The following is a 504616-nucleotide window of genomic DNA, read 5'->3' on the forward strand; positions in this document are numbered from 1 at the left end:
CATTTTCCTCCTTCCTCTAGCAAACACCACTGAATTGAGCAGGCACAAGTCTTGTACACAGTTATCTAGAATCATCTCCAAAACCCCTTTTAAATCCTGTTCACACACAAATGAGCCTTGAACACCTCCAGGGCAGAGCAGTACATTAGCAAGCCTGAGAATTAACAGTAGAATTGGGTCAATAAGGAAAGGATATACTATCTGATCACAAGGTGAGTGTGAAAAGCTGCTTCCAGTGCTGGAAGTACAGTAGAGCAACAGTTAAATTAGTGCCACTGTACAGAGCTCATTTGGATCCCTGCCTGCTTGTTCTGATTTGCACAAGCACTGGGAAAGGCTATTAGGCTAATCAGGAGAATGAAAAGCTTGCTTTCAAAGTATAGGTTGAAATTAGTTTGCTTAGCCCAGTGAAAGCAAGGATGCATTTTGTGCTGCTGGGATGTGCCGAGCAGGGAAGGGAACTTGGGGTGAGGGAGAATGTTGTGAAAACATCTGCTGTAAGAGCAACATCTGTGAACATGTTTGAGGTGGAACACAGTGAATTTCTTTCTTTTGAAAGGTAAAGATCCAAGTGATTCAAGCAAAATGTCTTTTCTCTAAGATGGATTTGTCCCTTTCCTCTGTAGCAAGGGACTCGAAGTGAGCAAGAGCCATGGCATGGTTGGTTCAGGAGGGGTTCCTGCCCTGTCACTGGGGGGGCTCTGGGTGGTGGCATTTGCCACATCCTCTCTTTTCCCTCTCTCCTCGGAACATGGGTGTGACCAAAACAAGTCTGGCAAAAAGCCAGAGAGATCCCCAGCCACACTGACTGGACAGACAGGTGTCCCCCACCACCCCCTTTCTCTTGCAGATTTAATGCCTAAAAAACTTTCTGGAGACCAAAAATAAGGCAGGAGGCAAAGAATCTCTCCCCCCCTTCCCCCCTGTTACTTGGCTATATTTAATGAAAGGGAAATGTCTGCATATTACTGCAGACACTGGGGCAATGAAGCTGGAAGATTCTGGATCAGGGGATCAGAGACCTCTGAAAATTTTGGAATTATATTCTTGTGACTGCAGATTTGATTGAATGCTTACAAGACATTTTATTGTTTACAAGATGCAAGAATTTTTGAAACCTGTTATCTATTTTTGTTATTTTATAATCAATTATTGAATTATTGTTGGGGGAAGTTTATATATTCACCATCTTATCATAAATATCCTGGAATATAAAAATATCTGATTTTTCCACTCTTACTATGAATGAATTAAGTTGGATTTACGAGGCTTATGGCCTGTTCTTCCCCTGCTCTTTGGAGGGCTTTGTGAATGTGCAATGAGAGCTCTTATTTCTTATTATGGAATTTTATAGTCACCATGTAACTGGGTTAATATAAGAAGTATAAATAAGGATATGCATTTGCCTGTGAGATGTTTGAATATGGAGAAGAGCATCTGAAGTTCAGAAAATATGAACTGAAGCACAGACTGTATATCTTACTCTGTAAATAGGAAGAGAAACTGCTGCAGGGGCTGAAAAAAGAATGCAGTGTGTGGGAATTGTCCCCTAGGAAAGGTAGAAAAATCATTGGATTTTTTTTCTTTAAGCCATCGTGCTCTACTCTACAACTGGATTTTAGCAAACATGCTCACATGCTGCAGTTGCTCCCTCTCACCTGCTGGTCTCCTGCACAGACTTTCACAAAGTGAAAGAAAAGACACTGAAAGCAAGAGAAGCTGGAAAGGATTAACAGCCAGGATGCTTTGCCTTCTAATAGTTCCACTTCTCTTTGGTCTACAGGAACTTGGGTGAGGTCAGTCCATGCAGACTGAGACCCAGACAATAACCACATCCTACTTTTGGAGGAGAAAAATAGAGACACACAAAATGCTCTTTTTATTAAAGAACACAGGCTGGAGCCTGTGATTCTCTCTCCTGTGCCTGAGCAAAAGTTGTCCTCATTGATTCCTGTGCTGTGCTCTTGTCCTGATTCCTGTGCTGTGCTCTTGTCCCTCCACAGTTCAGTGCTGCTTTAACAGCGCCAGCCCCAGAAGGATGCAGGCTGTGCCCGTGCACACAAAGGAAGGGATGGGGATGGAGCCAGCACAGACCTGGCCACCAAAAGAGAGAACAGCTGGAAAATCAACAAAAAAACCCTAAAAAGATTTTAAAGGAGGCACAGAGAAGCTGGTTCAAGTGAGAGGAGCAGGTGGAGAGGAGAGATCTCCTCACAGGCTGTCCCAGTCCCGGCTGGGGGGATCCTGGGGAAGGAGCAGCAATGGGAGATGGGAAGCAGAAAAGAGTTTGTGCTTCACGCAGGCTGGGGGAAAGAGAATTCCAGCAGCTCTGCAGCCTCTGGGCTCTGGCAGCAAAGGGCTGTGGGGAAGGGGTTTGGCACAAGAGGCATTTTTGGTTTCCTTTCAAAGCAGAAAATCAGGGGGAATCCAGCAGGAGGCTGCTGTTCCCGGGTGGCTGCTGCTGCTCTCAGCCCTCCTGGGCAGATTTCCTGCTGCTGCTGCCAGCAGGGTTGGTGTGGGACTGATATTTTTGGGCCTGAGAGATTTTAGGCTGCTGGTAGTTGCCTACTCTTTTCTCAAGGGAAAAGTTTCTTAGAAGAGCTTCTTCCCAAAACAATCTTGGCAAAACAACTATCCTTTCCCAAAACAATCTTTCTCTAGGTGGTGTTTGCCTGTCTGGCTCTCAGAGAAAAACATTTTGGCTGTTTCTCTAGTTTGACCAATGGCACTGGGGAGGTGTCATTCCTGTTCACCAATCCTGTTAAGTCTGTATTGGAACACCATATAAAATTAGACAATTAAAGCCTTTTTTATGCCTTTTGCCTTCTGAAATATTTGGAGTCTTTCATCTTTTGTTAGTGTCCTGCAGTGGCAGGTTGGCTGTGGTGTTCTGCAGGGATGGGACAGGCACAAGTTCATGGGCAGGCTGGCTGTAAATTCAGTATTTTAGAGTAGGGGTTCATTGCCTTTTGAGCACTGCTGTAGCTGAGAATCTTTGTACTCCTTTCACAGTTAAGACCCATTTTCCTTTAGCCCTAAAGTGAGAGTGCAACAGGTACTCTGAGCATAGTGGGCACCTCATTCCAAGGTTAACAATCCCCCTGCTGTAAAGCCAAAGGGTGTTTGGCCACTGTGCCTCTGCTGTGCCCATCTTTGCTGCTCTGGGCTGTCACAGGAGAGCCAGGCAGCTGTGCTGGATTCTGCTTTGCTGGGAAATCCAGTCAGATTAATGAATTTGGGGTCCCTCGAGATTTGCATAATTTATATCGATGACTTGCTGTTTAAAGTGTTTCACAAAGTCAGGAAATAAATTGTAGGTTTTATAAAAACATCGTAATTAAAAATTGACTTGTACTAAATGTTGGCTCCAGGAACGTGTATGAAGTTCAAGTATGATGGATTGTTTTGCACACTGAAAACTACAAAAAACCAGGAGAGACTTATGATGATAAAAAGTATTTTTTTAGGTGGTTACATTATCAATCTTTATATTGAGCCAAATGCTGCTTGCATTTCTTCTGTGCATATTTTATTGACTTTGTTGTGACCCATTGGGGAAGGACAGAGATATTTGTATTACAGTGAAGAAATATTGTCACATACAAAATCAAAACGTGTTCTTTAACCAAATATAAAACTTCAGAAGACAGAAATGTCTTTAATATGACTTAATCACTCCAGATCCTGGCAAGCTGCAATAAATTTTCTGCTAGAAAAACAGAAGGGGAATTTTCTTGCCTTCCTTTGCATTAGTAATACAAATATTAAGATGATGAATGTTATTTTTTCAATAGTTGGATTTAGGAGGAAAAAAAGTAAAGCTATGCAAAGGGGAATCTGTGACATGTAAGGCTGGTCTCAATGTTTTTTAATGAAAATGAGCTTGAGGACAGCTGTTATAATGTGAAAATGAGCCAAACTCTGTTCAGTGTATGGCTGTTCTGTTCCCAGTGAAAATCAGTGAAGCTGGACAGGACCAACAGCCTAAAATTTAACATGGTGTTGCATGTTAAATAGCACGAGTTTAAAATTAGACACACACTCTTTTATTTTTTATTTGATATCAAAATGAAGCTCAATTGTTTGAGCAGAGTACAGAGACAGGCAGAACTGCTAAAAATGTAAAGCTCTACCTTATTGCTCTGATCAGAGATGGAGCAAGAAATGCTTTCCTACCCTTTTTTTTCTGGAACAAGGGTTCTGGGAGAGACAAAATGTCCAAAGAAAAGACTGGGCAGGAGCTGGAGAGCAGCAGGTGGGATGAGGCAGGCTCTGGGCAGGGCAGGAAGGAAGCAGAGCCCCTGGACAGGGACAGGAGGCACAACAGCACCAAAACCTTCTGCTAAAGCTCCTCTCAGAGCCTTGGCTTGAGCAGGGTGAGTGGGACACACGAATGTGTCTGATTTATACTGATCCCTTGGAAGGCTGACCTGAAACTGGACAGGACAGAGCCAGGGAATAAAGCAGGTATTTACTGAAAGGCCTTTAGGATACACCTTGGGCAGGACAGGGCTTGAGCAGGGCTACACCCAAGAAAGACCCAAAATGGCCACAAAATGGCTGATTGGTCATGAGATCTTACATTTTTATAAGTTCTGGTTCATTTGCGTATTGGAGTTTGTCTAATTACAGCTTCAGGTTGTGAGGTCTCCTCTTTTCTTCTTTTTTCCAGTCTACTGTTGTTTGTGCTTTTGGGCCTGAAAGTTGTCCTTGATCTTCAGCAGGAAAGGATTTGTTTTGTGTCCTTGCTCTGTGGAGAACTTCCTGACACTTGCTATGAGGCTCAGAATTGCACCTCTGGGCAGCAGAGTCTGGAAATATGGAAGCTAAAGCTCAAGGTATCAGTGTGAGGCTGCAGGGGCAGGGCAGGGCTGGCTCTGCTCCCCATCCAGCTTTTCCCTGGAATTCACAGCCAGGAGCTCTCTGATGCTGGACTGAGGTGTTCAGCCAGCCCTGCCTCGCAGCCACGGGGTGGATGGCCAGGCAGACTGGAGAGAGGAATCCTCCTGATGCACCCTCATGAAACGGGTTTGGAGTAAGTTTAGGTCTGTGTCAGGTGTCTGTGAACATAAAAATGGAATTCTACTGCACGGCAGCTTTTTCTCACATTTTGCTGCCCGGTTCTTGTTTGCTCCGTGCTCATACCTCACTGAGAGCCCTGAGAGGAGTCACAACAGGATGGGAGCTTCTTTAAATAACAACACTGAGATCATGAGGCAGATATGGGGAGAGAAGTGTAAAACTCCCCGATGATAAGCTCATCATGAACGTGGTAAACCCAAGGGACCGGTTTTGGGCAGTAGCTGTCCCGCAGGTGCTGCTTGGTGCTCTCTGTTTCTGCCAGCTCTCATTCCTCCACAGCTCCACTTGGCTTTCAAATCAACAATCACACTCTGACTCTGATAACTTTTCTGGGCCTTTCTTTCCAGTTCCCTGAATTATGGGCTAGTGCCGAAATCACACAGATAAAATCTTCCAGATGCCTTATCTGAGTTTCAGAAATAAATAACGTGTTGGGTTTGCTCCTGAACTCTCTCACAAAATGCATCACTAGAGGTCACCAGAAAGAAGCAAGACTTTGTTATTTAACCTGGAATGTTTATGAATTTACACAGTGTTTTTCAGCTAATCTTTTGGAGAGGGTAATTTAGTTTTCAAAAAGCAAGACAAATTATTTTTCTACAGACAACAGGTATTTTCTGCTAATGAAAATGCCATTATAGAAGCCTGTATTAAAAAAAAAATAAGCTTTTGTACAACTCTTCACTCCCACATTTGCATGCTGATACTGAATAGACACTGTGATTTGAAATTTTACTCCAAGCCTAAAATAAGATGTTTGCCTTTCTGCTTGGGTAACCTGTGTCAGAATACTGGCTAATTTAGCAGTCTGAATTTTAATGTTTCAGCTGGGCTTTAACGAAGCAGCAGTGATTTAATTCTGATAAAAACTTCCTGCAATATATATTTAAGTTCAAAATTGTATAAATACAGATTACATCTTTTCAGAATTTGTTCCAACTCTTTTTTTGCAAATCTTAGAAAATATATCACAAGAGGTGATGAGGACTTTATCCGAGGACAGTCTGCTCAGGTAGAAAGAGACATATTTTGGGATATTTTGGGAGAAAAGAGTAAAAAAAATGAGTGAAGTTCAGTGGGGATTTTAGAAAGAATGAAGAATAATAAAATGATGCCAAGCCAAATTTTTGGTGCTGAACAAAGGCAAAGTTTACCTGTGAATATTCAGCCAGTGGTCAGTTAGGCTTTAACAAAAATGAAGAGCTAGTCAAGAGATCAATCTCTATCTAAAATACATCTATTTCTGCATTTTTTCCAATGGCTTGATGCCTGTCAAAGGAGAGGTCAGTGTCTGCAGGGGTGTTTGGATGTGCTGAGAACAGAGATCTGCCTGTGCACAGTCTGTGCTCCCATCAGTGAACATTTCTGAGAGTTCTCCCACGCTTTGTCCTGTCCTCCCTCAGTTTGGGTAGAAATGACATCCTTTCCTCCTCCCTCCTGCAATGTATATATTTTACAGCTAATGAAAAAGCTCAGGAAATATAACTGTCCCTCGTATTGATTTTGCTTTTATGTAGTGCCTTTTCCCCAAATGGATGCCAGAAGGCACTCTTAAAATCAAACTATATAGAACAATAATTTCTACCAGAATGGAAAAACATGGCAGCAGCTTAACAGAGCACTTTAGTGCTAGGCAACACTTTAGGAAATGAAGGTGGCTTTAAAGAGCAGGAATAAGCTCGTGGCCTTGAAGAAGTTATTGGGTATGAATAAAGAGCAAGATCAAGAACAGCCTCTGTAATCCACAGCTGCCCACTCTGGATGCAGGGAATATATTGCCAGTCCCTTGCTCTGATATTGCCTCTGATATTAGAGAATGGGTGTTCCCAAGCATATCTTATAGGCTGAAATATTATTTAAGTTATGAGGGCTCTTAAGGTGTCAGATTTCATCTCATGTCACAAATAACCTCAGAGCCCCCAGCCCTTCACACAGAATTTGCTCCAATATATCCCTGTCTGCTGGGTGCCAGTGGGTACCAGCTCCAGGACCCTTCCAGAACCTCCCAAATTAAGGAAACCTGTGCCTTTAGCAAAATGATGCTCTTTGTAAAGTAGAAATTGAGTTCACTTTGTCCCTTTTTCTTTTAGGCAAGGTATTTGTTGCCTTATGCCTTCCCTTAAGCATAAAACAATAGGGGATGCAGGATACCCCACGGTTTTCTTTTGGCAGAAAAAGACCTTTGATTAAAAAAAAAAAGTTGAAAATTGGTGTGTTAAAGCATTGCTTCCCAAGCACAAATAAACATAAATCACTCCTTTCTGCATTGCTGGGGACTCACAAACAAGTATCATTATTAACATTGAAATTTATCGCCCCTTTTATTCAGCTTCATTCCTCTACTAAAAAGGTATGCTTTGGTTACACCAGGTCAGGAATTTTAAGTGTTGTCTATTTTACATGCTGTTAATGAAACTTTGCATAGAAATTTGAATGCAAATTTTGTTGTTGGTTTAAGTTCTCTGTTAGCAAGGGAAGAATTTGAGGGCTCATGCACTTGGGCATAAGGTTTGGACCCAAATATTGTGTGTTGATCAACTGATGATTAGTCTTTCTACTTATCTAACTGTTCTGGAACTCCTTTATTATTATTTTTTATAAATAGAATATATATATATATACATCATGCCATGGGATGATTGAAGCTGCTGTCCATCACAGGTATTTATACCTTTACTGAACACATGGGAGACTGACACCAAAGCCTCATTTCAAGCTGTATTTAATTACTGATAGAAGGGAAGCAGTTCAGATAAGATATTCTCTGTGGCATAATCGATGGAGCAGTTCTCAGGGCACCTGTCTGTGACAGAAGGATTGATCCAGTTCCTGTATCCTAAAACATCTTCCCTGTCAGTAATGATTAACAAAATATCAGACTATCAGTTAACACTTTGGGCTTTTCCTGGTTATGTCTCAGTGGAGAAGTATTGCAATTTTTAACTGTTTGCAGTTGTGAAATCAATCAAGCAGAAGGCCTTTCTGTGTGGATCAGCTCGTGCTGCATCAGGATATCTTTGGGAAGCCACAGAGCCTGTCAGCTTTAGGCAGATAAACACAGGGAGGAGCTGGGCTAGAACAGCAATGATGAGATTCAGTGGCTGAATCCCCCCTTGGTGGGTGGATTTGTGAGGTTTCATTTTTGTGACCATAATTTCCCTCAGCATTTCTGCAGCACTAATTTCTGTGGTAATTGTGTGAAGCAGGGGTAACTCTGGTGGCCAAAGGGAGGTTCCTGTGCTCAGGTCCCCACCTGTGCCACCTTTTTCAGGACTGCAGTGTTTCAGTTTCACACCCAATTTAGCCCCATTGAAAACAACATAAAAATTTCTGCTAAGGGTCTTAAAAAAATAAAACCCGATGCAACCACAACCCCCAGATTTTTTGTTTCCAGAGCTGATTGTTTTCCAACTAATCACATATGCAGGTCTTTAGGGTCTCTGTCTCCAGCCTTTCTGAGTGGAGAGGAAACTTCTGCCTTCTTCCAACATGTTTTTTTTTTTGCCCTTGTAAGTGTTTCTGAGCCAGGTCCTTGGGAGCAGCGTGGGGCTGACCAAGGAGAGCTCTCCAGCCCCCCTCACATCCTTCCAGCACCTCATGGGGGTGCTTGGTATCCTCAGGGGGAAAGCTGCAAGCTCAGATCTAACAGGGAAGATGAAGTTGTTTAAAACAACAGATGAATAACTTTGTCAGAGGTGTGTTAATGAGAGGAAGTGTCTCCACACCCATGCAGAGTAGAGGTAATAGCAATCAGAACAAGAAATCTTCGTGGATAACAGACTTGGGAAGCAGCAGGAATAACTGTGGGGGATTTTCATGATTAAGATATCAGTTATTGGGGAAACACAAAGAATCAGTGAGGGACTGGGGTGGGTAGCAGATTTATGATTTATGTCAGGGCTGTTTGTACTGTGAGGCAGCAATCATGTCAGGAGGAGAAAAGAGCTGTAAAATTCCTCTGGGAGGTGCCTGGGTTGTGCTGGGATCGCCTGCAGCCCCGATCCAGCTGTCCTGAAGTACAAAAAGCACCTCTGAGCCCCAAGCCTGCACACAGGCACACACCAGGGACAGGGCTGAGCCAAACCTCATCATCCTTCCACAGCCCAGACTGGGAACTTCCACAGGCTCCTGGTGTTTGGCTGTGACCCCTAAGGGAATGCCAAAGCTGCCTCTGAGCTGTGCTGAGGGGCACAAAGGAGTCCTGAGCCCCCAGGGGATGGCACAGCATCCCCCGAGCAGGGACCCACAGCCAGGGAGGGCAGGGGAGCCAAACCTCTGCTCCAGACTGGGAGTGCTGCCAGGTGCTCCAGCTTTCCCAGAGGATTTCTCTTGCATGATCAGTTGGATCTCTTTCCAATGATCAATTAGAAAAGCTAAACCTGGCAAAAGACTGGCAGTTATCTGGAACTGGAGGGTTTGTGTATTTAACAATTATCGGTGAGATTTCAAAGGATATTATGGGAGAAAAGAAGCCCAAAGGCTTCAGGAAGGTTATGGGGTGTGGGTGTCTGGCACTCACAAGGCTCTTTTGGTTGCAAAAAAACTTCTGGGATAGTTCTGGGCTAGCTAAAAAGATATATTTCTTTGACCTTTATTCTGCTTTTTACGCATTCAGAAAATCAAATGTCCATGTGTTTTAGCATTTGAAGAAGGAGTTGCAGGTACAGCAGGGTGGGAAATAACCTTCTCTTCATTTTCCTTCTATTTCTTACAAAAGAAAACCAAGGAATTAATTAGATTTCATCCTGTTTGTGTCTTTGTTGCTAGCTTTAATCTTAACATCTAATGGAAAAACAGAGCAAATGGCTCTGTGAATTTTTATATTTTTTCCTTTAGTCCATTAAGAAAAGAACAGAGCTGATGAAAAGGTGGCCTGAGTGAATCAAAGTATCTGTGCTGTGCTGTTGAGGGAGGCTGAGTCACAGACAGCTGGTTTTATAGCAAGCCCATGGCTGATTATAAAGTAAATAATTGGAGGAAAGGGACAAAGAAGATTAAAGAAATCTCTGAATCATGTTTGTGAATTGGTCTGTTCTGCTGCCTGGACCAGATCAACAAATTACATGTCTGATGGATGCAGTGAAGCCTAATAATGCTAATTCTAAAGAAATTTTAAATTATTAAGTTATGAATAACAAAACATTAGCTTGGGTGTTAAATAAGCCACTGACTGAATATTACCTTCGTTTGCTCTTTGCATAGACCTGCAGGAAACCAGTGAGATAAAATTCCATGGAAAGTTTGCATGATGGTCAAACATCAGCAAAATACAATTTCTAATGGAGATGAGAAGGAAGTGTTGACATAGGACAGGCTCCTTTCTATAAAGAAATTGTCTACTTCAGATCCCAAGTAATTTTTCATATTTATCATTAAACTCATTAGAGTTTAATTCAGGAACTTCTGAGAACCCTCTTGTCTTTTTACCATCTTCTAGATTTATTTTTTGTTCTGCAGACTTTTGCCTTCTGAGACAAATTGAACATAAATTGATCAGCTATTTAAAAAATGGAGAGAAAATAAAGCTGTGGGGGTTATGCCTTTTCTTATTAGTGTGAGGAGGAGGAAATGTTGGGGCATCCACCAGTTTGGGGGAAGAGAAGTGGCTGCTGAAATGATTAGCAGGAGGGGGCATTTACTGAAACAGTCAGCACACAAAACTACCAAGGTACAGTTGAGTTGTAAAACACTTCAGCTGCCACGGGATATGCATTACATTACTGTGGTAGACAGATAATTTGCTATCCAGCCTTTGGACGCTGCTTTGTAGAAAAAAAAAAAAAAAGGCAAAAAATTGGGGAATAAGCAAACTCGTTCTCAATCGATGAATTAATATAAAACCAGCAAAAGGAGCAGAGCAGACTACTACAATCCCTCAGCTATATTAGGCAATCAATTATTTCTTCCCTTTCAATATGTAGAATATTCCCTCGCGGCTCCCCGTGGATGCCATGCAGTGTGAACACAGCAATCAAAGTAATAGACGTCAGAATAATCAAAATAAGATGTGTCAGAAAGAAGCAAATGAGTACATACTCTCATTAAGTAAATCTCCTAAGAGCTTAATGTACAAAACTCTTCTCAGAAAAGCTGTACAAACAATTGCATGCACTAACACATGGTTTTATTGCTGTTTCAAAGGCAGATAAAAATATTCTTCAATCTAATCCACATTTTTTTCAGATTTCACCATAAATAATCTCTACCCAAGGCAAAACACATAATGTAGCTGCCACAGTGACATTAATAAAGGTCATAACTGAAGGTAAAATATACTACTTTGAAAAACACTTAAAAATCCTTAAGCAAGCAATGTGCTGCAAGCCCTTTTAAAGACAATATCCATTTCTGCAGTGGATGGCACTGTCCAACACTGAACTTGCATCTGTTAGGTGACAAGACACTTCATCCAGGTAGTAAGCAGCAAAAAAGTCAGTACAAATCATCCAGGGAAACAAAATTTTAGACAAAATCAGTAATCTGGCTACCTTGAGGACTTCTCCCAGTAAAAAAATTTTAAAGTGCAGTATGAGCCCAATGAAAAATCAGCAAAATGGTACTTCCACAGTGTTCCCAGCCTTTTGAGTCAGCAAGCCCACTGCACAAAAAAAAGGTGGGGGACATGTATCTGGAGGAAAGAGCCATTTCCAAAGCCTGAATTATTTTAATAGGCTACAGAAGTGGTCTAGGAAGAAGTAGGAACAATTGGAAAAGAAATTCTGTCTCTAATGAAGCTAATGCAGGATTAACTTTTTCTTCTGCTTGCCCACTATATTTGTATGATAAAGAACTTACGGCGTTTTGGAAGGTAAAAGGATCATTTCTCATTGAAAACAAAGGGAATTAAGGGGGGAATTTCAAATGCTGGCCACCCTAAATCATGTTAAGCAGACTAAAACCTACCAGAATTTTTTTGTGTCCCCTTGGGTTTGTGTGTGGCCGTTTGACTTCAGACTTTACAGGGAAGGTGACGAGAGTCTGAGGGTTTGTATTGCCCTCCAGTTTGGCTTTTGTGCCAGAGCTGATGGGGCTGGGCTGAGGCCTCACCAAAGGATTTTCCTGGTGACCTTGAGCCACTTCCCGTCCCCGTGCCGTCAGCGAGGCAGAGTGATGATGCTCCCTCTCCTCAGCCATCTGTCTTGTCAGGTCAGGAGCAAACACTGATCTGTCTGGGCTCCATCGATTGCCAGGGAAGCTGGATGTGCACAATACCTCCTCAGGTTTGGCATTCAGAGACAAAATAACTCTGAGGGACTGGGCCATTAAAGGAAACATTTTGGCCATGAGTGTCCTGCGCTGTTATGAGCAGTGTGTAATAAATTGATTCTCAATTTCAGTGTGGTGCAGAACAGTAAATAGCTGCTGAGGGGTTTGAACAGTTCACATTTGGCAGGCCAAAGGGAAATAGGAAAACCCTTGGGAGATGCAGATGAAAGGCAGCCCTCTCACACCAAACATATCTCTAAGCCTGTATAACTTTGAAAACAGTCATTAGTTTCCATCAGAGGATTAAAAGGCAAAGGGTGAGCAAAAAATTATTTCCCTGAAAATTTCAAAGTCCTAAAATCCAATAGTGACAGACCAATACATGTCAGGAGAGTCAAAAACAAAGGTGACAGAGGTTCTCTCTAGACTGCAACAGTGCCCAACTTTGCCTTCCTTATGTGAGTCAAGATTTTAAGGAGTTAAGATTCATCAATGAACTTTCCCTGAAGTGGCACCGCCCTTGTCCTTCAGGTAAAAAGGAGCGGAACAAAAAAGTTATCAGCAAGCAGAAATCATTGTACAACCCTGCTTCCCTTTGACAGCAGAAGATCAGATAAATTCAGATTTCCTTCTTAGTTTAAAAAGTGCAAACTGGCTTAATTTGGGCCAGTGGCCTGGTCTTCTAAGTGGCAACCTGTCCATGGCAGGATAGTTGGAACTGGATGATCTTTAAGGTCCCTTCCAGCCCAAACTGTTCTGGGGCTCCATGATCATTGCAGACAGTGAGGCTCTAGTGGCACTTGATATTGACAAAATTTATTAAGAGGGAAATAAAATATTAGCCTGTAAATGACTTTTGATGATTAAAACTAATACTGGGAAAGAAGCATGCTATAAAGGTTGTTCCTCTCCCTTCAGGAGCTGTTGCTGTTCCCTTGGCATGCTCTGGGCTCTCCTTCCATAGGAAAGCTTTCAGTGGGTTATTGTTTGTTTGTAAATGTCTGTTCTGCTGTCCACAGAGCAAAGCCATGGAGCTGGGTTAACCCCAGAGTTATTTCCATGGGAAATGGTCTGACCAAGCCCCCTCGTGGCCTGAGAGCTGGATCCCTGTAAGCTGCTTCCAGGCCTGGGGTTCCAGATCCTGGGGAAGCCCTGGGATGCTCACAGCTCTCTCTGCTCAGGGACCCTGAGGGGGGAAGAAGCCCTGGGGCTCCAGGGATTTGCTGGAGAGCCTGTGTGGAATGTCTGAGCCTGAGCAAGGGATGGAGGGTTTGTCCTGTGTGGCAGAGACTTGAAGCAGATGGGAAAAGTCCTGAATAGTTTGATTAGTTCCTTTTGAAATGCTCGTGGGGAAATGTTTTCTCAGCTTCAGCAGATTTTTGTTTCCAGGATGGATCATCTGTGGCACTCAGGTTTTACAGCAGAAACTCACAGTAAAATCATGGGTTGCTTGTGGGTGGAACACAAAGCAAATTAAATACTCTGATTTTCATTTCACTCTTCCAAACAAAGCAAGACCAGAGCTCACGTAATTGGAAGAGGTACTGAGTGATTTCTAGACTATTTCCATTTATTCTATTTCCATTTACTTTCTTAAATTGAATTAGACCAATTGGATCACTGGAAAACACCAACTTTCCATGCTTGCTTTAGGCAGTTCACCTTCCCCTGACACCATCCTCTCTCCCCTCTTTCTTCACCTCTGGATACACTCAGATTTTTCTGTATATGTTGCAGTGTTGAGGGAAACCCAAAGGAGTAAACTTGCAAGCAATTAATTTTATCTGAGTTTACTACATATGTAACACCTTGCACTGAAGCCCCCATGGATTCTGGGGAGTTTCAAGGGTGCCTTTGCAGGAAACTCATCCAAATTAAAAACTTTCTCAGTTGTACATTGTGAGAAGGCTCCAGAGGGGATGGGGAGAAATTCCTTTTCGCTGGTGATGTTACAAGCAACTATTTTAAGATAAATTTTTTTTTCTGTAAGATAAAACCGTACAAAATCCATTGTCTTTTTCTCTTGATTGACTTTTTTACAGAATTTCATCTCAGAAAAGTCTGACAAGCTCTGTGTTGTGTCAGCCCTCCCCCATCTATGATTCCCTGAGTTGCTTTTGTCCCCGATGCTTTACTTAGTTCTGTAATAGAAAGCAGCTACAGGTGTTGGTAACCTTTTTGTGTTTCTCAGTCATGGGAAATAATGTAAAAACCCCAAATATTGATAATTCCCTCAGTCACGGGGAGATTCATTACCTAAAATAAGAGTGGAGAAGATGATAAAATTCTTCCTTGGTGTTTAAATGGCTTTTTTATCCTCTCTCTTTTAACAAAGCACCTGCAAAGAACCCTTTGGTCAGATCTTTCTTATTCACCTTCAAATTCTTATGGGAGTAGTAGGTTTACTAGAGTACAAAAGTAAACAGCATATGGCTCTGTTAATATCCTTTCAATGTCACAACACAATCTGTCAGAATGTAAACTCTTTTAAACAGTTTCATTTACTTCAAGTTCATTCTATGAAAAAAAACCAAAACCCAAAAACCACAACAAGCCTGATGAGTCCTTCTGCACCACCTAAGAGAGAGCACAATGCTTAATTCTTTTGTGCTCCCAGTTTAATAAGTATGTCCATATATATTACCTGCAGTAGCAAAAATACAGTGGCAAATAGAGTTACTTAGTTACTGGGAGTTAAAAGGTCATTTCCCGATGAAAAGCTTGCTCTATCAGATAAGTAGCTGCTACAGTCCATAAAACTGGCAACCCTTCAAAAGGTTTCAGAAATTAAAGGCATTGTTTGAAGATGAAGGCGATAAGGTCGTTTGCTTTGTGTCTAGTCCTGCAAAACTTTCTGGGTGACCCTCTGATATTCAAGTGAGGAGGGCTCTGAATTGCTTTATCTTCACGGAGCTAATGAGTGCTGGCTGACAGTCACTGCTAAGACAGTTGGGACCCTGCTAGAATTAAATTCTGTAAAATATTACCCCGCATTTCCTTAAGGGGGGAGCCCTTCTCGGAGTCTGCCACAGCTGAATCCATAATCACTCACAGCACTGCGCTCTTTGCTTTCCTCAGTTTCTTTTATTAACTCAGTTTTCACAAGCTGAATAATGACTAACATGATTCCCAATGTATTTCTGTGTTCAATTAATAAAGCTGTATAAACAAGCCACATATGTAAAATCTATGTCCCCTTCGAACTCTCTGCTAGAGTGAAACAAGACTCACATTTAATGTGTACAGTAGTAGAGAAATTACTCAAGAACTTTTTATTGCCAGAGGCTGTAGAGCTGTGTATGATTATTATATGTGTAATTAAGTAATCTATAATGTTCCTCTGATATATGGTGTATATAATTCTTTCCTAGTGGAATAGAATGTTATTTTAAAGCCTTTTTTTTTTTTTTCTTTTATGGTTCATTTCATTTATTCCATTTATGGGAAAATGTTATGTGTATTCCTTGAATCACTTTTTTTCTTGTAGGAAGTAAGAATTTTCATAGATTTTAATTTTATTTTGTTAAAACCAAAAAAAAAGTAGCAAAGGAAAGGGAATGTCCTGTAGGGATCAATATGCATCATGTGCTGAAATTGTGCTTATCTTTCACTGTGACCTTCTTCATTAGTTTGTTTATTTTAACCTTACTTCCATCCTATTTTGGAGACTCTCTAATAAGAGCCCTCTGTCACTCTAATCCACATTCAAAACCAAACATAAACAAGACCATCTCAGTTTCGAATACACATGAACTCTATCCCCTAAATGACCATTGAGTAATTAAAAAGCACAAAATTAAAAAGCACAAAATCCTTACCTAATGTCGCTGGCTCAGTGCTAATGGCCAGCAAGGGAATCCAAGAGAGGCAGGCAACAAGCTGGAGATGCTGATGGAGAGGAAAGGGCTGCTGCATAGTGTCCAGGACAGCTTTTATCCAGCATCTGCAGCTGCTCACAAGTTAACTTTTGAAGTCCTAAACTTTGCAGGAAAAGCCATCAGCCCGCCTGCCTGTTTCAATCTTTTTTTTTCCTTTCCCCTCCCGCCTTTCTTTCGTTCTTTTCAACCCGCTCTCTCGGGGAGGGCTCAACGTGTCATCAATCCCGGAATTTCCAAGGGGAAGCCCTGCAGCCCCACGTTCCCTCCCACACCCAGAGCACACGCGTGTGTCCCACACCCAGAGCACACGCATGTGTCCCACACCCATAGCACACGCGTGTGCACCCATGCCTCAGAGCTTTTATGTTTTTGATACATTTGTAAGCCTGCAGTTCTTTAGTTGTAACTCTAAACTCCGTGCACAGCACTGGCTGCTGCTTTCCTGTTTTGGTCAGACAATTTCTCTCCTGGCCTGGCAATCAAGGACACCTCAGTGCCTCAGGCCTGAGAGATGGAAACAAAAGTGAGATGGGGGGGAGCAAACTTGGAGTAAATGACTTCATTACCTGAAACTGTAATTGGAATATTAACCCCCAATATTCCAATGGACCAAATTTATAAAAGTGTGAAAACCCATGACCTGCTGTCCACTTTGGGTGTAGACCCTGGGGAGGCTTCCTCTGCCTAAATGTACCTGAAGGCCCTTCAGTAAATATACCCACTTTTTATTGAAATATACCCACTTTTTATTCAAATATACCCACTTTTTATTCTTCTTATTTTTTCTGGCCTCTGTTTCAGGTAGCTCCAAAAGGCACCAGCACTATCTCATTTTTCTGGTTTGGTCTCCCAAGGTGCCCCATTGCCACCACATGGTTTCTCCTTTTGCTCAGTGTGAACAGAGTTTATTGTGTGACAATGCATGTGACCACTTTAATGCAAAATAAGAAGAATTTGCCTTTGAATCACATCTTATTCTCTGATATTTACACTCCTAGTGTTTTATTTAGAAAATATTGCATCCACTCCCACTGTTCAGTGTTTTCCATACCTACCAGCACTCCTTTCACTTGTCAAGTTTAAATACCTTGTGTCTGCTTGTTTAAGGATATTATGAATTATCTGAAAAGATAATATTATAGAAGACTGTAAACATTCCACACAAATCACTGTGAGGAGCATTTCATGGAAAAGAACACACCAAGCCATTGAAAATATTTTGCAATATAGCCAAGGAGTTTCAAAAGTTGTTCATTTGGCTTAACTACATTGCTCAAGGAGTTTTATTACTGGCTTCCTTGAGGAAAAAATAGTTTATTTAAGAAGAAACTTCTAAATCTTTGTCCTTAATTTTGTTTTGGATATTGATGTTGCAGAATCACTGGATTTACCAGTCTCATTGGATTAGCCATCTTATAGGCCTGACTTGTAGCCCTTTGGGAGTCTTTGAAAGTCTTTCCATTAATTTCACTGATATTTAGATTATGTTCCTTCAATATTACTAAGACTCCATGTCCAGTATTTCTGATTTTTTTATAAGAGATGTCTGTCCATTTCTTAGATATTAAAAGAAAAAAAAGTTTTTTAGCAGTACAGACTTTTTACTTTTCTATGGCTTTCTCAGCTAATTTTTGAATTTATTTTTGGCAGTTTCTATGCACTGGTAGGGGTCCAGTGTGGATCTTGACTAAAAGTTTTGGCCTAAAAGGCACAGCTCTGAAATCTGTTGAAGGGTGAGATTTATCCTTGCCAAAATATTGGTAATCAAAACAAATTTTCAACAAAGAGAGTTTTCCAAAGTCGGTTCAGCCTTTTTTAGTTGTCTGTTTACAGAAAACAAAAGTAAAGATATTCAGGGCAACGGGAGAAAAGGGAAAGTTTTGGAGACTTGCTTTTTCCCTCATCTGTGTTCTCCCAAACAGGTTTTAATCAAAGGGAGCCTTTGAGGGTGATAAAGACGAAATTGAAACGTCCTGTTTTCTCAAGTGAGGATTTTCCCTGGGCTGGATATGGCTCCCTTCATTTCAGGAAGACAAATAATGGCAGGTCAGACAATGAGGTATTTCCCATTCTCCCAATCCAAGACAAGACCTTACAAAATTTAAAAAAAAAAAAAAAGAATTATATTGCTTTTTCCCTTCCCCCTCACATAATTTGAAAAAATAATGTGAAACTAAAACCATGGACAATCTGCATAAAAATATTGGAAAATATTCTCACAATTTCCACAGTTATTAAGAATAATAGGAGAATAAGAGCAGAACCTGAAACTCACAGAAAGTTGGTGTAGCCAAGTGTGGAACAATTCTCTCCACTGTGAACAGCACAACAGTGAATCCCTGACACCAGTCCTTCTAGTATTAAATGAATTTTCAATGGTAGGGATGCATACAGGGAGATAAAACAAGCCAAAATTCACAGCTGGAAGCTGCCAGCAGCATTTCAGACTCGGACAAAAAATTTCCTGATGGGCACGCACGTTGGGTACTCAGATGTCTTCACTTCATTACAAAGAGACAGTGTTTGCCTGAGCAGCCCTCCTGGCAGGCCAGAGCTGGGCTGCAGGAGCTGGGCTGGCTCTGCAGGCAGGATGGAGCAGCCTGGGGCAGCAGCAGAGGGAGGAGGAAGGCTGGAGGAAGAGTACTAAGAGGAGCAATTTTCGCCTTTTTTCTTCAGACATGGGACGAAGTGTCAGGATGGAGCTGAATGAGAACACAATGATAAAAATGCAAGTACATAAAGGCTTCCAAAGACGTGGCTGTTTGACACTTTGCTCCAAGTATGAAACACTCAGGATGCAGAGGCAGTGTAGGAGGTTTGAGAGTTGCCTGCAGAAGGCCCGGGCTAAAGAGGAATTTTAAGTGGTGAATCCCATCACTCATGTGTTCTCTGAAGGTCAGGTAGAGGTATTCTCCTATCTGGGTACCCCCAGGAAGGAAAGGAGAGGGGTGTTTCATGTTGTGCTTCTCAAACTGGGAGTGTGGCTGGCAGTTTCCTTTTGCACTCCAGCCAGCAGGGAGCTGTACAATCCTTTATTTCCCTCTGATCCTGTGAGGAATGCCCTTAACAGGAGGCTGTCCCCTGGGGTGGCTTTCTAGGCAGAGGAGAGATTTGTTATTCACAGATGACATAAGAGGGCACGACCCTGTCTGTACACACACTTTCCTAGTAGGACAGTGTCCTTCAGAAGGAAAAGATGTCTTCACTATAAAGTTGCTTTTTGCAAGTCTGAATTTACACATTTCACACGATAAAACCCTCCCCTGTCCATTTGTGTTTGCCCTTTTTTTTCCCATCTGACTGAAAATACCTGCCAAATCCAGTGACAAGGAATAAACTCACTGTGCTCCCAGGGCAGTCCCTTCTCTGCTGGTGTGGGCTGGCTGTGTCCTCTGATTCTTCCAGTCCTTTCTGCAGCTCCTGAGCAGGAGGAAATTTTGGCAAAATGGATTTTGACTGAGTTCCAGCAGCCTCCAGTAAGGAGCCCTCCCACCAAAGGATTTTCCTAACAAGGATGAGAAGATGATCAGGTCTGGGATTCTCTCTCCTTATTTCTTTTAGTCATCTTTGTCAGTATGTTTTAGAGAGATGTCAAAAATCTTAGTGTCACCAAAGTGCAGCAATCAAACCCCTTTTTAGCCCAAAAAACTTCTCCTTATCTCTCACTTTAGGACTGCCCAGGTGACATGGAATGGGAAGAACTTCATCTCAGCTTCTGCCCACTTTGGGAAATGCACAATGGGCATAGAGTGATCAGAGCTTGTGTTTTGCTCTCTTTTGTGTTCTTGTGTACAGAACAGAGCCTTGCTGGTTCTTCAGAAAATAATGCAAGAAGTACTGTGTTTGTAATTTAGGGGACCAAGCTCCTCATTTAAGTGAGAACTAGTTGTGATTTTTAGGGTAATGATTCATTACACATAAGCATGTCTCGCTTTTCAGAGCTCTGGGATTACAGAGAATGATTTCTACATTAGATTATTTGGTGTGTTTATCTTCCAGCTCCTAATTCCCTTGTGAGAGGGTTTTAGAGACTCACTCCCTATCAGCCAGTGAACAAAAATACAGGACTTCAAACCCTAAAGCAGAGACAAAACGCAGGAACCTCGTGATCATCTCCAGCTTTTTTCAGGGTAGCAGGGGCACGAGTGCCTGGGCTCTGACACAGCATAAGTGCACCAGTTAGAGGCAATAAATCAGTTCCCTGTCACTGCAGTGCCCCTTGGCGTGGACCAAGGCAGGGTGTGATCCCTGCCCTGGCCTGCAGCACTCTCAGCTCTGGCAGCGCAGGGCAGCAGCCTCTGTTCCACTCTCCTCAGTTTTGCCATGTGTGTTGCTCTGACCACCTGAATTTTAGCTGGGCACCTCGAGCCCTGATTAAATCTGCAGAGTCCTTTCTTGGATGGCAGCACTGCCAGGTGCCAGGGCACGGTCAGGGCTGATGTATGAATTATTCGCCTGGGCTCCTTTTTTAATGGAAAACCCCGAATTGTAGCAGAGGTGTCAAAATAAATCACATTGCAATTTGCCTCTGCTCCAGAGTGCCCCAAGACATGTCTGAGGATGGTTGTGGCTGCTCAGCAGCTCAAATCCAAAAATGAGTGTTCTATGTGAGGAGATTGGCAATTACCAAATATTCATAAAGGGGACACTCATGTATAAGCTATGTGTATTGGAACTGGCTGGTGATTTCCCATCAGAATCCATTTTCAAAAAAGCATATGATTTCCACAAAATCTGTATGAAAGAGATACATTTTTTAGAAATCTTTTTTTTTCTTCTTCTTCCTAGATCAGCTCAGTATTCATTTCACTTTTGTGTGCTGCCTGGTTGCCTGAATTCCTTCTACAAGGAATTGCCTCAGCCTCTGCAAACATAATTTATTGTGCAGCTTAAGTGAAATGGATACATGATTAAAAAACCAAACATGCTGCATTTTGCTCTTTTTTTCTGCAAAATTAATTGCAGAAAACTGCATTAATTAATATTAATGACTATGGAAGTGTTACTGAAACAGTTTGCCTCTCCTCCCTAAGTCTTGACTTATTCTGTCTTGATAGCAAAAGGAAGAGTGAGAGAAATGACTACTCAGCCTTCATGCAGTCACTATTGCTCAGGAAATCTTCTGGCTGAATTTTCCCACTGAGGGAACTTTCCATTTGGGAAAGAATTTCCTTTGAAAAGGCAGCAGAAGGACATTCCACAGGAGGTTTTCATCAGCATTAGCAGTGGAAAGGCACGAAGTGGAAAGGTGTTGCCCATCCCTTGAACCACTTCATTCAGCCTTTTCCTGGAGCCTTTCTTTTTTGAGGGAATGAAAACTCTCAAGGGCAGCCAGCTCAGTGCCAATCCCCTCCTCAGTGCTCCAGCTTGGGTAATAATGAGAGCGAGAGCAGAACCACCAGCCTGGGTTGAAAACAGACTGGAACAGCACTGGAACTGCCTGTCCATGTATCTGCCCTCTCTTCTTTCATCCTCCTTCCCCACCTGGCTGCTCCCATTCGATCTTGCAGGAGAGGCTGTGTGAGCAGATGTGTTCAAGGAGAGCTCCTGGCCTTGGCAGGGCTCCTCTGGGGCAGGCTGGGGGCTGCTGCCACTACTTCCACACAGATTTTGCCTCCTCCTGGCTTTGAGAATGCCCAACAGGTCAGGGATGCTGGGAGTAAATAAAAAACCATCAGGGCTGTACCGAAAATGTGATATAAATGGTATGAGGTGTAAAATGCAGCAAGGCTGTTGGGTGAATGAGAACAAGTGGCAGAGAAATGTGAGTATTGCAGTGTAGATCACTCCCCTAATTTGATTCAAGTGCCTTTCCACGTTCATTCAAGACAGAAGAACGCTGCAAATGTCATTTCTTTTCAGAGATGATGGGTTAATATAAGTATTAATGGGAGTATTTGTCACTATCAGATTAACTCTACAGCCCTAAGAGACAGGCATCCCAGCAGATTTAGGAGGACAGTTAGGTTCCTCCATAGGAACAAATAATATATTGTTTCAGGATCCCTGAGAAATCCCCTGGAGAATCCTCACTCTAAAGGAACCCAAGGCATCAAAGTGTGTTTTTAAAACTCCTCCTCTTCTTCCAGTCTGTGTCATACACAAATAGGAAATGAGGTTTAACAATTTTGTTAAAATATTTGCAATTACAAATAAGAATTTTATGTCAAGCTCCCAGTGACATATGTTTCACTCTATAACCTTATCACAGAGTAGATTGCTTTGGAAAAGACAGAGATTTATTCTGGAACATTTTTCTTTCATCTCTTTATAGTTCTTGTGATGATTTTAAATGTTTGTGCTATTGGTACTTACATACAGTAAATGACAAATGATATATTATAACAACAACCCCATGAAGCTGAATTGCTTTTTTTTACTGAATTTAGTGAATTTACTGCCTTGAAAGGTAACAGATTGATAGCACTTGTGAATTAAACCCTCTCTTTATCCCCAGAACAAGTATAATATGGGCATTGCAAATATTTTCCAGGCCCATAAATCAGCCATGGCACCTCAACTCTCCTCCACAGGGACCTGCTGCTCCCTGCTTTGCTTTTGCTTTTGTTCTAAAGCTTCTTTAGGGTTTTTACAGAATACATCAATTTTAAGAGGAAAAGGGCGGTGGAATAGCTCATGAGCCTCTGGTTTATGTATGAAACAAAATTTATTCAATTATAAATTATTAGAATTATTAAGAAGCACGTGATTTGGTGGTTAGTGCTGCCTTGGAAGGTGGAGCAGGAGCTGCTGAAATAAACACCTAATCCAGCCATGGATGGGAGGCTCTCCTTCATCTCTCACAAAAACTGTTTTCAGAATCTCCACCCTTCTGCTGCTAATACTGTCATAAACCTCTGAGTGGCCACCTTGAAAACACCAGCAACCATAGAAATGTTGGAAATACAGTGCTGTATTCTCTCAGATATATTTACTTCCTTGCTCTCAGTGAAGTTCATCTGATTTATACACATCACCCCACAGGAAAAGCAAGTTTCCAACAGAGCTCAGAGAGACCTCTTGGGAGCTAAGGGTCAATTTCTAGCCAGCCCAATAATTTATTTTCCACAAGACTTCCTCCATTCAGTATTCTCCACCACAAATTTTGCAAAATCCAGATTTTCATCTTTTGAGATGGGCAAAAATCAATTCATTACTGAATTTTTCTGAAGAAAATTGTGTGCAGGAAAAAAGCAGGTGTTAAATAAAAACTGAGGTACTCCAAACTCATTATTTCAGCTCTTATAAATAACAGTTGTCTCTTAAATTCATATCTTGTAAAGAGATCTCATCTAATTCACCTGCTTTTGAAAACCCAGTAATGTAAAACTAATGGAATAATATTTATTGTTATAGACCAGTAGCATTTTAGAGGCAATGAAGGGTCTAGAACAGGTTTTATTTCATGTGGCTTTTTTTTCACCAGGGTAAGTATTCATTTCAAATATCACATAAATTGGAATCATAACTCTGTGTTACAAACCTGTGTGGCTTTTTGGGCAGTAGATAATGGGCTGCTCTTAAATAATTGCCTTGCTGTCTCACTCTGCACACACACCTCCCTCAGGCTAGTTTTTCAATGATTCCTTCCCTTCTGCCCAACTTTTTTTCTTTGTTGTCCATGTCGACATTTTTATGGCCTCATTTTGGATTAGCTGTTTTAGCCACATTTTAAGGGACATTTCACCTTCAGTGCAATGGCCCTTGGCTTCTAATATTCATAAAATTCAAACCTTGCCTTCAGCCAGTTATTCCCGTTGTTCCCTTCTCCAGTTGCTCTCCTATCCTTTCAGCTTGCCTGGCAACATGGATTTTGCTGTGAAACACCCCAAAATTCTGCAGTTGCTGCTTCTGAAGGTTCATGAAAACAATACAAATGCAGTAGAGGTAATTTTTCTGTTTTCAGCTTTATTTTTTTTATTTGTGGCTCAAACCAGTGCAATGCAAGTATATGAAATTGGTGGTGTATCACAGCAAATCTCATGAAAACATTCTGGTATTTAGTTATATAAACACAAGAAAAAAACATTTTTACTTTATTGGGGGCTTCAATAACATTTACCTGTTTGGATTTTACAGCCTAGTGTCACACGATGGGTTTTACACAGCTGACTGCTTGTTAATTGAATACTCTAATTCAGCCTCTAATTCTGCCATTTAATGGTTGAAAGGCCATTAAAGCAGCTATTTCTCTAATAGTTGTGTAGGAAAGGTGATTTTTGTGGTTTCATCCCAACCAACTCTCCCCCTCACCTCTGGCTGAGTGGTCTGAAGGGGCTGACCAGACCCTTTTGGTTCAAGCCAGAGCAGCTCAAAGCTCATTTTCTGAATTATCTCAGAAAATGTAAATAACACAGACCTGCTCTGTGAGTGCTTTCCACAATAAAACACTCAGGTCACTGTTTCCTGTTAGCACATATTAATTTTATTTATTAGCCTCAACCAATGGTCTTCAAAAGTCCTTTCCAAAAATTCAGCCAAACCCTTTTACCTATCCAGCTAGAAAACCTGGATGAAGCTAAATAAGTCCTCAGAAAATTGCACAAGGGGAAGGAAAGCTTGTGGGTTTGGTTTTTTTTTTTTTTTCTTTTTTTTCCCAGCACACCCAGATCTTTATAAAATTCTAGTCCAAGTTGAAGCACACTGAGTTACAGGACATTTCTGTGCAGCTGTAAAAAAAAAAAAAGCAGCAGATGTTTGCACCTGCCAGATTTGCTCCTGACTTCCATGCTGTGAACCTGTAATCACTGCAGGTTGTGGCATCTTGCTGAAGAGTTAACTCAATAAGTTGCATTAAGGGACATGGAGCTTATGATTCATTTTGTTACAGCATTTTGTTACTCACTCAGTAGAACTGACTCAATATCAGTGGCTAAATTATGGCTAAATACCATTGGCTAAGTTATTGAGGTATCTGATTTTATAACTCCATCTAAATGTGCTTTGCTCTTTTTTTTGGGCTTGCTAATGTGTTGCAAATTGTCAGTTCTTTAAAATATTCTAGAAAATGTCAACTCACATCATGGCTTGGCCTAAAGTCAAACGTAACAAATGCTTTGTTAAATAATTGGTGTAAGACCAGAGAACCAAGTCATCCATCACCGAGTCACAGGTTTTGTTTTGATTCCAGTAAGTTCTTTCAGTGCAATTTCCTTTGGTAATAAATCTTAAATCTGTGATATTCAATAGCATTGCACAACACTGCTTTTTCTCTGTGTGTTCAATGTTTGGCTAAACACCACCATGAAAACCAAGAGCTTACACAGTCCCTTCACAGCATTTTTGAGTGCATAATGGACATAAAATATTTAAGATATGAGCCAAGTACCGCTCAGCTGAAGAGGGAACTTCTGTTATTCCCCCAGTGCTCATTATCAAGTTTGCTGAACTTTCCTCGGGAGCAGCTGGTGCTGGGCAATGCCTGATAAAAAGAACAGTCTGGCTTGTCACATCACAAATGCTTCCTCGGGTTTGGGGTGGGTCACAGAGCAGGAATTGGCTCTTTCAGGGAGCAGGAGCTGTTGCACCAGCCACATTTTCAGCCTTTGGATAAAGCCCACCTCCCTGCCCTGAATAAAGATCCTCGTGGCACTGGGGGTGGGCATCTGGGGAATGAGGCACTTCAGGGATGCAAAGGCATCTCAACAGCCAGGCATGCTTGCTTTTCTAGTGTGAATCAGGAAATCTGAGGATCTAATTCCCATTATATTAACCTTCTCTATCGTTGTCGTTTGGTTTTTAATTTATTTAAATTGTTTGGAGGGCAAATCAATTCGTGAAAGATTCAGTTGCATAGGCTCACAGAGATATGAGGGTCTAAGTGGTTCATAAAATCAAAGAAAAAACAATGGAAATATTTTTGATAAGTTCTGACTTTCTCTGTGTTTTAGGGTCTGAGTCAAAATGATACCAAAACACAATACAATTTGGTCCAGTTTTTGGCTGAAATTACTGAGAATTTTAATAATTCTCTAAGATTTTCAGCTGAATTATGAAGACCATTTTATCACAAGTTTCTCTGAGACTGTCTTAGCAAGACTGACTCCAGGTTCAGCTGGAAAAAAACTTGCATTTTTTTTCCCCTAAAAGAGCAGTATGAACCTGTTTTCTGCTGGCCAAGATTCCACTACCTGTTCTACCAGCAGGTGCTAAAGCAGAGACTGAACTCCAGAGAAATACACAACCACCAGACCCATGGGTGAGTTTACAGGCAGCTCCCAGTCTCTCACGAGGTTTGTTATTATTTTGTAAGGTGAAGACAAGATATTGGAGGTATTTTAACATTTGCACAACGTCCAACAGCACGTCAAGGGCAGTGGATGAAAGCACTGGTGCCTCAAAAAGACTTGTGAGGGATTTCTGGAATACCTGCAGCATTTCAGCAGTGCCTACAAATTGCTAATGTCATTTTGTGACAGACTGCAAATAATTTAAAATGGCTAAATATGCTGCTTGTGGATGGGCTTGTGGAAAACTTTGATCACAGAGAGAAAGGGATTCTTTTAAAAACCTACTGTTAACAGTAGGTAAAAAGTTAATGAGAAACATGTAAATAATTAATTCTTCCTCTAGAGCCAGGAAAGATTTGTTGTTGCTGTTAATGGACTCACAATATCTGTTGTGTTGTCTTTTCTGAATAACTTGATCTCCGTACAAAAGAAAATAATTTATTGCACCAATAGCTTTATTAGTGTTTGCATTCCCTTCAGAAAACTGTATTTTCCCGGGTTAACTACAGCAGCATGCCTTGATGATAACACCTGGCTCAGCTAAATTGACACTTCAAAAATAAACAGGATACTTGAAATCAAAAAACGGGAGAAGGAAACCATGGAAAAAAAATCTGGCACTTGGTATTTGCACAAAAGCTCTTGCAAAGCACACAGAACTGTCTCAGATGACCCAGTTGTAATACTGGATTTAAATATATTTCCTTCCTCCTCGTGATGTTCTGTGCAGCAGTTGCTCCAGGAGAAGCACCACCCTGACTTTATTCACAGATATAACAAGCAGAGTCTGAAGGTCACAGCCTGAAGGTCATCCAGGTCAAAATTACTCACAGGGTTGTTCAGATGGGGCCATTCCACAACTGACCTGAAAATATCCTCCCCTCACTTCATTTGGTAAGTATTTTGGCAATGTTGCAATAATCTCTCCCATAATTTGACATTACGATATTAACTAATGTGGTTGCTCTTAGCTGTCTCAAAGAAAATAATTCCTTGATAGTTGTGATGAACTCTTAATTTAATTCAACTTTATGACCACATTCCCTGCATTGTTTTAGAAACTGTGGTGAAGCAGATGCATCTCATGTAGGGATATCTTGGCATGAACCAGAGGATAGCTGGGGTTTGAAAAAATACTGGGTATATTTAACCCCAGTGTGGTACTGGGTTTAAAAATCCCATTAAAAATTGTCAGCCTGGTTCACTCTGGATAAGATAGTCAGCTCCTGGTACAGCTTCATTCATGTGTGACAGACACCAATGGTTTTCAATCATTATAAATGCACAGGACCCACTGCTGCTCCTACTACTGATGGAAAAGTTGCACCTTGCCTATCTGACACTATTAATTTTCATTTATAAGTAAATCTTAGTGAATAGATATAGCGGAAGGATTTTTATTTTTATTTTTTCAGTGAGAGGCATGGTAAGTTCTGGAGGCTAGGGATTTCCCAACAGCTGCAATGATACACACTAAACAGGAACTAACCTAAAAAAAATCAAACAGAAAAAAAACAAGGGAAAAGAACAATTTAAATATCCCCAGGGAGTTTTTTTCTGTAGGGATCATGCCAGCAGGAAGCCCTGGCAGGCCTGCAGCTACATGCCCACACTACTGCAGGACCTGGCCTCAGCTTGTGCCTTCCCTCAGCCTTTGCACCATCACATATTCCTCATATTCCATAACAAAATAGCCAAGTTCTTCATCCAGCCTCACCATCCTCACCCAGCAGAGTTTCACTGCTCATGGCCCTGCCCTGCCTCCAGGCCAGCCTCTGCAGTTCAGGTAGCAGATCACATCTCCTCGGAGCATCTCTTTCCAAAAAGGGAAGCATTCTGAATTTCACCAGCAACCAGCAGGGCTGTCAGGAGGTTGAATTACTGAATCCTGTTTTATTTTTTCCCCATGGGGGTCTGAAATAGCTGGAGGTGTCACAGTTTTTATAACTTAGTAAAAAATCAGGGGGCTGATGGAGTGGGGGTAGGTGTTGTGTAAGTCCAGCATTTTCCCTCTGCAGAAATGGGAAATCTCCCTGACTTTTCACACCAGGGCTGTCACTCCTCTTCATCTGAGGGACCCCCAGCAGATTGTCTCCCCACAGTAACAGGCACATGCTTTAGCCTTCTTTTCTGGTTCCTGTGAAAGCTTTTCTCTGCCGATCCAACCCTTAGCAAGCCTTTGATCATTTGGTGTGTGGGGAGAAGCTTCATGCAACCCTGGGCACACCATTCCTGTGTGTGCCCCAGGCCACAGGAGATGATGAGCCTTGCCCACGCTGGCTGAGCTGGCAGGCTCGTGGCTTTGCAGCTCATTCCTGCTGATGCCACCTGTGTGTCACAGGAGTGCCTCTCATCCTCCCTGGAAAAGACCCGTGTCAGAAATCAGGCTGCAGCAGGTCTGGTACATCCAACAGCAAGTGATCCTGCTGTATTTATAATTCCTGCAAGGATCCTTCCTGTGTCCCTGTGACATGCTGTTCCCCACATCTGGCCTTGCCAAGCATCTCAGCTCGTCAGTGGACGTTGCTATTTCTGGATTTCTCCTTCCCAGGCTGATGTGAGCAGCTGCATGTGACCTAGCAACAGATCTGGGAGAGCAAACGAGATCAGTCCTGATGGGAATTAAATTCATATATTTTTACAGGGCACAGCTGCTGTAGGGGTGCTGCTCCCCACACTGAAACAGTGTGAAAAATGCTCCCCAATTCCCTCCTCGTGTCGTGTAAGGCACACATGCTTTGTTATGGATCTTTTTAGCTGTGTCTTACACAGCAAGCAGCCTGGGAACGCGTCAGTCGGCATCAATAATAGAAATAATTAAGAATTACGTGGGGAGGGCTTACCAGGCGTGTTCTAGTGTGTACCAGAAAGCCGTGGCTGGGAGTCACACACACTTTCATCTCCAGAGCTCTCCACTCCCTGAATTATCCAGCTGCCCAGCAGATGGTGGTATTATTTCAACTACTCTGCTCAGAGCTGCCTGGGAATTAGCCAGGCTGCACGGAACAGCCACTGGAAAAGCCGGTCCAGGATTTCACAGCTCACACTTTTGCATTTACAGGTTATTTCCTGCAGCATCCTGACATTCCTGCTTGTAGAAATAAATGTGACTGAAGTATATCAACCTCCTGGTACCCAAAGGGAACTTCCAAGAAGGTCAAAGAGGAACGTTTTCAAGGGCAGAGTGTGACAGGACAAGGGGGAATGGCCTCAGACTGCCAGAGGGCAGGGTTAGATTGGATATTAGGAAGAAATTCTCCCTGTGAGGGTGCTGGAAGCCCTGGCACAGGGTGCCCAGAGAAGCTGTGGCTGCCCCATCCCTGGAAGTGTCCAAGGCCAGGCTGGATGAGATTTTAAGCAGCCTGGTCTAGAGGAAGGTGTCCCTGCCCATGGCGGAGGGATTGGAACAAGGTTCTGTGATTTATTCAATTGAGCATTCTTACAGTTGTCTTGCATAAAATGCTGGGGACATGAGGAAGATCCTCTTCTCACTATAGGAAGAAATCTCTGAAATCTCTTTTCCAGAAATTTCAGCCAGCTACAAGCAGCATTTGAGCCATGCTCTTGTGGTGCCATTACCTCCTGGGAGTTCTCCTTTTCCTCAGCTCATGTGGGATAACCCCATTACTCATAATTTTTACCAGCAATAAGCTGTTTCTTTCTTTTTCAGTTCTTGTAACATTTTATTCTGCACTATTTTTCCCCCTCCTGAGCAGATACTTAAATTTGCTGACCCTCTTCCATCTCCTTTTGGCAGTCTGTGTTGTGTCCTTTTCCCTCTAAAGCTGCTGGCACATCTATAAACATCAGCTCCTCTCTTGTTTGGCTGCCATGGAGCAAGATTCCCCAGGGGAGTAGTAAACCCCATCCCAGATTTGATGGTGTTTGTGTCTTTGGATGGGAGCTAGGGAGGGGAAATAGCATTTTTAGGATGGAGTCTCCCTCTACTCTCTTCAGTTGTACTTAATCTTTTGCTTATTTAAAAACTATTATAGGCCATTAACATGGTCAGCCATCAGCTGGGAATCATCATCCAAAGGCAGTTGGAAAAATTTGTTTGCTGAATAATATTCAATAATAATTGATAATATCCATCAGTTCTGACCTGACACAATATCTGGAATTTTCCAGATGGGTGAGGAATGGCATGTTGCACTGCAGGCTTCATGAGCTGCTGCACAGATTTAGCTGGTGTGTATCTTCATGAATACTTTATATGAACCAAAAGTCTGGAACATGAGGGAGGTGATTTTCTTGATTTTCTTGATGCCAGCAGGAGCAGAAGTTTGTCATACCTGTTTAGGTCTCACTGACTCTATATCAGAGTGCTAACAAAGCAATAATTGATTACAAATATTGAATATTTTATAAAAAATGCTTATTACTAAACCTTTTTTTTCAATATATTGATCACCTGCAACTTTCCTTGAGCTCTATCACTTAGGCTGCAGCCAGGTTGCACAGAGCTGGCAGAACATTCCAGCCTCTGGTGCTTTGCTCCTGCTGGGAACACTCAGAAATATCAGCATTTTGAAGAACCCACAGTGCAGATGAAGCTGAAATTTGAGTGTAGGACCCCAAATTCTGTTTCAAGTGTGTTTCCCCAAACAGCACAGCCATGCCTGACCAAGGCTGGTGCCGCAGAGCTCTAGGCTGGGTTGCAGTTTTCCCACCACTCAGCTGTGCTCAGAAAGGTGCACATCAAAACGGGAGGGACACCAGAAGGAGACTGCTCTTGAGAACTGCAGAGTATAATTTTTGTAATATAAGGCAATTTATATGTAAAATGTCTGCAATCAGGAAAAAAAAAAAAAAAAGAAAAAGTGCCTTAAACACAATATTCAAAATTCAGCAATGAAAATCCTGTATCTGACAATGATAAAACAGAGCATTAAGAACATGTCACTCAGAGAGGAGGTGTTCCTTGTGAGGGCAAGAAGGTTTGTAATGTGGAGTTAAAACAGTGCTGACGTGAGCAGGATCAGTCATGCACAGCTGATCCCTGTCGGAGCTTGGGGGTGCAGGAACACTTCACACTTCAGGATGTTGCTGTGGGCACCAGGACTCTTCCCAGGACTGCCAGGACTGTGGATTTGGAGAATTGGACCCTATAGTAACAGCAACTGGTTGCTGGTCAAGTGCTAAATTCTTCTAAGTTGGCTCAAATAGGAATAGTCTAGTGATTTCTTTCTTCTTTGTGTTCCAGGCCTCAAACCACTTCATTTTCAAACAGTCAAAAATAATTTATAAACTTAACAAGTCTTACCTAACCATCCTGGTACTCACCACTACAAATATTACCTTTGAATCTTAGATCTCCCTGGTCTTTTAAATGACCTTTCACTGCACTTCATCTCTACACAGTTGATCAGAAGATTTCCTTCTAACCCAAAGAGAAACAAACTAAGGAGATCTCTCAAAGTAGAAAATAGAAGCTGTTCCCTTAGAGAAAAAGCAGCCAAAAAAATTCACCAAAGAGAGCGGAATAATGCATACCCTACATCCCTGAAATGAACTTTAGACAGCTGTGGAAGAACTGGGACATTTCAGTTGTACAGTACCAAGAATGAGGTCACAAGCCAGCTTTCAGGGGAGTTAGACCTTTATATATCTTGTCCGTGCTTGATTAGAGCAGTGGGATGAAGTGCAAGGAGTTTTCTGGTATTTTCTCTTCTCTCTCTCTCTTTTTATTTTCCCACCCCAGTTAAATCTATTTCCAAGGCAGTAAGATGGAAGGTTTAGATGCTGGGAAGCAGCTATGCCATCAAGCAGTCTCAGTCACAGAAGACACAAACATGTGATACAGTGTGCAATTTAACAGGATTATCAGAAAGTAATACTCAAGATTTTGTTCTACTAAATGATCACCCATCCTTTGTCAAGTATTTCTAATTACCACAGTTTTAATGGTAATGTTTAACAGCCCCAGAACTCCAGGGTCTTTTAATATCTGCCACAACTGAGTTTTCAATTATTATAATTCTGTCCTTAATTTCCATCATCATAATTATCCTTCATTACAGCAACATTCTTAAATCGGACTCATCAAAGCAAAATTTTTCCTTGTTTAACTTGACTTGCAACTCAGACTGGGATTTAACCTCTCAAACTGTCATTTCACTCTTTAGTTTCAGTGAATTGAAAAAACCCCACCAACCCACTCCTCTGGTTTTCCCCATTCAAATGTTGTTTCAGTGTCAGGGACACACCGTGGTTTTTTGTCAAAACTAAGAGTCAAGGGTTGAGTATTTATACAATTCTTGTAATAATAACAGGAGCAGTACAAGGTAGAGCTCTGTGATATTTGCAACAGTCACTCACATCACAGCATGGCTGACCTTCAAAAAACCCAGCACGTAACAGAAGAGTATTTGTAGTAGATAAGAGCCATCTCTCTGATAATTCACCTATCTTAGAAGCGCAATCCATTCGATATGCTATTAATTACATTAAAAAATGCTGGGACACCAGTAAGCTACAGCTCTTAATTTATTTAAATTTCTCATATGCAATTCATTTCCGAAGTGCCTCAATGTTTGCATTTGAAATACGTGATCAGCCTGCAGAGGAATTCAGACGTTCTCAGTGTCAGATCTTCCAGCCTCCACGGGCTCTGCCTGACCTCAGTTTGATGGCAAAGCAGGATGGAGCCTGTCTGCCTCAGAAAATGGTTTTCAAGCCCCCTGAAGCAGGTCACTGGAACCAGTGGGGCACTGCTGCAGCGAGTCGCTCCTGACCTCACCCTGAGCTCGTTGAAGTCAATTTTATTGCTGATTTTGTGGGAACAGACTCCAGCTCTCCATGCCTCTGTCAGTGTGCTTTCAAAATCCCTTCTGCAGTGCTTCATCCAAGAACTGGATTTCACAAATTCAGATCAGGAGGACTGCAAAACAAGTGCAGCTGAGACGAGCAGGTCGTGATGAAGGGTTGGGTACTGTTCATTGCTTTGAGTACAGCTGTGGTATTTCCTCTCTTAAGTCTGTGTAGCAGCCTCAGCTTAGAAGGCTTCTAAATTAAAACTAGAATATAGGAAATATTACATCATAGAGAAAAATAGCTGGCAATCTCACTTTGTTTGATGGAGAAAAATAACTGGCAATCTCATTATCCCCTTCTGTCGTTGCCTTGTGGGATGCTGTGTGGTGCAAGGAGATTGTGTGGGGTAAGCAAGCCCTGGTGCCCAGCTGAGCCTTGGAGTGCCTCTGGGATTTTGGACCACTCACTTGACATTCTTCCATTTCATCCAAGCAAACTGCAAAATTAGAGGCAACACCAGAGTGAAAAACTGGACCTTGCTTAGAGCAGTATTTTCTAGAAAGGTGAATTGCAAAGCATAATTTTGGAACAGCAGTTTTGTTCAGCACTGTAATAATGTGTGTGCTACATGCAGGCAGCAATTCTATATATACAGAGTGCAATATAAATTTATGAGATTTATAGATGCATGTCTTTGCTTTTTGGCTGTGTGTTATGCAGTAAAGAGATCTTGCAGCTGCCTAAAATCTACAGATAATAAAAGTGTAGTCCATACTCAATTGCTAATTAATCTAAGATCTTCTCTTTACATTTTTATTAATTTTAATGCAGCTGATTAATGGGCAAAAGACATGATTTATATAAAGGCTGCACTTAGCTCATTGCAAGAGGCTTAAGCTCTCAGCTGTAACAGGAGAAGGAAGGAGCCTGGAAATGTTTTTTTTCTCTCTGTTCTGCATCCTTTCTCTCTGCAATCCAGTCTGGCCAGGAGGATGTAGAGTCTTTCCTGTTCTTGGCCACACGTGATCCTGGTGATCATCCTGCATATTCCTGTTATTTCTGTCCTGCTGCTCATCCTGCTGCACTCAGGCTGGAGTAGATGACCTCCAAATGTCCTTCCCACAAACATTCCTGGATTCTCTTGGTCCTGCTGCTCAGGGGTACAAAATCAGCCTAGATGGCATCATCTGTGAGCAGGGGACACTGCAGGGCCTGAGGTGCCTTACTGAATTTTTAAGAGGTTATCTTGGGGACCTCGAAATCCTCAGGAGTTCATTCTGATCCATCCTTGCCTGGGAACTCTTCTGGGGGTAAAAATCTGGATCCGCATCTTAATTTTACCCCTAAGTAACTTAGATAGTAGTAGTAGTAGTAGTACCCCTAAGTGCCTTAGATCCAAAACCTGCAACTGATGTAAAGGGAGATGGTAGAAGATGCTTATCTAAAAAAATATATATCTTCCCCCAAAAAACCAAAAATAAAACCCAAACAAACAAAAAACCCCAACAACCCACCAAAAAAACCCCCAAACCCCCAAACCAAAACAAAAAACCCCAAACAAACAAACAAACAAGGACACCATGAAATATATTTTCCATCTAAGATCATAGTTGACTTTTTAGCAAAATTTTCTGTTCAACATAACAGTTCCTGAGCTGCAGGCAATTCCAGAGTAGCAGCCTGAGAGCAGTTCTGTTCCTCCTCCCTGGTAAAACTCCTCCCATTGTCCCAAAAGCAGCAGCAGGATAACATCAGCACTGAAATCTACCTGTGTTGGATCAACATGACTTGATTTATGCTCTGTACATAGCTACTTAATTCACAGCTATATAAATAAATATTTTTAAAAATCGAGTACAGCAAATAAATATGTCAGAGTGGGAATAACTGAGATAGTTTATGGAAATATCAATGATGCCACGTGTCTGTGTGTGACACCACAGAAATAAGCAATTACAAGGCGTGGTTTGAATACTACTAAGTGTAGTAGGAAAGCAGTCTGAAGTAAGGATGAGGATTTTTATTTCCTGGTGGCATTTTGAGATCCAGCTCCCTTACAAGCTGGTTATCTTTAACTTAATGCTAATAACTGTCAAGATTAAAGCAAATTTGTGAAATTTAAGCAAATTTTAATTTGCTTACCCACGTGAAAGGGTAAGTAAATGCATGTGCTTGATCTTACCTCTTGTTTTCATGCAGTCTCAGTGTAGCTGCTCTTTATATCCATAAAGTTAACCATGACTTGACTGTTGTCCATTTGAAGTCTTCAGAAATTATTGCCTAGCTTAAATAAGGAGAGGAGGAAATATCATTTGTTTCTAGCTGGTCTTTGGACTGGCTTTGTGCTGCAACGCTTGCAATGTACAGGGATGTGTAATTAAAAATTATCTACTGTGTTTTAAAAATATTCACTGAAAATACGTTTACTCACATAATATTACTTTTTCCTCTTCAATTTGGGTTTCTAGTGAAAACACGTTGAATTTCAGGGGTGATCAAGAGAGGCAGCAGAAAGCATTGCCCCAAGCTGAAGTAAATTCATAAACAAGTTCTATCCATCCTGGATGAATTACCAGCTCTAGCTAAACACTGCAACACACTGCTCTGGGAATGGCCCATCTGCCATTGTAGCACACTCTACCCAACATCCTCTGTAAGATAGAAGCAAAAAAAAAAAAAAAAAAAGGTCATTCTTTGCTTAACCTGTGCTTGAAGGAGACTCTGTCTCATAAAATGTTGGGCCCTGAGTGGGGAAGGTACCTGAGACCTGAGCCCAGCTGTGCTGGGAGAGGGTTGCACTGCAGGAGTCCTTCACATCTGGAATTCCTGTTTCATCCAAGCCCCCACAAGAGGCAGGCAGGCAAATTCTACCAGAAAATCAAAATCTGGCTGTGTGTGGAGAGTTGACTCTGGCTTGAGTTACCTTCACAAGCACAAGTGCATATTTCAAACGCTGCAAGCACATATGGTGATGGCTGGCAATCAGGCATGCCCTGACAAGGTTGTTTGTCTTCAAAGTCAACGTGTACAGTATGATCGACCTTTGTCTACGTAAAGAACTAAAGTATTATAGTTCCTTGTTTAAAATTATTAACTTTATCAGTCGTAATAGTCTAATCACACCATCATTTAATAAAAATAATATCGAAATAGCCACCAAAATCTCAACAAGAAATTTGATCTGTCCTTTGATTGCAACAACTTATAGGCCAAGCAGAAAACCACTAAAGAAAATGGAAAACATTCATCCTGTTCACTTTTCTATTAGCGGAGGATTGTTTTGCCTTTTGCTTTGTCAGTGTCTTGTCTATTGTAGTCTCCAGTGTTCTGATTGTGAGACTTCTGAAATAATTTAGCAATAAAATAGATAGTACTGTTAAAATTTTCTCTTTGATAGGTATTGGTATTTGTCAGACATTACACTCTTTTCTGATTAAGGAGTGGATAAATGTAAACCTTAACCAATTTCCTTTTTTGCAGGGCTTTATCTTTTATTAAATGCAATGAAAACCAAGATTTTATTTTTAGTCATACTAAAATTTGGATTTGGTTATAATCATGATTGACAAAATTTAACAAGTTGCATTTACAACCTCTGAGTTAATGACCTGTCTAATGAATCATATTTTTGTGTCCTTTTTTATCACATTTCTGTCATAGAAGCTGCCCTATAGTGCTCATGATCAAATCTGTTATTCATGTTAGGCATGTTTTCAGATGAAGCTGTAATGAAGAAATATTTTCAATGGAGCTTTCTGTAGCAAAATACTAAATGCATTTTTGCAAATTAAATCAAATATAAAGGAAAGCGTGTTAAAGGCAAATTTGTCAACAGTCACAGGCTGTGCAGTCCTGCCCTTGAGTGACTGAGGGAAAGCTTTTCTGCTTTGGTAAATATTAAGAGTAGAATCTGAAAAACACTAATTAATGTGCACAGCCCCTATTGACTCTCAGAAAGATGTGACTTTCAAGGTCACTTATCCATTTTCAATTATTCCATCTTTAGGCTTTAACTCACATCACCATGGTGTTCAAAAAAAATGTGATGTGTCATGTGTTAGGAGCTACTCTAATGAGTGAAAAATCTAAATCCATTTTATTTAACTATTTAAAACCTTCCATCAGAGGAGACTTGCCTGGAGATTGGACAGGCAAAAATTCCTTGGATGGTGGGGAGAAAAAAGTGTTGTCATTCCCTCTGATACTGAATGCAGAACACCCAATCTTCCTCTGACTCCAAAACACTTCTACCTGGACTCCCTTTTAAGTGACCTGTCATTGGAAAAAAAATCATAAATAAAATATACAATACTTTAGTAGCAAGAGCAGACTGAATGACTGCTCATAGAGGAAAGAGCTGTTGTTATGACCAACATCAGATTAAAAATGAGTGTTCCAGAATGGATTCCTTATTGGATGTAAAAAACACTACCTGTCCTTCCCTGAGGAGCTGAAGGCTGGTTGTTTCTTCTTAAGGGAAAAAGCCAAAAGACTATAAAGACAATAAAGAGGAATCATACAATCGGCCAGCAAGGCAAACAGAGAAATCTGGATATGTGCATCCCATTTTGCTTTGTGTTTTGACAGCTCATTCTGAGAAATACCACCAGCCCATACCTCTGTGCTCCCACTGTTCATCCTAATCTTGCCAAGAAAAAAAAAAAAAATGGAATCTAGTTATAAGAATACAGAGATTCCTGTCCTGGAGCAGTGGGGAGCCAACGATGAAGGAAAACACTGAGATAAAGGGATTTCATGAGTAAGGAATATTTATATCCTAATTAGCCCAAGAAGAAAAATGGGTTATGCGGGTAGCAGGAGGCATATTTTGTCCTGTGATACCAAGATTTCAATTCACCTCTGTGATGGAGGCTCACAAAATCCTGAGGTGGAAACGTGTTAAAACAAACTGTTCCATTTCCAGCTCTGCCACCAGCACCACACAGGGTGAGCCACCCACTTCTCCTGTGTCTCAGCTTCCAGCTCTGAAAAACAGGTTAATAACACCTATCTCACAGAGAAGTCGTGAGCTTGCATTTTCCAGCCAGATTGGAGACAGGCAGGAAACACGCTGAGGTAATTGACTGATAGTTGCAAAGCACTTTGAATGTAAATATCCAGTAGCCTGACTTTATTCGGGATTTCTTATCTTTAATTTCCCATTTACAAACATGTGGCACGCTTTTTAGTTGCAAAAGACATTTTTTAAGGGAGCTCACAAGGGGTAGCATATCAGGAGATCTGAACAGGGTGGATTTGTTGTGCTTCTTTCAGGATAACTGTTTGCAGCTTTTACTATGGAAGTTTCAAAAGTGCAAGAAAACAAATCTAAATGCCTATTTACCTTGAAAAGCATTTTGAAGACTAATGGCACGACTGTTTTCTTCCCACCATTTTGGTGATTTTTCTTCTTTCCATTTCTGTCTTAATCTTGTGCTTTTATCCTTTTTTAGTGTTGGTTTGTTTTTTTTTTACCTTGTGTTTGATTTTTTCCAGGCACCTCCAGAAAGAGAACAAAAGGTGGGATCCAGAAAATCTGCTAGCACCAACTGCAACTCCTGCCTCACGGAAATGCTCCCAGGAAACATCTGTCCTTCCTCATGGATTTGCAGAGGTGGGTTCCTCCTCTTCTTCCTCCCTTGCCTTTAGGAGGATCTACTCATCCATGTGCTGTTTCTCCTGGATCACACAGCCATGATTAGAGTTACACAACGAGACCAAGACATGTAGATCCTTTCCAGAGGCTGCTGTGTTTTTTGAGGGATGAAACAGTCCCTTTGGATGATCCAGGACAAACTTTTGGGAGTTTAACAAAGAGACCAGTGTTGTTCATAACAACAGACCAGGAAGGGTTTAACAGGAAATCTGAAGTTCTGTCTGTTGGCAGCACAAGTATTCAGCCTTAGATTTCAAATTGTGCTGTTGCTTTTGCTGAATGGGAGTGCTTTTGACACCACTGTGTTCCTGCTCCAATAATCTCTGTAGCTGCTTGTTTCCATCAAACCCTTCCTCTGTGCTGGAGTGGCTGCAGTTTCTTCCAGCTCAGGAGCACTGTCACAGGCTGGCTGGTCAGAACTAGCTCTGGCATGCCTGAAATTCTGCCTCCTGCTTCTGCATGTCACTAATCATCTTCTTTGGGCTTTAAGATGAGGGATCATTGTGCAGTGTTGTTCCAGAAGGTTTCAGAGTCATTGATCAAGAAATACGAATCCATCACTGTGTGTAATTGGGCGTGAACTGCCTTCATCCCACAACTGGCACTCTGGCAGCATCAGAAGGGATGCACTTTTGCTGAAATAGTCATCGCAGCAGGATCTTGTGTCTTGCTCCTGAAGCTTTTGCTAACTTTGGGGAATGCAGAAGATAATTTGACATTGCTGCTCAAAGCAGCTGGGAGCAGCCCTTGAGCCTGCTGCATGGGCTCTCATGGGCAAAGCTTCTCTGGCATTCAAAGAAATGAATTTATGGTCCTAGTGCTGGGTAGCCAAGTCTTCCCCAAATCAAAATCACTCCACTGCAGCATCCAGAGCTGTCAACAGGAAAGTTTTCAAGAGGGTCCCAGTGAAGGCCCAGCTGCTGTTAATCCCACCACGGTGGGTGAACAAATATTTGAGCCCACCGCTGGTGGGAGGGAGAGAGGCTGCTCTGGCAGGGACATTAGGTAGGAATTTGAAGTGGCTTCTTAAAAAGGAAGTGTTCCTGGTTATCTGAGAAGTCATGATACACTCTTTTCTTTTTTTCTGCTGTACAAATTTTAATCCATTGTTTGACCTTCTCAGACGCCCACTAGAGGTTCAGATGCTTGTCCCACATGTAACTCCTTCTTACGAGCTCTATTCTGCTGGGCTGCCTGCAGAAAATGAGGGTAACCAGTGTGTAAACTCACATTATTCCCCTTCTTTATTCCCTTTTTTATCCCTCTTTGCGTGTGAGAGTTGAGGGATTGTATTTCTGAACCATGCAGAGATCATCACAGTTTTAGGCAGTGCTACCAAAAAAACTAAAGAGAGTAAAAATGGAACAGAGATTGTTGTAAAACTCCTCATCATTCTTCACTGGCTCCCATCAGTCAACAGGAGGTGCATGAGGAAATCCTGCACACAGATGACACCAGGAACAGTGACAGACTTTCACTTTCTAACCCAAGAGCTCTTCTCAGTATTTGATGTTACTGTCACTTGGCCTGTGTGTTTTTAAATGTACCTAGGAGTCTTTTGTAATGTGAATGCAGTCAGATAAATGTAGAGACTGCTCCTTTCTCTGTATTTCTCATTATTGATTTGGACAAAATATTTCCAAAAAACCCCTGGCAGTGCATGGCAGGCTTCATATAGCAGAGGCCTGCAATGGATTTGCTGACAGGCTCTTAGAGCAGCAGTAGCCACCAGAGCTATGATAAAGAGCTTTATCTGGGATTAAAGCTTCTGGAATTACTCATTAATTGGATTAATGAACTGTAATTCATCATGCATGTCAATCCTACTTTGCTGTAGCTTCTTCTTCCACCCTCTTTGTGACATTCATCCAAAGGAAGACCTCTGTTCTGGGAAAGTTCAAGAACAATGTTAAGACTTCCATGATTCATTTTAAATCCCTAATGTGATCAAAAATCCCTTTATTTCTTCCCTGAGCACCTCTATAACTTTTTGTTATATAATACTTAGAACACTTCTTTAAAACCCCTCATTTCAGAGTTTAGGCCTCTCTGTTTTGTGTGTGTGTGTTTTTTGGTTTTGGTTTTGGTTTTTTTGTTTTTGTTTTTTAAAGCTTTCAAGGCTGTAGAACCATCTTCACTGTTGTTTTTTAATTTTTCATTTTAAGAAATTAAAGTACCTCAAGTGCTTAACTTAGATTTGTGTGTGTGTATGCGTTGTAATGCATTCTATTAAAATATTTACTTAAGTAGAGCCAGAAAGAAACACAGGTTGAAACTTCCAGTTGATTGTGGTTAAAAAACCTTTGGAAAATATGCTCTAACTTTTTCCCCCCCCTCACTTTTTTTTTTTTTTTTCCTGTGTGCTGATAAATGATCTAAAATATTAGCATTTTTTCTAACTTTTTGCCTCAGATAAATGTTTCATTTGCACCTTCAAAGAACACTTTGAATATATAGAATATACATTGCTCTAGCAATGACACTGAAACAGTCACATTAGCCCTGCTCAGCTGTCAAAAGCTGAAAAGCAGATTCTGCAGATATCACCCCTCCAGAGCTGTTAATAAATTGCCTCAGAGTCTACTTACAGAAGAATATGTGCGTGTCAGGAAGTCAGAATTTGAAATTAAGATGTTTCTAAAGTTTGGAAGTTACCTAATCCCACATCTTCCTGTTTGCTCCGTGTGTGTCGAAGCCCCTTGGCCTGAAACTCAGAAGGGTGAGGAGCTCTCTGCTCTCACATCTTGGTGTGGAGAAAGGGATGTTTCTTCTGCATATCCCAGCCACTCTCAGTTTTCAGCAGCCAGCAGCTCCCGAGGGATAGGAGCTATCTACTCCCATTTATTTGCAGAGTGAAAGTCAAACATGGTCACAGGAAGGGTTTAATGTACGTGTACTTTCTGTACAGAGCGTTTGCTGTAAGACTGCAGCGCTCTCCTGCCTAAAAGGAGTCAGAATAGACTGAGGAGTGGAGTAAAAAGAGATTCTGCTATTTCACATCCTTTCTGTGCTCCTGTGCTGGTGGAAGGGTGCTTTGATGGAAGCCTGCATCTCACTGAGGTGCAGAGTAAAGCCCCTGTGTGGGAGGAGAGCGGAGATGAGCCAACCCCAGCTCAGCCTCTGAACGTGACTCACTCCTCCAGAGAGGGCCAGACTGACAAACAGACCAGGAATCAGGTCAGGGTGATTGCACCCAAACTCTGGTACTGTGATGTTCCCTGACACCAAAGCTCAGCCAAGGAAGAAGAGTGGGTAAATGATATCCAAATTATATTTTTCCATGAGCCCTTCTCTCAGTCTGGGGGAACTGAGCTAATGAAATACCAACAGTGGTTCTATGAGTGAATGCACTACTTAACATAAGAGAAATATCTTTTATAAGGAAAGGTAATATCCCTTATTAAATCAACTAATATGATTAGAAAACAGAGAGACTTTCAAGCCAGGACCCCTTTGTCAGTCTGACAAGAAGAACAAAATTCAGCCTAATTGTGTTAATCACTCTGTGGCAGACAAGGGAACTGGCACATTGGTGCAGGGAGGGCTGGTATCAGGGGACAGGGACCATCACCTTAGATTGGGAGAAATGTGAAGGTGCTCAGCATTGCAGAGTGGGTGAAGAAGATTGTAATGTACTCTAAAACCAGAGATTTTACAGATTTTTATTAACCAGTCACCTTCTTAGTTCCTGGCTTGAGTTCTGAAGTCATATTTTTAGAATTTTCCTTCCCTGAAGATCAGCTCTGAGAAATTAAAGACAGAGCACCTGCTTGGAGGAAAAGCTTTTCCACTGCCAGACCAGAATAGTGATTCATGTGGCACCTCTGCTTCCTACCAGGACTTTTCACTGTCTTTTACCCCCAAAATTTCCCTTGTTTTGTACTCAGACTCAGGGTGGGATTTACATCCCTGAAATTTAGCTGTTTTGTATAGGAGAGCCATTGCCAAATCAGTTAAGGGAAAAAAACCACTCCTCCAGAGAAAAATTCACGTCACCCACCTTGAGGACAGGCTGCTACTGGATTAGCACAATGTGTTTGACAGAAAACCCTGGTAATTCAATAGCTGTCATGTCATCAACAGCATCCTCCAAAGGGGCAACCACTGAGGCAACCATCGAGGGCTGCAGCCTGAGCTGCTCCTGGTGTTTCAGATATATTTTTAAGATGGGTTGGGTCAGCCTTTAGAGGTGGTGAAACAGAGAGCACCAAGGTAAGAAGCTTTAACCACCTGTCTTACCAATGCAGCCATCCCAAGTTTAATTATTTAACTGTTTGAAAATAGGGCTTATCGGAATATTATCTATCCCGGGAATTCAGAGCACAAGTCAGAAGCAGATTTCTTGAAGGAGATCAGCTTGTTATTTGAATATGACCCTTGCTGCTAATAGTAGGATACGAAAGATTAAATCTAAAGGTAAGTAGGCATGGAAGATGTTTGCAATAAAAATTATGTACTTTAAAAAAATATTTAGAATAATAAAAGCAAATTGGGTTGAGTGGCCAGCTGATTCTTCTGCTTTCAGGACACCTGGAAAACTTACCACTGCTCTGAGGCTTCTCAGCATGGGTAGAAGACAGAGATTAAGCCAGTGGGATAAATAAATATAAAAGACTGTTCCATTCATTTCAAGTAAGGAGATTTTTTTCTTTTCCTCACTGCAGATGTAAACTGGGATGGTGATAGGTAGACACTCCAGTGTCATGGACAATGAAGGTGAAAAGAGAGGAGCCAGGGCTCTTGGGAAAATCATCCTCATGCCATGAAATCCCCTGGAGGTGACTCCACCCGTGCCAGCTGTGACTTTGTGTGTGTCCGTGGAGCCACTGGCTCGAGGCTCCGGTCGCTCAAGGCAAAACCCTCTCCCTCGACCTCAAAATTGGAGCAATTTGCACCAAATTGAACAGGCAGAGCTCAGGCCCTGGGGCACAGCAAAAAGCAGGCTCTGTGCAGAGGTGCCACTCAGAGATTGACATGCCAGAGGAGCACGATGCTGAATGGAAATCGCATTTCTGGCTTTAATTTCCTTAGGTGAGAAGCACGGTTGTAAACTCCACGTCTTCAGAACCACAGTACTGCCACATCTCCATCCCACTTGGAAGAGTCCTCTCCACTGAAACCCTCATACAGTGTAAGTACACCCTGTCTATATTGAAATAATTCTCCATAGACTGTCATTTTCTTTATTCAAAGCAGACTATGGGGTTTTTATACACCACAATATACACTACAATTCCTGATCAATCTGAGTGGTTTTGCTCTCCGGAGCATTGATCCCATCCTGCTCCTGGATCACCTCTCCTCAGTTTTGTTCTGTTTCACAGAGCAATGTTTCCCACTCCCAGGCATTGCTCCAAGCAAATGAGAATGCTTTACTTGTATTTTAGGATGTAGATTGAGGCAAAAAGCTGTTTTCTTCTGAAAAATCCTGTATCTTCCACTATTATAGAGCTTTTCCTCAACAAAGCTGACACCACTTCAAATTGAACATTTTTAGATGGCTGCCACAAAAAACATCAGATTCTTCTGTTGAATGTAACAGTCGACGCCTGAACCCCAGGAAACATTGCTCAAATTATCATTTCAAATGTCAGCACTGGCTATAATGAAAACTGAATTTCTAACCACTCCAAAACCACACTTACAAAGAGATTTTTCTGGAGTTTTCAAAATTCTGAGGGAAAAAAACCAATGTTATATGTATATAAATTCATTTCCAGAAGGACAGATTATATTGCATTATTATTTTATTAACACTTAATGACTGGATCACCCTACCAGGAAGATGAAAGTTTCTGCAGAATTGCAAAAAACATTGTGAGCCTAGCAAATAGAATCTAACACAGCACAAAATAAATTATGATCTGTAGTTTTAGTAAAACATGAATGCCACAATATTAAAGAAAAAGTTTATTACAGATAATTGCTTGCTCTGTTTATGCTGTTTCTGTAGAACTTGGATAAACAATTTAAGTTACAGAGATTTATAACTGTTTCCTTAGATGTGTGAAACTAAAAAAATTGCAAGCCTTTTTAATCCACCTATAAATCATTTTATACATTTAATTTCTCCTGTATACATTTCATAGGTTCATATATAAAATACAAATGAAAATTGCTACATGCCTTCAGATGAACCAGCTTTTGCATTTCTTTTCACCTCCTTACTTTATGTATTCGCTTCAAGTAAAACACATTAAAATTTCGCACCGGTTACTTAATATTCAGCATTTACTGCCTGTATAATTCCGCTTTTAAAAACATTTTTGTATGGATGTCAGTGGTGAGTATTGTGTATGTTTCTCTTCAACAGGACTCGGAATGTGTTGGTTACTTTGGGAACCTGAGAACCAACGAGGGAGCCCCAGACCAGGCCAGGTTGGCTCCAAGGCAATTCCAAAGACTGGAGAAGGCTCTGAGGAGACCTCAGAGACCCTTCCAGCACCTCAGGGGGCTCCAAGAGAGCTGGAGAGGGACTTCCACAAGGCCATGGAGTGACAGGACAAGGGGGAATGGCCTTAAGCTTTAAAGAGGGCAGGGTTGGATGGGATGTTAGGAAGAATTCGTCCCTGTGAGGGTGGTGAGGCCCTGGCACAGGCTGCCCAGGGAAGCTGTGGATGCTCCACCTCTAAAAGCTTTCATTGCCAATTTGAACCGGGAAATCTGGTCTAGAGAAGGTGTCCCTGCCCATGGCAGTGTGGTTGGAACTGGATAATTATGGTCCCTTCAACACAAAGCATTCAGTGATTCCATGATTCGAAGGGAGACACCAGCTGAGACCCCTTGGACCAAGCCAAAATCTTCTACATTGTCCCACCTCTGACCCCAGCCCTCAAGGCAAGCCCTGGGGAGCTGGGGATGTTGGAATCACCACTCAAAGGCTCTCCTGTTCCAATCCATTTCCCTTCTTCGTAAGGTGCAGCAAAACCCCTCACCTGCTATCAAGAATCAATGTATTTAACTGGAAAAAAGTGGCAGCACCAAGGCTCTGACTGCTCCCTGCCTCAGTTTGAGATGTCTCCTCCCTTCTCCTCACACCCACTTGGCAGCTGCCATCAGGCCAGACCCCTTTCTGAACAGTTAATTACAGATTTTGCTCTCATTTCAGTGGCATCAGGACCTTAAATTCTGAAATCCCCTAAGGAGTTTCCTGGAGTGCGTTAGACTGACGTGTGACTACGTTGTTACTTTGGTTTTGAAGACTTTTTTAAGCTTTTTGTTATGTTTTTCATATTGGAGTTAGAAGTTTTACTTTATCACACTTTCTACTATAAACACTGGCTATGTTTTGCTAACTGTCTTTTATTGTTTACATATTTCTAGGTAGGAAGAGAAATGTGATTGACAGTTAGCTCGACCAACGTGGATTGAGAGGTGGAATTCCATCCTCCAATCCACGGGCACCATGAGAAATGTATAAAACTGGGTTTTGTAAATAAACTCGCTCTTTTCCTACTTCGCTCACCAGCGTATCCTCGTGTAGTTCTTCCCGTGTCCACTGTGACACTACGTCACTTCTGAAGTAACAACACGACGTTGTTCACTCCTGGTTGTTTTGACTGATCATTCATAAGATTATTATAAATATTATTCATGGATTATTATGCACTTTTGTTCTTTGTGAGAACGGATTTCTTAACACCCGCCCTCCAACCAACCAATCAACACAATAAAAAAAACCAAAAAAACCCAAACAAAAACAACAAAAAATCCACTAAGGAAAATTTATTGAAAATGTCCTTTTAGCACAACATTCTGCAGAACATAGGGAAAAATTTAGGTCTGTTTTATTTGCACTTTATCTATTAATAGCAGAAGAATTCTGACTTCAGAAATGTGGAGATCCGATCTTCCTTAAACACAATTAGAATCTGAAAAAAATTGAGAGACAAGAGTAGAGACAGAGAGACAAAGTGTCCATTTTGCCTAAATCTTCTGTAGAGGAAATCCAAAGAGAAAACAACAGCTAGGGAAAAAAACGTAGCACATCTTCTACATGAGAAAACAGGTGGAGATGTAATTTCCATTCTTTTTATAGAGAACTCCTGTTTTCACTGAGCAAGGGAAAATTTAATCTTGCTGAGAAAAGCCCTGGTATTGTGACCACAGTCATGGCACTGAGGAAAAGAGCATGGATTGTCCCTTGCCACTTGACTTTCAGTTCAAGTTCCATAAAGTGTCTGAGCATCTCCTTCACATTGTACCTCCTCTCACAATTTTCTTGCTCCTTTTCTTCTTTTCCTCTTTTTTTTTTTATTTTTTTTTTTCTTCAGTTGTGTGTGTGGGTGTGGTTTGGGTGGTGCATGCAGTATGCAAACCCAATAAGAAAGATATTCCCATTTTCCACCCTGCAACTCCCCACAGTTTGCTCCAGGAAACAACATTCCAACTGGACCACCAGGATTTCCATTTTCTCTACCCTCCAGTGAACTCCCTGTGGGCTGTTTAATGATTTTTCAAAAGGCTTAACAAGGTTGTTGACACTAAAGTGCCTGTATCTCAGAGGACTGAGAAAAATAGACATGCAGTTTAAGCCATGGGATTTTACGAAGTGCTCATGGAGAAGAATCCTCCAAACTTTGCATTTAGGTATCTGGGACACGTATTTTGATGATATACAACTACTATCAATGTGCTGCTACACACATCTTAAACACAACAGGGCTTCAGTTGTAGATTACTTACTGTTTTTTTAAATGGTAGTCGAGAAGTTCAAAGCCATTTTATTACTATTGAGAAATTTATCTGTAGGGACATTAGAATAAAAAGTACTTATTTCTTTGTGACTTCAATTGCACTATTGTGGGGTATCAGTTTGCATTTTAAAGCTGTAAATTCACAAAATTGCATTATGTTTATAGTTGTCATCAAAATGTGAAATGGAACATTAATCTTTTCAAATTTAATTTTGCCTGGATTTTAATTTCATTGCTTATTATCAGAGGGATTTATAGAGGTTTTTTCTTCTTAATATCTCTGACTTCACAAAGTTTATGTTTGGAAAAAAAAAATGCCACAGTACTAAAGAGATTTTCTAGTTAATTATTTTTCCATTGCTTTTCATAGGCAAATATTTTATTGAGCAGATGGGATTCTGATCCTCCAGAATCAGAGAACATATGTAAAATATAATATCCCTGGCTGCCTTGCTCACACTGGTGTGAGAGAATCTGATTTTGTCCTGCATTTTTGAAGCCTTGATCGAGATGCAAGATGAGAAACATGTGTAACATGGTGGATGTGCATTTATTTGTCTCATGGCTAAAGGTGGGAAGAGCAACAGAAGTAAGAAGATGCTACAACAAAAGTATTTTTGGCTAGATCAAAATTGCTTTGTTTAACAGTTTAGGCTTGTTATGTTTCTTAATAAAATGAATAAACTCAGAAATGGTGATAAATTACCTGCATTGCTTGTTTCCTGCTGTGTGTCACCGGAGGATCCCCTGTGAGATTCTCTGCCTGTTTAGGGTGAATTTCTCATGGTGGAAATGACCACCAAAATCCAAGTTCAGGAATAAATCTCTCTTTTACCTCTAAGTCAGGCACTCTTCATCACTGCCTACCCCACTCTTTTGTTGCCTGAATTTTTATGGGCTGTATTTTAGCTCTGCCAGGAGAACAGGAGCTCCTAAACCATGAAACATTTTCACACAGGGCACCTTAGCCCTTGGTGTATTTCCTTATGGATTTTGCTTCTTTCCATTTTGTTGTACAAAAGCAGGAAGCAGACCCAGTTTCCCAAAGGAATGGTTTGCTGTGTTTGCTAACCTTGAGAGAGGGAAACAGTTAATTTGGACGTGCTCATTTAGATGATCTTTTTACCAGTCCTTGTGGGAAGACAGAGAATTACTTGCAGATATTAAAATCTCAAAAATGAGACTGAGATGCTACCTTAATAGAAGTCAGACCTTATAAATATTCCATGTGCCTGGGATTGTATATTACATTTCTGCAATTTTCATTCTGCTATGATCTATTTTTATTATGAGCTTTATTCCATCAGCAGCTCTGATAACTTCAGTAAAAAGTTTATTTAGAAAAACAAATCCAGAAAGGTTTTTCATTGTAGACTGCTGGGGAATTTTTGGGCTGCTAGTCATTCTTTTTTCCAGCTGGGATTTATTGCCTGCTTGTCACTTGTAGTCTGCAGATTATACTTATCAATAAGCAAAGACCTGTTTGGTTTTTTTTATTATTATAGCTTATGCATGTCAGGGGTGACTTTCCATTCACCTGCATCATCAGACAAGTTGATGTCTGAATATCCAGCACCTCTAATTTGTCAGCTCATGGGATGACATGACACCCCTGCTGCCATCCTTGAGGGATTTTTATATCAAGTATTATGTTAGTGTCAAACTCGTGGATCTGTGACTGAAGGTATAAAATTTGAGCAAACTGCAATGGGTGGGGTGGTATTCACCAAAGTTTCTCAGGCTTAAGCTGGTTTGGGGTGCAACTTAAAATGAAGAAAAATGTGGTTGATTTTACAGTTTCAAGAGTCCTTTTTCCGTGGTCAGTATGCTAGATTCTCTTCCAGGGAGGCAAGCTAAATAGAGAAATAATTTACCTCTCTTGTAAAAGCTGATCCAGGACCTTTCTGCTTACCTGCCTACATGGGTTAGAGCAGTCACACAGCAAGGAGGAGGCATCTGCACAGGGCCACATCCTCCGTATGGGTTCAGACACACTAAATAAATAATCCATCCCCTCCTAATGTCTCAGCAGGGTGATCTTTCACCCCCTGGCTCCGGTCTCCGGGAAGACATTGTAGTTCCAGTTACAGTCATGCGCTTCTAATTTTTGAAAAGGTTAACACAGTTTTATCTTTAATAGCTGCTTGATCATCGCAAGAGCTAACAAGTCATGTTGGAAACATTAGTCAGGGAGACAGGGGAATAGATCTGGATGTCTCACACAATTATAAGGAGAGTTATTCTCCTGCTGTTATCACTGCATTGCCGTGGCTGGTATTGAAATGACATATTTATTAGGGAAGAGTACATGAGGTTCAAGAAGCTCTGGGTGCTTGCCAGCAGTGGAGTGCTCTCCTCTCCTCTCCTCCATCTGGTCATCTGCTTGTCCAAACCATCTTGTGAGAACAGTCAGGGTGTTGCTGCTCCTCTTGTGTTCAAGGATTTCACGCTGGCACTTTCACTGAAGGGCATCACCATGTTCTCTGCCACAGTAATTTGATTAAAATGGCAGAGTGCTGTGTTAGAGAATCAAATAAAACCAGCTTATTTTTTAAAATGTACTTAATTAAGCATATGCAACTTTGTGTCAATTGTCTTTTAAAAATGAATTACTTTACAAATTTTTTGTTCATTTTTAAAAAAGCAGTCGTGTGATTTTCCTCACATCTTCTCTCTGAGCAGATCCAGCAGAGCTCTCTGTTTACCAGGAATAAGTAAAATCCCTGAATCTCTCCTGCTTTGGTGCCCATCTTGGGAGAGATTCCTATCAGGAACTGGAGTCCCATGAAAACTGGAGTCATGGGACAGCTCAGGGAACAAAAGCAAGATCAGTGCTCTCTCACGTGGTTTCCGCTCTCTTTCCAACAATTTGGACTAAGAAATGTTATAATTCTTCCTGTTTTAAGTGACTATGTGCGCTAGGGAAAAGGTAGATGGATGCAAATATGTTTAAAAGTTGCTTTTTCACTGGAAAAAAACCCAAACAAACAACAAAAAACCAAACCAACTGTATTAACTTGGGGATCAGCAAACAGATATAATGTTATTTGGCAATGGTCCATGACTATGGCTTATTTCTAGTGATGCATTTCTGTGTTTGCTTTAGTTCATAAAATACTTTGCAAATATAGACTACAAAAAACCCTGCATTCATTTTATTGAAAAATATATTATCATACTTTTTTGTATATTACATATGACTACATAAATAATAATATATCTATATATTACTAATATGTCTATATCTACATTTGTAGAGAGAAACAGATATGGACATTGATATCATTATAGATATAAATATCCATATGGATATTCCCAAAAGCACTTTGTGTTTAAGAAACGAATTGTTCTAAGTCAAATATAACTAGCAACATCTGCAGCTGCTAACAAGGTTGCTCAAGTAATTTTTAATAGAGAAGTAACAAAAATTGTAAAATTCCGTGGTTTAGAGAAAGCACACATTGCAAGTAAGGCATGAAGAAATAGTCAGTGCAAGAAGATTGACATTTACCCACACAACTACATTTTAGCTGAATATAGGTTAATATCACAGCACCTTTCATATGAATTTTCATTAAAAGTAGTATTTTAGTGGCAATATTTGTTCCTAATTTCAAGCAGAAGTACTATCAGATTGCATTTAGGCTGGTTTAAATTTTTAAGGTTTGGCTGTCCCATCCCTGGAGGTGTCCAGGGCCGGGTTGGGTGGGATTTGGAGCAGCCTGGGACAGTGGAAGGTGATGAGATGAGCTTTAATTTCACTTGCACCTCAAACCATTCTATGATTCCGTGGTTTTACTGGCTTAATGTTTCTACTTGAAGGCTCATTATTTGTAATTTCCTAAAGATTCCATATTGCCTTTAAGTGGGGAAAAGAAAAACTAATGAGGTTGTACAATTAGAGTAATCATAGCTAATAATTAAATAAGGCTGTAAATTGCATCTATGGAGCTGTTCTGCGTTTTATTTTTTGATGTTCTAATTTTAATGACTTTCCTGAATCTTAAGAGCAGAAGCTTATGAGAAAATAAATGTTCCCCATCCAGAGCTGATGGCCAGAGGTTGCTCAACACCCCAAAATAATTAAAATTCGAGCTGAAAGCCCAACCCACATTCATTGTAATGCAATAACACTTTAATGCAGTTACTGCAATAACATTTTGATTATTACTGTATCACGTGAAAGTATTTTGGAATTAGAAAAAATTCTATAGAAGAAACAAAATGGGCAGAAACAGAGTCTTTTGGCTTACACAGTTTCAGGAGAGGTCTCTGACCTGTGCTGTGGGTGTGCAGAAGGTGACATCCTTTCTTGTGGCCACCTTCTGGTGGGCAGGGAGGGTACTTGGCACATCTAGAGCAGCGAAGAGGGAAGAAATATCTTAACTAAAACTCGTTAGATCAGCACCACAAGCTGGGGGGAAATGCTTTCACTGATAACTGGGGCAAGTCTGTAATGGTTCTGGGCAGAAGAACGCCAGTCTGGCCATACCAGAGGCCAGAGAAAAGATGAAAAGATGAAAAAAGTGATTTTTTTTTTAGCATTTTGAGCTAAAGATTGTTTTTATGGGTTTGGGTGTTTTTTATAGCTAGAGCACTCAATTTTCTTTATTTACACTGTTTGCACACACATATTTTCTAGTGTTGGAATTCTCTGCTGCTTAATGTAAACACTGGGCAACATCTTGGTTATTTTATCAGGAGTGTTGCATTAAACATGAATGTGTCAACACATGAATAAACCTAGAAAAATTCAAAATAATTGGACAAGTAGTTTCTATTGCAGCCTCCAGTTCACTAAACTAATAGCAAATGAGGATGCTATGATGGAAATATTGAGACATACAGTACAGAAAACACATAAAATGCTAAATTAATCAAGGAAACCTTGACATCACATTACAACAGTGAAGTCAAACCTGATTCCAGGAGAAGGAAAATGGAGCTGAGACTCCTGCTAAAATTGTGACAGGGTTTGGCCATAATCCACCATCTAAATCCATGTGCGTGTCCCCTGAGCTTAACCTCTGTCACAAAAATTAAAAACAAACAACCCCAGCCTGCAAAATACAGAACAACTGGAGTAAATTAAATAAATGTCTGCTTCTGCCTTTCCCCCCCAGGGAAAGGTGCTGCTGGTACCAAAGCTCTGGAATCACCTGGAACTTCTACCAAAGAACAAAACAGCTCAGAGGCTGGGAAGAGCACCTCAAAAACTCTCTGAGCCTCGCAAAACTGTCATTAAAAAGGCTCCTTCAACCTGTCAAGTTTAAAAAAAAAACAACAAACCAACTAAACAGAAGATAGGAACAAACTTCCAACAGATGCAGCTGTCATTTAAGATTAAAGCACAAAGCTGTGGTACAAAACTTTACGATGTGTGCAATCACCCTTGTTTCTAGCAAAGCAAAAGCAGCAACGTCTCCCAAAATATATCTGTTAAAAATAAAGGAACAAAGCGCACCAACAGTAATTAAATCAAGGCACTGAGTAGAAGAGCTTCACAATCTGTCCACACATGCATCCTATAAGCACCTCAAAGCCCTGTCCTCAAGGGCCAATAATCCCTCCAACAAATGATTTACTCTCCTTGCCACAAAACGTGCTGAAACATGAATCCATAAATTCTCCTGCTGAAAAGAGGAAAACATACCTGTTCTAAAAGTGAGAGGAGCAGGGAAGAGGAATGGTTAACAAAATCCACAGCATTGTGCCTTGCTGAGCCTGGGCAGGGGAGCGCTGCTGGGCCCTTGGCTTGGGATCAAATGCCGACGAAAGAAGCAGGCAAAATGGTTGTTTTGGGAAAAAAAGACACATTTCAAGTAAGGCAGCCATCGTATGTAACACAAATTAGTGATGGTTCCAGAAAGAAGGCCCCTACTAACCTGGAAATAAAGAAATCTTCCCATACTCATCTGTGCTGTGCCTGAACATCACTCGTGTCCCCTTGGCGCAAGGTGTGAATGGGACAGAAAATGCCTCGTGTCTCCAGAGCCTTGTCAGCTTCTGGGCTCAGAGAGGAGCCAGGGAATGGGTGATTGCATACCCAAAGTGGGAGCAATTCCTTTCAGGTGAAAGAAGTTTACTGTCACAGCCAAAATCCACTTTTACTTAACTAGCAGTGAGCTGTCTACATATATGGGGAAAAAAAAAGCATCATGGAAATACATCAAAACTCCTGTGTCTTTTACTTAACTCCTAATATATAGATATATAGGTATATGTATCTTTGGTTGCATTTTTGTTCCTGAAATTATGTCTTTCACATTCTACATAGATTTGCTATAGGCTTTACACCATCCTTCTATGTTGTTCCACCTAATACCTTCACACTTGCATACAAGGAAATGTCATTTTCGGATTACTGCTTCTGCCACGCACATTAAAATCCCTTCCCAAGGGAATGAAATCCTAATTTTTAACAGGCAATCCAATTATTTGCATTTTAAATATCATCTTGATTAATCACTGACAAGCTGCTCGGTACGAGACACCAGTCAAATGAATATATTTTAAAAGTACTATATAATCAAGCCATTTAACCAAGCATTTTATATGTCTCAGGACAAAACAAACCTCTGTCAATAAAATTACAAGGCATATCACAATCTACAACAGATGCTTTATTGAATTCTTTAAATATATTACTCCATTAGCATCAGTTGGTGTCAGTGTGGCATGTCAGGTGAAGGCTTCTTAAATGAGCACCAGATAAAGGATGGACCTGTTGCAGCAAGAGATTTACTGTTATGGATTTAAGAGGTCTCTGCTGTATTCACATTACTTTATTACCATTTAGCACATTCTAATTAAAAATAAAAAGACTCCTTCCCTTCGCCTCCTTCCCGTGTGCATTGAGAAGCGATTTAATTCTACAGAGAAAGAGCAAACGACAGATCAAAAGAAAATGTTAGACTATAAATTACCTGCTTCTCTGGACATATGGACTATTCATTAAGTATGAGGTTGAATGTTAGTTAAATTGCTTGGCTGTCAGATATGCTAATTCAACCGAGCCCTTTTCTACATCGTGTACAACATTCCTGTGCTGTGATTTAGGGAATTGTTGCTCAGCTGGGAGCTCTGGTTCCCAGAGACTCTCCAGCCACATCTTTGCTGGTGTGACAAGGACTGGCACTGCTCACGAGGCCAGGCAGGTGTCTGCCCCACCACTACCCCCAAACTCTGATAGTCACTGTACTAACACGGGATCACAGGGGATGAAAAAATCCCCAAAAATTGCCAGGAACAGAAACAACACCAGCACAGATTCGTCCTTCTCTTGGAAAAGCTCAAGTTTGCCTTTATGGAAATGAGATGCTGGGCTCCACATATTTCAAAATGTCCACGTCTTTAAAGACAGCCTGTGAACAGCAGGGCAAGGCAGGCAAATTGCACTCAAAACGAAATGGAGTAGCAGAAAAAAAAGACTTTGTTGACAGCCTAAAAAGTATGTTAATGGGAGAGTGGGTAGCTCCTGCTTTTTGGTACACTTGGAGGGGGTTGTGTAAAGTACCTACATTAGCACTGCATTTTATTATTTAATTAAAACCTCCCATAGACTTTTTTGTATTTATGCAAAATTTTGAGAGTGGAAACATTTTTCTTATTATGAATGAAAGTCCTGAATCCTCATTGCTGGATTTTTATTTTAAATGCTGATGGCTCTTAACATTCATAAAAATAATTATTATAAATTTTCACTGGATAGATCCAGGCAAAACCCTGCCAAAACCAGCTTAGCCTTAGCAGAGCTGAGTGAATGCAATTTAGCATTCTCCAGCAACCCTTTGCTCTTCCCAGGCTTCCTTTCATCAGAGACTTGCCAAAGTGTTTTGAACTGCTTGGTTATTTCTGACTTAGATAAACACCCTGTAGGAAATTAGATTAATACTAGTTCACAATGGGAAACCCTTATGACCCAATTTCATTATTACCACTCCTGTCATCATTCACATCATGAATAAAGATGTGGGGCATTGCTCCTGGAAATACATTACCCAGCTAAAAGGCTGCATTTTTTAAATTTACCTTCGCCTTGCTGGAAGGGGAGAGGTGGTGTCAAGGCAGGTTGTCTGGAAGCCAAAGTGAGCTGATACAGTGAACCTCCAAAAAGCAAGGCTGAGAAACAGCAGATACTGCTTAGACTAGGGATTTGTTTTCTTTAGGAACATTTATAGCTTACCCAGTCTCAGGTTAAAATTTTTCCCAGCTGTTGGATAGGGGCAGATTAAGAAAGCTGAAGTTTAAATCACAGGCTGGGATTGCACTTCAATACGGTTTTTGCTGGATGAGACTCTAAGAGCACATGGTTAAAATTGATTTGGGACATTTTCCTAGACAGTAAATTTACCAAAAGGAAATTCAGCTTTGTAAGAGCAGAGAAATCTTCTGTGTATGTCAAACTAGTTCAGTCATTTGGGCTACAATGAAGAACATGTTATCCAGCTTTAACTGGATATTCACGTCAGGGAGAAGATTTCAACTACTTAGCAGGAATTTGGTTATAGAAATCAGGGTTCTCACTGTCATTTCTCTGAAAAAGTACTGCTGATTAATCCTGTTGTGGCAGGAGTCACCAGGCAATATTGTTAACAACAGCCTTAGAGTTATTTTATTCAGAGAGAAGAAAAATCAGAATTTTTTTCTGGAAAAGCACAGTATTGTTCTCTGTTCTCCTAAAGCGTGGCCCTTTGAGAGAAGTTGTCAGATAGTGGAGAACTTGTTTTTGCACTTTATTCTCCATCTTTCAAGGAAGTTTCCAGGACAGAGCAGCTTTATGGGAGCTGAACTGTGGTTCATGGGCTAAAGTTTTCAGCAGACTGGGTTGTGGTTTGCCTGAATATGTGTTTTTCCTCTGATGAGATTGGTGTGAATATGTGCAAAGTAAGTTAAGCTCAGACTGTAGTCAGGCTCTGCTTCACTGATATCTCCTCCCTGAGCTATTCTCTAAGGGCAATGCTGAGTGCTCAAATGTACATAACTTATTAGAATAACACTGGAAGTCTGGCCAATTGGAGAGATCAAAAATCTGAATTAAAACATCCACTTTTGAAGATTTTTGCTTACTGACACTGATTGCAATAGCTTTGCAATCACTGAAAATGCAACTGTGCATGAGTTTGTAGGGGCTTATAATAATAATTATATCTAAATATAATTAATAATAATACTATAAATAAAAACCAAACAATTAATATTTAAATAATCAATAAAACATGCCTATATTATAATATTGATTATATTATTAATTGATAATAATATTAAAAGTAAGATTAATTTTAATTAATATTTTCTCTCATTGGCAGTGGGTACAGAAGGTTTGCAGTGGTTGGAAAGATGAGGGGAGGAGCTGGCAGTTCTTACTTCAGTACTCAGAGCTGCTAAACTTAAAATTCAAGCTACATTTCCATAAACATGAAATACGAGGGTGAGAAGTGATTTAAATTTATGAATGGGGAATAAAATTTTCCTGCTCTAAAATTCTCTTAACATTTGCTAATGGCAGAATGGTAGCTAATGATGGAATGGTTTGTGAATTTACTTTGTGACTAAACTACAGATCGAAAGTTCTGAGCTTTCAGATCACAGTTAGATGACACACAGCTCTATGTGATTGTCAATTATCACAATATATCCATAAAGAAAATGTCATTAAACAGCAGTGAAACTGCAGATGATTTGAAAGGTATCTAAATATTTCTAAACTTAGCTCAATTTAAATAATAGACCAGTGTGAAAAATAGTGCTTAAGAAGTCTGAGGGGAAAAAAAAATATTCTAGTGATCAAGTAGTCTGTGCTCTGTATAAACAAAGCTCTAAAGATTCAGAAACAAGATACTGTAATTGAAGTCCATTAAAATCAATAGAGGAATAAAAAGCAGATGGAAATAGCACAGGAAGGAAAAGATGCCAAGGGAGTTTCAGGTACTGATTGTACCAAGGGAGTTTCAGAATATCGAGTGCTCACCTGCAATTTCCACAGAATTAACGAGAGCTACTGATCATCACCTCCTGAGGAAGCTTTGGAAATCTGTCTGCTGGTGAATTTTGGCATGGAGCTGTAAGGACATTATTGTGCTGACCTCCCTCAGGCTGGGATTCCACCCCTGTCCCTCAGTTTCTCCTTTTTACAAAGTGTGGACTATAAATAAGTCATAATGCTGAATCACACCCTTTCTGCAGTGCAACATTCTCTGCTCTGCTGCGTTTGCTTCGTCTGAAAGGGCAAAGAAAAGTACTTATGTCTGTCCTTAGGCTTGCCACGAATTTCCCTGTCAGCACCCAGTATCTCTAAAAATACATCTGTCATGCAGAGAATTCTTGTTCCCACCCTGTCCTGTTCTCCCTCCTGGCCATGAGGCTCCTGAGGGGCCTCACCAGGTACAGGGACTGTACAGCACTGACAGCTTTCATGTCCTGAGCTCAAGAGCCCAGCTTCAGCAGCAAAAGATTTTACTTCTATTTGTGTTTTCCATCTGCTTTTTCATCTTCAGCTGTCGTTTTCATCATTTTCTTCCTGTCTGTGAAGAATATCGTTTTTCCCATTCAAGGAAACACAATTTTAAAGAATGTGATGATTGTCACTTTTCCCATTCAGGGAAATACAGTTTAAAAAAAAAAAATGTGATTCTCAGTGTTGATGCTTTACAAAAACATAAACTAGCATGAGATTTATAGGATATATTTAAATCAGATTTTGTTGGTTTACCTTAGAGGAAATTTCCCCTTATTTTCCTGACTCTTCTCTATTAAAATAACACAAAGGCAAGGAAAAACCTACAGCATCCCCATATAGTCACCATTTGAATTTACTGTGCCTGGGTACCCAGCAGACCCATTAGAGAGTATCATTACATACAGAGAGTGCTTATTTCAGGAAGAGCATCATATTTGATTATAAACTGTGGAGCACATATAATTTTAGTGTGCTGTATTGGCCAGATTAATCGGTCCTTCCTCTTACATTGTAAGTGCTCTCATTTATTTCAGTGCAGCACAAAATTAAGGTAAGGAACAAATAAAAGCGACAATGGGTCAATTTAACAGTCAGGAGGTTGCACAGCCTGCACCACTTTTTCTGCTCCCACTCAAGACAGGCTGCTGTGATAATTTTAACTCTGCCTGGTTAATGATGATGTGAAGTGCTGGCCAAATATTGTACACCTTGCTCATGCCAGCAATCCCACTGAACCCCGGTGTTTACAGCGGTTTCTGTGCTCCATCATCCCGATGCCATGAAATGAAGTAGGATAGCCCATTAATTTCTTTTAGTGCAGGACTGGCAAACTGAAGATTGCACCAATTGATGTGCTGAGCAGGGGGCTGGGAGGCTGGAAATGTACCTGATGCTGAATCTTTGCACACAGCTCAAGTGAAAATAATCATTCATCAATAAACAGCAAAAGGTATTTTTCAGAGGAATTTTTTTCCAATGAGAAATCAGCTGTTAAAATGGCTGCCATGGGAAAGTTTCCTCATTTCAAGGGAGATATTTGTGTGAACTGGCTGATAAACAAAAGAAAGCAGCCACCCTTAAAAGAAATTTTAGGCCCATCAAGCAGAGATTATGTGTTACTGTGCCTATGAGTGCATCCTTGCCTCAGAATTTCCTTTGCCTTCATTTGGTGGGCTAATTAATTCCCATTTATGTTTAAGTAAATGATTCTTCACAGCCTTCACTGACTTAGTCCTTATTGAATAAACATAAACAAAATTTATGGATAACTCTAAGCCCAAGTCCTTGAACTGCTGAGAGGACTGTCTTGAGAATTCAGCCTTCAATTCCCAACTTCTTAAAAAGTCCACAGTAAGTAATGATGCTCAGTATATCAGCCTGATACTGCTGCTGCACATTAGCATTGGCTGGATGGTGTCCATAACTCTTGAAATGCTGAAGCCCACAGTAAAAACATCTACCATCACGAGCCTTTTCTCCCTCAATAAAAATGTTTCTTCGCATGGAGACCTATAAGCCTGTATCAAAACAGCTTATCTAACTAAATAGCCATTGGCTCAGTGAAATTTGGGGAGCAGAAAGGAGATGAAAGACACAAGTTTCAGTGGTCTAAGCTGCTGGTCTGGCTTTATTTCCTCTGCCATCTTAAAGATCATAAGCTCAAAGGTGGATAAATTGATGTGGGATCTTGTACCTCTGTATTATTTCCTCAGCCTGGAGAAGAGAAGGCTCTGGGGAGACCACATTGAGGCCTTTCAGTACTTAGAGAGGGCTTATAAAAATGGACAAGGACTTTTCACATGGGTAGATGGGGGCAAGACAAGAGGGAATTATTTTAATCCAAGAGAGGAGAGATTCAGATTCAGTATTAGGAAGATATTCGTGGCTGTGAGAGTGGTGAGGCACAGGTTGACCACAGAAGCTGTGGATGCTCCATCCCTGGAAGTGTCCAAGGCCAGGCTGGACAGGATTTGGAGCAACCTGGGGCAATGGAAGGTGTTCCTGCCCATGGCAGGGGTTGGGACTGGATGAGCTTTAAGGTTCCATCCCAGCCCAAAACATTCTCCAATTCTCTGCCTGTGGAACAAAGCAATCTGGCATTCCAGAAATATCAACAGGAGTGAAGTTTACTAACATCCCTGTAAGTGGTCCCTTTTAGATCTTCAGGCAAAGGCATAAAATTAATATTTATTAAATAAAAATGACGGTTATTTAATTTTGCATTGGTGCTATCTACTAATTCCATATTGCCATTGCCTTTGGTTAAATTTGGGTAAGAAAAGTGAATGTGGACCTGACCCATGGGCACTGTGCCTGTGTAAGAAATCTGCTTAAGAGAAAAAAGCAGGCAGGTGTTTCAAAGAAAAAAACCGACAAACAAAACTACATTTTCACTTAGAAAAGGTACTTTAAAGAAGAAATGGGGAACAGGCACTGTAGGAGCATTTGTTCTTAGCAGATAGGCAGCATTTTTAGAGAATATCCAGACTACAAGGGCGGTAAAATTAAAATAAAAATGGAGAAACTCAATGAAAAGAACAAAAGATTCCAAGAGCACTGTAGTACATGTTCTACATAATGAAGAATTCAAAGGAAAAGGAGAAAAATAATGAATTTTAAATACTGTTTTCTGTAGTAACTGTCTTTAAGTCTCTAATCAAAACCAGAAGTCTTTGTACAGAGCACAGCACAGCAATTATAGTTATCAAATACAGCATGGAAGTTTATCTCTTTGGACGTTCTCTTGTTTCTTCTCTTTTTCTTTTATTCTTTCTTTATTACTCAGTTATTTATTTTTCTCTCTTCCTTGCTTTCTTCTCCCTCACATATGCACTCTGTCTATTTTTCATAGTTTTTCAGTGCTTTTTCTTGTTTTAATTAAGTTATTTCTAGAAAAACCTTAAGATGACATAGTGAAAACGTGTGAAAGTCACGCTTCCTAATTTCTGTAATACAAAATTTCTAAAAGTGTGTTTGAGCTTTGGCTGTGAATAATTATATTTAGTTCCCAAGAACATAACATGACCCTAGTGGAACGATATTTCTTGTCACCTTTTGAACTGTATTTTGTAAACACGAGGATGTCTAATCCCAGCGGGATTCGATACCAAAGTCCTTTGGCATCAGAGTTCTGACAACAAGATAAAATAGGAAATTAGGCAGGTGAAAATCAGTTATCTGTAGCTGGGTTCCATTTGCTGAGACTGCAGACTCCAAAACAGATTTTACATTGGTCTCACCCTCAGCACCGATGGCATTAGACAGGAAATGTCTGATATTATAAATTAGCCCATTCCAGCCCCTTACCAGCAGTGATCACACCAATCATTTCAACATCAAATACAGAGTATATAACCCTACAGCAAAAGTCTGAGTAGCTTTAAATCATTTTTCTTTAGAGAGTTTGTTGCTCTCTCTCTCTGTCATTATATATCTCTCTCCTTTTTTTTTTGAGGCGTACATAATTTAACATCAGATGGGAATGAAATTGTTGACATTAGAAAAAAAAAATGAAGCAAATAAGGCAAGTAAAGCAGAAATCATTGGCTTATTTCATCCCTGGATCTTACCAAAACCATAGAAAGAAAAAGGACTTCAGAATCTCTATCTCTGCCCAATTTCGTTAAGCAAAACACAAGAAAACTGTGGATAGAGGCAGAAAAGCTGCTGTTGAATAATTTGCAGTGTAAAGAAACACATGCACATCTCGCCTTTCTCGCTTTTCCAGCTGATACCAAGCTTTGTGAAATAACACATCTTGCCAGACATATCTGAATGTCATCCCACCCACAGGATTCTCTACAGAAGACAACCTAGAATGCAACATTCATACACAGAATAGTTTTTGTTGTCTGCCCTTATCAGGGCACAGGAATGTTTTGGTATACACAGACTAGTTCCTCACAACATCACTGATCTCATTAACTTAATAAATATCAATAAGGCAATGTGAAGCCTCCAAAATTATTGATGCCCACTGAAAAAAAAATGCATTTCAAGAAAAAACCTTGAAGGCGTTTTAAGAAGCTGATACACAGAGCTTTTAAAAGGCACTGCTGAAGGCTGATTATCCTCTGTTGTGTCTGCAGCTTCTAAGTCTTCCAAGGTGTTAATTTTCAGGGAGATTTACATTAGAGAGAAAATTAAAGGGTTTAGATTAAGCATAAAGATAGTTAGATTACAAATAATAAAGCAAACCTGAGTAAACTGAATTACTGAGATTTTCAGGCTCACCTACAAGACTATTTCTCCTATCACTAGTTCTTACACTTCTGACAATTCAGGTTTTAACTGGGAAGAAAATAAATCCATTCTTTCAAAACAAACTTATTGTAGAATTAGCATAAAACAGAGTTTAAATATTTGTTTTTCAGCAGGATGTTTGACATGGTACATTTTAACTAGAAAAGCATAACTCTCTATTCCCTCCGCCAGGGAAAGGCTTCAGAAAAAAGTGAAATTATATCGCTTTAGTATTTCCTTGGGAGACCTCCTCTTTTCCACTTCCTTTGTGATCTCTGAAGTCCCCAAAAGAGAATCACTTATGGCATAAAAGAGGACAAAAAAATAGAAGCTGTTTTCTTTCAGCTTCTGTGGACTCCACTGTAAGCAGGAGTCGCCTCTTTTTCACACACATTGTGAAAAAATCATTTTCACTCCGTTATCAATACTGACGATTTTACCTGTTTAGGAAAGACGTGAGTGGTTTAGACAGGTCCTAGCGAAGGCCGCCCCCAGTCGTGTGCAGCTCTCAGCTCTCTGCTCTGACTCCTGTCCAGAACATCAATTCTCTCTTTCCCAGCAGGACGGGTGCCCTCATCTCCTCCTGAGGAGATCCATTTCCCCGAGGCCAGAGAATGAGCGGATGGCGACGACGCCGTTTCAGAAATCGTTGTTGCTGCTGGTGGCTCACTGTAACAAGAGGAAAGAAGCCAGTGAGTGATTCCTACAGTTAACCTTCACACACACACAGATGGGCCCGAGCAAGAGAAAACGCCATGGAGAGCAGAGCTGCAAAGCCCTATCAGAAAGACAAACGCTCCTGATGGAAAGTGATCTTTCACCATCAGGTCCTTGGTTCAAACCCATTCAAAAGCAGCGAGATTAACCAAGGTTAAAGGATTGAAGTTACTGAGAGCCCAAGGCTCCAAGATTCTCCCTGTCCTCTCTGTGTACTTAAAAGAAAAATAAAAATACACAGCAAAAATTTCAATAGGTTTTGAAAGCTATAGAAAAATAGAGCTAATACCTTTTGTCTATGCTCCTGCTTCTAATGGTGAGAGTGGGAAATCCAGGCACAGAAAATTCTCAAAACCTTGTGCATGCAGGCCCAAGCATAGAAATGGGTACAGGGTTTGACCTGAGACCTTGGAAAAGGCTTCTGGATTTAGAGACCATAAGCAAGAGTGTGGGGTTGCAGTATAGGCAAGACATATTAAGCTGGGTAGTGCAAAGTTTAAAGCTGTAATGTGTAGATATAGACCTGGTTACAGAAATACTGAAAAGTTTTAAGTTGTAGCAAGTAGGTTTGTTTGTTATTGTGTGATTGGCTGGGAAATCTGCATTGCGGCAAGAGGTGTGGAACAATTTAATTAGGGATTGGTGTGGAAGTGGAAGCATTCTTTGTGGCAGTAGTTTATTGGCTAATTAACCTTTCAAAGACCTTGTAACCAGTGATCTTGTGACCACTGACTATGGACTTCTGGCTTATGAGGTGGAGAACTCCTCACTTCTTCATGAGCCTATAGAAGATAATACCAATAAACTATGCTTTAAAGCTTCTCTCAGTGGTCCCATCTCTCCCAATATCTCAATAGCAAACATGGCCACATTGTCCCAGAAATGAAAGGAGTTAAAAGTTGTGTGGGAAAATGAACACTGCTCATAATAACAAAAAAATGTAGAAAGTGGTGATAATGATAAATAAAAAAAAAGATTTGTGGCATTGATGCATGTTTCTGAAGCTAATCTCAGAAGTGAACGGATATCTAGATGTAATCAAACCAAATAAAACTTGGTGATAGGGAACACAATATCTACTGCAAGGTCAGTCTCCAGAACATCAATTGCACCTCACACTTCAGCACACACTCTCCAAAACTTTTAACCCCCACTTGCACTGAAGCTGGAGTACAGAAGATGAACAGAGATTTTCTATCACAAATGCTAGCCTAAGAAATATCATCACCTTCTAGATATGCCACTGACCATAAAGATGAAAAGCATCTGCACAAGTACTCTCTTAAAATGTTTTATTCGTAGGAAACCCTAGGAAATTTAAATATGGGCTCTTTCTCTTCTATTCAGTCAAAGTATAAATTATCTGAAACTTTCAAAATTCCCTTACTTGTGGAGCAGGTAATAATATTGTCTTTTCAAGAGACTGGAATTGCTGCATTTTCCATACAGCTATGATTGATTTTTAGTGAAGCTGTTACTGGAGCACCCTTATTATCTCAGAGAAATTTTCAGTCTGTCCTTGACTCACATAACCTGAATAATATCTGTGAACTGCCTCAGTGTGGGCAGTGCAGGTCGTGGCTCACCTCTTAGGAAGGGAGTAAGGTCCCCGATTATAGTTAAATATCTGCATCCACATGACTGGGAAACAGGGATTGTACTGACCTCTGTTTGGGTCCTTTTGGAAATTCTGTCTTTCATGGATTTTATTAATGAAAAACAACGGTTTATTATTGTTGCCACTTAGCTGTTTGGGAGAGGAATGAAAAAAATAAACTTCACATGTCAGATGTTGGTAAATTGATTAATGCACTTCTGAAAGGCATGCAGTTGATAGAAAACTAAGCTGATCTAAGAACCTGCACATAACAATACTTCCGTTTTTCTCTTCATAAAGTGAAATAGTATGTACTCCCCTCATGCAACAATCAATTTCACAATTCACCATGCTGAAAAATATTTAATTTAGAACTCTTTTTTCTTTTTTTTTTGTTGTTTTTTTTTTCCTTATTTTTCCTACTAGCATGAGGTTTTAATGTTGAATCCTGAGTTTTGATGCATGGCTTATTGGATAGATGACAAAACCCAGCATGGCAATTAGCATAGACAAGTATGAGGGAGCAGAATCCAGCTTTCTTGGCAGCACAGTGAGAGCTATGCCCTGATGGATCCATTTTCTCATTTGCTTGCAGAAACAACTGCACCATTTCCTCATGCTGAGTCTCAGTTAGAATTCAGGAACAAACGGAGAGAAGTCATTGACAAGTTTTTTCCAGCACAGAAAGTTAACTTAATTTGCTAGAAGATTGGTTTTTTGTGCAACAACACCGTGATATCTGACGTGAGGAGCTTTCTTCTGAGACCTAAATTGTTTTTCACCAATTCTTACACCGCCATTTCCTTCACTCTCCTTAATGGTTCAGGTAGCAAATGAGATAGAGGGAAATGCTCTCATATCCCTTTAAAATTCCAGGAATAATTAACCTCTAAAATAAACTTTTGTTCTACTTTTGGAGGAATCATTAAGCAATAATGGAAACAATAGACTTTAATTAAACTTCACTGGAGAGGCAATTCTGGTATTTGCTGAGCTCGTCAGATGCTTTGATAGCATTTCCCAGTTTTGCTGGCGTTTTGCTACTTTTTCTCCCTGACCCTCCCTGAACTCTGGCTTTATTTTGGGAATCTTGATGTTGACAAAGACGTTCCCAGCAAACTGAGTTTTCATCTTGCTTGCAGGCACTTTCTGGCTGCCAGAGTCACCTTGTGCACTCCAGGTGTGTGGTGCAGGCTCCCTTTTCTGAGCTCACAGCAGCGGTTCCACTTTAGAGAAGGAAATATCCCTCCTTTGGACTTGGTCATTGGCTCTATTTCCTCTTGAACCACCTGAAGTCCTGACTTCTCCAGGAGCCAGCCAGGTTTCTGAAGGTGTTTCCACTCTGTTTAAAAGGGATTGTCCCTTGACATTTGAACCACAGTTACTGACCACCCCCGTCTCTGCTCAGGACTCGCACATACAAAACTGTGCTCAGAGGAAATCAGCCTGTGAAGGATCTGCTGGGGAAAGGACAAGAAGAAACACCAATAAGAGCAACTCTAGATTTTATCTCCTTTTGAGCAGTCTGTCCAAGAGCAGAGAAAAAGAAGTGGGTGAAAGAGGCAGAGGAGTAAATTAAGATGTCAGAAGCAGCGGAGTGTGGTGAGTTTGGGAAGTCAGTGCTAGACAAGCGTCGTGCTTGAGATGTGTGAGAGAAAGCTACCAGACAAGGACACACACAGGAGAGTGGTCAGAGATGGTCAGATCTATATTTAGATTGTAGTGAGGGTGGTTAGACATTAATGGGTTTTCAAATCTCACAGTAAAATGGGTGTCAGGAGCTGAAATGAGAGCAGCTGGTCCGTACTCCCCAGAGGGAAAATAAAGAGAGCTCACCTTCCACGGCGCCTTTGGGTGCAACAGAAGGGAAATCTGCTGCCAACCCTGTCGTGTTCTGACTGCCTGCAAACACAAAATGATAAAGGCACCAACACAAGTCTCTGTTAGTGGCACAGCTCTCCTAAAAATGCTGCTGAGGTTTTTTGAAGTCTTGGGTAAAGAAAGACAAGAGGTAAAGAAAGGAGACAGCTCAGACACAATGCAACAATTAGACCTGCTCACCCAGTCAGGTAACAGAGAGTAAGACAAAGCCTTGTAAGCTCCTTGTGGGGAAGGAGAAACCTGGGTTAGACAGATATATTGAGGGACTATAAACAAGGGTCTCGGGAAAGTACTAAAAATTGTACAAGGAGATTATTGTGAAAAGGGAGTTATAAGTAATCAATAATTGTCTGGATATGAAGAGAGTCTTGGCTCTGAAAAATCATCCAAAGCAAAAAGCTGTTTACTGTATTATAGAAACTAGTCCTTTAAGATCAATATCTGTCTTAGATCTCATAATTTCTCTCTGCAGTTATCCAAAATTTCAGTTACAATTTGTCCTTTGCAGCTATGGTAAAAATTAAAAATAAACTTTTTTATCCTCTTCTACCACCTGTTTAAAGAATGGCATTTAGTTCTCATATAATAAATACAAAATAATGTCTGCCTTGTTTTAATTTCACTGCAGAGAAAATAATTTGTTACTTGAATATTACAGTTTTCAAACACCAGGATTAACTTCTGACCAGGTGATTTTAATGGGAGTGACATTGGATTACTGCCAGGCATTGAATGAAAAATATCCCCTTAAGTGTCTTCATTATAATTATGAAAACAGTGCAGTTCAGCTAAATCCAAAAAACTTATCCCTAAGTAATCTTGCCATGACTTTTCATTATGGTGCATTAGTTTAAAGCACACATTGAACCCAGGCCAAATCAATGCTTGATTTAAAGAGGAAGAAGGGAAAGTTTTGTAGGAGTCTGGAGGTGTCAGTGTTTGTACATCTCTTTTTTCCAATAAACACGCGTTCAGTAACACTTTCCATCTGAGAAAACATTTGGTTGGCAGGTTCTAAACGCACAGAGCCCAAACCTGATGCAGAATTCCTTGTGCAAAGTGTGGAGATCCAGCTGAGACCGCAGCTGCAGGAGGGACATTTGAATAACAGAATAAATAGGGGGCCGTTTTCCGACTGACCGCCTCATTTCTCAACTCGTGCAATTTGAGAAGTGCCGAGTCCTCCTTCCCAAATCTTCCATCATCCAGAGCACACCTAGCAGAGTCTGATCTAATCCTACCAGGAGTTAATTTCCTTTCTGTTCAGCAAAATGTTCAAGACTCCCTGTTTAATCTTTTGTCTGTTATGTGAGCTTTTAAAACGGGTTCAGAGGGTATAGCAGTTTTTCCACTATGTGTTTTTACTGTTTATTCTGATCTATGTGAAATCTCAGTCAAATATTTTACTTAATTTTAAAATCCTATTTTTACGCCTTTTCCAGTAACATTAACAAATATTGTGCTAGTGCATAATATTAGCATTAAATATATTTTAAATACCTGGATGATTTCTAGTCTGAACTACACCTTCAGCTGTTGCTGTTTAACAGTCATCAAGCCCTGGGAATTGGAGGAGAGTTCAATTTTTCTTCCTAATTTCTCCCTTAGACATTTTCAGCTTTCAGACTCTGTGGCCTTTTGGGTGAATATTCTCCTTTCTGGCCACACATAATACAGTGCTGTGGCCATGGAAACTGGAGTCCCAAACAAGAAAGAAAAGCAGAACAGGAGCTTTTGCCTCCTCCAAGACCCAGCACTAAGTCCCAAATCATCTTCTGCACTTCCCTTCTCTTCCAGATAATTGTTTGCTTCCAACTATTTGTTTTTCCCTTGAAATGGTTTAGTTCTCATCTTAGTTTTCAACTATTTTTAAAGGTATAAAGATTGATTAGGTTCTCTCCCTTTCTTTTTAGCTGCCATTTGTCACTGTTGTGAAAAACATCAGCATGAAGGCTACTTCTATTAAATGGGAAACACTATAATTCCCATGCAATTTGTCCTTGTATAAGGAAAAAAAAAAGAAGGAAAAAAAAAAGAAAGAGAAGAGGAAACAGCATTTCCAACATGGCTAGATTTGATTTCCCCACATAAATCCACACCTTCACGCATCCCACCCACACATCATTTCATACATGCTGCCAAGTGAGTGAAATGCCACAGACCACAAGCAAATATTTTAGAACCAATTGCATTTATCTTGTGAACGGTACCCTCTGATTGGCTTCCTTATAATCAATCACACTGATATCTGATTCACAAAAGCCCAATTATGCGTCTGTAAGAGCAATTAGATGGAGACCTTAAAAGAACAGATTAAAAGGTTTGAATACTTGGGGAGAGTAATTTAAAAATATTTAAAGGAAATTACTTTTTAATTTTATGTATTCATCTATTTGTAAGTTAATGAAATTAATGAGGCAAGAAATGAAATGGAAATTCCACAACTTGCATTTCTATAGTTAGTTTGTTTGCCACGAGCAAGCACAGAAAACCATATTTACTACCATCCTGAAGATAAAAATAATGAGTAGTCTAATTGCAAGAGTAATTCTATTACATATTTTTCCCCTTTTCTCTCATGTAATCTACAAATATCCTAAATATCTCCTTGAAGGAGTCTCTGTTGGCCAGCATGAGGCTGAAACTCTACTGTAAATGTGTGCACAGTGACCCTGGAAAAATCAAGCATTTCTATTAAGATTGGTTTTTTCCCTTCTGCAAACAATATCTGCTCAGCTTTCCGTGTCAACCTAACTTTGAAATGAATCATTTGTGGAACTGAAAGCTGTGGCCTAAGAACTGTGAAAAAAGCAGTTTTCAGAAGATATGTGTGTACTTGAAATGTTTTCTTCCTGCTACAGATGGGGAGAGATTTGCTCGTTTCTTTCGTCTTAGCTTTGAAAAATCAACACAACCAAAATAAATATTTGAAATGGGTTGAAACTCAGCCTGCAGCTCCCTGGCAATCACTGAACATCCGTAAGTTTTGATCAAGCATCCAAGCTAAGGAAGAATTCCAGTGATTGATTAGCCCAGGTACTCTAACGAGGTAGCAGGGCAGAGTCTCCTCCTGCTGACATCTTCCATGGTTCATTCTTGGTGGGCTGCCAGCCTGAATTCTTTTGCTTGTAAAATAATCATAATTCACCATCTCAACGCAGGGACACACTAATACCACAAGGAATTAAGTTTTAGGGTCATAGGTTGGGTTATGTTGGTGGTTTATAGGTGGTTTTAGGTTTATAGGTGGTGTTGCTGTGGGCGGGATCACACGTCTGGGTTAGGATAGGCTGTAGGAGGAGATAGGAGACTCCTAACAGACAGTGGCTGACACTTTTTTGTTGTTTAGGCCCAAAAATTCATCGTCAGTGGGTGCAGACACAGAGCAGGAGAACAAAAATTGACAGTGTTGAAATGAGGCAGGGACAGGAAGCACCGCTCTTGAAAATGCTCCTCAGAAATGTGAGGAAGGTCATGAAATAAAGCCTCACTCAAGGAGGTACTGGGATTTCACAAAGTTCTGAGCCTCAGGATCTGACATTATTGCTCATGAAATATGTGGGAGCCTCTTGGTTGAATCCTAAACTCCTTTTGAGAATATCCTTAGAAGGATCAAAAAGGGGAACAAGCAAAGCATCAAAATCTGAGTGATTACATCTAAAGTAAGAGAGTCAGTGCAAATGTTCCAAGAAAGTGACATCAGTAGCCTTTAGGTCTTGTGAGGAGCAAAACGATAACTTTTGAGGAAAGTAAGAAAAAGTATATCCCCAGGGCAGATGTCCCAAGCTAATATAACACCAACAGAACATATTTTACTTTTACTGGAAGCCATGAAGCACTTAATTAAAAAGATCAAGTTGGCCAGAAGCCTTTTTATTAGTTATATCTAATTACAAGCAATTGCTGTAGTATTAAACAGGTAATATAGCAAAAGTGTCATTTATTGTTATGGGATTCCGTGTAGTTTAAAGCTCTGTTTAATAATACCAACAACTGTGATAATAACATTAATGCACAAGGCATTAGCAGGAAGCTTATGAGGTCATTGTCCCTCTTGTCCTGCTCAGAAGGAATCCTCCTGGCAATTTCGGGTCTCTAAGAAAGAGATAGAAATAGAAACTCTGTCCGTTGCACCATTTGGGTCTCAGCCCATCAAATCTGGATGTTTTCAAGCTTGTCTGCATCTCTTGCTCTTGATCCCTCACCCTTGGAGACCAGGATGCAGCATGGCACCATCCCTAGGATCCGAGCATGGGAGCTTGTTTACATTGGTATCTTTCTTAAAGAGGATGGTTTAAACCAGGTGGGGTTTTTAGATAAAATAACTCCTCTAAATGAATGTCTGGACACATAGAATTTCAAAAGCAGCAGACTGGCTTTAGATGCCCATTAGCTGTTCTTTGGCTGGGGTAACAAAGGCATCAACCTGGATTTGATAGGGAAACCCTGTGGGTATTTATTCCCCATTGCCTTTACACAGAGACCCTGACCCTACAATCCTCCCTGTACCTCAAAATCTCACCTGACCTCCGAGATTCCTTCTTTCACTCATGCCCCACTGCAGTGTGGACCAGAATGGTGACTGTGTTTCAGGTCTGGTGATGGTCCACGTGCCTGAATGGTCATCAAACTTCAGCAACTCCCCATCACTTCTAGCTAAAATTATGCTAATGGCAAACTGCACAGAACTGGGATATATCAAAGCATCAAATTAAGGAACAATTTTAGACTTCCACCCAAAATTCACAAATTCAGCATAAGCAGATTCCTGGAGCCGTCCCTGTTAAGCCAACTGTGAATATCTGTGGGTAAGTGTAATTGCTTATGTAAGTAAAATAAACAAATAAAGTAGCAGGTGACATCACGTGTTTAATAACACAAAAATAACTCTTCAAAGTAGAAATAGGATTCAGTACATATTTGCCTGAAGACAGAACCTTGCCCAAGTTGTTAAAAACCATTTAAGCACATTGACAATGCCCAGCAGTGCAATAGTTCATCCCCCTGATGCAGCAGCCCACGGACCAGACTGAAAATCTCAGGCCTTGAAAATTCTCAGGAAGAAACTCTCTCTCTTGGAGAGAGATTGGACCAATTGGAGTCAGCTGCATGCTACAAAAAAATTCTACTGAAAGAAATCTCTTATTGTATATTGGATTTTAAATTTGAAGGACAAACCCTTTTAAAGCTTAAATTTAGCCAAATTCTTATGTTCTTTATGATATCTATATTATTTTTTACAGAGGGAGATTTTGACTTCAGAGCCTGTAAACCAACATGATATCCTGATATGCTCACCTACACAAGTTGTTATAGGTAAAGTCATGCTATCTTCTCTGATGCTTCCTCATTGAAGTTGGCATCATTGATATTAAATATATTGACATCTACCTGATTTTAGGTTCATCAGTGAATCCTTAGGTATTTGTTATTTTTGTGTTTCTCATTGCTATATTGTGTTTTTCTTGGCAGCAGCTTTCTCCCCCTGCTCACGTCATTGTCTGATACAATTAATCAGCAGGAAGTCCTGGTCTCTCCAGTCACTGACTCATAAATATTATAAACACTCCTTCATTGCATCCTGAGAATATGAAAATAATGATATCAAAGTGTATTTCAATGAGTCATGCAGTTACTTCTATGGAACCAAAAATACATCTTTTTTTCATGGAAAAAAATGGATCTTTTTGGCAGAGTTTGATTTCTAGAGAAAGAATTCACTGTATCTATAATTCTGCTCGTTCTTTATTTGCTTCATGGATGATTATATGCAGATTATGGATATTGTAATGACTGAATCTTTATTTCAATGACAGTTTCAGAATGAACTATCTGAATTTGCTCAACAGAAAATAAATTCCCAGTAAATAACAAAGTACCTTTGTCTTACAGAGCAAGCTAAATAATGGATTCAAACTTCCTTGAGAAGAAGTATGGGATGTTTTCAAACGGTTAATTTAGAAAATTGGATGCTCACATTTGTTTCCTATGTTTCAGGCTGATCTACAAATGGAATCACTTCTCAACCAAAGCAGGAAAGAGAAAGAATAAACTTTTAAGAAATACTTATAATAAACCTAAGCAAAAAAATATCTATTTTTCCCTTTGAAAACAATTAATAATAGTGCTATAAACCCATGTCTGATCCTGCTTTTATTTTTTCAATATATTGGCAATTTTTGCAGTGTGATCTTAGCTCCACTGAAGTCCACAGTACAAAATAAATTCCCTCAGCACACTGTGAAAAAAAAGTGCTCTGAAAATGAAGACCTTGAAAACACAACACACTTTTTCTTTTGTCCTGCTTTAGCATTTTTTACCTCTGTGGGCCCTCAGAAACCTTCAGCTTATTTTTCATGGAAATTATGAATACCTTTCTCTCTCTCTTCTTTTAATCATCCACCAAAGCAGAAGACAACTCTTCTCTTCTTATTTGCAAAGCAGAGCTTTAGAGCTATTATTTCTCCCCCCAAAAAACATAATCTAGGCAGCAGCAGCACCAAACTGTTTTTGTGCTCGTCACAATCTGCCCTGAAGTACTGCAATCTTTGAAATAAATGCTGGAGCTGGAAAAGCCCTACACTCACAATCCCCTCAATAAGGCTAAGATTTCTTTAGTGGTCCCTGCCAATAAGACATGACATTTCTTTTGGCCAGGATTCATGTGTGTTGACAAGGGAATGAGCAAAGTCCTAACCCACTTTACACAGGCCATGAAATATTCCCATCAAAGGGCTGCACTGCTCAACGAAGGCTGATTTTAAGAGGTGAAGAATGCTGTGTAAGCATGATTCCTTGGAGCAATTATAACCTTCAAAAGGCAACCGTGTAACAGGATTTAATCTGGAATGAGAAATAAAAGACCTACATTCTTGGGTCACATATGAGATAAAGCTCAAATTCTGCATTTTTAATTTTTCTCCCAAGAAATGATTTGAAGAACATCCACTTTATTCAACTGCCAGGCCTAAAGCTTTCCAAGCTAATACACTGCTTCCTTTGATCCTGCCTTGGCGCGGGCACAATCTGCCTCATTGTAATCTGAATCCTCTCCTTTGTTTTCTGTTTAGCATCAGACACTTTAGGAGAAGAATAAAAGTCCCTGTTCCATACAGGTCTCAAAAATCTCTTCTCTGCATCCTTTGGCTTTACCTCTGAAACTGGCAGCTCTCACAAGTATAAGACTCCAGCTGCTATTTTCCAGTGATTTCTGGAAGTTTCCCTGTCCCACAGCTCTTGTATTCGCAAACCTACAGTTTGCACTCATGAAATACCCCCTGTCCCTACCTTGTGGAAAACAGTAAATATATACAAGTGTTAAATACTTGCAGTTCTCCATCACATCAGAATGGTTGAGTTGAGGCTGCTGCCATGAACTCAGGCCCTCAGATTATTTACCCTGGTTATTCATCCAAGAAGTCAAGCTCTGAATCTGACTTTGCTATCACTGACTACAGCTGGGATTTGTGGCTGAGCTTCTCTGTTTCAAGGAATCACTGCTGCCTTTCTGAGACAAGCTGGGCTTTGCAAAACCACCAGCACTGTCACATTTTCAGAAATTTTCATAGATTTCCCCCATATAGACATTAAATATTTCTCAGGCTCTGGACCCACCTGTGACAGAGCCGAGTCCAGTTCTGCACACAGAGCAATATCACAGTGCCCAGTAAGGAAAACAAATCCCACATTTGTTTTTGGAAAACAAATCCCACAACAAATGAGTTCATCCCTGCAAGTGTCCACTTCAGATGCTACAGGAAGAGTTTTGTGATTGTGAATCCTTGGGGCTATCCATCTGTTGTTACACCAGAATCACAGAACAGTCTGGGTTGCAAAGGACCTCAAAAGTCATCTGGTTCCAACCCCCAGCCGTGGGCAGGGACAGCTTCCACCACACCAGGCTGCTCAATGTGTCATCACATCTTTCATCGCATCCTGTCAGAAAATCTGTGTATTCTCCTCACTAAGGAGCAATACTCCCTTTAATTACTCTTTTAGATATGTTGGGCTCAGGTTTTCCTGACTACTTTGAAAGAAAATCTACAATTTTTAATTTGTTTTTGTTTACATTTCACTGCCACAATTTCAAGGAGGGCAGACACCACTGTGTTATAGAGAAATCCTTGCATCGCTGAGAATTTAACAACCTGACTGCACAAACCAAACATTTTCTGAGTGCAAAAGCACTGCACATTCTCGCCTCACTTGTTCAGAGGAATATAAATGAGTGGGTCAGATGGGAATCTTTATTCTTTCGTTTTTAAATATCTACTAATGAAGCAATTGTCAGAAGGCTGAGTCATAATGTAAATGTGTTTCTGACCAAAGGTCTGACTACTCCAGCACACTTCAGAGTATCCGGAGAGTACATCTAATCTGCATCCACTCCAGCTATTCATCAGACTCCTGCAATTATCTCAAGAGTGCTGAAAGGAAACAAGCAGACACAGGGAAATTCTTGGAGTAAATTTTGATCTAGCTGAACTGAAGCTGCTACTTCTACCACAAGAAGAAATATTCTTTACAGAAGCCAGAAACAATTACAGCAAAATGTGTTATGGTTCACCCTGGCATCACAAAGGTGGCTAACAAGAGTTTGTTTTCAGCATAAACACAGTCCTAGAATCACAGAATCATAGAATATTTTTTTCTTGAAAGGAACCTTTAAAGGTCACCTAGTCCTGCCCCCTGCAATAAGAAGGAAAATCTTCAATCAGACCAGGCTGCTCAGAGCCCTGTCCTCTAAAAGGATGAAGTTCAGGATCCCTTTTGATGCACGGGAGAGGGAAAAGAGCCAGCAAAGGAGAGGGAAGAAAAGGAGGGAACAGTGGCATAAATACAAAGAAGAACCAGCACATTTAGTTCAAGTCCTTCAATATGATGTAAACCAGCAGAAACCAAGCTGCAAATTATATTTGAAACTAGTACAAAGTAAAAGCAAATATATGGCAAGAAGATTTAGCATTGCTCACATAAGAATAATGACACTGCTCCTTCCCCTTGAGAGTATGGATCATTCATAATTGTTACTCCAATTTAAAGGCTTGTGAACACTTTTCAAGCACTTTCTCAAGATGTAGATTTAAGAATGTCAGAAGTTTTATAAGTATATAGGAAAAGAAGGGACAGCTAGCAAACAGAGGGAGGAGAGAGCAAGAAAGAGATGTTAAACTGGTAAAAAGAGAGAGACTGAGATATCTGGTACCTTGTCCTGCAAATACTGGAATTATTTGCAGAGGTAAAGACCTTCTCTAAAGGACATTTCAAAGATATATTTGCAGTTTGGTAAATCCTGAAATCAACCTGTGCTTTCCTACAGGTCTACACCTCTTCACATCTTCCTTCCACAATTTCAAAAGACATTACCAAAAAATGCAACCACAGGATTTATTTTCTTAATGCTAATTGTTGTCAAAGACCATGATCTGTTTTGACAGCCAGGGTACATTTTTTTTGCAGCCTCTCAGCTGGAAAGGAGCAGAAGCAGAAGGAAGGATTTTTCTGGACCAGCCTGCTAGGACACGAGCTTTTGGCTGTACAAACGGGCTCTGACTCTCAAGTAGGTATGAGCATGTGCTTGCACAGTGTTTCAAATATTTTTAACTTTGGATTGCCACCAACCAGTAGACTTTCTGTGTGCCTATGCACATTAATTCTTTTCCTCATTCTAAATTTCCTCACCTTCGGGGAAAAAATGGCTTGAGATTATATTAGGAGAATAAACACACTTGGCCCTAGGTCTAGGTCAAGCACTGACTTGAAGAAACAATACTTGTGTCAGTAAATTATTTCTGGCACAATATCTGTCACCTGTTTCAGAAGAGTTGAAGGCAAACATGCCCATTCCTCAGCTTAAACAAATCTGGCCTCCATGCTGCTGAGCTGGCAAGACATGCTTATATTCCTTTCCTGCCTTTTTTTTTTTAATCAAGTTTTAAAAGGTCCTTGTTGCCAGGTTTCTAAACAAGCCATTTCAAGCCAACTTCTGGTTTCTTCTTTGTTTTCTGAGGGGGCATTTGAGGGTGTCACTCTGAAGGGGTCAGACAGTCATTTTCCTGTGCTCATGTCTCCTGCTGGAGAGTCAATGTCAGGGAAGGACTCAAAATTTGGGGAGTTGGTAGGGGCTAGCAGTCAAAATACTCAATGGAAGTATTTGTGTAAGCACTAGGAAATCAAAATCCGACATAATGTTAACATTATTGTATAGGAGAATAACAATATTGAATAGGAGAATAACAATATTAAGTAGATGCAGCCACACACCTGCTCTGGAGAGCTCATTTTAAACAGATTGTTCAGGACTCACCGAATGCAGCAAGTTCTTCTGTTGATGCTTGTACCAGTTTGAAGCTGAAGTGCAATGTTATTATTAGTTGCTTCTCAGTTTCTTTCTCACTTTACCCGCTTCTGAAGGATTTTAGACCAATCTTGTTATTTTTCATACTAAATGAGGAAAACCAGATGGACAAGGTGGATCACAGACAGCCTTGAAATCATGCTTGTTCTCCAAGGAAGGGATGAAATCCTGCAGTAATATCTTTTATGAGTGGCTGTTTACTTTTACTGCCTCATAACTGGACCCTGGGATCCATTAATGACTAGAAATCACAGACCCTGTAGCAAACATTTATGCAAACTTCAGTGAGCAAAAGAAGAGAGTCATCCATATTTTTCATGTTATGGTGTAGGAGAATAATAATATCAAATAACCCAGAATATGCTGCAATGCAAAAGTATCAGCTGCAGGTCTGCATACAAAAAAAAAAAAAAAAAGACATAAAACTTTATAGTCAATGACTTTTTAATATTCTAAATTAACACATAAGTGTAAAAAACTACTTTGCCTGTGTCCTGTTAGCCAAGGAGGGCAGAGGTCTAATGTTTCATCTTATAAATTAATTTTAAGAAATAAGAAAACCTGCCTTTGAGAGGTATGTCAATGCAAAAATAATTATTGCATGCAAGCCCCTCAGCATAAAATGAAATTAGACAAGAAATAAGGGAAATGAAACAATACTATTTGAATGATTAAATCAATTTTGGCTGGGGTCATGTTGCATTAAGGGAAGACATTATACAGGCAGGACTATATTTTCCCTTCCTGTCAAGAGGACTGCAGTTCATTTGACTCCTAAACCTGAGCAATACAAGGGCCACAGAGGAATTGTTGTCTTCCACTGCCATTTCAGTAGGAAGGGAAAGCTGTTCCTCCTCAGAGCAGACCTTGTCACTGTGACCCAGGTATTGTTGAGCTTGGGTTGTTTGGAAAGGTTCTATCAGTAGTGACCTCAGCAAACTCAATTTTCAAGGGCACTCATATCTCCCCCTCTCAATGTTTTACCAGAAAAAAGTCTGATTTTGTAAACAAGTTCTCCTCTGAGATCCTTTACCCCTTCCTGTAGCAATTCCAGTCTGGATTCACCCTATCTGAGGAGGGACAACAGTCAAGGTATGCAGCAACACACTTCAGAGTCTTACTCATTTCAACACCTAAATATTTAATTATCTTCACTGGAAAGAGCCTGCCATTGCAGCCCCACCGAGCAGTCTGTAAGCAGTGTGCAGCTGAATATGATATCTTCTCTTTCCTCAGGTATCAAACTGATGACTTCATCACCAGCTTCTCCACCTGAAGTAATAATTTCCCATCTTGCAACACATCAGATGTGCTGCTGAAACTCAACCCCCAAAATATTAGTTTACTTTTCATTTTCTCTTTTTTCCCTCTGAAACACCTCATGTCTAAAAAAAAAATCATGACGATTTAGAGATAGTAAATGCATAGAGCATTTTGCTTTATTGTCTTGTGTGCATTTTTTTTCGTTCTGAGTGCAGATAGAGGTGAGCCCAGCAGATGTACAGCAGTGGTTTCACATTTTGCCTCAAACATTTTGGTTTTTTTTCCTCAGGGCCTCCTTCTAGGAGCTGTAAAGGCTACCCCAAAATGTCTAGGCAGTGTTGGTATGAAGTTGTGTGTCAATAGATTATTTAAGACTCTTTAAGGTATTATTTGTTTACATGGTTGGCATCAAACCATCAGGCCAAGGAAAGGCCTGAGGTTTGGACCACACATTTGCATGGATTTTGGATTTTGCATGGAATCAGTTTTTTGCACTGATTGCTGTCAGAGGTGACCCAGGGAAGGTTTTTGGAAGGATCCAAATGAATGACCAGCCATGGGCATGGATGGAGAGGAGGCTGACTGAGCATCAAATAAGGACACGACGAAGGCTGTGAGGCCTTTGCTTCAGGCCACAACAAGAACTGCAGTGCTCAGGAGGAAAACACTGCTGGGACTGGGCCTTTCCATCACCACCAGGATTATTGGATTATTGGATTTTCTTATTCTTATCCAACAGTGCCTGAAGAGCAATGGATGCTGCAGTGGGTGGACCACAGGACAGTTGTGATATCCCAAGGAGCAAACTCAGAAAATCAACACTCATCAGTTTAAACCTCCTAATCTGTTCTACCATTTATTCTGCCTATTCTGTTTGTAAACTCCATTAAAGTGCATTAACAAACTATAATACTGAAGGCAGACAAGAAATCTAATTATCTTTTGTCGCAGAGCACCATATGCTTCTTTTAACTTCAAATAATAGGCTGAAAAACATTAGTATTTTAAATGAATCTTTGATGAAGTTGAACAAGACAGAAGAAAAAAATAAGTTAACCAATCTCGTCCAGTTATATTGTTTTTTGCTAAACAATGGATGGATTTACCTTTTTCACATGCCTGTTTTGCAGCATACTGAAGGGCAAATGAAAATAGGTGACAGGGTTAGTCACTTTTATGTCAGACATAATTTTGCTCCCAGCTGTGGCCCTGAGGAAGGTTTTGTTCATGGTTTTTTTTATTATTACTGTATTTTTGGCATGCTCATCTAGCTGCAAAAGCACCAGATGTCTCCATTGACTTTTTGAATAAACAAGCAAACTAGAAAATTATAATAATTTTAAAATCTCTTCATGTGTTGCACGCATAAAGGAGGATCCCGTTCTTTGGGATTTATTTTTCACTCCAAAATGTTATACCGCAAAAAATAAAATGCAAACAACACCCCATCCCACCAAAAAGAAACAAAAAACCCTGGAGCAATACCTTCTGGTGGCTGATGGCAGGTGTGGATCCACTGAAGGGTAGAGCAGTTTGTGGGAAGGAGTGAGACCAAGGCACTGCCTCTCCATCCTGCTGAGTGTCCGTGTGCACCGAGGACAGCGAGGCTGCATGGGGACAGAGCCACCCCAAATCATCATCTTCATCTTCATCCAGGAGAGCTGGGTGTGTCAAACGAGGTGTCCATCCCTCCTTTCCATCCAGGAGAGCTGGGTGTGTCAAACGAGGTGTCCATCCCTCCCTTCACCCAGGAGAGCTGGGTGTGTCAAACGAGGTGTCCATCCCTCCCTCCCTTCACCCAGGAGAGCTGGGTGTGTCAAACGAGGTGTCCATCCCTCCTTTCCATCCAGGAGAGCTGGGTGTGTCAAACGAGGTGTCCATCCCTCCCTTCACCCAGGAGAGCTGGGTGTGTCAAACGAGGTGTCCATCCCTCCTTTCCATCCAGGAGAGCTGGGTGTGTCAAATGAGGTGTCCATCCCTCCCTCCCTTCACCCAGGAGAGCTGGGTGTGTCAAACGAGGTGTCCATCCCTCCAGGGGCATCTGTAAGGAGGAGAAACCTGCTGTCAAATGGCAACCCTTCTGGTGCTTAGTATGGAGAGATGGTTAAAAATATTTAAATTGCTTAGCTATGACTATTATTTTCCCTCTTCCTTTTCTTTTCCTTCTTTTCCCTTTCCCTCTTCCCTCTTTCTTCACAGGTTCTCCATAAAACATTCTGAGGTAACAGGTTTATCTGTACAGCTCTGTCAGTAGCAGATATCAGAATTTTTAAAATGCATTATTAGTCTTCTACAGAATAACCCACAAATAAACTTAGAGGGTAAAAAAATTGGCTGTTTACACTACTGACAATAGGGAAAAAAATCTATTTTAGATACTTGGCAAGACTCATTTTTGCTTTGTCTCCAGGCAGAAAGAAAGTAAGAACCATTTGGTGTCTCTGTGCTGGTAATGAAGACATACACATGGGCTACTACCAACTCTGCTTCGTGAAGCCATTCCATGCTCCTCAGGTGATTAATAAAGGCTTTATGGTTGAGATTTAAGGAAGAAAAAGCTTTTCATACATTTGCTCTGGTTTTCTTTTAGAGGATTACTCAATTCTTTCCCAAAGAAGCTGGCAATACTTTTTCTCGGAAAGGAAATTAATTATAACAGCAACTTCTGGTTTCATTAAATATATTAGTACTTTAATATTTCATATTTGGTTAAGATCTGAAAAGAGAAATAAAAGCTGTTAAATCTTTAGCACATCACTTCAATTTCCTCAGAAAGTCTGGGGAAGCAATTCCATCTATTCTATTCATTACATAAAGGAAAAGAGGATTATTTCAAATGTATTCAGAGACCTTAACTATGCAATATCCTGGTGGAATTTGCATGTAATGAAGAGTTTAGACCAAATTCTTCTTTCAGATAAAGTCACAGTAGTATTTTTGATTTCAGGACTGGTTCTACTGAAATCAGCTCTTGACCACATTGGGCTCAGGCAGTTTTGTGGGCAGTGCCTCCTTCCCTGCTGGAAGAACTCTTCATGTGGGTCAATCCTGCTCTGAGTGGAGTCTCAGGGACCATCAGTCACCTACAACATCCTCCAAGTCTGAGGACAGAGTGAAAGGATGTGGAATTTAGATAAAGAAATGAAATACTGGTTAACTGAAGAGTTTTACTCAAAGCAATAATCCACAATTAACAATGCCTTTAACAAATCCTAAGAGTGCCCTTTTCCAGTTTCACCTGCAGGAGAGGCACAACTGGCTAGTGCAAATTCCCAATTGGAAAGAAATATTTTCCATTTTAAGCATTTCATTTTGATCCTGACAGTTCTCTCACAATCCTTTGGGTTTTCATCTCTCCATTTCCAATATATTATTCCCGGTAATAACTACAGTATTTACCATTTTTATCACCTCCTCTCAGTGGTGCCATGAAAGTACTTTTTGGAGTAAAATGCTTCTTGCAGAGCATCTGGGTGCACTGAGGGGCACTGCAGCCTCTCTCAGTTAGAAGTGGGTGCTCTGACCTTTTTACCCTTTTATCAATGAGACTTTTTAATACTCACTTTAAAATTAAGCCATCCATACCAGTCTTATTCGTGTTTCTTTACAAAGTCACCCTGCTGCCTCCTCTTTGCAGTGATTCTTTTGCAGCTGGCCTTGCTTTTTTGGGCTGCATGTTCTATTTTCCTGGGATGAATCTTATATTACTTCTGAAATGTGGAATACTGTCAAAGGGAGGGATATTGACTGCATCCTCACATAAAACTGCTGAGAAGGACACGTAAAATTGATCTCACCCCTGGCTGTGGAGGACTTAGCCCCATCACAAGGCTGCTAGACTAAACTCTGCCTACTAATAAAAAATGCCAAACTACCCCTCTTTCAGGAGTTTATTTAGGCATTTAGGCAGGGATGCTGTCCTTTTGTGAGCCTCCATCAGCTGCTCAAAGGCAGGCATGTGGTGCCTCTCTCCATTCTGCCCTTTCAGGTGAGATGCACGTGGATGTTGACAGGTCCACAAAGCCCCAGGTGAGAAACCTGTGCTGCAGTGGGGACATCACAGAAAGGACTTTCCTCTTTAATATCTTACACTTCTTTTAAGTGGATGTGTCCTAACTTGTACAGTTGAAGACCTTAATCACTGAGAGTGTCTCCTCACTGTACAGTTTTGTACCCCAGCCGCTTAGGAGAAAGGCTAGAATACAAACAGCTGAAATCCACTTTTTTAAAAAATTAAGGCTTTTTTTTTTCTTTCAGTTGGATTACATTATCATTGTAGGTCTCTTCTAAGTGAAAATAATCTATTCTGTCCTTTTAATGAGTTCACTCTTAAGCACCATTTGCCCTAGCAGCCCCTCACCTCATCTTTGGGTAACAGCCTGTTCTCATTGCTGATTGATACTCTGACCAGCAGGAAAGAACAGGGAAATGGACACTTTCCTCCAAGCCACCATAAATATTTCCTGCCAGGACCCCCATGATAAGATGGAGCTGCTGATTTCATATTGCAGCTGCATCCCAGAATGGCAGAAAGGAATTGCATGGTGTTGCTGCCTAGGGAGCTCACAAAGTCCTATCGAGATCTCTGTCCCCACATGCCCACACCAGAGAATGGATATGATAAAGCCTGGACATCGTCCAAACCCTGCTTTCTGTCTCCAGCTCTCTCTTTTCAGCAGCCAAGCCTTTCAAATTTATACCAGAGTAATGCAACCTCGGGAGATCTTTATTTAAACAAATAGAATGAGGTTGTATAGCTATGTGGTTAATGACAGCTCCTGAAACACATTCAGCAGCAATTTGATGTTATTATTACAGCTAAGTAGTTTTCATAAGGTCCCAGTTAAATATTTCCCCACTAACTCATCAAGACAAAGAGTTGACCTCAGCTTTCTTTCAGAGTCCATCAACACAGCTCCTTGTGAGGCAGAGGGGCTGTTTAAAACAAAAATAAATCCAGGAACTTCCACCTCCTCCTGTTCCATATTAGCTAAACACACTGAGTCGGCAGGGCTGCCCATCCCCTGATGGCCTGTAAGAGCTGCTCTCATTCTATTTTTAAGGGTGAAATTCTCTGTAAAGGTGGGCTGCCTGCTGGGCTCCTGATGGATTTAAGATCTTGGTATTCAGATTAGGGCAGAAGCAGCTAAAAAGGAAGGAAAATATGTTCTAGTCTTGCTCTTGTGTTCAATGAAAGTCTAACCACATCCGGCAGGTTTTTTTTGCAATTAGCATTATTTGTGTTTAGCCTGCATTAGCACAGTTTAGATTGAGCAGTGGGTTACAATAAACCCTAAAGAAACAGGGACCTGCTCAAGCTTCTCTGCAAAGGGCCTGGGTGCTGCATATTTATAGGCATCCATGGTAAATACTACAACTGAAAAAACCCAGATGCTTTTGTCTCAGTTTAATTCATATGAGTAACGTGAAGCTATCAACACGAAGGAAAAAGATTCTGCTAATAAGGGAGCATCTCTGCACTTGTCAGCAGGACAGAAACGTTCTGTTGATGGGTATTTTCTTTAGAACATGAACACTGTAAAGCTCACCAAGCCTGACATTGCCTCAGAGTCTGGGTCCATGTTCAGAGGCAGATACAGAATGATTTGGGTGGAAAGGAACATTAAAGACCATCTTTGCAACCCCCTGCCATGGGCAGGGGCAGCTTCCACTATCCCAGGTTGCTCCAAGTCCTGTCCAACCTGGGCACTTCCAGGGATCCAGGGGCATCCACAGCTTCTCTGGGCAGCTGTGTCAGGTCCTCACCATCCTCACAGGGAAGAAGTAGAAACACAGACATTTATTTCCCTCAAAGCACAGCTACCTGAGGACTGCATGAATTTTTGAGGGTGGAATGCACATTGTTTGCTGCTTGGCCTCTCTGGTTGTTGGAAGCTCACCCGGACCCAGGGAATGGTGTGGGCTGCCAGGCAGATCTGGTGCCCCAGAGGTGCCCAGCACTCTCTCAGAAGGGTTACCTGAGAAGGAGCGACCTGAGCCTTGTCTACTGCCTGGAAATGTTCCCATGTCAGTCTGTGGAGTTGCCCTGTTATCCCAGATGTCCTTGTCCGTGCCTTCTGCTTGCCCTCTATAGTGTTAAGCCTGAACTAATGTAAAACTACGTCCTCCAAGGCCCATTTCCTTCAATCTTCCCTTCATGAGCATTAACTCCTAAGCAGTGTGGGGCACACAGAGTTTCCTGAGTGACACACAACTCTCTCTTCCAATTCCAGATAAATTAACAGCGTGAGCGGCCCTTCCCTCAGTTCGAGGTTGCAGTTCTGCACCAAGCCCTTGGAGTCTGGGGGTTAAAAAGGTCGTGGGACACCTCTGGAGGCAGTGCCTGGCTGCTGGAGGCACAGGGACAGTGCCAAACCCTGCCACAGCCCCTGAGGTTGTGCCCACCCATCACAGCAGAGGTGATGCCACTGCAGGAGGAGTTCACCCACACCGGGGAGGAAGGACTCCTCTGTGTGAGACTCCGTGATTTAAAAACCTACCTGGAAAATAAACAAGATTTTGCTTACAGATGGAAGGAAATATGATTGAAACACCTCTGTGGAGGCCTTTAAAGCAACGAAGGGAGCACACAGTGAGTTTGTAATCAGGCCACGCTGGACTGTGGGAGGCTGAGTCCTTTCAGCAGCCGTGGCAATGACGCGCACGTGTTGAAAAGTGAAAAAAACAACTTTATGTTTTCCCCTGTGGGGGAAAACACTGAAAGCCTTTTTTCCTTTTTAATATACTAAGAGGTGTAAAAGGTTTCATGCTATCTTCAGATGTCAGCGTTAGATTAGGATGTGATGACAGAGGACATAAGGTACTGCTGGACAGTAAAATGCCTCTGGCCACAGGCAAGCCTGTCCTCGTTAATTTTATCTCAACCTCATCTCTCTGATTTGTCACTGGCTCTGAATTCTTCAATCCCTTCTCTCCATAAAAATGTCTAGCTGTCTCTTAAATTCATTTATGTCATTGCCTTTCATGACCTTTCTTGATAACTTACTCTTTGTATTTTCTATCCAGAGTAAAAAGCTCTGCCTGAACGAATTCTCTCACTGGTCTTAATTTCATAATTTTGAGGGTTTGTGGCTGTCTGTCAAAGTTATTCAATTCTGCACCAAAAGAGCATTATTTTTATGGATATTTAGGTTTTTTCACTAGCTAAAATATTTGTGGAGTGTTTTGGTTTTTTTTTTTTAATAGATGTTCATTTACTAAAACACCCATGGGCAGACTTTTTCCTATCTTCTGCCAGATGTAAGTTTGGAAAGAGTTTTAAATTTATACAGATCTATACTATACCTGGAGCAGGGACTCTTTAGCAGGGCAGACAGAGTGTGAAGCAGACAAACACAGCCCTGAGTCAAGACGCTGGCTTTGGCAAGTTCCTTCCCAACCTACTGCTCTTTTCCCCTGTTCTAAGGATTGTGTGTTTTAAACCATCATCCTCTACTGTATCAACTCTGAATGCAGCTTCTGCAAAAATGTTCCTCTCGACTGTCTTGATAATTTTTGCAGTACTTGGAATATTATAAAACTTGGAGAAACAGTAATAAAAAGACAATGTTCGCATGTATCTCTATTCATATGCAGCTCTATTCTTTACACCTCAGCTTGGGCTACCTATAAAAGTCTCTCATATGCATTTTCTATTTCCAGACTTTGTGCTCCAGACCAGCTCAAAAGGCATTATTATTAAAACTTTACCCATTTCATTTCTGTGCAGATTTCATTGTCCGTCATGGCCAATATATCTTCCCTTAATTTTCACAAAGTCCAGCCAGGTAGGTCATGACCAGATTCTTCTATAATCTTTTATATATTTAGACACTGTAATGAGATCGTCATCTCGTGTCCTTTTTCTTTCAGGCTAAATATGCTACACTTCTTGAGTCCCTTTCTCATCCATGGCATAAATTTAACTCCTTACCTTTACCACGTTGCTCTAAAAACTGACTGAAGTGTCAAAGCTCTGCGTGGCTTTTCAATTTCTTGAGTTGGCACATGATTTTAAAATTTGGTGGGTCCAGCTCTGTACAGTTCTTACCCTTTCTTTCTTTCTTTAGCAGAAAAATCTGCCCCCATGGCACTGCTGAGTGTTGCAGAAGCTGCCATTTGGGAGCACTAGTCAGAAAAAAACCCCAGAAAACCCCAAAAGCTGGCTGCTATTTCCTAAATGCTGCCTGTTCCATGGGTTACTCTTACCAGCATCCAGTCTTTGGCTTGGAAAGAAGGATAAAAGTTCCAGACTTCCTTGTTCCTATATTATAAACCACACAGGTCACAGAGTTGAGTAGAAAATTGAGTAAATTCTCAGCAAAACAACTCAAATTCTCTGAAATACGCATAATGCTCTCTTATGAGGGCAATTTTTTCTTCTGGACTTCTTAATGAGAGGCAACTGTGAAATGCTGAACCCATGGATTGTTCTGCAGCACTAAATAATTATAGCAAGTTCTAGTTCTGTCTGTGGGCTTGCAATGAAATGACTCTGTCCTTCCCCTCAGTGTTTAGCAATATTAATTCCTATGTCCCTGAGTTATTTGACAAGGGTAAGCTGAAAATCCAGAGGAAATGCTACATTTATTTTTTAGTGCTGTCTTCAGTCTCATGGGGCCAGCATGGATTGTGCCAAGGAAAGACAATATCTTTTTCTGCTTACAAGGAAGGAAAAAAAAAAATTGGGGGCATGGTGGTATTTACCATTGCTGTGTAAATGAGAGCATTTGGATGTTGAATTTGGAGGTAGATGTGGTTGGAACTGTTAGAGACCTAAAAGAGTGCAGGGGCTGATGCTCAGCAGGGACAGGGAGCAGCATGGACAAGGTCACACAAGTGCAAGAAGGAGGGTGGGCTGGTGCCTGTACTGCCATCCCTTCCTGCAAGACTAGCTCACAGACATGCACCCTGCATCACTTGAAAATATTTGTTTCCAGCTGCAATTCTGTGCATGAGCTGCAGCTGCTTTGCTGCTGCATGTCTACTCAGATGTTCCCATAAAGATGGGAAAGGTTCTCAGCAGAAAAGGACCATGCAACAGATAAAACACCACAAGCAAATATTTTTCTTTTTTATATTATCAGACTAGGACTAGATTAAAATGATAATTATCAGGAAAAAGAAATGCCATGATAGGCTTGATTTGCTCGAGTCTGGCTGATCATATGAGCACAGACACACTTCCCCCAAAGCAGGCCTGGGATCTATTCCTGAAACTGGATCCAAGTGCTATTCATTAACAACTCTACCATGCATGTTTATTTTGCACTGCACATGATAATGTGTGAACAACAAAAGGGAAAATGTGATTGTGGAGGTGCAAGTAGCAGCTCTGTACTTGTGAGCAGGTTTATGTTCTCATCCTCTCATTTTCTGCTCCAAAGATCTGTCTGCATAATGCCTTTGGTTAAAATAGGAGAAAAAAAAAGGTTCCAGGAAATTTAAATCCAGATTAAACACATTTCTGTGCTGATTATTAAAATGTCATTTAGCTATCATCTAATGCTGTGCTTTTCACACAGATCTCCCACACTGATGAAAGTTGCCAGGGCAGAGGTGGACTTAAAACCTCTCTTTGCTTCAGGAGCAAAACCAAGAGATGCAGTTTAGGCAACCCATCCTGGAGATGGCAGCACTGGCCAGGTTTCCCGAGATTATGAGCGTTTTGTCCTTTCATGCTTTACTTGAGCAAAGCTTTGGCACAAACCCTGGTGCCAGGATTTATATCAGAGAGTGTGGAAAGCCCACAGGGCTCCACTGAGCTGCCTTTTGCAGCACTGGTCTGTTCATGAGCTCCTTGGTTTCAGTAGCTCACAGCTGCATAAAGATGTGTTTTTTGAGGGAAATAAAAACCACACCCAGGAGAAGAAGACCTAAAATGACCCTGAGAATAGCGTGAGAATACAAAGAGACAGAAAAGTGCAAATACCTCAGCCCAGGATTGCTCTGAAACCGATTTTGAAGCCAACAAAGAGGCAAAGCAAAGGACAAGGGAGTTTTAGAAAGGCATTTCTGTGAGAAAGCAGGCTGCTCCTGTATTTGCTGCACATGAGGAGGATGCAGGAGCCTCGTGCATGCTCAGGATCCTTTGGTCACAGCAGGAGTTGGGCTGTCCTGCCTTGAGCAGAGAGACTGCGATCACCCAGCCCCAGGCGCCGAGTGCACAAACAAACCAACAAACAAACAAATAAACCAACAAACAGGCTGGCCCCCACCACACTCAGGGATTCCTGTGATGAATTGCTATCCGTGGAGGATAATTTATCATAGCTGAACCATTTTTTGGTAGAAAACACTGTCTGAGCAATGAAATATGTCAGGAAACACTTTGCAGCTGGAGGTTCTGCTGAGGATGAAAAATGCCTTCCCTGAAGCAAGGAGCACAGTGATACCCAGGACAGGGAACAGGGATGTACAAGGAAAGGTCCTTTACCCCAGGAGTGCCCTGGAGGGTTCAAACAATAGAATCCTAAAGCCACAACCCCGTGGTGGGGGGTGCTCTTGGATAGAGAAACAGCAGCATGAGGACAGGACTGCACGTCCTACACCTCCAAACAGAAGTCATCACCTCTGCCCAGGAAAATTATTCAAATCTCAATACTTCCTAGGAAGGGAACTATCTTCCCATGAGGGAAATGCATCTCTTTGAGGAAGGATGTGCTTGTTCTGAAACAACAGCCAGCCAACACTGCATTTCCACCTTTCACCAGAAGATCTCAGGGCCCATTGACTCTAAACACTTATTTCTTGTGCCATGGATGTTTGCAGACTCTTCTCACTCTAAAATTAGTTTGTGGTGTCCTAGAAAACCTGGACACTGAGAAAAAAAAATGGCAACTTTTTCCTGGGGCCTTTTTTTGAGATTTAGAAAACATTACCATTTACCCTAGTGGTATAATAAACAAAGTACCTATGGAACAAATGGACAGCTTTCAGTTTTGTCTCCTCTCTCCAGTGAGTAACAGCTTATTTGAAAGAAGCAGGGATTAGCTGAAATTAAATAAAAAAACTATCCATGATAAAGGTTTGTAACAACCAGGCAGGACATGGCTTTCTAGTTTCACCCAAATTTTTTCAATCTGGGACATTTGTGGCTGCCTGGAATGGGCGAGGGCTGAGATCTCAGTCCTCATTACAAAAAGGCTGCGAGGCTGGTGGAGTTCTCATGAGTCCACCAAAACTTTCCTTTTTCTCAGGTTTCATTTCAGTTTTGATTTTCTTATGTTTACACTGAAGTTAGGGAGAGCAAAGTATCAAAACAAAACTCATTTCCAGCCTTCAGAAAACATATAAGTGGGTTTAGAAAAGGTTGGAGTGAAATGCTTCAATAACATGCAAGCCTTCGTCTCTGAAGAGTTTCACATCAATATCTTTGTGGAAACAAACATTTTCCTGATTTCAACAAGCCAGTGTTTCTCCTTAAAATACCTTTCAAGGCTTTCACCTAATTCAAATGTTGCACAGACTCAACTCCAGAAATCTTGTGACTTTCTTGAGGCTTTTTGAACTTTCCTAAAACAAAGGCACTGGTTTCTGTTCCATTTTCTGGGACAGAAATTCCTACAGAAAATTGTAATTGCTTAACAATCACTGGAGCTTTGCAACAAAGCCTGAAAAACAAACCTTCATTCTCAGCTTCTCCAAACCCCTACACCTGAAATTGGGGTCCAGGAGAAAGCACCAGGCATTTCCTCACTGCCCTCACCTGGCACTGGTGATGGGCACAGGCAATTCCATGTGATTGGAATCACGCTTTGAAATCCATGACCCTTTTTGGGAAGCTGAACTTATATTGCTCAAGCTCCATCAGCAGAAGGAGGGCAACCAGCTGCACCCTCATTTCCCTCCCAGTGCCCTCCTGGGAACCCCAGTGGGTAACAGGAATTTTGCTCTCTTACAACCCCCTGTGCATGGATTAATGCACTCACTGCTGCCTTCCAGCACTCCACTGCTCAAGTGATAGTCTGTAATATGCCTGACGTGCAGGATGAAAAAAAACAGAATACAATTAAAAACAGAATACATAATATTCACTGAAATAAAACAGATTTCCAATCAATTAAAACAGACTCTCCTTCCAATAGCACCAGACAAATAATACATTTACAAAACTAATCGGTTCTACACCAGCTGAGCTAATGAGTGTCATTTGGGTCACATCCTCAAATTGCAAATAAATGTTATCATTTATCAACCTAACACATTACTCAATAAATCTTCTGCACCACTGTTCATACTTATCAGCTGTGTCATTTAATATTCCTTTCTGGTTTAGAAAACTATTTCCTCTGGTGCCTGACCCTTTGTAATGGAAAACTCCTGAAAACAGACAGTAGCTAATTCAAGAATCATATAATTTGGAGCTAAACAGAGCTGTGGCTGGTGTTGAAATGTTCTAATATTAATTTTTCAATGGGTCTCCTCCTAGGTTGGAAATACTACAAGCCGTTGAAATGAAATTTTCATTTAAGGAAGGTCAGACAGCAGTCAGTGCCATAAGAGGTTTTATAGTATATAAAAGCATGAAAATTATTTTCCCTCTTTTCATTTATGCAAGAGCAATTTGGACACTCCCAGTCCAGGCATAAACCCTGCACGTCTCAGCCACCTGATGCACTTCACACCACCTCATGTGGAGATTGGTGATCCTGGTGATTTCAGCATCCCCAGCCCCTGCTGGGATGGAAATGAGGAAGGGGAAACCTCCAGACACTGCTCACCAGCATCTCTCCTTCCCTCCCTGACAGCCGTGGGGCAAACATGTCTTGTTACCCCGTGGGTGACACCTAGGGGTCCTTTCCTTTGTCCCACACTGCCTCCCCAGCAGTGGCATCCTGCCAAGGCTCACTGCAGGCTTACAGGGAGAGGCCCCTTTTCCCAACACATCCACTCCAGCACTGAATTACTCAGCTTCATCTTCTCACTGCAAGCACATAAAGCACAAGCACAGGGACATGTCTGGGAGGGACATCCTATGACTGCCCCTCCTCAGGAGCGTGCCTGTGTGCCTCCAGAGCATGTTTACAGTGGCTGCTCAGCTCTAAAGGAGTCAGGACCTGCAGTGTCCTCTTGGTGCACCTGCTTTACAGCCCACAGCACAGCTGGACACAGGCACAGGCCCACGTTTCACCAGAGGGGCCCTCCCTAGCAGTGCCCGGGGTAGTAAAGGCTCCGTTTGGTGGACATGGCTGGGCTGGGCGTGCTGGTGGTCAGCTGGCTCAGGTCACTGTGTGGATCTAACTCACTCCTCAGCTCCAGTTCTCTGTTCCCTAACTCCTTCTGTTTTCTGCTATTTCCCCATCTCCTGCCTCACTGCTGCTCAGAGAAGTGCCCTTGCATTGATTCCACCCCCCTTTAGCACCATCATCGCTGCTATCCCTTCATCTTTGTGGCTCCTAATGTTCCCTTCAGCCTCCTCACTTTTACTTTCAGCTCACATCCCACCCATTTCCTATCACCTCCTTTGGTCCCGCTCCCTCATTTCCCTCCTTTTCATCCTTTTCTGTCCTTACCTTTCATCATTTTTGCCAGGTATGTTTGGTGACCCCCTGCCTGCCTCTGGCCCCTGCACAGCTAAAAGCAGGGATGAGACAGCATTTCACTGTCAGCTCAAGCCTTGCTGTGACAGAAACCCCCAAATGCAAAGGGCTGTGACTGCTCCAGCAGCTGGAGACACAAATAAAGTCCTGGAATGGTTTGGGTTGGAAAGGACCTCAAAGACCCTCTGGTGCCAAGGGCAGGGACAGCTTCCCCTAGAAATATGGGCAGGCTGCCACCCCTGAGCAGGAGCAGAGGAAGTGTGGACCATGCCTGCCTCATGCAAAGCTCTGCAGCAGCTCTCTGCAAAGAGCTTTGCATGTTCCCCCTGTCCCCCCTGGGGACACAGGCAGGGGTTTGCAAAGGTTTCCCCTTCAGGGAAGTTGTGATTGCAAAGCCAGTCAAAAAACACCCCTGGTACAAGAGGGTCTGCTGAAAAATAGCAAGTTTTCATAGCAGGAGATTAAATCAAAGTAATGTGGCTTAAATTATGTAGCCAGAAGCAAACATAAGTGTGGGGAGTTATAAACGACTGGAAATTAGAGGTTGATTATGGGAACTGTTAGACAACTTTAGCTTAAACCTTGAATTCTCACTATAGATATGGTTCCCATTTTGTTTAATAAACAGGCTTAGAACTACTGAAATGCCCCAGCACAAGGAATTTTGCATCCATCAAAAACTGGCCTTAACACTTTTAAGTTCTTCCTTATCTGATTTCACTTCGAATATATGGAAACAAGCAAATCTGCCATTCTGGATTTCCATATCAACAGAACTCAGATAAACATCCCAACACCTCGACTGCTGTTTGAACTGAAATTTTGATCTTACTGCTTGCAGTCAGAGCCCTGGAAACTGAACTGGAATATCCAAACTGGTTTCTGCTGTGCAGATCTCAGGGGGAACTTTACACTTGACTGTCACATTTATTTTAATGTTTGTTTATATAATTTAATAAACACAGAGGCAGTATAGATGGGATATAGCAATGTGTAAATACCTCAAAAATGATATGCATAACATTTATGGTACAGCATAGTCATAACACATCAACCACTATTAAAAACCCATTTACTTGAATTTTAGGGTTGCACTTCACACTGCTAAATGTCTTAGACAAGTTTATCCAGCCATTTCTAATGTAACTTGGAACATTGCAGTAAAGGCATTTGCAGTGTCTGTTGACCACTTTAACTGGTTTAATAAGCCATGAATAATAAGGTACATGCACAGAAGTGTCAAATAAGTATTGTGTGAACCTTCATTATTAAAATATTCCTCTCCCCAAGTTAAAGGAACACCTTTTCTTTGAACAACAACGTGCTGAATTCATGTGAATTAAAGAGTCTCTTTGTGCTTTCAGTAAATATTTTCCTTTGTGAGCTCAGCCTGTGTGCACTGTGTGTGGGGGTGCTTCAGATGAGTATTTTCTGGCAGTATTTACATTTCTATATGCACGTCACCTGCAGAGACAATGAACAGTTGTCAAGCATCTTGTAGAGCTTTGTTCAGAACTCCCTCTTCCTCTTGTGCATTAAGAGACTGCTGATTCCATAACTGCGTTAGACTGTTTGCATTGAGAGCAAACCTCACCTTTATAATCTGGAAATGTCTTGACTGAGTCATGTTCTGTGCTTCAGGCAACTTTTAGGTGGCCTCACACGGGGTGGGCACGCAGCCTGCTCCAGGAGAGAATCTGTTTTCAAGGACACAGAGGTGAGACCTGAGAGCATTCACAATCCACGTTCTGCTCTCTGCTGTTTCACTCTAGTGCACAGAAACAGCAAGCAGATTTTCACAGGGATGTGAACTTTATGCAAATTCCCTGCCTGTTTATTTTAAGACACATTCCATACCTTTACTCCTTCGCTAAAGAGCCCTTCATTTAACCACATCTTTGTGGCACATAACCATTACAGCCCTGCACAACCAAATTCCTGTCTGTGCTTTCCCTTTGTCCTTCTCCCATTCGGCACCAGCCTTTCTCTGCATTTATCACTCTTCTCCCTGCTGCAGCTCCTGCAGAACCTGGCTTGCGTGCTGAGGAGCAGCCAGAAAAAATCACAACCCAACCTTTAACAAGACTTTGAGCACCAGTCATCTGGATTTATTCTGTGGGTCTTGCAGCTGGTATTGATCACAAGGAATAACTCTGAAACAGTAAGTTCTGGGAAAGTAAATAGAAACAGCCACCAAGGTTTTTTTTTTACCCATGCTCCCAAGTATTGAATGCTCCATTATGAAAACCGTTCTGGTTATAATTCTTCCCTTATCCCAACTTCTTTCTGCTGCTTGCTATTTTCAGCAAAACCTAATAAATAGTTTCTCTGGGGTTCTGTTTTCAAGGATGCAGAATAATGGCTGTAACTTGCCTCAGGTGCCTGCTCACCATGGTTACCACGCCGAGGTTCAGAGCACTGCTCGTCTGAGCTCCGGGCTGCGGGGATGTGGGCTGAGGGACCCAGCCCCTGGCAGGACAGGGAAGCAGCTTGGAGGCTCCTAAGGTGGCAGAATAAATTACAGATTAATTGCCACTGTCTAAGCAGTGACAATCATAATTTATTTTTCAACAGGAGATGACATCCGAAGTCTTAAAACCCCCCCCCCATCTTTTCAAAGCCAGGCAAATGAACACAGGTATGTAACATGCCTCATCCTACGGTAATTTATAGTTGCAAAAGTTTCTTGACCTTCCCCTGAGATGTCAAAATTTTTACTGTGGGCTCTGTCGTTTCTTAATTTTGCCCTTTTTCAACAGTATGTTTAGGTGTTTAAAAGATTTGTCCATAGCACTAAACAGCAATCAAAGGATGATGAATTTTAGACTTTGATTGCGTGTAAAGTAGAGACAACAGTGCATCAACATGCTGCTGCTCTGAGCACTGACTGAAGCCTGTTCTGTAGGGGTCTGACTCATGAGAAGGTATTTTATTTAGTTCTACCACAGAGCAGGTTGTGCTCTGTATAGTGCAGTGTCTGCTGACTGAGTCGTCAAGATTAGTAATTATCCAAAGATGAGATTCAGAAAAACATCACCTCGTCAGAGTGCTCTCTTCATTGCACACGTTAGCTGCCATTAGCAGTCTGTTTTATTCCAGGCTCTGCAGCATTTTGGACATCTTTCTGCAACTACTTCAATAAAGTTTTGGTAGGGAGCTCAGGGTGTTAAGCACATGTTCAACATTAACAATAATGGCAGTCATGCACATATTGCTGTCAGGACTTCATTTGCTAATTACCTCCAAGGCTTTACATTCTAAACCAAATACGTTAAGTGTAGCATTTGCCAGAATGCTCTTGAGTTTCTTTCATTCATACTTCTGTTCCAGGCTCCAGACAGACCAAATATTCTGATCGTGTCACTCTTTGGTGCTAAATTGGATACAAATGTACTCGGGTAATTAATCACCCTCAGTGTTCATTGTGCATCTTTCTTATTATTATGCAAGCAGATTTCTCACAGCTTGTAGTTCATTATCAGAGTGCATGAAAACATCTGATTACCTTTCTTCTCATATAATTACATTAACAGCAAGGCCAACTTCCTTTTTCCGATGTATCTTTGACCACATGAAGTATTCAGGAAAGAATTGCTGGGAAAGAAAGAGCAACATTTCACATTATCCAGGTTTCACTTGCCACTAAGAAGTGCTATGTCCAGAAATACCCAGAATTCCCATCCCCACAGAAAAAAACACATAAAAATATAAGAATGCAGGGGGAAAAAAAAGATTGAAGTATAAGTCTAAGTTTAGATAGATTTGGCGGAAGAAACATGTTTTTCATGGATCTGTGTTTTCATTGTTAAATGATTAAAAAAATCAAAATTTACCATGACCCAAGTTGCAACACTGACTTTTACTCATCAACCCTCTGGGTCACTGGAGCTGAGATTTTTTTACCTTATGCAAGTATTGCTTTACTCTGTATTCATAGTCCCAAAAAAGATCTTTTGGGACCGTTCTTTGGAAATGGGTGCTCATTTTCCAGCCATCCCACAGCTCCCTCTGTTGTTTTGGCATTCCCAGATCTCTCTGTATCCCCTTGGCCAGCTGCCTGTGTGATCTGAATAAGAGATGGACATGCAGCTCTGGAGCAGCTAAAAGAGAGGTGAATCCCATCTGGATTTAGGTTCAGCCCTTTAATGATGGATAGCATCTAAATAGTTCCACCTAAATTATGCTGATGATGGGTATTTTTAAAATAAAGTAAAAGTATTGTTTGCTTAACATTATTTTTATTTCTCCTCTAAAGGATATGCAATTTTTTTCATTAATTTACAAGAAATTTGACTATGAGATTTTAGCTTAATTTTTTGAGTTCCCATATAGATATTTTGCTTTGTATTGAATCTGCATTTCATTATTATTCATAATTACCCCATTTTGTCTGATAAATTACAGGGAAATGAAGAAGAGGGACTTAAATCCTACAAGGAAATTAGGAAATTTGCTGCCAAAATATTAACACCATATTGACTCACCTTAGGTTTTTTTTTGAAGACGATTATTGGAGGAGAATTCATCGTCTAAACTTCCCCTAAATATATCAAGCCCCAGCTGATCTCTGATATAGAAAAACACCACTCTTATGAAAAGTCATGGTAAACACAAACCAGAGAAGAAACCTTTGTTCAAGGTGCTCTAATTGGCCCCATTCATGGAAAACAAACACAGAGCTGCAGTGTCCCAGAACAGGGAATAAAATCAGCCTCGTTCTCCCCGTGCAGCCCTGGCAGAGCTGAACAAACAGGTGAGCAGAGAGATTTTCCTCACTCAACACTTCGAAGGGGAGGCGCTGCCAGTCGAGGTGCAGGAGGTGGATGAGGGATGGTGAGGGCTGCTCCACAGCCAGGGCTTCTTGTGTTTGCAAGGAGACTCCTCACTCCAGCTCTGTCCCACAGGACAATTACAAACCCTCATTTCATACCCTGTATCTCCTGTTTGAAAAACAGAATGCTGGAGCAGTCACTGTGCTTATTTACATACGGGCATTTTACAACACGTCTCACCAACCCTGTTGCCTGATGTGATTGTACCAGCCCAGCTTTTTCCTGGGCCTTTCTTCTCCTTCTCATTGTGCCTTCACCAGCACTAAACTGCTCCGTGCCTGCCTCTAAATTATCTTCTGGACCCAATCAGTGTTTAGAGCTTTAATAAAGCTGAATTTGGACTCTGCATCCTTTCTCGTTAGTTTGGTTACCCTTTAAAAACCGTAGAGACAAATAGCAGGATTTCTAATATGCTTTGGAATGATTTCATTTCTGTTATGCTTTGGAATCACTTCTGGGATCAAATTATCTTTCACATCTGGATGAAGGTGTTGACTTCACTGGGACTGCATGTGCAGATATGAAAACAGAGTACAATGAGACCAATGGATGCTTAATAAATTAATACTTTTAGAAAATTAGCTCTCTTCTCTGATGGGATAAAGCAGTGACACAAAATCAACCATAAACACGTACTTGCAACACCAAGTCCTCAATTATTTTCCTAAAGTTTATTTTTATTGCCTGTAAATTTACTAGGAGGGTAATTCCCTCTGGTAGCCCTTATGAAATTTCATAAACCTGTTATTTTCTTATTAATGGCTTCCCTCTAGAATTTAGCAAAAAAAAAGGAGGGGAGAAGGTAGGTCATTCACTGTACTGCCCTGTCATATACATGTTTAAATACTTACTGCTTACACAAGTAGATCCCACTCCAACAGCAAGTAGGGAAGAGAATCTTTCAATCAGCTTCTTCAATCCCAGGGCTTCTCTCATCACTGCTTTTAGACTTTTATTCTGGAGGGACAAAAAAATGATCTTCACTGTTAATATCCCACATTAAGAGGAGTAGCCTTTGAAATTTCCATATGGTTCTTGTACACATTTCCTATGAACATGAATATGTGCCATATTTTCACTGATAAAATATTGGAGCTTTTTCAGATGGCAAATTGTCCATGAGATTTATTCTAGCAAACAAGAGCATTGTTAGTTCCTTCTTTAATTTCTTTTTTGCAAACTGTTATATGAAAAAAGAGAGAACTCTGGCCTCAGATAATTATTCAAGTAAACTGGTTTCATCTTATATCAAAAGCAAGCCAGTAACTAATGGTGCAACAAGAGACATAACCTAGCATAAATAAAAGGGGGTTTAATTAATCCTATGATTATATGAGAGGAAGGTAAAATCATAAGTCTCTGATGAGCAAAAACTGTATTTCATAATTTCATTTGTGGAAATTCAGAATGTCTCTACTTATGCTGTTTGGGGCCAAACAGCATAAGTGTTTTAGCTTTCAGTCTTTCCTCCCTTTGTCTCATCCCATTTTTATTCCTATTTTACTAAGAGCCCAGATTTAATTTCTCAGAAGGCCAGGTTAGAGCAGCTCACCCTCTATAAGTGTTTGAGGTCATGTGCTGTGGGGCACTTTGAAAACAGGAATTAGAATACTGTTATCCTCTCCTGGTGTTCCCAGGGATCAGCAGGCTCTCACAAATACCTTCCCAGACCCAAAAGATCCTGTTTGGATTAGCAGAGCTTGCTGCACCCCAGAAGGAATGGAGGCAGCACAGACCTGTCCTCCTCTTGTTCCTGTGTAAGAAACCAAACCCTGGATCAAACATCCTCAAAACCACCACCCTTGTGAAAGAATAACAGATGGACAACCACAATTTAGAGTCTCTCTGGAGTTCCACTGGAATACTCAGCAGTGTTCCTTTTGTTGTTGTTGTTGCTGCTGTTGATTTATGGAAGACAGCAAGATTGAAAAGTATTGTCTCTTTGAAGAAAACGAAAATTATAATGAGTTTTGTGGTCAGCAGTGATCATATTAGCTTTCCCTAAAACAGGATATATCCAAATTCTCATCTAATTACATTTTCAAAATGAAGTAGGGGAGAGAAAGGTCACAGCATTATAGCCAGCATATTTTGTTTTCCTCTGGAAAGGGTACAAGAATAGTTTCAATGGAAGCGGTTTGTGATTACGTTTGATAATTTGTAATTAACTCTCCAGGGTGCTGTGAGGCCTAATTAATTACTTATTGGAAAGCATTTGCAGATCTTTGGATCAACGCTGCTATAATAATGCCAAGAATTGTTGTTATTGTTATCGTTAGGTATTTTCCATCCCCAAATGCAGTTAGGTGGAAAATGTACCTTTATTACCTTATGATGTCTTACAGGCAGGACTAATCTGCAGAAAAGCAGTATTTAAAAGCTGAGAATAATTTTCTCTGCAGTGTGAAGCCGGAGATGTTTATTTTAAACCTGCGAATATAATTTATGAGTAAGGCAAACACATAAATTGCATTCAGGAGTTTCACAGTAATAACACACTTTATATTCTCCATCTGCAGATAAGCAGGTGCATCTATTTGTAGAATTTGTCTTAAGTTATGAAACTGTCTCCAGTGCTGTGAAACGAGCATACCATGAATGCCTCCGTGTGTTTAGCATCCAGCATTCATTCTCAGGCCTGTCAAGAGGAACATGCCACCTGTGCAATTAACCCAAATTAATACAGAAATGAAGGGTCACAAAGAGATGAGGATCTCTACCCAAACCAGGATGATACCTCGCTGCAAAGCATCAAGAAACCAGTCCATACAATATTTGTTTTTCAAAGAGCCTGGGTTTGCAGGGTGGGACAGACTCACGTGTAAGAAAGATGAGAGATGCTGGATTTTCTCCCAAAAGTCAGAGAACAAAAGGACAGCTTCAAAAAACAACACCTTGCAGGAGGCTTGAGCTGGAGGAAGGAACTGACTTTTGCAGTCTCTGCTGCTCAGGTGAGCTGTGGAGGAAAGAGGTGAGCAATGGAACAAAAGCTGTGTGCAAGGACTCGGGACCCTTTCAGTGTCTCCAGACAGAATTCCAAAAATGTCCAGTCTTGGTACAGAAACCGAGGAGTCTGCAGAGAATCTTCTCAGAACTGCAGATATTTTTCTCCCTCCCTAGCCCATATATTATGTTTTATGGTAGCTAAATCTAAAGCAAATGGTTGAATTATGCTCTGTGACTGCTAATCATAGCTGCAGGTTTATCTTCAGTATCAAAACCTCTTGGTAATACCTGCAGTGAAGAAGTATCTAATTGTGTTACACTGAAGAGTCCAAGAGACAGGAAATATTCCTGAGGTTTCCTCTCTGTGAAGGGCTAACAACCTGGGAGCCTGGAGCAGGATGCTTTGCCATACACTTTTCAAACAAAGCAAAGATGAAGTTTGAGGATGGTGAGTGTCTTTTGAGTGCTGATGGACCCTGGAGGGACCCTGCCAGTGCTGGGATAATGTGGGTAAAAATAGACATAAATATGCATATGATCTATGGAACTCATAATAATCACCCAGAGAAATGTGGTTTACTACTAGTAAGTATTTATGCCTCTTTCAGGAGAAAGATCTCAGAATATATTACTTTCAATATTTCTTCTCATGTAGCAATACATTTATGAATAAATCTCAAGATAACCATATAACACTCTTTTTTTTTTGCATTTATTTTTTTTTTAATGGTGCTGAATGTGTAGTTCCCTCAAGCATTAGCTGTCTCTAACAAGCAGGTGGTGGTGGCTCTCTGTTTACCTTGTCAACAGCACTCATTTCTGTTATCACTCTTCTGGAAGAACAAAGTTTCTAGATATGCCTGGAAGGTGAAGGTAATTACGCTGTTTACATTGTTATTCCTACAGGGATCATAAAACAGTGCTTAGAATGATGTTTACAGTCATCAGCCAGGCAGAAATCACTCTGTATACACGAGAAAGGCAGACAACAGTGCCCCGTCCCTGACTAATTACAGATGGGACTGTGCTGTGCAAGGTCCCCTGCCTCACACGTGGTCTAGGTGCTGGGTACATCAGTAGCCTGAAGCACTCAGCAATTACTCTGTCCATCAAAACAAAATTTCTCTGAGCTCTTTTCGTGTGGGCCCTGCAGACAGCGTGACTTTACCAGTTTCTAACCTGATATTCAAGGCAGCAAAATAAACCAAACATAATGATGTAAGCTTCGATGTACCAAACCCCCCGTCCTTCCTCTGCCCAAACTTTCCTGGTTTTCTGCTGGGCTCAGCAGCAAAGTAAAGTGAAGCCCACAGAATCAACTCCAGAGTGGTTTGGGTCAGAAGTTTGTAGAGGGATTCATGAAAAGCAGCAATGAAGTGGAAATTCTGCCGCAGGGGTGTTCACACCAAGGGAGCACAGCTGCTCCTCCTGCCCTCCACCCTGCGAGATCACAGACACAGAAACACTTTCTAAGGTTACTTCTCTAAAATATAGATGAAATACTGATTTAAGACGGCTGAGCAATGATAATTTATGCTTTGCTTTACACAAAAACTTAGGGTTTTGCACAAAACAACGTGTATTCGTATTTCCCGATTGCTAATCCCCAGCCAGCCTGTTCCATTCAGCTGTGATGTCATTCCACATTCACAACCTTCCTGCTGTAACATGAACTTTATCCTGGCTGACACTTCCCTTCCCTCACTTGGTGCCTTGGCAGTCAAACATCCTTGCTCTATGTGGAGGAGGAGCACGGGGGAGGTGTCACATCCACGGCAGCCTCAGCCACAGAAGTTCAAATTAATCAGCCAACATCATCAAATATGTGTCATAAAAACCCAAAAGCTATCATTTTTTGGAGAGAAGAAAAATAATAAAAGAACTGCAGCATATGAAATGCATGGAGGATGCAGCAAAAGCAATTTTTGTGGGAATCCTTGGACCTTGTCGACACAGCTCTGTTGTTTATGGAGGCAATTATGCCGGGGTAAACACACTGCTGAGAGAAAAGTGCAACTTTTGGAGTTAAACAGATGGAGGATGTACCTTTGCCCTGGTTAACCCGGGCAGAATAAAGGTCTGGGACAGTCATGCTGTGCTGTTGGTCACCTCTGGGTCGCACTGGAACTTCAGCATTGTCCTGGGGTGTCAGCAGAAGGACACTGGGGCACTGTGGCTGCATCTTGAGAACTTAAACCACAGAATCATGGGGTGGGGTGGGGTGGAAGGGACCTTCCAAAGGTCATCCAGCCCAGCCCCCTGTGCAGGGATGCCTTCCATGAGCCTGGGTTGCTCCCACACAGGCTGTCCTTCAATCCAGTAATTCACTGGAAATTACTGTCCAGGGAACAAAAAGAGTTTTGAGAGGTTTTCAGTAATTTACCTTTTTCCCCCCCTTTTTTCTGTGTAAGAGTGAGAGCTGGTGGAGTTGCTGAGCACATAACCGTGGCTGACAGCGAGGTCAGGGTTTCCACCAAGCTGTGAAGCTTGCTCTTAGCACAGCACTTCCAGCTGCAAAACACAGGCCAAGCCCAGGGTTATTGCTGTCACATATATTTAAGAGGTGACAGTCATGAAAGAAAGGGCACGGAGTCCACCAGAGGTACAGCTCATACATTAGCAATTTCACAACCCATCTGTTAAATTCTTAACTCTTTAGATTTAGTGACAAAATAAAGCTCTGAGAGGAAATAGGCATCTTCTGATCACTCAGAAGGCTGAAATAAAACATTTCCATGCCATGGTTTGCTGTATCTTTTTTGTCATTTTTATATGTTACACTCTCAGTTACTCATGGAGTGTTTAAACTATTTAAAGTGAAACCAGAGACAGCGCTGTCTGCTTTTCTCTTACAGAGTTTCAAACTAAAGAACTTATCAGGTCTCCAAAAATTCAGTGTTGAATCTGGTCTCATAATATAAAAGAGGAAGATTTGGTGTTCTTGTCTTTCCAGAACACTATCAATACTCTCTGTTGCATATAGTAATTCCTTACAAAAGAAAAGCTCTATGAAATCAGGGCTCAGGCCTGTTACTTTGACTGAATGCAGCTAGTAGCTAGCTTGTAACATCCCATTATTTTTCACACTGATGTGAAAAAATGGTAAGAATGAAAGTCAGTTTGCATAACAATCTGTACTTGTGAGGAAAATAAGCTCGCACCTGCAAAAACGAGAAACTGATCCCATGAGAATCAGTGAAGAAGATATGTAAACAACCTAGAAATAGAGAGATTTGATGGACATAAAAAATGCAGAAATTTCTGACATTTCTGGTTGACATGCATGTTTTTCTTAGTTATTTCTTATTTTATCATGCACCAAACTCTCCAAGTTCAACAGCCATTCATACACAAGTACTCTCATTGATTGCGATTGAATTTTTTCTGCATCTCAGGAATGATGGATAAATGCTCCAATTAATTATAGAATTAACTGTTCTCAATACCATTGCAGAATTACTTTTTTACAAAAACTAGCTACATTAACATGATTTAGCAATTAAGATCAACATCATGAAAAAAAAAATTAAAAGTTGTAAAAAATTCAGAGGATCTGCTCACAAACTCTCAGACACAAGAACAAAACACAGCTGGAAGATGAAGTAACACAGATAGAAGGTTCCACCATGGTGCTTTCACAACTTGTCCCCCTCCTCTGGACATTTCTAAACAGCCATTCTGTTTAGAAAAAATCCTTTTGTTATGCCCCCAACCACATCTTAAAATTAAATTTCCCATTTCCATTGCTGGTTTAAATTCTGACTGCTTTTCTGAGTAACACCCTACATTTGTTTACTGCAATAATCTTTTAATTTGTATGTGGATAAATTCATGCACAATTTCTTAGGTGGACAGGAGGATGCGAATACAGCCAAGAAATCTGTTTCTAGGAAGCTCTAAATTACATTAGCAATATATTTTAGTAATAACAATTGAGCCTGTCTCATTTCCTTGGGATTAATGATTAGCTGGGAGAGCTGATGGCCTCAAGTAGGAGTCATTATTTTATTAGAGGTAATTGTTTTGTTTTATTTTTAATTAGACATCAATTAGAAAAATCCTGACCTCTCTGTGTGTAAGAGGAATGAAAGCATCAAAGGAGAAAAAAATACAATCACTCAGAAAAGGGAAAAGGTCTCTTTAAAGTGCTTGATAACCTTTGGTAAGATAAGCAGGTTAATACTGCAACAAACCAGTATTTTCTGTGGGTTTCATCTATTCTCTCAAGTGTTTGTGTTTCTCTGCTCCCAGTGGGTTTTTTTGTTGATGTTTGAAAAATGAAGCATGTAGATTTTGAGGAACATTTGTAAATCTATTGTGTATGCTCGGAAAAGGTTTTACAACATAATCTTTTATGATGAGTGGCTCTGTCTGACTTCAGGTCTGTCAGCTAAAATGCATTGCAAATGGGTGAAGAAAAAGAAAACTGGAAAATGTCAAAAACCTTTAACAGAGAGAAGAAACCCACAAGCCTCTGGGGAGATAAAAACCTAAACCAAACTAAAGCACAAAAGAAGAGTCAGACATTTACAATCCAGTCAATTTAACCCCTCTTACCAAAAAAATATTAGAACAAATAGTTAAATTAGGGAAATGGGTTGTTGGAAAACAACCAACACAAGTTCACCAAAGCTGTGATGTGATTGTGACAAATTTCTTTGTTGTCTCCTATTTTCCTTTATCACAGTAAAAGACTTGTGGTACTTCTGTGCACTTTTCCTACACTAACACAACTTAAATGAGCTTGTTAGGATGGAGAGAGGAAAACTGCCATCAACACACGCTGAGAGGGAGGGCAGGAGGGGCTGAAGTGTCAGGAGGTCAGACCTGGCAAGCAGCTCCTGAGAGAGCTGCAGCATCCTCAGGTTCCTGTGAGGACAGGTTTTATTAGTGACCAGTGAAGGTCAGAGCACAGAATTATGACATTTACACCTAACGTGGAGCAGAAGGGAACTGTAAACACATTGGAATATGGAAATGAGTTTTAAAACATCAAGGCAATCTTGAGTGGTGGAGTTGATCCAAAAAGAAAAATAAATGAGGAAAAAATCAGCAGGAACTAATTTTGTGCTTAAACAAGAGCAATCATCTGCACAACTACAGAATGGTGAAAAGCACCCAGTTATGGGTGCTGTAAATCAGAAACAGCTGTGGAGCTCAACCAAAAGTGTCTGAGAAGTGCAGAAGGTGTGAGCAGAGGTTAACACAACGTGAAGCTCACATAGGCACCTACATACAGCTGCCATCCCTGATTTTGGGAAAGGAGAGGCACGGGACTGTATGACAAGGTGATAGAGTGATTTCATAGATAAAGACAAGGGCAAAACCACTTGAGATCAGATGGATTCTGAAGTTTTTCTAACTATGCCTGACCACGTTGCTCGTGGGTTCCTTGGCAGTTTTTTGCACTTCTCAAGAAATGTTGTCAAGAAAGGGAAGGGAAGGAGCCTTCTTGGTGTGTCTGACAAGCAGGATCACACATCTTGAGTAAGAAAAACTTAACCACTAGAAAAACTGGTGGGCTAAGTTTGATCTTCACTTTCCAAACCATTTATAAATCAGCTTCATCTTGCAGGTTTTCACTCTCCTCAAACGTGTCATTCCTAACTCTAAGTGCTGTAGCTAAAGAGAACCAGTGCCCATGACAATGCTGTTATCAGCTCAAGCACACTCTTGATGACTTTGTCTTTGTTAACTTATTTGTCTTTGCTTTGTGAAATTATCTGCCATTTGCTCATCATGTTCTGCAAACCCTCTGCAGTAATAACTGCACGCAGCAGCCCTTCTGTCTAGTCAGTCGAGATTTGACAGCCTCTGTTTGTTAAACGAATCACTTCACTGAGGCTTTGGAGCACACTTTTTCATCTCCCTCCATTCTCATTATCCAGCTAAGGTCCTTACAACATATGGTCCTATTTTCCTAATTGCATCCACAGCTCCACGTCAAACCAAGCTAATCTTTCAAAGCGTCAGGCTAATCAGTACAAAATGCATGGCCACTGTTTGCACACATGCTGGTAACAAGAGGGGAACAGGACCTACACAAATCACAGAATGCCACCGAGTCCCAGCTGCCTTGTTTATCCCTCCCTCATTCTCTGAGATTATCTGAAATGCATCTTCTCTCCCATTTACATTTTGGGAGTGATTTCCTCAGCAGAGAACCATTAGCACTGGTGGCTGGTGTCCCACCCAGCCAGACCTCCACAGAAAGAACAACTTTCACCAGTGGCTCCCATGGGGCAGATCTTTAGGTGAAAGAATAATGCTGCATAAAGTGTTCTTATTATCCACAAGAAAAGACAACATATTATTTAACCACCTTTAAGGCAGCAAAAGAAATGCAGTTGGTGTGGCAATTACCACTCAGTTGCAGGTTTCTTGTTTGGTAAAAATAAAAGGTAACATGTAGCTGGTAATTTACTTATCATAACTTTGACATAATCCCAGCAAGCCTGATCATTCCTCTAAAGCAGGCTGGCTGGGAAGCTAATGCAGAGAGGGGGTGCAGAGATGTTGGTTTGTACATTCAAGCACACAGCTGCAGACTAAAAGAAACAAAGAAAATCTCCTTCCTTGCAGTTTAAGTATATTTTTGGTATCTGGGCCAGCTGATACATCATAGACAATTCAGTCAAAGCTGTATGAATTCAGTAGACCTGACCTAACTCCTGGTGCATCTTCAGACCAAGTTACCTTTATTCATGAATAAATGCAACAGAAACATGAAGTCTGAGACAGTTCTGAGTTAGGATTTTTATCAGCTTTGGTTTCATTCCTCAACACCCCACATTACACATCTTGCCACTGTGCCCTGGGCCCCTCCACGTGTGTGGGGGGCTGAGCCTTTCACCGCACACACAAGCAAAACCCTTTTCTGTGTTTGGTCTGCAAACTCTTGTGCCTGTGGGGAGCATTTCTCACAGTGTTGCTCCCCCACAGCATAGGAAAAACTGAGAGCATCTCCTCAGTGAGCAGCACAAGAGGTGTAAATCCTCATTAAATTAAAATATGGGTGCCAGGGGACACTTGGCTTACATAATCAGAATCTGGACTAGCTTTAGGTATAAGCAAATGTTTCAAATATAATTAGTACAAATCCTTATAAGCATACCTCAAAAATTAGTCCCTCTAAGAGCAAATTAGGTGTCACTCCCCATTTCTGAGCTGTGGACAATCCTGTAACTCGCTCCTGGTTACACAAATCCTGGTTCACCTGAGCTTGCAGCTCAGGGTCTGTTCCTAATCCATGATAACGAGCAGTGAGTGAAGGAAAAGACTGTATTTTCTCATTTGAAGAGAACCAACACAGAATTCAAGGGTCCTGCCCTTGTTTCATTTGTGCCTTATGTGCCACGGATTTATCTGAAGCAGGAATTGTGGAACTGTCTCCTGTAAAAGACACCTGAGTACTGCTCCATGGAAATGCATGTATTCACACTGGGGCCCTATTTAGTGCCTTGGTTTGATCTCCAGGCTAAAGACACCTCTGAAGTAACATCAAAGCATGATTTTAGAAGAGCTTTTCTTACATGTGTTACACAGAGTTGACTTTATACAATTCAACTGATACAGCTCAGACTGGAGACCAAGTAGGGAGGTATTAAATGTGAGACACATGGCAGTGCTGGGAGAGGCTCACAGGAGAGGAAAAGGCTGCAGGATCTATGTGGATGTAGACACAGCCTCCGAGTAGGGAGAGATTAAATAGGCTGGTGTGAAATGTGTTTGGGAAAGGGATGGCTCAGGTGGGATGGTGCAGAGGAAAGTTATGAACAACACAGAAAAAGTTAATAGGGAGCAATTATCTGCCACTTCTCAGCACAGAAGGGTTTGGGATGGTGCACTAAATTAATTTCTGCAATCTAAGAAGAGGCAAAGGGCAGCGTTTTTTTCACACGCTCACGATTAAACTGTGGAACTGGTAATTATAGGGTGTTACAGCCATAAAGAGGTTCAAAGGCAATTAAACTAATAGAGGGAAGAAACACACTTCTGGGGCCAATCTGGATGATGTGGATGCTGTGTGGGTGAGAGCAGAGGAGCCAGGCTGCAGGTGTGCTCTGCTTCTTCAGGCATTTGCTGACAGCCAGTGCCAGAGATGAACCCCCGAACGGGATGGCTCCACAGCCCAGCCCATCACAGCCACTCCTCTGGTTTATATTCTGAGCTTTCCCCGTACACAGAGGCCTCTCAGCAAGTAATTCCAACCCTGGCCACTCCAGAGCTTCTGGTAGGAAAGGGCAGTCACATCCCACAACAAAAAAAAAACCAACCCAGGCTACAGTGCTGGGCAGGCAACAATGCCTGGCAGTAATTAATACAGGTCACATGAATATAAAATCATTAGCTTCTAAACACATTACTAAAGTTCACCTAGTGGCCAAAAGAAAACAAAATGTAATTAAATAAATGATGTATTTCTTTGTATTTTTGAGGCTTTCTGAAGAGTGGGGAAAGGATGCTTAGGAGCATGAATTTTCAGTTCCAGATAATTAAGTTCCACATTTGAGGCTTATTAAAATATATTGCCCAAGAGACCAGACAGAATGTGAGATGGCTGGGTACAAAACTTTCAGAGATAAAGAGAACAAAGCTGCGAGGCCTAAATGACCTTTTATTACTCCTGAATACCTTCTGATGTTGGGAAATGAAGACTGTGAAACAGATGGAGCTGTTAACGAGTTTAGGCAACAACAAGGCATATGCTCAGAAAGGCTGTAGTAAAAAAAAGCTTGAATTTCATATTAAATACTGTGGGTCAGTTAAGATCAGTCAAACACAGAGGGAAAAAGATAGTAAAGACTCATAACTTTTTCTGCTTTTAAAAGCCAGAGGATATAAAGGCTTCTCTCCAAATGAGCTGCCACTTTTGCTCAGGCAGATGATACCCCAGCTGCCCCTGGTGGGCAGAATAGGCTGGGGATATCCTGGGGAAGGGACCTGGAGCTGGTCTATCCCAGAGCTACCTGCTGTAGTTTATGCCTAAATAAGCGAATTCAATCATTCAGCAGAAACCAATCAGCAGAATTCAATCAAATTCAGCAGAACACGATGGATATTGCACCTGAAGACAACTGTTGCTTGAGAAAACTGAGAATGCAGAGTTTTGTCTAAAAACTAAATGCCTAGTAAGAGTTGAGATGAGGTTGTTTAGGGTCCTAGGACAGCCTGGGTCAATGCTTCTTGCACGTGTCTCAGCTGCTGAGCTTGTTCTGTCTCACCAAACTGCACCTGACAGAAAGGTTAGATAAGCTTTCTGTTGCATTTCGTACCCGCCACACACAATCTAGAAATGTTAATAATTTATTACCATTTGTCATTAATATTGCAAAGTCAAGCATTCATAAGCTGGGTTGTCTGGGCAACCTTCTCTTCTGCTCTCTTGTGCACTGTATTGATGAGATCTGTAATTACAGCAAGACTTGTCATTATTTCTGCAGGACCCTCGGCTCGTTGGGTGCGCGCATCAACCGCGGCTCCTTTAATGAGCACAGCTCGTCAATATTTTATTTCAGCCCCGCTGTTAATTGTGTGGCTGCATCACATTTTACCAGCACTGCTGAAACATGGTGCTGAGGGCTGACCTGCCAGGCCCCCCGGTGACTTTCAAATCACATTTTTTATTCCCCTGGTGCTGTGCAGAGCAAGGGTTTGATCCCCACACCGACACCACCAGGACAGGGCAGGCACCTGCTGATGGCCCTGTGGGAAGCTAAAATACCAACAGATGAAGGGCAAAACAGCTTGCTAACTTTGAATGTCCAGCCTGGGGCCTCTGGGAGGTGAATTTTTGAGTGTGTTCAGCATTATGTGACAGGAGGTACATGCAGTGCACCCCTCCTATTGCCATTAGCTGCACCTACCAGCACTCGAAATTTCTACACATCACACAGTCAAAAAAAATGACCAAATGGTAAAAATATCACAACTTGAAAATGCTGCATGACTTACCACATTAGGTTGAATTGTACAGCCTTTCTTGTTCAAATTATGGTGAATTTCTTTCTTGTAGATATTTTACGTTATTTGGGCTTTCCTTCTCTTGCTCCCACACAGTCCCATGCACTGATGTCCTGATGCTGCTTTCATGGAATTGCAAACCTTTCAATGGCTTCAACAGAGGCAGGCCTGGCCTGAAATGAACAATATCTAATGCTCTGTTCAATTTGGTCAATAATGTCTCCTCACAATACGGGAAACAAGGATGAACTGACCCATGCAGTGACCCGAGTCCTCCTCTCATTCCCCTGCCTTCCACCACGCAGCTGAACAAATTAAAACAACTTCAAGGCAACCAAGTTCAGGAGGAACAGTAAATGGTGTGTTCTCTCCCAAACCCCCAAATAATCTACATTTGTTTTGGAGCACTACCATGGATCACTTTAATCTTTCCTTTCTTGAGATATTTTTTGATTTTTTCCCTATGAATTCCATCCTTCCCCAGCCGAGCATGTCTATTCTGGGTGCATTTGAAAACTCCTGGAACGAGGGTTTTAGTCATTTGCTTTTTGGTGAGTAATTGTGCTCATTTTCAGCCAGAAGGCAGTTAACCTTTTGAGACAGTCAATTGCCCTCTCTGTGTACCTACTGCTGCTCTCACGGGTGGTGGAAGGCTAAAACTTAATAACCTAGAAAAGAAGAAGCATTAACTTCGCTCTGACAAAAACTCATTCCAAGTTTTAAGGACGGAAATTTTCAAGGGAACCTGGAAGATCTGGTTCTTAGAGAACTGTGGTAGAGTTGGAAAGCTGACTGAGTTGGTGCTTATTAAATCACAGTCTGCATGACTCAGACAGCATCTATGACACTTTCTTACATTTGATTGTGATAACTGTGTGAGTTTGAAGACTGTTACTGAAAGATAATGTGAAATATAAGGAATGCACGGACGTATATATCCTTTTATCAATTAGGAAATCTTGCCTTGCCTCAGAAAAAGGACCCTATGCACTTCAATTAAATGATGGCAATCTTTAGCAAACACACCAGGAGACTGTGATCACCTACAAGCATATTAAACTTTGCATATCTTTGTAAAAATTCCATTTTAAAAGCATTATATGCATTACATATGCAAAACAAATATTGCAACACGATAGTGTTGGAATAGTACATGTGATAGCAGCCAAGTGATAAAAGATTGGGCAAATCCAGCAAAGGCATAAATCTTGAACTCTTTTCAAGTGAAATTCTACCCCACTTTCTGGAAGGGCTCACAGTTATGCAGGCATGCCCCAGGTGGCCTTTAAAGATGAGAACAAGGGGGGAGGCTTTATCTGTGCCCTTGAAGGTGGGATTTAAGCACCTACATTTCCTCCTTGTTCCTCACTCTTTACCCTGGGGGGCCACCAGAACTGGGGCAATTGGGACAGAAAGAGACTGGGGGAGGTCAGAGGGCGATTGGACCCATCCAGCATTGGTGACAAAGTGAGGGAAAACAGAGGACAAGGAAAACAGAAAGAGACAAAATCCTGGCTTGGGCAGGTACCCTCTGTCATCCTGAGAGTTCTAACACAGCTTGGCATAGTCAGAAATCCTGGTTTTAGGGGGAGGGTGTGGGAGAAGATGATGTTGTCTGAGAGCTGGCAGGAGACACACAGGTAGAGCTCCTCATCTGAAAATCAAAGGCAGAAAAATAACTAGTTATGGCTTTGGGGACTGGTTTTGGTTTTGTTTTGCTTTTGTTCATACTTGATAGATGAAGAGGAAACAGGGCATTTCCATCGGGCTTGGATTTAAAATGGATCTGTAAAATGATTCTTCACTTGACAGACTTGGTCTCCTGGGTGGGAAATTTTCCGAAGATAGTTCAAAAAAACCCCAAAACATCAAACCACCAAAACAACCCAACCCAAAACCCACTTACTATCCTCATGAGTACAAAACCCAAACAGATCAGTGTGAGAGATGCTCCTACCCCTGGCTGAGTAGCCTAATGATGATGTTGCTGTCTCACAGAAGAGCAGATGTAAAGCTGCAGAGTGAAGGGAGGCTCTGATTCACACACTTCATTATTTCCCTGTGCATCATGGAAAATCAGACTCTGTCTATGCCATACAAAGCAGGTGTTCCTTCACAGCTCCTCACCTACCCTGGTCTTATCTCAGTGTCTTCTCACCCCCCACAGCTCTGCCACCAGGTGATTTTCCTGCTCCAGCAGCAGGAGAACAGCAAAACTCCCAAACTGGCACATCCACGGCTCCTTCCTTATCCCTGTTTGTAGGAAAAGGTCTCATTTCTAGAAGCCTTTGTGTGGGCTTGAATAACTTAAACACAAATTAATTCTTTTTGAAGCGCTCTAAATTCTTAATTCCTCAAATGCTAAGAGCATTTGCTACTGAGAAATGTTTTATAGAATAAGTTTCTTACTGCAAATCCATCTGTCTGTTTAAAGGTGAAAAGTTCCATGCATTTCTTAACAGATCCCAAATGATACGCTCTTATGAGGTGCCTATTTTCAGGTGTTTTGTGTTTTGCTGCGATCAGAATTACAAAACTTAAAAAAAACCCTCACAGAATTGTATTTTTGTGTCTTTTTGATCTTCCTTCCACTGACTACAAAGTCAAAATTCTTAAGGCAGTTATTATCTGGCAATTTTTAAGCAATTTCCTTGCCAAAACTAGAAAGAAATATCCCTACAAAGGTACTTAAAAAGAGACAATACCTGCTTTGGTGATCACTCCATGCAAAGCCTTTGTGAGAACTGAATTTAAGCAGACATGCTTGGAGCTGGAAGTCTGTCTTTGTTGAAATAAGAATGAGCTGACCTGAAACAGCATTTCGGATCCTTTTCAACCCCTCAGAAACTTAAAGGTGTAGCCCAAGGAATGTCCTGCATGAAAGGATAAAATGGAAGCTTTTACAATGCTCAATAATTTCTGCCCACACAAAGGACACACAGCCATGGAGCTCAGGGAAAATTACAACCCAGCCTGCACACGTTGGAGCATATTAACTAGGGATGACCTGGTCCTGCTGGCATGGCAATTCCATGGAAACACTGTGCAAATGAAGAGAAGTTAAAGGAATGAGGATTTTTATCAGCCAGTGCCTGGCAGAGGTGGTGCCTCATGCTGTGTGATACGTGGTGGTGCCAGATGAGCACAAACATTTCTTCTAAGAACCCTTGTTTTCATCATTTTCACTGATCTGACAAGATCTGATTGAAAATTCAGCTTTGGGCAGCTCTAATACTGTTTATTTAAAATGGTTTAGTATATCGAGCACAGGTCCTGAATTTATGCATGAAGTTATTCGGCACCTTTATAACCAAACCCAGTTTTCCTTGTAACACCAGGATAAGATGCTCTAGAACAAAAGACATTTTGTCTTTATCTCCCTAAGGACACATCCCTGCTCCAGTGCAGGTCCACCAGTGGCCTGCTCTGCTTTCACAGCCTGGGCATGGAATTCTTCTTGAAGACTCCATGTTCCAGGTGGAACATTTAGTTGCTGTTTGGTACATCATCTGTCTTTGCAAACACATGTATTTTCTATAAACACTTTCTGCCTTCTTAAACACTAAGCCAGGCTATGGCTTTCTACACTGTTCTTTTATTAAGAATGTGGTCATATTTTTTATTGTTACCTGTTGGGTTTTTCCAACTATTCCTCCTGACCCAATGCTTGAAAATCCAAAAAACATGAAATATGCTGGTTTCTCCTATGAAGCTTCAAGTATTTCTCCAAATGCCCAGAAAATCAGGCAATACTTATTAAACAATTTTCACAAATCATAAACTATTCCAGAAAAGCTCCCTTCCTTAATACATTCATGATTTAAGAGAAGCAATTACCACTGCCAAGGCTTATTTTAGGGCTGCAGCTGTAACAGACTGAGAGCACTGTGATTTCATTAATAATCAATAAAAGAGGCAATAGAAGCCTTCCCTTTAAGCATCCTATTCATCGTGAAGGAATTTTCTAGTTTGAAGCAAAAATGCAATGCAGATGGATGATGACATCATCACTGGAAATATCTTAAATCATTTACATATTTTTCTGATTCCAAACTCCATTAGAGAAGTCAGGCACATTTTGCACTCACTTTTGAGCACTGTGAACACCATGAATTTAATAATGAGAAAAGTTCCAAGTCAGTGCTAGCGTAGTGCTAAATGCAACCTGGATTTCTCATAGCTTTTTTTTTTTTCCTAAGTGACAATCTTGACAAGTCTAGACAGGCTTTTTATCCCACTTGTTCTCTGAATTCCTCCCATTTTGCCACTGAAAATTTCCAGCAGCCTCTGCAGTGCAACAGTGCAGCCAAAACCAAACATTAAATGGTGTTACAAACCCTCGGGGGGGAGTGGTGGGGAAATAACTGGGTTTTGCTATAAAACTGGTATTTGTAACTTGAACATCTTGTTTTTACGTGTCCAAGTTAAAAAATCATAGCACCTGATGGCATCAGGGGAGGGTTTGCAGATGGATAGATGCTTACCTTTTCCTGCTAATGTTATGATAGTAGTGTTGTAATATCTGGAATATAAGAGATGAGGTTTTCAGGGAAGGAGGAAATGCCTTTTATCAAAACATAGCTGGAAGAATGATGAATTTCTACCTGTGGTAAAAGTTTTGCATCTGAAAGTGTATCTATTGGAGTTTGGTGGTTTTTCCCCCTCTACTGAGAGCAATTTTCTTTCCACAACCACGGATTGTGTGTCAGGGAATCCTCCAACCCTCACCATCTCTGACAAAGACAGTAAAAATATTACTCTAAAGAGACACTCAGAGCTCCTTCACGGCCTTAGGGGTGAGAATTGTCCACAAACCATGGGGAGAAAAACAGAGCTGCAATTCTCTGTCCTGGCTTACCTACCTCTGTGACACATAAAGAGGAATAAAGGGAGTCATAGAATACTCTGTGTTGGAGGAGACCCACAAGGACCCTTCCAGTCCAGCCACTGTCCCTGAGCAGGATAATCCCAGGAATGCCACGTGTGCCATGGTGTGATTCCACAGGGGATGGCTGAAGCGCCCCGAGGAAGACAACGCCCTGTGCAGCCTCTGTGAGCTGAGGGCAGCCAGGGCTTTGCACAGAGGAGCCACCAGCATCTCCTGGAGCTGTCCACCAGCCTGGTCCCAGCAGGGAATGGGATGGGACCATCCTGCCCCAGCTCCTGCCAAAACAGGCAGGACAAGGAGGCGGGAGCAGCACTCACACCAACACAGCCTCCCCTAACGGGGAGGTCAATGGAGGAAAAGACTAAAGGATGGCTCTGTCGAAAGCTGTCAAAAGTGCCATCTTTTAATGAAAACAGCAAGCACAAAGTCACTTATTTTCCGTGTCTTACATGGCAACACTTGTCTCGCAGTCAAGTATCGCAGGCACGCTTTCAGCGCCGGGCTTTTAATGAGGTGCTTGATCCTCATGTAAAATCAGCACCAGAGCCCTTATCCAGCAGGAACTAACAAGGAGCTATAAATGGCCCAATTACCAGACTGAAATGTCATTCACACATTTGTTATCTCCCACACCAACAAGGAAAAATAACACAGAGACACAGTAGCTGAAGGCGAATTGAAATTACTGCCGATTGAGCGAGGACTTGTGAAGCTCTTCCTGCAATTCAAAGCTTTAAAATTTAATGTGGACTATATTTAGTTTCAAACGTTGGCTGGGTTCATTGATATTTTGTTTTAGGCTTGCCAAAAGTCACAATATCCTTATTAATAATATTAGCTCTGAGTGTTGCCTCTGTGGTGATGCAGTGAGCTCTGAAGAGAAGTTCTTCAGAGAAGTTCCTCTGGGAGCAGCAGCCCTCAGCACAGAGGATTTCTGGGGTCAGAGGATGTAGTCTTGGAGGTCAGATGCTCTTCCCTCAAATCACCATCACTCCAGTGCAAGGCGTGATACCTGAAGAAAGGATTTTGGTTATTTGGTTTTTAAATGAATTTTTCGTCTTAAATCTTAATAATTCTGTTGCTAAATCATATGCTGGTCAGCTCTGAAAAACAGATGTTAATCCCATATTATTTAAACCCTTATATCATCAGTATTATAATATTAGAGCAACTAATTTACGATGTTATAGAATGGTTTGGGTTGGGAGAGACCTTAAATCTCATCTCCTTCTGACCCCCTGCCATGGACAGGGACACCTTCCACTGGACCAGGTTGCTCTGAGCTCCATCCAACCTGGTCTTGAACATTTCAAGGGATGGAGCATCCACAACCTCTGTGGGTGAACAGTTCCAGTGCTTCATCACCCTCAGAGTAAATAATAAAGAAAGAAAAACTTACCTGAAAGAAAAACTGCTGATATCATCACAGTCTTTAATATTATAATATTATGTTAACAGTATGAGCTCTGTCAGGCAGTGGGAGTGCCTTGGCCATGGCACAGCAGCCCTCAGCTCCTCCCATTTTCCTGTTTCACAGGCACGTCATCCAGCCCAGGCAGAGCTCTGAAATAAAGGTTTCCCACTTGAGTCAGCACAGACATCATCCAAACCCCTCACTGCTTTCTACAAAAACAAAGTTGTTTCTCCTCCTTCCTTTCCTGTGAGCTGCGTTGTTGCTGTGGGACACCTGGGTCCACGCCCAGGGGGATGCTGTGATCCCCCCAAAGCACTTTGGAGGTGAGGAGGAAACAAAGCTTTGCCCTGAATGTCTCGTTCCTGAGGCACTCAGGGCGTGCTTAAATCCCAGCACTGCCAAGTTTAAAAAGCCTGTTAAGAGAAAGGAGGAGTTTTGCATTCCCCGTCTTACTTTGAGCTGTCAGTAAATTCTCTGATTGGAGCTGTGAAATTGCTCATTTCTGGTGTTGTCTGCAAGGCAAACAAGGGATGGGGATGGAGGGTGCAGGTTTGAGATCCACTCAGTTCCAGACTTTACACTTTACACTCGTGCATATCAAACATTTGCAATACATTTCCTTGGATTCCCAAGAATTTTCAAGCAGGTTTTAATAAATGTGGTTACATTTGCTTGCAGGAGCACGCCTATATTGCACTTTAAATAAAAACAAATTATGGTAATGCGTGTTGCTGAATGCAGAGAGCTATAAGCACTGAAAAGAATAAACATGTCTTATCTCCTTGCCTTTGAAAATTACAATACTTCAGGCTTTTAATAGTGAAATAACATTTTTTTTACCTTTGGCATAGCATATTCATTCATCAGATTTCACTGAACTTCAATGCAATGAAGGGAGACATCTCAATTTTCAGTAATTTTGGTAAATCTCAATTTACCATGCATTTTACAGAAAATACTGAACACATCATGTTAGGGACTGATTTGAGTCACAAAAAGGTGCATTTTTCCTAACTAGTTTCTTTTTAAAATAAAGATATTAGAAAAAAAAGAACAAAAGTCTGATTTTACTCACAACAACACACAACACGAGTATTTTTCATGAGAATATTGCTGTAAAACTTCAACATCTTAACACAATAAAAGAGGCCCCCTTTTTAAAATGTTATTTCTTCAATCAATATTTAAACACACCAGGAGCTACTCACTGCCATTGAGTAGGTCTTTCCTTCTTCTCTTACATTTTTACTTCTGTTTTGCTCTTTTGCCTGGTCTTCTGGAGACTTTTCAGGTGATTAGGGGGAGGTGTTGGGCTTGCCTTTTTTTCCTTCCCCTTCCAACTACTAGGAAGGAAGAACAAGATAAATTACTTTTTCTACCCATCATTTTTCTCCTGGAGCATCCTTCACATCAGCATTTCCCTCCAGCTAAACCCACGCTTCACCAGCTTTTTTAAGCACAACAAACAATCTCTGTGCTGCCACCTCGGAGCAGAGCCAGCCCAGCTCTCAGGAGAGGACACTGCCCCGTGCTCCCCACCCTGCACACACCACTCCCCTGGGGAGATTTGCTCCTTTTTTCTGCTTTTTAATGAGGGAAGATCTGGCCTGTGGGACAAATGTCATTTGCAGCACCCACTGCAGCAGTGGGGCGTGTGGTGGATTTGCTGCAAAATCCAATGTATTATGGAAATTTTCCTTCAGTGGTCCCAGGAAAAAACCGAATAAACCACAGATAGACACAGAGGAAGCCATTGGAGTGGGCAAGGATACTGCACGTTATTACTTTTTAAAGATCACCTCAGTGAAGGTGCCTGGTTTTGGTTTGAGAGGGCTGGACACTGTGATCAAGCCAGATCCTCCTCTCAAAAATCTCCTCTAATCTGTTGGTTTGGTGTCGTGTTTTTGTTTGGTTTTGTTTGTTTGTTTGGGTTTGGTTGGGGTTTTTTTAGGTTTTTGTTTGGTTGGTTTGGTTTTTTCTGTTTGCTTTTTGTTTTTGTTTGTTTGTTTGGTTGGTTGGTTGGTTGGTTGGTTGGTTGGTTGGTTTTTTGTTGCTTGGTTGGTTGGGTTTTTTTGGTTGGTTGGTTGGTTTTTTGTTGCTTGGTTGGTTGGGTTTTTTTGTTTGGTTGGCTGGTTTTCTTTTTTGTGTGTGGTTGTTTTTGCTTTTTTAATATCATAGAATCATCAAATGGATTTGAGTTGGACATGACTCAGAGATCTGTGGTAAAAGTTTTGTATCTGAAAGTATCTATTGGGGTCTGGTGTTTTTTTTCTCCCTCTACTGAGAGCAATTTTCTTCCCACAACCTCTGATACCTCATTCACACCATGTGTGTCAGGGAATCCTCCAACCCTCACCATCTCTGACATTGCCAAAGACAGTAAAAATATTACTCTAAAGAGACACTCAGAGCTCCTTTGGGGTGAAAGATCATCCCATTGCACCCCCTGCCATGGGACACCTTCCTCTGGACCAGGTTGTTTCAAGAACCATCCAAGGTGGCCGTGGACACTGCCAGGGATGGGGCATCCATCAGGATTGCCACAAGTTTTGCCTCCAAGTTGTAAAAGCTCACACAGAATTTTAGTTATAACCAAACAAGTGGGAGAGTTTAAAGTACATCCCTACCTGAGTCAGACAAGGACCTGTGCAGGAGCAGTCCCTACACTGCAGCCTGATTTGTAGATTAAATTTGCCACAGGACAAGAATTTTCAAAGGGAGTAGATAATCCTGTGGACAGCCAAGGTATCCAGGGACATAATTAGTAGCTCCCAAGGAAGATGGAAGGAAGTTCAAACATTTATATTTCAGACATTAGTGGGCTGGATTGCATTTTGTATCTCTGCATCCTGAATTTAGGGAAAGAGCTTTTTACTTTTTGCTTTTTATCAGGCATCTCACCCCTGACAGAGACAGATTACTGAAATGTGTGGTCTTTAGGTCTCATTCAGTTCCTAATCACTGCATCCTCGGATGCAGCCAGGTACCATTTTTCACTCCAATCACATTACAATTTGTAGGTGAACTCAGTAACACTTTCTAAACTTGTTTAATATTTCTAGTGCAGTTGTCAGCTGGCTTATGAAAGGTTTACCTTTGTAGTGGTTTTCGTGTTCCTCTCGCTGAGTTTCTTACTTGGAAATTAAAGCTATCCATGATCTTGTGCAAAGATATTGCCACTGCTGCTGACCAGAAGGAGCACTGACTTTCCTGAGGCCACTTTATAATTGCATTTTGGAATATAAATGAGTTTACTCTCTGAAGAAGATATTTCATTTGAATTCTTCCCAGCTTAATTTCTTTTACAAACTCCATCACCCAGTGTTCCTGCAGTCTACCCACAAATTAAAACAGTGTTTTGTGACCGTGCAAAGTGGCTCCTGTGTGGGATCCTGACATGGGATTTTATAGGATGAAGGACAGATGAAGCAAAGTGGGCACAACCCAAGGCCTGTGTGACGTGCATCACTCTGCAGTGATACTGAAATTGCAAATCCAGAATCCCTGACTTGCACAGCTGTGAGTCAAATCAAAATAAAATAGAGCACAAATTGCAAGTGAATGCTCTCCCGGACCACCCAGAGGCTCTGTGATGGAGCAGTGCTGAGGCAACGCTGCCAGGCAGTGGCAATTGCCATTAGAGCTGCCCCACTGTGGAGACCTGGGTCAAAAGTCTCAGGAAATGGCAGAATGTTCTCTATTTCATATTCCTCTTTTCTGATTTCAAAAGCTGTGAGTGTTAAACCCCCCCAGAAGTTCGGAAGAGAGAACTTCTTTACTAACTCGATAAATGCCTTGCCAGAAAAAATGTTGCCACAAATAAGCGGTGGTTCTGTCCTTCTTGTATTCACTCTTTTTCTCTAGCATTTTCCCCCACTTAACTACTAAAACACAGGCAGGAGCTGCTGAAATCCTTTGGTCTGTGTCCCTGCACTGTGGTGTCCCAACCAACCCCAGCTGGCCACCAGAAATATCTAAAGGGGGATTTTCTTTGTGCTCACGTTACCTCTGTCAGCCCTTCAGCAGAGTTTTAAGGCACTGAATTCTTCCACTATCCATTTTTACACCCTTTAAGAATTCCTAATCATGGTTTTCCAGCCAATCTAGGCACTGATAGCTCATTTTATCTTTCCACACAGTGCCTGCTTTGCCGACCTGAGCGCCATTTTTAGAGCTTTTCGCTAAACTCCTTCCAAATTAGTCAACATCTCCCTGCTAATGATGCATTCAGAGTTAACACAAAGGTGAAAAAGCACCACTAAATGAGCTCCTTTCTACGTTAGCAGTGACTAAAATGAAAGCAAGTTCAAGTGCAAAAGCTTATTTTAATGGTGGTGGTGTCTGAGCAGAGTCTGCTCAAATGTGGAGCGCCAGGCAGAGGAACGGCTGTGAGAATTCCAACAGGCCAATGTGGGAATGCCAATAAACACAACCATTTGGATGAACAGTTGATGGATTCAGGAGAACTTCATAAGGATTTTAATTTTGTTATAAAGGCCTTGGAAATTAGAGAATGACGGGAACGTGGTCCCTTCCTGCTTCTTAAAGGGAAGCGTGGTGAGTTTTTCCATCCAAAAAATTATGAAATTATTTAAGAGAAGGGATGGTGAGCATAGGTTGGCCTGAAATATTGATTCAGACTGCAGAAGAAGGGATATTTGGGGCAGGGAGCTTGAGGTGGAGAAGGAAACTTTCCAGAGTATCAGTAGGGAAAGCCCTGAGCTGGGATGAGCCACAACCACATGCTCTGTATTCATAGGCTGCATTGCACTTTCTTTGGTGTTACGAGTAAGCAGTAGAATGGGCTTGAGTGGAATTGCTCAGCTTATAAAAACTTGGTTGTACAGAAAGATGTCCTTTAAAGTTAAAACTGAATATTGTTCCGTACCTGCCTTGAATGTAGCACAGCACAGAAATAGAAGAAATTAAGTATTAAAAACATCCGCTCATGAAACATCTTTTCAATAGAAAAGAGAATGTTAAAAGTTGGAAAATATTAAATACCAGCAGCTAGAGCCACAAATGGTAAAGCAAATACTTAATCTTTTGCACCTTAAATACATGAGTACTCAATTTATGACAAAGAGTCTCTGGCTGGGCTGAGAAAAATACAAGTAAAGCAACTTAGATTCAACATCAGATCATGAGAAAACTTGTAATGCTTCCCACAGTTAAGTTAGGTTAAGCTCAAAACATTTATGGAAATTCATAAGAAAATATAAATCTTAAGGAAAAGGAAAAAGGTTCTTGTAAATTTTTAATGTGAACTATGCAGACAATTACATTAATAAGATTTAATTATACTATGAAATATTTAGTGTTTCTCTCTATGCTAAATATTATTTTGAACATAGTTCTAGAAAGATTAGAAAGCTTAAGAGATACCAAGAAAGAAAACAAGAACAAGTATTAAAAAAATAATTTTGAAAATGCATTAACTGTAAAGACTGGTGTTTCAGTCTTTACTTAAAACAAGGGAACATTTTGGTCAGCTATTACATATTAATCTCTTTATAAGTACAGATATATAAATATTTTGTGTGATATATTTAATTAATAGAAAAAACAGCTCATGTCTTATAGGTCACGCTTAACAAAATCTACAATTAACATCCAAGTTTTAGCAGAAATGCATAACTATTTATTAGTGTCCACATTTACTATTTATTATGCCAGAACTAACCAGCCATATATTTACTATCAGCCCCAACGTGACTGGCTAATTAACCACCTTGTGAAATACTGTTTCCTAAATTGTGTGCTGTTGCTATCTTCGTTCTATGGCTCCTTGCTCTAACACCACTTCATAATTAAGGGAAGGCACGTTTCCTGCAGGAAGTGCACTGGATTCTGGATTGATGGATTCTGCCCATCCTCAGCCCTGATTCTGCTTCAGTGTAGCTGCATCCCTGCTGACCCACAGGAAGAGCTCCCATTCCCACCTAAATGCTTGTCCTGGTGCTGGAAGTTCAAATTGTGATTTAAACTTATTGCCAAAAGCAGCAGAATAACCCCAGGACATCTGCACTTGGATGATCAAGCTCTTATTCCTTAAAACTCACATTTCTGATGCCATGGAAGTCTTCCCTGTAGTACCTCAGGCACTGTGCCCCTCATCTGTGCCCCAGACCTACTGATTTCACTGAGGTCCACAAAGAATTAGGTGCCAGAACACCATCAAGTGAAGGTTTTCACCCTAAACATGAACAAAATCCTTTATGCATCTAATAAGACCAATATTCAATAACCAGAAAGGGACTCCAAGGGTTTACCTGACTTCCAGATGAGCACAGGGCAGGTAGAGCATGCAGGGCAGTGTGCTGGAAGCCTGGGCAGTCCACAGAACCCTGCAGGATGAGTCCTTCCTGGGGCTGCTGTCCCCCCATGACTGGGAAGGAGTGCTCTGGAGGTGGCCCTGAAAACAAGCACCATTTTTTTGTAAATGGGGTGTTTGTCTTTACATTTCATGGAGCCATAGAGTCACGGAGTGGTCTGGGTTAGAAGGGACCATAAAGGTCCTTTGAACTAGTTAAGGGATCTTAAGTCAAGGTTAAGGGATCTTAAACTAATCTTAACTACCCTTAAGCTAGTTCCAACCCCAGTGGCACAGGCAAGGACACTTTAAAGCAGTTAATTCATGAACTGACTCTAATCTACACATATTTTTACATAAGGAATTGTGTAACACACATTTGCACATGGATGCAGAGCTGTCTGTATGCACACACACACACACAATCTGTATGGCAGCAAAGCCTCCAACCTCTGCTCTGCCCTCCCCTCCCATCCATGTCAGAAATACAAATTGGCCTTATTTCTGCAGGGCATGGCCACGATTTGAGGAAGAAAGAGGCAAGGAGCCTGTGCTGCTGCTGGCACAGAGCGTGTCCCTCCTGTGAGGACAATCCCTGCAGGACCCCCACAGCCAGTGCTGTGGGATTTCAGGGATGGGTTTGGAGCTGCTCCCTGGACCAATGGAACAGGCGAGTGGCACTCTGTACATCCAGCCCCGGCAGCTCCTCATGTTCTATTTAATAATTCCTCACAGGAGGAGGTGCTGTGATTAATTCTGAATACAGAATGCTCCCACTGCTTCAATATGGTGAGCTCTTTACAGGATCTGCTCGCAGCAGACACCAGTTGTGATTCCCCACCCTACCTGGTCTCACATCAGCTGGGGCACCACAACTTCCAAACTCATCCTTGGTGGGTGGTGCCACTGCCCCTGGCAGAGGGTTGGAACCACACAACCAAACAACCCAAACACTCCATTATTCCATGACGCCCTACTATTCTGTTTTACATGTTTTTTCTGCCCTTCTCCACCACTTTCCCTTGTTTTTTTTATTTTTAATTCTCACTTTTATCTCTTTTCCCTTTCGCCTACAACACCTCCTTAGCTTTAACACACTATTTCACTCTGCCTACTCTGCCAGGGACCAGAGGATTGGATTTGTTTGTTTTCCATTTTATCTGGAAGCCCATAAAGGAGGGAGAGGAGCAAGTGTCCCCAGGGGCAGCACAAGGGCTGGCACAAGGAGCCACCTGCCCCTTGTGCCACACGGTGAGGGGCGTGAAAAGCAAAGTTTCAGATGGGGAGCACGCAGCTCCAGGAGAGAGGCTGCAGGGAAGGAGAGGAGCCAGCATCCTGGGCTCAGAGCAGGTGAGCAAATGAACCTGCCCAGAGATGAGAGAGAGGAGGGCACAGCTTGCTGCAGCTCAGAAAGAGAATTAACCAAAGCAAATCCCACGAGCCAGCACAGACCTCAGACGTGCCAGTGTGGCAGGGGAGACAGGAGAAGGTGCACAGAAAAGACTTTTTTTGCTGTTGTTCTGTCACTGCTCAACTCATTCCTTTGAAGATTTCTGTTTGTTCTGGATAGCAAATACTAGGTGAAAGTGAACTGAAAAAATATTTTGTAGGTGTTTCTTGTGTCTTTTTTTTTTTGGTTTTTGGTTTTTGTTTTTGTGGGGTTTGTTGTTGTTGTTGTTTTTCCTTTATTTTTTATTTTAACCACTCTGTTCCTTCTTGAGACCTCAAAATGAAGAGGAGGCAATTGCAGACCATCTCTGATGGTTTGGGGTCCCATCATATCTGCCCTGAGACACAGACAGGAATAGGCAGGGCTGGCTCCCTGCATAGCACAGCGGGCAGGATTCAATTTAATTTTATAAGATCAGAAAATAATTTTAGATTTGTATTTGATGGGTGGTGGTGTCTTTTTTGTTTGTTCGTTTGTTTGTTTTGTTATGCCTGTAAGGGTTAGGAATACAAATCCCTCAAACTTTCATGTCTAGGCACCTGCTGGGGCACTGTGTCACATCTTGTGTTTAGTGAAGGAGAGGATTTAGCTATAAATCAATCCTATTTCCACCCTTCCAAGCAGGACACTGGGCACAGGAGATCTCACCTTTTGTTTATAATGTGTAGGACAATCACCCAGGTACCTCTCCTCACTGCATGCAGGAAGGTTGCCCACTCTGCACCAGCAGCCTGTGGGTAGAAAGAGAGGCCACTTGCTGTCACCACAGCATCAGGCTTTGCAACAAATATCACCGTGTTTGGCACCCCCAGATACTGAATTTTCTCACCTCAGACACACTGCCATGCACAGGGACAGGGAGGGAGAAGAACCTCTGCATTAGGCTAATCATGGAGAGCACTGGGTTAAAATTTATACTTTCAGAATATACTGATTTCAAAATAAGTACCAGTTTACCTTGCCACCCTACAAGCTTTTTCTAGGACTACTAATTCATGAGCTTTACACACACACAAAATAGTTGAGAAGCCAGAGATAAGACATGCTGGTTGAATTTAAAATTATTTTTACCACAACAACAATAAAAACCCACCAAACTTCTTTTGGGGACAGATTCTCAGATAAATCTGCCCAGTTGCTCTGAAGTGAACTGACCCATGATATTATGTACTCCAGCTACAGAATTTGTCCATATGAGATTGACTCTGATGGACACAAAGGCAGCCATCAAATCCCATGTATTTTCAGCAGGGAAGGATTGGTTCCATCGCATAAACAAAGTTGAGTTGCTGAAAAGATGAAGGAAGAAAAAGACATCGTAAAGTTCCTGGTTCCCTAAGCAGATGGGAGAAAGAAGGCCAATTATAGAGTGAAGCATCATTTCACCAGGAGAAGTGTCAGTGCTGGAAGAGCTCTCAACAGAGAGGATTTTGCTCTGCCATGTGTGGTCTCCGGGAAACAAAAGGAAGGGTGTGACTGAAATGAAGACAGACAGAATGCAATATTTTCCTTTGATGTGTAAACAGATCTAATGCAACAAAAATCAATGAGGAAACTCTCCAAAGGAGAGTGTTTTAATGTGTTATCATATTTCACGTAGATTTCATAAAAATTCAATTTCAATTATAGCACAGTTTACAAACAGAGGAAAGCGCTGTGCCTCCCTGGAAAACATATGGCCATCAAAACTTCAAACAAAACCCTGCCAAAGTCACTCGTAAAAAACAAATGGCCATAAGCCAGTGTGTTATTGTCCTTTTAATGTCTGTTGAATGCCTATAACTCTTCCCTGGCTGGCAGCTCCCTGACACTCCATCTCCCATTCCCACCCTCCCCTTGCCCAGCTCTGGGAGCAGGAGCTGCACTGTGGGCAGGGCTGGGTTCCTTTGCTGTTATCTGACATCTCCAGCCAGGCTGCTGCAGGAAAGGGAGAGAATCACTGGCCACAAACACCCCCAGAGCTGCTGCAAGAGGAGCAGTGGGCTCTGTCCCAGGCAGCAGCAGTGGTTTCCTGAGAGCCCTGGGCTCCAGCCACCAGCTCCTGCTTTGCCAAATTAAAAACACATTTGGTTTGCCCAGGCTGGACAAGACTCGGTGTGGGGCACGTTGTTTCTGGCTCTGGGGCCGGGAGGAGCTGGGCTCTGGTCCTGTGCAGGATCTAAAGGAGTGCTGTGCATACAAGTGGGGACCTGAATTTGCACTGCTGTCAAGGGATTGGGGTAGGGATGAGAGGAAAAGTCCAGGCTGGGAGGCAGAGGTGGCTGTGAAACACCACGGCCTTGGCAGGTGTGCAGCTGTGACATCAGCACAGCCAGTGGTGACATCAGCACAACCTGTGGGACAAACCCCTTTTCCTGCAGCTGGGATACAGCTCAACTGTTATGGAAAAGCAGTGATGCTTTTTCCCTCCCTTTAACTACCAGAAGGATCCCCAGAATTCTCTCTCTGCACTTTCCAGCTGATGGAGAGATGAGCTTCTTCCACTAACAATCAAAAAGTGCCCTTTTTCCCAATATTTTGTCCTTTAAGAGCTTGCTGCTGTCAGATGGAGGCCAGCACGTGCAAGTGCAGGGATGCCTGGCTGGGAGGAGAAGGTGCCCCATCCCTCTCTGAGGTTTTGCCCTTTGCAGTGCCCACAGAGGGTGAAAGAGAGGGCAGGGAGGGAGGAACTTCTCTTGAGACAGGGCTGGGGGGCAGCAGGGCAAAGGCAGCATTGCAGGAAGAGCCAATCCCTGGGGCAACCCTCCCCAGCCCCCTCACATCCCAATTTAATTTGGAAATAAAACAGGGAACTACTGGTTACAGGGGCTTTGCTTGGGCTGGAGCGAGGTGAATAAGGAGCAAGTGCCAGGAATGAAGCAGAGGAAATGAAAACCAGAAATCCATGGAAGGAGAAGGACACTGTTGATTCATTAGTGAAGTGTAAGTGTGGTGGAAGAAAACACGGTGTGTGCTGTCAGGGGAGGATGGGCTCACAAACCCGGTGTGTTTTAGCTGGGAGGGAGGGAGGACAGGCTCAGGGCTGACACTTTTCTCAGTGCACACCTGCCCAGCACAGGCTGGGGGATGTGATGGCAACAGTGGGGCTGGCTGCACCTCCACGAGCTCTCACACCTGGTACCTGCACATTTTGCTCTGCTTTCACTGCAGAACAGGACAGACACCTCACATAAATGTAAAGAAGAAGAAAAATCCTTTCTCCTTTCTTAATAGTACCCAGCACCTAGGCTAGAGATTTTTTTTCCAGAAAGGCTATAAAATGTATCATTCCTACCCTCCCACTGGCGTTAATGTGTTGCCTCAAAATACGCCCAATCTTGACTTTAGGATGTGTGGCCCTTGGAGTAAGGCCAAGTATCCACACATCTGCCGTTAGGATTTTACAGGAAACCGTTTAGTGACAAGGTTTTCCCACAGGCAGTTCATCTCCTCACTAAATGAGCCATTTTGACAGCTTCTGGACCATCTTTCTCTGTGAGCTCTTTGGGGCAGTTTGCTATCAAGGATCCTGAGCATAAACAACTGACAGCTCAGTGGCTTTGTTCACTTCTAGAACAGTAAAGACAAAAAGGAAAGACTGATTTTTTTGGTTTGTTTGTTTTTTCTATTACAAGCAATAGTTCACAGTGAGTATTAAAATGGATCATTCTCCAAAGGTCTGAGAAAACACCAACAATTAAATGTTAAATAAAAATGCATGACCCTTTCAAGGTAGCTCAAACCAGCTTCATCAATAAATAGCATTATAGGTAAGGACGAGTGTCACAGCATCTCCCAAAAGGAACTAAAAATGATGGGAAAACTTCAGGCACAATCTCAGCAGCAATAGCATCAGGGTGCATAGGAATGGACATTTCTGCACACTAAATATTCTCCTTACAACCTTCCACCTGGGTCTCTCCTGTGGGGGTAAATTTATTCCAATAAAGCCCAATCCTCTATTTAGAGATCTGTAATGTCAAGGCAGCCCAGAGCACAAATTCACACTGAGACAAAAGCCCAGGAGAACATTCACAGCTGTGTGCCTCCACTCAGCCTCCCCAATGAACACAAAGGCCTGGAACCTGCAGCAGTTTGGGTCAGACATAAAGTACTTTTTTCTTTTTTTTTTTTGGTTTTTTAAACTTTTCTTTCCTCCTACCCTGTTAGCTGCGTGCCCTTCCTGAGGGTGGGCAGTGTGGTGGGGTGGGGTGCTCGGGTGGGAGGTTTGGGTCTGTGTGCTAAAGAAGACAACACATATTTGGAAATTATCTACAGAAAAACCTCAGGCTGAGACCTAAATTCCCTTAAATATTTAACTAATAGCCTTGAAAAGTGGCGACTTTGTTTAACCTGTGAAGAGCTGGGCTGTGTTAGCTGGCAAATAACACTGTCTAAAATGCCAAGAGGAAGGGGAAAAATAAAGAAACACAAACACAGGGGTGATGGAGACATAAAAGCACCTCTGTCAGTGGCTTTGGTCTCATGGCAGTGGGACTGGAGCCTTCCAGGGATCGTGCTGGGGGTTTGAAGGGTGCTGGTGTTTAGGAGCTCCTCAGAGACCAAGCACTGCCTGTCACCTCCAGATTTCCAGCTGCTTCTGGCTGAAGCAACAGAGAAATATATCCCCTTCCCTTTCTAAATACTCTCCAAGGATCTACAACTGTAAAATCAGAAAGCTCTAACCTAACATTTATAAAGAGGAATATAAAAGAGGAATAAAAAAATATTGCACTGGTGGGTGAGCAGTTGGTTAAATCAGGCAGGAAAGGCAGGGAAGTGACATCCCTGAGGTGATGAAGTGCAGCCAGGAGGACACGGCAGTGGCAGGGAGGAGTGAAGAGCTTGGGCAGCATTTCCACGCCTTGGGCATGCTCCAAGGAAAGGAGAAAGGAGGGAAGGACAATGGTGATGGATCTTCAGGAGGAAAAAGTGGCAAAACCAGAAGTGTCTTGGAGGAATCTGCCACCTCTCAGGTGACACTGCACTGCTGGAGCTCCCCAGCGTGAGGTGACTCCCAGAGAGCTGCAGGAGCAGGTTGGACTCTGGGCTCCAACCCCAGGGGAAGGTTGGGCTGGTGAGGATCAGCCCTGGGAGTGCTCTCCAGGAGAAGGGCAAATAAATTTGGGCCACAGCTTCCCCGCTGGCCCAAGGAGCTGGGAGAAGTCGCAGTGCAGGAAAGTTGTGCTGGACTTTAACGAGGCTGCCTGTGGGCAAATGTGAAATGAATAAAAGACAGCTGATGGAAACTAATCACTGCCTAAAAGAGCTCAGCACAGATGTGTTTAAGACACAGTTATGAAAGAGAGGATTGAACATCTCCTCCAATAAAAGCTGTGTCGAATGACAGCCAAGGCCGACGCAGTTAATTAAAGCACAGCATTGAGACACTCATGTATAGAAAGCAATAAACAGCTTTTGCAGTTGATTAAACAGTGAGGACTGGGGGTTTTAAATTGGCACAGGAGATATTTGCTGTAAGCACACCTCAGAGTCACAGGTATTACTGCTCCAAAAAGGACAGTTTGCTCGGCTTACCTTCCCCACAGCAGGAGCAGCAAGTGCACAGGCACAGGCAGGTAAATTCCTTCTCAGCAAAGGTGGCTGTGGCCATGAGGGAGGTCGAGGGGAGACGAGCTGAGCTCCTGAAGGGGGTGAAACGCTTGATGACAGGAACTCATTCTGTGGCAGTTCATCTTTTCTAATCCTCCGTTTCACAAATGTCCCTGTTGGTTTTCAGACACACAAAAGGCATTCCAGAGCTGGAAATCACCCTCACCGTGAGAGCATCTGGCTTCTGCAGCTTGCAGCTTGCAGCCATCCCTGCCAGAGGCAGCCAGAGGTGCTGTGTGACACCAGGACACACACACACAGCAGAGAGCCTCACCACAACTTGAGTTTAGAGACACAGGAAGAGCAATGGCAAAGCCAGAGGCACTTTGTGTGAGTTTCACAACGCCCTGCCATCAAAACCAGCCTCCTGCAGCCCTCATTCCTGAGCAAAGAGTTTTACAGAACGATTTGCCAGGGCCGTGGAGAGCTAAAGCTGGGAGTGGGGGAATATTTTTCTTTCCACCTCAGTGGCTCATTAAGCACAATTAACCCTGCACTTGAGTGTGGCACCAGCTGTGCCTTCCCACTGCTCCATCCCCTGCCATGCCACATCCACCAGCAGCCCAGAATTTGTGAGCACAGCTCGTACTGGACATGGAGAGTCCCAAAGCTGCAGAATATTTGTGTGAATAGGACATTCACAGCTCAGATAAAAAAGGGTAAGGTGGTGAGGCAAAATATTTGTTGTGAAATTCACTTCTCTGTTAAGGGACACCACCATGTTTCCCAGCTGTATCTACAGGATGAGAATTCAATCAGAGGAATTCTACTGGAAATACAAGAGAACTGTAAATAATATAATTAATATAAATTATAGTGCAATGTAATGCAATGCAAGGTGCATACAGGTGACAGCAAAGAAAGAGAAGGTGCTGGATACCGGGGCTAACTGACAATGCTAATTATCTCTCATGAATGGATAACACATATAAAACATTATTATTTGTATAGAATCCTGAGTGCTGAGGGAAGATAAAACCATCAGGTTCTGCCATGAGGAGGGAAGGGACAGGATGGATTCCAAGGAAGGGACACAGATCAGTGACCCTGTGCTGCTTCCAGTTCAGGAACCAAGCAGGGCTCCCTGCCCATTCTGCACTGAACTTTAAAGTGCAGAGAAAAGCAGGAGCTCAAAATGAGTTTCAGTAGTGAAGCTGCACTTTACTTTTCATAACAATGGATATTTTAAAAGGTATGTCAGAGAGAATTGGATTTGGGTCCGTGAACACAGCAGTAAGTGATGTAACTCAAGTTAATTACATTCTCTCTGCCTCCCAAGAACTGGATTTTTCCTTCTTCCAGCAGATTCACTCTCTATATTGTAGTCTTGATTAAAATCTAAATGTTCACTTTAGATCAAGGTGTTGTCCTAGTGAAATATACTGAATATAATTTGAATTTATAAAATACTCTTGTGAGCAAAAAAAATATTGAGGATGAAGACGGGAAAGCAGAGACCATGTGACACAGTTTGTAAATCTTTCTGTGAAATTCTGGTGTATGTGTAGGAGTGCCCTGTCCAAGCCCAGCCTGTGCTCCAGGGAGTGGGGCACTGACAGACTCTTCCCTTTGGCCAACAATTTCCACACCAAAAAAAAAAACCCAAAAAACCCCCAAAAAACAAAATAAAAACCCCCCACCACCAAAAAAAACCAAACACAAACCAACCAAAAAACAAAAACCAAAACCAAACCAAACCAAACGAAAAAAAACCCCAAAACAAACAAACAAACAAAACCCCAAAAAACCCCCAAAAAACTCCATCAAAGCCTGAAAGAGCCCACGGGACCAGGAAATGGCCAAACTGTTACTTGCAGGATTAAATCATGCAGTGTCCTGAGGTGTACATTGGGAAAACAAGGCTTTTTCCAGGCTTTGTGGGGAAGATGGTGCTGCTCTGACAGAGTGATGGTTCTTATTTCTTTTTGGCCTTTGGCCTGTGATCATCATTTCACATCCAGATGCCCACCAGCAGTGTCCAAACAATGCTCATTGCAGTGACATTATTGTTATTGATGTTGAAAAATGAAAGTAAACACGGGGCCTGGACATATCCATAGGGCAACAGGGTTCTACAAGTACACTAAAATACACAATTTTTCAAATTTTTCACTTGAGTACTCTCAAAAGCAACGCTGTGTGTTCTTACATGGGTTTCAGCCTGCAGATTTATGCTCTAGTGTGAGCTACATTGCTACCCTCAGCTGTAAACTTGGTTCAGGAAAAAAGAAAAAAACTTCATATCCTCTGACTGCACAGTGAACCTAAAAAAAAAATCTCCTGTCATTAAGAAGCAGGTTTGCTGCACAGAATTTTGAGCAGCCTTTAATTTCCACTGTACATTCTCACCCGAACTGGACGAACTGCAAGCTCACACAGGAAACATCCAGAGAAGGGATTTTAAATTCTAGAGCATAAAGAAACTGATTTAATCAGCTTAAAGCATGTTGATAAAATAGTTAAGCAGATTAGATTAAAATTCAACAGTTTCAGTGCTTCATGAGTAAAGCTGTTTAGTCCCTGTGAGAGTGACATTTTTTTTTTGCCATCATCTCAGGAGAGCAATGAACACTGAATACGTCACATCACAATAAATGCTCTGCTCCCGGCAAAGTTGGAATTCAGAGCACTCATAAAGAGCAGGTTATGCAAATATCCATTTCCTATTAGAAATTTAATTATGTGAGACCACGCTATGAAAATCAGAAATTCTCTTCCTGCCCATGTACCTGGACTTTAGAAGACATCCATGTGTTTCTGCATCAAAATAGTCTCAAATATCCTGAAATTCCTGAAAATTCCTAAAAACCAGTGTCACCACATCTTACACTGACACAAAAAAATACTTACAAAAGTGATTTTGATATTCAAATAGGAATTCAAATATTCAAATAGGAAGCTAAACAGCACTATGAGCAGAATCAAGTCAAGGAGATCCATCTCTGTGGTGGTTGCTGCCAAGCACCCCCCAGCTTAGCAAGCAGAACAGGTACAGAGAACTCTTAAAAGCAATCAAAACTGAAATTACAGGGGGAAAAAAATGTAGGATAATGGAGCACTTTGCTTTGCAAGGCTGCTCTAGGTTAGGTCAGGCAGAGTTTTCAATGGAAACAAAAAATCTCTATGCAGTGACAGCAAAGAAAACTGAAGTAGGAGATGCTCTTATTATCATAAATGTCCATTTCCCTCTGTATCCTTTAGAAATATAACTTTTCATGAACCTCACTACGTTGCAAGGTTATCATCAGCCCTGGGGGAAGCCAGCCAGTCCAGCCAAGCTGGCTGAGATGTCCATCCTGAGTCTGGTGCCCAGAGGAGGTCAGCTCAGAGTGGAGCTGAGAGAGAATTCAAGAGCCATCAGGAGGAGAAATGGCAGAATTTCAATTCCTCGGGGCCAGGGAGCCCTGGCAGGGTGAAGAGGGAGAGGAGGGAGCTGGAGTGGAAGTTAAGGGCTGCTGAAACCAGCTGGAGAGAAAATGGGTGTGATGATTGCAGCTGCTCAGAGCAGACCCAATGCCTTATACAACCACAGCCTTTACAGAGGAGAATTTTTCTGCCCTTCATGAAGGAAATGTGGGGTCAGGGCCTTCCTGGGATTGCTCTCAGGTGCTCACTCCTCTTGCTTTCTTTCCTGTTTTGTGAAATCATCTTTTTAGCAGCTAATAATGCTGAAGGAGTAGGTCAGAGGAATCCCAAACAACAAAAAATCCAAGCTCACAAGAGCACCTGGGAACATGACAAGACATCAGCTATTTGAAATGTCATCCTGGAGAAAGTCTTTTCTTTGTTCTACCAGCACAGACCTTCCCTCAGCCCCACAAAGCTCAGAGGTTTCTCCAGCAGGAATGATTCAGAATGTTTGTAGGCACAGATCTTGCTCTCACAGACATAAAGAAATTAGCTACATGGGCTATTTTATCATAGAATCATAGAATATCCAGGGTTCAAAGTAACCACAGGGATCGAGTCCAACTTCTTAGCTACATTAAATACTACCTGCATGGCTCTGTGATGCCCAGAATTTTGCAAAGGTTTGGATACAGCCTTGTTCGTTTGGAGTTTTTCTCTGCTGAAATATGAAGATATCTGCTCACAGTGCCAATTCAGTTTGGGGGTTGGCTCCTTACAGATGGTGCCTGGTACCATCAAGGGTCAGTGCCTGTCTCCACTTACAGAGCAGGATTTAACCTTCACGAGCAGTGAGGTGACAGTTCAGAGCTCCCCGGTCACTTGGACTGCAGTCAGAAGGGGACAGAAAGCCAAATGTAGGGGGTCACACACAGGCTGTGAGGTGAAAGGGGAGAAGAACAAGGCTCCTGGGGTCTCTGTGCTGCCCCACAGCCTGGCTGGAGATGAATTCCAGCAGGACACTCCGTGCTCGTGAGGTGCGGAGCAGGTCCAAGACGCGCCCACCACAACGGGGTCACCTCTGCTTCATTTTAACTCTTCACTTTCTTAAGTGCTGCATAAAGCAGGATAGTTTGTCCATGATGGGTGGGACAAGCAGCTTTAAACTTCACCAGGGGAAACTGAGACTTGTGCATGATCAAAAATAAAAAAAAGAAAGCACAGCAAGTGCTGAAATTGGCTGTTTAAGGATATTGCTGCCACTCTTCAGAAATGGTGGGGAAATGCCTCTGGAGGCTGGCTGAGCTACAGCTGATGCTGTTAGGGAAACGTGGAGAGGGCAAGAAGACCCCCAAGGTACTGTCAAGCCCTGTGATTCTGTATTTGATATTCCTAATTAAGTAGTTCCCTCCCTCGGTGCTGTCCACAGGGTTTCTGTCATCTGTAATGAGTATGATTCCGTGTTCCTGTCACTCAACCCTTCTAAAACACCACAAGTTTTAAACTGCAATTGGAACTCTAAAATTGCAAGAAGTATAAATAAAAGGAACAGCTCTGTACAAAGAACTCTATTTCATATTATCTGGACCCATGGAAATCCAGTTAATTTCCCTGACTTTTTTCAACCTGCCAGGGAGCAGGAAGTAAAGAACCCTATGAAAACATTAAAGAAACAGAATTGCATTTGAGTACTTTGGAGCAGGAATAAGGTAGGGTTGAAAACAATTTAAGAAATAAAAGGCTTCCAGTAACTCAGTCCTGCAGACTTTGGATACACATAGTATCTATAGAGATAGATACTCTCTGAAATATCCAAAAACAAGATTTAAAAGGATCCCATCAGATAGATAAGGTGTTTTACTCATTTTCCATAATTTCCTGTGAGGAGGAGTTATCCTGGATTTTGACATCCCTCAAAGGTCCCTCAGCCAGCTAAGGGAACATCTAAACAGAATTATTTCTTCATAATATCCACATTTAAAACACACCGCATAGTTGCAAATGAACACCCCCCCTTAAAAACAAACAACAAACAACCCACCACAAAAACAAACAAACAAAACAAAACAAAAAACAAAACAAAACAACCCATGAGTCTCATTATTTCTCCTTTTTTTTTTTTTTTTTTTTTTTTTTTTTTTTAAATTTTAGGTAACTTACACCTAGCTTTCCATGTACCTCTTGGAATCTTGTTTTGCTCCACACCTCTGGAGACAGCTCCCTCTCCCAGCACTTGCTCATGAAGCCAGGCAGATTTTGTAGCTCCCCAAAGGCTCGTCCCAGATCTAATCTTGCTCTCTTGCCATTACAAGCCTGTGTAGGTGTTTTTCTTAATTAAGGAGGGCCTCGTTTCCCTTCCTCTGAGACACAACTGTTGCTTTATTAGGTCAATAAACATCTCCTCTGCTGATGCACTAATTAACTAAGGACAACGCTTCCTGTGCCCTCTCTGGAGAGTCACCGAGCTCCTCTCAGGGTGAAGTGTCCTTTCCAATGAACTCCTGAATTTTACACCAAGCTGCACAAACACCCACCCCTGGCCCAGCACTGCAGTGGAGTGTCAGTGTTCCCAGGTTAGTGCCTGTTCCTGGCTGATGTGGAGCAATCACCCAGCCCAGGGTGACCTTGGGGTGTCTGACCTCAGCCTTGTTCTCTTTGGTGTTCTGTAACAGTTGCTCTGACATTAATGATGTGGAGAGAAATAGGATGTGATACAGTAATATGTGACAAGATCCAGGTTGTCATTCTGTATTTATGGCATTTGGCTATTTAAACAGACAATATGATTGCTGCTTATCAATTACTCTTTTATTATGGTAAAGGATTTGCTGTTTCATTTACTGCTAATGTGCTTGTTAACCTAAATTATTTAATTCCTTCATTAAAATATTAATTAAAAAAAACTTTCTAAAAGTCTACTTTTAAAAGTTTCTGAGAAGAAAATTCCCTTAAGGTATTTTTAAATATTGAAATGTTAGCTACATTTTAAAACTCTTATAGCAGTAGACACAAATTATAATGGAAGTATGAACTTTTTACCACAAAAAAGATGTTTGCCCTGCTGATTATAGACCCTTAAAATTAATTTAATATTTTTGTTTCTTTCAATTTTAATATTCCCTAAAGAAAGACACTGTTGTGAAGTCAGATGTGCTTAATTAGGACTTTTTCAGTGATGAGCGATGCTGTTCCATCCTTTAAGGCATTAATTTTACAACAAAACACATGAGAGCTGCCATACAGTTTGTCAGATATTCTTAAATCTGGGTAGATAACGTTAGGATCACAGACAACTGTAACTTGGGAAATTCAGTTTCCCAGCTGAATTCAGCTGGGAAAAGAACCAGCTAAGGGTTTTGTTGGACTAAAGAAGTGGGGCCAAACCCGGTGGTGGTGGTGGTTCCTCACCCCTGGAGTCCTCCAGGGGGACACCACGAGGTGCAATCCCTGTTTCCCTCCCAGTCCTGCCCTTGCTCTCCACCACACTCGGGGATTACTCAGCTCTTCCACTTGCTGTGTCCCCGTGCCCTTGCACATTTAATCATAATTGGAAGTCAAGTGACTTTTACGAGACATGAATGTTAATTACCTGTCAAATTGCTGGAGAGGGTACTTTGTCTGGAGTTCCTCTGATTGTGGTAATTAATTACTGGTGCGAGGTCAGCCTCCTGTCTTGCACAGTTCATTGAACAGCGTCTTTTCAAATATTTATAAAGATGTTTTAGTACCTATCACTGAAAGCTGTGTTAATGTTTTAATTTAAGCAGAAAAAAGCACAACTTAATCCTGTCAGACACAACTGTGGTGGTATATATACATAATAGCAATCTCAAATTAGGCATTATGTTTTATTTTATTCATGTTCATTAAGAACAGGGGAGAAATATATCTGATTCTGCATAGTAGGGAACAAACTAGAAAAAATGAACTAAAGCTATAACTAGAAAAATTTACATTAAAGTACTTTACAGTGCAATGAACTACTAGGATTTCAGGAATTTCAAGATGATTAAAATAACTGAATATATGCAGGAAATCATCACAGATCTTCCACAAAAGCTTAACAACTTCTGAAAAGTGTCAGCTAAGACACACCAGGGCAGAACATGGTCTGAACCCAATCAAGCACACGCAGACAAATCCCAGAGAAGGTCGCTCTCTCTTTGTGACAGAGCAGTTTTCAAACTGCCCACTGAGCTGCAAAGCCCCACAGGTTAGACAGGTTTCGTTTGTACCACCACAGCCCATGGAAAGGACACCCAAACTCCGTGTGATCTCCAGCCTGGGGGAGCTCACACACAGCCTTCATTGCACAGTGACTCTGGTTCTGCTGTACAAAGGGCCCTGGCACAGCCTTACAACATAAAAGAAGTACCAGTGACTGCCAAGCTCTGGTTGGAATATTGTGACTCCTGAAGTAAGATGTGCAGCATTGCTAGTCCAGCAAATCTGATCACTGGAGGATGCACTGGACACCTTTAAACAACCCAGTTCTACTCCCCAGTGCACTCCTCCTGCTCTGAAAAGCAGCAGATAACACCAAACTTTTTAAGCTGAACTTTTACAAGGGTGCACAGAAATGCAGAATATGCACATATTCCATTTTAGTGTCAGGCAGGAGAAAAGAGATGCCCAGAACTACAGACGTACCTGGAGAAGGGCAACCTTAACCTTACACACAAACCAGACCACTCAGCCCATCTTGTTATATTCTTCCTGGAGGACATCCCTCCTGATGTATTATTATAAGACATGGCAGACCTCTCCCAGTATGTGGGAATATTACTTGAACATCTCCTTTTAAAAAGAAAATATTCCTTTTTTTCAAAAGAGAATTGTTGATGGACCTCTAACACCTCAAAGCAACAGCATAACTACAGCTGCTACACTAAAATTTCTGTAATCACCTCCTGATTTAATTAATTACATTTCTGTAATCACCTCCTGATTTACCAAGTAGTTTATCCCGTATTTCACCAAGTGTGCAGAATTTCTGTCGGGTGGCTCTGGGGACACCTGGTCACACTGAATGTGTGAAGGAAGGGCAGTGCAAGCACAGCACCAGGGCTGGACTGGCAGGCAGAAAGCTCCCCCTGATGCTCCCTGCTACAGCTTTGCTATCAGGTGTGACTGTTCTCCTGCTCTTCAGAGCTCCATTCCTGCTTTTCTCTTCTTTTTCCACCAGGTGGGACACCCCAAAGCTCAGAGTCCTCAGTGGAATTTCACCTTTCCTGCCCTGGTTTGGGTGTTGGTCTGTCACAGAGCTCACACACACAGAGGGCACCAGATCTAAACATGCTCAGGAGGAAATCCACTCCTCGAGGCTCAAATGCCATCCTGGCCAACCCCTTGAGCTGTCCAGGTGTTTGGACACTCACCTGTTGAGCAGGTCTTCTCTTCAGAAAGTTCTCTCATGAACGTGCATGGACTCACCTTATTCTGTTTATCACTAAGGATTCATCAAACACCACCTCGTGTGACAGAAGGCTGCCTGTGCATGGCCACATGACAGAGAAACTACTGCCCTACACTGCTTGTTTCCTGAAATCTTCTGAAGTGCCAATTTTGTAACATCCAACACTCATTATTTAAGACCTGTTTCAAGAAAAAGTCATTGGCCAGCTTCTGTAATCCTTCTTTTTCTCTCCAGCATGAACAGATACTTTAAAAGAGCTTTAGCAGTAATCCTAAATTAATATTTCATTTGAGTTTCCATGGTAGCTTCAGCCCTTCCTTTCTATCCACCTGTGAAAATTTGTTACTCAGAGTAAATACAGATGAATTCTGATACTACATACATTTTGTATATGTATTTATTGTGGTATTTTAAAGGTTTTTTTATGAAAAAACAGATCATTAGTGGGCTTAGTAGCAGGTCAGCAGTATCATCCTTTCATTCCAGGGAAAACTGACTGCACATCCTTTGAGGCCAGCACAGCTCCCTCTATACAAGTTCGACTTTGACCATCACTGTCAGAGGTCATGAGAGGCACAACACGCACCAAGTGATGTGCAGCTGGCACAGGCAAGCAAAGAGATTCCTTCTGCTTCTTCCTTCCTTTTTGTCACCTTAAAATATGGGCACTGAACGAGAAACCCCTGCCTCCATGAGATCTGTATTTCACACGTGGAGATGGTAAGCACAATAAATTAGTGACCCGGGATGATAAATTACCCTTCCCTCCACCAGCCATCCTTCTGTCCAGCTAAGACTTGAAAAATTCCAAATGCCTCAGTACTTTTGCAGAGGTGCCCAGGGCTGGGCAGACATGATTCATTGTTGGTCTGCTCCTTCCACATGAAAAATGTCTTCACTTTTAAGGCTGACAACCCTGAGGACCTTTTATCATCACTGACATTGCTTCTCTGTATCACCTTCTCATCCTCCAAAAAGGGGATGCACCAGAGGATGCTTGGTTCTGTTCTGATACGTCAGGCACTTTCACAAATTTTCTGAGATATTTACCCAAAATTCAGTTAATGTATGAGACTGCACTGATTCTGATAGGAAATAAAACAATTGCTGCCACATTAGGAGCTTCTCAGCAATCTCACTGCTAGGTAATAGACTGAAGTAGGAATTTTAAAGACATTCCACTACAGAGCTTTCCTTCTGCAAACATCACACACCATGACTGTCTTAGAAACGAGAAAGAAACAATTAGAATATGCACAGCAAAATAAATATTCTCAAAATAAATATTTTCAGTTCTGCTTCCCAGTGTGTTTGTCAACAGGACTGCATTTATGTTTGCAATCTCAGTTGTGTGGAGTGACTAATCAGGATACCAGGAGAATCACCCATCTCAATTTGTCATTTAGAATTTTGTTGTCACCATACAGAGTTTATACAAAATCTTGTATAGCTCAAGAGGCCAATCACAAGGCAGAGACTCCACTGCACTCTTCTGTAAATAAACTAGAATAACCTCTGGGGAGAAATAAAAAATCTGTTAGGCAGAACTATGAAATTTTCAACTAATCCTCTTTTTTTTTTTTTTTTTTTTTTCATGTTTTGCATAGAGATTCTCCATTCAGCAAAGAATTTTAGAATCTAGTTTGTGATGGAGCACATCACGTCCCCCTTCAAACTTAGATTTATTTTCGTTGTCCATTGAATGAAAACATGGGTATTCCTTAGCTTAAGAGCACAAAGTCAATGAACAGTTCCATTTCCATAAATAATTTTAACACCTATTTGTGGAACCCACAGACAGCTTCACATTGCTAAGCAAAATCATTAGTACTGTGGGAGAAAAATTTTACCCTGGTGAATTCTGTGGAATAGTTGAGAACTGGAATTTCACTTGAATGTTCACTGAAGGCTTTCACAGGAAAAGCAACCAGGAAAGGCCTTGCAAGTACCCTCTGAAGAGACACATGCTTCTATCTGGGATGCAGCCAATTTTTTTTTACTTCTAAGCTTGTGTCAACTTAAAACACACATCAATCTGTGCCCTTAATAACAGCAAAAAGGCTGCGGGAATGTAAAAAGTTAAATATTTTTTCTTGTCCCTTGTAAAATTTTATAGAATTTTACTGAACTTTGTAAAAAAATGTTTTTTACAAAAACATTTTACTGAACTTATGAGGATGCACATGTAAGAAATTGATTAGGTCCTCAATCTTTCACCCTTCAGCTCCTTGTGTGTTCTGCCCTCCTACAGAACCTGGGGGTTGTGGAAAAGGTTCCTGTGGAGAGCCTTGGTAAAGTAAAAAAAAAAAAACAAAACAAAACCCCATTGTGGATTATTCCACCTATGTGCAATTCAAAGATTTTAAAGTATGGCAATGGTAGAGTTCAGTATCACCATCCAAATTCAGCCTACATATTTATGACCTCATCCTGATCTACACTGAATAGTTAATAGCTCCACTAACATCAACTGTTCATTTATAAGGAAATAAATTTATTATTTACAAAGTAATTCACTCTCAAGCAAGTGTAAAGTAAATAAAATGCCTCCGTGAAGGGAAACTGAGACATCACAATAAGTAAAATTCCTCAGGCCTGAGTCAGAATTCATTTTAAAATTCACGTTACTTCTACAGCCAGCAGATAAAATTTAGATCAACCTGAGTTTTGAAGATAGGAGATTGTCTGCCAGAAAATGGATGGTAAAGTTTCTGAAATAGCCAACTACTTACACCTCATAACAACTGTAATTGTGAAAAAAAAAGAAAAAAAAAGAAAAAAAAAAGAAAAAAAAGATGGCCTAATCCATCTCTAATCCATCTCTGATGATGTCAGCAGAACAAAGGCAGAACCTGTGGAATCGTAGCTGTGTGGTAGGAAACTATTTAATACAGTATTTTTATAGAAAAAATAATAGCTTTGAAATTCTATTGACATTAATATACAGCTATACACCTAAGTCATCCAAACACGTGCAGGGCTGCAAAAACATTCAAATAGAATTTGTATAAAAAGCAAAAAAATTTCATTAAGAAAAGGGATTTAGCCATTTGTACAAAGTAATGTTCTTTCGCTTCAATTTGACCTTTCTCTGGCTTTCATTTTGTAAGTTAAATTTAAAAATTAGTCAACACACTGAATTAAGTATGTAGATTTTCATTTAAATAAATCAGTCAACAATTTTTTTTTATAAAGTATTTAACACTTCATTGTAGAAACATAGGCAAAATGGCTATTATAACCAAAATGAAAAATACTGTTCAATTTAAAAAAATGTACTTAAACAAGAACCTGAAAAAGTTTATGATATGCATAACATTGTTCAAGCAAAATTGCACTAGTATTACATAAATCAAGAGTTTTATAAAGGCCCCAATATGGCAAAGTTTAGAAATAGGTAGTATGCATGCACAATAGTACAACAAAAATCTCTTATAAAACAGCAGTTATTTTTGTAATGCTTGTACAAAGGGAATAAAGAGCAACCACAAACATATTTAATCTGTTAGGTTAATATATTATGATAGCTAAAAGTCAGTCATGTCTAGCAGAGGAAGGAAGAGTCCTCCACAGGATGTGTGTGAACACGTCTTTTGTGCCTTTAAAGTTATGTATAAAATATTTTGATTCAGTTCAAACCTGAAAGTAATAGTATCCTTTATTTCCATCAAAATTAAAAAAGGTGAGTCGGATTTTGCCTCTTAGCAACAACAGAAAACAGGCCAGGACAGAGAAGTGCTGGAAACTGATACTGATGCTTTTCACTCTTGATACTTGGACTTTGATATTGAACCCGGACTACAGAAACTTGGGCTTTGCTAAGCTCTCACTAATATGCAGCTTGGTTCCTTTTACCTCCACCACAGTTTATCTTAATTTAAAGAAACTGCTGTCTTTTGAATCCTTTATTGTCACTAAAAAGGTGTGAGGGGTTTTTTTGTGATAGTCAAACCCGAATGCTGTGATCATCTGAGTGTGCTTAAGGTTTGGGGTCTGGCTTTTTCCCTACTGCTGGGTGTGTGTTGGGGAGTCATTAATCCATCAGAACTGCCTGTGATTAGGTGAATTAACATGTACAGCATGTGTAGGCAATGCCCTCTTGTGCTCTAGGGTGGCTACTGTCCTACAGGACTGCTGGAGTTGGTATGCTTTGTCCCACAGCAAGTAAGGTTTCAGCTTCCAAGATATAGCGTTACTATGTTCTATAAGGTTTTAATAAATACAAAGCTTGTTTACATGGTATATATGTTTAGTATATCATGTACAGTCACTGAATTTCTGAAACATAATCATTGTGTTCATGCAGATCATTAGATGTTTCGCTTCTATAGTCTTGCTTACTTCTTGGCAACCTAAAGCTAATTTAAAAGCAAGTTATGTCTGTTTGTGAAAAGTTAATCTAGCTTCATCAGGATCTGAAGAGAAGTTCTAATGGGCACAAAGAAGAGAGTAGACCATTCAATCATTCTTTCACCATTTAAAATAAACAAAATTACACACTGTACTACAGCTTCCAGACTACATAATGAAAAAGTGCAGATACCATCTTCATCGATTAAGTAGAACCAAAAAAGTTCATAGAAAATAGATTGCTCATTTTCACGCTACAAACGAATATGTTGTTTGCCATTTTAACAAATTTAAAGGTGTGTTATTTCAGCAGCATTGTTGTAAATTGTACCGTAGTGCAGTTTCTTTTTCATAAAAATACCTTACAAATGGTCAGTCAAAAGTCATCAGCAAAAGAAAAACTCAGAAAACAATCAACAAAACAAAAAACAGAGGTAATGCTGATGCCAAAACAATTATAATACTGTTGGTACATAGAAAAGTAATCCTTATATTTTATACATTTATACAGAGTATAAAAGGTAACAGCAGATTATGCCACAGTCTCCCTTATCCCAATATCTATTTTCTTTGGAAGAAGTTCTCTTCTTTCATCAACACTTGCTAAGGAGTTTCGACAGTTTTGTCCATCCACGTATAACTTTGCATATACTGGATTGGCGTAATTTGTTGGCTGCAGAGAAATTAAGCAAACATTAGATCAGTCAGATTGAATCAAAATCAGCATTTATGGAAATGGAAATGGCTTTGTTAAAGCAAGAACAAGTACACATAAAATACAACGGGACATATTTAATAGATACCTGGACGTCTGCAAACCTGATGATGAGTTAATTATTTAGTCGAAAATTAAATTCACGATGAGACATGCTATTAAAGTAACCAATGACATGACATGCAGCATATTATGATATTAAAACCATAAAAACATCGACGAAAATTAAATGAAAAACCTTGAAAAATGTCTCTGAGGTTGACTTGTCCACCTTATTACACTGGAAGATTTCAGAATAGATATGAAGGAGTTTATAGAGAAGGTGCACTGTGAGACCATGTGACAAGTTTAACAGTAGAAAACTGCAGCCAACAGTTTCCATATATTACCTGTTCTAAGACATCAGCATCCCATCAATAGCTGACCATGTTTTCGAATTCTGTGGCCCAAATACACAACATGATTTGACCAAAAAATTCAAGACTTTTGTCATGTAAATTAAACTTTAATAATAAATCAGCATAACTGTTAATATATCATACTAGTTACAAATTGAGAAGACTTTTCTCAGCAATTTTGGTGGTTGGGACTGTAATAAAAAACATCTTTTGAAATGAGTGGCACTTCAGCATAGGACAAGTCCATTTTTAATGCTGCAAAGCACTTCATTGTGCGAGAAATCCCCTGAGTCTCCACTACTGCCTTCCTACTTTGTGCCTTCATTGTCTCTAGAAGAATTTTGCTATCCAATTAGAGCTCAGCTTTCACCCATGACAACAGGAAAGGGCACCTTGTGGTCAAAATCCTCCTCTTTTTATACCTAATTTATCAGCACTGCTCTGCGTGCACAGATCCTGAGTGGAACACCAACAAGCTCTAAGAAAGGGAAATTAATGTGTGTGGTGTAATAAGAAGTGGCTAACCTTTGAATTGGCCAAACCAGAACTGGGTAGGTTTTCCTGACTTGAAAATACCCTAAGTACACCCTGGGAAACAAGGAAATAAGGATGACTTTAGTCTTAGTTCTTCCTTTCCTTGTTGCTCGACTCTGTTTCTGAGCCCAGGATTCAGATACTCCTGAGGCTGGATAGCTACAGCAGCTGCTCAGCTAGTGAGGTAAAGCTGCCCATTCCATCTATTACAGATGACAAAGTGATTGCCTCGTGGTCCAGACTTTGCTGGAATGGAGGCAGAACAAGGTGAGCCACAGTTATTTAATTAAAAACAGAAAAGAAAAGAGGAAAAAAAAAAGAAGAAAAGCTACTCTCAGTTCTACCTGTCTGTCCCCACAGATCTTTACTTTTGTGGTCTGATTATAATCAGAAATTTCGTTCTGTTTCAATTGTCAGGACTTTTTCACTTCATTGACAACCATTATTAAGGATGATAACCACAACAGAAGAGAGACCCTTGGCATCTATGCAGTGCCTTATTGAGTTATTAAAATTATATATAATAGTAGGGTCTGCCTCATGCTACCTCTTTGAGTGGTACTGATTGAACAAGGCAGTACAGGGAGGTACAGAAAGAAGCTGGAGTGACCAGAACTTCAGAGAAAAAGTTAAAGATGGGTGAATATTCTGGCTTTCATCATCCACGGCTCTGTGCTCCATCAGAAAAACCAAACCCCATAAAAATTATTAAACTTCCAAATACAACATATTACAGTCATGCAAGAACGTGAATGGCACAAAAGATGGAGATATATTGAGGCACATGAGAATGAATGTGGGATTGATGTCCCTTCTGCATCTTAAATCTTAATGTTTGCAAACCTCATACTAAGTTGTAGTAAGAAATCTGATGTTTGAGAAGGAGCTGTTTCATTATACAAATCCATTGATATCTGAACAATTAAAATACGCTTTGCAAATACTGAAGGAAATTGTTAACTTTTAAGTGCATCAAACTCCTCTAAAATAAAAACACTTTTTTCTCCATTATTTGGGACCATCTTTCAGTTTGATAAACTTCACTGAATGCTTGTAATTACATAAAAATTGCAAATATATCAGGATACATGGCTGTGAAGGCCATGCTAAGCTTATATTATGTTATGGCAAAGCATCACAATGCTTACTGTTTTTGTATTCCTTTGCAAAGATACATTTGCAGTTTAAAAACGTTACAATGATGGGTACACATGAAATTTTGTATGCAGGGGGGACCCTTCATTTTAAATAGAAAATGTACTGTATGTACTGTCATTCTTCATCCCATTAAAAGAATAAAAACAAAATTAAAAACAAACAGAAAATGCCTCTACTCAGAAATGACAGACAAACTTTCTCTAGAAAGGGGCAGTGGTGGAATGGAATGGACTTGGATCATCATTTCTCACCCCTGTTGATAGTGGTCCTTTCAAGTCAGAGTTTAGGTAGATTGATGGAGCTGTGTGGGGAAGCTTGAATGCAGTGGACCCTCCCCCTATGTATCTGGCCTGTGCAAACAGAAAATTTCAGTTTCTGTGCTAATAGAGCATTTTCCATGTGTACTTATCAACGCTGTTAAGCAAACAGTGCACCAACTAAAAACATAATTTTAAAAAACCTCCCCTCCAGGTAATCCTCAGCACGAGAAACTCTGACATTCAACATGAGAACAAAATTCTGCATTTTACGACCATTTTCCACCACGGATTAGTCCTCACGTGGGAAATAAGTTAGTCCCACACGTATGCGTGCGCTCCTCCGTGCTTCGGAGAGGCTGGCCAATAATGTATTTCCAATTTTAAATATTTGCCACTAGGATAAAAGGACAGGTTGTGGTTTGGTAGCTCGTAGACACGTCTGCCTTGACAAAAAGAACCCTCAATCATTTTGTTGTTAATTTCTAACTCTATTTTGATAAAATACAGGCGCTAGGAAAAATGACCATCAGACAGCATCAGACTACAAAACAGCTGTTATTATACACATGACATTTATTCTAATGAAATCTAACTTGGTTTTATATCCATTAACTAAGTTTAAATGTCATTGTTCTACACTTCTATTCATTACATTTTAAGACAAAACCTTTGCAAGATATAAAACGGCTTTGCCACTAGAAAGACAAATTACCTTTTCTGCATTTAGAGTAAAATCTGAGGCTAAAAGACCACCTTCACTGTGGTCATGGCCCACCTCATACATGTTATATGATGGATTGCCAATTTCCACATTGATTCCTCCATTTATCATGGGTTGTCTTCTGATAGTTTTTGTCCTGTAACGCATAAACATACATAAAAAAGAAGATAGTAAACTTTCAAGCAAGTCGTTGGGTATTTTGTTTCTCTTTAATCTCTAAGATCAACAGGATGAAAAAGTGTTTCCTGCAGAGACAACCATAACATCCTGCCATTTATCCAAGCAAAGTATCAATCTGAGTCTATGCACAGATCTCAGAGGCTGGAAGCAGAATTTCATTGTTTTTCTCAGTTTGGCTGTAGCAGTACAAATCCATACAAAGTGCTAACTTTCTGTCTACAACCCTGACTTCCAAGGAAAGCCTTGCAAAGTCATTGCAGATTCCCTGCAGGATTGAAGGCAGAGAGAACATGAGTCACGTCCCCTTGCTCATTCATTTCACTTCTATTTCAACCCAGTAGCCCAAAGTCAGCTGTAAACTGAGGGCAAGCAAATGGTTCCATCACGATGTGTTAAAAATGCATGAACTTCTCATTGTTCCAGTTTGTATTCCCTGCCAGTGGTGATTGGAACGCCGAAGTTCAACTTGAATTTTCTTTCAAGCTTTAATAAAAGACAGGGCTTTATTTTTAACCTTGAATTAGGTATCAGTAAAGATAAGTGCTTGAGTTGAATTGTTTTTGTTGCTGAATTTATTTCTTTTAGCTAAGGAGGTGATTTCAGGCCCAAGCAATTGAAATAACCTCAAGAGGGTAATTTTTTCCCAATGCAATATGTTCTCTAGAATTACAAGGGAATAATAGGGAGGTCACAGTCAGGATGATAACAGTCAAGTCCTCTTGTTGGCTGAGTAAGATGCAGTCAGTGTCTGAAATCCAATATACTAAATGATCTTTATTTTTCAGAAATGCCATTGAAAAAAATATTTCCTAAGATAGGCACTTAACAGTAGCATGCTAGTGTTGACCAACTACACCTAGTTTAATACTTGACAGTCTTCTCTGAAGAGATAAAATAACTCTAAAATACATTTTCAAATACAATTTTAAGAAGAAAGCCCTTTATTGTGGCCAGTTCTGTTTCGTTACTGAAAATCTATTATTTAACAAGTGATTCTCAGTCACCTAAATAATTTACAGAGCAGCAACTGGTTTCAGGATTTGGCTATCACTAAACTTGGTGTTTTAGGTGCAGCAACCCATAATGACATCCCTGGAGTCGGGCAGGGTCAGCATTACTAACAGGATGTTCAGGAAATGTATTTATCTTATTGGCTTTACAAAAAGGTTTTAAAAATTTAAGCTCAACAGTTTACACCAGAATTTGCAGGGGAGAGAGATGCTGCATGTGATGCCAGGTAACTTAAAAAATTCTTTGAGCCTGGAGCACTGAAATTGTCTCATAAACGGCTGTGTTTGCAGAAACAGCAGATTCATCACTTATTTCTAAAGGACTGAAAAAAGAGACACGATCTTGGTTTCATATGTGGGGTAACAAGCCCCAGGAGAAAGGAAGACAGCTGCTCAAGGCCAGCCAGCAGCACAGCTAGGGGCCTGGAGTAAATGGTTTGCTCTCCGATTCCCACTCTGCCTTCCCTAGTGGGCCATGTCCTTATTACCAGCAATCCTCCCTTGCTAAATCTGCACCACCATCAACACTGTGTTCTTTGAACATGTGAAGGGCAGCAGCTCTCTCAGGTGTCTCATAGAGCAGAAACACTCCTGCCTCCCCTGGCCACCAAACGTGGCCTTGGAAGGAGTGCCCAAAGTCAAGAAGTCAAACACAAGTCCTCAAAGCTCATTACCAGCTCTAAGGCAGCCAAATTCAAGAGAATAAAATATTCCCTGCTCAGTGCTGGAATTTGGCTTCCTGTGCAAGCTACTGAAGAAACACAGTAATGAGGAAAAGGTTTGGGACTCTACAGTAAATATTCTGAGTAATGTTTACAGCTTCAGCATAACCCAAAGATGTAAACAATATTCAAAATTCGAGTATGTGGTTTCAGTGAAATACCACATTTCTGTTAAGTTCTCTATGTCTCTGGATGAAATTATTAACACTCACACAGCCTTGTCAGGATTGAGCAAAGTGGATAAGAACAACAATTTTTTATCTACTGCATGAGGAACACAAGTATCAATAACAGACATGGTTGTTCCAGCAAGAACCAAAATGTAACTGATTTTCTGCCTCCAGAAACAAGTCTTGGGTCATTTTTTGTGTTTTTGTTTCTCACATAAAGTGAGTTTTTACATATCAGAAAGATGCAAATACTTAAAATATTTATATTTTTTACTCCATAAATCAATATAGAATTACTTACCTTCGTTTCCTTTTGCAAAGAAATAGTCCAATTACAAGAGTAGTGATCAAAGTCACCAGCAGAACAAGAGGAACAATGATTGCTATGCTTCCTAAAACAGAAGGAAAGATCATTGAATAATCATGGTTTCACAGCTGTAAAACAGTTCAATTAATTAAAAGAGAATAATTTCCCACACCAACAATGCAATTTCATGTGATGAGCTTCACTCACCACTTTGAGATTTTAATGCTGATTAATAAAAAAAAACAACTTCATTACAGATAATAGTGTACACAGAAGTACTTTTATAAACAATTCAGGAGTTTCCTCTTTTTGGATACCAATATACTTTGAACTAATTCCCTGCCCTCATTTGCAGCAACAGTCCATGAAAATCTGGAATTGCTGTACAGTTTGGTCTGGAATGGCAAGGCCACTGATTGCCACCAAGATCTTCAGCAGTTTAGGTCATAAAATAATGGAATTATTAATTTAAAATATCCAGTAGGCTTGGCTCTGGTTGAAGAATTAATTAATATTTATAGATACCATTACCTTTATTTGTGGGGAAGTAAAAAGCAGTGAGCAATCTTAATTTCTATATTATTGGTGCATTCCTGTGTTTTGCTGCATTTTTACTACATTGTACTCGAGAGCCAGCAATTTTGTTATGTTGATATAGGCAATCACAAAAACTACAATAATGCTTAATGCAGCAGAAAAACAGTGCACAGATCAGACAGCACTGTTAAAGGAGAGGAGGGAACAGGGAAGAACAAAATGGGCTTCACATTATTTTGGCAGATAATTTCACTGAAATGAGACATTCTGCAAAAATAAGGTCAGAACTGCACCCTTATTTCTGAGCCTTACTTTAAGTACCTGCTCATAAAGAATTACATGCAACAAATAATTTTATGTTATGAATACAGGACTTATAAAAGCAGGAATCCAGCATAAAGCCAATGTGGAGTGGCATGTATTTTCTATAATATCACAATCCTTAACGTGTGGAAAACAAAAATCTTGCTGGTTGTTTCACTGGCAACATTTATTGATTTATTAAAAAAAAAATAAGCTGCTGGCAGTGTCTGCTCTACATTAAGCACAGTCTAAATAAAGAATTGAAAAAGGGTTTGAATTCTGCCTGAAGGCTTCCTGCCTGAAAGCCAAGCCAGGCTGTCAGAGACATGAAATGAAAGTACTGGATAAGAACTTGAAGCACCCTGAGTTCACTTCAGCTTATGAAGATTCAGCATGTAGAGGATATTACAACAAGGTTCTTTGAAGAAAACATTTGATAAATAACTGCATTCAGTTCTACTTAGGTGCCGAAAAAAGAAAAAAAAGGTTGATTTTGTCTTGGCATGTAAACATTCAGGAAAAAAATCCTGAAAAACATCCCACCAGGCATGAGCTGCCATTTGGTGGCCATGGGCAGCCTGGGGTCTCGGAGAAGCCCATTCCCCAAACTGCAACTGTTTTACCCTCAAAAGGAGGCAGTGATCCAAGTTTTGCCTGCTTTTTTGCCTATTTCCAGCTTGTGAGTGTTCTTTCACTGGTGTGGATGGCTGGGAAGGTTTCATCTGAGCCCCAAGCTGACCCCAATAGCGGGCAGCTCATTGTGCTGCTCCAGCTGGGCTCAGTGTGACCAAGGCAGGGACAGCAGGGCACCAGGAGCAAGCTCAGCACTCTGCAGGGAACCCTGTCCAGTTCCAGCTTCCAATAGTGCAGCAATGCCATCCTTTTATGCTTACAGACGTGTTTAAAAAGATTCAGCAGGAGCTATTCTTACTTTTGGTACGATTTTCACAGTAGGTAAAATTCACGCCTCTGCAGATGGCCAATACAAAAGTTATGCACTACTTACAGCTCTATTTTTGGTGCTTTCAGTAGGATTTAAATGGTCAGAGGTCTCCCACTAGCTCCCTGCACAGGGCTGATATGGCCAAATGCTTGCCATTTGATGTGCTTTCCTTAGGAAGAGTGCAGCCAGCCCTTGGAGCAGGGAGTGTAGGGCCTAAGAACTGCATCCAAACTGCCTCGTGCAACACCGAACAAAATGAGAAATATCTACATTTTGGTTGTCTTAAAGAAAAAGTTACAAGCAACGAGCATTTTTCACGACGTGAACTCACATTTTAAAACAGCACGAGGCCTAAAGTGAGCCAGCCCTGACAAGTGCCAGCAGTTACTGGGAATACTTACTGGTACTGATGTTGTCAGACTTGCTGCTTTTGGGGGCTGGCCTCTCACACTGCGTGCCTGACCAGTTGGCTGAACATCTGAAAGGATCCAATTACAAGGGGAAAGTTAATGAATGCCAGCTATTAACACAGCAACCCATGAAAGAGACCATCAGCATCTTCTCAAGAGCTACACCAGTGACAGCTTCTACAGAACCAACAAGACTCAGGGAAGGAGGCAGCAGGACTTTGCCACGGCACTGACAGCATCCAGAGCAGGGATTTAGCTTTAAATTACCCCTCTGTGTGTTGATTCCTGTTATTACCACTGCAACCTGAACTCCAGAATAAGAGTTCTTTTCTAATTTCTCAAAAATTAAAACAAGTTTAATCAAAGGTATATTAGCATTTTAACTTTTTAAGCGTTGAACTTTATAAACAGATGTTTATTTGCAGAAATGTATCCACATGTGTGTGTGTAAGCAGGCATGAGAGGCAAAGAATAAGAGTTGTTCTAAAGGGACAGGAGCATTTCCCGGCCCCAGAAAGACCTAAATATTGTTTATATTCAGAATATGTGTTCCAGGAGCCAGGTGCCTGGATTATACACAGCTATCCTGCCATAATTTCCTTGTGTGAATATCAATATGCAAATATTGCCTCGATTGGGATTCAGAACACTCTGCATGCACACAAGGAAACACAAGGAGTCCATGGAAGCAGACTCAGCAAATCCATCAAAAAACGGAAACAGATACCTGAATGAAATCCAATTGCTTATTCAACCTGCTGTAAATATGATTAAGTTTACTACAGACCCTCAAACTCTCCTTGTGGAAACAGCAGGAAGTAGTCACTTCTCATCAGTCTCTGTTGCATATTGTGCAATGAATCATGGGGGTTTTTTCCAAGTATTTTTGAATTATTTATGAATTTCAACATGAGTTATCTTTAGGGAGGTGCAATAGAGCGTTACCCTCACACAGTTCCAAGAACTTCTGTCTGCTGCCTTCCTAAGGGTTTAATAAATTACAGGGTTTAAAGGTGGTTATGCTTAACAACTGATATTGTTCTATAATAAAAGAGGTTTTGGAAAGTTACCAAATAATCTAGACAAAAAGAGGAGGAGAGGAGCCCTAGGCAGCTTTGCTGGTGATGCTTTGGGCTCTCTTTTGTCTTTGCAGATCTGCAGAAGGCTGGCTCGTTTCTCTCCTTGCTCCTAAGCCTATTCCAGCGCAGCCTGACATTCAGATAAATCTCTTTACTGGGTTTCATATTAAGCTTGAACTTCTTTTGGGAAGTTAATTTAATTTTTGGTGGGATACACTATGGAACTGCTTAAGCTCTACAGAGGGAAGGCACAGAGGGTCTTCAGAGGTATTGTTGATTTTTGACATATATTGTTTTTTATTGCTAGTTGATTCATAAATTGTCACACACTAGCTAAAATGCATTATAATTTAGAAGTTCTTCATGCTTATTGAAATAAGTTTGTTAACTTAAATAAATAGGGTAAACACACACTTAGGTTTCCTCCCTGCAAACAACCCCCAATTCCTAATTACACACATGCTTCACAATGATAGATTTTATAACTGAACCCAAATGACTTTTCCACCTGCTTACCATCACCTCAGCACACTGTAAGTCACAGGGAGCACAACTTTAATCTTTCAAAAGATGCATCTGTTCCTTTTGCTCTCCAGATCTCTTTTTAGCAATTAAGTAAGATAGAAATGCTTGCACTGACAGCTTACCTTACTAAGATACTTCTCAAGGAATTTGCTTTTTAAAAATATCAATTTTCAACATACAGCTGCAAAGTAAGTGTCTCCATTCTTGCAGAGAAACACTACATGTCTTCATACTTGGAATATTCTACTCAGCTCCAAGCTGTTGGCATGTGACAAACACGAAAGCATTTATGTTTCTTACTGATATTTTGCATCATTCCTGCTCAGGATTCAGCTCATGTAATTAAACCTTGTGATGACACCTGACAGGCAATTTGAATTCAATACTACACTACTGAAGGGGAAAAAAGTTATTTTAGAGTTAGACATATCTGACTGTGCAACTAAATTCTTATATTAAATGTTTCAAAAGCTTCCACTCTATATAAAATCATTATGATAAATCTGTCTTAAAAAACAGTTTAGAGAATATAAGACTGTGAGACCAGCAAAAGCATCACCATGAAGCATTCAAGCACAAGCTCATGAGAAAATTGTATAATGTACAATCACATTCTCCAAAATCTTACAGCAGATATGTTCTCACAACATCTGGTGAAGAAAAAAAATCCTACAGCTAGATATGCAGTAAACAGAGGAAAAAAATAAGGCAAAAAATATTAAAAGTTCTTTACCTATCTTCTTCTAATTGCAAAAATCAGCAATATTGAAAACATCTGAGGCATTTGATAGAAATCTCATAAAAACATTGTTATTTGGCACTACATTTTAAGTTTTTTTCCAAATGCTTTCTTTCTCCAATAAACTTTAAAGAGACTGAAGCTGGAAGGATGGCAGTCATTTCCTTCTGCACTTTGAGGTGAAATGACTGCCCTTGGATGGTCCAGCAAGGCACTAAAGGCTTGTCTTGGGCAGACAGAAGAGAAAAAGAAATAAAGCCCAGGAGAAAGGGTTGTTTCCTGCAAGGGAATTTGACCCAGAAAATCAGCCATGAGCAGGGATGTGAATAATGATGGAGTTGGGACATGGACAACTGCTCATGCAGGAATGTGGGAAACGAGCAGAGCTTAACCACTTTTAATTGTCTGCAGAGAGAAATTGCTCTTGATAACAGCATTTTCTGGTGTCAGGACATTTAAATTCAGTCTGCTCAATTCCTAGCATGAGAACTGATTCCTGGTTTAGTTTGATGTGCAGTAGTTTGTTGTTGCAATTGGACAGGGAATAAAGATGCTTGACTCCAGCAGGCAGAAGAAAATCAGAAGGCTTCATTACAATTCATTCCAGCCCTTTTATAACACTAAAAAGGTGTATTACTGGTCCATAGGATGGACACCTCTCTCCAGTGGTTAAGTAACACAAACACCTGGGAGAGAGGTTGTTATAGTAAAGGAATATTGTTTACCCAGAAATGTTATGGGAAGAAAAGCTATTTACACAAAGCTCCTTGGGAAAGGAGAAGCTGCTGAGGAGTTCCCTTGGGAAAGGCAGCAACCTCAGCCTTCAGAAACATCGGGCCCACAGCTTGTCCCTTTCCAAACTCTTTGGTACCAGGAGCTGCTGCTCTGTGCCATTTCAGGGGCTGTGTGGTCACACAGGACATTTGCAGAACGAGCACACGAAAGCATTAACGAAGCAGAACCACATAAAGCCACTCTGTTCCATCAAAGATGTTCACATCACCACAAACTCGGGGAAAAGAACAGTGAAAATGCCTCGTTTGAGCCCCTCCCAGACAAACACAGCTGGAGACAGATGGGGAAGCTGACAGTGAAGGACAGGCTGGAGGAGCTGCGTGCTCAGGGTGCCGCAGAGAACATCTCAGGTGCAGATCTCCAGCTCCCAGCACAACCAGGGAGAGATCAGAGAGCAGCAGTGCCACAGGGGATGCCAATATGAAAACTGAGAGTGAATGCAATAAGTAAAGGTTGTACACGTTGTGCTGCCAAGGTCATTAATAAATCTGCTACAGCCCTCTCTGTAACAATTTAGTTCTACATTTCTAAGGAGATGAGTGCTTGGGAAGTGCCTGCTGAGGTACCGGATGCCTGTGCCATTGGAATTATCTATTTGGAGGAAATAGCACTGCAAAGAGAGACATTTTAAAAAAATCCCTTTCAGTTGAGATTCTGAAGGTGTTGTACTTGGAGTGAGGAACATTCAGAATGAAGATATTTACATTTCCAAGGTTGATCATGCTGTTGTGACAGAGTCTATTCACGGCAGCAAATGTCTCTCTATTTCTATATAACCCTTACAGGTCAGTGTGACTGAACAGCCTAAACCCCTTTATACAGGTACTTGACCATTTGACTATGAAATGACTGAATAAATAGGAAAAAAAAATAGTTAAGAAAGAGCTAATTTGGTGGCAGTGTGCAGGTTTTTTTTAAAATTTTGTTTCTCTTTTTTTCTACCTCTTTGTGCCACAGGCATTGTCATAAAAATACAATACAGAGAGCATAACATGCAGTTAAAAATGCTTTTGTAGACAACTGTTTACAACTCAATGTACCAGTGCAGATCCAAAAATGACAACAGCATTGAAAGATTGGTCTACAAGTGTAACAGAATCTGTGGAACAGTCCTTACAAAACAGAGGTGGAAGGGGAACTGAAAATGTTTCCTCGCTATAAATGATATTTCTTCATTATACAAAGTAATTTTCTAACTTTGCTTTTCCTTTTGGTCATGACATAGCAATATATATACTAACACATCCTAATTAAAGGATCTAGCTTCAGTATTTTAAGAACACTTAACATTAAAATTTCACTGGAGCTTCTCTTATCGTTAATATAAAAACTGTTTGTAAGACAACAGAACATCTGGATTACAGTTATTTACCATCGACATTAAATTAGATTGAAAGAGAGAAATCAAAATTTCCTTTTCTCCCCAAAAACTCTGTAGAATGCCAGAGGATGAAATAAGCCTTGCACTAAACCAAATCATTAAACTATTCCCTATAATAAATTTAAGAATACTTCTGCAGATATGCTGATATAATAGAGTTAGACCCACTGATAAATGCTCTAAAGTGAAGCACCTTCATAACAACGACCAGAAATCCCACCCCAGCACTGATCAATAATTGCACATTCTGTAGCTTCCCCCTCTATTGTTGGGTTTCATTATTTTCAAGTCATAACTTTTCCATAATCATTTTATACATGAACAAACCACATTTTATTAGTTTTGTCTATTGATCATCCCTCAACATCATAAAAGGAAAATAATGTAGAAGTTGAGGGATAGAAAATTTATGCTTGTTACCTGAAAATACAAATTACCTTGCAATCCAATACATTCAGAATAAGATTATTACATCTTTCAAAAGCAGGCAAAGCAATAAAAAAACAATTTTTCCAGAATACCAAAAAAACCCCTGAAATTTAGTCACAACATATGTTAAAAAAAAAAAAACAAACAGTGACTTTAAAAATGAATTTTAATTTGGGCATGAGATTATTATGTACAAATCATTATTCACAGTTGCTGCATGATGTTGACTGTAAAGGAACAACTTCCAAGTGCAACTGAGCCTCATTCATCCCAAGGGAATAAAAAGAAGAAACTGAGAGTCATTAACCACCAGACAAGTAGGAATATGTGTACAGGACAGAGGCTATACAAGTACTAAATATAATAACAGAAAATATATAAAAATATAAATTATATATACAAATATAAATATATATAATATATAAAATATACAATATATTTTATATATTATATATATAAATATATATAATAAAAACATATCTTAAAAAGCATGTCCAGGTGACTACTACTATAGCTGCAATCACACTGAGCAGTGAAACAAAAGGAAAAGAGAGTGAAATGGTAAAACTAAAAGGGAATGAGAAAAGATTCTCATTAGTTAGGTAAAGATCCTAAGTAGGCAGATAGAAACCTGCTCAGGTTTTTCCCAAGCACTGACATGCAGCAGCAAATACTATGCAAGTTTTATCTGAATTTTAAACTCATGGACAAAGGATATCTGCATTACAGCCTAGCTAGTAAATGCTCCATGAAAAATATACATATTCCTCTTTTCCAAGACCTTAACATTTCCTCCCCTGACAACCACTCTTCAAGCACCTGTTTGCATTTGGTTCTTGAACTGACACTAGTTTGTGGTACAAAGTGGGTAAAAGATCTTTTATCATACAAAGGTATAACCCGCGGATTATATTCAATTTCAAGATATTTTTAACAAAGATATTTTTAGTTGAAAAAGGAAGCTCTCAAAGGACTGGCAGAATGCTGTGAAATTCCTGTTGTAATGCAATTGGGGAGCTCATTAAATATACCCCAGGAAATCATATGGAAAGCATTTATTGCTTTAAATTTTCCTGCTTTGTGCTGCCTCTCAGGGTTACCAGGGCCTTCTCTTAGGCTTTTCAATCCTGTTCTACACCACAGTGGCTTTTTCTGCTCAGCCTGCAGAAAATGCCAGTCAGGGGCCTGCATGCTATGGTCCCTTTCTTGTCCACAACTGGACCATGGATGTCCCTGAACCTTTTTTTTGGGCAGAGGTTTGCTGCAGTGATGGTTTATTTCTTATAAACCTGCGTGTAAATGCAGCACTTGTGCCAGCTGCACGTGCACTCACATAAAAACTGCTCATATTAAAGGTTTTTCAACCGGCAGGGAACGCCAGGAGGAAGGTCCAGCATCACCTGAGCTGCAGGGGAGCTCCTCCAGAAAGAGGAATGCATTTTTTATTCCTGAATTCTGTGACCTAAACACACACACACACACTTCTGCCCACCCCCACAGGCTCCCCTCACACTGTGTCTCTCTCCAGCCCACTGCATAGAAAGCTGGTAGGAATAACCTGGCACCACTGGCACAGGTTTCCCAGGAAAGCTGGGGCTGCCCCATCCCTGGAAGTGCCCAGGCCAGCCTGGGTGGGGCTCTGAGCAGCCTGGGACAGTCAAGGTGTCCCTGCCTGTGTCAGGGGGTGGAACAAGATGAGCTTTAAGGTCCCTTCCAACCAAAACCATCCTAGGATTCTGGAAGAACAGCTCCCCTGCTTGTTCCACTCCTACCTTTTCCTAATTTATCCATGTCTGCACTTGCAGGCTCAAACTTTGTTATCTATTTTAAGTAACTCCACAACTTGTGCTCTCCCCAGTTGTTCACTGTCCTTAACCTGTGACTTGACCAAAATTCTCCATTAAGAAATTAAGTAATTTATTCTTTCTCCACCCTCCCCTTTTCAGTTTCCTCTGTTACCAAACCTAGCCTTTCTTCCAAGCTCCTGCATGGTCTGTGCCTTCTCATTGCCTCTCCAGGATGACTCGTTCTTCATTACTGATGTTTGTTCTAATATTGAAATACAACACACACTTGAATCCCTCTGAACAGTCAGCACACCCAGCCACAGGTAATGCAATGCTGTACTTGGTCTTCTGATTTTTATATTTCTATTTTGCCTACTCTAAGGGGGTTATGGTTTGATCTCAGTTATTTGCAGATAACAATAATAGAACACATCCATGTGCAGGTATAAATAACAACAGTAATACAAATAAAAAGATGGAATTACAGCAACACATGGTCATGATGAAGGTATAAAAGAAACAAAGCCGAGAGAGAACAATATTCTGTGCTAAAGATTCTGTAATAAAAGCTCTGCCCATTCAACAACCAGAGACACTCTTGAGTATTTGAAAGTTTCAATTCTTTCCAGTTCTCTTCACTGGTATCATACAAGGGGTGATCTCTCTCTAAACCCTGCTTCTCTTGCAGGAATGGACATACAGGCAGGTAATTAGTGAAAAGAAACAGAGACATAAATAAAGGTATTTATTAAAAGTCGCACTGATAGAACAGATGGAATGAACAGTTTGTGTAATACACAGAAAAAGCATTTCTTGATTATTTCCCACATGAACCTGATCTCCTGGTCATTCCTTTTTTCAAAGGATTTGTGAATTTCCTGGTGCAACTTAGGCATATCTCACATGCCTCTACAGACCCCACTCATCAGTGAGCAGTGCCTAAGAGATCCTTGAAATGTAGTATGGGAATACTCAAATGACAATAACTATACATAAGATTAAAAATATCTTTAATTTAAGACACCCTAAGTGGAACATTTTTCAGCAAAGGTCATTACCCCAAATTTTAACACTCTGACACTCTCTCACAACCTTTGTAAACTGAGCAAGAATAAAGTGTGGGGGGAAGGGGGAATAATAATCATGACATACCTAAAAATAATGCAAAGAATTAATAATCTAGATTGCATAGAAGTCCAAAGAGAAATCACAGCATATTGTACATATTCTCCATATTTTCTACATATTTTAAACCCTGACTTTCACTGAAATTGGCAATGACAGAGCTTTCACTGAAACTGGCAATGACATTCATAAAAATCTTCTTTTTTTGGTGGCTTATATGAATATGAAGCCTTATTTCATTCCTAAAATGGTTAAGTGAAAACCACCACTCCTCCTTCCAGAGTGCAACTGATATTTAGGTAATTTAGTGCATTCCACATTAAAAAGACACCTTGAGACAGGAAGATAAAATAGAAATGTATGCTAGCAGTACAGGCTGTTGAAAGGAGAGTCTGTTCTTACAGGCTTAGAGTTGCTCTGTATAATTATGGCTTTAGGATTGCCCTTTGGAATAGCTAAATCTCATCCTCTATTGTCTTTACTGAATGATAATAAGGGCTTGATTATGTGTAACGTTTGCATTCTCAGATGATTCTGGATGTCAGAGCCAGCAGAGCTCCTGCTGAATGACAATAAACCCAGGCATCTCCTATTTCACCTAAAAATCACGCACTCCTCAATTAGGGACTGGTTCAGAAAATCATTAACCCTTGGACAAGTGGCTCCTGGAGCATTTGAGAGAAAAGCCGCAAAAGAACATCCAATAAGAGACTTTTAGGCAGCAACGTGGTGTTCTTAGGGCTGCACGATTCTGAAAACACGGGTGTGATGCATGGAGGTACACAAAGTTCCAAGCACTGCTGACCACTCCAAACTCTGCCAAGTCTAAGAAGTGGTGATTAGGACATTAATCTTGTTTACAACAGATTTATGGTACCTCAAACCAGACAGCTTCATTGCATGAGAACATAAACAAAGCAACTGAGATCATGTTTAAAAAAAAAAATAGATTATTCAGCCTAAGCAGTCACAGTCTTTGCTACCCACCAGACACCCACATCACATCCCCACAGCATTCTGTGTTTTCATAAACCATTCCCTGAGATAAGCTCGAATCTGTGTGAATTTCACATTTTCTCCCAACTCTAGGCTTTTGGTTCATGATTTCACTACTGACTTTTGCATCACAACCACTGAGTGAAGCAAGGTTCATCTGACAGGTGGTTTGTATCTCTCTGTACCTCTGCCTTACAGGATTTTCAAAGACTAAGGTTGCTTCTTTTCCTGATGAAGATTAAAATTTTCTCTTTCAGAAACAGACCTAAGATCCTTTAGAGAAGTGGAGACACAAATTTAATTATCTTTTTTAATCAGAGAAGTCAACGTTATGAAGTAGCTCACATACTTTTGTTTAACAGTTCCTGTTTACAGCATTATTCTATAAAATTAACAAGGCTTATAAATACAAGCTTAACTCCTGAAGTAGCACCTAAACAGCTGCTCTGTTCCTTTCCCTGTTCAGATAAGAAATAGGCAGCTTTGGACTACAGAACATGTGCAACATCACTGTTCACTAAACTTTATGCTGTGTAGGATTAACTTGGTAAAATATCTCAAAACATGAGCAATAGAGGCCAAGCAGCATTTTCAGGGTATTTTTTTTCCAATTTATTTAGCAAAAATAAAGCCTTTTATTTCTTCCTCTAATGGCACACACACTCCAAATGTATTTTTAAATATACTCATCAGTGCAACTCTCAAAGGGTAAGTGTGTATTATAGGAATGGTCCCCCAGATTCAGTATATATTGTGAAATGTATGTGAATGTGCATGACTTGAACCAATGAACTGTGGCCTGGAATGATGTCACAGAATGTGCAGCATTAAGTGGAAGGTTAAACCTACTTGCATCTCGGCTCATTAAACGTGGTTAAAGTGCAAATTCCCTCATTCTGACAGTAGTAATCACAAGGGTTCACTTTCTGGTCACAGCGCTGACTTTTAAACCCCACAGAGCATCTGCAGAATTTCAGTAAAATAGACCTACATAAATATTCTGCCTTGTGCTGAGCAGATTTCAAACGCGTTTCACAACACGACGGCAAGACACGCACACGGACACGGGCACACACTCACAGAAGACAAAACCAATTGGTTTTTTTTTTTTTTGGTTTTTGTTTTGTTTTGTTTTTTTTGCATGGAAAGTCCATCTGACAATACTAAAAGTTTGCTCATGAGTGCTGATCAAACAGTTTTTAAAACAATGGGCCTATACTGCCTGAAGGGCTCTCGGAGTGTTATTGTCAGATGTACATTTCTGTCGATTGATCCAGGCTGCAATGGCCTTAAAAATGTTCATTGCTATTTTCTTAAACTGGTAATGGTGTTGGTGTATGCTGCAGCATTTATGCATTGTAAATCCACACAAATTAAAGCACAAAACCTTTTGTTTTTTCCCTTGAGGTGCTATGGTGTTCCATGTGAATTGAAAAACATATGACAGCTTTGTAAGAAGAAACAGTAAAAAGTCACAACCTTCCAAAAAGGCCATTCTGGGTGTTTAACCAAGTGAATCACCAGGCTTCATCACCATATTTGGGCCTTACATATCACAGTTGTGATATTCTCCTTTTGCCAGGATTTATCAGTCTCTAGTCCCCAACTAAAGACATTTAAGGAGGCACAAATAACAGGCAAAATGGTAAAAACAGGTAAAAAAAAGAATACTGAAAAAGAAAAATAAGCCTTTAAAGTATTTTCAGCTCAGTAAGGGCTACTGTGCAGAGTTAAATTACATTGTCTTTAGCCCCAAACCTGCAAACGTGCACTGACAAGTTTTCAATGGCAGTGTCACTACAGCTCTGTCTCTTTTCTCATGCAGAAATTCCTCTCATAGGGAGAAACTTTTGGCCAATCTCTTCCATTAAGAAAATCTAGGCATTTATCAGAGACTGAATAAAACTCTGTTTCAAGATCACCTGCATCAACAAAATGAAGGGGTGGCTGTCTCTGTATTCACACAGTTGTAGTGCCAGACCCCTTTGGGGGACAATTTGCTTATGTCACCCAGGGACTGAGACACTCAGGTCCAATTCTTTCTTCCAAAATCTCTCTACTTCCAGCCTGGAGGATGCTCTGAGCTCCAGGTTCTTTGGAGAAGAGGAAGACCATTGCAAAATGAACATTTTAAGGAAATAATTAAAAAAAAAAGTATGACTAGGTAGCTCAGAGCAACTGAGAACAGGAAAGAAATTAATTTCTTGCTAAAGTGACCACTTCAGTATTTTATACTGAGCAGCTGAAAAAGAAGGAAAGAAGATACACCATAGCTCTCAAGAAAGCAGTAGAATGTAAGCTTTTCTGCTTACAACAGTATTTCACTTCTAGGCTACAGAATCTGAATTTCTTTGGTATTTTATGTCTGAGCTTGAGAAGAGCACTCTGAATCACTCTCTCGACCATGGCACAGGAGGGAGAGCACAATCTCACCCCAGAGCAGCCACAGTACTCTGGGCAGTGGGAAGGTTAGGGCACAAAGGAGAGATAAGGAGCATATCCCCATAAGGGAAATAACCCTGACATTGTTTTTCCTATTCTCCAGCCATCAGGAGGAGGGTTTTGCCTCCAAATCTGACCATCTCTGCAGGAGAAAAGACTTAACCCACCTCTGAGAAGCAGGGCAGGCAACCTCGAGTTTCCATTCCAGAAAAAATTGCCTGAACAGACCTGAAATTATAAATCTCTAAAGATATATCTCTGTATCTATATGCATTCCAAATAGAACCCTTAGTTCCAAATTTCAACACACATTTTGGAAAAAGGTATACAAAGTATGAGGTGACAGAAATAGCTAGAAAACAAACACTGTAAGCTGAAACTGCAACCAGCACATTATTCACCCTAGAGAGACCAAAACTACAGACACATGCATAATAATTTCATTATTTGTTGTCACACAGGCACTTTCATGATCTGCAGGAGGCAGGATACTCACAGACAGACAGGTACATTTGTCTCTGGGTCCAGCTGACAGGTGCCACCATTGTAGCAGTAGCCATCACACAGCTGACAGGTAGAGGCAATCTTTCCATTAGTGCAACTGCCATAGTTAAAAAGGCAAAACATCAGTATTTCAGTAAACCTGAGCATTTCATTGCAAAATCAGTATTTTAATATATTATTATAAGAAAGAATTCTAGGTTTCTAAATTTTTTTTTTCTGGTTTGAAAAGTTAGCACAGGGAGTGAGATTATTACAAAATGTATATTTAATCTTTCTTTTAATGAAAATAAACTACTATAACACAAAACAATCACTCAGCAATACAGCAGCACAGGTTACCTATGCCTCCAACAGTATTTAGTATGTCTCTGTCACTGTCACATGGTAGAACGTGTCTCATAATGTAGAATGAAAATATTTCAACAGTGCCGAAGAACTCCATTGTTAACTTGATTAATTTCAATGTTTTTATGAGAAAATGCAGTCTGCTGCTAAATTGTGCTTCCTCCAGTTGAGGAGGACGTTGGTTTGAAAAGCCAGCAGTGAGGTGGTTTTGTATGGGCTGGAACCACACGGAGGAACTGATTTGATGTGACTGCTCCAGGGACAAGTTAGCGTGTGCGAGATTTAAAGGATAATGCAGTAGAACTGCTGTTTAATGTAGAATTTTGTACAAAATCTCCCCCCCCCACACCCACTCACTTGCACACCACGTCGCTGCTGTCCTTGCTGACCACGCAGTGCCCCCCGTGGCAGCGGCTGCACTTGTCCAGCTCACACTTGGGGCCCTCGAAGCGCGGCGGGCACACGCACTGCACGCTGCCGTCCGCCGAGAGCGTGCACGACTCCGAGTTCACGCAGTAGTGGTGGCACACGTCTGCAAGCAGCACACACCCGGTCACTAAGGGACACCAGGGAGCACCAGTGACTCCTAGAAACTAGCCTCTCATCGATACGTGGGAATCTATAAAGCAGAAGACCCCAGAAAGTGCAAAAAGGCCTCGGGAAGCAGACAAAAAGGTGGAGGAAGGCTGAGAACTTCAATACTTTCCCATGGGAAGCAAAGAAATTAGGAACGTTTATATCTATCGTAAGGAACAAGAACAAGGACTGATTGCTGGTTCAGATATATGGATATATATAGATATATGCTTTGCAAAGATAGAAGACGTTTCAATCTTAAATAATGAATTATTGTGTATTGTTTCTTAGGCTTACAGAAGTCTTATTGTTAATATTAAACACAGGTGGGTCTTTCTCTGATTTGCTAGAACAATATTGTTAATATTAAACCCACATGGGTCTTTCTCTGATTTGCTAGACCAGTACGACTCTGAACTTCTTCTTGTAACTTATTAGTTGAGAAAACATCTAGAAAAAGGCTTCCCATCAGCTGTGGCTTTGTCTCTGATCTAGCTTTGCATGGATTTTGTTGTTTTCCTGTGTCTCTTGCTTATTGCTTGCATGATACAGACAAATAATAAATCCTAAGTCTGCAACTAGACAGAGTCCCAGTGTGTTTGTGATACCCTGACTGATCCAGCAAAGGCTGTTACAGAAACAAATGATTCATTATTCATGTTTCAAAAGGTGCTATAATAAAAACCAAAATGAAAACTGAAGCCAGACACACCGGCAACCACAGGAATCAAGAATAAGCATAAACAGATATATAATATATTAACAATGTAATCTTGGGAAGCGATATGGAAGTATAAACTCGTAAGAGGGTTTTTTTTTTTCCATTTCTAGTTGTCTAACCATTTATGGCATCATCCCACATAATATAAAGACTCCTGATGAGAAAAGCAGAGCAATGTTAATGTATTTAATGGGACACTGGCTGAATTAAAATCTTCTGATACATTCACATTACCATTAACAGCATTATGCTAAACTGAAATTGAAGCGATATTTTGAAATAATTAAGTTTTATTTTCATTTATCCACATATTAAAATTTCATGAAGTTCTAATAATAATATATAAAGACATAATCCATAAGTTCTACAAAGTACTACATACACGCAGAAGCTTTATAGACTGCAAAACCCCATTATGGTATTTAACTGTTTAAATGCCAGTAGAACTGAGATTTCAAGCAGTGAATTCTTTAACTCTTCAGAACCACCAGTAACGGTCTCAGTTTTCATTCCTTTCAAAAAATCAAATTGCCTAACTGAAGAAGCTTCCAAGAGCTACAAAGTACTGGTATCTTAATATTTTGGTTAATCTTTAAGTGATAGCGGCAACTTTATTTTGTAGTTTGGATTTTTTTTGGTTTTAAAGTCATCATTTAAGCTCCTTAATGGGCAGGGACACCTTCCACTCTGCCAGGTTACTCCAAGCCTTGTACAACATGGTCCTGGACACTTTCAGGGATGAGTAATCAGAAACTCATTTTGCTTATGCTACTCTGTGCTGGTTTTCCTCCTCCCCAAGGAGTGAGTACTGCTGGAAGTGTTTCACCCAGGGACATGGCTGTTGGAGGAGCTATTTCTGTTTGGATATTCATTATATTCACCTGTCTGTGCAGGCTGCAGGCTCAGCTGCTTAAGGAATCAGCAACCAGAGCGGCTTAAACGACACTAAATGAAACTGTTCATTGTTTCTTGTTCCCCAGTTCCAGGTATGGGAATGGCAATTTGCAGCAGGGGAGCTGTTTTTGGAACAAAAACTGCTGCAGTTTGAAAGCTAATACTGAGTGTTTTTATGTAAGAGCAGTGCAAGGGGCATATGTTTGCATGAACATTAGGACAAAAAAAATAAACAAAAAACCCCCCACAAATACATAGGAATAGGAAGGTTATACGTCAAAACAAATATTAGTTTTTAGGATTGATTGCAGTCACAAACACCTTCAGTCATCTGCAGTACCTAAAATGTTTATGCCACATTTGGACTGAAATGACACAAAATTATTTCTTTTTCTCTTGAGAAAAGGGATTTCAGTTTCAGAGAAAGTCCCAGCTTGTGGAATGACTGTACCCACTTTGAATGACTGTAACTGCATGAAGACGTTTCCTATTTTTTAGGTAGTTTGGGCCTTAAATGATACAAGAAATGAACTTTAGCTACTCTGTGTATCTTTTTTTTTTTCTGGAATTCAAAGCAGGGAACAACATTCAAATACATCAGATTTATGTGTATTTAATAACATGCACAATGTTAGTAGAGTTCTATGTAAATTCAGTCACTTGGATTTATTTCAGCCATGCCAGTGCCGTGACACGGAGCACACATTTAGGTTATTAGCCTTTATGTGAACTAATCACAGGAGAAACTCTGCATTGGGTAATTGGAGACGATAAGTGTGGGGAAAATAAGGTCTTTGCAAGCTGGTAATGCTGCAAGCAAATGTCTTCTCCCTGCCATAAAACCTTGCTAATAATGTTTTAAGCTTTGGGAGCAGGAGTAAAATACCTACACACATTCATGTGTCATCCTTTGCATATGAACTACCTTCAGTCACAGCAAAGACAGACTGAAAAAGATATCTGGGAGGCAACCAATCTTTGCAGTGATGCCACATTAATGTATTCCAGCTTGCATACAGAGTGAAGGTGATTAATGAAGCAAAAGAACATGCACAAGTGTGAATACAGCAAAAAAAGTAACAGATGTGACTTTATATACACATTATTAACTGTAGACTGGCCTAATTCCCAACACTTATTGGCCACCAAAAATACTGTAAATCTTTTTTTTTTCCCCACTCCTAAAAGACTTAAGTTTTAAACCAGCAAAAGCTTAATTTTATTTTGTATTTTATAATGTCTTCAAGTCTTTGTATTGTGGCAGTTTCCCAGAAAATCCAAATCTGATAATAAGCACTGTTTAAAAAGTACCCCTAAATTTACATTTAAATTAATGCTCTTAAAAAAAAAAAAAAGAAAAAAAGAAAAAAAGATGTTTGCAGAAGCATTCAACTAGAAACAATTTGTTTGGTTTTGGGTAAGCCTCAAGTAAATATTTTTCCTTAATCTGTGTGTCTGTCTGTGCATGATTTATGTACTATACCATTTTCAAACACCCAATTGTGTTTGCAGACACTTATTTGTGGATTCATGCAGTTTGTTTAATACCAAGGGGGAGAGAATCACAATTACTGCTGGTTTTCCATTCAAAGGTTTCAATTTATTTCATAGTCTCCCAACTGGAAATATATTCACTTTACTTCAGTACAAATCCTATTTAAGATACACACTATCCCTTTTCCTTGTTTGACAGACCTTTCTCTAAAACTAAATACTTTTTGTATCTTGTAGATAATTCTAAACCAGACCTTTATAACAACTAATTTCCCATCCCTTTTTTTCTTAAATCAAGCCTTCTTCAGCAAATTCACTGAAGATACAGAAGGATGATGGCTTTCACATTTAATGTTCTATGACAAGTACTTTGACAGTCTAACAAGGCTGTGACAGTCCTTGCCTTTAGAATGTTACAGTCAAAGCAAAGCAGGAGTAGAAAAAAATGAGATGATTAAAAAACATCATTCAGATCTCAATAAAATAATTCATTCTAACTTAAGGAAGGTTGCTTGTGAGTCATCATTTTTGAAAAGACATGGGGAAGATAAACTATCATTTGTACGTGAGTGACCAAAAGAAGAAATTCAAGATTGTGTTCAAATGTCTTGAGTTCCTGAAAAGAGAGAATGGTGAAAGCAAACAAAAATATAGCATGAAAGGAAATATAAATAAAGTAAGAGCAAAATGTCTATTGGTTGATAATCTACTTTTCTTACTCCTCTATTAAAGAAGTGAGAAATTAGAGGAAGCTGTAGAAAATGAGAAGAGCCTTTCTAAGGGCATGGAGATCTTCAGAAAAATATCTCAATGAGAAGATGGGTCAGTGGAATGGAGAAAATCAGATACAAAAGACAGAACCTAAGTCCTGAAAAGTAAACAAGAGTAACATTCAGAAATCCTTTACAATTTCAAAACCAGGACAGGGCAGGCATTCTCAGGGTGATCTTTGAGGAAATTGAAGGAATATGGCAATGTGAAACTCAAAGCTATCCTTGAAGTGCTGCTCGCTGGAGTTGGAAATAGAAAACAAAGGTAAAGGAGCAGTTTAAAACACTTTTTGGTCTGCAAAGATGAGGGACACCAGAAGGTTCTTTAACCAACTATGTCCATTCATTTCCAGCACAACAAAACATGTGACAAGTTGCAGCAGAAAATTTCAACACAATTATCTCAAGGCTACTGACAAAATCATCCGTCTCGTACCGCTCCACTCTACGGCTCATTCATGAAAACAACAATAAATCATTCCTAAAAATGCTCTTTCTTCAGCGAGCCACGTAGAAGGGGAGAAATCTGCCCAAAGATCACCTGAATCCATCAGCTGACATTGCCTCAGCAGCACGAATAACCTGGGGCTCAATTTAACAACGCCATCAAACCAAAAATCACCCACGCGGGCTTTGAGCTTCCCTGGCGCTGAGCTTTCCCCTCAAACCCAGAGGAATAAATCGGTGGAGGTTACTCACAGTACTGGCACCTGTCCCCGGTGTACTCGGGCAGGCAGGCGCACACGGGCTGGTTGCCGGCGCTGACGCTGCACGTGCCCCCGTTTTGGCAGAAGCGCTCGCACACGGTCTGGTTGCAGCGCGGCCCCGTGAAGCCCAGGGCGCAGCTGCACGTCGGCCGGCCTGTCCGGGACAGAGACAGCTAGCTCATGATAAAAATAAAGGCAGGTTAAGGAAATAAACAGCACTTTCTCAACACGGGTTTGTGGTAAGAGTAGGGAGTTTCAGTGTTTGGGCCCAACTGTTTCTCTAGACGCTGAGAGAACGCGCCTTTGCAAATAAAACTTGAATGCAAAACTTCTGAAAGACAAAACTAGCTCTGGGAGAACTGAATCTTTAAACTTGTACATGTACTGTCTCTTTTGACTCTTTTACGAGAAAAAACGTCATTATTTAAAATATACAACCACTTCAAAGGTTTCTAAGCAGGAATTTAAGGTAGATGTGACTGAACTCTTCAGATCATCCCGCTGTGCTGGGTTCCTCCTTTTGTGGAGGATGACTGTATGATCACCATTGCTGTCTCTTCAGAGAGCACTACATTATTTTCAAATCTACAAACCTTGATATATAATCAAAAGAAACACAAATATTTACTGATGCACTAATAGCTACACTTTACAGAACAATTTTTAATAAACCACAAGTCTCTGGGCCTGTTTTGTTACACCACCCCTCTCAGATAATAAAGACTTCTACATAAAAATTGCTCTCTGGCATCAGACCAAAGATGCCTGTAACATCAATATTCAGTGTCTGAAAAGCAGTTAACACTTTGGGATGAACATTTGCACTCAATGAACTCCTAGCCTACAGCTTCTTTTCAAAGGATTTTAAAATAGCCTTTAAAACCCAATGCTTTTTCCTCCTATGATTCTTCTCAATTGTAATTTTCCCATTTTTTTTCCTTATCTAAATCTCATGTCTAAAGGATTTATAGCTTTATTACAATTCTACTGTTTTATTAAACCCTTCTACTTTCCTGTCTCATTGTCTTAAGGCTTATCTTCTTTAAAACAAACTTCTAGATCCCATTAATGTTTTTCCATCTTCTGACTTTCCTTTTTTAATCTCATTTATAATCTTCAAGTAAATGACCTGATGTGTCCAACCAGCCATCTCCCTTCTCACTTCCAAATAAACCTTCTCATATTGATTATCTCTTGCAAGATGTTATTTTCCCCCACCCTCCTCTTCACTTTCAATAAGCTTTAAGGATTTTATTAAATTTATGGAGAACTGAGTTTAACACTTTTATTTTTCCTGGCTTCCCAGGAAGGAAAGAGATGAAGATTGAGGAGGACCTGAGGACCCTTCTGAAGTAAGAGGCAGACAGGACGGGTTGGAACAAGATGAGCATTAAGGTTCCTTCCCACCCAAACCATTGCATCATTTTGTGTTTATTTAGTTAATGGTGTCATGTACTGCACGTGTGATGCAGAATCCCTCTGGGCTGGAATTACAGGCACAAACAGGGAAAATCACCTCTCAGATTTTATCACTGACAACCCAATGTATCCACATCTGCTTTCCCACTTGCCTCCTGATGTCCACCACGGCTGCATCTGAAACTCTGAGATGTGCAAGCCTGCTTACCTTGCTGGTCTTTCTTCTCCACTTATCTGGCTGTTTTACTGAATAATAACTGAGTATTCTACAAACCCCACAATTCAATTTTCCTTCTGGTCTGCCTTTCTTTTAATCCTGTGCAATCATTTAATATCAGATTCACTGGAGAATTTTTCAATGCAAGTGAAGCACCCTCAGTTTGTGTCCTCTCTCTGACTCATGCAGAATGATTTATTCAATCTTTTTCCTTCACGTACTTCTTACCCTTCTAACACGACACACTTCACGTAATTCTTTTTTGTATTTTCTATTTTAAGCTATGCTAATTTAAAGTGTTTTGCAAATCATCCTAAGGGCCATGAGATCAGTTAGTCTCTTTCTCTAATGAGTACAGCAGGAACAAAACCATTGACCTAAAAATAGCTCCAACTACTTTAATATTCATCAGCCTGGTTATTCATATCTGTCCCCTGTGATCTAAACATTAAATCAAAGATGTTGAACTCAGATGTTAGCACAGATTCCACTTGTTTTTCCCCATGTATACAGTTGTAGTTAAATTTCTGCCCCCAAGACAGGGGGTTTCACATAATTCTTCATCTGAACAAGTATTTCAGTAAAAAAAAAAAAAAGATAAAATAGTGACAGAACATAGATCTGGAGGTCTGAAATCAGTTTTCATTATTAATATTCCTCTATTTGTTAAAATGATGAGACAATGGTATTTTTCTAGTTTGTATAAAAGATTATCCTATACTTTACTAAAGTAGACTTATAAATATGCCAAACTGCTGACAGCCAAATGAAAATTTAATACAGTATAGCCTAAACCCCATTTTTGTCACTCAATTTAACATGACTTCCAGTAATGTTAACAGTCTATTGTCTATTTATACACAGACTGTTGACATCAGAAATAATACTAATAATGACATTTTCATTTGCCTTTTCCTCATAAATTATTTCTGATGAAAAAAAAAAAAAAAATTTAAAAAAGGGTCAAGGAACTGTTTAACAAAACTGCAGCACTGAACAATGCCAAACAATGCCATAAGGTTTTGTATCATGGAATCAGAACACGGATTTATGTTTGCAAAGTAAAATCAGGATAACCAAGATGTCATATAACCCAGCTAACAGAAACTGCAGGTTGAGCTCATGCACAGAGAGCTCCGGAACCTCCCCTGGTCATGAAATCTCAGGATTAGAACCCTACGGACACAGAATTAAAACTCCCTCTTAATTCTTGACCCTCACCCCCACCAAAAGATTCACAACACATTAGCATGTAGAAAAATATTCTCTTGGAAAGTGGTTTATGGAATGCTAAATTGCTTCAAATGCAGAATAGAATTTAGTAGAACAAAGGAGAATATGTTATGGTGACTCCAAGACATAAGTTATTTTCGGCAGTAAGATATAAAAAAATAGATGAAATTTTTGACATAGAAATGAAATGTAGTTTCCCCTCTCTTACAAAAAATAAATCATTACTAAAAAAACCCAAATATATCAGGGATCAAAATCTTTTAATGTTTAATTTGGTTTGGATACAAAGGCTGCAGTTTCTCCTGGTTTGTCAGTTTAATTTGCTACTTTAATTTGCTATTTTATATAATATATAATAACTTTTCAAATAAATTTCAAAAACTGCTCTTAAATATCTTGGTTTACTTCCTCTATAATATGTGGGTGACTTGTTTTGGGAATTCATTCATATATCTTAAGCTTATATTTACATATATTTTGCAAGGATCAGAATTCTAAGGAGATCAATTTTCATTCATGATATTGCCTATGCAACAGAGAAATACTGTGCATTTTCAATAACCAAATAAAGTCAAAAAATAATTGAAACTTGGGTCAATAGCATTATTTTTGTAACCTTTCTGCAAGTTTTGAAGAATGAGATCATCCAGATGAATGTTTTCACCAAAACCTACATTATTTTTTCTTCCAGTCAGTGGTAAATTCACTTCCAGCAAATTGTGTTTTTAAGTTATGTGTGAATGAGCACAATTAATTTCAATATTTAACTTGGTGTCACTACTAAAGAAAAGGAGGTGGCTCTACATGAGCTTTCTGTAAGCAATATCTTGTCCTTTGGAGTTGTTATCAGCAGTCTGTGGGAATCACAATAATTCATTCCTGTGTGGCTGATGAACCATAATTAACTTTACGAAACAATGGGAGTGGAGAGAAGCTGCATTATTGAAGATAATTAGGAGGTGAGCTGATTGGGATCTATCCCAACAGATACAGAGCCTCTCTGTGTTATTGAAAAGGAGAAAAGAACAATTCCTAAATATCTCTGGGTACTCTCAGGGACTGCTCTTGCTGGGACCCGAGATCAGCTCCAGTGAAACTCCACCCTCATCCTTCCCATGGTCCCTGCCCTGCTGACACCACCATGGAAATCTCCTGGGACTGATGTGGCATTAGCAAAACAGGTTCTTCATTCACTGCTTTCAGCAGGCACCAAATCACCTGGTTTTGGCCATAAAATAGAATAGAAAGTAATACCTGCTTCATACACAGTGATTCTTTTAGAAAACTTCACACAAATTTTAGAAAATTTAGAAAATTTTCCTTTAGGGGAAAGACTTGCACTCATTTTGATACAAACATCACAATTCTGCATGATTAGACATACCTTTTGTGTAGTACAAAGGGATTTATCTGATTTTGTGAACTAGTTAATTAATGTGTTTGAGACAATCAGCAAACTACTGCTGCAATATTTTTACTTTAAACTACATGGGGAAACAAAGTGTGTTTTTATGGTAACATTGACTATTTTTGCCCAAATTCCGATTAATTTGGCTTACTGGAAGGTGTTCATTATTACACCCAAACTTTTAATTACATGTCTCAGATGTGTACTTTTAATTAACTGATGACATTTTCTTTGTTCAATTATTGTAGTTCAATACAACTGTCGTAAACTTATAAATTTTAATTAAAGCTTCTCCAATCTCTGGCTCTATAACATTCACATAGGAATTTGCCAAAAGGCTTAGCAGTAAGTAAGCCAACAGTGAATAATCCCTGAATTGCCAGTGGGATTTGTTTAACAAATTAACATTTGTGTGCAGATAATGAGGTTCTACAACTTAACACATCCAGCAAAGATTTAGCACAATCATGTTTTAAAAAAATTAGTAATACTCTGCAATTTACTTAATGAGTTATCACATTACTATTGTATATTAGGTGGGGAAGGAGAGGAGGATTTACACATTCACTAGAACACACACATTCACCAGAAGAGTATTTTGCATGCTGCATTTTTTTTTTTTGGCTCAGAATATGAAGGAAGGTTTAGTCTCAGGAAATGTCCTCATTTCTTGAGCCAGAAATGATCAGTGAGGAAATTCCCTGACTCCTGGGGAAGCTTCCAGCTGTGGGGAGCCTTTGGAAGCATCACCTCATGAGGCTGACACTGCTGGCAGTCCCCAAGCTCTCCAGAGGCCACCTGTACAAAATGCTGGTGAGATGGACTGCATCAAAGCTGTTAAAATAATATGTGAGAATTGACCAGGAGAATTCAAGCCTCCAAGAAACAGAGGGTCAAGCAGGCTGAAATGATCACAGGCCATTTATATTTTGCAGATGGGTTTAGATTGGCACTGGCACACGTATGGCTTCTGCAGCTTCCAGGGGGAGAACTGTCATCATTTTGAACAAAAATACACTTTGAAGAAAGGCAAAATTGGGAAAACACGTAGAGCTTGATTGCATGAGTTTAGCAGGTCACTTGGATGAGTCAGGTGTACAATGGATCAGAAGTGTGACTGCTGCTGGCTGAGGAGGTCTCTGTGAGCACTGTAGTGCAGGGGGAAGCACGCACAGACAGCAACAGCACAGAGATCAAAGTCAAAAGATACTGAGATGGCTTAGTTTTAAAATAGTAATCTTATACTTTACAGGAATTGAGGGAGTTCTTTACCAAAATCAGTTTGCAATACACCTGTTGGAACACGGGGAATTAAAGGATGTGTACACCTGGTTTAGTGCAGGACCTGGCAGAGCTGGGTTAAGGGCTGGGCTCAATCTCAGAGTCTTTTCCAGTCTTAATGATTCTACGGCTGTCAGACAAATGAACCTGGCAGGACAAACTACAAATCTAGACAAAACATAATGCTGAAGTTAGAAAACCATTAATGAGAAACTAAGCAAGTCCTGGTAATAAAGAACGTTTCCATTCCTGTGTGTAGAAATGTGCAAGAATAAAATAGTAAGAGACTAAAAAGCCTCACATGAGCCTGACACAGCAGATCAGCTCTGCCTGGAAGGCTGAAACAAGGAGAAGGCTGCTCTGGATTTCACATCCTCAGTCCAGCTGCAAAGGGCTTGGTGCATCCCCTGCAGCTGCAAGTGCCCTGCCCAACTCAAGAACGGTGTATTCGACTGGGAAGATGAAATGGTTGCTGCAAAACCACTCGAGGAATTAAGTCTTCTTGGTTTAATTACATGTTTCAATGCTTTTGGGGAGTCCAGTGTAACTTCTCTCTGTAAAACACGTCACAGCCTTAGTACACCGTGGGATAGATTAAACTGAGATAAGGGGCATCTCACTGGCATGCTGGTTTGTTTCAGCAACACACGATTTCTGGACTGATAGAGATAAGAAATACAGCCTGATAAGAAAGAGAGATTTCCTCTTAATAGAATATTTACAGGGTCCAGGGGCTAGGCATGCAAGGAAGAGGAGATGCACATCAACTTGAACATTTTACCTGGAATACTGGATGGAGCCACTGTGATTTAGAAAGATACAAGGTCTTTTTTCCACATTTCCAGCACATGAAAGTTATGGTGTGGGCTTTGAGGCACAGCTACCCTCATGAATTGGAAATGGCAGGTAGGACATGTGGTTAACTTGAAATATGACTCTTAAAAATTTGATGAAACTAAAGGGTCCCAGCACAGCAGAAGAGCATTCCTATCAGTGGTACAGCCATCAGAACCAGCTCTGTGCTGCTCTCAGCTCTTAAAGGCACACTTTGGTCATGTGAGCTACAATAAACTTTAGCTGCTGTTGAAGGTTCAGATTCCCACAAATCAGGCAGTTGAACAATGAAATAGGGACTGTGGTGACACCCATGCTGGCTCTCCTGATGCACTTTAGTGCAGACATCATTCCATTTGGGAACAAGCATCCCCAGGCTGTTTCCTGCCTCCCCAGGCTGATTCCTTGATCTCCAGGCTGATTCCTGCCTCCCTGGACTGATTCCTGCCTCCCCAGGCTCATTCCTGCCTCCCTGGACTGATTCCTGCCTCCCCAGGCTCATTCCTTCATCCCCAGGCTCATTCCTGCCTCCCCAAGCTCATTCCTGCCTCCCCAAGCTCATTCCTGCCTCCCCAGGCTCATTCCTTCATCCCCAGGCTCATTCCTGCCTCCCCAGTCCCACGTTAAGAATTCAACAAAGTGTGCTGTAGACCCTGCCCATATCTTGCCTCTACCCACTGGTGGCAAAACCAACTGCACTAATTGTTTTAGCAAGGCTGAGAGATTTCAGAGGCTGGATTTAGCAGGAGAATGAAAATTAAAAATATCCATGCGACAGCATAGCTGTGTGAGCACAGCAAGTGTGAGCTGCCTGGGAGAGGGAAAACAAACTGCTGGAGGTGAGCGAGCCCCGTGGCTACTGCCAAAAGAAAAGGATTAAATAAAACCCTGGGGTCTCTGCAGGACTCACAACAGAGCTGAGCTCCACGAGCCAAGTTATTAATTTTATTAAGCCTTTTAACCCCACAAAAGAATCAATTAGGTGCCAGACATGTAAAAATGTGGGAATAAACATCCTCTCTTCAGATGATGAGGGAGTCCTGCACGCCATCTAAACCATCACCTCCATTCACTTGCACGTCCTCACTTAGCATTTATTGATCTCACCACACTGATAAAAATCACCGCTTATCATTTGTGTCAGTAGTTCCATCAGCTGCTAGGAGCAGTTTAAAGTCTAATTCATCAACTTCCACTACAAGTAATTCTCATTTTCTGATATTAAGTCATTATTATGAACAACATTATTAACCCTCAACTACTCAGAGCTGAAAGAATAAATTACTTGTGCTCACTTGGAATTTTGCCACCACGCCTCAGTCAATGGGAGGAGGCTCCAGAGAAGCCAGCAAGTGGGGCTAAATTACCCAATTACACAACATTAATTAGCAAGGAGTGCTGAGGAAATCTTTACAGTCTAAGCCCCTTCTACCACAGAAACTCATTCATAATTCTGCATTACAGGGAGGAATCTCTGTGATGAACAGTCACACACTACTCAAGGTCAGGTGCCTGGACTTTTTTTCAGAGGATGGTGGCCACAAAGGAGAAAATTATTCACAGCATCTTAAGCAGATGAAAGTGAGAAGGGGACAGCCAAACCCTTCTCCAGCGCTTGTATTTTGAATCAAATATTTAAATATTCCTTGAAGCAGAAAATAGAGTTCTATTTCTCCTTTCTCACAGATTTGCTACATTTTAGTTTATCTCTTTTTACACTTTTCCTCTCTAGCCCAAACATTATACAGGTTACAAAAGTTTATGTGTTAGGGACAAAGACCAATTGTCAACCTGCTTTTTAACAGGATAAATCCCCTGAACCCAGGAGATGTAATTTCAAATTCCTTCAGGAAAATCAAGGATCTGAGTTCTCATCAACTGAGATGAGACTGAAAGTCTTCCTGAGAACCAGAGGAGTAAAATTCCTGTTTGGTGAGCTCCAGTAAGACAAAGGTAAAGGATTGAGGTCAGGTATTTAAGCAAATATCTCTGTGTGTGCACATATAAATTTAGGGGGTGAATTGATAGAAATTAAAAGATGATGTATGGACTTGTATGGACATTTTGCTTTACAATTCCACTGCTACACCTCAACATGTGAGACTTCACATGGAATATTTACTTATGTTCTCCCTTTTCTGGCATACAGTTCAATTGTGCTGAAACACCCAGATAAGTGAATGAAAAGCCCTATTGCTTACAAAGACAATATATGGAATACGCTGCTGGTTTGCATACTGTTTAAGTACAGACAAAGCAAATAAAGGGGGAAAATACCATAAAAAGGAACAAATTCAAACATTTAACACAGGTAAAGGAGTTGTTCAGAAATACTTACCAAGGAGAGAGGCCCCACAGGTGCCTCCGTTCTGGCAGTAGTTGTGGCAGTGGTTGGTTTCACACCTTTCACCAGAGTAGCTTGGCCAGCAGTGGCACCGAGGATCCCCCTTCTCATTTATGATGCACTTCCCTCCGTTCTCACAGGTCAATTTACAGCTGTCATCTGCAGCAAGAGCACACACACACACACAGAGCTTCATGTGATGGCAAAGCAGAACCCTGCCTCAAACACAGCCACGCATCTCTACCAGCGAGGGGCAAAATATCACTTTTAGAATGGAGAAAATAAACTATCCCTTCTGTTTCCACAGTGACAGAAAAAACCCCACACTTTGGTGACCATGAGCCCTGCCAGGAGCTGCAGAGCTGGTGGGAGCTCTTGCATGGCACAGGGAAATTGGCCTCCCTAGGAGCTAAGTTAGTTATGGCAGTATGGATTCTTGTTTGAAACTGTAACTCCTGGTTTGAGAATTGGAAGATTGAATGTTGGTTTCATCTGGGACACCTCGGAAAACTTCCCAGTCATTTTCTGGTGACCTCAGCCATTTTTTATTAGCCATTTTTGGATCTCTCTTCCACACTCTCTGCTAACTAACAGCCTTCTTAACTAAGCCCTGTCCAAAATATTTGAAAGGAAATTATTTTGCCTTTAAATCCTCTTCAAAAATTGGTATTTGCATACAAACTGGATGCTCCTAAGTCATATTTTCTGATAATTTCTTTTTTCCTGTTCAGACTGTGAAATCCCTGAGCAGGGGAGCTGCCTGCTGCCCTGCAATCACAATTCTGATGGCAGCGGTGCCTCCCTCTCAGTGATGAGGTGTAAGGGGACACAAACTCTGATCAGGCCAGATTCAGTTTTGTATAAAGCTCTTTTGTACTTAGAGCTGTGCCTCTCTTAGAAGCACTTTGAACAGTAAACCTCTATTAATTTCAATGAACGAGGTATAAAATCACTCAATGATAACTCAAAAAATTAATTATAGATGAGCACACATACAGTGCTCCAACATACAAACACCTGTAACCCTAAAGAAGCAGAAAAGCACCTTTGCAACCCAAATCATGCTTTCAGCAATGAGACTTCACTTGTCACATAGCAAAACAATCCTGTGAAGCCAGACTGCTTCCTACCTAATCCAGGAATTGAGCCAACACGGCTTTAGACAAGAGGGATGCCACAAGTACCAAGAACTTTTCAATAATGCAGCCACCAGATGCAGGAGCATTGCTGAATTCACCTGCTTTGGTCAAACAATTCATGAAAAAGAGTCAAAGCTCCTATTTGTCCCTTACTGGTGGAGGTCTAACATCCACTGGCATGGCACAGGCACAGCAGCTCCTCTGAGGTTTAAACAAACACGTTGAGTTCAGGAATGCTGGATGTTCTCCACCTACACAGTTCCACAAAGAACTCTGTAAAACCCAGGGGTACAACTGTGCTTGTGCAGAGCCCTTTGGATGCACCCAGGTCTCTCCTTCCTGCCTGTGTGCACCCCTCCTTTCACAGCCAGTGCTGAGATGGTGCAGCCATAAAACCTGGGACTGAACCTATTTAAACAAAGCTTCTGCAAACTGTCATCTTTCAGATAATTGCATCTTTCTAAAATTAACCTGCAACTAGGCAGCAAATCTTAAAAGTTCCCATGATGGACTGACTGGCTCCTCATTATTTCACGTGTTTTACAATAAATAAAAGAAATCCTGTTTGCACTTGATTTTTTGGTATCCACCCTGGATATATACAATTGCTGTAAGAAAGTTACTTTGTATTTGGGAGTTTGAGGATGCTTCGGTGTTTCATTAATTTGGGTGGTTCATTAAATCCTTTGATGTTCCAGGAACCGTTCTTCACTTACTCATTATGGAAGTTGTTTGAATGGATAATGTAGCATGTCTTATTGGAGAGAAGGTCTATTTTTGTTTTGCTTATCTTATCTGTTTTACTTATCATTAGTCATGAGTTTATGGAGCAGAACTTGGCAAAAACAGAATAAATAACAGTGAAGTACAGACAACTGCTCATTTTTATGAACCTTTCTGATACTGCATTAAAAACGAGTTCTATTTCTCTTTTAGAGCAAATTCACAGAATTAAGATATAAAATATGGAAAAAAATGGAAATTACTACTGATTTCATTCTCTGTGAAACAAATTCAAGAGTTTCAGTACAACATGAAACATGTTGAATATAGAACAGAGAAATGGTAATACAGCAATTTTGGACTTTCAATAAGCTAAGAAAAAGGATTGAACTGCAATGGAAAAGGCAGTTTTAAAATAATATATTAGACTTGAACAATATACGGGGTTTAATGGTGCTGCTTTGTTGTCTGGAGGCAAATACAAGAAACAAATTGCACTGATTCACATCAAGTGAGTACAAAAGGGGATGACATGCCTGCCTTTGTGTGGGAGACACGAGCAGAATGGTTCCACAGGAAAAGACAGGAAGAAATGGAACACAGGAGAAAAATACAGAAGAATTAGTATAAAAAGCTGAATACAGTTTATTTGAATTGCTGGATAAATACCTCAGAAAGAAGTGGGAACAGTTCTAGCAAGTACCCACCCTTGGAACAAACTTGTTAAAAAGACAAAATAAGAAAAGTTTCTAACTCCAAAATTCAATGCTGCTGTGAGCTTGCAAAACTCAGACTTAAAGACCTCTCAGCTGCTCTTTTCACTTCTGAAATGACAGAGGTATATAATTTCACTTTTTATCCTACCCCTCATCTAGCTGTGAATCTCTCCAACATGAAAGAAAGGATTACAGATCATGTAATTCTATATATTCTCCCCTAATCTGGATACTTGGTCTTCTGCTGCCTTGTTTTGCCTCTTTCCATCTTCACACCTTTATACATAATCAAAGAATTTTGATTTGCCATTTCTCCTATGTTTTTCTTCCCAGTCAAATTGTTTGACACAAACATTAATAGACTTTGGCTTATCAGCTTCATCTTTGAGTATTCACTTTCACTGGAAGCAAAAGGAAAATCTTACAAAGAAGGAACACTGATAAAACAGCAAATCAAAGCTTTGTGATCTCTATGGATATTTTTTTCTTTCACTTGTTGAATTTTTTGATATTCCATTCCTCTCCCCCACTTACACAGGACCCATCTTCTATTGGGCATTTCTATAACAACCCTATTTTTTCTTGAGAAAAATGCATCTTTTTGCTATTTCCTCCCTTTTGAAGGATCCCCAATTTCTGGAGCACATAAGTTAAACGGGGAGATGATGTTACAGAGCACAAGGGTTGAGACCCACATTCTTTGGGATAAGAACAGTTTCCCTCCCCACAGTGGGAAATATTCATCCCAGGGGCAGAAAGTTATTTGCTCTTGGCTCTCCCTTGGACAAAGGTGCAGCTCATCCTTTCCTGAGCTGAGTGCAGCTAATAAAGACAGAAAGCAGAGCTCTAATGTTGAGGTAAGGTTTCTATAAATCTTCCTTCAGATGAGAAAAACACCCACCAGTTTTCCATATGCTGAAAAGCATCAGAACAAGTTGTTCTCCCCAAGTTTTGTCTGAAGGCTGTAAGACAGATGCTCCTCTTTGTTTTCCCTTCACTTTTATTTTTCTCCTGTTAGAAAATCTGTTTTCTTTACAATTTTAAAAGGAAGAGAATGGCTAAGAAAAGGATGCACAGTGAGAGAATCTAACTGGCACCCATTTTCTTCTGTACTGGAAAACACTCCTCCCAACAAATTACCCCTTTGTAATACAAAAGAAATGCTGTAAACAGAAGGTATTTTTTCAATCCAGAAGCAGATTTCTTTGTGACACTTGGGGGTTTTTTTGATGTCTAAGAAGTCTGAAAAAGCAGCACAACCCTCAAGAAGAAAGCATGGAAGAAAGCATGGAAGAAAGCATGAACTGCAGTAGTTCCTCCTCCCTGAGGCAGACTTTGGGGCTGAAGAAGGAGGTGCACAGGGATGAACCTCTCCAAAGCTCTTTCTCTGCCTGCAGTGGGCAGGTCCCCACAGAAACGTGCTGAGGGAAGCAATGTGATAAATTAAATGTTTCAGCTCTGTTCAGAAGCAACATCAGTTCTGAGCCTTTGGAATTTTTTTCCTCAGGGTTTCCACTGAACCACAAGAGCAGAAATGTTCCCCTCTTAAGAGGAAAGTGATGCAGGTGAGGCTCCAGCACAGGGAACTCCTGAAGTGTTCACTGCTCCTGCTCACTCAGTGTCCTCCTCCAGTGCAATTCTCTCCATTTTCATCCTCTGGGTACATTCGTGGCCTCACTGTGCTACAGACAATGAGACACAAGAAACCTCATGGATGCAAATCCAGGAGCCTTTTTCAGGAAAATGAGGCAGTACTCTGCTCCTTCCTTTAGGAAAACTAAAGGCTGCCTTCTGCACTGAACAAGTCCAGCCTGTTTTAGTCGATAAATAAACCCCCAAGAACTGTGGTCTGTCAGTCACAATCATCCACGGAGACATGAGATGGAAGCTTATCTCAGAAAACACTGGAACCTGTACTCACTTTGTTATAAAAAAACATTCTCAATGATGCAACAGAGCCAAATGTTGTAATGACTCCAGCTTGGAAACTCCAAACCAAACCCAGAAGCTGTTTCTCATCAGTTGCTCGAGGTGCTGGGGAAACAGCTGTGAGGCAATCTGGATCCAGCCCTCCAGAGAGCTGAGGAATCAATATTTAAAATTCCTCACTTAGGACTCATCAAGAGAAATAACACAACAGACCAAGCCAGGAGTAAGAGTATGCAGAATTCTAGGACTAAGCTAATTTTCTTCTAAAAAAAAAAAAAAAAAAAAAAAAAAAAGAAAGAAGAAACAAAATAGTCCAATGAACAGGAATCTGAGTCAGATTTTGGGATATAGCACAAGGAACAGACCAAGACTGAGATTACCTTGCAGTCACCAACCTTTGTGGTAGACAGACTATGAAGAAGAAATTGAATTGAACTGTCCCATTTTGGCTTTGCCAAGTCATGAAAATCAATCACTAGTTTCCTTACTGCATTTAAAAATACTCAAAGGCATTAAAAATATTACAAATATTAAATATTCTACTATTTTCTATTGTAACTTGAATTATATATTATTCAAAAAGTGCAGTTAAACCCTACTAGTTCTTGATATCTATAATTGCTACTAATTTCTAAAAGTAAAAGACTTACCCAACCTAAAATAGCTGTGTGGAAGTACAAAAAACCCAGAACACTTCAAAAACCAGAAGGCCACCAAAATCACCAAGGGTATTCTGACTGACTTTGAATCAGGATTTTATTGCAGACCAACAGAAAAAAAATGTCTGTATAACCTCCCTTTGGATTGTCAGGCCACCCTTCAAAAATATACAGCAAAGCAAGGCAGGATTTTCTGTTCTGGGTTACTGACATCCTTGACTGTGCCAAAAATGTTCTGAAGAGCTTCAAACAAGGTGAACGTGTGGGGTCTGGAATATTTCATATCCATTTTTGAGATCTTCCTCAGAAAAGGAAAACTGCAGCTCCTAGTCTTAATTCCATACTGTATAACCTCCTAAAGGAAAATACTCTGATTTATAAATTGATTCTTCTTTTCTTTGCAGGCTGTTTAAAATGTTGTTTAAATGAAGTTTAAAATGTTTAATATCCACTTACACTTAAAAAAAATCAAAATAGTGCGAAAACATTATTAGAGACTACTATGATACAGAAGTTTCAATTGGTAATTTGTAATCTGAGATACTACAAAACTTGCAGTCTATTATTACAAAAATAACAGATTAAAAAAAGGTAAGAAAAAGCCCATATTAGGCATTACTTGAAATATAATTGTAAACAAAAATCTAAGGAAACACTTATTCAGCAGCTCATTAAATACTTGTAACAGATATTGGAGCCATGCGAAGGTACTGAAAATTATCAATAAATTAAAAATGCTTCTCTAGGCATTTTCTGTCTATCCATAAAATTTATAACAAGTCATTTAAAAACATCTTCCAACCTTTCTTTAATAAAAACACACATTCCTGAAAACACTACCACAGCATAATTCTTTACCCACTAGTGAAAAATAGAGCATTAATGAAATGATTAGTTCAGACTGGTACAAGCCACCAGTGAAAACCAAATTTCTTTTATTTTTCCGTTCTTCAACACCTAAATAGTCACCATGGGTAATTTGATATAATTTTTAGGTGGTGCTGTAGCAGCAGAAATTCTTGACAAGTGTCAGTCTGGGATGGACAAAGAGCTGACCCATGAGGGGCAGGGAGGGTGTTCAGACTGATTTGTGTCCAGAGTTGGACAGTTTTATTAATACCTCATCATGAACCACTAAAACACAGTCCTGTTAATTCAATATTTAAAGCCTAGGCAGTACAGATCAGTGAGATTTTCTCCAGAGAATTATGACATTTCAGGTAAATTAATTTAATTGCTAAATTGAGCACTTTACGCACAGAGGATCTCAGCAAAATATCCATCACTTGCACTTCTGAGCCTGGAATTAAACATCAGAAAAACACCCTAATACACACAAAACACACAAGAAATGCTATTTTGTGATTTCTAGAACATTTAAAAATTCTGACTGGCTAAGAAATAATTCCAGCAGTGTGACCAAGCTAGGTTTGGCCTAAATTAGAGTGAAGATAGTTTTGAAGTACTTAATCTTCTACAGAAAAGATTCCCTCCCCATCCCTAAAATACAGCAAGAACTTAGAGGCTCTTTTCTCATGAAATCTGGTTTCCTGTGTCTCAGTATTAGTCATTATAGAGGTTCCCAGAAGATATAGTTTTAGATAAAAAAGCTTCAGTTTTAATTTTTCATTTCTTTGACTGTTACTTCCAAGTCTTTATTATTTGCTGTGTTGCTCTCTCTGCCTTTTCACCATTGCTGCAGTGGTTTTTTCCTCTCCTAAATAACTCACATCTAATTTGGGATCCAAAACACCTCAGTGCTTTTCAGACTTCTTTTGGTCAGCATTTATACCCACTCACTTTTAAGTATCATCTTGTACCAGTTAAGCTGAAAGCTCATTTTTCATTTTGATGAATTATTAGCAGGGGAGGTTATTTTTTTGGAAGCAGAGATTTTGTGTCTTCACCTTTCCTTTCATTTTCAGCTAAGTAATGTGTGTATTGAACATCACAAAACTCTGCACTCACAGCCAGCCTGGCCTTTTGCAATGACCAAGCCTGCCCAGCTGTTGATTTTCTGGTTTTCCTGCAGTTTTCAGTACCTACCTAGGAGGCTCTGATCGATGCATGTTCCATTCATCAATGACTTTCCCTCTGGACAAGCACATGTTGCACCAGAAGGGTTGAGTAAACAAATGAATTCACACGTCAGGTCCAAGCAGGGATTAGGCACTGCTTAAAAAGAAAAAAAAAATTAGAAATATTGTTTTTTAATTTTTTTATTTAAAAATTTTGGAACCGTGTTCTAAAGCTAAGAGAAGATAAATAATCAGATATAAAAATTCTGATACATTTTCAGATCAACAGCCTCAAGCCCGTGAACAAATTCCCGCAAACAAAAGTGCAAGATCCACAGAAGGACAGAATTTATTCCATTACCAAAAAATGTATTGGTGACATGGAATAAAAAATTTCATCTGCTTCTGCCTAGAGGGATTGTTATTCATCTCTCTTCTAATTTTTTTATATCTCAGTTACAGTGCAGGTACAGAAGCCATTTGTGTACAAATCTGTCCTTTCAAATGAGTGAAAACGCATCAAAATTATATAAAAATAGGACAACCTATTTTCAGTCTGTACAATCAGGCTCTGGTTCATATTTACACAACTTGGTTACTTTTTTCTCCCCTGAGGTGATATTGAATTTAAAGTAATTATGCTTACTCACAGTCCATTTGTTTGTAGCGGTGAAAAATCAAGGCACTTTTTGCTTTATCAACATCCACACTCAGATACTCTACAAGGCTCTTGCCAAATTTGTGCACTCTGAATGCACCATTCTTAGGGCCTGCTCCATAAATGTAATCCTCAAAAATGTCAATTCTATGTGGATGCAGTAAACCTTGAATAAAAGTGGATAGTAAATACAAATATATATTCATATTCACATAATAAACAACTTCTTAAAATAAAAACTTCAATTCATTACCATGATTAACACCTAAGGATATTATTTTTCAGACAGCTTGTTTGGTCTCCACAAAAACTACCTTTAAAAAAAAGCAATCTTCCTCAAGGGAACTCTTCCCATTTTGCAGACAACTCAAGTTTCAAGCTTTTTATCAGATTTCCACACAACTGAGCCTCAGAAACTGGTTGATCATTAAAAAAAAAAAAAAAAGGAAACTTTTTAATAACAACTCACTAATTAGAAGAGACTTTTCTACTTGTTGTACTTTAGGTACAACACTTTACTAGATGTATGTGACAAGGGAGAAAGAGGTCATTTTGCTTCCCATCAAAGAAATTATTCTGCCAAAACATTTCTTCAGCTCCTTCCTAGCATATTTGAAATGCCAGTTTTTGTACTACACTTGTTTTAAACAATTCATAATTATAGCAAATTAATGCAAAAGTAATTGTTGACCCTCCCAACTCCTCATTTTTTTAAGAGCTGTGAGCACCTATCAGGCCACCAGTTGGATTTCCTGTGTACAGCTGGCTGTAGAATTTCACATTTACCCTCAAAAAGGCAATGGCTTCTAACTAAAATTTCTTTGCCTGAGATGCAGCTCTTCCTGAAGCCATAAAGAAACAGAATCTATTCCTTGTGATACCTTGTGCCTGCTATTTTCACCATTTACTCCAAAAACATTTTTGCATTTCCCTTGTATTTACTTAATTTCATCAATCAGCTTTTATTTCTTCCTGTTGTTCTTTCATGCTATCAATGCTTGGTATTCAGTATTTCATTTTCATAAAAATATGTATGAATTTTAATTAATTGTTTTAGGCTTATTTAATTCAATGGGTTGAAGGTTTTAGTCTCATTCCAAAGCAATTTCTGAACTCCCCAGTTTTTCTTTGGTCTAGGGCTAGAGGAAGTTGTGGTCAAATCCCTACACTCAAACTGATCTCTCTTCAGATTATTATCTTCATGTATATTGATACAAACTGTGGAATAAAATGCTTTTAAACCAAAATAAGACTGTTTCAATCTTGTCCTGACCAATTAAGATTATGGGAGATTCCTCCCAGAATATTCCAGAATATCCTGGTGAATTCTGGGTTAAAACACTCAATAGCACCAGGTGTAAATAACACCCTGCTGATTCTCCAGAACCGACTGCCCACTAAGCAATCCTCCCTAAAAGGCTGCTTTCAAATACTTTTATTTAATGTTCCTTCTCTTTTCTACTCAAATTTCAGATATTTCTTACTTGACAAATTGTTAAAAAGCCATTGTGCAACAGAAAACAGTTTGCTTCACCAGCATCTCCTTTTTCTAGCAAAAGGAACTTTCTTCATTCCCATTCTGTTAGCAGAATTCTATGATTGCTCACTGACCTGAAAGCCAAGCCCATTATTGCTCCCAGAACTAATTCAAATCAACTGTTCTAAACCCCTAAAACTCCAACTCAGTGCAGGCAGCTCTGACATTAATCCAAGAGAGACCAAGCCTAAATATTCACCAATGTTATTCAGAAATACCTAAACCTAGAGATCTGCACATATCATTGAACCTTTGTTCCCCTAAGGTAATTTTAATAGATTTAAAAAAAGCTAAATATAGTTAAATTTATTTAACGATATATTTATAGACTATAATTATAAATATAGTTATAAATATAACTATTTAAAATATTAGTTAAAGCTAATAATATCTAAGACACCCATTTAGGTAAAATTTGAGGCATTTGTCTAACAAAAGCACACAACATTACTCAATAATCACGGATTTTTACATACATAGCTCTTCTGAATAGTGAAACTTCAGCCAAATAAAATAAAATGGAATAAAATAAAATAGGAACAATGTTATACCAAGGCTCTCCATACCTTGTTTAGTGCTCACAGACACAACTGAGTCAGACCCATCAAAAAGAACACTGCCAATCACAGACAACTCAAAATCAGCCCAGAACAGGCGCTGGCTGAACTGATCAACTACGAGACCTGCAAAGGAGACAAAGTTCAAATAGGAACATAAAACCTGAAAAAAAAAATCAGTATTTCTATATAACTCTACATTTTAATGTCATTCATATTCTTATGTGCACAAAATATTGTGGTAATGAAAAGACTTGGCTGGAAACCAAAGAGAATAAAATATAAGAGCTCCCACTGGAACCTTCTCCTTGGCAGCCACGGGTTTTTACTCTCTTTACCTTACTCTGCCCAAGGTCAGCACCTTTCCTAATCCATTCTCCTAAGCAAGCAGGCATAGAAATACCAGGTGGGAATTAAAAATAAAATCAAATCCTTTAACCTGTTCTCCCAACCAAAATCTAATGTGCCAATTACACCAGTGTGATCCTGTGTGAGAAACAAGGCATTCAGAATTCATGGAATCTTTGCACCCTGTTTCCACACATATTTAACTGTGTTCTCACTTTTATCACCAATACTTCCCATGCAATCTTACAGAATTAAAAAGCAGATTATTTTAATTACATTAATGCTGCAAGACTTAAACAACAATATTGGCAGAAATTATTATAAATATATAAATATAGATTCATCTGTCTATGAAAAGAAACAAAAGAGAATAAAAGATCAATGTCATTATGAATACTCAGCCTCTAGGCAATAATTAAATAGTTAAATCAAGTAGTCCATGCTTCACAGAGGAAGATTAAATGGTTAATATGCCATTTTAGGTCATGTCAAAAACTTCAGCCTGAGGAAAACATTGGAATCATAAAATAATTTCAGTCTGAGCTTTTGAAGTTACATTGCATCTTTAATAAGAATGGGAAAAGTTATTTTTCTTCCTATTTATGTAAGTAGGTAAGTCAGAAAAAAATACATCAAAAGAAATTATACATAACAGCAAAAATACTCCTCTTAAGGTCATAAATTAACCAGATACAGATAGATGAGAGGAAGTGGAGAAAATCTGACTCATAGACCTGTGAAATCTGTTTGCCTTTAAAACTCCATGAAAAAACCCCTTTTTAAAAGAAACACTGGCATTCAGGGATATGGCTAAAGAGAATAATTTCTGGTTAAAGGCAATCACAATGTGTCAGTTCTGTGTGATACATGGGACCTGTAAGGGTCTAGAAGCAGTCTCCACTCTCCAGCTTTAAATTATTCTTTGCATTTTAATGAGAAGATTTAAATAAAAATTAATAAATAATTAACATTCTCAATGTATCTTTCATAGTATCATAGATAAAAGAAGTATTTCTATTTGTTTTATATATATAACACTCCTGTGATAGTAATTTCTGTGTAAATCCTGTCAAGTGAAGCCCAAATGCTCAAACTCCCTCCCATTTGAAACAGTAAAGCCATATGTGGTAATAAATGTAAGAACAATGTAAACAATATTAGTAAAGTCCTATTTGGGAGGAAATATTAAAGGTTTGAACTCTTTCTTTGCATTCCCTCTACATGGGCGTGTGTTAAATATCTGACAGAAAATTTAAAAACTTCATGAACATCGATTTTTTGCCATGAAGTAAAGGCAAAAACGCTGCATTGGAAAGACATAAACTGCACCTGCAGGAGTCCTCCTTTCTTTTCATTCTCTAGGTGAAATAACAGGACCACAAGGGTGAATTTAGAGAGTTTTGATTCTGCAAAAATGTCATAGAAGTATTTTTTATGGATATACAAACCTTGATTTGCTATTTAGAGGAGCAGTAAAGTATTTTCAGGCAATAATTACAGGAAATGCCTATTTCTTGGGTGTTCTATGTTTTGTCTGGTTTTGATGTTGCGTTTTTGGTTTTGTGTTTTCAGTTTGTGTTATTGTTTTTTGTTGTGTTTTTTTGTTTGTTTGTTTTGTCTGATTGTGGTTTGGTTTTGTTTTTGTTTTTAAACTGAGAAACTAAAATCTTCCTGAGTGAACACCAGGTACTTGGGAAAAATAATTTGCTTACCTGTAGGTCTTTGCAGGTTCTTTTGAACCAGAATCCTTCTCAGAGTACCATCCATGGATGACTCCTCGATGTGAGACCGATCCCCAATCACTGTCCAGTACATCATCCTGAAAGCATTCAACACAACAATCAGGCTCAATGCCTACACAGAACCTCAAAACATTTCACTTTTTTTGAGCCTTTCAACATTCCTGGCAGAGCAGAGGTCTTGGTTTACACATAGGTAAGTTGAGCAGGAAATTAGGCAAACAATTTGGAAACATCTGGACAATTGTAGATAATTTTCTCTGCCTTGCTCCGTTTTGCGGTTTTATTTGAATTACCAAATCGGAGTGATGCTGAAGGATACCTACCCCTTTTTAGGGTTCACAGCAATTGCATATGGCTCTCCTGCAATGCTGGTGAGGAGCCTGGTGCAGTTGGGGCCCCTCAGCTGCCCCACGTTGATGGAGTACCTCAGGCTGGTCCAGTGCGTTGTGTAGTAGCTGAACCAGTGCATCCGTGAGTGATCGGTCCAGTAAACGTTCCCAGCCACCCAGTCCACAGCAATGCCCCTGGGCCTTTTGAACTCTGGACACTAAAACAAACAGATGTTGCAGTCAGGTTTGTGGAAATGGCCTTGCACAGCCACAGGTTTGTGTCATTGTTTCAGAAACACTGCATTGGAAAGACAAACTGCGCCTGCAGGAGTTCAGCTCTGAGGGATCTGCTGACACCTCTGTTCCATGCTGAAGAACAAGTCAATGCTCCAAATCTGTTTTCTCAAGTTTAAGGCTGCCCACATTAGGGAAAAAATCACTTTGGCATCAACTACTTGAACTACTGATACTGAAGCAAACAAGTGTCATGGACTGTAACTGGAAACCCAAGGGAAAGGAGGTCTGCAGGTCATGCAGGTGTTTTATTCCATGCAGAACCAGGGCATGGTGCTCCATCCCAAAGCCCTCCATGGAAGCAGCATGAGCCCATCCCGAGGAGGGGCTGCCAAGGGTGGAGAAAATCACTGCACTTAGAAAACTGCACAGAATTCCCTCTGTATGCATGAATATTCATCTTCACAGGTAAAAGAGTCTTGACTGATTATAACATTAAATCTATCAACTGCAGGATTTTCATTGTCATTGTAGGACATGGAAAAAAAGATGAGAGACTCCAAATATTTCAGAAGGCAAAGAGCACAGAAAAGCTTTATTGTCTAATTCTTACTAATTTTTATAAGGTGTTCTGATACAGACTGAACATGATTGGTGAATAGGAATGACACCTCTCTAATTCCATTGGTTAAACTAGAGAAACAGCTAAAATATTTGTTGGGTTTTTTTTGTTTTTTTTGAGAACTAGAAAGGCAAAACACCACCTGGAGAAAGATTGTTTTGAGAAAGGATAGTTGTTTGCCAAGATTGTTTTGTAAAGAAGCTTTCTAGAGAAATTTTCCCTTGGGAAAAAAGTTAGCACTTGCTAGCAGGCTAAAATCTCTCAAACCCTCAGATATCAGGCCCACACTCCACACATGATTTTTTTTTTTTCATAATCATTAAGGCTTAGCTCTGAAAGATGGTCCTAAGGATAGGAGTTCATATTGCAAATAGGAGATCTATATGAACAAGTTTCTCTAAAATTTACTGGAATTCCTGCAGAAAGGAGTATCATTGTAAAATAGGATCACCCAACTCTTTCTAACACAAATGCAGTGTATCATGAAAACCTCAAGACCAGCATGAGCTAAATACACATACAATTGTTTGCATATTTACTTATAACGACATCAAATTAAATTAGGAACAAAAAAGAGATATTCCTTAAAAAATGAAGCAATGAAATTCTATTAAGCCACATAACTGAAAACCAGGAAAGAAAACCCTAAAATAACTTGTTTTTCCTCAAGTGTCAGAGTTCTGTAATACCACAAGACATTTGTAGACAATTTTCATCATAAAATAAAGGTCATTTTGTTCTCTAGGTGAAATAATAAGACCACAAGGGTGAATTTAGAGAGTTCATTGCTCATAAACTTTTGATTCTGCAAAAATGTCATAGAAGTATGTTTTGTAGGTACGCAAAACCTTGATTTTCTATTTAGAGGAATAGTAAAACAGGAAAATCAATCACTGCATTTACAAAACAGTATTTATTTATAAATAGAATCACAGTTGATTTTAAAAGAAAGTATTGCATCATAATTCTTTGCTATGCAATAATGACAGTGGCAGCACTTCCACAAACAACACAAAGTTGTTGTTTTTTTAATAAGTGTAGCATTTGCATATCACAAACTTTTTTTCTTTGTTACTATCCAAGCAACATTCACAGAAGGGACTAGATACCAAAAAGAATAAGGGATAAAAAAATTCATTTTTAATCCAAACAACTTTTCTATCTGTGAAATATTCACGCCCCTGTGTAATACCTTTCATACCTGGAGATTTCTTTAGATGCTGCAAGGATTAATGGCTTAGAATGCTGGAAGTAAATATTCTCTTAAAAGGAAAGCAGTTGTCAGGGAAAAGACTCTCACTTTTTTTGGGGTGGTGTTTTTTTTTTGTTGTTGTTTTTTTGTTTGTTTGTTTTTTTTTTTTTGACTGTTCAAACCCACAGTTTACAGTAAGATTGTTTTTGGAGAGCCTGGGAAGACCAAGATGGGATACACAAAGCAGACTGAGAGATGGTTCCCAGAAGCAGAGGAGATATCCTAAAAGGTTCATCCTACAAAAATTCTGGAACAAGGATGGGGTTGTTGAGGAACACTGACCCTTCCTCCTCAAGCAGACAGGAAAAGTGACACTCCAGAATATTAAAGATCAAACGTAGGAGGCAAGCAGAAGAAATGTCAAGGAGACATCTGGTGTAAGAGATTTTAAAAAAAAAAAGGAAGAAAAAAACCACCAGCTGATGCTGTGTAATTTCCAGTTGTGTTAGTTAAGTTACAGCTACATCATATTTCTGATGTCTTATTAATCTCCTCACTATAAAAATTACTTACTGTCTAGTAAAATTAGCTCTTACCTAATAGCTTATTTGGATTATGCTAATTTTGAAGAATAATTCTGCATACAAAATAAGGATGAAAATACAGGAAAGAAATCACATTAATGTTTTCTATGGTGATTTTAGCCCGTTTTGATGCTGATTATAATGTCCTACAACTTATTAGAAAAATTAGGGTTTGAAACCTAATTGCCTTTCACAGTGTGAAAGACTGCACTGTTACAGACCACGTCAGCTCAATGGCTTTTGATCAGAACTGCTGTCCCTTGTAAATTCTGTTTTCATGGTAAAGAATTAGTAACAAAAAACCAAACAAAAACCAAAACAAACAAGCAAACATTTTAAAAAAAGCAGCAGTAACAACTTGGATCTGGAAACCTTTTTCATACAATGGCAGATTACAGATTTTCAGCCACTTCAGTTGAGTTTGACTGAAGAAAATATGTTGCACATGCAGTAGGAACACATCCCTTAGTAATGCTTAACAGGAAGACCAAATGACAAACCTAATTTGCATCATAAGCACATGGGAAGAAGTATTTTATCTTATTTATTTTACAGATATTTTGGGTATGGAATTGCTGTGGAACAAAGTAAAGGAATGTTTTATTTTGCCTAAATTATCCTCATTAAAAACAATACATTATCTAATGTTACGTTACTAGTAAAAATAAATTAAAAAACCCAGAACTTTTAGACTTGTGCCCACTGAAACACAACATTTTTGTTGAGAGATGGGTGGGTGCAGTGATTCCCAAAACCACCACTTGTATTACATAAAGTAGGATCATTTATGAATCCCAAACAGCTGATTCCACAAAGAGTCTTCTAAGTATATAAGCTCCATCCAGACAGAGCCGTAGCTCTAAGGCAAACCCTGAACTCCTGGTATTTAGAGAAAAGGGGCTGGAAATAGTTTGCATTCACAAGGATGGGGCAAGTGTTGGGAAACAGGAGTGGATGCACCACAGGAGTGGTTAAGGGTCCTTGTGGAGCTCTCAGAGCACTGGGGCTGCAGCAGGCTGCCAATAAACTGACTGTGGTACACCACAAAACCCAAGCTTTTCCTCCTGTTATAGGGTATCATTATTTTAATGTTCATCTTTTGTCCTCTTCCATAAAATAAAGCACTTGAGTTGAAGTGTGGGGCTGATCCCTGTTCATTATTCACCTCAGAGAACTCCCCAGCCCTCTCCAGGGATTAGGCAGCAAACAGCTGCTCCAGTTATCACCAGCTCACGTTGCCTGAACCCGACTGGGATGAAATCCTCTTCTGCATCTGCCAATAGGCTCTGAAGAGTTGATATTTACTATTTCCTTTAATGCTTGAATTTGCACCAGTCTTAAACCCTTTTTTCACAGAAAATCAGGAGAGCTACTTAAAGCTATTCTCTGAGGAAGACTCTTGATATGCTAATTCCATGGAGCAATTTCGGTTGAGATGGATTTTTGCATTAATGTAATTACCTGAAAATGCAGGTGACTTTGTTCAAGTTTACTGTCCTAATTTACATATCAAAGTCTAGATATAAAAGTTATAATGTAACCTTTGAAAACTTACCCATTAAAAAACTTGGGTTAAAATTAAGGAGTTTGCAAGCTTTTTAAAACCAAATTTCTGTGACAATATTAAGGCAACACTATAAAACCAATTAACCTATTGATCAGCAGCAAATAAGGCAACAATATTTGAATATTAATGAGATAGTGCTGGGGAAAGAACTGAATAGTTAAGCACAATGAGAAGGAAATGTTTCACAAATATAAATGAGGAGTGTTCAAGATATATTCAAGTACATTTGTGCATTTTTCACATTCAGATTTGTAAAAAAGCTTTGTCTGGCTTGGATCAAGCATTGTCACAAGGACCTACCTGCACCGAAGAGACAGGGGGACATGGGGTATAAAGAAAAACATCATTTTTTCCATGTCTTTGAATCAAAAAGGAAGTTACTAAAAGGTATTCTCAGATAAGAGTGAAAAAGGATACAAAATCCAAAAAATATTCAGTATGTTAGGAAAATAGTAATTCTAAGATTATTTTATCTCTATTAGTTTAGAGATAAATAAACTAAACTTTATTTAGTTTATTTATCTAAAAAATAGATAAATATTTATCTAGAGATAAATGGGAGGGAGACAATGACAAATCAACTGTGAAAATTTCAATCCCTGGACTATGGAGATGTCTGAAGGAAGCTTATGCTCAATTTTATGGCCCTCTAAGAAGGAGTTAGATCCATCAGAGAGGCTGTGGGTCAGCAAACTGCTCTTGCTGCAGAATGCAACTGCAGATTACCCCCCAAAAGGAAAGAAAATAAACAAAAAACCACCACCTTCTCAACCCTAACTTCACAAGGCTTTACACAGTCAATATTTTCCAGTTAACAACTCAATATTGAGACCTGTTTATCAAGATTTTTTAAACAAAAATATGCAGCGCATGGAAATGAGAAAAACTCCACAGTAGAATTACTCCACATCTTCAACACAGGTGTCCTGCAAAATTCCAATGACAGAGCTGATCTCCTAGAGGTCCCAGGCATTATTTTGTACTTCAGATCTACTTTCCATGCATTTTATCTCAACAAAATCCAGACACTTCTGCTGGGCAGGGGGAAGTGTTGGTTTTCAACCACTCTTACAAAGAAGCCCCGACAGACTCGAGGTATCTTCAGGGTCCACTGGTGCCTACATCCCGAGGCTTTCTGCCCTGCTGGTGTCAAAGGTCAGGATGTCATTCGTTTGGAGGGGAAATACCCTCAGATGGAATGCACTCAGAAGTGGTTTCAGACGTGTATGAATTATGGATAAAGACTGGGCTGCTGTGGCTACTCCTGTTTGCTCTGCTGGGTGGATGGGAGCAGCCATGTGATGGGAGGTCATCAGTGCTGCCTCTCCTAAGTTTAAGGAAGCATCAAACAGCCAGACAGGTGCCTTTTCTAACTGGCCAGGAAAAAACTAAAAACTCTACTCCGCTATCAAATTCAATAAAGGCTAAAAAATCCAACATCTGAATTTCCAGCATTATAGAAACACCAATGTGAAGACCACATCATTATCCTCAGTTCAGCATGGTATCACTTCCTAGAGATATTTATAGAAATATTTTAGGTGACATGAACCTGCATTTATTTTATTTTCAGCTAAAGACCGCTTGGAATTACCTGAGCTTATGAAAATCCACGTTTTTGTTGCAAAGTTCAAACTTATATTTATGCTTATTCAAAATAAGATACTATGCAGTTCAACAAAAATGGGAATAAATGCTAAATTGTTCTAATGTTTAAATAGAACATAACTTTGCCAATATTATTGTTTATATGATATCTGTAGAAATTCAGCTTGAGTTTAGCTATCTCCATTTTCTGTCTTCCAAGGATTTGAAATTCATGGCTTTCTTCTTCTATATATTATATTATCCCCTTTTCTGTATTGAAATAAAAAGATTCTCGAAGGTATACAGAGCCAAGCTTCTAATATAGTGATTACTTCTCTGTGGGAAAGTTTTTTAAATCCTGCAGTTGTGTTGTCCTGGAGACAAACAAATCTACCAAATCTGTCAGAGCCTTGAGCAGAAAGGCTTTAGTAGCCATATAGATCACTGAAATAAAACCATTATCAAGACAGATATTTTAATTTACAAAATCAGCCCATGCCATTATAGAAGAGTCAGAAAGAAACATAAATTGAATGAAAATTGTGTGGTTTAATCTTTGATTTGATCACTTACTATCAAGCCACTGTTACTCTGCCTTCTCTCTCTGTCGTGAAGTTTTCTGTAAAAAATCCCTCCAGGATTAAACTGAGTGCTCCAAACAATCATATCCCCTTGAAAATAGGCATCCATTCCAGTTATCCTTGAATTGTGTTCAATATGTGATATTTGCTGATGAGCATCACTGTAGTTGAATGGATATGCAAAACCCAGGATGTCAGTGTCATTAGCAACATAGAGAACTTGATCTTCAGAGCCTAGGGATTATTATAATGAAACAAAAATAAGGTAAATGTCAACTAATGCAAAATCAGTGCGTTTCACTCAAGTAGCTTTTTGGTGTTCAGCTGGTAACATCATCTCTGATGTTAAAATTATTTTCTGGTTGTTGAAGACTGCAGAAACACCTACAGTCAGGGCAATAAATGCAACTCTTGATTTTCTGATATCAACATATCAACTTCAGCGCTCTCCAAGCACACACTGAGACACCCAGGACTATATTTTAAGGAGAATATAATATAAAAATTTAAACATTTTTAAGCAGTATACAAAAATACAGGATATTATGCATTCAGCCCATGTGAATCCCATATTTTTATATGCATGCTGTCCTTAGAGGGTCCTAAATCTATACATTAAAAGAACACAGAGCTGTCAATAAACATGTTTTTAAATTGCTCAATTGGAAATTAGAAGTGGAATGATTTTATCTTTAGTAAAGGCAGTGAAGTTTTGAAATTGACTGCAACAGAACCTGTGTCTTACATCTCATTTTAGATAGCCAGATACCACCTTGATCCAGATGTTGTAAATTATCTTATTCATAAGAAAATGTTTTCTAATATCAATTCATTGAGTTTCAAGAAAGTTTAAAATCTGTTTGATAATTTAGAATGCGTTTGGATCATTTTTATTTCTCCATTTATATCACATTTACCCATAGAGAATCAATTTAAAATGTCTGTCCAACAGACTTCCTCTTATGAGTATGAAATATCAAACATCATTTGTTCCATTCCTCCTGATAAATGCAAGAACAAAGAGGAGTTTGGTTAAAGCAAATATCAGTGAGGGAAAGAAGGAAGCATGAACTGTATTACAATGGAAATGAAACTTGTGGACAATTCAGGTTAGGATAATGATTCACAGATTTTTAAGTTATAAACCCTCAGAATTACATCTGTGTTCCTATAATAACAAACCATTATCTTCAATTAGTAACCCTGTTTGTTCCCATGTCATCATCTGATTTCTTTAGTAACAGGCAATGATGCCAAACCCGAGAGAGCCCATGTTATGTTGGAAATACTAATGACTCATTAACATGTTCTTCTCATGGCAAATTTGCTTCAAAATTATGGACAACCTGTATAACAAATGGCAGTACTATTTTGATTTTTAAAGCCTTACCTTTTGCTATGCAACTGTTATTCCTCTCCTTATAATTTTTCTCACAGGCACAGCTGTAAGAGCCCTTTAAATTATGGCAGTGTTGGGAGCAGGTACCAAATACAATGCACTCATTGATATCTATGAAGAAAAAAATTGTAATTTATATACCTGCAGTTTAATACACTACTATTTAACATGTTTATACAATCATGGAACAAGCAGATGAACAAAGGGGACTCATAAACATTTTCCTGCTGACCAGTATGGCATCATATACATGAAGACTACATTTTTTAAGAAATTTCACTTTCCTTCTGTTTACTTTGATTTCAATTTTGTATTATGCATCTTCATTATTTTAAGTATCTCAAAATATTCTCATATGCCAAACTCAACACCAATGTTAAATAATCTACTACACCTTAAAAACCCATTTACTCCTTAAATTATTGAATAGCCTGACTTGAACCTTTTGACACTCACAACTAGTGTTAAATCTTTGATAACCTCTCCAGGTTATCAAAAATATGAATCTACATTTTGTAAATCCTTTCTGTTTCTTCTTATTTTTTCTTTTAATTTCTTATTCCCACAGCTATCAAAGAGCTTTTACTCTGTGGGGAAAAAAAAAACCCAAGCATGATATGTATCTGCCTCTCCAGCACAGAAAATTGACTACAGAATTGGCTTTTAATACTTTACAACAATTGAAGACGGAAAATATCTGTACCTTCACACTGTCTATTCCTCCTGTTTCTCTGAAATCCAGGTTTACACTGACACAAAAGGGAGGATTTTGTTTGATTACAGAATGCATCATCTCCACAAGGATTCACATTATCTTCACACGTATATTCAGCGACACCTGAACATAAAAAAACAAAGTCTAAAAAAATCCCTGATGGATTCGTTTAAAGTTTTAACAATGAGACAAAGTAACAACAACATACAACAAATTCATCTTTATGTTTAAAGAGCATCAGGCAATTTTTTAACAAATAAATGGCACTACAGTGTTTATCTACATCTGCATAATTTAACATATTATATTTTATGCAATGACAGTATTTAACTGAGACACATTTCTCATCAAAAATTTAACACTAAAATTTTTCTTGTTGCAAATATGACACAAAATACCATCAGCCTGTCCCTAAATTTTCTAAGGAACTAGTAACTACACCAAAAAACCTGTACAACTTGAATTGCTATAAAATTTCCCTTGCCCTTGAGGTGCAGAATTCCATCTGCTTGTAACTAAAAAAAGGAGCTAGGTTAAACTGAGTTCTGTGTTGTTCAATAGGTCTTGCACAGATGAGTGTCTCGGTTAATTGTTTCTTTTTTCTGCTACAATCAAGAGAACAGGTTTGGCCAGCCCAACTCACTTATTTTGCAGTCCTGCTCATCTGAGCCATCCCCACAGTCATCGAACCAGTCACACTGCAGCTCCATGGGAATGCATTTCTTGTCACTGCAGGCAAACTCATCCTTTTTACACGGCCTGGCTTTGTACGTGATTTTATCTACGTAATTACAGATCGATAATTAAATATAAAAACAAAACAAACAGATACAGATAAAATTATTTTATTAATTATATTAAAATTTATATATTAGCATAGAAATTAATATTTTATTAATTATATAAAATATAAAAAGAAAAATAAATCAGTATTTAAGATCCTCGGATTACTTTAGACACACACAAACGGGAACGACCGCGACGCATTACGCAACTGGAAATTATTTCAAGCTTAATTCCTTTCAGTTTCAAATTCTGCTCTGCTGACCTCCAGTTAAGCTTTACTGAAGGACGAGCAGATCTGTGTTGTGAAGTTTGCCTTCAAGGCGTTTTCTGTGATCTGAGTGCCCTGGAGGGTGCAGTCACCTACCGCAGTGGTCTTCATCCGAGTTATCGCCGCAGTCGTCGACCTCGTTGCAGATCTGCTCGGGCCGCAGACAAACCCTGTTGTTTCTGCATCTGTACGGCCTCGTTGGAGGGCAGGGGAACTTCACTGCACAGCAAAGAAAGGAATCAGCTGTCACCCAGCTGTTAATCCTTTTTTTACCCACTCATCAAAGCCAGATGCGTGTTGGCGCTGTGAGTTCTTCATTTAGAGATTTTGTGTGATAAAGGTGATTTATGGCTTTTTCTGAGAGCCAGTAAATATGGCAGGAAAAAAGGAAGAGAGGTAGGAAGTATAATGATGCTCAATTTTACATTTACAAGTAACTTTTTCCTCCCTCTGTGATTTTCCTACAAAAAATTTCATTTCTTAAAAATATCAAATATCTGAAATTACATGAACAACAATTACAAAAGAAAACTATATCCCATATTTAAAGCTTATCTTCTAAAAGGAAAACAAAATTTAAGACACATGTGCCTTCATATATTTGTGTTTTAAATGTCATTCTTGCTTTGTTATACAAAAAACTCTGAAAAATATAATGCCATACCACACATTTCAGCAACTTCATCGGAGTTGTCGCCACAGTCATCCTCACCATCACAAACCCAAAAATGTAGCTTGCAGAGGGAATTGTTGCACAAAAATTCATCAGCTCTACATATATTTCCCCCTGGGAAGATGAAAAGATGACAGAAAAAAAATGGGAGGAAGACAAAAAGACGAAAGAATGTCAGTTTTTGATAAAACCACTACAACCACTTATCACACACTATTTGCAGAGAGTAGCACAGGCAGCATAACTGAATTTACAGACCCCAAAGGAACAGGTTGGAGAGGCAGAGGAATACTCATTCAAAAACCTCTTCCTTGACCAAACCCCTCCTGTTTCTGAGTGCTGGCTGGGAATTACCAAAGGCAGGTCCCAAACCAGAGACCAGCTGGGCACGTTCTGTCTGCATTTAGCCAGGAGATGTTTGAACTCCCAGCCTGCAGCTCTCTTGGGTGATGCAGCCTCTCAGCAAAGGACTGGCTGTACACCCAAAGTAATTTGGGCCATCAGAGAACAACAGAAACAGAAATAGGGCCAAATATGTGAAAAGCCACTTCACTCCAGGATTGTTTCACACAAATGTCTGATCCTCTGCTTGTTCCTACTCCACTCTCTGAGTCATGTAGCAGAGACAAAGTGACTGCAGCCCATCAGCCATGAGGCAGCACCTTTTCCTTCTCCTGAGCAACAAAAACCTTGGTCAGGTTTGTAAAATCCCCACCACCTCTAAATGATGTATTTAGGAAAGGTCCAGCCATGTGGGCACAGAAAGATAAAATTAAGTGACCTCTGACAGGATCTTCCTTTCTGTAGCTTCTGAAATGCCTCATCAGGATATTTATTGAACACAGAAAGCAGCAAGAATAAAATCTTCCATGTGCTCTGAATTGTCTAACAAAAGGGAACAGAGGGTGAGGGAAAATGTTTTAGGGCAGAGTGCTGTCAGGCTTTAAAAATTAGTTCAAGGTGGATTCAGTTTTAATGTGTGTCGTGGTAAGAAAGAATTTGTTTCCCAATTATGACTACATTTTATCACTGCCAATCAACTAAGTTGTGGAAAGTTCTTGCAATTAATTTTCTTAATAAACACACTTTTATGGTAACTGGATATTCAGTTTCCTGAGAGGAGTGGAGTATAAAAGAACTAAGGCTGTGTACCTGTAGAGAAGGAAACAATGAAATTTTATGTGATAATGCCAAAACTCTCACTGTGGCTTACCCCAATGCATTACACCCACTCCAAGAGCAAGATCAGGCTTCAGTGGCTTTTTACTCGTTCATTCAGCGCCCTGTTCACACTTCATTAAAATCAACAGAAGGCTTTCTTTTGCCAGAGAAGTTCAGAATGGCTGAACTTCTTTCCCCCAAAAATCTAATTTCCATGAAATGCCCATTGCATAAAAGGATGTTGAACTCTCACTCTGTTTTACCAGGTATAATTCACTCCCACGGCAAATATAACTTAGGAACATTAACAGAAATATTCTGTATAATTATCCAAGGAAAATATATAAAATTCAAGTACTCTTCATGATGAAAGGCATGAATCCTAATAATAGTGTGTGCAATCACAATATAACCATCATTCTAGTTGTTTAATAAGATTGAAGAGAGTTATTTTTGTAAACATGCACAGTGGGCCACAGATAAATATTATGGATATTATTTTAGAATGCTGTAGAATAAAACTCCATTTGTATTTGCTGTATTTCCAAAGATGAAAAAAATTAGTTATCAGTGAGATAAACTGGCATTTGTTTCATGTGATTGCTCTGCCTGTCACAATTCCTTTATAAAATAGATTTCTACAACAGAATCATAATTGTGACATAAATACAAAGTATGATGGCAATAACCAACTCAGAATAGGCTTCTTATTGTATTAGAAGCAATTTGCAGTTCACAGAAGCTCCATTATGCTACCCAAAGAATAATGTGGGCATCAGATAAAATAAGTGTGTTACTATTTACTTACATTTCATTGGCTTTTAAAGAGATACACTACAGATATTTTAAAAGCAGTTTTAAAATTGACTAGATTTTTAAATTTTTTTTTCTGTCTTGCTCCTAAACATCTATGGAATATTCTTCATATTCTCTGAATTTTCTGGTCTCTCTTTCAAGCTCAATCATCCCCACAGGATGCTTTTTTTTCTTTTTCTTTTTCCCCTTTAGTCTTAAGTGGTGTGTAATAGACTTAAAACAAGGAAAGGATATCTTACTATGTTTGCTTCATATCTGATTATTATCACATATAACTGTACTTCATCATGCTTTGAATTTGTGCACAGAACATGTGACTCTAGATGGCTAATGCAGAACTACCCACTTGAATGAATAAAGAAAGAATAAAAATCCAGGAAAAACCCCAAGAAGATGGCAAAATGCCAACTAAAATTATTCTTTAGAAAAAAAAACTTCTTTAATCTGACTTAGAGGAGGGGCTGGTGAGGAATGTGAAGCTCAGGGGCAGCCTGGGCTGCAGTGACCATGGAATGGGGGAGCTCCAGGCCCTTAGGGCTGCAGGAAGGTGCAGAGCGAGGTCCCTGCACTGGGCCCAGGACAGCACCCTTGGGCTTCTCCAGGATCTGCTTGGGATCCCCTGGAGGGAAGAGGGCCCAGGAGAGCCTGGGGGGTATCCAAGCATCCCCTCATCCAAGCCCAGGGGTGATGCACCCCAACAAAGAGGACGTCAAGATGTGCCAGAAGGATTCTGTGGAGGAACAAGTTGCTCCTGGAAAAACACAAAGAAGATGAAGCCCTGGCACAGGGTGCCCAGGGAAGCTGTGGCTGCCCCATCCCTGGAAGTGTCCAAGGCCAGGCTGGAGGGGGCTTGGAGCAACCTGGGATGGTGGAAGGTGTCCCTGCACATGGCAGAGGAATGGAACTGGATGAATTTTAAGGTCTTTTGCAATCCAAAGTGTTCTATGATTCTCTGAAATAAACACAAACCCGGACTCTTAAGATGACCTCTTCAGCAACAGTTCATTGTATTGCACAGCTGTGTAATTTATTGTGCATGGCTTTCTAATTTACTGTGGCCTGTAAAAGTTTAAATTAACCAGATTTACTGCTGATTTCCTTGATGAAAAAGAATATGCTTCCAGTAACATGACCTTTTCATCATTGGGGAGGGAAACAGAAAGGAGGAACAAGTAATTAACAACCTAAATTCTGCTGATTCCTGCAGATCACCTGTTAAGCTTCCGTACTGTCTTTGTCAGAAAAGGTCACAGAACTTTCCTTTCTCCACTCATCATGGCCAGGGTACCACTAACTCACAATGTGTGTGTTCACAAAAAGCCCAAAACACTTTTTTAGAGCAGTGTCTCTTGCCTTGGTCGCAGTTCTCCTCGTCGCTGCCATCCACACAGTCGTGGATGCCGTCGCAGAGCCACCGCACAGGGACACAGTAGGCCTTGTTCCTGCACCGAAACTGATCCTCTCTGCATTCTGTGACACAATCCATCTGTGTGGACACAGGCACGAGCTGTGGTTAATGAACCAGAGCAACAACAACGTTCCTGCACTGCCAGGAGGGAGCAGCCCCGATGGAAACCGCCCCAGAACCTGCTTGGGGTTTGACTTTGAGAAAATGAATTTCTGCACTCCGAAACATGTCCGGAAACAATCATGGGGCAAAGTTATCTGACAGCACTCAAAGGATGCAACAAACCCCTACCTCTGCCCTTTCAATCACTCTGAGACCTAAAAAAATTGACAAAAAGATCACATCAGGGAAGAAGCCCAAGTCCCAGAAATGCCTCAGGTACCTCGTCAGATCCGTCGGCACAGTCCAAGGCCCCGTTGCACTTGAGGGACGCCGAAACGCAGCCTCCACTGGCACACACGTACTCGCTTGAAGAGCAGGTTGGAGAGGCTGGTTACAAACACATATTTTAGCATTAAGAAAAACACAATTCATTAATAAATAGATTTTTAGTTTAAAGCTTTCTCCTAGCAAACTTGTGTCTAAACACTTTTGTAAACTACAATAAAATATTTGACAAATCCGATTTGTGGCATCCTAGATAAACCAGATAACGGTGGTGGAAAGGTATTTGTGTTTTTCCACTTGGGAATTTAATTTTGTTTTCTCCTTATGCTTGGTAACAAAGGCAACTACACACATGCGTATATTCATAGAATGAGTATATCTTAAAAATTGCATTCCTTAAAATGGGCCTAGAGTTCAGCTAAATGTACCTAACTTATAACTGAATAAGCTAAATTTTTAGTAAATTACCTTTTTGGAAAGTATACAATATTACAATTAAAATTCATAAATATTAAGCAGGATATTTTAATATAAAGGTGGATATTTTTTGTTGTGGTGTAAATCAGGAGAGTTTTGTCACAGGCTTTTATCAGTTACAGTTTTATCAGTTACATCTAGATTACAAAAAATTAGGGGAAATTACTGCAAAAATAAACAACTGTATTTCCCAAGAATGCAAAAATAAAATAAAATAACAATAATAATGGTTTTGTAGACAAAATATTTGCATAAGGACTATTAAACTTTCAATGAAGACCACAAAGCAAAGCATTTCAGGACACACCAAGATTTACTGATGTTTTCAGAGCAGAATGCTATATGTTGAGTAATTATTATCAAACTACAATTCACAATATTTAAATTAAATATTTATGCCCCAACAAGCTTCACACTGTAGAGTTGTACATAATTAAGGTGTTCAAAACACCAGCTGGAAGAGACAATAATGCAAACTAAAAAGGGAAAGTATTTCAGATTTTTTTTGCACTTTCTCGCTGTTATTAGTGCCCAAGACATCCTGATTTGATGATTTATATTCTTCCTTCACTCTGATTTATTCCTGGCTTCATTTTATATTTGAGCATTATTTAAAGCAATACCTGGTTCACAGTTTTTCTCATCATCCCCAAGCTTGCAGTCCTCGTGACCGTCACATTTCCATTTTGCTGAGATGCACTGGCCGTTGGAGCACTGGAACTGATCCCTGGAACAGCCTGTTTCACAATACCTCTGGTACAAAAGAAACAGCCAATAAACAAGATCAAGAGTTTAACAGAAACCTTGGTAAATGTGCAGCTGGTGACAGAAGTTACAGCCCATAACCCTACGTGTAGTAATTAAAATCTTGTGAAATGAAATGTATTTGTGGACATGATTCAAATGGTGGCTCACACGCTCTAAATAGTTGGGAAATACCTGAGGTCTAGTATTGATAGGAAAGGAAAAGGGGAAAAAAGGAAAAAAAAAAGAACAGAAAACCAGCAAAGTATTATCCAGTGAGCTTCTGATACACAACAGTCAGTCTTCATTGTTCTCTCAAAAAAATCTCTCAAACCAAACCAGTGCCATGTGGAAAAAAAATGGTTTCCCAGTCAGAACACAAAGTATTTCCAGGATGGGAGGAGGTTCAGATCATTGCTGGGACAAGAGGATGTAGAATACTCTTAAACTTGATTTATTTGCAGGTTCTCTTTTTAGAATAATTGTATCAAGAGGTTTGGTTTTATTTTAATAATGATATTTGCACACATGCATTCACATGTAGAGTTCCCACTGCTGCCTTTTAGAAAATTTCTATGCAGGAATCTATTCTCCAACAATATAAAATTACTAATTCTCTAAAACATTTTTTCTGAAAGATGCCTACCTCATCTGAGCCATCTGCACAGTCATAGTCTCCATCACACCAGAATCTTGCTGAAACACAGTCTCCATTTGCACAAAGAAAGTCTTTCAAAGTGCACGTTTGAGGCTCTGGAGAGGAAACAACCCTAGGTTTATTAGCATTTCCTTTAAATATTTTACACATAAACCTCTCCAACCAATCAATGAATAAATATGAAACACTAAAAACAATTAGCTTGCAAATGTTAAGGAATGGTTTTTTTGTGAGATCTTATTCCACAACATCTTTTAACTAAATTTCATTTAGATACAGGAAGATATATAGTAATGAGAATACTTTCATGACATACATTTCAGTTCCATTAAATTTCTTTGCAAAATAACCTGAAGTTGAGCATATACTTTTTATGTATTTCAACACCTGTGTGTCATGACAGGGACACACAGGTGTTTGTGAGATGTGAACCAGAAATACTTTTTGCATGCAGTGTAATTAGAGCTAAGCAGGTTTCTGACTTTCCATCCCACAGTAGCACATCATTCATCACATGACTTTTAGTGTGTGTGTGTGTCAGGAGTTCCCTGTGCTCAGCATTCAGGGGAATGGCAAATGGAACACAAAAGTTTGGGGTTTCAGGTAAAATAAAAGCTTTCACTAGTGCTGACACAGAAATGTTGGCAAGGGGGGGGCTCTGTTGAAGATTCCCAGAGGAGAACATCACGTGCTTTTCCCCTGAAAATGAGGACCAATACCAAAGACATTTTCTGGATGCTGGAGCATCAGACTAAACAAAGGTAGAGAGGTATTGTGGATTTAGGAGAAGTTAAGCAACTCTCTATAGACAATTTAGATCTGCCAGTCCGAGGGCTTGGGGGAAAAGAAGGCAAACAAGGATTATTTGTGGGATTATTTCCACCACAGTAAACAATGCATTATGTAAATGATGTAAAATCAAGAATAAAGATTAATTAATAAAAACTTTTCAGCAGGGACATTGGAAACAACAAATGACAGTGACCGAACTGAAGAAAGAAGGGTGAAAAAGAAAAAGTAGAGACAGAGCAGGCAGCAACAGTGGACAGCAGGAATGGACAGCAATAAATTGAGTAATGCTGAAGGGTCCTGTAGTGACTTATGGAAGGTGCAAGCATGAATGCTTTTATCAAATGTACCACAGTGATAAAGAAAATCAAACACAAAGTTAGAGGCCTCAAACTGAGAAAAAAATTGGTAAATACCAGCATGAGACATAAGTTACATGGATCTAACAACAACTCAACTATGGTGTTTTGTTTTTGGAGTTTATTTTTTCCAAGATTTATAAAAATCAAAAACTGTTGCAGGAAAGGAATAGTTTTAATCAACTTTTCCACTGCCTTTTTTCACTCTTTCAGACTCAAAATGACTCTGTTTGAAATTTTTTAAGAGAAATTTCATTTTTCAAGTAGGCACAAATTTCAATTTTGAAGTTGTAGGAAAGTAATTTTAAAATCAGATCTACAGCAATTGCATCAATTCTCCAAAAATGTTATATTTCAGCAAATCAAAGGCTGGCATTTATGTGGTCTCATATGCACACTACCTCAATTTTTTTTTTTTTAAGTGTGAGCTTTAGCAAATCCCTGACATTTGATTCTTTTTGTTTTCAACGGGCGAAGAAGGAGAATTTCATGATATGATAAAATACAGAAAGGAAATAATTTGTGGGAAAAGTAATTCACAAGCTAAAAACATTTGTCATGTTTCTATATTGACTGAAAGAAATACAAGCCAATACTTTTGCTATACTGCTAATAAATTATTTATAAGCAGAGATCTGATACTGGGAAAATGTACACAAAGAGCTAAGTACTCAATTCTCTGTTTGCAAGAAATATTTCCTCTGCTGCTGGGATCCAGCTCTGTGATTTACATATGAACACAGAAAAGTATTTTTCCATCAGGGCTGAGATTGTTGGAAAAGAATAACCATTAATACAAAACAGTATTAAAGGAATCAGCATTAATAAATAGACTTCTGCATACCCCATGAAGGACAGCTTTCTTTAGCTTCTGCTTTACCAAACACTGAAACTCCTTCCCAACAAAAGATACAAACTTATCCCAGGACAAAATTAACTGATTTGTTTTCTTGGCAACTTGTAGAAGCAATAAAAGAGCATTAGGAAGAACACGCAGCAACAGGAATATTTTTATGCTGATTGAATTCATGTCTTGCTACAATATTATTATGTTTGCTTTGCTTCAACGTTTACAGTACCTTATATTTTCTTTATTCACATAAAATTAAAAAAAACCCCAAAACCTGGTGCCTTCTTTTTAGCAGGAATAAGATAGATTAGCTAGATGTAGTAAGATTCATTCCTATGGAATTTTCCTTTTTTGGTGTTTCCTGAAAGAGGAAACACAATTTTTGCCTAATTTGTTTTTAAAAATCCAAACAAACTCCAGAAGTTTCTCCCTCCAGATAGATATTACCTCAGAAGAGTCAACAATGTATCCTATATTTCCTATTGTGGACTCATTGTGTATCAATATCCATGCAAAACACTCTCACTTCACAGTGTCCAAATACAGTTAAAAAACAGTAGACTGTAAAACAAATACAGCAAAATAACGAAATTTTAATGGGCACAACGATTTGCATGACAGCACTAATAATTTTTCCCACCCATACAGGGTTTTTTTTAACAAGTATTGTTTCACTTATGATACGACCAGAAGAGTGAATTTCTTGCATGAGAAGAAACTATCTAGAAAAGTGTAAATGCTTGAGCTGAATTTCTGTAATTCAGTGAATTCATTTTGCATTCTTGAGGAACAACTCATTTTCTGATATAGTTCCCTGACAGCCCTTTGTATATTATATTCATGGATGCCATGAACAATTTATCTCACTGTGCAATGTAACATATTTTGTCAAATGCTTTTGAAGTTCTAATTTCATATATATTTGTTTCATTACACTTTATTCTGTAAGTGGCTTGATGGTCTATAAAAAATTTATACAACTAGTTCAGTACTGTGTACTGTCCCAGTGCTTCCAAGGTTTTGGATTTTAAAACTGTGCCAGCCTACTGTGTTTAATTTAAACACTAGAATCTATAGCTAGAATTTAAGTGTGCATTTGACAAACAAAAGTAAATTAAAAAACAAACAAACAAAAAACAAACCCTTATACTCTTTAGTTTAATTCACCTTCTATATCTGGATACTCTCAACTCACTAATCCCATCCATAGCAATTAATTATAAATTTCTTTACCTTCAGGTCTAGAGAACAATCAATGTATAAGTTAGTTAAATACATGAACACAAAGTTGGCTAACTTCATTTTTTTTTAACTTCAGATTATTCTCTCTCATTATTTGAACTTTTTAATTTGTAGTATGATGATCTGAATGTTAAGGAAGAGAATAATTAATGCTGGGTCATACACATGGCTAATTCCAAATATGATACTCAACACTTATTTTGCCAACAACAATCATATTTTGTGTAAGTTTTTGGTTGTTTTAGTTGGGGTTTTTTTCAAATTTTCAGCAGACTGCCCAGTCCTGTAAATTAACACCACCACAGCAAAACTGTGACTCTCTATTTTATTTCTACATGAGATTAAAAGAACATAAAATAAATTCTTGCTTCTTGTAATACAGAAAAATACCACTAATAATCAATTCCTAAGTAAAATCTCCCACAAAGCTAAAAAAGCTTTTGTGTACCGATCCCCCTGAGGTAGAAGAACAAAAGGCTCTGAGAGATGACTGACACAATATTTCCACAATATCTTTTACAATATCTTCTGACCACACAACATCTTCCCTTTTTTGTGTAACACTTGCATATGAGAACCACAGCACTGCTGCTGGTAGCAATAAAACTCACAAGGTTTTCAAACACAGGATGTAATTACCAGGCAGAGAAATCCACTTTACCCTCCCAAAGCTGAGTGAGACACTCTGTGTCTATGGACAGCACATCTCCAACTGCAGCAAGGGGCAGCAGCACTCACTCACCATTAGAATGCCTAATTTAATAAACTTTCTAGCTCATCACCTTGAAGATACTATATATACACTCGTGATATGCAATCAGGAATGTATTCAAGATTATGTGCCAAAAAAAAGATAATAACTTCGTGCATTTCTGAGTAAAAAGGGAAAAACCGCAGCAATTGTCAAGAGGAGGCACTTCAGAGCTATTTAGGCAATGCCCCTCTTGAAATATTTTATAAAGACAATAATTATTAGATAAAACATTACAAATTTTTCATTTATTCCTGAGAACCAGATGGAAATTAACTCCCTGGAAGTGGTATTACAGAGATTTATTAGGCCTTCAGGTTCCTCATGGGTAGGAGAGAACTGGGAAACTGAGAGACTTTCAATAACCACTTCTACTCCTCAATGCAATTAAACACAATAGAAATTGACTTCTCAATATGGAACAAGGCAAATCAGCTCAAGAATACAATGAATATAATGAGCAGGTAGTATTGGATCAGAATTCCTTGTTAACAAATGCTTCTCACATTACCTCAACAGTGTTTATGGTCTTTTTCAGAGGTAATAAATCTGATATGTAACTAAATGATAAAGGTAATTGTGTTATTTATTTTTGATTTACCAGATTATTGAGTGATTGGAAATAAGGTATTTTTTCATGGCTGATACAGCTCTTTATTAAGAGTGAACAGGATTGAAGAATTACAGCAAGGGACATTTTCAATTGTGGTCGACTGATTTTCAGCAGATCAGAGGGTGTTGAGTGAAAATACACACGTGTTTTATCAAAATTCACAAGTTCCCTCTTGCACATTGCTAACCCGACTCTGTTCTAACATGGACCAAGGTAAAAGTTACTTACTACAGTTTTCTTCATCAGAATTATCTCCACAATCATTCTGGCTGTCACATCTCCAGTGGTCTGGAATGCAGTTGTTGTTTTTGCACTGGAACTCGTGAGGTCCGCAAGTTTTTTTATCTGTAATTAGGTGAATGAGATTTACAGAGTCAAAAGTATAATATAAATATATAATATAATATAAATATATAATATAATATAAACAAAGTCAAAATGGGAAAGACTCCCACTAAATACATGATAATATTACTGGATACATTTAAGGAAAAGCAACCATAATATTTGAAGTGTTACTTTCAGGAATAATTTATTTCTCATAAAATTCTTACAGCTTCTATTTATACATTCGCACCTAATCTTAAATATGATGAAATTAAAATATGCAGTGTATAAACTGTCATATAAAGTTTAAAAAATCTAAAATTCAGAAGAGGTCACAAGAAAGGGTGTTAGTGCACTGAATTAACTTTTCCTTGAATTTATCTGTAAGATTGCTCTAAAAAAGATCAGATCTCAGTAAGCCACTAGAATATTGATTTGAAAAAATGTACAGAACACATGTTTCTCAAAAGTTATTTTTAAATACAATAATTTAGGACTTTGATTTAAATTTTTACCTACTGATGGATTAGATTGGATGTCGCTCATATGAGGTAACACATGACAAAGCCTATAGTGCTAAACTGAGGGCAATTTCCTTAATGTTGTAGATTTTCATTGAGCTTTTCTATTTACAGAGGAGCATTTAAACCAAAGCCTCTTAGAGATACATGAACACCCTGAACTCCTCCAGCAGGAAGGAGCTGCCTCTGTTTTCCGTGAGCAATTCTTGAATAATTTGCTCAGCTTCTAAGGACTGAGATGAAATGAAGTAAATTTAAAAAAAGTTATCAGTGACATTTTCGTTGGGGAAAAAAAAAAAAAGAAAAAGGTTTGCTTTGTAAAAGCCTCAATGACATATTTAAAATTACATGTCACTGTGATGTTGCACTAGGAAATGTTTAAATTTCTGTTAGGCAAAGTCACAACATGTCAGAGCAGCTTCGCTCTGCTCTCACGGCAACTCCAGGGCTGCTGATGACTGACAGGAAGAGCAGCCTCAATCAGCCCAATTCCTCTGCTGCTGAAACACAAATTAGAGGTGTTCACTTGATGCTATGGGCCAAACCTCTGCATTTACTCTGTTTTAGGTGTGGCTCTGGAATTAGACTGATAAAAACACATTTGAGGGTCAAGATTGGTGTTGCAGCTCAGCTGTGTGCACTCAAAAATCTGCTCGCTGCAATTCTGCCTTTTGTGTTTGTTCCTTATTCTCTGCCAATGTCACGATTGCAAGAAAGTTTCTCCCTAATTTTTTTTTCCATTATATTATTCAATATTACAATCTATGATACTTCGATCATGGTATTTCAAATACTTGCACTGGCAAACAATTAAAAATATTTAACATTACAAAAGATAAAAAGATTCCTCCCAAACTTATGACACTCCTGTATTTTCACTCTGTAGCTCTGCAAAGGATAAAGTTTCAAACCTGAAATCCATCCTATGTTTATTAAAATACTTCCAGTAAAGTCTGCAATCTCCCACTCACTTTCCCCACAAAAATGAGTTGTTATACTAATGACAGATAACATCACAGCAACATATAAATGTTCTATTTATCCTTCCACATTCAGCAGAAATACCAAGATTAATCAGTGATACACAGAGGCCAGAGATGACATCCATTCAATTCAGTTACCTGAACATGCAATATCTTTCCTTACCCTTCATAAAGAATTATTTAGTTCTCAAGCATGCTAAATCCATTTTGTAGCATTTCCTTTTCTACATGTAAAGAAAATCTAGATGTATTTTTTTATAATTTATCCAACCCTAGCCTCTGATTGCTGCTTGAATGTTAATCTTTCTCTTCTTATTCTATTACCAAACATAAGGGGATATAATTTGTTTTTTAATACAAAATATCTTGCATGTTTGTAAGGCTCCCCCTTCTTCACAAATCTGAAAACTTTATTTTTCCTCTGGGCTGAATGATCTCTTGTAGCACCTTACAGCTGGCAATGTCTTACAAACCAGATTTGCTCGTCTTGTATTTCTTTCTTCACGTTAGTGAGAACTAAAGAAAACACTGAGGACACACCAGAGAGAGGATATAACAAAGAGGAAAATTTGGGAAAGTTGTGTAACAATTATCTGATCTTTGAGAACGAGGGATCCATTCACCTCAAAGGAAACAGTGCAAGACCTTATTTACTGGGAATTGTGGAACCGTGAAAAGCACACAGAGGCCCACACACCCTTTGGTCATCTCTGCCTTCAACACTGAATTGCTTTCTCATTTTTCTTAAAATGAGACCACCTTAACGTGTGAAAGTTCAGGTAGGAATGGTGCAAAGGCAGAGGAGCAAGCACTGATAACTCAATTTTTATACTGCTCTCTTCAAATTGTTCTTAAGAGACTCATTGACCTGGTGGAACAGGCACAGCCCTTCCTCAGAAATTTGTCTGATCTCCTGAGGAAGCTGCTGGTGGTTTAGGGTTCATTTTCTTGTGCATACTGAACCAGGATTTTATTTTAGAAATACTTCTAAATGAGCAGGAGGAAAACAGGATGGAGGCTTAAATGGAGAAACCAAAACAAAACAAGGCAAAAAATCCCATGTGCACCCTAAAAGGATTCTGATTCAAATGTGAATGAAATCACTAATTGTATGCATTGCTCATCTTTGGAGATTTTAAATCCATGTATTTTCATCTGTGTGCATTTGTGTGTGTGTCTGAGCAGGATATAATCCAAAACTAAAAGGAATTTGCTTCTGATCCAGGATCAGCTGGCTGTCCTAGAGCTTGGCAGGCTGTCACCCATGCTGGATACAGGAAATTATAAGCTTGTTGAAGGAAGTTTAAGTTTATATAATGCATCCTTCAAGTGCCTCAAAGAAAATACTATTTATCATCAGCCTACTTTTTACTCTCACACCTAAAAATAAAATTAATATTAAAAAAAGTGAGAAGCAGAGTCATGCCAATGTTGACACATCAGGAAAATAAAGACCTGAAACACACATAACCTTTAAAGAATATTATAAAATCACTTTCCAAGACCACACACAGCTTTCTTCAGACTCTAACTCAAACTGGTCCATTTTGATGTAAAATATCAAAGTTGTGAGGAGGGATTAGCACAATCTAAAGGCTTTCTTTAATTGCCTGGGCAGTTAGCACCAATTAACTCTATCTCCTGTTCTCTGAGAAACACCAGACACTCCTAAAGAAACATTTCCTGATTCTACCTCAACTGTCTGAGCTGGAAAGCAACCAGAGAAGATGAAATACATTTACACTGCTTCCAGCAAATGTACTCAGTGCAATATCTCAATAACACACAGCAGCAGAAGTTGACTAAGCAAAATCCATCTGGCCATGCAGCACTCAAGCAGAAAGATTATTTTACACAAGTTTTGCATTGCAGGCAAATGCAAAACTTGTTCAGAAATGAACTCCAAACAATAACAAATTAGTGTTACATCAACATATGTAGATCCTGTTTATATTCAGCCTGCAGCTTTAGAATTTAATTCTATCAAACTTTGTCCATAAAAATAACAATCTTTAACATGAAAACAAAATGCAGAAGGTCAAACTGTGTTGAAACTACTGCCATTGTAAGGTCATTTAACCATATTTCACATACTAAAAATATGGAAAACTTCAAAATGTGATTAAATACACCCTGTTCTTGTCAAGTCTTAGCTGTTCCATGTGCACTGAACACTGTTTGGCACAGAAATTGTGACTATGGATAAACTATTCTGTCTCCTCCAACAAAAAACCAAGAGCAGTGTATGCAGCCAGGAGATTAAAAATAAAGATGTGGATGCTTTTTCCAGGGAAGTGTGTGGTTAAGTGTGGAACACCTCACTGCAGCCTGTTGTGAAAACTTTACAGAGGCAAAAAGAGAGTGAAATCTATGATGAATTATTGTATACAGAGACATATTTGACTGACAATATCTCTGTTTCTCAGGTTGTTGGAGGATGGGAGGGTATCCCAGGCTTGCTTTGCTCACATATTCCTCCCCAGAAACTCACTGCCAGAGACAGGACAAAAGTCAAGATGAGTCTCAGATATGAACCAACACCTCCAGCTGTACATGTTGTGATTTAAAAACCTGTTCAGCTTGGCACTGCACACATTGCTTCCCTATACTGTTTAGTCATTTGAGTAATTTTTATTCTTTCTATTGTAAAATGGTAGCTCATAACGAGGTACTTATTTTAAACACAGTTTTTCCTGTTTACTGTCAATTCTATTTCTTTTCCTCTCTTTAAAATAAATAAATTGTGACTTGAGGATATTATTACATGAATTATTTTATGACCATTTGTGCCACATCAGTTGGATGTGTGTGGGTTGGCCACAACGTGAATCCACAGTTTAGACACCTGGAATGCTGTCCCAGCTGGAAAGCCACAGATTTTGGAGATCCAGGTGATGTGGAATGGTGAAAGAGAAAGTAGCTGTGACATAGAGCAGAAAGTGAGCAGTGCAGGGCTGCTTCAATAACAGCCCAAAAGTGGATATGAAGCTTCATCTCCTTTGCATTCACTGCTTCTTCAAGACCAATGAATTCCTTGGACTGTAAACTTCTCCCCAGTTGATAGGAGTAATTATTATCCTTATCTTGGCAATTCAAATGATGATCTTGGATTTTCAGTGCTGAGAAAGTTCATTTTCCCAGGCATATTTGCCCCCTTCAGCATTTTTATATATGCTAATGTGTCAATTATCTGAAACACATCCATGGAAAGGCAGCTCAGTGCTTTGTCCTTGACTGGAGCCTGTAGTTTTGTTACTCTCTTGTCCCAGACATAAACTTGACACAGGTCTTTCATCAAACAATTCACTGATGCATGGGGAGAGCTTTAAATGCTCCATATTTGTCTTGTTCTCTTCCATCTCAGGACATTTTTCTATATTTTCCTTTACAGACCATTTCTGGAAGTTTCACAAGTGTTTCTGCACATGGTTAGTGTGTGTCTTGCATTGACACCCATCTTCAGGGATTTTCCAGCAGACCTGATCCACTTCCTCTGCCTCTGATTGTCTGTAATCCATTTCCCAGGCAGAATATTTATATTTATATTTATATTTATTATTTTCTCTACTTCCAGCAATAAGAGCTGACTCATAATTCCCTGGAGCTCACAGGCCACATCAAGTTAAACTTGAAACTGCTCTGAACCTTTCTAGACCTTGACTACCAGGATTTGCAAATTATTGCATTTTCACTATTTAAGAATAGCAGCAATTCAGCAGCAGTTAAGTCAAGACTGAACTGACAGAAACTGGATGACAATGAGAGAAAAATAAAGATTGTCACCGTATCCTATGACAGCCACTACATTCTGTGCCATTTCTGTGATTCCAAATGCCAAATGAGAGCCTCTTTTGCACCTCCTGTCAATAAAGAAGTGGCATAATGGGAATTTTACGAATGACTCGTTCAAAGATTGCCATTCAGTAAGGACTGGATGAGCCAGAGAGGTTCCAGATAGGTATTATCAAACACTGAAGGAGGATATAAAAAGTAGGATGGGTATTTCTCTTGATAAAAATACGTCAAGCCACAGCAACAGATTCAGAACCACAGGCATACTCACCACAGTTTGCTTCATCTGACCCATCTGCACAATCTGGGTCTTCATCACACACCCACAGCTTGGAAATGCAGTGCTTGGTTGTTTTGCACTGGAAGTGGTCTGGAGAACAACTGTTTTCAGCTTTAAATAAAAGAATTCCAGATCAAAATTAGAAATTTCTGCTATTATTCAAAAGATATGTTTTAAAGAAAAAAAATATTAAGGATTCAAGATTCAGAAACTGGATATCTTTAGCATTATTTATGTAATATCTGTAAGAAAACAGAATTCAGGTTTATACTGTTTATAGTTTTGTCATGTTCTTAATGTATTATTTTATATAAACGTTAAAGTAAAACAAATGTAATAATCAAAGCGCTTATTCTGATATTCTTTCAACAGCAAATAGACTTGCCATTGATAGATTCAGCAAAAATCAGACAATTTTTTTCCCCTAGCTTTCTAAAATGCCAGTTATAAATTGTGAGAGTCAGTTTATAAGACTAAGGCAGCTCTGGATGCTTTGATCAAAAACGGAATCTAAATTATGCACAATTTCTGTGAAATTCTGTGCTCTGCTAAATTGGGTATATGTTGAGAAAAGCTTGACAAACATTTCACTTTATCAGTTTAGAACAACAATTTTTTCAATGAATCCTGCGGCAAGAAAAAATCCAAAGATGCAGCTGAGCTTTCAGCCTGTTCTTGAAGGGTGCTCGAAGTTCAGGTTTAACTGCATTAACCTTAGAACAAAGGTTTGAAAACAAAGCAGAACCTCAGTGCACCCATGTGATTTTAGATGTTCTTTAGAGTTGAGTATGTGTACTCCAAATAATTTTCAGCTGAACTGACCATGGGGGGGAAACAGGAAACCTTTATGAGGTTTTCCCACAGGAATGTCTGTCCTACCTTTACCTATGGAATTCTGTAGTGCTTTTAACAAACTTTCCTACCCCTGCTGAAAAGCAATTTGCTCCCTGGTATTACCAATCTTGCTTCTCGGGTTTGGCAAGATGACAAATTTTAGGTTTGCTAAAAGTTGGTGTATTATTTCTGTCAGTGTCACATTTCTGTCGACTTGGGCATGTTCCTGACTGCACTACAAGAAATAATCCTGATTCTCAGCTAGGACAGTCACCAGGGGATTTCACAGAGCTTTACAAGAAAGACTGGCACAGCGACCTCCACTGCACATATGGAAAGCCTTCAGCACGAAACCTGACTTTGAAAAAGTCACCTGGTAGGCAAAACAGAACAGAGGCAGAGCTAGAAAAAATAATATTTTATGAATCCCAAACTGGTGACATTAGCGTGAATCTGACCTGTTACCTGTCTTGTGCCAGGAGCCCAAGTCAACATGAACTCACAGTCCCTGAGCTGTGGATTCTGCTGCTCTGATTTAACTTCTACCACCTACACCTCAAGGTTTTTGGGAACCTTCCATACACCATGTGCAGTTCTTTCCAAGGAAAACAAAAGTAATCTGCCTGATCTTTCGCAGGATCAGGCAGATTACTTTTACCTGACCCCTCCTAATCAGTTTCGAATAAACCCAATGTGAAAACCAACAAAAACGGTTTTCTGCAAAACTTGTATTTACATCTCTCCTGAGCACTTTGGAAGACAGACATTAAACCTGACCATCAACAAAGCCTTTCCATCCTTAGCAACCCTTCTCCCCTTGGAGCAGGATTTGTTCTTTGCAGAAATGCAGCACATGCAAACCTTGAGAAAGCTTTGCAGAAATGCAGCTCAGATCAGCAGCAGATCTGAGCAGAGAAATGAATAAAAGACAACTACGTTTCAAGACAGCCCCATCATCTTAGTTGCAAAATGATCAAAGACACAAACTTATTCCACAGATTTCCATTATAAATCTGAAAATATTTTCTCCACTTATATCTAAGAAATGTAAAGTGAAAATAAACGTATGAAAAGTAAGTTGCACTAAAAGCTGAGCAAATGGAAATCCAGTTACATAGGTAAATTAATGAAATCCCCAGAGCAAGGGGAACAGAAAAGGTAAAAATAATCAGTGAAAGAAAAATGATGTAGAAGGAGCTTTGGATCTACAGCTTTTCCAACAAAAGAGTCTGAAAAACGTATTTTTCCATTGAAATGCATTGCTGCAAGGCATGGCAGATGAAAGCCTCAGGAAGATGAGTCATTTGTGAGGTGGTTAAGAGTCAAACACGTGTTTCAACCTCCGTCAAAAACCCAATTAAATGCCTGAAATTGTTTATACTCCTCTCTTCTTTGCAATGACTTTAAATTTGGAGTTAATAAATGGCATTTTAATTTGCTCTTTTGTATATGAAGCATTGCACACCTGTCCCGTGAGTTAACTGTTTGCATGTTCTCCAATTGTTTTAGATGGAAGACATTCACAGTATTTTACCCCAGTCCCCTCTTTGAAACCAGATACAGAGTAAAATTCTCCAAGCATCACTTACGACAGTCTCGTTCATCCTCTTCATCACCACAGTCATCCTGGCCATTGCATCTCAGGTTTATTGGGATACACTTCTGGTTCTTTGTGCACTTGAATTGCCCTGACAGACACACGTGTGTGTCTGTGAATGAAAAGAAAATAAAAATAACACGTTAAAATGATTAAAAGTTGAAAAGATTCAAAATTTCAAAGGTAAATGAAGAGAAATGCCGTTTGTTGACAGAGTGTGGAACGTGACATTTAAACCAGTTTGGCCTGTTTGTGAAGCCTGCAGTGCACACAAGCACCTACCACAGTTCAGTTCATCAGAATTGTCCCCACAGTCGTTCTCTCCATCACAGATAAAGGCTGGGAGAGCACAAAGCCCAGTGCCACACTGGAAACGTCCTGGCTGACATCTGAATTCAGCTGGGAAAAGACAAAACTGCTTAGGAATACTACCAGAGGAATGGTTGAAGTCTCACTATGGCTGTTCTTACCCCGTGGACTAATCAAAAATACCTATGAACTTGTATTTCCTTTAAAAGGTACACATATGATTGCAAGACTAATTTCAAAGTCTGATATCTTTAATTTGTGCAGCTCTAGTTACAGTGCTAATGACACAGGGTGAAAACCCCCTGCAGGTTGAAGCTTACCCAAGGCTCAACAGAGACCTGCAATTTAAGATCTAAATGCTTGAGTTCAACTCTGCTTTTAACAAATTCTCTATCCCACTCTAATTCTATTTCCCAAGAAACGCCTAACATTGCTTCTTCTCCAGCTACTATCATTAGAAAAAAATGAACAATTATGTACCTCTGTAGTAATATTATATATAGAGTAGCTTAAAATAAAAACTTATGTAGAAGTATATATGTTAAAATTTGCTTCAGAGGCCTCTGCAGCAGGAAAAGAAAACTAGTTATAAAATTGCAAAAATAGCGGTGAGGGATTTTAATGCAAAAAAAGTCAAATTAACTGTTAATTAACCAGAAGATGGTAGAACACAAAGAGCATTTTTTTTTTTCAAATATAAGTTTAAGGGAGGAAAGCAATGTCCACAGGGAACGTTGTTGTTGCTCAGAAAACTGAAGTAAATAATAACGTGTATCTAAACTTCTATAATTGCAATAAAACCCGAGCAAATGAGATTAGAATCCCATGTTTTTATTACACAGGAAAAAAAAAAAAAAAGAAGACAAGTAAACCTGTTGGAATTTTGTATTTATGCAAAGAACTCTGCAACCTCAGAGCACAGCTTCAAAATGAGAACCTTTAGCGAAAACACAACCGGGATGAAGTAAAGGCTTAAAAGTCAAAAAACATGAACGATATTTCAAAGACCTTAAAAGACTCGGAGGAACGTGTAAGAGCGCTGCACACTCTTATATGTCCAAAATAGTCCTCTCCCTGAATTTGATGAATTATTACATTTGATCTGGACCCTGCTGGGGCGGCGGGGCACTTACGGCACTCGGCGGGCTCGTCGGAGCCATCCCCGCAGTCGTCCACCGTGTCACACTTCCACCAGAACGGGATGCACTTGTCGGTTTTGCAACGGAACTGCAAGGGGGAAAGGCCAGCAGGAACAAAAGCTTCCATGTTAAACGTTTATTTATTTGTTTGTTTATTTATTTAAAAGCAGGAATAACAGCGCGGTTTATGAAAATCAGTTTTGCTGCTTGAGGCGTTGTTGCATTGAGAGCTCCCGGTTGTTAATTTTACAAAACTTGTGTTTTAAATATTGTTTGTATTTTTTTTTTCATTTGGAGGTGTTTGGCACTGAGACTGCCAAAGTGATAAAAATGACTGTAGTTTCAATGACTGTGCTATGCTGGCTTACAATGCCCCAACACAAACTGCTCATTGCATTTTGCTGCATTCTGTGATTTCATTCTTCAAGGTCTTATTCAAAGCAAACACTTCAATTCTCAGGTTTTGTAGACTGTTGAAGCAGACAACATCATTTTTCCAGGTAAACCCAAACACCCACAGTTACAAAAAAGAGCCTTAATTTGTCGTGTTGTGTACAGTATTGCTTACATTGTTTGAATTAAATGAACAACCAAATGTAAAGCCTTCCAGACTCTCAAAAGGAGAAAACATCTGTAGAAAAAATTGAAAAATCCTTTGTAAGAAGGCTGTGCATTGACTCTCTACTCAGGTGACTGCACCTTTGTTCTGACTGAAAGAGGAACGCAAACAAAACCAGTGGCACGAACTGCTGTAATTTTCTACGGCTAAACCCAAACACTGAGTACATTATGTGGCTCACGTCAGGGAGAAAAATCTGGGTAAATTATCAATCAGCTTTTAAGAAATGTTGGCTTTCCTACCAGGTGTCTCTATGAACAGGGAAAGGAAGGAAACCAAAGGGTTTAGAAGGGCAAGACATTTCATTTTCTCTCGCTGGGCAGCTTGTTTTTCACATTTTAAAAATCATTGATTATTCAATAAAGCTGTATTTAAATGGTATATTACATTTGGTGCCTCAGCTCAGTTTATCTTTTCTAGCAAGAAAAATTAGAGTTTCAAAGGCATTTATGTTACAGAATCTGAAGCTGGAGCTACATTCCTGTGCCACCTTGAGGGACCTGCCAGGCTGGGATGAAGGGCAGCTGCCACTGCCCCACTCAGACCTGCAGCTCAGAGGGGCTCAGCTGCCAAAGGCAGGAGACAAACAGAAACTCTGACAATTGTCATTCTTTGTCTCCTCTGTTTGCTCTGCTCACCACAAGGGACTTCAGCCTGTCAAAATGGCATCAGGAAGTTATTTCCAGGAAATAGGTACTAACTCTTAGATGTTGTTATGAAAATACCTGCATTCCATTCTAAACTGAGGAGACAAAAGCCTGCACAAGCAGGGATCAGGGTCATATGGGTCTTAATTGGATGGAGTTCTGGTGTTCAAGAGTCTAATGGGATTTGTAACTAAATTTCTCATGCCAGATGAGCCATCACAGGATGGTCTGGAGAGGCAAGATCAGTTTATGGACCATCCTACTCCTTTCCATCAGAAACAGCCAACGGTGGCTGTGCTGTCAAAAATGATGACATGGCAGGAGCAGCTCTGATTTGACAGAATCATCTGAAAATCTTAAGAAGAAACAAAGTTTGCCACCAATCTCTACATCTGATGCCATCAGACTGGTGAGTTATCAAACAATAAAGAGACTGCAAACCTGAAAAGAAATGAAGAATAACCAACATCAGCCTCTAACTTCCTGCCTGGAGCTGCCTCTTTTACATCATTCCGCTCTCCACCCTGTGGAATCCACAAGTGATAAAATATTGCTCCTCAAGTATCCAAGATGTGATGCTATTTCTTGAATTCATAGTACCACTGAATTAATTAGACTGGAATGGAGCCATTCAGTCAACTTTTAGTAAATAAATTCACTGTGGAATAAGATTCTAGTGTCACTTAAAGAATTTTTTAAGTGTCCTTTTTTTTAAGCCAAACTTGAGGGACTAAATACAGGGGAAAATTTGTAAGAAATTCCTCATTTTAAAAGTGATTCACATCTTAAGGAAACAGAAAGGCAGTGGGCAGATCTCTTACATAAGATTATTATTTGAGTGGAGCTGTGCCTCTTATATTAAGATGGCCACTGCTCCCTAAAAATTAGGAGTAAAACTATTTTCCTTAATGTTGGAAATCATTATCATGCATCATGATACAGAACATTGTAAGAGGTCATTAAAATACCTCTAATAAAAAGGAACTACTAGAAAATCAGACTACTAGAAATATTTTAAAGGCCATATGTACTATAACAATCAACCAATTAATTGTCTGGTTAGAACAGTCCAAAGGCTTTTATCAAAGGGATTCTCTTATAAGAAATCAGTATGTTATACTTATGTACCTTATATTTTAAGAAATAAAGTAATAAACATTTATTTTAAGTCATAAGGAATACAGACCAATGTTTTAATTGATGATTTTTTTCCATTCTACCTATTGGATTGTTTTTAACCCAAGCCTATCATTTTCCAATCTTTCCAACTGGACTGAGCTTGTTTCCTTTTTTTAATGCAAAACTCATTCATGTATCCCAAATCACTGTTATACACACTTAGTATTTTGATATTTCAGACAAATGTTTTTTCAAGGCCATCTTCACGGGTTTAGCAGCTGTATTTGTTCTGGTGACTGGCAGGAACAGCAACATTTGAAAGTGAACAAGTCCTGCATTCCCTGGAGAAAAACCCATTTGCAAGTTCCCCACTAACAGCGTTGGAGACAGAATGCTCTACGTGCACCCCTGAGTGCTGAGCTCCTTTTAAAGCTCCCACATTCCCTTGGTGCCAGCACTCCTGTTGGAACCCTGCAGGCTGAGAAGTTCTGTCTTTCTGGGCTAAAAGTCACTGACCCTCAAAAGCAGGCACTACATTTGACCCGAGGCTGTGGAACAGGCTTCTGAAATTGATAGCACTGGGGTTGTGGGTGTGTAGTTTGAATAGCATTGTGTGATCTCATCAGGTGAAAAAATTAGAATTTAAGGTTTTAGTACATATTAATGTGTCGCTGTGAGCCTTGCTCGAAAGGACACACGCACCCAGGAATTTGGGAGAGCAGAAGCAGCGGGGAGAATCTCCTGCTTTGTTTATTACTTCCTATTATATACTTTTATCAAGGTGACCATGGATTGGAGAGTGGTATTCCCACCTCTCAACCCACTGGTCAAGGGGACTGTCACACAGTCATTCCTCTCCAAGGAGAAGAATGTGAAACAATGATAATGTTTTAAAACATAACTGTTGTTTACATGAAAGAGCGTGAAAAGTTGCTAACCTTCTACTTTAATATGAACGCTCAGCAAACTAGGAAAATCTCATGGTGACAGTAATGGATGATGGAGGATTTGGGGTGTTGTCCAAGTCCTTCTTCTTCTTGGCTTTGGGTGTTTTTTTTTAATTGGGTGAAAGTGTCTGCATTGCGGGCCTTGGGTGGTCAGTTATTGGGTTAAAAGTATAAATAATACAGGTGTCATCTCATTATTGGATAGTTTATGCTTAAGAATAAGAGCTGGAAGAGTTAGAAGCTTGGAAAGAGTTAGAAGCATCCATTCTCTAGTTTGCTAGTTAGAGCTCACGACTCATGAGACTGTAAATAAGGATTAATAAACGCTGAGTCCGAACACGACACTGCGCCTCCCGCGAATCAATCCCGGCTCTGACAGGAAGAGAAGCAGACAAGAAACCCGCACGCTCCCGGTTCAAAGGCAGGGCAGAGCAGTCAGACACAGCCCGGCAGTGCCGTACCTGGCTGGCGGTGCAGTTGGACAGGCAGGTCCTGTTGTCCGCGGCCAGGTAGAAGTTGGTGGGGCAGGCGCACGAGTGCAGCGTGCCGGGCGCCAGCAGGCACAGGTGGCTGCAGCCGCCGTTGTTCAGCGCGCACACGTGCCTGGACACTGTGGGCAGAACAGGAGGGAGATCAGAGCCTCTCACCTCAGCACACTTCGGGGTACCTGCCTTCTGGAGGAAGGAAATTGTGTTCTGTGTGCTGTCTTTACAATCCAGTGTCTCAAATCAAAAACCCACGGAGGCAAGCTCTTCCTTTTGCCTCTAAGCTATTCTCTGTTGTATGCAAAAACGAATTATTGCCATGGCTGTAAGTTCAATACTGGAAGGAAAAAAGCTCTTTTTTTTCTTTCCTTTTTTTTTTTTTTAAATAATGAGAGGAAAAAAATTAGCTTATCTAGGTCAATTGCCAAATAGCATTCAGTTACAATTCAACCACAGGGACATCAGCAGATAAGACACAATCATACCACTCACATTCTCTGACATTCTCTCACTCTGGCAGTATTCTTTTGCAATATTAATGCTTTCAAAGAACCAGGTTAGAAGTTTTTATAATGCACCGTTTCCCTCTTAAAAAATGGTAACTTGGACCATAATGCAACTGAACAATTTTGTATTTTCTCAGTATTTGGGTTAATTTTGAGCATATAAATTATCTCTCTACTGAACAAGTTTCGTTAGATGTATTTAACACCAGATGTGCTTAAAACATTAATCACAGATTTATGTCTGAAAATGATTAATTTGAAAACTCTCACAATTTGAAGCAGAACAGAACAATCATTGCAGATAAACGAGCATGCAGCACCCCAGCACTCAGTGGCCACTCAGTTAAATACAAGAATTGCTGCTTGGGAAGCAGAGACAGGATAATTACCATCAGGCTGCCTGTAGGAATGATACACCTGGATGTCTGTGATGGTGTGCCACGAGTTAATCAGGGACAGCCTGCCCAAGCCTGAGGTTTTGTGGGCACGGCTGAGGGATTTGGTTTTCCCGTCTGTCCAGTAGATGTAGTCCTCAAACAAGGTCAGTGCGATCACCCCCGGGATGTCTTGGTTAGGGACTGGAAGGAGAGAGGCTCAGGTTAGTGCTCACCCTGGGGAAACTGCCAGGAAAATATTCCCCACTGCACAGGCTGACAGAACAACTGTGGGACATCCTCAGAATAACCGTGGTGACAACACCCCAGCACCAGAGGGTCCTGCATTACCAGGAACAAGGAAGGCGGATGGAGGACAAGCCCTGCTTGCCTAGAATTTGTTGGCCCAGTCAGAGATGAGGAAATGAAAGGATTTCAGTTAAAAAAGCATCCTCCAGATTTCAAATTAGACACGTCAAACTTCAAAGTAATAAGGAACAAATGTAACTTTCCCTACTCTTGGCATAAGCAACATAAATTGGCTCTTTTTACTGGAATAGAATTATCAGAAAACATCCAGAACATAACATATACATCTCCTGATGCTCTGTGTTTAATACCCTTCCATACAATGAACAGCATTTTATTTCAGCAAAATACACTGACAGTAGAGACAGGAAAAATAACAAAAAAAATTATCATTCAAATAAGCATTTCAATAAAACAGCTTATTATTCCTAACATCACCAACCATAAAATATAAAAGAAATAAACAAAGTGATGATGATAGTTACAGTACCACAAAATAATGAGCCAAAAAAAATTGGAAAAGGATGGGAGAACAAAAAGGACAAAAAGCTTTGGAGTATTCTTTACCTATTGTACATTCCTTAATCCTGAAGTATTTGTTCTTGGTCAACAGGAACTGAACTCCACTTTTTTTTCCCCCTCCTTTTAACATCAATACTAGTAATCATAAAGGTCACAGGAGAATATCTGACCACAATAATTAATTTGTAAATGATAATCTTTTGTTGCTGAATCACTCTAATTACTGACAGAGGTGAAAAGGCAGAGCAGAGCAGCTGACTGTCACGTTTAACCAGCACATCCTTAACACCTTTACCTCCTTTTCTGCATCTTTTTACCTGGAAAGTGCTGACAGAGTAGGCAAATCTCAAATTCCATTTGGAACATTTCATAGCTCACTGAGACTTGATGACTAATAGTGGGTATATGGAACAACAACTTAGAAAATTCAATTTTCTATCCAACAGTCCTCCCAGTACTGAACTCCAGTGCAGGGCATGTTGCCCTCTGGTCAAGGAGACCTTGCTGCTTATGCTTGAAATTATTTTCCTTTCTTATATTTCCTTTCTTCCATGGACCACATCTATCACATTGAAATAACAACGTGGTATTTTTGAAAGAGCTTCAGAGCACTTCCGAGAAATCAGCCAGAGTCCAATGAAATCTCAATTTTGGCACTCATTGGAGAGGCAGCTTTGCCACAGTTCCACGCACAGCAAAGGACAAGAAAAGCTCTTGTAATTTCTGAGATTTGTAAAGTCTCATTGTGCAATGTTTCCAATAGGAAACACTAACCAGGCTGACAGGAGAAGCAGGATGGGACATCAGAAGCTGCTGCCCTGAATGAGATCCCAAAGATTTCCATAAAATTAATCATTTCATTTTTGCTTCAGTTCTGAGAAAATACTGGTTCATATAAATTATGACCCTTGCTCTTATTTTTGGCATCAAATTAAAGACGTCAAAGGTCCCGCTCCATTCTCTCTAAAGACAAAAATATCCTATTTTATCTGTCTGTTTTCTCTTTTTCTGATCAAAGTTAAGCTTAAAATCAGAATAAAAAGACACATAAAAGCCTTAACGTACGTGAAGAGATTTACACCAAAAAATTATTTTGATTTCATCATCTTCATTATTCCCTGCCAATGAAAAAAACACCTCATAGTCATCCTTATTTTGGATATCCAGGAAGCAAACCCCGTTTCCTAAGCCTAGATATATGAATAAATGCTCACTCTTTGGTTTAGTGGACGTTTGTGGGTGGCCAGACAATTTATCCTGCCTTCATTGGATTAGACACACATCAGAATCCAGATGAAACTTTATATTCATGAGCTAAAGAAGATTCAGGAGATTACCAGACACTGCCTGAATTGTCTCATCACACTGCATTAACAGGGAAGCCAAGTTAAGTGTGTGGCACAAAATATTAAAATATTACACTTAGAACACTGCACAAAAGAAAACTGGTCATTGAATCAAGTAAAATTTTATTTTATTTTAAAAAAATAAATTCTGCAAGCACTAGGTTTAAAAGCTTCAAATGTACAAAAGTAAACCCACCTTATCAGTGCAAAAAAAATAGACTCTCTTCTTTTTATGTTCTTTAAAAGAAAACTGACAAAATATATTAGTTTCTAAAAACTGAGTTTCCTATTACTGCCATTTATAGGTGTAAAGTTGAAACTGTCAATGGCTCAACACTCACAGATTCAAGCTGCACTTTGTCCTGTCATTATTTTTATTTCTGAGCAATTCTGTAATTTTAATGGGCCTCTGCATTAACTTTTCATTAGGTCATGATCAACACAAACTTGCACCATTTAAAGCTGTAAAAGCTGAAAGTATTCTGTTCTGAAATGTAGAGAAAGTTATTAAAAAATCAATTAAGAAAGCAATGAATAGTACAAATATATGCAAAGGAAATTCCACTTGAAGTAAACCAGAAAATGAGTACAGACTCACTGGACAAATATTTCTTACAAAAATTCTACACTGACCATAAAAATATAACATTCTTATAAAGAAGAATTAATACTATTTACATAACAAAAGGACCGTATAAAATTTCTTCTAAGCTGACCATAACACTCAAGATATTTTCTTGTAGAAGATAAACCTGAGAGAGTTTTGTGAAAACAGGCATTGAATGGAAACCAATTCTGACTTTACTGTTTAAGGAATAGTTGTACAATGGCTGAATATAATTTGCCTTTTAGTGTGTTATAAGCAAGGAAACATCAGAACTGTTGACCTGTCTGAGGTTATAGCATGTAGAGTTCCCATCAGTGTTAATGACCAAACAAAAATGAACAGAAAACTGAAGTAATTTTTACACCTGATTATCTGACAGAGCAATAAAATAAGCCTCTCATGTTCTTTATCTTTTGTCTTTGAGGACATCAGTGTTTCACGCTTTCCAAAATTTCAGGCAGTGAATATTGATTTTTTAATAAATGTATGAAGTAGTAGAGACACCCACTTCCTTTTTTTCACTCTTTCCTTCAACTCCAAAATCTCATCATAAATGACACACAGCAGTTAATTGCTGCAATACTAATTATTAACCCTACAGCAAACTCTGTGGGGTGAATCAGTTTTAAACAGGAAAGGAAGACTCATTGCTCCCCTTTCTCTGGCAAGCACAGCAAAACCAGACAGTTTTGGGCAAATTTAAAGTAAAGGCAGGTTAGTCATAACAAAGCACCTCCGTTTCCTCTGCATCAGCTATTTGAAAATAGTTTATCACATTGCAAACCCATTAGTAAGAAAGGAATATATTCTGTAAAAGCTAAAAAATTTACTTTTGTGATTCCTTTCCCCACCACAGTTTCCTCCTGCCAGAGCTGGGCAAGTTCCTTGCAATTCCTCCTCCTCCGCCACACCTGACGCTAACTCTGATTCTCTAGTGGTGTTTCATTTTATCCATAAATCAGGGGTTTTCTGACACTGAATGCTAATCCCAGACTGGGCTTGACCAAACAACTGGATGAGAAAAGGGGCACGAAAGAGGAGACAGAAAGGAGAAGGAATGCACAGGCCTTTCAGAAAGCTGCAGGAAATAGGAAAGAAAAAAAAAACCACACAGAAAACCACAACCAACCAAAAAAAAACCACCACCACCACCACCAAAAAAAAAAAAAAAAAACCAACCAAAAAAAACAACGCACAAAAAAAAAATCCCACAACAAAAAAAACCACAAAAAAAGGCAACAAAAACCAAAAAACCAAACCAAACAAACCACTAAAAACAAACAAACAAAAAACCCCCACCACAATAAACCAAAAAAACCTACAGGCAGGGAAGGGAATAAAAGGGAAAAACGAGGAGGCTTCCAATGGATCAGAAGTGGTGGGAAATAAAAATGATTAGATACTTGAAGACAAATAAAATTGACAATATAGAACATAATAAAGGAAGATAAAGTGCTGCATGAACTTAAGAGAAGAGCCACAGGAGGGAACATGATTATGTAGACACAGGAGAAACATGACGGACTTAAAATGTATCTGTCTCTCTCTCTTGCATTTTGTATGAATTTTGATCCAAGAATATCAATTCATAGGCTGTGATATTTGTGATACAAATGTTTACTTTTCTCTGAAAAGTGAACTCTGCTTCCCTTATATTTTCTCAGCACATTTACTTAAGCATAAAAAAAAATGTTGATTTGATTTCAGGAATGAAAATCATTCCATCTAGGATTCCTGAGCTATGTAACCTGCTTATGGAGAAGCCACACAGAAGTGAGGATCAGCTCCCTTGGCTCTTATTGAAACACAAGTTTTTTCCAAAAGTAAAAGCAAATACAATAACTCAAATAGTAATAAAAAAGCTCTCACTGGCGGGTGGTATAATCAATGTACCAAAAAAAAAAAAAGTCCTTAAAAGGACAAATGTTGACCCCTTCTAAGAGGAAAAAAACCCCCAAAACAACAAACAAACAAAACTGTCAGTGCCTTATCATATCCAGAAGATGGTTGATCACTTCCAGGACAGAAAGAGAAGTGGCCTTTCCCTTTCCAAAAACAAAGGACTTCAACCTTGCCCTACCCGTGTGCAAAATCTACAAAAACAGAAGAGGTGAAAGATTCCTCTTAGGCTCTTCCCAAAAACTCACCCAGCTAGAGTGCCAGAGCTGGGAAGCAATTGCTAAAGGTAATTAATTGTTGTTAAGAAACTATTTAATTTACTTTCTAGCTCCCCATGGCATTTGAGCGGTTTCTGTTTAAGAATTTTGGCACCCAAACACAGAAAGTTTACATGGATGACCAAACCTGAAAAAACAACGTACACTGTTTTGAATTCCACCCTCTGAAACTTCACCTTCTGAACTGCAATAAAACAGAAATAAATAAAAATCTAAACAAATAAAAAAAAAAATAAAATAGAAATAAAAAGCCTACTGACATCTTGATCTAAATGGAGCCAGTGGTCCCCTTCTAGGGAGGATTAAGAACCCTCCAAAGACAAAGTGCATCAAGGAAGAACAACACTTAATAAGAAAAGAGCAATTAAACCCACAAAACCAAACAAACTTGGAGACTGCTGATCTTCTCCTCTGCAGCAATCACTGGCCCCCACTGTCCTCCCTTGTAGCTGTTTCTGTCTCATTTTAAATTCAACTTGGAACCTCTCTGAGACACAGTCAATACTTTTTATTTCCTACACTGCTCACCCCTGATGCTTGCTCCCTTCGATAAAGGATTTGAAGTGCTTAGTCCATAAAATTAATAATGAATAATGACAATAAGATTATCTCTGTTAAGCTTGTGACTAAGTATGTAGTTTTGACAGATATAATTAAATTTAAGTATATTACATTAAAATACTATATTTTAAAGATAAGCTGTTTTATCATCATTATTACTTTTATGAAATTGATGCTTTGTTTAAAAACCTAAACCTGTCAAACTCAGTGAACAGAAAAGAAAGATATTAATGGACTATATTGATTCAGTCCAGCAACTGAAGCTACTTTTCATACTAAAAAAAAAAATTAAAAAAACAATTTTAGGATGCTATTACTCATATCATTAATAACATATCCATGCATAAAGATTTCTTTCTGCAAAGTTAATATATACATCACACATCCATACTGGTTTAAGTATGGAAGACAGAACTCCTAGTAGTCAGTGCTGGGATATTTTGCAAGTATAAAAATGTAACTGAAACAACGAAAACTGAGAATATTTCAGTACAACACACTCACACAAAACTTGTTATACATCCCCAAACTGCTATCACTAAAGTTGGAAATTTAAATCTAAACATCTTAAGGCACTCATGTATTTGAGATATTAAAGCTCACTATTAGACATAACACCACCAGAGTGTTATGAGTTGCATATTTTTTTCCAGATCTGCCTATAAAACCAGTTGATCAGAACTAGGAATGAAATATTTTATTGTGCCACTTTAAAATGTTTTATTGCCTTTTTTAATTCACTGTGAGCAGTCGTTTATATGCCAGTTACTCCACAGCAGTACAGAACAGTAATTAAATTATTCTCAGATATATACAAGTAGAACAACTCACAGTGAGCTAGGGAGTTTCAAAAGTTTTTAAATTATTTTCAGACTTATAGATTTACCTGCCTGCCAGCCCCTCACCTTAGACTCCTGTCTTGCTGCTGGTTTTGATATCCATTCCCAGTGACCCCCAAACTATTCCTTTATATTTCCCTCCCCTGCCATCATCCAGCTATGAGCTGAACTACTGGGCCACTTTGGTTTATCTCATTTATCTTCTACTGACACCATGGGAGCTGTTAAACTCTGCAGCTTCCTTGATAAAATCCTCCCATTTTCCATTGTGGGGATACGAACAGGGAGAAAACAGAAAATGTGGGGTTTATGCTCTCTGTTGAAACTGCCCCCTGACAGGAACAACTGCATGGAAAGCAATGCCCATCCCTTAAAATTGGTGATGGCACAAGTCCAGCTCATGGAGAAATTTCAAGCATAGTGATCTATTTTAAGAAGTTTATAATCCAATTTAATTCAGACATATTTCACAAGACCAGTGGAATATACATAAACCATCCTGTTGTCAAACTTCATAAATTGGGTTCCATAAACTGGAGACTGGGGAACCTTAGAGTAATGTAACTGTGTGAACTGCCCTTAATAAAGGTGAATCTGAGTCATTTTTCCTGAATATTATCCTTTAAAACAGAAGTAACCCAATAAAATAAAGTAATCAGATTTGGGAAGACATATGGATGGGAGAATTTAATTGGAACAATTATGAAAAGTGAATCCAGAAGTCGATAATGGAGAGGAAGCAATTATCAGTTTGTGCTATCAGATGTGGCTACAAGGAGTAATTCTATAGACTCCTCAAAAATTGGGAAAAGCCTGTTGCCATATTAGAACTACTTCTCATCTGCTCTGAGAAACAAACTTTCTTTTAGACTTCTCTAAATTTTTGAGGTGAAAACTATGAAAACTTCCAGTATAAATCTGGAAGGAATTGTTTTCTGTAATCTTTTAGACCACTTCTACATCAGGACAATTTTATAAACATACATACTCTCTTTATAAACTCTGCTGGCAGAGTACAGCATTTGACACAAATACTCCTCTTCTACCTAGAAACTCTTCACAATGAGCAACTTTTGAAATTAAAGGCACTAAAAATTAAAATGGTTGTAATCTCCAAACTCCTTGTATTTGTTACTTCAAAACTTGCATATATAATCTCCACTTCTGAGAACTGCAAACATTCAGGCAGATGTCATCTCAAGAACAGAGTGTTTTTTCAAAGTGAGGTACTCCAGCAAAGTTAATCTCTGTCAGCTGTACTACAGCTAAAGAACTAATTTAGTAATAATAATTTAGTTAAAATGCAACACTTCTCCATTGCTTCATTTCCATGCTCCTGTCAGATGAAGGAATGAGGTGCCCAACTTTTTCTTTTTACAGAATAAAGCATCAACTTGACACAGTTTTAGGCTCGATCTCAGAGAAGTTTCTGTACTTCCTAAACTGGACTGTCAGATTTCCCTTTTTAATTTCATTACACTGAAATGCTCATCTTCAAAGGGAAATGGGGGAATGCAGGCACCTCTGGGATTTAGGAGCCCTGAAGGTTGGGAAAACCTGCATGAAGCAACCAGACACCCAGGGAGCTGTGAAGTCTGCATCTCCTCTGGGCAGAGGGAACTGAAAGCAGCTAAGTCTGACAAATTCTTAAATTTTTTATTTATTTTTATTTTTTAAAGCTCACATAAGTGAACCAGCTTAGTGCTTAGCCAGATTAGTGCTTCAATACTTGCTTAATCATTTACAGTGTGTAACATTCGTGAATGCTGCAGTGCTGTACTGGCTAAGCTCTAAAGACAGTTTATATAACCACGCATTAAACTTCAAACAGCTCAGCAAGGTCATCGCTGCCCCCAGCACCAAGAAGAGCTCCTAAGTACTCCAAGATTTCTGGCCTAGTTAGCATGTTTTCAAAATTCTTACTAGCACTCTCTTGGCAATTATAAAAGACCATTTCTCTATTGAAATGCAGAGGAACAAGAGAAAAGCAGCAGATGTTCTCCTCAAAAAGCTTTAAGGTTCATAAGAAATAAACTAATAAAAACCCCCATGCTTGCTGAAAAAATGTTAACACCGAGATCTAAATAAATGTAAACTGCCATTGTATGTAATGAACACTCTTTGGTTTAACAGGCAGTGTGTCAATGATTAGCCTAAGATTGTTGTGTTTATCCTAAATTATCTGATGTGGAGCACAGAACACTGCACACTGTCTCATACCATCCCTTAATGGTATGAAATTCACTAATTTTGATGAATTACTTATTTGCTGGATCGTTTGAAATCTCTGTGGCATTTTCTGATACATTTTGAAACAGATAATTTAAGATTCAAAAATAATAGTCTCAGGAAAAAAAATGCTCAGAGCAAGCCAGCCTTATCCTCAGAGGTCACAGAAATGAGTGAGAAAATGCTTGGTTTGCCATTAATAGCAGTTCAGATTGCATCACTCACAGCATTCCCATTCAGACCTTTTCCTCTCCTCCATGAGAATGTTTTGTGGTCACCATATCTGTGCCTTTATCCTTCTCCATTTGCAAACACAAAGGATAAGAGCAAACCCAACCATCTCCCCGTTAGTTAATTCTAACAATGCAAAATGTCCAAAATGACAGGGAAAACAGACCATGAAATCCTTGTGAAAAACATGCCCTCAAGAAACACAGTTATAACAAGAGATAAAAGCTAATCTTTCTCATTTAAGCGCTTATCAGCGTGTCCAGATATCAGAAAGCCAAGGGGGGGTAACAGTTTGAAACTCTGAACTTCTCTAGTTTCCCCAATTAAAACAATTATTTTACAATGGCTAAATTTCATTTTCTGAAAGATTTGTAGTCTTGTGCTGAATCATGAAGAAATTGAAGTCTTAATTTGGTTGGTGGTTCCAAGAGAAAGCAGGGAGAAAGGGAAAAGACTCCGATTAAAGGGTAATTGTGGGAACTCTGCAAAACTGTCAAAGCTGCCCTTGGAGCACCCACGGGGTTGTTTCATCTGGTTTAGACACCAAGAATTCTATCACTGTTTTGTTAAATCCACAGAAACTTTTCTACAGTTTCATTTGGACTAGATAATGGTGTTTTGAGTGAAACTCCTGACAACAGAAAGTGACAAAGGCATTAGGTGTGGGCAGGTGGGAGAGGATCCAGACAAGGGCCACAAAGATGATCCAAGGCTTGGGAAAGCTGCTGTGGAGCAAAGGCTGAGACAACTGGGCTTGTTCACTCTTGAGAAGAGAAACCTCATCACCACATTTCAGCCTTAAAAGAGGGCTGCAAAGAAAAAGAGACTCCCTTTATATATGGAAAAGGTGAAGGGTGATGGGAACAGGTTACCCAGGGAAGATTACGGCTGGAGACAAAAGGAAAACTTTTCACAATGAGAACACTGAGCTGTTGGGATAATCTTCCAGAGAAATGGTGGATTGGACACACCTAAGATGCAGCTGGACATGGTTGTGGGTCATCTAGACCATGCTTTTCCCAAAGAAGGTTGGACTAGGTGATCCATGAGGTTGGTCATCCATGAGGTTGGTCATCCATGAGGTTGGTCATCCATGAGGTAGGTCTCTTCCAACCTCATCCTCTACAACCACTGGCTAAGGACAAATCTTGCTTTCACATCATTTAAATACCTCAGGATCTTTCTCCCAAAGCTCCCTTCTTATGGCTTGAATATTTATACACCATCTGGATTTCAAAGAGACATGTCCTCAAAAGCAGCACGATACCAGCTTTACACAAAGTCACTATTTCTTCTGGAGCTTGCCTCAGATACTTCAGTGGTACAAAATTTGGATAAATTTGCTGTGGCATTGTGACAAAATTCTGTGGATATAAAGCAGCTGGAACTGATTTTACCCAGTTGTGCAGGAGAACCCCACAGGCTGGAGACCAAGGACATGGACACTGAAGGTGTTCTGAGTTTAGTGATAGGAGGATATTTTTGGAGAAAGAAAAATTCTGAAGCTCTCAGGCTAAAAGGGAAAACTGAAAGGTTTGACCGCTGCAGTCAGTTTAGGTCTAAGAGACACATTGGTGATTATTTACTTCTTTCCTCTGAAACATCCAGAAAGAAGAGTAAGAAGAGGATAATTTTATGAGAACAAAAATAGCAGGACAGCAGCACAGGGAATGACACTGAGAGGAGCAGGGAGCTTTGTTTCCTGTGGCAGAAGAACAGAGTGTCAGCAGGGATCCTGCTCGGGGCTGCTGAGGGGAGCAGGTTGGACTGACCGTGTTTGTCCCTAAAAACCACAGGCACAATGCTGAGATTAATGGGAACATTCACAGCTCCCACTGCTACTGCTAGAGCGTCTCCATTCTGCCATCTCCAACAACTGCCACTGAATTATTCATGAGGTATTTATGACCCACGATTCATGAATATAAGGGCTAGCAAAGTTGTTGTTTTGCTTTTCCCTTTTTTCTTTTTATTTCATGGTGAAGCTTTGATCTGAAAATAAAGTAGTTTTTTCATCAGTTGTGGTTTTGGGAAGACCTGGAGGCACCCAGTATGAGATAAAAGCCTAAAAAAGCCCAAATCCATGAAGCTTTACCAGCAGTGCAGCAGGGCTGAGGTCTAGGTAAAGCTTGAGGAAGGAGCTCAGATAACAATTTCATATGAAATAAAACCCCAACAGAAACTTAGAAGACCGATACTTTTTCATATATTTGAATTAAAATGAAAGATGTTTAATTATACAGTTTGGAATATGAGAACTATTCATCATAGTGCAGAATTTTTATTTTTTTTTAATACTTTATAGATAAATGACACAAGCTCTTTAATTATCTGTCAGGTGAGAAGCAAAACACAGGGATAAAGATTAGTTCATTACATAAGTATTTCAAAAGTTATTATTTCACCCATCTACCAGGAAAGACCCAAATTGCATTTGAAATACTGGTCTCATGCTGAGCAGACTAATGGCTTTTCCAGGCTTTCTGAGGTGGGAGAAAAGGCTGATTTTAGCCCATTTCTGACACATGGCACAGAGGATCTATCCCTTCTACTTTTACCAGCAAGTTTCACTCACTTTGTAACTCAATCAGGAACATGTCTATATATGCCGGAGTATAAAATTGACAGGGCTGTCTCAGATTGCTGCTCCCAGAGCTTCTTTTTGTATTTGACATTTTTCCCACAAACACACAGTACTGCACATTTAAAAGCTATTCATATCCATAACAGAGAACAAAAATGAAAAGCAGATTTTAAAATATTGATGAAAGGAAAGCATTCATCTTTGAGGGGGTTGGAAAAAGGCTTTAAAGGGCAATTTTTACATAACTATACGTAACATGGGAAGCATCAAAAAGAAAAAAACAAACAAACAGCTGAAGTATTGACCAACCTTTATGCCTGTGAGACCCATCCATGTCAGAAAACTCGATGTGGTTCTCATCAGCCCAGTACAGCCTGTGGTTGACGTAGTCAATGGTGAGAGCCATGGGTCTGGATATCTGGGATTCCACCACCACGGATTGCCTGGAGCCGTCCATGCCCACACGGCCAATGTGAGGGGACTCGCAGCAATCGATCCAGTACAGGAACCTGTGAGACAAAACCCAGCAGCTGAAACAATCCACAGCTGACCACAGAGCTGAGGCTGCCCCATCCCTGCAGGTGCCCAAGGCCAGGCTGGATGGGGCTTGGGGCAGCCTGGGACAGTGAATGGCACCCCTGCCCATCCTGGGGGTTTGAAACTGGATCATCTCTAGGTCTCTTCTAAACCAAACCCTTCTGTGACTCAATGCTTAATTTATTTAGTTGATCTCAAGAATAAATCAGTAATTACAATAAAAGCTCGAATTCAGAGTTATGATTTGAAATGGTGCTATTGTATCTTGGGGTTTTTTTTTGTCCAATATTTCCACCCTCCAGATGAATCTTTGCATTTTTCTAGACCTGTCTGTAAATGTCTGTGTGCTGAATGTAAAGAGTTGGAATAGGAGTCCTCATGCTGGGCATGATTTTATTAAATTGATTACGGATTAATAAAATGTTCATTTAAATGCCTTATTCCTGATACCTTAGAATTTGAAGCACCACCCAAACTGGACTTTGTGAATCTCACACCCTGCATAAATGGCATTGCCACTAAATCTATCAGAAGTATGGTACTACATCTACTTTTATTTTTTTACACTTATTACAAAACTGAGAACAGCTACAGGTACCCTACAACACACAGGTGCAAAATGCTGGCACCAAGCCTGCTCCACACAAGCAGCAGGGAGAGGGAAATTTCTCCACGCTCTCCAAATGAAAATGTTTTCTTTGGAAACAAACTGCATGGCATCAGCAGCATAATTCACTGAGCATTTCTTATTTGTGAGGAAAAAAAAAACCCAAGATACAGTAGCACCATTTCAAATCATAACTCTGAATTCAAGTTTTTATTTCCAGTAAAATTCTGTGTTAAAATAAACAAACAACAGCTTATGTTTATCAATGAAAATGTAAAAACAGCTTTGGAAAGCTGAATATACACACCAAAAGAAACCCAGTAGGTTTATTATGCCTATTTATTTATGCATCTAAGCCTTCCTGAAAGACTGGGACTCTCTGTACTGACTTTGTAGAGTGATTTTTGCATCCTCATGGATGCCCTGGCAACCACAGAAAGATCTCATGTATTCATTTCTTGAAAACATTAAACAAAGGTCTGCATCCTCCCTCCCAAATTTTACAGGGAAGAAAGGGTACAGTTACAAGAAAATTAAATTATAGTTCTAAGAATAGTAGAAAATAGCTTTTATCTTGAAACTAGCAAACTAGATAGGTTATATTTTTATGCTAGGAAAAACACTACTTTGTTTCAGTAGAGTCCAGACTAACACAACTTTCTCCTATCACTGAATATTAGATAAAAATAAAAACAAACAGCATGCCACATCAACAAACAACTAAGTATTATTTCCTATCTATTTTTTAAATAAAAAATATTGTAATATCAAATCAGAATTAAATAGGAAGCACTGAAAAATGGCTGCTCCATACCCAGCTTGAGGATCCAAGGCCAGATCTCTGGGGAACTTCACTCTCTTGCTCACAAGGACAGTTGGGTACAAGCCATTGAGTTTAGACACCTCAATAATTCTCTTTTCAGTATCAGACCAATAGAGATTCTTCCCAATCCAGTCGACAGCCAGGGCATTGGGAACAGCTGTATTGTGAATTACCTGGAAAAGCAAAAATCACATTAATGATTCATCTAAATAACTGGGAAAAGCAACAATTTGAGAGCTACTGATACCAGGATATTGAGAAATTGGGTATTTGATACAGTGACATACAGCATGTGAAAAATGGGTATTCACTGCTAAACACTGACACTTCTGAGGCAATGACACTTCTTAAGTAGCTATGACAATGTGAAACTTTTCTCCTAGTAAGGGAGAATGGAGCATACCACATTAGAAAGAGGAAATTACCAACTTCTCTGCATTATGCACGAACTTTTAGAAAATTTTGATCTTTCATTTTTCATCTTGTATTTCTAGTTTTCTCTTAACATAAAAAGAAAAAAAATAAACAAATTGAACCAAACCAACCTTTCCCCCCTTCGCTATTCTATTTTCTGTCCCACAGACCAGAGTGGAGTGAGGCTGCTCTGCCCACAGCGTGCCCTTGAGCACATCTGCTTCTCATCTCCCCATCTCTCTCCATCAGCCTGTCCTCATTTTAATGCCACAGCAGTGCCATCTGTCATCGTGACACAGCGACCAGCAGAGCTCTCAGAGAGTTACTGGTTGGAAAGGAAATACTCTGCTCTTATTCCCAACATTCACAGGCAGGAGAATGAGGAGCTTCCCAAGAATTAGTTAAATTTCTAAAGAAATACGTTGTTGAGACAAAAGCAATCTAGTCACCTACTGGAAAGCCTACAGACTTCTGACAGGGATGTGTTATTCTTGGGGTTTTTGATGTCCTGGATAATTCTGGAACTTGAACAAACTCTCTGCATATATATGATTACAAATCTCATCATGGTGGCATGGCTCAGTCTGGCTTGTCTGGGAGTTCTTCATGTCAAGTGTCCAGTAATATTTGAATATTCACAAATATGTGAGTCCAATTTCTTCTAGGCTTGAAAATTCTATTCCTGAGAAGATCTATCCTGACCTATTCTATTCCTGATTAAGTCCTGATTAGATCTGTGCAACTAGAACTTCAGAAAAAAAACCAAAACAAAACACAAATCAGAAAGCAATACTTGAAAACTTATGAGATTTCTTAAGCACTAATAATGGGTTTATTACTGAGGTGTACGTTCCAATTTACTGTTATCTTCATCACTAACAGCATGAGCACCAGAGTAGAAATTTCGTGTATAAACCTGTATTAGGTATAACTGAATGTGCTAGTTTTAAATTTATTTACCCTCTGAAGACACAGAAAAGCCTTCAAGATAAGAAGGGAAATGGTGAGATGCTTTAAATCAATTTTATAGTTATGAATATGTAAAAGCACCTTCTCAGGTTGTTCCATAATTTATCACCTTACAAAGTCTTTTAAAAAAAGTTAAATTCCAGGACACACTGATTTTTTAATGGGAATAAGATGTTTCATTTTCTAACGCTTTCACACTGCCAGTTTCACCAGTTTGTAAATGTGTAATTGCAGCAATGCTGCACTGGCACAAGGGACATTTCATGCAGAAATGGAGAACTCTGAACATTCAGATTGTGGTTTAGCTGTCCAAACACTGCACCAGAGCATCAACCAAAATAATGAATCTCTCTTTCTGATCACTTTTCCTTGGGAGAGCCACTGCAACGTGTCCCAGGCACTGGGACCACCAGTGTGGCACTTAATGTGCACAGTCCAGCTTTCTGCTGCATTTTCCACTGATTTTGAATCCAAACCCTCCCTAAAGCACTGTGCTAACATCTGAACATGTCCACGTGAAAAAGCTGTCACTTCAGTTCTGTAAACATCTCCTCCATCAGCAGAGGAAGAAGAAAAATGAGATAGCATCAGGCTTCCCAGAGCTGGGTGCTGAAGAAATGCCTCTCCTGCAAGGGGAGGCATCAAACAGCATCACTTACACTGAGAGAAGATCTGTTTACAGCAAAGAGCAACACAACAAGGGGGAAGATATTAAAATCCATACTTCAGGGGAAAAACCATAAAAACTCTCTCTCGGGACTAAAAAAAAAAAACCCATGTTAAAATATGTAAACAGGTTTGCTGGATTTAAAAAAAAAGTAATAACACTAGCATTAAAATTATGAAATAAATAATTATAATAATTTAATTTGAAATAGTTTTTAATAATGTCACTTCTTATTGTCCTGGGGCAACCTAATTTAAAAAGTCAAAGAGCCAAAAAAATTTGGCACTTGGATAAAAGGTTACTGACAGGTTGTTAGACAGCTACAGTATATAATCCTTGCTAATTTTTTCATTTTTTTTCAGCTTTCAGAGGCCAAATCTGGGCCAAGTTTTTCAGAGAAAAAACATTTTTTTGTATGAAAATTAAATGGACTAATTTTTATGATTTTTGCTTTGAGTATGGAATTCTATGTGAGCAAATCTTCATCAACATGACACTTGTGTAAATTACAAATTGATGGAAAAACAAAATATCCTCCATGTCCTCATCCTAGTTTCTTGCTACTGGTTTTTCAACTTTCTGAAAATTTTTCATAAAAAATAAAATTATTTAAGAACCAGTAGAAAGCAATTTTTTTTTTTTTTGTATTCCTCTGCCAACATTTTTGACTAGGAAAATTTCTTTGTTCTTCTTGAAATAGTTAAGATTAGAAATAAAGAGTCTGAGTAATCCCCAGCCCTTACGTAACACTGAATCATCCAGAAGGGACAGAAGCTGAGGAGGATGCTTTGGAATATGTTTTAAGACAATAAACATGATTGAAGGATTTAATGGGTTTTGAAACCCACACTTGCCTCCCCTCTTTTCCACTTACAGGTAAAACTTTTGAGTGCATGCTGGGTTTTACTTTTACCCCAAAGCAATCAGAGTGCCAGAAGCTGTTTATCCATGTGCCTTCTTTTTTGTAGTTTTTAAGAACAATGATTTTGGTGTGAAGGATGCAAACAAGGTTCACTGAGGCCAGTGAGCTCCAAACCCAAACTCCTGGGGACCAAAGCTGAGGTGCTCTGCCCAAGCTCTGAGTGAGAAATACAAAATTTCTCTCTCTGCGTGGTCACTGGTGTGCAAGGAGGGAACAGAACTCACAGGAAATGCTGCTGCTCACTCAACTCCATGCTTCAGAAGGTCAGACATAATAGAATAAACAACAAATTCCTTGCTGCTTATCACCAGTTCTGGGAAAATGCTCACATAAGTCAACAAATGTGCTTAACAGTGGATTTGTGAACTTAATCCACTGCAGAGGCAGAACAGACAGGCTGTGCAGAAATGGGAGTGCACTTCTACCCTTCACAGCAAAGACTGAGTTATTTTAATTATCAACATAGTGGTGGTGAAATAAAAACAAGCTGAAGATCACAGGAAATTTTCTACAGGAAGAAATAATACGCCAATGTATTTATACAGCTTACACCTAATTATAACTCTTTTTTTCTTTGGCATCCTGGAAACCACGTGGAACTGCCAATTCAGTAAACTGTCGGATAAGTCATAAGGAATTTAGCTCCTAAATACAGGAGCTCCTTGTCCCTATCTTTACTTCAAAAAAGATACAAATGCAATTAAATTCTACTAGGACTTGCTAGCTCATGCTGCATTTGTATTCATACACCAAAGCCTCACAATGTGGGTTAAAAGTATGAAGGAGCATTTCCCCAAACACTCAGGAAATTTAATTCGAGTAGTGACATTATTAATCCCCAATTACCTTGATGTCACTTCCATTTAAAGACATCCTGTTTATGCGACTGCCGTTTGGTCTGCTGGAATCAATCCAATAAATGAACTCCTCTCTGTAGTCAAAGTCTATTGCAATCACATTGTTCAGCCCCTAAAAACAGGGAAAAAAAAGTCCATTTATTCAAATGTTTGAACACAAACTGCTGGATAGCATTCAGAATGAGAAACACATTTAATATTCCTAACGTTTTATTTCACTGTCTGCATATTTCTGAAGTACTTCCCTCTCTTTTCCATACATTATTTGTAAACAGAGTAAGACAAAGACTGTAACAGAAATAAATACGGTGACAAATTAACTGGGTCACTTCAAAAAATGCAGATGATGTATGAAATTAAGTGAGGCTCCTGTGTTTTTCTGTGCTCATATTTAAATGAAATTTAGCAGTAAATACCTCTAACTTTTTCTCAGTGTCACTGGTCTTTACTATCTTTGGCATTTTTTTGGCAAACTAGATGGGAGAGCCAGAAACGGTATAATTGTTATGACATTTTAATAACAAAATAAAATCTTGGTAATAGAAATTAATCAAGAATTCAAAATGGTGGTAGTGCAAATTCATTGCTGGGAAGGGGCATGCTGGGCCAGCCAGCTCGGAAATAAACACCTAAGGACAACAATATTTAATGGTACAGGAACTGATCCACAGCTTATCTGCCATCTTCTACTCTGCAATTACTGTAAATCTACCTTTTGATCAAAATGTAGGGGGAATGAGTGGTTGTGCTGCACAAATCATCATTAAAAAAAAACCTGAAACAATTCAGTGTAGGGAGATCACACTCATTTTTCTAAAATATCATGTACATGCACACAATTTTCACAAAACCAGCTGCAGCTCTGTCACTCATAGCTGGGCTGCACAACACTTTTCCTGTCTCTTTTTCTCCCGTTAGTATAATTGCATCTACAGAGAAACCCCCACCCCAAATTCTTAACCAAGGAGACAACAGGTCAACGAATACAAAATATTATTTAATACAGTTTTACAACATTCTATAAATCAAAGTCAGCAATTTGTAAAAAACATAGCCTTATCTCTATATAATTCACAACACTGTAAAAATTTCCAGAGGATCAAGGCTAATACAGAGAATTGACTGCCTGCACATCTTTGGTTTGAAGTGTTTTATTTTGGGTCAGTTTAAATTCAGTTTTTATCAGAACATCGACTGCAGGTAAAAAATTTCTGTACATCTGTAACAGAGTTCTCTGTCCAGACATAATTTCCTCTTTATCATATACATATCTCACTTAAGGCCTCCTAGCATAATGTTTTGTCATTTTACAAATAACGTGCTTTTTAGAAGGAATAGGGAAGATTTCAGATTGCATCAGCTGCCTCATGTTAAACCTGTGGGTTTGTTTCTGTTGCACACAGCACACAGTATATCCTTGGCTGTGATTTGTGTTCCCTTGGTGCCCCACTTAAAAACATGGAGATAAAAAAATCACAAATAACGAGGAGGAAGATTATCTACTCTGCCTATTGAAACCCTGAGGATTTTGATGACTAGGAGTGAAGGAAATGGAAAGCAAAGACGATGCATGAGACACAATTCAAACAGTTGTACTGTTTATGCGTATTTGGAAAAACAAAAAGGAAAAAGAAAGGAAAAGAAAACAGAGGAGAAAGCTGGCACGTAACTCAGACAAGACTGAACGAGCTCCTACTTTCATCCCCTTTATTCTGAGTGTATATGAAGAGCTGTTAGAATGGCAATCACAGACCAAATACACAGAGAGAAGGGTGGGTTTGCTCCTCTGCCAGAGCCTCTGGTGTTTGCCATCCCCTGGGAGATGTGCAGGGAAGAGCCAAATCCGTCTGGCACCACCAGGACACAGGGATGTCCTCAGGAGGGACACAGCCCCCTGTTCTGCCTTTGCAGGAGCAAAGTCCAGTGGGTTCAACAGCAGAGGTGTGTATCAGCCCAGTGAGCTCATGTAACATGGAAAATGTGTATTTTGTTCAGTGGCTGGGGCTGCTCCCTCTCTCACACACCCGAGAGGAGCCCACTGAATTCAGGAGCCTCTGCCAGCACCAACCACGAAGAAAATTTCCTCTTGCTCCCCTCTTTTCACAGGCTTCAGTGAACAGGAACACCAGCAAAAGAGGAGAGAGGCAGTGAGATGCAATGGGAGGGAATCAGAAGGATTTCAGGAGAACAGACAGACTCCTCACAATTCAATAAAGTCAGCGTTTCATTCAAGACTGTTAATTTCATAATTACTGCTGTGAACACCTGAGCACCTCTCTTGTGGCATTAAGGTGCACAGCACAGTGACACAAGAATTTAAATAAAGCCTAATGATATAGATGGGCAGCAAATAATTTCCCAGTCTTACTGCAGTTGACCCATTAGCATTCAATGAAATCGATATTTTCATTAAAACATATTTTGGAAATCTAATCTGTGGCAAGTAACTACACTTAGGTGAAGCATAGAAGGAGAGCAGACTGCTAAAAATGGCAGCTCTGTATTTATTGGGTGACTATTTATGCAGTTTTTCACTTTTTTTTCCCCCCTCTATTATAATAATTTAGACTAATTACTTTAAAAATTAGATTTACACAAAGATAAGAGCTCATGTTTTATAATACCATAAATATTGGGATTGTCTGTCTGAAAATAGATTTAGATTATGACAGTAAGTAGCCCAAATAATATATGGCCAAATAGGTGGGGGGTATTTGATTGCTTTTTAACTGAAATAGACAAATTGCACGAAACATATTGTGATGGAGGAGGATCACAAATAACATAATTTTTTAGTAAATCAGAATGACTGACGAAACAACTGCCTGAGCTGTAATCATGGCAAGTCCAGAGGAAATAGTCAATTTAAATTATTGTAATAACTCTGAAGGTACTGCAGTTGTTCTGTGGTGCACACAACGCCAATTGTAGGGTGGTGTTTCTGTCAGTTGCAAACTTTAGAAAGAAATAAAAGTATTGAGTTAAACTTAGAGCATGGTACTATGGTTATACCTGTTTCAACAAAGTGTAGTTGGATCCATCAGTGCTAATTTTTCTTATTTCATGATGATCAGCCAGAATTAAGAAAGGTTCCTCATCTAAACCCCGGGAGAAAGAATATATTAGACTAGCTTTTACGTTAATTTATGGAAAATCAGGAATACAATGCTGAAATACAGATGGTTTAAAAAATAAATGTTACATGCTCTGATCAATGTTATGGATGAAAGAAATATTTAAAACATTCAAATGCTCCAAGAAAGATCAATGATGCAGTATAAAAATGAACAAAGCAATCAATTAGTATACCTTTCAATGCAATTTAATTATTCTGCATTTGTAATATGGGAACAACACTGTATTTTATCTTAATTTAATGTCTTGAGATTAAATGGGGAATATATTTCATTCCATATGCTTTATTTCAACATTTTCTTTCAAATTAACACTGACTATTAATTATGATTGCAAACCAAGCATGTTCTGACCACTGCTTTTTGAGATTTCATTAGTCTGCATGGTACAGGGAGAAAGAAACAGCTACTCATAAAAACCTTGATTTTTTTAAGTCTGAACTGAAGCCAGATTTGACTTTTTGTAACCCTGGCTTTCTAGTTTATTAAAAAAATATTTACTTTCAGATACTCATTCCTGATACCATTGAAATATCTCTGACACTAACATGACTTATTATTCTAAAATTTTTTTTTAAGGCTGTCTTTATTTTAGGTCTATTGAGAGACACCTCAACTAAAATAAAAGATTACCAGTGATAATTAAAAATGTCTTGAAGACTTTGTACCTACTGCTCTTGCACTCCAGAATGTAATGTATTGTCCAGCCTACTCTGCTCCTGTACTGAATATATTTACAGGTTATAACAGAGTTTGCATTTTCTATTCTTTTTCCTGTTCCTCCTTTTCAGATGAGGAATTTTGATGTACATTCTAATATTCTAAAGGTGATGAAATCTTATCATAACCATGCTATTATCATCTGACTCAGAAGCAGAACTAAGCCATGTATTTTAACTTTTCTAATACTTTTTCTAATAAAGTTAATTATTCACACTTTCAAAAAAACCACTGCATCTATTTACTACAAATGAGCTGAGGACAATATATACTAAAAATATAACTTATTCTTGCATTCAGACACATTCCTATTTTATACTGAAAAAATAGATTCAAAGTAACTCTGGTTTTTATCTTGCATATAAAGTTAACACAGGCCTTGGGGCTAAGGGTTTTTTTCCCACAAATTATTTGGATGCAGCTGTGGATTATAAAAACATTAGGCAGTAATACCTGAGAGGGATTTGCAGCCGTTTGGGTTGTCAGGCTGTGTTTCGTACCCCTCTGCACACAGGCATTTGTAGGTTCCGTAGGTGTTGATGCATTGCTGGCTACAGGGAAATCCAGATGAGCATTCATCAATATCTACACACGTTTTGCCATCATCCTTCAGCAGGAATCCAGGCCAGCATTTGCACTGGGAAAGAGAACCAAATACATTCATTTTTAATTCTGTTTATCACCTGTGTGTACTTTCTTCTGAATATGTTAGGATCATAAACTTTTTATGCATCTCATTTTTTCAAGTAACATCTTAATTACTTTGCTGCTTGTTTGGTTTACAGGAGGCATATCTACTTTTCTTTTCAAATATTGCTGATGTAATCCTAAGCACCATTTTCTAAAAAAAAAATCCCAAACAAAACCCTGTAGAAAGAGTAATTATTCTTTCTACTTTAACTGAAGAGAAAGTAAAGCACACCTTGTCAAAAATATAGAAAGGATTTTTCCTTGGAAATAAAGATGGATGGACCCTTTGGAGTTTTTAACTTTCAATTATACATGTGTTTTTTTGGTAAAGATAGACAGGTTTTAATTTTTTCCCTGGAATCTTTGACATCACCTAGCAGTTTGTGTAACCAACACAGGAATGTGAACGACAACTCTTGAGGCTGATAAGGAGCTGGGGTAGGACAATTCTTGTGGATCCCTGCTAACTCAGAATATTCTGTTTGTTTGACATTTATTTGGGTCTGATCATGGTCCTGGCAAGTTTCTCACGTGCAGTGTGAAAGATGAAAAACACAACTGGGCAGAGGGGTTTTGAAAAAGGAGCATAAATTTTATCTACAGAAGACTCAGAGCCCTGTTCCCTCCTATATTCCCTATTTCTCTGCAGAGATCCAGGACGTGCTCTCTCCACCCCTTCAAGAAGGCTTTTGTTGAACCCAGCAGCTCCCGAGTCTCTGCCTCAGCCCTCACAGCTCCAGAGGGTTGAAAAGCTGCAGATCCACACCACACTAAACAGATTTTATTTAGTTCTCAGTGGGCCAATGTTCAGCTGCAAAGATGAAACTTTGGGAGCGCAGGTAGGGTTACCTCAGAGTTAAAACACTGAAAATTTGTCTTTCTTCTATTTTTAACTACTATTTACAGGCTGTTCCTCTCTACTTGTCAAGGCCAAAGAACAGACTCAGGTGATTCAAAAAACATCTTCACATGCAGACAATGAACAGTTTTATTCTGCTGCTAAGGTGATATTGCTTTGTCGGAATGTTTTTGTAAGAGTCTCTGTCTTTGGAAAAAAGAAAAAACAAAACAAAAACCTCAAGAAAACCACTATTTCTGTTGTTCATTCCTATGCATTTCAACATGTTTACTTTTTCATTTTCAGTGCTCTGTATAAACCTGTATGATTAGTTGTATTTAAAGCATTATATGACCTTTATGATAGGTTTACAATATGTATTGTACTATTTTTTAAATACAATTGACAATTGTTTGCTTATAGGAACTGAAAATTTCAATGTTCTGGTATGGTTCACTGCAAGGAGGTACCACACAGTGGGGCTTTATTATAGTCATGCAGTAGTTAAACACTTAAGAACTAAAAACTCACATTATATTACACCACATTTTGCAATTATTCACCTTGTATCCAACAGGAAGGTCCTGACAATCTTGGGAACAGCCACTGATTTTCTTACTGAGGCATTCATTAATGTGGCAGCTTTTCTCATCAGATCCATCACTGCAATCTTCTTTGTTATCACAAACCTCGCTTTGAGGAATGCACTTGCCATTTTTGCACATAAAAAAAGAGCTGTTACATGACTGCTCTGCAAAACAAAAAAGAACACACAACTTGGTGTCATCTATTTGGAATGAATTTTCTCATGGATCAGCTGCTGTGTGGAAAAAGGAAAAAATTGTGTAACAATTGAATATTTATTCTTTATTGATAGCTTTATAATAACTTTTCACTTTTCAGTGTCTTTAAAGGTTATTCCTCTCCTAGAAAAATGGGTGAAGACATCAACTTATTACTCCCTCCAACATGTTTGTTTCCATATAATGGAGAATCCTCTACATATCTCTGCACAAAATACAGTTCTAGTTTCCAAAAGTTAAAAACCACGGGGTTCTCTCCTCTGTGAATGCTGAGATGTTCAGGAACACAACTGACTAAATTCCAATGCATTCCTTGCCTAGCAACCTGCAAATGTGCATTTCCCTGTTTGTCAAAACTTGAATACATCATTTCAGCTACATTCAGAACCTTCAAACAACAACTGGAACATTTAAATAAACATAAGAAAGGTGTGCTGCCTCATCTCACAGCAGATGAGTGTTTTCACTTTAAACTGGCATAAAGAACGTGGCTACAGTGCAATGAAATCCTAAGGGCCAGACAGAAGAATTGGTCTTTCAAAAAGCCACAGAACAGAACAACATATGCAGACCAGGACTAATTTCCCTCTCCAAAACCAGCCAGACCTCATCAAACTTATTAATGTAAGAAGAAAATGTCAACAAAACCAATAGAATTTGGTCAATAATTTACTAATAAAACTGAAGCATTGTTTATAATTTATAGTGGGAGCAACTTTGCATCCCCTTTTGTATGAACTCCTTCTGTGTGATGAATATCTGGAACGGTTAGACACTTCAGAAATTACAACATTAATATCATCTGATTTTAGTATCAACAGGAATTATGCATTAAGGAAGTGTCTGTTATTTTATTCCACGGGAACTGGTGACTTGCACTTTGTGAGCTGAAGTTCTGGATGCTCAGAACACTTTTTCCTTGCAAGACATGAGCAATATCACCACGAAAGCACTGGGAATTTAAGCTATGAGGTTTCACATTTGCTCGCTCAAATCCCTAAACCACCTCTCTCAGAAAAGAAAGGTCACACGTGTTTGTCAAAAAATTACACCCAAACCTGAACTTTTGCACTTGGTGTTGATGGGTGCTTCATCAGAGTGGTCTGGGCAGTCGAAATCCCCATCACACTGCCACTGGGAATTCAGCAGGCACCGTCCATCGGCGCAGGTGAACTCCCCGGGGCGGCAGCGACGGTACCCTGCAAAGACAGCCCCCAGTCACCTCACGTGTGCTCTCACAGTCCCAACATAAAATTCTGCATGTTTGAGGCAACACAAAGAAAAAATTCATGGCTTTATTTAGAGATGCAGAGTGCTGTGCTCATACGCGAGCGGCTGCCAGCAGAGAGAGAAACCAAAGTTCTTATGCAGCACCGTAGAGTCATGATACAATTCAAACAGATGTGAAACATATTTATGCTGCTCTCAGTCATAAATGCCTTTTCTTTTTGGCGTTATTTCATTTATTCCTGTTATTAGGTGATAGCTTGACAATGCCCAACAAATATTTTTGTAGTGTGCTTACAGCTGGTGGTGTGTCTTCCCTTTAAAACATGTCGAACACCAAATCATTTTAACCACACTAAAAACACATTTTCTAAGATGGCCACAAAATCAAAACATACAGAATGGGTACATTTTCAAAGCAAAAGAGGACATCTAATAATAATAACAATTTTATATGTGTGTATATATATATATATATTTATATAAAATGAAGTAAATAAACCATAAACCATATTTGCTTTTTAGACAGTGGCTTAACTGAGAGTTCTGAAACTGACAAAGCAGTAGAAAACCTTAGAGAAATACATAGACTGTAACAGCACAAAAACATGCATGATAATCACCAATTTGTCATTTTGAAGGCAATATTTGCACTATTTATTTTCCATAAATATTATTTATATAGATACTTGTTTCTGAATATGGGTCAGATACATTGAACAGACACTCAGAGCATACAAGAAACCCTAAATTCATGTGAATGGTCAAAATTAAACATTCGCATATGCCTATAGTTGATATAATTTAAATGCAGTGATAATCATGACAGATGTATTTGATAGGAAAAAAAATCAGAGAGACAGACAAAAACATATATAATAAAGATATACTTAGTAAATGAGAAATTCTAGAACATACTTTTAAAATTCTCTTAAATATTATTAGGAATCAACTGTACACAATCAATCAAGTGTCAATTAATACACTATGGGAACGAATTTGTCACTGTAGCCCCAGACCCAAGTTAATTCCAAGCTGTATTAATTAATGCTTAATTCAAAAGTGAGAACTAAAACAGTTTAAAAACTGAAGAGCTTTCTTTTCCAATAGTGCCTTAGAGTACCAGACCCTGGAGAATGCCTTAGAGTTAGCAGTGTGAGATTGTTCTATTTACTCTATTTTTGTTATACTTGCCACATTCCAGGGATTCATCTGATCCATCTCCACAGTCATCATCGTGGTCACAAACAAACTGTTTGGGAATGCAGACTTTGTTATGGCACATGAAAGCATTCTCATCACAAGTGTTGTTGGGAGCTAAGGAAAATGCAGAACATTAAAAAAAAAAAAAAAGAAATTGAGAACAATCAGATAAACAGCCGATTTTCTTACACAAAGATGAAATGAGAAGTGAATTTGAGTGAATTCAATGGAAATAGTCATAACTTTTTAGTCAGATAAAAAGAATCACACAAGTCAATACCAGAAAAAGCAACTCATCACAAAGAAAGCTACAGAAGTAAAGATAGCTAAAATCTTCTGTAATCCAAGACAGAAAAGCTTCAGAAGTCGATGCTGTCTATATGACTAAACTAAGGTCTGGCTCTGAAGAAAAGAATATTTGGGAAAAAGAGATGTCTTTACATTCAGCTGCTCCTGAACAAATGCTCTTTGAAGACCACAAACACTCAAAATATATGGAATATATTTTACACCATTTTTATATATTAATAAAAAAATGCCCTCCAATGCAATTATTACTGAATTCCTGACACTGCTAATGGAAATGTGTCTCAGGAAGACTGGAAGGAATGCTCATTTTATAGGAAAGGGATGTCAGGATCTGAACAATTAGCCAGAATAAAATGAAGACAGAACTTGCATCTCCTTTCTTGATGCACAGCCTCCCTGACATGAGCAGCAACATTTTCTTCAGGAAAAGCAATACAACTGCAGAGTCACTAATTTGCTAATTTTCACCAGTAAATGCTGCATTAATGCCTGTGACATGCCATGTGGGAAACAGTAAAGGTAAGAAGACTTTCAGAAGCTGTGAAAGCAGGCCACAAAACTGAAACAGCAGAGAACTCTGAGCTAGCTGGAGCTGCACAGCCTGAAAGTAGAGAAGATACAATAGTACAGCAAGCAAGGACATGAAACCATAGCTGGAGTTTTTAGGCTTGGCTAAGATAGACCTTAAGACTGCAGAAAAAATAAGCTTAGCAAGACAGTAGAAGGTTTTAAGCTCAGTAATGGAGTATTGAGTATGGTTACTAGAAAACATACAAGCAAGCACTGTTTGAGGCAGGTGCACGTGTGCTTTTAGGGATTGGCTAGAACAATTTGTAAGCTTTGTCTGGATGTGCTATTGGCTGGAAGACTTTCAGAATGCCCTGTGACAAAGAGTCTTTGGCTGTCTGTGGTAGATGAGAGCATGTGCCATCTCCTGTACCTCGCCCTGTGGCCCAGACTGGTGCCTGAACAAAGCTCCTGACGCGTCACCCGGCGCTCCCGTCCCGTTAGTGACAAACGCCAGCACAGACCCACACATCCTGACCTGCATCTGGACTGCCTTGGTCTGTGTAGTGGTTTGGTTTTTTAATTGTAATGGTTTTTCACTCTGTCCCCCTCTGGTTACAGTGCACTTTTCCCCAGTTGTCACTGCCCCCTAAGTCGTCAGCCTCCCTAACCCTTCCCGTTTCCCGAACCTTCCCTGCCAATCCTCAGTTGTACCTCCTACCCTCCCTGTCAATCCTTGTCCCACCATCCCCTCGTTCTGGAAAGGTCTGTTCAATTCTGTTATTGGTTTATCTGAACTGTAACCTTCCCTTGTTGCTCCCTATTGGGTCCATGTACATCACTCATTTCCGTAAGTCTGCCCCTATTCCCTTCCTATTGGTTAAAGCTTTATCCCCGTCCTAAGATCCTCCCCTAGATTTAAACCCTGAGATTTCCCTTGCTGTTCTCCTTGGATTTTGACCCCTTTCAGGCAGTAAGCCTTCCTGGAAACTCAAGTCTCTGGATGTTCCTTCGTTCTTTATCCTCCACCTAGAGGGAAGCAAGTTCCCACTGTGGAGTTTTATCTCCACTGAGGTTCTGCCCTGGTGCTGTGCTCTGTGCCAGGACTGTATCAGCAGAGCCTGGAGCTGTCGGGCTGGCTAAAACCATGAAGGATCCCGCTCCGTGTGCTCACACGTGGGTCAGCAATCTTCAATGGCAAAGTGGACGTGAAAATAACACGAAGCAGCATGAAAACACCAATTATTTTTTTTCTGTGCAAACCTACCGCAGCCCGCTGTGGACAGCTCGTCGCTCCCGTTGGGGCAGTCGCGCTCGCCGTCGCAGAGCCAGTGCTGGGGCACGCAGGCATGGGAGCCCAGGCAGCTGAAGGTGTCTGCAGCACAGGTCACTGAGCCTGGGGAGACAGGCAGGGCAGCCCTCAGCACTGAACCATCCCCTGTCCCCACCTGGGGTAGCCTAATACGAGTTTTTGTGGTTATTTTAAAATCCCAGATATTATTTCGTTCTGCATGTTATGATAAACCTACTGGCTAGGATCGTTTTACAGTCAAATTCTGACCATCTGCTGTTTCTTCCATTCATTTCATTTATTCAGCCTCTTAAATTCCCACACTTTATGGAAATTATCCAGCAGAATAATTCTTCAAACCAGTGTTGGTCAGTAATTTTGGCTGCGCGTTTGGACTGACTGGACAAAGGAACCAATCTTGCAAACCACATAATCCCTGCACCACCAAACTCCATGCCAGGAAGCCAAAGACTCCAAAACTTCTGTTAATCAGTCCCACAGAGAAGAGAAAATGTGTACCAAGTACAACATTAGTGGGAGAAAAAATATCTGACAGCTCTGATCCAACTAACTCAATGTATTATTTACCTGACTAATCTTTTCTTGGCTGTTTTTTAGATCATATTATACCTTAGGGTTAAACTTCCTCAAGCTGGAAGTAAATTTTTGTGCAATCCATCATTTAATGTATTCTCTTGGTCAAGATAAATGTACTTCACTAAAAAGGAGACAGTGAATTTTTTACTAGTTTTAATCAGGATTTAATAAAGTATTAATATATTTTTTAAAATGATTTTTATCTTACTTATGCAAAAGAGGCAAGCTTTTCTTCATTACCTTCATTTTTTGATATTTCTGGAATTGAACTTCATGTTAAAGAAATACTGATTTTTTTAAGACTGAAAAATCTGAAGTAATTTTTCTCTTTTCTCCTTGCAGTTCAGATCCAACTACTGTTCCTAAGAAGAAATACAGCTCTAACTCTCCCTTCTTCACACCCACAGCAGAATTTTCCCTCTTTGAGAGAAGTTATGTGCCCTAAACAATTAATATTTTACCTTATTAGAATAGTGTAAGTTCTACCTCCTTCCCTTTCATTTACTGGCATTTCTACATCTTTGATTAACCAACTACTTTAACAAAGCACATCTTTTCTTTGTCTACTTAACACTTCCCATTATCAACAATATTTTTACCGTGATAACACACTGGAAATATGGATGAAATATTCTTTGTTGAATGTACTTTAAGTAAGAGGGGTTTTGAAAATGAATATATCTTTCAGAGTTAAAAGCTGAAATTTTAAAAAGAAACTTAAAATACAGAGAATGAGGTAACTGATGTATAAATATCACTAAATTGTGACAGCATGACTTGACACAATGTGATTTTCTTCGGAAAAGAATTCACTAACATATTTCCAAGTCCATTGAGCCCTAGTATGAAAAAATTTTTAATTCCTTATGCATCTTGAAGGGTTTGGGAATTTGAGAGGAATATCATGAAATATATGCTTATGGTATAGAAAATTTTAGCGGGGGTACAAGAAAGATCTAGGGGGAAAAAAAAGAACTAAAACAAAAGTACAATAATTGTAGGGTCTTTGAGCACTTGACCCTCAAACATAAAACTCAAACAGGGGTTTTACCTCAGGGACAGGAACTGGAGAACAGTCTGGCTGTCCTTTTGCCCAGGCTGGTTTGCCATTCATAACTTTATGACTGTGATGCCCTAAGTTTTATCTTGCACATTTTTTAGATTCTGTACTGCCTTAGCGTGTGACTCTGAACTTCAGTATAAAGTGTTAGCAAGTTCTCCTCACAGGGTAGTTAGACAAGACATTGTTGGAGATTTAGGCTCAAGAAGTATAAACAACTTTTAGACGAACTGAGAACAATCTAGGAGGATGGGACTTCATAACCTGCAGCTGTAATTGGACAATTGACCCAAAAAAATAAATAGACCAGCACTTATAAAAGTGTGAAAACTCGTGACCCGTTGTCCATTTTGGGTCAATCTTGGGCAAAGCCATGGCCAGGCTCTTGTCCTGCCCAAGGTGTATCCTTTGAAGGCCTTTTAATAAATACTTGCTTTATTCCTTTAACTCTGTCCAGCCTCTGTTCCAGGTCAGCCTCTTTAGACTTCAACAGAATTACATAAACCCTATGGTTCCCATAGAAAGGAACCCATCTGCTGGTTGGAGGGGGCTGAGGGAGGACATCCCCCACACCCTTTGGAGATTCTGTCCTTGTTCTCTTCCCAGCCTCTCCTTGGAACATTCCCAAGGTTTCCTTCCCTAGGCATGACCTGGCCCAACCCAGCACTGATCCCACTCACCACAGATGGCATCGCTCTCATCGAAGCCGTCTCCACAGTCATCCTCCCCGTCGCAGGTCCACTGCTTGGAGATGCACTTGTTTGCAGAGCAAGCAAACTGATTCCACGAGCAGGAGGAATCTGGGGATGACACCAGGCCCTGCATTTGTTAGGTTCACACCATCGCTGCCTCCCCTGCAGCTTCAGCCACGGTTTAGGATGTTCTGCACTGCTGCCTTCTCTCCTCTCTGTTTCCATGTATTAAAACACTCCAGCACTGCACAGTCCTAATCTCATTATTCAGCATATTATTACTTTGTTCAGGAGTTTGCATTCACCAACATATTTTTAAAAATAAACCGTGAAACATTCCAAAGACATTCCAACATTGTTAAATATATTGTAAAGTGGGATGAGGATAAACATTTTAAAAAACGTGAAGCCTGGTTTGCATATTTAACAGATGCTACAGCTACAGTGAACTGCTTTATTTGGGTAGAGAGAGCACAGTTCAAATTTTCCTACACAGCCTTTCTCCTGGTATTCCAGTAGTTAACTTCATCTTTGAAAGATTTCATGTTATTTTCTCTCACAAGAAAAATTGCTATACAATGGAAAAAGAGCTTCTGCAGTTCAAAAATCAGACCTCAAAACTGTCCTCAATCAATGCCATTCTTTGTTGAAAAATTCAAATCTACCATTTTTCCCAGGCTTCTTTCTTTAACAATAAAGTTTGTTTTGTTGCAACTGATTTTGACGGCAACAAATTTTAGTATTAACATTCAAAAGAATTTCAGGTAATGAAATCTGAATTTAAAGGAGAAACATTGTAACAGGTATCTCCAAATGGGTAAGAGCAATCAATGGGGAAAGAAACACTGACTTAACCCTCTTCTCCTTTGGCCACAAAAATCAGCTAATTCAGTTTACTGTATTGTACACAAGTGTACAACACCTGGAAATGCAAACACCAAGTTATGCTTGACAAATGTGGCCAACAGAAAAGATTCTGATTGTCACAGTGAACAGGACTTCCTAATTCCAAAGTTTTAAGATAAAAATATACTACTTAAGCTGCAAACCAAATATGGAAGCAGGTTAATGGAAACTGTGTCATGAAAAGAGTAATATAAAATGTTCAGTCACGGTAAGAAGTAAAAGAAAAAAACCACAAAAAACCTGAAAATAACCGGAATTTCAGGTTTCAGCTAAATGAGGAATAGAAAAAAATCGACATTGCTTTCTGGTAAAATTTTGTTACAAAACAAATCTATTCAGGTAATCCATAAAAAGTGAAAAGACCAGCTCTCACTAGGAGTAAAACCAACCTGCTTTGTGCCTGAATTAGGTAATATTTAACAATGTGCAAAGATCTGAGACAGAAAAAACCCTTAACCCAGTTCACAGTTCATGCTGTATTTTATTTACATCTCTTTTGTCATTACTTTAAATAAGTTTATCTGTGTGGCTTTTGATGCAAACTTACACCTATTTTGAGGTTTGGGTATTTCCTGCTGGGCTCCAGATACTGATTCAAATTCATTATATCTGTGAAACTCTTCTAATGAGGAGTTGTGAAGAATTAGTGGAATTGTTAAATATTAAAATAATAGAAAATTCTGTATATAAATGTATCCTTAAGAGAGAAAAAAAAAAATAAAGGGTTTTCATTCTGGCATGAAATACAATTTAAGGTATTGACAGTATGAAGCATTAGAGTTGAATCTGAAAAAACAGCACTAAGGATTTTTTTTATACAATCCCTGTGAGATAAATGCCCACTTCTTTGTTTCCAAAGTGCATTAGTGACTAGAGAAATACAAATAAGACAAAATGCTCACCACAGTGCAATTCATCTACTCCGTCCTCACAGTCTTTCTGCCCATCACAAAGCCAGGTGGTCAGAATACATCTTCCACTAGGACAACCAAAATAATTTTCTTCACATGTGGGTTTGTTTTGAACTGTGATAAAATAAAGAATGTAATGTAAAATGGTCTCTACTAGTATGATTAGGAGCCTAATACATTTCTGCTAAATTTCTGCGTACTGATGGACAAAGTGTTTATGTTGAAAAATGGGAAAAATAAAATGTGTTCCTAAAAATGATTAAAAAAAGTGATAGCTAAGTAGTTTAGTGAGCTGAATAAGTTATTTTTATCTTTTTTTTTTTTTTAGAGAAGAATCAGAGCACAGCTTCAAACTAAATCAAAAGCCCTGAAGAGGAAAGGAGTTCAGTTTAGAGGTTTTGAGGTCAGGCAGGTCAGCATTGCTTGCTGTTTTACACCAGCTGAAGAAATTGCCCTTCTGAACTTTCTGCTGTCATTTACAAGATAATCTAATTGTGGCAGTATTTTTGTCACTGGGAGAAGCTACAAATCTCCTGCATGCACTTGACTAACAGGAGCTACACCAGTGATGCTGGAGCCAGAGGTGTAGACTTGGTCCGAAGTTAAAAAGTTCTCCCTTGTCTTTTTAATTTTGTTGAGTCAGAAAGGAATTTGAAATTTGACTTTTATGAATGCTTAGAAGCCAGGTGTGAGGCAAGAAAACATGTCACATGTAGAGTTTTATTTTAGCACAAATACTAGTCTAATAACAGCTTATTTTCAAATCTTAATCAAGGTCCTGGGGAAAACCCAGGATGAAATTCCAAGCACTGGAGACCACTGAAACTCTGCCATGGTTTTCATTATTCCTTCAGTGTATTGGATTTGTTTTCAGCCTCCTCTCTTTCAGAAGGAAAGGTAAAGTAAACATTTATGGCTTCTACAGCTGTATGAATGGAAAAAAAAAAAAAAAAAAAGAATAAAGAAAGAAGTGGGACATGTGATGATTTGGTAGATATTAAGGATTCCCTAAGTATAGCTACCCTCCGTGAGTATTTTGCTGTAATTTTCTGTAAGAACAATGACACTGAACCAAAGTGCTAATGGGAATTGCAATATTCATAACAGAAACAACACTCAAAAACTTAATGTGCCAGAGCTGGTCAGTTCTGAATGAAATGGCAAAGGAAATCACATGGAGGCTGAGTGGGAATGGTATTGCTTCCAAGTAAAGGGAGGAATGATCCAGGCAATTAGTCACACATTAAAATGATGGAACATTTTGGCACACATTCAGAATTCAGAGAGAAGTAATACAAATAAATGGACAATGGAATAAAATGCACATTAGTGTACTTATGCAACATTAGTTTACCGAAGCTGTAGCACACTGCTCTCAGCATTTTCCTTGCTATGAAAAAAACCTTTCTTTGTCTAAAAATACAGCAAATGATGCTATTTTGAGCTTAATGAAGTGTTATATACAATAAATTTTACATAATTAAGAGAAAATCTGGAGAATGTAGAGATTAGAATGGAAATTCTAACTTAATATGCATCTATTTTAAAGGACTGATGGAAGTTCTTAATGACAGCTTAGCTGACAGAAGTGTTGAAGTCCCAGGTTCCTCTGGATCCTGGTAATATTTTTGTCAATAAATTTGACACAATGTGTGTGAGAATTCTAATAAAACCTTCTGATGACACAACAGGATTATCATACAGAAAAAGAAAATATTAAATGCAAAGAACCAGATTATGTCCACTGCTGTGCAAAAATTTGATGTCTTTGAACATAAAATTAGAATTTTTAGTTTTACAAACTAATGAAATTTATTATTTAGTAAGTATTTACTTTTATCTAATGCTAGTTCTTAGAGGAAAGAGAGTTACTGGTCAACAGGAGGTTAATTTCACTCTAGAATGAATCAATTATAAAAACAAATGGAAATAAATAAAAAAATGTTTTCATTTTGTACTTAATATTCTCAAACTCAAACGAGGGGTTCTGGATAAAAATGGAGCAAACACATAAATGCCCTCCTTCATTGGGTAAGAATTGAATATTGTGAATAATTCATTGGCTAACATTAAATATAACCTCAGTCCTGTGTCTGGGGCTCAAGTTGTCATGATCCCTTTCTCCTGGCTGAAGACCAGAACTATCACAAAAGCAATAACCCTGGATTCCACCCTGGCAGCCTGTTCCAAGGACCTCCACCAAATAAAAGAGAAAGTAAAACAAGTCAGCAAGAAAAGAAATACCACCCACTAAAGCAGCAGCTAATAAAGGTTCCTGAGTGATTATGCTGATGCTTGATGAGCTCGACATTTTAATGACTCATGTTTTACTTAAATAAAAATGATAAATGACAGGCCTAACCTGGAGGAAATAGAAAGCTAGACATTACAGTTTGCTTCAGAAAAAAATCAGCATTCATTTGTGATAATTTGCATAATCCCAGGAAACACAAAATAAAGGCGAATAAACTGCGTTCAGCATCGTATTAATCTCCATGTTAAATAAACCAGCATTGACTGAATAAACATTCTGGAACTCAATGAGAAACACTCTTGCTCCCCAAATAGGACTTTATTTCTTTGTTTAAAAGGTAAATTAATGTTTTGTGTTTGGTGTTTTTGTGTTTTTTTGGTTTTTTTTTTAGTTTTTCCACAGTTACCTGGGCATTTCAGTTCATCTGTATAATCTCCGCAGTCATTAGATCCATCACAAATCCACTCTGGCAGTATACAGAGGGAAGTCGAATTACAGCTGATAAACCCTGAAGACTTTATCCCAAGTTTATAGAAGTAAGCACAGTTTGTATTATCTGGAAAGAGACAGAAAATTACCACACACCCAAGGCAGACTGCGAGCATCACAGTTCCATTTTCACGTTGGGCTGGAGGAGCCCACGCAGGCGCTGGAATCCCAAGCAGCAATGCCCAGGAATTAATGGCTACATAACAAGGGATAATTGTGGAGGGAGCAGCAGCACAAACTCACTGCAGCTCTTCTCATCCGAGGCGTCTGCACAGTCGATGATCTGGTTGCACTGCGCCGATCTCCCGACGCAGGCGCCGTCTGCGCAGCGGAACTCTGTGGAGGCGCACGCTGCCTCTGGAACACACGGTTACAAAGGACGTAAATTTGTATCCTCACAGGCCCCTCAGATGCACAGCGCACACAGGACCATGCCTGAGCCTCCTGCCTTCCAGAATGAGGCACTCAGAACACGCTGCACCTTCCAGCAGACACAAGATTTTGAGTTTATTACACCCTTTAGGTCACTAATTTTTTAATTTTTTTTTTAGCCTATAAGTTTCTCATTTTGAGATAATCAATATTTGAGGGAAGAAGAAGCATTTTCGGGATCATCCATGAATGCATCAAGTTTTATTCCTTGTAAAAACCAGCTTGGGGTTCTTGCCTATGTGTTTCCCCTCTGCTTATAATTAGGGAAATAATGAAAAATAATTTGGTGCCTTCAAAATACGCTGATTACTACAGCTATCTAGCTTTTAGTTAGAAATCTCGTGAAATAATATCCCCACCAACCTTTCTGAATTGTGTGGTCTGCTTGCTGGTCTTTATCCATTGGCTGATACACAGATAAAAATATTCATGTTAAAAGACATAAATCAAAAATCAATTCTGATAGGAAAAAGAGAACAATTCTAGTAAGTTTTGCAAAGGACATGGACATTGCCATGCTTCTGAGAAGCAGAGAAACAGAGCATTTGCTGCTTCAGAGAAGAAGCTCATGCAGAGAGGAAATCACCTGTCTTTCAATCTGTCTGCAGTAAAGTTACTCTTTCATTACTTCACAGAAGAAACAGCACCTGTATTTTATATTTTATACATATAAACCATAAAATATTATATGTATAATGCATATGTATATTTTATGTTTTACAGCCAAAACCACTCTCCTTCTAGAAGACTGTAGGTGCACACCAAAATCACCCTCTACATCAATCCCAACGTATGATTAAATCACACATTATTTTCCAGCTACTCCTATTTGCATAATGAGTATTTACACAGCAATATTGTGAAATCACCTCGGAAATAAGGTGCCATTTACCTTTGCAGTCCAATTCATCAGAGTTGTCCCCACAGTCGTCGGCGCCATCGCAGACTTTGTTGCTGGGAACGCAGCGGCGGTTGGAGCACGGCTTGAAGCCCTTCCGGCAGCCTCTGTTTTCTGGGAAGTTAAAGACAAGCACCCTGTTGGATTGAAACCTCATGAAAACAGCCTCACACTCAATCCAAACAAACGTCCCAGAAAAATATTTTAATTGGTGATGCATTAAAAAAAAACCCTTCAGAAATTGTTCATCTATTACGCGGCATAACTGGGGCCGATAAAGGGATAAAGAACAATAAATGGAAGCATGATGGGAAAGAATGACCAAAAAAAAGAAAAAGGGAGTCCTAATTTCTGCTCTTCATTATCTTGTGGTACAAAATGTCCACATGCTTTAAATGCATTTGTTTCGACACATTTTTTTTAGGGACAGTGTTTGCATATGGCATCACGGAGAATGAAGCATACGAAATTTGGCCTAAACCAAAATAGGAATAAATGGAGAATAAAACAGCAACAAATATTAGCAGAGAGATTTCTGGATTTCTGAGCACCAATACCAACATTTTTCTGCTCAAAAACACATTTGAAGAACATATTTATTTTACATATAATGATATGTTTGAAAATTCAGGACTGATTTACTGAATCCCTAATCACTGCAGAAGTCACAATAATAATGTTCACTGTGTTAGTTAATCAACAATAATGAGTCCAGCACCCTGTTCTTTATCAGATTCAGAAAGCAACCCGCTGTATATGACCTAGGATTGAAAGGACCCCAGTTCTGCCTGTTTTCTTTTTTCCAATGTGTAGCAAAATATTTGGTACAGTTGATTTAAGTGAGGCAAAGTGTTCACTGTCACACTGCAAATTAATCATAAAATTATGTGGCAAATCCATGGAAAAACAAATCGTTGGATCTCAGAATCACAGAATCATGGAACTGGTTTGAAGAGACCTTAAAAACCAACTCCTTCCAGCCCCCCTGCCATGGGCAGGGACACCTTCCACTGTCCCAGGCTGCTCCAAGCCCCATCCAGCCTGGCCTTGGACACTTCCAGGGATGGGGCAGCCACAGCTTCTCTGGGCAACAACTCTTGTATTGCTAAATCTATTTATAAATTTAATAACTAGCATTTATATATTTTACAGTACTGTACAATAAGGTATCTTCCACCTTAAAAAAAAGCAGTTAGCCATGTTTTTCCTTATTTGTTTCTTAGAGACAGAGACATGAGAGCATTTGAGATGCTTTTTGTTAAATATGTCAGTTAATACGTGAAGTTTGCAAGAAAAAAATATTTTCAGGTGATTTTTTCCATGTCATGTCAAGGTTTTCATAATGTAAGTTGGCATTTTCTTCCTGGACATCTTGGCCGAGCAGTTGGTGTGAGAAAATAGAAAAATCACAGAGGAAGCAATCTAAGCATGTATAACACCAGAACGACAACGGGAAGGTGAAAGGTCTGGAAATACCTACCACAGTAGAAAAGTTTCTCATCAGACTTGTCCTTACAGTGCACAATGCCATCGCAAGTCAGCTGATAATCAATGCATTCACCGTTCCCACATTCAAACTCTGAATAGATGTTGCAAGTAGAATTCTTACCTAAAAATAAACCACATTAACGCCTAATTTTTAAAAGCTTTTACAACTAGTGAAAATGAGAAAATATGCTGGCTGCACTTCAAATCTGACCCACATGAATTGTGAAAACCTGAGTACAAAACAGTAAAACACACCATGGCATCAGAACTTAAAAGCTTCTACAAAGAGAACCTGTAAAAGAAAATACATTGACAAATATCCATGAAGAAACATGTAGTGAGACAACTCACAGGCACTCATTCTGATAAGAACTTTGGAACTTCTTCCACTCACCTGTGCCCTCCCAACCTCCAGCTTAAATGATACAGCCTAAACCCCAATGCAGAAAACCTGCTGCTTCCATTTTACTTATTTCTTTAATTCACAAAAACCCTCCCCTTCTCCTCTAGTGGATGTTTCATCTATTATTTTAGAAGCTAACTAGGTGAACATTTAATATTTTTACTCTTATACTCTTAAGAAACTAAAACACATCACAAATTGGACACAACTATTTGGCACGAACTTCAGGATAGGTCATACATCTGCTTTGTGAGCAGGGTTCTAAATCAAAATATCAAAGTGGAGAGAAACGAGGAGCATTTAGGACAACTCTAGAAGAAGAACAATGGGGAAATGATACCCAATTGTCATGCTTCTTTCTTGTTTTCATTATAATCACTTCAGTACACATTCAGAAAAAAACAATGTCTGCTATATGCAATAGCCAAGCCAATGTAAATTGAAAGCATTTCTTGATTTGATTCAAACAAAGAAAGAGTGCTGAAAATACAGATTCTGACCAAGGTAAGATCTGGTCTTGAATATGTTTTGTTTAGTCCTTTACATTTGAATTTAAGTATTTTTATCTCTTTTCCCTCAATTTTCTAGCATTGTAAGAACTTAGATCTTATGGAGTGTAATTCTCAATTACATTTGTAGTTCATCTGGTTCAGCACCTTAGACTGCAATCTTTAGAAAAAAAATGAAAAGAATAAAAGTATATATTGTACAATTTCCCCTCAGTTCAAGTGTAACTGGACACCCTTGTAGAGATTGCTCCCAACCCCATCTTGCAGAAACAAAGCATTTTAATGCCTTTCAAACGGTTTCTTTGATGACAAGTAAGTAGTCAGAGTAGTCATTACCCATATCATCATCTCTCCCTCTTTGAATTTCTGAAGCTTTGTCTCAAGACTCTTGACTGGCAGTAAGTTATACAGCCTAATTACACTGTGAAAGGACACTTAATTCCTTTTCTCAGCTGGAATTGCTAACTTTCAATTTTATTGAGTATCACTTTCAATTCTGTTATGAAGAAAGAAACTTTTGATCTCAAAGCTAAACTGCAGTCTGTCTTGCTTCTATCCTTTCTGTGCTACTCTACCCCATCATTTAATGTCTTCTTTTTTTTTCCTACAAACATTCTACAGAATAATGTAGAAGATTAAATCCTATTTCATGTCCTGGATGACAATTTAAACATGGTTTTACCTAAGAGCAGTTTTAAGAGTTGTGATGCATTTGAAAAATAAAAATGCCATATAATTATTATAAAATAAATTGTTAGGCATGTGAATTCAACTGCTGAACCTCTCTCACTTCCACTGCCAATCACAGGTTTGACAACATAAAGAGATAGGTGGGAAAGTGCTTTAATTAACGTTCAACTTCAGGAACTTATCCCACATAACCCTAGGGAAGGGTAGATGCAGATATTTCTATCTAAGCAGTAATTGTGATAAACATGTAAAAATTTTATTAACAAGAAACAGTATATCACTACAATAATAGGAGTTTAATGAGAATATTAACACTTTTTAAGTGTTAATATTCTCATTAAGATAGTAATATCTTAATGAGAATATTAACATATCTTAATATCTTAAAGAATAGTAAGTCAAAAGACTTACACGACGGAAGAGTTAAAAGCCTGGTTTGTGCCGAATTGCCAGATCAGTTTTTACAGTAGATGGAAGAAATAAAATTAATGGCTTGGGCCAACTGTCTTATGAAAGGCAAGAGCCTCCCAGCACAGAGAAGCATCGTGTCAGCCACCATTACTTACTCACACATCTGTTATCATCTATCAGGACTCTGTCCCCTCTGCACGAGCAGTTCACTCGTCCATCAGGCGTCAGAAGGCACAAATCATGGCAGCCTCCATTCATTTGTGCACAGGGAGATAACTCACCTGGAAGACAAATGACAAGAGATGAACTCTGTTTTATTAAATTTGCTTCAATGGCCAATGTCTTTGGGAGAGCAAAGATCACCGTATCGCAGATTCACGGGCAATTGATTTGGGTGTTATCAGTCAGATGAAAATGTCAGCATCCCTCAGATGCTGGCATGCTAAAGATAAACAAACACCTGGAAAATAATAATTTTAAAAACCTGCAACATTCAAAACTGCTGAAACTTGACAGGCAAGTATTTAACGGCTATCCACCCATAGCAGAAAATTCTGAATAATGCTTATTTACTTGGGAAAAAGACATACCCTGTTGGAACCCTGGATGCTGGAAATATCAGGCTTTCTGCTTTGACAGGTAGTGACCTTCAGGAGGGCACTGACTTTGACCTGAAGCTGTGGGAATGGCTTCCAAAACTGAGTGATAGCACTGGGAGTGTGTGTGTGTAGTTCACACAGAAGTGTGTAATGTCACAGGGTGAAATACTTAGAGTTTGGGGTTTTGGGATATGGAATATAGTAATATATATAAGGAACAATATGGAGGGATTTGGGTGGTGCCTGGGTCCTTCTTCTTCACTTTCTTCTTCCTCCTTCTTTTTGGGTTTTAGTGATCTTCTCTGATTGGTTAGTGAAAGCATAGCGGACATTGAGTGATCTTTAATTGGGTTATAAATAAAAATAACTTAGGTGTCGGGTTTTAATTTGTTTTGCTATTGTTTAAAAGTCATTGAAATGAAGTAGAAGTAGCCATTTTCTTGCCTTCAGAGACAGAACTCACACCTTGTGAGACTGTAACTTAGATAAGAAAGAATAAACACCCAAGCCCAAACGAGATACCATCATGTTTAGCATATTCCGTCCAGACCTAGCAAGAACTAACAACCTCCACAATACCCCACCTTTTCTTAGAAATGCCACATAAACTTTAACCTGGCTAAAACACAGTAAAATCCCAGAAATGAACGATGCTGGCATTAAGGGAAGTGCTGTGTGGCTTACAGCTGTTGGTGTCGTTGGCGACAGCGATGATGCCCATGGGCTGGTGCGGGATGTCGGAGCGCAGGACTTTGGTGTCTCCTCCCGTGTACTTGCTGGAACGCAGGATGGCTCTCCTCACCCCGTCTGACCAGAAGATGTACTCGTCATACACAGCCAGGCTGAGGAAAGTGCCTGGGCCAGACTTGACAATGACCTAAAATGCAGAAGTGAGACGGGAGAGGACGTGCTGTCACTGAATGAGGATTTTAAAGTGCAAACTGCGACTCCCATCACTTCTGGAAAAAGCACTTAATACTTTTATACCTGCAGCACCTGGGGAAATGAGATAACAGTACTTAAAATGTGTTGAAAGGATGCCACAGGCACCCAAATTTCAGAAAACCAGGCATCTGTTCCTTAATTAAAAAATCACAGTTTATCCAAATGTGCCTGTAAAAGTATCTACTCAACACTTTACCTGCTTAATAGCTCCAACAGAAAAGAGAAGAGGTTCTTTCAGCATGGCTGAAAGTCTAAAAATTCAGTCTTCAGGAACCAAAGTGAACTGAAGAGCTTTAGAACTGAAGAGTGCTCAGCATATCATCACATTAGAAACTTGAACCCTAGACAATAAATGTTTCGTGTTTCCCAATTCAAAAAAAAAAAAATCTCTCCACAGTAATAATTAATTTAAAATCTAGAAGGAAAAAATGAATTAAAGGTCACTATATAGTAAGGTTTGAAAGAAAATTCTAGAAATGCAATGAATTTGATCTCAATCCAAATCAGAGCTCCTGTAAAATATTGGCATATGTTCTTTCTTTCCATGTATCAGAATTAAAAAATTCACATGAACAGTTCCCCTTCTGAAGAATCTGACAAATTTTTTGACAGTTTTTTAGATGAAACTTTAATTTTGGCTGAGAGAATTACTGGAAGGGGGTTAATATTTCTCCATTAGACAATGGATATAAATAGTACTCTTACTATTTTTGTAGAATTATATTGTAGGTTTCTCTGGGAAAAATAGTAAGTTATATGTATTTATAAAGTGGGAGCAATTCTCACTCAGGCTATTAAAAAATCCTGTTCTATGTGCTACTTATCATAGTGAAATTGGGATAAAACTGGAAAAATAATATCCTTAAACTTATCTACTTGGATCACCATGGTTTTCCATCTGCTTTGCGTGCTTTATCCCCTTTCCCAGAGGGAGTTTATAACAATGATGAGATTCCATGGAGATCTCCATGAGCCAGCACACCTGATGGACCTGCGCCCTTTGTGCTTGCAAGGGGACGCTGTGTGACAGCTCTTCAAAAAATTTTGGGGTGAGAACAGAGCAGTAATTGTCAATCCCAAATTTAATTATTAATTAGTTCATTGTGGGTGTGTAGGAAGTCTTTCTCTCCATATAACAAATGCATCTAATAGACAGGACGTCCAAATTTCATTTTGTGAAACAAAAGCCCCCAGTTCTGACACTTCAGCTATGCCTTGGAGACCAAGGAGGTGCCCCAGAGTTCTGCAGGATTCAACACCAAGGGATGCTCCAGGTTTGTTCCCACCTGTGCCAGTTCAGGGTATCTCAACAACCTGCTGACATAAATAATTCTAGTCCTGTGCACAGGAGCGTTCCTGTCCATGCTTAAATTCACTTATATAGACAGAATGTCAAAACTACTTACATTAACCAGATAATTATAACAAATTCTGCTTCACTATGCACATCATGTATTTCTGCATATTTTAAAGCAGGTTGGACAGCAAATCATTTTTTCCAGGAAAGATTTTTTCCCAGTGATAAATATCCCAAGAGGACAACTTTTCTGTAACTAACATTTTTCCAGCACTAAAAGTATTAAAAGATAAGTGGGAATATATTAATGGCAAAAGATTTCTTCTCTAATTGTGCACATTTCCAGTAAGACACTTTTCATAATACACTCTTAAAAGGCTGCACTATTCATATTCAGACATTTATTTGGTGGGGTGAAAATCATGGATGTTTCTGAAAGATCTTTATGAAATCTGGCCACGCAGATTTTGCAGCCCCATATTCTTCTCTGTGACAGTGTGAAACTGTCCCAGTTGGAAAGATTTTATTGTTACAACCGAGGCTGGAGCACTGCCCTGCTCAGCTTTCTGTGTGGGGAGCACTGTCCTAATTCCTGCCAGAGTGTAACAGTAGAATGTAAATTCACTGCAGAAGTGATCATGCAAATACAACGTCACAGAACCTGACTCATTGTATTTCATTTCCTGGAGTCTCTGCATTGTGTCACAACCCCACCCAAGAACATTGGTTTTATTCAAGCAATGGAAATAAAGACTTCATATTTCTGTCAGCTTTTGGCCACCTTTACAGCCCTTTGAAATTGTAATTTATATAATAACACTGAAAGTTGTTGCAATTTTTGTTCCTATTTTTTAAACTCTAAATTGATACTAAAACTTACAACAACCTGTTGGGGGTTAGATTTGGTTTTTTTTTCTCTCTTCTCACAGAATTTTTTCCCATAAGTTTCCAAAAGCCTTGATGACTACTTAGTCAGGACAAAAAGAGTGCTTGAGGGATATGGCAGCACGAGGCTACACCTATTGTTTTTGAGTCCCTGGGAGTGTCCCTCAGAAGGGAGAGATGATGAGCTTTGGGAAAGGCAAAAAGACAGATCTGGGGGAGGGGGAGGCACTCTTGCTCTCAGCGCCGAGGAGGACGGTCAGGCTGCCCTCTGCCTCTGTCTCATACTGGGAAACCTATCGTCATCTGCTGTGTACCCGGGAATCCTGAACTCGCTTTCTCCAGCCTCCCCCCACCGCCGCTGCTTCTTCGGACCTTTGAGGCTCTCCTGCTACTCTGTAGCCCTGCACTGCCCAGCCCTGCCGGGACACCCCTGCTGTTCCAGCTGCCAGCGCAGAGCTCCTCATCTCATCCACCAGCCCGGGACTTTCCTTCCTTCCAGTTCGGCCTCTCGGAGTCCTGCAGGGGCACCCAGATCAAACTGCTCTGGGCTTTTGTAAAAGAAAGCCCTCAAGGTTCTTGATTCTGTTTATTATTGATGCTGTAGTTGTTGTTTGTTTGTCGTTTTGTCATATATACTAGTAAAGAACTGTTATTCCTACCCCCATACCTCTGCCTGAAAGCTCCTTTAATTTCCCTTTTAATTGGAATAATTTGGAGGGAGGGGATTTGAATTCTCCATCTCTAGGGAGGTCCTGCCCCTTCCTAGCAGATATCTGTCTTTCAAACCAAGACACAACCTAAGTACAATTTTAAAACTTTAAGGAATCATGAAAAGACATCCCTACCATTCCTTCCACCTGCAAGAGTGGAAGTCACACACATCCAAGTGTGCACCCCATGTTATAATAGTAAATGATACCAAAGTTCAGTACAGAAGATATTTCAAGCTCTAAGTAACAAGTGAAAATTTCTCTTGTTCCTTTACAGAGGTAAGGAGACTGAGGGGCTGGGGGATGGCAGAAACTGAGAAACAATTTAATTTTAATTGTGATCCTTTCTTATTTAAATTTTGCTTTTTAAGTTGCCCAGAAAGCTTTTGGTTTAGCATTTGACAGCTCTAATTTGAGATCTGCGTAGCAGTTTCTCTAGAAAAACATGACTGAAAAAGCAAAGCAGCCAGCCAAGGAGATGTGCCAGGCAGAGAAAAAATTCTGACAGAATACTGTAATTTTGATCATTTTCCCTTATTGGATTGTCATTAAGAACGAGACTCAATGACTCCTATCATGACAACAAAAAACTTTTACAGAAATACTGGGATTTTTTAAAAGAAGAATGCATAAAGTTAATGCACCAGCTTATGATGTAATAAAATATGATTTATTTTTATAAGGATTTTAACCCCAATGAATGGATTATTATTAATACTTCTTTTTCAAAATGCTTACTAAATGGGCAGCAGTACCTAATTAAGCTTTTTCAATGTTTTTTAGGGTTTTACTAGAAACACCTCTAAACCCATACTGATTTTAACAATCACACCTATAGGCCTACAAAATTACAACTGAGACCAAAACATTCCAGCCTGGATGTTAAAAAAAAACAAACAATAAAACAACATTTACAGGAAGTTAACAAGGTTTCTAGTTTTTCACATGTAAAATGTTACAAAATACTTAACACTGAAGAAGAAAAGGAAAAATAAATCAAAGTAGCTCGTGATTTTTAGAAAAGTCCAAAACTTGAAATCAGCTTTATTTGCTGCTTGCTCAGTGTCTGTGTTTATAAAAAAATGTTGTAATTAAAGCACTAAGCAGCTATGATCAGTTGTGGCCACAATATTAAACCCAAGTAAGGGCAGGAGAAAAAAATGGAAGAAAATGGGAAACAATAATGAAAAAAAGAAAAAAATGCTACCTCTGTTTTTTTAAACCATAATATCTGATAGAACAGAACAAAAAATGGTAAAAAACCAAACCTCACAAAATGAGTATCCTCTAAGCAATAAAAACGAACAATAATAACAAAAAATCTTCGAAACTTGAAAGAGAATTCCTGAAACCAAATACTAGCATTAAAATATCAGCTCAACACAAAAATCAATAAACCCCTACAATCCACTTTAAGGAGTCAGTTCAATATTGCTAAATGATTTTCTACTAATTCGTTGTACTAGATTGTTGTGGTGAGCGGAATGAAGAAAGAAGCTGCTGTCTGGAAGAAAATTCATGACATTACCATTAGCCTTTCATGTCCTACTATCCAATTTCTACCCTTGTTAACCCAACTGCAAGCAGAGAGCAATGAAGCAGAGACACTGGGGGAAAGGGTAATCTGCTTAAACTGGTTTTGACAGGTGGTTGGTGGCTGGAACACCCCAAAGAATCTGAGATCACCAGAACAGCGCAACAATCACTCCTTGCACTGAGGCTGCAGAAATCAGGGATCTCATCCAGCTGGACAGCGAATGAACAAAGTAAAACAACTGCCCTGGAAATATTATTTTTCACTAGGTCGATTATACAGTTAACAGGCTGGATGCTGGCATTGCCTGTGTCAGTAAAAATGCATCTGCAGCGGGATCAGCCGCTCTGCTGGGCTTGTCCTCCTGCTCTACCAACCCTCATGTGAGTCATGCAGGAAGAGTGAGAACACAGATCAGAACTTTTCACAACAGAATCAGCCGATTGTCCCACAGCAGGGATTGGTGTAACCCACGAGAGCCCCCAAAAACCCTTCAGAAGAGGGTGCTGGACTCAGATCATTGTGCTCAGGAGGGTTTTTGTTTACTGCCATGGAGAAGAGTTAAATTGTCAGAAAGTCAAACCAAGAGGCAAAATACTCAGAAAAATTGGAAGTTTCAATGTTCAGTTGCTGAGAAAACGGAATGATCCTTTTCTTCTTTCTGTTTCAAAGTGAAAGCCAAAGACCTGATTAAAAAAGCAGTTATTTTAATAATGGTTTTTATTATTAAGTGGTGTCATGTCCTACTTCATGTCTGTGACGCCTATTTTGTTAAACTTAATGCAAAGATGAAGTTAAACTATATAATCACAACCTACTAATTACTTTGTACTTAACTAATTACCTTGTACTTCTCTCTTAGTAAGTATATAGTGTATATATATAATATATTTTATATAGAGAGAGTATATATATATATAGTATACATGTATATATAGTGTGTGTATATTTATAATGTGTGTGTATATATAGTATATGTAAGTCTAACTTCTCTGTTAATAAGTATATAGTCAGAGACTGAAAACCTCAGAATCCATTTGGTTGGTTTGCCAAGTTTCTGATACATTTACTGCATCTGAAAGCATTAGTGAGCTGTGGTTAATTTTTATAAAATGAAAACAAAAGGAAAAAGGAAAAGCACATGCCTATCCATGCTGACTGTACTTCAGTTCTGCTCTTACAAGCTTGGCTTTCCTGTTTTATTCTGGAAAAAAATTGGCTAAAAATAGTGTGGGGTACTTCTGGGTAAGATTCAAAAAAACCCATATAATTTTCATTTAGGAGGAAAAAATATTTCAAAGCTCATAGATTGCATATGAAGAACTTTTTAAAAGTTAATAGATATCAAAGTGAGATGATGTGCAGATGATGTGATCTCTTGTAAAGCTGGGAATTGAATACAAGCCAGAACATGCCCTTAATTCATTATACCCTGAACTTTGGGAGGTACAAAATCCCTGAAATAAAGATTTCATGAAATAAGAGAAATGTAGTGCTAAAGATGTAACAAAACCACAAGCACAGATCAACTGCCTTCAGCACATTCCTAGTAAAAGATCTGCTTGAGCTGAAACTGAAAGAGTGTTCAAGGACCAAAATATATCATGATGAAAGAGTAACGGAGAGCAGTTCAATATCTGAAAATGCACAGTGAGAAAATATTAGAAATAAGATTCTCGAGTAACACTCAAGCGTTACACAAAAGAAACTCTGAGAAAACTGAGCATTATCTGTATTTCAATGGAGTTAAAAGCCTAACATACAAATAATACTAGGAGAAAATTAGGCAATTATTAATCCTTCTGTAAGAATTTCACTTTGAAGATGCTAATGACTGCATACAGTGAGATGTGCAGGAGTTCTGTTTTACTTACATATCTTTGCGATCCATCGTATTCACACCTCTCAATTTTTCCCAAGCTGCCATCTGAAAAGTAAAGTTTCTCCGCCCTGTGATCAATGGTGAGTCCATTTGGTGTCAGAATATCAGTGCTAATGATAACCTGGGCATTTTTGCCTGACAGGGTGGATCTCATGATGCTCGGGAGCTGCTCATTCCAGTTAGTCCAAAACATTAGGCTGTATTAAAATCAAAAAACCAAACAAAACCATAAGATACATTTTATAATTTTAATTCTCTATGAAATGAGCAACAGAGAAAAAAACCACAAATGACTTCATAAATAATTCTGAATGGCAACTATAAACAATTGTGATAATCAACAGTGAATAAGAAAATGTAACAGCCTATAAATAAATTATGTATATAAATTATAGCAGTTTCCTAGTTCATTAATTTGTACAGGAGTACAATATTTTTCTCTTACAGATCTGTTCAATCCTGATCTTGTCTCTGTAGTAATTTACCATTAGAGAGAGATACAAGCTGTGTAATGATATAAACTTAATTCTGCTAATGTGTGCATTAGTAATATTTAACAGTGAAATTAATCTGCAGCTTCTCCCATGTTAGAGCAGTGATAGAACTCTCTGCACACCCAAGGACTGGTGTGCAGAGGGTTGATAATGGGAAGAAAAGGACCTTAATGTGCTCTACAGGAGGCTCAGCCAGCCCCTTGTTGCTGTTCCCAGTGACAGAAAGTGTTATGGACCAGGCTGCAGATGGAATTCTAATTCTAATTCCTGACAGGAGCTGCCCCTGCTCTCACTGCAGCCTCCATCAGAGCTTAGGGGGTTTATCCATGGGACCCTGCTAGTTGCATTTTACACGCAGCATAAACTCTTGATTTGAATTAACAGGACATGAAGTCAGAGGTGGAAATATGCTCCACTACTCATGCAGCTTTGTATGTTCAGCTACCACAAAATAAAAACAGAATTTAATATGGCAGAAATGTTCCCCGACTTCCCCAAAAAGACAGTTACAAGAAGCAGAAAAAGCAGGTTGCCTTTCCTCTAGAATTAACAGGGAAAATTAAAGTACCTCAAATATGTAAGACACTGAAATAAAATAAAAATCCTCTCACTTACAGAGTATTTTTGAGAAGGAAGGAACTAAGTTAGACTTGTTTGCAGGATTTTGTCCATTGTTACATAATTTTATACAACACTGATTTCTACAATAAACACACGGGCTTCCATTTTGCACACAAGAAACTCAGACTTCTTTTATAGTGCTTAAATTAATTTTGGATTTTTTTTAAACTTTAGCAGTAACAGTGACACATCTGAGAAAATGACCACTCGCGGATTTGCATTTAGCTCCCTCTTAAGAGAAGCAGCTCGAATTCTTTTAGCGTTCCACAAACACGCAATGACTATTTGATCTGAAACATGAAAACATATAAAATGTTGAATCCTACTTCTGCAACTCCTTTATAAGAGCGAGACAATAAAAGACACCGACCATAAAACACGTTAACGTTTATCTCCCCAACGGAGAAATCCGATGAACCTCCGTAGGGTTCAGCAACCTTGGCTGACTGAAACAAAGAAGCGTTGCTTGGGGCAGGGTTGGGATTTGTAGCAGAGATGTAACACCTACTTTTGGCATTCGTCCAGGGCCAGCACGTGCGGGTGGTCGTCCTCCGCCATGGTGATGACGGCCTCGCGGTTGAAGGCCCCGCGGCGCCGCTGGTCCACGGTGTGCCTGGTGATGGAGGACGTGGTGGAGCTGGTCCAGTACAGAGTGTCCCAGGCCCTGTGGTAAGCCAGGCCCTCCACTGACCCCACATCTGCAAAATACCGATGGATATATTGACAGACAGAGCAAACCAATCTCCTGCTGGTGAGACGTTTGGTTTGTTGTTCCTCAGAGCTGACCCTGCAGACTCTCCAGTCATTTCAGCTGACTCTGCAGTTATTTTTATCTTTTCTGCTGTTTATTTTTATTGTGATCAAAATCTTACCATTTTCTTTTCATAACTTTAAATTAAAATAGCATAGAGGGCAAGACCACTGTTAATAACCCTTCACTACATTTATCAAGTCTAACTATCATTAAATTCATATTACCACTGCCGTGTCCCCAGATAACACATTAGATATAACAAACATTTATTCAAGACAATAATTATTTAGTCTCACCTTCAAATATCATTTAAACCAGGTCTGTGCATTTTTTCAATAGTTACTTGTATTATTTAGCACCATCTCTCAATGTCTTTTGTAGCACTGACAAGTTACATTAATAGGGATCAAAGCTCCCTGTTGTTAACAACTGTATTGGCTTTTGCTAAACACCTGAAAATTACTGAAAAAATACCAACTCTGAAGGTCTTGGCATCAATATTTAATTTTAATAAGCCATGACACCACACTCATTCATTCAACACAAAAAACTGTGAGCTAGGAAAAAAAAATAATGAACAACTAAACACATATTTAATGCCCTGAAAAGATAAATTGTATTTAATCCCAATACATAAAAGTGACAGACTGTGAGAAATAGGAATAATTATTTCCTACCACTATTTGTGAATTACTGCAGAAATATGTATGTTGATAACTTCACTTATTATTCTGCTAGAAACAAATATTTTTAGACCAGAAGGTTCATGCAGCTTATTAATGAGCTACAGAAGGCAAAAATCTAGAAATATAATTAGGATTACATTATGTTGGCTATTACAATTTACATGCAGCTTGTTGAAAGATGTAATTTTTACTATGAAAATCATATATACAGACAAAAAAGTCCCAACAAGAGTTTGATCACTTTGAAAGAGCAAACACTGAACCAAAACTTCAAGGTAAATAAATCAAAACTATAAGACCGATAATGATTTATCAGGTTTTTTTATGTTTCTTATTAAAACATCTGGCCATCTTCTGATGTCACATTTTGTGACGTGTCTGTGGAGAAGTAACAATTATTTGTATTCAAGAAGAAGCAACAGGAAAAATAAATGAGAAGACGCTCCTTAAAGGGAGGTGGATATGTGTAAAAAATAAGTTTGCCTACTTATGAAACAGAATTTATGAAACAAACCCCATGTATCTTCAGCTCACCTACAAGTAACTCAAAATACTGAAATATAGTGAAGGTTTTAAAAATCAGCAACAGAAATCCAAGGATAATCAGTTCTTTCAAATACTGTGAGAGAGATTTCCATTACAATTATCCACTGAATCCAAATTCGCAACTACATTCATTTGCCTGAACTCAAACAAATGTTCTTAGGTATATGATTTAAAAATTAGGTTTCCCTGTGTGGGATCACAACTTGGTCTTGATGGTCCTTGTGGGTCCCTTCCAACTCAGACATTCTGTGATTCTATTAAAAAATGACAAATGTATTGACATTTTCTGACCAATTCTACACTGCAATTGTAATGAACAAACCATCAAGCTGTTCATCGCTCCTCATATGTAATATTACAGAAAAAAAAAGCATTTTCCTGGTGTAACCTCTTGAATTCCTATCAACTTCACCTTTGTTTCCTGTCTGAATCTGTCAAGGAATTTGAAAGCAAACTGATTACAGAACATAGTGCAAAACTCTTTTGTAGCAGACAAAAACTAATGATGTTGTTCCTGTCACAGCGAGATGTGATCAACTAAAACACAACTACAGGGATGAAAGTGCTCTTCAACACCAGATTTGCTGTTTTATGAGTAATTTCTGTACTAAAGAGGGAAACTCAATTTTCCCACAGGTATCAGAAAGCAAATTTCTTCTTCTTACATCATACTGCAGTTCTGTTTTTAGGACTGTGAACGGTGACAGAAGAAGGTTTCATTCCACATTACTGTTTATAAAATGGCAATTTCTAAATTTTTGGAAAACCCCTCCATGGAAGGTTATGGCATGTATGGACACAACCAAACATTTGGCACACAGATGAAAAATGTTTTAATAAAATACCTAAAATATGCAGTTTGGCAAAAAAACCTTTGCCATACATACAGGTGTTCTGAAGGGAACAGAGCTAAAAAAAAGCAATCTATAAAACAATATTTCAAAGATAAACTTCAGGTAAAAGACCTGTAGATGACAATTGTTTCATAAGTAATTGAAACAGAAAAACTCAGAATAAAAATATATGCTCTTCAAAAACAAAAACAAAAAATCAGAGTTATTCAATTACTACAGGACAAGAAAAAATATTAATTAAAAAGAAAACTAGCTGCTGCAAACCCACACCAAATGCATTTCCTTAATTTCAGAAAAACATTAATTCTGAAGGATTTACACCAGCCACACTCTTTTATTTGCTAATAAAGTTTTAGTTTTATCATGTTTTGTACTTATGGAATTGAGAACTCAACCAATATAGAAGTGACTCATTTAATAGCTTTAAAAAAATCCATAAATAAGGTGGTTTTAAAGTCAAGGGCAGAAGATTTAGAGAGTGATAGAACTTTTAGATAAATCCTTACAATGGATAACACAAGTAACTTTGTTCTTGCTAGCATGTGGTGAGACCTGGATGTTCCAGCAGTGCATTTTTTTGTTAATTTATGTGTTTCTAGATTAAATTTGATTTTTTTTGTTTGTTTGGGGTTTTTTTGTTTGGGTTTTGTTAAAGACTCTCCAAATTCCTGTAAATCTTTTTATCAATGATAAAACAGTGACTAAGGACAGATTTATCCTGGAAATGGTTCTCTAGATTTTAGGCTGTTCTTTAAAACTAAAACATTTCAGCAACTTTGTATTTCTAAAGATGCAACACAGGAGAAGATTTCTAAGCAGTGTTATACCATTACTCATTTGCATAGATATTATTTTATATTTATTTATTGCATACCGCTTTAAAGAATATTCTAGAACACTTTTTTCCTTACATTTAATTTATCATCATATACTCAGTTACTAGAAAATACATCAGAAATATGTACTCATCCTCTCTGGTGCTATACTTGGGGGATTTAGTCCCAAAAGCCACTGACAGGTTGAAAATTAGCAATTTGTTTACTCTAAGCTTCATATTTTTGTAGCATCATGTAATATTCTGAATTGGTAAAGCATAAAGAAACTGGAAATGAAAAGAATCCCATTTGTTACACTGACATATTGAATTAAAACACTGATGGCATTAGATGCCTACAGCACTGATTAAATTTATTCTAGCCATGAAGCAACAGTTTATGATTTTCACATGAATAGCATACTTAAATGAAAAGAACATTAATACAATATGATATTAATATACAAATACTCACATTATTCACCTGCCACTGACATTCTGAATTAAATCAGTAATGGGGTGTATAACTGATTAAATATCTACACAAGAGAATGCAACAGCCTATGATTTACACAGGCAATGCCAGAGCGATCACATCATTGCGTTGCCAAATGCCATCTATCACTTTTACTGAAGTTAACGAAGATAGATTGCGTCCCACAGATGAGATGCAGCCTATAAATATTGCCATGCTGATCTTCATCTGACTTTCTCGGGGAACAGGAAAGCAACAAATCAATAACTGAAGAGCTCAGGATACGCTCCCTTATTAATGCAACCGGAAAATAAAAATACTAAAGGGCAAAGTTTAAATCGTCCAAAAATAGTTGAGTTTGGTTTTATATATATATATAAATATATACACTAATTCTCCATTATCTAGATTTTTACCTCTTATCTTGTGTTTTAAAACTATTTAGAAAATCTGCAGTCAGAAGTTTGCCACTTGCACCACTTCAATTAACTAATTCCTTTAATTTCCTATTTTAACCAATTCTTTAACAATGCTGTAAAGCAAGAACAACTGTCAACATCATCATTTTTGAACACTGAAAAGCCATCAGAGTAATCAGACTGAGCATAAGCAGCACTTTGATATCAGAACACTGGAGATGGCTTTAATGATCAGGACTCATTCCCTGACTCGGTGCTGCCGATTTCCTCCCAGGTTCAGCCTGTGGGTTGTTCCAGCAGACTGGGCACAGGAGGGGGCTGTGGCTTCTGTCACTCTCTTTGTGTAGGACTGTGGTGACAGGTAACAGGTGCTCACTGTTTGATCTGGGGTGAAAGCAAAGCCTCACCAACAAGGCACCCGAAGGAAAGTGTTTATTTTCACATCTGTCACTGACTGCACCATCAGAACTTTACATAATTCTCATCCTCACTTTGCTTTTCCAATACCAGAAAGCCTTTTGCTAAGCAATAGTTCTAACAGAATTAAGTTTATAATAAATTACAATAACCAATTATGACATCATTCTATTTAGCCTGAGAATATAATTTAGTTTCAGAGCAGATGTAAAGTTTGCTAAAATTATAACAAACATGAGCAAACATCTGTCCCATTTTCCTCTATCTTGAAAAAAATAAACCCATACTATAAGCTATAACAGATTATTAAATTATTAAAAATCATTTAATAAAAGGTTATTAAATGCAATAAGACAGCATGAACAAAGGTTTTGGGTTCATCCAGGTAACAATTAGCTTAAGTCCAAGACACTACAAGCATCTCCATGGATGTGACCTTATTACACCTTCACCCTCCTGAGACAACATTGGGAAGAATGAACATTTGTTGGGAATGATATGAAGAAATAGAAGACCATTCTAAAAGTGGAAAAAACCCTCACTCTTTTGGAGTATTTTTTGTGGAAAGTAATACTGAAATCTGGTATCTAGCAGAACATTTGGTGTCTGCCAAAATAACTAACAGCTTTTTATGACAAAATCTATACCTATCACCAATTAACTTTTTCCAGACAATGGATATAGCCCTTCCACAAATGTTCCCTGATTATTTAGCAAAGAAAAACAGAGATGCAAATCTGCACTACTTTGTCCTTCGTTATCTGAGATATAACTTCTTTAATAAATTTAGGGATTGTCGTAGGGTCAGCAGGAATAACACAGCAAAGGACTAATGAACATCACAAACTTCAAAAAATGCAGGGAACTCAACAATTTAGAAAACCAATGGTCTTTTGTATAACTGGAACCCTCCCAGGATGTTTCAACTAATCATTACTAGTTAGCAAGTGTTATGATATCATAACTTCAGTGTAGTTAAACATATCCATACAAAAGAAGATTTAAAAGCAGAGAGAGATCTGGAATGGAAAGCTAACACAATGAGATGGCAGTGTTTTACTAGATTATTAAAAATCTCAACAATTATCACAGAAGAAATGTTTTCCTAATTACAGGAGCACATATTATCTGTTTATGCATTACATGTGCACTCTAAAACACCCCAGAACTCTTCACCCTTACCACCTACAAAACAATATCATGACTATTCTAATAAGCACTCTAATAAATATGTATAATCACACATTTTTATTGTTGCTGTTGAAAAAGAGCTATTTGAGGCATTAATGGCAGAATAGCCTAGTAAAGCCTCATGATCTAATAATGTTTGCTGGATCACATTACCCTTTAGAAAAACCCAATAAAATTAAAGGGATGTTCCTCTGCAGCTTCTTCCTGACAATTCACCCAACACATTTTTACATTTTACGCAGCTAAATCACATCTGCTGATGGAAGAAAATAGCAAATGTGTACATCAATATTAATTTAAGGGCAATACTTAAAGTTGAATAAGTCACAAACACTGTTAAGTCTTCATGAACAATTTCAAATGCAATAGGCAGGAACACTTCCCCTCAGTAATGAGGCTGGGAATGCTCAGGACATACCAAACGAAAAGATCAGTGTGAGTCAGCTCCCATCATGAATGTATTTCAGAATTTCACACCAGGAATGCCTAAACAAAGCATGAAATGTGCAGGAATACACATTTCTAAAATAAAATAATAACAAAAATAAAGCTAAATATAAAATTAGTAAACTTAATCCACCTATAAAAGCAACTCAGATTTTACCCACTGATCTTAGTCTAGTGGAAGGCATCCCTACCCATCTTTAAAATTTTCTTAAAGGTCCCTTCCAAGCAAAACATTCTGTGATTGTCTGATTCTCTAATATGCAGCAACACACAGAAACAAATTACATTGACAAATCAGACACTTTGTTTTCCTCTTAAAATGTTGGCACTGCAATAATAAAATGTTTTACTAATTAAATATCTTCAGCTTAACAGCCTCTCACTTTCCCTCCTTTAAAAAGTGAAAATCACTGGACCTCTATTCCAACACACACAGTTATCAGGAATTCCATTCATTTATGAAATGAAAAGTGACAATATTCAAGTATTTATTTTTAACAGATTAAAAAGTTCTTTCCTGGGGAAGAAAGCTCCAAAACTAAAGGGAACTCCTACAATGTACAAAATGTAATACTCAGTAAGAAAAATGGGAACATAAATGCCTTTTTGACAGTTAAATTGGACCCATTTAGTAGGGAAGAATAGTAGCACACATTGGAACACCTTTAAAAGATTCAGACTGTAAAAAGCCTTAAAATACATCACAGGATCTGACACTTTATGCTAGCAGTGAAAAGATTTTTGTGTTCCTTGGGCATGAGTGCCTCAGGTTCAAAACAGGAGTATTTTTTCACATAACATTTCCTTTTTGTGCTGTGAAAGACTACACTGGCAAAACGCCTCAGTGCCGTTGTTTACACAGCCAGGAGAAAAAACCAGCTGAGTGTATCTCTTCTTAATACTTTTCCTTCTTTCTCATTTGATTTTTTGTTTGTTTTTCCTTGCCTCCACCTTTTTTCTGCAATTTTTAACTTGTTCATTGGTCTTCTGTCTACTGCTGTACCCCTGTATTAAACCTGTTGGGACACTACACTGCTTTTCTACAGATACACTGAGGCAGACTTTGGGTAGTGAATACATTACTTCAAACTTCTCACTATGATAAAGAAATACCTAAAAAAATGTGCACTAATATCCTAGAAACTGAAATGTTAATATCTAAAAAGTCTTCTTTGTATAAACATAAGCTTTGAAATAACTTAGATCAGCCAAAAGATCATTTGTGGGAAATGAGAGGCAAGAATAAGAGGCATTAGAAAGTGGGGATAAGAAAGATAAACTTGATAAAGTTATATAGGAAAAAAAAAAAAAAACCCACAAAAAACCAACCAACCAACCAAAAAACCAAACAAAAAACAAACAAAAACCCAAACAAACAAACAAACAAAAAACCCAAACAAACAAACAAACAAAAAACCCAAACAAAAAAACCCCACAAAAGAACAAAAAAACCCACCACAACCAGAGAGAAAGCCACTGCTGATTGACTGAAGAATGGTTTGGAGATATGAAAGAATGCCCTCAAAAAAACACCTACACTGCACAAATTATAAAGGTGTTAGGGCATGGCACACTGTGCACATCCTGGACTGGTTTACTGTTGTTGTCATTGTTTCTTCCTGCTGGAGACAAGACCCCACCAGGTACAGGAATCTTGGTGAGTTTTGAATCTGTTTTTAGTGAACTGGAACAAGTTAGATAAAGTTGTTTATGTGCTGTAAATCTACTTTTCCCTGAGCCGAAAACGTGTTTGCTAATGGGTTGTTTATGAGTTGCAAATCTGTTCAGTGAGGTGAAAATTTGTCAGATAATGGGTTGTTTATGAATTCTAAATCAATATTCAGTGAGTCGGAACTCTGTTAGATAATAGCTTGCGTATGGGTTGTAAATCTGTTTTCAGTGAACTGGAAACATGTTAGATAATGGGTTGTTTCTGGGTAGTAAATCTGTTCTCAGTGAGCTAAAAACATGTTAGATAATGGGTTGCTCGTGAGTTGTAAATCTGTTTTTAGTGGGCTGGAAACCTGTTTAACGAAGAGCTCTCTGTGTCTGAAGTGTTTTTAGTGTGCAGAAAAGTTCACGGATCTATTAGATTTGAGTGGCAGGTCTGATCTCAGGGAGGGAGAGATCCATCTGATCCTTTATGAGAACATCTACATTCAGTCAACTAAAAATCTGGGACAACAATGTCTTGGATCTTACCCTATTTTCTCTGTAAAGTCAATTACTGAGTAAAGGTTTACACTACTTGTAGACTTCAACTTAATGAAGCAGAAAAAGCATGTAGAACTGATATAATCACCCTAAGCATTTCCATTGTGGTTTTGAATCTCTTCCTAATAAAGGAAAGCTTCCTACAGATGCCTTCTAAGTTTTGGAGGAAAAATAACAAAATTAATGTAAAGTATGTTATTTTTCAATCCTGAAATGAAGCATTATTACTAAACTCTCTCAGCAGGATTTCATTTAAGCATTTCTAGATCACAGATTCTTAACATGGAAATAAGAAAATTTTGGAATTTTGCATCTTGCAGTGAATGGAATTAGTGGTGTCAACCAATCTTACCAATGCTTTTCTCCTTATAGGTGGAGGTTGAATAAATACCTCCACTTTATCAAGCAGCCTCATGAACTGTCTGCTGTTTACAGTGAGAGAAAAATCACATGCAGACTGTGAGATGGAAGGCTACCAAAATAACAGCTGAAAAAGAATGACTCAACATAAGCTGAAGCAGTTTAAAACACGTGAAAGAGAGCAATAAACATATTTATGTATGTTATATCCCTTCTCACTTACAAAGAAGCAATTCTACAGAAGTATTTCTACCAAGCGCCATCGTTCACATGTACATCCCAAGCATGTGCAGTGACTGCTTCTGCAAGGATACAAAATTTCATCTGACATTCAATTATTCAGAGTGCTGACTCTGCTAATGAAAAATGAAATCTGGCATATTAAACTGCAAGTAGAAAGACTTCCTAACAATTTCTTAAAGCTATAATTCCCAGCTATGCTTTATGGAATGTCTTTAGCTCTTGTAGAGCAACCTATTATGGAGTAATGAGGAATACTTTATTGTTCTTTTAAAAACCAATTTCTATCTGCATTAGTGCTTCACCAGTATTTATTTCTCCTCTTTGTCTGTTTTAAATGTTGAAAATTCCAGTGGCTTTTCATATAATACTTTTAATCTCTTGCTATAAAACCAGAGTTAAAATTGTCCTTCCATGTCATCGCTGCACGTTTCTGTCTCTTGTGCAGCTAAGCTCAGCTCTGAATCCCTGGGTTTAATGCTTTTCTGGGAGTAATGGGAACATCCTGACAGCATTGCTTGGTTTATCCTTAATGTATCTGAACACAGATGTCATAAATTCCTCTAAGGTAGCCACACACAGAAATCAATGGCTAAAAATCTAAACACCTTGTATCATATATAATCACAGAGCGGTTTGTGTTGGAAAAGACCCTAAAAACTCATCCCATTCCACCCCCTATCATGGGCAGGGACACTTCCCACTGTCCCAGATTGCTCCAAGCTGCGTCCATCTGGTTTTAGACACTTTCAGGGATCCACAGGCAGCCACAGCCTCTCAGGGCACCCTGTGCTGGGGCCTCACCACGCTCATAGTGAAGAATTTCTTCCTTATGTCTCATCTAAATCTGCCCTCTTTCAGTTTAAAAACATTTAAAATGCTTCTCCATGCATTAGTGCCAACTGTCTTCATAACCACAAACCACTCCACAGAACCCCAGAGCAGAGGTAGAATGTAAAACAAATGTCACTTGAGGAATATTTTGTCAGTTTGCAGCTGTTTAAAATCCTTCTTTTCTAGAAGTTATTCCCTTTAACATACAACGGCATAAAAGTGAGACATCAAACAAGCTTCCATTTTTCCTTATCAGTCGTTGGTTTACTGAACTGACCCAAGAAAAAAGCTAAATTTAGGCAACATAGCATAAATAGAAATTAGTATGAAATTTATCCACATCTTAAGGAATAAATACTACACAGCACTTCGGACATTTTGGAAAACAATTACTGAAATGCAGCCTTCAAAAAAAACCCAGACAGTACTGAAAAAGGATGAGAAAACAAACAAATCAAGTATCTGCATCTGATAACTGACTACAGATGAACGAGGTTTGTTGCATATTTTAGAAACAATTAAGTAGAACAGAAATGAAAGACAGCAGGATGTTTAGCATTCAGGATGTTTTCCTTATGTATGCACATTCAGATTTTCCCATGACAAACCTGGTACCTTCCTACATACACCTCGAATTACAGTTATGTCAGACTTGGTTGATGAACATTTTATTGACAGATATTGAGATTTTGTTAAAACCTCAGATGCAAAATATGGGTGGCCTTTTCCTGAAGACTTTGGTGAAGATGTAGGCAGAAATTTCTTGACAGTAGCGCCAAGCTTCAAGTTTCAAAGGCTAAAAAAAAAAAACGTTCAAAAACACGTAACATTCCATGAAATTTCTCCTACTACTGTGGCATAGGCATAATAACCAGGAGTGAATAAGTACATTGCCAAGTAAGCCTCTATTAAAACCAAACAGTTCTGCAGGTTGGAATTTGCCTCTGATTGTCACTGAGCACAAATCGCTTTCTTGGGCTTCACTTCAAGAAGGGTGATTGAACTGAACACACCGACCAAGGTCTTAATATTTTATACTGGGAAATAGCTGCAACAGAGACTTCACCCTCACTAACTACAAAAATAAACAACCAATATGTTTAATTTCCAAGCAGTGCACAATGAGGAGTGAGTAAAGCTCCTAAAATCACAGTATTATACATTAGGCATTACCACCATCACTTCTGTTTTCCAGTAATATACTTCACACCTCATAAGTCCATTTTAAACCAAATTATTTTGAAGTGGTTATTAATGTTTAAACGTATCTTACAGGGATATAATATAACAATTAATTATGATGAAATTTCACTGACTTTTTTACTGCATAAAGCCAAGTGATCACCAACTTTTCACTCAGTAAAGTTTATTGAAATAAAACAGGCATTTTGAGAAACATGTTTAGGGGTTGTTTTTTTTTTTCACTTACTTTCGATCAACACTTTCCTGCCAGCCCAGTTGTCTTTGATAACTTGGATGTTGCCGTAGTGGGCGTCACTGAAGAAGATGCGGTTGGTGCCCCGCCCCTTCAGGCCGTAGTCGAAGGCCAGCGCTATCACGTTCTTGAAGAACTCCGGGTTTTCGTAGGGCCTCACTGGAGAATTCAGGTTGGTCTCATCTGACAGGTGGATGCTTTTCAGGATGGTCCTTCCCGAGTAGAGCAGGTACCCCTCGTGCCTGAGGCAGCTGACTCCATCCTCCGCCAGGTATCCGTGAGCGCAGGCACAGGCCCTGCGCGCGCTCCCGCGGTACAGGCACAGCTGGTGGCACCCGCCGTTGTTCTTGGCACAGACGTTGGTACCTGGGGAAAAACAGAACAACACCCGTCTCTTACAAACAAAAATATACCCAGTTAACTCAAACAGAAATGATTTTTTTTGTGTGTGCGCGCTCTGGGATTTCTCCTCTTAAAAATTATTCGGACTGTGTTCACAAGGAGAACAAAAAAAGCCGAAATAGTAAGTAATGCAACTTTAACCACACTGAAAGATAGTTTTAAAGAATAGAATTAATGAGCAAATACAATGAATGTCCTTTTCAATTCACAACACTACATATTTTGTTAATAGAAAAAGATAAATTGGTTTATTATTCCAAAACCAGCTGAAGATTTAAAAAGTGTTTCAAGTCCTTTGAGCTTTAATTTTTTTTAAAACACCTGTTACTGGAAAAAAGTCAAATTTAGCTACCACCAGAATACATTCAAGACATTTAAGACATTTTCTACCAAATTAAATATGCAGATATTGGCTGGTAAAAAACTGTGAATCCAGCTCCCTGTTTTTAGTGAAGATATTTCCTAACATTTTATTCTAATTTAATTTAAAACCTGACTTCAAAAACTTACTCCCTGACAATTGCACACCATTAAGGAATCACTGTCAAATTAGTAACCACACTTGTTGCAAGTAATATTTAAAATAACTGTAATCATCAATAATTGTGAACTATTTGTCTTTTTTATTATGGACTATCTATGAATTACTATTATTGCGAGTTGAGATAATTCAGCTTCTGTTTCTGACAGCCCATTCCACCTAACAGCTCTGCTCTTTCAGTATAGTAATTTTCCCATTTCTGAAAGTTTTCCACATAATGAAGGTGAATTAAACATTTAAATAGAATGTTTTTGCGTGCAAAACCATAATTGTTGGGGAAGATACGGTGTCTGAAGGTACTGTTGATTGAATTCTTTAACTGATACATTTCAAGCTGAAAATCCTTTTAAGAAAAAAATCATGGCAAATGAGAGGTAACTTGTTCTTTAAAGTAGAAATATTTAATTTTGTTCTCCTAGGAAAAATTCCATGAGATAGTCCTCTGGAGTCATGTAAAACATGTGGAGATTCAGCTACACACATTTTCACATTCCGCTTGCTTAAAAGGTACTTTAAAAGATTTATTAGGCTAGAAAAGTTAATATCTGTTTGGAAGGATGAGAGGTGGAGAAGAAAAAAAGAAAACATGTGAAATAGATCCTCAAGCTTCTACAATCTCTTGGAAAACTTCAATGCTTCCATGGTTCACCAGCTGTAAACATCTTTAAGAATGGCCAGTTCTGAAGCCAGGGTAGTCAGGGCATGTCCTGGCACACCTGGAAAATTGGACTGAAGGATGGGAATCTTCGCAAGTCCCACTGCAGGATGGATTCTTCAGAAAGGGTAAAGCAGGTGTTTAAAAAAAGCATTTGTCACAATCAGCACAGCTCATCGGGGTGTTGGGTTTTTTTTTTTGTTTGGAGGGTTCTTTTGATAACAAAAGTCAGGAAACTATTTAATTACATTGGGTTTTTTTAAACAGTTAACTACTTTTAGTTCAATAAACTTTTATATATATATATATATATATGTAATACTGTGAGATAGAAAAACATTCCAAAAACATTTTTCACCTGTTTTTTTCCCTTTTGTCCTTCTGGCTCACTGACATCCCCTCCCAAAGACATTAACCATTTGTACCCTAGTAAAATTTGAAAAATGTATTAAAAAATCATTCAGGTATGTTTTTCAGACTAACATCAGTAGATTTTTACCTTCAGTAACAATTCCTCCTGTTCCTTATGTGATCAAGTCTGTAAATCCATCAATAAAAATTACACATAAAGAAGCATTTTTTAATCCCACTGTTCTATTTTCCTAACTCTACAGCATAAAGCCCTTCCAAGGCAGCAGACATTAACAATTTCTAGCCTAGTTAAAAGAAACAGATTTTGGTGTGAATTTATTTTTATCCAGAAAATATGATGTTCGAAATTGCATGCAGAAATTCAAAGTAAAATTATCCTGCAATTTTTTTCTAAAAAATATTTAATTTTTTAAAAAAACAGTTTTATTAATTTGTAAATATGTTTCCTTTCAAAGTGCAGATTTATTTAACATGTCATATTTAATGCAGTTATTTAAGAGAGATTTATGTAGAAGAAACAATCTTTGGGCATATAATGCTGAGATTAAAGCAAATTTTGAGTGCTACCAACACTAGAAATATATTTTTATTAAAAACTTTATATATAATGGTGCTACCATTTTTTTTTTCCTCTCTTTTTGAGTATATTTCTAGAAAATTTTGTCTGGATTTACCTGGTAGCAGTTTTTATTGAGGAAATCATCACCATTATTGGTAGATATTGAACCAATTTTCCTCAGCAAAACAAGTTTTTCAAGGTCTTGTCAAAAACGGAATTTTAGAAGTAAAAAGACAGTTAAATAGCAAGATTAGTCTTAGTCAGATAGAGCAGAATAGTGTTTAACCATAAATCACAGAGAGTCTATAATAACTTTTGTCTCTCGAGTTTGCTAAACTAATTGAATATAAAAGAAATCTGATTATTTACAAGGTCTCTTTCCACAGAAGGAACAAAAAGACAAAAAAAAAAGGAGACTTAAACCCAAGTAATGTCAGCAAATAAATATTGACACACAGAGAATGGGAGTTTCTATTAAGAAAAAAATTCTGGTTTGCTTTCCAATAGAAATCTCAAACTGCCTGAAATTACTGCTCTGTAAAGCACAGGCCAAGGTCTCTCAGTCCCAAGACTGTCTTTTAAGAAAAAGGTAACAAAACCCATTAAACCTGGAATGATAGGAAGTGCTTTGGTTTTAGGTTCTCTTTGAAACACTCTGAAGAATTTTAGTAGGATTTGTACTATATGTTTTCTTTAGTCCATTAATTTTAGTCATAAAAAAATACTTCAAGAGCAAAAAGTGGTGACAAAATCATTGATTACTTAATTTTTGGAATGCTTTAATATACAGAAAAAGTAGCAGGTGATATGAAAACAATCAATAGCATCCTTAAGAACAGCCAACCTTTCTCTCGTGCTCTATTAAAGACTTTCACTTCCTTCAGGTTTATCCCAAGGCCAGTCCTCATGGTCACAGCATCCGTGGCCTCATTCTTGTGGCCTCTTCTAATAGAGCCATTTGCATGTGCTCTGCCAAAAAAGTTGAAGATGTCTCATCAACAATCCTCAACTAATTCACACCAAACAAATGACTGAAGAGCAGTGGAGGGTTCACTAAAGAGGAGGTGGAGGAGCCTGTTCTCATCTACGGCACTGAGGCGCTTTTTCAGAGCTCCCTCTCCTTGGAAGCTGCGCGGGATTCCGCCATCCCGCCTGTGACCTTGCTAAGGGACGGCTAATCCTGCAAAGGTGAGGCACCTGGCACTGGAATAACGTTTGGAGATTTAAAATACTTATGAAAAATAAATTACCTGTCAGACCAGTAGATGTAAGCTCCGAACACAGCAACTGAAAACATATCCACATTGCTCCCTGACAGCACAATCTCCCGATTCCCTCCACTCTCAAGGTCAATTCTTTCTATCTTGTCCGTACGAGCATCACACCAGTACAATTTATTTTCCTAAAGATTAATTTCAAAGGAAACGTCAACAGGCTTGTCCAAGTGTTTAATTGAGAGTTATTAAGATTACATCAAGGTGGGACAGCAGCTGGCTTTAATGAAACGTAACAAACAGTGCACATGTTAAGGTGTGCTGGAAGGAACCAACCTCGTAATCGATGGAAATCCCGTTAGGCCACGCGATCCCCAGGCTCACAAGGACGACCTTCTCAGAGCCATCCAAGTGTGCTCTGCCTATGCAAGGGGTCTGTCCCCACTCTGTCCAAAACAAATACCTGGAATGTTGAGAAATCACCAATTAACATTGCAAACAAAACGCGCTATCGCCGTTAAATGGACAACTAGAAAACGTATGGTGCTCATGTCTCTAAATAGTCTTAAGAAATTCAATGCATCATAATACTTGTTTAATGGACACTTACTTCAGCTACTGTTCTCAAATTATACATATGAAGACATTCTTTAAATTATATTCCATTAGTCCATATGCAATTCTATTCCTTAAAGAATTCAGCCTTGTGTTTAGGGAAAAAAAAAAAAAAGTTAAAAAAAAAATAAAAAAAATCTGTGATAATGCAAGGGATACCTAATTTAAAAATGTTTTAGATATCAAGTAGTTGAGAAGCACCGTGGGAAATGGTGGAGCAATGGGACCTCATTTGAGAAGGGATCTTATTTGAAAAATACTTTTAAATTCTGCCAAATGCCTCATGGGAACAATCGGAATCTTGCTTATCTAATCTCATTTTCATGTACACTCAGTGCCACAGTTGCATCGCTAATCGGGGATGTTTTATCAAACTTCTGCCTTAATAAACTTTGCAATCTGTTGCTTCAGGTGTTGCAAAATGAGGCCAAAAAATTTACACAGAGCATTTCCTTTATGGACAGTAACCTATGGAACAGGTTTGTGGGGATATCTATGAGTCTACAAATATAAATGTATGTATGTATATCTGTGTTAAAATATATTACAAACACACAAATTAACATATATTCTGAGGAAGAAATATCTAACAATTGAAGCCTAAAGAATTACTAGTTGCCTAAAGAAGAAAGATTTTAATAGCAAATATTCATACAGCACTAAAACTTTCTTTAATAACACGCTGTACATAAATTGAACAGAACACACAAAACCATTCTCCAATGCTTTCATCTCTGTGGAATGTGTGTGTTAGTTGATTTTTAAAGATTACAAAACCTTCTGGCCATTACTAAACAGTTCTGCCCCGTGTCTGGTGACATCATTACACCAATCTGCTGTTAAGCAGCTGTATTTGACTAGATGACTACAGATATGTGAAATAATGAGGGATAATAATGTGATAAGGGTGAAAAAAATTATGAATCCTATAATTTGCTCATCAAATTCAGTTTCTGAAACAGCCCACTTTGGCTCTCATTGTAGAGCTTCCTGGCTCCAGGGAAAATGAATCTGTTCTCATAGTTCTTGATATAACAAGCAATACCATTTATACTAATGACAAAACTCATGCAGACTAGGAAACTGGACTGCAACCTGAATTAAATTAAAAATATGTTGAGGATTGCCAAAATAGGCAGCATTAATCAGCTGGATTTTAACAATCACTACATAAGTTTAATGCCATTTTAACCAGATTATTAACAGCACCTCTAAACAGAACTGAAATTGCTTTCAGGCACCTGATCAGAGGTCAGAGAGTTATTTGAGACTTGGTTAATACAGGACATGAACTAAATGTTGACCACAGAAAAGAAGACATTCAATATACTCAAACATTCCTTAAATCAAGCCGTAATAAGCAGGTTAAATGAATCTAATATCCTCCAAAGGAAATCAAAAACAGCTGCCAAAAATATTATATGAATAAATATACCTGATGGGGGACAAAGACACCCTTTTGTAGGGCTACATATTCCTCACTTTTTCCTCAGTGACAATAAATAATGTCACCAACCAGGCGAATGCTGCCTGCTTCCCATCTTGGCATAACTGGCAGATTCAACAAGCTCTGATAACTGCTATTTTCTTCTCTATTCTTCCAGCTGTCAACTCCAGCTTCCAGACAAATGCAGAATGTGAAATCGGGGTAAGGGGAGGGAAGAACACCTCTGAAAGTTTTACCTCGAAAAGGGGAATAGATTTAATAATAATGCAAAGGGCAAGGCCTTAATCTTTGGGCAGAAAGGCAGTCCTGTACTTCTGTAGCAAAACACTGCTGTGCTTCTCCTGGAGGATCTGAGGGAGACATCTCAAGTTATCATTTTGTGGCACAATATTATAAAAGAAATGAAGCTTTCCTTCCTATGCAGAAGATAAATCGTTCTACCAGACATGTAAAACAGCGATCTGTGCTCCTCTAATTCTCCTTAATTATCCTAAACAACCCCTGGGCCATGGGTAGGGACACCTTCCACTAGGCCAGGTTACTCAGAGCCCCATCCAGCCTGCCCCTGAACAACTCCAGGGATGGGGATTCCCAAGTTCTGCAGGTGGAAAGGGATGGTACATTCCCTATTCCTGTCAATGCTGCAGGGCAGTCCCTGCCCTCAAAAATCAGCTGGGTGAATACAGAGTCACTTTTGCCAACCAATCCACAACCTTCATCTCACACGGCTTTCAGCTACCCTGGCCACTCTCCCTGGTTGTTGCTCTGGGATGTTACATGATCCTGGAGGTTGTAACTTCCCAGGATTACACTGCTCTGTGTACAAAGTCCCTCATCAGCTGATGCGGCCTCCTTGGATTTGCACTTCAGATGGAAGCACGCCTCCAAGCAACATCTAACCTTCAGGAGAAACAGTTTCCTTAGAAAACCACAAGCATTTTTCAGCGAATTCACAGGAGGTTATGAACGCAGGGAGGGAGGCAGAAGCTCTGTGTACGTTAGGAATGAGGTGTTACCCTTTCTCGGGGTGTACCGCGATAGAGCGGGGCTGGTCCAGCCCCTGGGAGATCACCACGTAGCGGAACGAGCCGTTCAGCCGCGCCACCTCGATCAGGTTGAAGCCGTGATCGGTCCAGTAAATGTTACCTGGAAAAAAAAAAACAACCCACTGAAGTCACTGCGTGAAGGAAATGGAAATGTGTAGGGCTGACATCAGTCTGAATTTAGGCTTCAGGCTCTGAGTGTCGGTGGGAAAGGCAGGCGAGCAACTTTCTCGTGTTAGCCTGAGCAATCTTAAGGAGGAATTCAAACAAACCTTGGGAAATGAGAAACCATCCACAAGTGGTGTTTCTTTTCCAACATGTTTACTGGCAAAAGAAATGTTTACAAAAGGGTGTAAACGCTGAATAACCAATCATGTTCTTTGTACCGAACTACTCTATAAAAGTAGAATTTAGAAGAATAAAGCTTGCTCTCATTTTCACCATCATATTGAGAGTCATGTAGTTATTCCTGTCCCATCTGAAAATCACAACAACAGAAATGGATTTGTTGAGAATTCTTAAAGCTTGACAGAAGGCTCACATGGTATGTATTTGTATGCAAACTTTGAGATAAAAAATGCTGACTTAGAAATGTTATGGAATAGGACAGACGTTGAGAGAGAAATGGAACTGGAAACAAATTTTAAAGGATGGCTTTGCAAGTAAGACAAGATACTTTAGAGAAACAGAACTATGAAAGATGCATTGTAGTAGGACCTATGAGGGGTAATTTTAGATGATTGGTTTTAAGGCATTTACAGCATTGTGTGGCAAAAGCTGATAGGCCAAGAAACACTTGTGATGTATTGTAATTAGGAAAGAATTGGCTTCTGATTGTGACGGCGTAAATTGCAACATCTGTATTGTCTCACCCTTCATGTGAGACTGAAAATGGAAACAAAGTTTTTAAAACACCTTTTAGTTGCCCTATCTCTGCTCACAAAAGGGCATAATCTGACAATAAGTCATAATCTGACAAAATAATTTGAAAAGTGTTTAAGTCAGAACCAGAAACTAACTGCTATATTTTCATTTGCATAGGTGTATATTTGTAATTTATAGTCCTATCCAGCCTTTTTATAGCATAAACTGGTATTGACATTGTCCATCTAAGAAGTGCCATACAATATATATATAAGTAATTTCCAGATATTTACAATTTAAGAAATTGGAGCTGAAAGAAAACCAAGTAATTTAACCTTGGGCTGAAGAGGCAAGCGTGTTCTCTCAGAAATGGTGACAAGTCCTGGGGCAGGCTCAGACCCACCTGCTATCCAGTCCACTGCAATGCCTTCAACTCGCCCCAAACCGTTTGTGACAATGTCTTCTTTCCAGGTCTGGTCTCGCTTAGCTCTGCTGATCTTGTTGAAACCCATGTCTGTCCAATAGATTGTGTCATTTCCTATAAAACACAGTGAATCCAGTGATTCTCAGATTAATTCACTTACTTCAGTCCAAGTATCTGCATTAGCAACTGTAAATATTGCCAGTTATAGCTTTATTAATACGTATTAAGTATCAAAATGATCAGACTTAATTCCTCATGCCTTTGCAGTTTTAAAATTTTGTTTAAAATAACTCTGTCAGAATTCTACGTTAGTAGTACAGCACATGTAGCACAATAGGGCTATGGCAGCAGATGGAAGCTATTACCTCTGTTAAAAATCACAATAAATATGCTGTATTTACCTTTTCCCTAATGGAATAAATACTTCAAAAATACTATTTTGTCTGTCACCATTCCAAAACATTTAGGAGTCTGAAAAGCTACAGTGTAAAACTGCTTATACAGTCTTTTCCTTCAGTAATCAGACACATTGTATTTTAACAGTGTAAGGAAAAAAAATAACTAGGGAAATAAAAAGTGACATTTGAGAGTGATATGCTGACAAAAGAATGGAAAAAAAATATTCCATCCACAAGTCAGCTTGTATTTTAAATGTCCTGACAAGCTTTGGTTAAAAATCTTTTTGTTTGGTGTTTCAAGACATCTCAGCTGGTTTCCCAGCCTTTCTGTGGCAGTGATTGGAAAAAAGGGACAACTTCGAGCATTTAAACTCAAAAGTCAGATGGAGGATTTGAAGTGGCCCGAGCAGAGACACATGTGGCACATGATAACCTCGAAAAACAGGTGGGGCAAACAAAGTGAAATCCCTCAGGCAGAATTGTTTCTATTTTCACTGACAGGGTTCTGTAAATTAGCTGCAACCAACACTGTGCTGGCAAAGTAATGAGCTAATGACCTCCTGAGTGAGATGTTTTGCAGAGATCTTAAATAATATCTGTTCCTTCATTACTGTTTTCATAATGTGTAAATCTTCTTTTAATTCCATAGTAGTGTGAGTGTATTTATAGAATATATATTTCTATACACAGCACAAAAATATTGCCTATATAAATATATAAAAATATTTATATCTACATATATACACATGTAATTATATATATGTATTTGCATAGATTGATAGATACATTTATAAAATAAGAGAGTTATTTGTGACCAAACAATATTGGTATGCTCAAGAATCTTATCCCACCACCAATTAAACAAATTAAAATTCTGACTTCAATTAGTCAAAACAAATATGAGAGGCATGCATTTTGCTACTTATTTGCTAATTAAAATTTAGAAGTATCAAAACACAGGGAGAAAAAAGGTGTATGCATCTTCTAGCTTGTTCATGTCTGCAAAAAACATTCTCATTAGACTTTTAATTATGATATACTGCACTACTAGCACATGTAAATATATTTAATCCACTTTGCATACCTAAATTACTGACATAACAGCAAAATTTGGGAATGCTTCCTTATTAGAGTGAAATGAAAGCAACACTCACTAAATGGAAAATAAAAAAGATGAAATCTGAAACTAGCTCCACTTGCTTTCTAAATCATATTTGATGTATGTAGGTTTTAGAAAATAATTTATAAAATTCAATATAAGGTACCAAAATGAGAAAAACAGCTGTTTTTAAAGCTGAAATGCAGCTGAAAGCTGTAAATTTTTTATAGCACACTGTCCTCTTGTGATTTCACTGCTGTACACCATTTACATTTGTCTTTGCAATGCATTTGTCACAGCCAATTCCATTCATGGTCCCTGTGCTGAAACTTCATCCAGCCAAGTTGGAGAACCTCACTTAATTTCATCCAGCCTCAAATTTCATTCTTCCAAAAATCAAAAATCTCATTCTTCCAAAATGTTAATTTGATATTTATTAGCTAAGTCCACATAAACCTCTCTAAAGTAGGAGCTAGCACATCTTACAACTATGGGGAAAAAAAATAAATCCCAACCAAAAAACATGAGATGCAAAATAGCCAATAAAACCCTAGTATTGGTATTTTAAATTGAAAGGTCAAATTTCAGTCTTCTGTGTTAGACATGATAATTTTGTAAAGTTTGCATAATTTTAATTAAAAACAGAAATCCCTAGAAAACTCAATTGCATTGTCTTAGCACTCTCTGTCATGAATGTGTGTGGTCATCACTTCTCTCTCCTCCTGTGTCTTTCCAGGAATAGATGAAATCTCTGTAACAGTGACTTTCCCTTCTCAGGTGTGTGCTCACTGGCTTTTAAGTGATTTTTGTGTCTTAGGAGACTATAACTGAACTACATCCATAATATGAGAAAAGCCCTGACCATCAGCAGCCACTGATTTGAAAACAAAATATACAACTATGAGGGCACTGAAAAATTTTGAGAGAACTCGAAATTTGCTAGGCAGAGGTGCAAGAGCATCAGTGAAGAAGCAGGTCAAAAAAGCAAAGATCTAATGAATTTAACTTTTAACCTGGTAAAAAAAGATGGTTGGTATTTCTGTGATGAAGTAGTCCAACAGAAATAAGTCTGATTTCAATGCTAAGGCAAATATTAACATACACTTTTAAAAAAAAATTAGGATCTCTCAATGCTGAATTCACAGGCAGAATCTATGTCAAAATAAAAAAATAACAATGGAGTATGACAAAATAATTGTGTGTTTCAAGAAGATAATGTCTGTATTTATATAATATAGGTAACAAGACTTTTTTCTAGGCTGCCAGTTTGTAAACTCAGTAACAAAATGAGTCTCAAAGGAAGGCTGACCAAAGAGCTGATGAGTTAAAAACGCAGAGACTCAGGGTATTTTTCAGGTCATTACTTGGTCACAGATTAACTTTCCAGCTAATCAAAACTTGCTAACATGTTTGAAGATACCCAAACACCACTGGGCAATGAATCCAATCACTTTTAGAATCTGATCTTTATTTTTTCCCCGCATGCAAAACTGAAACCAACTAATTTCAGAGGAAGTTTGTGAGGCTGTGTAAATCAGAAACTATTTCTGTCTGTACAGTGGAAAGGCATGTGCTGCAGGTGGAAATGCCTGCTCTCCGGGCTGTCACAGCTCCTTCCAGAAGGAGGAAACAGATCCAGACTTGGCTGGAGCCCTGCAGGAAGGTGGCTGAGCTGTGCTGGGCAGGGGAAAACTGCCACCTGCTAGGTACAGCATCACACAGGAATGAGAAATTCCGTGGAAAAAGTGTCATAGGAACAAGCCTTTTTCCTTGATGAACACTTTCTGTAAAACCAGCAGTTTCCTGCTCCAGTTCTCAGTGGTGACTCCACCAAAAAGGAGCAGCTGCTGCTGCCAGAACAATCGGCATGTGCACAATATCTCCTAATTATTGTAAATGTTAAAGGTAGAGCTTAACTCTGGAGCATGATCCATTCCCAATTCCTTTAAAGGCAGTTGCAATTGCTTAAAAGGTTTGAAAACAAGGGGTTATCTCATTTATGAGAAGAATTTACAATTTTAACCATACATACAACAAATTATACATATTATTTACCTGCATGGAAGTCTATGCCCACAGCAAACGAAGCCCCAGATATTGGCATTAAAGCATCCATTTTATCATTTGGGTCAAGAGGAATTCCTCTGATTCCCTCATGAACAGAGTACATGAGAAATGATTCAATACCTAAGGGGAAGATAAAGCAGCCAATGAGAGCAAAGGGGAAACTTTCCAAATAACCAAGATTAGGGGAGCTAACACACATTAGATATAATTTTCCAATAGTGCTCCACAGTTTTTCAGAGTGACAACTCCAGCTCTTAGAAAAGATATCCATGAGTTATTACAGTGCATTTCTAATTAAATTAAAAATGTGGTCCTATCAAGAGAAGGGGATCACTGTCCATGTCAAACACCACCTTATAATCAGGTACTCAGCAGAAATGGAAATTAAAATTTAAGAAAAAATTGTATTCAAATGATAAGAAAATGTAAGAATCTTTTCAGTGCGCATCTGCTCTTCATGAACATATTCAGCAAGAGATAATTTTAAAGAATTTGCAGAAAAACAGAACAGCAAATTGTCCTTTAAGGTAAAGGATTCATCTCACTTTTGTTATGCACATTTCCTTTGTGGAAAAAGAGAATTATGTAGATTTAGTGATGCATTTTAAATGCCTACTTTTGTGTTAGATTAATCAAATTCCAAATGCACCTATTTCTTTTCAGTAGGAATAAATTCTATGGTGTAGAGTTCTTCTTACATAGTAATTCTCAGAAATGACTCAGTCCTAATTAATAGTAATAAATAAATTTATAAAACTATAAAGCACCTTGAGCATAAGGCTGTTTTGCATTATTCAGGCAAAGAGTAGGACTTGGGCTGTAAGTTATGTTATGACTTCTGCCAACTTAAAAAGATTTAAGGAAAAAAATTGTTTTATTTTATATTAAGAGCAATGCAACAGGATGAGATACCCAACCATTCAGATACTTGTAGCCTATAATTTAGTTTAAAGATAAGCTATATGACCTTGAACACTTGAACAAATAGTTATTAATGATTGCTCATATGGTCTGCTTTTCTAGCTACATAAATATATAAATATTATTTATATATATATATAGGTAATCCAAGTTACCACAGAAATTTATTTATTTGAATAACTTAATGAAAAGCTAAATTTATCTCTGTCCTAACCACAACAGACATTTCTCTCCTACTGCTTCAATCAAGCATTTTCAATATAGTTATTTAACTAGAAATGACCAAAGTAAGTTTATTTACTCATGGCAATGTTCCCCTAAGATTTAAGTAGGTTAAAATAAATGCTGAGAGCTGTTTTACCTTTGCAGGCCATGCGGTTCTTCTGGAGGTTGTAGCCCACTGTGCACACACAGGTCCTGGTGGTTTCTGATGTTGGCAGACAAAGCTGGGAGCATCCCCCGTTGTTTAACTGGCAGGAATTGCTGCCTGTGACAGGACAGGAGAAGAGACAAGAGAAATCAAAACCTGAGCAATGCAACCCTGGCTAAAAAGTAAGCGTCGTCATCAATATGTTATTAGTATTTCCAATTTTTGTTCAGATAACCTATTTGAAAAATTGAGATATGCTTAAAATATTTCATAAATTTGTGTACCTTTCCATGCTTCACTCGTGCAGAATTTCAACATTATATTTCCCCTCAGAATATAAATAAATCTGTTTTCTGAAAAATCTGCCTATTTTAAAGTAAAAGTGTATGAAAAACCTGAACGTTCTGCATTAAGTTAATGATGAAATCTTACTGACATTAGTGTATCTTAATCTAGACCACAAATAAATCATTGATTATATCCTATTCATTCATCAAATGTTATATTAACCTTGTTATTTTCAGGAACAAGCCATTTTTAGTATATTTAAGACATACTCCAAAGTGATCTGACAAATCCATGCTCCTAACTGCCTAATTATTACAATATTTAAGTAATAAAAGAATATATTTTAATAAGATTTAGAACAGACATTTTACACAGTGAAATGAACACATCTCAGAAATTTGAAGCTTTGTGAAGAAAAATTTAAATTCACTAAGAGACTGAAGGAAATTAGTTGATTACAAGTTATTTTTCTACTTAAAATGTGACTCACCTTGCTGTGCTGCTTTATCATACACTTTCATATGAACAACACCTGCAGTTTTGTTTCGCAGGACAGTTGGGTTTCTTCCATCTTTTTTATTGCAGGTGCCAATCTGAGCCAAGTTCTGGTCTGCCCACCAAAGCTTTTTATCTGTAAAATTCCCAAGTTTTAGAAATTAGGAGCATCACTATCAAACTGTATATGGTTGAGACCTAAGGTGGGAAAAAGCTTTTGAGGTTAATTCTGAGGCCAGTTTTAAGGGAAATTGCCTAAAGAGGGTACAGAGAAAATCTGAAGAAATTGCGTTATTAAGATTCTGCAGACATGAAAACAGTTTTCACCAATTTCCCTTTTGCTGAGCTGCTGATTTAAGCCTATCTGTATAGAGAAATGCCTCATTTTTCACATATACATGGAAATTCTAGTGTTATCCTAGGGAAGAAATTCATTTTCACAAACAAAGAAAAAATGCTTGAAATGTTAAACTAAATTTTTTATTTGAAAAAAGTTACCATCATTAACAAAGAAATCATGGAAAAAAAAAAAAAAAGAAAAGCAGGCACTGCCTCCCAAGGTTTCAGAATTAAAATTTTAACAGCTTTGATTTCAATGTCAAACTTCAGTGAACTAATGGCTGAAGACTGCAGCCAATATTCTGATTGTCCCAGTCACGAGTCTTCATCCCTGAGTCCACACAGGTCAATGATGAGATGTCTCAGAGCTCTTCATTTCAGACAGAAAAGTTTATTACTGTAGAGTAACCAAAAATAAAAACTTGAAAACCTTTAAACTTCACGAGCGCTGCCTCCCCAGCAAATATTGTGTATTATCTTCATTTTTAGTTAATTCTCTTTCCAGTTAAAAGAATTTTTGCGTATGCTGCAGTTTTAATATTTAAATAACAAGAGCCACATTGTCAATATTTAAACAAATGAGATGCATTTTAATATTTAAATAATATGGACCCACACAGTTGAGTGTTTTGTGATAGAAGGCGTAGACCTAAAAATAATTTCCACTGTGGGAACTGTAAAAAGCTACAGCACAAAATAAAATAATTAGGAAAAATCCAAAATATGCTCTCCACAGGTATATGATAAGACCAGAATCTGTGGAATTAAAAATATTCTAAATATCAAGATTTGGAGACACAAATGGAACTCTCAGTTTAAATTTGGATAAAATATAAAGAAAATCAGTAATTTTATTCATTGACTAGTCAGTCTGGAATTGACTGATTCAAAACATCATCCTGCAATAACGATCCATTAACAGTAGCTGGCATCTGAAGACACTTTTATCAGAAAATCTTTAGTACAAGTGCCTGTACTCAATTTTGATTGTGTCAATTATTGCAAAAAGGCACGTGAAAGCTAAAAATGGAAAGGTGACTGTGTTATAATCCATATAAGAAATATTGGAAATTGGACTTGGGTTTTTTCCTATTAGATAATTACCCACAATCCTAAAGATTAGGTTAACTTTTTCAATGAAATGTTTGTTTGTGAAGAAGAGTTTTTGTTCTTCACATCCTCTATATGACCATAAATCAGAATAGGACATTAAATAATTTTGGTAATGACTGGTTTTTTGTGCATAGTAACATGAACTTTCTGTTTTACATATCCAAACCCATCTATAAAAAATTCATTGTTTTGTAAGACTGGGGTAGAGGAGGAAAGCAAATTGCATATGGTTTTGGTGTTTTCATCCTTTATTTCCAAGAAGCAATCACTTTTAAGCATTTCTTTTTGTGCCAAACCTCAGCTTTGGCTGTGGTTTCAACAACCTCCCAAACCTGTCCTTGGCTGACCTGCCTGTCTCCTTAGGAAAGAAAATTAACAAAAACTCCGAATAACCAACGTGTCACGTTGTTTTACCGAGAGATGAATGCATGGCATGCCCTTAATCAAGGAGTTCAATCACCAGTGATTATCCACACCACAAATATTTTCATTTCTCCCTTTGGAGAGAGCCAAACTCATTTCTACGAGAGCAGCTGAACGTTCTGCCAGGTACCTCCTTTGTTTACTGAGCTGCTCAAGGAGCTCAAATCTGCTTCCATGCACAGTTGAGTGTCTAAACAACTCCATCAGTGGGGTCAGACGGGTCAGATCACGGAGTTGTTCTCCTCTGCTGACAAAAGCAGCACTTCATAAACTCATTACTAATCCTGCAGTACTTGGCTGTGACTGCGAGGTTGAGGAGTCTCCTACACCCCCTACACCAATAAAAAGGACAAATCACAACAATTCACAAGTGAAGTATCACAATACTCTTCAAAATGATTCTTTTGCCTTCCACTTTCGTTCCTGTTAACGTGAAACCTGGATAAACCTTTGAATACAAATGTAACTTACAAAATCTTACTGAACTAGCGCTTATTCTTCTCTCACATGGAATGGCACACCACGATTTTCAGAAGGAGACAAGGATAGAGAAGGGGGATTTAAAAGACAAAGGTTATACAAATCCTGACCTAGTATAGTAAAAAAAAAAAAAGGTAAAAAAATCATAAAATGAAAAAACCCCACCAGTCTAAAAAACCAAACCAAAATGTCTGAACAACACACAAATTATGAAGTACAGACACCTTGAGGTCAAACCTTTTATGACTACCTGCCCAAAAAACTTTCCAGTTGTGCCCTAAAACCAAAGAAATAAATGTTTTAATTATTCAGAAACTGCTAGGTGGATCAACAAACACCACTGCAGTCTCAAACAAATAAAGAAAAAAAAAAAAATCACACGGCAATTTTTGATGGTGTGATTATTTTGACCTTAATAATTCTAAGTTAAATTTGGACTATTTCTCTCTGCATTCCTGATATTTGTCAGTAGATAACTCACCTACGATGTCTAGTATTCAGGATTAAGTAATTATTTCTATATTAATTTTAAAATACAGCAGATCATTTTACAAAAAGAAAAAAATACTTTAGCATAAAGACAACTTGCTTTCCCACACAAGGGAAGAAAAAAAGGCTGTTTTGGACCTTTAAACATCAAACTGAAGTGATTTATTTGCTTGATTATGCTAACAAGAGCATTGCTCAATCACTAATTACAATCTTGTTGCTGAAACTGGGTTATAATATATATTAAAATTGTTGTATTTATCCATTCTGTTGGGTAATTATCATTAAGCACAGTAACATATTGGGAAACAGCAACTTCAAATGCCAAAAATTGTTACCCTAGCTTTGTGGGCAGTCCTTTGGAGATTTCAAGTAGCACTCTGAATGCAAATTTTGATGGGCCATTAGTTTTCATTAATGGTGGTTTGAGTATTTATGGAAGACAACTATGTACTGCACTTAGAACCGGGCGGCTTGCCTAGATATATTTCATTTATTAATGCTAATCTAATGAATGGCGCTACGGCAATTAGAAGACTGATGACTTGGAAAATTAAGGTGTGTGTGTGTTTGAATTCTCCTGCTCTAAGCAGCCCCTTTCACTTTGCAAACAGGTCCAGCAAAGTCACAGCTCCCACCATCTGAGCTACTAGGAAAGCAGTCTGGTGTTAGGTTTTGAAGCATTATTTAGGATAAAACAAAAATCAAATAACCAATACATCATCCAATGCATGATGAAAGTAAATGGGAGCGTGAATGTATTTTAGTAATATTAACCTACATTTTCTGTCTAAAATGAAATACTATAGTTGTTACTTTCTGTTTTGATTGCTTGATAATACAACTTGATGGCTATATTTATATACAGTTTTTGTTCACAAGACGTGCTTCTCATATCTGCATGCCCATTGAAAAGCTATTATGTGCGTCTGATTTTGTTGTATTGCTGATTGAATTTTTTTTTAATATGAATTTCAACAGAAATAGCACTTACACATAAAATCGTTCACTACATGGAGTTACTCTATTTTATGCTAAAAAAAGACCAAATGAACAACAAATTATATCCTCATTATCCAATCTACATTATATTCCTATTTGGTAGAGACACGAGCAGAATTCTGTGGTTTTGTGTAAATTGCATTTCTGTGAGGACCTGATACAAAATCCAATACACCAAAACTGCTGACAGGAGCCTTCAGCATCCCTTTCTTCTCAGCTACAGACTTACAGTAACTCATCAATACTTTTCTAGAAACACTCAGTTTCTCACTCGGAGTCATTTGTCAGTCAGGAAACAACCCACCAGTTTGGAACCACGGCAGATATTGCTGCAAACTCCTCTGCAACTCAGACCCTGTGGAACACGGGCTCTGCTCACCAGTCCAGAAATACACAGCAAAGGTGGATTTCTGACCACTTTCAATAACAGGAACCATTTTCACTAAGTAACTTGGAAGGCAGGAAATGAGACTTTATGCAGAATTCCAAATACATCTTTATCATTTGATCCCGCTCAAAACACTGGCTATCAGAAAAACAGCTAAAATCAGATATTGAATGGTAGATTAAACTCAAACTTTCAGATACTTATAGAGAGTATTTAATTATTTTATCAATTATCAATTACTGTGATTCACCTGCAAAAACCTCTAATTAAACTTGTAGGCACACAGATCAGCAGGGATAGGAAATTTTCACCCACTATCATTTAAATCTTACCTCAAAACAAATTATTGAAAAGAATTTGGCTGTACTGTATTCATACTGAATCTCTGAATGTACTGTATACATTCAGAGATTCTTTCACGTGGAACATGAATATCAGAACGGGGGATATATTTGATATCAACTTATAAATGGTGCCAGCAGCATGTGGTGAAAATTATACAGGGCACAGGATGTTGTGAATCAGATAAATTCTAAATGACTAAAAAAAACAGTAGGGCATTTGAAGAAAATAAAATGTAAAGGTTACATATTACCAGAAGAAAATTACCATGACCAAATGCTAGACAATAACCAGTGGGAGATACTAGACAAAACATTCACATTGTTTTGACTGACAGATTAATTAAAAATAGCTGATGTTGATACACTGACGTCTCACAGAGTAAATATGAATTTGAGGAAAAAGTGTTAAGAGTAGAAAAGCATGTTTGACTTCATAGATTTACAGCAACTTCCTTGCAATACAGAATTGCAACAGTCTTTTTTTTTGTATACTTAAAACATGGAAAAAATAGCAATTTTGTACATATTCAAATCCTTTACTTTCAAATGGAATATAATTTTTGTCCCATCATGCCCAAAAAGATTATATCATGTTCAAAAAGATTTAGCAAAAGCAGGCACCAAAAGATGAGGACTTTGGCTCAGCATATTGAAAGAGAAAGATGACTGACACTGCTGTGCAGAAAACCAATAAATGAAAGACCCAAACTACAGCAAGATGTGAATTATATATTGTTCCCATTTCCCTCAAGGATAAACCTGAGTTACCTTGGCACCAACGTGCTTGCTAACATTATTTTTTTTTTTGTCGTATCATTACCTTCTATAAGCTTCAACTAAAGAATGCAATAGTAGGAAAATGTTAAACAGAGCCCGGAAAGGACTAAACAACAGCAAACATCTGAAACACAAGTGGTAACTTCCAAATGGTTTCCAACAGCTAAACTGCAAGGCTAAAATAGAGGAATTGAAAGCAATAAAAACAATGTGGAGATTGAGGAGTTGTGCTAAAGGAGAATTCTCATTGCTGGTGAAGCTCTGAACCACTCCATAAAATGTATTATGAAGCAAACCAAAACTTCACTGACTCACTGCAATATCAAGCTGCATTTTAGCACAACCACGACTCCAAAACCCCAAAGCAAAACAAACAGAAAGCTCCAAAACTCTTTGTAAGTTTTGCCCACCATTTTTAAGTAGGAAGAATTGTCATCACCCATAAGAACAAATCATCCCAAACTGTGAATATGAGAGGTACCCGTGATAAAACCTACACGGGAGACATTCTCCCATCTCCAGATGTACAAAAATTCAACTACTGCCACGCACTCCTCTTCACAGGGTAGCTATAAACTCTTTATTCCCTGTCCCAGAGGGATCCTCACCGCTGCAGCTCCTGTGAATCACAGATGAGCACCACCCCCAGCCCAGTGACAGCGTGAACAAACACTCTTTACACCTCCTCTTAAAGACTCCAACAGCTCCCCAGAGCAGAGGCCGTTTATTCAGCCTATTTCCAGTCACAGTGCAATCAATGAGAAACAATTTGTCCAAATTAACATTCATGATTCCTTCTGACACCGAACCTGCTCGTGTTTATGGATGCACATATAAAAGCATAATACACCTGACAGATACTGACAGCATTTAGAGTTCACTGCTGGGCAAATGGGTGTGTAATAAATCTAATTTAGTAATTATCCCTTTAAATATGACATAATTTACACCGTGTGCATTAAAAAATCATTAAATTTTATTTAACTTTCACTAGCACTCATCTATGTGCATATTATGTATATACATAATTATTATTTAATTAATCAATCAAATAAAATATTTCATAAAAAGTCTGGCCCTTGATAGCACTCATCACAAAAAAACCCCTCTGTTTATCAACTGAACTTGTTTTTTAATATCCAGGATAAATATAAGTGATTTTTAAGTGAACCAGAATTGAGGTCAGTAATTTGTAGGAAATAAGGAAAACTCTAAAGTAATCTCTAAAAAAGCTGAAGCATAAAGCTAAATTCTGAGACAAACTGGATTTTCTTACTATACTCTGTCCCAGTTACAACAAGACCAAGAGCTGAAGGTGCATATGAGAAAAAGTAATTTTGAAACAATATTTTTATAATATTCAGTGATCAGCAATTTGCTGGAGTGTTTTTATGGATTTTTTCCTTACGCTACTATTCTTTTGATTTTTCTGACTGATGTTTTTGAATGTTCTAAACATTTCTTATTTACAAAGTGTAACAAATAGAATATTTTTCTTTCAGTCAATTTAATATGTGGAATATGAGCAGACATCTGAAAATCCGTATGCTCAATCATCAATTCATAACCCAAAGAAGTGTTCCTAAAGTGCCAGGCAATCCAACAAACTGGGAATATTGTGAACTAAGCAGGAGGAACTGAGCAAAGGAAACAAATCATGGATAATTCTGTGTAATAAACAGCATAACAGCTCCTTCTCCTTCCAAAATTCTTTACATATGACTATAGTAAATGTAAGCCACCAATTTGTTACCTTCATTCCATATACATGTATGTATATGCAAGTCTGTATTTAGAAATATCCTTAAATATCCTTGTTTTAGAGATTGCAAACTGTTCAATGAAACATAAAGAACTTTTCATGGACAACACAGTCTCAGCTGTGAATATATTGTATGTATTATTTACACAAAAACAACAATAACTTCCCTAAGCTTTTGTATTTCATTATTAATTGGCTTTGAATAATTAAAAAAATAGATTATCACTGGACTTACCCATAATGGTTAAAGCTGTGGCTTTTGTTAAGTCTTCTTTCATTGATTCGATTATTTCAAGATTACCACCATCCAAATTGCATCTACTTATGGTTCCATTTCCTGAACTGATCCAGTAAAGCTTGTTCTCCCCATAATCTATTGATAAACCTGTAATTAAAGCATACAGCTTCAACTGTGGCTTTAATGGATGATATTCATTTATTATTCAGCTGTTTTCATTATGAACATGCATTTAAGAAACATATACACACAAACAATTATGTTATCTAGTCACTCATCTACTTACACTTAAAGAAAAATAAATTGAGAAAACCAAACTTAGTCATTTACAATGAAAAAACCCAGGCTTTTAGAAAGATTTGTGCCTTTTATTTCTTTCAGCAGTTACTGAAATCAATGACTGACTGATGAAAGAGCATTATCTGGCAATGAAGAATTACTTGAATAAGCTGAGGTCCTAAGCAAGGTCATTAACAACTTGTAAATGCAAACCAGAAGCCATCATTCATATTCCAAAATTATGAATACACCTAGACTGGGTAAACAAGGTACTTTTTGTGATTCAGAACTATAAAAAGTCTGTTCTCTCCCTGCTTAGGATGATGAAATACCAAAACCTAATCCAAACTCCTAATAAATGTACAGTATTACTTTTCATTTTGATTCATAGTGATCTGGTCTCATAATCAGTCCTTTGGAGTTTGAAGCAAGAGGACCTTCAAAATAAAGATACTTGCAAAATAAGCTACTAAATGAATAAAGTATAGAGTTTTCTGAAAGTAACAGCAAAGAACTAGGAGATAATGTATTTCAGACTTCTGTAATCCTTTAAAAATGTTCAAGAAGTTGTAGCAGGAGATTTTCCACAGTGAAATATTCTTGGCATGGTAACAATGCCCGCCATAACAATTTGCTTTGGTGCTCCAGCCTTCCCAGAACTCATGCTAAGCATCCAGCAGCAAGATGCCAAAAATTAATGTATTTCACTGCGTGAGTCAGGCTCCAGATATTGTACTGCAGCCTTTTTCATCCTGTGGGAAGCTATTTTGGAAACCCCAACAGCAGAAAGCCGTGCCCTGATCTGCAGCCTTTGCAGCTGCCATGGTGTCACCACTGTCACGCACATCTGACACGGCAGAGATCCAAAGGTCTCTGCTTTCTGAGCTTCTAAAAGCCACCCTTCCTTCTCTGCAGGAGCTGATGTTTCCTTCCAGCTCCGTGCAGGGGTTTCACCCAGGAGGAAACATCACCCGTGGGAGAGAGCGCGGGGCCTTCAGGAGGGCACACACATTCCCACGTTTGTACCACCAGCTTCCCTCCAGGCACAGAGCACCAGCGATCCTGCAGAAAAGCAGGAGGGTAATTCCCAGGAACTTCCCTGGGAATATCAGCGTGGCTGGAAAGGGAATATATCAATATATCAGCAGGAAGGTTGCCCTGCTCTGGCATGGGCAGCCTTTGGGATTGCCACACCTCCTGCACACCAGAGCTCCCCACAGGCTGCACCTCGGTGGGATCTGTTTGTGGGTACTGCCAATGCAAGCTGTGCAGCAATTACAGCCCTGCCCTGTCTGGTTTGATAATTCAGATATTCCACGGGTGTTTCTACACACAGACACTCCAGTTATACAGAGTGTATATATATATATATATATATATATATAGCAGCCACTGACACAGAAACATTCCGACCTCATTCTACCCAATTCTAGCATTTATTCTCCCCCAAATACTTTCCACCTATTACCAACCTCTGCAAAAACACATTTCTAATGTAGGCAGAGCACGTTTAATTAGATTTTCTTTTCAGGAATCATCCTGGTTCACTAATGAAAACAAGCTGTTTATTAGCCATAAGCATCACAGATATTCGTGATGCATTCAAGGGTAGGTGAGTGGCTTAAACCTTATAACCTGCTAAAGTGAATCTGAACATGAAGATTATACAATATTGGTCTCAGGGAATTCAAATGAGCCGATGATTTGCCCAACAAAGTATAAAATTAGGCAGGAATTCTGAATTCCTAAGAATACAGTTTAATGGCACTCCAAGGAGCAATTCTTTTATCAACAAATATACGTGTCAGCACTGGAGACTTTTAAAACTGCAGAATGGACCAGCAAACCATAATATGTACGAGTTAAGATAAAAATAATTGACACCATCTGTCATCCTAAGAGTATCTGTTCCCAAAATTTCCTAACTAAAAATGCTCTTGGTAATAATTTTCTAATTGAAAAACTGTCTCCTTGTTTTGATGGAACTCAGATAGGAAAAAACAAATCCATCAGCTTAATTCAGGTCACAGACTAGAAAACTCTCTCATTTTTCAAATTCTAAATTTTGCATCAAGGAAACTAAACATCCCATCAATTACCAGATATCCAACACTAATAAACCAGATTTTTGTCTTTTTCTCTCTACCTGAGAACTCCCAAAACACTCAAAATAAGCACTGCATTAACTAGAGCTTCACTTATGGACAAAGAGTTTTCTCAGTGCACAAATGAAATATTAAATTAAGGTTTTAAGATTGCCACTTTCTAAATCTTAGAAGAGTTTCTTTGTTCTTAGCATGGGACTGCTAAGAATGGTAAAATATAATTTAAACCATTGAAACTGGCATATTGCATATATTTTAATACAGAGTTTGATATTGGAAACCCTAAGCATTGCAATTTAGGACCTTGTGACCTGTGATCAGAAAATATTCAGTGCAAAGTGTCGCACACAACTGTCCTTGACATTGTTCTAATGTTATTAAAAGTGATTGTTCTTCACCTTAAAATCAGTGGGTTTGCCACTCTTTTCTCTCCAGATAAAAAGGTAATTGTCTCTTCAAGTGGATAGACAGATACTCATATCAACAGTAAAACAGTTATCAAGCAATTTCTACTAAATTCATTGAATTTAAGGTATAAAATGCATGTCATGTTCTTATGTAAAATTTATTGAATTCTTTAAACCACTTTCACTTCTGCTTGCTTAATGCATTCAGTTATAAAAACACAAATGCTTTCAAATAGTATCACTTTATTGATGGGTCTTTAATAAGGCAGAAACAATTGACATAACTACTTTAACTCTCTAAATAATGAAATTATCTACCAAAAGAGACTTGAGCAAAACCAAAAAATACACACAGAAAGAGCCTTTTTTTTTGAAGTGCTATGGTTTATCATCAACAGTATGAATCCCCAAATACTAAACTGAGGCTAAGTCATGATATGGAATGCATGCTTCAACTGTTGCTTTTTTCTCTGTGTGAAAAGTTAAGGGCAAATTTATCTTTTGATGATGCAGGTGAGACTCTGGTGAGGAAGGATCCACATTTGCATTTAAAGCATATTCTCACATGTATTACTAAATAATACTATATTAATAGTAATATTACTAATTAATTCTCACATGACTTACTAAAACTCTAACCTCCACATTTTTGTAACCATGATACAAAGATTGAGAAATAAAATTGGATTCTCCTTCAGTCTACTGTAATCCTAGAGCCAATAACACCCCACTAAATCTACAGTAGATTTCAGTTAGAATGGGCCAAAAATATCTTAAATGGTGAAACACAACAGTAACACGAGTGTTGTTTGTATCTTTATGCCTGTTCTTATCACTGTAGGTGAAAAACATCATTGTACACTTAAATACCAGTTCAAGAAAATGCCCATAATGAAGCACTATCAGTTAAAAAAGAAACAGGAAAAAAAAGGTCTTTACCAACAGGATCCTTTTGATTCTGAAAGAGAATTTTGCTGTTGCTGCCATCCATGTTTGCCATGTTGATTGTGTTGCCATCCGTCCAGTACAGCTTACTGAAGAAGAGAATTGACACATTTACAATATTGCTTTGTGTTTTTAATGAGTCAGTAGTGAAAACATTCATCAGTTTAGGAGACAAAATGCACAACTAATTGTTCCACTATTTAATCAGCGGAATTCTAAAGGAAGGAACATTCAGTTAAAAACTTTTTGGCAAAACTTTTCAAATTCACATTTGCACTCCAAGTTCAAAAGAAAACAGAATGGCCAAACTTAAAATATGAATGAAGAACCTTCTGATGTTTATTTACTGAACCTTACTGCAGTTTATTTATTACAACCACGGACACCTTACCCTTTTACTGGGTGAACTGCAAGACACTGGGGTTTATCAATCCCATGGATGATTGAGGTTTTCAAGGAACCATCCAAATGTGCCACATTAATTTGTGTTTCATCAAATTCTGAGCTAATCCAATATAAATTACGTGATATCCAATCCACTGCAAGACCTCTGATACTCTGAATATCTGCAAAAAGGGAAAGCAGTTATTTTGATTTTCTTTCTGGATTTTTGTCAGTGTCAGGGAAAAAAAAAAGTGTATTTTATTCAATGGTTTGTTAACAATACTGCACAATATTCTATTCAGATGGATTTATTAACTAGTTGCCAAGAATTAATAATCTTGATTTTTCTTCCTGGGCCTGATATACTAACAATAAGAACATGAAAATCACACTGAATATTCACAGCATGAAGCTTACTGTCCCAAAATAATAACCAGAGATGCTGAACTTCTGTATTGTATTTTTCTACTTCAGAAGGCATTTATTGCTCAGTGGCTTTCTAAAACAATGCTATGCTGAAATTTAAAAGCCTCCTTCCTTCTTCATCTCCACACAGGCTCAGTACAGAGGATCTGAATTAAATCCAGTGGTCTGTGGAATAGTTCTGTAGCTCATAAGTACTTGTGTCACTGGAGAAGTTTTGTGGTTTTATTTTTGAAGGCTTTGAAGACTCCAAGTTACTCTCCTGAGTTCTTGGATATGGAAAATACCTATCAGCCAATGGGAACCACTGAATGAACTCTTAATTTGGGGGTTTTTTTTGGTGTTCATAGCTTTTACTTTTCCTATTGAGTTGTTTTTATCAAAACCCACAACTTTTCTCACTTTTTCCCTTCTGATTCTCGTCCCTTGTCCCAATGTGGGGAATGGCTGAGGGTTGTTAATACCCGAGGCAGCAAAGCAGGAGTATGCTGTGACTGGTTTGGTAACCTGATGGTCTTCCTGAGCCAGGTATTTTAAGAAATGTCAATCTGTGTTAAAATCTGCCTGCAACACTGGGTGTGAAGTCACTGCTGCACCTCTGGGTACCAACACGCCCCCGTGCCCTGAGCTCACACTGGCTGCGTCTTTGTGGAGAAGGAAAGGGGCCAAGGGTGATTTAATAATTCCTTGTAGTTCATGGTTTATACACATCCTCTGTCAACTCAGGGTGGTAATTTCCACTGACAGGAGGATTGCCCTTGACGTGGATGTGGCTGAGGAATGGTCTGCACGTCCACAAGGCTGAGCAGTGACCGGGCATTAGGAAGTTTGCCAACCTCACAGAACGCGACAAAGGACACCAAACACACAGTCCTTGACCCATTTTAAATTGCTCCCTTGCCCTTACGGGGTTTTTCTGCTTGGAGGAACCAGAAAATAAGCATTTCATACTCTTAAAAAGATTAAAGTATGACTTGGCATCTTTGTGACAATGGCACAAGACTTCGCCCAATGAGAATCCCACCAGGACGTGCTGACAAAACTTCTTTGGTTCTTATAAGGAGTATAGAAATATAACTGTAAGAAAATGAGATCATTTACACATAATAAATAGACTTTACAGTGTTTTGATGTGCCAGAACACTGTAATTTTCTCTAACTTATTATATAAAAGTTGCATCTGGAACAAAAAAAACCCAAAAACCCACAAAAAAACTCTACCACAAAAGCTACTATAATAACGGAATATGAAAGAATAGTATATTTCTTTTGGTTTCATTAAGTTCCCTGACAAGTTCAGTGAATTTTCGATAATAAACAACATTTTTATTCTACTACTTTTAGAAAAAAAGCAAGCAACAAGTCCCTCTGTTGGGCACCTGAATATCTGATGTAAAGATCTCTAGGAGGCATTCTAAGCCTTGTTCTCATTACTGCACTGAAAAATACATCTGATTGTTAATAAAGTTGTCCTTGAGATAGCAGCAGAAAATAAAAAGCAGCCACACAAAATAAATGAATTCACAGTCTACAAAATGAAAAAATTGCCGTATTTGTCCAAACATTTCCCAAAATGTGCTAACACAGAAGTAATTTCTTCTGAAGTGACACAAGGGGCAGAGCTTGAACTAGTTATTTTCTAATAAATAATTAACTACATGGTTTATTTGTTCTCCAAGTCACAAAAGGTCTGATCTTAACCCAGCTATTTCTTTTTTCTTCTTCCCCACCAAACATTCATCTAACTGTTGGGGAACCAGAGTTAACAAAATTTGCTTTCAAATTTTGTCAGTTTTTCCTGTTTTCAAGCAGGGAGGTACATTAGAAAGTAGAACAAGTGCTGCCATGACAGTGGTTGGAAACAAAAACCAAATGTTACCAACAAATGGTTTTCACTTCAGTACCAGGGCCACTGAAATAGGGCTGAAGCAATCAGATATGAACTTTATATTGAATAAGTTTCTGTACCTATGTACATGTTCTGTACAGAAAAATGCACATTACACCAATTTCACCAAAATCACCGGGCTGCCATGTTGTGGTTTCACCAATGGTGCCAAAGCTGAAAGATTTACATGGACTGGAAAAATAAAATACCCCTGACAGAGCCAATTTCATTTCTAAGTCAACACAGGTAGGAAATTCTTCAGTGCAAGGCCATGTCAGGATACTGTGGTCCTCCTGCTTTTTATCTTTATTTTTTCTACCTTCAAGACATCCATTTTCTTTTTTTACTATGCATTTCAATCTTGTGTAAATTCAATGCAAAATTACATCCCAATTTGTTTACATAAAATTGAATTATGAATCAATAAAGCAAACTAGGATCCTAAAGAAAATTCTGCCTGCTTATTGTTTAGCTCAATTATCTAATAGCAGGGAAAGGTACATGTATCAAGAACTTTCATTCTCCTATTTCAGCATGCTCATAACACACATTTACCTAGAAGGAATTATTTTTATTTCAAAGCTGTGCTGTTTACCTCTTGCAATGATGGTTTCTAAGCCAGTCCCGTTGATGAAGGCACGTTTGATGGTCTGTGTTTTCACATCAGTCCAGTATAAACGTTCCTCAACAGCATCAAAATCTATGACTGTCACATCATCGATGTCAGGGACAGTGAAGGCTGTGATGAAGTTGAAATATGGGTTCTCTATGTCCACCCCTCTGATTTCTGAACGCCTTGCATAAAGAAGAAACTTCTTTCTTTCTGTTAGAAAAAGGGAAAACATCATTCCTCATCCTCTCCACAACATCTCCGACAGAAATCAAAGTCCTTCATTTCAGATCACTTGACAAATGTGGAAATGATGTTTGTATGAGTGATTAAACTCCTCCAGAAAACCTGCAGTCTCGTGACACTTGAGAAATATTGTTACAGAGCATAAAAATCACAGAAAAATAAGAATTCTGTATATTGGATGTTGTTACCACACCACTAAATCAATATGGTCTTAGGAGTGTGAAAGAAAAAAAAAGTTGGAAATGTTATTTTAAACATTTTACCCTCTTTGGTATAACAAATTTTAAAATTCAAACAAATTCTGTTCCACCTGCACATCAGAACAGATACTAATATTTGTTATCTCAGGTTATAAGAATCACTGTAAAAGGGAAGTTTTGCAAACAGCAAATGTGTGTGAGCAGTGAAAAGCAATCAGCTGGAACAAAAAGGGCAAATTGGTTGTTCTAATTTACACCTCCACTAGTGAAAAAGGATAATAAATTAAAGGCAAAGCAGAGCTCTCTTTTTTATCTCAAAACTCTGAATGATTGGAGTGAGCAGATGAACAGTAACTTTTTTCCTTGCCAAAATATTTTCTTTTCTATTTCTTGAATTTTATTAATCTATGCTAAACAGGGCAATTTAGTACAAGGTTTTAGATATAATGCACACAATTATTTGACATTTCAAGGGTTTTTAGAGCTTAGAAGTGTGTATTGCAGTTTATTCCAAAAATTCCCCTGCAAGGATGCACTTCTAATATTTACTCTTTGTTTTTTAATCCTGGAAAATGAAACTAAGACAACTCTAGAGCAGGTAGAGGTTTAAGCCATTAAGCATCTTTTTGTCATCCAGCTTACCTGGCTCAGAATGTTGGGATGATGCACATTTTGGTATAAAGCTCTCTGTTTTGCAGAGATAAATTTTATGAACCCATCACACTCACCAGCAGCACAAAGAAACAACTGTGGCAGCAAATATCAAAGCACCACAGACCTCAACTATTAGAATAAGCCACTGATTCTCAAAAAAGCAGCTTCTCCTTTAAAACACACCACTAAAAAGCGCTGTAGAGATTTTATTTTAAACATTAATTTGTCCATTGATTCCAAAATCAATGCAATTGCCAGGCTGTGGGAGGAGAACTCACCATAACACGTTTTTTTGTCTGAAGACAGTTTCATCAGGTGAGGGCAGGCACAGGCAGCACTCCTGTTATGATTGATCAGACACATGTGAGAGCAGGGGCCCTTGCCCTCGTTGGCAGCACACGGGTTGGGAGCTAAAACAGAATCATTGGAACACAAAATGTAAAAAAACCTCATTAAAATTAAGGTTGGTCAAACAGTTGTGAGAAGGGAAAGATTCTGTCTGAAGACAAATCCCGTCTAAGTGACTGAGCTCGAATCATTTTTCATAGGCTAATATTCAACTATTCAACTCTAGTCCAAGAAAAAAAAAATATATATATATATATATATTTTTTTTTTAAAAAAGGTTTTGTTTTGTTAATGCAGCCACAGTTTATAATTGTAACCTTAGGAAGCAACTAGATATAATTTTCCCAGGGAGATATTAATTTTGCAGCCTTTTCATGAGATTTAAATCTTACACTCCTAATCAAGACACGTGAGATTTAGAAAATGTCAGCATGATGAGGACCTGAAAAACAGATTTAATTGTATGAAAGAACCAGTCAAAGCTTAGATTATGAGATGAATTATGATAAATTCCATGTTTCCTCTCAATTTCATTTCCCTACTAGAATTTTAGTTGAAATCTAACCCACATAGAGAATTTGAAAGAGAAAACAAACAAACAACAAAACACAGCAAAGTATTTATTTCTACTTTTCTCAAAGAAAACCTCTCCTAGGTTTTCACAAGTCACTTCCTACAGCTCACTGATTGAATAAGATGTGCTAAAATTTCTTTAAAGAGCAGGAAGAAAGTTGAGAAGACCCCTTAGTCTTCTAAGGAAGAAGAAAAACCTGGAAATCATTTTTAGCATTTTCATTCCTTGTTGTAAATCCCAAAGCTCCAGAGCACTGCTGAAGAGACATTTCAAGCATGAACAGAAAGTAATGCTGACTCTTCCTTTTGTAAAACAAACAAACAACAAAAAAACCCACCCCAAAACCAGATCTTTGAAAATTCACACTGATGAAAAGGGAAGGGGAATTGACTAACTTGAAGAAAAACTTATAATTAACAAAACCCATTAGTGTAGAATATATCCCTTTGCTAAGCTGCAGCACAAGTAATTAGAGAACCACAGCAATCGAATGCATGAATTTCCTTAAAAAATAAATTTACTTCAAACTCAGGCACTAAAATTTGAATCAAAGCTTTCTTCATTGAACTCTTCTTTTTCCCATCAGTGCATGCTTCCTTAAACTCATCCAGCAGATCCTGAATCCTTTAACTACTTACTTGTCTGACCTGTGCTGTGGGAAGAAAGAAGCTTTCGAAATCTTGGAAAAACAGGTTAATTACAACTGTAATCATTCTATTATAAAAAACCCTAAACAAAACGAAACAAACCCCAAAAAAACCCACAAAAACACAACAAAAACCCCACAGGCTTTTACTGTTTTCTATAAAATCATGCCATTTTCCCCTTTTAAGCACTGGCAGAACTGGAGGGGACTCAGCCTTTCCCAGAAACTAGAAAAGAGGAATTTAACATAATGTTTCTTTAAAAACACTTTTCTTGTATCAATAGGAACACTGAGAGAAAATCTGGGGTGATCTCTTATAATAAATTCACAACTTCATGTGGAACACAAAAAAAAAGTGAAGTTGAAGAGAAGACACTGAAGTTAAGAAGGCTCAAGAAGCCTTTCCAATTATTAATAATACACTATTAGTAAATAGAAGTCATCTATGCCTATGAAGTACACATCAGAAACAAAACACAACTTGGGAGTTTTGAAAATATTGTGAAGGAGATCACAGAATAATTTATGTTGTAAGAGAGATTCAACCTCCCAGAATTTTGGGGCATTTTTTCCACAGGTGCTGATAGACTGTAGAAGTTTGTGTTTTGCAGAGGAGCATTTCCTTTCATTTATCTGCCAATACAGAGCAGAAATTTGTGGAAATTCAGCCTGTCTGTATGCATACAACTGTCAGTGATGAGGATTTACTTTGGGCCTAAGAATAATTAATCCCTGCATTCTTTCCATCCAAGTAGTGCTTTATGGAATGGAATAGATGGAATTTAAAAAGAAGAACAAAGAGAAGAAAAAACTAAAAGGCATGGTGGCGAATGATCATTTTAAAGAGAGTGCTGTAGTTTAGGTGTGCTCCAAGCACCCACCAAGAGGAGTCAGTGCAATTCCTGCACTGTTCACATCCCAGCTCCCTCCATATTGCACAGAGCACAAAACTGGTGGAAAAAGCAGAGTTATAAAGCAGATGTGATTGTTTCCACGTGAATGCACAACTCCAGCAGCCAAGTGCCACCATCTAAACATTACTTCCAGCAGTACATATTTATACATTCCTTTCATATTCATACTGCTTGCACTGAATAACAGCTAAGCCTCCTCTTTATTTCCTAATAAAAACTAATTCTCCTGAGGGCGCATTGTTATTGCTCTGACTCTCAAAATTTTGGCTTTTTTTATTTCCTTGTGCTCATTCTAACACTTCTGTTTCTATTGTGAATAACCTCATGAGCATTTGTTACCTTTCCCACGCCATCTATGATTTCACAGACTGCCACCACAAAGAAGCCTTTCAATAAATGGTGTTTCCAGCAGGTATCACCAATAAATGGTGTTTCCAGCAGGTATTACCAATAAATGGTGTTTCCAGCAGGTATCACCAATAAATGGTGTTTCCAGCAGGTATCACCAATAAATGGTGCTTCCAGCAGGTATCACCAATAAATGACGTTTCCAGCAGGTATCACCAATAAATGGCGTTTCCAGCAGGTATTACCAATAAATGGCGTTTCCTGCAGGTATCACCAATAAATGGCGTTTCCTGCAGGTATCACCAATAAATGGTGTTTCCAGCAGGTATCACCAATAAATGGTGTTTCCAGCAGGTATCACCAATAAATGGTATTTCCAACCCATCCCCAGACCAAAACCTGTCCCTCACTCTTGATCAGCCTGCCAGGCTCCCTTGATGTGCTGTACATGATCTGTATGGAATATTCCAGCTGTGGGAGTGATATGGATTTACACAGCATCACAGTTCACCAGCTCTGCTGCTTTATTCCTTTCCTAATCATTTCCACCAATCTATTTTCCTTTTGATCACAGCAAGCCACAGAGCTGGCATTTTCCCTGACTGGACAGCCTTTTTCATTATTTGATTGATTTCCAGTGCTGATTGCTTGTCTGTCTGCTCCTCTCCCCGTGCTGAGCGCAGACACGCACACGTCACTCTTGTCACATTGCTCCTTGACTGCTCTCTAAACCTTCATTTAAACAAAATGCTTATTTTCCTTGACCAGTAACCCTTGAAAACAACCCCCTCTGACATCCCATCACCAGCTGACAAATGAACACTTACTCTGACAACCTCTCAAGATGCATTTCCTGTGACCAGTGTATCCCTGTATTAACTTCACACTGAGCCTGTCCCTTCGTGGCACCACATTTTAGAGGGACAAAGTTTGATCTTACTCTTGAACAGTGCACAAAATGTTTGAATCCTGCCTAAACTTTCAAATATCTGCGCCACAGTCACATCAAAAGGTGCTTTCAAATTGCTGACAGTCGATTAAATTTAAAACAAGTCACAGATCTAACCCTCTGCTCAATGTCAATACCTCCAACAGAATTGCTTTCCCTAAGGCCAAAGTACTCAGCCAAGTAAAATCTTTATATCGCCTATTTTATCTGATTATTTTAGCACTTATCTTCGAAATTTGCAGGTTAGGACTGATCAGATGTGGAAGTTCTAAAGTAAATATTTATCTCCTCTAATCACTCTGTTTCAGTTTTTAATCATTCACTTCAAAAAAGAGCCAGTATAAAAATTTACATATTCACCACAAAACTAAATAAACAGAAATACTCTTAGAACAAAGCACAATTCTTGATAAAGCTCAGAAAAACATATGTGTTTATATATATATGAGTAAAATATTAATATATATATTTCAGTATATCTATTTTGCATTATTTATAATAGATATACCAAACTTTCTGCTTGCTTTGAAATAAAAAAGAATGTATACAATGTCTCAAAGTAATATACATATTAATATATAAGGTCTCAAAGTAATAATATTTTTTAGTTCTCATCTTAAGCTACATTTCTGTACGAGTTTATTATTTTAAACAGCTGGCAATCTCAATAGAACATTGTAACAAAACACGAAGTTAAATGTTCTTTTTTTAATTACCAAAGAGCTCAATATACTTTATATTCAACAGTTATCGTACTGTTTGTCCTGATTTCTAAATAAAAAAGTAATCTTTTATTAAAGATTATATAGAAAGAAAAATAACATCATAGCCATGTTTGTTTTTTTAATTTTAATTCAAATTAAAACCCTGGAGAAAAAAAAAAAAAAAAAGGTGGGAAAGTGTGAGAAATTCAGGGCTTTGTGTTTTCAAGCTGTGATCCTTCCAATGCTCTATATTTACCTCTCTTATCACTGTCCTCACTAGTGCACTGCTACAACTTCTCTACAATATGACTAAAATAGACCTTGTTCTTTGCAACAAGTGGCTTCTTAAAATACAATTGTTGTTTGGCCATCTTCACAGCACTCCTGACACAGAACTTTAATTCTGGGGAGACAAGTGAGCCTCAAGCTCACATTCCTGAGAATATTCTGTATTAGGGGAGAAGCCTTCCACAATCCCCTGTGGTTTACTGACAGCTGAACTCATCATCCATACAAATATCTCACTTTAACTTCACTACCTTAAATTAGCATCTGTCCTAGATCGACTCAAATAATCTGGCTTTAGGCTATGAGAGTTTATTTAGCTCTGCTCTGATTCATTTCAATCAAAATAACTTCCTTGATATAATATTAAAAACTATTAATAAACTTTCACCCACACAGGTGACCCAGATGGAGATGAAAATCCAAAATGTTCATCCTGCAGTGCTCTATTCACACTGACAATTTGCAGTGTAAATCCACTGTTAATTTTGTTTTGGGATTCTAACCTGCACCCAGTCTTGTTCATTTATTGCAAAATAGCTAAAAATTCAAAGCAAAAATTAACGAGTAATCAGGCAGTATCATCATTTCTTTAGCTCAAATAAAAAGGTACTGCAGATCTGGAGAAAGAAATTGCTTCTGCTGGAAGACAGTAACTTAGAGCAAACCCAGAAGGCCAATCATAAATCAGAATGCAGTGTTTTCCACATCATAAAATGTGGAAAACTGCTACTCTAGAAACACCAAATATGGAACACAAATCCCAAAGTGCACGAGGGGACCAATTAAAAGAAAATTGGCAAAAAGCCCCACACAAACAAAAAAACCCTGAAAACCTGAAACAAAACAAAAAAACAAACAAGAAAAAAACTTATTTGTGTGCAGAGATGCATATTTACTCCACTCCTATTTCAACTAGGTGGGCATATATATTATCTTAAGCAGAGGTCAGCTTTTTAGAATGGCACCCTGCCCCAAAAACTCAATTCTGAAAAAGGGAAACAAGTGGCTTATTTCAGAAAGTGATGAAGTTTGAGAGACTTGCCATCCACTGAAAACCAGTAACATTCATCTTCAATATATATTCATTATTATTTTAAAATAAAAGCATCAGAAAAACTTATCCTGACAATTTATGTCACATATTGAGAGGTCACAGCTGTCACCACACTTGGACACACTAACCAACAACGCTTTTCCTTTTTTCCAAGAGCTAGCAGAGAACATTCCTCAAATCTTTTGCTTCCTAGAGTGCAGTGAGAATTTTACTTGCTGATACTCATTTACTTTCAAGCTTTACCACATTTTTCTGTGTATAACTAATGCAGAACTGGGTTCCAGTACATTTACACAGCCATCCAAAACTGTCAGGATTTGAAGTTCTCAAGATTGCTCACAAGCTACTAACATAAAAGTTTAAGTGCCTCACTCAGCACTACAAACCCTGGGTGAGAAGAAAAACAAAATTTCACTTCTCAGTATTAAAGAAAAAAACCAGCAACAAGTATTCACTAGATAAATTCTAAAATAATACTGTATTACCATCAGCTTCTTGCCAGAAAAGTTGAAATTTATCCAGAGAACATGGATAACTTACTGGTTATCCTCAAGTGGTAAATTTTAGTTTCCAATATTTATGTACAAAATAAATGCTTTCTTTTGTTATATCACACAATAAAAATTCATACTGATCTTTTTTTCAGCATTTCTATTTTGCATGGTACATCCTAACCTATACATATATATACATATATATATATATATATATATATATACACACCCCATAAAAACTTCTGCCACATGGGTTGTGTGCTTTTGACTTCATCTAGTTCTGAATACAACAGTTTAAGGCAAAATAATATACAGATATTTAAATATAAAAAGAATATGGATTCCACACCCCCCCCACCAAGAAGAGGAATAATTAATTATTCTACTAATAATACAGATATTTATATATTAAAAAAATACTTATTTCCTCCTTCAGGAATAAATGACTCTATAAATATTCACCTTGTGGCTGACGACTCGGATGGTAAATCTGGAGATCAAAAGGCTGAGCACTTGTTTTTTGTATTACACTGACATTTTGGCCAGTCCATTTGTTGGCTTTGGCGAGGGTGTTGGTCCTCCAGTCTGTCCAATAAACTTCACTCCCATACAAAGAAACAGCAAAAGGGTGGGAAAGATACTCGTGACCTCGGATAATCTCTATCATGCTGGTTCCATCATACAGTGCAGAATAAATGGCATCCGATCTACAAGACAACCCCAAATGTAAGATTATAAAAATCTTAAATAAGAAAATAAATTTAAAAAAATAATCACACAACCATTATGACACTGGGCAAAATGTGTAAAAATCTTACTCTGTGAGAGTGGTAAGACGTACGAATTTTTGCAGTGCAACCATGAACTTTATAGATGATTAAGTTCATATTATTTCTCCAATTATATATATGAAATACTAGTTTGAATAATGTTTTAATTTATTTCAATGCTATGAGAAATACAACAGAAAACTCAGTTTTCTTTCAGATGAGCTTTGAAGATAATGAACTAACTTGGGCCTTGCATGGATGAAGGTCAGGGAGGACATTTGGGAACTGCTCTCTAAGGCACAGGGAGCCAGGAGCCATGGGTGAACCCACAGCTGGATTATTATATATTAATTAATTACATTAATAATGATGATATCTATTTATTGATATTAAATATAATATAATTATATGTTGATTAATTAATTAAATGCATATATTGCACACGTGCCTGCACAGGGCTCTCCCTGTCCATGACTGCATTCCCCTCACACTGCAGTGAGGATTGAGGGGCAGTGAGGATTTCTCAGGGACAAGGAGGATGCTGTGACCACTTTACCTGGCATCTGTCCACACGATTCTCTTCTCAAAGTGGTCCACAGTGAGCCCGTTGGGCCAGGCCCCCGTGTCCATGTCCTTGTAGATGATCTTCCTCCCCGCCCCGCTCATGGAGGCGGACTCGATGCGAGGGAAATTCGCGTCCCAGTCTGTCCAAAACAGAATTCTGGTGAGAGGAAAAGGAAGAGAAAGGGGGACAGAAGAAAATATTAAAGCATGAAGAAAAATCTGGAGGGGTTTATGAGACAACCATTCACATGCTTTAAATGAAAGGATTCAACATAGATCAATTTGGGTCCCTATATAAATTCCTTAGGGTAACGTGGACATAATATTTCATATTTAGTGTTAGAGGCATCATGAAAATAAAGATTGTTTTTTTAAAAAAAACTAGGGGTTTAATAGCATTCTCTTTTCCATGTCCATTTATACAGTGGCAGCTTGATTTGTCTTCCTTCTATAATTAGAAACCCAGCTCATTAAAAGAAATTATAATGAGAGCCTCTGAAAGCAATCCACGGAGGGATGGGGAGGGGAGAATGGGAAGAAATGTGATTTGAGGTAGCAGGGATCAAGGAACAGGCTAAACAAGAGATTTTCAGCTACTCTTAAGAGTGTTCTAATGAAGACCCCTGGATTTTGGTATGTCATTAATGAATTTTATACGGATTTATATTTGCTAAGAAAACTTCAAAGACAGGTTTTATTGTCATCTCTCTCTGTTTTGTACAATCTCCAAATGTTTTTCTAATAAGGAGAACTTTCATTGTTACAACCAAAGAAGTGTCTTGTTAAATAACAGAAGCAGCATCACCAAGAAGACAGAAATAAACTCTAACTGTACTTTGATTATTGAATTTTAAACAACAAACAGACTGGCTAAAGGAAAATTATACTTTTGATAGGAAAACTTATGGTTAGTTGAAAATAGTTGATTGCAAAGACCCAGAGTGCAGGAAAACTTCTGACAAGCCTTTGTATTTCCCACTAAAAGACCCCAACAGCCAGGGAGGTTCACAGGATGGTGCTGTTTGTGCAGGCAGGGCCAGGGATGTGTTTATGTACAGATATTTATATTTATTTCACACACATCTGCCTGCCCTGGACACAGCATTTGTGCTCTCCTTTTCCTTGAATCACCAGTGTTTGTTCATGTTCATCTGGGAAAGGATTGAGGAGCTACTCCTGTCTGTGTTGAAAGATTTCTTTCTTTCCTGACTCCTAACATAATGTAGCATCAATTGCTTCCAGCTCTTCAAAAGGCAGATTAAGCCTTCAGTTTCAAGAAGAGTGGTGATTTGATTTTTTTCCCTCCCAACCATTTAATTTGAACAACTTCTCTGCCAATTTTTCTGCCAACAGGATGCCTCTTTTTAAAGATCTTTATAGATAAGCGATGCACTCTGTAAATAAGCTTTCTAACATCTCAGCTGAGGGGACAAAAGCCTTAATCATTAAAGCACATACATTCTAATTCACAGTTTAGGTCCCAGAATTTGGGACTTTTATCAATCTTTATTTTTATGTTCACAGCTTTGATTCTGAGAGAAATATTTAGTGAAGACACACGACAGACTATAGTAAATTCCGAAACAAAATTAAATATCATGACTTTGAAAACAGGTCAGTTGTGACGATTTTGGGCCACATTTAATTTGTGGTTGGTGGCTTGTCACTTTTGTTGTGTTTTTCTGAATATTTTGTTTGTTTGGGGTTTTTTCCCCTCACTAAAAGAACAATAATTTTGGGAAGAGGATGGAGCTACTGAATAAACATAATATTCTGGTTTATAGCATACCCCTAATGAATAGGTAGAATAAACACTGACAGGAGCTGGCAAGCATCATCTCCACTTTAGAGATGAAAGCCAAACACAAAAGGTGGCATTTGCCTCGCTCAGCCATTAGGCTTCTAGTAACATCTAAGCTGTATTTTTATAGTCCCATCAAAAAAACCCAAAACGAACCAACAAACAAACACCAAAAAAATCAACTATAAAACAACCAAAATGCCAAAGAAAAAACCTCAAAAAATCGGTCTCTAAGTGAGAAGGATCACCTAAATCTGTTCATTAACCACACAGAAATGTTAGATTTAATGTTACAGTTGTCATCCAAATTGAAAAAAAATAAATGAAACAACAACATGGCAAGGTAAGTAATTTGTTAATGAAAAAAAATCCCTGTATCTCCTGACTTATATTTTTTTACTCCTTTTCACCTAGAAAAAACACACTAATAATGGATTGTTTAACATTCAAAATCTACTTTCAAGAACTATCAAAGATAAGTTAGAAACTATAACTCACAGCAAAAAAGGAAATGGAACAAGTATCACATTTAAACATCTTGAAAATACTTTGCAATGAGAAAAAAAAATAATGTTTTTATAACTTATAATTACCCATATCTGGGATCCAAAGCAATGGCCCTGGGATGCTCCATGGCTCCAGCTATTAATGTTGTCCTCAAAGTGCCATCGAGTTTTGCCACTTCAATTTGGTCCAGGTTGCTGTCGATCCAGTAAATGTTCCCTGCTATCCAATCCACAGTCAGACCCTCAGGAGTGGCCAGGCCATGTTGCACCACAACCTCAATGGCACTAACACCTTAAAGAAAAAGAAAAAAAAAATAAGAGAGAAAACAAACCAAAAAAAAACCCCGAGAGGAAAAGAGATTCTTAAAAAACGAATGCAGAGACTGGCAGAGTGAACATGGACATACAAGTTTATCAGATGTTCTTGCAGTGAATTCTGATTATTTGGGGTTTGCCTTTTAGATGATAGCATTGGAACATACACCTCAACAAAGAACATTTTATACAAACTCTTTTGTATATGAGATTATATTGAGTTATAGGCCATCATTATGTCACCAGAGCAAAGAAAAAAGTCGTTCTGGATGCTACAAAATTTTGGAGCAGAATCTTTCACCTCATGAGAGGAGATAATGAATCAGGCATCCAATAAATACGTGTACTTTTTTAATAAGGTGAAGATAAACTGGAAAAAAAAAAATCAAAATTGCACTCATTGGACCAGGAAGAAGCACCAGCTCATTGCATTTGTCATTTTCTTCCCCCTAAAGCATCCTGCAAAAGGAAACTTTGATAACTAAAGTTTTTTTTTTAGAAATGAAGCACAACCTCGACACAGCCCTTTTCAAAGGCAGAATGCCTCATAAATTGTGTTTCTGTGAAAGGCAGCTCAGTTACGAGTGACCAGCTCCAACAGCCTGTAACTGCAGGTGTTCTTGCTGTTAAGAAAATAAAGATTCCGTCCTTACCTCCAGTGTCAGAGAGCTTGCCCCTGTAAATCTTGTCCTCCACCACGTCTGTCCAGTACAGTAAACTCTGATTGAAATGAAAATCCAGGGCGATTGTGTTTCTCAAACCAGGAACCAAGAGGCTGTAGTCACGCTTGTGAAGATCAATTTTTCTGATCTCGTGTCGAATAGAAAAAATTATGAAAGCCTCAAATGGATCTGGAAGACGAAGATTAAACATTTCAAAGGAATAATAAAAAAAAAGATATTGCTACAAATTGATATAAATGACAAGTGGAAGGGGAACAACAGAATACTTTATCAAGAGAAAGACATGATTAAAACAATTCATCTTTTGATAAGGAGTCTTTCAATTACTTTTTCAGTCCAACAGACTTCTTAATTCTCCCTTCTAGCTTTATCTTTGATCCCAACTAGAGATAGTAGACATTAAATTTGGGAGTATCAGACTCAACTGTTCAACTGTATTTTGTAGCTCTAGCAGAGCAAGTCCATAATTAGAGCTTTAAAAAGTCACATTATCAAATTTAAAATCGGCTTTTCAAAAGGTTCAGAAAAATGAAACCATTAAAATATACATTGTTTCAAAGGCCAATCAGCTGAAACCATTTATTAATACATAAAGTACATTCTAAATATACAATGTGCCTTTTGTTTTCAATTGAAGTGCTTATAAAAAAACCCTCATGTTAAACTAAGCAAGAAAATGAACATTTTATGTGCTTGCTGATACATTCCATCACAAATCCAGCTACCAATGACTTTCTCCTTCCACTGTTACTGAATTAGTGCTACACGATTTGTGCCAACGAGTTGATATCAAAGCGCATAAAAATATTGGTAAACACAATCAGCATTGGTCAGCCATCCCATGAAATTCATTTTTTTTTAATTATATTTCTTACATAGATTAGGAAATGTTTTTCAAGCAAGTAGCTGCGTTAATAAAACAAACAAGGAGGACAAAAAATTGTGTTCTATCTGTTGAATCCACTTTAATGTTTTTTAATCCTTTTCTGTGGGGACATAGCTGTTCCCCCCAAAACACTCCTGAGTTCCTTCTCATAGAGCAAAACACAGATTAAACTGGCAGGTTTGCTTTCCATACAATTAAACTTATTTATGTAAACGATTATTGGCAGTTTATAGCAATAGGCAATACCCCTGCTTCTCCAGGGCCCTGAGAGTCTCTGAAAATTCCCAATTTATCTCCTGAACACCTCACTGCTCCCTCCCCCCTGCAGCTGCTCCTCCCCTGGTGCCCACTGCACACACCCTGAATTATCTGAGATGTTTCAGGCCCCTCAGCAGAGCTGTGCCTCTGCTCTCCAAGCACTGGTTCCCAACCTGGCTGGAACTTTTCTGTTTGTGGAAGCAAGGAATTACTTTCTGCAAAGCAAAATTTCCCAAGCTCTGCAGTGGTTAAATAATTTAGTGCAGGACAGCATCGCTGGCGTTAGTAGCTGTTTCACAAGCACCACTTATCTCAACTTGGGACACTTTAATTCCCAATTTCTGATAAACTGGCAGCTATTATGCAGAAGGCTGCTGATCTGTGGGGTTTTTGGCAATTCCCATGCATGAGAACACAAGTCATAATCCTCACCAGTAGCTCTTTTTGTATTCCTCAGCAATTAACAACAAAATGGAAGAAAAAGAAACCAAATAAACGTGTGCTAAATGTTGGGTTGTTTTCCTCATTCAAAGTAGAGGAAGTACAGTTTAAGATAAATAACCTACGGTGCAAATTATCTTTATGAAAAGGATTAAAGTTCAATGGGATCTTGACAGGATTTACAGGCTGACAACAGCCTGCACAGCTCTTGAAGGGTGTGAATCAACACAGAAACACAAGAGGAAACGAGCAGGTGCTCCAAGAGGTCTGGAAATCACGGCCTGCAAGGGAAGAGGGAACAATCTGCAACTGCTTAGCCTAAAAAATGGAATAGGATGATGAGAATAAAATTCCCTCAAGACGTAAAAGGCTTAAGAATTGAAAACGGGAAAAATCCTGTTTTCTGTATAAATAACAAGTAGGGCAAGGATTAAAGGCTTAAACTGGACCAGGAAGACTCAGAAAGACCAGAAAAAAAATGAAAATCTTAAGGAGAGTGAGTCAACAAAACATTTCACCCCTGGGAAACTTGGAGTTTAGCACTGAAGGAGTCCTGAAGGTCTTGGGAAGCTGATAAACAGCAGCAGCATTAGCTGGGCTTTGATCTCCCTTCCAACCTGATCACTCAGTGGCTCTTCAAAATCAGCTACACTACAGTGAATTGGAATTTTCAGGCTCAGACAAAGAATTTTTTTACAAAAAAATTATGCTTTCATCACTGAATAAACTCAAAATTTGGTATTGTTTTCCTGATTCATCTGCTAGAAATTCAGAGAAAATACTTTTTATTCTGCAAACTATTTAAAAGCATTTCTGTAAAGTCTCAAATCAATGTAATGGTTATTGACTACATTCTTCAAAACTTTCAGGAAAATTAGCTGTTAACAATTTGTTAGAGAAAGTGCAGAAATGTATGATTTTTTCTGATTTCATAAATGCCTCAAACATTTTGCCATCAAGGTCTGTGAATAAAATACATGATGCAAACAAAGTATAAACTACATAAAAAGCAGTAAAAGGAAAACCTCTGACAGAAGAAAACTGCCTAAGCAATGCCATCAAAAAGACTCCATAAAGAACAATGCCTCACATTTTTCAGATGGTTAAATATGAAATTCTTTTTTAGGAAAAATTCTGAAGGAACCTAATTGTTTGATTGAAGCTTTCTGTAGCTAAGAATCTACACTGCGCTTTTATGAAAATTACCTCAAAGAAAAAAAATAACTTCATAAAGATTCTGAAAAAAGAACCTTCATTAGAAGTTTGACACAGGTCAGAGGGGATTGGAGTATTCCCCTCTCCATTTATTGAAAGGTATCTGGAAATTATGACAAAGTTTGAGTTTCAAACCAGCTAAGTCAGATCAAACAGACAGACACATCCTCTTAAAAAAAATATATATTTTTTAGATATATATGTGAAGTGATGTAACAATTTCCACTGCTTAGAAAAGTCTGCCAGTCAATTTTAAACTAAGCATTTCTGAGCTCATCTAACATTTATTATACCAAAGTCTGAAAGGTTGAATGTAAACATGAAATTTCAATATCTTTTAAGAACAGTATATTCGTTTTCCTGAATGCTTATTATCATTTAAAAGAGCAAGTGCAATGTATCAGCACAACCTATTTTGAAATGTCTTCCAAGAGAAACCAGGAACACGAGTACGAAAACATATAATTTCTATTGACTTTCCATCTGAATAATGGAGCTCTGTAACAAACTCTTAGTTCAATCAATACAAATTTAAATCAAAAAGAAACATTTAATGTTTGGGAAATCAGTAATGTAACAATGACAGAACAGCAACAAGGAAACGAGATGAAAACAAGAGGCATGGAAAGTGAAGAAACTCTGGAGGAGAACAAAGACAACACTTAAAACCCTCAAGAAATGAAAATATATGTAAAAATGAGATACAACAGAGGAAACTAAAAAAGGCTTTGAAAAAGAAACTAGAAAGAGAAGAACTGCTCAATTCAAGCATTTTAGTTCTATCTACTTATTATTCTGTAACTCTTTATATTTCTCTGGCAATTTCATTAGATTCCTCTGACAAACACACTTTTTGATACTGAAATGCAATCAGGAGAAAAAAGTTAGAATCACATAATTCCTGCATTTTCAGCACTCATATTCCCATTCTAATGGGCTCACAAATAAAGGTTTTTACCGTATTCTGAAAACCTGTTGCACACTAACTCTACATGTTATTGCTGTGTACTTGTGAAATGTTCCTTATACACAGGAAAATGTTATTTCAGAGAGAAAAAAAAGAGGCTAAAGGGCAACATTCTCATTTTCTTCTGAGTAATTTATTTTTTCTCCTGGAAAACAGATTATGAGTTACTGTTCTAATAGAATAGACACCTACTCCTGGTTCAAGGCATCTTAAATCACTATGGCTGTTCTAAGAATTACTTCATAACAACTGGAATTATTGAAATAGTAGTTTGGCATTTGGGGGACAGCTTGTCTCCATAAGGTCACTTTGAACTTTATTTGTAATAGTATTACATAAAAGGTTTTTTTTTCTTCATTCTAAGTTCATTCAAGATCTCATGCCCAGAGATTTAAATGATGGGGACATTTTGAGTCTCACAGATTCACAAAAGAAACCAAAATTGTTCTCAGTTTCCCAAAATGGCCTTCACACAGTCAACAACTGGAGTGTCACAGGATCTGTCCTCCAGAGAACTTCCCTTTTGAATTAAATAAACTGAAAACAGCCAAGATGATTTGTGCCTCTAAAAGCACAAGCCATATTTAATATGGAATAATTTTGTCACAGCTTTGATGCCATTAGGGTAGTATCATTACAGTTTGTAAAGAAAGGTATCATTTTTCTTTGTATCAGTTGACATCACAGGTCTCAGATCATATATTTAATATTAAATTCTCTGAAAAAAATCTAGAGAAATCAATTTGTAACTTCAGGTTCTCACCAACACCAGTAAACATTAAGCAGAAATATCTCATGGGCTTAAGAAACCTGAGAAGCTGTGGTCTCACTTTTCTTATTTTATAGCACAAGTGAGGATACTTCACTTCATTTTTCCCATTTAGTTTCCAAATATTGGCCATTTCTACCTGATTTAGTTTAAAGTTTGTTTCAAGCTTTCCTCCTATGAGTTGCTAACACTGTCTTAAATTCTTTTAATCCCCTCATTTCTCTAACCCAGTCAGAATGCACTTTTTTCAGTTATTGGAAGTGTCCATAATATAGAAAATCAGATTGACCAAAAATCATTGAGAACCAGAACAAAGCACTGACATAAAGTGAGAACTTTAACAGCAATCGCTGCAGAATAAGAATAAATGAAGAATATCCTAATCATATTTACTGAATTGTGAAATATCCAAGTAAGATATTTTAGTTCAGAGTTGCAAAAACTCTATGAAAGACTAGAGATAATAGAGGATAAAATTATCAAGGAATCCTGAATCAAAGAAGACTGAATTATGACAATCTAGAGAGAAAACTCAAAGCTATTTCTAAGTTCCTACCAGGGAGGTAAAGGTGTTGATAACAGTTCATATTGCACATGCATGTTTCTGTTGTACACACAACACTGCACCTGAAAAACACACCCCTGACATCATTTCCAAACGATGCTTCAGTGCTTATTAATAGTGAAAAAATGAGGGGAATACATTCCCCTCTCCTGTTTTGGCTCATGTTGATTTCCACCTTGATTAGTGAGCTGAGCAGGCTCTTACTGCTGTCAAAAAACAAGTGCCAGAATGCCTTGGGGGAAAAAACAGCTTGAATATTGAATGCTAACAGGCAGCACATAACTGCACATTCAAAATCAACCTTCTGAACCCTCAGCCATCACTGATCAATACCACGATTGACCCATTTCCTAAAAATACTTGGTAAATCCCCATATAGAGTGTAAAATTGTATGTGTGTATATATATGCCCATGCATATTAACTATACATTACAAACTGTATAAAACATCAAACAATTTCAGAATTATATCATATTAACATTCTTAGAGGTATCTGGTATTAGAATTCTCAGGTTAATTCTCAGCCTAATATTTCAATACCCCTTTGTAGACCAAGAACAGGGACAGTTTTAATGAGTTCTTAGATTTCAATCAACCCCACATTTGGACAATCCCAGCCTGTATTTCTTACACAGAAAAAGATAAAAAAGTGACAGAAGCTCTCAGTAAATGGCCATCACAGCTATTAACATCCTGAATATTGAACATGCACCGAATTTCAGCTTACCAGTACTAACACAACTCTCTCCATCCTTGCTGAGCTTCCAGCCTTCGTAACACGAGCACTTGACAGTGTTTTTATGCTGCTCACAAACTTGGCTACACTTGAGGTGCTTGGTGCAGTAATCCATAATCTCACAAGTTTTGTTGTCTGCAGTGAGATTGAACCCTGCAGGGCAGGAGCACACAATCCTTCCTCCAGGAACCACAGAGCACTGATGGCTACATCCACCATTGTTAAGTGAACATTCGTCTGAAATAACACCAAAAAACAGTAATTAAGGGCTGCAAAATCCGTCAGTTATGGATATAAAGTCAACTAAAACACCTACAAAGGCCTCCGAGATGGGCAAACAAAATTTTGTATTTCTCAAACAGATTGCTGTACTTGTTTTTAGAATTATCTGAACTGCAACCATTCATCTGGTAGTTTTACTGCAACCCTTCAAGATTTTAGCAAATCTCCATGTCCAAGTGGTGATCCTCAGGACAGTGGGATTGAGGGCACCCTCAGCAAGTTTCTGATGAGATGTGTGAGTGATGCAGCAGGGTAAGGATGCCATCCAGAGGGACCTTGCCAGGCCTGAAAAGTGAGGCCTGTGCAAACAACTTGAAGTTCAAAAGGCCAAATAGCAGGACCTGCACCGATCCAGGGCAATCACAAGCACCAATACAGGCTGGGAAAATCATGGATTGGGAGCAGCCCTGAGGAGGAGGAAGTGGAGGTGTTTATGGATAAGAAGCAAAACATAACCTGGAAATGTGAGCCCAGAAAGCCAAATGTGTCCTGGGCTGCACTGAATAAAGCTGGACCTCAAAAGGAGGAGATTCTTCCCCTCTGTTCTTGTGAGACCCCACCTGAAGGACTGAATCCAGCTCTGGGGCCCCAACAGGAGGAGGATGGGGACAGTTTGGAGCAAGTGCAGAGAAAGCCACAAAAGCGCTCTGAGTGCTGGAGCAGCTCTGCTCTGCAAACAGGCTGAGAGTGGGAGTGCTCAGCCTGGGGAAGGGAAGGCTCCAGGGAAACCTCAGAGCCTTTTCCAGGCCTAAAAGGGCTCCAAGAGAGCTGGAGAGGGACTTTGGACAAGGGATGGAGGGACAGGATGAGGGAGAATGGCTTCAGATTGACAGAGGACAGGTTAGATTTGACATTGGGAAGAGATTTTTACTTTGAGCGTGCTGAGGCTTTGGCACAGAGAAGCTGTGGCTGCCCCATCCCTGGAGGTGCCCAAGGCAAGGTTGGAAGGGGCTTGGAGTAACCTGGTCTAACAGAAACATCCCTGCCTAGGCAGGAGTGTTTGAGTGTATGAGGCAGGAGTGTATGAGATGTCCTCCAGGTGCCTTCCAAGCCAAACCATCCTGTGGTGAACTCAAGCTTTTGTAGCTGGAGAGAACTGCAGATGAGCTGAACTGCTTTCCTACACCTCGATGCCCTTTAAATCATTTACCTCCAGGAATGTTTTGAGAGGTTTGAATGAAAGATTCATATCCTTTGCTTGATCTGAAGAAGGCTAAAGCTTCAAGCATAAACTCAGTATGATTTTAACCGAACAAAAATCCTCACACAGGCTCTAGTGCCAAAATTTCAGTACGAGAACCTTTTTCTCAACAGGAGGCATGGCAACAGACAGTGTCATGAGCAATCAGAAAAAGGTGTCTGAAAGAAGTACCACAAAGATCGCCTTCATCAGATCCATCAGGACAATCTCTTCTCCCATTGCAGAGCTTCTCAGGCTGTAGGCAGATGGAGGTATCATTAGCACAAGGGTATTTTGGTGGTCCACACAAATAGCCCTCGCAATTATCCTCATCAGACTGATCCTCACAATCAATATCGCCATCACAAAGCCACGCCTTGCTAATGCATCTCCCTTGGGGAAAAGAGACAATAAACACAGGAAATCAGACTGGAAGCAAACTTTAGGAAGGAAAAAAAAAACCTTCATAACAATATACAGATTTTTTTCTTTTTGTTATTCTTTTCTATTAATACCTCTTTGCTCTTTGATGAGCAGAAAGAAACCAACTTGCAGTTATACTCTGAAGCATCATCCACAGCACTTTTGACAGTCTAATTTCCCAAACAACAGCAATCCTACTTATTTGTGTGCAGAACAAAACTGCATACAGGCACGACACAACCTCAAAATCTGTTAAATACAACAAATAATACCAAAATTTTCTAATTATCTTTAATTTCTGCTTTTCTTCATCTCTCTTATCTTACACTGCAACAGCCCTCCATGGGAGCAACGTTTCAATATATGACTTTTGATTAGCATGGGTTTGCAAACCAAAAAATTTTTCTAGGAAGTATATACAACCCATTCCCCAGTGATATCAGATAAATGATCAGCTTTTAGACAAAATAATTACAGCAGATGAAATTCCTTAAATTACTTCAGTTTTGTCAAACCAGATTGTCTCAAAAGGGGGAAAAGGAATTTGTGATGACCATCAATATTTAGAGATGCAAGGAAGCTTCTTGATTAGAAAAAGGGTTTTAATCTTTAAATTAGAATCAACAAAAGCAGGGATTTTAGTGAGAAAAGCCAAGATTGTGAATGCTGACACTTACAGGTGTGTGTCCTGACCCAACCTATTTTTATACTTGGTTCCTACAGCCAGGAGGGTTTAGCTGTAAATTTTGATAGCACTGAGACTGAACAGAAATGCCATGTATTTTATTTTACAATTAATAGAGAGAGAACAGACAGAACCACAGGTAATTAAGCTGATCTAGAAAAATTTGGGGGTTTTTTGTCCATGAATTAATTATGCAGAGAAAATGAACTGGAATGAGAAGGGAGATCCTGGGAATGTTTAGTTCCACTGGCAGCAATTCTGGTGGATGCCCAGGCACTGACTGGCAAAGTCTGAGACTCAAAGGTTCAAACCTGCTCAGCATGAACTGGCACAACTTTCTGTCCACCCGTCCCAGCTTATGCAATATCAAATTTCCATTTTCTTAAAAGGACTATTGAAGTTGAAGATTGGTTTAAGGCATTTGGTTTGACATTTTAGTCTTCTTTTGTTTCAAAAAACGCTGATGTCCTCACAGAAAGTCAAGGGGATAAAAGAGTGAAAAAAGAACACTGCAAAAACCCCAGGATTCTGCAGCACTCACGAGGAACATGTGTGAGTGCTTTCATTTTTGGTGAAGAAAAGCAAGAAGTGGAACTTCAGGATCATGCTGGACTGAACGTGGGCTTTAAACAACAGAACATCATTTTGCCAGTGCAAAGTCAATCAAAAACAAACAGGGAGAGGTGGCAGTTAGAAAAACGAGCTTCCACTATTTTCTTTAGTCCCAAAGTCCCAAATATCCCCTATTGAAAAGCCAGAACTGCACAGACACGAGGAAACAAAATTGTATGCATGATATGCATGCAGTTTATCATTACATGCAATCACAAGTGTTTCACAAAAGTGTCCCTATTCTTTATTATCCTGGATGATCATTGATTTTATATATTACTATAACACAGCAGCAGAATGCAAGCTAATGGAAAATACCAGCATCAACCAAACCAACCAGAACCCAAAGTAAATTGAAGTTGCTTCCAGTAGTGCTCCTAATCTGTTATTTTAATCTGTTATGCATTCAAATGTTTACAGGGAAAATCAGTTTCCCTGCCTTTCTTGTACCTTAGTGAAGATATGTTTTATAATGAAAGATTCATCTTTCATTATGATAGATGTGACACGTTCTTAAGTAGAATATACTTTCAAGGAATTAATCTTTGCCAAGATTCTAAAGAGATGGACTTAATGAAATATTATGACTGTCTTGAAATCATTACTTAAAATTCTCTGAAGTATTGTTCCTTTATTGCCCCTTAGTGAAACTCACACTTCTGGTTTCCAGGAACCTCTTTAGCAAAATTCCATCATCAATTAATTGCCTCAATAGCTGTACCTGCCCTTTTCCATTGCTCTTTTGTGTAACACAGTGAAACAGAAGGCCTGAGCAGAAACTACGTGGGAAAGCCTGATCCAAAGGCTTCTCCAATGTTTTTTATTTCCTACAAATATTATCAACAGAATTAACTATTTATACACCCTTTCAGTCTTAGTCTTACTGCCCAAAGCTGCAATCTAACACCTTCCTAAACTTTAGAATGGATCAGTCTTGATCCCATCAACACTAGGGAATGTTCCAACCTGACACATCCAACAAAATGCTGTGATGGTCCAAGGTCTCACTTGTCCTGTAGAACACACACGGGACTTTAATCACTTGAACTGAATCACATTTGTTTCAAAAATGTGGTTATTTCTCAATTTAAAGCTTGTAGTATAAACCAGATTTTTAAATGACTCCTGGACGAGACAGGAGAAAACCAACCAAACAACAACAACCAAAAGACCCACAAAAAAACCCAAACAAAACAAAACAACAAAACCAAAAAACCCACCAGGCCTAAAAAAGAGAGCTGTTACCAATGAAAACAATGTTGCCATGAACTAAAGGATAAAAATACTTCCAATTTCCTCATCACATTTCTGGAAAACCTTTCCTACCCAGCCTTCCTCAGCTGCAGCTTTTTCAGTCACAAATCTAATCTGAATTCTGACAATCCCCATCCAGATTACATTCTTCCAGCATCACTGGGATCAGCACCCATAATTTGATTTCCTATATATGCGTTCCTTATTTTCCATTCAAAACCAGTGTTACTTCTTTCTTCACAATCTTTTTTCCCCTCTAATATATTATTACATGTAAGGAAAAAAAATTGTCCACAGAGTAGCCTCAAAGATGGTAGGATGCCATCAACTGATGCTTGAAAAAATAAAAAGAAGAGTAAGTATGACAAATAAACATTACAGCTCAGATGTACTGCTTACTAAACTGAAGTATTCATGGCTCTTTTGCATTTGTCTTCACAGAAGTACTTTATTATGATCATTAGAGTAATTAGATGACATTTTAAGTGAGATTTCATAGATTCTACTCTTGGTGTAGCACTGCTAACTGAAAAGTAGGGAGATGGAATAAAAAGGATAAATTTATGTAGTACATAAAATTGAGCTCAAGTACATGCCTGTAATAATTTTTGGAGGACAGAATCAGAATTTAAAATAGAAAGGTAGTTCTTTATACAATTTAAATTAGTTTACTCTAATTTAAAAGAAGCCTAATCTAATTTAAAACAAGAAAATAATTGGCTAGCAGCAGCCCAAGGGTAGTCAATCTCAATCAGGTAATGACTGCTTCCCACATCCTGCTGCTGTGCAACCTCTAGGATAGTTTTCATCACACATCACTACAAACAAACATGGGATGGTTTTGGAAAAAAATATCAGAAAAAGCAGCTCTGAAATCTGGTAGGTCAAATACCCTGCAGCACCTTGGCTGACTTTGGACACAGCAGCTCAAGGACTGCCCAGGCTGGACAGTCCCAGCCAGACCAGCAAAAATAATAAAGGTGTAAAAACATAAAAAAAAGAAATGGAAGATCATGGTTTTTATAACTCTAAAATCCAAGAACAAACAAGATACTTTTGGACAGAGATTGCACAACTCCTCTGACACATTTTTCATGCTTAGCTGTAACACAGGCATTAGAATGGCTTCTCCCTTCTTTAATATTTGTAGTTGCCCACTGCCAACAATATTCCTACTCTTTATAGCCTTCATTAAACATTGCTGTAACAGTTATTTTAGCTCTAATATCACACAAAGCTTTGCTAGAAATGACAAAATATTAATTAATATAAATTAATTAATATTGTGCTGACACATATTAATTTCTTCCTTAACTGGACTTTCCCTTAAAAAGAAAGGTCCCATCTAAACATTATTGTTTATGTCATTGCATATCCTCATGCAATGATGGCCACATTCTTTTCACACCTTTTAGTGAATTAAACTTAGAGGAAAAAAAATATTTTAAACATGAAGAATGTATTTTTCTTCCAATACTACACTTAAAACTTCCACTGCCATAGTTGTAATTCTTCAAAGTATTCAAGGTACTTTATATCATTTCATTCAACTTACTTAAGGCCAAAAAGGGGAAATACAAGAACTATTCAGAAGAATACCTGAACTTTGGAGTGCCATTAAATGCTTTAAGTATTTGGTGTGAAATACTGTCATAGAGAGTGGTTTCAGCTTTAAGTAATCTCCAAACTCATCTATTTTACATTGTAAATCAGAAAACAGGGCATGTAGATCAATATTATTTTCAGGAATATCTCAGGGTTGTTGATTCCCTGAGATTCTCCTTGGGGTTGCTGTTCCCCAAGGTGCTCAGGGTTCCCCCAAGGTTGCTGTTCCCTGGGAGTTTCCTCTGGGTTGCTGTTCCCAGGGGTAATCAGGTTTTCAGTCTTCTCTTCACCCTGGGTGTTTCACACCAAAGCCAGAGATGACAAGTTGAGTCCAGCAGTTCGTGTTATCAAGCTGTTTATTCTTAATTATCTCTCAGTTCTTGTCCAGCTCTGCCAGGTGTCCCCAGCAGAGCAGGACACGCGGCAGGACTGGGGCGGATCAGAGAGCCCCGCACCTTATGTACAGTACCCCTGACCCAACCACTGTCCGAGACGTATTTTTTATTTACAAAATTTTACCAATACCTACTACCTATGTTAACATGTCAGTTCTACTCTAAACCAATCTCTAAAACCCAACTCAGCACAAGATGGGGGATGAGAGCAAGAACAAGGAGCACAGGGGCCACTCCCCAATTCCTCCATCTTGTCTCTTCAGCCCCATATGCTAAGAATCCTAATTTCTATATTTATATTCTATAATAAACCATCCACTACTTATTTTAAATTCTTAGGATTTGTGATTCTTTCTGTATGTGAGTGTTCACTCCCATGGCCAGGGATCAGAAGCAGTGTCCTCCTGGGATCTGTGTGGGTCTAACTGACCCCCCTGTACAAATCCCAGACCCCCTTGTACAGTCTCCAAACCCTCCAGGGCGGCCAGAGGGATATCCTGGACTCCAACAGGAATACACATTTTCGAGAATCAGTATTATATTCAGGTAGGAGTACAACGAGTAACCTCACCTTATTAGCATGAAAAGCATGAGTTAAAGAGCAGACGTGAGATCAAACAACACAAACTCGCACAGGCACTCTCAGAGGGGCCGAGAGGAAGGTGCACGTGGTCATTTCTCAATTTAACGCTTGTAGTATAAAGCAGATTTTTAAAGACTCCTGTGCTACCTGTGCTCCTGCAGGAGAACTTGGTGCTGCGGTCGCAGCCCCGCAGGGTCCCGTTGCAGCCGCGCTCGTCGCTGCCGTCCTCGCAGTCCTTCTCCCCGTCACAGCGCCACAGCTCCGGCACGCAGCTCCCCTCGGGGCTGCACTGGAACTCCCTCCCGCCGCACCTTCCACCAGAGGGAGCGGCTTAGAAAAATAAGAATTACATTGAAGATTTGGCTCGTGTGAGGGTTTGTTTTTTTTCCAGTCCAAGTTTACACTGAGTTAGAATTCTCCTAACTCAAGCCGAGATCAGAGTCCCCAAGTACAACACTGAAAATACCCTATTCCACCTGTAACTCATCACTCCAACACAAGAGTTTCAGACAAACTCTTTCTTATCCTCCTGACTTCTTTCAATTCCCCTCCATCACATGCTCAGTACTGATTTTATTCCCTTTTTCACATCTGTCAAACAGGAAGGAGTTCAGAGCTATCAGGAGGACCAAGGCTGATGAGGTTTCCCTGCTGCTCCATGAACCCTGTGCTGAATCCTCAAACTGGCTTCCCTCATCCTTCCTCCTCCTCCTCTTTTACCCACTCAGGTCCTTCCCCTAAAGCCCAGAACCTGAGAGGTCCCACCTGTGTCCTGCCAGGGCTGTGCTGTTACAGCTGGAGCTGCTCCAAACCCCCTGCAAAGGAGCCTCAGCACGGCCCTGCCATCCCTGCTGGCTGCTTCAAACAACAATTACTGGGAGATCTTAATTATTCATCACAGACGTAATTCTCTAAGCATTTTCCAGCTTATGGCCTTTTCAATTTTATTCTTGCTTTTCTTTTCCCAAACTATTACAACTGTATTTCTACTATTTAGTACCATGCGAATGACAATAACATGAACTTTAAAGTAATGACATACTTACACTTTCCTGCTTCCAAAAAGCATTATTTGAATCAATTCCATAGCACTGTTTATAAATACACTTTATTTTATTTTATTTAACATTGTTGATTTTTCTTCTTACATAATTTACATTCTTCTGTTCTGTTGTAAAAGTCTTGAGCAAGGCTTGAAGTTTCCAAATGGAAATGAACAGAGCTAAAAGTGGGTTGTTCAGCTCCATTTTGATAGAGATAGATAAAAATTATTTTTGTGAATATATAAAACTAAGGACCTCACTCATGCTGGCATTCTGATACTTCATGTATTTGTATGAGGTATCCAACTAGATTTAGAATGTAAAGTTATGAAAAGGGACCAACAACATTGTGTGTGATTACTTTGTTGTAGAAAAAACATTAGGAGAAAAATGGAAAGATATTCCCTTGTTCTGATCTGATTATTCTTTATCCTTTGCCATAAACATCTTTTCTTTCTCTCCCCACTCAAATAAATACGATGTATGGCTTTTAAATAGGGCTGTAGTTTGTTAAAATGCTTTTATGTAAAAAAACCCACACAAACTCAAAGACTTGCACCATACAAGAATGAGAGTATTATTGTTCCACTGCATGAAAAGAACAGAAAATATCAATAATAACTCAAAGAATGCTTCTTTCTCTCTCTTCACCTAGACAGCACGCATCTCTGCAGTCAGACAAACACCACATCGAGCATAATTCACTGAAGTGAAACTATAAAACTTATCTCATGTAATTCCCGTCCTGTTTTCAAATGCATTCCTCATGATACACTTCTGTTATCACATTGCACTTGATATACTTCCCATTCCAGCCTTTACCAAGGTTAAAAGCATCTTCTCTTTTTCCATTGGCTGGAGGTCAGGTATTTATAACAAAAAAACCCAAACTCTGTGTTTATAAGTATTAAAAACATGGAAGAAAAAACAAAAATAAAGGAATCTAACCTTCCCTGGTGCAGTTTGTTCTGGTTTCATCACTGAAATCTCCACAGTCGTTGTCACCATCACACATCCAGTGACCAGGGATGCATCTGCCATTGCCACACCGGAACTGCTCAGAGGAGCACGAGTGAACACAGCCCAGCTCATCACTGCCGTCCCCACAGTCGTCATCTGCACATTTTAATGTGGTTTAAAACAGATTAAAATGGAAAATATCTCAATGAAATACGTGAGGAGGGCAAGTCGTTTTGAAAAAGGGAAGAGGAAAAAATCCAATCAATAAAGTGGTATGTTTTCTGCCCGCAGGCATCAAATTATTTCTGTTGCACACAATACCTTAAATCTTATTTACCGACAGCACTCAGCTCTGTAATTTTGGATAGTCCAACACCTTGCTCAGTTATTGAATCAGAGACACCAGCAAGCATGAGAAGGCTGTAGATTTTCCTAATTTCTTTAGCTGTGTGTAACTACACAGGCTTCCAAACACTTCTTTACTTTACTCTCTGTGAAAACCTTGGATAGTTAATCACTGCCACAAACAGCTTCATATAAACCAAAATGAAAACCTGATGAATTCTTTTCAATACTATTAAACTTTGTTTCTGTGTGTTTACAAGAGTGCCAAGTGGAGAAAACACATAAATAATTGTGGACTGCAGTTTCTCATTACTCTAATGTTGTACTCATTACAAGAGTCTTAAGGCAATTCCTGTAATTTGATCGTGGCCATCAAGGGAGGAAGGAGATAAATATGTTAGGTGCACTCTAAAGGGTTTCCATGCACAGAAATTCATCAGCACATTGTGATAATTTCGGGAATTTGCCCATTTACAGCTAAAAATGCCTGTCAGACAAATAAAATTATAGAAACACCAAATGCTTTGGACCAACCCAATGCTATTAGGATTGGAACAACATCACTCCCACACCATGAACTCTGAGAAGAGATTATTTTAACATTCAAATATGTACTGTTCCAGCCAAAAGGACTAAATACATTGTAAAGTCTTGCTGGCCTTCACTCTTCAGGGATGCTATTTATTTACCTGAGCTTGTCTACAAAAAACAAAAAATCAGATATATTGGTCACTGAAACCATGTTGTTTTCTAAGAAGAGAAGATACTTTCATAAGCAATAGCTTTGCTTTCCTTCTATTTTTTTTTTAGTAATGAATCATCATAGTTCATTTCATAATATACTATTTGTACCTATTACAATATTCCTTATGTGACCCTTTAGTGTTGCTGATTTCTAGGTCCCGTCAGTAATTTAAAAATGCTTTATTTATTCTCTGACCACTCACAATGTGAGTCTCAGAAAAAAGAACACCAAAGCAATATTTACGGGATATCCCTCATATTCATTCCAGATACAGAGGACTGGATACTTGCCTGAATCACAGAGCCATTTGCTGCTAATGCATCTCCCATTTCTGCAGATAAACTGAGTTAGTGGCTCACATGTTGGGAATTCTGTGAAAGCGTTCAAAAAGAAATAAAATCTATTTAGCAGAACATCCTCTTCATCCTCTGCCACCCTCCCCTCTGCACAAATTACACAAGTGTGTTGTGGCAAACATTTGCACCTGCCAGGTATTTAACCTGGAGAGGAAAAAAGGGGGACACACCAAAAGGAAAATATAAAATAGCTTTAAACTGTTAATACTGTCCAAACCCTACATTTTTCATCAACATGGGCCATGAAATTCATTATTCTGTGACAAATGGCCTGGCTCTATATTCCCATCAGACCAAGGCTGGTTTTCCCACCAGCCATGCCAATATTTAAGGCTAACCATAGCTTGATGGCTGATACAAACTCTATTTTCCATGGGCTTATTTACAAAAGGCTTCTCCAACTGCAGCAGCTCTGCCAGTAAGAGACAGGAAATGGAGCACTATAAAATGGGAAGGTTAAGTACCAAGCTAAAGAACAGCCAAGAAATAAAGTTACTTTACACTGGCATAATAAAATCCAAAATTAAAATGTCAGCTTTCATAAGCAATTCCTCCCAGCAGTCCAGTAAAGCAGTAGAAATCTGAGACAATATCATACACAAAATATCATCTGTATTGAACACAATTTGTTCCTATAATTGTCATATATGCTTCAACATAGAGTAACTTAAATATCGTCTGAATTTTTTCAGACTCCTTTTTCTAAAACCAATGACATAGGTAGATGTGTGCATTTATTATTAACTTGCTAAACACTCTGGAAAAGTCTAAAGAGTTTTTTCTAAATTTTAAAACACATCACATAAATATAAAACTTTCTTAGGACAAGAACTGAAATTACTTTGTTTTTACTGAACCTCACAAAGTTTTGTCTTAAAAAAAGTCACACTCTGATGAAGCACTAAACCAAACCAGCTGCAACTAATAGTAGATCTAAAAAAAATATACAAAAATTTATTTAAAAATTAAATAAGGAACTGCAAGAACTTTATTGAACAGAGGTGATTATCCTGCTTCAAAGTAGAAAAGGGTGGGAAGAAAAGCTACCACTGATGACAACACTTTGTTGTTACTTCTGTAACAACAAAGTGTTGGTTGGTTTGGTTGGTTTGTTTGGTTGGTTGTGGTGGTTTGTTTCTTTGTTTTGGGTTTGCTGGTTTAGGTGTTCTGGGGTTTTTTTTGTTTGGGTTTTCTGTTAAACAAAAAAACATTACAGTGACAAAAAAAAATCTGAGAAAAAAAGGAAATGGAAGTGTGCAATTGCGGTAGTGCTTAGCCAAAATACATGCCCCATGTGCTTCAAGCAAAGCTGAAAGCAACTTTTAATTTAACTTTTTCAAATATTTTTCCACAAATTTAACTGGTTCATTAAATGTATTTTCCTCTTTTCCACACACGAATGCCTCCATGACTTAATTTTCTTTATGTTCACCTGTACAAAGGGACAGCAAGGGATTAAAAGGAATGGTGATTGCCCTCACCACCGCCAGCAGCAGCCAGCTCACAGCTCCCTGCCCACCACAGCCCTTCCAAGAAGGTTTTGTAGCATCTCCAGATTTGCCCCACAGCTCCTGCTCACATCCTGGAGGACACTCAGCACTTCCCCCACTGTCCCTGTGGTCCTTCCCTACTTGAGAGGAAAGAGATGCACATCCTGCCCTGATCCACGCCCTGCCCTCACTGCCCTGGGGACTCACAAATGAGGAACGGGGACTCTTCAGCTCCCACGGAGCCTCTCAGGGCTTATTTCTCATTTCTCTCTTATGTCCTTATGGATACAGGAATTTCAAACTGTGGCATAGAAGGAAACACCTCCCACTAAACAGAACAGGTAACTAAATGCCATTAGAGTGCCCATTAGTGATCAAATCACAGGGCAGGACGAAAAACGCAATCTTGGATATCCTTGCACAGCCACAGTGTTTGAGGATAACAAAACAGGATGCCAAAACATGGAACATGTCAAGTTTGGCTACACAGAACAACAGCCAGTGCCATAAATGCTGATTAAAAAATCTGAAGAAATATTCCAGGTCAGCTGAGAGGGAACTGAACAAAGCTCGAGGGAAGGATTGCCAGAGGTGCCAGTAACCTCTGTGTGCTGCTGCCGTGCCTGAGAACAGAGGCACAGAAGCTGTTCCAGCTCTGAGAGTCAGTGCTGTGCCACTGGGCAGAGTCAGAACTTTAGAGCTGCAAAATACAAATCCCCTGGTCACTCATCCTAGCTCTGTACACAACTGAACTGATTTGATTTGAAGCAAGGCAATTAGAAGTCATTTTAATATTATTTTTATTCATGTAAAGACTTCATTTGTTGCCCCATCCCTGCAGGTGTTCAGCACCAGTTTGGATGGAGCTCTGGTGTAGTGGGAGGGGGTTGGAACAAGATGATATTTAGGGTTCTTTCCAACCCAAACCACCCCGTGATTCTGCACTGCAACACATCCTGTTCTGTGATTCTGCATCTGCTCACGGCTCACTGACCCCTGTGCTCTCAGACTCACAGCAGTTACCAGTGCCCTGCAAAACAAATGGCTATTAAAATCCTTAATTGTTTGGAAGCAGCTGATTAGAGGGAGCACAGCCCTCTCTGCAGTATCTCAGCACAGCAGCAGTCAGCACAGCTGCTGATACTCTCTCATGATAGAACCAAGATTTTATTTTTCTTTTCTGAAAAATACAAGATCAAATACACTTCTGTTGAGGCTTGAAACAGGCTGATTTTATTGACATCTAGAATATGCTGAGGGGGCCCATGTGGAGAGGTATGTGGCAGAGATAAAGAATAATTTTTGAGGGTGACAGCATTTGATAATGGGCTGTAAATTAAAAAAGTCTTGATTGATCTGCGAATTTGGTATTGTAGTTAAAAACTCATTAAATAGAAAATGCTGCATTTGCTTTGGTTTTATTTATCAACCTAAGAAATTCTATTTGCCATTTCAGAAACAGTATTATCATTTCAGCTGACATGAAAAGAGATCCTTTTATATTTTATACATTACAGAAGAGTTTTACTTTCCCTCCCCACCCCGAAAGAAAACTCCACTTACCACAGGATGTCATTTCATCAGTGCCATCTCCACAGTCATCCTCCCTGTCACACAGCCACGACGTCGGGATGCACCGTCCGTTCCCACAGGAAAACTGATTGACCTGACAAGTTCTTGCTGTCAAGACAAAACACTCCAAAAACACCAGGGAAATGGACTGGATCCCTCAGGTCTCCTGGTGGGTGTCTGATTTTAGGAGCTCCAGGGCACCTCCTGTCCCTCTGCACTTTCCCCTGCTCTGACTAAACATCATTCACCTCCTCTGACTCCAGGGAAAACTGAGGTCATCTGTGTTCTGCCTCTGCTGTGGGGAATTCTTAGTGGTTTCTTCCTCATGAAAGAACGTGAAATTCTAGATATAGCTGTGCAGAACTAGGTGGTAAGATGAGAATTAATACACAAAAATGCTTGAAGTAAACAAAAATCAGGGGATAAAAATGCCTGCCAGTTGGAATATTAACAGCCTGTGTTCCACACCATGAACAATGATCTTGGGAATTTGGTGTTTACACAGGAAAATGGGAATTAGCCCGTGTGTGATGTGCCTGGCCTCACTGTCCTTAGAATCATCACCCTTGCAAACACTTAACTGCAATCATCCATTAAAGGAATCAATGCATGTATTTCTCCTGAAGAAATAAGGATCACTGAAAGAATTTGTGCTATGTAGCTACAGAAATTGCTTTGAAAGCTGATGAATAGTAAAATATCACTAAAAACCTAACATAGAAAACTGTCATTATGAATAATTTTGTTTATTTAAAATCTAAACCCATAACAATGCCAGTGACAGCAACAGATTTTGATTCCAAATTTAAGCTTTTAGAATTCACCTAATTGTTATTCCAGATTTCAATTGGTTGATATCTCAAAAACCCCAGTGACTAAAAGAATATTGCTTCATTTATTTTTTTCAACTAACATTTTCCTTTTCCTTCAGAGAAGTAGCACAAAACACAACAGAGGAATATAAGCTTAAAATATTTCAAAGAAGTAATTTTTGAAACATTAACTGTGTTTGCCACTGCAGGAATAAATGGAAAAACAAGAACACAAAGTTCTATCCATCGCCAACTGACACAGGGTTAAAAAAAATGATCTTCAAATTAGACTCTCACCCCACAAGCAAACAGTTGGATATCAAAGGATATCAAGTAAGACAACAGGGAATATTTTAATATACAATGTGTGTTGTCTTGCACTGCACTTCAGTTCAAAACACTCATCAGCCTACTGATGGCTGGCATGTTGCATATTTGAGATTTAATGCTTGTTGAGAGCACTCTGACAACAAGCACTAAACATCACTTCCACACAGGCAAATTGGGAATTCCAGGATTTACTACAGTGGAATCAGTAAACAATCCTCATCTTGCTATTTGCTCAAAAACCCACTCTCCAGTTAATAACTCAGAAATGAAAAGAATTTCAAGGCACCGAGTGGAAGCTGAATAACTAATTATGCATAAGCTAAATCAGCATAAAATAAAATTTACTGGTGACGTGGCACCCATCACAGCACGTTAATAAACAAAGTTCTAACTGCCAAAAAAGATTTGTACCTCAAAGTTTGCACCTGAGCATTGCTTTGACAGTCGACCCATATGAGAGATTAAGAGCTGAATAACTTTGGAAAGCACAGCCAAGCACATGGATTAAGTAAAATATAATTTGCATTTCAGCCTTGGTAGCTTCAAAATCTGAATTCATTTAAAACATCAATAATCAGATTACCAGTAGCAGCATGGTTCAGTTCAGTTCAAATCAGTCCTGAACTATTCATGGAACTGAAGTTAGAGAATCTGTTTGCACAACCAAGTGAAGTTTTTACCTGCACAAGTTTTATTTGATTCGTCTTCGTTATTTCCACAATCATTAGCTCCATCACAAAGCCACCTCTTGGGAATGCAGCGATTATTTTGGCACTTAAACTGATCATCAGGGCAACTGTGATTGACTGTGGAGAAAAAAAGAGAGGGTTTTTATCCCTGGGAAAATAATCTAAGAAAACAGCTGTGAAATCTGTGAAAAGAACACATTAAATGCAGTTATTGTGGTTATCCTGTATGATAACTACCATGACATAAAGATTGTTCAGCAAACCAATTACAAACATTGCTGTACCTCAAACATAAATTAAATAATACCTACTAAAGATACCATTATGGAGATCTCCTTCTATTAGGTGATAAAAGGTAGCATTTAATAGTGCTGCTTCCTTAAAGAAACATGTTCTTGATCACATCTGGGCAGTGTGATGAGGTTTGCAAACTAAAGTGCACATTAAACAAAGCAAAACACCGAAGGGAACAGATGCAAGCTGCTGAGTGCAGATCCAAAATATGATACCAGAGTGAGCAGGGATTTGGGCAGGTCATAAAAAGCTTCTGAAATGAGGCACATTACTGCCAATGGCCACATATAGATCTGCTGTTTACTCACCATGAAATTGTAGGTGTCAAAAAGTGAAATATGCAACACGGTGTAAAACTAACAACAAAAAAAATCTGGTGTTCAGGAGTGAACAAGGTACCTCTCAAACGTGTTTTTGCTGGCTACCAATTCCCACGGAAAGGATGAAGCTGCATGCACAGAATTTATGTAAATACTGCTGGCCTGCTCTTGCAGCTGTAGTAAGTGTTTATGTTCTGCTTCTTTCATGCTAATAACATCTATTATTAGCAGACCTTGCTCATCTGGACCAGGACAAGAACAGTAAACTGCACACGGCTTCAAACGCTGGGTTAAAAATAATCTCCAGCTATTTTTCACTTACTCAGCCATCCACAGACTCTTTTTTAAAGTTTAACATACATCTGGAAACAAAGGGTATTTAAAATGAAAGGATGTCTTCCAGGCTTATCCTTGACATTTCAGTAGCTTTTATCTTTGACCTTTCTGCCTGTTCCTGCGATTGAAGATGACACAGAGCGAGGGGATATCAATAGCACATGAACCCTGGCTTGTGTGCAGGGTGCAGAAGCACAGGAAGCAGAGATTAATTAATAATCTGAGCAGAAAGGTGCCCCAAATCTTGTACTTCCAAAGTTTGCAATGTGACTGGAGAACTGGAAGCATCCAAGTAATAAAATCACAAGTTGAAGACTTTTTTCTTTGGTTTTTATACTTTCATACTTGCCATAGATACTGCTTTAAATGGTCGTTAAGCTTTTGCTCATATATATTTAATAACATGTGTATTCTACTCGTAATTGCAAATATTTCAAACTCATAAAGAACTATTGGAGTTACTATGGCAACTGCTGAGAAGAGATCAATGTGCTCACACTGACCATGTAAACTATAGATCACATTCAGGTTTAAGACCAGGTTATGATTTCATTTATATTTGTATAAATCCTCAGAGAATTACAAGTTTTGATCAATGAACTGGTCTTCCTTACACTAATTTAAAAGACAATCAAGTCAAATCTGCTGAAAGATTTTCCTTCTCACTCTTTATTAGCTGAGCTCCTTAATTTAAGTGCAAGAAATGCTGGTTTCAAGACAAAAGGAGAGTAAGCACTACAACTCAGAACTAAGAAAATATTTTTTAAAAAATACTGAAATCAGCAATGGCTACTACATGGAGATACCAAAATACACAAATGCTGTAAAAACCACCACAATGTAAGAAAACAAATCCAAAACTGGCAATTTATCAGCCACATGGCAGAAGGTCTAGGTATTACAGAAGATCACAAGATGAGTTTGTATCAGCAGAATCAGGCCCGTGTGAGGCAGGCAGGATTTACCCAAGGATGAATAAACAATCACCCTTCACAAACACCTCCTCTCAGCCTAGCCAGGAGATATTTCAGCAGAAACACACACATCCAGTTTTGGACATCCAACCCCTGGAATCACTTCAGAAAAGAGCAATGAAATCTAAAAAAACCTGCCATGATCTACTAGGGAAAAAAAAAACAACCCAAACAAGATACAACAACAAAAAACTAACCAAACCCCAGAAGAGTTTGGAGTTGTTTGGTCTCAGAGAGATAAGGAAGAGAGTCTATGATAAGAGTTTTCAGACACACAGAACAATACTGCAGAACAGAAGATTGTTCATGTCTACAACTGATTGGGAGAAATATTGTATTTTCATTTCAGTAAAGGAGATTTGGTTTAGAGAAATGATACAGGGACAGAAATAGAAAGAATTGTGACAGAGTAAGGAACAGAATTCTCAGTGCGGTGACATTAATTTTAAAGCAGGCTACTAAAGTACCTTCCAGAAATGACAGGGACGTAATTGGTATGTTTCTATTATTTTTCACTTCAACAGTGGAACTCCTCTATGGCTGAAAAATACATCTCTTGTGAAACCCTAACTTTAAAGAGAACATACATTAATTTAATAGTGCAAGTGGTGCAGGGACTTGAGTTTTGGTTTCACTGCTGGTTTGGTTTTCTTGGGGGGTGGGGGGTTGGGTGGCAGGTGGTTTGTTTTCTTTGTTGGTTTGATTACTTGTGGGGGTTTTGTTTTGGGTTTTTTTGGGGTTTTTTTCCTTTTGTTCTTGAGGATTTTTGTTTGGTTGTTTTTTGTTTTGTTTTTTTTTTTTTTTTTTTTTTTTTTTTTGTTTTTTTTTTTAAGAAATGCATTGTACAATCTCAGAAATTTTCATGGTTGGAAGGGACCTGCTAAAATCCCCTGGTATAATTCCCTTCTTAAGCAGGACCAGATAGAGCAAGTTTCAAGCATCTCCACACACAGGAACTCCACAACCAGTCTGGGCATTCTATTACAGTGTCTGACAGTAAAAAAGTGTTATCTTTTAGATGCTCAGATAAAATTAATGCTTTTCAGTTTGTGCCCATTTCCCCTTGTCCTGCTAGTGACCCTGCCAAGAAGAGCCTGGCTCCCTTTTTCCATTCCCTCCCATCTGGTGCTATACTGTGACCCGTGCAAGGAACAGTGGAAAACAAAAAAAACCCACCAACTTTTAAAGGATCAGGAATGACTGTGGCAGCCCCAAAAGATGACTGCTCTTGCACTGTGCCCTGCAACGAGTGCACTGGTGGGATCTGAAAGGGCCGTAATCGCTGCACGCAGGTGTCCTGGGTTGAAAAATGTAACCAAAAATGTGTATTCTATTTTCATGGGTTAAAGTCGGTTGGGAGATATTTTTCCTTATCTCTTAACTCTAGGGGTGGAAAGAGAGAGGATGCCTTCTGTTCATGGGACACCTGATAACACCAGATAAGGCAGGGCCTCCTTATCTCCTCCTCCACCCATCCTCCTCCGAGGGACATCCCCTGTGAATGGGCCATTGAAGGCTCTCACAGGACTGATAACATCACCTCATCCCATTGGGAGATGCTCCACCCAGCGGGAGGAGCCAAAGCCTTTCCACAGGGATAAAACAGCAATCCCAAACACCAAGGGAGCCTGTTCCCACTGGATTCCCAGAGGATGAGTGGACCCTTCCTTGAGGATCATCTCTACTTCAATGGAGCCACATCTGTCACTCTGGGAGGACTTATCTAGGACTGCTTCCAACACCCTGACCAACAGGGTGTCAGGTTTGCATTCTGACTCTGTCAGCGGTCCTTTGTACTATTGCATTTATCTTACTTTACTTTTATTTTATTCTTATCTTTCTTGTTGTTTGTTCTCTCCCTATTAAATTTTATTTCTGACTTGGAGCCTCCCTGGTTTTGCTTTCAAACCAGCACAGCAGGGAAAGAAGGAAAGGAAAGGTTTGCACGAACGCCTTAAGGGTGGTTGTTTGTGTCTGGCTGGCAGGGTGTGGCTGGCAGTGCCTGAGGTGGAGCAGGCAGGGAGGGTTTGGAGGGAGTGCATACGTACAGCAGAGCTCGGCGTGCTCATCACTGCCGTCCAGGCAGTCGTCGTCGCCGTCGCAGCGCCAGCGCTCCTGGATGCAGCGCTTGTTGCTGCACTGGAACTGCTCCGCCTTGCACAGCTGGGGCAGCACTTCTCCCTCTTTAACTGGGGAAAATATCCAACAGGGACATCTCTTTACCTGCCTGGTACACCCAGAACACAACACTGCCCCTACATAAACCCATATCAATTCCTGCTCTGGCCCTTCAGAACATTTTTACATAAACTCGGCGCATTGGAGGTAATTCCAGCTGAAGCCTTTAGTGGCACACATATTCGAGGGCATGGTTGAAGGAATGAACTTTTAATAAATGGAAAAGCTCTGAACAGAATGGCACTCAAACTGGTTTCTGAATTGCTGCTTAAAATAGCAGTTTAAAATATTGCAATACCTCACCAGCAGCAAACAGGAAATATTCTGACAGACGTTGGCCAAATTCTGGTGCACATTCAGAGATAGGAAACGATTACTAAAAAGCTGATTCTTGTATCCAAGCAACAACTCAAACACCTGCATTATGCACTGGTACAGACTGAGCAGCAAAAAAAGGATAAAAATTCTGCTGGGGTAGAGCTGAGTATCAAGCTACGAGCTTATTGATAAATCCAGGCAGATGTACTTCTCAACGTCAGGTGCAGAATGCTTCATGTGTGAATGCCACACATCTGTCCAGGACCCTCTGAGGAATCCCAGAATACCTCCAGGAATTCTCCTTGGAAAGAGCCAGGCTGTGAAGTGTGTTGGGGAAAAAGCAGGAACCCTGCCCCATGCCAATCTCAAAGTCTCTAACCTCTCCTCCTGATGCCTACATTCCATCTTACCAGTGAGCAGTGCCCATTCCAGTTTTCTTCTCCCAAAAAGAAAAATAGCTTTCTTTTTTTAACTGAAACAATGGCTCTGCCTGGTCATTGCAGGCTCCATAATGTTCATCATGTTATGAAATAATCCTCATGCTTTACTCATCTCTACTAAGCTTATTGCTGGAGTCTTATGCAAAATGTTACAATTCATTTCAAGAAATACAACAGTGAGACTTAGAAAAAATAGAAACTTTTTTTTAGAAAGTTACAAACACCAAGTCTAAACATTAAAAAAACAAACAAACCTGTAGTACCTGGCAAGTTATTTTAATTGAAATCCCCACCTTTTATTAGAACAAATTTTATCATTATTTCAATGAAGATATATAACGAAAAGATGAAAGACAGCAATATTTGCATAGTCTGTGTCAGAACCTATCATATATAAATACATTGGCTTGATGTGCTCTATGAACAGTTTTATCATAAACATTTCAATGTCAGATTTCTGTTTAAGATACTTAGAATAACTTGAAAACTGTTCAGATTTAATTTTATAATTATATAGATCCATTTCTGTTATTTTTTTAAAAAATTCCAGTGAACTATTTAAGTGATTTATCATAACAGATATGCTGAAATATTTTCCAATGCATTTTATCCTTAAATAGCGTACTTAATATTCTGTTTTCTTTGGAAAATCTTTTATATTCTGTAAACTGTAAAGCAGAATATTTATTCAAGTAATATCTCTTTGTCTTATAGACCCTCTAGGAGGCCACGCTTTCTGGTTTTGTTTTCAGGTCTGACCTGATCCCTTAACAGCAGCATCAACTCAGATATTCTGTAAGAATCTTACTCATGCAGGTTGTACTGTTTTCCTCCAAAAGCTGATTATCAGCACAGGCACAAACTCTGCCTCCAGGAATGGCCAAACAAAGAGTGCTGCAGCCTCCATTATTAACACGACAGGCATTATCACCTGGGAAAAGAAATAAAAAGCAACTTTAAAACTAACAGCCATGCTAGGACTAAACAATGGGGGTTTTAGTTGCTTTGGTGTTGTTTTTTTGTTTGTTTTGTGTTTTGTTTTTTGTTTTTTCTTCAGGAACATAAAGAGATGAAGAATTTTTTGCAATTACTTTCATGTTAGGAGCATATTATTCTCATAGTTTGGTTACTGTGGGTTATAATATTTAAACATAATTAGTTACAGGTTGCAATACTCTACAATAATAATAATAATAAAACAAAAAAAATGCACCATCAGCTCACAGCATTTTATCTGCCTGTTTTATGAAAGGAACAAATACTGCAAAATATTTGGCTACATGCACACAGTGGCTTCAAGGAGTCAAACAGCAGATAAAGGAATGTTCTGAAGTTAACTGGCATCTGTACAAGTTAAAACAATGGGGCAAAAAATGCAGATTAGGAAAAAAAAGAGAGAGAAAACAAAAGTATAAAGAGATTTATGGCAGACAGAATACAGGTAAATATTCCACTACTCTTTTCTGAACACATCTGCCCTTTCTCTGCTCTGTTTTGTTGTTCCTTCCCCAAAGCTGCTCCCAAGAAGGCACTGACAGCTGTGGGTGTTTCAGCCACCCACCAAGGGCTGCTGCACCCTCAGCACCTCACTCCTGAGCCAGACCTAAGGTCACTGAGAGCCCACAAATGTCACAGTTTCTGTTTGTGTCACTTTGGTCACCACCTTGGAATTGCTTGGATCTGCACTGCTCGTGAGAAAAGCTCTGCTGATTTCAGGTGTTGGTGAGAAGTGAATATGATCAAGCAAGATATGAAACTTCATGTCTGCTGAATATTTAAATTAATTTTTTTTTTTTTTCATCTCCCTGTTCTAGTAAAAAGCAGTTCCTCCTTTTAAAGGTGTAGAAAATATTTATCAGCTTCCTGGGCTAAAACAGACTCCACATGATCCCTTCTCCTCAAAGCTCTTCACTTCACTTTTCATAGAAAATATAATATGAAGTTCTCATGGAGCTATGAACACAGATATTAAACTGTCCCACCAGAGCCATTCCTGCAGGTGCAGGGAATTCTCTTTAAATTATTAACTGAAATTCAGATAATGAGCAAATAATTTAAGATTTTGGAAATCTTTATATTTTAAGATGTTCCTTAATATGTCTCACAATATTTAGCAGTGCTTAATAACCTGTTCCTATACTTTTTCTGATCCACTGTACACAACATTTCTTAGAAGAAAATGTGTCAACAGCCCGTCAAAGCCCCACTGAACTTTTAAATAAATTTGTGCAAAATGATTAATAGAGAATGATGTGAAAGGCCATTGTGGTACTTGTACTTTCACTGGACTGGGTGTGAGTGAGATGACAAGAACAAGCTGTAGAACCTGAAAATGGGAATTCCCTGGGAAGTCTGAGAGCTTGATCACAGTTTTAGAAAGAGATTAGACTGGATACTTAATACACAATATTAAATCCCGACTTCAAGTCTGAGGCTATGACCTAAACCTAAAAAAATCAGCTGTTACATCTATGCTCACCAAAACCAAAATGTGATGAACAAAACATCAAAAATGTAAGTAATGTATTTGAGTCTAAATTTTGGAAAACCTCAGAAAAAGTAGCCTTGGAAGTCTCTGCACCTTTGCCATCATTGTACAAATCAAAGGATGTCAGTAACACAGATTTAAACAGTTCTCAGAAGCTGATGAAATAAACAAACCAAAATGCAATCTTCAAAAGTGACTCCAAAACGACATTACACAAGTCAAAACAGTTGCAATGATTTAATTAAAGAATGTACATGAGTTTGTCAGCTCACTAAAAGAGAATAAGCCTACAGAATAAAAGACTATTTCAACCAAATATAGAAAACACATGATGATTCTGAAGCCCAATGAAAGCTGAAAATAAATAACATCAAAAATTAAACCACTAGATCAAAGTCAAAGGGTCCATCTTGAAGATGAAAAGTTCCTACTTAACCTCATAATTGGGATGACAAACTCCTGCACAGTGGGTTATGTGCTAAGTAAAGTGATAAAAGAGGGGCTGATGACAAGGAAAATAGAAGTACCAAGAGTTAAAGCAAAAAGATCCAAGATAAAAAGGTTTAAAAAGTGTTGTCTTCAACCTGAAGGTGCCATGGGACCTCCAGTCCCATCAGTCTTGCTGAAGAGACTCTTAGGCTGAAATGCCTCCCAAAACACAGTTCAAACAGGTTAAGCCTCTTTATTGAACAAGCTGTAGAACCTGTAAAGCTATCAAGTATTTGGGAAATTAAATTTCCTTGACTACAGTTCCTAGCAGCTATTCTATATGGTTGGTCTTAAAATAGTCCCAAAATTTAAAAATACTTCCAAAGCAATATTTTTTCATATTTTGACAGCTTTTAAAAGGGTTGTTGCCCTGTTGATTGCATGGGACTAAATTAGGCCAATTCCACGTTAATTAACTAAAAAATTAGTCCAGAGCTAAACCAACAATTTAATTGCATTTCAGTCACTGTTCTCAGAAAAAAATATGGCAACCACGCACATTTGTTTAATCTTCTCATTTCTGAGATACATTGAAGTATTTATTACATTTGTAACTTGTTATGAACTTAACCTCAAACACTTAAATTGTGTCAGCCCCTCTTAGGACCATCCTCCACACACCAAGAGCAGCAGCCTGGTGCTCAAGCTCTCCTTTGCAATCTGAGGATTGAAACATGAGCTGGAGGCTCCTTTAATTGCTGCAAAGACACTTACACAAGAATTATTTACGTAAAAGTGGCAATCTAGTGGATTTCCACTTTCAATGCAGTGGAAACACCTGCAGGCCTTGGCAGGGTCATAATCTGAGTGTAAATCCAACTCCTACAATTCCTACGCTTCACCTTCCCATTTTTTTAGGATTCCTGATGCACAGAGAGCCAAAGACTCAGCCTAAGGAAGCAAGGGGAATTCTAAGCTCTGAAAACAAGGAAAAAAAGCCCAAAAACATTCCTCCTCAAGGGGACCATGCCTCATGAGAGAGAGAGAGAGAATGAAAAATAACTCTGCTTGAGGAGATCCCAAAACACAAAGCAAAGCAGCCTTGGAACAGCATCTTGGAAAAGCCCCCTGATAAAAATTCCTGTGTGAATTGAACTCTGCCCAAATGAAATGGAAGAGTTTCTGCTTGTGTGGACACTGACAAAACCAGCAGCATCAAAGCAGTCACCTCAAAACATCAGAGCCAAAACTTTCTGAGGTATGTGCATGTAGTCTTTAATATACAACTCGTCTGAAAAGTGGTTTCCTGTGGTTTTCTCTGTACAGCAATTCAGCCCTGAGCCTGCTCTTCTACAAGGAAAACATGCACACGCACAAATAGATTCTTTAAAGGAAATTTTCATGCTCCTTTGGGAACAATGACAAGATCAGCCTCACAGAAAGGGAAGTTCCTAAAGGCTGCAGTTAGCTTACAAAATTCCAATTACAATTTCAAACAAAGAATATATTAACGAGCCAAATTCCCTCCCTTAAGACTTTAGCTCATTCAGCAAAACTGTCTAAGAGGCAATGCTTTCTCTCTCTGGTGTCAGCTTGTTTGGAAGCCAACAGCAACTGCAGTAAATGTCCCTTTTTTCAGAAAAAAAAAGGAATTTTCTGAGTACCAAATAAAGCAGCAGTAGTATTGAAAGCTAACACTGCATCTTCTATTAGCAGACACAGCATTCTGAAATTTTGCCACCTTGAGGGTAGATTTGGGCCCAGATTTTGCCTTAAAAACACCAACCAAACAAAACCCACACTAAATCCAAGAAAAAAAAAACCAACAACAAATAAAATATACTTTTACATGTCTTTGAATGTCAGAGAGAGTAAGAGGAACACTGTTACATCCTGACTTAGCACAGTGCTGCACAGACACAGCTTGGTTTAGATAAAGAAAAATTAGATGCTACAGTACCCGAAAACAAAAAAATTAAGCGGTAAAACCCCCATATTTTATACAGCATTTTATCTAGATTAATTTTCTAGATGCTCCTTTTTATGTTTGGTGGCCGACCAAACAAACATTCCGATGATTAGAAATGTTTTAACTAGTGAGCAAATACTCAACAACTCATAGGAATGCTGCGTGTAGTAAATGGAATTCAGAGTTTTCTTCAGTAAAACATTTTTAACTTTACCTGTAGAGCAGCAATTGTATTTTCTAAATTCCATTCATGCAAACCTATGGCTTTTATCTCATTTCTCTACAGACACAAGCAGCAACAACTATGGATTTTTCCACTACTCTCCAAGAACTGCTTTTATTCTGTGCAGCATACAGTGTTGATTATAGACTACGATGGGGGAGTAAATTAAAAAACAAAACAAAACAAACAGGCAGGATCTATGATCCCATTTAAGAAAAGGTAAATGTAATCACATATTTTATATCTATCAGCCAATGCAGATATGTTACCCTCTGTAATTGATACTTGCACAGAATCTCTTGGTCACACCAGGAAAAAGGGCAATAAAGTGTGAATGCAGAGAAGGAACTCAGACAGGAATAATGCTATAATTCCCTTTTTAGTATTTATGAAAGAATCAATTCCTGCATCAATGAACTGGAACTCCAGAGAGTAACTTTCTCTTGCCACGACCCGTATTTTTCTATTTTTGTCCATCCAGTCACCTCAAAACACATGGAGACTCTAAGGGAAATTGTCCCTTCATAACAGACCTCTGGAGATGTGAGTACCTTGCTGTTTGCGTGGATCATAAATCTGGAGCCCAAACAGAGGTGGCCTCTCACTTCTCAGCAGTGTCACATTCCTTGTGACCAGATCCAACTGGAAAATCGACCCGTTCATGTAATCTGTCCAGTAGATGTAATTGCCATGATGTGACAGTCCAAAAGGATGATTCAAATCTTTGCCATTGTAGACTACCTGCAGTTAATTAGTGGTAGGTGAGCATCAGCAAGGTAAAAAGGATCTTCAGTTTTTCAGAGAATGTAGAACAAGAAATAGAAAACCTGAGATAATCACTGTCCCAAACACAACAACCTATTGCAATAAAACTAAATAAAGAGTGCAAAGCTCTTCTGTGCAGCAGAACCAATATCTAACTTTAAAAAAACTTCATATAAATTCATGTTAAGTGGCCCCATCAGAGAAGTCAGGAACAGACCCAGAGAAGTGGTGCAGTCTCTAACCCTGGGAGGATTTGAAAGACACAGAAGTGGGGTTTAGGGTCGTGGTCAGTGGTGAACTTGGCAGTGCTGGGTTAAGGGTTGGACTTGAAATCTTAAGGCCTTTCCCAAAGTACACAATTCTATGATCCTGTGAGTCCATCCCAGCAGATTCTGTTTGGAGTTGTTGGTCTCCTTCTGGCTGGGATCCTTTTTTCTACCTTGTCTCTAGAGAGAAGGAAGCAGCTCCTCACATCCCCTACCTTGTCTGTGTCCAGACACAAACCCAAGAGAACATAAACACAATTAAAACACTCCTTTGAGGGGATTGACAAACATCATCCCCTTCAGCCCTTCAAATTTTCTCTTTGGACTTGGAATTCTTAGTGTCAAAGCTCCTTCCCCATCTTTGAACTGCTTTTGATCCAAATTCATCAATCAGTCAATAATCTGACAGCTGTTGGTGGAATTAGAGACCTTTCTATCCCCCAAAATCTTTATTAAAGAATTATAGATGTGACTGATCCAGTTAAATTTTGACCAAAATATCCTATAATTAAATACAAATGATTAAGCATCAAAAGCAAGTATCTTATAGTTATTTTCAGCTACCTAAATTGAAGTAGTTATGCATTTTTTGTTATATCTCAGGATTATAGAAAAAATACTTAAAAACAAAACAAAACCTATTCCGTGACACACTTAAAACCTGTAATGACAGGTGCTTCTTATTATTCACCAGTCACTAATTTTATGAAGCAGATGGTAAAACTTGCCCAGATTATCAGACTCCAGAGAGAGCCTTAACCCCTTTCAAAGTGTCTTATTCTGTGCTTGTTGCTTCTACAAACCTGCACAGAATGTCTGCACAGACCCACTAGTGCAGGCATCAGTAACAACTAAACCAACCTCTCTCCATCTTTGACAGGATCTGTTGAGTGCTGCCCCTCTGAATATTACCACAAAAAGAGGCACAGAGATTCATAAAGACCAGCTCATGCAGCGAAGTTCAAGGAAAAGCCTCTGTGGCAAAGCCAAAATAAAAATGGGGTTTTCTACTGAAAAGCTCTTTTCAGCTTCGTAACTCATTGCCTCATGAGAAAAAATAGATTAAAAACTAGAATAAAGATCAGGCTGGGTGTGACTTAGAGGAACATCCTAAGCTGTGCTGCAGTATCTCACTCCAGACTGCCACCGCCGCTCCAGCAGAGGCAACGCTGGGCCCTGCAGAAACCTGGGGGGTGTCCAATGTAACACAATGAAATCAGGAGACAGAACACGCCTGTGGCAAACCAGCAGCATTTCCCTTTTACCTTTCTGTCAGTGCCATTCAAATAGATCCTTTCAATGTGATCATAATAGGCGTCACACCAGTAGAGCACGTTGGCGCGGTGGTCCAGAGTTAAACCGTTTGGCCACAGCATCTTTGAAGTGACAAAAACCTGCCGGCTGTAGCCATCCATCCAGGCCTTCTCAATCCTCCCCACGCTGGCATCTATTTCATCTTCCTCCCAGTCTGTCCAATACATCCATCTGGGGAATCACAAAAATGAGCATTCAGATCCCGTTTTAATCAGGTGAATTACACTGCAGGCTTTTAGCAGCAGCTCGTCCGAGCCAGAGCAATTTTGAATTTTGCATGTTTCTTTCCATTGCTGTTTCTACAGCTCTGTTTGCTGTCCCTCACCACTGGATGCTGCTGAAGTGACACTTATGTTATTTTGCTTATATTGTGATAAATTACACAAATACCAGAGAACCAATAAAGAAAAGTGAAAGAATTAAGTCTTTAGTTATTCCCACCAGAATAATGGGGTTTCTTTCTTTGTACTTTTTAAACCATCTCTTGTATTGATTCTGTCACAAACTTCAAATTTTTAAAGTGAGGTGGTTCTGGCCAGGTCTAATTTGCCTTTATGATGTAAACCTCCTTTTTGTTACACCTAATTCTACCAAAGAAGTTGCAACAAAATAATTATTTACACTCTGGTTTTAGAGCTAAAGGATAACCTTGACATTCTGTGAACTTCAGGTCCTACATGAAAGCAGCTAAATCACTCAGAAAACTGTTAGGGATACTTTGTCCATCACAAAAATGTTTATGAATACTTGCTGTGAAAATTAATTGAAAATAAAAAGCCAGTAGGCAATTTTAGCATAATTTTATGGCTTCTAGTGCAGCAGTATAGATTTAAAAACAAACAAAATCTGAAAGAAAGGCACCAATATCACTTTGGAAAAGTCAAAAATAAAAGTCTATTAAGTCCTTTAAAAGTATTGGCTCAGAGGAATTCTATGAGCCACTCTATACTGGACACTACAGAATAAACCTTTCATTATTGAAATATTCTGAATATCATATTCCATTACAGCATTTGCCCTTCAAAACTGTGATTGCAACCATTTAAAATACACAACTTGAACCTGTGCATAAACAGAGGGCAGCAAACGTGCTAAGAAAAACCACTTTTCTTTTTCTCTTTTTTTTTGTTTTTTTTAACCTGTTTTTCCCTTAGGAAAATGAGTCAATGGGAAGAAATACTTAGAAACCTGTAAGCACTGTGTGAATCATCTCAGATTGTATCACATACAGTCACAGCATTTCGTTAATGAAAACATTTTCCACACAGCAGATGTTTACTTTTAGTCAAACCTAGGATTTCAATTAATAAGCATTAAAGAGAGAAAAAACATCATGCCAATATTAAATGGATCTTATTTGTTAAAGTTATCATGATTTAATTGCTATTGATGTGCCTCACCTTTTCTCTCACCAGATTTATGTTTCTGAAATAGGTTCTGTGAGCCTAACACATTAACCATTTAATTGGCTTGTCTTTGAAGAATAAACTCCTGGAATTTAAATACTGAATTTAAAAAAGAAGTGAAAAATTATTTTATTATCACACCTGTGTAAATTATGTCAAATCTACTGGCCAAAAATATTATTCAAATGTACTTTTGTGTATAAGCATAATTTGATATTTATGAGAAACTCGAAAAAAAGAGAAAATTTGTATTACACAAGTTTGCAGATATGCAAATGCAGCTCTTTTGTTTATTTTTCATTTCTCTCAAATCGCCCACCAGAAGGTTCTTTTGATGTTTTTGTAAATATGTGCAAAGAACATCAATCCATTTTATATCCACAAGCCTTACAAACTCCATGTTTGACTCCAACAGCACTGGGTTTAATCACAGAATTATAAACCCTGCACATGCCCTGAGGCTCAGGCAGACGCAGGTCAATATGGCACTTATTTTATTGGGAGACAAAATATGCTTTACAAATATTTACATGACTTCTCAACTGCAATTACTGAGCTTTTCTCCATTAACTTTTTGTCTGTCCTTATTCCAGTTATCCTGTCATAAGCTAAACCTGCCCACAGTGACAGGCATTTCTATCAGAGTGCTTTAATTGTATCTCAAAATGCAGTTTATGCTCCAACACCGCTTAAATCAAGAGTAAAATTTTGGAAACACAATTAAAAAGCCACAATAAATTCCATCCCTCAGGAAGAGCTTCCATGAGAAGTATAATCCTGAAGGACACGCTGTTTTATTAGAGAAGTGTTTTATGTAATGGCCCTGTTCAGGCAGTACATCTTCACACTCTGTTTCCTGTGCCACGAATTTACTGAGCTGGGAAATTCAACAAAGCCATTGCAGGTGTGGTTATGGTTCGTGGGCTGATTTCATACCCTCACTGCCTGCCCTTAATGAACTGTAGCCTTTCCACAGCCACTTCCACTCCTCAAAGGACAGGCTCCAAAGGGAAAACCTGAGAGGGTAAATATTGTGTATAACAGGAAAACAGCCATCAAGGCAGCCACACTGGAGCTGCATCTTTCTCCAGTGACAATTCCCTGAACAAACCTAACAGTGATTTTTTTAAGTAAACCACCATTATACCACAGTAATATAACATTTTTTTTATTATTATGCAGCCCACCAAAACTAATTAAAGCTAGTAAGTAATAAAGAGTACCTGTCTCAGTTTTGTAAACTAATGTGTACAAGGATATGGTCATAATTAGCTCCAGAAATTGAGAATACAGAAAGAGAAATACAGGACAGCATCTTAAAATTCACTTGATATTAAAAATTCATACTGGACTCAATTTGTTTGAGAAAAAGGTGAGTCACATTCAGATTAACAGGACAGTCACTTAACAGTGACAGGCATGCAAATTCTTCTGAAGGCTTCAGGGCAAGAATGCTGGGAATTACAGATATTACAGACTCCTCAAGGATTACACACTGCTACATGACTCTTTAAATCCTGTATTTATGCTACAAAGAAAAGCATTACAGAAAAACCAGTTTGCTTCATACCCATTGACAGGATCAACAACAATTCCTCTGGGGTGGGACATGTCTCCCTCCAACAAAGTTTTCCTACTCTGGGCAGCTTTTTCCAGTCTGGCAACAGCGATTGTTTTCCTGTGGCCATCATTGGTCCAGTACAGATTATTTCCAATCCAGTCCACTGCTATGCCTTCCACATTATCGAGATCTGTTGAGAGACAGGGAGCAGTAGTAAGACATTAATACTATTTATGTTCTATATTTATTTATGTTCACTATTTCTTATGTGATATTCATGTCACAATTTAGAATTGCTTTTTTCCCTTATCTGCTGAAGGTCTGAAGCAAATTACAAGTATTTAGTATCAACCAAAGTATCAACTTCTTTTTCCTTTTCCCTTTCTTTTTCCCTTTTTTCCTTTCCTTTCCTTTCCTTTCCTTTCCTTTCCTTTCCTTTCCTTTCCTTTCCTTTCCTTTCCTTTCCTTTCCTTTCCTTTCCTTTCCTTTCCTTTCCTTTCCTTTCCTTTCCTTTCCTTTCCTTTCCTTTCCTTTCCTTTCCTTTCCTTTCCTTTCCTTTCCTTTCCTTTCCTTTCCTTTCCTTTCCTTTCCTTTCCTTTCCTTTCCTTTCCTTTCCTTTCCTTTCCTTTCCTTTCCTTTCCTTTCCTTTCCTTTCCTTTCCTTTCCTTTCCTTTCCTTTCCTTTCCTTTCCTTTCCTGCCTGTTGGCTTCAGTTCATTTAAGAAACTAAACCTAAATTTTGTAACTCAGTCACAGCTGTAGAGATGACACCATGTCCTGTGAGACAAAATATGAGAAAATTATCTAGGAAAAAATAATAACGAAAAGTGGCACGTGCTAAGGAGTCTGGCAAAATGTGTTTTAACATTTTTATCTGTGTTTCTGATGCACTTGAACATCAATTCTGGGAAACTATTTTTCCTTGTGGTTTAAGAAGCTTGAGGGAAACCCACTTTATGTTTATCCTGTCTTACATAGTCAATTTGAGCCAAGCACAGTTTTTATACTAATAAGATCAGATTTTTGTATTAATAGGATCAGATTTTTGAGGAAAATATTTGGCTGATTTTTTTGCTTCTTTGGGAGTCAAACCAGTCCAATTATGGGCTATACTGGTACCAGCAGCAAAACTCTTGGGTTAAAATGCTGGATACCTCCCAAAATTTACAAGACTTTTGCTCCACTTCTACTCTGAAGGAATTTTGGGACAAATATGATTCTAAACTAAATACAATTTAAGAAAAAAACAAAAACAAAACCAAAAACAAACAAACAAAAAACCCCCAAACAAACCCAAAAAAACACCCAAATAAACAAAAACAAAACCAAAAACAAACAAAAAACCCCAACAAAAACCAAAACCAAAAAACCCCTTATGCTAACTAGATACTAAATATATTAGAAAGCTGTTTATATTTTTAAAAAGAAGAATTCTGCAGCATGACCCAATAGAGATAATTTTTATGGTTTTTGTGGACTTATTAAAGATCCACTTTTATTTAATGATCTAAAAGCTTTAAATACATTAATTACTTTTCAAATGGGTTTCACACCAAGTAGCAAACAGGAAAAAAACAATGGTCATTCTGCCATTCTCATCTTGATTTGATTAGAGTAATTCAGCATAAAAAAGAGGAGGTAATAAAATATCCTTGTGATCATTCTTCACTTTCTAATTGAGAAGTTAACATTTATAATTCTAGAATTTCCACCCGAATTTTGCTACCAACACTAATATAAGAGCTCCAAATATGCTGGATGTAGATGTGAGGTTTTTACAAACAGTTCTAGAGGCAGCAGTTTGCCACACTGGTTTTCTGTATGAAACAGAAAACAGGCCTAAGGTGTGATTTGGTAGAGAATGGCCAAGCTCATCAATGTCAAGTACAATAAATAGAGCCTAAAATGCTAGACTAATATAAAACCTGATGGGAAAATAATTCTTCTATACACCAATCAGCTTCCCAAGAGCTTTACAGACTGACTTTGGTCTTGTTTAATCAACAGGCTGACCATCTTGACTAATATTTAAAAGTAAATATTGTAAGATTTTTAGGCTCACAGCAACCCCCCAAAAAAGCATGAGGGGTACAAAGACAAGTAAAACCCCCTGAGCTTGTGTTCTTGTTACATTGAGTGAGCAGTATTTAGATCCAGTTAAAAATGTCTGTGTTTTTTCCCAATTTTTAACGTAAAAGACTGATTTCACTTGCAGGTTTGAAAGGTTAATTATAATTTTTGTTGCTGGTGGAAGTACAGTACTGCTGCAGCTGTGCCACCAGCTCTAAGCTAGGCTGTGCTGGGGGCTGTCAAATTGTTATCAACACTACCCAGCAGTTTGCTGCCCAAAGAGAAGAAACAGAAATCACAGCTGAAACCATATGAGAAATCAAACTCCAGCAGTGTGAGGTGCTCAGTGATCTCCATTCCCAGCCAACAGCTGTGGGATCAGTAATTATCTGAGCTGCAATGCTGTCTGAACAAGCACACGCATTCTCAAAATCCTGACAGTCACCAAAAAAAAAAAGCAACTTCTAATCTGAGAAGTGGCACCGGCCACAGGCAGGAGCCCTCAGCAGCACACTGTTCAGAGCAAATATTAAACCACCCCCTGACACACCTGATTTTCTGTAGTAGCCTCCCACCAAGGAACGATTTCATCTGTCCCTGCTGAGTCCGTGAGAGTTGACAGGAATAAAAGCTGAGGTGTTATGGCTAGAGGCCATATGAATTTTTTAAATCATGAAAAATACATTAACAAATGTTCTTTAAATATACTTTAAAGTTATGAAACTGCACCAAGTTAGAACTAACAATGTAAGCTCCTAGGGAAGAGGGAAGGGCAGAATGACAGTGACATATTTTTGGTCTTTGCAAATAGTAGAACCACCAATAATAAATCACCAGATAATCCACAGCTCTTTTGGTATTGCACTCTTATTTTTGCTATGTTGTATTTATGAAGAGTAGACACTGCACTTAAATATTATTTACAGGAATATCACCAATTTTCTGGTTTGACTTACGAAGTTTATTCATGTTTGAGCAGACCAGTCCCAACCTGTCTGACCCTGACCTGTCTGACCCCAACCTGTCTGACCCCGACCTGTCTGACACCTTTCAGCCAGGCTGCTCCTTTATGATGTTTTAATTTATGTATTTCCTGCTCCTTCCTCTACTCCACATTTGAAATACTTTGCTGTCAAATGAAATGCACAGTTAGTAAAGGAAACTGAGCAAGGGAAGATGTGAGAAGTGCATTATCCATTCCCATGCTGGCAGTGAAATGAAGAATTCCCAGACTGACAGCTGAGTATTTGTTATTTTTGGAGAGAAATGCCCTTTATTAACCGTTCACCAGAGCAGGGCAAAGAGCCTTCCACTATTCCTTGCAACTGCTGCTGAAGGGATCTTTGTGCAGACTCTGAGGACAGACCTCACACTCAAAGAGCAGAGCATCCTCTCCCTGCACAGAGAAGTTCCTCAGAAGTGTGCATTAAAACCTGCATTATGAATGACAGGGAATGAACATCCCCCTGCTAAAACAATGGTAATTTAGTTACTTTCACTGTCCTCAGCTTCCATTCACAAGCAAAGATATTAAGCTCTCTGAAGGCTAAGATGAATATTTATGTTTCTTCTTGGATTGAGGACCAGAAGATAATTTCTGCAGAAGGAATTTCAGCTGGGGCAGCTGCTGCCTCCTGCTGAAGCAGTATTTCAGAGAAGGGGCCGTAAAGGTGAAGGAAATATCGATTGACAAACTGGAAGCTTTCCTCACTGCAACAACGTTTGGTGTGATGAGATATAATTCTAGACCAGGGAGATTCACTGTAGTGGGCGATGTGGGAACTAAAGAACTGCTGGCATTTTCTCTCATTGCTATAAAAAATGTTACAAGCATCTTAATTAAGGTTTAACAGTTAGAAGGAATAAATGTTTAGGTCTAAGTGTTGCTTCCACATACACAATGGAAAGACAATGCTTTTTTTCCTAATGAGTTTGCAAGCACTACAGACAGTCTCATTCTGCCAAACTACTTGAATAAGCTCCAGAATCCAAAGTGTCATGCAGGCTGGAGTGAAGAAGTCTCATAAAGTCTGCAAGGATTTGGGATGGCTCGACAGATATCCAGCTACTGGAAGGACACAGTGGAGACATCGGAATTACTCACCAGTGTAATCAGCTTAAATGGACAAAGAATTCACAACAGAGTGACTTAACCAAACTTTACATTTCTTCCCTCAGGAAAAGAAAAAACAACAAAACAAAAAACACACACACACACACAAAAACAAAAAACAAAAAACAAAAAACAAAACAAAAAACCAAAACCAAAAGAAACCACAAACAACCCAAAACAAAAAACCCCAAAAAACCCCAAAACAATGACAACAAAACCCCAAACAAACAAAAACAAACAAACAAACAAAACCCACAAAAAACCCCACAAAACCCCCAGGAAGTTGTAAAATGTATCTCCAATTCTGTTCAATGTCAAATTTGTTCTGTTTTCCATGGGAGGTCCAAAAAAACCCCTTTAAATGATCTGCAAATGTCATTTCATTTCTCAGTAGTGAACCTCTCTGAATGTCACCGTCACCGAGCAGCACCCACCGTCTTTGAGGATCGTCTCTCGCTCTGTGCCATCAATTTTCTGCCGCCCAATTAGGAAACTGGTGGTATCAGCAAAGTAAATGTAATTGGTTTCAGCGTGGAAGTCCAGGGCACGGGGATTGACCAGGTTCTCTATGGGGATCATGTACTCGTCAGACACTTTGGTATTCAGGTCCATGCCCCGGATTATTCCTGGCCGTCCCTTCCCATAAAAAAGAAACAACTCATTCTTTGGTCCTGCAAAAGAAAGATTACAAATATAAACAACTGATGCTGCCTAATCTTCTTCACAGTGCATAATGTCCCTGTTTAATTAACTGGCATAATTAGTGGGGAGCAGGAGCCTTACTTGATACCAAAAATTAAACTTCCATATATTCTGAAGGTATCTAGATTAAAAAAAAAATCTAACTAATTACATTACCTTATTCAAAATACAAGTCACTTCAGTGAGCTGCTTACATCTAATTATTCTTTTGTGTACAAACTGAAAAAGCAGGTGTAGATCACAGAATAACTTTGCATCTGCTGTGAAGTGGACATACACAGCTCTGTAGACATTTAATTTTACAATTCATTAGGATCCATCAAGGTAATATAGACCACGACTGAAAATCTAACAACACCATGTACCCCAGCATATACAAAACACTTATTTTAAGTTTCTCATAATCAAACAACAAAAAAGATAAATTTTCTTTCAGATTGAAAGGAATACAGCAAATCAACATACTCTGTTCTTTCCAGCTGAGGTAGAAAACATGAATATCAATAATTCATATTTCTAAGATTTTTATGATTTAAATAATTAAGTGGATTACAAACAACTGAAACTTAGCAAAGTGATTTTTCTTTCCTTAAAGATAGATATCCTTAGAGGCTTAATGCTGTCAATACACTTCTTAAAATTCTCTATAAACTTTTCCTGCTGCCTCTCAGGGTTTTTTGGTGGAATTGTCAGCAAAGACAGCATCAGGTTTGACTGTGGTCAAATAAATCCATCTACCAGCGTCCATCAGAGTATCTCATTGAATGTCCTCTGCCTGAACTAAACCAACACCATTTGACTGAAAAAAAGAAAGAAATTAAGCATTCCCCAAAGTTCCTGTTGGCTGTAGGTGACTGTGTGGATTGTGTACATGTAACGTTAGGTGTAACCACAGCTGCCAACTCCCAGATGCTTTCCCAAAGTATTCTGAGAAAAACCTTGCCTTGTTCACATGAATGTTCTGCTTTTGTGCTCTGAGTTGATTGGGTGGAAATTGGATGTGACAAACTCTTAAGGAGTGTTCCAGTACCTGTGTGCTGTGAAAATGCACGGCACATAAATACAGAGCGAGGCTGATTAATGTAAATTCCGAGATAATTTGTAGTATTCTTTGAGCACCCCAGGTTTAACCTGTCACTCCTGTGAACTAAGCCAAATCAAACAATTTTAAGGGAATGAAAGCAGCATGTGAACGAAGCACCAGGTACACGTTACAGACTTTACCCCAAAGCAGCCCGAGCGATGTGCTAGAGAACACCCCGAACCACCCCTGGGTCACTCCTGGCTGGCTGATTCAAATCAGACTGTCTGATTTCAGGATTTCAGGATTTCTGGAACGTACTTTTGCACGACCTGCCGTCGCTGCCCAGGATGAAGCCGGTCCTGCAGCGACAGGTCCGTGCCTTGTAGCTGCTGCTGAGCAGGCAGAGGTGGGAGCATCCCCCCGGCGTCCCGTGCGGGGCCGCGTCGCACGCGTGGCTCCTGACTGAGAGAGGGGAAAAGGGCACTCAGACACAGCACAGGCAACACAGAGACATGCAGAGGCGTGGGGAGAGGTTAGACAGAGGAAAAGAGTGTAGAGAAAGGGGATTTGTGTCACAGTAAGTCTTTGCCTGGAATATAACTGCTAAGAAAGGTGTTTTTAAAGAAGTTTTTCTCCCCCTCCACTCTCAGAACCACTGTAAAGGTGCAGAACTCAATATCCAGCATAAACACAACAGACATCTGGGGATACAAGCATCATAAAGCCACCCCAGGACATCACCCAAGCCAGGCCAGCGATGCCCAGGGCTATCCAGCCGTGCCCATGGCTGTGTGCAATCCCTTTGTGAATGAGCTCCTGCACAGCATTTGTGCTTCCCCAGGGGAGCTGACACTCCTCCCCTCTTCCATTTGTGGCTTTGGGTCATTTGGCTGGTCGGGGTTTTCTGGGAACAGAGAGCATGCCCTGCCCACACAGACTGCTGTTCCTTCAGCTGCACTAGGCAGCAGCTTTCTGGGCAGAAAGAACAGAACAAGCCCTGCAGAGTTTTTCCATATTTATAGAATGACAGAATGGTTTGGGTTGGAAGGGACCTTGGAGCCCATCTTATTCCAAACCCCTGCCTTTGGCCACCTTCCACTAGACCAGGATATTGCAAACCCCATCCCACCTGGCCTTGAACACTTCCAGGGATGGGGTGCAGATTTGTACAGTTGGGATATAAATCCAGGTGAAGAAGCCAAAGAATTCCTTTCTCTTCATTTCATATTTCCAAATTCATGGTTCTATATCAGCAGCCTAATTTTTTTATTTGTTTTTTTTTAACTGTTGAAGGCAACATGCTGAGAAAACAAAATCTACCAAGTGTCTTACATTTACTAAGCTAGCTTAAAACAGAATAGAGCATTCTAACTCAAAAAATGTTCTGTTCTTCCTACTTTACCTCAAGCTTTTCAGTTTGTTTTTTTTTCAAAGAAAGCAATCAAGTGGTATAGGGTCGATAAGGTTAAAGGTAATACAGAAACTCCACCGAGCTGAGACAGCTTTTACAGAGAATCTTGACAAGCAACAAACATGTCCATTCAAAACAAAAGGAGTAGTGGAGTAATCACAGGATGTAATAAAAGATTACACTGTGCTCATGTCTCTCCTCTGCTCAACCTCTCCGACTCCCTCAGGAGTACAAGTGGGATGATAATAGCAAAGAAAGAGTCTTTGCAGCCTCCTTCAGACATTGACATCTGCAAATCAATGTCCTCAGCTCCAGGGTGAAAATTAGTTCACCCACTCTACATCAATTTAGAGTTTGTTCCCACTTCAGAAACTTCTCCAGAAGCAGCCATTCTGTTTAGAAACATCGACACTGAGAATTGATGTGTTGGCTTTTCTGTCTAAGCGGTCATGGCAACAATTTATTGTTATCAGTCACACCAAAGAAATTCTTGTAAAGCGTCACTGTAGACATTTTGGATCTTGCTATCTTTGCACAAAGTTCCCATAATTCTGCACACAGAAGGTGTGTGAACAGATTACACTCATTCAGGACTATGGACACCAGAAATTGCTGTTTTACCACAAAATTCTGAGATAAAAAAGACTTTTTCACTCTAGATGAAGCTGAAGATCTCTTCCACAGATGGCAGAGCTGACATTCACACAGATCAAGGAGACCCTGTCAGCATTTCCCTCTCTTGTGCCCACCCCTCCGAGCCTTCCTGGCAGCCCCAAGGACAGGAGCTCACCCGAGGTGTGGAGTCTGCCTGAAAAGCAGCCCCAGGAATCTCTGGGGAATCCTCTGAGGAATCCCTGAGGTCTGAGACCCAAGGCATGTGGACAGCACCGGACACCCAACAGCTCTGAAGGTGTTAAACTCTCAGAGTGCTGAGCAGGGCTCTTGGGCAGTCCTCAAACTGAATTCTCACAAAAGGGTTGAGAGCTTAGAGCCACAGCAAATGGGGCAAGAACCACACAGAAAATGGGGCAGCTCAACTTACAGAGGGTTGTGCCACAAGGAAAAAAAATTCACTCCATCTTTAGATATTTTATTTTTCTGGTAGAACTTTTTAAACCACACAAGCACTTCATATCTGGTTGGTGCTTTCTAGAGAGAGGAAATTTGACCTTACCTGCTGCTTGAGTTCTTCTCTGGTACACACGGATCTCTTTGGCATTGTCCAGCCTAGCTAGAGCCTGAACATCAGTGCCATTGTATCTGTTTATTTGTAAAATGCTGAGGTTGTCTGAATTAATGGTGTATAAATAGTTTTCAAATACTGCCAAACCACAAAGATGCCTAATCTGGAAAAGAAACAAATGTTATCTTTTTTTTAGCTCAATATTTTAGGCATATCTGTGAGTTGTAAACATCAAGCACGACTGTGAATTGTATGTGGTAGACTATACAAAAGGTTTCCTGAATATTTGTATATTAAACACAAATTACACTAAAAGTATAGTTCACACTCTTGTAGTCCGAAACTTATAATGAGAACAGCTTTGTACAAGAAAGGTAGAAAATTCAAATTATTTAGCAATCTAAATTCATTTACTCTACAAATTCCCCAGTTTCTCTGATTTTTAAATTAAAATCTACATTCTTGAAGTGCAACATCTACACTAGTATTAACTAATGATCATTAACTAATAGTAGCTGAGATAAATTAACTAATAAATATAGCAAACTTAGAAATTTAAAATACAGCTCATGGATGTAATTGATCCCATGTAACGTTTGTAAATAGTTTTAATATGATCAAATCAGGGCAAATGGTGCAAGATATACCTGCTGAATATTTTTTCTTAAATATATGAGAAATAAACAATTTCTGTCAGCTCTGCTGTGTTCCTCTTGTGTTGGTGTCTTTGAATACGGTGGTGGCCTCTCAGTAGAGCTTGTTTATCAAAAAGTGAATTCTAAAATGGTGATAATCTCTGATGTGTCTAGGCACATTGATTAAAAATTACCTAATAGCTGGTAGTTAGACAATCACAGCTCAAACGTGAAGTGTTCAATAATTTAGAGGCTGTGCTTGAGTTAAAGATTTAGAAAATGCAAAGTATCTCACTGGCAATTCTGAAAACTGAACAAATTAAAGAGAATTTTTTGGCAGATGTTCAGATATTCACAGGCTGAATATCTTATTACTTTAATCATTCAATTGCTCACCACTAAGTATTTACTTCTCTCATTTGCTCCCAAATTCAGATATACGTCACTAAAAACCAACCCAAACAAAAAAAAACCTTGTTCAGCATCAAGTATTTCAGTCATTCTGAAAATTATACCACAGTTGGGGAAGACTTGCCATTGTATTCTGTCTTCACCCAGGAAAAGGAATAGTAATTGACATCATCGGAAGTGTTTGATCAGGATCCAAGAGAAATTCAATGCAATTATAGCAAGATGGACAAGAAAACAGCCTTGAAAATAGAGAGACATCTGTACCAAACTCTGGAATTCTCCCCTGAATTACAATACTTTCCTCCATATTTCCATTTATACTCAGTTTAAATCTTTACCATTTAACTCCTATGAGAGATTTTCTTTATTAAAACTATTAAATCTATGTGGCTCTTTTTGTAATGCATTAATGATCAAATTATTTGAATTTATCTTTTAATTTGTTGGGGTTTTTCACATCTCATGAAGCTTTCTGGTTATAAGTGCACAAATGAAAACATCACTGGCTTGTCCTTTGAAAGCCATGCAGGCTGGCAATCACAGAATCTGCTTTTATTTGGAAAGCACATCTTTGATGTTTGTTCCATGATAAACTTTAGTCCCTAAAAATTCTTGGGGACAGTTTTGTGGTCTGCTGTTTCCTTGGACTAATGAGGAGTAATTTGGAGAAAGAGCCATTCTAGATGATGGCACATGCAGCACAAAACATACTGAAATTACCAATCCTCATTTGAGTGGAAAGACAATCAGTACTATTTGTGACAACAGTGAGAGGCCAAACTTTTAATACCCTTCACCCATATCAAAGAACAGAAATCTCATTTTTTAGCTAGTTTTGAGAAGAATCCCTCTGACCTCGATAAAATATTCTCTTTTGCATCTAAATTTCAGCAAGAAGAGGAAGAACAAGCACTTCTATGACACCAGTACAACTCACTTATAAGCCTGTAAAGCTATTTGTTAATGGCTTCTGAAAATGATTTTAGCTTTTCAAATATCTATTAGAAAATGTTACTTAAAAAACCAAAACCAAAAATACCCAAAAGTTTTCAAGACCTCTTGTCCCAGAACTGGTTAAAGACTGGGGATAGATTGGCAAAAACGGGAAGGTTTTTGCCAAACCACCACTTGGAGTGCTTTGTGTCACATTTTCTGCCTGTTTGTAGTTAACAGTCTGACCAGTTGCATCTTGGTAAACACTGATTACTTGGAGGCAACAAATGACAGAAGAACAGGTAAAATGTTTATTCTGGTTGCACATTTTTATATTCCCTGATTAAACTCGGGCAGAAATAGATGCAAACTTGGTGTCCACACCAGCCCTGGCAGTTCAAGTAGTGACCAGAACAGTTTGGTCTTTGCTGATTTTTCCTGGATTTACAGAGGACTCACAACTGCCAGAGAACTCTTCCACTCTCCAGGCTAATGGACTGAAATGCTCCTGCTCAGACTCACGGTCTCAGAGTTTGTATTTATGACTCTGAACATCAGGATCAGCTGTGAAAAGCGTCATTGCCATCAACAAAAACAAGATTCAAGGGCATCCAGATTATCCTGAATGGGTGAACAGCTTCTGCTGTTCTATTTCACATTATTGAGCCTGTTAGTCTCTCCTTCCTGAGTGGGTAAAGACATCTTGTCATTAAGGATTTACCTCCTGCACCTTTCCACCCCAGATTTTCCCTCCTGAAGTCTCTAACTGTGGTGACTTACAGGGTGCGTTGTTAATGAGACACTGCACGGAAACATTCGTAGGTTGCAAAATCGCTAAACTCCACATAAACCAAAACATGTCGGTGGATCTTTTAAATTCTAACACATCTGAGCTAAAAAGGTAAAAAAACTATGAAATTCCTGTAGCTGCCAGCATTATGTGCGTTCTTTTATCGATATCATTACTTTTTTACAGATTTGAAAATAAATACCTACTTGTCTGCCTTTAGTTATTGTTTGCCTCCTTCTCCCCTGATAGTCAACAACTTCCAAACTCTCCAGATATATGTCGAGCCAGTACACATATTTATTGATGAGGTCTAGTGCCAGAGCAGTTGGCTGTTCAATTTTCGAGTCTACTATCCACGTCCTGTTCATTCCATCCATGTCACATCTCTCCACCTTGGCAGCATTCCCGTAGTCTGTAAAGAAAAGCTTTCTGTTGAAAGAAAATAAGATGTTGTAAGTTTTAAAGGGTGTGAGCGGAGTGCAAAGCTCCTGCTGGCTCTGGGAAAAGGAAGTTTTTGTTCTTTGTCGTTTCAATTTCCTACATACCTCATATTGATAAGGACGTAATTATTTTTAAAAATTCACCATAGCTTTTAACAGATTAACAATTACACAGAATTGTCTTTCAAATGTAAAGCACAGAAGTTCTGAGTGCATTTTTTTACAAAACAGATACACCACGTAATACTCTAAAGTGACAATCTTAAATTCATTTTTAGCCATCATTTCTAAACAAATGGCAGGATGGTTACAGGTAACAGTGGCTCACATCTATTTCTGAAGGAGATGCTTCAGTCCTGGTGCATTTGTCTCCACCCTTGCAAAGGTGCTCAGGTTTCAGAAGGCTCCCACAAATCCAGTGAGTCATTCCAGCCAGGAATAATGGGAAACCATCACAGGCTGAAAATTGCTGCTGAAGCTCCCTAACCCGATACTTGATTAGCATTCGCTGGGCTTAGCACACGCAAATCAATTTTGATTAACCTGACAATATTTTAACAGGATTACCTATTTGTGAGAACAAATTACACTGGCAGGCTGAAGACCACCTTGCCATGACTTTAACATGCTGTAAAGAATAATCTGATTCCAGGCTGAATGTTACTAAAACTACTCTGAGAACCAGGATTTCATTACCCAAACGAAGTGAATTATCTCCTAGTTATTACCACTAATGGGAATAACTTTGGATCAACAGCACATAAAACTTCAGATATCTTTATGTGACAGAGTAGTAATTTATAGCCTTGTAACCTCCCATAAAAATCCAGTTTTAGCCTACTTGCTGAACAGCAGAATGAAACCCATATCCTTTACTTTAGTCTTCAAATAAATAAGAATACATTTTAAAGGGAGGAAAAGTGTTTCAAGTGAAAAAATTGAATATTAAAAAAACCCCAACGAACCAAACAACTAAACAACTTTTTTTAAAAAGTGAAGGCATTAGAATCATTTGTAGTCTACTTGCAGGAGCTGTCAAATGCCAAAATGAATTGATCTCAGAATCCTGAAATAGGGCTGGAGGAGAATTTGAAAGGTCATGCAGTCCATCACCAGGCCATAAGGCAGAATAAACTTTACCTATAACATTCCTGAGGGATAACTCCATTCCTGACAGGGATTTCTATTTATCAAAATAATTCTGAGTTCCTGTCCTGTCCTTCACTGTCATTCTTTATCCCAGCTGTACTCTAAGAATATATTTAAAACCACAGACTTAATATTCAGGTCTATATAAATCAAAATGTGCATAGCACAGACTATTGGCAAAGTAAAAATCAGGCCTGAAAAGCAAAAGTAATTTGGAATGAAATGCAAAAGTAAAAAAAAAAAAAAAAAAAAAGTGTGTGTATAGCAGTATATACACTTATTTATGTATATATTCATATCATCAGAAATAACAAGGCCAACACCTATATATATTTAAAATAAGTTGTTAAAATGTTACATGTACTCCAGACTCCAATCTGTACTTCTGGGGATTTGATTTATGTTATTTAATGGAACTTTGTACCTCAAGATTCAATAATTCAAATAAAGCTGGTTTTGGAATCACAGAACCAACTGGGTTTGCTGTGCTCAGACACTCACACACATATAAATATATAAATATATAAATATATAAATACACACCCATGTTTTAAATACACATCCAGACACACAGGAGCTACAAAGACCTGAAGTTTGACTTCAGACTGGCTCCACTGCATAGTGTTCAGTTTTATTAGTAATTTAATATTTCTACAGATTAAAATACAAGCTAAAAAAAAAAAGGATTAGTCTTTTACAACAAGATTATCTTTTCAGATCAGACAAGAGATAAAATATTTGTATGCCAATAACAAATGGATCCAGTAAGGAATATCTAAGAATTAAGAATAGGTAAGAGGCTGCTCCAGCTTTCTATAATAGGGGGTAATTTCTTTTTTTTCCCTCAATATCTGTCTTATAATAACATCATTTGTGCGAGTTATCATGACTTCATGTGTAAATGGCACTCTTTTTACTCTAAAAATCTCTAATTTTCTCCCGGAGATGGAAAACAATGAAACTTTATAATTAAAGGAAGAGTTAAAAGAACAAGAAAGTAGCTGCCTAAATGCTTCTGCATGATCAAAGTGCTCTGAAAATTAAATTGAGAAAATTAAACACTTTACTGGGTAATCTTGAAACACAATTCTGTATTTAAAGACTAATGCAGATTTTCAGAGTGGGGTTTAAACCAGACCTGCATTTCTAACACCAGAAGCTGGCCCACAATTACCCTGCATCTCCTTTGCCTGGGGAGCTCTAAAGGATGCACTGCACTGTATTTATTTCAGCTCAAGGCTAATTTCTCTGCTCACAAATGGTGCTGGGTTCGCCTCTCCATTTTCAGCAGAGGGCAATGAAATCTTTTATCCATTCCCAGAGCAATTTGGGAGGAAAACTGACCTGTGCCTGTCCCTGCACAGCCCAGGCTCAGGGCACTGGGGTGACCTTGAGGCTCTGACAGAGTTCACTGCAGCCTTCATTTCCTCAGATCTACAGTGAGGGTGCTCACTGAGGCTGCTGCAACAGTAAAAATGTTGACACAATAAAATAAATTTGATTAGGGCGTGTCATCTTTTGAAAGGCATAGAGTTCATGTGCAGAAACTCTGAATTCTGCCTGTAGTCAAACAACAACAAAAAGAGGAATCTTCTTCATCAAGTCCTGGTGCTTTGCAGGCAATTAAACTCATAGAAGTATTCAGTTGTTTTGACTCTCCCAGAATGTGGAGAGCAGCAGTCAGGAATCTACATCTAATAGCTAGTGGTGATATCTTCCAGGCTGAATTACACAGACTGATTTCTGCAGCAGCTTATTTGGCTTAAACAGCTATTTTCACCTGTCCCTCTCTCCAGAGGTATTTCCAGATGGAAATCAAATTCTCTCCTCTGCCCAGCAGCTGGAGATAAGCAAGGGCAGGCAGGGTCCCTCCTCTGGTCAGACAGGCTCTTTCTGCTGCCCTTCCGTGCAGTTATTCCAGTTTTAGGTCAGGGATTGAACAAGCGTGGCCAGCACTGGGTTTGCTGCTCTGGAGGGGAGCTCTGCACCACGGCCCAGCGAGCTCCCTGCACCAGCTGCAGATCCAGCCAGCCCTGGGTGGCGTTTGCTGTTTTCACTGCCCTCTCACACTGCTGATACACACTCATCCTCTCCCCAGCTGTCACATGAACCCTCCTCAGTCCAACAACTTAAATCTTAAAAAGTTATGGCTGGAGGTTTTCCAAAGAGTTTGGTCCCAGCTAGGAAATAAATACAGGGAATCACAGAATCAGCAGGTTGGGAGAGACCTCCAGGATCATCGAGTCCATCCCAACCTTAGCCTCAACAAAACCACCAAGTGCCACATCCAGGATTTCCTTAAACACATCCAGGGATGGTGAATCCAGCACCTCCCCAGGTAAACCATTCCAATATTTTATTACCCTTTCTGTAAAAAACTTTTTCACAGGGACTATTCCACCCACATCCGAGCAATGACAACTCCCCAGCATTTTAAAATACCCTCCCTGACAAACCCACTGACTGGAAGTAACAATAAAGGTTACCAAACAGAACTAATTCCAGAGGAAAAGAATTCTGCCATGAGACAAAAGGAGCAGTGAATTTACCAGTCCCTGCTCTCCCACCAGTGGTCACAGATTCATCTCTCCTTCATTATCAAGCCTCAGAAATTTGTAAGGAGGGCCTCAAGAGGGCTGGAGTTCTGTCCTTACACAGACATCTGTAGGACAGATTCCAAATCCCTCATCACCACTGGTTTTGTCCAGAACCTTTTCTCTCTCACTTCCTTTTGTTTTCCAAGCTTTCAGTCACCTCCTTCCTAATCCACCTATTTAATGAGCTGAGAAAGGATTGTTTTCCCTGTAAAGCTACATTTGGGCACCTGCCTGACTGAAAACTGCTGATTTCTAATGCACCCAAGACACCAAACACTCTACAGGACAATCGGAGTTTGGGGGGCAAAAATACACAGTTCTGGAGCTCCTTGACAAAAACCAATGAAATATTATGCAAGGCAAAATAATGAAGTATATATAGAAAAAGAGGATACTTTCCTAGGCAAAGTCACTGCTGTGGACAAGAACTAACTAGAATAAAGTAAAATAATTCCTAGCACACCTCAATAGGAGCTAGGAGTTGAAGGAAGAGATTTAATTTTCAGAAAATGCACTGAGAGGGTCATTTTCAGGACAGAAGGCAAAGATGTTCAGCTGATCTTGGCAAAAGAACAACTCACAAAAAGTCAGAGGCTTTTTACCAATTTAGGGGCAGGATTAAGATGTGGGAAAAGAAGTTTGAATTAGAATTAACAGAAATGCTGTGCAATTTAATTGGTATAAAACATAACGAGAACAGCACTGGCACTGAGTGGCCCCAGCCAGATTTACTGGAAGACAAACAGGATAACTAAAATGATGGGGACTGTGGTGAACAAGGAACCTTCTTCAGAGGAGGTGATCAAACACCCAATTAAAAGGACTCTGAAAATGCCCCATAGGCTCTCACAGCCTGTGGGATGAGGTGACCGACTGGCTGGATTCTCAGAAGGGGACTGCCACACAGTCCTGAGTCTGGTTTCTACTGCATTTTAAAAAATAAATGTGATTTGATTTAGTTTACACCACATTTAATTAATAATCAGCTTTATAGCATGGTCCAGGAGCATTTTTACCTCTGATGATGTTTAGGTTTGTTTCTGGGTTCAGCAGTTTTGGGTTTTTTTATCCACGTCTAAAGCAAAAGAGATCGGCCACCCTCAGATTTTGGTAATAAATGATCTGTGGCCCTCAGAGTCCCAGACAGATTTTAGGAACGTGCAGAGCACTTGAACAGTTTTTGCTGGAACACACACACACAGGGAAAGCAATTCTCAGGTTTGGCACAAAGGGAATTTTTTCCCCAGAGGAGGAACTGAAATACCACTGGATTTGGGGATTTAGGTTTCTCCTTCCTCTGCTTCTTTCCAGCACAACGCAGCACTCATCATCTGGAGGATAATTCCCCACACTATTTTAGGGAGTTAGAAGCTCTTTGGCTCTCCAGCAACGTGCCTATTTTTTTTTTTTTTTTTTTGTAACTGATATTGGAATGAAATATCCAGTGGATGTTTTTGAGCTGCATGGGAGTGAAATTCTATTAAAGTTCCTCTGTGATTTCCGCAGTGTAAAGGAGGACATATGTTCCAAATGTTCCTGGCAGTTTGGAAATCTAGCAATGAGTGCCTGTGAGTAAAATAATCATGGTTTCTTCTCCTGGAGAGCTGCAGATTTAGTGCCACGCAGGAAGCAGCACAGGGTCGAGCTGCAGATGAAAGTAAAACCCAGCCAGACAACTCCTCCTCACCAGCAGAGCCCAGCTCCACTCACTGCTGGCTGCACAACAAAAATCAGCAAAACTCAGCCCCAGGGGGGACATTTATAACGAAATTCCCTTCTCTTCACAGGGAAATCGCCAGTTCAAACCAAAGATTTTTTATTTGCAGCAAGAGCAGTGGTGGCCTGAGCAGCCAATGGGGAAAGCAGCTGAGAATTTGGGGGTGGGTTAAAAACACAGCCAATCTGGGTCACTGCTAAAGAAGATACAAATTGTCATAATTTGTTTTGTTTCTATTTCAACTGTCCACCATCCATCTATAAAAATATGCCTGCTAGAAAGCTCAAGTGCTTTGCCATCACCAGGTCCCTCCTCCCACCCCTCTTTTCTTTACACACACAGAAATATGAATTTTCAGGTGTTTTAAAGTGAACAGAATTTGATAATTTTATAATTTGATCAGCACGGTTGTTTATTACATTGTCATGACTATCCTCCACAACCATTTCAGCAATTATTCTTCAAGTTTGATCCCTTCCACTAGAGAGTATATAAAAGCCTTCACTTCTTTTGTCTTAGGGATGTCACTCAAATACACACATTTTAAGTTCATAACAACCCTTAAAAGTGCTTTCCCCCTCCTTTTTTCCACCCCAAAATGCTTTTCCTGCAGGGTGAGAGTGCAGCTGCCCCTCCTGTGCACTCATCTCCCATCCCTGGTGCTGCAGGAACGATGCAGGACAGAGAAATGCACAGCTGAGCTCCCGTCTGATGCTCTGTCACGGCTGCATTTTCTCACACAAGCTCTGCTTCCTCCCATGCAGAGTAAATATGGAATAAACCCACACCAATCCTTCCATGCTTTACTTCTTGCTCCGTTCCTGAGCAGTTGTGGCCGTGCATGCTAAAAAAAGCACACCTGGAATATACCAGCAATAAATCAAACGCAGAGAGGAATAGAAATCCAGTTCATAGGTTTTGCTTTTGGGTAAAATTGCAGAGAAAGTTTGTCTTACACTCTCATCACAAGAGTTGTTTGGTTTTTTTATTCCCATATCAAGACTACAGCAATGGGATGTATTGCTGAAAAAGTGCATCCCTTAGAATATATCAAATTTATACTTGCTTAAACCTGCTTTCTGTCTGCACACAATTCAATATCTTTTCATTAAAATCATCTAATTACCTTGAGTAATTTTGTGCACAAAGTAATTTTCTGAATAAAAAGCATGTTCTCTGAGCTTTCAAAATTTATTTCTAATATAAAATTTTAGTAAGTAAATCAAATATTACCTTTTCAGCCACATTTTTCCCCTAATTCCATGCAAGGTTTTATTAACTGTCAGTTTGTAATGAAAGACATATTGCAGATGTATTCCTGGATTCATTAAGGGCCCTGAACATCAGTATTTATTTGTCACATTACTGCCCTTTATCCGAAAATGTAAGGATTCAGACTTCAATCAGATGCAGAAATTTGGAATTAGTCCTTTCAAACTAAATGTGTTTCCCCATGTGGAACTCATCAGTCAGAACAGAAATGAAGAAACATTGATTATTCCCATTTTATCACAAACCAGCTGTGCCAAATCAATGTGCAATCCACTGAAAAAAATTCATTTTATAACCAAAGTGCCACGTTACATGGCTTTGTATCAACATGTAATCAGACTTTTAATGTGACATCCAAATAATATCATTAAGTCTCTATGATCTTTTTAAAAAGTACATATAAACCCTTGCTAAAATAAAGAATTTAACAGATTTTATGTAGTTATAAAATAGGTGTTTACATTCAAACCATGCCCACACTGATGTTAGAGATACTGAAATCTGGAACAGGATGATGAACAGTTCCTGGATTATCCTGAGTATTTATTTTTGAGGGGGAGATGGTTCATTTGTGCTGCTTTCCCAGATGTGCAAGATGCAGGGAAATGATTTCCCCACAGAAAATTAAAATTCTCTTTCTTCATTGGCTACTCAGGGTGTGATATATTTGTTATCCTTCAAACTCAACTCGAGATACATATTTTAATGTGCAATTTTTTTGATTATTCTGCTTTGAATGATTTCTGGAGCATCCAAATGGTGCCAGGTGACCTTTTATACTCTTTGCATGGCCTCTTTTATGTACAGAGCAGAATGCACATATTCTTACACTTATTTTCAAAGATTTCCTCACTATTGTACAGAAGCTCTTTCACAGAGGAAATAAATGCAGCACTTTCCCTGAAGGTATTTAATTTTCACAAGATATTATTATGTGCAGTCAGACTCTATTGCTTCTTCCACTTAATAAATAACATTTTCCCTTAGCTGAAAAGCAACAATATTAAAAATTTACTTTTTAAAATAGGAAATTTTTAGGAGGAAGCGGGAATATTTTCATTAATTGTTCAGTGATTGTAGGGGAAAAAAGGTAGAAATGAAGAAGATCCCTGAAATTGTGCTTGGCTTGCAGCCTGAGGAGTTTCAGTGTGGAGTTCTGAAGGTTTAACTTTTGTCCTAGAGCTAAGCTCAGGCTCAGAGCAAATCCGGGCAGCACCAGCAGCAAGTCCTGGTTTAAAAATGACTGTGCAGGCACAGGAGGGCATCACTTCCCAAACACAGCCTCGCTTCTCCAGGGGCTCCTCCTTCCCAGAACCTCAGACATGGCCTTTTCAACCCAGCCTGAGAAACGATGGTTGGATGGAGCACTTGGCACTGGGAAATGTGGAAAACGGGCCCGCTCACTTTGTCAGGGATTTAAAATCATGTTTTCCACACCACCAGCATCAATCACAGCACAGACTGCTTTGTCTTCCCCTATGTGATTTCTGTCAAGCAACTTTTTCCACTCAGGGACAAGCAATGAGAAAGGAAACATTTTTGCAATATTAATTTCTTTTAAATGCATTATTAATGAGAAAAAATAAATTAAAACAGTTCTTCCACCTTGGTATTTGATGACCTATACCAGATTAAATGTCAGTAATAGCTGGCATTTGAGAACCTGTCCCATCCATCTTATGCAGAAAATGCTACAATAATCATCATTAGGTAGGATTACATTAAATTAATCAAAAATCCACAGTTTGCAAGCTTTAGGAATCTCAGGGCTCCTTCCCAGGCAGACCTGCACAAAGGCCAGGATTACACTGAGGCTTTAGATCCCAGAGGCTTCAGACCCTGAAAACTGAGGATTTCAAGTGATGATGAGTTAACAGTCAACAGAAGGGATTTTTGTCTTGTCTTGTTTTGTTTTTTCCCCAGCAAATTCAAGGAAGAATGGATCAGTGGTTATTAAATCAAACTCTGAAAGTCCCAGCGCTGCTGGAAGCTGGCAGGTTTGCTGTGGGAACTGCTGCTGGATGCTGGGATATTCTTCCTTTCTCATCTAAGGTGTGGGTTTGGGTTTTTAATTTATTTTTGTTTGTTTGCCTTTTTCATTTATTTTGTTGTTTTGGGTTTTTTTTGTTTGGTTGAGGGGGGTTTTTTGTTTGTTTTGGGGTTTTTTTGGGTTTTTTTCTGGCTTCACTTAAGAAACGTCCCACTGGGAATGCAGTGGGAAGCAGCTGTGCTGGTGGGTTAGATTCAGGTCATTAAATATAATCCATACCATCAAAGCTGAAGATGATCTTGGATGAAGAGACAGGTGAGACTGTAAAATAAATGTATTCTCACAAAAATGAGACCACCAATTTATATTTCAAATACATATATAAATTATAATTTGTATAAAAAATTACTTCAAATCAAGTTTATACATGGTAATGCTATTACCTTATGCCAAAGAGGAGCAAAAACATTGAATATTTGATCTCCACAAGCAAACATTGCTAAGACAATAAATCCTTAAGCTGGTTTAAATTGTGCCAATGGTTATTTATCACAGTGTAGAACAGAAAATAGGCAGGCTGTGCTTGGCAGCAATGGACAGAACTGATCTCTAGCCTGACTTTCCTTTGGGACAAGGCAGTGAACTTTGCAAGTTAGGGAATTATTCCAATTCAATTGATGATTGCAGTGGTGAACAGCAATGAGAAATAATCAGGAATCACCAAGAATAAAAAAAAGGCATCTACCCAAACTACAACTGCACAAAATAAAATAAAAACAAGAATCTCACCCAGCACTTTGACATTCCTGTTTAGGAATCTCTGTTCATTAATGTTTGTGGGGTGTTTTTGTAAAGTAGTAAGTTCTGAAGTGAATATTAGAACTTACATCTTGAGTTTCTGATCAAATATTTTCTGCTGCAGAGGTTGGTTTGGGTGCTGCTGGCCCAGGCTCAGTGATGCACATCTCTGTGCAGGGCTCAGAACTGCAAATCTTCCCACTACAAATCCCTAAATGGAGCATTATTTAATGTCAGCAACAAGGGAGTTACCTGATTCCCCATCTCATCCTGGCATTTGACAGTAAGTAATAATAGCCAGTTTTGCTTCCTCATTAACTACTGAGTAAACAAGTCATTTTCTCCTCAAAATTGTACTTGTAAATTAAATTCATAAAAAACCCAAACCCCAAGCCAAAGCCTTGTCTTAAACAAAGATTATAGGCAACAAATTATCAAGTTAGTACAAAGAAAAAGCAAAGCAGCATTTCGACTGAACTGTAATATTTGAAATTGGGTTGGAATTATTGTATTTGCATTATTTTATCTCTTCTGAGATCACAGACTCTTTAAATCTACACGATATTTTTTCTTAAGGCGCTACAAAGCAGAACTCAATTCCAGTTAAGTGTCAACAAATTTGGTTTTATTCCACCGCGGAGAAGGCTCTTGTGCTTTTGCTGTTGTTGCTCTATTCTTGATCTGTTAACCTTTAATTTACAGCAGCAAGGCCTAGTGGGAAGGCAGAATTATTTATAACACCACTAGTAATTAGTGCCTAATTACCAGAACTAACATGAAGCTGCTAGAAAACTGTGCATACATTCAGGATTTAAAGCCAGTGCGTGCTGATTTGTAACACAAATACATAAACAACAGAAGTATTTCCATTTTGACTTCCAAAGGTTCCTCAGCTGAGAGCCCATTGATGATCTGCCACATTACTTAATAAATTTCTGCTGTGGCAGAGAAGTTACACAAACAATTGTCAAAAAGAGTTCCTGCTTTCGGCTCTCGTTAGCAAATATTTGCACAGACTTTTCCTGAAAGATTCACTGAGTGCCAAGAAAAATGCAAAGACAGAAAAGTTTCAGTACATGGTATGTAATAATATTTAGATACTGACTGGAGTGTAACAGCAAATTGCTGGAGGTTCTGTATTTTGATGTTCAAAGTGATAAATATGCAGATATTTATTTATTTCAGTCGCTGGTTTGAAATTTCCCTTTCCATTGGAGCGGATCATTTGAATAACCCTCATTTACTGAATTGTCTGCTGCTGCTTTCCACATGCAGCTTGTGTCATTTCAAGAACAGTGAAACTTGTGCTGGCATGACAAAGTATTTATAGAAAAGCCACATCTGTAATACACTCGCTGTACTTGTTACAGAGTTGTGAACATAAGTAATGAATTAAATAAGAGGCTGCAAGAAGCAACGTGGGAATTGTGGGATTAAAGAGGCTGTCAGCTGATCCAGAGGCACAGCATCCTCTTCTCCTCCAAACACACCATTTATAACTTTTTTTAAAGCAGTTGGCAAAATGTGGTAGCACAAAATTGTGCTTTGTTTACAATGATGAAGGGATTAGCTGAAATCAAACAAAACAAAGATAGAAATAAATAAATTCCCCATCTCCCCCCGGAGAACCCACAAAACCATGGGAAAATTTCACCAATATATTCAACAACACAATAAATATAATTTCAGGGTATTACTGGGTTCTCTATCTATCTATCCATATCAATCAGACATTTCCTGCCATGCGACTCCTCCTTGTTCTGTGGGGATAAAAGCAAAGTGCAACAGCCCGTTCAACATGGAGAGATTTCCAAAAAGTCAAAAACCATTAGTGAGTAATAAAACACAAAAATAAAGGGCTCTTTAGTCCTTCTCTTGCCCTGTTCCACTCAGGGTTTGCCGAGAGCTGTCCATGGTACTGAGGAATGGGACACTCGGTACCACCTCACCCCACATTTTCCTCTGCAGTGAACCCAGTCCTGCATTTCCTGATTCAGGGAAGGAATTACACCAGCAATTTTGAAGCCAGCAAACAAATCTGCTTGCTGATTGCACTTCTGAAACACCAGAAATGTGGGGATGTATTTGCAGCCCCGGCTCCAAACAGAATGAGGGGAAAAATGGGGGGATTTGTACAGCCCAGTGATGGCTGCATACATCATCCCTGTAATAATGTTTCAAATACCAACCTACCCCACACAGAATTAGATAGGAAGACAATTTCTGAAAATTACTAAAATGGAGAAAAATGTAGAAAGAATTGCGGGGGGAAAAAAAATAAAAATACTTTTCTGGCCAAAAAGGATTACACTAATGTGCAAAGCAGTTAGGTTATGCCAGCATGAACTGACAGCTGAGCCATCCACACTACCTCACCAATTTCATTATCAATGCTAAGACAGTTTCAGAACTCAAAGAAGTAAGTTATGGCTGATGTCATTAATACTATATGAAAAATGGAATTCTAACATGTTTATGATTCACATCACTCAGTCTCACAGGCTCTTGGTCACTCCAGTGGTCACCAAATCACTTTTTCCTTGCTCGAAGATGCACTGCTCCCCAAGGCTCCAGGCCACCAGGCACACAGCGACGAGCACAGGTGCATTTTAGAGCTGCTTAACTTATTAGTTTTATTAATTAACTAATTATCTCATTTTAGGAGAAGAAGAAACAATATAAAACCCAATGCAGAGCACCTGATATCTCATGCACTGAGCGACAGCAGGAAAGAAGGTGAAGCTACACAAGGAGGTGAAGCTGCACGTGCAGCCCAAGAGGCATCGATGGAGATGCTTTTATTAAAAGAGCTGAGACAGTCTGAGGAGAAGATTCCCTCTGCAGCAGACAGCCTGAAAGCAGAGCATGGTGTTCTACCTGTCAGGAAAGCTTAACTTCTTCATTTTAAGACAAAACTGATAGGCACTGACTTGAGCACAGAGTGCAGCAGCAAACAGCCTGGTGGGGTTTGGAGGGGAGCAGGGCACTGCCTGTTTGCTTTACAGGATAAAAGCAATCATCCACAGGCATCACTAACCAAACAGATTTTTAACATGATTTTTGTCTGTTGCCAGAAATATAATTTATACCTACTTTGCATATTACCTGCAATAGAAGTTAATCAGTCTGAGGTGAAGGGAGCACAGATTAACTTGGGGCTTCCTTCCCCTTGCTTTGTTTCAACATAATTGTCCTCCTCTGCCACCCCCAGTGAATAATCTTACAACCTCCAGCCCTTTCTAATCACTCACACTCCTCACTGCTCTCTGTGAAGAGGCAGAAGATAGCTTGGGTTGGGACACACAGACACCACCTGCTGCAGAGCAGTCATTCCCTTTCTTACCTTATTAAAAGACCTTCTCCTGGTCTTTTCACGTTTTATTCCAAAAGAGGGAAGACTGAAGAGCAGTAAGGACACTACTTTATATTCCTTAAAAGCTGTTCCTGTGTTCAGCAAGCAGTAATTGCTTGATTCAGCCTGATCTTGATGGTACCTGCCAAGGGAGGTGCTTACTTGTCAAAGCATAATGGGGAGACAGCAGCGGTGACAATCAGCTCAGCAGATCAGATGGTGCCCAGGTCCCTGTGAAACCTACACCAATAAAAAGGATAAACCCCTGGGATTCAGGTCTTTTTGGAAATCCTGATTGCTTCCCAAGTCACTGACATGCAGTCCTCATCCCTGTTAAGTAAGACAAGCTCTCACCACGTAAGGGATGAACCCCAAGAACTCTGAACACAGAAGCACCACTCAATTATAATGCAAAACTCCATCCTTTCTGCTATTATTTGGTTCATTTCTTTCTTTTTTTATTTTCTTCTTCTTAATTAAACCAGTAATTGAGGCTGTTCTATGAGCTGAACTCAATTAAATAAGTCAGATTATGTTCAACACATGCTCCCAAAACTCTGCCACTCAAAGCCCGGGCTGGAACATCTAATCTGCAAGCATCAGACAGCTGTAAACAGGGGATAAATTGCCATCTGAGCATCGTGTATTGAACATGTCTAGGAAAGGGCAGCGCTCTCCTCAGCATCTAAATAACAGCCCAAAATCTAAGGACAGTTCCAAAAGTGAGGGAAAAAATCAATCAAAAATAAGTATTTACTGGAGAGAGTGGGGCATTTCTTTGGTTCATTGGTAAATGACTCTGCATCAGGAATTTTGGTGTAATATTTTATCAAGCAGCGATTTCAGCATCACATCAAATTTTCTGGTGAGAGGACAGCAGAGTGTACCAGATACCCCAAGGGCTGGGATAAATCTGTTGGTGACTTGATGAGATCTCCAAATCTCCATGCACCTACTCCTACATCAGAGAACCTGGCCCAACACTTCCTTTTGAAACTTTTCTATTCCTACTTAAAAAGAAGAGAGAACAAAATCAATAAAACCAGGTATGAGCGAGACAAAAAGTTTCTCATCTCTTCTCTAATGAAAATTATTTATTTGTACATTGGAAAAAGGCTTCATAAAGATAATATTTGATGGCTAAATATTGTGTGGTGTGTTGGAAGAGTGGAGATACTTGGATTTGGAAGTACCAGACATCATGTGAAGTCTCCTGTGGCTGTGGTTTTCCCAAGGTGTTTCCTTTTTCACGGTAACTGTGAAAGTTCCCAGGTTCACCTCAAAATAGAACAGAAAATCCTTTGCGAACAGAAAAAAGTTCTCCCTATTACCTCAACTTCTGAAGCACTGTGAGGCAAAAACGATTCGACTTTCTTTGAAAACAAACAAAAATACAAGCCCAACCAATTCTGATGCTAGAAATCCCAGATATCAGATTACTCCTTACAGAAAATGTTCTCATACTTAGGAGTCGCCTAAACTGAAGGAAGCAGCTCAGAGGGGCTGTACTGTTTGAGTTTTCCTAATCTGTTAAGGATATCCAGCTACCCTCACATCCAGAAACAGATGAGCTGCTTCAAATCAATGCTCAGGATGTTTTAAAGTGCATACTGCCATCATATATTTGTGCAAACACTAGAAATAAATAATTGGACATAAAGTTCTTCAATTCTCCTAACAGATCAATGGACATCATGAGGTGTTCAACAATCTTTGTTTCAGTTTGAAACATTTTGTTTGCAGCACAGAGATGGAAGCAATAAGAGCAGAACACAAGTGCTTTATAAGCAGTTGTTTTTCAGATGCGTTCTCTAATGTCACATAACAAAGTCACTGATCCAAGAAAGCTGAGAAATTCACATGGTAAGGGGACTGAAAAGGATGGTATTATTAAGCCTCTTTTCAGGTTTTCCTGATAGAAATCCCATCACTAATCAGTCACTCATAACAAATGTTCATTAATTGTCATCCTTCTCAAAGCACTCAGCAACAGGACGGTATCTTTAGAGGTGGGGAGGCTGAAGTGCAGAGCAGTGAGCTCACAAAACTGACAAGTATAAAAACAGGAAGAAAAAGCAGTGTTTTTTCAGCTCTTACACCTGTGCCTTCCCCTGTATCTGTTTACAGCTGGGTCTTTGCTAAACACGGCGCAGGCAGCGTGCCCGGAGCTCAAACACATCCTGCGCGACAGAGATGTATCGGTGTTACCTCGTTTGCCAGGTACAGCAAATATTTGCTTTCATTTCCCAAGCCCTGCATTGACATCAAATAATTTATAACTCTATTGAGTATAAATCTCAAAATAACCTCATTTGGCTCAGGGAGAATTAAGCTGATGTGCTGCAGAAGATGAGGAGGACTCTCTGTGCCTGGGACACACCCCAAGAATTTAGGAACACAAAGTGGATGCTCAGTTCTGCCTTCTGCTGAACAAGTCTGGAAAACTTGATAAAAACTGAGTTCTGGTAAGGTTTTATGAAAACCTCCTCTACATTTCTGGTCAAGGCTTTAGGTCTCTGCCACAGGCAATAGCACAGAACCACAGTGGCAGCTGTTGTAATTAAGGCAAGATGCTTGATTTTATCAAAATACTCATGTAGGTTCTTTGGTTTCACCTTATCCCAGACATATTTTTGTACAAAGGATTCTCTCCAAGGGGCTTAGATCTTACAACTGAACAGCCTTGTGCTCCTAAGTCCTTGTTTTAATTTTTGGTGAGATCCTGTTGGGTTTTGCATGCAGGAGGCAAAACTCAGCTTTCAAGAATGTGCACTCACTAGAAGAGAAAAATGCATGGGTTCTCTGAGTGTTCTCCCACAAAAGCACTGTCCCATCACTGGTTACAGTACATATTCCAATCAAAATATTAATATTCCAATTTAAATGCTATTAATAGGTGTACCACAGTTTCCCAAGAGCGTTGAACACTTGTACCATAAAGCTAAAGACTGAGATTGTTCCACTTGCACAAAGTTTCTCTTCTAAATATTGAAATTTCTTTATATTGTTTCTCTATACCTGTGACCAGGGTAAAAGAAGACCCAGTCTACTTTTTTTTTTTTTTTTTTTGTCTCCTGAATCCCCACCTTTTCTTCAAGTCTCTTTATCCATCTATTTTTCACACTATTACTTAGCTCCTTAAGTAGATATTTATCTCACCTCCCTGTTGCAGAGCACTGCCCCTTGACTGGAGACCACAAAGGCTGAGCAGTCTCAGATGTCCCTGTCTGGGAAATAAAAGGTTTAATTCATTCAGCTTGTTTTTGAGATCTTAGAGTCTGGCATTCAATAAAGAGTAATTGCATACTCTTGAAAGGAGCTCATGTTGCACATAGATAAATTCACTGTATTTTAAGCACACAATGAATTTTAAAATGCATATAATTACTTGAAATATTTCTTCATTGCTGTCACAAAACTGTTCAAATTTTTTTTTCTTTAATCTATCATGACTGTAGCTATAAATCCAGTGATGGAAAATAAGCATTTTCACTCGATTAAGCATTTTGAAGCAGCACTGAGTTTGGGGAACACTCGCTTGAAACACAAAATGAGAAATAAAATGACACAATGAAAGGTAAATGTCACCAATCTTATGATTAAAAATACAATTAGAGAAGACTTAAAACTAATTCTGTGTATGTTGTTTTTTGTTGTTTTTTTTTTTTTTTTTGATTTTTTGTTTTTTTCTTTTTCTTTCCTTTAAACTGTACCACATGTGCAAATATAGAACACAGACAACTTCACCTACAGAGGCAGGGCATGGGCAGCCAGTGACCTCTGACAAGTGCCCTGCAAAACTCTCCTGGTGCCAACAGAGCTGTGGCATCACCTTTGCTTCATTTATTGTGAGGTGGAATGGTGTGAGAAACAGAAAGCTGGAGTTAAAAAACACATAAACTGAAACAATCTTCTAAGCCATCTCTAAACCCAGCATCAACACAGGAAGGACTCTCCACTGGAAATTTTCAAGGGATTTTTTAAAGGTTTGGGTTTTTTTGTTTTTTTTTCCTCTCCAATTAAATGAATGAAGAAATTACAGTTGGGTAAGTTTTCATGAGATGTTCTACTAAGGAAAATAAGATATAGCCACAGACAAGATGAAATATGTATCTGCAGGAAATCAGAATGGCTAGTCAGATTCACCTCCCAGACAAAACTTCAGCATCTTTCCTTTTATTCCCTGATTTTATAGCACAATTCCCATCAAAGTACCTTCCATAAACACCAAGTTCTTCAGAGAACCCAAAATTTAAAGAACAGTTTTCTGATAATCAGTTTAGAGAAAGGGGGGAAGTAGAAAATCCAGGCCATGGACACCCCCCAAAGCCTGAGGGTGGGCTCAGCATCCCCCGTGTGAGCCTGTTCAGCACTTGAGTGCCTTGGACCTGATGGCACTGGGCTTAAATGATCCTATTTACCTTCACAGAGAGGTAGAAAAATATGGAAGCTGATGCCTTGGGAAGGCTGACCTGGAACAGAGACTGGGCAGACCTGGAGAATAGAGTAGAGATTTATTGAAAGGGTTTTAGGATAAGCCTTGGGCAGCACAGAGCCTGGCCAGGGCTGCACCCAGGGTGGATCAAAAATGGTCACAAAATGGTCACAAAATGGCTGACTGGTCATGAAATCTCACACTTTGATAAGTTTTGGTCCTTTTGCACATTGGGGTTTAATTGTCCAATTCCAGCTCCAGGCTGTGAGGTCCCGTCCTTCTTGTTCCTCCCTTCAGCCACCCTTGTTTGTGCTTTTGGCCTGAAAGTTGCCCTTGGTGTGCAGCAGAACAAGGATTTGTTTTGTGTCCCTGCTCTGTGCAGAGCTGACCCTGACTGTGAGCTCAGAGCTGCACCCTGGGCAGCACAGAGTCTGGAAATACGAAAACTAAACCTCAAGGCATCAAAACCACCAGGCTGAGCTCGGCACTGCACACAAACCCCATCAGGGCTCCACTGAGGGCCAGCACCACCCTGGCTAAAGCACCCCAAGAGCCAATTTACCTTCCCTTCTCTTCCATAATTCCCAGGGGCCGGCACTTCCCTGCGAGCAGCTTCCCTGAAAATACCTGTTCCAGGCTGGTGCTGGTTCCAGAGTCAGGAGTGTGGGTGTAAGGGGCTCTCATTTCACTCGCTTTGGTTCCAAACAAGCAGTGACTGAGAGGTGTTAAGCGCAATTTCTTTCCTCCCCAGCCTCTCCTGGCCCAAATCGAAACATCTTTCCCCAGAGATTTGGCACTGACAGTGACAGTCATTACTCCTAATACTGAAAAACAGTATCATCCCCAAAACCTGCAAGATCTCTGCTTAGAAAAGAAAGATTCTGCAATCTCCATCTCAGCTTTTCTTACCATTTGCAGAAATCCATACTACTCTGCAGTGGCAAAAGCTTCCTATCAACACCTGTGGATTTCAAACTGCAAATTTGGAGCTCTATTTCTCTGCAGTATCACAACAGCAAAATAAAGCACCAGCAGGACACCAGATGTGAAATGGTAGAGTTTGTCTCATCAAGAAAAAATTGGGTCCCATCCAAGAGTAAGGGAAAATCGAAGTGTCTACAATTTGTGTAATTCTGCTCTATGTGAAGTGGCCCTTTCATGGCTCCTATTTTCTCTTTACCTAAACAAAAGTAGGTTGCTTAAATTAAAATGTAATCCAGACATAGACAGTTAACAAAAGGAGATTTGTGTCACAGCACTACAGCAGTTATTTTCCCACCACAAAAATATATTCCTTTCATTTTCCTTTGGGTGTTGAGATTGGTGCACATTTAGGAACATATAATCTGTCTGTGTGACTGTATGTAGGAAGACATTGAGTAAAAAATGTCATTTAAATAGGATCAGAGCTGCTTTTGAGCTGCTTGGAAGACTGAAAATGTTACCTAGGATTATTTGAGACACACACATTTTATAACTGCACATAATTACTTACCTGACAGTAAGACAGAACCTACAACTTCATAAACATAGGAAAGCTGCTGTCATAGCTCCTTTATCTCCACATTTTCTCCTTCAGCAGATAGAAAATGGCTAAATTATCTTCCTCATCCATGGCAAACCTAATATGACTTCTCAAACCCACCACACGCTGAGGAGAAGATACAGCCCAGCTGCCTGTGGTTATTATTAGCTGTCATATTTTTTATTCTAAGGGGTCTGTAAGACTTCATTATCTGATTTTACAGTGGTACTTTACTGGTAACGAGTAAAAGCAGGTCAAGAAGCACAAAGAAATGGAATTGTGCACTCGGGGAGTGCAGCCTGGCCATGCTGGAGAGGGCTCTCAGAGCAGACAGCCGGGGTTCAAACTGCGGCCAGCTCACCTCAGCACCTGTAAATCAAAACTAAACCTGTGCCCTGGGAACCATCCACAGACTGCAGAACTCACAGGGATGTGCAGGATCACAGCTTTTCTGTTTGCTAACAGTCTGCCTGTCTGACACAACCTAATGATGTTCTCCATGCTGAAGCTTTCTTAGCTTTGTTCCTCCTTTCCTTTTTCTCTCTTACTTTTTCCCCAAATAAGTTTGTCCACTCTTCTCATATTTTTGTCCCCTCTCACCCAATTTGCTCCTTTTGCACTTTGAATTGTATCTGCTTGTCTGACCTCAGATTATTTTTGCTGCCCTTTCTACAACCTGGCATTTCATATTGTCTTTTCCACGCCTGTCCATACTCATTTGAAGCACTAAATTGTACTTTCCCTTCCACAGCTTTCCAATGTGATTCGAAATTGAAGAGAGCAGCAATAGCCTCAAGACATTAAAACCCATCCGTTTAATTTGATCATAGAGAAGGCTCTGGAACTCTGAAGTTCACATCTTTTTTTATGGTCTCTTTTCCCCTGGAACACCTATGCAGAGAAATATCATGGCAGAATAAAGAACTCATCATTAAGCCCCAATATGTGTGAATATGGAGGCAAGCCAAAACATAAATAGGTATTTGGCTTTTGGCAAGATAGTATTTGGCATTTAATACATCAAGCAGTAATCTGCATTGTATTTATTCAGCTGAGCATTTAAGGTGCATTTGAATGTGAGAGTGATAAATAGAAAGGAGTTACACAAACTGCAATCAAACAGTGTGCTATTCTAGGCCTCAGAATTACTGAAATGAAAATACAAAGAGAGCAGTGAAGGGGTGTTTCTGTAAAGGATGCCTTAGGTAATACCTCTAAGGGTTTATTTGTAGGTGCATTTCTTTTTCTCCCAGTGGAAAACTGCACCTCTGAGGCAGCTCTCCCAAAATCTCACCTATGTGTGGTACCACAGTCTATATATGAGGTTACTTTTCCCATTCACCTTTTACAAACCCTCAAATGCAATCCCAAAATTTCCAAAGCTGGAAGGTAACAAGCCAGTTCAACAATCCCAAAATGCCCAGATCAGGCACTGACTCAGGCAAAATTCTTGTGATTGTACCTCATATTTATTTTTGGAGTAATTTTTTGAGTGTTACAGTGTCATTTATCTGGGGTCCAGCCCCAGTAACTGGATTGCAGCTTTGTGTGTCTCCCCACGACTCCAGGTGTATCAACTGCCAGATATTTACACATTGTTTGTCATGTGTTTTCCTCGTTACCTTCAGGGGACAGATGTTGAACAGCTGCTGATGTGCACAGTCTTTTGTATCGTAAGCAAATAGGTTTGCATTTCTGCCTGGGATTTCAATCCTTTCTGCAATATAACATTTCCCATTTAATACATTAGGGCATAATCCATGTTGTGTTTGTTTACAAATTCAAGTTTGTGCTACTTGGAATATTAAAATACAGGAGCGTTTTTTTCCTGCAACTTTCTCAATCAGGTGCAGGAGCTGAAAGCAGAATTTTCTGGAGATGTTTTTGGCAGCAGCTGTTTTTCTGGTTTGCTTTCTCTAGCTCATTATGCATTGCAGTCAGTCTCACAACCCCTTTTCCATACATTAATGTGAATGAAAATGCCCAAACTTGTTTGTGTGCAGCATTTAACGAGTGGAGGTTGGAGGCACTGAGGCACGAGGAAAAGGAGTGTCGATTTACACATCATATTGCATTTCTCTAAGGAGAAGGAATGACACTGGCAGCTGACTGAAACCCCAGCCTGTCCTTGCTGGTGCTGAGGGCACCTTGCTGGATTTCTGGAGCTCAGAGCTTTACTCTGCAGAGCCGAAAGGTCAGAGTGCTGCTGCAGAGCAGGAGCAGGCTCTGAGTGCCCACTGAGGTGTGAGACATGGGGAAATGCAGGCAGAAAAAAACAGCCATAAAAACAGCCACAGCCCTGCCCACAGGACACCCTCGTGGTCTCCAGGACAGTGTTTGCCCCACAAGACAACTGCCCTGATGTCAGTGACTCAAATACAGCTGTGGCACTTGAGGCTGTGACTTCTTCAACCTTCCTGCAACCCTGTTACCTGGGGAGTTTGTTAGAGCTAAGAAAACATCTTAAACCAGACACCACAACGTGCATCCGCTCTGTATTTAAAGTGAAATAACAACTGAGCATAGTTTACAAAGAAATGAAGAGAAGCATATCTAAGAGCAGCACAGGCTGAGAGAAGATTGGAGCTTGCCTGTGAGTGCCTGCACTGAGGCCATGATCACTTTGCTGTTGCTATTTTTAATTGTATTCTTGCTATGTGGAATGCAAGCAGAACTCCACATTAAAATATTAACATTTCATCTGCAGCATCACCTGCTGCCTTCACCTGTTAATGCTGATGCCTCCAAGGTGACAGAGCTCATTGGTCTCTGGGCAATAAAATAACCCAAAATACTCAGCAGAAACCATCTCACGGAAGGCAGAAGCACCATCTGACAGAGCCCAGAAAGAGCCAAGGGGCACGGGAGGCACTGAGGGTCCTGGCAGGGGAAAGCTGCACTGTCAGCAGGCACAGGGCACTGGCTGGTGGATGTGTTACTGCTCACGCCCTGTAACTGCTCCATGATGTTAATTACAATTAGCATTCACTGCAGAACTTTATGGCTTGTAGGGACAGATGAACAGAGACTTCATTAACAAGCCATGGACTAAATGGAAATATTTGTGAGGCTGATGTTTCTGAAAACTACTAATGGAGTTTAGTCAAGAAATATTTCCTGTTACTGACTGGCAAGAGGGAAGCAGATCATACACAGCCATATCTCTAAGGAGTACATGAAATGAAACAGATTAATATCCTTATCCAGTCCTGTGCTCTGTGTGTGGGTATTTACAGTAATAAATCTCTTGCCAGAAAGCTTCTGCATTCCATCTCTCAGCGTCTGTACTTCTGCTACAACAGTCTTATCCTCTGTGTGGGTTTTTTTGTTGTTGTTTTTCTTTTTTTTTTACAGAAGGGTCAAAAGCCAGCTCACACATTATTGTGCTGAGAGGCAGCTGCTGCCAGCTTCACTCTCCTCCAAGTCATGTAACACTGAGGTGATGACAGACAGGAGTTCACACTCCCCACACTGGCAGCTGTGTCCCTCTGTACCTTCCAGTGTCACTTTAAAAATGGAAGGGGAAACACGGTAGAAATCATTTTTTGAAGCTCTGCTGGGCATCAGAAAACTATCTTTTAGAATAATGAACAACGTGCCACAGAATACAGAACACAACTTGCTTTGAAAAACAGCACCAAAAAATAAGGGATGGCAAGGAATATGGAGGAGGGAATTAGACATCCCACTGTTCCAGCTGAAATAGGATGCAGCTGAGTGGGATGTACAGGAAAATCTGTCTGTACAGTGTGATTTCAACAGAAGCTGGACCATCCCAGTGGCTTCCCCTGTGCAAAATCCCCCTTTTAATCCCCTCTTTATAATGATTAGTGACTCATCTACACAGATACAGACAGGGAGAACCTGGAGCTGCAAGACCAGGATCAAAGGATCAGAAAAGGTGGGGCAGTGACAGCTGGAAGGGCAGAGAAAGAACAGGAGCAGAATAAAATGGAACAGGAGGAGGAAAATCAACATCATTAAATAACTTTTACCAAGTTAACTCTTGACCAGAATCCAGACCCGAGTCAGTTCTCTCACAGTGCTAAGGAAAAGCTCCAGAAAATCAGCAAGTATTACACTGAAGTGTTCACAACAGGAAACAAACAAACTTTCCTACGTCCCTCAGCTTTTCAGGGAAATGGAGACCAAACAGAGACCATTTAGATTTCAACTGCTAAATAATCCGAAGTTTGGATGAAGGAGGTGGTGGTGGTGGTGGGGAATATATGAAAAAATAATTTGTAAGAAGTTGAGGTTTTTTATTCTACATTAAAAGAAGTATCTGTTAGTTGTCCTGAAGTAGCTAAAAAGTCATTGCAAGAAGAGGCAAATGAACTGTTCTCCATGCCAGCTCACAGGGTAATGAGAGACAATAATCTTAAACTGGCAAAGATGTAGAGTTCATGCAGTCTCCTCTCTGAATATTAGGGATTATGAAATTTAGACAAAACCTGCTTGTAGAATGTCACAGGCTCATTTATCCTGCCTTCAAAGAATGTGATAAAACAGGAAACCTCTCAACCTCTACCTCTAATCTCTCCTCCTACAAACTGACAAGGTAGAGCAGAGTGGATCTATGTAACTTATCTCCAGGTTGTGAGATAAGTAAGAACAAAACAAAAATCAAAATGCACATAAAAATGTTACAAGCGCAAATCCAAGCATTCAAATGCCAGCAAGCATTACAATTCCTGTGTTGCCTTAAATTATCCTCAGAATTCTTTGATTACATCCACAGTGATTATTATTTCAAAACCCCCTCCTCGTGCTCTGAGGAGTGACTGATGCTGCCTCCCACAATGTGCTGCCTCACACCCTTCCACAGAGATGCATTTTGCTCAAATCCTGCTCAGAATGCAAAGGTGCTCATTTCCAAACAGGCACTCACCAGTGTTCACACCTCTGTCTCCAACTGCTTCCCAGACATTAATGAATTCCTCTTCACAAAATCCTCCCAAGCTCAAATGAAGCGAACCTCCCACTGAATTTAAACCACAATTTCAAGCCTACCCCGTAATTATGACTGCTCAACTTAAGCTTGATGTTGCAGAGCCTGATTCTGCCTGTGACACTGAGACATTACATTTTCAAAAGCTCATCCCAAATCACAGGCAGCTCAACACAGCCAAAACTTCTGCCTGAGGACATGGGTGGTTCATCAAATATTATTTTTATATAATTGTATTAAAAACACATAAGCAGCTGTGTCTTGTAGAATATTGGGCTAAAACAATTCACCAGCAAAAGACAGGAATCCTCTCCTAAAGTGCTGGAAATCACACACAGACACAACATGGATTATATAAGTAGCATCACTTCAGAAGCTGAAGAGTCTCAGCTGTTCCCTGAATTGGGTATGACCTGTGGGCATGCAAACTTTTCAGAATAAAGCTGCCAGCACATTGAAAGTTTAAGCACGAATGCAAATTCCAATCTTAAGATTTCACTTTTGAAAATGTTAGAATACACATCAAGTTTTTTGAAGTGACAGCTGCACACACCAAAGCATTGTGATCTACTAAAGTATTACTGCGTTCAGAAAACTCTATGTGACAAGTAACAGAACAGTAATTTAATGAGGGGATTCATACATAAAACCAACCAAATAAATCCTTGAACTTTCAGAAGATGCAATGTTTTCACACCAGTAAACCATGTCAGACACTCAGGAATCCAAACAAGAGCTTGGCTTGGTGTAGCCAACCGATTCCCTGTTCCAATTTAAATATTTTGGTTAGAGGTCTGCTTTTCTGTCGCAGGCAGTGTAATCCCTGTGGGGAATGCAGTTTGCTTGTTCTCCTCTCCTTCTGCTCAGCCAGAGGAGCTGTGCCAGCAGAAGGCACAGTGTGTTTGTTCTGCTGGAGGAGAACAGCCAAGAGGTGGTGCTGTGCCATTCCCGGCTCTGGAGGAGTTTGTTGGCACAGAAAACTCCAAGAGCTGCAGGATGCAAACTGTGGTTTCTCAGCACGTAAAAAAGGCATTTAGTTTCAAACACCCTACTATTAATAGGGTATTTTTATTTAATATGTGTTGAATAAAGATCCCTGAATGTTTTAGTTTGAGGTTTGTCGATTTGCTGTCAAATCCTAATGAATAAAAATGATCGAAACCAAACTGAAGCAGAGTCAATGAGAGTATTTTTTAACTCGATGGTCTTTTCCTAGACTTCGCTAAGCTAAAAGTTTGCATCCTCAGTGAGCTAATTACCCATTAATTCAAAGTAAACAAGTTTTCAAGTGCCAGCCTGGATACTGCCCAAACTCCTGAATTCTGTTCTTTAGAAACACTGAGACTGAGGCCAACAGCAAATTTGGACCAAGTTTTTTTTGTGTGCACATGAACGTGTTTTTGTGTGAAAATGAACCAACAACGGTAATGAGCAAACTTAAAAAGCTTAAGGAGTTTCTAGCACCGAGCATATTCATTTCAGAAAAGAGAGAGAGCCAGAGCTCCCACACTTTGAGGACTTCAGTGGAGTTTTCAGGACGGTAAAGCAGAAATTGCCTCTCCTTCCACTGCAGGTTGGCACAGTTGTGTGCTTCAAGAGATAACTCTGGACAGCTTATTTAACAGCTCCGTGGCTGATCAAACTCAGCACAGAAATGGTGACAGCAAGCTGCAAACACCATCTCTGAAGAAAAGCTGCTCCTCACCCCCAGCGTCCACAGCCTTCAACCAAGGCACCAATTCGCCTTCTCAACCTCCACCTGAGAAAGCTGCTCCTGCTGCTTTGGGAACACGAAACTAAACAATTAAAATTACAATTCAACCGCTCAAATCAAGGCAATTCCAAAAAAGTGAGGATGCAGCCTGTGGGTAGGAATTTTTGCATGTGTTCCAGGATAAATTTTTGGTATCAAAATCCCTTTAAAATCCAATTTTCAGTCTCATTTGCATCAAATCCTCTGATAGAAAAAAACCCCAAAACTTCCTGGCATTTATATTTTGACCCATTTTCCCCAAAATCTCTCAAATTCCTTCAAGTGGACAAACAAAACAAAGGGTTACCTTGGTAATGATTCAGCCATACTTTTTAAATAGCAGTAGTGAAATGATAGTAAATAGAATTATTGACATTTATTCTTCTAGCACACCATTCTTTGACATTATAAGCTTACAGTCCTGCACACACAAACATCCTGATGTGAAATCCAAGGCTGAACATCCCTTCCAGACAGTCCCAAGAGACAGAAACTCCAATTTTACATCAGTTGTATATTAAGGTTGCTTCAGACTTGAATTTTTTCCTCTATTTACAAGTATCTGCTAATTAAAATTATTCTCCCTGTTCTTTCTTTAATAAGAATCAAAATCTACCTTGCTATTCTATCAGGCTTTTATAGGAATAGTAAGAATTTTCTCCTCTGGAATAGGTTACCACAGTTCCTGCACATTTTACACAGGCCACAAGGTTTTTATATTTTTTATTTCCTATTAATATCTCCAGTTTTCCTCCAGCTTTTCCCTCTCTTCCACCAAAAGGGGAAATGTTGCAGCTGAGCCCCAGCGAGGCATGTTCACACTCCTGAGCACAGCCACGAGGCCACTGACATGCAAGAAACCTCCAGAAAAAAAAATAAATTGGAAAATCAATATATATATAAAAAATAGCCATCCATGTAATCAGCCCTGAGAAAACAGCAGTTTTCAGGATGATATCATCATACTGCTGATGAATTAACTGAATTGACTGAATTCATCATTTCTGGTACTCTGGGTGGCTCTGGTTAATCCAGAGCAAGAGTAATGGACTCTGTGATCCTTCTGGGTCCCTTCCAACTCGGAATATTCCATGATTTAGTGTTTTTATGCTTCAAACATGGCATGCACACAGGCAGTTATTTATCTTGTGGGAAGAAGGAAAAGGATGGCACGACAAGAGCTTACTAGAAAATTCATGGTTTGCACAATTTTGCACTACTGCAATACTAAGACTCAGTTAAAAAGCACAACAAATATGTGGGCTGCTCTAGGAAAACAGATTTGGAAAACTTTATAGCACCATAACCCACTAACATGAGCTTTTTGTTCCTTTTTTTGCTTTTTAGAGAAAAAGAAAAAAAAAAAAACCAAGAAAAAATCCTCTATCAATATCTATCTATATAACACGGACATTTTTAAGTTCAGAATAATACAAGTACATCTAAAAAAGAAAAAAAAAGGGGCCTAAGCAGCTATATTTTCAGTTCTACTCTTTCCACTCTTATTCATATCAGAACCTGTCTTCAACATAAATGACCTTAAAGAAGCTGCTTAGATAATAAGAGAATCATGTAATTAAAATAAAAAAAAAAGGAGACTTCAAACGGACATGAACATAATGTCCACGCATTATGGAGCCTTAAACTCCCATTTATATTCTCATTCAGAAACAAAGTGGCCTCAATTCTCTCCAGCTTAATTGCTTTCAACTTGAAGAAAATCACTGATAGGGTGACTTAAATCATGTAGCTTTCTGCCTGGACAACTCAGTTATTAAATTATAAAAAAAAAAAAAGGAAAAAAAAAAAAGTACTTTGAGACTTCCATTCCAGGGAGAATAACATGTCCATTTCTGGGTCTCCCTCACAAAAACCAAATTCTATTTCATGGATCTGTGGTGGTTTCAGTAAAAGAGGAGCACTTTGAGCAGAAGGCTAAGGGTGGATGTGAGCACAGGCAGGGCAGTGCCCACTCTGGGAGGGGAGCTGGATGAGCTGTGCACGGCCCCGGGCAGTGCAGCTCACCCGGTTTTGTTTGCTCTGTGCTCAGCCTGCTTTGCTGAGGCTCTGGTGATGTTCAGGGCCCCGAAGCACCGGGCACAGCTGGTTTGGGATGGAGATGCTGTGGTTTGACAGCTCAGCTCTCCTGAGCCCGCTGAGAGAGGCACGACACTGCCTCCCTGCTCCTCTGCTCCAAACTTGTGAGAAGTGCAGCAAAGTTTTACTGACTTACTAACTATACTTTTCAAAAAACTTTTCATTTTACAAACCACAGCTGTCTTGTGATTCCACAACTGTTTCTGTATAGAATAATTTAGAATAAATTCTAAACTAAAAAAACCCCAACAAACCAACCCCCCCCCCAAAAAAAAACACAGAAAAGAAAATTAAAAAGGCAGATTAAATGTTTCTTATGATTTTTCTTCTAGATCTCTCAAATGTGGTATGTTCAAGCTTCTGTTCAATTCTGTTCTTGTACAGAGGGCTGAATTCCAAAATGTCTTCTTACCCCCTTGCTTCCTCCTATCTTCTGAAATTATAGACTGAGGCAAATTTCCCTATTGTGTTTCATACAATGACATGATGTATTTTTAATTATCATTATTATTTTCACACTGTGGCTCTGATATGAGCCACAGAGGAAATCTGTGCTTAGCATCTTCAGAATCAAAGAGGAAGTCCACAGAATAATATTTTTATTTTTTTTCCTCAGAACATATTTCTGAGACGATGAAGTAGACACCTTCAGCTAATAATTCTTGTTTCCCTTGTTCCCCTTTGTGAATCCCAGAGGTATCAACTGATTGCTGTTACAGATTTAAAATGCAACACAGTATATTTTTTGCTGTTGTGCATTTGTTTGTTTTGCTCCTGACTCACTAACATTACCAAGAAATGGTACAGAACACCAGAACTCGTTAATAGCTGTTGTTCTTCAAGCATCATCATAACACAATCTCTTCTTGTATTCATTTACAAATGTTGTGTGGAAGAAACAAGCAGAGCCTGTGGTTTTTTTGTATTTCTACACCGTGGCAGAAGGAAAAGCCGATTAAAAGATTTATTCAAATATTTACATGACACACACTGTTGCAGTATTAAAATGTGAGCTTGCTCCTTTTACAAATCTCTTTACAACTCTTTTCTCCCCTTTGTTCCTAATGCAACTTTCAAACGGCAGTCACAAGTTTCAGTGACTCCGGCCTGTGATTGTGCTGGTTCTTCTCTCCCCCTCAATCCTCTTTTATCGCTCTCAGTGTGCACTGGCAGCCCAGAGAGCCACCCAGGTCCTGGCTGCTGCACAAAAAGAGGGGACAGGTCAAGGTGAGGCCCCACCTGCAGAGCTGCCCCAGCCCTGGCAGCCTCAGCACGGGAAGGACGTGAGGAGGTCACAGGGATGCTCCAAGGGCTGGGGCCCCTCTGCTCTGGAGCCAGGCTGAGAGAGCTGGGGGGTTCAGAGTGGGAGAGGGAAGGCTCTGGGCAGACCTCAGAGCCCCTGCCAGGGCCTAAAGGGGCTCCAGAGAGCTGGAGAGGGACTGGGGACAACGGATGGAGGACAGGACACAGGGAATGGCTTCAGGCTGAAGGAGGGCAGGGTCACACGGGATTTGGGAAGGAGCTGAGAGAGGCTCAGGGTGCCCAGAGAAGCTGTGGGTGCCCCACCCCTGGAAGTGTCCAAGGCCAGGTTGGACAGGGCTTGGAGCAACCCGGGATAGAGAAGGTGTCCCTGCCCATGGCAGGGGTGGAACTGGATGAGTTCTAAGGTCCTTTAAAACCCAAGCTATTCTAGAATTCTATGGTGATACCATGAAGGTTCACACAGGAGGTGTCTAAGCCATTTCCTTACTCCCTTACTGCTCCACACATCCTCCCACACTCCAGCCTTGCTCTGCACATCCTCTTTGCATCGTCACCCCACTCTAGTCCCACATCTCCTTATGTCTGAACAGCTTTGTCAGTGGATGCCACAGCAATACCCTCCACATTTCAAACCTCCTCAAAGTTCACTTTTTCCCCATAAGCCATGGGAAAAAAAATGAATTTATTTCATTTTTCCACAAGAAATAAAGTAGAAAGTAAAGTTGGCATCCCAAAAAGCATCACAGCCATCAGTACAAGCTGCACGTTTCGGGAACCAGGAGTAGCCCCGAGGTTGCTGCCTCATCTGCTCTGTCCTTTCCCCATTTTCTGGCATTCCCAAAGAAATCAGAGAATGGGTATGAAGAGACATTAAGACACCCTGGTATTTATATTCCCCCATGTGTGTCACATGTCCGAGCAGCACATCCCCCTGCTCCAAGGCATTTCTGCTTTGTAAAATGGTGCAGAACCTTCTCCATGGCCATGGTGGTGCAGTGGAAGGCAACAATTTACCTTGAACACTGGGGGCAATTAAGTAGACATATTTACAGAATAAATATGAAGATGTACACAGTTAGCATTCCACAATATTAATTTCTAATGTTCCTGAACGCATTCAGATATCACATAGCTTGAACAACAGGCATTTTATGCTTCTTATTAAATACGAAGAGATGCAGAGCCATAAAGAAAATAAAATTCTCTGTGTACAAACATTTAGCTGGTTGTGGCAGAGCTGGGAGAGAACTTAAATCTGATCTGCCCTCTTGTGAGTTTTAAATTATGTTACCTTCCCTGTCATCAATGTCCAGTGATCACAGCCTCATGAATATGCCAACGGAATACTGGCTGGAATAATTTCAAAAACCATTTCCCATGAGCACAGCAGACCTGAACAGAGGATCTCAGCTAAACCCATTCTAAACTCAGCTTGTATTTGTTTCGTGTTGACAGTCAGCAGCACCATCATCAATTCTACACCAGTTTCATGGAGCAGCAAAAGTAATCGCTTCTGTTCCTTGACCACGGAAGAAAAGAAGTCCCCTATTAAAATTTATCAAAGCTATGAACTGCAGACATATGGAGCCAAACATCTTAGTTCCAAGGCATTTGATAGATAATCTATTATTGTAAACCAATTTATTCTCCCTCTCTGTTGCCAATTGCCTCTTTATTTCCTGCTCTCCTTGTCCCAGCTTTTCCTTCAACCCATGTTTCACTGCGGTGTCTGAAGTGTTCCCAGCGATCAGTGGAGACACATCCTCTGCCCCTGGAAATGCTCTCCTTAACACAGGTCTGATACTTACACTAGTTAGTGTAATAATTAGTTGAGTATCAGAGCTGCAAACCCCCTAACTGGGTAAGGTACAAGTTCACTGGGGGAAGCAGGCATTTTTCTAGTAGCTGTGCATTAGACCTAGTCTGGAATAACCAAAACATCAAACACAGTTCAGGCTGATAAAGTGCTGAAATCCTGCCAAAGTAACATGCTTAGGTGAGAAACATAACAAACGTGGCTCTTCGAGAGCTGTGTGAATAGCAGAATCTTTCTTCTCTCAATTTCAGAATCAGTTTTATGAGAATGAACTTTTATGAAAGCCTCTTTCACTCCCTGTGTGATATGAAAGAAGTTAGTAGCTCAAGTCCCATTGTAAGCTCATAGGAGAATATATCAAACCATCACCACTAAACATCTAACAGACCTTGCAGGCACAGAGATTTAAAATTAACCACACTCAGAAGAGATATTCTTGAGTGCAGCGAGGGGAACCATTTGGAATGAGCAAATTTTCCACCATGCCTTGGTTGTTTTATGGATAAAAGCAGAATTTCTGGTTCACGACACAACTGAACTCCTCACACACCGACGTGAACATGCAAGAATAGCAGGGCTTGACCCTGTGCTGCTACAGGAAGTTTATCACAGACATAAAGGCCTGGGATCACACTCTGAATTTCTTAGCATTGGAAATGGTCTCCTCTGTGACAGCAGCAACTCATTCAGAGCTCAGCTTGCAATACAGGTTTTAGTATGGATGCCTTTGTGATTTTTTAAAATAAAATCAACACACCCCGACAGCAATACCACCCTAAAACACTGACACCAAAATAAGTCTCAATTATGATCAGCATGGAAGAGTTAAAAGGAAAAAAAGAAGGACAGAAAAGACAAAAGAAAGAATCAGGAGATTTTTAAATAGCCAGAATGCTTTTTCATTATCTGTTTGCATTCTGGATCAAAACCCAGTCAAAACCTAACATCATTAATATACAAACTGGGGTTTAGCAGTTAAAATGTATGATAGGTATCCAATTAACAGAACAACATAAGTCAGCTAATTAATAAAAATGCCAAAAACACCAGTAACAAAGTAACTGCTGAACTGCAGTACACACATTCTGAGAAAACCTTCCACAGTGTTTTCACCACAAAACAAATGGAGATTGTTTAGTAAGAATCAGACTGTAAAATATCACAATCACTTGTGGCCTCTCCTGCAGGGCAGCACATCCCTGTCCCCAGAGCAGCCACTCCTCACCCTGCACATGGCACTGAAATGGTGACTCTGAGCAGGAAAGGTCTGCAGCCAGCAGGTAACAACTGCAGGAAAAGGCTCTCATTTTTCTGTCCCTCCTCACAAAATAAAAGGTTTGGGTACAATTCCTACATCCCTGACAGGTGAGATGAGCTAATGGCAAGCTTTGGATTCATCCAGTAAATTCAGGACAGACTATACAAGTAAAGGCACAGAAAAACGGCTGCTGTCAGCAAATTTGAAATCTTCAAGTTCCTTCAGATCAGAATTTGCAGAAAATCAATTTCTTCATGAATTTTTGTTTTTCTTTTAGAACAACTCTGCAGTCAGATCAAGTCAAGCTCACCATCTGCTGCAGAGAGAAATGCAGCTATACTCAAGATCACGTTATCAAACTTCTTCGTAAACTTTACATGCAAGCTGTTCCTGTCAGGATTGAAGTCATTGTGATAATGCTCCTTAATATTCGCTCAGGCTTTAAATAAAGACTGACAAAAATCCACATATGGATGACAAGCTGTTCTACTGTAAATATTTTTGTATTTGTTGAGAAGGGGCTTATGGCAGTTTAGGACATATTCCATCAGGGATTTTGGTCTGAACTTCTTACTGATTACTAAAATCAAGGTAAAATCCTTGTTCAAAACTCCTCACCAAAATTTAGTTTTAAATTGACTCAATCCTATTCCTACTCCTATTTAGTTATGCTTTTACATCATTGTTGCTTAAAACTTTTTCCAGTTTTCTCAGCTTAAAAGTTTTCTCATCTGGTGGATGTTACAGAATAGAAGACATTCAGTACTTGTATTTTAAGCAAGGCTTAATTCCCAACTGCCACTGAATGTAGCTATCTATGGAACAGAAAAACCAAATATGATGTAATTTTACCATTAGAGCTGACCCTCTAAAACACAGTAAAAATTCTTCCACTTTCTTAGTGTGAATAAACTCATTAAACTCATTTCCAACAGTCCTGTAAATGAGGGGATACAGCATAAAAATACTTCCAAAACTTTCCCACATCCTCTAGTTAGAAACACAACTTACAGAAAAGCAAACGCAAAAAGTAAATGTTGTGACAAGCGGGGATTAAATTGCTTTTTCAGTTTTCATTCCATTTTGAGAAGCCACAAGGCACACGCTGCAATAATTATTGCAATTAACGCAGTTAACGACTTGCTCCAAGTTCATTACACGTTATTGCTTTAGTGTAGCAACTGTGCAAGGAACTCAATACAGCAAGGAAAAAAATAGTTGTTAAAACACCTCTATGAAACAGATACATCATGTGCAGCCCCAGACAGGGGTGCCTGATGTGAACACAATCCCAGAGCACAGGAAGAGCCTTACCCTGCTGCTGGATCCACGGCAATGGCCCTGGGGTTGCTCAGGTCCAGCTCGATGAGGGTCACACACACGGCCCCGTCCTGGCTGCACACAAAGATCCTGTCACTGACGTCATCCACAAAGTAAAAATTCCCCGTCATCCAGTCCATCGCTATCTGCTGCACATCTGCCAAAACAGAACGGGAAGGAAAGAAAGAAAAAGGAGCTCAGGAGGGCAGTTTCAATCCAAGCAAGCCACTGCTGGCTGCTCTGCCAGCAGATGCTCCACTCACTTAAAGAGCTCCAGCTGCTTTGCATTGATTACACGGTTCCTAATAGGGAATCCAATTCTCCATACACAAATAGGGGTTGGGGAGAATTTTTCCTTTTTAACTACAGACATCTGATTGAAACTGCAGTGGTATGAAAGATGCACATTTGTTTTGAGCTCTGTTAAATATTTTTAAGTCTGTCATTGTGATTTTTTAATGGTATCCTCCGAAGCGACACCACTGAGCGATGGTGCACGTGTGGGATGCCTGGAACACTGATGGTCCCACATTGCTGGGGGGAGGCAGCTCTGAGGCCACTCAGGTTCTGAATTTAGGGCTCCAGAATGTCTGTTAGACCCTGGGGATGGGACACTGGTAAAGGTTAAAAGAGTTTGTTGGTTATAATTGAAGGGGACTAAAAGAAGACCAGAAACAACAGAAATAAAAATAAATGTGTTATGCACATCTAAAACCACTTTATCCATGCATTCATTTTCATTTAAAATACTTTTTTCTTGAAGTTCCAGGCTATCTGGATGCTGCCAGAATTCTAATAATTGTCACAAGAAGTAGCATTGAAGAAATTTTTCTGTGATGATATAGAAACATTCACTAACAACTGAGTTTTCCTCCTCAGGACACTGTGGCAGCTTCACAGCACCCTAACACAGCTGCTACCTGTGGGATCCTGGAACCACACTCTGTAAATGCCTTATAAATCTTCCGTTTTTCCTATAAATCAACTGATCTGCCCATACACCACCTTGTTACAGTAAGCTAAAATACAGAGAAGTGCAAAGAACATAAATTCATCAATTTTATTTAACTAAGATTTCTGTTCTTCCTCTTTCTATTGACAGGTCTGTATTGATATCACTCTGTAGGACAGAATTAGTTATTCTTTAATAGACAATACCTCAACTAATAGAAAAATATTTCCTGCTAAATGTTTTCAATGATCAATATCAATGATTTTTGATTTAAAAAAATAAATATGTTTATTATATTACAGTGCTCTCCAAATAGTGCTAACATAAGCTGAGATTGTGTCATGATGAGAGAAGCCAGATGTGATAAAATATCATTACACATAGTAGCTTTTTTTTCCCTAAACTTTTAGTTTGCTGTATGTTTATAATGCTTCAGATAGGGGATTTTTAGGTTTGCTTTCCACAATCCAATAAAAAACTGTTGCCCCCATCACATCCACGCTGCACTGGAGAGTAATAAGTAAACTTGACTGAACAAAAATTGTATTCATTGAGTTTTTGATGATAACTCAGGGCTTATGAGCCTTGTACTTGCTTAAAACAGACATGGAAGCTCATTTGTTGTCCTTCAAAGTGCAGGTAACTTAAATAAGATTTACTCAGTGAAATACCAGGAACACTGACTGTATCCCACCTCAGCCAGCCCATGACACAGTTCACTGCTGCCTTCTGTCGCTCCCATTTCTGCCCTTCCACTACTCATTTCCCTTTTAATTCACAGTGAATATTGTGCCTGATAGGTCCCATTACCAAGATCTGCTGAGCCAGAATAAAGAAATGCTCCATTTAGCCCAATATCCAAACTCCAGAGGAGGCCAATGTCAGATGCACTGTGAGACAAGTGAGCACTGATATATTGCAGACAATAGGAAGAAAACACTTTTTTTCCCCCATCCCTTTTTCCACGCAAAATGTAGGGCATGTTTTTAAAAATTCCAGAAGAAAACTCTGTGCCTCTGGAAATCAGTAACAGCTAAAGCATTTTCAGTGTGCCTGCTTACCGTTTTCTGAAGTTGGATTCATGGAATGAAAAATTTATGGCTTACTGATTCAGGGAGACTTTTGACAATTGCAGATAAGCTTCTGTGTAACAGAAGCATTTCAGTAAATATGGTTTAAACAGGACAAAAGGTACAAAAAGGATCCAATTTCAAACATTTGTAGAAATAAAACTAGTAATTAAATTCCTGCCATGAGAGCTCTAGAAGATTGCTGTACACTGGGAAGTGGATGAAAAGGAACAAGGTTAAGTAGCAGCCTGCTGGAGGAGGGCATGTTTTTCATATTGTGTGAAAAATGTGCCTATTTTTAGATTAATGTGATATATTCGTGAAAGGCACATCACACACAGGTTATTGGATTTGTTAACATAACAGCACTTACAGTTATAAAATGTTTGCTCTGTTCTTTCCTTAGGTTTTTGGTAACCCATCACAAGAAATTGCACCTAAAAGCTTGGGGTTTTTGGTTGGTTTTTTGTGGGTTTTGTTTGTTTGTTTGTTTTAATGGAAAGCAAGAATAACTCATTCAAGGTCACATTAGGGATAACAATTTGAATTATGTAGTTAAAACTGAGCTCAGCATTCCAGGAAAAGTGAGGCATCCAGAAGCAACACCATAAACTTTGTGTCAAGCAGCACTGGTAGCTCTGAACACAGATTTATCCAAGTTCCCTGCCCATCAGGATGCCTTTGGGAAGGGCATGGAGCTCCCAGCAGCACAGGCTGCTGGAGAGGTTTAGGCTCATTCCAACTGCATTCCTTGTAAAGCTGTTCCTTCCAGAGCAGGCCATGTTTCAAGACTTTTATCAGAGAGTTTCCAGAAAAAGCAATGCATGGTTTTGGCTTGGAAAGCCAGGTGTCTGTCAGGGAAAGCTGGAGCTTCCCTTGGAATGGAGAATGTAAACCCCTTACATCCAAATTATTACAATTTTGAAATTAAGGGGCTTTCAGGCAAAGATGTGGGAAAAGGAATAACAGTTCCTTACTAGGAATATTAAAAAATACAAATGTAGTAGTTAAAAAAAAACCAAACAAAACCACAACCAAAAACAAACATAAACAAACAAAACCAACAACACACTAAACAAACAAACAAAAACCCCAAATCAAAACAAACAAACGAACAAACCACCAAAAAACCCCCCACAAAAATCCAAAGAAACCCAAACTAAAAAACCACTGACAGAGTCAGACTATGACCTGACACACTGTTGGTCAGGGTGTTGGTAGCAGTCTAATCAAGCCTTCCTGGAGTGACAGATGTGCTTCTGTTGGAGCAGAAATGATCCTGTAGAAAGGCTCCAGTGATGGAGAGATGGGTCTGGTGTTCCTGTGGGAATGCAATGCAAACAGGCTGTCCTGGTGTCCTAACTCTCAGGATTTATCCAGGAGGGAATGCTGGGCTCCTCCCCTGGGTGGAGCATCTCCCCATGGATGATGGAATTGTATCAGCCCTGCAGGGAGCCTCGGTGGCCCATGGACAGCAGATACCCCCGGAGGGAGGATGGGTGTGGAAGAGATAAAGAACAAGGCCCCAGCTCGTGTAACAGAAGGCACCCACCCCCTGCCCCCAGAGTTATACAAGAGGGGTGAGTTATACACGAGATAAAGAAAAAAACCTCCCCAGCCGGTTTCAACAGATGGAAAATAGAAAACGCATTTTTGGTTACATACTGCAACCCAAGACACGCATTAACTCTCAGTAACTCTCTTCAGAAGAACAGACATCCCCAGGGAGATGTCCTGCTGTGCAAGGAACACTTCCCTCCAAACCACGGCTGTCGTTGGCAATGAACGTGGGCACCAAGCCCGCGGTGGCGCTTGGGTGCTGCAGACACCAGGGATCTGCCTTGGGTTTTGTCTCCACTCTGGACACATCCCCCTTCTCACAAGTTTGTAAAGGATTGTCCAAGCCCATTCCTCCACCAAATTAAATCCTACAGGAGAACGCCCCTCAGCTGGCAGATAATGGGTTTGGTGAATCCCATTTTCATCTCCGTGGTTTGGTAGCAGCTGCTGTGAACGGCTCCACAGTTTTCACGTTTTTGTGGGTTTCTTTTTTTGGTTGGTTGGTTGGTTGAGGAGGTGTTTTGGTTTTTTTGTTTTGTTTTGTTTTTGTTTTTTGTTTTTTGTTTTTTTTTTTTGGTTTTTTTGGTTTTTTTTTGGGGGGGGGTTTTGTTGTTGTTGTTGTTGTTTGTTTTGTTTTGTTTTTTTCTTGTGGTGTGTTTTGTTTATTTGTTTGTTGCAAGTGCAATTCTTCTCCTTTTCCTGTAATAGGTTTGAGATGAAGACTTTCACAGCCAATGTGAATGTGTCTGTGAAACAAAATTAAATACTCTATGGTCAGTCTTACCTTCTGCTTAAAACTGGGTCTAATAATGGCCTTTGGGATTGATTTACAGTTTCAAGCACTGTAAACCACAGAGATAAGGCTCTGGTTGAATTGGGGACTTTTAAAATCTATATAAAATTTCATGTACTCAAGAATTACTGAATTCATTTCATACCTATTTCTGGATTGATATATAAACCCAACTTTGTGCAGATATCTGGCCCACTCACATCTTTAAAGTAATTAATCTTTTCTTCTTTCATTCAGAAAGAATGGCTTCGGAAGTCTCTAAAATAAATGTTTCCCCTTAAAAAAACATATATATTTATTCTGAGCAATCTTCTATATATTTCTGAGGGCTTTTCCTATATTAATAACAGTTTCCTTGGAGCTTTTTTGCCAAATGTGATCATCTTTCCTTTATTACTTTCTAAAAACTAGGATTTCCTCTTAAGGGCTTCATAAGGAATAGTTATGACAGCATATAGGTTAAATTCTGTTCTATTTAATGACATTATGTAGACTGTGGGCACAGCAAAAGTGTGTCTGGAAGTGAATTTTCCTATGTCTTTGAAACACACAGACATTATTAGACCTTTAGAGAAAATAATAATTTCATATGAGGGTGGCTAAATCTTCAAAGGGTCCTGGAAATACATGTCTTATGGCCAAACCATCATTTATGGAAATCAGAGAAAAATAGAATGGCTCTTTTCTTTCACTTTGATTTTCCAATGTATATCTTGTACTGCATGAATTATTACATTTATTTCCATTTCAAATCAAGACTTGCACAAGACTCCAGATCTTCAGCAGAAGAGAAGGAAAAGCAGTGACATATTCTTGTATTTCTGTTACTGCTCTACTCAAGGATTTTGCCTGTGCACTATCGATTAAAACCAGTACCATATTAACAGATTTCATTTTTCCCAGATGTAGAAACAAAAAATTAGCAAGATTCTTCCTGTTAAAAGCTTCAGTATAAACATTCCTTATTTTTAATGTAGAGACTGATCTGAGCAAACTACTGAGTGGAATTCTTGAGTTGTTGTTTTTGAGAAACTTCTAAGTGAACTAGGGAATGATTCTGGATGAAATTTCATTAAAATTTAAAATATTCTTTGAACTCTCCATATGCTTCTTGTCAATGATGAAGGAGCATTTCTCACTATTTAAGAGAAATAACTTGGCTTCTTATATACTCTTTCTTATGCTATATTCTCATATACTGCCTTATATAGTACATTTTTCCTTATTTTAGACATTACTACAATGAAAACTTTCCCATATATGCATACATAAATCAGTATTGATTTCATATTTAAATTTTCCCCATATTAATATATATTTATGAAATATATATTTGAAAGTGCTTAAAACAATTTTTGACACAGAAATGCTGGGTTGATTTGGGTTTTTTTGTGGGTTTTTGTTTGTTTGGTTTGGTTTTTGGATTGTTGTTTCTTTGTTTTTGTTTTGCTTTGTTTTGTTTTATTTTTTGTAAAAAAATATCTTAAACAAAGAATTATTTTGATCATTTTAAATTACTCATTTTTCTTCCATAACCCCTATATCACCTTTCTGAATGCAATGCACAAACTGGCAAGGCCACGCTTAATTAGTTTAATTTATTATCTAGTTAGAAAGAAAAAAAAAGAGATAAAATAATGTATTTACCAAGGAACAAGCAAATTTTATTGCAAAGAAAAGCAAAAAGCCACTTGGGAAGAGACTTTTTGCGTCCACTGAGTTAAAAATCAAGTTTAGAATAAGACGAGGAGCACCAAGTCTTTTTTGTTGTTTTTTTTTTTTTTTTCTCCAATAGCCACTGATGGTGAGAGCAGATAGGAAGTGTTAAAACACAGCAGTGACAAGCTGTGAAATCCTGCAGCAGCACTGCCTTTGCTGTGCCACTCTCTGGATATTAATGTTCCTAATTAGCAGCCCAGACAGCCTTGCACTGACACTGCGCCTTGGGAAAGTGAAGCTGCAATGCATTTTCTCTGTGCCCCTTCTACTACCAAGAATTTACCATAATTCTGTCTGCAATGGCACTTAAAACATGTGATTTTTATTAGAGATGTCACCATTCAATAAGTCAGACACACTTTTAACAGCCATGTCCGGAGTGATTATTACATAAGTTGAAAAATGAAAAATCAAGTGAAAAATATCCATCCATCTTTTTCAAATGACTCATCCTCAAATATCTGATTCCTCTGAATTAAATCAGCCTTCACAGATACTCTTTGTTAGAAGCACAGTGCAGAACCTAAAATATACTAAATTTAAATAAGCACTTTAAAGCAACTAGACTTCAAGTTCCTCAAAAAAAGAGAAAGCTTTTCCTTTTCTTTGCGGAGTAAAATCATTTCAATTTCAATCAATTTGGTTACTGACAAAAATATTGTTGGCTTTCTTTCAACCCTGGAGCATAATATACTGCATTAAAAACCTATAAATGTGAACACTGAGACAATAGCAGTTTCCCCAAGCTAAAGAATTTTCAAAAATATAAGAATAATCTAAATATTATGAATACTAAATGAAAGCATGCTGATGGCTCAGAAAGACATGAAGTCTCTCAGAGACGTGGTCGATTCAGGCACTCTGAGATTCAGGCATTCAACTTCCCAGCAGGTACAGAAAAGAAAAATTCTGGGCATTTGGTGAGGAACTGGAACAGGTTGTGGCTGCATCCCTGGAAGTGTCCAAGGCCAGGCTGGGTGGGGCTTGGAACAATCTGGGATAGTGGGAGGTGTCCCTGCCATGGCAGGGGAATGAGAGGATCTTAGAGGTCTCTTTCAACCCAAACCAGGCTGAGATGGAATTTTGAGCAGGTACTGAGAGAGAAATGTGAAAGTGTGGCTTTAATAAGCTTCCTCCTTCCACTGGGAATCCAAAAAACCAATATTAACAACAATGACAAGAATGATCATCAGCAACATCCTCTTCTACCAAATTCCTTTGCACAGGACTCAGTGGAAATGTGATGATGCCCCAGATACGTTTGTGCCTTTCCCAGGAACTTTACAGCAGGGTAGCAAAATCTAGTCCTAAATTCTTAAGCATTCTTAAGCATATTTCTTCTTTTACTTCAGTCATAGCATGGTTCTATCAGGAAATGATAGTTTCTGGAATGAGTAAGGTGAATGAAATTTCTGTTACTGGGTCCTGCATCACAGAGCTGGCTGTGATTCCAACAGGTTAAACGAGCAAGGAAAAAGTGTGAAACAATTAAACAAGGGCCTTGTGAGTGGCCTTATCTTTTAATCCTGGCTGTTAAGATTTTACAGAGCGTGGATTTTCTGGCATCAATCTCATGTCAGAAATAAGTAAGAATAGCTGAAAGCCATACCATTCCTAACTCCTGCACTCCACAGTTCTCAAACCCATTGCCCAGCGATTGCAAACCTGTAATGGGGTCCCCGTGGCCCCTGTACATGCTGAACAATAAAGACAGATTTATAGAGGTACATAGCTATAACAGTCTTTTCTTTTTTTTTTTTTTCCTTTTTAGCTGCACATTCAACAGCTTCTTATAAATCTAGTGAGACTGTAAATCAAACCCAGTTATTTACTTCAGAGCAGTTAAGTCACCCACTGTTCAAATTAAAGCATAATTCAGCTGCAACAGGCGTCCCACCACGCACGTGGCCTCGGAGAGGGGACACTGCTGCAGGGTGTGACATCCCCTCCTTCCAGCAAAGCCAGAAATCCACCACCTCCCACCTCCCTGGGACTGCCCCTGCACGGGTGAGCAACCCCAGAACCCATCATCACACAACAATAAAGCCACTTAAATGTTTCCACCACTGACAGGCTAAGCAGCAGATTATTACAATGCAAGGAGATGTCAATAAACATACAGAGTTACTTCCACTATGCTGAGTGTTTAAAGGAAATGACACCTTTCCAGAGAAAGTTTGAACAGTTTAATACCAGAGGTAAGAACGGTGCATTAAGAAATGCTTTTGGGGGGATAATTTAGAAGTTAATTATCTCTGACAACTCTTAAAGAATGGGTTAGGCAACAAGGGAAACTCACACTGCATTTTTTTCGTGGACGGCAACATTTGTCAGAGAACACCCATCCACAGGATCCAGATAAGCTGTAGGTTCTTGCAGCTACCATAATTTTGTAAGATAATTTCTTCTGGAGCCCACTCTAGTTGCTGTTAGCAATAAATGGTGTAGACAATATGAAATGCAGGATGTGCCATGACCCACGGGTGTAAATCAATCCCAAAGGACATTATTAGACCCGGTTTTATGCAGAAGGTAAGACTGACCATAGAGTATTTAATTTTGTTTCACAAACGCATTCACATTGGGCACGAAAGTCTTTGTCTTCATCTCAAACATATTACAGGAAAAGAAGAAGAACTACACTTGCAACAAACAAATAAAACACACCACAAGAAAAAAACCAGCCAAAAAACTCAACCAACCAACCAACCAACAACAAAAAACAAAAAACCAACCAACCAACCAACCAAACAAAAAAACCCCAAAAAACAAACAAAAAACTCCACAAAACAAAACAAATACACACCACAAAACAAAAAACAAACAAACGAAAAAAACACCCACAAAAAATCCCAACATTGCTAAAATAAACAGAACTTTCTTTTACTATAATTAAAATCTGCGTGCAGAGCCCATTTTAAATCCAACTTGAGAATTACAACTTAGTCAATACTAGGCAATCTAAAAATGTTCTCAATAATAAAAAAATGTGACCTGCAGAGTTAGCAAACATATACCTCATTTCTTCACATGGTATTTTGGAAACAAAACCGTGTCATGTATTTTATTAGATAAAAAGCCTCTTTTTTAGGGTTGCTAAGGAAAGAAAAAGAAACTGCTTCTTATATTAAAGACATTGAGCTTTTTCTTCATCTTTTCCTATCCCTGTAACAGAGGGATCATCACACCATGCCATCAGCAGGCTGCCACTCTGAAACCACAGCACCCACAAAAATCATCTGAGCAAAACAAACAAATAAAACCCTTCCTGCCTACTAATGCTGCCAACAGACAATAACAAATGCATCCATGTAAACATTACCTCATCCTCCCTTTCTCCCTCTCTGTCCTTTTTTTTTTTTCACCCATTTATTACATATTTTCAATATCAAAATAGTAACCTTTGAGGAGAAGACTGCTATTCATTATATGTGACCTGACCAACAAAACAGACAACTGCCCAGACTTGAAATATTGACATTGTTACTGCATGTAAGAAATAATAATAAAAAAAATTCTTTGCTAACATATTTCCAGTAATGCAAGAAATAAAAATAAAACATGGCTTTAGATTTATTCATAAATTATTTTTCTATCCATTTTCAACCAAACATCGGGCACAGCTATTTTTGTTGTTATTTATTTATTTCTCTCATCACCACAATAGTGCTGCTATTGGTCTACCTGAGCATTATCTTAAACCAGAATGGCACCACAGATCCCATTAAAGGTCTCATGAATCACCCCCAAAGCCAATGCTTACAGAAATATGGCTCAGGTTCAGTGTGTCTGTATGTGCAGACTCTGACCTTTGCTTTCAGAAGCTTCCAGCCCTTCCCAAACCTGGCCACTGCAGGGAGATGTGAGCCCACAATCCCCACTCCAACCCTGTGCATCCCCCAGAATTTCAGGTTTTACACCTCACAGTGTCTGTTATTCTCTGTTATTCTGCATTTAGAGGGGAAAAACAAAACATTGGTCTCCTACCAGCATACTGGAAACCTTTGACAGAAAACACTTTCCTCCTAAATCACTGCTCCTTTCATGTAAAAACAGATTGTCCCAACCCTTGCAAAGAAGTGCAGAGGAGAGACACCACACGCACTGCACCCTCCTCCAGGTGCCCTTGTCTTCCTCCTAGCAATAATTTTTCCCTTTTCTCATCCCTTCCTCTCACTTGAGTGGCCTTTTCTCAGTGGGGTTGGTTCTGAAGCTAATGCAGTGGTTATGACTTTAAAATAAATCTGAATTCTGCAGTCTGTTGTACAGACTCAATGACTGACCAACATCATCTCCGAAGGGTCTTACAAGGAAAATACATATTTTCAGTATATGCACAACTAGGAGGGAGAAGGCACTAAGAGAAAAGGCTCTAATCTTTTATAGCACATTATACTTATCTCCTTACATATCAATATAAAAAACTCCCCTAAACTGGGGATAATACCTTTTAGTAAAAGATCAATAAGTGACATCCAAGACAAGACCAGAATTCCCAAAAAGAGCGAGGGTGCCCTGAACTGCCAGCTGTGGCACAGATGCCCACACACTCCTCAGTCAGCTCATTATTTCTGCTTACACAGTGTGACAGAAATGTTATGGGATTACACATGCACAGAGAACCCAAACTTTGTCACAACTGTCCTGGTGATGCCTGGCCCAGCACAGGGTGACATGCTGATAACACTCAGGCCATCAGTTTTATGCAAGCAAACTGACCATTTGCATATCCTGTCCTAATCATTTAATTGCTTGCAATGGTTCCAACACTTTTTTTTTCCAGAACAAAGAAAAACAGAATTCTGACTTTAGCAAATTCTTCTTCAGTTAGAACATTTGTTGCATGTAATTTGTCAGTTTTAGAAACATGCTTCACTCAACTATTAAAAATGTGCAAGAAAAAACAAGATTGTATTATATTGAACTCAACTGACAAATAGTGAAAAGCACAAACTTTGTTGTTGTGTTTTATTTATTCCATGATGCTGACACGATCCATAATGTATTCAGCTTTTCAAGTTCTACTCCAAAGCTGAAGTCATAAGAAAGTTCTAAATCAAATTTGTTTCATTCCAAGTAGAAATCCACAATTTTAGGTATTGTGAACAAAATCAGTATTTCCATGATCTGGAGATATTACTTGTTGAGCCAGTCATTGCTTCTGCCCATCAAAGGAGTTAAAAACTGAAGAAATCAATCCTATATTAAATCCCCACAATCAGATGGTGGCTTTAATTTGTCATGTCCATCACAATCTAAATAATAATCACAACTTTGCAAAATATGCAATTCATCATTTTGTGAGGGCTCCTGATAGTGATGAGGAGAGAACAATTCTTTATTTATTCTGACACACACAAACTCTTTGGCGTGTCTCTGTCAGTCCAGCACAGAAATGCCCAGGCTGCTGTGGGCACAGAAAGCAGATCAGGCAAGAGCTCAAGGTGCTGCAGCAACTGGTTTTAATTTCATCACATATGCAGCTGCTGTTGCAGATTTACTTCCATGAATGCAGTTATTCATTATTATTCCTTTCTGAAAAGCATGCTCTCTGTTTACCCTTTTCCCTGCAGTAGAACAAAGCATCAGATCAAAACCCAAGTTTCAGCAACACAGACATTTCCAGAGGCCACAACTTTGATCAGGAGTCCCAATATTTGTGTTTTTAGCCTATGACTCTTTTCATTGCATAAGACATACAAACAGATTTTTTTTTCCTTTTCCTGCTGCTCCCCCAAGATTTACAGCAGGTGGAATGTGTGGTTCAGCTGTGCCATGCCCTGTGGGTCACTGCCCTGCAGATCAGATCAGGGCACAGAGAATTCCCACCACTGCTCAGGCTCATTGCTAACAAAATCCTGTTCCCTCGTGGCTTTAGCTGCTGATAATTCTCTATCTGGGATGGGCTTTGGTCTGCAATTGCTCAAGTGCTTCATTTTTATGTCTAAACATGGTCCCAGTTATGATGTTGGATGCAAACAAACACTGTTTTGGAGCTTATGGTTTTTATGTCCCCTCTGCTCCTATAAAGGCAAAAGTACTTTCAGAGCAGACACAAACTTTTTAGTTTCCTTCAGTGTTGATCTATGCCTCAGGAAAAATCTTTAGGAGGCAGAAGAACTCGTTTCATGACACAATCCAAAGTGCATTACAAAAAAGAAAAAAACCCAAACCCAAGAACTCTTGACTTCTTCACTTGAATTTAGTGGAGTGTTTTAGGTCCTTAATGAAGTCTGAATTAAATATTTGCATTAATAAATAAATATCTGTGTGGCAAATTTGCTGTCAATTAGTCTAAATGAAGGAAACTTGGTTAGCATAGTATGTGAGTTGCATTTACAAACGTATTTTACCACTCAAGAAGACAACCACTGGCTAAATCGTAAGAGATGTGAAATTTATAAACATAATAATAAAGTACCAGTAGAAAGTAAAAAAAAAAGTTATGCATGTGTAATTAGCATATTGAAATACACTGAAATATTAATCAGATCTTTTATTGCCTTTAAGAAAGTTTCCAAAAGTGCGTTTGAAGCCTCAAGTTCCTAAACAACTTTACTGAAATGGGCAGGTTACAAGTGTTTGTCTCTTATTTATCTATTTTATCTCTCCTCATTGGAAGAAAGGCAGAAGACAAGCTCCTGTGAATACTGAGGAAATGTGGAATAATTCCAAGAATGGTTCCAGTGGCTACAAATTCAAGGACAAAATAAAGCCAACACGGTGCATATGGATGTCAAAGTTTTATGGAAAAATATGAGTCTAACCCCGTAAAACATGCAAAAACTAATGTCATATTTCAGAAAAATAAAATCACTTGTGAATTTGTTTTTTGTTTGACCAATACTTCACTACTGTTGCATATGAAGATATAAATGCTTTTGTAAAATATGCACCACAAAACTGAGATTTACCTTAGCAGAAACCTAATTATCAATACATTACATCTCTATACATATCACAAATATTTTATTCCACCTTAAGAACCTTGTTAACAAAATCAAAATGTTACTGTTTTACAAGCAGCACAATAATTCAGTTTGACAGAGATGAAGAGTTCCTCAGCATTCTGACTGATAAAGATAAATTTACGTGGTTACTGCTACTATGACAAAAGAAGTCATTTTTTTCCTTACAAAACCCTTCTGCTGCTGTGGGAGTTTGCTTCCTTGCTCTTGGATTTCTTTTCTTGGTGCAAAAGCTTTTCTACCCAGGATGGGCTGGGATGTCAGGGAGACATAAAAAGATCCAGTCATGGCCCACTTTAGGACAACAATGAATCTGGAATTAAGAAGGAAGTCCAAAAATGCTGAGCTAAAAAGTTGATGAAACAGTGAAAAGCAAATATGACAATTCAGCACTGACAATTTTTGTCTCTTTGCAGAGACAGCATTCAGGAGGCTGCTCCAGGCAGAGCTCAGGAGTTTAGAGAAGGGGAAAACAAAACAAAACAGAACAAAAGCAATCAAAAATTTGCACTGAGAAATGCCATTGAGATAAGGCTTTTTATTTCCTGTACTGAGATTTAAGTGTCCAGGACACAACCCCTGAAGGGTAAATTAAAGAACAGACATCATGCCAGCTTTGCTAAGAACAGAAGACAGACACAGGGTTTTGACCAGTGTCAATGCAAGATCAATTGTAGAAACTGGATGAGTAACAAAGCTTGAAAAATAGTAACATCACATCTTTGAATGACTGAAAAAATCCATTTGTGGCAATTAGCAATCAGTTAATAAACAGCTCTGGTGCCAAAAAGGATTAAGTGCAGATAACCTAACTTTGCAGGGAAATGTCACCAATTCAGGCTCTCTGCCATGGGAGCCTGTGCCTCAAAGTGACACAGCACAATGTTGTGGTGACAATACTCAAACCAGCAGAACAATCCCCAAACCAGATGGGAAAGTCTGTACTCAAAAACTGCAGCAAAAGCAGACAGATCCTTCACAACTAATATTTAGAACCCCCTAGCAGAAGAAAGGCCCTCTTAGGGTTTCAGCTATATAGTTTATATCTTAAATTTTGTGCAAACAATATCGAGAATTGAGGTACAGACCGGATCATATGAATATTATTCATTAAAAAAAGATAATCAATTAGCAGTACACACCACAGAGGACGATACCCAAGTGATGGTGCTTGTTGGAGCAGAAAGGTTGAATGAAGAGATTTGAACTCCCCTTACCCTTCCACTAACCCTGATAACCATCAAAAAGGATGTGCAGAACCAATAATCAGCAAAGACAAGGAGCTACAGAGAGGAGAACAGTGATAAAATAATGGTTCTGTACAGGACTAAGTCTCCAAAGGAGTCCTGTCATTACAGGGGACAGAAAAACTCTCTGAAAAAGGGCAGAGCTTCATGAATTAAATAAAAGTCCATACTGTACTAGAAAAGCACCTTATTGAGGCTGTATCGAATCCTGGATCAAGAGTTCTGTAAGTTCAGGGACACCAGAATGAGGAATAAAATTATGGACTGTGGCAAAGAAAGCATTTCCTGTATCATGGAGCATGAATGTCCAAAACAAAATTTGGACTTGGGCTTAAAATACCTAAAAGTACATGGAAATGAAAACAAAATGTAAACGGGGAAACATGAAAATCCCAACAGACACGGAGGAAAACATGAGGAGGACTCAGGAAAGATGTAGCCTGACATACAGGACAGAGATGGACCAAGGATGACCCCAGTGGATCAAACCTGGTTCCCTGTGGAGCATCAGCAAGTTCCAGAGCAAAAGCCTGCAAAAGCTGGGACCTGTGTGAGACAACATTCACAAGGCACCTGGAGGATGACATGAATAACAAGGTGATGAGGTGCAATAAAAATGAGATTTCCAGAACTGCAAAGAGGACGGTCTGTTTTGAAGAACTGCAAGACCTTAGGAGACTGAGTGGGTGGACAGTGAAAGGAGATAGGAAATTCAAGTCAAATAAACACTTCGTTAATGAGAAAATTATCCTAGTTTTGTATATTTACTCATGGTTCTGTCTAGAGCACTTAAGAAAGAGATATTGACACCATTTAAAAAACCAAAGCCAAAACCAAAAAGCATCAACCAGAGGAAAAAAAAAAAAAAAAAGAAAGAAAAAACCACACCAAACCACCACCCAACACAAAAAAAAACCCACCCTAAAACCAAAACCCAAGAAAGTCCATTTTTGGACAAAGTAAGAAAGTTAATTATCTGAAAACCAGCATTTGACCAGTCTTCTGAGAAATGCAAAGACACTGATGCAAGATCAGCCAGAGCTGAGCAGTCCACACACAGGAAAAGTATTCTGTGATCCTCCCTTAGGACACTCTTCTCACCTCCCATTGGGGCCCCCTGACTGATTCAGGTGCTCTGAACCCTACTGAAGAGCCCTGTGAGGAATAAATGACCTCTGACATGAAACCTTCTCCCTCCTGTGCATCTTCAAGGCACATGGGCCGTCTGTCACAGGAGAAAAAACAAACCCACATTCTACAACAGTGTGACAGCTCCCAGTGCCTGTCTGGAGGCAGGTTTGGGGCTGACTATGTAGGAATAAACACTTTCCCCCAGATCTTCACAGTTTTGCTGCTGCAGAGTAAGCCAAACTTTGCTCTGATTTGCCATGAATATTCATGGCACTTCACAGGAATTGCTGACAGGAACACCATCTCCAGTGCTTGGTGTTTCCTTCAGTGACTGAGGCTCATCAGTGCCAAGGGAATTACTGCAGCTACTCTGAACACAGCAGTGTTCATGGAAAATCACCCCTGAGAAGAGGTTTAGGTCAGGAGGTGGAGGGGACCAAAACCAGGGAAGGAAACAGGAATGTTCCCAAATGTACACTCCTGGGTTGTGGTCAGATTCCCTGGGCTCGCTGTCTGTTCTTCCCTGCACTCACATCCAAAAGGTGGAGATCCAAAAAGCCAGCCTGGCCTGTGCCCAGCAGATCAAGTGGAAGGTTCTGGGTCTCACAAACAGAGAGGCAAATCCCTCTCCCTCCAGACACTCCAGCCCCTCCCTCCCCACCCCTGCTCCCAGCCTTGGCAGGTAAAAACTGAATTACTACCGAAGAAACAAAATGTTTCTTTCAATCCAGAGCAGTCCTGGCCAAACACAGGTGCCAAGAGAAAAGGCTGTACCCCTTCCCAGGTGAGGTGTGACCAGCTGTGGGCACAAAGCGCAGGTGGAAAGCTGAACACAGGCACTGCAGAGTTGGTTGTGGTGTGCTGAGATAACCAAAGTCCAAGAAAACCTGATCCAAACGTCAGCCAAGCAGAAAATATCATGCTCTTGAAGCATCATCCCAGAAGAGATTTTGTTATGTGCTGCAGGAGAATAGCAGCTAAAATCCAGGCTGTGCTGCCCTGTGCTGGTTTGCAGAGCATGAAAGGTGGGAATTCCAAGCCCAGGAAATTCCCAAAATCTTCCAAAATACAAAACAAGAATACAGGGCTCAACATGAGACCTTAGAGAAGGCTTCCAAGTTTAGAGACCATAAGTAAAAATGTGAGTTCATTGTTTAAACAGAATCACACTAAGCTAAGTAGTGGAAAGTTTTAGAGGTTAAAGTTTAAGATATGGAAGTAGTTATAAAGGTAATAAGAAGTTTTAAGGTGTAGTACTGTGAGTTTGTGTGTCATTAGATGATTGCCAAGAGAGTCCGCACTGCAGCACAGACGTGTAAGACCAATTAATTAGAGATTGGTGCGAAAGTAAAAACATTCTTTGTGGCAGTAGTTTATTGGCTAATTAACATTTAAAAGACCTTGTAACTTGTGGTCTTGGGACGACTGGCTGCAGACTTTGGGCATGCAGTGAAGATGTTCTCACCCTTTGATGAGACTGCAGCAATAAATAACGTTTTAAAATGTCCTGAGGTGGTCTTGTCTCTCTTAAAACCTGACACTTGGTGCTTGTTATGATGAAGACACAAAATGCCTCCAAAATGAGGAAGAAGATTCTTGCATCCAGAGGAGGCAGTTCTGGCCACCTCTCAGCTCCCACACACCAAAGTGTTAATGTAAGATTGCATATCACGGCTTTGAAAGGCAGAAAATGGGGAGATTATCCACATTCATGCCATTAGAAAGAATTTTTGTTAGTCTGGGCCTAGAGATGTCAGTCCAGATAAAGGATTGCTCCTGAAAGTCTCGCTGCACTCACTGAGACGGGCTGTGAGCTCGTTGTGAGGTGTCCAGAGCACCCCTGTTCCCATGGACAGAGGCTGCACATCCTTACAGGAGAATCACCTCTGGCTCCAGCACTCTCTGCATCAATCTTTCCCAAGAGGAAAACTCCCAGCTTCTCTTCCAAAACCTTCTAGGTCTTGAAAAGACAAAGATGAAACAACGTGACAATGCCTGGCCTTGGCTGGGACCAAAGTGCCTGTGCTGATGCTGCTGTGCCTGCAGAAAGCTGTGCTTGTGCAAGGGGATAGAACCACCAAACAAACCCTGAGATAATAAATATTTTAGAAGTGAAATTAGCCTAATTACTGAGCACGAGGAGGCATCTCTGGAGCTGCACCCTGTTCTCCCAGAGCCAAAAACACACAAGTGCAGGATCAGCCTCTCCTCAGCCCTTCCCCCTCTGCAGAGGGAGACACAAAAGTTACCCAGAGCTTCAAAGGATCTGATTCCATCTGGGACACCTCCTCACCAAACCGACGTCACATTGGGCTCTTCTGAGGGAGAATTACAGAAACTAAGGGACTGTCATTCCCTTTCTTTCCTGAATCCAAAGCTGGTGTTCAGTACCTGGAGCTGGTGCTGTATGACCCATCATGAAAACAAAGTCATTTTCATAGTCCCTGCTTTCCTAGACATAGACTTTCATCTTTAAAGATGATCTGTATTCTTTGTTCCTAACTACAGGACTCACTTGCCTTCACTGAAGCAAACACTTTGAATAAATCCACTTCAAGCAGTCCCAATCACTTTGTATGACTGATGTTTCTGGCACTTTCTGTGTCAAATGCAGATTTTTTTTTCCACTAACAAAATGATTAGAAGTTTGGGATAAAAAAGATAAATTTCATAAGCACTGCTAGGAAAAGGTGGCTTTTTTTGGTTGTTGGTGGCTTTTTTTGTGGCTTTTTGTTTTGTTTTGTTTGTTTGTTTGTGGGTTTTGTTGTTGTGGTTCTGGTTTTGGTGGGTTTTTTTTCTTTTTTTCTTTTTTTTTTTCTTTTTTTTTTCCCTAGTACTTTTAGGAATAACGAATTTCACACAAACACACCAAAAAGGGTTCCTATGAAGAGCAGAATGTACAATTTCATGTGAATCACCCCATGGCCGTGACCATTTATTTGGCTTGAGCTGGCAGAGAATGCAATTACACTTGAAAAGATTTTCCTTGACAAAGGGTTACAAAATTAATTTGCCTCATAGGGTGTATGTAGTGCTGTATGATGAACAGAAACAGCAGAAATGGCCTGATAGGTAACAAAAAGTAGAGCAAAGAAAAGGAAGAATTCAAAATTCAAACTCAATTTTGCAGCAGCCATGAGATTACCTGGCAAATATACCAGGTAGAGCAACATGAGATTACTGCCGTGTCCTGCAGGAATTAACTCCAGGGATGTCTCAAAGATCCTAATTAGGTGGACAAAAGCAGGTTTCCTGCTGCTTCCTCCTCTGAGGAGACATGCCCAGGCTGGGGCACTGATGCTGCTCCACTGAGCAACACAACAGAAGTGTCTGTGGATGTGTGTGCTTGGGAAAAACACTCCCACAGCTAAAGCTGCAGGGTTTTGTCAGCCAGAGCTCCCAGTAAAGTTTGGGTTTTTTAAGCCCCCGAGCACTATTTCCCAAATCAAAATCAAAGAAGTAGTCAAAGCAAGTGTCTACAGTCAGTTCATGTCCAAGGGAATTAGTATTCCTCATCTGAATAAGATTGAATGATTACCACGGAGTTTGAGAAGAATATTAGAGACCACAGGCTGGTGTGTGCTGGCACTGTGAAAAACGAGCAGCTCATTAATTCCAGGCACTGCATTCATTCCAAACCCATCCTCAGTTCTGCAAAGAGATGCAGATCTGGACAGCACAGGATCAGAAATTCTCTGGACATGCAGGGAGGAGCACAAACTGCAGAGCTCAGGTCCACTCTGATGGTGCAAACTGACAGAACACACAGCTCAATACAAAGCACATTTTGCCCAGGACTGTGGTTAATTTGATTTTCCTTGCTAAAAGAAAAACAAAATATCAATGGCTGGATGAATTGAAAATGCACAGTGAAATAGTACCACCATGATCTTTGGGGTACTTTACCTTGAGTATAAAAAGCACTTTTAATAAACCTAAAACTTCTCCAAAATGGCCCACAACTGAATAGAGGAAACAAGAAGAAGGCAAAAACAACAACAACAACCACAAACCCAAACAAACCAAAGAAAAAAACAGAAACAAACCCCAAATAAATATATTTATGCCAAGGATAAGAGAGTTATCTAAAAGTAGAATGCTCCTAATGAGTGTTGACTAAAAAGACCACCAAAATCCAAAGCCTATTTTTGAGAGGTTTTTTTAAAATTCAATTTACAATTCTAGTACATATAAAATTAGGAAAGGAGGTTAAAGAAAACACAACCCCCCCCCAAGAACAGCTTACTCTGCGTGAATGAACACATCTTACAAAAAAGTATCTTGATAGCCCAAAGCAAAATTTCCATGAAGAATTTATCATTTTGACTTGCACCTCCAAGAGTTATTTTCACATCTGTGATTTGCATATTCCTGAACTGGATGGTCAGAGGTTTAAGGTCCGTTCAGGGATATTCTTTGATGCACATCTCACCTTAAAAGGATTTTTTCAAAAGCTTGGATCTGATATTAGACTCCAGCCTTGAGTTTTTAGAAGTCTTTATTACCACCACGACCACTGCACTTCCTTAGTGCTGGGGACTGCCTCTGAGAAAGATGAAGAAAATTGCTTTGTTTTGTGAGGGTTTTTTTGGGGTTTTTTTGTTTGTTTTGTTTTTATGGGCTTTTTTTGTTTGTTTTTGGGGTTTTTTTTTGTTGTTTGTTTGTTTTTGGTGGGTTTTTTTGTTTTGTTTGTTTTGTTGTTTTGGGTTTTTTTGTGGGGTTTTTTGGTGTTTTGTTGTTGTTGTTTTGGGGTTTTTTTTGGGTTTTTGTTTTGTTTTGGGTTTTTTTTGTGGGTTTTTTTCTTTTTTGGTGGTTTTTTTTGTTTGTTTGTTTGTTTGTTTGTTGTTTTTTGGTTTTGGTTTTGGGGTTTTTTTGTTTGGGTTTTTTTTGTTTGTTTGTTTGTTTGTTTGTTTGTTTTTGTTCTTTTCCTGTACAATATTTTGCAGTCTGTTCACTGTGTGTTCAACGTTTCTGTGGATGAACACCTTCCTCAGAAGATAACAGTGTCCCATGAATGAGGAATAACGCTGTAATGCAAAGTCTAACTCAGTGTGATGACTTTAGGGATTTTTAAATTTATTTTCCTAATTAAAAAAAAAATAGAGGCAGTAGTTTATCTCCAATAAGTCAGGATATTTTGGTATTTTTCAGAACTAACATACCTGTGATAGTCAGTGTGCTAAATATGATTCCATTTCATTGCTAGCACTGTCCCAGTAGCAAAGAATGACTCTAGAGATTTATGTAGCACTATTTTCCCAGGGAAAAAGAAGCCTTTTACATTTCTTCTTCCATTGCACTGCTGGTTTTGTAACTTCCACACATTTTAGTTAGCCTATAAAACCACACATCCTCAAAGCCTGTGCATAGATACCAACACTGCAGCTCAGGCTGAATATATGAGTGAAAAACCGTAAAATCAGTGTGAGTTGCAATATTTAACGCCTCAAGACTGTTTTCAACTGCAAGCCTGTTACATTCCTGTGTGGGAATGGTCTTTCCCCCCATCAGGGACCCCTAGAGCTTGTGTACCATGTAGTTTAACCCTTCCTCCCCTTTGTGACCCCATTGTCTGTGTCCCAAACTGCCCCTCCCTGGCAGGAGCTAAGGAAAGACCCAGTTCCTCTGTGCATGTTCTTTTTCCCTCTGGACACCACCTGGAATAAACATCTTAACTGCAGCTGGGGATCACAGCCTCCTTTGGGTCCTTTACCCTGTCCATGAAACATTCCTCCAAAGCCTTCTAAGGCCTGAGCTAGCTTGGGACTTGGGAGGAGTTAAAAAGGAGGATTTATTTCACAAGCCCAAATGCACCTCTGCAGGCAGGACAGACCCCCTGCTCTGCTCAAACACTGCCAAACACTTACTGTGAAGGGACTGGGCTGTGTTTACTGCCCACTCCTGGGGTGAGGCGCTGTCTCTGGAGATCCTGGAGCACCTGAGCTGGCTGGAGAGCTCCCGGGATTCAATCCAGCACAGGCTGTCCTCGCTGTAGTCCAGGCTCAGCACCGCTGATCCCTTCCCCGGGCTGTGAGCTGACATCCTGCTGCCATTCAGGTACAGGACCTCGATCGCTTCAGAGCTGGCAGTCAGGAGGAGGGGAGGTCTGTCAGCAGGCTCTGAAAACAAAGTGAAGGGAGTTGAAAGGATTAACAGGCTTTGGATGTGTATTTCATATTTATCTTTTTGGGTTTAATGTAGTTTTTAATGTTCTTACCTGGTTGTTTTAAGATATGTAATAAATTGGTTTTGGTTTTTATTTTCATAACTGTCATATATTCTCAATTATTAGTCTATTTTATCCTGCTGTTCCAATGGTTCACATCATTAAAGAAAATTAATTACCCCAGCCCCACAGCCTACTTTAATTCCAAGTATCATTATTGCAACATTTTTCATGCCTAAATAACAAAATGAAATACAACTTATGCAAATTATCTCTATCCAGATTACTGGCATTTTGAAAAAGAATTAAGGCCAGGAAAACCTGAAGACCTCATGAGGACACATGGAATTTTAAGATGCTTTTCAAAGACAAGGCTATAAAATAAGAAAATCTGAGGAGTGGGTGTCACTCGAAGAAGAAGTTATAACCAACCTAACAAAAAATCCAGTGCAGTGAAACCTTGAAGCATAAAAACTCTGCAGTTTCAGGCACATGTGAAAAAAAATTGTGTTGCCACATCAGGAGCTCTCACCCTGATGTAATCTGCTTGTTTCCAAAAGAATTCATCAAGGTTTGAGCGCTGCATTGACGTGCAGCACTTTCAATCAACATTCCACCTAATGGAGTCCTCAAATGTTCACTAAGCAGTTCCAGATGTCTAAACGGTGAAAAAAATGACATAAATAAAAGGATTTGACAAATGGTACTTCATCAGCAGGTCTGATTAAAGAGAAGATTTCAGTGAGTACAGTGCTCAGTGGTCTCGCACAAAGCTACAGCAGGAGGTGTTCTGTGCTTTTATTTAAATATCTTGATGCTCTTTATTTTTTAATTTATTTTTTAATTTATTTTTTCATGCAGAAAACCTTATTTCTATAAAGCTTCAGTGTGTATTCTTTCTAATGTGGATTTCATTTACTCCTTATTTATTCTTTCTCATTCCAGAATGTATATTCTGTCTTGTTACACATCTCGTCCCTCCAGCAAATCCCATGTGAACATTTGTAAATCCAAACTTCTGCACCGCTGCTTTTGGAACTTTCTGCCTGTCCTCATCACCCTCACACTCACTTCCACCCATCCATCAGTCACATCCAAGCATTATTTTTCCTTGACTTTCAGAAGATACCCAGGAGCTGCAGGGATTGAATTTCTTTGTAGAAGAAATTCTTTGTAGAAATTTGTAGATTGTTTGTAGAACAATCCCTTGTGGTGTAAGCCACGAGTGAAGCTCTCCAGTCTTGTTTGTTTTTTCCTTTCCAAATGATAAGGTAGTGGGGGGTTCTCAGTAAGCAATTTTTGTTTGAAATCTGCCAGGTAGGTCCCTTTGCAGTCAGCGCCTGTAAATCTCTCTTTCCCCCTGTTCTTAGCAACATTTGCTACCCTTGAGAAGAAAGCCAGATTTAAGAACTTCTGTCCCTATCACCCACTCACCCCAGACTTCCCAGACTGCTACAAAAGGAGTGTTTCCATCTGCCTCCTGCTGAGGCTGGGGATTTATTTTTACATCCAACAGCTCTGTGCTCAGCTTCCCTCTCCCCACCAAATAACACCACTGCCTGCTTCTGGATTCAATCCCTCCTTCCCCAGCTACCAGCAGTGTGAAAAGACCTTTATTATGATTCCTGCTCTTATACTGGGTGTTAAGCCGGATATTTCCACAGCCTGCACTATCTAAAGCCTCAAAGGGAAGGCAGCTCACGGGAGCTGTTACAGCTCCAAAGCCACCAGGAGCTTCAGGGCTGCCAGAGAGAACCAGATCTTTTCTTTCAGCTGACCTATTGAGAACTGTAACGAGGATTTAACACCTCACTAAACTCCAGAGAAAGGTTGTATTTTGCTATTAGGGTCTGAGACATAAGAGAATTCTTCAAAGGAATTAGCTTCAAACCTCTTGAGCAGCGGTTGTAATCAAACCTGGCTGCAGACAAAGGTGTTGTAAGGGGCTGCCAAGAGGTTCTGCTCAGCAAGCACCATTAAACATTAAAAATACAGGAATCAGATTAGTGGGCTTGAAATTGTATTTTTAAAGCATAAATACATTAAATAATTCAATGGATTAAAGCAGTTAATCACGGTTTTTCACAGTAGGGTAGATTACCTGCTTCCTTCAGTGTTGCTCAGATAAAGGCTGATTTCATAATTTGAAAAACATAATATATTGATAATGAAACTGTACTAAATATTATTTTTTCATGCAAAAATATATAAATCAACTCAGTGTAAAGCATAATGCAACTGAAAAACAGGAGATATTAAAAAATATATCATGTCTTCACTCTCACAAAAACTGCTTGTCTGTTCCTCGAGAACAGATTCTACACTGCTTAAAAGTTTAGGGGACAGATTTAGGGTGAGTTCCAGTGAGCTGACAACAGCTTTTCAAACAGGTGGACTTCATGTGTGTTATTTTTTCACAAGTTTTTCTTTCTTTTTCTTTTTTTTTCTTCCTTTTTTCTTTTTTTTCATTCCATAGGAAAGATAAGAAGTGAATAGCTCTCTAATCCAGGGAAGTTTTATGATTCATCCTTCTTGACTAAAATGAAAACATCCTCCTTTGAATTATGTTGAAGATAGAGTAGTGGAAAAGATGAAAGACTTGCATTTCCCTCCTACCTGATCTTGTCTAAAATACAGATCAATAAGTGATGCCACAACAAATCAGACACGAAGGTGTTTTGCAGTGGCAACAGACTTCTCATCTGAAAAAAATAAACTCAGAGATGCCAGCATTTTCTGTTTTTTCCACCACAACAAGATGAAAGGCACAAACCTCAGAATTCAATATTTACGAACAATAAAACCCCTTTTCCTGGGGTACACATTGTAAATCATAAAGACTTTGCTGTCACCAATATATGTATTGCATAAAGATCTGAAAAAAATACTGAGCAGCCCAATCTGTTTTGACATTATTTTTGATGTTTAACCACAATGTACCTCGCAAATTGGTAATTTTTAAAGTTTTAAAACTTATTTTGGTGAGATTTTAAAAGAAAATTGTGTTGTCAAATCAGTTAAACAGGGCTAATTTTTTTTCTAAATGCTACATTTTTTTTCTTTAGTCATTATCAGTCCATGCCACTTTATCTACATGGCAAATGTTTCTTACCACACAGCATTTCTCTCTGGATTGCCTTTGGAGATGTAAAACATACCAAGAACTTTTGTAAAACAGATGAATTTCTTTTCCTCAGCTAGATATTCCCGAGTCTGTAATTTTCTTTCCTTAAATACTCTTCTCATCACGTGTAGAGCTTTCAATTTAGGCATAAAAACTTGGTAAACAAGTAAGTTTTTAAATTTCTGTTCAGCAAACCTGTGTTTTGTTTCATTTTCACCTCAGAAGAAACCATTAACTGCCTCTTTATTCATACAAGAAAATACACGTTAAAAGTCTGGAAAAAAAAAACCCACAGTGAGCCCCCAGCTGTTTTGATACCTATTTTAACATCCTTCCCAAAGGGAATGTGCAGCTAAAAGCTTTCAGCTCCAGAGCTATTTAATTGTGCTGAGGAAGAAAATGCAGAATTTAATGAGGGAGAGAGCTCCCCATCCTCCCCGCCCGGAGTTTGGCCGCCTGAAGGGCAGCAAGGAGCGGCTGCTGAGGAAATCTCTGCTCCTTGTGCCACTTTGCAGAGATGGAAATGAAGCCTCAAGTTTTTCAGCTTTCGTATTTTCAGATTCTGTGCTGCCCAGGGGTGCAGATCTGAGCTCACATTCAGTGTCAGCTCTGCACAGAGCAGGGACACAAAACAAATCCTTTCCTGCTGGAGACCAAAGAAAACTTTCAGCCCAAAAGCACAAACAAGGGTGGTTGAAGGGAGGAACAAGAAGGATGGAACCTCACAACCTGAGGCTGGAATTGGACAATTAAACCCCAATATGCAAATGGACCAAAACTTATCAAAGTGTGAGACCTCATGACCTATCAGCCATTTTGTGACCATTGTGGGTCCATTTTGTGACACTTTGGGTCCACCTTGGGTGTAGGCCCTGTCTTGCCCAAGGTGTACCTTAAAGCCCTTTCAATAAATATCCACTTTATTCTCCAGCTGTGTCCAGTCCCTGTTCCAGGCCAGCCTTCCCCAGACATCAGTTCTCAGGGGACACTGTAGCAATGTGTCTGTGTAACAGGCCATTGGGATGCACCAGCCAAACCGTGTGTGACAAATCTCATCAAGCCACCTGCAGTCTTGTTCTCAGCGTTCTCAGGGATTCATCAACGTTACTGAGAAAATAACAGGATTAAGATAGGACCCGAGAGCCTGAGAAACTGTCCACAGAGAATGTAAACCCTAGATAAAGAAGGCGTGATGGGATGTTGGACGTTTGACCAACTGGGTGTCCTAAAGGAGATGTACCTGCCCCTTGAACCAACCAGGAGTGTGGGCCCACGTGGGCTGTAGATTTTAGAATCTATAACTGGGATTGTAATGTAAACAATAAACAGTTTCTAGTGAAATCCCATTGGAAAAAAATTGTTAAGTTTTTTAAGTGCTGGGTTTCTTTTTTTCCTTAGACACCTGGGTTGGGTGTTGGGTTTGGTGATTTTTTTTTTTTGTTTTGGTTTTGTTTTTTGTTTTCTTTTTTTGTTTGTTTATTTGGGGTTTGTTGTTGTTGTTGTTGTTGTTTTCCCTTGGATTCTGTTCTTCTGATCCAAATCTACCTTTTTTTTTTTTCAAAAAACACAAAATAATGAGCAACACTCATTTCTGTGCACCGCCAAGACCATGGTTTGTATTGTCCTACAGGGATTTCTTTGATTAATGAGTAGTGATTCCTTTCAGAAAATACCAAAAATGTGAAAACTTCTGTCAAATAAACACGATTAAATAGCAAAAAATACATAAAAGTTCCTTATTGATGTGATTAGTTTCATCTTGACACCAACAGCTAACTACAATGCTCAGTTGTTACCCAGTTTTCTGTGTGTAAAAAGGGGAACTAAAAGGGTCATCTCAAGCTCAGTACTGGCACCATGAGGATTTCTTGATCTAGAATTACATTATTGATTTTTCATGTAGTGGAGAAAGAAGAATAATAAATTATTTTTACTTTGCATGGGGTTTCTTATCTCACAAGACTTCACTGTGGATTTTTTTTTAAATGTCCATGATCAAGAAAAAACACTATAAGCAGGAAAATAATCTTTAAATAATCTTAATACTCCTACTGGTGATCATTTAGTGATGCTCTTTAGGTGAGAAAGCCTCAAAACGATCTCAAGACTTTTGTATTTTAGCATAGCAAACTAGTTTCAAAAAGGAAGCCTTAAAAATATATACAATAAACATGACTTCATACTCAGCTGCATATGCTTCAGCACTGTGCCTGTTGAAGAATTCCTTAAGGAACTTTTTTGGCTTTTTAATATAAAAGCATTGTTAATTCATTATGCTGAATAAGAAAACACTCTGTACTATATTGCCTCATTAGGCACAATTGACTAATTTCCTCAAATACCCAATCCAGTATAAGTAATGAAAACACGCACTAAGCAACAAAAAGCCTCATGTGAATATGTATATCAGGAAATTCACCTCTTGGGATAATGCAAGGACAAAGCAATCTCATGTCTTTTTTCATCCTAAGGGTACAATTACCTCATGATCATTTCCCCTGTCTCCATTGTCTTCCCAGAGTAAACAGCCTTTTTTTGTTTGTGTGATGAAAATCTTTGATTTATTTATGAACAGGGAAACTGGGAACCCTCGTAATCTTGGCTGAATTGAGAATTTTGCTTTAATTAATAATACCCAGATAATAACTTTTAATATTTCCCTTGGAGTATTGTCTTAATAAGAGAAAAGGTTTTTTCTAAGCTTGTTGTGTGGCTCTTTGTAGTAGAGTGAAGGGAAGTTCATCTCACTTGTGTTCATCTCTGTCTTTTCACATGAATCCTTTAGGACCCAACCCCAAAATATTTTCAGGAAAGTAAAAAGATGTTAAAACTTACTATTTTTGGCCTTGCAGGACTTGTTATCGGGCTGAAGCACATAACCCTCCACACAGCTGCAAGTGTAGGATCCATCTGTATTTACACACGTCTGGCTGCAGCTCCCATATGTGTCACATTCATTTACATCTACAGGGAAACATTAACAAGATGGAGTTTAGGGATCAGGAAAAAAAGAAAGAAATTCAGTAAAATTGGGAATTCTAAGAGATGTTTAAGTCATGAATCATTTTGGTGTGAGGCTTGATGCTTTCCCCTTCTCAAACCATGAATATCAGGGATGTCGAAAGCCCTCAAATAGCCAGAAAGAAGGGTAGGAGTTTTCAAGTTCAATAGCTCTTAATTTTGAAAGATAAAACTTTCATTATTTCAAGTAGTCTCCAATGCCTACATCATGTTAGGGAGACGTTTGGGTCCTTGTTAGTACTAGAGATCACTAGTTATCAGGTTGATGAATGGAGCAACATTTCAGGAGAGGAAGTAATTGATTACCCTTCTCAACCTATTTATGCTGGCAATGTCTTACAGTTCCTTAAATGAGCTGTCACTGCTTCTCCATTAAACCACCATCCAACATCAAAAACTACATACTCCTCTCATAAATATAAAGAACATTTTTCTCAACTACTGTGTATAAGGATAATACCATAAAATCAAGATATGCTGTTTAACAGTGGTTGAGGGTTTAAGTAATAAATTGACATTCTAAAAAACACGCTGTTTAAATTATTTCCTGAGATATATTTTTAATCATGAAACATGACAACCATAGAGAGGAAGAACTTATAATAAATTATATTTATGAAGAATCTGGCTCAGTACTTTTAGTTGGAGAGAGCAGTGATTGGTAGTGAGAACATCCATAGGGCCATAGAACTCCAATATGATTATTAATAGAGAACAAATAAAGCAAGAAACAAACACCTGGACAGAGAATGAAGAAGTCATACATTTCAAAAATGGAAGAGAACAGTCTACAATATAAGTCCTACAGTTTCAGTCTAGAATTAACTGCTCCAAAATAACGTTCCCAGCTCAGTTGTATGACCTTGGGAGGGTTCATTTATCAAATTCTAATGTAGGTGTGACTTTATGGCCGTGAGGTGAAACCCTACAACTTTTAGAGGCTCTCCTGGTGGGGAGGTGTGGAGACAGAACATCTCAGACAACTGAGCTGTAACTCCAGAGCCCCTGCAGTCCAGCTGACCCCTCAGGAACTCCAGGAGAGCTGCTGCTGGGGCACAGGAGCCTTAGAGAGGCAGGAGGGAGGTCCTGACTCTCATTTTAGGGACACTTTCCCATTCCCTGCCCCAGAATCCCACGTTTGTGCCCAAACAACGCCTGTGAAGAAGGTGAAGGCTGTCCTGGTTGCCCACCAGCTCCCTGCCCCTGAGAGCCATGAGAACCATCAGGACAGCGGGATGTGAGTGCTACACTGAATTTCCTGTTTACCTGTGCAGCTCCTGCCGTCCCCGCTCGTTTCGTAGCCGTCCCCGCAGTAGCACCGTGTGCCGTTCCTGGTGATGGCACATTTGTGCTGGCAGCTCATCTGCTGGCACCTGGGGAGCAGCTCTGTGAGGGGAACACAGCAAAAGGTCCTGTTATTCCTAAATCCCACACTTTAGAAACATCGAAATATATTTAAGTGCAAATCTCAGGAAGGAGACACCACCACCATTTACATTAGCTGGAAATACATCACATACACCTCTAAAAAAGTTTGTTATGAAAACTGCATGTCAGCAAGTTAAACATTGGAAATCAACATTTTCTCTCTATCAAGAGTTGCTCACAAGTTTATTATTGTGGTGTACTGTTGCTCTGCTTAAACATCCATTTTTTGCACATTATTCATAACAATTATTGGGAAATAAAATAAACAAAAAAAAACCAATCCTGAAGTGGTAACAGATATAAAAAACCTGAGATTATGAGAAATATTTCAACATCTCTCTCTTTTTTACTCCTAATACTAATTGATTTTCTAACTTTTTAAAGCTTGTTTTGATTTAATGATGCACACAAAACCTTCACTCCAAACAATGGGAATACATCCCGCCTCAATAATTTCACGTTGGACCTGTAATGCTGGATAAACCCATGGAGATTATATATGTCATTACTGCAGACATCCTGCATAGAATCTGCTAAATACACACCACCAGCACAAGGCATGATGCAAACAAACTGAAGAAATCTTGTAGAAATACAGATTGCAATATTTTCCAGCATGAAACAGCACAAAACCAAACAAAAGCTGCTCCAACTCTCCCCAGCCTCAAGCTGTGAGTCGTGTTTCAGTAATTTTACTGATCAAAAAACCCCACTCTTTTAATGAACAACACTTTTTCCCCCTCCAGGAAAAAAAAAATAAGATTGAGAAACCCAGCTTAAGGAAGTGCTCTGAGGGTATTTTTCAAAACTATGTAGATGGATCAGAAAATAACCTGCAAAGGGACAGAGAAATTTCTGCCACAGGGCTGGCTTTAAGTAACTGGGTATGACCTAAGGAAAAAGAGAAATCTGTATCCTAATATGTGAACAGTTTTAATCTGTCTGATCATTATTCATCAAGTTCTACTTGGGAGTGGAATGAGCATGAATATGAAGAAGAGTCTCTATCAGCATCTGAGCCCTGGAGCTCCCGTTCTGGAGCGACTGCCGCTGTCAAAATAAAGCTGAAATTTTGGGAGGAAAGTGGATGTGGCTGGCACACAAAGCTACTGCTTATTCGAATGCAACTATTCTAAAAAGAAAGTGGTTTCACACAGTTATCTCAGGACATTCCCTAGAACCCTGTGCCACACAATCTACAGAGGTCAATAAACCACACTCCGTCTAACTCTGCCATTTTCCCAGTGCCTTCTGCCACATTTCTCTGCCTTTTGGGCCTCTGTCATAGCAAGATGATACATTTTTGTGGCTGTGGCTGGCTTTGTTGGTTTCCTCTCCCTAGTCCAGTCCTTAAATCTGCTACACCTTTCCAAGAACCACATGGAGGGAGAACTCCCCCAAAGGTGCCCTAAAGTGGTTCTGCAGGCTGAGGTGCAGAGCTGGAACCAGACAAGGTGGCTCCTGTTAATTCAATGTGTCTGTCTGAACAAAATCAACACATACATCTCATTTTCTGAGCAAACAGGGATCAACCATCCTTTACCACCCATAATTTTCTTCCTCCAATATTTGCTAACGCTACACAGCCAGGAGCTCCTACTGGATGAGAACTGTTTGACTCACAAACAGGACTTGGTTTGTTTGCACTCTTTCCTTAATGGATGCAGACAGGCAGCAGCCTGAACCAGAACAGACCTGCACACAGCCAGGAAAGCTGGAGAACAGGGACAATAAATTGGCAAGTGAGGTCCATTTGGGGAAAAAAAATCTTTTTTTTTTTCCATAAAAACTGTTGTATTTCATTGATTTTAAGTTATTGCAGTATCATGTGAGTGGCTTTTAACAGCAAAATGATTGCATTTTCCTTACTAAACTGTTAAAGAACCACTGTTAGCTGCCATCTGTTTCTGACTTCAGACTGACATTTTTCCCTCCTCCCCTAAATTATTCACCAGATCACTTCAAACATATTTTGGTTTTTTTTAATGTAACAGAAACTTTTTGGCCCCAGAAATTTTCACTCTGTTCCTGATCTGCTAACCCTGCTCAGGGAACTTATAAATGGAAAAGCAAAAAATAAAATAACAATTTAGAATAAGAATAGATAGCCTATAACAGAATAGAATAACATAGAATAGATTAGGAAAGAATGTTTCATTTGAAAAGGACCTACAATGATCATTTAGTCCAACTGCCTGAGCCCTTCAGGACTGACCAAGAGTTAGGGCACGTTACCAAGGCCTCTGCCAGATGCCTTTAATAAATAAAACATTAAACAGTAAAACAGCAAATGTATTTTCTACTTTACTAGCTAGCTTGTAATAGCTGTAATAGTGATCCTGAAAACCTTTGGAAGAAAACAGAGTTTGACTGCCTCTGGCAATGTTTGAAATATTGAAGGACAAGCTATGGAAGACAGTGTATACATTTAAGGCTTGGTTAGATTTGTAACAGGTTTCTTGGGAAGTGAGAAGGCAAAGAAAAATCATGAAGCAGAACACTGATATTTTTAATGCTCCAGATAGGACATTTAAAGAGATAAAAGCCAGGCACTGTCATTTCCTGTCTTTTCTAAAATTCTGCACCCACTTTGATCTCCCTTTCTTGGCAAGAACTGGTTTACAAAGTACACAGGCAGTGAAGAATGAGCATCACTGAGCTTTCCACTTTCATCACAGCTACAGAAACCTCTGAATTTGTCAAAGCCTGGTATTTCTGCTGCAAGATTTAAAGGCAGGAGCTGCACTGAAGGAAACAACAGGAGAGAGCTTTACAGCTCTCTGGCAGAGCCACAGTTCAAGACGAGCTGCCGAGCAAGCCGTGAGATTTGCAGAAATACGGGGTAGCAGCAGCAGCCGTGAGTGTCTTTAGGATGATCTACTTTCCCCAGGCCCGGGGAGCAGGGACAATTCATCCAACTCTGATTTAGGTCATTTTGTTCACTGTTTTCTTTCTTCCACAGGAGACATGAGGGGCAGCATTTTTTCCTTACCTCCATCTCCACGAACTCTCTGAAGTTGTGATCCAGGTGTGCCACAAAAGCCACCCTGCTCTCTCAAAGGCACCCATGCCAACCTTATTGTTGGAGTCTAGAACATCCCACTGGCCACCCTGGAGGGTTTGGAGACCGGACAGGGGGGTCTGGGATCTGTACAAGGGGGTCAACCAGCCTCACACAGAGCCCAGGAGGACACTGCCTCTGATCCCTGGCCATGGGAGTGAATGCCCACATTGTATGAACAATCACAAGCTGAGAGAATTCAAAATATGTAGTATTTAGTTTATCATAGAATGCAAATGTAGAATCTAGGATTCTCAGTATATGGGGTTGAAGAGGCAAGATGGAGGAATTGGGGACTGGCCCCTGGTGCCACTGGAACCAGTGCTCCTGGTTTTTGCTCTCGTCCCCCATTTTCTGCTGAGTTGGATCTCAAGGATTGGTTTAGAGTAGAAATGACATGTTAGCATAGGTAGTAAGTATTGGTAAGATTCTGTAAATAAAAAGTTCGTTGTAGACGGTGGTTGGATCAGGGGAATGGTACAAAGGGTCCGGGATGCTCTGATCCACCCAGTCCGCCGCGTGTCCTGCTCTGCTGGGGACGCCCTGCAGAGCTGAGAAAGAACTAAGATAAGGTACCCTGCCAGGGAGGCCTGGCAGAGCTGGAAAAGGACTGAGATAATGAAGAATAAACCTTGGAAATGTGCACTGGCGGACTCAACTTGTCATCTCTACCTCTGGTGTGTAACACTTAGGGCAAAGAGAAGACTGAAAACCTGATTACCTCTGGGAACAGCAACCCAGAGGAAACTCCCAGGGAACAGCAACCCTGGGGGAACCCTGAGCACCTTGGGGAACAGCAACCCCAAGGAGAATCTCAGGGAATCAACAACCCTGAGACCTTATGCTTCCTGACTTTCACAGTGCTCTGACTCCCAGCTTCTGGTCCCACAGGAGAGAAGTCAGTCAGGCAGAGATGCTGCTGATCTCATCTCATCTCCCCTGAAGTGGTGCACCTTTGACAGTGACTCACAGGAGCTGTAAGCTTCCCGGACAAACTGCTCCCACGGGAATTCGCCGTAATAAAATCCTGCCTTCGTTTATTCCTTCAGTGTTCAATGAAACACACTGCTTATCGTAGCTCATTCAAGATGAATGATACAAGGAACTAACTTCTCCTGAATGGCTTTTTAATGAAATGTTAAAGCAATTGATCTGACTCTCCTTTTTTGTCAGTTCCTCTGAGCCGACATGAGCTTCACAAAGGGTTCACAGCAGGTTCTCATGCTCAGATGTTTTGGCTGTTTCTATGAAGGGGAAAAGCAGTTCAGCTTGAAGTTTCCTCTTACTGAATTTCTTTATTTGGGGGCTATTGGGGACTGTAAAAAGGAGTAGAACAGATTTACCAATACACCTGTTAGCTTTGTGTTTCCTGACAGGACAAACAACCACGGCCAGGTTGGATGGGGCCCTGAGCAAACTCATCAGTGGAAAGTGTCCCAGGCCTTGGCAGGGAGGTGTGGGTCGGAATGAGATTATCTCAAAGGTCTCTTCCAACCCAAACCTTTCTGTGAATCTGCACAACCATGAAAGCAAACTTGAGGCACACACAGCCAAATGTATTTATCTGCCATTATTTCTGAGCCTCCTGCATGATAACAAAGCCTTTGGGCTGCAGTGGGTTCCCTCTAACATTTCCTATGTGCATCTCTAAAATATAAACCCCATTTATACTCCTGCTCTTCTTGTAATGACAATATGTACTGGAGAGTACTGACAACCTTTCAGTATTGTGTGAATTAAAACTTACTGATTATGTAATGTTGATAAACATCAAAAACACAGAGCTGGTGCAAATAAAAGAAACTGGCTGAAGCTTACACGTTGAAAGTGTCAGACAATGCACCAGGGGGATAAAAGCAGAGCTTCTGTTGTCACTTCAGGACTTCCCAATTTGAAACAACAAAGGGTCCTTGTCACACAGTTCATCAGAGAGTGACCAGGAGCTACCAGTGCAATGTTGCCGGGGAAAAAGGGAAATGCATCACTGGGAGCACTGGGAGAAGGTTTCCCACAGAGAAAGAGTTGATGTCAAGCCCCAGGATGCTCCTGAGTGCTTTCCTTGCAGGAGGCAGCTGCTGGCAGCCTGCACTCCCCGATGGATGCCTGGAGAATAAACTCAGCTTCCAGCAGAATCACAGCCTGAGGGATTAGCAGGGAAGGGAGAGCTGCAATCTGAGGAAAGACTGCAAATTTTTGTCTTGATTGGTGCCAGGGGATGAAAATGAAGAGGAATTATGACTGCTGTCTATGAATATATCAGAGGATCAACAGCGGGGAAAGAGACAATTTAAACTAAAGGGCTATTGGCAGAAGTACAAATGAGTATAAATTGCCCATTAATAAATTCTGGCTGAAAATGAGAAGGTTCTTAGCTATTACCATAATCAGGTTCTGGAACTCCTCTTTGAGTGGGAACAGCAGGGACAGAAAATAAGTGCTTGCTTTTGACATGGATCATGATAGACCAAGAGAAAACCAGCATATGGAAAGGGCCCTGAAATACCAGAAACTATTTACATGAGCCAGGAGGTTCCTGAACTGTGCTCCTCAAGCAACATACTACTGATGCTAAAACACAAGTTTTCATTATAGAACTAAGAATTTTTTTTCCCTTCTGTCTGAAATATATCCAAAGGAGAACTTACAGGAGCTTGTTATTGGACTATTTTTCTAATTGAACTCTGTGCATTCCCTTTTTTTCTCTTAAATATTAGTATTCTTCTCGGTGCCTTTGTGTTTCATAAATTTATTTGATCTTGTCTCTGTTTTATTCAGTTTTTGTGATTCAATATTCATACACTGATGTCTAGACTATTCTTATCACACATGTGCCATAAGCCTTATGTTTTTTTTTTTCTGGTCTATGTTTTGAGGTTTTGAAGAACAACCCTTTCACAAATTAGACTTTGTTGTAATCTACCCTAAGTTTTTTGTTTGTTTGTTATTGTTGATGCTAGAGACACAATATAAAGCTCCATGGATTGCTTCTCTGGCAGAAAAGGGTGGCTTGATTGATAAAATTCAACTGCTGGACTGAAATAATGCAGCATGGTTTTATCTTACATTTGTTGGTCACGTTATTAGTTTTTAATATCTGACCATAAAAGAAAAAAAGACAGAACTGTGGTGAACTTTGTCAGACACCTCAGCCCATAACTCTGTTATGGCAGATGCACAGAGACATGGAATTCAGAGGTCAGGTTCCTGACCTTACAGCCCTGCTGTGGGTGACCTTGGCCAAATTCAGCAGAGAGGCACGAGGAGTCAAATTTTAAAATGTTGGTTTTTATTAGCTCCTAGAATAAACCATGCATTCAGAAAAAATAAACGGGGATATGTTAAAGACTCAGGCATTTACAGTTCAAGTCTGTAGCCAGCCCAGCTGTCCTGCCCCAGGGTCCATCAGGCAGTGCAGGATTTCTGTACAATTCACAGGCAGGGTAATCAGACCCAGGAATGACAACTCCAAACTCTGCATTCTGAACTCTGACAGCAAGCTAAAGCCCATTCTGAGTCCTGGGTATAACTGCAAGCCTCTTCCTTCTCACAGCTGAGATGCCTAAGTTAGGACTGCTGTTGGGTAATTCCACGTGCTTAAACTCCTGAGGGCAGAATCTCTTCCTAAGTCTGGAGTGTAAAAATAATATTTTTAAGATAGAGGGAGAGAAACGATGCTTGAGAATGGTGATTTGTCCTGGGCACCAGGCTGCTCCTAAATTTTCCATAAAATAATTACTGGATAAAATGTATTCCCAGACTGCTGCATTTCCACCCTTTTCATTACTACAATCACCAGACAATGAGCATTTCCCAGCAGTATTGATTCAGCCTGGGAACTCTTGATCAGCAACTGGTGCACCCTGTGGAGGAAAGGTGAAGTGTGAACACCCCTGAGGCCAAGAGACACCTGGGCAGTCCTGGTTGGTCCTTCCTGAGCAACTGCTGTGAGGACAATGCTGTCGTGTAAAGGCTGAGCTCCAGATTTTTGTCATGGGAGTAATCATTTATTTTTTAAATAAATTTGTCAGAGCTCAGCCCCACCAGCAGGAGAACCTTGGCCTGGAGAAACAAGGGATGCAGGAAGTTTTGCTTGGAAATAAGCAGCTCAACGCGGGCATGGTGGCACATGGATTGTACTTCACAAATTCACCTGATAGCTCTCAAGCCTCTGTTGTATCCTCCCCACATCCCTGTCTATGTGTTGGCAATCAGCTGCTGAACAACCTAATTTGTTATTTTAAATAGACATTACAACGTGTTTGTCTGTTTTATGATTACAGGAAAATTACATATCTTGTTTAATCTGCTTGTCAGTCTGCACACAACCAGAAGTGTCTGGCTGTGATTATTGTTCAGTGAAAGTGGGCACGTCTTGCTGAGTAAGTTCAGGCTGCTTCTGAGTAACAAGACAGCACTTAAAAAAGACAGATACTTTTTTTTTCCTTTTTTTCCCAGTCATTTCCAACCTATCAAAGTCAGAGAGAAGAAGGAATATTGCAGGGGAAAAAAAAAGGTTAAATAAGGAAATAAAATCTTCCATAATATTCAGCCCTTCCTTTCAGACATCAGTATAACCATCTGAAAAATATCACTGAACAGTATCTCCCAACCCAGTTCATGGATAAATTTATTTTTCAAGGATGTACTATTGAAATTTCTGCCTGCCTAAATCTTGACCTACAATATTTGGCTCAGCTTCAAAACGATTTGTTTTATGTGGTGTTCTTCAACCATAGCATCACAAAACACTTTAAAAGATGAGATCAGCAGGTAGGAGGCATGTAGAGAAATATTGGCTTCACCCATGGAAATGGCTCATTATCCTGACCTTTTGCTGTTTTAGTTATACCTTGGCTGCCATGCACAAGCATAAGCTAAAGAAAAGTTCACATGGGAAATAACAAACTGTGTAAATTATTTCATGACTGGATAGAGTAATTTATCTGTTTTTTAACCTGGATACAAGATAAAAATTTAAAAGAATAGGTATGAGAAGAATACACATTTCTTTATGTTTTTATAAACCCGTTTATAGTTTTAGGCATTTTCAATACCATTCATCACACCAATTTTCATGGTATTAAATACATATTCATTGAGGTACAGATAATAATCCTTAAGTGGGTCTAATGAGATAAGAAGCCTGACAATCCTGCACATGTTAAAGGGCCAAAGATGAAAGTAGGGAGTGATAAAGGCTGTGAATGGCAGAATGGATAAACTACAGAGAGGTCCAGAATTGGATTGGAGGATGGAATCCCACCTCTCAAACCACATTGGTCAAGCCAACTGTCAATAAACTTTCTCATCTTACTTAAATATATGTAAACAATGAAGGACAGATAGCAAAGCAAAGTTATTGTTTAGAGTAGAAAGTGTGAGAAAGTAAAAATTCTGGCTCCAATAGGAAAGACAAATCAGAAGGCTCAGAAAAGTCTACAAAAACAAAGTGACAGTCTTGGTCCTCTTCTGGAACAACAATTTTTAGAGATAAATAACAAGTTTAGACTCTCTTTGTTCAGTTACCTCATCTAGTACTGTAGATATGGTGCAACAGAGCTGGGAAGGGTGTGGAGCTTTTAAAACGTTGCAGAGAGCCCAAAAGATTATTTATTTTCTTTTACTGATACTTGAGGGGGAGGAGGTCTACGAAAAAGGGAAAAAAACCCCAACCAAAACTGGCATCTTTATTTACTTTTCTCGGTTTGTAGTTATGTGGGAAAACATAATTAAATCATCCTGAAATCACAAAAGGCAGCTGGAATAGCTTGTCCAAATGCCCAATTTCATGCCTCTTCATGGAAGTAGTACCTCAGAAATTGTTTCTCTTTGTGAACACAACTACACTTGACAGATAAAATCCTCAAAAAATTGCCAAGCAGAAACCTCAGGCTCATGAGGCAGAGCCTTCCTGGAAACTCAGCCAAGGACTTGGAATCAATTACAAAAATAGCAGCAGGTCCCAGAGAACCAAACATGAGATTCAGTAAGTGAACGCTGTTCATGTGCAAACTAAACCCAGTGAGGGATAACGAAAAATTTTACTGGAGAAATAAAATTCTTATTTGACTGTTGACTGTTTCTATTCAAGGAGACAGACATATGTTCTCCTGGACCCTGGCAGGGGCTACAATAAATGATGCACTCCCTCACAAGCAGATGTTCAGTCAGCTAAAGAGGCTGGACATTTAAATTTTCCCCTGCAGCAAGCAGGGTGGGATCCAAATTGATTTTTGGGGCGTATTTTGTCCCATTGGAAGTGAACAATTCATGACAAATTTAAGTTGTATATTGCTGCTGGTGCCTGGAATCACTCACAAGTGGCAGGGTTTTCCTGAACATTTCTCACTCCTGGGGTGTCACCACCTCACACAGGTGCACAAATGCAGGCCCAGAGGAGCCAGGAAAAGGGAGACATCAAATCCCAAAGGAAATCACTGTGACTCAGACCTGCTGTCCCGGGGTTTGGGAGAGCACACACAGTTTCATGTTTGGTGATTTGATTTGATGCCATCTCACCTGGCCTCCAGCTGGGATTGCTCAGTCACAACTTCGCTGTAAGCACCAAACTTGGAGCACCAGCTGAAAACACCATCAGCAACAACACCACAAACTCTGGCAAGGCTTGCTGCCATCTCCCCATGACTCATCCTCCCTCGTTGCATTTCTTACAGTTTAACCAGCTAATGAGCCCTCAGCCTTTGGCAATGTCTGAGTGATTCAGTGGCACTGAGTGTGAAGGCAGCAGAAGGCCAAGAGCTGCTTGTCACTCATTTCTTCATTCAGCTGCAGGTCACAGACCTGCCCAGGGCATCCTTCTTGCCCATCCATGCCACTGCCATAACCATACATAATATATGCAGGAAACCTTAATTTTACTGAACATTTTACAGGTTTGAAGTTGGACAAAATGCCTCATTTTTATTTTCTCTTGTGTATCCTTGAGCAGATCGAGGAACAAGAAGCAAAATCACGGCCCTGTGTTGGTGAGTTCCTGGTTATGCAGTCAGAGAATTCCAGAGCAGCTTTGATCACTGGATAACAAAAACCTTTCCCTGGAAGAGCTCTCTGAGTGCAGGAGCCTTTTCCAGCAGGGGAACATCTTTAGTTGGGATTAGATGTTCTCGTCTGCTTGACTTGGTAGCAGAACTCCTCAGACTACAAAGAGACTTTTTCTCCACTGAGAGAAGTGGTCTCAGCATTTCTAGAAAATTCGAGCACCCTGGGAGCTGGAACAGCCATTACAAGAAATGCACGGTTAGAAAATCACCGTTTTTTCCCCTGAAAAGTGAGGCTAAAACAAAAACAGGCTGCAAACATCTTGTCTACAATATTTTATGTCATTGCTACTGGATTTGTGCCTGGAATATGGAACTGTTTATGTGGTTTTGATAGCTACGTCCTTATGTGTGAAGAGACACACTCAAACACGTTTATGAAACATCACTGAAACAAACTTAGGGCTTAATTATCTTCTTGCTATTCCCTGTTACCAGTAAAAGCTTAAGCATACCCAGAGTTAAAGATGAAATTGGAAGAGCCAAGAAAACACAAAAAGAAATAAGAAAAAAAGAAGGGAAAAAAAAAAGTAAAAAAGAAGAAAAAAACAGAGAAAAAAGAAAAGAAAAAAGAAAAAAAGAAAAAAGAAGAAAAAAGAAGAAAAAGGAAAAAAAGAAAAAGAAGGGAAAAAAAAGGAAAAAAGGAAAATATTATTTATTTATTTACTGACTTTTAATAAAAGCCTTTAAGTACCTGAATATCAGAATGATCTGCAAAGCAAAAAATCCTTATAGATGATTACTGTGAAAATAAAGAAGCAGTTAAAGAAGAATGAGTTAGAATGATTGCAGGGTAATTAAATTCTTCATGAAGAAAACAGAAATTGAAAATTAAATTGAGAGAGCATTTGTAGCAACAGCAAAATTTAAATGTGTACACTTCACCTTCATTTTTTCCAACAATCAAAATATAATAACTGTGCTCAACTATAGAAAAAAAAATCTTTCTTTATTCTGCGAAGTCTATTAGCATTTTTAAAAATTTATTTATTTATTTCCCTGTTTGGATATGTCTTTTTGATATCTCCCAAGTTTTTAATTTTGCTCCATCCTCCTCATTACCAAAGGTTCTCCATTCTGAACACATTCAATTATTCTCCAAAAAGCACCATTTTCTCCCAAACTTTTTCACTGCTCTCAGTCCAGCATACAGAATAAAGGACACCAGAAACAAAAGGCTTTCCTTTCAACTGCCTCTAAAGGACAGGCCATGTCCAACTAAAAGAAAAATGCACAATACTCAATACTTGCATAACGGTGAAAAACAATTCCACTACCACATTCAAAAGAGGAGACGTTTCAGAAGGCAAAATTGTTGTTTTGCAGCATTTTTTCCTTTGTTCTTTCTGTTGTAGGAAAAGTCAGATTACAAAACTCATTACTGAAAACTCCTCACTGTTACCTGGCTACACCAGTAGAATTAATTGAAACTGTTTAATATGCATTAAATCTGTTATGTGTATTTTTGTTTCACGCTTTAATGATTACTGTGAGTGAACTCCAGCCACCCCTGCTGCTGGCCCTGCTGGCAGCTGTGGGACCACATCCCCTCAGGGCAGGTCACACCCAACAGCTCCACCCTGCCATCATCTGAAGCTTTGCAAATGCCACCGTTTCATGAATTTAATCAGATTTTTTACACTGTGTAGGTGCCAGTGGTATTTCAAAATGATGAGGAGACAGCAACTCCCATTTCTTGCCAGAGTTTGAGTCCTTCCCATCTCTCCCCAGACTCAGAAGGAGAAGGACAAAATCCAGGAGCATTCAGTGCTGAACATCAGCTCACACGCAGCTGTGGTGATCCCTTTGTGTGGCGTTAGTGGTTGTTGGACATTTCTTGTGCATTTCTTTTAACACGGACAGACAATTGGTTCTGTGGATGGAAAGGAAAAGTCGCTGCTTTGCTACTCCAGTGTCGGTGCTAATTTGCTTTTTCATCTCTGTCATGTTTCCCTTTCCCGAGCTGATCCATTTTCAGAAGGATACAATGGGAATCACCAGATGAGAGACCCACATTTCAGGAGAATGCAGCAGACCACAAGAGGAATCTGCATTAGGCACACAGCCACAGAAGGTCGTTTTCCTCTGTCCAGAATTAACCTCATTGTGGCACAGCAAGGCTTTTATGTTTGCAACAGCACAACTTGAAGTAATACTTAGAATATCTGGAGAAAATCCTACATCTCTGTCCCACAGAGCCATCCCCTAAGGAGCTGTTCCAAAGTGATGCCATCACTGAGCCCCTCTGTACCCCACAGGGTGACTCCAGATCTGTGCCACAACATATGCTGTGTTTTTATCCTGTGAGAGCAGCAGTTTCTACTTTAACGAGATGAATTTGGAATTTACATAAACCCGGCCATACATATTGAACACACAGCTCCAGAACTCCTTCCCAAGCCTCACTGCCTCATGCAAAGTCAGCCTTACACTTGCCTGACATAGCCTGAAACATCCAAGGAATCCTAAGCTGGAACACAACCCAGAAAAAACTCTGTATCCTCACAGTCACATCCAGTTTCCAGTGATGTCCTTTAAGTGGCTGATGAATGGACATTATTATAAAGATGTCTACAAGACAAGTCTATTGGAGGATCCTGAATAAAATAAAGACTTCAAATAACATTAAAGTTAATGAATTAGGTCAAGGCAGGTAATTTATCACCTGTCTGAATTGGAATCCAATCTGTGGCATCCTTTTAAAAAAGACACATTCAAATGAGATGGTGCTCTCAGGGAAGTTCACAGTGAAGATAATCATAATTTAAATGAGAAAATGCCTGCATAGTTTTTTGCTAAGTCTGACAAGGGATTCCGTGCAAAAGCAGCGTGGTAAGCAAAAGCAAATTTTCTCAAATTAGTTTGACCTTGATGAAAGGCACATATTTTTATCAATCAGACTTAACAGATATTGACTTTAGGCATTAACTGGAGACACACATAAACATTCAGGTTGTTGAAACAGTTGTCAAGTTCGTTTTCCTTCTGAAATCACAGTTTGCTGATGAAGATCAAACTGAACTTAACCTCTTAACAAAACCTGTGGTGCCTCATAAAGCAGGAGTCGCATGGATTGGTCTTTTCTGTCTATCAAGTGCTAAAAAAGATGTGTCACACAGGCAGACTGAAACCTGGAGCTGCAGTGCTGACTGGGATACACCCAGCTACGACACTGGGTGTAACCATAACCACACCGGGCCCTGTGCCAGGGCCCATCCTCGTTCAGCAGCACCAGCTGGAGGCTGTGAGGGCACTTCTGCTTGTGAGCCCCCTTTCACCATGGAGGTTTCACTTCCATGGGAAGGCCAGCAAAGCAGCTTGCTTCAAGGAGCATCATTTATGGGTCACCAAGCAGAGGACTTGCCTAAGGAAAGACTAACACACTGTCACTGCTTAATTTTCAAAAATCCGAAAGATGGAAAGAACATTCTAATGGTACTTTGTATTCTCTGCTCTTTGTGGAGGAAGGAGAGGGGGAGAGCAGCTCGGGTACAATGGTGCTGTCCTCTTTCAAGTCACTCTAACAGAATCTGAATGAAGAATGCACATCACCCTGGGAGAAACGAGATTCCCAACACATCCCCACAGCGCCCGGGCACTCACTGAGCAGGTACAGGGGGTGTCCTGCCAAGAGGAGCACGAGCTCCAGGCTGGAGTCCCTGCAGGAAACACTCCCTGCTCAGAGCACCAACAGCTCTGCCCTCCTGTGAGCCCAAACCCTCCTCTGAACCGTCAGAGTCCCTGGGAGAAGCCAAGAGCAGGGACCACAGCTACAGCCAAGCATTTGCAAACATTCCGTAAGGTGAGGGCGAGACTGGACTTGAGTACAAAAAGGTTTTTTCTGCACCGCAGTATTCAGGCACCTACTCTGTGTCATATCCAGCCTTCACCAAAGAAACACCTTGAGGCGTTTCACGGCTATGTTGACATTTCAATTATGCTGCATTTAAATAGATTTTGTTGTGCTGAGCCTTATGTCTTGCTAAAATACAACCTCTTCTAAATATAGAGTTATAGAGTTATTTACGAAGGTAAATTGTGACAGGGAATGTGCCAAGGAAGCAGCAAAGCAGAAAGTCACAGTATTTGCCTTGCCTTTTTAAAAATTCTCTCTGTCTCTCCATTCTTCATCTGCTCCATGACTGGAGGCTGTGCACAGAGAGCACTGCAAAGACAGAAGCAGAGCTCCGTAAGGAAGCTTCAGAACGGATTTTGCGTGAGGAATGGCAAAAGAAGGTTTCTTTTCTCTTAGAACTGGCTGTAAAATGAGCTGGAGATCAGCCTACCTGCTGGAGTGGCCAAAAAGGGCCCAGGCCAACATAAGAAATCTGTGAACAGCCGGGAATGAAAGGCTGTAAGTAACTCAGGGAGCCGCTCAGCCAACCAAGCGCGCCAATGCTTCTCCCTCAAATATTCTTGAAGCTTATAGGAAGCAATAGGAGCACAGAACTGGCAGATAAAACTTGCCTCCATAATTTAGCAGCCTGTCTGTAATGACTGACTTCTCCACGAGGCACAGAAACGTCAAAGCCTGTGCAGGCAGGGTTTGCAGAACTCCCTTCAATGCGCGCAGCGAGCCCTCGGGAACCCGCGGGCTCCCGAAGCACCGAGCAGCTTCACACTCTTTGAAGAAAGAAGAGAAACTAAGAGTCAGTTAAGTTTTATCACTGTCTCCTCTTCCACCTATTCCTGGCTCAGCAAAGCGACAGTTGGCTAACTCTAGCTAGGTATAAAGGGTTTTTTTCCCTAGCACAGGCTGTGCCTCTCTGCTACTTTAGCTGTTCTGCAAGTGACAAACGGTACAGAGCCTGAATATTTCCCTACGTGTGTATTTAAGATTTGTACTAACTGCTGTTTATCCAGAGAAAGTAATGGCTTTGAATCCTGATGAAAATTATAGCAGATTCAGGCCAAGTTTTTTACTGAATTCTGGTTTTATGAGAAAGAATAAAACAAGTGTGCAGAGCTCTTCAGCAAGTTATACTGCTCACTCTTTTTATACGCCTAGAAATATCTGAGGCAGTGTGAAGGTGATCTCTGGAGGATATATCCAATACCCACTGTTACCCTTACACTCCCATGCTGAAACATCACTGCCAAAAATAGCCTCCTAAAGGTGACACTCCTATAAAAGATGTCACAAGTTGCAGCAAGAGGCTCAAGAGTATGTAAGCCATCTTCACAGTGCTAATGCACATGTATTTCATGCATTTTCCTTTTCCTATTTGGTATTCCTTTTCCTGCTTTACAGGGAAGCTTTTAGGTTTTCAATACATGCAGTTACGTACTGGGTTTGCTTGAAAAACCTCATTATTATGTGAATGTGAATATATCTACAGAACAGTGGGTTTGAGCCAAAAAAAGGAATCTGGAAGCCAAAGAGCAAGTGACCACTTTGTACATTGACAAAGCACAGAAAACAGCTATTGCAACCCAAAAAAAGAAAAGAAAAAAAAAATCCACAAAAAAACCCAACAAAAAAAAACCCAAACCAAAAAAAAACAACCCCATAATTTAATAAAAGAAGCAAAACCAAAACCATTCCTCACGCAGCTTCAAAAGAAACAAGTAATGAACGGATGTTAGCACAGGTACTTGTGCAAAGATTTTCATCTGTGTGTTCACTTTCTGAAAGTATCAACACCATCATATGATTTTTATTGCAGCATTTCCCAAAAAACTCCCTTTTCTCTACAGTGACTACTTATTTCTGCATTGGCTTGTCCTTCTCAGCACAGCTGAGGCTCCAAACCTGATTCAGATTTTGAAGAATAATATCTATCTACCAGTAAAATCCTATGGAGTATTTATACAGAAAATGCTTATTATTATTCAGGTAACATAAAAGCTGTTGTGGGACCTAGAAGTGATGCTAATTTCAGGTCATATTTCCAACTGCAGCGAGAAGCTTCTTTTATTTTCTATTTTATTTCATTTTCACTTGCTCTACTTGTCACTGCAGTGGGTGATTCAGGTACAGGATGCAGATGAGCTGCAGGATATTAGCTGCTGGTGTAAGAAATATTTCCACAGTTTTACTACAATGCTTCAGACTCATTTCACACACACAACCATTATGATAAAATATGAGGGGAAAAACAACCCTGAATGGTTAAATTAATAAAAAAGGAATTGTGTAAATTAGGTAGTAGGAGCATATCCCACCTCCTACATTTTTGCAGGGAGAGAAATACAATTTTTTAATAGCTTTTAGTGCAACTAAGGAAAACTAACTTTTTTTTTAAGCTTGAAAAAATAGTCAAGAAACAGAAATTTTAGTTTCCTTCAGATACAATTTGTTCCATTATTCAAACAAAACTATGATCATACTAGAAGTACCCCACAATCAAAGTTGTTGTGGGTTTTTTTTCTGAGATAATGGAAACATTTACTAAAAACAAACAAAGAGACAACATAAAAAAATCCCCACATAACCTAGCAGGTTTTTTGTTCTACACTGATGTAAATTTAGGGCAGTTAATAGAGATTACTTTTGGGAAAAAAAAAAAACCAACAAAACAAATTCACAGCCTAAGACTCAAATAGGATTCATACACATCCTCTTGATTCTGGTAAATAATATAAACAATGATCAAGTTCTTTGTTTCTTACAGGGTTGGTTTGCCAACAAAATGTGGATTGTTCTGAGGGGATGCAAGCACTGCTGTGGCAAAGGGAAAATGATTGTTGAAGTGGATATGTCTTTGTACTCTGCTGAAATGCTTTGGTATTAAAACCATGTCTGTTCCCTCTGAGGTCAGACTGCCAAAGTTCATTGCTTTCAGCCCTGGGGGTGTGATGGGATTGGTTATCCTCTGCCCCAAAATGAATACAGGACAAGTCGACCACTTGCCCTTCAGCAGGGTCCTGCAAGGACACGTAAGGCTTGGGTTCCCACAATGTTTTACTGAAAAGGCACACGTTCCTACAGTTCTTTCCTCCTAGCAGAGCAAATCTTGTCTTTAAAAAGCACAGTAAGTCTCAGGATAGCTACACAGGCATGGAAATAAATGGTAAAGAACTACATTTACTTTACTTCGTCTACTACTCCTAATACATCTACACTACATTGCTACTACCACCTGTGGCTGCACTCTTCTGTTCCACCCAGTTGTAAGGACACAGAACTTGGTTGACCTCTGGGGTTCACTCTAAAATACTTAAACAAATTGATAATCATTATAATAATTTTGGCTCCCAGGAGTAAAGAAACAATGAAAAGGAAAGTCAATTTCCTTGTAAGAATGAGGTAGAGTGTCAAGCAGAGATGTGCCAAAATTCATGCTTCACCTTTTAAAAGCAAACCCAGGTCTTTATTCCAATATAAATGAGAATAAAACTGGGATTATATTTGGATGAAAGGACTGGTTACAAGACTCCCAATTAAAATCATACCAGCAAAATCCAGCAATGTGTCAACCAGTAAGAAATCCAATTGTTCCGCAGCCCCCAACTGCCTACCAGGCTCAGCTATAAGAAAAATACAACTACATCCAAAACTATTTCCAAAAAACTCGTATGGAGAACTTCTAAGGGACCTGTATTACTTTTCCTAACTTTTTACAATGTATGATGTTCTCTGAAGTGCCTCTATTAGTGCATTCAGGGTTTTAATAAATTGAGAGCCCATCCAAGATCAGAGATGTACTTTCTTTCAAGCAGCACCTCCAAAAACCCTTCCAACATTCAGAAGTTCAAACCGAATGCTGACTATCACAGTGTGCTCTTCCTGACCGGAATATCTAAAATTCGGTTTTCTAATGAAAATCTCCCATCAAACACTTTCTTCTTTTTTTTTTTTTTTTTTTTATTGACAATGGTGCTCTCCTCGGAACAAAGAGAACGACACCTCGAGAATAAGAAATGTGTATCTGCAACCCCTCCGTATTTTACTGGCGACAAAAGTTCTCTGACTTCACGCGTTCTCCATACAAAAAAAAAGCTACGGGGAAAGCTGTGCCATTAAAATCATCGGAGAATCAAGAGTGCTCTAAGAGCCCATTATTGCTGCTAATGAGGCTGATACCGCTGCGTCGTAGAGTTGCTCTTTGGCGGCTGCTGCTCCACAATGGAGGCAGCCCGGTGGACTCAGAGACGATTGTCACACAGCCCGAAGGCAGCACAGGGAGGTCACGGGTCTGTGCAGCTTCACACACGTGGGGGAAGCCAGGAGAAGGAAGATTGTTTGGGAAATAGGGAGTACGCAAATGCTTTGCCTTTATCGTAGCAGAATAAGAGCTGTCGGAGTCCAGGACATCCCTCTGGCCGCCCTGGAGGGTTTGGAGACAGGACAGGGGGGTCTGGGATCTGTACAGGGGGGTCAGAGCCTCACACAGAGCCCAGGAGGACACTGCCTCTGATCCCTGGCCATGGGAGTGAATGCCCACATTGTATGAAGAATCACAAGCTGAGAGAATTCAAAATAAGCAGTAGTTAGTTTATCACAGAGTGTAAATGTAGAATTTAGGATTTTTAGTATATGGGCTTGAAGAGGCAAGATGGAGGAATTGGGGAGTGGTTCTGTCCTCCTTGTTCTTTTCCCCCATTTTCTGCTGAGTTGTATCACAAGGATTGGTTTAGAGTAGAAATGACATGTTAGCATAGGTAGTAAGTATTGGTAAGATTTTGTAAATAAAAAGTTCATTGTGGACAGTGGTTGGGTCAGGGAATGGTACAAAGGGTCCAGGACCTTCTGATCCGCCCCAGTCCGCCGCGTGTCCTGCTCTGCTGGGGACACCTGGCAGAGCTGAGAAAGAACTGAGAGATAATGAAAGAATAAACAACCTTGGAAACATGCACTAGAGGACTCAGCTTGTCTTCTCTGGCTCCGGCATGAGACCTTTTGGGCAAGAGAAGCTCAAAAGCCTGATTACCTCGGGAACAGCAACCCAGAGGAGAATCTCAGGGAACAGCAACCCTGAGAGAAAGCCCCTGAGAGAGGAAAGCTTTGCTGTTAAACCCCAGGACGGCTCCTGTGCTCCACCCAGGTCTCTACAGCCTATTCCAGCCTCCCTCAGCCACTGCAATGGAGCAGGAGGATGACTCAAAGGAGCTTCCAGAGCAAAGTGCCACCACAAAGTCCCATGAACATCCTGAGATATGGCACAGACACATCCACACCCACCCAAGCCGTGCAGCTCCCAGCTCGGCCTAAAGCCGTTTAAAATACGACAATCATAACTCCACATTCTCGGATGGCACCATTTGTTACAGGGTGGCTGTCTGCTGCCTGCTTTATCTTCTGCAGATGGGGAATTTATGGTCGCTCTTGAAAAGGTTTCTGAGAAATCCAAGGAGCTCTCTACCCACTTCCAGAGAGAAGCAGCTCCCGTAAATTGCTGTGTGGAGACACGACGGTGCTCAGTGAGGGGAAGCAGGGCTCTCACGAGCAGCAGGTGACTGCACACACAAATAAACAAATAAACTGCACACACAAAGTAAATTAACCAACCGAGGCACAACCGTGTGGGGAAGGCTACACTGAACTCAGAATTCCTGTTTTCAGTGGAAGAACAAGACAGGACAGGTATGGCTGTGTCAGGAAGGTCAATGAGCTAACAAAATGGATTATTGGAGCATACATACTACAAAAATACTGCCAGTTATACCCAAAACATGACTCAAAACTGGAAAAAAAGAATCCACAGGTGTCTAATCCATATTAAAGATACTGATGTCTCCCATGATTCCAGAAATCGCCTCTGGTTTTATTTTCCACTGCAATGGATGTATATACATGGATAAGCAAGTATTTATTAGCTAAACTTAAAATTTAATTCCATATTTAAATTAATTACCTTCACATTAAATTATTTAATTTCATTCTTTGAAGACAGACGCAGCAAATATAAAAGGTTGGTATTGATAAAAATCTGTGAAAAAGCAACTAAAAAACTGGGAAAAAAAAAAACCAACAATCTAGTAGAACATTAAAAATCCCAAGTTAAGAGACCTGGTAAGGTGACAATTACAGCTGAAAAATAAAAAAGCTAATGTATTTTCACGATCTCCCATCTCCTGCAAGAATTACTGTATCCCTCAATACAATCTCTTTTTTTTTCTTCCTTTAATGAAATACCATTCAAAAGCCCTTCAAGAAGAACAACTGGCAGCAGCTGCAATATTCTTTAGATTTTTAAAAAGAGATGAGATGACCTGATTGAAAAATGCTGGTCAGTAACAATAGCTTTGTCCCATCTCTCTTTTTATTTTTTTTTTTTCTTTCCCCAAAGGAGAAAAGTGCTCCCTGACTGAGAAGAGTGGGCACAAAGCGTGTTCTCCAAATCACTCAGAGGTAACAGGTCCCAGCTGAGCTCTACCAGGCAACAAGCTTGCTATTTTCCTTCAAAGAAAGGGAGGTAGACCTCATTTAGAGAATTTAGAAGTTGGATGATTTTTTTTATTCCCCCTTGTGAATAGAAATGGCTCTAAAATAGGCTGACTAATGCTGCAGCAGCTCTTCAGAGCCACACTGGGTTTACTGTGCAAAGAAGATGAACTCGGTACCTCTTCTGCAGGAAACAAACACGAGTGGACATCCAGGGGCTCCTCTCAAACTGGTCAGTACTCCTAATTCTACAGTCAGTATTAATAAAAAAACTGAATTCTGATCTGTTTAAAGTTGTTTCTAATGAATCATTGAAGTTTTGGGTTTTTTTCAGAACAAATAAGAGATATAGTTCTATCTCTGTTTCAAATATTTCAATTCATAAGGAAAAAAAAAAGCCAATGGATAATTTGGGCTGATTTCCCTCGACCCTGACAAGGAATGACACAGAACACAGAGCCTGGGGTAAATTTGGATTTCATAATTTAATGGCTGGAGCCCGTCAGTCAGAGAGGAAATGTGCTAATAAAATCAGCTCAAGTGCAAGGGGGGATTAGGACTCCTTTCTCTGTGTGGGACTGAGGTGGCCAAAGGTTATCGCTGTGAATATTAAAACTAAAAGATGCTGATAAAACAGCTTAGCATGTTTAGCAGCTGCTGCACAAACACAATAATCATTTCCACTCTGAGCACAGAATCAATACAAAGATTGCTTCCAAACGCCTCCCAGGGTGTTCTCAATGTCACCAGGGAGGGTCTGTCTGAAATTCCAGAGTCACCATCCCAGAACCTCCCTCTCACTGCCCTCACCAGCACCTTCTGCTATCCCCAAAAACCCCCTTTGACATCCTGCTCTTCTTCATCTGCCCTGTTCCATCCTCCCCATCCCATAGTTTGAACACTAGGGAGACCACCAGAATGATTTAGCTCTTAAGCTGCTCCATCACAAAAAAAGAGACACTAATTTTGTCCAGAAGACTTTCAAAATAATTTAGTCTTTCCCCCCAAAACACACCCCCCTCCAAATTAATAAAGAAAACCTGTGGCCAGTTTCTACTCCTCTCTCCAGATTTTGAATTCAATGGTTTTTTTCTTTCCAAAATTTTCTTTCCAGTAATTAATTTGAATTTTTTCCCCCTGATATTTCAGAAATTCCAAATCTAAAGTATTTTCCTGCCTCTAAGCATCTTACCATAACATTGCCTTTTTCAGCACATTTCTTTGTTTCTTCATTTGGCTCATGGTGCAACTGGCTCTAGCCTAGACTCAAGCTCTGTTTTTCTAACAACTTCTTTAGTTTGGATTTGTTTACTGAAGAGTAGGATTTCCTTAAATATGAACATCTGTATTTCACATATGACATTAAATCCTGGAACAAATGAAAACAGCTGTCCTACCCAAAAAATGAGATGAGATGGGGGCTGAATCCAGCTTTTATCAGAAAAAGCTGCTGCCTCTGCAGGTTCCTCTTTGTCATTGGATTCCAAACCAGAAAGCCTAAATCACTTTTATAAGTGATCGCTAAATCACTATTATAAATTATTTTTTTACAATTTTGATATTAAATTTTGATAGCTTTTGTATAAAGCTTTATGTTTAATTGTTAACAAAGCTTAAAAAACACACAGAAATACTAAAACACTAATAAATACTTCCAAGGGTTGGACTCAATAGTCTTAGAGGTCTTTTCCAACTTTATTGGTTCTACTCTTCTACACCACATCACATTAGAATTCTTTTTACTATATAGCATTTCACTTAGATTTTTCCTTGTGGTAAAATATTTTCCCAGTGTCACTAAATTAATTCTCTTTTACTAAGACAAGTGTCCTTTGTTCTGAGATGGTGTTTTGGGTTTAGTTTCAATAATTATGCTGGCCACAAGCTGAGGTCCTTGCAGTAAGATCTCAGGGACTGTGGTGATTTGTGCAGGAGCCTCACCAGCACAAAATATTTTTTCCCATAAAAGAATATTATAACTCAGTATCTACATTTCTCTAAATTTTAGTTTCTCTTTGGGCAAGGAACGCTTTGAAAAAAATTAATTTTGCGGAGTAAATGTCTTAAAATGTCTAATGTGCGCTGCCCTGTGGCTACTCAACACATATTTAAGCTTATTATACAAATTGTTATATTTTTTTGCCAGTAACTCAGGGCAGAATTGTCTTTAACTGTAATTCATCCATTTTCTTGTTGATGCATGAATAACTCAATTTCTCTTATGCTGAAAATATCGTAGAGATGCACCTCTGTTTAAAAAAGCAGCAGGTATTTTTTTGACTGTATTGAATGTGGGTAGGGGGCAGGTTTAACACAGAATCAGAATCCTCTTTTACAGACTTGGATTTTATAACAGACTCCCTTTTGAAGTTGGTACTCTCTGATGAGGCACATTGGATCTACCAAAAATTGAAGTATGAAGTGTTAATTAACAGAGGTGATGCTAATGAAATATAAATATTCTAGCAGCATGATGATAAAGAAGCTGACTTGCAGATAATTTTCAGATCATGCTTGCCAGTACCACATTAAATTGTGCTCTACTTTAAAATTGCCCTTTTGCTTGCCTAGACGTCTGAGAGCAGCTTAATTAGTAGCTTACATCCAGTGAGAAAATATGATTTCTTATCCTTTTCTTACTTCTATTTTTTGAAATGTTACTTGCATTAAAAGTTCCTTTCTAGGCTGGTGTTTGCAGCCTGGAAACTGAGAAGTTAAGCTCAAGCTCCAAATGGTTGGGACTGAAGATGAATGAGGAAAACGGGAAGAAGAAGAACCAGAAGAAAAACTGTCAGGAAAGTAACAAAGTGCAAATTTTTCCTCTCCTTTCTTCCATTCACACAAAACCCTATTCTGAGATTAAAAGAAATTGCAATAAAGCAAAGGGCCCTTTTTACTTCTGAGGAGCGAGTCTGCCTAAGTTTGGGACAAATGAGCAAGTCTAAGGCATTTCAATTTCATTTCAAGAGGACTAAGGACACTCTTTAGGAAAGTCTTCTATTATATTTGAGAAAATTCCCAACATCACCAAAAATTTAAAAATTTGTATATCATCTTGCTTTTCACTTGGTACAGAAGAAGCATTGAAGAGTGAAATCACTTCACAAAGTTCAGTTTTCACTGCTAGAATTTAGGCCAGTACTTCACAATCCAAGGGCATTTTTAAATGCACCATTAATGGCTATTTCATTTTCAAATGGAAATGGTGGAAGGCTCATCAAACTTATATTCCTGGGAGCAATCCTGAACTAAAACAGGGGTGACCAGAAGATACAACAGAAATATTTCCTCTCTAGTTTCTTAGAATAATTGATAAATATCTCTGTAGTTGATCACAGTAATTGTTAAGAGTTCTTTATGAATGAACTCGGCAGTGCCATGCCCATATTATGCCAGTAAAAGAATTCTTTATGCTTAGATGAAACCCAGAAATTAAGATTTATGCTTTATCATAATAATTAGAGTGGAACTACAGAATCTCACCCTGCTTGTTCAAAAATGGTCACTATCACTTTGAGTGAATAAATATTTACCTCAGTACAGTAGATTACTGAATTAAAAAAAAAAAAAAAGAATATTTGATAATTTTCAGTTTTTAATTGAATATTCATTTTGCATTTTGTCCAACTCTTTGGCAGATATACTCAATCAAAATTCCTGCTGGAGTTTCACTGAGTGTGCTTAATTGATAACACCAGCTAATTAAATTTACAACTTCTTTGCATATTAATTCTCCATTTTTATTTTGGCACTCTGAAATTCCATCAAGCTCCTGTTAATAAAGGATGCAAACATGGGTATGTAGCCGTTTCTGTTGCTTAGTGTACATGTGGAATTTCAAAGCACAGAATTTAGAACTTATAATAAAAGGGACACCTTTTGAACTCACTTGGAATATAAAAGACAACCTCAAAAAGTCAGGCTTTTCTGAACCTGTGGCGATCAAAGCTGTGGTTTACTTAGGGAAGATAATTATCTGAAAATCTTTTAGATCAAGATCCATATTACCATATATTAAAAGCATTAGGGGTATGTTTTAATGTACAGTATTCACCTCACAGTTTCCTTCCCCCACACAATTCACAGAAAATAAAATGCACATTTTTCCCTGGGAGTGACGGATGCTCTCTGGATTGACCCAACTAAACTCAAACCTTTTGTGACTTTGCCCTCGTGTGATTTTTAACCTTTGCATATCACGAGATTCAGAAAAACTTCTCAATCTGTGGATTTGTCCTTAGAATGCATTCACAGGTGGTTGAATTATTTTTTCCTTATTGATCTAAGGCTTCTTGTGCACAGAAGAATTCAATGAAGAGGGCCACATCTGTATCTCTATAATTGTCACAATCACTCTCATTTTCCAGCCACAGCTCTGATTGCACAAATTTCTATTGGATAAAAATAAAACTTTTTTTTTCTTTCAAAAGCTCATGCCTATTTGATATCAGCACCAGCTCTTTCAAAAAAGCTGATGCCTGTTTGACACCAGCATCATCTCACACCATCTTGAAGGAAAGAAAAGCAACGAAGACCAGAAAGAAAGAGGAACTCTCGGGTTCAGAGCAGTACCAGGACTCCCTCCCACTGTACATCTGGCACCCACCAGCACATTCCAAATCTGGGATTATCTTACACAAGAAGCTATTTGACAGCAGTTGAGGGGAAAAAAAAAAATAAAAAAGTTGTAGGTGAGTGGGAGATTCAATTTTCCTTGGAATGTTTTCCTCTTTGATTTATCTTCCTATTTCATATTTTCTGTCCATTAAAAAAAGTAGTATAAGTAGTACAGCACCCCAAAGCAGAGATGTTTTCAAAACTGATTTAGACCATTAAATTCAATGAACTACTTTATCTGAAGTCAGAGAAAAGTGGCTTTGACAACCAATAATATAACTTGGATCTTTCAGAATGCTGTGTTAATAAGACCTGAATTTGATGGATGAATTTCGCTGACCTCAGTGTAAACCTTTTACATTATGGGCATGTCATAAACAGCACTCAGCAAATGTGTTTGTTGGGGAGAGGGATGGGTGTGGATACATTGGCTCCCACTGGCACATCACTGCTTTGCTAGATTTCACTTTTATTTTTGAAATCCTGATGCACTTCAGGTCACTGATAATAACCAGCACTCATTCCCAAAGGATTTCTCACAGTTTAACCCCAGTGAACTCTTGCTGTTGTTTATTATCCACTCCAGATGTGTGCTACTAAATAATCTGAGATTTTCGGCCTTGGGGAGTAGTTAGTAAGTGGAAAGTAAAAACAAATAAACTATGTTGTTTTCTGTATGATTAAATTATATCTAATTGAAGGAAGACTTTAATTACTGCTGAAGGCTGTCAAAAAGGGCAAGGAGATGTTCAGTGTGGATCTCTGCTGTGCCTGGCCTGGTCAGGATTACGGATTGCCTTACAAGGAGCCAACAAACAACAAACAACACGGACAGGGTACAGCCACGGAGGAAAAAGTTGTGGTTACGGAGGTCATGGAGGAAAAAAAATAACATTTTTCAAAATTGATGAAAGAAGTTCGTGGAGGAAAAAAAATTCTCAAAATGGATGAAAGAAGTTCATAAAATTATGTGGGAAAAGGAGATCCAGATGAAACACTGTGGGAGATGCTTATCTCCCCAAAACAAAGGGCACGCACTCCTTGTCTCCCCACCAGCCCTTTTTCTAATATTTTCCCCAAACAGTGACTGCTGGCTCCTGGCAGAGATTGGATCCTTGGCCAGATGGACCTTTGCAGAGAAGTTATTTTGGGGTCAGAATTAAAAAGAAAAGTTTCTCCCATTGCCTTCTAATCCCCCTTACATTTACCTTTCTCGGATACAGTACATAAAGCTATTGAATTAGCCAATAAAGGCCAAGTATTAAAGCTATTATTTCTGCTCTTCTGAAGTTACACTTGAGAATAGAAGGCTTGGAAGAAGTTCTGCTTGATCCTTAGGGGGAGAAAAGGCTTATTTATAAAAAGTAACAGATGTAGCTAGATGAAAAGAAGCCAACCATACCACTTAAAGAAAAAAAAAAGAAAGAAAGAAAAGAGAGACTAATCCTTCACTCAGCAAATAAAAAGGATACTTGCAATATGTGAAGATGTTATTAAAATGCTTCTGAAATTTTCAACTTAAAAAAATTATTTTGCTCATAAGTGAATTGAATATTTTGGAGAAAAAACCCTAAAATCACTGAATCACTTGGGCAGATTTTTTTAGAGAATTACTAATGTAGATGGCTTCCTCTAGTTTGTTGTGGGTTTTTTTGATAAATATGTCTTTTCTTCTTCTGTTATAGTTCTTATATTCATTAAATGAGCTTCAGATGTCTCAGTTTATATTTGAACTTGTTTATTCCGCACCTGATAATTTGCACTAATAGGCAAATAGGCAGAGCATGAATTCCCTGCTGTGCCCTTACCATGTATGCCTGAGAAGAATTTAGGCTAAATTCAAACAGTGAAGAAGACAACAGAATGGCACATGGGTGACAAATGGTTGCCCCTCCTGCTCCCTGGGCAAGTTTACAGCCTGGTTTGGAAACACTTTTCTTTTTGCACGAGGCTGTACAACAACCATGGCATGGCAGCACATTTCCTAACAAGAGCCTTGTGGCTTATAAACCTTAACAGATGAGGTTATTTTAATTCCTTCATCTAAAAGCAATTCTCCCAGGTGGCTCCTAAAGACCCAGATAACTTATATTTGTGTGACAGAGAAGCAGAGAGGAAGCACAATATTTTATTGATGATTTGAAAAAGTCATCAGCGAGCTGCAATTTGTGTTCTAACGAACGTGAACTGTGTTGTTGCCATCCCTTAAAATAACTCATCAACCAGCCAAAATTATCCTAGCTCTGGTCTCTTAAATTCTACCACACATCCATAGCAAGTAGAGCTCAATGGGCCTAATCCAACACTATTTTTGCTGACAATTTGGTGAGCAATACAGAATGAATTCACAGCAGTATCACCACAGACTGCTGGAGGAAATTCGTGGTGCTAAGGATTAAAATCCAATGACAATGATTGCCACAGGTGTGGGGTCAGGATTTGCAAACTGCTTTTTGTATTGATCTCCTCACAGGAATAATTAGGCTTGTTCTTGGAAAGACTGAATAAAAGCCAAAAAGGACACAAGCATAAATGCATAAATAGCTGTGGGCTGACATTAGGAGGAACATAAAAGCAGTTTCACTTGATTTTTGATAAACAAAGCATGTTGTGTAGCAATGGAAGAAATAGAAGAAACTTGAATGGCAGGACCAAAGGGTTGAGAAAAAAGCCTCTTCCATTGCTTATTCTGGGATGTTCAACTGCAGCAAATACTACCTGTGCTGCATTCAGTGAAAGTAAAAATCCATTTCCCTACATTCAACAGCAATATGCCTTTCAGAAGTTGGGAGTTGATTTTTTGGTGTTTTTTGGTGTTTTTCCCCAACCCTTTTTGTTTTCCCTTTTTTTTGGTAATAAAATAGAACATTTAGGACACTTGAAATACGATAGCAATGTCACTGTAAGTCTTCAGTTTCCTGCTCAGTTTTGGTCTGGTGTGAGCACCAATGATAACCCTCTTCAAAAATAAAGAAACAACCAAAACCTTGCTTGAAGTCATTACCCCTCTGAGCCTTTTTGATCAGAAGGCTCCAAAGGATATTATTAACACAAGCTTTACATGTTTTTGTGCAACAATTATGCAGAATTTAATGTTTTTCTTCTGCATATTTACAGTTTAGAATTGATCTGGGTGCTGGAGGTTGTTTTCCTCTCATACACACAATAAGTACAGTATCAACAGCTACACCCAAGGGAATAATACCTTCAGCAGGGAAGCCCAGGCCCATCCATTTTCTGTAAGAGCTGAATGGGAATGACTACTCAAAGTAATAGGTTTTAAAATGTTTTCTGAGATAAAGCAGCAGTACTGCAGCACTTTTTTTTTTTTTCATTGTGATTCTGTTAGGAAACAGGTAGGCAGCAGTAATTCAGTATGTAATTCCATTTACACACAGATCTGAATGTAGACTTGAGCCTCCTTTGTGTAATTCAGGGCTCTGGAATTGTCACACTGGGTGTATCTCGCTAAAGCCTGGTATTACAGATTGCAAATGCAGAAGAGTTGTTAAGTTTCCTATCCCTGGGGAAAGTGCAAGCACTGCAGATTTAGAGTGCTCTGTCTGCAGGCGAGAGAGAGCCAGCCAGGAGCTCTGTGCAGCTTTTCTCCTGGCCAAGGAAAAAGTGACCTTGTTCCTGTCCTTCTTGGCAGGTCTGAAAGACGTGCAAGAACCTGCAGGAGCAGTGGGCAGCAGCAGAGGAGAGGAAAGAGAGATCTCACCCCTTGGGGCTGCAACACAAATAAATCTGTAAATATATACGTGTCTACCTTTCAGTGTGCCTTTTTCTCTTCATATTTTTTTATATTCAACTTCTCTCTCCTGCCTTTCCTCCCAGGTAGGCTGTTCCTGCCTGTCACCCTGCCATGGGGCCAGGTGGCACTGACACGCAGGAGAAGGCAGCAGCAGCACTGATAAAGGATGCAGGAGCCACACGGATAATTAGGTGTGGTGCTGGAAGGAGGAGCAGCACTGGCACCCAGCTCCTCTGTGCCTGAGCAGGGGCAGCAAGGGAACCAAAGACACCCTGGGGATGCAGGGCTGGCTGAAAAATAACCTGTCAGGGGGCAGAAAGGCTGGGACACTCCAGTGTGGTTCTCTGGTGTGTGGTTCAGGCACTCACAGGTGGCCCTGAGTTGATGCATATTCACACACACTCAGTGGCCAGAGGTGCATTAAGAGGTGATGTTCTGTATCCTGCACTGATCTCTGCTGGGTGTGAAGTCAGCCCTGCCTGCGTGCAGGGTTCAGGTCAAGCTCCTGTCCCCGAGCCCTGCAGAGACGCTCCTGTCCTCTCTAATAACGCGGCTCGCAGAGCAAAGGTTGTGAGTCCCCTGAGCTCCAAAATCACACGGCGTTTAGAAAAGCATGCAAGGGAAATGCTGGGATTTGACATGATAATCTTTTCATGGCAAAGCCATTGGACATTCATTTTTGTTCATGTATAATTCAGAGTGGGAACTCAACCTGAAAGGAACACATTGTGTGTGCAGTTAGGCACTCACAGTAATGAAGAATTTAGGAATAATCTCAAAAATGAGAAGAGTATTGCTGTTCTTCAGAACACAGCTACACTTTTCAAGTGTGTTTTACCACTTGAACAGACAGCTCTTGGACTACTTCAACCAGGCAAAAGGCTAGGACTTTTAAAGATATTATATTCTGACAAGATGTGTGCAAATCAAGAGCTTGGCATGTGAGAAACTTATTTTCTGCCCCTGTTACCAGGGAAGCTGTGAAAACCTCTCTCCCTGGTTTGCCCCAGTGCCTTTGGCAATCACCTCACACACTCTGCTGTGCCAGTCAACCCCGGGCAGCTCTTTTGGGATACCCCACACAGGTCTGCCCATTGGGGAAGGGTGGGGGACAAGGGAGGGTTTGGGAAGGGGCAGGGAGGGAGGGATGGCAGCAGAGTCAGGCCTGGCAGGAATGTCTGGGTTACCTCATGGAGGGGAAAGGGACACTCATGGGTTTACAGCAAACTGACTTTTCTAGGGGATGGATGGAGATACTATTCCATTTTTTAATATATTTTATGATTATGAAAGAACTCTTTTTTTTTTCTTTTGGTTCTTGGTGATTAAGGATCTTTCCACTTTGTGATTCACTATTTCCTTGATCTTTGCACTGTTTCCAGTGGTTGAACCTTTCTTTTCCCCCTTTACAGAAGGCTGCTGCATTTCTGCCTTTGAGGACAGCAGCATCTCTTCTCACTGATTCCTGCCTTTAATCCCTCCAGTCCTCCTGCAGTGCCTTGATTCACCTCTTACATTCCTCTCTCTGCTTTTCAGAGTTCTAGCCCCGCATTCTCCTTCAGTTCCTATCCCAGGTGTTTTCCTATCCTGTGCAAAGACCAGACACGTAATTTCCCTGCCTCCTCCACCCTGTCTTGTTCTCATTTCTGTCCTCTGCTCTGCAGCATGAAAGGCACGGTGCCCCTCTCTCTGTGTAACAGCAGTTTAGAGGCACCTCCAGGACTTTCAAACTTCTTGCACGGCCTGCAGCTGTTTTTCAGCTGATTTTACAAACGTCTTGAGGTGCTAAAAGTGAACACAATTCCCTTCAGCCTGAATGGCTTAGAATCTGATTTTTCTCCTCTATCCAAAAGGCAAATGTGTGTTTGATGTCTCCGACAGCTGCCTTTGTTCAGGGATCTGTATGTCTGCTGGTACGCTGTGGTGGCATGATAAAAAACCTAAGAAGCAGTAAAAATATTACCCGTATTTCAGCTGACAGCACATATATCTCAGCATTAACCATGAGTACATACAGAATATCAGCTTGTTTTATGAACAGCCTCTGCTGCAATCGTGGTAATAGACCTGGTGCTATTAAGGAGTGACAGTTTGTTGTGTTTGCATTACAACTGTCAGGTTCCAGGCTCGCGTGGATCTCACTCAGCTGCCTCTGCAACGATGAGCATGAGAAGCAGAGCGGAAAGATTAACTGCAAATCAAACTGGAGGAACCACACAGGTGAGGCAAAGTTTGTAGCAGGGTAATGGCTCTGTGCTTCCCAGGAAGAGACAGGCTGGGAAGGGGAATGTGCTGTTTCCCAGCCCCAGATGAGATCAGGAATGTCACAGATTTAACACACTAGCTATTAACTTGCACATACGCCAGTGGGATGTGATGAAGCTCAATTAATGCTTGCAAAATGTTTGAAAATTAAATGCTAAGAATTAACTTTGCTATCATAAAAATCAGTGACAATTATGGTTAAATCCTATTTCTGAGCTGTTGATAATTTCTCCCATAGATTCTCTTTTATAAAAGAGTTATAATCATGTCTTGCTTGTGATAGTCTATTATCCAGCTACCAGCTCCCTTTTAACAAAATCTTCTTAGTAAATTGTTCTGGTTTTCCCTATTTAAAATCGTTAATTCTTATCCCTCTCTTATGTTGTATTGCGCAAATCCAATCCTCAATTAAAATAAAAAAAGTAATTGTGTTGACAGATTATTATCAGAATTTTTCAAGGAAAACAAAATCCTTAGAAATGACTACAAAGTGCAAATCTTGTTTACAATTAAAATGCAAATCCTAGGCCTTTAAGCTGGAACTCAGAACATGAATTCTGTACAACAGAAGCTGGTCAAAGCAATATCACATTTCGTTTATCACTTGACACAAACAGGCAAGGAGGAATCTGGTAGTGAAGTCTTTCTCTCTCAGATGCACGAAGCTTTCTGCTGAGATCTGACACCCATCAGGACCCCCCACAAAAACTCATTGCACTGCTAGGAATGATTTATGGGGCGTTGTGGACGTTGTTGTTTCGTGCGGTGAGGTCTTGTGAGAATGCTGACGTATTTAAAAAGAAGCATCCTCACCCCTTAAACTCTCTGTGATAATGCATTAAACCTGTCCTGGTGGCCATCCAGCCTCAGCACTGCCAGCTGTAAGGACCAGCAGTGCTCCTCTCCCAGGAGCTTTTTGAAATGCAGCCCTTCCCTCAGAGCTGACAGCTCCTGATCAATCCTGAGCATCCAACACCACACGAAGGAAAGGATTTTTACACTTCCATCACCAAACAGAACAATCCCTTTGCCCCTTAAACCAGTGTGCTTATTGTTAGTCCAATTCTTGTTTAAACATTTCCTCTTTTACGATTGCCAGTATTCTGGGGCCTTAGGCAATGAAGAATACATAGTTTAGGTGTTGTGACTCTGCAGTGGTTTTCAACTTGTTAATTAATGCTTTAATTAACTCACAGAGCCTTAAATGTAGGGGATATTTCTTGTTATGGCAGCTAAAACTACACAGTGTAGCATTTTGGCCAACTTGTAATTCCATGACGGTTTAAACCATAAAATAAGAAAATGAAACAGCGTAACAAATTATAACAAAATATTCCAAGTACTGATGGCAGTGCCCAACCAAATTTCCCTTCTCCAGTTACGCACATCTCTGATATTTCATAAACAACCAGAAACCAACATAAATCTCCCTCTGATGCATACAGGACAATTACAGATTTCAGCCTCACTGCATAGCAGATATCAGAATGCAGCTCAGCAGAAACCTGCTGAACTGAAGCAAGAGAAGAGTTTTATTCCCGAGAGAGATGTTACGTAGATGCTGAATGTAGGCCTGGATCTGTGTCTAGCTGATGTACAGGCTCACATCCAGCCATGGAAAGTGTCTGAAAAAGCCTATGGCAAAGGGAGAAATAGGAAAATAGACCAGGTTCTGCTCGCTTCCTTTAGTATGGTAATCAAGGAATGGGATAAGGAGATTTTTTGTTTTGTTTGAATTTAGCAATCAGACTGTTCCAGCCTATGTTTGAATGAATATTTAGCAAAATTACAGACAGAGTTGGTCATCAAGTAGCTGAGAGAGATCCTCCCACAGTGCCTTGGGAGGGCTGGCCTAAAAGAGAGACTGGACAGAGCTGGAGAATAAAGTGGGTATTTATTAAAAGGCCTCCAGGATCTACCTTGGACAGGACAAGAGCCTGTCCAGGGCTACACCCAAGGTGGACCCAAAATGGTCACAAAATGGACACCAAATGGTCACAAAATGGCTGATTGGTCATGAGGTCTCACACTTTGATAAGTTTTGGTCCATTTGCATATTGGGGTCTAATTGTCCAATTCCAGCTCCAGGCTGTGAGGTCCCATCCTTCTTGTTCCTCCCTTCAGCCACCCTTGTTTGTGCTTTTGGGCTGAAAATTGTCCTTGGTCCTCAGCAGGAAAGGATTTGTTTTGTGTCCCTGCTCTGTGAAGAGAGCTAACTGACACTGACTGTGAGCTCAGAGCTGCACCTAAGCAGAATCTGGACACAGGAAAGCTGAAGCTCAGGGCTCACCCATCATCCAGAGAGGCACAGAGGTTTCCACCTCCCAAAGTCCACGGCAGGGTCTGCAGGTCTGCCTGCCCTGCGGGGAGGAGCTGCTGCAGGGACACACACAATCATCACCCGGGCCTGCAGTGGCCACCTCATCAAAGCAATGGCTAATTGATGGGGAAGGCTTGTGGTTAATTACGATTGGGTTGCTCAGATCTTACACATTTTTAGTTAAATAAGCTTCTGCCTTGACAGATGGAAAGTAGCCTGGTGTCTCTGGGAGCTCAAGGGGTTGAACTCCTAATGGGGGTTAAAGGAGTGAGGAGATGATGTTCCCATCTGCAGCACTGAGCATCCCAGATCTGATACAGAGCAGGGTCAAGAACATTTTTAATATGGATGAACTGTTACTGAATGAACTGTTGAGCAATATTTCCAAAAACCCCATAATTTGATGAAAATGAGTTTGACTCTACTATTAAAGCAGCTGATGAAAATGCCTTAGTGCCAAAGTAAAGGAGGGAATCAAGATATCAAAGTGGGATTGGTTGGAAGAAAGAAGAAAGAGGTTACATGCAGTGGATCTTGCAGTCACAGGGTAATATCACTCACAGCTAATTTTTTTTACTACTACTGTAAAAAGTGGTATCTTACATACTGATTATTGAAACTGCTCTGTCAATGAAAAAAAATCAGAGTAAGGTAAAGTTTTACAGAAGTTAAAAAAAAAAAAAAAGTGCTGAGTAAGAGAGGTCTTCCACTGGATTTTTACTAGACTGTTAAAAATGGAACAAAATGGAGTGATTTTTTTTTCTGCACTGGTTGGCAGAATGAAGGGATTTCTCTTGAACATCGAGGAAAAAAGTGGACCTTTCACTGGCTTTACCAGCTGAGCAAGAGCTATGTGGTAACCATTTCCCTTTCTTGTCTAAGATCAGCTCATCCAGGCAGCTTCATTCTATCAGAGCTCCTTTGAAAGACCTTTTGCAGCACACCCACAAAATTCACCCAAGTCCCTTTTGCCCTTCTAGTTGCTTTCAGTGGAAATTACGGCTCCTTTTGAGCAGGATTTGACCACTCTGACATGAAATTCTTGGGGAAGTTACCACACTTTCCTCCCTAAGAGCATCTGAAGCCTCAATTTCCACCACTTTTGACACTACAGCAAATAGTGCAGTAAGACAGCACTACGAAATGATGGTATGAAGCAGGAAGCTGCGTTGAGATTTCAATCCATAAGGATTCAGATTTTAATTGTTCACGTTAACAAACTCTCAGGTGTAACTCATTTTCCTAGCCAAGGGCATAATCAGCCAAATTACACAAAGCTGAAGGAATTGTTGGCATTTTTATGTTTAACAAACATGTCAGAAAAAAACTCTGTTCTAGGAGAAGCTACAGAAGGGAACATGATCATTTGCTCTCTATTCTTACCTTCAGTAAAAAAACAATTTGTATTAAAGAATAGAACTCAATGACAAGTGCTCCACACATCCAAAGCCAATTATTTTATTCTCTGATGACTGTGTTTTAATGTGTTTGTTAGAAGAAATGTGTGAGGTGAACTGTGATCTTTCTCAGAGGGAGCAGGTTTGATTGTTGTGTTTCTACAAGGTGTAGCCAATACAGCTTCTATTTAAGGCCACAGCAAACTAAATATTCTTGTTATTGTCAGTCAACTACAATCTTTTATTACTTGGACTTGACACTAATTATAGTAGAGCTTTCATAGTAAGATGAAAGCTCTGATACAAGCTTCTGATACATTTATCAAGGACAAAATAACAAATACTGTAATAAGACAGTAACTTTGGGTCAAATTATATTGATTTACATTGATCTAAATCAAGATTAATTCTTTGTATTTCTACCATTATAATGAAACAAAAGATGTTTTCCTGTTTTATATTTTGATGTGGTGCTTCCTGAATGAAGCTTTACATGTCAACGTCTTTTATATGCCAGTTATATTTTTAAATACAATACTAACCATTCCCACCTCAAAAAAACCTGACCAAAAACATTTCCATGAAACAACAGGGAAATCAAAGCCCTCATTGTTTGTTGTCAATGCTTCAAAATGTCTTTTGGGAAGGGAATTTTTTAAGCACAGCTTTTGGATGTGTAACACAAATAGCAGTGCTTGTGTTTTTAGCTGAGTGTGCTCACAACAATCTGGCGTGGCTCAGCCTCCTGCCAGGGCTCTCTCCTCAGATGTGCTCCAGGTGTGCTGAGATCCAGCTTTGGGGCAGAGGCCTTCCAGAGTGAAGAGGCTGACTCTTGACAGTGACACAAGAGGTCTTTTAATTCCTTACATGTGGCAGCTCCCAACTCAAACACCAAGACTCTGAAGTGCTGTTCCAATGCACCCTTGAAATGTGATGCTCGGGTGTTTAGAGTAGAGAATTTGAGCTAGTATGTGCTGTTTGCACTAATATCTAAATAATCTAAATAAATAAAAAAATCTAAATAAAAATCTAAATACCATGCCAATCTAATAATGCACATTACAAATGCAGAGGTGTTATCATTATTGCTATCAGCATTTTCAGCCTTTGCTGAAGACACCTAGAGTGTGGTAAAGGAGCTCTGCTGTTCCCGTGATGCAGCTCAAGGGGCAGAAGGCCACACCTGTCCCAAAACCTGGACTTTTTGGAAGGTGGCTGAGTCTGCTGCAGCCCTGGGGAGCTCTTCCAGCAGTGCAGGGCACAGCTGATGGCAGCAGGCAGCAGCCACCAGATGGGCAGGTCAGTGGGGAGGTCACCCCAGGCTGTCAGCGCACAGCCAGGACACGGAGAGCAGCCCCGTGTGATCAGCAGAAGCACCCAGCAGCAGAAAGGCTCTGTCTCTGCTCACCACAAGCCATTTGTCACACCTGCTGGCTTTTGAATGTCTCTTTTCTAAGGTATTTTGAGGGCATGGCCAGCCCTTCCTCCTCGCTTGTCTGGGGGAACAAACAAACAAGGCCCAATCCAAACAGTGCACATTTCAGCAATTTTTAGGAATATATCTCTGATCTTCATCCCCATTTGAAATGAAGGTGTGGTTATTGTACAGACTTGAAATTGGAAAGTATTGCTTCAGACTTCTGAATCACTGTGGCTGTAATCACCATTGAATTGAGCTGTAAAAGCTGAAGACGAGGAAAGCAATGCAAAAAGCTAAAGGAAACGCACAGCTAACAGTCCCAAACATTCCCCTACTGACTGCCACTCGGGAGGTATATAGTTCAAAATATGAATGACATGAGGCCCGCAAAGTTTAGGTTTTAAAAATTCATTAAAACAGCACTATTTTGTTTCAATGAAAATCATACTAATGCAACAGGAAAGCAAATTCATCTGAGGCACTTCAAATCCTAGCTGCTGGTTGAGTTGGGTGTTTTTCCTACAGCACAGCACACGGATATCTGGTACTCAAAGCACAGGGGTGAAGGAGAAGAATGCCCCAAAATAAACTGAATTCTTCTGCATGACTTTGGACTTGAGCTCCCACCTCATGCAGCATTTGATTTTTCTGCAGAAGTGCACTTTTGCATTCCCCGTTACACAGAATATTTCATCTAGTTTTATTTTTCTTTCTTGGTGATACTTTGGAAAACTGGGAAGCCTCAGTGGCACTTGGTCTATTTAGAGAGCAGACATTAATCCAGACAGCAAGTGTCTAATCTGCATTTGATCAAAACAGAAAAAGAGAAAAAAACCTCCACCAATTCAAGTTCTCCTTCTGCTCCCAACCTTCTTTTCCCTTCCTGCTGCCCTTCCAGACCTTTCCCAGCACCACTGGAATTAGCCCATCTGCATACACACCTTTGACAGACATACTCAGAGGCTCTCCTAATTTGATTCTTATCAACTCAACAGGAAAAAATGTAAATCCTCACCAAATCTCATTAGGGACCAACCAATTACACTCACTTGAACTCCCAAGAAGGGATGGATAAATAATTAACAATTTACTAGATGATTTAAGATCTAATTTTTACTCATAACAAGACTGCAGTGTTTTTTAAAAAATATTTTTATTACTGCCTTTGGAAACAGCCTGTGAACGGTTTCTGTAAATAACTCTTTGTGTGTAGTTTCTAGTTGTGTTTGAGTTTCTCCAGGGGGTTTGTTACTCAGCACTTACAGGCCGAGATAATTGTCTGAAACCACAGATCCCATCTCATGTTTCTGTCATGGTTTTGGATGGCTGCAGTAACTATAATTATTTCCTGACGTGAATATTAAATTATCTGAAGCAATTCTTCATTATTATTTTAAGAACTGAGTTTCTGTAAGGATTCTTGTCACTAAAAACTCAAGATGGCCTTGTGAACACACCCATGTTCATCTGAACTACTGAAATGGTGAGTGTGAGAGTTGTTTGCAATCTTTCTGCAATGTCATTGGGGAGCGAGATATGAAACAGATCCATCACTGAGGGCTCCTTCTATTCTGGTGCTCAGGGGCAAGAGAGTCAAACACCAGGCTCAGAGCTGGAGTCTGAATGAAAGGAAAAAGGGGAAAAATCTCAACAGGCAAGAAGCCAGAGCTGGGATCGGTAGGGAGGAACAAGAAGCTGTGCTAGGAACAGAAAAAGATGGAACTGACAAAGAATGGAAGCCAGGATCCTGTGATAACAATTCATGGAATAGTTAATGGTTTACATGCAGGACCTAAACAGCTCTCCCTGTCAATAAAACATGCCCCTCTCTGTTGAAGACATTATTCTTCCTGGTTTTCATATTTCTCACAAGTCTTTAGTCTGTCCAGAAACCACAGAAAACAAGAGGGAAATTAAGATGTGGTTATTCAGGTGTATATATATATATAGGTTATAAAAAATGCATATATATAAATTCAGAAAGCTCTCAACTTGTAGAGCATGAACTATCGATGAATGGATTTAACCCATTCTCAATTAACTCTATTTTTAATTATTAAATCACCACAACTCCAGCAGTATGAAAAAATAGATGCCTGGAAACCATACTTCTTTCCAAACTGTGTAACCACAAATTCTACAATATTCAACTCATCCTAATACTTCTAAAAATATATATTTATCTACTAAAAGAACATGGTTTGAATGCTTCTAGATAATCAAGATTGTTCACTTATCAAAAGAATTAGGAAGATATTCACATACACAGCTCCTGCTAAACAAGTGTGGAGGTGCACTTTTTTTTTTTAATGGAGAAAAACACCAAGAAATAAAAAGATGTACTAACACATCAAAGAAAAAAACAGTGAAATTCTTCTGGAGAATAAACAGTGTTAAGTAAGGAAACCTCAGCAAAATTTTTGTTTCTTTTAAGACAAGGGTATTTTTTTCCCTTTACAGCTAAAATTAGAAGGGGGGGGAGGAAATCTGTTGTAAATATACATCAAGAATGAAACTCATTCCAATACTCAAAAACCCCCCTCTTGGTTTGAATCTTTCTCTCTAATTTCTTTGAAGAATTCCTTCTCTGCAGCCTATTTCTAGTGGAGTTAAATGCCAAATAATCCAAAAGTGAATTGCTTTGGTGATAAGATTTCTGTGGTTGTGTCCTCAAGTGCTCGATAAGTCTTAGAATTAGCTGTGAATTCATTAGAAATGCTGGTAAAAAGCTGGAAAGCTCCTCTGTGGAATCAGGTTGCTGAAAAAAAAACCCTGAAACTTCCTTAAAACTCTGGTAGCTGCCTCTACTCAGCCTGACAGGGAATGGAGAGGATATCTGGGAACAGGAGCTTCAGTGAGCACTATTTTAGGATTATTTTGTGTTTCTATTATTGACAAAGAAGTAGAAAGAGTGGTGAAGCAGACACAGAAAAAAAAGAAAGAAAAAAAAGCTGCAAGGAAGCCAAGGAGGTTCTGGGAGCTCTGCCCTTAAAAAGAAAAAACAAAACCAAGTTAAGCAGGAAAGCTGCTGGGCTGAATGCTGGAGAGCCAGAGACATCGTCTGTGTGGCAACTCCTGGCTGAGGGAAAAGAGCTTTGGATGTCCTCAGTGGCTAAATAGAATTGTGTAAAAACCAAAATACAAACTAACAAAAAAACCCTAACAAGCCCAAAACACACACACCCACACAAACCGCCCCCCAAAAAACAAAAAACCATTATTTTTTAAAATTCCTACTGGGGAAAAAAAAAAAAAAAAAAAAAGAGACCCTTTAAAGACCCTGGATCCAGTTAAGAGCTTCAAAGAAAAAGGCTGAATGTAAATGTTGCAAAGGAATTCAGTTTCCAAGGGAAGTAGGAAGGAACTGATCCTCCTGATGATCCATGATGGAACAAGCAGTGCAGGTACTTTCATAGCTCACAGATGTCTCAGAAAAAATGAAAAATATGATTTAAAACAAAGGCTGGACACATAAAAATGAATTAGAGCTGTGTCTGAAAGGTTTCTAGAAAACAGCAGAGGGATGTCTTGCTTTTGGAGATCAAACATCTGTTAGAGTAACAACCAGACTGTCTAGACAGATTATGAAGTCCATTTGTCTCACAATGGTAAGACAAATCAGGACAAAGTGACTAGTAATGCAATTACCACTGACAAAAATATTTCTCATTGTAAAAAGGTAGAGAAGTTAAAGGATACTCTTAATGGAAAAGAGCTGCAGCGAGGACTTCAGCACCTGGGAGAGCGCTGAAAACACTGCAGAGCGACTACTGGGTAATATTTGGAATATTGACAGAGAAAACATACAGCCCAACTCTAGTTCTAGCAACCAACCAAAAGTGTCAGGAACTTAAAACTTGTATCAGTCATGTTACTCATTTATCCCAGTTCAGAGCCTGCTCTTTCTACAAGGTTTCATTGCAGTCATTTGCCAGGGACAGCTAAGGCACAGTTGAACGCTAAAGAAAGATCTGAAGAACAAACTCCATCCAGGCTGACAGAGGACCTGGGGAAAGTTCCCTCCTTGGCATAACAGATTAACGACCTCTGGCATAAACCACAAATGACCTGGTTTATGGCTCCTGGGAAATTTGTCATGCAACTTGCAGTGATAACCAGGAGAGGCAGAATCTACCCGGGCAGAGAAAAAAACCTTTTTCCCGACAGTCCCCAACCCATCCTGATGTCTAAGATGTCCGTGGGATAGAGGGTTCTCATCTGCTCCATGGCACTCCTGAACAAATATCATCAGTTTGTAATAAGAAAAACAAAAAATAGTGGAAAAAACTGGAGCAAAGAAGCTGGGGGAGATGTATGTAGTCTCATATTGGCACAGCCACAAAATCTATCAGGGCTGTGTCCTCTTTCTGAAAACTGCCAGGAGCTAACGCTTAGGAAAATATACTACCAACAAGACATGTTCAGAGTCATCTTTCCTCTGGTTTATCTTCCCAGGAATGACAGCCTGAGGCCAGTGAACGTCTCCAGCCAATGGTTGTGCCAGGTGTACTAGCTACTGTTCAGTGGTACTACCAGGAATGTGACTAATCCTTTTAGTATTATTATTATTATTATTATTTTTCCTTTTAATTGCAGTGATAATTTAGCCATGTCCTGAGTAAAAAAAAAAATAAAAATAAAAATGAGGGGAAATAGCCACAAAACCCTACACACCAGAACTATTAACAAGTCCAGTTACACTGCAGATCCAGCAGCAAATAAAAAGCAAACATGAGCTGAAAGTCACTTTCCTGTTGTGAGAACAAGAGAACAAGCACAACTTGGGGGCAGGCACCAGTCTGTAAGTGCTGTTTACCTCTGCACCTCTGTTTTCTTTGCTCACTGCCAAGTAATAATAACGTTAGTAATGCAATTATGTACAGGAATGGTAGATATTTGCTGAAACGTAATCGTTATCAGATCTGACACGCTGAGACAGCCCAGGGGAGTATCAGCTGCTAAAGTTCCTGTGGATCCGGAGGAGAAATGTTTTGCCTATCACTGCCTGCTGAACATTTTAACTGGCAGAGAATGGTACAGAAGGAAATGCTGGAGCAAACCTGAAGTGGAAGCCATTGAGATAGAAGAGACTGCAAGAACATGGCAATTTTCTACAAATGAGCAAGTCTGCCTTTCCAGTCTGGGACAGCCTTTGTGCTCTGCAACAACCGAAACTTAACTGGTCCAGCCAAAGACTGAAACTGGAAAAAAATACAGAAATATTTCTGTGAGGCTCTACTTGAGTGTCTAGTAAAGACAGAAGAAATCTCTCAGGCTGATTGCTCATTTAACAAATGTGTAAGTGAGCATTGGGTTTTAGAAGTTTTCACCCAGTTCCAAATAAAAAACAAACAAAAACCAAAAAACCAAACAAACAAACAAACAAAAAACCAAACTTCACTCAATATACACTCCAGAACAGCGGGCAATGCACGTTGATCTTAGGAATTTTATGTATCTGATACTTCTGACCTATAACTACTGATGTACAAAGGTGTCTAATTTTTATTTGGTATCCAAGTGATTAATCTCTATTTATGCCAGTCAGTAGCAATGCTGCCTGTATTTCTAACTTGCACGATTTCTTACACTTGTTTTATTCCCTGATCAACAATTTAAATAACCTTTGGGGGTTATCCAGTAACTTGTTTATATCAGCATTCCCAACAGTTCGATCCCCTGAGCTCAGGCAGGAAAAACTTCTAATTAACAACGTTCCTCGAGCATCTAAATTGCTCTGCTTGAATTTCTGCAGAGTTAAAAACCTCCATGGGGTCAACAGCCTTTTAAAGGATTCTGAAGTCACGAATATCCTGGATGCAACAGCAGTTCAACCCTTTATTCCTCCCCACGTTAAAGGGCAGTATTGGACACTGGAGGTGGATCCCAAGGAGAGGGAGCTCTCGCTTGCAGAGCAAGCCAAGCCTTGTAATTTGAAGTCACGGCTTTTGAACCTGGCCACGCTTAGCAGGCTAATGGTGGTGACACTGCATGACCTGCCTCACCACTTTGTTTGTTATATTAGCCCATAGATAAAGCCCACAGACTTTTCTATTGCATGCTAAAAACCTTTGGAACGTCTCAAAGATGTGTGAGTAATTTGGCAAAACCCTAAGCTGCTCTGTGAGCTGAAGCTGTGAGTGAGAATTCCCTCTCAATAAACGCAAACACAGATGCTGCAGAACTGTCTGTGGCAGGCACCAGCTGCACTGGGGTGACTCTGCTGTTAAAAACAACAAAAAGTTGCTAATTTATTGCTCTCTTGGTTCAGATAAAATATTTACAGTATGCACTGAAAGGAACTGTATTTTAAAGTTCGCAAAGTTTTGGCATAGTGACAAAATCTGCCACGAAAATATATAAAGCTATTTTCAAAATCAGAACTCCCAGATGAGAGTAAAGAACAACGAGAGTGCAATGTTTTGAAACTCCACAGTTAGGACACATTCTCTAGATGTTTTTAAGAGAAAGATGAAGTCAACTGAATATTTGTAGCTGAGATCTGATTGTCTTCTCCTAAATCTCATCAAATATGAAGATCTGTTGTAGATTTACCCTGGGAAGCAGTGCTGCTCTGTCACCTGGTTGGGGGAACAACAAGTAAACTAGTTATTTTAACTATTTTAATGAGTTATTCAGCAAGAAGATGAATTCCCAGCCTTTTCTTCCAAAAAGGCCATATTTGATAATTTAAAGAAATACACAGCAATGGCTGAGTGCACTGAAATTCCCAGCACTGCTAGAAGCGTGAGCAGTAAAAACCTGCCAAATCCAAACATGGTGAAAAGGTCAATTAAGAAAGGCTGGAATCTTAAAATGAAACGGGCAAAGGTGTTGTGTGTTTGAAATGCAAATAAAAGGAGGAATGAAAAATAAACAAAAAATAGTGCACATGAAAACTTCTCACTGGTAAACACAGAATTTTTATTACTTTTTTTCTCTTGGAGGATGCAGTGGACCCTGCTAGAATTGAAAGCCAGTGAGCACTTGCAATGCATGTAAAATTCAGCAGGAAAAGTGCTAACTGTTGAAAGCATTAAAATTCGGTGGGTATGTTCCACAGGAATAAAGGAAACTAAATTCTTAACCTCATACACATCCACTCGCAGAGTTTAACTGTATTTCCCCTATAATATGTTTTTAATACAGAACAGCTGGAGAGACAGTTCTGGTGACTAAATACTACTTTGTAAAGAAGATCACATTTCATTTATACTGTGCACTCCTGAAAAATTATGGGCTCCTCTTACACAACATAAAGGTCAAGTCATTAGCCTGGAAAATTTCTGCATTCAGAGGTGGAGACAGGATGTGTCTGAGGCTTTCTCATTCTCTGCTCAAAGGTCTGCCTTGCTACTTCATTGGACACCTCAGAAATCTTCAGGCTGGCAATATATTCTCTTGAGCTTTATCATACAATGCTCTCCAGAATACAATATATTTGATTCCCATTCTGTTTGCCCTGACAGGTTTCAGGTTGAGCACAGTTTCTGCTCCAGCACTGTGAGCATGTCCTTCTGTATTGCTTCTATTGACAGATTATCTACAGACAATGATTTTAATGTCTGGGTGAATTATGTGCAGGGTCATCAATGGCTGGCACCCTTTTCTTCCCTTAAAAAACCATAACGTTTTGACCTACCAACAAACTTTCCACTCTTATTTTCACTGAAACACCTCAACAACACAGAAGTAAAAGAAGAAAAAAAACCATAAAAAATTGTGGATGAACTGGTTCTGTCAGTTCTTTAAAATATTACATCACTATCACTATCCAAGGAGATTTATGTGGCACAGCAGATGGATGGGGGCATATATCATCTGGGAGATCCATGATGCACAAGTGCCAGGTACTGTAACAAAAAATGATAGGACAATAAAATATTAACAGGTGTGGTCATTGCAAAGCAGGTTTGTTTTGTTAAATGTTTTAAGAACACCACAGAGCAAAACAATAAATCTTCATTCTTTATTTGCCAAAATCAGAAGCCAGCCAAGGCATTTATGTTCCAGTCATTCAAATAACTTCTGCTGGCACCTGGTGTTCATTTTTTTAGGTTCATTCCTTCATGGGAAATGACATGTATATATTTAAATAAAAAGGAAAATAAAACAAACTTAGCAGAGTTCTCTTCAACTCTCTGTGCATTATAAATGGTGCATTCCTTGGCATTTTTACTAATTCTTAAAAAAAATCCCAGTCTGTATTTCCTACAGTCATCCACAGGGATAAATAAATAGCTTACAGGAAAAAAAAGTCTCTTATCTCTGTTCCTCTCTAGCCTGTGCTTTGACAGAGTTTTTATTTTTATTTAGTTTCTTTAGCACTGATGACTCAGCTCCTGCACTTTCATTTCCAGTCAATACCTGAGCTGGGTTTGCTCCTCAGCCTGGTTGATTCTAGAACTGAAGCTGAAACCCTTCAGCAGCAGCTTAAAAGCACAAAGAAACCAAGAGTCTTGGATGAAGGGAAAACTTTTAGAGCAAACCTCTCAGAGGTGCAGATACCATGTCAAGGTCTCGGGTTTTGGCTCTCTGTCTCAGTGTTTTAAATATCTGGGGTTGTTCTGTTTCTAGGGGAGTGTGGGGAAGAAGAAAGAAGCCAACACATCACTCAGCTCACCAGTTTGATGCTGCAGAATGCAGACGTTTACATGATGACTTTATACCCTTGCTGTAGTTCCATTCCTGGTTTATTTCCAGAATTAATTTACACTGCATCTTGATTACAACTCTGTATTCCCTTCATCTCACTGTGTAATTTGGAACACTGAAATTTCCTTTGAACCGGCTTCTCCCAACTGCTTAATGTCATTAGCAAACTTTAGCATGTTACTGCATTGTTCTCCTTGGAAATAAAATGCAAAAAAACCCCATATTGTCTGAAGGAACCCTTTTAGTCACTGACTTCAGAAAACTCATCCACTGAAGTTTCTCCTGGTTCTACCCTTGATGATTTCACCCAATGTTTGGCATTGCAATTTATCAAAGCTTCCCAAGACTGTTTTTTATTTGTTTTCCCATTTACATAAATGTTACTGCCAGAAGAAGACACTTCATGATGACCAGCTCACAGACCTCTTGAATATGTGCTGTTTTCCAAGTTGTTAACGAGAGTCCCATTAACCCCCTCAGTAATTAACACAGCTACACACTCAGCAGAGGTGGGCTCCTGCTTGAATGAGTGAGAAGGAAGAAAGTGGGATTGCTGAATTTCAGCCCCAGTGCTCCAACTTGGGATAACAATACTGTACTGAGAAAATCTGAAACAACTATGAAGTTCTGCACTCATTTTGTAAATAACACGGCTATTGCAGGAAACAGAGAAAAAATAAAGAGAGTAAGATGTAAATCAATGTACAAACTACTGCTGAGCATCATGTTGGATTCACGTCTAGGAGCTTCCCTAATATCAGAACGTTGGGACAACCAGTGGGAGCTGCAGGGGTGGGCTGGACATCCCACAGAGACATGAGCCCACCTGAGCTGGTCCTAAACCACATCCCCTGAGCCTGCTGAGGTCCCTGTGTGCCAACAGCCCCATCCTCGCCCTGGGAGCAGAGTGACCCTTGAAAGGCACACAGGGAGCTCCCTGCCCTTCACACCCTCTCAGAGAACTCAGTGGGTGAACACAGCTGCTCCTCCCTGGCTTAAGTTCAGCTGACTGATACCCCAGGCTTGCTTTTGTGTTTGAATGCAGCTGACTGCACAATGAAAAGCAGTGTATCACCATTTAAAATCACTGATCAGGCAGCCTAGCACATTTAAAATTAGTCATTCTCTCATTTAAAGAATGTTTAATGAACATGAAGAATTTTATTGTAATCTTTTTTTCATTTTTTGGATCTTTAATAAGCTAGCAAACACTGTGTTTCATCTTCTGGAATGCTTTAACAGCTCAGATTCCAAATGCCAAGCTTCCATGTATAATGGAAATGCTTACACACATCTAATTGTTGCCTTGTTAGCCGAGCCAATATGATAAAAGCAACTTCATATATCCTGTGATTCTGACCTGATTGCTTGTGTCAGCGAGCCTTGTAAGAGCAAGGGGGAGCACAGCGTGCTCTCCTGGTCTCTAAATGGCAACATGAATTGTGGTCATTAGAGCATTCCTGACCTGTGTACAAAACAAGGCATCAGTGCTGGACAGGCTGCAGGATCCTCGGGGATACCAATAATTGCTGCTCCTGCTGTGGATCAAACTCTGCCCCTCAGCTGGGGGATCTCCTCACCCTGAGGTTTAGCACTGATACAGGCTAGAGCCTGTTTTCCTTCTAGAAATGTAATTCATTGCTAATCCAAGGATAAAATAAGCATGATAACAACAACTGGAAAAAAAAAATAAACAAAGCAAAACAGAAAAAGGCAAGAACTATAGCAGTTCAGAAAAGGCCTAGATCTGACCACTCTTCAAAGGAAACACATCTCAAATTGTGTTTCTTTCTCCTGAACAATAGGCCTTATTTATTCATGAATACACATCTGCATGTGAAACCTATAAGCCTGTATATACATTTGAATTAAACTACTGTGACTACATTAATTTTATTTCCCTCACAAAATCCCTTGAGAAAACTAAAAGGAATTATAGAAATGTTTGGGTCAGCCAAACCCTGTGTATTCTCAGGTACTGATTTATTTCTTTTTGGCAGAACCACCTTTTCTCCAAATAATTTCTAGTTCAGAATTAATAAGGCACTTGGCCAGTGGTGGATCTGGCTCAGCTGCAGACAGTGGCCCTGTCTGATGTCCAGGGAAGACCAAAAGCAGGCCATGGAGTGACACTTCCCCTTAGCAGCCTCTCTAAATATATTCATGTCATTAATTTTTCTGTATTTGCTGTAGATCCCATGACCTTTGGAGAACTCCTCATACCCAGTTTGTCCTCGCATCCATTAAAATTCCCATTCATGACATTCTTTGAAGAGGAATTCTAAAGGCTCCGTTTCCAACACATTGAGGAAATACTCATAGTGATTGGTCTGAAACCTGTCACCCATCAGCTCTGACTGATGCCCTGTAAATTTTGTCATTGCAAGACACAGAGCAACAATCCCTATCCCTCTCACTCATACTTTTATAGATCCCAAAAACATTCCAACATGGACAATCATTTCTGAGGATAAGGAGTCTTAGTTTGCTCCACTAATCCTAAAAACAAGTAACTCCATCATCCTTGTTCAATAAAACTTGCTGTCCTACACTCATATCTCCCCAGTTTTGCAAAGTATTTTATTTGCATTGTGGGCATTTTTAATAAAGTGAGTCAATAACTCTTCAGGACAAACTTAGGCATTTATTATCAAATCGGTGAGGGAGAAGCAATCTTTCATTCCCCAACTACTTTGATTGCTATCCACTTTGAGGGAGATGAAAACAGAGATTTCACTTGCCTGACTTGGAATTACATCTCACCAGGACAAGTCTTGGCTAGGATTTCCTACTTTACAAGTCAAATATATGCCTTACCCAAAAGATAAAAAGATAATTTCTCTACAACTCGGTACTCATCCTCCAGAGATACAAACCTAGGCTCCAGTTTGTCACTGAAGGATATCTGGTATTAAAGTATTTTAAGGATAAATCAGTGCCAGTGAAGACTAAGAGCTGCCCACTCAAAATACTTCCCAGAACGATGGTCTAGTAAACTGTGTTAAGTTCAGGGAAAAATTCATGTTGACTCAAGCAGACAAGAGTTTGAAAGAGTGTCTCATGCTTCCTGATGAAGTTATTTGAACACTTAAGTTAAAGAAGGGGGTCTTCTATCAAAATTCTGTGCATCTCAGGACAACATGTTCTGAAAATGTGATTAAAATTCACCACCACTTTCATATTACTCAGTAAAACCTGAAATTTTAATTAAAAACCACCAGAACCATACACTGAGTCCTACTCTGCTACCAATCTGTTTTCCAGGGAAAAAAATACTATTTTTTTTTTAATTCAGATTAACACAGCAGATGCATCCCTACAGATTTTAATGCTTTACAAACCTCAGGCACACACAGCCCTTCTCCCCATGCCCAGGAACACGATGTTTTCACACAGAGCTTTGGGGGCAGCAGCCAAGTGTAAATGCAAACAAACACTGCCCCAATCTCTGAGCAACACATCTCATCCGCTGCTCAGAAAAGGAGTGGCTTGCCAAAGCTGAGCGTGGAAAAATGACTGGTGAAGGAAGGAGGGATCAAGATACACAATCATTACTTAGGGATGAGTCAATTGACACAAGAAAATGAAGAAATATTGTCACCAGGAGAGACAAAATGGCTTTGCAGGAAACAAACATCCCCCATTGCTTGGGCCTGGTTTCCCATTTTTCGCTTTTCCCTAACTGGGTTAACAGGACACAACAAGTGCCTCTTTATGGGGCAGAAGACACGTGTGGAAGATTTAAGGTGTGGGTTCACTGTTTCTGTTCATTTCCCTGTATCTATTCCATGTGGGTGCCAATGGATGCTGGGTGTCCCAGAGCTCAGAGGGTGTTCCATGTTCATCCAAAGGACTCCCACCACCCCTGACATCAGTGAAGAGCTTCCTTGTGTCATGCTTAGAAGATGCTTTACAAAAAAAATCTAAACTGCATAAAATACTTAATTACTTAATTTTCTTCCTCCTTGTTCTGCAAGGACTATTCCTGCACTGATTTTGCAGCCGTAAAGAAAAAACAACATTCATTGCCATTTTATGTTGCTGCTCTTCCAAAAACCTTTTCAAAATTTTCATTTGAATGCAAATTTATTTAAAAAAAAAATTAAAAAGTAATTCTAACAGCTTGTTTTACTGAGATCCCCACAACTCATTGTTAGAGAGTCCCAGCCCCACAATATTTCAAATGTCAATGCACCAAACATGGAAGGGTTAAGAATATACATTTTGTCTGTCATATCACTGGGGGGAGGTTAAGACTTTTACTACAAATAAGTGTACAAATTTTACTATAAACAATGTAATTAAAAATCAATTTGGATAAGAAAAGCAGGGAAACTGTCATGGTTAAGGTCCATCTCTGTCAATGGGGTCCTCACCAGTGATTTAAGGGATCTGCCTTTAGATGATGCAAGTTCATGGGAATCTTTCAAAAAGGAACTATTAATTGTGCCAATGTCTTGTTACCCAGCTATACTCATACGTGCCTTCCTACAGAGAGGTGTAAAACCATAAAATATCACACGGACATTATTCCAATGAGTACTGCTATTATTAAGATGTAAAATAAGACTGCATGAATCAGCTTATCTCAGTTTTGGGAGCTGCGGAGTGAGGGCAGACGAGCAGAAACAGCGAATTCCTCAGGTGGTCCCCGAGCAGGGTTTGGAACTCGCAGGTGTTTGTGCACCCCTCGCACGCAGGATGCTCCGAGTGCCACCGCTGTCGTTATGGCAGAGGTCACCAGATGGCACTGTTAAACATGCCAAGATCCAGCTGATAAACACTCAATATGGTTTTGTTTTTAGATTAGCAACGTTTTAGTCGTAAAGGAAATGCTTTTGTGTCGCTTAAGGGACATTCGAGGTAAATCTCTGTCAATTAATTCAGCTTTCTGTTCACCTCGATTTGTCTATTTAGAATCAGTAACAGAAAAGGAGCGATCTCCTGAGACCTCTGGCTTAACTTCTGTGATGAGAGGAACTGCCCATGTGGGATGCTCCTGGCCTCTTTCTTCCCAAGGCCAACTCATGTAGTGTAAAATACACTAATTACACGAAGAGAAAAAAGCTCTAGATGTGCAGAGCCTTTTTTCTTTTTCTTTTTTTTTCCCCATTTGGAAACGATCCACAAAGTTTTGATATTCAGTACCACATATCAAGAAGGGGAAAACTACCATTGTCCATGGAAAGGGGAGATAGGGAGACTTCTCCTACTCCATAACAAAGATTTTCTTCTATTTTTGTTCATATGTACAAATCCAAAAAAATCTTCTGGATTGTCCACGAAATCTTTTGTAAGAGGAGGAGAACACACTTTGACAGAACCTTCTTGGCAATGCTTTATATTAATTGATACTTTATTCATAATGATAATCTCTGAATAGTACTCTGTCCTCTTGGGAAATCCACAATCCACCCAACAATGAAGATCGGTGGAATTCCACCCACTTGTTAACCTGAAATCTTTATTTCCTAAGAAGGGAGGATGTATTGATCAGCACTCTTGCACGGGATACATCGATCATACTTGTCTGCTTCGATCCAACAGCAGTGGGGAGGAGTGGAATGTGTACAAACTTGCACATGAAATGATAAACAGCACCGTCGTGTCTGACACAAATTTTATCACCTGGCTGGGTGCTGAGGAGATTTATGGAGACAAGTTGTCTAACTGGCTGAAACAACACATAAAATCTCAATAGTTGGTCGCTTAGGCAAGGAAAGCTCTGAAGAAATTTGGCCCATGCTTTTATATTTAGTGAATTCTCTTGTCACTTAACACATTCATATAAATAATATCACATTTTTAAAGTTTCGACCTCAGAAGTATAAAACTGTCAACCTGTATAAATTGCTGTAATAATATATGACAGCACAGTTTGGGCAAGTCAGCAAAACTGGGGTTAGAATTAACCCAGTGATTAATTTCACTGGCACCAATTGAAGAGAAAGTCAGCAAATACACCACTTTTACAGTATCATACCCATAAGGGAGAGGACCTATAGCTATGTGCTTCAGGTGCTTTGAAATTTCAGTTTATTTTCCTGTGAAGCAGCAGACTTCACGAAAAACCACTAAAACTCTTGGTTTTCCTCTTTATCTGTAAAATCAAAATAAAAATCCTGTCTGATGCCCTTTCAGCTGTGGCTTGGTCTGGCTGTCATCTCTGTCCCCCCAATGATGGCACCAGTGAGAATGATCCATTCAGTACTTGGTGTTTTACGTATCATTATGTTTTTTTGCTGAGAGGAAAAACTGAGAGTTTCAAAGCCATTCTAACATAAAGCAGAAACCTTTTTGAAATCTCAAAAAGCACCCTCAGAACATGAACATGACCTTGTGCACTGTCGACATCTCCAGACTATCCAATTAGTAAATAATTAGGATTATCTTAATAACTTTTGCATTGTGGAACCTGCTGTCTCCTTTTTTTAATTTTAAATGCAGACATGCTTTAGGAAAAAAAGTGCATTTCCTTCTTAGTAAACTTAAATTTGCTGCAACGATTAGTCCACATACATTTGGAATTCTCTAAAGAAAGTGGCCAATACAATCAACTGAATATTACAGTAATAAATATTAGATAACAGATCATGTAATAAATCTCCAACTATGATAATCTCACTGAGATCCACTGATTTGCACCAATTTCCAAGAATTTTAATTTAAATTCTGATAAAATTTAAGAATAATTGAGATCATTACAAATTTCATTTTTGTCTCATGGAGTCTTCCTGTGCATATTTTTTTTTAATCAATGCATGGCTAAACTATAAAGCCTAAGGAAAGGAAAGAAGATAGAATCCTATTTTAATCGATTAATTCAAAGGAAATGTCTTTATTATTTTCCTTTGCATCCTTAATAAGTTAAATGACAATAAAGTAACTACAATGCACAAATTTTTGATCAGGGAATACTTGGCAAAAGTGTAACATCTGTTAAAGCTGGGGAAATGAACTAAATTTAGTTTATATACCTGAAATTGTCATTTAGGGGGAAAAAAACGCACAAAAACATACATACAAAATAAAAAATAAAAACAGCACATCCCAAAAATCCCCTAATCCAAGACCTGAGAAGCTGAAACGGAACATTTTTATGTAGGATGTTACTTTTTGCTTACTGTTCCGTGTAATATTTATTTATTTATTTCAGACCAACGGGAATGAAGATAAAATTTAAATGAAGCTTATGGTAGGTGTCTCAGCCTTTCATCCACAAGCAAAGTGCATAAACCCAGTCTGATTTTTAATATGAATTCTATGCTAAATTCATATTTGCTGCCTTCCTTACATTTATTCACTATTACTGGCTCTTGCCAGCTTCCCTTGTCAGAATTTTGTTTTCAGGGACAGAATACTTGTGGTATTCTTGTAATACTAAGTAGTGTTGGGCAGTGCTGTGGAAAAAAACCACTAAAACCTCCCCTTAAAACCAGCTCCATGTGTAGGATTTACTTCTGAACATGCACAAATTCCTGGCTACAGCAAATCACGTCTGAACAGGAGCAGAAACAGATGAAATGGATGGCCAGGAGACAGACTGGCATTTGCTTCTGATCTGAGCAGGCAAATCTGCTTTGCAACCAACTGGAAAACATAAACCACGACGTTTTACAAAGTATTCTTCCTTGTGAAGGGTCATATTATTCACCAAGGTTTTGCAGTGAGGCCAAGAAACTCCAAATGAGGATGACTGGACAGTTGGCACCCAGCAGGCACTGCCTCCAAGTGTGAAAACAATACCTGGATCGTGTCCAGCTCAAGGCCAGAGGTCATGGACTGGAAAAACCTCCTCTTTTTATTGAACAAACTCAGCCTGGACGCTCTAGTGATAGAAGAATTCTCTGTTCAAGAACACGGGCATGTTCCAAGGAGTGCTCTTGATAGCACAGTTCAGTCCTGTGCCCTTGCTCCCAGGAGTTTCCCTTTGCATGAGTAGCAGATTGCAAGTTTTTTCCATATAGAAGGAAAGCTGAAACAGGTTTGATCTCCCTTCTAGAGTCCCAGCTTTGCAGTAAAAAACTGTCAGAACTTGTAACCACAAGGAAAGACCCTGCAGCTGGGCCTTAAGGAAAGCACATCTGATAGGATGAGGAGGGGTCGGGGTGGGCACAAGGAAAAGGGAACATTATTAAAATGGATTGTAATTATGTCCAGTAGGGAATGTTAGAGCAGCACGTTCTCCATTTGCTCTCCCCTTCGTGCTGCAGGGGTCACCCCCAAGGTCACCCCTCCTGCTCAGGACAGACGCAGCCTCCCGCTGGTTCCACGGCTCCACTGCCAACAGCACAACCGTGTTGGGCATCCAGGGGCAAAGGGTGTGAAACACGGAATTGTTTCCATCTTTTTATGGAAGCAAACGGAAAGGAAGAGTGACAGAATCAACACGGAGATTCTCAGTTGTTTCACTGCTCTCCTTACGGCACATAAGTGTCTCCGAGAGACTGAAATGCTTTTCTGGGTTGTCATGTCACCTTAAATTTTGGTGACTCAGGAGTCCCAAATGACTTCCCTGAAGTACATAAAAAACCCAGCAGGAAGTATTGAAGTAGCTACTGAGTGTCTTTGGATATTCAGCACAATTTAGACTCCATGAAATATAGATTTTTCAGTACACCTTGTCCACGGCAATAATGCTCTGATGTTTACAACATTACATTTGATAATTTGTGAGCACTGCCGTAAAAAAAGGAATAAAAAAGTCAGGAAATCTGAATGTGGAGTGGATGGTAGCTGTTCTCAATGCCTTGGCTGCTCTCTGCTACCTTTGTTATGCAGCTCAAAACAGTGCAAGATCAAGAAGTCTGTTTCCACCTTTAGGGTGGGGTAGTTGCTCTCTAGAAGGATGAAGTTTCTTCAGGCAAGCATGTGAATTGTTAGCACAAACTACAGATCCCTCTTTTGTGAATTATTATGATTATTATTATTATTCCCCAAATCAATACTAAGGAGTAGGTGGAGAACACAGAAGAAGGGACAAAAGCACAGACAGTGCAGTAATGAATAACAATTTTGTTTAAAAACTGTAAAAATGGCCTATTTTCATTTATTGTCTTCTTAATATGCACAGTTGGGCTTCTCTCATATTTATGCGCTTTTGCTGATATCAACTTCTTCCCACTGAAACTGTACACACCTTTGTTGTACTGCTGCTAATGTGCAATTCATTTTGGCTGTAATAATCCTCAGCATTAGACTAAGTCAGAAAACAAATAAAACCAACGTAACAAAAGTAATTTCTCCTCCATTCGATTTCCATGCACAAGATTTAAATGTGTTTTGGGGAAATGCATGAGACTGCTCAGAAACCATGGAAGGGAAGGTGCAGCAACCTGAGAGTCCTCTGTGCTGAGCCTTCCTCCCTCCTTCGTGTGCCAAGGGCTGCCAGGAGGAGAACAGCAGCTCCTGCACCACACAAATCTTCTGGCGGGGCACAGGAGCGATGCATCAGCCTCCTAAACATCAAAAGTTAAGAGCAGGACATTAGGATTTCACAACTGTTTCTTAAAACCACTTCATACTACAGCTCCTTGGTGTGGGAGGTTATGCTTTTTTATTCCTCAATTTTCCTTCAAAGTGCCAAGCAGTTCTATTAACACTTAAGAAAAATATTCAGGTCAGTGCTGAACAGTAATAATCTTCCATGCAAAAGGATCATGAAGTAATTGTGAGCTATCCGAGAGTCATCCTCAAACTGAAATGTATCCATGTCCAGGATGGAAGGAAGGGAATTTGTTACAGCAGGCCTGGAGCTGGCAGGAGTAGCTGAGGATAGAATAAAATAGGGCAGGCAATAACATCTCAGTCTGTGTGGGCCTCACAGAACAAGGCTCTGTAGCCACGATAATGAACACAGCACACCTGGACTTGGATGAAACCCCACAGGAACCAAGAGCTTCCCTAAGCTGAGCCTAAGAGGGGCTCTGGCTCTGCCTTGGACACAAAATTCTTGGAAATTGGTGTAAATCAGTGGATCTCAGTGAGATTGTCATAGTTGGAGATTTATTACATGGTCTGTATTTATTACTGTAATATTAATTTGATTGTATTCGCCACTTTTCTTTAGAGAATTCTCGAGCCCCCGTGAGGGAGGAGGGCAGTGCCAGCCCCAGCTCTGGGTTACTCCAAGGCCCTGGCATGGTCACCCCTCTCCACGTCCCTCACCCTGCTGGCATCTCACCTTTGGCATCTCTCCCTTCAGCCCAGTGCCACTGAGGAACGGGGACATTCTGGTGTCCTTTCAACAACCAAGGTACCAAACTGCCCTCCGTGCACAGAACACCCTGTACAAGCTTTTGGGAATCACATTGTGTGACATGCACCAAATCACACTCAGGCTGTCACTGTATGAGTAAGTGAAGTGTTCCTGGACTACTTTTGGACCTGCACTGGCACATCAACATTCCTACTTCTGCCATTACATGAATGGAATAAATCGAAAACAAGCCCTGGGAAGAAGATAAAAGAAGAGCTGCTAAAAGCAAGCATTCCTCTTTCACTGTGCTGTTAATTTTCTCTGTAACAGATCCCATTCCCAATGCCCCCCGAGCCAGCAGAGGGTCTCAGAGGTGGTGTATTTCGCAGAGAGCTCAGCAGTAGCACACATAAAACCCCACCTATGTAGGACACAGCTGCTTGAAATTTCCACGCGGCCGCCAGATTTGTTTTTGTTTGGGAGGATCATCCCAAATGGAGATGCACAGATGGGGAAGGCAGTTAACTCACAACGATAAAAATCATCCTCCACGAAGGCCCCGGAGCTGAACCCAAACCTGCAGTGAGGTTCCAAGGCAGGGAGTCAATGCCCTGGCCATTAGTGAGAACACAGGGTGAGAGAGGCACAGCTCTCTGTTCTGTTGGGGATGGAGGCTCTGTTTAAGCCTTCAAGCCCAGACAGAGCTGTGAGGCAGAGCTATTTATTAACAGGTTATTATCCTGCTGAGTACAGGACACACACCAAAGAGGAGCCACTGTTTGAAACCACTATTAACCCTGGTGAACAGGTGAGTTCTGTGATCATAAAAACGTGTTATCTTGGAGGTTATCAGGGCAGGGAAGGACAGTCTCTCTCATCTCCTCATCTCTCCTGTGATTCCAATATGAATGATATAAAATCCCTCGGAGCTGAAAGGTTTTGATATTTCTTCTTTTTTCTTTTTTTTTTTCCACACAGTCCCATTATCCCAAAGAAAAGTTTATCACATGAATGTTACATCCATTATCTTATTAATTCTCATTATTGTAACATTAGTTGTGGGTAGAAGGATTAAATAGTTTGGTCTGGGTTTAGATACACATGACAACATATGAGTGCTCAGGATATTTAATTTGCAGCTGAAGTGGAAGCCCTCTGAGGCAGACTTTGCAGTATGTCTGGCCTCACAGTAGTGTAAAATATGAATAGTGGGTGAAAATTATACCAATGCACCTCTGTAACCATGAACTATGCAGAATATTGGAATTCAAACACTTTGAAGTGCATTAAATTCCTGTTTTCAAAATGTTACATCAGCTTTTCACTATGTAGTGGGAAGTAGGGCATAAAAAGTTCTCTCTTACCCTTTGAATAACTATTCTATAGTATTAGTTTTCAAGTGCTCTAAAATAAAAGTAATCTTAAATTTTCAATTTATAGCACCAAATTAGAAGAGGAAAGGTGTAGCAGACATTTTGCAGTTAAACAGAACCCAATTCATTTTGCTGTGAACAACTTCTAGCCAACATTAGAAATATAAAAATATGCATATACGCAGCATATCTGGCTTATCATTTTTAAAGCAATCCAGATTTCAGCAGCCCCCAGACTGCAGTTTAGGTGAATTTATGATGGAGGAGATGCCTAGCTCACCGTGCTCCCTGCCTACCAGACACACTCCAGGTTGGATTGTCTCATTGTGTTTGGTCCTTTGCCAGCAGCCACGGCTGCAACCACAGCAGAAAATCAGCTGAACCTAACTGGGATGTATGCTCCACGCAGCTTCACTGGAAAACAGAAGTTGGGATTGTTTTGTATTCTACCCAAATGGCATCAACCACCCTCACACTGTGACTGCACCAGCAGAGGACAAAGAAGGTCAGAGAATAATGAAATTATAACCCAGAGACAAAATAACAAGCAACAAATGAATGCATTGGCAAATCAAGCCCAACGACAGAACATTAGTCAAACAACAACAAAATGATTAATAGATTTAAGTATTGCTGGTGATGATTAAAATACCTGCATCCTGCACTCATGGACTTGATCATTCCCTGTCTGTGAGGGACAAATGCCACATGGTAATTGTCACCTTCTTAAAGCCACTGGTGCAGATTTAATGTGCTCAGAGTAAAGTCCTCCTTGCTTTAAAGCCATGAGGAACGATTGCAACCTTTTCTGGCACCTATCAATAAAAAATGGGTTTGTAGTGATATTAAAAGATGAAAATCACTTCGTTTTACTTACTGACATCTCCTTTTTGAAGTTAACTTTATGATTAAAACAGGAACAGCCGCTTTTTGTCACTGCTGAAAGATGGATGGATTAAAAGCACATATCACCACTGCAAAGAGGCTACAGATCTTCATCAATATAAATCCACAAGGCATTTGACTGTGCCAGGGAAACATATCCTCAAATTTTCATTCCACCAAGAGATTATGGGGACTTAAAAGGCAAATAGCCATCGATTCTTATTACACAAACTGCTAAAGCAAGGAGAAAAAGCAAACATTTAAACCATTCTTTTAAAATCTCTTCCTTAACTTCTGCTTCTTCTCACTGAAGTGCTGAGCGCTGTTAAAATTTTTGTGCAGCCTGTGCTGTGTTTTCCCCCTTGACCTTTCTTTCATTTTGCAGATCAATCAGAACTCTTAGAAACTGCCTTGTTTTTTACTGAGGAGCAGGAGGCAGCGTTTTCCCTGCTCTTGGTGGGGTATTTGGTCCCTGAAGGGCCTTGTTGAGTGTTCTGGAATGTTCTGAGCCAGGCTGTTTGTATTCCATCCTAAGGTCTCTTCCAGGCTCATTGATCCATGGAACCACCACAGCTTTTCCCTTATGCACACACTTAAGGGTGTGCTAATTGTCTCTGGAGTGATTAGCCATAATTATCACAGGGTAATCATTATTACCTCAGTGCCCAAGAGTTCAAACTACACAACCAGATCCCCTCTATCAAGTCAGTGTTCCTCTGTCACAGAAAGCTTCCAATCCTTGAGCTGTACAGGGAATTAGGAAGGGAAATAAGGAAATTACAGCCAGTGCAAGAGGCAATTGCATCACGTGCCAAGGACTCCATTTCACACAGAGCAATTAGACCTTCCCACGTTTTCCAGAACATCCCTGAGTTTGAAGGTATCAAGTACCCACAAATTTTAACACAAACATATTAAAAAAACCATTTTTGACAAAAATGTGAGTTAATATTAGGAATTCTAATAAACTTCAAAACAGTTATAAAAGCTTTATCCTGCACTGTTTTGATCATTTTTTTTCCTTGAAAACATCCATATTTAGATGACACTCTGAGGAGACTACAGAAGTTTTTGCACGATGTTCTGAAAGTGAATTACACTGCAGCTGGTGACACATATCTCTTTTTTAAAAAAAGCATATATGGAGTGAGGTAAGAACAATTTTCATGCTGCTTTATGATGGCCTGGCTGTTTATTCCAGGCAACATTAGATGTGCTTTCAAAGGTTCTGACCAGTCCTCCTCGTCCAGCAGCTCCAGGTTATTTCCTGCCTGCTGGAAAAGCGCAGAAAAGAGGAGAACACCCAGGAAGAATAAAGATGCACCAGGAAGAAAATTCCCTGTTTGAACTCTGTGATTTTGGGAAGCACAGTGCTCTCCTTCTCCTTTGGGCATTTTCCTGCCTGGATCCACAGGTCTCCCTCATCTCAGCACCACCTTCACCTCCTCCCCATCCAGAAGGTTTTTGATCAGCTGTTGTTTTCCCAGTTCCATCAATTATCTGCTTTGCAATAGCACAGAAGAGTTCCCATGATAATATCAAAGGGACAAGACACCTCTCATCTGAATGCAGGGACTTTTCAAATTGTAAATTAAATTTTTAAAGAATCAAGTATTATCTGTTTGTAATTTCCAGTAATTGTTTTAAAATTTTTATCACAATGGATAATATCTAATTTTTCAAAATCCTAAACTCTAATTCCATAATGTATTGTCTGACCTTTCCTAAAGTAAACACCTCTATGTAGAGCACGGATTTAATGGAGGTTTCTACAACTGTCTTCTTAAAACACATCAGCATGGGAACACAACAAAACCTATATTTATAATTAAATCAGGCAGAGTCTGTGCTGTTTTGCTAAAGAGCTAAGAGCTAATTTTTTTTTTAGAAAAAAATCACCTTTGACTTTTTAATTTACAAATATTCTAGCCTTCTGTACACAGGAAAAGTAAAAACAATCTAGATTAGTTTGCATTTAAAATTCCACAACATGTTGGCTAATGGCTAGTAAGAAAAAAAATCTTGAGTTATCTTGTATTTTTACCATCCACATTTTTTCCCCAAAAAACGTCCTTTTTAACATCCAGATGCAAGTACAAGCAAAGTTTAGCACTATAATCAACATTTCCAAGCTACCTGCCAGCAGAACTCACAGTGTTGAACATCAGCATTGTCAGCTCCTTGGAAGCCTCAGCCGTAATTTACATAGTCCAAACAGATTATGGTCTCTATTTATAATCCTTCCGTGCAGGGAGGGGAGCTCCTGAGCAGGAATTTGGGATAAAAGGTGCATTACAGCTGAAGAGAAATGCACAGCAGGTTCTGTGCCCAGAACCAGCACGGGATGCCTGAGCTGAGCCCACCTCTCCTTGGAAAACACCACTACCAGAAATGAGACAAGAAATGGCAAAAAATTTCCAACCAAAACCCAAAGACACACACAGAAATTTCTATCTGAGCTAATGTTTTCAGATTTTACGGAGTCTCACTGTGGTTTTGTCTCTGATCTAGCTTTGCATGGATTTTGTTGTTTTCCTGTGTCTCTTGCTTATTGCTTGCATGATACACACAAATAATAAATCCTAATTCTGCAACTAGACAGAGTCTCAGTGTGTTTGTGATACCCTGACTGATCCAGCACTCATCCAGACCCCAGCACCAAATGAAGCACCACATAAATTCTGGACAATGCAAAGATTTACTAAACTGCCACAGCTTTTCTGTGCTTCTACCACCAGAAATGCCCCCAGCACAAGACAATAACGAATCTCTCCAAGAATCAGTCCCTAACAACAACTCATTTCGATTTTGGAAGTCTAGAATTCCTAATCACACTCTTTGTCAATCCCTAAATGCACAGCTGTGCCTTCTTTAGGGAAAAAAGACTGATGTGAGCAGCACTGTGCAGCTGAAGCAGCAGCAGAGGCCTGCAGATGTACCCGTTATAACAATTGTATTTCACCCGCATCACTTTTAGTTGGGGGATGATTCTGACTCGTGCTAACACAAGCCAATAGCAATCCCTGCTGTTATTTACAGTCTTGTGTTGAAAAAAGCTTCCTGGGTCCTTTGGTGGGCACCAAGAGTGGAGCTATGAGACCAACACACTGATTTTCCGTATGCCAGTAGTGGGGGGATAAATAAATCCTTTCGAAGCTCCCTGTTCTCAGGATGTTCAGGGACATTTTCAGGGCTGCTGTTCAAACCCACCCGATTTCTGTCCAGCTCTGTTTGCCTCTTCCTCCTGCCCAGCTTCCCTCTCCAGCTGCCTGTTGGGAACTTGGTATGATTTATGTACATCCTTAGGGATGGATCGTATGGAGCACATATATCCTTTAGATACAGCAAGGGCTCCTTCTGACTTTGTGATGAGTTCTAGAAATCCTGAGGCGTTTTCCAAATGGCTCGTCTCAGCTCTAGACACTTCTGGCAGCAGAAGGAAAAAAAAAATTCCTGGACTGGCAGAAAAAAAAATATTACAAGTAATGAACAGAATTTTCAAGAGATATAAATCATGAGATTGCAAATTTCTGGATTTAACGTAAAATTTATATCCCAAAAGGTTGACTGTTTTTGCACTGGAATGATTCGTGTCTTTGTTGCAGTTTCCATACAACGTAAAGAAATCTGGCACATATTGGTGGATATCAAAATGAAAAGTTTTTAACCAGCAGAAAGACTGATTCCTTGTGGGATCGTGTAAAGGGATCTTTTTTGCCTTTCATCTGAGTCTCCTTTGGAAACCAAACAAGACACGTGTGCAGGACCCAGTGACCTTTCAGTCAGACAGGGACCCTCCATGAGCCCCATTTTCCTTCAGCTCAACTGTAACCCCCATCACGTCACTAAAACTCACAATGATATTTACAGCTTTAATTTTTGTTTTCCTCCATTAAGCTCCAGAGAGAGAAATTACAGTTTGAAGAGCACTGTGCTTTGTCCTCTGCTTGAGTTGTTTTTTCCCTTCACTAAAAATCAAAACGTGCAGCTCCCATGGGAAGGGCAGGATGCATTCCCAGGTTTTCTTGAAGGGCTCACTTCACATTTTTTTGAAGGACATCCAAATTTACCACAAAACAGAAGTATCGGCCCCAAACTGTGTCCACTTAAATTTATAATTCATTGATTATTTGTTAACATAAATTGTAAGTGTCAGCTCATGGCAGAAAGCAGAACAGTTGTGCCTCACAGAAGTATTTTTAGTGTCCATGTACCTTAAATGTGAGTCCTCAGGATGTCTGAACAGTTTTGTTTTAATGTAACTGTGCTCATTTTACATAACATTTTGCAGAACAGAATTTATTCTCATTCTTTTTTATCTTCCTGATGCCACTGTGTGCCATTAGTCTGAGAATGTAAAATGAAATTCATGTCTTTCCTGTAGAAACCTAAAAGTTACCTGCACATTAATGTTTTGTGTAATTCTGCCTCATTGGCTTTCAGTGATTAAAAAAGCTCAATTTGCTAAAAGACAACCAAATGCCCTTCTACTTTAGTATTGTAAACTTTCTTTTTCTTTTTTTTTTTTTTTGTAAGCTGAACTCATCTCTGCTAAAATTCCAGGAGATGCACATCATTAAGAGAGGGAAAAAGTCAATTAAACAAGTAGCAGGTCCTGCATCTGATGTATGGTTTTGAAAGAGGCTATGAAATATGCAAGACCATTAAAAAAAAGAAAAAAAAAAAAAGTACCTTAGACAGCAACTAATTGTGCTGAATTGCCTGCTGCTAATTAAACAGGGCATTTGTTAAAAAAGACCATATTTAGTTCCTAATGAGTGAGGATTTTGACCTTCTGTATGCTCAGGCTAAAAAATGTGTTTGGGGCTTGAACAACTATGAATGATTCTTTTATTGCAAAACAGACATTTTCTCCTGTATTGATCTGGCTCTGGGAATGTGACATCAGCTGTTGTGGAATGTCACTCACATGAGTGTGAAAACCAAGCTGAAAAGTCAGGAAAGTGTCACTGTGTGACAATCTTTTGTTGGAATCATAATCTGGACTGCTGCTAATTTTTGCTTGTTTTCAATCCTAGTGGAGAAAATGGGCACTGGTATTTTGTCCCAATAATCCATCACAAGATACCTTATCTTCCAAACAGCACTTTGGATACTTTGCTGCGTGTTAATGGATTTTAAGAAGGACTAGACTAGAAAATATTTTAGAGAGATGCTAAATGTAGTCTCAAAAAGTTTGATTTCATAGGGTTTGTTCTACCAGGATATCCCACCCCTAAAAAGAGAGCAGCCAATGCAACTACAGCAGCCTTTTTCAACAGCTGAGTGTCAGAAAATATTGATTTGCAGAGAGTGGGTCACAGCCACATCTCAAGCTTTAAATATGGCTTATTGTTCTCCAGATGGAACAGTTTCTTAGAACTTTTTTCTTTGGTTTTTTGTGGATTTTTTTCCATACATAAATGCTTAGAGCACCTGAACAGAAGGGATTTTAAAAAATAAATAATAGGCACTCTTTTTTGTTGTTGTTTTTCGGATAGGCGCAGTCTGGAAGCCAAAACCCAAGGAAATGCTGCCAGACTCAGGACTCATCATATCTATTTATTTTTCCTTCCTGTACGCAGCTCATATCCTACCACCCATGCACAGCAACAGTGCTGTCAACACACCCATTTTCACAACAGATAAAAACTTTGTAGGTTGTGGAATCTCTTGTAAAACTCTTTAGTTTCTTATGGAAGTCAATGCACTGGGAACACGTTCCTATTCTTTGATGGACACAGTTTCAGAGAACATTGATTTAAAGCAGGTCTGCTTGACAATCCCTCAAATAAAGTATTATACTGAACCTCGCTATTGACTAGGCTCTGTGTTCCCCTAGTTTTCTGTTTTCACTTGATTGCTTTCATTTTTTCCCCTTTTCCCCACAATTTTTAACTTATTCCATTTCACCTCTCAGTATTTTAATCTGTACATTTGCCATACGACTAAAATCGTGTGCGTTGCTGCAGTGAGTTAAAGATTAAGTTACACTTTTGGAGATTTTTTTGTGGGTAAAAGACGACTGGAAACTGAGAGGATATAATGAATTCTGAAAATCGGTTTTTGTACGCTCTGTGCATGTTCTTGTTTCCCAGTGGAAGAGTAAGAGTAATTTCTCAGTGTGTCAAAGCAAACTTCACACCACTGAGTCGTATCAATCTCACTTAAAACTGCTGGTGACATCTTGACTTGTTTATCATAGTCCCAGAAATGATGGCAAATTTTAATTTTTAAACTCTATTACACAGTTTGAGAACGACTTAGGCTTTTGGAGCTTTTGGATTACACAGTTCCGTGAGCTTAAAATTGAAAAAAAACACAAGAAGTGGGGAACGGTAGGGACGAAAACGTCAGGAATGTCTGGAAGATAAAAAAGTGGTTTCTCCTTATTTCAGCTGTGAATTGCAGCGTGTGGAAAGGCAGAGTTTGCTGTTCTGTGTACAGGTGGATGTCGTGCTGCATCCCAGGTAGGAATGCTCCTTCCCCAGCTCCCAGAATGGACCACTTGCATTAACAGCACACAGCTAATTGCTGAGAGGGGAACAAGTGAGACACCAGAACTCGCTCTTCAAATGCAAATCAACACTCCTGTATTTGCTACAATAAATGTTTAACTGTTTATGGCTCCTGGAAAAGAGCCCCGAGGAGCAAAAGCACCCCCTTCACAGAACAGATGTAGTTTCCTGATTTGTTTATTCACCTTGGGAAGATCAGGAGCTGGGAAGTCAAATCCCCCCAGGCAAGGATGGAAGAACTCAAACCAAGCCTTGTAATGCAGCCTGGCTGAGGGCTCCCGGGGCAGAAAACTGACAACCGCACTCCTGACAAATTAAGTGATGCTAGCCCCGGAATTTGCTCTTTTCTTTCTTCTTCTCTGTCTCCAATTTGATACCATCCTGTAAATTTAGGCTGACATTATAAATTGCTCTAGGAGGACCAAAATCACGTTTTTCAGCACACATGCCTGTCACTTTTTTTCTTCCTCTCACTTCAAACACCAGGTTGCCCAATTATTTTAACACTGTTGAATGAAGCAATGAATAGGCAAATAATGTCACTGGAAAAAGAGCACATGGACATTTAATGGCATGTTTTATTGATGGGCAGATGCCTCAGATGTGTTTTTCTTCAGCAGACATAATTTTACTATTAGTTAATGTAAGAAATAGTAATTAAATTCTCACACTAGAGGTCTAAATGTAATAGTTTATGTATATCCTGGGAAAAAAAAAAGAAGAGGAAAAATGCCCAAAAAGAAACTGAGAAAAGCATTATTCCTTCTAAATAAGATTTGAGGATGTCTAAGCTATCCCATCTTCCCAAATACAGGCGGTGATGGCTGAAGACAGACCCTGTGCTGTCATTCCCCCTGTGCCTCAAGGTTACCAGAGCTTCACAAGCACTTGGTGTCAGTCCCAGTCCCAGCTCGGTGAAAAGCTGGCTCTGATGCCTGGATATTGAGAATACAGTTCAGATTTACTCTGGGATGTGATCTAATGGCAGCAGCTACAATTCCTCCCTGTGGGCTGAGTTCAGCAGTGTCAGGGGTTTTGCCATGCAAGTCTGGAACCCCTGATACAGAGATTATGCCCAGGGTATTTATCTTCATAAAAATCCTTTGAGATTTATTTATCCACAAAGCTTGTTGCATTTCTTACTCCTTAAGGAGTTTTATTAGCTGATTTTTTTTTATTAACAGGAACAAATTAACAGGTAACACTATGCATTCATCAACAGAAAGGTAATAAAAGGTGCTGAGCAAAACTGAAAAGGAGATTCTCATGGTATGACTTTAAATATTTGTTTTCCCAAAAGAGGGCAGCCTCAAAACAGCAACAGGAGCAACAATAAATAGCATTTAACCTAAATCCCTGGGAAGCAGAACAAAGATTTCTCAGATCATTCCTTCCCATCCCCTGAGTCACCGACTGCAGCTGCCTTGCTCAGGTTCCTGCAGCCCTGCCCATGAACCAGTTAAGGACCAGTAACTGCCCCCTTAACCACCATCATCCTGTCCCAAATGTGCTACATGAACATCCCTGCTGCACTCTGTGCATTGCATTGGGCAACAGGATCATGGAAAACCTGAAATACTTGAGTTAGAATCTCCACTCATAATCTTTTCCATAATGCAGAACTCCATGGGTTAACCATCCAACAGTGCATTGGCTGTTGCAAGCGTGGTTTCTGTGCCCTGAGGACAGCACGTGTATTTAAATGTGTGTGCTAAAAAATGACCAGAATTTGTATTTGGGGAGGCCAGACCAACACTTGATTCCACCAGTAAGGAAACGTAGCCAACATTTTTCTCTCAGAAAAACGGACACTGCAGCTGAAATGGGAATTCTGACTGGGAGCAGACTGGACATGCATTGCTCCTCCAATGGACAAGATCAGAACACTCTCTACAAACCACAAACCAATTAATGATCTGCTGTCATCATCATAAATAGCCAAACATTTAAATCCTACACTTAATTTACCACAGAGACAATGCTGATACCTTCACAACAGCGTTCCTTTGTGAATTCTAGCCTAAAAACTCTTCAGCAGCCCATCAAGGTAGGATGAAATCACATCACTCAAACGTCTTCCACTGCTCATTCCCCCACCAACCTCCTTGAATTTGCTTTGCTGCAAAAGGATTTTGTGATGGAAAATTATCAAATCACCAAGCCCACGACTTCTTTGTCTTGACAGGAGAATAGACTAAATGACCTTGGCTAATTCAAATGAGCCACATCATGCTCTATCGAGGCAAAAAGATAGGGAAGACAGTAATATACAAGAAACTGGATGTTTGGATGGTGAAATGAGGAGATATCATAGTATTAACTATGCAAATTGAGCCTTCAGCCAGACAAATAGAGTTCTTTATTAGCAGCTCTGTTCCAAAGCAAAAATACCCAGTTTTATTTTAATGCCCCTGCTTTTTTTCTGTTTTCTGCCTCATAAACCAAGTGAAAACCTTGATGCAGAATGCAGTGGTTGCAGTGGGAATCATTCCAAATGTTACCTGATGGTTTCAGCAGCCCCACTGGTCCACCAGGAGCTCTGGGAGATTTCCTGGGGGTTATTTTCAGTAACCTCATGTGGCACTTTGTACATCACAGCCTTAAAGGATGAGTGATTTAAAGCTTGTCAGAATGAATCGAATGAGTTCACAGGGAATTCTGATGCAGGTGAGCATTACTGCAGAAAAAACTCTCATGAGAAAATGGAGGGACATTTATAACTCCTGACTGGTTTAGGGGGGTTTTGTTACCTTGTTACACAACTTCATTAGAAAGGAAAAAAAAAAATAAAAGTAAGACTAGGATCTAAATGTAGGTCCATATCTTTCACTTTTATAACTTTGAATCATTATTTGAAAGGCCTGAAATTCCCTTAAAATTCTAAAATTGGTGTTTTCCCCTCTGGTAAACACTACTTAAAATTTCCCAATGTTCCAGAGCAGAAAGACAAGAACAAAACGTAATTCAGTAATAGCAGCATTTATCTTCATCATCTGATAACAATTCATTCAAAAAGCCTAAACCCAAAATAATACTCTGATTACAGGCTGCTAAAACAGAACAACTTTTGGCCAAAACCTCTCAATGTGTGTTCTGCAGTTTTTTAATACTAAATGATCCAGAGTTTGCCTTTGAATATTTCATTGATTAGAGACTGCAGAGATTATGGTTCAGATCACAGTTAATAAAGATCCAAATAATCTGAATACTTAGAAGGATTCTTTTTGCACTGGTATTTTTTACAGTATTCTTTTAGCATTTTCTGGCTGGAAAGCTAAAATTTTAGCACAGATATTCCAGGAGCTATTAAATAATAAGTTAGTTAATTAAAAAAGGAGATCTCAATAATCTGTACAAGTTTTCATTTCCTAGAGCTCTAACTCAGACCAAACCCCAATTTTGGCACACCACTTCCAATTTTGTGCCACATAAAGATTTATAAAACATTGATTTATAAAACTGTGCAGCTCACCTCTGCAGCCCTATAAAAAAAATAAACAACCCAAACAACTTTACTAAGATTCATGGGATTGTGACTGTAATTCTCTAGAAATTATAATAATTGTATTTAATGCTTTACATACTCAAATCCAAATAACTCCAACTACTCCAATTACAGATATTTGCCTGAGCCATTCCTAAAACTTTAAGGAGGGGGGAGGAAAAAAAAATATATTAAAAAGAAAGGTATTTTAGCCTTCAAAAGACCTCAAAATCAGACTGGGAAAAGCTGCAGCCCCGTGATCCCAGCTTTAACTGACCAGAGCCAGAGCCAGTGGGATGAACCCTGTGAAGGAAAGTCTTGGAGCTATAAAGTTCAGTTTGCAATAATTTGGCAGCTCCCAAGGGGCAGGAGAATTCTCAGCTCATTGCTCAGCTGAGCAGTAAAAGTGGCTGCAAGTGCAGCTGGAATAAAGGCCTGGCTCTCCAAAGGAGCCTGCAGGAGTGTGTCAAAGAAAGAAGTTTAATTGCCAGGAGCAGATCTGGAGCAGCCTTCAACTGGAACTACTCAAGCCTGGCTCTGGTTTTGGCACTGGAAAGTTTTAGCTGAGTCTCAGCAACCCCCCAAGGAGCTGGTGGGTGTGAATTTCCCATTCTGCAGGGCTGGATCGGGGTGGAATTGCTGGAATTTTCAGAAAGCTGAACAGCCCCAGTATAAGCTTTATAGGAGGGGTTAATACGTATTTTGATTTCTCCCTTTTTCAGCCTCTTTAAAGCATTCTTCAATTAGATAAAAAATGGAAAGGAATCCAAAATGACCAAATACAGATCTTATCACTATTATATGCTCCGAGGTTCAAATCCAGTGAATTTCACACCCCTTTCTCCTCTGAAGGTCACTGGAACACATAATGTGGAACAACCGTGCATAATAAAACATTCTTTATTTCATATTGCCACAACCTCTCCTGAATTTATGCATTACATTCACCAGCAAAAATGCATATGTGCCTGAAATAAAAGATGATAATACAGGAATGTCATTGTATTTACTACTATTTCCTTGAAATTTCCCATACATTACCATTTCACACTGGAGCAATGACCATATTTCCCCTTGCCAGGGAAAGGTGCAGGCCTGAATACAACTCTAGAAGCTCGTTAATAATGAATTACCATGAAAATGTTAAATTTAGGGAAAGAAATTAGAATCATTCCACTTGCTGGATGCTTATACTCCATCAGTCCTTAGAAATTTCACCCCTTTGGAGTTACCTGTGCACAGAAATGGGCTTTGCCCTGGTGACACCCCCGTATTTCAAACCAAAACTGAATTTCCTGGTGCTTGGACTGTGAATTATTTACACTGCACTGTCACTGTCCCCAGCAAGAGATTATTTTACCACAGCTCTGTGACCAACTGGGCTCTTAGCAATTCAATATTGAAAATTGTTGTTGCCTTCCTCAATCACAAACTTCACAAGAACTCTGTTAATTCCAGCAGAATTGATAATGACACTCTTGGGAGTAAAATAAAGAAAAAGTTAATCATCATTTGGCTGGATTTCTGAAGTGACTTTGCAACTTTTGGCCACATAAATGAGTTCAACATTTGACTTGTGTGTTCAAGACCCAGAAAGTAAAGAGGAATGACTCAAAGGTTGCCCAAGCATTTTTCTGATAAACAGATATAGATATATAAAGATATAAAGATATATATATAGAGAGAGAGAGAATAATTACAATCATAAGGAACTCACACCAAATATGTGATATATAGGAATATAACATAATGACACTTCAGTGGCAGTTGTTGGTAACAAACTACAGGATCATAATGTAAAATTATGGGTTTTGATATTCTTTGGCTCTGTTGACAGAAATGTGTTCACTTATAATTTCAATTCTGCCCCAAAAAAGCGAGCAAAAATATGGAACTGCCACAAAAATCAATATTAATGAGTTGTTAATCTCTTCCTCGATGAGGAGGTACTGTGGCACTTCATTATGTAGGTGTTCTGTGTGGTCCAGAAGAAGTATTTGTTTAAAATGTTTTACCAAATTTTATGGTGATCTATTGAAGCAGACATTGTTTTTTCCACTGGGCAGTTTTCATATTCATGCATGATAATAAAAAAGGGAGTGGGAATCAACATGAACCTTACAAGATGTATTTGAGCATAAATTAAAAGGATGTGAATACAGATTGGTGTTTTTGTCAAAATACAGGACACATGTACAATAAAAATGGCAAACAGATTTCATTGCCTAATCCTAATGTAGGATTTTACTTTTAGGCTATATTTTTTTTCTGATTCCATTAATCTTGTGGTTTAAA

General features: G+C 39.3%; 1 protein-coding gene across 1 annotated transcript; it reads right to left on the minus strand.

Annotated features, from left to right (window-relative positions):
- Positions 1-139536: 139536 nt before the first annotated feature.
- On the minus strand, positions 139537-434942 carry LRP1B (LDL receptor related protein 1B). The gene is made up of 87 exons (XM_063400998.1): positions 434828-434942; positions 433376-433504; positions 427118-427369; positions 405805-405967; positions 372284-372506; positions 369300-369471; positions 367033-367176; positions 365423-365659; positions 360816-360996; positions 357791-358010; positions 356046-356235; positions 351194-351316; positions 349498-349638; positions 345517-345642; positions 343686-343802; positions 340567-340647; positions 339175-339342; positions 337331-337513; positions 331819-332019; positions 330156-330401; positions 324297-324494; positions 323416-323620; positions 321014-321178; positions 320150-320394; positions 313647-313778; positions 312254-312481; positions 309355-309529; positions 308958-309052; positions 305225-305374; positions 297868-298008; positions 297081-297206; positions 295787-295918; positions 292214-292348; positions 290920-291049; positions 288178-288304; positions 287878-288029; positions 287472-287596; positions 284093-284464; positions 272921-273110; positions 271290-271494; positions 264729-264921; positions 263601-263726; positions 261425-261553; positions 259939-260058; positions 258858-258971; positions 258532-258681; positions 255863-255985; positions 254043-254162; positions 251682-251810; positions 249590-249712; positions 248227-248367; positions 246929-247116; positions 245291-245474; positions 243996-244081; positions 240973-241095; positions 237146-237327; positions 235497-235696; positions 223798-223986; positions 222879-223027; positions 219080-219173; positions 217920-218036; positions 217630-217749; positions 215198-215317; positions 209532-209648; positions 204688-204794; positions 203921-204050; positions 202816-202922; positions 202379-202511; positions 199040-199162; positions 198472-198594; positions 197965-198102; positions 197310-197444; positions 196598-196717; positions 195200-195441; positions 188835-189058; positions 188482-188588; positions 186431-186547; positions 184320-184493; positions 183698-183823; positions 176480-176644; positions 167742-167903; positions 162945-163119; positions 162235-162339; positions 150432-150508; positions 148242-148332; positions 145850-145994; positions 139537-142745 (listed from the first exon to the last, which is right to left on the minus strand). The coding sequence occupies exons 1-87, from the start codon at positions 434922-434924 to the stop codon at positions 142605-142607; spliced, it is 13326 nt and encodes a 4441-aa protein (XP_063257068.1). The 5' UTR covers positions 434925-434942; the 3' UTR covers positions 139537-142604.
- Positions 434943-504616: the final 69674 nt, after the last annotated feature.

This window comes from Prinia subflava, chromosome 6 (assembly GCF_021018805.1).
Source record: "Prinia subflava isolate CZ2003 ecotype Zambia chromosome 6, Cam_Psub_1.2, whole genome shotgun sequence".
Lineage (NCBI taxonomy): Eukaryota > Metazoa > Chordata > Aves > Passeriformes > Cisticolidae > Prinia > Prinia subflava.

Excerpts from the sequence above, each read along its gene's own strand:
- LRP1B (XM_063400998.1), bottom strand. The coding sequence starts at position 434,924 with ATGAGCTGCCAGCACAAATGTGCCATCACCAGGAACGGCACACGGTGC. Across the intron at positions 254,163-255,862 it reads AGTAGATGAATTGCACTGTG|ATTCCTCCTGCTCGTGGAAT; the intron begins GTGAGCATTTTG and ends TGTCATCCCCAG. Across the intron at positions 196,718-197,309 it reads GAGGAATAGACAGTGTGAAG|ATATCAATGAGTGCATTGTA; the intron begins GTACAGATATTT and ends TTTTCTTCATAG.